A 483,623-nucleotide genomic window follows, 5' to 3' on the forward strand; every position below is an offset into this window, starting at 1 on the left:
CTCTGTAGTCAAAACTGAGCTCCATCGGAATTTTTACCTCTAGTCCCAATTTGGTACACTATGCTTGATATTATTAGGCATTTTAATACACAGTCATGTTGGTCTTTTACCACCTGGAATATATTGCATTGAGAATAGGGACTAGAATACTTTTCTGTATATGTTAGAAAAATATAATACCTGGAAATGTTAGCGCCTCCTAATGGCTTCGGGGGAAGCCAGCAGAGGGCAAACCTCATACACAAAAATAGCAGAGTGGAGGAAAAAAAAAGAACTGGATCTCAGATACCATTTTTCAAAGACTGATCTTTCCATTTCTGATGCTGCCACCTCTGGACATTTAGATTTACACAATAATACTCTTCTGTAGTGTATAACACAGTTTGAGTATGGATTTTCTGTTACTTAGATTGAAACCATCTGACTACTGACACAGTATTATTATCCATCTTTTACAGAAGAAAAAACTAAAGCTTAGAGAAAACAAGTAAGTGGTCACACAGTCAAATCAGTAGCAGATTGAAGATATGAACTTGGGTGTTCCTGCTTAAAACATCTAAGTTCACTCCATTCCCCTCCGCCAGCCCCTATTATCCGTTTCACAGACATCTTTATTTTTTTATCTTTCAGATTTTTGTTAGTAATTGTACTATGACGTATGTTATAAGTTAACTATAAGAGCTAGCATATTAAAAGTGTTTTAATAATGTAGACACTTGTCAGTCCCTTGGTTACAAGCTACCAAGTTCAACACTGTCTTTTTGTTATTAATACCATGTTCTGTTTCCCTGCTGTTCTTTTTTGCTTGCTTTTTTTTCTTAGGGGAAGAAATGTTCCTCCTTTTCTCCCTGGCTAGGTTAGCCTCTCCCCTAATGAGCTTGCTCTAACCTCCCTGCCTTCTTTGGGACTTTGTTCCATCAGTCACTCAGGATCTGGAATTGTCAATGTAGCCTTTTCATTTCAGTATATAAGCAAATTCAATCCTGCCTAACACTTCCACCCTTTCTCTTGATCCTGATAACTCTTTGAGCTATTCTCTTCTTCATTACATTTACCAAGAGACTTCTAGAAAATGCAGCCTACATTTGCTATTTCCACAAATGTCCTCTTCATTGAAATTGCTCTCCTAAACGTCTCTTAGGAGGAAGATGCATTGCAACCCTGCCCACACAAAGAAGGGAGAGGTAAGATTACGTTGTGTTACAAGATCTGTTCCTTGAGGGGGGCATGGCTCTCTGTGGGCAGGGTCAATGTGTGTGAAAATATTATCCATGCCTCATGCTTCCTTGCGTTTCCTGTTCCATGTCTCCCGTAGCAAGCACACCTAGGTAGGGCATTGTCCTTTGGAGACAGTGACCATCCTTTCTTCTTATCTTCCATTCCTGCCTCCCTCATTCCATCTCTTCCTCCTTAGAACAAATCAGAGAAAGGCAAGATTTGGGGGAAGTGCTAGGCACCTCATAACTAAGCAAGGGGACCCACTACCTTTGTACCTAATAATGATAAATTTATTTTGGTGCTGTAATTGTCTATTAAATGCACAGAAAGGAGGAATAAGCAATAGGGCAGGATTCTGGCATGACTGGGTTTTTGAACATAATACCATCAAAATACCAAAATCCATCAGAACAACATTCTGAGTCTCGGCAGTCACCATTGACTTTTTTCTCTCTACATCCGCCCCTCCACTCCAGCTTTATTGTGATGTGATTAACAAATAAAAAATGTATATAGTTAAGGTATCCAATGTATTGTTTTGATATATGTATATGTGAAGTGATTACCACAGTTAAGCTAATAAGCATATCCATCACCTCACATATTACTTTTTTAAAATTGAAGTATAGTCAGTTTACAATGCATCAGTTGTTTCTGGTGTACAGCATAATGCTTCAGTCATACATATACATATATATATTTGTTTTCATATTCTTTTTCATTGTAGGTTAGTACAAGATATTGAATAGAGTTCCCTGTGCTATACAGTGTACACTTTTTGTTTATCCATATTACCTTTTGTGTGTGTGTGTGGTGAGAACATTTAAGATCTATTCTATTAAATTTCAAGTATACAGTATATTATTAACTGTTAACTGCAGTCACCATGATGTACATTAGGTCCTTACCATTGACTTTCTAGTAGTCAAATTCAGTGATTTCATATGAGGTTTTATTCTTTTTGATCTCTATGTAACATATTTGATTCTCTTAGCCAGTCCCTCTCTCTTGAAGTGCTTTACTTGGCTTTTATGCCATGTTACTTTACTAGTTACTTATGGTAACTCAATCTATTAGTTTTATTTGCCTGTCTTCTGGCAAAAAAAGTACCCCAGAGATGTTATGGGAATGCCCTCCCCCTGACAATCTCAGCCCATATGATCTCCTTCCACTAACAGCTCAAGAGGTGGGCAACTGATTGGCTCTCACATATGAGTGGAACAGGAAATAGAGCGTGGAGCTTGCTGTGGCCGTTTGGCTACTACTTGGAATTTGAGGCTAGAGCCTAAGTGGCCAGAAGCAGAGTGGAGCATGAAGCTCTTGGTGACATCCTGGTTTTTGAGTCCCATATCCAGATGTACTTGAAACGAGCCTATCAGAAACTTTTCTGAGACAACAGCCAATAAATCCTCCCTCTCCACCATGATTTTGGCTTAAACCAGTTTGATTTGGGTTTTCTTTCTTTTGCGATCTAAACAACACTAAAACAACTCTTGTGTTTCACTGTGTATATATAAATGCATAGAGAAAGTTCTGGAAATACACATTCCAAATGGATCGGTGTGGTTATCTCTGGGGAAAGGGGACTGTTATGATGAGAGAGGTGATTGGAAAGAAATCTGTAGCCATATAGCTAAAACCTCTCTCTGCTTTCCCCCTTCTACTGTGGGTCCTTAGTGTTTCTGAAGGTTGTAAAGCAAATGTACTTACTAACTTCGGCTTTCGGACTTAGCTTGCCAACTAATAATGGTGCTCATAATTATTATTTACTCTGCAATAGCAATTAGATGTATTTCAAAGTTCTTTTTCATTTCTAGTAAGTTGAGTCGTTGCTGTTCCATTATCTGCTCTGAAACTAAGAAAACAAGGCACAAACTAATTTAGTGGTTTGTCCAGAGTTTTACAGTAAAACACTGACAGGGCTGAGATGCATGACTTCTCATCCTTAGCCAATGAGCTTTCCATTTCATCATAATTTGCAGCCGGGGCAGGCTTCACGGAACTACATTTTAGACTCATATTGCGGTGCTGAACTGAACTTGATTCCCTCCAAGGACTGAGAAGAACTCTGTTTAAGTCTGTGATTAAAGTCTGCCTTTTTTTTTTTTCATGTCATATTTCTTTTCAGATGTAAACTGATCCCAGTTATTTATTTAGGTGCCCTGATGATAGTCAGCAAAACCACTTTAAGTAGTTTAGTGTTCTGCAACACAAAAGCTGAATTCCCAGGAAAGGATGCTCAGGGGCCGAGTTGTTCCTGCTAGGAGCAAAAGGCAGTTGGTTTCATCTCAGCAAGGAGGAACTGTCAACAGTACCCGCTAATTCTCATCTGGGAAGCCCTGCTTTTAAAAAAAAAAAAAAAAAAAAAAAAAAAAAAATCAATGAACCAACTCACCACCAGGTGGCGCACTTTTATAACAGCGGACACAGAAAAGGGCTCGCTCCTACCTGACTCTTTTCTGAGGCCTGAATATTAAAGAGTTCATTGCTCCAGAGCTAAAAGCTCTCTCTGTTTAACTGATACCTGGGAATTAGGAGAGAGCCTTTCTTTAAAGCCATACAATAAGTTTAAACAGTTAAGCCCTCTGAGCTCACTAATTCATTTTTCCTTGTTGCTGGAAATCAAAGTGCTGTATTATGGAGATAATCATGACAGATAATTCAAAGGAAAGCAATTTTGACAAATTCTAATATGACTTTATATTGAAACTGAGACGACGACAAAATGCTTTTCTTTAAAAGGAAACAGTTTTAGGCTTCATGGAAAAAATAGGCCTCATACGAAGTAACCTTTTGCTCAAATAAGGAAAATAAAAGAGCACTGAAACGCTAAGGAATACAATTATATGATGCTTTACCTCCTGCCCTGAGTATGAAGAATGAAAGCAAATCAGAGAGACAAAGTCAATGTTTCTCTTCTAAAGTGAAGCTGTATAAAATGATTTGCTAATGACTTAAAGCGAGGGAAAAAAAACCCACAATTAACTCAACAGTTTAAAACACTGGTGGCAAGTAATATCATCTTTGCTTTGTTTCAAGCAAACAGGCAGTTAAAATTGCCCTACAAGTGGAAGGCAGTAGTGCAGATTTCTCAGGGGAGAAAGCGCCTTCCTTTGGGTGGGCATGTTGGGAGAGCTAGGTGGATATTGCCTGTTAAACACCAAATCGGATCAATCCTTAGGTTTACTTTGTATCCGTGGGAGCTACCTCGTGATGCAAGACTGGAATGTATAAATGTGAATTTTCCTTCACACACCAGGGATCCCTGGAAGGAGGTTTCAGATTCGCCGGGGGGGGGGGGGGAGATTATCTCTGTCCTCAAAGGAACATGTACCATGCCTTTAAAACAAGCTTACGTTGAGGAGGGACTGGCGATGAGAGGAAACGGAATTGCTCCAGAACCAACTCATTTATGTCACAATATTATAAAAGGAGGAAGGGTACTGTGCCATAACAGGACATTTTTTTTCTACACCGTTCCAGCCTTGGCCATGCTCAAGCTGTTTTAAAGGGTTCTCTCCTTGCCTTTGCAAACCGTGCCATCATCATCGGCCGGTTTCTCGGTCTAGAAGCCTATTACTGGGCACTCAAACATGGGCCTGCTCCCCAGCAGCATCCCCCAAACTAGGGGTAATTCCTGACAGATGAGAGAGCCCTAAAAGGAGGAGCCTAGGTCAGGGGTCGCCCTCGACCTGAGGGCGGGGTTTAGGGGTCCGGGGAGGGCTGAGCCTGGCCCCGCCTAGGGAAGGGGCGGAGCGTGCCCGCGACCCCGCCCCGCCGGCGGGGCCGCACGTGACCCGCGACCCCGCCTCCCGCCCGCCCGCTCCGCAGCGCCAGCTCGGCAGGCGCGGGGCGTGAGTGTCGAGTGAGAGCCGCCGGGCGCTGCGGACAGCAACTTTCTCCCCGGAGCGGCCACGGCGGCGGCGGCGGCGGCGGCTGCTGCCGTGGCAGTCCGAGCGGGCGCCGGGAGGAGGAAGGCGGCGGCGGCTCGGTGTGCGCGCTCGGGCCGTCCAGCCCTCCGAGACCGCCGGCCCGCGGAGCCTCGTTCCCCCCCGGGTAGCCCCGGGCCCCTGCCCTATGTCCCGCAAGGCGAGCGAGAATGTGGAGTACACGCTGCGGAGCCTGAGCAGCCTGATGGGCGAGCGGCGCAGGAAGCAGCAGGAGCCGGACGCGGCGAGCACGGCCGGGGAGCGCAGCCTCTTGGCGGCCGCGGAGTCGAGCGCCAGCCTGCAGGGCGCGGGCGGGGGCGCGGGCGGCGGCGGCGGCGTCGGGGACCTGGAGCGCGCGGCGCGGCGGCAGTTCCAGCAGGACGAGACCCCCGCCTTCGTGTACGTGGTGGCCGTCTTCTCGGCGCTGGGCGGCTTCCTGTTCGGCTATGACACCGGCGTGGTGTCTGGGGCCATGCTGCTGCTCAAGCGGCAGCTCAGCCTGGACGCGCTGTGGCAGGAGCTGCTGGTGTCCAGCACGGTGGGGGCGGCCGCCGTCTCGGCGCTGGCCGGCGGGGCCCTCAACGGCGCCTTCGGCCGCCGCGCCGCCATCCTGCTGGCCAGTGCCCTCTTCACCGCCGGCTCCGCCGTGCTGGCCGCGGCCAACAACAAGGAGACGCTGCTCGCCGGCCGCCTGGTTGTGGGGCTCGGCATCGGTGAGTTCGGGCTCGGCGAAGGGCGCCCGGGGGCCCCTGGCGACACCGCCCTTGACCCTGGCCGCTGCCTTCCTTTTGCACACTCCGGGGTCCCCGTCGGGTCTCGCCGGGTCCAGAGAATGCTCATCTTCTAGCTCCTGCTTCGAGAGCCCATCTGTTTGTTAGTCCGGCCTCTCAGACACCCCAGGGGTGGGGGTGGGCGTTCGCCGTGGGCTCCCGGAGCCCGCGTGGAATCCTTGATCGCCCCCAGACAAGTGAATCCGCGTGACTGGTGCCTCTCAGCACTTCCAGGAACCCCGCGCATCCCCAGCTTTTTGCTTGATCCAACCCTACCTGATGCCGATCCAGAGCTTCGAAGGGAGGGTCGCTTTCCTTTCCTGCCTCGTCTCACTTTGTTTCTCTACTGCTAGACTCTTTGTTTTTTCTAGGATCCCAGACTCCAAACCCAGTCAGTCTTAAAGTCACAGTAAGAGAATTTTTAAAGTTAATCATGACATCTGGACTTTATTCTTTGCTTCTCCTCACTTTCTTTCTCTAGGCATTTGGGGGGGGGGTGGAGTATTATTTTTCTCTTATTTTTCTTTTACTTTTCGTATTGCCCTTTACTTTCATCTTTTTCCCAAGTGAATTCTTGGCTTTTCCTGTTTTCTGACTTTTTTTCCTTTAAACCCATATTCACTCATTCTCCTTTTGCCTCTCCTGCTTTCCCTTGGGCCATGTTCACTTCCTAAATTCATTTAGAAACTACTCACTCTGTGGATAAATGCCCAGCAAGGTAGATGTTTGCAATTTACTTCAAAAATGGAAGGATTAAGGTTCACTTGGCATTGATTTTTCACCCCGGTTGCTGAGCAGGGGAGGTGCAATTGGCAAGTTCTTGGCAGATGGAAGCTATTTGGAATGTGCTCAGTATTATTAGAAAGCACTTTTGAGGCAAAGTAGGGGGTTGAGACTTAAATCTCGCTAGTAATTTTTCTAGGATGCCGCTGATGCTTTTTTAATGTTTCGTTTCATGATTCAGATCTGTGTTTCCTGTAGGGTGCTGTTGAAGGATTTCTTCCCCATGGCAGGGGTTTTGATGAAAGAGCCTGTTAAGCCTGGGGCTCTTGATGGATGATCTGTCCATTCACCACTTGTTTGACGTTTATGCTTTTCACCTCTTCTCTGTAGGCTCTGAGGGGGAGGGGACCACCGGCCTAAAACCCAGATCACTGCACTTTGTATCCAAAATCTCTCATTACTAACTTCCCTTTTGTTTGTTTATTGCACTGTTAATTAGTAAAGCAGGGTAAATCTCTCAGTAAAGTGTTAAGTTGGCTCATAAAGTCCAAAATGATCAAAACGTACAGCTGAAATGAAACCTGTTTATATAGGAGCAGCCTGTGTCTTCAGGACTCTTTTCTCAGTCTTCTCTGCATGGGACACCCAGACCACCTTTTTTATTACTTCTGACATTGAAATAATGTAATTTTAGGTAGCAACATTTGTTCAGTAAGACTGAATCTGACTTGGGATTCAAAATTCAGTGCTGTTGTGCAGAAATCTGTAAAAGTTTCCTTGTGAGTAGCTCTGGTAAGTGTTGGATGTTTGGATATTATGTTGACTTTTTTATCTGATAGGAAAATGGAGCACCTGCGTGTGTAAGGCCCCCTTCCAGAGGCTGTGAGCAGAACAGTGAGGAGCGTTGATGCTCCAGTAAGAGCGGCAGATCAGGATGAAAGCAAGGTAGAACTTGCCAAGCTCTGTTTAAAAGGCTCGCAGAGAGGGCTGGTGAGTTAGAAAAGGGTTCAGTCACCCCTGACAGAGGAAAGCTTAAGCTCTTCCAGGTTGAAATGGTGTGTTGATGAGTAGTATTTTAACGGTAGAAATGAGGAGAGTACTTTCTAAGTCAGGAATCGAATAAAGAAAGGAAAGAAAAGGCCACGCTTTGGGGAACCAGGTGGGTGCAGCAGAGAGGACGGAGCAGGAGGTAAGATTGGAAAGGTTGATGTGCAGGAACTGTGGATGTGCTTGTGTCTCCCAGCCTCGTTCCCTGGCACCTGGGCTGCTTGCTTGAGGATGGAGCCAGTTGGGACGTGGTCCTGAGTTAGTCTTGGCATGGCCTGTCTCACTCCTAGGGGATCGCCCCTTCGAATAGCAGTCCTGATCCAGAGTTTTGTTAAAAACCCTTCTCACTTATAAAATCAAGAATGTTTTAAGGTCATAAGCAAGCTTTGAAATAGGCCGCGTTAAACACCACCACCTTTCACGTAAAACCCTTAAACTCACAAAGGTCACTAACCATTCAAGAAAGAAGTCACAAATATTTTTAGCTACGAGGAAATGGGTCCTTAACATGAGCATTTTTGAGGGGATGCAAAATCAGTTTTGCTTATTTTAGTACAATAAATCTGGGTTTATTTCAGGCCTTTTTAAGTAGTTAAATTTTATGTGTGGTCAGGAGCTTTTTTTTTTTTCCATCCTTTTGATATTTAGTAAATGTTGACGAATAACAAAATGTGTCTTCTGATATCTTTTCCCGACAGGTTTGCAGTGATTCTTTCTTCCACAGATTGACCTGCAGTACATGTAAGGCCGGCAAGGACAGGGCTTTTTGTTCATCTTGTTCACTTGATGTACTCCTAGCCCACAGGAGTACTTGCTGAGTAAATGAGTGACTAGTAAGCAGAAATGTTAAAAAATTCCATTGCTGATAGGGTATTGCTCTAAGTTAGGATTGTTACTAAAAAAAAAAAAAAAGTGTATCATGAAATATTTCAAAGGCCATCTAAGGGTTTTAGTTTGTAATAGTGCAGTGACATCATTTCATTCATTCATATGTTCAGCAAATACTAATTGAGCTTCCATTATTGATTCTGTCAGTTTTGGGGAGAGGGCAGTAATTAGACAGATAAAAAGCCAACCCTGGAGGTGTTCATTCTCTAATGGAGCAGAAAGGCCATCAACAAGCAATTAAAATACAGTAGAGGTTTCTCTGAGTGCCATGGGAAATGCAGAAGTGTAGGCAATTGAATTTGGGGGGAGGGGGGCACGGAGAAAATAGAACACACAATTAAGGAGGTTTTTCAGAAACAGATATTTAAACTGGGGTTTGAAGGGTGAGTAGGAGTTCTGCAGATTTACAGACAGCCATGAAAGGAACTAGTGTTTATTTAGTGCTTTAGTATATGCTGGGCACCCTGCTGTTCCTTTACACATTATCTCACTGCATCCTTCTAGCCCTTTGAAACAGGTCCCCCTTGGCTGGGTGTGGAAACAGGTGACAGGCAGAGCTCAGAGGTAATGTGAGTTAGGTTCCAGACCAACTCGCCAAAATAAAGTGAATATTGCAGTAAAGCGAGTCGCACAGACTTTCCGGTTTCCCAGTGCATAGCAAAGTTATGGTTACACTGTGCTGTAGCTTGTTATGTCTCAAAAAAACAACGTACAGATCTTAATTTAAAAATACTTTATTGCTAAAAAATGTTAACCATAATGTGAACCTTCAGGTAGTAATCTTTGGGTGGAGGGTCTTACCTCCCTCCATGTTGATGGCTGCTGACTGATGGGGGTGGTGGCTGTTGAAGGTGGAGGTAGCTGTGGCAATTTCTTAAAATAAGACCACAGTGAAGTTTGCTGCATCAATTGATTCATCCTTTCACAAATGATTTCTCTGTAGCCTCCACTGCTGTTTGATAGCATTTTACCCATAGTTGGAGCTTTCAAAATTGGAGTCAACCCTCTCAGACGCTGCCACTGCTTTATCCACTAACTTTATGCAACATACTCTAAATCTGTCATTGTCATCTCAGCAGTCTGCACAGCATCTTCACCAGGCGTAGACTCCGTCTTGAGAAACCACTATCTTTGCTCATCCAGAGGAAGCAACTCTTTAGCTGTGAACATTTTATCGTGAGGTTGCAGCAACTCAGTCACAACCTCAGGCTCTGCTTCTAATTCTACGTCTCTTGCTGTTCCCACCACATCTGCATGCACTTTCTCCACCGAAGTTTGAACCCCTCAGAGTCATCCATGAGGGTGAAAATCAACTTTTCCAAATTCTTGGGAATGTTGATATTTTGACCTCTTCCCATGAATCATGAATATTCTTAATGGCACTTGGAATGATGAATTCTTTCCAGAAGATCTTCAATGGACTTTGACCACATTCATCAGAGGAATTACTGTCAATGGCAGCTATAGCCTTACACAATGTATTTCTTAAAAATAATAATACTTGAAAGTCGAAATTTCTCCTTGATCCATGGGCTGCAGAATGGATGCTGTGTTAGCAGGCCTGAAAACAACATCGATGTCATACATCTCCATCAGAGCTCTTGGATGACCAGTGAGCAGTAATATTTTGAAAGGAATCTTCTCTTCTGAGCAGTAGGTCTCAATAGAAGGCTTAAAATATTCAGGAAACCATGTTGTAAACAGATGTGCTGTCATCCTGGCTTTGTTCCATTCAAAGAGCACCGGCAGGGTAGATTAAGCCTAATTCTTAAGGGCCCTAGGGTTTTCAGAATGGTACATGAGCATTGGCTTCCACTTAAAGTCACCGGCTGCATTTGCCCCTAACAAGGCAATCAGTGTGTCCCTTGAAGCCTTGAAGGCAGACCTTGACTTCTCTCCTGCTGTGAAAGTTCTTGATGGAATCTTCTTCCAATATAAGGCAGTTTCATCTGCACTGAACCTTTGTTGTTTGGTGTGGCCACCTTCGTGAATTATCTGACCTAGATCTTCTGGATAACTTGCACTTTTAGGCCATCAGGATGGCTTCTTTCCTGAAATCTCAGGAACCAACTTCTGCTCCTTCTCTTCTGCAGCTTCTTTGCCTCTCAGCCTCCATAGAATCAGAGTTAGGTCCTTGCTCTGGACCAGGCTTTGGCTTAAGGAAATGTTACAGCTGGTTTGATCTGGTTTGATCTTCTGTCCAGACCACTACAGCTTTCTCCATATTAGCGAGAGGACTGCTTTCTTATCAGTCATGTATTCTCTGGAGTCATGCTTTTAATTTCCTCCGACTTTGCATTCACAGCTTGGCCAGCGGGTGCAAGAGGCTGAGCTTTTGGCCTGTCTGGGCTTTTGACATGCCTTCCTCACTGAGCTTAACCATTTCTAGCTTTTGATTTAAAGTGAGAGATCTGTGACTCTTCACTTCACTTGGACACTTAAGAGACTAATAAGTGTAAAGATATTAACTGGCCTAATTTAAATATCAGTGTGTCTTGGGGAAAATGGGAGGCTTGAGGACAGGGAGAGAGAGGCTAGGGAGCCTCTGGTTCCTGGAGCAGTTAGAACAAACACATCACTGACTGATTACGTTCCCATCGTAGATGGGTGTGGTTTGTGACGGCCCCAAGCAGCCGCAATAGTGACATCAAAGATTGCTGCCCGCAGGTCATCGTTAACAATTGTAATAATGATGGGAAGTGCTTGAAATATTGTGAAAATTACCAAAATGTGACACAGAGATACGGAGTGAGCAAATGCTGCTGGAAACATGGTACCCATGGGCTTGTTCCATGCAGGGTTGCCACACACCTTCAATTTGTAAAAAATGCAGTATCTGCAAAGCCCAGTGAAGCAAGGTTTGCAGTAAAACAAGGCATAGCAATTAAATAACAAGGTCACTGGTACAGAATCAGGACTGAAAAACCAAAACCTCAGAGTCTTGCTCTTTTGATTACTGGGCCTTAAAGTTAGCATTAACAACAGGTGTAAAGGCATTGAAAAGTCAAAGCAGCAATGAAGCATAAAGTCAGTGAAGGGTGTTGATGGGGGGATCGTAAAACTGGAATGATTCTTTGGGGGTGTGGACTAGGCTGAAGAGGGTTTATCTGGCTATGACCATGAGGGGCAGGCTTTGGAGGTCATGAATGATATAATTAGATTAAACTGACCTTGAAAAAATTTTTTTTTTCTTTAAACTATTCTGCTTTTAAATTCCTCCTTTCTTCTCCAAACTTTGGTCAACAACAAAAAAGAAATTAGAAAGAAAGAAAAATACAGGAGGCTGCATATAAGAAAAGAGTTTATTTGGGATCTTAAGAATTGTAATTTGTTAGACAGATTCAGGTCAATGCAGAAAGAGTGCTCCAAGGAAGTGAGTCAGGTAAAGATAGAAGGTCACAAGGTTGTTAAAAGTTGCCGGGCGAGAATCCTGACTGTCTCAGAAGCAAGTTGGAAAATTCCTAACCTTAAGGAATCACGAGTTGTTTTATGGTAGGGGTCCAGTAAGTAGCTTGAGTTTCTGGTGGGTGTTCTAGGTGACTTTACTAGGTCAAAAGGCCAGATTCCATCCAGGCTGAGAAATGCACTTTCCTAACGGCCTCCCGGCTCTGTTTAAGAGAGCTCTCTCTGCATTACATTCTTATTTTCCTTTCACACCTTCTTTGAATTTATTAGTATTAGAAATCTTTTGCCAAGATGATTACTAACGGGTGAATAAAACGTGTGGCCGTGAATTACTGGAGTAGGAAGTCAGTGGTACTACAGAATCAGCTTACTTAGTACCTGTTTTGAAAATGGCGTTGTTTGAGGTTTTTGGCTTCACCAGAGGTTCCTTTAGTTCCTCTGGTTGGTTTTGCTCTTAACTGTGACTTGAGTCCTGGGACCAGACTTTCTCCATTTTTTCCTGCCCTGTTACCTCTGACATCAAACTTTTTAAACTTCAAGGCTCAAATTTCAAATGGGACACACAGTTGCAAGCTCAGAGTTTATTGTATTCTTCAGAGTAATCTTATTTTGTACGTCCTTGACACAGTTACATTTTGCAAGTGTGTGTTTACCAGTATTGTACCTACAGGCAAAGTTTGAGGTGTGGTTCGATACAAAAGTATTGGAGGAATGTGAGTTTGCACATTTGTTGTGTGATTGTTGTCTGGGACCTTGTGTCTCTCATGCTTAACACACACACAAGGTTGTGAAAGGACAGAGTATAAGAACATAGTACTGTTATCATTGTTAGCATGTACGTAACCAAAAAGCAGTCAGTGTAATTTAGCCTGCTCCATGCTGTTGGCATTTACTCTGCTCCCCATTATAAGTGGTGATTTAGCACCTGAGATCCAAAAATCTCTTAAGTTCAGATGTTACCAGTGTTCAAAACCTTTACTGGGAATTGACGTATTCACTTACACAGCACGGGTTAGCTGAATTAATCTTCGCTTTACACGAGTTTCTCTTCTGTCAGCCTCTGTTTCACTACTCCCTCTCCTGGAACACACTTTGTAGCTGCATTTTGCAGCTTGCAAATGCTATGTTACAGCCTGTTGAGTAATACTTTTCAAAAATACTACATTTTTTTTTTCAAGCGGCACTTTGAATTTTTATCCTTTAATGGAAAGCAAGTGTAAAATCTCGTTTGATCAAAAAGTCATGCAATACTGAGATTCATATCAATAAAGAATTTCATTTAAGGTAACCATGGTTGGTCAGAATCAGGCAGATTTTTTAATAGCTCATCAGCTAGTGCAATTTTTTTTTTGTTTTTTGCAATCAATTTTGTTCCACCTGCCCCCCACTCCCCCAACCACGATTTCTCTCAGTTTTATATTCTTTTGAAGCAGGATTTCTGTATTGGATTTATGCTCGTTCCTGGTGTGAAACTGATGTGTAAAGTCAAACTTTGACTTCTGTTTCCTTGTTTCATACACAGTGACAGTTTGTGTGCACCGCCCCGCCCTCCTGCCCCCACACTTTTATATCTGGCACTGTTGACGTTGTGGAGATATAGTGAGAATTATGACCTGATTATGTTTACCTAGTAGTATTGCAACACCCTTGTCAATAAGATGACAAAAATCTGTCAACGTTGAGCTCCGTGAGGTTGTTCATGTGACTTCTACATAAAACATGTTTTTCGCCCATCCTTACTTCCCTCTTCTCTATTTTAAGCCAAAGTAAGAACAGTCTGAGTTGACTGATTCACACTCTCGTCTTTGGCTTTAATACCTCTAATGACCCACCTGCTGGTAGATCTCAGACAGCAAGCAGTCTTTGCCATCTTAACTCAAAAGCACCTAAAACTGTTGTCCTTTTTTCCTCCTGATTTGACTCGGTCCCTTTATGCCTCCTTCCTGTCTACAAGGCTTCTCATTTCCTTACCTTCTTTTTCCTTTGACCTTCAGAGTAAAGAGTACGCAACACTTCTGTAGAGAAAATGTCATTGTCTGAAAGACAATCTCTACTCAGCAGAAAACCCCAAAATGTTTTTACACGTTGAAAATTTAACTTCCCTGGATGTAGAGAGAGAAAAACAATAGCCGAGTTTTACAGATACTTTCAAACTCCAGTTGGGAGTGCTGCATGCTTCATACTTGGGCCTGTTTATTAAATATTAGCACCATTCTTTGGAATGATGTGGTCTGGAGTATGTGTCAAAAGTTACACAGCAGAAGCCTCGTTTTACAAAAGGCTGAGCAGTGTGACAGGGTCACCAGTGCCACCTTGCATGGTGGCATCAGGGTGGCGCCATCACCCTTCTGTGCTGATGCCAGCAGCTCCCTGTCCCGCCCCCAGGGGGCCTCCACAGTTACTTGGAGGCAGAATGTGAATTGGCAATCGATTTGCTGCCAACACCCTGGAAGTGATAATACCTGGCATTTGTTCCATGCTTCGCCTGTGCCAGACACTCTCCTAACCCTTTTGCATATATTCACATAATTTTCATGATAACCCAGTGAGCTAATACTATTACAGGCATACCTCATTTTATTGCGCTTCAGAGATAATTGCTTTTTTTTTTTTTTTTTACAAATTGAAGTTTTGCGGCAGTCCTGCATTGAGCAAGTCTGTTTGTGCCATTTCTCCAACAGCATTTGCTCACTTGGCGTCTCTGTGTCAGATATTGGTAATTGTTGCAATATTTCAGGCTTTTTTCACTATTCTGATATTTGTTACCGTGATTTGTGACACCATTGCGAAAAATTACCACTTGCTGAAGGCCCGGGTGATGGCTAATATTTTTAGCATTAAAGTCTTTTTTAATTAAAATATGTACATTGAGTTTTAAGACATAATTTTGACTTGCTTTATTGCCATATCTTCCTTATTGTGACGGTGTGGAACTGAACCTGCAGTATTCCCGGGATATGCCTGTATCTTCTTTTAAAGAAAAAGGTATTTCAGCAGAAAGGGGTGAAGTAACTTTCTCGTGGTCACAGGGTTCCTGAGGGTGGAGCCGGAGATCGCTCACCAGAGGTCTGGCTTCAGAGTCTCCATGCTCAACTGCTTTGTAGCTCTGTCCCTTCTCCCTAGAACTAGCATAATTGTTTTTTACCATGATACGTTGTGTGATTGTTACTTTTAAAATATAAAAATTTTAAATGGGTTTTTCAAGAACCCAGCCATAGCGTATCAAGGAGAGACAACGGGAAAAGCAAAGCTTAGGGGTTAGAACATCTCTGCTTTGCTAAGAGCTTGTGAGCAGGGATGCCTGTAATCAGAGCTGCTCTGTTGCACAACTCCAGGGGGCGCATTCCCATGGTATTCACCCTCAAGGGGGAGCCTTCACATGGGATAGAGTGAAAATGGGGCCCCCTGGATTTGGACAACACAGAGCTACTGCCTATGAGACAGCAAATAAAATTTTCAAAGTGCTTTTTTCTGCTTTATCCTCAAAGTTCATGATGTCCTCTCTGCATGGAACGAGCTTTTCCATAACATTGTCTGTACCTCTTGTCCTGATGCCATTTACTGAGTGAGTTTTTTAGGTGTTGGAGAGACAAAGATAAAAGTAGTCCCTTTTCTTCAAAGACCTAAGTCTAGTGAGTAAAAGGCAAAACCCAGGAGCACAGAAACGTGTCGTTAATCCTGCGGTAGAAGTATCTGTAGGGTGTTTGCCATCCTTCCAGGTCCAGCTTTACTGTGTGGGCTTTCTCAGTTGGCCTCTGCTAAGCACTGACACTTTCTCTGAACCGCACTTGTGGCATTTAACTGCATTATTCCTTGCAATATATATCTTTTTGGCGGTGATTCACCTCCCCTGGTAGAACAGAAACTCATGGGGTTAGGTAATTAGGTGTTAATAGTTTTGATGTCCTTTTACTGCACTTAGTAACACTATTTATATATTAAGCTCTTAAATACGTAGCAAACTAAGGAGTGCATAAAAGTAACACCCAAATCACATTGCTGTAGCTGCGCGCTAGAAGCCTCAGATGTGTACTTAACTGCTGCACTGTTAATTCAGAAACTGGAGTAACATGGTGGTAAGGCTTTAGCCATCTGGATTCACACTGCCTGGGCTCACACCCTGGCCACTAGTTTCCTGGGCGACTGGATCAAGTTCTGGGCTTCAGTTTCCTCATCTGTAGAGTGGTGATAACACCTGCCTCCTAGAAGGTTATGAGGATTAAATGAGTCCATGTTTAAAATGTGCTTTCACAGTGCCTGGCAAAGCAAAGCATCAGAGTTTACTAAACATCCACACATAAGGTACATAACCTTGGGCATTTAGCACTGTGTGCCTCAGTTTCCATGTCTCTGAAGTGGGTGTTATGATAGCATGTAGAAATTAGGTTGTTGTAGAAAGTAAATGAGCTAATGCATGTGAAAATATCTGGCTGTGAATAAATGGTAGATCTGAGGAGCTCTAGCCATCTTGATCATTGCCTTATCCCTGCTGTTTTGCAGTCAACAGGAACAAAAGTACCCTTAGACTTATATGTTTATCATAACTAGTTAACAGAAGAGTAAAAATTCTGTAATGTAAAGCGGACAGTCAGACTTGAAAGACTGAATGAGTAGTTTAAAAGCGGGCAGTACTCTTTCTTTCAAGTGTTAGTTATATTATGTGAAATTTCCTTCTAGCAGGAGAGATGGAGTTTTGAACTGGATCTTGTGGAAAGTTACAAACATTGGTTGTCTGAGGGAAGGGTCTGTTTCTGGTGGGGGAAGACGGAAGTGATAACTGTAAAGCATTGAGGAGGACAGGCAGTTTTTCTTGGCTAGGTGGAGGGGCTGAATACGAAAGTTAAAATGTGAACCTGTTTGTTAGAACCAGTAGTGAAGAACCAGTTGGAGCTGTGATATTAGATCTGTCTTGTCATGTAGTATTTTATATGCTTATTTATAGACAAAACAGTTAATTCTCAGTGGAAAAGATACATCTGCTTTTTAGGAGGCAACGGATGAATAGTTTCAATAAAAATTTGAAAGTAATAGTTTTGGAATAAAAAGATTTTTAATAATGGAAGCTTTCATATGAAACTCCATTATCATATTTTTGGGCTTGGTTTATGACTCCATGTCAGGAACTCATTCCGTACAACATAGCAAGAAAATTGGGAACTAAAATCGTGTACATAGTATTTCAAGGACTAAACATTAACCATTTGATGTTTGCTTAGCAACTGCTTGTATTTTTGAAAGAAAAATTTCAAGGGCTGAAAATAAGTTGCAAACACATCTCTCAGTGGATTTCAAAGATTCTTGAAATCTAGTCACTATTAGGAATTAATATCAGCATAAAATTTGAAGCAGTTACTGCTGTGTCTACTCTACCTAATTCTGATATATACTATAAAATCATAAAGAAAATTGCTTCTAGAACTCCCCCTCCTCTATTTTTGGGTGGCCCAGTATAGTCAGTGTAACATGATTCTCTGTGATTTTGTAGGTGGGAAAGCACGTAAATCTGGACTATCTCAGAGGTAATGGCAGGGCCCCTCCTTCCTACCTGGCAGTGAAGTTGGTGAGGCTGGAAAATGCACAAAAAACACACAGAATCAAAACTGTTCAGATCCTTGGTCATGCCTCGTGAAAGCAAGCTTGTTGGGAATTTTTGTAAAATCTTTCATCATATTCACTCCTATGTTAGAAAAATATTTAGAATTTTTAGCAGTTTGCTATTCCTTCTTCTGCATGTTTGTCCTTTTTAAATTATTTTTGATGTTAAAATTCATCTAGTACTGCAAAGAACATAGAGCTCAAACACTTTGTCATTTTTCATTAAATACTCTCTACCTGTGAAATTTGTAATCTTCATTACCTGGGATACAAGAGAGGTATTTTAAAAACTCAAAATAGAGGAGGGTATAACTCAGTGGTAGAGTGCCTGCTTAGCATGCATGAGATCCTGGGTTCAATCCCCAGCACCTCCATTAAAAAAAAAAAAAAAAAACAACTAAAATTAAACCCAATTACTTCCTTCCTCCAAAAAAATTAAAAAAAAATAATAAAAGCTCAAAATAGGGTAGACCCTAAACAAAGTCCATTCTTTATGCCTGTGTATGTATGTGGTTTATGTGCAGTCAGTCATTAACCAAGAAGGTTATTTTCCTTAGGTTAAGAATGAATTAAAGGAACTGCAGAGAGGTTAGGTAGGTTAGTACTGTTAGTGCTGAGATACAAATCCAGGTTTCTGATCAAGGACCAGTGTCCTGTCCACTATGTGATAAATGCAGTTCTCGAGTGCGAAAACTAAGAGGAGTCACAAGGATATATCCTAGGTTAGGACAAATATATAAATAATATGTTTAAATACTATAATAATATATTATTAAAAGCAGAAAAGAGATGAACAGAGTAAAAGTTTCAGTAGTAGATCCAACTATTTGTAAGAGTTTAACATTGAACAAATCAGATAAGACAACGGAAAAAAATAATTATTAATAAATAATTGAGAAAAAGAAATATGAAAAAAATAATGTAAATGAAATGTGATCTCATATTCTCAATACCATATTGGTTTAAGAAACTACAGTTTAAAAAAGAGGAATGTTAACAAATTGAAAAATAAAAATCATATGACTTTTATTATATCTCATATCTCAATAGATGCAGAAAAAGCTTTTGACAAAATTCAACATCCATTTATGATAAAGAGTCTCCACTGAGTGGGTATAGAGGGAACATACATTGCCATAATAAAAGCCGTATTTGACAAACCCGCAGCTAACATCATACTAAATGGTGAAAAGCTGAAAGCATTTCTTCAAAGATCAGGAAAAGGCAAGAAGGTCCATTCTAACCACTTGTATTCAACACAGTATTGGAAGTCCTACCCACAGCAATCAGACAAGAAAGAAATAAAAGGAATCCAGATTGCAAAAGAAGAAATAAAACTGTTGATGTTTGCAGATAGTATGATTCTATTCATAGAAAATCCTAAATACGCCACCAGAGAACTACTACAGCTCATCAATGAATTCGGTCAAGTTGTAGGATACAAAATTAATATACAGAAATTGTTGTGTTTCTATACACTATCACCAGCTCTTGGTTTGATTCATTTTTTTCTATTGTTTTTTAATCTCTATTTATTTCCTCCCTGATCTTTATTATTTCCTTCCTTCTGCTGACTTTTGGTTTTGTTTGCTCTTCCTTTTCTAATTCTTTTAGCTGGTAGGTTAGAATGTTTATTTAAGATTGTTCTTCAATATTGTTAACATGGCCATAATGCCAAAGGCAATCTATAGATTTAATGCAATCCCTATCAAATTACCCAGGACATTTTTCACAGAACTAGAACAAATCATAATAAAATTTATATGGAATCACTAAAGACCCAGAATTGTCAAAGCAATACTGAAGGAAAAGAATGAAGCTGGAGGAATGACCTTCCTGGACTTCAGACAATACTACAGAGCTATAGTAATCAAAACAGCATGGTGTTGGTACAAAAACAGACATGTGGATCAATGGAACAGAATAGAGAGCCCAGAAATGAACCCACAAACTTTTGGTCAATTAATCTTTGACAAAGGAGGCAAGAACATACAATGGAGTAAAGATAGTCTCTTCAGCAAATGGTGTTGGGAAAACTGGACAGCTGCATGTAAATCAGTGAAGTTAGATTACTTCCTCACACCACACACAAAAATAAACTCAAAATGGCTTAAAGACTTAAACATAGGACAAGACACAATAAACCTCCTAGAAGAAAACATAGGCAAAACATTATCTCACGTACATCTCAGCAATGTTCTCCTAGAGCAGTCTACCCAAGCAATAGAAATAAAAATAAACAAATGTTTATAAACTTACAGGCTTTTTGCACAGCAAAGGAAACCATAAGCAAAACAAAACAAAATCCCATCCTATGGAATGGGAAAAAAGTATTTGCAAAAGATGATACTGACAAGGGCTTGAGTTCCAGAATATATAAACAGCTCATATGACTTAATAAGAAAAAAACAAACAACCCAATCCAAAAATGGGCAGAAGACCTAAACACACAATTCTCCAGTGAAGACATACAAATGACCAATGGGCACATGAAAAAATGCTCAATATCACTAATTGTCAGAGAAATGCAAATCAAAACTCCAATGAGGTATCACCTCACACCAGTCAGAATGGCCATCATTCAAAAGTCCACAAATGATAAATACTGGAGAGGGTGTGGAGAAAAGGGAATCATCTTCCACTGTTGGTGGGAATGCAGTTTGGTGCAGCCATTGTGGAAAACAGTATGGAGATTCCTCAAAAGACTAAAAATAGACTTACCATATGACCCAGCAGCCCCACTCCTGGGCATGTATCCAGAGGGAACCTTAATTCAAAAAGACACCTGCACCCCAGTGTTCATAGCAGCACTATTTACAATAGCCAAGACATGGAAACAACCTAAATGTGCATTGACAGATGACTAGATAAAGAAGTAGTGGTATTTCCACAATGGAATACTACTTAGCTATAAAAAATGATAAAATAATGCCATTTGTAGCAACATGAATGGCCCTGGAGAATGTCATTCTAAGTGAAGTAAGCCAGAAAAGAGAAAAATGCCATATGATATCACTCATGTGGAATAAAAAAAAAAAAAGACAATTGAACTTATATAAAACAGAAACAGACTCACAGATGTAGAATACAGACTTGTGGTTAACAGAGGGGAGGAGGATGGGAAAGGATAAACTGGGAGACTGAGATTTGCAGGTACTGACTGGTATATATAAAATAGGTAAACAAGTTTATACTGTATAGTACAGGGAAATATATTCAATATCTTGTACTAGCTTATGTTGAAAAAGAATATGAAAATGAATACATGTAGATCCATGAATGACTTCGTGCTGTACACCAGAAATGGACACAAAATTGTAAATTGACTATACCTCAATTAAAAAAAAAAACTCACAAAAACAACTAATTAGATGTGTGGAAGACTTGATTAGACCTTTTTCCAAAGAAGACATACAGATGGCCAGCAGACATGTGAAAAGATGCTCAACATCACTAATCATCAGAGAAATGCAAATCAGAACCAACAAGATATCACCCACACCTGTTGGAATGGCTGTCATCAGAAGACTACAAATAACAAATGTTGGCAAGGATGTGGAGCAAAGGGAACCCTTGCATACTATTGATGGGAATGTAAGTTGGTGCAGCCACTATGGAAAACAGTATGGAGGTTCCTTAAAAAACTAAAAATAGAACTGCCATTTGATCCAGCAATTCCTCTCCTGGGTATATATCTGAAGAAAACGAACACACTAATTTGAAAAGATACATGTACCCCAATGTTCATAGCAGCATTATTTGTAATAGCTAATATGTGGAAGGAACCTAAACTGAGTAGATAAAGGTGTGGTATGTACACACACACACACACAAAATATGGAATACTTCTCAGCCATAAGAAAAAGTGAAATTTTGTCATTTACATCAACATTTGTGAAGCTGAAAAGCATTATGCTTGATGAAATAAATCAGAAAGACAAATACTCTGTTATCACTTATATGTGGAATCTGAAAAATGAATGAATATAACAAAACAGAAGCAGACTCATGGATATAGAGGATAAACTAGTATTTACCTGTAGGGGGAGGGTCAAGATAAGGGGTAGGGGATTAAGAGATTCAGGCTACTATGTATGAAATAAATCTATAAGGATATAGTGTACATTACAGGGAATATAGCCAAGATTTTTAATAACTTTAACTTTTAAATCTATAAAAATTTTGAATCACTGTGTTTATGCTTGAAATTACTATAATATTGTAAGTCAACTATACCTCTGTTAAAAAAAAGTGTTAAAATGTCATCAAAATTTAAAAGGAATGGAGTGATTTTCTTTCATCTGTGTCAATGACATTGTTCTTTATATTCTAATTTTTACAATCTCCCAGTCAGAGGTTTTAAAAGCAGATGACACATTGGGAAAATATTGTGGTACATTTTTTTTTACATAAAACTAAATATATTTATACTCAAAAGCGTATTAAGTAGACTATTTACAGCACGAGAAAATGCAATTAGTAAGTAAACACTTGGGAAAGTGTTCAACCTTGTTAAAAATTAGAAGTGAAAATTAAGACAACATTGTGTTTAGTAAATTAGCGAATTAGAAAAAAAACTCAGGGCCAGTTGCACCCTAGGAAAAGATTTTCTAGTTTAAAATATATTGGAACAATTTTCTTTGGAGAATGTTCTAGATAATGGCCTGGCATATTTAACATGTTTCATGCATTTGTTCTTTTGTTCATTAATTCTACAGACCTATTTTGAATTACAAATATATTTCAGATACCAAAGTAAATACTTAGAATACGGAAGGCGAGATTCACTTTGAAAATTGTTGGTACTCTTTGATTTGGAAATTTCACTTGAGGAATTATAATATACAGAAATAAAAGAAAAACTCATTTTGCATAAAGATATTTATAGATTACAATATGTAATTTTTTTTTTAATCTCGGGGGAACCTCTACCTAGTGATTGAGAAATGATCAAGAACACCATGGTATGTGCTAGAACATTACATTGCCATTAATATGAAAACGTGGATCTGAGATACATATAAATCCACAAATAAGGCTGAAGGAAAAAAAGTAAGTGTAAGGACAGACTGATTACATTTATCTAAAAAGTTATGGCTGGACATAGAGTTTGGAAGAAGGCATAAAATTGTAAGTATAATTTAAAATGGTCTGTGAATTTCATTTTAAAAACTATTTTATATTTGTCACTATTATTCCACCTGGCTTTCAGATTTTTGTTTTGAACTACACAGACATATATAACAGAAGACTTCAGCAGTAGGATTTTTTTTTTAACAAAATAAATTTTACCTTTTATGGAATGGACTTTTTAAGAAATGATGACAAAAATGTTATAAAGACTCTAATCATATGAAAGTTGCATTGTTGTATTTTTCTCCCAGTTTTTAACTCAGTGTGTTAATTATCAGGACCTTGTGATATGTGATGTGCATTTTTTGGATTTTTTTTTTAATGAATCTCAGGAAAGTATGTTGGTTACTTCCTCACTGATAAAAACAGACACATTCAGAATGAGGATCTGCGTCCCCAGACTCCCTCGTCTGCATGTTTCCTCACATGTCCCTGCCTGCACCTTGCCCAGAGGTGGTCTTCCTGTTCTTGTGGACCCACTTTTCCTGGCCAAGGCTTGTGTCTGAGATCTCATCCCTTCTGTCCTACTCAAAGCAGCATTCCAGCTGTTTCCCCCTTTCTTTCATAAATTTCTTTCTCCTGGGTCATTCCCATAAGCATGCACACATGCTGTTGTTTTTACCATCTTTAAAAAAAAAAACACAACTTTTCACCGCATTTCATCTTTCAGTTACTGTCCCATTTATCTTTTTTTCTTTACACAAAACAGTTGCCTCTGATTTTCCTTCTCTACAGTTCCTCTCTTTCCATTTTTGCGACCCCCTTTCCAGGCAGGATTTTGCCCTCACTGCTCCACCAGAGTTGCTCAGGGTTCCGTGCCGTCTGTGGCGGTCAGTCCAAGGGGAGCTTTCAGTCCTCATCCTGCTTGACCTGTCAAAGTCGTTTGACTCAGGAAATCATGACTTTGTGAAACACTTTCATTGGCTTCTTGGAACCATATTGTCCTCTTCTGCAATGTCCTTTGCAGATTCTTCCGCATCTCCCGCCCCCCTTTACCGTTGGCAAGCCCCGGGGATGATCACTCCTTGGAGCTCTCCTCCTTTGCGTTTACATTCACACCACAGGTGATACCGCCCCATCTCCTTAGCAAGCCTTCTGCGGGCTGCCGATGCCCAAGTCTAGATTTCAGTCCAGACCTCTCCAGATCTCCAGACTCCTGTCCACAGCTTCTCACCCAGCTTCCTGCATTGCCTCCCATCTTCCACATACGAGGTAAGGGCATCCTCTGTTTGGGCCCAAAGCCTTGGAGTTGTCCTTGGCTCCTTCTCAGGCCCCACATCCAGTCTGCCAGGAAAACCTCTGAATCTCTATTCTTATAGATTATATAACTATAATCAGCTTCTGTACTAGACTATTTCTCATCACTTCCACTGCTGTTTCAACCCTATCCAAAATGCTGTCTCTCATTTGGAGCACTGCAACTCTCCTGACACTTCTCTGTCTTTCTCGTGACACTTGTGCCGTCTTTTCTCCACATGGCAGCCAGAGTGATGCTCACATAAATCAGATCGTGCCGTTCACTGGCACCCTGCTGCCCTCACTACTTCCCCACCTCGCTCAGAGGAGAAGCCGCGGGCCTGCCGTGCTGTAGTGTTCCTGCCCTACCCCTCCTCCTGTGACCTCCCCTCCTCCTGCTTCTCTGCCCGGACTCCAGCCACGCTGGCCTCCAGGGGACTTAACAGTCATCCTTCCAGGCCTTTGCAAGGGCTGCTTCCTCTGCTACGAAAGCACCCCCCAGGTACGCGCTTGAGTCCCTCAACTTTGCATCTCCTCAGACGTCTCTTACTGAGCTCCTCCTTCATCTCTCTGTTTGAAGTTGCAGCCCCCACCGCTGGCACCCCTATTCTCTTTTTAAAAACTTCATATTATTTATTTTACCCTTTTATTCCTCCCTGCTTTATTTTTCTTTATAACACCTTGCAGTAACTGATATTTATGTTATTACACATTCTTTCCCTCCGCTAGAATGTGATCTCCATGAAGGCAGGTTTTTATTTTTCTGTTTTGTTTACCCTTGTTCCGTGAGTGCGTAGCATAGTACCTGGCACACAGCAATGAGCAGGTAAAAACTAAAACCGTATAACCCTGGTGAGTAATTTTGAGCTGAGACTGGATTATCTGTGCACCACGGATATTGTAGAACGTTTGTGCGGTGGGTGGAGATAATGTTCCCTGCTCTGACAAGTCTGTGGTTTCAAACTTTTTAAAGTAGTTGGAAAAAAAAAAACACTTTAAAGTTTAATTAAGATGTTTTAAACTCTTACATTATTCTTAATACCTGGGACAAAAGTGGATCTCTTCGTCAGTCTTGCCGAGTCCAAAGAGATGGAAGTTGATTTGTGTATGAAAGGTGATCAGACAGACGCTCAGGAGTGGATTCACAGTAACTGCATTGACGTACAATGGTAGAGTGACTTGGGATGCAACCGTAGCACATGGTGCGTGTCCTTTCCAAGGGCTACTAATGGGCTAATGTCTCTGCTCTTTCCTGGAAGGGAGATCTGTGGGAAGAAGGATTATGATTCAAATAGTTGCATCTTTGTAGTTGAATCTGGAATTAACACAAAATGGGAAGGGGTGTTAGAGAGGCACATTGCACCCAGACTATAAAAGAGACCTGGTCAGATTTCCCTGACCTTCAGCCATCTCTGTGATGAGTCCAGTTTACAGAGTTCATTGACTCTCTCCTGGAGAATACTGGATATGGAATTTGAAATGTCCTCTTGTTCTTTTCTTAGTGCTTAATCCATATTTTATATTCTATAATAGATTTCATTAAGTAGTTACATGCTTGTAGCTTGGGATTCAAAACATAAAAGACTTTTTAATTTACAGATTTACTTACAAATGTAGGGGACAAAACCTATTTGTAAGTGTATTGTGATGTGATAAATTTTAGAAGACAGTATGAAATGTATGGAATTTAAAAAATGAGTATTCTGATCTTGAGGGTTCCTCTGATCCTTATTTTAATTCTGGGTATGAAAAGTGGGGTTCTGTTTCAGGTGAAGCCAGTCTGTCACTGTTTATACCAATGAAGTGGCGTCACCACTCTAAGTTGTGATAATTAAAATTCTAGTCTTAGATTACGTTTTAAACTTACGCTTGACTCTTAAGTGCTTCAGATAAATGTGGAAAATTAGATTGTCCAACAAAATAGTCAAATTATGCTATGAAGACCTGGATCAAGCCAGGTTTTCCAGTTTACTATTCTAGTTTGTAATCTTGTAAACCCCTTTCACTCTTAATACCTGTGAAAGCATCCTTGTATTCCAGACACACTTTCTTACGCTTTTATACCGTGCCTATTAACATAGGTGATATTCAGATCTCACTGATCTAGATAGTAATAAAAAAATATGCAGGGCACAGTAGGACGGGTGAAATCTACCTGGAGCTAGCAAGTCAGCTTCACAAAGAATTTACTTCGTAGGGTTCTTGTGTTGGTCAGTTGATAAAATACTTCCGTTAAAAGCTTAGCGTAGTTCCTAGTACTCAGTAAATGCTCAATAAATATTAACTGAATGTTGTTCTTGTAATTGTGTCTTTACATAGCTGTTTTTTCTACCATATAGTAAATTTTAAGAGTGTAGAGACCATGTCTTTTGCCCGCCCCCAACCCCCATTTTAATCCCTGTGGTCTAGCTGAGCGCTGGCGCTTGTGTTTGATCTGAATTTTTCCTCCCATTTTCTCTCTTTTGTAGACAGACATCAGTGCCTGTTGGATTGGTGAACAGAGCTAGACTACGCTGATTAACTTTTCCTGGCACGTTAGTAACGAAAACCTTTGGTAGAGCTATAATTTGCATGTTTGTATGAGTACAAATAGGCCACTTAGCTAGTAGCACATCCATAATTCCTGGCTAAATGCATTTGAGAGAAATTTCAAAATTTTCATAGTGTGGTTTGAACCTTAAAATTTAGGACTGGGTAGGAAGAAATGGAAGTTACTGTGTTAAATAGGTGACTTGTCATTACTCTTTGCTGTTAGTAGTTGGCCAGTTTGAACTTTAATTGCTATTTACGCTGTTGTATGGTATAAAAAAACACAACAAAAGATGCTGACAATATGCTTTTACTTTTAAATCAAATGTTCTCCTTATCCTGTGAAATAAATAGGAATGAATAAATGACACTTTAAAGTGTCTCCTGATATTCAGATGAGTGAATTTATTCTGTCAATATTTAACTCATCGCACAAAGTATGATGCATAAAGCAGAATTCGGGGGTCTTATTTTATATAACAGAGGGTGTACTTGTGTACATTTTTACCAAGAATCTCTTACTAAAGATCCTGTGGTAGTAACTTCATTTTCTTTTTCATAAGGCGATATAAAATAGCCACAAATATGAAGGATGTTATTTATTGTGAATAAGCAGATATTGAAATCTGGGAAGTAAGAACTCATTTAAAAAAAAGAGTTTCTTAACCCGATTAAGAAAAACATGAAAACAAACACATAATTCTGTGATATTCATTTGGTTAATTACACAGTCATTTAATCTTCATCTGTGAAAAAGATCATTTTGTTCTGGAACATTTTCAAAATTATATTTTTTAAATTTAATACCATTTTCAAATACACATTTATATGTTTTGAGCATTGAGAATTGTTTTTATTGATAAGAGTTAAAGCTTTGCATATAGATAGCCACTGCTGTGGTTAACAGTTATTTTTTAGTTGCTGTAAGTGGACAACTAGTAGACTTAATCCAATTCAGATTTTAAAAACTAATAGACGTGGAAGTGTCAGTGCATTTTTTATTTCTAAGCAGTCATGAAGATGAGGTACCCAGACATAAGACATAGAGAGCGTATTTTGAAGAATCTATGGTTCTGACCTCCAGGCAGTTGAATGGGTAGTCAGGTGCAGTTTCTGCTAACTTGTAATTGCTTTTAATGTGTGATTTGAGGTCAGTCAGAAAGACAGCAGTTTTAAAATAAAGTGGTCTAGTAAAATCACTGTTTAAACGTCATCTTTTTCAGGTTAGATAATATCGATAAAATATTCAAGTTCTACCAAGTAGATTTCTTTTTCTTCTTCTTTGTTTTTGAATAAGAACTGCCTACACTTTGGGACTTATTATCTTTAACTGTTCCTCTTTTGGGCTTCATGTCCTGAAAGAAACGTTGTACCACTGATTGCTTTTATTTAATAGATTAAACACAGTTTCAGGCCATTAAAAGAAAAATGAGGATCTCTCTTCCTCCCTCCCTTCCTTCATACAAAAATTTAGTTAAAGACAGTGGAAGGAAAAACCTGGAGGGTTAGGGTGAGTTTTTAATACTCTTTCTGTCTGTAGTCTTTAATTTTTTAATTTAAAAAATTTTATTCTGATAGAAGCACTTAACGTGATACCTCCTCTTAAGTTTTTCAGTGTACGATGTTGATAACTAGGTACAGTGTTACACAGCAGAGCTCCAGACTTATGCATTGAGCTTAACTGAAACTTTGTGCCCGTCTGCTGCTGCCCACAGCCCCTGGCAACCACCCTCCTGCTCTCTACTTCTATGTGTTTGACTGTTTTAGAGACATAATTTAAGTGGAATCAGGTAGTCTTCCAATCTCTCCAGCTTGAGCTGTTTCCTTTATCTGAAATATATTTCTTCCCCTAGGCATTGTTTAAAGTATTCTTGTGTATTAACTCACTTAATCTTCACACCATACAATAATGTTATTATTTTATACAAGTGGGATCTTAGACCCTGGGGAGGTTAAATAACTTTCTGAAGGACATACATTTAGTAAGTTGTGGAGGTGAGATTTGCACCCAGTGGTTAACCCCAGAGTCTCGTCTCTTAATCATTACATCATGCTTTTTAGAGCTGGTGATAAGGATCTGTGTCTCACAGAGTCGGCCTGGGAAATAAATGACACAAACTGTACAAAGCTCTTAGGACAGTGCCTGGCATATAGCAAATATCTACTAAATGTTAGCTATTAACATATTAGATTTCGATTTTAATAAGTCTACCATGTGTCTGCCTCAGTGGGATAGTGTTAACAATATTTATGCTGATTGTGTTATGAGTTGTTCCATGAACTTACATATTTTTCCAACCACTTCTGAGTCCTTGGTTTCTTTGCTTTAATTACAGGGAAAATAAAACCCACTTCACAGTGGTTTCATGAGTATTAAGTTAGGTAGCATTACATAAGAGTCTAGTAGTGCTGGCGTACTCTGCTCCTTTATGAGATGTGAGTTTCTTAAACACAGGGTCAGTATTTTATTATTTTTGTGTCCAACCAAGGATGTATCACAGCTCCTGGCACATAGTACGCATTTTGTAAATGCTTGTAGAATAAGTGAATGAGGGCAGATTGGAAGGGGAAAGAACTAAAGGAGGGACAGATGTGTGGAAATTTTTCTCCTGGAAGTAATTTTCTTCTAGAGAAAAAACAGATCATTTGAAGGCTACATGGATCTAAAAACTTAATTTTAATTGTATTTAATTCCAAAGTATTATGTGACTCGTGGCCACTTAAGGCCTGAAGAATGGAAGGGAAAGTGGAAAGGCAAAGAAAGGGTAAGAGACTCGGTAAGTACTGTAGACATGTCACACACTGCAACTCAAGCTAACTCTTGAGCAGTAGCTTTGCGGTCTTAGCACCAATGATCACGGGCCTTTGGACGTCAAATTAGATGATTAGCCTTTATTTTCAAAAAAATTATTTACTATTTGCCTTTCGGTCTTTGCTGAATCCTTTCTGAGTGGGCCTGCATCAAAGGTGGTAGTGAGGAGGTGTGGGAAGTTGAAAGGTGTGTGTGTGTGTGGTTGTATCACCAGTCACAAGAGCAGATAACTTGGTATTTGATGAAATTAAACGGAGGACCTACTCTCTACGTCCACTGTCGAGCTTAGGCAGCAATTGGGAGGGAAGGTCTGTTTCTAGGGTTAGATGTGATATTCTGTCTTCGGGCCTAATTATGCCTCTTGGGGTGAGGTACTGAAACTTATGTCCTGGGACTGACCTTTGGTGACTACATGAGAGAAATCTAGCTTGACAGGTCATTCCTTCAGTTTGGAGACTTCTCCAGAAATATATTGCAGTGTTAGGTCAAGGGAACAGACCAGGATCTGTCCTTGGCTTTAGAAGCACACCTAATCACACTATCCGTCAGTCGTGTCCTGGCACTTCGGAATGCCCCGATGATGTTGCAGGTTTTTCTGCGTGTGGACGAGAGACAACAGTGCCTCCGTTGTCTTCTCCTCTTAGTTTCTGTTTAGCTTTTAAGACTGAGTTGTCTGGTATACCTTCTGCTCGTGATGCAGTGAGGAAAAGCATGTAGTATTTTTTTCACCAATGGGAAAAATAAAATCTCTCTTACTCTTAGGGATGAAATATGAGACTGGACATGTAAGTTCTTGCTCGTGGGCCTGTCTTGTTTTTTAGTTCAGGTTTGGTTCTCCTGTGTTCTTGGTGACCCCACAGGTTAAGAAAACAAGTGTCATCTAAGGAAAAGACCACACTTTCTTTTATCACAGCAGCAAGTGTTTACTTTTACTTATTCTTTTATTTACTTTATGAATAGATAAAATGAGAAGTCTTCAAATTAAACTGTGTTTCAGAAGGATGATATCAGGTGGAAACAGGAAGATAAAGGAAAAAAAAATCGCCCTTCTAGGCCACCTGCGTTTTGGCCGCCAGTGTTATCTGCGGCTGGTGGTCAGATCTCCCAGGTGCTGTTGCTTCAGAAGTTTCCCAGTCTTTGCTCTTGCTTGGAAAGCAGCGTGGCATAGTGGAGTGAAGGGAACTTGGCATATGAAACTGGAAATCCTGTGTTACGGTATTGCTTTTGTCCTTACTTAAATATGTGATTTTTGAACAAGTCACTTAACCCCTCGGCGCTTGCTCTCTCTTCTGTAAAGTGACAGAGGTCTATCCGATTCTGGGTAAAGTTTCTTCTAACATAGGCACTTCATTGACCAGGTGAGAGAAGAGAAGAAGGAACAGGGAGGTGATCTGCCACCTTCTCAGGCCCCCTTCTCAGTGTGAAATGGACACAAAACCAGTGTAACAGGAGAGAGAGCTCAATCCTGGTCTCAGAAAATTACACAATGCTACATGGATAGCCTAAGGTCATTATGAAAATGAGGCATTAAGCCAAAAGCTGTCCTATGGTAAATCTTTTTGCATTCATCCCTAAATCATTTTAACTTTTAATAGACTGCTGTTTCCCTCCACTAAGAATTGGTGCTCAATTCTGGACAGTTCTTCAGTTGAATGACCTCATTTAAGTTGAATTTTGTTCTTTGATCCAGCCCTGTGAGCCAAGCTTGCTTTGCTGGCTGTTTGTGTATTTCTTGTTATTTAAAGCGTCTTGTTGAAACTGAAGTGTACACTCCTTGAAAGTTTTTTTTTTTTTTTTTTAATGGAGAAGCATTGCATTGAAAGGTGGCTTTGTGTTTTCATAGACCGCACAATTCTAAGCCAACTGACATGGTTTGAAAGTAGTTTTTGGTGGATAGAATACACAGGTAAGTACTTGAGGGCCCAGTGGTAGTAGTTTGAAGTGTTTGTAAGTATTAAAGACGGAGAAAAAAGCATGACCCAGGTCTGGAGTTCCTTGTTTGTTTTTGCAGTGTCTTAGAATAGATGGATGCTTTGCTGTTACCTTGCCAGATGTGCACTTCGCCTTTAATTAGATACATTTACATGTGTCAGGTAAAGGCATTTGGTCTAATAGCCAATATTCTAAGCACCTACTTGTCACTGATAATGTTGGAATGCCTTTTACCGCCTCCCAAATCCATGTTTGAATCTATACTATATGATCTAAAGGAAAACAGTTGCATTTTAAAATATGATGAGTGATGTCTAGTGCTGGTTAAAATGGAGCAGTAAGTCCTCTACGTCCTGACTCTCCACTGATTACAGCTAAAACCTCTGGAAATGATGTAAAACACAGCTGAGGACTCTGAAAAGTAGAGGACAGCAGGCAGATTAGGGAGGGAGTTCAAAATTTGAAGCCTAGCTGGTATGGCAGTGAACTAGCTTTCTTTTTTTCGTCTTTAATCTCCTGGCTTTGACTTGTGGGTGGGCTTTTTGCTGCTTCTTTCCTCTCCTTCAGCCTCAGCCACAAAGCCGTGCTGCTGCAGTGGTGGTGGCGGTGGTGCAGGACGCTGCGATGGAGCCCACTTCCTGTCGAAGGAAACCAGGAAAGGGGTCTCTGGGGTCTAGACAGTGTCAGGGGAAATTACTATCACTTTTCTCTCTAGTTTCTCTTGCTGCTTTGCCTCCAGGGCAGTCCCAGATACGTGGAACTGTGTGACAGAAGATAAAAGTTCTGAGAGAAATCCTGAACCTCTAGACAACAGATTGTGAAAAGGGGACCTTGGGAGCCATAGAGTGTCAGGGAGATTTTGGAGAGGAGAGAACTGAAAAGGGGGAGCCTCTAAATTGTGTACCAATCAACAGAAGTCTCAAGTTCACCCCAAGCTGCAAATGCACAGATCAGTTATGCTCAAAGAGGCATAACGAAGGTTTTGTGAACTCAACTATGGTATAAACTACCATTCAAGTCCCAGACTACCCCCTAACTAACCCAGGTAACTTAACTGAAAATGAATTTGACATTAAACTATTTCCTACATAAGACAGGGAAGAATTTGTGTTCTAAACCTAACTAGGTTGATTGACTACTCAAATAAAATAATCCACATTTGCTAAAGGATTTTAACAGTACCTAGAGCCTCATAGCATAATTTTCAGTGTATCTAGAATATAACCTAAAATTACTCGACATACAAAGGACCACGGAAATCTGAACGGTTCTCAAAGGAAAAATCAACAGATGCTAACTGCAAGATGACCCAGATGATGGGTTTATCAAAGAATTTTAAAACAGCTTTTATAACCAGGATCCAAGAGGTAAAAGTGAACACTTTTGAAATGAATGAAAAGATAGATGTTCTGAGCAAAAAAGAAAAGAAAAGAAAAGAAACTCTAAAAAAGAACCAAATGTATATTTAGAACTGAAAAATACAATATCTGAAAGTAAAAAAAAAAAACAAAACTGAAAAACAAAAATCTTTGCATAGGTTTTACAGAAGGGATAAAACAGAAGAGTCAGTGACTTAAGATAGATCTGTAGAAATTATTCAAACAATAGAAATTATCCAAAAGAAAAAACAAATTTTAATTAAGCCTAAGGTACCTGTCGGACAACATTAGAGGGTCTAAAATTTATGACTTGGGGATCCCAAAAGGAGAGAAGAAAGAGTTGGATTCGGGAAAAAAACATAAAGAAGTGATGGCTGAAAACTTACTCAATTTGGTGAAAGATATAAACTGACAGTTTCAAGAAATTCAGTGAATTTCTGTTTCCTGATTGTGGTGGCGGTTACATGACTATACATTTGTCAAAATTCATAGAACTGTACACCAAAAGGAGCAAATTTTACAGTATATAAATTTAAAAATAAGTTCATTCCCTTTTATACAAATGAGGGATCTGAAACTTGGAGATGTTAAATTTTTTAAGCTAGTAAGTGTCAGAGGCCTCATTTCTTTCCTTTTAATTCTTGGTTTTTCAGTCTTGGCAGTAATGATATATTATGCTGGACAGTTCTTTGTTGTAGGGAGTATCTTGTGCACTGTTTGAGAGCACCATCTGCGGCTTGTACCCTTTTGATGCCAGTAGCAAACCTCCTGTCCCCATCTGAGACAATCAGAATTTCTCTAGATGTTGTGAAATGTTCCCCTAGTTGTTGGAGCTGGGAAGAGTTGTCCCCGTTTGAGACCCACTGCTGTCACCCATACATTGACTATATGCAACCTGTTTGGTCATCAGTTTCCTCATAAGAAACTGGGCTGATAACTGGTCCTGCCTATCTAAGAAGGTGGTCCTAAGCATCAAAGTAGATGATAACATGGAAGTGCTTTGCCAAGTGCAAAACTCCAAATAGATTTTATTATTTAAGGTTGTTGGGAATAAAAAATAAAATTCTGGGGAGAAAAAGATGCTCAGGGGAGAAGGGGAGTATCTATTATGATCACAACTAAAGAAAAAATATATTTTATGTTTATTTTTTACTTATTTATTTTTAACACCTTTGTTGTGGTATGATTCCTGTACAGTACACTACACATATTCCAGATGTACAATTTGACAAATTCTGATAGATGTATAAACCAGTGAAGCCATCACCACAATCAAGACAGCTAACATTTCCATCACTCCCAGGAAGAGCAGGAAGGGATAAATTGGGAGATTGAAGAAAAACATCTTGAATAGAGATTGAGAAGACTGACGTTTAAGGAAAGATGTAGAATGACTGTTCAAACAGGGCCTCATTGGACGGTATAACTTCAGTGGGGTCTCTAAAGGCCAGGTGCTGGCCCACAATTTTCAAGTCCACAAAATCGATTTTTCCCCCCAGTTCATACTGAGGTGATGAGGTTGAAGGGCGCCGTTTCCCACTAATCTAGCGCAGAACGGGTGGAGGAAGGACCAGAATAAGCCTTTTGTGAAAGTAGCGGAGCGAGCGCCCAGTGGGCGGAGTGCTCAGTTTATCTGCTTAGCTTTTTTTGTTGTTGTTTTTCCCTCCTCACTGTTAGGGAAGGATGCTTGGTGAACTTGCCGTCAGCGCGGAGGGAGTTAGTAGCTTACCTGCAATATAGTTGGTGATATTTAAGCATTCATTTTCCTTCTGTTTATTTCCAATCTGGAGAGAAAGTGACCAAATCAAGTACTCTTTCATTTTTTTTTTTTTTTACGGCAATTTTTTTTTACCTTTTCAATGCTGGAGACACATTGACAAGTCTCACTTTGGCTTTTTTTTTTTTTCTCACCCTGGATTTCATGCAGATATTCTGTTGGCATTCTGTTAACATACTTGTTGTTCAAACCAATAATAATTCGAGTGATTAGTTTACGTCAGATTCCATTCATGCCTTCCTGAGGGCGTGTTTTGACCACCTCGATTTATAATAGCCTTGGTGTTTGGAAGCCTCCAATCAAGAATTTGTTTATAAACCTTTTAGGTAAAGAAGCCATAATAATAACAGCTCTCTTGTAATGATTACGAATAACTCTCTTAAACTGATTACACTTCAGAAATAATGAGCAGTATAAAATCAGTGGTGCTCAGTAATTATTTAATGTGAAACCTATTGATGACATCCAGAATTTGAAAAGTCATAGCAAGTAAATAATGTGTGCCTGGTGGACTTGTCTGAAAGAAAAGTTTAAATGGCAAATAATTAGGAGATTTTAAAGCATGGGCTGTTTGATAAATAGACAAAAAAAAAAAAAACCTATTGAAAGTCATCTGCTTTCTGAGACGGAAGGTAGGCACCATTCTCTCCTCTTCTCACTGCAGTTCTAATTAATTTGCATATTCTACATTTCCAGGGTAGCAAGATAGCATCTCTACACACTAGTAATTTGGTAGTTGCTAACGGTTTAAAATAAAATGTACTGTCACAGAAATGCCAGCTATTATGCTGGAGACCATAGTCCAGGAGACATTTCTTTTTTTCCTGACTTACTCCTGTATGTTACTTGACACATGCAAAATCTACATTGTTTACAAAATTAATATTTCATCTTACTGAAGATCCCTTATTATTATTATTGTTATTGAATGTCATCAAAAAGATTGCTTAGAAACATTAAATGAGTAAGTGTAATATGCGGTTTCTTTCATTAATCTGTATGTACTTTTCTCGGTGTATCTGCTGTACCATGAAGACTTGGAGATCTTAGATAAATTCTAATTTTTCTCCCTTTCCTCCCTCTCTCTTCCATTCCACAGATATTAAGTACCTAATATTTGCAAACGTACACCAGGTTTTCCTTATACTTTGTTTGTATGACTATTATAATTATGAAATATATAACTATCTTGTCTATTAAGCGTACATCAGAAACAAATGTGTAAAAAACTCTTCCTCTGCTCATTTATATCTAGACATTCCTAGACATGGCTGGTCATATATGATTTGCTCCCAATTTGTTGCAGGCGAGCCCTGTGGTCAACTCTTGGTTACTCAGGCACTTTTCTAGCCCTTTCTTCCTAGTCCTGTTTTTGGGCCATTTCACATTTGGACAAAAAAAAAAAGAGACTTTAGATTCAGTGGAATAACTTGATATTTATTCATTTTATCTACATTTATATTTTGTGGATTATTTTCATAATTATTTTAAAATTTATGAAAAGTGCCTAAAATTCGGAAGGCTAAGTTTTCCATGAAACAATACCTGTTCATCATGGTAAGAACAAACAATCTTTTACCAGAAGCAACCTGTGTATGAGGCTAAACCATGAAGATGGGGAAAGAGGAAAGAAAGCCAATGAAAAAATTGGTATAAATGACAAATATTCTTTGAGTAAGTAAAATAGAGGTTGGAGAAAAAATAGACACATGGGGAAACATATCTGTTAATTTTAGTGGTTTCTTCAGCCCTACATATTACCAACAACATACTGGTGACCTGAATAGACATGTCATAAATTAGTAATACTAATTAGTATTAGTAAAGAGTTAAAAAAAAATAGAAATTTATATGTTTAGAGAGACGGTAGAATGATACTGTAAGTTACCACTGATTCCAAAGAATGAATACTTTTGTGTAAATCAAAAAAGCTAGTTAAACAAGATTTTCAAAATAATATTAACCATGTTTACTGTATTTAAATAACAGACCCAGGCCATGATTTAAGGTTCCTTCAGAGAAAATTCTTAGATACAAAAACCAGAAAAGCTTATTTAATTTAGGCAATAAAATGAACACTTTCACTTTCTCCCATACATGATCTAATTGAATCCAGAAGCCTCTTGAGTTAGGATTATCACCCACATTTTATCGATGGATAAAAACAGGTTAAATAATTTGCCCATGGTCACATATGAAGTGTAACAGAGCTGCAAACTGAGTATTGTCTGTTACTGAAATCTAAATACTTTGTTCTCTCCATATGCCACTCTGTGACTTGCTTTAGTAGTTTAATTTCCCTAGGAATGTTAAAACTAACTCTGTAAGATCATTAAGTCTCATGATTCCAGAAAAAAAGAAACTTTTTAAATTTAACTTTGGGATTTGGCTTTTGACAGTTATGTGACTGTGATATAACCATTCATTAAGATGTAATAATTTTCTTTTCATTAAATTACCTCCTTTTCACTTGCAAGCCTTGCTCTTCCGTGACACTGCCTGACAGATCCAAAGTGATCCTCCCCGCCTACGAATGTAGGAGCACTTCTTTAGTGTTCATTTCACACTACCTATTATGCATTATTATTCACTCGTTGTGTGTTTTGTGTCTCCAGCCATGTTACAGGTTCCTTGTATTTTATCTTTATGTGTAGACATGGCATCTTATGAGAGTATGTGTTCAGTGTTTCCTGAATGAGTGATTATTATTGCTCATTTATATCTTAGCTCTACCCCTAAAACATGATGGGTCATCTCCTCATAGTGAATGTTCATCAGGCAGAGTTTGAAGATGATGAAAACCTTTACTCCTCTGTCGCTTCCTGAAAGAGTGCATCTTATTTCTTTGACCAGACCCTCATATGATAATACTCGAGTTTTCCTTTAGGGTAGTTATATTTTAGGCAAGATTGGAAGAGATGTCTATGGCTTTGTTTTATGGCTGGCTTTAGGACCTTTGAGTATTATCCTCCGTACAGCTTGTCTTTCCACTCACTGCTTTAAAGTTTTGCCTAAAACTTTCTGGCCAGACCTCTTTACCTGCAGACTGTGGTTCTAGGGACTCAAAGTTACTTTAATCAATAATTAATCTCAAATGTCTGCTTTTAGGTACATCCGTTAGACAGCTTGTTTTAATTGTGTGTGCATGCACACGCATGCATGAGCTTTCTTAAATTGTTTTTAATATGTAAGTGACCTTGGGTATTTTGTTTACTTCATTTAAGCTTCTGATTCTTTAGTTAGTTGTATAACAGGGCTAACAATACCTACTCCAAAGTGCAGTTGTGAGAATTAAAATGAAAGGTGTTCAAGAAATTATTATTGTTCATCTCGTGATTTACTTCTTCTCCACTGTGGTTAAATTTTGTAATAGAGTATCACAGTCAAATATTCCTGTCCTCTCGAAATAATTTGGCTCTTTGGGTCACTACAGCTTGCAGTGGAGAAGTTATAAGCTATCTGTGCCATGTAGAATTTTTATAGAATCCTAGTAGACAGCTAACAACATTTTTAAACAGTCAGGTTTTGAGGAGTAACAGAGAGACCTGGGTATGTTAATAAAATAGCCAGAAGGATCTATAATTATTGTATAACCGTAGTAGTTTATTTTCATGTTGACAATCCTGATGTAGAGTGTCCTTCATTTTTCTTTCTGGTCTCACTTAAATATTAGTTCTCTACTTACTCATTTTTTAGTAGCTAGACGTTAAGCTTTTCAAGATTGACTTATAACGTCCTGGTATCCTCAGTTATAGACCATCCACAGTATTTACTGAATGAATTATATTATAAATGAAAAATAGAGGATTGTTTTGTGTCATTTAATGATGATGATATCCATGTGTAGGTTTAAAACTTTTTATTTTAATCTCTGTTACTCAGTTTTAAGGAAAAAAATAATTTTTCTTTGAAATAATTTTTATATTGAAGTTTAATGAGTTTTGATTTACTGAATTATCATCAAATTAACAGGTTTTTGAAGGATTTCTAGTAATATGCCTAATGATTACCATGATTTCTTCTGTACTTCTCACAACTAACTCTGTAGTATTTTATAGGAGCCTCATACAACATCCTGATGGAATATTAATGTTCTTGATTAAACACTCTGCTGTATTTGTTGTGATGGAAACCTAATATATTGAGGTATAACTGTGAGACGTAGCAGGCTTGTAATGGCTTCCTATTTTGGTAATTTTAATAAGGCAGAAAGCTGTGGGGCACTTAGTTGAAGTGAAATTCAGTTGATCAGGAAAAGAAATTCCTTGCACTGTGGGAGTTCATTAGCTTTTTTAGGATTATTGTCGTGTTTATTCTTTCTTTCCTTCTTTCATCAATAAATAATTACTTCATGCTAGGTATTTTTACTTAAATTGAAATGCAACAAAACTACATTTACTATTTTTTTTTCAAACTTACAAGTTAAAAATTTAAGACCCCTCAGTTGTAAGAAATGGACCTGATATTTTAAAATATATTTATAATTGATACGGAAGACTTTTTCACACCAAGCCCACTGTAGAAAAATAACCCAGTGTTTGATATGTGTTGCATAAGCACTGATGTTTGGTTTTAACAAAAGGAAAAAAGAACAGTTCATGAAACCCACCGTCATTACTTTTCTGAGGTAAGCTGAAGAAAAACAAGGTGAAGTTAAGTCGGTCATAGTTTTGGAGTTACACACCTTAATTGATCTATCCTCTTTGACTCTCTGGTTGGAATCATTCCTTGGGTTTATAAATAGCCCAGATTTGGTAGACCAGATGAATGTGTGTGGTTATTGTCACTTCATTGCTATGGTAATTCTACAATTAGTGTGGACGTTGCTGGCAAGCTCCTGGGCCAGTGTTTTGATGTACTGACTTGGAAGTGGAGGAATAAAACCCTTCTCACAGCTGCTGTGTGATTCTGAATAGAGAAGCAGCAGCTGAGGTTTTTTTTTTTTTTTTTTTTTTTCCAGTTTTATACTAATTTAGATATGTAGACATCATCCTTCAAATGAATTGTTGGCAGGAATATCTCCTTTTTTTCTACTATTTGTTAAAGGGAAAGCAAATTTAGGTTTCAAGTAAATATTGGGACAAATTGTGAAAGTTCCAGAGAGTAGTCTTGGAACTAAAATTTCTTTCTCTCTTTTGACTTTAAAACTGAGATGTTACAAATGGTGGAACAATCAGTAATCTACAAAATTTGACTGGATTTTTTAACTTATTGAAATATATAGACTTATCCCATTCCTTGGGATAAAATTCACTGTCTTTCAGAGAGATGGATGAAAGAAAATCTATATTAAAAAAAACTGGAAAATAGGTACTGGAAAATGCTAGTTATATCTACATGTAGCTTACTGGCTATTAACTTTTTCAGTAAATGTCACCTTAAAAATGAGATACAATGACTTTTTACTCTTGCACCAGTCACCAAGTTCACAGAAAGGTAGATAAAGCAGTATAAATAATTCAAGCTTTCAAAAAGAAAACTTTTCTCTAAATTTAGTAATTAATGTTAATGTTATACTCAAACATTTTAGGAAAACTTTTTCCTACTCAAGGTAGATTTGATTATTTATTTTAAAGTCTTTAAGTTTTTTTTTTTTCCCTAACAGCTTAATACTTTTTATAAACATGGAAACCCAGTGTAATTTTTTTTTTCTAGGAATATAAAAGCTTATACCATGCAGTAGAGTTTAGCTTAACCATTGGTTTTTATTCTGAAAGTACTCCTAAAGTAGTTTAAGAGTTGACTTTTAAATTTACCACTACTTCTTTATCCAGTCATCTGTTGATGGGTATTTAGGTTGTCCACCGACAGATGACTGGATAAAGAAGTAGTGGTATATTTCTACAATGGAATACTACTCAGCCATAAAAATGATAAAAGAATGCCATTTGTAGCAACATGGATGGTCCTGAAGAATGTCATTCTAAGTGAAGTAAGCCAGAAAGAGAAAAATACCGTATGATATCACTTATATGTGGAATCTAAAAAAAAAAAAAAGACAAATGAACTTATATATAAAACAGAAACAGACTCACAGGCAAAGAATACAGACTTGTGGTTGCCAGGGGGGAAAGAGGGTAGGAAGGGATAAACTGGGAGTTTGAGATTTGAAGATACTGACTGGTATATATAAAACAGATAAACAAGTTTATACTGTATATCACAAAGAAACATATTCAATATCTTGTAGTAGCTTACAGTGAAAAAAATATGAAAATAAATATATGTATATTCATGAATGACTGAAGCATTGTCTGTACACCAGAAACTGATACAATATTGTAAACTGACTATACCACAATAAAAAAAATTAATAGAATACATTTTATTTTTAATTATAAACATCTTTTTTCTCATTTTTCCCTGAAAATCCTCAAATATATAAAATCAGATATGCTTTTTTCTTTCTGTTTTGTGTTATCAACAAATAGTCAATATTTTATTTTTTATATCATCTGCGTGTTTACAAGCTGTGGGTGCTTTGCTTTCTCTTTCTGATGCTACAAAAGTAAGAAAACAAGAAATTTAGTATTTTTTGTGAATCTGTACTATAGTAGTCTCAATTTCTGGTCAGTGTGCTACCCTCTATCATCAGCTAGGGTAGATTAAATAAAAAATTTGCAGATCTCATTACAAAACAGTGGCCTCATTACAAACTATAGGTTTGATTTTGGAATTTCTTTCTTTAACTCAGCTTCAGTTGATATAGTGAGAGGTAGGGGTCAATTTTATTTTTTAATATGTTGATACTCAGTTATCTCACCGTGGTTTGTTATCAAGGTCCATCTTTTTTCTTGATCTACAGTACCTCGACTGCTGTATATCAAGTGTTGATGTATGGGAGTGTCTCATTCTGAATGTTCTGTTCTATTGGTCTCGATGCAGTATGTGGTTATCATAGCATTATAATAAGCCTTGACACATGGGTGGACAAGTCATCCTTTATTTTTTCTCAAGAGTATAGTGACTATTCTGGGTCTCTTGATTTCCATCAAAGTATAACTTGCAAATTTCCAGTTTTATTTTCAGCTTGACAAGTTTAAAAAAAAAGGGCCCACAAGCTTGTTGGGGTTTTGACTTAAAATGTATTGAACTTATCTATCAATTTGGAAAAATTAGCATCTTTATAATACTGAGTTTTCTAATCTATGAACATAATTTATCCATCAATATTGAGATATTCTTTAATTTTGTGAAAACTAAGTCTTATAATTTTCTCTTTAAAAGTCCTTTTTCACCCCCACCTTTTAGTAGTTTGACAGCAGTGGGGTTCAGTAGAAAACTGTACTTTGAACTTTGAATTTTAATCTTTTCCCAGGCTAGCAATATGCAATTTGACACTCTTGTGATGGTGGGCAGGGCAGTGAGCCACAGCTCCCGGTCAGCCATGCAATCATGAGGAGAAACAACTGATATGCTTATGACCATTCTGTACCTATTAATCATCCTGTTTTTAATTTCAGTACAACATTCAGCAAAATTATATGAGATATTCAACACTTTATTATAAAATAGGCTTTGTGTTAGATGATTTTGCCCAACTGTAGGCTAATGTAAGTGTTCTGAGCATGTTGAAAACATGTTCGGTAGGTTATCTACGTTAAATGCTTTTTTTGATCCAAGATATTTTCAACTTACAATGAGTTTATCTGGCTATAACCCCATTGTAAGTCAAGGATCTGTCCTTGAAACTAGACACTTTATATTTGTTGATGCTGTTGGTAATGGTATATTGTAAAATTTTATTTTCAGTAGCTGCTAGTGTGTAGATGTATAGTAGATTTTTGTGTACTTTTTTTTTAATCCAGTGATACTGTTAAGCAATTTTATTAAATTCTAGTAATGTATCTGAAGTATTTTGGGGTTTTAAAAAATACACAATTTGATTATTTGCAAATGATTTTTTTCCCTTTCAAATCTTCTACATATTTTCTTGTCTTATTGCACTGGTTAGACTCTCTATAGTTGAATAGAAGTCTTTGTCCCAATTTCAGATAAAGTACTTTAATCATTTTCTTGTTAAGTATGCTGTTTGCTGTGAATTTTTTGGTGCATCCCTTTTATCAAATTAATAATAGTCCTCATTTATTTTTCACTTGCTCTTTTTAAAATTTCTAATCATTGATGTAGAATTTTATCTAATATATTTTCTGTGTCTATTGATAGAAGCATATCACACTTCTTTGATCTCTTAATAAAGTATAGACATTAACTGATATTGTATTAGGAGGCTAACCTTGGTTCGTGGGATAGGATGATACATTTTTATGCAGTGGTGGATTGCTAAGTTTGGTTTGTTATATGTTCTTAGGATTCTTTTTTTAATCTGCTCACTTGTGATACAGGACTTCGGACTTATGCTGGCCTTTTTTAGGTTTAAGCATGTCAAGAACTGTGAAGGGTGTGAGGTTTTTTTCTGCTTGTAAGCCGGAAGTTAACCTGCCATAGTTTTATGGATTCTGGGAGAAGGCACAAGTTTCCTGGGTCAGAGATGAAGGACAGATTTTTACGCAGAACAATACCCAGAGAATCAGCATTTTTGTTCCTGTTCCCTGAGCCTCAGTTCCTACATGGTAATATGAAGAGAATCAGATAACACTTGTGCACACAGTGGATTTTGTTACAGGAGAGGATCTCTGAGCTTAAGAAATTCAAACTTTGTAATGGGCAGTAAGCATTCCTGCCTTCTACTTTGGTGGGAGATACGATGTGTATCTTCAAGGCTGTATTCAAAACGACCCTTTGCTCTGAAGAGAGACACTCTTTCTGTCTTCTGTGGTATACTAAATATCTTTGAAAAGATAGTATGGAACAAAGCAGTCAGTGCCTACTTGTAAGACATGCCAAAATTCAAGAGATCCTTGAAGAATAGTCTCCTAATACAATTTGTTTCTTGAAAGTTTGGTAGAACTAGTTATATAAAACCATCTAGACCTGAGGTTTTCCTTATGGAAATATATATTTTTTTGACCATTGATCTTGTTTCCTTGATGGTTACAGGACTATTCAGGCTTTATAATTATTCCTGAATCATTTTTCCTTAGGAATGTGTCCGTTCATCTCTCTCTCTTTTTTTTTTTTTTTAAGTATCACTCTCCTGTTAATTGCTTTAAGGTTGGAAATCATGATCCAAATCATTTTGACCCTTTGATATGGTGAGGATTGTTTCATGGATTAGTTGATGGTCAGTTTTTATAACTGCTCCATTTGTGCTTGTAACAATATGTAATCTTCCCTTGTTGAATATAGAGATCATAAGGTAGACATAGGTCCACTTTAATTGTATTGTTCACATCATCTGTATTTTTTCACTGAACTCGTTTCCTACATCTGCCAAGTACTGATTTAGATGCATTACTGTCACCCACTATGATTGTGGATTTATCTGTTTCTTCTTGTATTTCTGTCATCTTTTGTTCTGAATATTTTGAAACCACACGTTTAAGGTCAGATACAGCTTAAGAGGTGAATCGAACCCTTTATCGTTAGCAAATGATCTGTTTGGTCTTTAATACTTTTTGCTCTAATGTTTATTTTGTGTGGATGAATATGCCTACTTCAGCTTTCTACTGTTTAGACTTTTCATCATTTATCTTTTTTATTCTTTTGTTTTCAATCTTGACCCTATGCTTTTACCTTGTGTTTTTTTTGGTACAAAAATCAAGTGTACATTTTAAATGCAGACAGATTGCTTTAAATCCAGGCTGATTGCTCTTCTTTTTACTTGGTACATTTGATCCTTCTACACATATTATAATTATTGATGTAATTGTATTTGTATCTGTATTTACACCCCTAACTTTTTGTGCTTCTTTTTCTCACCTTTTTGAATTACCTTGTATGTATATATATTTTTTCTCATGCAACTTTCTCTCAACTAGTTTGGAAGTTATATTTTGTTTGCTTTTATTTTTCAGTAGTTGCCATTGAAATTTTACTCATGTGTATTTAACATAACAAAGTCAGAAGTTACACAATATCCTTATCTTTCTTCTGAGTAATACAAGCAACTTAACAGCACATTAACTCCTTTAGCCTCCTCTCAACTCTAATTCTTTTTTCATGTATTTTGATTTTTTCATGAGTTTGCATTTATACACCACAAGATATTGCTACTGCTTTTTTTAGTTGTTTTTTTCTTTAGATTTTTGTATGTATTTACCAAATTCTATGTTCTTCATTCCTTCTCGCATCTGTATTTTTTGTGAATGACTTGTTTGAATCACTTTTTGTCTGAAATACAGAATACTGTGATTTATAAAAAATATGTATTTGGTTATTCAGGTGTCCAAAATATATTTCTTATATGTATTTGGTCTTCATCCATAGTTCTTGGATCACACCTCCCAGAATCTTTGGAATTTTGTAAGTGTTCAGAGTGATAAACGTGTCTTTTGTTATGTTAATGAGGTGACTTTTGGAAAGCACTTAAGGATGGGGGTTGGTTGCCAGTACAGCCAACCACATAATTAGAGGGTTGGAACATTCATTTCCACCCCAATGACCTCTGGGGAGGAGGGTAAAGCAGTCACCAGTGGCCAGTGATCTAATCAACCATGCCTATGGATTGAAGCCTCCATAAAACCCCAAAAGGAAGGTCCAGAGAGCTTCCAAGTCAGGGATTACATGGAGGTCCTAGGAGAGTGACTCGTGGAGAGGGCATGGAAGTTCTGCATCCTTTCCCCGTACCTTGACCTATGCGTGTCTTCCATCTGGCTGTTCCTGTGTTATAACCTTTTATAATAACAATAAACTGGTGATCTCATATAAGTAAAAATTTTCTCTAAGTTCTGTGTGCTGCTCTATCAAATAAATCAAATCCTAGGAGGAGGTTGTGGAAACCTTTGGTTTATAGCCAGTCAGTTAAAAGTACAGGTAAGAACTTGGACTTGCAGTTGGCATCCTGAGTTGGAGAAGGGCACTGGAATTTGTACCCAGTTGATCAGAAGCGCAGCCAGAGCTTACAACTGGCATCTGAAATTGGCAGCAGGGAGAAGGTGCGTGGGGCGAGGGGCAGTCTTGTAGGACTGAGTCCTCGACCTGTGGAATCCAATGCTGTCTCTGAGTAGCTAGTGTTAGAATTGAGTTGAATTCTCAGACACTCTGTTGGTATTTGAGAACTGCTTTTGATACAGGGAAGCAACCCCGCCTCCCTTGCCAAACACACACACACACACACACACACACACACACACTGAAATTGGGTCCTCAAAGAAATATGCTTTTGGAATTTTGCCTTTGTTCTTTTTTTTAAAAGTTAGCATAATAAACATTTATTTATCTGTCATTCTGCATGTGTAATGTGTCAGACTCTCCCCACAGTCTGTCACGGATCCAGGCTGGTGGAGGGTCCACTACCCCAGAGCTGGACCATCTGAGACACATGTACTCCCTCATATTTGTTATAGGGGAAGAGAACCCTGATGGGTCTGTGTAAGAGTTACAGGAATGTGTATCCCTTCAGCTCATAGCTTGCTCGTCTGTCATGCACAGGGCAGCGAACTCCTCTTTCAAGCTTGGTAGGAGAGGAGAAATGGATGTGAATAATCACTCTGAGACTCTCTTCAGGTAGATTTTTTTTAAGTTGTAAAATCATTCTTTTTATTTTTTTCCCTCTAGTTGTACTGAGCTATAATTGACATACAAGTCTACATAAGTTTAAGGTGTATAGCATAGTGATGTGACTTACATACATCATGAAATGATTATTACAGTAAGTTTAGTGAACATCCATCATCTCCTATGGATACAGAGTTAAAGATATTGAATAACGTATTTTCCTTGTGATAAGAAATCTTAGGATTTACTCTCTGAGCAGTTTTCATATATAACATACAGCGGTGTTAGTTATATTTATTATGTTGTATATTATATCCCTGGTACTTACTTATCTTATAACTGGAAGTTTGTACCTTTTGATTGCCTTCATCCAAGTCCCCCCCTTGTTCTTGAAAGTGAGTTTCTTCTGTTGGAGTAGAAACCTAGATTGATATTTATATTCTCTCAGCACAATGAAAATACCATTTAACTGTTTTCTGGGTTCCATTGTTACTGGCTAGAAGTCAGCTGTCATTTAACAGAGAAAGTCTAATTGTAATTAGAAGATTGGAGAGGGCCAAAATATTATGGCATTTCTTGATTTTTACTATTGTATTTTCAAAGAAACTAATTATACAGGAGAATCTTCCTTCTCTCATTTCTGATCCCCTCCCATAAGTATGGAAAAAAAACCCCACAAGCTTAAAGTTGGGACATACCTGAAGAAAGAAAACCTCAGGACTTGGGGGTCCTTTCCAATTTCCCAAGACAAATGTTAACAAAAGGAAGTTTTAAATTTTTTTTGCATTTAAAGCCAGCTATTTAAAATTTCATCAAGTTTAAATCAGTCCTTTGAAAATGAACTTAAATGATCTTTAGGTGTGTATCTATTATTTGTCATCAACTCATCATTCTTCACGTCTGTCTGTCCTCTGTATAGATATGTCCTTCTAGCTACTCTACCTTCTCTTGAATAGGAACTTGACTTTCTATAATAGGAACAGATTGAAATATGCCACTGACATATTTACAGATGGAGACTGCAAATTATAATACAAAAAGGAAAAGACAATGAGCTAGGTATTTTTCCAGTTAAATCATTAAAGTAAAATGTGAGTAGCAGCAGTGGTAACAGTCATCTTACCTCATCATTTGTCAGAGAACTGGAAATCACTACTCCTGTTGTGGTGTGTTAGTGTCACAAAGCTTCTGGAGCAGATATAAATGATTCCAGAGTTAATGCCGGCTAATTTGTGCCAGAGCTTGTCTCTGTTGTCTGAGTCAGAGCTGCCATTAGATGTACAAGTAGAGTGAAAGATGTTTATAAGCCCTGGAGAGTAATACAGGGGTTCATTTTAATCACCTCTTTCTAAAGCCAGCTCTTTTCACAGTCACCTGGCTTGGTATTTGTCATACCACTCGGAGTCTTTCTAACAGTATTAGTTGTGTATTTGCTTATCGCTTAAGGATCCATATACTCTCTTTAGGCCTTATAAGAAAAAAAAAAGTGTTGCAAAACATTGATAAATGTTTCACTGTGATTGTTTCCTACAATGTCAAAGAATCAACCAAATAGTCTTAGAAAGTTACATATACTTTCCTGATATACTAAAGAACAAAATATGAAGTTGATTATATCTATTAAAATAATCTTAACTCTGTGCTAAAGAGAACCTAAAGACCTTCTCTAACTTTCACTCCATTCCTTTTTATCATTTGTAAGGTTTAGCTTTCTTAAAGCTAGATGATACAGAACTAGAGATTCTAAAAGCAGACTCTTTGTTTAATTTTAGTGTAGCTCTACTTCTTAGGGGAAATTTTTCCATTTTCTATTTGAAATGTTTCTTGGACTATTACTGAACCAAACTTGTGTCCACTTGCCCACATACAGTAAAGCCAATCTGCTGACACTGGGTTGTGGTGAATGAAAGTATAGCATTTATTGCAGAGCACTAAGCAAGGAGAATGGGCAGCTCATGCTCAGAACCTACACTCCTAATGACTTTTGGGGAAGGGATTTTAAATGCAGTGTGAGGGAGGGGGCTGCAGGGTGCATGATCAGCTTGTGCACAGTGGTTGACATCAACGTGATGTTTCAAGCATCATCAGCCTTCTGGTTTCAACTGGTCTGGGGCCTATGTGCTTGTGGTCGGTGTTTTCATCTGGTGATGGAGGGAGTCTGCTACCTGTAAAACAATTTAGGAATATGTGTCAGGCCTTTATCTATATCTTTCAGGGAAGAGTTTGGTAATTCTACTGTCTGGCAGTTTATAGTCTAAATTGTTAACAGTTTTCCAGGCTAGCAGCTGTTCTTTGCTTCTTCATCTTCACATTTCCTAATTATTAACTCTTGAGACAGCCTTTTGAGACTCAAGGGAGGCCTGGGATACTAAAGCAGAACCTTTTTACTTCAAAGGACAGGGACACAGGGGCTTGTATGTGGTTTCAGGACAGTACCTGCAAAAAGTGTACATGTAGGAAATAATTCCCTATTTTATAGTAATGAAATGAGAAGTGAAAGCAAACTTAGCTATGTTCCTCATTAAAAATTTAAAACGTTATAATAAATTCTCATAATTACTATGGATTATTATTGAAGAGTCTAGTGAAGTGAGTGTGTGCCATTGTTTGTAGATCTTAAAAGAGTGTACCTTTTTCCTTTGCATTTTACTGATTTTGAGTATAAGCAGCATAGGGATATCCATATGCTCTAGATAGAAAGATAATATTAGAAGAGTTTGGGAAAGATGGTATCTGTTGGTGGGTGGCTTATATGATTTTTACCACTTGAAAAAACTCAAAAGCCAGGATCATTCAGTCTACTTTTTAGAGGCACAGGAAATCATTAATAGAGATCATTGGTAATGAAGATGGACATTATGTTGTGGTATGAATCTATGCCTGTTTGAACATTAAAAAAAAAAGCAGGAATTTTAGTGTAATAATTACTCAGGCTTAGCGTTCTAACCAGGTAAAATGTTTAGTGATTGTTACCAAGTGCTGAAAGTGGAAAAGGCCAGTTAATGCTTTGAAGTGGTTATCAGACAAGCCAAAAAATTCTTTCTATGTAACTGAAGAAATGTCTTACTTAAAACTGGGGAAAGAGATGAGCCCCAAGTAGAATACTTGAGTTAGCATGCAGTGGTCCACTATTCAGCTAGATTTCTGTAGTCAGACTAAGTGAGGGGCAGATCCTCTGAGCCATTGGTGCTAGTTTCCCTCTTCTTATAGCTTTTGTGCTGTTAATCTTGGGGTTAGAGTAGAGATTGTTACAAAAATAGTAAATTGGTGATTTATCTTCTTGAGATTTTTCCTACTTGAGAATGGCTTTCAGGTTCTCATGCCTGAAAGACAACTTGGCAAGATATAAAATACTTGGATTACATTTTCTCCTTAAATTTGTCAGTTAGTGCTATATGGCATTTTATATTGCTTGGTTTTTATTACTTTGTATGTAAGTTTTTTTTCCCCTTCTTTCTGCCCTATCCATAAGAAAACTGATCAACTTCTGTTAACTTTGCAACTCAGAACTATTCCCAGGATGTGTCTAGCTGTTACCACCTACTCTTGGGCCCATTTATTATTTTTCTTAATAATGGTTTATTTTTCAAAAATATCTTGTACAGTTTAAATTCCTTTGATTTCCGTTTCTTAAATTGAAGTAAAATTGACATTATAACTGAGGTATAATTATATTAGTTTCAGGGGTCCAACATGATTTTTGATATTTGTACATATTACAAAATGATCATCACAATAAGTCTAGTTAACATCCATCACTACATATAAATGCAAATTTTTTTTCCCTTGTGATGAGAACTTTTAAGATTTACTGTTGAAGCAACTTTCAAGTATGTAACAAAGTATTAACAGTAGTCGCTGTGCTGTATGTTACATCCCCATGGCTTATCTATTTTATAGCTGAAAGTTGGTACTTTTTGATTTCCTTCACCCATTTCTGCCACTCGCAATCACTGACCCTGTTAACCATTTATCTATTCTCTATAACTATGAGCTTGTGTGTGTGTTTTTAAAAAATTCTACATGTAAATGAGATCATATGATATTTGTCTTAATTTGTCTGGCTTAGTTTGCTTAGTATAATGCCTTCAGAGTCCATCCATTTGGTCACAGATGACAAGACTTCATTCTTTTTATGGCTAAATAATATTTTGTTGTATAAACATACCACATTTTCTTTATTCATTTGTCCCTGGACACTTAGATTGTTTCCATAGCTTGGCTATTATAAATAATCATTCAGTGAATATGGATGCATGTACCTTTTCCAGTTAGTATTTTTGTTTTCTTTGGATAACAGAAGTGGAACTGTTGGATCTTAATGGTAGTTCTATTGTAATTTTTTGAGGACCCACCATATACTACATTCCATTCGAAGTCCTGAAGGGGAAAAATGTGTAACCTAGGATACTCTACCTAGCAAGATTATCATTTAGAATAGATGGAGAGAGAAAGAATTTCTCAGACAAGCAAAAACTAAATACAGAAATACTAAACCTACCCTAAAATACATACTGAAAAGTCTTCTCTAATTAGAAAAGAAGTGATAATCTATAGGAAAGGGAAAGTCACAATAAGAAAGACAAATATATAGAAAGATTGACGATCACTTAAATAAGCTAGTACTTAATCTGTACAGTACAAAGACCAAAAAAAATTGTAAAAGTAATTGTAAGTACAATTAACAGCAAAATGATAAAAATGAATATGTGATATAGGACATCAAAATCACAAAATGTTGGGGAATGGAGTTAAAAAATATATATCTTTTAGAATATGTTTGAAGTTATATGACTGTCAGTCTAAAGCAAGTAGATATAGTTTGGGTTAACATAATTGAAAACCAGGGTAACAAATCAGAAACATAAAATAGATTCATAAAACCCAAAAAGAAAGGAACTCTAGAACAATAAAAAAGAAAACCTTCAAACCACAAAAGAGAAAACAAAAAGAAGAAATTAACAAAGAATTACAAAATAAATTGGAAAACAAGGCTTAAAATGGTAATAAGTACATATCTTCCAATAATTATTTTAAATGTCAGTGTACTAAATGCTCTGATCAAAAGACATAGAGTTGCTGATTGGAGAGAAAAACAACAACCTACAATACACTGTCTAGAAGGGACTGTTTAGGGCAATAAGAATCAGATTGAAAGTGAGGAGATGGAAAAAGATAATTTATGCAAATGGAAATGACAGGAAAGTGGGGGCAGCAATATCAGACAAAATAGACTTTAAAACAAAGTCTATTACAAAAGATAAAGGATAATATATAATGGTAAAGAGATCATACCAGAAGAGGATATCATACTTGTTAACATACGTGCACCCAATATAGGAGCACCTAAATATATAAAGCAAATACTAGCAGACATGAAGGGATAAATTGAAAGTAATACAATAATAGTGACAGACTTTAACACCCCACTGATATCAATGGAAAGATCTTCCAGATAGAAAGTCAGTAAACAGGGATCCTAAATGACACAAATAGACCATGGGGAGTTAATTGATATCCACAAGGGACTACATCCAAGAGAAACAGAATACACATTCTTTTCAAGCTCGCATGGAACATTCTCTAGGTTAGACCATATACTAGGTCACAAAACAAGCCTCAACCAATTTAAGAGGATATAAATTATTTTAAGCATCTTTTCTGATGACAATGATATGAAACCAGAAATCAACCACAGAAATAAAAATGGGAAAAAAGCTATCACATAGAGACTAAACAACATGCTACTCAAAAATCAGTAGTTCAACAATGAAATCAAAGCAGAACTCAGAAAATACCTTGAGACAAATGACAATGAAAACACAACTTTACAAAATCTGTGGGATGAAGCAAAAGTAGTTCTGAGAAGGAAGCCTTTATGAAATAAGAAAAATCTCAAATGAAAAACCTGACTTACCACCTAAAAGAATTAGAACAAGAAGAACAAATGAAACCCAATTTCAGCAGAAGGAAGGAAAGATCAGAGAGGAAATAGATAAAGATTTTAAGAAATACAAAAATATCAGTAAAACCAAGAGCTGTTTTTTAGAAGCATAGACAAAATCAACAGACCTCTGGCCAGGCTCACCAAGAAGAAAAGAGAGAGTATCCACATAAAATAAGGAAAGGAAGAAGAGAAATAACAACCAGTCAACAAAAGAAAGGACAAAAACCACATAATCATCTCAGTAAATGCAGAGAAAGCATTTGATAAAATTCAACATCCATTCATGATAGAAACTCTTGCCAAAGTGGTAGAGGGAGCATATCTCAACCTAATAAAAGCTACTTATGACAAACCCACAGCCAGCATCATGCTCAGTGGTGAAGGCTTGAAAGCCTTCCCACCAAAATCTGGAACAAGACAAGGATGTCCATTCTTACCACTTCTATTCAATGTAGTATTAGAAGTCCTGGCCATAGCAATCAGACAAGAAAAAGAAATAAAAAGGACTCAGATTGGAAGGGAAGAGGTAAAATCATCACTGTATGAAGATGACATGAAACTATATGTAGAAAACTCTGAGACTCCACCCAAAATCTACTAGAACTGACAAATGAATTCAGCAAGGTGGCAGGATACAAGATTAACATACAGAAATCTGTTGCATTTCTTTACACTAACAATGAAATACAAAAGGAAAGTAGAATTTTTTTTTCTTTTAAAATGACCTTAAAAAATAAAATACGTAGGAATAATCCTGACCAAGCAGGTGAAAGGTTTGTAGGCAGGGAAGTACAAAACACTGATAAAGGAAATTGAAGATGATTTAAAGAAATGGAAAGATATCCTATGTTCTTGGATTGGAAGAATTAATATTGCTGAAATAGCCATAGCAAAAGAGAATGTGACAATGAATGTATGTATGTTCATGTATAACTGAAAAATTGTGCTCTACACTGGAATTTGACACAACATTGTAAAATGACTATAACTCAATAAAAAAAGTTTATACAAAGAAAAATAGCCATAATAACCCATGCCAATCTACAGATTTAATCCCTATCAAATTACCCATGACATTTTTCACAGAAGTAGAACAAATAATTCTAAAATTTGTATGGAACCACAAAAGACCTAGAATTGCCAGAGCAATATTAAGAAAAAAGAACAAAGCTGGAGGCATAACCCTTCCATACTTCAGACAATTCTACAAGGCTACAGTAATCAAAACAGCATGGCACTGACACAAAAACAGACATATAGATCAGTGGAACAGAATAGAGAGCCTAGAAATGAATCCACACACCTACAGTCAATTAACGTACGACAAAGAAGGCAACAATATACAGTGGAGAAAAAAGTCTCTTCAGCAAGTAGTGTTGGGAAAGCTGGACAGCTACATGTGAAATCAATGAAACTAGAACACTGCTTCATACCATATGTAAAAGTAAATTTAGAATGGCTTAAAAACCTAAATATAAAACGTGACACCATAAAACTTCTAGAAGAGAATATAAGCAAGACATTTCAGACATAAATCATGGCAATATTTTTTTAGATAACTCTCCCAAGGCAAAAGAAGTAAAAACAAATGTAAATAATTGGGAACTAATTAAATTAAAAGCTTTTGCACTGTGAAGGGAAGAATCAACAAACCAAAAAGACAAAGTACAGAATGGGAGAAAATATTTGTAAGTGATGCTGCCAACAAGGGGTTAATATCAAAATAAGGAAACAGCTCATGTAACTCAATATGGGGAAAAAAAAAGCCCAATCAAAAAATTGGCAAATCACTTAAATAGACATTTCTCCAAAGAAGACATACAGGTGGCCAACAGTAGAAAAGGTACTCAACATTGTTAATTATTAGAGAAATTGAAATCAAAACCAGAACAAGATATCACCTCATACTGTTTAAAATGGCAATCACCAAAAAAATCTACTACTAATAAATGCTGAAATGATAAGAAAATGGAACCCCTTGCACAGTTGGTGGAATGTAAATTGGTGCAGCCACTATGGAAAACTGTATGGAGGTTCCTTAAAAAACTAGATTACTACCATATGTAATTCTAGTCCTGGTTATATATCTAGAAAAAAACAAAAACACTAATTTAAAAAGATGCATGCACTCCAGTGTTCATAGAAGCACTATTTATAATAACCAAGACATGGAAACAGCTCACGTGCCCATCAACAGACTACTGGTTTAAGGAGTAGTGATATTTATACACACACACACACACACACACACACACACACACACACACATATATTTTTCAATATCTTGTAACCTTTAATGGAAAATTATCTGAAAAAATATATAAATGAATCACTTTGCTGTACATCAGAAACTAACACAATGTTGTCAATCAGCTATACTTTAATAAAAATATTAATTCTTCTGAAGCATTAGCCCAGAATATTTTTCCATTTATTTTTGTTTTCTTCACTTTACTTTGTAAGTGTCTTATATTTATTAGTGTAGAGCTCTTTCAATTCCCTGGTTAAATTTATTTCTAGTCATTTTATTCTTTTGGATGCAATTATAAATGAAACTGTTTCCTTAATTATCTTTCTGATAGTTCATTATTAATGTGTAGAAATGCAGCAGATTTCTGTATATTAATTTTATATCCTGGAATTTTACTGAATTTATTCATTAGTTAACAGTTCTTCAATAGAATCTTTAAGTAAGGATTTTCTACATATACAAATAGTGACAATTTTACATCTTCCTTTTCAATTTGGATGCCTTTTATCTCTTTTTCTTTCCTAATTGCCGTGGCTAAGACTTCTAATACTATTTTGAATTAAAGTGGAGAAAGTGCACATCCTTGTCATGTGCCTGATCTTAGAGGAAACACTTTCAGCTTTTACCATTGCATATGTATTTTGTGGACTTGTCCTATATGGTTTTTATTATGTTCAGGTACATTTCCTTTGTATTCACTTTGGTGAGAATTTTTATGACTAATGGATGTTGAATTTTGTCAAATGCTTTTTCTGTGTGTATTGAGGTGATCATATGATTTATATCCTTCATTAATATGCTGTATCACATTGATTGATTTGTAGATATTGACCCATTCTTGCATCCCTGGGATAAATTTTGCTTGATAATGATGTATGATTTTTCTTAATGTATAGCTGAATTTGCTTTGCTAATATTTTGTGGAGGTTTTTTCCTCTATGTTTTTCAGGGATATTAGCCTGTGATTTTTACTTACTTATTTTTATTTTTAGTAGTATCTCTATCTGTTTCTAGTATCACAGTTATACTGGGCCAGTGAAATGAAGTGTTCCTTGCTGTTCTATTTTGTTGGAAGAGTTTGTGAAGTACATGTAGTAACCTTTTTAAATATTTGATGGAATTCACCAGTTAAGCTATCTGGTTATGGACTTTATAGGGAGTTTTAAAATTACCAAATGAATCTTATTAGTTGTGATCTGTCTGTTAAGATTTTCAATTTGTTAATGATTCAGTCTTGTAAAGCTGTGTGTTTTTTCTTTTTAAAGAACCAGCTGTTGGTTTCATTGATTTTTTTTTCTATTGTCTTTTTTTTTAGTTTCTGTTTCTTTTATTTCTGTTCTGATATTTGTTATTTCCTTCCTTCTACTATTTTTGGGCTGTGTTTGTTCATATTTTTCTAGTTCCTCTAGGTGTAAGGCTAGGCTGTTTATTTAAGATTTTTTAAAGTATTTTTTGAGATAGGCAATTTTTACTCTGAAATTACCCTCTTAAAACTGCTTTTGCTGCATCCCATAAGTTTTGGTTGCTTTATTTTTATTTTTGTTTGTCATACGCATGTTTTGATTTCCCTTTTGATTTCTTTGTTAACTCATTGTTTGTTTAGGTATATGTTGTTTAGTCACTATATATTTTCAATTCTCTTATTTTCTTTTTGTGATTGATTATTAGTTTTATACCATTGCAGTTGTAAAAGTTACTTGATATGATTTCAGCTTCCTTAAATTTATTTAGATTTGTTTTATTGCCTTACATATGATCTATCCTGGAGACTGTTTCATGTGCACTTGAGGAAAATGTGAATTCTTTTGCTTTTGTGTGGAATGTTCTGTACATATCTGTTAAGGCCATCTAGTCTAACATATCCTTTAAGGCCAATACATCCTTATTGATTTTCTTTCTTATGTAAGTGGGTTTTTAAATTCCCCTAGTATTATTGTGTTGCTGTCTGTTATTTCTTTTAGGTATGTTAATATTTCTTTATATAGTTAATTGCTCCTTTTTTAGGTGCATAAATATTTACAAATGTTAAATTATCTTGTTGGATTGACTGCTTTATCAAAATTTAATATCCTTCTTTATTTTCTATTACAGTCTTTATTTTAAAGCCTATTTATTTAAAGGCCAGTTTAGTGTTCATGTACTTTTTTAGCTTCTTCTCATCTGGAAAACTCTTTATCTCTCCTTCAATTCTGAATGATATCTTTACCAGTTTGAGTATTCTGGTTGGAAGTTTTTTTTTTTTTCTTTCATCACTTTGAATATATCATGCCACTCCCTTCTGGTCTACAAAGTTTCTGCTGAAAAATCTCCTGATACTCTTATGGAAATTCCCTTGTATATAACAAGTGTTTTTTTCTCTTGCTGCTTTTAAGATGCCCTCTTTGTCTTTATCTTTTAACATTTAATTGTAACATGCATTGGTGTGGGTCTCTCTGGGTTCATCTTTTTTGGTGGTCTTTGAGCTTTCCAGATCTGGTTGTCTTGTTCTCTCCTGAAGTTAGGAAAGTTTTTAGATATTATTTGTTCAAACAAGTTTTCTGCGCCTTTCTCACCTTTTTTCTCCTTCTGGGACAAGTGTAATGTGAATGTTAGTTCACTTGATGTTGTCTCATACGTCCCTTAATTTCATTTTTAGAATTTCTTTTTTCATTTTGCTGCTCTGTCTTGGTGAATTCCACCACTTTATCTTTCAACTCACTGATCCAGTCTTTTACTTCACTCAGTCTGCTATTGGAACCCTGTGGTGTATTTTTCAGTTTAGCTATTGTATTCCTCATCTCTGTGACTTCTGTCTGGTACTTTCTTATGCTTTCAGTCTTTGTTGAAATTCTTGCTGTGTTCCTCCATTGTTCTCCCAAGTTAGGTGTACAAGTTAGGTGAGCAGTTTTATGACCATTACTTTGATCAGGTCAGTTACTTATCTCCATTTCAGTAAAGTTGTTTCTTCTAAGGTTTTGTCTTATTCTTTCATTTGAAACATATTCCTTGGTTTCTTTCTTTCTTTTTTTCCTTTGCTCTCTGTTTTGGTTTCTGTGTATTAAATGAAACAAAAAAAACCTCTCTCAGTCTTGATTATTGGCCATGTATAGAATATGAAACTTAGCGATTGCTCAGGCCTGCTCCAGCTCTTGGTTGTCTCTCAAACCTCTGTGATTGTCCAAGCAGCCTACTTTATTTTTAATAGCTTCTGTTGAGGGTGTGCCAAGACCAGTCAGTGTCCCAGTGGAGAGGGTCCTAGTCAGTACCTACATTCAGGCTGATGGGAAGGCAGACCCTCAGACAATGTCTTTTAAAGAGTACAAATATATATAGTCATGTGGGACTGCCAGCCCTGTGGGCTCTTTGAGTCAGGTGATCTGGAGGTGTCCCCTGGGCGGCAGTCACAAAAATCAGGGCTTCAGACAAGTGTACTAACTTCCCTCTCAGAGATACTGATGAGCTTAGCGAGGCGGAGGCGGAGTGAGTGCAGCAGTGTTGGTCCCCATTCTGCTCTCTAGGAGGTCACTTCCGGCCTCTAGTTTGCCAAAGCTGAAGCCTGCCCCTCAGCTGAACCTCCATGACTAGCAAGCAGGCTTCTTTCACAGAAAGCCTAGGAGTGTGTTTCAGTCGGCTGTCTCTGTTGTCCTCTGGGGTGGTAGCCTGCTGAGAGGTGTCCTTTTGATTGTTACAGTCCTGGGTCCAGAAACACCGCCTTCACTCCCACCCCCGGCCACCAGAGCCAGGTGATCAAGGGCTATCTCCTAGGCAGCAGCCCTAAAAACCAGGGCGCCAGTTGTAAAAGTGGGGGAACCAGACATGTAAAAAAGCTCCCCTTGGAAAGAGTCCAATGCCCTGGAGCACTGCAGAGGGAGAGGGTGGAGTTGGTAACCTTCCTCCCAGGTCTCAGGACAGGTCGACGATCAGACCTGGGATGTGTGTTTAACCGGAAGCCTGCCCCTCAGGCTGCTGCTGTGATGGCGCCCAATAGGACTCTTTCACAAAACTGAGCACCTGACTCCTTGCTCTTCCTGTGCCCTGGGGTGGGGGGCGGGCAGCGGTTTAAGCACTCTTTCTCTGTTGGTTACTGTTCTGTGGGACCCGCCAGCCACACCCCACTGGCCACCAGAGCCAGGCATCGTAGAGGTATCCAGCCCCTGGCAGCAGCCACAAAAATCAGGGTGTCACACAAAGGCATAAACTCCTTCCTGTGAGATACCTGTGAGCTGGGGTGGGGCAGAGAGAGAGTGCAAAGATTACATTCCCCCTGCCTGTGTTCACTGACAGCCCCTCTGTAGGCCCTGTAAGTGTGCCCAACTAGAAGCCAGCCCTCAGGCCAAAGCTCCCAGACAGGCAAATAGGCTTATTTCTCGGGAAGCCTGGAGTGTGTTTTAGCCTGCTATTTGTGCAGTGCTCTGAGTGTGGCAGTCTGCCAAAAAGTGTTTCTCCAATTGTTACCATCGTGTGGCACCCAGGGACACAAGCCCTACCCACTCCCACCCCCGGCCTCCAGAACCAGGAGCTTCAGGAGATCAAGGAGCATCCCCTTGGCAGCAGCTACACAAAAACAGATCACGAGTTAAAACCCAGGCTCCAGATATGTGTGGGAGTTTCCCTCTGGGAGACACTGGAGCTCTTGGATCATGACAGAGATGGGGGGTACAAAGATGGCACCAAATATAAAAATGAATATGTGTATATTCATATAAATGACTGAAGAATTGTGCTGTACACCAGAAATTGACACAACATTGTAAACTGACTATACCTCGATAAAAAAAATTAAAAATAAAGATGGCACAGTTGAGAAAAGGAAAAAATACCAAAGGAAAAGAAAAGAAAAAGAAGAAAAAGAGGAAAAAGGGAAAGAAAAAAAAATGGCATCCATTGGCTTTAGCAAGGCAGATGGGTGTGTGCAAGGTGGTACCCACTGGCTGGAGCATAAAAATGCACCGGCAGGAAAGGAAAAAATAAAGAATGGGGGAGGGTGCCTGCCAGGTTTAGCAGAGCAGAGAGAGAGCAGAAAGATGGTGCCCACCAGCCTGCGCTCTGGAGGCTATCCCAGGAGGCCCCTGCCCCTGTAAAGTGGAAAATGAGTCTCATATTAAGTCTGATCACTTTTCAAAGGATTGCTTCTCCACTGGGGTGGGTGAGTCTTTGCACTGGCCCTTTAAGAGCCATTCCTCAGTTTGTCCCAGACCGTGGGTCTAATGGATGTGAGTTCTATTGGTTTTCAAAGCTAGATATTTTGGGGGCTCGTCTCTCAGTTGCCAGTCTTAAAAGTTGGGGAGCCCGATGATACTTGCCTCTCATTTGCCTGATGTGAAGGGGTCGCTCTGCCAGTTTTATAAGTTTTTTCCCAGAGGAAATTGTTCTATATATTGCTGTCGATTTGGTGTGTCTGTGGGAGGAGGTGAGTTCAGAATCTTCTAACGTTGCCATCTTGAACTAGAACCTCTGCTTTCCATTCTTGGACAGCATCTCAAATTGATATCCCATGCTGCTTCAAATTTCACACAGCTTCATCTCTGTTATTTGCTGTCTCCAAGGTGGTGTTTACTTCTGTAATTATTTACATATTCTGCTAGTAAACTTCTAGTGTTCTTGCAAACCCATTCCCTATTTGATTTCATTTTGTTGTCTTTATTTGAGTCGATTTCCTCCTCCTGGCTCCAAGTTCCTGCTTTTTAGGTAAGACTCAACCCTATATTGAAGAACAGCTTAAACAGTTTTGGTGAGGCGTTTTCATTTATTTTGATACTTTACTGTTTTCTTTAATAGTTCCTTTTCTTTTACTCCTCCAGTCTTTGTATCTATTGCATGAATATTTCTATAGCTAAATTCTAGCCCTAGATTTATCTTATTCTGTATATATATCTTTTCTATATTTTATCTACACCTATTCGATTACAATCTATATTCAGACGACTCAAAGCCTTTTAGCTCCAGTTTGGGTCCACATTGTTGTTGTTGTCCTTAGAACATTTACCTCCAGATGTCACGTTGCCTTGAACATGACAGAGCACCACTTATGTTGCTGCTGCTAAATTCACTGCCTTGAGGAAAATGTGTTGATTTCTTATTAACCTTTGTGTGTTCCATTTGTCAGGGGGATGCTGGAATGTTATGTTGTTAACTTAAGATGATTTTGTACTATAAGGGAGCTAAACCAGTATCAAGATTGTTGGATATGGCTGCGTGTGGATCTGTTTTGTGTGGCTATTTTCTTTGGCCTGCAGAGTGCATCGTGTCTGAGTTGTTATGTAAGCCACTTTATACCTTATATCTTAAGCTCAGTCGGCTTCTATATCTATGGCACCTGCCTAGCTTATGAAAGAAGTTTGAGACTCCTTAATGGAAAAGGACAGTTAGAACAAAAATATTTGCAATATAATGAGTTAAAGCTACTCATATAGACTTACGGGAAAAAAATTCTGCAAATTATAACTGAATTTTAATAGCGGTTATCTATGGGTGGTGTGATTAGAGGTGCTTTCTCATTACCTTACTTCTTACTTGTAGTTTCCAAATTGTCTTTAATGAATAACGTATTTAGTATAAAACCAGTCGAGACTAACTTAAAAGGATGTGGTTTTGTGCACGTATCCCATAATACTAAGCACCAACTGTTAAGCCCGGGTCTGTGCTTGACACTTAGACAAATTATAATTCAGAAGATACATGAGATACCAACATTCCATTAAAGGGTTTGTCGTCCTGCTTTGAGAAACAATGTAATACAGGCTCTACTGAGATGTTACCAGTGAAAAAGAACACGGGCAGATCCATAGAATATTCTCAGGTTATATAAAGGAAGAGGCCACTTAGGCTGTGAGGGACGGCACTGGGTTGAAATGATGGTGATATGTTTGGAATGTCATCTCTATAGACAGTCTTTCTCATAACCTGGTTCTTCTTTGTGTTGTATTTATTGTCATCTCTGTGGGGCTTGCTGCTCTTTGAAATTGCCCAGTGGTTTTTATGAGTGTCTTAAGCCTTGTTGTTCGGGAAAGAGACAAAAACAAAAGCAAAAACTGAATTCTAAGGTGTTAACATCCTGGTAAATGGAAATACTTGACTCTTTGGTGGAATGCAGACATACCAGTCCCGGGCAGGACCGCCAAACTGAAACAGCTACGGTGAGAGATACTGTTTGTTTAGACAGATTCTTTTTCTTTGTATTAAACTTCATTTTTTAGAGATCATAGAGCAACAATTTACAAAATGAAATTAGGACCTCATAATCCTTTTTGTTCATGAAGCATTATTAGGAAAAGGTAGCTTCATGTGCTTCTGGGAAGCTAATTAGTTGCTGCCTGGCTTATTGTGCTGAGAGGCTGCTGTGATTCATGGGTATTTACCCATCACAACAGGATTTTCTAATGCTATTTGGTTATGAAATTATTTATACCCTGACTCAGGGCTTTAAAAGGGCTTCCAGCAGTTTTTGAAAGCCAACTTTGAGCTCAGGAGCGCTTCGTGCGGCTCATGGTCAATCAGCGGGGCAAGCGTGAACTGGGGCTTCACTGCAACGTCTGAGGTGCGGCTTTCTGGTGCGACTCCTCCAGCCAAATGTGATAATGAGTTTCCATCGATGTAGGCCTTTTTATTTTGTAAGAAGTCTAGCTTTTAATAAATATTCAGAAACAATACCAACACAGATTTTTGTGGTTGCGTTTACTCTAATAAGCTAATGACAAGCGCTTGTACTGCTACATTCTTTATGTTAATTTCAATTCACGAGTTCAGTGTGGATAATTAAGAATTTGTTATTTCTTTATGAGATATTCTTTTTTTGGATTACTGATTGGAATAGGGCAGAAATCAAAAGCTCTTTATAGAACACTCCCCAGCTTTAAATATCTTTAATTACATTCATTTATGAAGCACCTCATTTTTAATTTGGGGAATCTTAGGCAGTATTACTTAACTGTCCTTCACTGGGATAGTCAGCTTTGCTGTTTCCCCAAAGTGGGAAGGAGATTTTGGGGTGACATAGCCTTAACGTTCAAGGCTTTCCCAGCGTGGGCATCACGTTTAGAAATCCACAGATTATGGTCTGCGTGGGTTGTTTTATTGACGGCAGAGTGAATTGACAGGACCTGTGCTTGACATGCATGTTGGACAGGTGTAATCACAGTGACCCTGCAGCCTGTTCCTCTTCCTGATCATCAGTATTCTTTTATGGTCTCCATTTTCATTAAGCAGTTTTATGAAAGCAAATTTTAAACTTGTCTAGTTTGAAATTATACAGTGAAAAACATTTAGTTCTCATTTTTTTTTTTAATAATTCATCTGAGCTCTTGAACATGACACTTGGTGGCAGTAAGTCACATAGCAGACAGTAGGGGCAGGGAAGAGATCCACCCTTCCTGCCCCTTGAAGTTCATGTGTGCTCGCTAAGGTAGGAGGGCCAAAAATAAATCAGGCCTGAGGAAGTACTAAAGGGTCACATCCTAAACAGAGGCACGGCACTCAGTCCTTCAGTGACATGTTAACAAAGATTCGGGGACCTGAATCTATGAGATCCACCTTGACACTAACTTATTATGTGACTTTCTAAAGATCTCTTCTTGTCTGTCACTGAGGCTGGGTTTCTTTACCTTTTCTAAAGGCTAATGAGTGATACTTGTCCTGCCTGCCTACTGAAAGGGTGACCCTACGTGAAATACAAAATGGTAACATAGAAAGACTTTAGAAAATAACATAGTATTCAAGGGTAAAGTAGATGCTTGCTGGTCACGTCTCTTTCTTCCTCCTTAAATATCGGAGTTTTTCAGGACTCACTTCTAGGCATTCTTGCTGTGTTCCATTTCGGGGAAGTCTCATCCATTCCCATGGTTTCAATTATATGTACCGTCCACACAGAACCATCTTTTGAGCTCCAGATATTTTATAAACCCCAAACTCCACTGTACCCAGTCTCAGTTTGGAGTTACATTGAAAGAAATGCAGTCTAGCAACTAAAAGCAATTAAATAGTAATACTCCTCCTTTCTTGCTTCACAAAGAATATAATAGCACAGAGGTTACAATTCAGCAATAGTTCAAAAAATCTCTTAACCACCCTGCCCCCCCACGACAAGCCTCAATCAGTCCCTGTGTTCTAGGCTCCCAATTTTTTTCCATACTGACCCTGAGTCTCTCACTCACAACTCCCTCCAGCCTTCTTCATTTGAACTTCTCACAAACTAAATCTTCAGCCCATGTTTTTTTTTCTCTAGCCTTTTTTTTTTTTTTTTTTTTTTTTTTGCCTAGCATGGTAATAGCTTAAGAACTAGGCTGGCAAAGACCAAATTCTCCCTTGAGGATGAGAGAGGAAGAAAAGTTTATTTATTTTGGCAAAGACTCTTATTTGGGTAGGAGAAAAGAGGAGGCTGGAATATTTACATGTAAATGATCTATATTCCCAGCACTCTTAGGGAGAGCTCTGCTTGTTCTTTACTTGTATATTTCCCAGAGCACTTCTGACTCAGCCTGTCTAAAACTTGACATGATTTTCTACCCAAACTTAATTTTCTCTAATACCCCTTATCTTCGTGCAAAACATGCACCACGTTCCTAGTTGCTAATTCAGGGCCATGAACACCCTCGGATTCTTCCTCTCCTCCTCATCCTTCACAGCGCCACTCAGATTCTCTTTAGCCTAGATACCAAATACATACTTCTGGAGTTTCTCCATTTTACTCTGTCTCTGCTGTTGCCACCACAGGCTTTTATATTTAAGATCATTTGTTTTGTCTTTTTTTTTTTTTTTTTTGGTGGGGAGAGGTAATTAAGTTTTTATTTCTTTATTTTTTAATGAAGCACCTGGAGCTTGAACCCAGGACTTCGTGCATGCTAAGCACACACTCTACCACTCAGCTCTACCCTTCCCCTCTTTAAGACCATTTGTTTTTGAAGAGTGGAAATTCCTAAAGTGCTGTCCGTTGTAAGCTGTTTCTGAAATGTACATCTGGCCAACTGAATAAGGCAATTTAATGCACAGATTTCTAATGAGTAAACCAGTTAAGAGTTTTGGTGTGTCGACTGGAAATGATGACTTTGAATAGTTAATATGTATTTTGGGGTGATTTTTGATTCTCCCCATTGCCTGATTACATTTCCATGTAGACTAAAAATACTTAGGTAAATTTTGTCTACTAGAGAGCATTTTCCTATTTTTAGTCTTCAGAAAGTTGTAAAGCATACTTCCGTGCATTCTAAAGTCATCTGAGATCTCTAGGGGTACTTTCATATGTCGGCTTTCAAGTGATAATGTGAAAAATGATACTCAGATTGGTATCTCACAAGTCCTTACTTATCTGTAGCAGTCACTAGTTATAAACAAAAGCTTTAAATATACGCTAAATCTTTGTTTAAAGTAGAAAGTCAAGCGCATAATGTGTGTATCTGCATATGTCTTAGTCTATCATTAATATTTGTAACAACAGGAATCTCGAGTAAACGTCTAATGTTCACTGTGTGCTGTTTTTTTACAGGCATTGCTTCCATGACGGTGCCCGTGTACATCGCTGAAGTCTCGCCGCCCAATTTAAGAGGTCGATTAGTCACCATTAATACCCTCTTCATCACAGGAGGGCAGTTCTTTGCAAGTGTTGTTGATGGAGCCTTCAGTTACCTCCAAAAGGATGGATGGAGGTCTGTAAATAGTCCTTACATTGAATTTTCAAGTAAATTATGATTTTAGGGGAGGAAGAACAATTGAGAAATGATAGGAAAAATCTAACTGGGTATTTTGAAGCATTGTAGCTAATTTATAAGTGATGGCATTCAGCAAAATTGAAAGTGGACAAGAAGCTGACATTTGTTTTCATGACAGACAAGGAACCTACCATTAAGAATTGATATTTACAGGGCTTTTAGCATTTAGGTGACATTTTTGACACTGTGTGTAGTATTTTACAATATTTGTCTAAACATGAATGCAGCAATATATATGCATGGCGTTTCTGAATTGTATCAGTGATTGGCAAGCTGTTCATGAACTACAGATGCAGCTGAAATCCTTTTTGGATTTAGGAAGCTCCATTCTGATCTGAATGAAAGAAACCTCTATCTTTAAAGGTACAGATTTAGCCTTACAAAAAGATGTTATGTATGTAAACTTAAAATACACAGATTATTTCTTGATCATTATTTGGTTTAGTTTGAATCAAAAGAGATGAGGGAAATATTTCTACAACTGCTTTAAAATATTTTCAAACTGAATATGGTGAAAAAAAAAAGACTAATCTTATGATAAAGCTTAAAGATATTTTGGGCTCTGGATTTTTGTATACTTCATGGTATGCAAAACAGCAGATTCATGTAACCCTTCCAGGGTTTTAAATTTTAATGAAAATTTCCTATACTCTGTGTAGGTACTGGGGATAAAGTATTGAACAAGACAGGCTAGTGCTTGTCTGCAGGTTGTTTACAGTATTGAAGTTAGTTCTTAATAGCTGAAGAAAAAGGGTTTGCTGCTGTGGATGTAGGGAATTGAACTTCTGTGTGTAAGCAGCACAATAAATCACATGGCTTAAGATGAGGCATTAATGATTTAGACTGATGAAGTTTTATTAAAAGTCACTGAAGCCAGTTAGGACCTATGTTTTTCAGGATCATTAGAGAGAGAACACCGTTCTTTAAGGTATTGCTGTCTGTAGATGTTGCCAAATCACTAAATCTACCTTTGAAGGAATGAATCTCTGCCAAAGTAAAAAGAAATTCTGAAAAACTGAAGGAGCAAGAAATTTCATCTTTCTTTTTCACTCTGTAGAAGAACCGAAAGAGGAAAGTGATAACTTGTTGTTAGGATAACCTGATGTTTTGAGTTTTTTTGGAAGCTCAATGGAAGCCAATTAATCTTCCAACTCCACACAGCTTTAAGACAATCTAAATCATCTATTCACATTATGTTAAAAATTTTATTAACATAGATAATATAGATATATATGCTTTTATAAAAAATCTGTTTTTAAATGAAAATATATAAAGTATATATCATGTTTTTAATCTAAGTATAGCAATTTTTATTTATTTTATTAACTTTGAAAAAGTAAGCAATTTATTTAAACCAAAAAAAAAAAAAAATTTACCCATTTCTGTCACCTCCAGCCACCACCTCTGGAAACTCACTGTTTTCTGTGTATATGAGCTTGGTTTTTTGTTTGTTAGCTTTTCAGCTTTGTTTTTTATTTTTAGATTCCACATATAAGAGAGGGTATACAGTATTTGTCTTTATCTGTTATTCTAGCAGTATGAAATGATATCTCATCATGGTTTTGATTTGCACTTTCTTGATGATGAGTGATGTTGAGCATTTTTTCATGTACCTGTTGGCCATCTGTGTGTCTTTGGAAAAATTACTATTCAGATCCTCTGCCCATTTTTAAATCAGATTGTTTGCTTTTTTGCTGTTGAGTTTGTATGAGTTCTTCATGTATTTTGGATAAAATCCCCTCATGAGATACATGATTTGCAAATATTTTCTCCCATTCAGGAGGTTGCCTTTTCATTTTGTTGATGGTTTCTTTTGTTGTGCAGAAGCTTCTCAGTTTGATACAGTCTCACTTATTTATTTTTGCTTTTGCTACGTTTCCTTTTGTTCTCAGATTCAAAATTCATCGCCAAGACATATGTCAAGGAGCTTACTGCTTACGTTTTCTTCTAGGAGTTTTATGGTTTCAGGTTGTATGTTCAAATCTCTAATCCATTTTGAGTCAATTTTGGGGTATGATGTAAGATACTGATCAAGTTTCATTCTTTTGCTGGTGGCTGTTCAGTTTTCCCAGCACCACTTAAATATAGCTATTGATTGATTGATTGATTGATTGATTGATTGATTGACTTTATTCTTTTAGAGCAGTTTCAGGTTCATAGCAGACAATACAGAGTTTGCACATAGCCCTCCCCATTTTGGCATATTTAGTACAATCGATGAACCAACATGGACACATTATTATCAACCAAAGTCCACAGATTACATTAGGGTTCACTCTTGATGTTGTACATTCTATGGGTTTTGACAAATGCATAATGACATGTAGCCACTACTATAGTATCATACAGAATAATTTCATTGCCGTAAAAATCCCTTGTGCTCCTAAATACAGCAATTCAGATACCTTTTCTCCATACTAGTTAGGAAAGAGAGAAAGATTATACAGTAGTGAAAATAACTTATGAATGTGGTGCCCTGTGTAGTTCACATTACAATGAAGAAAAATTCCAGCGTCTGTTACTGAATATAACGTGATTCTTACCAAAATCTTGAGCAGCTGGTGTAACTAGTACTGTTCCCAATTTGCAGATTAAAAAAATTCTCAGAGAAGTTAAACGTTTGCCTGCAATCACATGGTTATTAGTGGTATAGATTAGAGCCAAATCTTTTCTGCTCCAAATCTAACCACTTTTTTCCTCATTCTACTTCTAAAGAGTTTATAAGCTAAAATACGATTACCGATAATTTTTCCAGTCGCAATCAGATTAATATACACAGAAGATGAAACTGACAGAAAAACTTAGTTTTTGATGTTGTTGAAAGACTAACTCAACTTTTGTGCCAGATGAGTCAGAGATTCTGTCCTCTTACTGTTTGAACGCCATAGAAATAAATTGTTTTCTGCTGAACTATTGGAAGATACATTTTTCTCGGAAAAAAAGAATTGCCAGTAGAAGACTGCATGTTGATATTTTTCTAGGACTCTAGCGTCCTAATACATTCTGTTGCTGGGAAGGGAGTCATCTGGCTTCATGAGGAAAGGGGAAATAAGCATATTGAAAATATTATTAAAGATTAAGTTTTTGGATGGAGATATAATTCATATACCATTTAATTCACCCATTTAAAATGTACAATTCAGTGCCTTTCAGTATCTTTGCAGAGCTGTGCAGACATCACCACAGTCAAGTTTCAAACATTTTTTCATTAACCGTGAAAAGAAAATGTGCACCCCTTACCTGTCATCCCCAAACTTCCCAGCCCCTCCCAACTCTAGGGCCACCATTCGTCTACCCTCTTTCTCTATAGGTTTACTTATTCTGGGTATTTCATATGAATTAATCTGTGGTCCATTGTGACTGGCTTCTTTCACTCAGCGTGTTTAAGATTCATCCACGTTGTAGCATGTACTTCATTTCTTTTTACTGGCAAATAATGTGGATATACCACATTTTGTCTGTTTAGCCATTCATCAGTTGACAGACATTTGAGTTGTTTCCACTTGTTGGCTTTTATAAGTAAGGCCGCTATGAACATTTATGTACAAGTTTCAGAGTGGACATGTATTTTCATTTCTCTTGGGTGTATAGATTCTAGGAATAGAATTACTAGGTCATATGTTAAATGTGTTTACCTTTTGGGGAACCGCAAGACTGTTCTCCAAAGCAGCTAACACTATTTCATGTAGCAAAGTATGAGAATTCCAGTTTTTCCGTATCCTAGTGAACCTTTATTATTGTCTGTCTTTTTGATTCTTGTCATCTGAGTGGGGTAAGTTGCATCTCGTTGTGGTTTTGATTTGCGTTTCCCTCATGACTACTGATGTTGAGATTCTCTTTTTACTTAATATATTATTAGTGCTTATAAAGATGGTAGTTATTTTGTAGTTACTATGTGACATTTTATCACTGTTTGCCCTTTTCTGTGCTAATATTTTTTAATCGTGCTTATTGAACATAGTGAGATTTACTTGCCACACCTCAAGCAAAGAAAGGTTTTCTTTTCTTAATTGCTGAGTTAAAGCCTGGCACGTGAACTTACCCACCATAGTGATCTGTCTAAAGCAGTTCTCTGGGTGTGCCACTGCTAACATGCTTAAAAGACTTTCCATTTCCTACAGGGAAAAAAAGCCTCATTATCATGGTTTATAGTGTCTTTCATCATCCAATCATGCCTGCTTTTCTAGATTTTATAATTCATTGTTGCCACCCCCACTCCTCCTTTATACAACAACCATGCCTGTAAACCAGTCACATCTTGCTTTTTCGTGTTGATTTTTTCGCCTTCTGTTCACTTTGCCTGTAACGTCTTTCTACCCTGTCCTGGTTTACTGGTCCAATATTTGTTCTTCCTTTAAATCTCCACTTGTACAGCATGTGAAACTGTCTTTGTCCCTTTGTCCTTTCATAATCCTTTGTATACATGGCTTCACTTTGACTTTACTTCTATACTCATTGTCTTATTTTTGAACTGCTTGCTTATTTTGTCTATTTCTTCTAACTCACTTTGGAGCTTCTTAATGTCACTGACCTGCTACTCATTTTTAGGTCTAGGAAAGGGCCTGGATCATAGTAGATGCTTAATAAATGCTTATTGAACTAAGCTGAAATTGTGAAAAATTGATTGGGACCCAGAGAAGAGACTCTTAATCAAAGTAAAAAGATATTGATTATAAACCAAAATATCATTTCATTAATTTATGCTGAGGAATAGATATTCTTTACAGATAGCTGAAAAACTAAGTTATTAATCATATGTGTTTCTTATTGAACATAAAAATCTGAGACAGAAACTTGGTTTCTGAGCCTATGAAAGTGCCCATCCCTCAAAATAACATGCGTCTCTGGGCCCCAGAGCCCTCCTTGTCCTCTCTTGGTTAGAGCTGATTTTCAAATATTCCTCTGTTTATGGTTACATAAATCATCATGTGATTTATATTTTAAAAGAATGGGTATATCTATTGAGGGGCTAAATTCTTCCCCTTTGTATTGACTTTTACTAATTCTCAAGATTTAATTTTTTTAAACTACCATTATCTTGTTCCACATCACTAGACTATATACAACTATTTGCATTGTATCCAAGTGTGCTGGGTAATTTTGCATGTTTCATCATTCACATGATGTTCTTTTTGTTTTGTTTTGTTTTCCTGTTTTCTTTTTGCTGGAGAAGGAAAATTTGAAGTAGTAATAGGTGTTGAATGAAAAGCACAAAGTGTTAGTGTGAGTGACATTTATATGAGATATTTTTCTGGAGTATCTTCAGGCTAATTCATGGACATTGTGAGGCTTGTGCTGAGCTTTGAAGAATGGGCAGGATTTCAAAGGGACTGAGGTGAATGTGGGGGCAGAGAATAGACTTGACAAGTTCAGGATCAGGAGGCTTGAAACAGAAGTGATGATGTACAGGTAGGTTAGAGCCAGGTTGTAGGGGGTCTGTGAATTGTAGGCTCGAGGTCTTGAACTTTGATCTGCAAGCAAAGGGAAGCTATCACTTTTTGAGCAGAGCGTGCCATCATGTGAGTCCATGATTAACATGACAGAGATGTTCAAAATTTACTGGCCCTTTTGGCACCCACTGCATACTACTGTTATACTTGTTACTAGAGATAGAAAGATTGATAAGAAATGTACCTGTCCTCAAGCAATCAAGCACCTTGCAGACTAATGAAGAAAAGATTTTTCATCAGCGTGTTAAATAAATGATAGTGTTATGGGAGCTCTCAATGGGAAGAAATAGCTTAGCTTCACAATAGAATGATATTTGAGCTGAGTCTCTTAGGAACAAAAGAGTTCCAGGCAGAGTGAGGGGGAGGAAGTTTCTAGGTGAAATATAATTTTCAGAGTGTGAAAGAGCCAGTTGTGTTTGGGCAGTGGTGAGAAGTTTAGGGTGGCTGGGGGAGGCTTTGATTACTGTTTGGGAATCTGAGGGTAAAGTGGGAAGGCTAGTCTTCAACAGGTATGAATAGAATTTTAAATCCATTGCGCTGTCTTTAACAGTACATTGAGTTTGGATTTGAGTTTGGGTTTGTAAATTGACAGTCCTAGAAAATAATTTTTTAAAAAATCAACATTACTTTAGGATGAAAAAAATTTATGAGCCTCCCTCCCCCATAATATTTTACAGTTTAAAGAACATACCAATAAAATGCTTTTCAGATTCATGTTTAAAAGAGGGTGACATTTCTAAACAAGTTTATGCTAAGGAACTTATTCTTGTAATTTTTGACATTGGCCGTTTTAAGAAAGATGGATTTGGTTAGCAGTCTGATTGAAAGTAAATATCCTAATACTGAGGGTATTTGTGACTTTATTATTGACGGAATTAAGACACAAGATATATTTCTGTTTATCGTAAAGGTATTGTAGTATAGTGGGAAGAGGACATTTGAGACTTGCTTTAACAGCACATGAATTAATGTATCTAATCTCTATCATCCTCATTTAGCTAATGCTTCGGCAATTGTACAGTGTTATTGTGTGGATTAAATGAGTTAATAATGGCTGTGAACATACTTACAAACTCTTAAATATTCCTAGGTATTGCTCTTATTCCAGCAAATCTTAGGATGAGTCTCTATCCTGCATAAAGCTGGCAATAAAAAATCGCCCTCACGTTCAACTATATGAATTTTCCAGGTAAAAAGTTAACAGAGTTTGCTAATGAGACTGATCTGTAAAAGACTAATCTCCCCTGAAGATAACCATTGTACATCATAGACAGAATATAAAAAACAATTTAAGACACTGGAGAGCCCCAGCACCAAGGGTAGGTTGGAACTGAAGGGGGATTTGATCCTTGAAGAGAGCAGTTCATGGTGATATCTACACCTGTGGCTTTTTCTCTGCAGGCAGTCCTCAGTCCATGATGCATCTGGGACTTAAGCAGAAAACTGCAGTTTTATTGACTTATGGTATCAGTGACTAGAGTTGGGATAACTAGAGTAGCTGAAATTTAAGGGGGGAAATCCAGGATAAGCACGACCCAGGGAGGAGGAAGCCCCCAAATCTGAACATTAATTTGTCGCAGACATCCCTGGACTATGACTGTTACAGGGGAGGTCTATGGAGCCTGCAGAGAGCAGTAATTAGAAGATGGTGAAAGCTGAGAGAGGTTTTAGTTCACGCCCATAGGGGTGATATATATGAATTTGAAATCTGCCCGGCTAGAGAGGTTAACGGCTCGCAATTTCCATCGAAATCCTAGAGGCATCACACCTTAGGAATAAAAACTTTATTGCATGATTAAGGAATTTGCCGTAACAGCAAGCCAAAACAGAAACAGATTTACGCTAAGTATAAATCAGCATCCAGAGATTCAAGGTGCCAGATTAAAAAAAAAAAAGTCAATGTTTAGAAGAGACCTAAATCTTAATCTCCAGAGTTTATCTGTTCACAATACTCAGAGTGCAATAAACAATTATGCAAATAAGCAGAAAATGTGACCCATAAGTGAATGAAAAACTGGTCAATATAGACAAACCCCAGGATGATGCAGATGTTGGAATTAGCAGAAAAATACTTTAAAATAGCTTTTATAAATGTGTTCAAGGACTTAAACATAAAGATAGTCTTTCTGAGTAACCAGATGGAGAATCTCAGCAAAGAAATGCAAACTACATTTACAAAAAAAAAAAGAACCAAATGGAAATTCTAATACCAAAAGTACAATATCTGAAGTTAGAAATTAAAATCTAAAAAATTTACTGGATGGGCTTTAACAGCAAATTGAAGATGACAGAAGACAAGTTCTGGAATCTTGAAGAGGGATCCATAGATATCATCTAATCTGAAAAGGAGAGAATAATAAGGTCAAAAAAGAAATGAAGGGCGCCTCCAGGACCTGAAGTACAATAGTGAGTAGTCTTGCTTACATCTAATTACTATCAGGTAGTCTAATGTACATGTAATTTGAGTTCAGAGGAGAGAGAGAATGGAGCAAAAAATATGTAAAGAAATAATGGCTGAACATTTCCCAAATTTGGTGAAAACAGTAACTTACCAATTCAAGAAGCTCTGAGAATCCCAAGGAACACAAGAGGACCACACCCAGGCATATCATAACCAAACAGCTGAAAATGAAAGACACAAAGAGAACTGGGATCCAAGGAAGGAAGGCACATTACATGAAGGGGGAGGGCAATTGAAATTGACCGTTGACTTTGCATTAGAAACAGTGGAGAGTGGGAGACTACCTGATGTCGTCTTTAAAATACTGAAAGAAAAATCTGTCCATCTAGTAGGAGAATGTCCTTTAAAAACGTATGTAAAATAAAAACATTTTCAGGTAATCTAAAATTAGGACAGTTTGTCACCAGTAGACCTCCTGCATTATAAGCAATGCTAAAGGAAACTTGCCAGGCCAAAGGGAAATGACACTGGTTGGAAACCCATCTGCAGTGAGGAAGACACACACCAGCTGTCATATATATGATATGCAGAGGACTTTGTTTTTTCCTTCTCTCAATTTTTTGAGACATGTGACTGTTTACATTTAAATGTATTGTGCAATTGATAATGTAAGTTGTAAACTGTATGATGACAATAGCTAAAAAATTGGGGGCAGAAAATGGAATTAACTATGTTTGTGAAGAATTACAGTATCTCTTGGTAGACTGATAAATCAAGATGCATTTTTATCCCTAGAACAACCACTAGAATAGATTACAGGAAGATACCACTAAGAAGCCATTATAAGAATTAAAGTGGAATACTTAAAAAATCTAGATAACCTGAACAAAGGCAGGAAAAGAAGAACACAGGAATAAATAGCAGATGAGACAAAGAGAAAGCAAATAGTAAAATGGTAGACTTAAAATCGACTTACAGCAACAATTATGTTAAATGCAAAAAAATTATCACTGCAAAGCATGGCACAAATTTATGTTGTCTAGAAGAGGCACTCTTTAAGTCCAGTGCTGTAGATAGGTTATAAGTGAAAGAATGGGAAAAGATACACTGTGCACACTGTAATTCTACAAAAGCTTGTGTGGCTATGTTAATAATTACACAAAATAGACTTTAAGACAAATAGTATGACCAGGGACAAAGAGGGACATTTCATCAAAAGTTTCTTCTGTATAATGCAGGGAACTATGTTTAATATCTTGTAATAACCTTTAATGAAAAAGAATATGAAAACAAATATACATATGTATCTGCATGACTAGGACATTGTGCTGGACACCAGAAATTGACACACTGCAATTGTACTTCCATTGAAAAAGAAAAATAAAGCTAAGGGGCAAACCACAAAAAAGAGGGACATTTCATAATGATAAAAGAGTCAATTCATCAGAAGTAAGAATGATAAGGAATGTATAGTTTACTTCAGAATGCATAAACAAAAATTGGAAGATGGTGGTTGGACAGCATTGTGAATGCTACAGATCTGTACACTTAAAATGATTAAAATGGGAAACTTTATTATGCATATTTTATCACAATTTTAAAAATTACAGCACTAAAGGAAAAAAACAGACAAATCCAGGCTCATATTTGGAGAATGTTTAACTTTTTTCTTAGCAACTGAGAGGAAAAGTAGACAAAAAATCAGTTAAGTTTATAGAAAAACTGGAAAACACTCTTTAACTGCCTAGCCACAGTTGACATTTGTGGATGGCTGCACCCAACAGCTGCAGTATACATATTCTTTTTCAAGTTCACAATCAGCCATTCTCTGAAACTGACCATATCCTGAGTCATAAATAAATGTTAATAAATTTTAAAAAATGACTCTTACATAATATGTCCTCTGACCATAGTAGAATTAAATTAGGCATCAATAATATGACAAGAAAACTTCAACTATTTGGAAATTAAAGCAGCATGTTCTAAATAACTCATGTTTCTAAGGAGAAATCAGAAGGAAACTTTGAAAATAGTTTGAGTGGGAAGAAAATACAGTCTATCAAAATTTGTAGAATTTGTGCTTAGAGCATAATACAGAGCTAAAGTGATTTTATTACAGAAGAGGAGCTCTCAGATGACCTAAGTTTCATGTTAAGAAGCTAGAAAATTATGAGCATATTAAACCAAGATAAAATAGAAGGAATGTAATAAAGAACAGAAGCCAATGTAATAGGAAGCAGACAAACAATAGGGAAAAAAAATACCAATGTTGGTTCTTTGAAATGATTAATAAAATTGATAAATTGACTGATTTAACTGATTAAGAGAAAAAGCTAAAACACAAATAATCAATATCAATAGTAAAAGCATGTCATTCCCATTGACATAATAAGGATTATGAGGGAATACTTTGAACAGTTTTGTGCCAATAAATTCAAAAACTTAGTTGGAATGGACATAATGCTTTGAAAATCATAACCCTACTAAAAACTGACACCAGGTAAAGTGGAAAATCTGAAGCTCTCTTTATTTATTAAGTAAGTTGAATCATTATTATTAACCTACCTGAGAAGCTAACTCCAGGCCCAGATAGTTTCACTGGTGAATTCTGTAAAACATTTAAGGAAGAAATAGCTCCAAGCTTAAACAAAAGCTGTAAGAAAATAGAGGTAGAAGTAATACTTCCCAAATGGGTTTTTGAGGCCAGCATAACTCTAAAATATTTTGGCCTAAGGTGTTACAAGAAAAGAAAATTCCAGACACAGATTAAAAATATCCTTAAAATACTAGTAAAATCAAACCAAATAATATATAGAAGGATAATAAATCATGAGCAAGTCAGTTGTCCCAGCAAAGTCAGTTTGTTTACCATATGAAAATTAATTTGTCCAAGCTACCATGTTGAAATTATTCAGAGGAGGAAAACCTATATGATCAACTTCAATATATGCAGGAAAACATTTGATAGAATAACATTTATTTGTAATAAAACCTTTCAGCAAACTAGAATAGAAGGACGCTTCTTGAACTCAATAAAGGGCATCAACAAAAAAAACCTGCCACCAACTGTTTACTCAATGGGGTAAGTCTGACTGCTTTCCCTTACGATGGAACTCAAGGCAGAGGTGTCCACTGTCACCGCTGACATTCATTCAAATTGGTTGAAATGGCCAAGTGGATTCTAGAATTTTTACAGAAAAATAAAGGACCTAGAATTTCCAAAACTGTCTTGAAGAAGAAGTTGGAGGAAATCACTACCTGATTTCAAGACTTACTATAAAGTTAAAATAATCAAGACAACAACATGGGTGTATCTCAAAAGCATGATTGAAAAGCTAGACACAAAAGACAGTGGTGCCTGTGATTCCACATGAAGTTAATCAACGTGCAGAATAAGCTGTTGGGACAGAATTTCAATCAGTGGTTGTTTCTGGCAGTGGGGATTGACTGGAAAGGGGTTGGGGGATTAAGGGACTTTCTGGGATGATGGTAATGTTCTGCTTCTTGATTGGGACAGTAGTTACAAGGGTACATAAATGTATCTCTCAGAGCTCATAGAATGGTACACCTTGTATCTCTTCATGAAAATTTTACCTAAAAAAAAAAGTGTATCTCAGTCTATGTTGGCTCCCTCCATTGTATTCCTTTTCTGCACTGGCCAGCGATCCTTTAAATGTTGTTCCTGCCATGACACTTTTTCCAATATCCTCTGTTGAGATAACTTTTCTCCTTACTGTTCCACTGTGCCTAAATCTCAATCATAGCAATTACATAATCTTATTTTGTTACATGATTACTAAATATAATCTCCTTGAAGCAAGGGAATGTCTCTTACCATTACTGTATCTCTGGAATCTCAAATGTAGACCTTTACATATACAAGATATTCAGAGTTTCCAAAAAGAGGATTGTATGTAGGTATGGTTGTGTGTGCATTATTTTCAGTGCTAGTGCTGTGAATTTTGTACAAGTCAGTGCATTTTGCCATGTTGTTTAAAACTATCTAATATCTCTGCAAAATACCACACTCATTTACTTAAGTAACATCTAATCTTATTCTATCAAAGAAAATATGTCTTGCTGCTTCTGCTGTAACCATAACACTAAATAAGTTTAGCCAAGCCACTTGCCTTACGTGCTGATATTAAATTTCTTTGAGAGGTTTTTCCCTATGTAGATATAGTTAATATTTTCTTTGGCATATGTCTATGTTTACATCTATAGCTATGATTTTTTTTTAACAGTTTACAGACTCATTCACTAGGTAACACAGATTTTGCTCATTTGCTGAGGCTGTATCACATCACTTCTTTCTTTGAAAGAATCCAACCTGATACATTGGGTTTTTTTTTGTTTTTTTTTTTTTATTGTATACCTCTAGCTGGGTGTCTCATGTTTACTCCCTTAACTGCCATCAGATTTTCAAGTGGATCAGCTATTGGTTTTGATGTTCTACATGGTCCTTAATGACAGAGGAAAATTGTCTGTTATAGTTTGACTTACAATGAAAGCCATAAATCGTTACTAGACTGGGGTCTCAATTAGGAGGTATTTTCTTATTTTAATTTCTTATCTATTGAAATGGAGTTGTGAGTGATGAACAAAAATTTAAAAGTTTATTGTCATGTAAGTTGTAACTATAGCAGGTAGCTAAGCTCAGTATTATTTTGCATTTAAAAACTTTTGCATTAACAAGGAACATACATAAAACGTAATTTTTGTTTGGTGACTGTCAAGTAAATATTTTAATACGATATATGAAGGTAGCCATTTCTTTTGTAAATCCAAGAATAGGGATCTTGTAGTGAATGCATTACTCATGTAATTATTACTTAACGTATGTAAGAATTATATGAAAAAGCTCAGAATCCGTAGGAGTGTTGAACAGTGAAGGCGGGTAGCTCCAGATGTAGGGCTGAAGGAACAGTGCTCTTGGATGTGGTTTGAAGGGTCTGGGTTATGCCTTTTTAAGGAGAAACTCTTTCACTACCCTAAATCGGGTATAATGCTGTATTATCGCTGGAACGTTGCAGCTTGGGGAGATCTGAAAAGATTTACACTGACTCTCTCCGGGAAGTTTTTTCATGATGCCCCATGAATGGCTTAGAGTTTGGCACTGAACTTCCATTCAGGAGATGTTTGCTGGGTAAACAGCTGAATAACATCTCAGCGAGATGACAAAAAGTTCGACCTTAACTTTCTAAGCAAACACAGTAAATCTTCATAAGGTAACATTTGCAAAGAATTTACTGATTCTGACTGCTAACCCATTTTATTTTCAATGAAATGTTTCAGGGGGAAGAAAAAAGTTTTAGAGTTTACTTCATGGTTATTTGTGAACACATGCCAGTTTGAAACTGTGGAGTTTTGTTTTAAAGAATAAAGCATAGCATCTTAGTATTTGTGATATTCCTCTAATTTATTTGCACTATTACAATGGGCTAACACAGACTTGGTTGTAAATCAGCAGCAAATGGATATGAAGAGAATGCAATCTAGAAGACAGAGGATGGAAATAAAACTATTGGAGTTACAAATACAATTTTGTCATTTGATTTTGTTCAGTTTAGTGCAAGACAGTGGATGGATATTGTTAGAGAATATAGCTAAAAACCATCCCTGTATTCAGGGCAAAGTTTCTGAGATTGTTACTGAGCTAATCTCAGTGTTTCAGAAAATATCAAGATTCTCTGTGACTAGAAAAATAAAAGGTGGGGATTTGGTTTACAAATGTATACTTTTAACAACATGAGGTCTGGAGACAAGTAAGGAGGTGATTATTGAACTGTACCTTAATGCTCTCATGGCCTGTTAGGAGGATGGTTGGTTCAATGACTGCAGTGCCCGGAAAATCCTTCCTGTGATGCTCAGAGTGAAAAGTGTCTTCCCTTCACAGAGTTCATCTCCTCAACAGCTGTCAAAAATAATTGCATACGCTTTGTTCTAAATCTAACGTTTTGTGATACAGTTCCTTCAGCTATGGTAGTTTTTCTGTCATAGCTTACAATTAAAACCGTAAATCCTATAGCTCTCCCACTGCAGGGCATTGGCAACCTTTTCCCATCATTTGGGAATTTAAGGAGGAAGGAAAATAGATGAGAGAAAAGAAATAAACAGTATGTGAGGCAGGATACAGTTCTTCACTCCAGCACTGTTCTTTTTGGGGAGGTGTCTGGGAGGCAGACATTGGAAAACCAAGTGTAGAGAAAAGCAACTTTAGATCCATCATGTCTGTCATAGAAAACATTTTGGAAGGATCAAATCTCAAGTCAAAATTTCTTGCTCCCCATCACCTTTTACACTGCCTACTGTCTTATTATCTAAATTTTTGGTACATGATCATTTTACTTGTGTATGGGAAAGAAAAATGAAATCAAAATTCAGTTTGGCACAGTGTTCAAAGCAAGCAGTACACATTTACCTTTACAAATGAGATATTTTCTTTTAACTAACAGTCCGCTGTTTTCATAGTAACACTCTGGGGTCCAGAGAGTAATAGGATATTCCGTTTGCCAGTAGCGGGTCGGTGTTGTTAGATCCAGCATGCAGTTCCCCAGCCCAGGGGCTGTTTCGGTGTCTGGGCTGTGCTGTGCTTGGCAGGATTGGGAGGGACAGTGACCAGTAGCTCTTCCCCTGTTATTGCTGCCCGGCTTACTGCATTTCACAGAAGTGTGTGAACAACAGACTTCTAAAGGCATCCTTAAAAGTCTTTAAACTTGAGACTAAAATAAATTAATGCCCTCTCTTATGAGTTCTGCAGAATCATTATCAAGTCATTATTAAACATCTATTATAGCTTGACTCACAATAAACCTTTACTATAGGGAGCCTGGGTTTTAACTGTAGCTCTACCGCATGCTTGTTCTGTATCTTCTCTGTGCCTCATTTCTTCGTCTTTAAAATGGTAATAATGATGGTCCTACCTCATAGGGCTGTTGTGAAGATAAATGAGTTAAGGTATCTTAATCCCTTTGAACAGTGCTTGGCACGTGGTAACCAGTGCTGTGTGTTAGCTATTACTGTTGCTGCTGCCTTTGTGAAATGACATATGTCCAAGCTGAGTCTGGACATTCAAGTAGATTTTCTTGTGTTTGGAACGTAATAATCACACCTGTGGAACTACTCGAGGTAAAGTAACATGTGTATCTGTTGACCATGTTGTCAGATAACCGTGTTCTCATCCTTTCAGAGAGGGGCAATTATGAACTGCAAAATTCTCTCTTAAATGGCCATCTATTAGAGGATACTTGTGTTCAGTTTCATAGGTCAGAGCAATCGGATTCCTTTAAAACAAGATTGAGGGTGAGTGTTGAGTTCAGTGAAGGACTTGTTGGTTTCGTGTGAGGTGCCTGGCCGTCTGATGCGAGGTGCTCAGCCACAGTGGGGAGGGCTGGCTCCCAGGCATGCGGAGTTTCAGTTCCTGACCCTGGGAAGGAAGGCTTAGCCCGAGATGAAGTAGCCGGACTTGTCTCCTTTGCTGATAGCTGGCCCAAGCACACTGTTTGAAAATATTGCTCACCATTTGGGGGCCCCTCCTTAGTTTTGTGCTAGGCAGGTGCTGGTCTGCTAGTTGTACCAGAAAATAGCTCATTTGTAAACTTCAGTTTACAGTGTTTTAAAAGGTATCTTTCTGTGAGTGATCATGATGCTAAAGAACGTGATAAAGATTTTTAGAACTCACAGAGGATTGGAGTTTTTGCTGAGCCATCTTTCTCCCCCTTCTTGATATGCTGATTTGCCTCCAGGAGGTAAATGGTTTTTGCCTTAAAGGTATGAACCTTGGCTGCTCACTGTTCACTTGGCTTTTTAAAACACTGAGATCAGTGGTTCTCAGCCCTGACTGCATATCAGCACCACCTGGGGAGCTTTTAAGACAACAGAATTCCCTAGGCCTGGAGCCCAGACCTATTAATCAAAAGCCCTGGAGTGCCAGGACCTGGACACTGGTGTGTTTTAAAAGCCTCCTGGGTGATTCTAATGTGCAACCAGAGAGCATCCTGGGTGATGCGCGACCAGAGTTTGGAACCCTTGATCTGACTTATAGTAACGAGATCTCCCATGTCACTAGGGGACTGCTTGTTTGCGTGGGGATTGTCTGCCTGGATTGTCAGTACACCCTCGTCATGCATCTGGTTCCTGGTCTCCTTGGATTTAAAGGACTCGTGGTGAACCTCTCATACTGCCTTAGCTAATAAGCCCGCAGAGGTCCTCCTCTTTCAGTCTCATGTTAAAATTTTCATCAGCATCACAGCAATGCAGACTCTTAACTTGTTCTTCTTATTCTTCAGTCTGCATATTATTAGAGGAACAGTTTTTCCTCAAGAAAAAAACTGGTTACTGCTACCTACGGAAAGTTTGGGTAGATGATACAACTGCGACCGAAAAGTTGGATTGAATTGTTTGGGGGGAGGGGGTGTGGTCAGCGAAGTTATAAACATTTTTTACTGGGTTTCCTCTTTATGCTTTAATACCAACAGAATGATTTCACTTAATTCCCCCAACAGTCCAGTGAAATAGATGCTGTCACTTGTGAATTAAATTAAGTAACTTGACCAGGTTTTTGTGGTTCCTATGTCCAGAGCTGAAGTGTGACCCCCGGGGTTGCTCCCACGGTCTCTCCATTGCAAACCACAGCTACTCGCGGTCTTGTGTATTTAGTCTCCGTAAAGCCATGGAAATTTACTCCTATCGAAATATTTTCATCATGAAGGACAATTAAACTATAGTAAAATATGCTCATTTGTTTTACTTTTAGAAGAGGAATGTTAGGACGTAAATGCATAAAACATGTTTTATCTTGACTAAAACAGGGTTTGATAACCATAAATTTTGGCAACAGGATGTGGCTTCCTTTCTCCTACCTTAGTATTAGGGCATCGAATTGTAAATATCAGCTCTAGACTCTCCGCACATAAAGATTTCACAAGGTTGGAGGGCTTAAAGTATTCTGTTTTCTATGGCTCGCTTAAAAAACATAGGCTAACTTGATGTTTGCATTTTTCTTTTTGTCTTTCCCCTTCTCTTCCCTTTTTTCTTTATCCCATGAATATTTTAAAAAATACTGTGTTCTGGAATTAAATAGTGAGTAGTAAAATGCAATGTCTTATGTGAGCATCTTCGGGCCTAAAAATGTTTCAGTTTCTGTTTTTATTTCAGTGCTGCTTTGAAGTATTCAGAGAGGCCCTTTAATCTTAATTCATCACTAAGGGAGTTTGGAGAACAGAAGGAAAGATCAATAAAGGCACAGAGACATGAAAACTAAAGGCTTTCATCGTTCGTACTTTTCGCATTTCCTAATGCAATATATTTACTGTCTACGTCTTTATCACTTTTCTTTTAAATAATGGGCAATACAGGTAAACCTTTTCTCTTTATGTTTTTTAAGAGAGAGCACAACTGAATGGAAATTTCATTCATTTACAGCAACAAAACATAACACGCATTTAAGTAACAGATTTGGTTATACAAGTTAACATCTTAAGAGGAAGAGGCCAGAAGTATGCCTTTGTGTGAGCTGATCTCTCTGGCTCTCATCGGATGAGTCTTCTGAAGAAGGAAAGGTCTGGTTATATCTAGAGTAACAAATGGTTTCATTGGAAAGAATTACTGTGCAAGTAAGTTTGCAGAGCCAAACGATCCAGAAGGGTTGCTGCATAGAATATTGCTGTCTGAGTGTGAAACAGTTATTTTCTGTTTAGTTTATATAGAAAGTTTAGATATGTAGCTGCTTTCGTATCATTTCATGAAACATTTACTAAATGCCTGCTGTGCAAGATACTTTATAAGGCGCTATGCTGAATACAAAGTTAAATATGAAGTCGAGTGAAATAGGTAAATAATTTATTATAATACAAGGTATAATGACATAAATTGAGGCTAAAACTTCCGTAGGCAAGCAGAGGAAGGGCGTGATTAAGTATTGATGTAATTATCACAACTCATGGATTAAAGTATAAAGCACATCTAACAAGATTTCTTTTAATACTGTAGGCCAAGTGATTCATTTAGTCATTCATAAACACTTTGTTTACTTTCTAAATCTGATTTAATTTTTCTGGTCTGTGTGCATCTGTGGCTAGGAGGCGTAGGAGGTTGCTTACCACCCATGGAGCAACTGTGTTTTTTTTTTCTACTCTTTGGAATTAAAACAAAACTGCCTGGAAAATGGGGGACTTATTCACAAGATAATGTGGATGGAGTCTGCAGAACTGCTATACTTTTGGTTTGTCACAGCTTAAACGTCAGAATAGCTTTGAAAAGTGTCTTGAGTCAGATGATGTCTCATTGATTTATGAGCGCCAGTGAGTATAGGTTGTTATGTAATCAGAAGTGGCCTCCTGAGCTCCACCGTCGTGCGTCCTCCATGGAGCACACTCTGGGAACTTGGACCAATGGAGAACATCCAGGTGTCCGATTCACAGAAGTCTCCAGGTGAAAGGGACTTTGAAGTTCATCTAACCTAACTCTTCATTTCAAAAAGCTTGAGGCCTAGAAATGTCAGGGGATTAGCCTGGTGGTCGCAATAATTTGGAGAGATCTTTGATGTAGCTGTACTCATATTACTGTTTTTGTTATTTCTCTGATGGATTTAAAATGATATGCTTATTTGCTATTGACAATTTTGTCAGCCATTAAGAACAGACATTTGAAAAAGATGACAAATAACAGAACAACATGCACAACAGTTTCTAGTCATTTTAATCATGATTGTTTGCATCTGACTCCATCTTTTTTCTGCCATGGGCTGCTATGTGCTTTTCTAACTCCCCCCCTCCCTTTATGGTTAAATAAAGTACTTTTTGTCTAAAAAAGGTACTTGATAGCAAAATGAAATCATAACTAATCATTTACAGAGAAGAAATAACTATAAAGAAATAAGCAGGGGCATTTATTTTAATGAAGTGTATCTTTTCAACAGGTATCAGTTTTGTCTGAGCCCCATTTTATATTATAAATTACAGAATTGTACTCACATGAGATAGGAATGGGGATTATGGTGTTTTGCATGATGTGTTTGGTTCAGAATGCATATATGTAATGATTGTGACTTTTGTCCATTCTTTTTTGTTGTAATTTGTGGGAGAGAGAGAGAAGAATCAGATTTTTCTCATTTTTTTTTTTAGTTTCTCACCACACCATAAAAATATCCTTGTTTTCTGGTGGCGCACACATACACATATAATGAAAAGAAAATCATCCTGGCTGATTTAACATTAAGTGTTATTCCTAATGTGGTGAACGCAAACCTTTTATTCATACTCGGTGTTAATGAGACCACATTTTACAACAATACCCTGGTTTCTTGTTACAGGTACATGTTGGGGCTTGCAGCAATCCCAGCGGTCATACAGTTCTTTGGCTTTCTCTTTTTACCTGAGAGCCCTCGATGGCTCATTCAGAAAGGACAGACTCAGAAGGCCCGGAGAATTTTGTCTCAGATGCGCGGTAACCAGACCATTGATGAGGAATATGACAGCATCAAAAACAACATTGAAGAAGAGGAAAAAGAGGTTGGCTCAGGTAGGTGGATTTTAGACTTAATGTGAATTTTAAAACTACACAGTGGTTTTGTTTAGAAATTATAGTCTTAGAATATTTATTTATTTTTTAAATTGTATTTATTATTGTATTATTTAATTATTTTATTTGCAGGGGGAGGTAATTAGGTTTATTTATCTTTGGTGGACGTACTGCAGATTGAACCCAGGACCTCGTGCATGCTAAGCATGAGCTCTAGCGCCTGAGATATACCCTGCCCCCTTATAATATTATTTAATATCTCTAAATGAGGTAGTGGTTTTATATGTATTACTAAACCAAAATAAATATATTTTAATTTTAGAAGCCATATAATAATGTTATAAAAGAATGAAGGAAACACCCCCATAATGCTACTGTCCTCATATAATTCTATTTTCATTTTTGCAATCTCTTTTATTCTAAGTTGGATATACTTGACATAGTTGTCATTTTGTGTGTGGGAGCATTTTTTTGAGTATATGTATATTTTACATATAAATATCTGATATAAAGATAACTATGCATTTTGACCTTCCGTATTAAATAAAAAGTCACTGTGAACTGTTGTCAAAATAAATCACTTTAGTAAAATTAGATACCTTGTTTATATATGTTACATTAATTTCCATACTAGTTTTTATTAAGATTAAGAATACCTTCGTATACTAATTATGGAATAATTTTGCATTTCTCTATTTTTATTAAAAAGTTTAACTAGTTGCCTAATCCAGATTTCACCATGTTAGGAAACCAAGAAAAAAGGGAATTTTCTTGTTTATTTATACAGATGAATTTATTTTCAGAGAAGAAATCATGTAGGGATTTAAAAATTCTCAGGCAGGATCTACAATCTTGACAGTCTGATTTGAATGTGAATGATAGGAGAAAGTAGACATTTCACAGCGACCTGCTGGATTCACATCTCCCAAACCATTCCATTTTCTCTTAAGCTTCCTTTTGCGTCTACATTAATTGGTAGGTCAAATGGAGATGCTGACTTTTATTAGTCAAGTTATTTTTCATGCCTGAGAAGAGACCAAACACACACACCCCCCTTTATCGATAACGATCATACGAAAGTCTTGGAAGGTCTGTTCACCCTCCTTTCCTACCATTTTTTGGTGGAGTTGAAGAAGCAATAGAATGAACACTTGCAGAAACTGGTCACTGTGGTAGCCACACCTTAGCTTTACAGATATGCAGTACAGTAGTGTGATCTTACTACCATCTTGCTCAGACCAAACCCCCTTCTAGGTGAAGGTCATTTATAACAGAAAGTTTGTGAGCGCTTACCATGTGCCTGACATGGTCAGCATCTCCAGTGCTCTGCACATATGTGTATGAAGGAGACTTTTGCTTTAACAAAATAATTCACTCTTACTGAGTTCAAGATTGTGTTAATTTTTAAAATACAGTTTTAAATGTCTATTTGAATTACAGATACCTTCTATTATGCTCCTGTCGAAATTCTTCTTGGCAGTTGATCAAATGAAACATGAGGCTTTTTTTAGTAATCAGTACACTCGAAACCCATGTTCTAATGTGTGAGTAGAAATCTTTTCAGAGTGTTAGGTTATATTAAATACTGTGTAGAATGTAAGTTTTTATTAATCCATGTAAAGTATAGGACAGCAACTTAATGAAAGAGCCTCCTTGTTTAGGAATAGGGATACCACTGACTTTACTATAAAACATTGAACACACAGCTTGACTTTAACTGCACAAAAATCTCTGACTGGTCTACCCATGGAATTGTGGACGATGCACCCTGTTTGAGTTTCTTGACTATTTGGGATGTATAACCAAATAGGTTTTTTTTAAAACTTGAGGTTCATAGAATTATAGTTACATCTGCTTTTGTTTTTATCACAAGACTTTGGGAGCTAAGTAGAGCACTGTTTACTGGGTACATAAAATATTTAGCTGTTCATCTATTTCCTCATATTACTTTTTATGCACATTTGGCACAGATTTTAAAAAAATACCATAATGACATCCTCTGAGTCGTAATTAGTCTTATGCTTGGGTAAACATCCTGAACTTTGTAACTAATAGGATTGATAATTCGCCCATTTCTGGATTTGTATTATTTGAGTACTATCATCTTGCTTAATTTGAAAACTAACCCCATATTCTTTTATAAAGGTAAAGAATGAATAGCATTATGGCGTGAAGGCACACAGACAGTTTTGCCAGTGTTACGTGGCACCAGTAACTTGGGGCTTCATTTTTGTGGTTGAGAAATCTGACCACAGTTAAACATGGTCTGCACAGTGTGAATTTTATTTTAGCATTTTCATGTCCAGAAGCAAGACTGCGTTAGTTCGGCTGGAAAATGGAGAGCAGTGCTAGGACTTGGGTTAACAAACCAGAAGGTCCTGGCCCTCCGTCACCTTACATTTGAAAAGACGGGCTAGATGGATGGACGGACAAATACACATGAAGAAACAGCTAACTTTGAAATAACACAGATGTTCTGGCCCAGGGAAGATGAATCTGCCATTGTGTTGTGGACGGGTAGACAGTGAACTGCTTTAATCTGTCTGTAGAACCTGATGAGGTGAATTTTGATTTAGGACTTCAAGCTTGGGGAACTCTGAGCAGTGGAAGATAGCTGCCTAGAGGAAAGAACCATGACCTAGTGCCACAAAATGCTCAGATATTCTAGGAGGTTAGAAAGAAGTTGTTCATAAGATCACTTTTTCTTCTAGGCAGAAATGTTTTATCATCAGACATGGTGGCTTAGTTACCTGCTATCTGTGAGCCTGCCACGTCCTTCCCTCAGAATTTCCAGAGGATTTGTGACTTGTCACTGTTATGGTACTTGCTTATGTGACCCTTCTCTTCTTGTAGGATTTTTTTTCCTGGTCACTTGAGTTTAAATTTGATCTCTTTGAGGAAAAGAGGCATAGCTGCTAAATTATGTCTTAGCTAAATTAATTATTTGATGTGTGAAATGTCAGTGCATAAGGGACTGACACACTTTATGACTTCATGTGACTGGTGGCTGCTCCGGCCAGGTCAGCAGCAGAGGTGAGGCGTATCAGCCGAGCTGTTGACCAGGACTGAGTTATAATGGGGTTTCATCTCTTCTTCTGCACATGGCATAAAAGTCGGCTCCTCAGCTTGAAACTGCTCCACTGTAGTTGGGGCTAAAAAGGAAGTTTATGGGGAAAGAAGCAAATAATTAATTTTTCACATGTGTTCAGCCCTGTTTATACATCCTGTAGGACTAATGAGTGAGACTGGAGGAAACAACAGCTTGGCTGGAAAAGCTCCAGGAAGTGGGAGATGGTGAAATGAAAGGCTAGTCCTGGCTCCACCCCAAATTTGTACTCCTAAAAGGATTTTGGGGGAGTCACTGGGCCTCAGTTTCTTTTTAGGTTTGTAAGGAAAGAGAGGCAGATTATAAAAGCTCCACGGTCTGATTTTTCACTTTTAAAAGTCTGGGAGAAATGCCTGTTGTAAAATTTCTAAATACTGTGCAACAGTCTTTCATTCAAAAATACTTATCGAGTGGCACTCAATGGAGATGTGGGGCTTTGGCCGTAAATAGACAGACAAGGTTCTGGCCTGCTGGGAAGAGGCACACAATGATAAATAAAAAGTGAGTAATTACCAGACAACTGCAGATTGCGGTGATGGCTTTGAAGGAAACAAACAGGATAATAACGTACTTATAAAGGGGCTACTTTTGGTGAAATGGTTAGGAAAATCTTCTCTGAAGAGGTGAATTTGAAGGGCAAGAAAGAATCAGCAGTGTAGAGAACTGAAGGGAAGAGTGTTCTAGGCAGAGGGAACAGCAAATGCGAAATTATATGTACCATTAAGTGGACCAGATTAATTTTTTGAAGAATTTGATTTTATATATCTATATATCTTTATCTATATATCTCGTACATGTTCACTATATATATAGTGAGTTTATATAGAGTTTAAAAACATTGCAGTAATAACTACCTATTTATTCATCTTTATTTATCCCAGGTTGCCAAGCCTAAGTGTTGAATAAGTAGGGACACAATGACTACTTTAAGAATTAAAAGCACATTTGGGTACAAAATAATATACATACCATTTCCAGCGTTTTGTTGCTCACCTCATATAGTTTATCCTCCTAGTTTCTTTCACGTTGCATAGATGTGTAATAGAGTCATGACTTGTATGTACAACAAATGCAGAAATCTGAGAAAGACCTAGGTGATTACTGAAAGCAGTGATTCACAAACTTTCCCACTTAGCTTCAGTGGAGAAGGGAGGGAGGCAGGCCTTTTGGGGCTGAGTACCATAGCAAAGAAGGCAGCTGCAGTAAGTTCAACATTTATTTGAATTTTTATGCTTTGTCCAAGAAATTAACAAAGTCTGTATTCTGTTCCACATTATATCATGTTTACTTGACTCTAAATTTTCCCCTAAATACCTCCAGTGTTTATTCATTGGCTTTATGGGTTCCATCTGTCTCATACATCCCCTGGGATGCGCATCCCTCAGGTTCACAGACATGAATTTGAAGTGTTTGGAGTTCCTTTCTTGGGCAGATCTGTGACAAAAGGTGTTAAATGTTTGCTCTGCCTGTATTACTAGAGATAGATGGTCATCTCTTAATTTACTAGGCGTGTAGAAGGGCAGAGCCTTTGTCAGGAGCTTTAGTTTATAACAGTAATTGTGTCCCACAACAATAGAACTAAAAACTATCAACAAAAGAGGTAGGATTCTGCAGTGGACAAACTTAGGGAAGAGCCTAGAAATGAAGGTTGTGCATTCACATGCTTTATACCACCTTGTTTGAACTTCTTAATTTCCTACCCCTAGCTTGCTCCTCCCCAATTCTCTCTCCCTACTGGTAACCACTAGTTTGTATTCTATAATCTGTGGTTCTGTTTCTATTTTCTTATATTCATTCATTTGTTTTATTTTTTAGATACCACATGTAAGTAATATCATATAGTATTTGTTTTTCTCTGTCTGACTTACTTCAATAAGCATAATACCTTCCAGGTACATCCATTGTTACACATGGCAAAATTTCATTCTTTCTTATGACTGAGTAGTATTCCACTCTGCACACACACACACACACACACACACACACACACACACACACACACATTATCACATCTGCTTTATCCATTCCTCTGTTGATGGACACTTAGATTGCTTTCGTATCTTGGCAATTGTAAATAATGCTGCTATGAACATTGGGATGCATTTATCTTTTTGAATGAATGTTTTTGTTTCCTTTGGACATATGCCAGGAGTGGAATTGCTGGATCATACAGTAGTTCTGTTTTTAGTTTTTTGAGAAACCTCCATACTGTTTTCCACAGTCCTGTACCAATTTACATTCCAACCAACAGTGTAGAAGCGTTCCCTTTTTTCCATTCCTCACCAACATTTGTTATTTGTGGTCTTTTTGATGACAGCCATTCTGACAGGTGTGGATGACATCTCATGGTCGTTCTGACTTGCATTTCTCTGATGAATAGTGATGCTGAGCATCTTTTCATGTGCCTGTTGGTCACCTGTATGTCTTCTTTGGAAAAATGTCTATTCATGTCTTTAGCCCATTTTTTAATTAGGTTGTTTTTATTTGATTTGAGTTGTATAAGTTATTTATATTTTTGTATATTAATCCCTTATTGGTTATATCATTTGCAAGTATCTTCCCCCATTCCATATGTTGTCTTTTCAGTTTGTCAGTGGTTTCCTCAGCTGTACAAAGGCTTTTAAGTTTAATTAGGTCCCATTTGCCTTAGAAGACAGATCCAAAGAAATACTGCTATGATTTATGGCTTCTTCTAGAGTTTTACTTACATTTAGGTCTTTAATCCACTTTGAATTTATTTTTGTATATGATGTTACAGAATGTTCTAATTCTTTTTTTTTTTTTTTTTTTTTTTTTTTGGATATCTCTGTCCGGCTTTGGTATCAAGGTAATAGGTAATGCTGGCCTTGTAGAATGAGTTCAGAAGCATTCCTTCCTCTGCAGTTTTTTGGAATAGTTTGAGAAGGATAGGTGTTAATTTTTATAATGTTTGGTAGAATTCACCTGTGAAGCCATCTGGCCCTTGACTTTGGTTTGTTGGGAGTTTTTTAATTATTGATTTAGTTTCATTAATGGTAATTCGCTTTTTTACAATTCCTATTTCTTCCTGGTTCAGTCTTGGGAGATTGTACATTCCTAGGAATTTGTCCATTTTATTGGCATATAATTGGTCATATGATCTTTGTATTTATGTGGTGTTGGTTTAAGTTTTCATTTTTTATTTTTTATTTTATTGATTAAGGCCCTCCTTTTTTTTTTTTTCTTGATCTACTAAAGGTTTGTCAATTTTGTTTATTTTTTCACAGAACCAGCACTTGGTTTCTTGGGGGGTTTTGTTTGTTTGTTTGTTTGTTTTTTTGTCTCTATTTCACTTATTTCTGTCTGATCTTTGACTTATTTCCTTCTACTAACTTTGGGTTTTGCTTTTCTTCTTTCTCTAGTTGTATCTGATATATGGTTAGGTTGTTTATTTGAGATTTTTCTCATTTCTTGAAGTTGGGTTGTATCATGATAAACTTCTTTTTAGAACTGTTTTTGCTAATCCCATACATTTTTTATTGTTTTTTTTGTTTTGTTTTCATTTGTCTCCAGGTATTTTTTGATTTCTTCTTCTATCCCCTTACCCTCTGTCTGTATGTTTCTTTAAATCTGAAGTGACCCTCTTGCAGGCAGCATATACAAGGGAGGTCTTGTTTTGTATCCATTTGGCTACTCTGTGTCTTGATGGAAGCATTTAGTCCCTATAAATTTAAAGTAATTATTGATAGGTACGTACTATTGCCATTTTAAAAATTGCTTTTGGGTGGTTTTTGTAGCTATTTTTAATTTGCTTCCTCTTCTCTTCCCTTGTGATTTAATGACTGTCTTTAGTGTCATGCTTTGATTTCTTTCTCTTTTTTGTATATATCTATTATAGATTTTTGGTTTGTGGTTACCATAAGGTATATTTATAGCAGTGTATATGTGTATATATATATGTGTGTGTATGTGTGTGTATCTCAACTTAAAATAATCATATATATATGTTTAGGTTGCTGATCTCTTAATTTCAAATACATTTTAACAACCCCGTATTTTTACTCCCCTCTCCCCTGATTACCATTTTGGCACCCTATTTTACGTATTTTTGTTTTGTGTGTCCCTTCACCGCTGACTGAAGACAGAGATGATTTTACTACTTCTGTCCTGTAAGCTTCTTACTGACTTTGTACATGGTTGATTTACTACCTGTACTGTATTTTTGCATTTACCAGTGAGCTTTTTTCTTTTAGTAATTTTCATGTTTCTAGTTGTGGCCTGCTTTTTAAAATTTATTTATTTATTTATTTATTTATTTATTTACTTACTTACTTACTTACTTACTTACTTACTTACTTACTTACTTATTTACTTATTTATTTATTTTTGCTAGAACAGTGCCTGTGAGACTCCTTGTGAAGGAGACACGGTGGTGCTGAAGGCCTTTAGGTCTGGCTTATCTGTCAACCCGTGGGTCTCTCCATCGAATCTGAATGAAAGCCCTGCTCAGCAGGTGTTCTTTGATGTAGGTGTCTCCCTTTTATCCCTTTAAATGTATCGTTTCATCCCTCCTGGTCTGCAGAGCTTGTGATGCCGGAAGTCAGCTGGGAGGCCTGCGGGTCTGCGTCTAGGGCCTGCTAACTGGGTCGGGTCCTGGGCCACCTGGTGTACAGGGCCATGTCGGGGGCCATGTCTGGGAGTGGCTGTGGGGTCAGGGAGTCTAAGGCAGCCTTCCTGCTTTTGGGGGGCTATGTCCCTTCCAGGCTAGTTACCTGGCATGAGGTGTCCCAGTTCAGGTTCTTATAGGCTGGTGGGCAGGTCCAGGCCTATAGGATCATAAGGTAGAGAGAGGTTCCCAGAATGGAGCTTGCTAGCACCACTGTCCACGTGGCAGAGCAGACTCCCCAGAATGGCTGCTGCCAGGGTCTGTGTCCCCAGGGTGAGCTCCAGGTGCCTCCTGCTTCTTCTGGAGAGCCTCCAAGATCAGCATGGGGGTCAGACCCAGCCTCCTTTCGAATGACTGTTCTGGGTCCCTGGCATGTGAGATTTTGTGTGTGCCCTTTAAGAGTGGAGTCTCTCTTTCCCACCTCTTTCTGGCTCTCCTGAAAGTAATCCCCGCTGACCTTCAGAGCCAAACATTCTGTGGGCTCATCTTCCTGGTGGAGGACCTCTGGGATGGGGAGCTTGATGTGGGGCTTGGAGCTCTTGGTCTTTGGGGAGGACCTCTGTAGTTGTAATTATCCCCCCATTTGTGGGTCGCCCACTTAGGGGTGTGAGTCTCGGCTATTTTGTGTTTCTGCCTCTCCTACCCATCTTGTGGTTCCTTCTTTATATCTTTAGTCGTATAATTTTTTTTCTGGTAGATTCTGGTCTCTCTCATCAGTAGTTACTCTGTAAGTAGTTGTAATTTCGGTGTGCCCATGAGAGGAGGTGAGGTCAGAGTCTTCCTACTCCACCATTTATGGCCAAGCTCTCTTCATTATCCTTTTTTTTTTTTTTTTTAAGTTGAGATAGAATTGACATATAACTTTATATTAGTTTCAGGTGCCCAACATAATGATTTGATATGTCATTATGAACTGATCAGCACAATAAGTCTAGTTAACATCCATGACCACACATAGTTAAGAACATTTTTTTTTTCCTTCTTCAATTGCTGTTTCCTGCATTAGAGAACAAAGGTGTATTCCTGGGGTGACAGGAAGGAAGAATGAAGGCTGCTGCTCACATGCGTAGCAGAAGCCCCCTTGGGCAGGGCCTAGGGAAAGTCAAAAAAGGCACCATCTCTGCCACTCCCTCTGGGCTCTGCACCAGGGGATTAAGGCCCCATCACTGGAGGGAAGATGGAAACAAGGAAGCTTTCTGTCCCTAGAGATACATGCAGATGTTGGTGTTAGAACTGTCACAGGAGACCAGGGAGAGTGTTTTGGGAGAATGGAGTTGTCAGGGCAGCTTTGGCACAAGACAGTTTGAGTAAAAGGAGCCCAAGTGCAGACCTCGGGTCAGCGGGCAGCCTCCTGCAAATCTGGTCATCTGTTCATAGCACATGGGCAATCCGAGGAAAGTAAAAATGCGTGTGGGTTTTTTTTTTTTTTTTAAGGAAAATGCTTTTTTGTGTGTCCTATTTTTTTAAATTATATATCTCTATATAATTTTTTTTGCAGTTAGTATTACCTAGATCACCTAGATCATAGAGAATTCCAAAATTGATTTACTGAACATAAGAATGTCATTGAGAAAGCTGGCTCTGCCCTTTGGGCACTGAAATCTTAGTATTTAGGCATATGTGAGAAGTCAGCCCAGAGATGCCATCTGATGCTTTAAACTGAAGTCAGACCCACGCCCACTGGTTGCTAGTCACTGTTGCAGTGCATTCGGTTTACCTGCACAGTGTATAATCTATGCAGAAACATTCCAGTCAGAAGGATTTGCACCGTTTAACTGTATCAGCTAATCAACTCTGGGGAGAATGTCAGCTCTGTGTTTTGCCTTTGTTGGGTGGTTTAATCTCCAGCCTGGAAAGGAAGAACGTTGTCAGGTAGAGAATTTATTCAAGGCCCTCCTGTCAGTTCATTTTAAAACCTGGTTTGATTTACCTGCAGCTCTTCGGGGATCACATCTATGGTGTACTGGAAAGAACTGCTACCTCTCTCTCCCATTTTTCCTCCAGTAATTTTACAGTTAGGTCATCAAGACTTATCTCCTCAGAAATCAGTTTATTTTCCTGTGAATTGATATTGCCTGTGGCCATTTCAACAAATCATATTCTGCAAGAGAGGTCAGAGAGAGTAGATATTTATCATCTGTTTTGATAGAAACCCCTCCAAAAGATTCTTTAGAAATCTAATTCCAGCTGATGACAGTGCAGGAGAATGCTCATTGCAGTCGACATCTGCACGCTTAGAGCAAAGTGTCATTTTCCCCAACATTTCTGGTAGTTATGCTTGTATTTTCTTCATTTGGTAGTCCAATGTTTTCTGGCCCAAAGTAATGCGTCTATGCTATTTACTGGATGGACTTGAAATAGATATTAACAAATCACTTCTCAGCAAGGTGACCCCTAATTTTCTGCACGTAGGCAAAGAAAGCATTTCTATATGTAATATTCTCGAGATTGTTGCAAAATTGTCAAAGTGAGAGACTGTTGCAAAATCGTCAAAGTGTGAGGCTGTTAACCTCCTCCCTTATGGTCAATGGAAGATTTTAAAACAAAAGGTCAAGTGAAAAGCTGCTTTAATTGTCTGTCCTTGTGTTAACAAACTATAAGGTGAAGGACTATTAAAACAATACACAATTCTATTCAGGTTTTAGTTAAACTTAATTCCTTAGGCATGATGACTTATTTAGGAGAAACTATTTAATTCAACACAACTTTAAATAAAGGTTATTTTTGGTTTTCTAAACCCCAGAGAACTTTTAAAATTATAAGCAGTATTGGAATAGTTCTTAGATTTTACATTAAAACGTTATTGACTCTCCTCTTACATGGAGATAAGGAACAGAACAGAGAAGATTTTCCACTCAGCCAACTCACAGGAGAAGGAAATGTTTTTCAGAACCCTTGTAGTCTTTCAAGCCATTTCCCCTGATTTATATTGAAAATCCAGATTGTCTTAGTTAAGTTGATAAGTAGTACTTGAAGGTTCATCTTTTTGCTTTCTTGCTAAGATGTACTTAAATCCACATCTCATAAAAAAATCCCTGCTGAAGGAGTTTTGGTTGTGTCAAATTTTTCTTCCCCCCTCACCCCAACACATTGTAGGGATGTTTGTATGTAAGAACTAATAAGAAGAGAAAACCCAACAAAGTAGGTATTTCAAAAGGAATACAGTTCTTGAGTTGCTGCTTCAGGGCAGTTCATTTCCAGCTTCACACTAAATCCATCATTCAGCGCAAGTGATGTCTGCTTTGTAAATAAAACCGTGGTCTGGAGATTTTTTTCCTTGAGGAAAGACAAATTGCTGTGCCCTTTAAAGGTTACCTAGTGTTTGGAGAAGGTTAGTGGAGTATCCTGAAGAAAAACCAATTGTCTCCATCTCAAAGGGGAAGGCTTCTGAGCCACTCTTGGACATTGGGGTTTTTAGCGATAACGGGACAATTCCATTGATGGGCTGTCGAATCAGAATATTAATAACTATGTCAATGTGCTGTCTGAAGAAATTTGCCTACTTAACAAATGTTAGAATCTGTCTTCTCTAGTGTTTCTCAAAGATCAAAGGAATTACTCTTATTTTTTCTAATGTTTTAAATTCAGTTTGTATGGGGAGATAGGGTCATCAGATAACATTAATTTCCTCCATTTACCACTCTATATCAGGTCCTGGAAACCCTTTGGTTTACCCACTGAGGAGGATTTTTTAATCAGTTTAATTTAACTCAATTAATTAATTTAATGACTTAATTTAACAATGAACAAATTATTTAGTTTTTAATCTTAGTGACATTTACCACTGATGTGTACATTTCAGTTAACTTACTTTTCAGCATCTATATTGCTTGAAATGTAGTAGGCTTCAATAAGGAGATGTGTACTTGTCAGGGCAGATTGAGGAGAAAATTACTAGGTTTATAAACCTAGACATAATAAATTGCTGCTGAAATATCTCACATTTTTAGTATAATTTTTTCGTCCCTGAATTTTTCAAGATATTTCCTTGAAAATGATTCCCACTGCACATCTCTTAGAATAAAATAAACCTTCAAAATACTTTCTTAAAAGACTCGAACCCAGTAACTGCTCCTTTTGTAGGGGGCGGAGGAGACCCAGAGACTTTTAAAACCAGCTTTGAAGAAAAGCAAAGACCTTTCGGAGTGCTGTTTCATTCGTTATTCCTAGTTGAGTAACAGTAGTGTGAAGATGTAACAATAACTACGTAGTAACAATAACTACGGAATGTCTGGGTCTGTAAATGGTTCACGTGTGTACGCATGCGCACTCACACACGCACGTTCTCTCTGATTCTTAAAACAGCCCGAAAAATTAGGCATCATTATCCGTATTGGACTGAGAACATGCGCAGCTGGCAAAGTCAAACAGCTGGGAGGGGAAAGAGGCGGGATGTGAGCCCCACCGCCACCTCTCCAGCCTCCCCTCGCTCCACGTGGCCAACTGTGCATCCCACGCCACCTCCACACTGGGCAGTCTGGATGTAGGTGCTGAAAAGAGAAGTTAGACGTGGTCCTTGCTCTTAAGGAGCTTATAACTTTTATCATTTCTTTCAGAATGTCTTCCTTTTCTAAAGGGAAGAACACAAAACAACTACAAAATAAATAAAAATATATTATATAATAAATATTTTTATATCCTATAATAATAATAGAATATATAGATATATTTATATTATATATAAATATATAATATTTTACTTATAAAATATAAAACATAAATATGAACAACTACACAAAATATAATAAATATATAAAAAAATATAAAGACAACCCTCAGAGTCAGTTGCTTCCACTTTGAGAGCATATTTCCCATCAGTTTCCTCTTCTCCACTCTTGATGTCATTGCCTGGGCTGTGTCCCTGGTGTTCATCCTCTCTGCCCTGGGAACGGTACCTTCCACTGCTCTTCTTGCTTCTGGTTTCTCCCCCTCTTCATTCACTTTCCTCATGGCTTCCAGGGATTTTCATCCTAATGCAGAGACAGCATTATGCCCCTCTTCAGAAACAAGTTCTCCAGCTTGTTACTGAACTTTCTCTGAAATCTGGTTTTAATTTATCTTTCCAGTTTATTTCACTAGCCAAGACTCCACATCATCAAAAGGAAGAAGCCACCCCCATTGACTGAGAGCCTCCTGACTCCCGGGGCGGGGAGCAGATGACTGGGTTGGCGGTGGGGTGGACTCGGGACACACCCAGAGACGGTCTGGATGGAGTTCCTGGGCTTCGCTGTAATCCAACCAGCAAACTCTGCAGAGAAAATCTAACTATTGTCTCACAAAAAGAATATATTAAATTTGAGAACTTGCAACATAGTAGGGATTTTCTGTGCTAAGGTCTTTAGGTACTGCTTCGCCTTAGCAAATTTGACATGAACCATCGTTCAGTTTATTTTTAGAAGCTTTTTTTCATAAGGACTGAAATAGAAGTACTTATGTGTTTCTTCCTGCTTAGTCTGGTACATGCTAATATTGTTTTTATTGAGTTGTGCGGGAGTAGAAAGTCTACAAATTAGGTAAAAGGTGGTGAAGTTGTATGTGAGTGTGTCTGTGTGTAAGTGTGACTACACGTCGCAGTGCAGTCACAGTAGAACCAAAAAGGGAGTGTTGCAGGGAAGCCTCAACATGATAATAAAAGCAGTAAGCTTTTATGTGACCACTGCTCAGAGAGGCTTGCCCTTTTCCAAACAGCTTGACCCCCCTTGTTCACACAGGAACAGAAATTGTCGCCCCTTTTCCTCAGATTAACGTCAGATAATATATTTGGCTCCCTTCCTTTGTGGAAGACAGAATGCATTGGACAGTTAAGGAGAGAGGAGAGAAGGTTCATTAATGATGAACTTCTCAAAGAAGAGGGAGAAAACCTGGGATTTTACAGCGCAGTTAAATAAAGAGTCCTGGGGTAGGGTGGAGGCGGGGCTTACCTGGGAATGGGGGGCGCCTGTCTTCTCTGCGCCTCTCCAGCACCTCAGGAATGCATCTCGGTGGCAGTCAGCTTTTGAGTTTCCTATCCCGGTCCCACTGGGGACTCAACCTTATTTACCTTTGCAGCCTCACCACCAGATACAGTCCTTGCCTTACCTCAACAAGGTACTTACCATTTCTCTGATTGACTTTCCACCCACATGGGAGGAGTGGATAGCAAAGTCTGATCCTTGATCCCTGAGATTTGGAGGAGGAAATGAAGTTCTTACTGCATGAGGAGCCTTCCCGTGTGTGACTCAGTCATACTGAAGCTCCAGGGAGCCCCAGTGGTTGGTGAGGAGGAGATGTAATTCACTACACATGATTATTGTTGAATGACCCTGTTTTCAGGGGCCAGATTATCCATCTACCTACCTATCTATCTATCTATCTGTCTAAAATCTAACTGTGGATTTTACGAAGACTATTTGAAATTTGTATGTGAAGAGTTAGTACTTTCTTCTGGTCTCTAACATGTTGGCCCAAGTTAAAAACCATACACTTTTGAGGTCACACATGTATGAGTACAATGAAATTTCAAATACAAATGTTATAAAATCTTCTGTGACTTATTATTTTAGAATTAGTAAAGCAGATCCTTTAAAACAAATCAGGAAATATCACTTACAAATGAATGAATTAGGCTTTTGTTTACAATTACGGGGCACAGATTGTAATTCAGGGTAGGCCCTTATAGGCATGCACACTTCAAGAGGTGGTAGAATCCCCTGCTATGAAAGGTGAGCCTTCTGAGATCCAGGTATTTCTTTCACTAGCCATGGCTACTGTGACTTTGACATTCTTAAAAAAAGGACAATCTTGACCATAGAATTGTAGTCAGAACCCTAGATGTGAAATTTGGGGTGTTTATTTTCTTTCTGCTATTCTTATTAGCTAGTTTATATTCAGATGTACCCAATTACTTCAGGAAGTAATTGGAGACTCATATTCCTCAGAAATGTTCCATAAAAACATGTTTTACTTTTACTTTTTGAAACAGCTTTCCATTCATTTTACAAGAATTTATTAATGAAATAGAGTTGGCATCATTAATATAATAGTTCTGTAGATTTTTCTATCTCATGCTTCATAGTCCTGCTAAACATTCATTCAACTTTTTAAGTAGTGTTTTTTTTTTAATTTTTTTTTTCATTGAGGTATAATCAGTTTACAATGTTGTGTCAGTTTCTGGTGTGCAGCACAGTGCTTCAGTCATACATGAATGTACATATATTCGTTTTCATATTCTCTTTCACCTTTCACTTTAGTAAGCTACTAAACAAGATGTCGAATATAGTTCTCTGTGCTATACAGTATAAACTTGTTTACCTGTTCCATATATACCAGTGAGTATCTGCAAATCTCAAACTCCCAGTTTATCCTTTTCCACCTTCTTCCTCCCTGGTAACCATAAGTTTGTTTTCTATGTCTGTGTTTTATATGTTCTGTTTTATATATAAGTTCATTTGTCTTTTTTTTTTTTTAAGATTCCACATGTGAGTGATATCATATGATATTTTTCTTTCTTTCTGGCTTACTTCACTTAGAATGACATTCTCCAGAGCCATCCATGTTTCTGCAAATGACATTATTTTATCATTTTTTATGGCTGAGTAGTATTCCCTTGTATAAATATACCACAACTTCTTTATCTAGTCATCTGTTGATGGACATTTAGGTTGTTTCCATGTCTTGGCTACTGTAAATAATGCTGCTATGAAGATTGGGGTGCAGGTGTCTTTTTGAATTAAGGTTCCCTCTGGATATATGCCCAGGAGTGGGATTGCTGACACCAGTCAGAAAGGCCATCATTCAAGTCCACAAATGATAAATGCTGGAGAGGCTATGGAGAAAAGGGAACCCTCCTTCATTGTTGGTGGGAATGTAGTTTGGTGAAGCCATTGTGAAAAACAGTACAGAGAGTCCTCAAAAGACTGAAAATAGACTTGCCATATGAAGTAGTATTTTTGTAAACAGCGTGTTTTAGAATATGTGTTCTGTACCCTCATATGGAGTAACGGCTGTTGCTGCTCACCTAATCAGGTGCAGGTACACATTTCTGGCAGCAAAGAGAGAATACAATCACTTAAAGTCTCATTGCTTTAAAAGAGAAAATTTGACAAAAACTCATGAATATTCTATTGGAATTTATCTATTAGCAATTTGTTTGAAATTAATAAAAATAATGATCATTTTTTGAGCACTCACCATGTGCTATGCCCTGTGCATAGCACTTCCCGTGGTATTATTGTATCCTTTAATTCTACAAGAACCCTGTGAAACAATAGTGGTAGTTGTTGTTATTATTTGTTGTCATTTTCACTATACTGTTTTAGGGATGAGAAAATGAAGCTTAGAAAACATAGGTCTCCTTGTCTCATAAGTGGTAAAAGTCAGAATTCAAACCTGTCTGAATTCAGATGCATATTCTTAATTATTATCCTATATTACAATGAATTTTAAGATCTTTGCACAATAAGAAAAGTATTATTTCCATGCTTTAAGATTTGCTTTTAAAAATATTTGTTTTATTACAAATTCATACACATAGTATTTTTGTTTATACAGAATCACAGGCTGTTCAGCTTCTTTGACAGTTTTTCTTGAACTGTAACATGTTATCACATCATTTTAATAGTTGGAATTGAACAAAATGAAGCCGTCGCCGATGCCTGGGATCAGTTCATTCGTTTACGGTTCCTGCCGTGTTAAAATGCGTTCCCAAAGATAATCGTCCAAACTTTTTCTGACTCAAATTAGAGAAGCCTTGTTTTTTAAATAAAATTTGATCAAACTTTATTTACTGACTATGAACTGTAATAGAAGAGAGGCAGTTATGAACGCGGACTGGAATCTGTAAGGCTAGAGTAATTCGTTCATCCATAAGCATTATTTGACTGCTTTCCATGTGTCAGGTGTGGGGCAAGGGTTTTTACAATAATGATGGCGAATATTTATTGAGCATGTTTTATGTGCCAGATATTACTCTAAGTCCATTATGTGTCTAGAGAATATAATTTCACAGCAACAGAGGTAAGTTCTGTCAGGATCCCCATTTCACAGATTAAGAAACAGACTCAGAGGGATTAAGTAATTTGCCAAAAATCACAGTGGCAGAGCCAGAATTTGTTTTATTTGTTCTAAGTAGTCATCTCTTAACCACCATACTCTACAGCCTGTTACACTGAATAAAATAGATGGGGGTCCCTATCTATTCTGATGTACCTTATTTCTAGCTAAAAGTCACTAACAAAATAAATAGACACTACCAGCTACTGTCAGTAAAACGGAAATCATTCCAGGAGGAATGGGAGAATACTCTAGGATGGGTGGTCACAAAAGTGCTCGCAGAGATGGGGCAGATGACAGTGTGGCTGTGTAGATACGGTAATACAAGGGACTCAGTAAATCACGTGACGCATTCAGTAATGTTGTCTGTTACTGTTACACGCATGTAGCCCCTTGAAGTACACGAAGTAAGTGCCGTGACTCAGCGTGCCGTTTTCAGTATCAGTTAGGGCAGTCTATTGTGTGATACATTTTTGTTTCTTTTAAGGATTCCTTTAAACAGTGAAGAATATTTAGTCGACAAATCGAAAGGCTTTAAGTAAGTAAGAAAAAAGGGTTTGTTTACTACATTTCATTATTCAAAACCTAGCTTGTCCCTTGAAAACTTGAGAGATGCGAGTTCAAGACATATGATCATTTTCTAAAAGGAAGTACAGCTTCACAAGTAGATACAATGATTATCTCACAAAATACAGTTTACCAAAATATACACGATGCCAAACTTCTTATGAACTTCTGCAAAGAAATGATGAATCTTTTATAGTTTGTTTGCTATTTCCTGTTTATTTTAAAGTCTGGAAAATTGATAAAATTAGAACAGAATCTGTAGGAAGTGGTAAACTTGCATATCTGCTGGCAACAGAACTTTCATTATATTCATTAATTTATCATTTAACAAAAAACTGGGCACCTACCAAATGCTAGACTCTGTTCTTACTACAGTAGTGACCCCAGCACAGACTCTGCCTGCGTGGATCTCCGTTCTGGGGAAGGAACACAGACAACAAAGGGGTGTGTAACATACCGGTAGTGCAGTGCTAAGTGTGATGTGGAAAGGTCGAGTGGGTGGGAGAGAGAGCTAGGAACCTATGGGTGAGACAGGTGAGGAGCGGCCTCTCTGATGCAGAGTCCTGAGGAGGTGAGGGAGCCAGCCATGCACATGTCCCCAGGAGTGGTCCCAGAGAGGGGCCAGTAGGGGGAAGGTCCCTGTGGGGCCATGGTGCTTGATACGTTCAAGGAAGCCAGTGCTGCTGGTGTGGAGTGAAGGACGGGGAGAAAAGTAGGAAATGAGTTTTGAAGGTGATCGAGGGTCAGATCATGGAAGTGGCCATAAATCATTATTCACCATAATATACCTAGAGCCTGGGGAAAGTGCCTGGAACTCAGTGATTTGAATGAGGCATTTAATTTTAGGAGGATACATTCATCAGGACACTTTTGGATTATGTTTTGGAAAACACAGCTCAAAGTAGCTGTAAGTTATGAGGGAGGGGTGATGTAGCTTATGAAGGCTGAAAGTTCAGCTTCCCTCTCGTGTGTGCACATGAATGATAACGTCCCAGAAAAATTTCGGAGAGGGCTCTATTTGGCCTGTCTGCTTCATATGCCCACCTCTGAACTAGACCTGTAACTAGGGCTCACGGGTGCTCATTAGTCATACTCCAGACAGCGTGGACTGAGAAGCGGGGAGGGGTCATTCTCCAAACCAGCACGGACAGGTAAAAATACGTGCTCGTAGAAGAATAAGAAATGGAATCCTAAATTAAATGGAAACCAGAAATACGGTTGCCGTTAGTTTTATTCTAAAGGCAAATTGGTACTAAGCAGCTCTGCCCGTCAGGTGAAACAGCAAGCTGCCCCGGAGCACCAGCCGGAGACCTCGTTTCTGGGGCGGTCTTGGTGCTGATGACTTGCTCTCTTAAGGGACTCCGTGAGACAGGAGGATCTAATGTTGCAATCTTAGCAGTGGGACAGCGTCTGGCATTTGGTAGGTACCCCGATCGTGTTAAATGAATAAGGATCTAATTCTACAATAAAACTGGAAACAACTGTTCAGAAAGGTGCTATTTTCAACATCAGTATCATCTCTGTTATTGAGAAAAAAGAAAGACGAAGAAAGTAAGCCATGCAAGGATCGGCTTTCTGTCTTTCTCTTCTCATTTTGTAACAGCTCAGCACTATAAACAAGGGTGTCAGGACCACTCAGGGAGGAAAGAATAGTCTTTTCAATAAATGGTCCTGGGCAGCTGGATATCCACATACAGAGGGATGAAGTTGGAGCCCTTACTTTACACCATATACAAAATTAACTAAAAAATGGATTAAAGACCATTACTTAAGTAAAGAGCTAAAACTATAAAACATTTTAGAAGAAAACATAGGGGAAAAATTTCAAGGCATTGTATTTAGCAATGATTTCTTAGATATGATACTAAAAATAAAGGTGGCAAAAGAAAAAAATAGATAAATTAGACTTCATGAAAATTTAAAACTTTTATGTGTCAAAGGACATTATCCAAAAAATGAAAAGACAGACAACTGAATGGGAGAAAATATTTGCACACTGAGTATCTCATAAGGCTTTAATATTAAGAATGCCTAAATAATGTTTACTGTTATATCATAAAAAGACAAAAAACCCAGTTTAAAAAATGAGCAAAGGATTTGAATACATATTTTTCCCCCAAAGAAGATAAGCAAATGGCCATGAGCACATGAAAAGATGCTCAACATTGTTGGTCATTAGGAAAATGCAAATCGATACCACTGTGAGATACCACTCTACACCATCAGGATGGCCATAATTTAAAAGACCAAAAATAGCAACTGTTGGTGAGGATGTGGAGAAATTAGAACCCCACACATTGCTGGTGAGAATGTAAAATGGTCCAGTTGCTATGGAAAACAGTTTGACAAGAAGTGGAAACATCAAGTTATCATACGGCCACCACCCTCATCCTCAACTCCAGATACATACACAAGAGAATTAATAACGTGTTCACACAAAAACCTGCATGCAAAATCTTTACAGCGGCATTATTCATAGTACAAAAAAATGGAAATAAATCAAATATCCATCAAGTAATGAATGGATAAGTTAAATCTGGTATATCAAGACAATGGACTGTTTTCCAGTTATGAAAAGGATATGTGATACGTGGTGCAATGTGTATGAACGATGAAAAGATTATGCTAAATAGAAAGAAACCAGGCACAAAAAGTGTACCATTTAGATTAAATATGCAGAATAGGCTAATCAGTGGAGACAGATAAGATTTGTGGTTTGGCTCAGGCTTGAATGGGGAGTGAAAACTAATGGGTATGGTATTTCTTTTTTGGATAATGTTCTGGAATTCATGCTGATTTTTGCACAACCTTGCGAATATGCTAAAACCATTGAAAGACATACTTTTAAATGGTGAATTTTATGGATGTGAATTATAGCTCAGTAATAAAAAAAAAAAGGATTCTCATCCACTTGGGAGGTAGCACATTAGGATCTAAGACAAAGTAGTCAGATGCAGTATTTTATTTAGCCTGATTGTTTTATTGAGGACAGATTCCTCAGCTTGTAAAATAGTCTAGGTTAATTGTCTGATCTAATGTGTGTGAAAGTATTGAGTAGAATAGAGGTTGTTCCTGGTGGTGAGGAAGCTAACACTTCATTAGTGAGGTGGGAATATTAATGTGCACTATTTATAAACAGAATCATGTTGATTTATCTTTGATTTTATGTGAACTCTAGGCATCATATGTTTTTTATCAAACACCTACAAGATATTTTAATTTTACTCAATTTACTAAAAATAAATTTTGTTAAGTAAATGAGACTCTAAAGCTATGAATTAGCAGGTTGAGTTTAACCATTTACATAATGCTAGGATTACGGATGAGTTTTTAGAAAGACTCTTAGTCTATGAGTTGTATTGCAAAATGTTTCTCCTCTTGAATGTGCCATGTAAGGTTATTGTTCTAACATTTTTAAGTACCCAGATAAGAATAAACTATAGGTATTAATAGATTATATTTATATATAATGTGAGAAATGTCCTTTTAATAGATTCTCTCATATACTTCATTACTTGTTAATTTATATCAATACAGGCAGTTGCCTACATGTTTATTTAGAGCTGTAGAATTTTTGCCAGTTACTGAATTCAGTTATCTTAGAAAAACTGCTCTTCCCAAAACATGGTCATTGGCATAACATTTTTGTTCATTATAATGATCTCTGAGATAAAAATTGGCTGGATCTAATACAGCCTCTATTTTACATAGGAAGATGATGTTTTAGGAATGTCTTTTGTAAACTGGGATGCGTCTAACCCTTGATTTTAAATCCTGAAATGGAATCTTATGGAATTCTTAGGTGATTTTTCTCTTGGCTTGATGTTTTATTGCACTAGTTTGCTAAGTTATAAAATCTTCCCCTTTTACAAAAGGGACAGTTTCCCTACTTAGGTAACTTAGTGAGAGCTAGAGATCTCCACTGTTGTGAGCATGTTGTGCCTTGCGCTTAATTGGCATACCAGTCACACACATCAGTTGTTTGGTGAATGTTTCTTTTCTCTGGGCCAGACATACATATGCATTCATTATTTGAAGCATGTTTATCAGGAGTTACTACTTGCGGGTTATAGTATTAAATGCAGTATAGTATACAAAAGTTTTTTTAAAACAAAGGTTCCTGTTTCCAGGAGCCTGTATAATCTACAAGATAAGGTTAAACACCTAAACAAGGAGGCAGGAAATTGGGGTTCTATAACGACTGAATATAGATATACATGAACAGGGATGTTTCAGTAGACTGTATTTTCTCATTTCTCTTGAAATTATGTGGTTTTGTGTAAATACAAGGCTGACCTATCGCTGTCTGTGTAACCATGAGCTAGATATGTAATTTTATTTCTAAGTATTAAATCTCTTTAGCTTTAAAATCAGGTGACGGCTGCTCCACCCTGTTACTGTGAGGCGTGGACAGGACAGAGGATACACAGTGCCTTCTGCTGTTGGTGGGGGGGTTGCGGACAGTATGAGCTCATTGAAAGTGGATTCCTCATGCTTTGTTTTGTACAAACAAAGCAAAGTAAGTTAAGCTCCAGAAGAACGTGCCCACAGTCAAATTATAAGAAATTTATTTTTGTTCTACAAGTTATATGTAAAATGTCTTAAGTGGCTTGCCGTTATAGGTTTAGGATGATGATGAGTTCTTACACAGTGGGATCAGCTTTTCAAAAAGGCAGATTTGAGTGGGTTCAAGGCCTAGTTGTGATGCTTGCGCCTTGCGTAAGTTACTTAACATTTCCGAACTCAATTTTCTTCTCTCTAAGATGGAGATAATACTGTCTCAGAAGGCAGTAGTAAGAGATAAAGGTTCTGGGCAACTTTTGGAAATTATTTATTGTCGAATGAACGAGCAACTTTACCTATAACCTCCTGGTCAGTCTAAGACTCATAATTTGCAGTGGTTTCATGAATCTACAAGTCTTCTGATAGTGGTATTGGTTATACATTCAGTATTTTATGTCTGGAGAGCCGCCTGCTTTAAAAATCTCTGGGAATTGATGGTGGCCCTAAGGGCTTAGATGGCAGTTGTTAAGAGAGAAACTTGTGGAAGACACAGCTGCCATTGTAGCTATCATAGGAAGAGCATCACTGGTTTTCTTAATTTAATAAGGGTTAAGCATGAAAAATGAAGGCATTCCCTTTGAACATCATATTTCCATATAATAATCTCTTTGGTTATGCGTCCTGAATTTATAAGCCTAAGTAATCCCCAGAGACCAGGTGGGCTGAGAGGGAACAGAGGCCAGTTAGAAGCCCTGCTGATCTTATTAGATGTGCTCCCTGGAATGTCCCAGCGGGTTCTAGGCTTGAATCAGTATTTGTTTACTGTGGTTCCTTTCAAGAATAAACTGCAGTGCACAACGGTCTCTGAATTAGAACTGAGGGGGGAAATGGCACAAATTATTGCCATAATTCGTTTTGGAAGAATGTGGGAGAGACTTTAAAAGATAGGTTAAAAGAAGCAAAGGAAGTCATAGACCATAATAAAAAAACGAACAAAAAGATCTTCAGCTCCTCCTTTATACTGGAAAACAACACAAAACAAAACAAAAAAATGTTAATCTTGTCTTGCTATAAAATTTGCTAAAGAACAACCTTATTTTTATTGGCAACATAAAGTTTAATTTTCCCTACATTTGTGAAATAATGATACACTTACTATGAGTGAGATAGGAAAGCAATGCTTTTCATCATAGTGTTCTGTCCTGTCGTTTTCTTTATACTTGTGGTGTAGTAAAAAGGTTAAGAACATGGACTCCAGAAACAGAATGTGTTTTCGTCGCAGTTGTGCAATGTTAGGCTGACCTCTCTGTGCTTTGGTTTCTTCTGTAACATGGAGATAGTTATGTGTCTCAAATAATTATTTTGAATATTGAATGATTTAATGGGCAAAGCTATGAATAGTGCTTGATACATTATAAGCTCTGTAAAAGCATTAATTTTTATTATTGAGGTTAGCCTACCAACAAAGTAACAAACAGTGTGCTAAAAGGAGTTAAATTTTTGCACACTTCTTGCATTTTTAAAAGTAGGTCTTATATAAAGAATGTGAAGTCAGAATCTAATCCACTACGTGCCGATTTATTCTACTGTCTTTAGTGAAAAGCATCTGTTTTTTTCTGTCATCATCAGAGGTGATAACTGATTTCATTATTTCAATAAATATTTTTTGAGTGCCTGTAACTTTCTAGGCATGGGGAAGAGGGTGATATCAAGATTCTCTGCTCTTAAAGAATATTAATCCATCCCTTTGCCACTCTACTGTAAATTTTAATCTCATTCAGCCTTTTTAGAGAATAGTTCATTTTTATTCCGTTTTTTTCTTTGCATCATTTAGTAAATCTTGATGACTTGGGCTACCCTCTGATTAAATAAAAATCCATATTTTAATGGAAAAGAAGAAAAGTTTAAACGTAACATTTTTTTTTCTACCCGTTTTGGCCTCCTCCCTCCCATCTAGTGTGCTTTGGGCATCTGCCTTATGCATTAACCAGACCTCCCCAATAGCAGAAATACCTGCTCCACCATAAAGGTCTATTTTTCTCCTTCTGGCGCCAGCAGTGGAACCCCTGAGAAGATAACATTCCTTTCTCAATCGTGTAAGGGGTCATGATGACCCACCACTCACCTTGTACTTGCAGACATCTTTGGTGCACTTTATGTGTGATGCCAATATATCATTTTCCTTAAAGATAGTGGTTAATGCAGAACAGACTGGTCATATGGCCTGGGGAGATGCTGGGCTGCACCTAATGGAAGTTCTTAGCTTAAATACTTACTTATGACCTACTAATGTTACTCTCTATATGACTTGCATTCTGCCTGTTTTATAAGATTATTGTTTCTTGCATGACCACATGTGACTAAGCCCATATAAAATTACTGATGATTAGGCAACTTGAAAAGATTGATTAAATAATGAGCTATCAAGCCATGAAAGACATGGAAGAAACTTAAAAGACATATTACTAAATGAAAGAAGCCAGTCTGAAAAGGCTACAGACTGTATGATTCCAACCAAATGACATTCTGGAAAAGGCACAGCTACAGAAACAGTAAAAAGATCGTGGTTTCCAGGGGGTTCAGGAGAGGGAGGGAGAGAGGGATGAACAGATGGAACACAGGGGATTTTTAGGGCGATGAAATTATTCTGTATGGTACTATAGTGGTGGCTACATGTCATTATGCACATAGAATGTACAACATCAAGAGTGAATCCTAATGTAATCTATGGACTTTGGTTGATAATAACATGCCCATGTTGGTTCATCAGTTGTACCAAGTATGCCACACTGATGAGGGATGTTGAGGGTAGGGGAGTATATATGTGTGGGAGGGGAGGGCTATGTGCCAACTCTGTATCTTCTGCTCAATTCTTTTGTGACCTGAAACTGCCCTAAAAAAAATAAAGTCTATTGAAAAATTTGATCAAATAGATAGTTCTGTAAGATCAGTGATTGCTGGAGTATAACTCTAGATATGAAAAGAAGCAACAAGAGGGTACCACTTCCTGGACCATCACAGACAAGAAAGACAGGCAGTCCAGAGGCTTTCGGCCACTGTGAAGAGGGGCCAGTCCAGGAAGAGCACATTGGGTGGGCTAGCAACAAAGTTGCCTGGCCTGGGAATGAGCATTCCTAGCACCATGGGACAGTTGGTCATGAAATGCCTTCCAAACAAACCTTGGTAGGAATTAAGACTGAAAAGGAAGGGACTGTAAAGTAAAGAATGTTGCCCACCATCCAGTTCTGTAAGAATCAGGTCATTAGGCACTGCAGTCGCTGACCTCAGTATACCCTGAAGGGAGTTCAGGGTGAAGATCAGGGGTGCTCTGGGAAAATAATTAGGTATTTTCAGAAGAAATTTTTTACAGACCTGATTCTTGCATCTCCTCATGCTTAGAAAAGCACTAAAACCTTTAACCAAGATATCTGTTCCCAGTGACTAGCAGCAGCCTTCTACCGAGATGTATACTTGGTTGGTCGAACCCCCTTCACCAAAATCACACACATACTGACCCGCTTTACCTCTTTGGAACAGTTCTCAGAGCTTTCTGAGAGACTGTCTCCTGAATTATAATCCTCAGGTCGGTTTGAATAAAATTTTCCACTTCTTTCTTAGATTGAATACTGATTAATGTTTTTCATTGGCATGTTTTTGCAAATAGTTTCTTAGAAGCTGCCCTTTGTATATACCTTTGATTATACAAGTTTTTTAGACTTTTTTTTTCTGTAGCTGCCACTGTATGTTTTGTTAGTGCCTCCTTCTGTCTGAAGGATCATAGAAATATCTCTCGAGGAGATTTTTTTTCTTCCAACACCCTTGAATTTAGAAACTGAAAAGCACAGATTTAGAAGTGACATCTTCTGTCAAACGTTTCCTAGCAAATGCTTTTAGCAGCACTGTCAGTCAGTCCTGATTTCAGAGGTGCGCTGTCTCAGACTGCTGAAGTGTGACTTCCTATGACGCTTTCTATTCTAGGATGGAATAGTCTGATTCCAGTCACTTGCTGGGAACACTGTGATTTGTAGTTTTGAACATTACTGAACCGATAGACTAACCAGCTACCTGTGTTTTGGAAGCGAGCATACCTGTGCCAGAGCTGTCTGTGCTTTGTTTGTTTACATTTGGAAGAATGTTTTAAAAAAGACAAAGGAAAGCAAAAGATAGGGTCAGCTGTATCCTAGTGATCTTTAGCAAGTAAGACCAAACTGATGATGTTAAAGCTAGATTTTAGGCTCATTGTGGTCACGCACATGCAGTAGAAAGATACAAACATCACATGTTTAATTGACACATATTCTGACGTTTTATAATAAATGATTATATCTCCCTTGATTATACTGAAAACAGTAACAGTAAATTGTTTGCTAATTTCCACACCTGGAGTCAAAACACTCGCCAAATGGTAAGATTAATTTAAAGAATTAATCCATTGCCAAAGAAAAATTTTGAAGAAAAAAAAGAAAAGAGTATCTGTTCCCAAATGGCAGAAGAACATCATTAAAATCTTCTCCAGCAGCAAAGACAGGAGACAGATGCTACTAATAAAATATTATGAACTGCTCATGGTTGTTTCCAATAAAACACAAATGATTTCATGGTCCTATAATTTGAACTGTCAATCTAATTTAGTAGGTTTGTGTTGAAAATCTGATTTCTAAAAAATCGAGACAAGAAGTGAATTTACTATTGTGTGCAACATTTGTGTGTGTGTATAAACTATAGGGAATATTAACCAAAAAATCTGATAAAGGAAAATTATCAACCTGAAATATCAAAAGTCACTGAGAAGTCTTAAAGTCACTTTGAGTTTAGTAAACAGAGCACCAGGAATCCCAGGTCGTAAGCCCTGCCCTGCCCATGCCTAGCTGCCATCGGCAGGGCTAGCCTCATGGACTTGCACCTTCTGCAGTTGCCTAGTGCCTTGCCCTCAGAAGGGCCCTGTGCTCAGCTCAATGCTCTGCTGTCGCTGCCTTAACATTCTTACTAATTTTTGAATGAGGGGCTCACATTTCCCTTTTGGTCTTGGCTCTAGGAATTATAGAGCCAGTCCTGGCCGTTGACAGGTTACTTCTCCAAATTTCAGAAAAGGCAGCAAAGATCCTGAGATCCAGAAATGTGACGTTCAGAGTCCCAACAAAGTTTCCTGCAAACTGGAAGCTCCGCATTCATCCTCATGCTGTGGTCGTCAACCAGGAGCAGCTTTGCCCCCTTGTGGGCATTTAGCAAAATCTCTGGAGACATTTTTAGTTGTCCCAGCTCTAGGAAGGACGCTCCTGGCATCTGGTGGTAGTGAGATGTTTAATCCTACAAATGCACAGGCCAGCCCCCATAACAAAGAATATTGGGGCCCCAAATTTCTACACTGCTGAGGTTGAAAAACCCTGCATAACTCATTATTTGTGTCTCCAACACTTGGTACAAACCCAGGGAGGTTACTCAGTGTTTGTTGAACCAGTGGGTGCAGCCTGGATCTTAGGTGGTTGTATTCCTTACCGAAGAGCGCCTGAAGCACAAATCTGGTGGTTATTAAGTGGAATCTAGCATTTCCACAAGGTGCAGTACAGAGATGCTCTCGTGTCAGGCACGTCCACTTCTCACACTTAACCCATTAACTTGCAGGCTCCTGACCCTCTCAAAACTGTCTAAAACAGTACACTCAGAGTTGGCAGATGGCTTTCCAGGATGCCCTTGGACTTCTGCTGACACCTGTTGGGCTGTCAGTTTACCAGGTCCTTGGGTTCGTTCCCAGATCTGTTCACGCCACTGTGCTGGTTGCTGTCATGATGCAGTGTAGTCAACTATTACAGAAATTTAGGGAAAGAAAAAAATAAAAGAGGAGAGCGATCTCAGTGAAAACCTAAGTTGAGTGCTTTGGAAAGATTCAATAAAGGTGTCACTAAGGAAAATTGCTCTTGAATGACCTGTAGGCAAGATGACTCTCAAAGATTTGGAAGAGAGTCATTAAAATTAGACTCTTTGTTGAATTTGCATCACCGTCTTAAGTTTTCACTGTTCTGCATGGAGATTATGGACAATTGCATCTGTGGTTTTTGTCAGAAAGACAGGACTTTAGCTAGCTGATCCATGCTCAGAAAAGGGCCTGAGCCACATCAGAAGATCGCAGGACGGCATTTATAGATTTGGGGATGGTATACATTGTTTTAGGAATGGAACTTAAGATGGTTTTCTTAATAATCAGTGCATCACACAACAGGGCTTCTACCGTATTTGCTGGTGGCAAAAAAAGAGAGCTTATTCAAATATCCCCTTTTGTCACTTCTAAATCCTAACAGCTCTCAGCTCAGTAAAGTCTGTGAATAATTTTCCTTACTCACCACCACCTTGTATCTGAAGAAGCTATTCCTTTAGTTTTTGATTCCACAAATGCCAACATAAGGTCTGTCTCTTGCCGGGTTCAGTACCGAAATGTTCCAGAGCTGCTTGCTTCCTTTTTCATTCATTTATTTTCTTCCTTAAACTCTCCATGTGCCTGGATAAGTTAGAGGTAATGTGTCACTTTCTTTAAGAATTGAGCAAATATAAATACATAATACCAGAAGTGGAGTCAAATCAGTTCATTTCAAAATACTATTAGAGTTGAGGCAAGAGACGTTTATTTGTCAGTCTGTGTGGTTTTCAGGATAGCTCTTAACTTGGTCTTATTTTGTTAGCATGCATGTCCCTGAGTGGGAGCAGAGTTCTGGGTCTCTTAATCATGAGTTTGCCGAAAGAAGAAAGTGGACAACCTCTTTAATCTAAATCAGCCCTTGGTACTTTTTGTCATATCCCATATAACACATTCTTGTTATAGTCAATAATGTTTTATGTCCTATCAGTTGTCACAATTTTGCATTTATTGTCTAACAACTTATAGGCATACACATCTTATCTGGCTAGTAAAATAAAGGATTTAACATTTATGATCAAAAACATCAGGAACTTTTTAAAAAGTAGTTTAATTTATTTATTTTAGGTTTTTTTGTGTGTGTGAGGGGAGGGAGGTAATTAATGTTTATTTATTTATTTACTTTTTTAAGAGGAGGTATGGGGGATTGAACCCAGGACCTTGTTCATGTTAAGCATGCGCTCTACCCTTTTGAGCTATGCCCTCCTCCCAGTAGTTTAATTTAGCAAGTATCTAAGTATAATCTCCATTTAAAAGGTTAGCACATTAGAGATAAAGCTAAGTTCCTCTTTGCCCATCTGATACAGACTTGAAATGTGCCCTTCCAGACACGGACACACGCACACACACACGCCCCTAGAGATTTTTTTTATCATCGTGTTGTCATACTGTATGTATTGTTTAGTTATTTGATTGCTTTTAGTCAAGTTCAGTCAGTTTGGGTTGGATCTTACATAAAACTGGTTAATTCCTTTTACCTGCTGTATGACACTCCAGATGTGAGTGGACCACACTTTATTTTTCTGTTCCTTTGTTAATAGGCATTAAAGTTTTTTGGTATCAGTGTTGTAATGAACATCCTCTATGTTTTATTGAGCACTTGTACATACGTTTCCTGAGGCTAAATCCCTAGAAAGTAGAACTGTAGACCGTCTATGTCATTGATTACAGTGTTGCCTGAACTCATTTGTTTCCGTGGTAGCTTCTTTCTTAGCTCCATGGTACATCGGACAAAAGTCACAGACTCATAGACTTTGAGGAATCTCAGATATCTTAGGTATCACCATATGACACAAAGGAAAATTTAATTTATTTCTCCATATTAATATTATTTAATATTTTTACCCTGGATATTTCTCCCACACCCCCCGGCCCTGCTTTTGATGCCTTAATAAAGTCCTTTTGGCTCTTCTGTTCTGTTGCTTCTACTTTTAGTAACAAATTTTTAGTCAACAAAATGTATTATTGTAAGGAATTGTTTTAGCTGGTGTGTTACTATATTCAGCCCAAAATTAAAAAAAAAAATTTGGAAGATACTTTCTTAAAATGCTTTGAGTGACTGATTCTTCCAGAATTATACTTAGATTGGTTTAACATGGGGGAATCTTTGGATACTGTTGAATTATCTCCAAGATGGAATATGCTTAGATTCAAAACCTAGGGTTTCCTTTAAAACCAGTTGGGTGCTATAAATGTGCCATAAATAAAGGACACGTGTATGGTGTGAAAACTTTACAGGCCAATTGCCTCCTCTTGTTCCTATTTGGATAGTGTTTCTTCACCTGAATGATTATGCCACCACTCATATTTGATGGCTGCTGTGTGTGAAGTGTTATGCCCATGTTTTTCCCTTTGATTCTTACAGCAAGCCTAAGAACATGATAATCTTCTCATTTTTCAGTTGTAAAATTGAGGGAGAAGTTAAGTAATGTTCCCAAGGGTCAGCCTGTTAGGAAGTGATGGAGCTGAGAATTCAAAACAAAACTTCTCTCATTAGAGCCATCTCCAGTCTTTCGTGTCTATATAGGGCTGCCTCTCTCCCCCATCATCTAAAAACGACAAAAGTCTAGTTTCTGGAGATAGGCTTAATTTTAAAATACTAATGGTTTTTAAAAATCTTTAATTTGCTCTCAGGCCTAATTACAAATAAAATAGTTTTGCGGTGGACAGTCACAGTTAATTTTGTCTGCTTTTATTTTTTTTCCAAGTTGTCAAAAGAATTTACCAAGGTTTAGAACATTTAGACTATTACTTTCATTTATTCATGAACTGTTTATGGACTTTCTGTTACGGGTTAGGCCGCATGCTTAAATTTTTTGTATGTTGAAAATAATACGTGAAAAATATCCTAAATTATTAAGAAAGAACATGAAAGTTATTGGTAATTTCATCAGCTCTGTTTCTAACAGCAGAATGAACAGCGACTGCTCCCTCCCTGAGCATGAGCTTGTTTGCCTGCAGGCGCACCGAGCGCTCCTCAACCACCGTGGGGCGGGGGAGTGGTTTAGTAGTTTCAAGACATTGCGATACTGGGTCAAGTTTAGTGAAAAGGAAAGTAAATGAATAATTGTACACATGTGTCTGTTTTCTGATTAGAATGTCTGACTCATCTTTATAAATAAGTAAACTAATTAATGGCTCACTGCTGCAAACTGGAAAAATCAGCAGTAAATGTGCATCTATTAGCATTAAAGATATTCAAATGGGATTTCCTTTTCATTATTAATGAAGAACTTACAAATATGATCTTGGTGTCTGAGAGAATAAGGACTCCTTATCCATATTTGAATGCTGTCTAGCAGACACTGCAGGGATGGGGTTTATGACTCCTGTGAAGCACTTTTTCTCCGGAGAGACCTGAGTGAACAGCTGGTTGCTTCCATCCATAGGAAGTTAGGGAAGGAGAGTGCAGTGTCCACACTTAGCTGTACTTGCCGACTCCACATAAAATAAGAAGAACTTGAATATATGTATACTCATGTATAACTGAAGCATTGTGCTGTACACCAGAAATTGACACAACATTGTAAACTGACTATACTTCAATTAAAAAATTAAAAATAAATTAAAATAAAGAAAGAATAAAATATGGGGAACTCCTCGACAGTTTTAGTATTGCTATTATTACTATTTTGGGGGCAGGGGGAGATAATTAGGTTTATTTATTTATGTATTTGTTTTAATGGAGGTACTGGGGATTGAACCCAGAACCTTGTGCACACTAAGCATGCACTCTACCAATGAGCTATACCCTCCCCTCCAGTATTGCTATTATTTTAATACGTTTTTCTTACCTTAGAATATCACAGGGATGTTTTACCAGACTCAGAACTTACTCGTTGTTTCATTGCTGTATTTTCATTTCAGTATGATTTTCTTCTTACCCTAAGCGTACACATATTGAGGGTATGATATGTGCCAGTTATTGTGCTCAGTGCTTTACATGCTTTATGTATTTAATCCTCACAACTTCACTTTGATATAGGTTCATAATGTTGACAATTGTATAGATGAGAAGTGGAAACTTAGGAAAGAAAAATGAGATTAACCAAAAATGTTACAGCTGACTGATGGCAGAACTAAAAACTTTGGCCTGCCTGTACCTGACTTGCAAAGTCAGTTTTTCTTACCATTCTCTGTTAGAGCTTATATATTTTAAAATTTATTTTTTGAAAATATTATTTTTCCAGTCTTAATGTTTTTCACAATTGACTCCTGTTAGTTTAACGTTACACCTGTGTTATTAATTTCAACTTTATATTTTTGCCTAAGTACTAGCTAACTCTATGTAGTTGTTTTAGTTATTAATTTATAATTACTTGACAAAAAGAAGAGTATTTTAGTTTTTTTTTTTTTTGGAATGGAGGCAATGGGGATTGAACCCAGGACCTCATGCCTGCTAAGCATGTGCTATACCACTGAGCTATTTCCTTACCCCAAGAAGAGTATTTTTGGACTTAAAATATTAATATGCTGTTTTTCTTTCTTAAATTTTCTTTTTAAATTTTTAATTTTTATAAAAATTTTAAATGTTACTTTCCATTTACAGTTATTACAAAATTATTAACTGCATCCCTTATGTTATGTAATACATCCTTGAGCCTATTTTATACCCAGTAGTTCGTACCTCCCACTCATTCATCCCTATACTGTCCCCCCATCTCTCACTGATAACCACTAATTTATTCTCTATATCTGTGAGCCTGCTTCTTTTTTTGTTATATTCACTAGTTGGTTGAATTTTTTAGATTACACATATGCAATATCATACAGTATTTGTCTTTCTCTGTCTGACTTATTTCACTTGGTATAATGCCAAGTCCATCCATGTTGCTGCACATGGCAAATTTTACTCTTTAATGGCTGAGTAATATTCCATTGTGTGTGTGTGTATGGGTGTATGTATCATATCTTCTTTATCCATTCTCTTTATCCATTCATCTGTTGATGGACACAGGTTATTTCCTTGTCTTGGCAATAGTGAATACACTGCTATGGACATTGGGGTACATGTATCTTTGTGGATTAGTGTTTTTGGTTGTCTTTTTCTTTAATATACATGTATACCCAGGAGTGGATTTGCTGGGTAATATGGTATTTCTGTTTTTAGTTTTTTGAGACACCTCCATACTGTTTTCTACAGAGGCTGCAGAATTTACATTCCCACCAATAGTGTACAGGTGTTCCCTTTTCTCCACATTCTCTCCAACATTTGTTATTTGTGTTCTTCTTAATGATAGCCATTCTGACAGGTATGAGGTGATATCTCGTTGTTTTGATTTGCATTTCTCAAATAATTAGCATTGCTGAGCATCTTTTCATGTGTCTGTTAGCCGTCTGTATGTCTTCTTTGGAAAAATGTCTATTCAGGTCTTCTGTCCATTTTTCATTGGGTTATTTGTTTGTTTGTTTGTTTGTTTGTTTTTTAATGTTCACTTGTATGAGCTGTTTGTATAGTTTGGATGTTAACCCCTTGTGGGTCACTTCATTTGTGGATATTTTCTCCTATTCTATGGCTTGTCTTTTTGTTTTGTTCATGATTTCCTTTGCTGTGCAAAAGCTTTTAAATTTAACTCTGTCCCATTTATTTACTTTTTGCTTTTATTTCTTTTGCCTTAGAAGACTGATTCTCAAAAATTTTATATCAAAGAGTGTTCAGCCTATATTTTCTTCTAGGAGTTTTATGCTTTCCACTCTTATGTTTAGGTCTTTAAGCCATATTGAGTTTATTTTTGTTTATGGTGTGAGGGAACATTCTGATCTCATTGTTTCACGTGTAGCTCTTCAGTTTTACTAGCACCACTTACTGAAGAGACTGTTTTTTCCTCCATTGTATATTCTTGCATTCTTTGTCATGTCAGTTAACCATAGGCATGGGTTTATTTCTGGGCTGTGTGTTCTGTTCCATTGATCTATTTGTCTGTTTTTGCGCCAATATCACATTGTTTTGATTACTGTAGCTTTGTAGTATAGTCTGAAGTCTGGGAGGGTTATAACCTCCGGCTTTGTTCTTTTTTTCTCTTAAGATTGCTTTGATAATTTAGGGTCTTTTGTTTTTCCATACAAACTTTAGAATTATTGTTATAGTTCTGTGAAATATGTCATGGGTATTTTAATAGGGATTGCATTAAATCTGTAGCTGGCTTTGGGTAGTATGGCCATTTTAGCAATATTAATTCTTGCAATCCAAGAGCTCAGAATATCTTTTCCTTGTTATCATCTTCAGTTTCCTTCATTAATGTTTTAGAGTTTTCAGAGTATAGGTCTCACCTCCTTGATTAATTTATTCCTTGGTATTTTATTCTTTTTTGTGAAATTTTAAACAGGATTTTTTTTTTTTTACTTTTTGTTTCTGATAGTTCATTATTAATGTATAGAAGTGCAGCAGATTTCTATATACTCATCTTGTATCCCGCAACCTTGCTGAATTAATTTATTAATTCTAATAGTTTTTGCATGGAGACTTTAGGGTTCTCTATATAAAGTATCATGCAACCTGCAAATAGTGACAGTTTTACCTCTTCTTTTCCAATTTGGATACCTTTTATTTCTTTTCTTTATCTGGTGGCATTGGCTAGGGTTTCCAATACTATCTTAAAAAAAGGCAGCAGGAGTGGGCATCCTTGTTTTGTTCCTGAGTTTAGCAGAAAGGCTTTCAACCTTCACCTTTGAGTATTATGTTAGCTGTGAGTTTGTCATAAATTGCCTTTACGTTGAGATGTGTTCCCTCTGTACCCACTTTGATGACAGATTGTCATGAATAGATACTGAATTTTGTCAAATGCTTTTTCTGTGTCTATTGAGGTGATTTTTATCCTTCCTTTTATTAATGTGCTGTATCACACTGATTGATTTGTGAATGATGATCCTTGTGTCCTGGTAACCATCAGGGCAATGGTGGCCTCACAGAGTGAATTTGGGAGTGTTCCCTCCTCTTCAGTTTTTTGGAGTAATTTGAGAAGGATAGGTATTAGTTCTTCTTTATATGTTTGGTAGAATTCCCCTAAGAAGCCATCCAGTCCTGGACTGTTTGCTGGGAATTTTTTTTTTATTATTATTATTACAGGTTCAATTTCACTTCTAGTGATCAGTCTGTTCAAATTGTCTGTTTCTTCTTGACTCAGTTTTGATAGGCAGTATGTTTCTAGAAATTTGTCCATTTCTTTTGTGCTGTCCAATTTGTTTACATATAACTGTTCGTAGTATTCTGTTACATGATTTTTTTTTTTTGTATCTCTGTTGTATTGGTTGTTATTTCTCCTCTTTCATTTCTTGGTTTGTTACTTGGTCCTCTCTCTTGTCTTCTTGCTGAGTCTGGCTAAAGATTTATCTTTTCAAAAAACCAGCTCTTGGTTTCATTGATCTTTTTTAAATTGTTTTTTTAATTTCTATTTTATTTATTTCCTCTCTGATCTTTATTACTTTCTTCTCTCTGCTGACTTTTACTTTTATGTTCTTCTAATTCTTTTAAATGGTAAATTAGGTTATTTGAGATTTTTCTTGTTTCTTGAGGAAGGCCTATGTGGCTGTTTACTTCCCTTTTAGAACCATTTTTGCTGCATCCTCTAGATTATGGAAAGTTGTATTTCTATTTTCATTTGTCTCAAGATATATTGTGATTTCCTCTTTGATTTCATCATTGACCTATTGATTTTTTAGTAGTATGTTTTTTAGTGCTCATGCATTTGTTTTTAGTTCTTTTTGTGATTGATTCCTAGGTGATACCAGTGTGGTAGAAAGGAAAATGCTTGGTACAATTTCTGTCCTCTTAAATTTGTCGGGACTTGTTTTGTGGCCTAGTATGTGATCTACCCTGGAGAACATTCCATGTGCACTTGGAAGTATGTATATTGTGCTGTTTTTGAATGTAATGTCCTTCAGATATCTGTTAAGTCAAAGTGGTCTACTGTGTCATTTAAGACTATTGTTGCTTTGTTGATTTTCTATCTGGATGATCTATTGATGTCAGTGGGGTTTTAAAGTCCTTTACTATTATTGTATTATTGTCAGTTTCTCTCCTCGTGTCTGTTAGTATTTGCTTCATATATTTTGGTGCTCCTGTATTGGGTGCATATTGTTAATGCCATATTGTTATAACATTTATTTTAAAGTCTGTTTTGTCTATTATAAGTATTACTATCTCCCACTATCTTATTGTTTCTATTTGCATGAAATATCTTTTTCCATTCTTTCACTTTAGTCTGTGTGTGTCTTTAGCCCTGAAGTGAATCTCTTGAAGGCACCATTTTGAAGTGTATTGTTTTTATCCAATCAGCTACGCTATGTCACATGATTGGAGCATTCAGTTCATTGACATTTTAAGTAATTATTGATAAGTATGTTCCTATTGCCATTTTATTACTTGTTTTCCAGCTGTTTTGTAGTTCCTCTCTGTTTATTTCTTTTTTGTTTGTTTCTTTCTCCTCTTGTGGTTTGGTGATTTTATTTAGTAATCAGCTTGGATTCCTTTCTTGTTTTTTTTTTTTTGTTTTGTTCTGTTTTTGTTTTTTTTTGTGTGTGTGTGTCTTTTACAAAAGGTAAAAGGTTCATAAATGAACCTTGAGGTTCATAAATGTTGACCTGTAATTATATCTTCCTGATTTAAACTGATAGTTATAAATTCACACACACTGTAAAAGATCTACATTTTTTTTTTTTTTACTTCTCTCCTCTGTGTTTTGTGTTTTGATGTCATGTTTTACATCTTCATTCTTATCCCCTTACTGTTTATTGTGGTTATAGTTGCTTTCACAGTTTTTTGTCTTTTAGTCCATGTACTGCCTTACTTAAGTGATCCTCAGCCCTTACTGTATATTTGCCTTTCTTCTTGGAATTGTCCCTTTCCTATAGATTCTTACTTCTTTTCCATTTAGAGAAGACCCTTCAACATTTCTTTCAGGGTGGGTTTAGTATTGCTGAATTCTTCTAGTTTTTCCTGTCTGAGAAGTTCTTCATCTCCTTTTGTTCTAAATGATAATCTTACTGTGTAGAGTATCCTAAGTTGCAGCTTTTTCCCTTTCAGCACTCTGAGTATATCATGCCCCTACCTTCTGGCCTGTAAAGTTTTTTCAGAGAACTCAGATGATTGCCTTATGGGGATTTTCTTTGTATGACTCTTTGTTTTTCTCTTGCTGCCTTTAGAATTCTCTGTATTTTTAACTTTTAGCATTTTAATTATGCTATGTCTTGGTATGTGTCTGTTAGGGTTCATCTTATTTGAGATCCTTTGTGCCTCTTGTACATGGATAATTATTTCATTCTTTAGGTTTGGGAAATTTTCAGCTATAATTTCTTCAGATACATTCTTGATACTCTTTGCTCTCTTCTTCTTCTAGAACTCCTTTCATGTGAATGTTTGCAAATTTGATATTATCCTTGAGATCACATATGTTGCACTCATTTTTTTCATTTGTCTTTCTGTCTGAAGTGTTCTTTGGCTGATTTCCATTATTTTGTCTCCCAGATCACTTGTGCATTTTTCTGTGTCATTTAGGTCGCTATTCATTGTTTTTAAAGTGTTTTTTTTTTAATCTCAGATATTGAATTATCTATTTTTGATTGGATTTTTTTTTTATATTTCCTAGTTCCTTGTTAAAATTATCTGTGTTTAGTACAATTCTCTTCCCTAATTCAGTTAGCATTTTTATTACCAATGTTCTGAATCGTTATCTGGTAAATTGTTTATTTATGTTTCACAGTTTATGTTTCTAGGCATTTTCTCTTGTTGTTTGCACTAGAGAGTAGTTTCTCTGCCCTTTCATTTTACTTGTTTCTCTGTCTCTATGAAGTTAGTTGAAACAATTACCAGTTGTGGTATTGAAGGAGTGTTCTTACTTCAGAGCATGACACCAAACGCATGTGCCCAATTCCTTTGGTGGGAGGACTGCATTTGACGTGGATGCCAGTCATGTCTTTCCTCAGGGTGTGCTGACAGCCTTCACCTTGATAGATGGTGGGGCTGGAGGTGGAGCTAGACCCTGCTCAGGGTTGAGGCAGGACCTCCTCTCTGCTTAGTGACTATCACCACCCTGTCAGGGGCAGGGTCTGCTCCCAAGTTGCTGGAGTGGAAGCCCTGAGGGTCAGTCTCGAGCTGGCTCTGTTCCCAGTAAGTGTATGTATTTCCTTCTCCCTTTACTGGGACCTTTGCCCTAATGCAGGGGAGTAATGATGAAGCAAATGGGGCTTGAGTGCTTGCAGTGGTCCAGTGCTTGCCTGTGTAAGTATCCATTATTTCACTCAAGGGAAGCCCACGGTTGTGTCTTTTCCCCAGTTGTGGCTGCCCCAGACCTAGTGCTAGTAGGCTGTGGTGTGGAGTGCATGGGACTGGAGCGTTCACTTGAATTGGACTGGGCGGTGTGATGTGGCGGCAGCCACTAGGACAAATCTCTCTCCACTCTTCCTGAGGGCAAGCCAGCACCCATGCACTCCTCACAGATGGAGTCCAGGCATCTCCAGCCTTACTGTCTGCCGCAGACATTCTCTAGTCAGTCAAGGGAGGTTGTCTCATATGCATAGGACCCCAGGACTGAGATGCCCAGTTCCCAGGGTGAGTGTCTGCCCATCCTAGTTCCCACTTCCTCTTAGTCCCCTCCCAGAGGCATAGGTTCCCTCCTGATCACTTTTCTTCCTACATGATTACTTGTGTATCTCTCTTACAGCCCTGGTTGTACAGAGCCCTTCTGCCAGTTTCCAGTGAGCTTCCCAAGGGAACTGCTCTCCACATAGACTGTATTTTTGATGTGTTCATTGGGGGAGGTGAGCATCATGTCCTCTTACTCCACCATCTTGATCTCTGTCTAAATCTCACACTCTATTCACATTTTGTTGGTTTTACTTAATGTCCTTTTTTTTCTGTCCCAGGATCCTATCAAGATACCACATTACATTTAGTTATCATGTCACTTAGGCTCCTCTGGGCTGTGACAGTTTCTCAGACTTTCCTTGATTTTGATGACCCTCAGAAAAGAGGAATGTTGGTCAGATATTTTGTAGAAAGTCCCTCAGTTGGGATTTATCTGATGTTTCGTCATGATTAGACTGAGGCTGTGGGCTTTGGGGAAGGAGACTATGAAGATACAGTGTCATTGTCATCACATCATATCAAGAGTGCATACTGTCAGCGTGACTTGTCAGTGCTGATGTAACCATGGTGGACGTGTTCTCCCCCACCCCCCCCCTTCTGTACTGTACTGTTTGCAAACAAGTCACAGCATAGCCCTTACTTAAAGTTTGGAAGTTACAGCCACCTCTTTGAAGAGAGGTATCAGCATAATTATTTAGAATTTTTTTCACATGGGAGATTTGTCTCTTTTCCTCTATTTATTCAATCATTTGTATATTCAGTATGGACTCATGAATATTTACTTTATACTTTGTGTTATAATCCAATATACTCTATTTTGCTGCATAATGTTTCATCTTTGGCCTCCACCAGCTCTTTTAGTTGGCCCTTATGTCCCTCCAACATACTCCTGTTATTATGGGAATTTTGTTTGGTTTTGTTTTTAGCATTTCCTTAATTTTGGACTCTGCTCCATTTGAAGAATAGTATTAGAAACCAAAGTCTGGCACTTGCTGTGTACATTGCTATTTAAGTATTGCTTCTGGGCCCTCTCAGCTGAGAGCAAGGAATTGTGTGTGTACAATTCCATGTAGATACACGTATCCATAAGCCATATGTAACCATGTGTATTTCTGTATAATTCATATGTATTTCATATATATTTCTGAATAGTAGTGGTAATAGTGTACATGAAATGAGAACAGAGGGGAGAAGAGACATGACAGCTGAGGAAGAGAAGAGGATGAGGATGGTTTGGATAAAAATTCTAGAATTAATGCTCTAACCCTAGTTTCTGACTGTCTCTGTCTCTCTTTCTTTCTATAAGGCAGTTTTGAAAATTTACCCATTTAGGAAGATTTTAAAAACATACATAACTAATAAAAAGACAATAAAATATGGAAGGCTGGTATTTGTGATGAGTTGGCTTTAAAGCTTGTATGTCATAAAACTTCTACAAGGAATTTTATTCTTTTTTAAACATTCTTTTTAATATGGGATTATATTTTGAAATCCAGGGAGAGAGAAATAGACTGTGAAGGGAGAAGGAGAAAGGAAGGCAGAGAGAGAGAGTAAGAGATTAATCAATTCATTGGGTAATATTGCCACCTCCCGGACTTGAAGGATTTCTACTGAAGTATTTTTCACCTTCATATTTATGACTGAGGATAAGATATCTTCATCATGTTTTTATATGGAGGTGGAGCAGGTTTGATTAAGAACTCTGTCCCTTATTTCCTGGGTGAACGTGGCGAGTGACTTAACTTACATGAACCATAATGTTTTGATTTAAAAAAATGGGAGTAGCAATATCTATCTTGCTGAGTTGCTGTGAAGATGAAATGAGATGAAGATTGTAGAGCACGCTGATTGGCACAGAACAGAGAATTACCAAGTGTAATTTCCAGCTTGACTTGTGTGCTGAATGCCATTGAAAGGTCCAAGGCTTTGCACCATTTACCTCATATGTCTTTGGGAAGCTGGATTAATTCTGAGACTTGGGTATGACTTAGATCTGGCAGTATATGTGCTTCAAACTTATTGTCTGCTCTGTTGAAAAAAATAAACATTTAGTTCAGTGTTCAGTTTTATCTCATATTAAATTTTACGTATGAGAAACTAAATTTATAGAGCGTTCAACAGTGGGATTAGCTTAAATAATGAATTCCCATTATGCATTTGAAATTGTTTGAATTGTTTTACAAACTTGGAATTATACATTTGGTCACATCATTACACTTTTTTTTGGCAAACAAGACTTTTTATTTGTCCCTATTAAAAGTCTGAATTTTAAAGCGATTCTTGGACTGAGGACTCATATACTTCAGCTTGCTCAACTTTAACACCTACCTCATCCCCAGTAGCTTTTCCAGAATGACTACCTTCCCCATGAAATTCATTTGAGTTTTCCCAATTCAAATGAGGCTTCTTTATTATTTTTACCTTTCTAATGACTACATCATGGAGGGAATAAATAGATTAGCAAGTCTTTTCTATATCTTTCCCAATGCTATCTGGAATCATTTTGTTGACCGATTATTTCAAGTCATTTGTCTGCACCTTTCGGGTCATGACTTCCATTTTTGTCTACATTTGGTGGACTTGCTGGTGCTGAGCATCAGAAGTCTTCTCAGTCTGATTGCTGCATTTTGGTTTTTTAGTAAAACCAACACAGAACAGAAAAAGCAAATGACCATCAGTAGCACTGACACCAACATGATTTCAGTCATGATCTGATTTTTTTTTTTTTTTTTTTTTTTGACCGTAGAGCACATTTTGTCTTGAGTAAGAGTCACATCATGGAAGTTGGGTAGTTTTTTTGCCTGGAACATCCTCAGTAATTAGGTTGAATTTTCTAAGTGCAACTTCATCATTCTGCAGACCAGTAAGTCTCACTTCAGAAACCCTTGAGGCTACCAGAGCAATTTTGATTCCTTTTGCGTTCTTGTGACTAGTGTTTACCCAGTATTTTGTACATATTGAAAATAGCTGGTTTTCACACCATGCCAGTTTTTCTTAGAAAATGGATCAACCTTTCTTGTTGGCTCCCTTTTGCCACTTTTCATAAGATGCTTGTTTTTGCCAACCAGCAGGTGCTGCTCAGAGAGCCAAAAGAGCACATCGTTTAAATGTATCCTTTAAGTTGAATCCCTTAAGCCCTTGACTGTCTTATTAAATGAAATCCGTTATCACCTTTGTCTCATCTGAAAGTTCTTTTTGCCATGGAATGTAACAAGAAAGATAATAGATGATAGATATAAGGTAAAGAAGGCTGCAGGTATGAAGATTCCGGGATTCAGGCATAGAAATCTCTTGAACGAGGGGCACACCTCTCTGCCTACCCCTGGGGTAAAGGTCTTGTTGATTCACACAGCCAGACTCCGCTGTTTCTCCACAGATCACAGCAGCTGGGCCAGAGGCAGATCCTGCAGCAGCCATGCATTCAGCTGTACTGAGCCTTCTTTTCCCACAAGCTGTCCAGGTCTGATGAGGGGCGCAGGTCACCAGCCTACGTGCTTTCTTTCCTCAGCGTCTGCATTTCTACTTCAGAGATCTTGCTTCACATCCCTACTAATAAGCTTTTGTAAGGGGACCTCCTGGTCTGTTATGAAAACATGTCCCTAACCTCACCACTCTGGGAGCTGAGGAATTTTAGATTCAATGCATTTCTTAAAGTAAAAACCCAAGACTTATTGAAGTTTTTTTCTCTTGGGGGGAAGATTTGCTTTTTTTTTTTTTTTTTTTTTTCAAATATCAAGAGTTAAGGCATATCAGGGATTTGGAATGCTGTTTAACCCCTTCAATAATTCACCTTAGTAGAATTAGCTACTCTACTGCACAGTGCGCCCAAGACTTAGACGTAAGGATTCAAGAATCTCATAGGTGTTTGCCTTCAGGGCAACTCTGACTTTCAAGTTTGGTTCTTGCTATCAGCTCCCATTCATTATTTGGTTGACTGGTGTTTTTATCTCTTCTCTTCCTTGGTCCTTGGAGATAACCCATTACTTTCTTAGGAAGCTAGAAGTATTAAAAATCATATGAGTTGAAAATCATCTTCTAGTTGTTTGGAGTAAGTCATACATTGTTCTGCTTAAGGCAGAAGTTAATTCATAAGCTTTCCTTTCATAAGTATTGCTCTTTTAAAAATAAATTTTTATTTCTGATTACGTAACTTTTAATCTACAAAATTTTATTTGGTGAACTGTCTTTTAGTTTCCATTTCTAGATCAGTGTTTTTCACACATTTCTTTCTCACCCTCATTATTGTTCAGTCATTCTTCACAGGAGAGGAGGGTGGAGGTGGGACACAGAGCAGGGCTGTGAGCCTGTGACTGATATGCCCATTAAGTGAGCATCCTTTGCTTGCCTACAAGTCACAGGTATAAATTATTGACCCATAGTTTGTGTTATGAATAATCATACTTTACACTGAAGATTAAAATCTCATGTGGTATATTTTTTGCTCTGCTGAATTCCAGTATAGAAGAATGATGATTTTTTTCCTCTGTTAAATCTTTATGTGGGCTTATAAACCCTCAAAACTGGTGAGTCACCACAGTTTTAGTTGATCCAATTTATGTTGAGGCATGCAGTTTCTGGAAAAGTCATTTTTTTCCTAGGTACTTTTTATTTTACCTTTGATGACTGCAGCTTTCAGAGTCCAGGAATTAGACAGATATTGATATGAGAAATTGCAGAATGAATGAGTTGATTCTAACTTGTGTTAAGTCAGGTGGCCATCTCTGCAGAAAAATTTCAGAATCTCTGTAATATGAGTCATACAAGACAGAAATATCTCTAACTCCAATATCCACCTTACAGAAAGCCACGTCATCTGATGGTGTAACTGGTGACTTATGTTACAGTCACCTGAAATTGTTCATTGCAAAGCAGTCTTCTGAGATGATTTTTAGGTATAGTTAATTCTGTTTTTACCATCAGAAGAGTCTAAAACAGTTAGACTTTTTTAATAGTCTAAAACTCTTTGCGATTCATTAGTAGCGACCCATTTTATGTCGCTAATGGGTTATTGCTGGTAAATAAGTAGACGGACCTGTTCGACAGATAATAAAAGGTATTAGCAGCTGTCAGAATTTGGAGTTCTTGGAACTAGTATCAGAGATTCATTCATTTAAAAAGCAGTAATTAGAGTTGACTCTTGAACAACATGGGCTTGAACTGAGGGGGTGGACTTATATGTGGATGTTTTACAATGGTAAATATTACAGTACTGCACAGTCCATGGGTCCCTGAATCCACTGATGCAAAGGAACTGCAGATACATTGGGCTGACTAAAAGTTATATGCAGATCAACCCCAGTGTTATTCTGTACTTGTTTTTAAAGTACCATGCCCCATCTGTGCAATTTCCAGATAAAATACTCTTATATATATATATATATAAAGTGGTAAAGTAGCAAATGTTTAGTTTGATTTGTAAGTCACAAACAAGTTAACTATTTTAAATCTTTTTTTTTTCATTTTGGAGTAAAGGGAGGTATAAATAAAGCAGTAACAAAAAGAAACTAATAATTTTTACTACAAAGAATTAAAAATTTCTAACTTTCTTTACTTAGCACTTTGTTACAAAAAGCCTCCAGAAATTTTACTCTTGAAATTGCTGACAATATGTTTACCTTTTCATGATGTCACACCATCTTAAGAACCATCATGATTTGTCAGACTGGGTGCCTCATAAAAATGTCAACTGTGTGTTTGTACTTGACAGCGACTTTGAAGTATTCTGATTGAAAATAAATTTAATAAGGGAGACTCATCGTACAAACTTGTGGTTGATTTAGTATGAAAGAGGCATTTGTGAGTGTTGATTAGTAAAACAGAGTAAGGCCAATTGATGGTTATTATCCCATACATTGTTTCATGTTAAAGGTGTTTCAGTGTTTATGTTGTTCAGAATAGTATTTTTCTCTGAAAAATACATTATTTTGATGAGACAGCATGAACTCCAGGTGGATAAGTGAGTAGACGTGGACAAGATGATTTCAAACTGGGTACTTTCAATTACTTAGTACAAATATAACTATTTTTGTTTGCTTTTTGAAAAACTCAGCATTCAGGCTGTACAATAAACAGACTTTGAAAATATGGTATTTCTTTCTATGTATTGTAGTATCTACTGAATTTAAACCCTATATAAAGACATGAGTCAAAATAGAGAGAAAAATGCAAAAATATTGAGCATCATGAAGAGTTCCGTGTATTCTGTCTCTAGTCTCAGTAACAGCCTTGTTCACTGCAATGTAATGATAGAATTTTATCTTAATAGATGCATCTTAGTGAACTACGGATACTGAAACATTCCTTTGGGTCAGATCAATGCTCTGTATAACATTTAATTCTTTTAATTTTGGGGGACTCGAAAATTATATTCATTCATTCATCTTAGAAACAGAGAAAAATATGGCAAAGGTGTCTATCCCTGGATTCCCTCCTCTTCTTCCTCAGTCTCAGAATTAGGCGCTGGATGGGCTCCACAGGCCTGCTGGATGCACCCAGGAACGTTGAGGGCCTAGCCCTCAGTGGGTGTGTCGTAGAAGGTCTCCATGTCCCATGTGGTCCTCTGGTTGTTTTTTGTCACTATGGTGATACCCACACCCTTATGGCCAAAGCGTCCACCATGACTGATTCTATGGATGTAGTTTTCCCAGTTGAGAGGAGAGTCATGGTTGATGGCTAAAGCAAACGGCTGTACATCAGTGCCTCTGGCCCATGTCAAGAAAGACGACAACTTCAGTATGTGGATGTGACAGGGACACTTGGGCAAATATGTAGGCAGACAGATGTCAAAAGGAAACATCCCCTTACCCTCACAGACCTTGGGCATGCCAGATTTTATCCCAAGTTGCTATGTTTCTGGGAGCTTGGGGAGCACTAGTTGGCCTGTTGGAGAGGGGGACCACCGTGGGAGGACATAGGATTTAATATCCATGAGTGATCAAGTGAATATTTTGTGTAAATGGACAGTAATGTTCATGCATGGGTAATATTGGAAAGTTACCAACATAGTGTTTGATCTACAACCTTGTATAAGCTCTTACCAGGTTCCTGTCTCTTCCATTTATATTGCTAACCTACCGAATCGCTTAGCCACAGGACTTAAGAACCAAGTACTCTTAATTGGTGTTTCATCACCTTTTTCTTTGTTATTTGTATTTGCTTTTATGTATTTCTAAAAGCCGCTTTAAATTTTGTGTGTAATAAGGTAGATATAAAAAATTAAAATGTCACTGTATAAAAAGACGCTAACAGCCGGGGGAAGGGGGGGGGCAACATGATCACTTACTCCATTTATGATGTTCATTTGATAAAGATGTCTAGTTGCTTGGAAGAAGTGCAGCTTTTCTTGTTATTGACACATGAAGTTTGATTCGCTCTGCTGGCTGTTACAGAGGAGACGTTGCTGGGTGGTGGGATGACTCATCAGGAGTTTTTAGAATAGCTTGACTTGAATTCTCTCTTTCATATTATGCTTAAAGGTCGATTTCCAAAAAAATTAACATTTTGAGTAAAATTCTGAAGGTTATATAATTCATTCATTCTTGTTTAAAACATTTTTAAAAAATCAAGATACAATTCATATACCATAAAATTCACCTTTATTTATTATTTAGATAGTATTACTATCAAACAGTTGTCTATTTGGTCCACATAATTTTGGCCCATCAGAGATGTACCTTTTCTCAAATAACAGGATATTATTATGTCACTGGCTTGCAAGGAGAGTGAAAACCAGCTTTATGAAACCCCTTCATAAGGCATTTTTGTAACTAGTCTATGCTATCACCCATATCAATGCCTTTTAAATTTTCTTCTCTATGTTTTCCTTTCTCTGTAGACTTGAACTCTTCAAGGGAAGGGATTATGTCATATTCTTAGAGTCCTAAGGACCTAGGAGAGTGCCTGGTTTGTGGCATGTGCTCTGCAGTTTTGTTGCATGGAAGAGTGAATGAATGAAGCTAATTTTTTCTTGTCTTTTTTTAAGACTCTCAGAGGAAATTCCATCATCTCATTTGTTACTTTGATGTTTAAGCAGTGCATCTGTTTAGAAATTTATTTCTGTTGCTCTTATGCCCATTTCTCCTCCTCTTTTCAGTTGTGGTAGGCAATATCTCATTCTTCTTTGTCTTCAGAATTAAGGCAGTAGAGTGATGAACAGACACAGGCTTCGGAGTCAGACAGAGGTGGGTGTGAATTGTGTCTCTGCCACATTTTAAATATGGGTTATTGGGTGCATTACTTAACTTCACTGTCATCTTTTCATTTGTAAAATGGATATGAGATTGTACCCACTTCATAGAGTGGTTGTGAGGATGAGTCACATAATGCACATGAAGCACTTAGCCTGGCACATAATAAGTGCTCAATAAAGCAAGTTTTTATTGTAGTTGATATTTGATGGTTGGTTTTTCCTTCATCCTAAATAAGCATAGTTTCTTTGACCTGATCAAAGTTTAATTGTCCAGTGGTTCAATTGTTGTCCTTAATTTCAGTTAGCAGAAGAAATGTTCATAGCCTAGTGAAAAAGTGTGCTGTAGATTAATAAGATCATCTAGTTATTAGGTTAAATTTTGCCTTGTATTATTAATTGTGGAAATTTCTTTTGTTACTTTGAACTTTTATTATATTTACCAAGTTACTTGATCTAGTGAAATAGATTTGCAACAAAAATGTTGCTTCTAAAATTTAAGATGATTGGTATCTTAAAACCACTATATTTGTGGAAGTGGTCAGAATTATTTTTATTTCAGACTAAATTCATTTTGTGGTTATGTGTAGAATTTCAGCAAATCTAATTTTATTTATAGATTTTTACATCCCAGTGGTGCTAAATAAAGTGAATTTTGTAAGATTATAGTTTCAATGCCCAGAATGTCATTTGCTCCCAAGAATAAAGAGTGCTGACTTAGAAGTCAGATGACCTGCATTCTTACTCTGATTCCCTTGGTTATTATTTTATGACTTTGGGTAAGTCATTTAATGTCACTCAGCTGCATTTTCCTCTTTTCCTGCTTTCTCTACCTCATAGAGGCATTATGAGGGTGAAATGAAAAAATAATAAAGGAAGGTAAAAACTGTAGAAATAGAGGATGTTATTTTTTGTGTAAGGCAATGTTCTGTGATGTTAATTTTTTGGACGAGATTACAGCATAGGCTAAAACAGTGAAAATGTGTCTATTTATCTGACTTTTTATTCCAAATCAGCTTCAGAAATATTCAAGAGCTCTTTTAATGACTGTTTATAGCTCTCTTTGAAAGAAAATTTGCAAAGTCATCACATAATGGCCTGTCATTTGTGTCCTTTCCCCAGTGTTGGCCGCCGGTTTGCATTTTAGCAATGAGGTTCTTTTAGTTGAAGACCCAGCTTAAGTAAATGCCAAAGTCAGCAGAGAGGATTGAGGAAACTTTCTGAGAATAGCTGAACATACCAGTGTTTATCCTTTCAGTTTCTGAGTCTAACAAACTTGTTTCCTCAGCCATATTGATATTTGTGGATATTGACATAATTTCCTCGTGAATGTCCATGTCCTCCCTTGGGCTGTTTTCTTTCTTGATAAAGACCTAAAGCTTTTGGAGAGTAGGGAATGCTTTCAGCTTGGATGTGGAGCTGGCCATCCATCCAGCGTTTCTCAGTGCTTAGCATCCCACTGAGGTCGAGTGGAAGTGGGGTGTTGTGGACTAAATCATGTCCCCCGCCCAAGATGTCTATGTTGAAGTCCTAATCCCTGCTACCTAAGAAAGTGACTGTATTTGGCAATAGGGCCTTTCCAGAGGTAATTAAGATTAAACGAGGCCACATTCACGGGTCCTAATTCACTAAGCTGTCCTTATAAGAAGAGGGAGAGACAGCAGGGGTGCCCGTGCACAGAGGAAAGACTGTGTGAGGACACAGTGAGAAGGTACCATCTACAAGCCAAGACGAGAGGCCTCCAGAGAAGCCGGACATGCTTGACCTTGACCTTCCAGCCTCCAGAACTGTACTGGGAGAAAATACATTTCTGTTGTTTAAGCTACTCAATTTCTGGTATTTTGTTGTGGCAGCTCTGGCAAACCAATACATGGGGTCTCCCAGATCCAGGGTGCTTGGCATCCCGCATGATGTGTTGGCCCGTGGGATTGTAAGAAACATCTTAGAAAGAACCCTTAACCCATGTGTAAATTCAGTTTCAATTTAAATTTAGCAGAGGGTCTAAGATACAGCTTGTAAAGTCATTCTTTTAAAGTTAGAAGCGATGGCAAAGCTACTCTTAGTTACCATGTCAAAGACAAAGAGGACATTATTTGAGATAGTTCATTTCAAAACTTACTTTACATCCTTCATAGTTTGATGTACTTTTCTACTTTAAAGCTATGGAGGAATTAATGCAAATGACAACCTTTTTAAGAGGCAAGGTAAATTCTTTCTTGTGGTTATTTTTTGTTTATTTTATATCATTGCTTAGCTTTTTAGTAAATCACATCATATGTTTTGATGTTAATATTATTAATGAAACAGTCTAATTTATGTATGAAATTTTTGAAGGAAAAATCCCCACCTCTTCCATTAATGATTTTTAGTGGCTTAATTTTGATTGTCAAATATTGAGTCCTATTTACATGCTGATTCACTGAATTGGCCATTTTATAAATAACTATACTCCCTTCTTATGTGTACTGTACAATTTTAAAATGCTTGCACATGCGAGATCTCATCCCATCCTCCTAAAAACCTATCCAGATTAGCATTACTCTGTTAATTTTCTGGGAAATGATTCCCAGAGAAATTAAGACACTTTTTCAGAGTCACACAGTGGGTTCATGGGTCCTGTGTTTCCCAGCTCTCCATTCAGGGCGCTTTTCTTTTTCTTGCAGCTCAGCTAAACCAAACCCCAAGGACTAAGAAATGCATTTGATGTGATAGGAGTGTCTTTTGTTCTAATGAGGTGACTCTTGGTGGACATCTGGGTAGAGGCCTTTCGCCAAAAAGACCAAGCCATGATTAGAAGTTTGGAACATTCAACACCTGCCTCCTCTGGAGAGAGCCTAGGAATTGAGCTAATGCTCAATCATGCCTACTTGGTGAAGTCTCCATAAAAATCCCCAGAGCATCAGGGAGATTCAGGGTTTCAGAGAGCTTCCGAGTAGGCGTCCACGAGGAGGTGCGGGGGAGTGGTGCGCTCAGAGAGGGCGTGGCAGCTCGGCGCCCCTTCCCGCTTGCCCTGTGCGTCTTGTCCATCTCGCTGGTCCTGAGTTGTATCCTTTGATTAGAAACCAATAAGCTAATAAGTAAACTGTTTTCCTGAATTCTGGGAGCTAGTCCAGCAGTGGAACCTGAGGAGGGGGTCAGCAGGAACCTCCAAATCGAATCCGATTGTCAGAAAGCCCAGGTGAAAACCTGGACTTTTTATTCTTTGTGTGTGTACACGTGCGCGCGCGCGTGTGTTTTCCCTTAACTTGTTTCTCGTTGTTTCTCCCTTTTCTCTTCTACTAATTTTGAGGCAAGTACTTTATTGCAGTAGTGCTGAAGTATGTGTTTTCTTTTTCTTTTTCATTTCTTGTGTATCCTCTGTGTGTGCGTGCTCGTGTGATTGTGTATACATACATTTGTGCACAGCAATACCAAAATACAGCTTGAGGCAGTGAAGAGATTAGTTCTTACCATCTTTAAGTTTGGATAGCAGGCTGGGTGCAACTTCTGGCTGAAAAATTATTTTAAGATGCCTACAGCTGTTACTTCTTGTTTCAGTGGATTCAAGAATCTGTTTAAAATAGTTAAAGGGTAGGACTCAATGTGTGTTTCTCTGGAGAAGCATCACCTGTAATCTTCAGCTTCCTAAGGTAGTTAGCAGTTAATGAAGGCTACGAGTTAGTGTTCAGATAACTACCAAGCTAGCTCATTGTTCCCCAGACCTAATACTGAATCCCTCTTTGACGTTTCCTAGCAACTGACTCACGTGGAGGATGCGGAAGGAAAGCCATCAGGGACTCGCTCTGCATTTCTCAAACAGCATCTGAGAAATGGTACCCAGACTACATTGTTTCTCTTCATGGTTTCTTCATGGCATGCCTCTTATGTTTATCAGCTTCTGAAAGGGAAGGTCATAGAAGATGGGCACGAAAAACTGAGCAGTGATGATAAGACATCAAGGTCAAATTACTGGAAAGTTTCATCCGTATTAAAATTTTTAAACTAGCCACTGCTATGTACATCTATCTCGAAATGATGGTTACTGAGATGAGGTGGAATCGATTCTGTTTTATACTTGAAAATTAAAAATCTTTTTTATTATAAGGTTATTCCTCTTAGATGCCTAAGTACTTGTTCATAATTGCAAAATGAGACGTATCTTCATTTTTTTTCCCTTAAAGGAAAAGAGACACTATACCATAAGTACATTACACATGTATGTATGTGTGTGTAACTGTTGTACCCACATCTGTGAGCTTTAAACCTTTAGATTGGCAGTCTGGCAAATGCTTTGTGAGCTAAATGATAAATTTCATTCAGTTTAAGCAAAGAAACAAATAACATCAGCCGAGCCCCAGTTTCTATTTATGAGAAACTGACAGTAATTTGACGTCAGTTTTAGCACATGTTTAAAATAGAAACTATGATTTTGTACTTTTATATATTCTTATTGTCGTTTCATCTTATCACTTAATTCTGGTGATCTAAAATGTAAAATATAATGATATTAACCTGTTAATAGTAATAATACCTAATTAGATGTACCTATTAGAAAACAATGGCTTTTGGATGACAATACTCCAAAATGAGGTCTCTTCCTTTTTTAACTGTCACTCTGCCGCTTGCTGTAATTGGCCCCAGCAAGGAAAGGGGAGAGTGATGGGTGAAGGTGGGAAAAAAGAGCAAGAGGAAAATGGAAGGAAAGCTGCAGCATGAGTGAAAAAAAAAAAAAGGCTATGACCACTGAGAGGTGGGTGGTGGAAATTCCATCTTTTGCCTTACCTCTATAAAATAATTTTCTATTATTCTCCTGCCCAGTGTTGATTTTGCTGACCAGCTGGCACCTCCCAGGGGAACTGGTGTTATCCATGACATGTTCAGAGTGAAAGAGGAACATAAGCACAATCACCTGGGTCCTTCCGTATGCGCTGAGCACCATTTCCCTCGTGTAAAGTGAAGGCTTGGACTAGTTCAAATCTTTCCTAACAGCCATTCTGTGGGCCTGTGCTGATCCACAGAGAGGGTTTCCTTGATTAGCAGCCCAACTTAGAAAACTAAGTATGTTACATCTGGTTCATTACATAGTTTCAACTTCAAAGATTGCCAGCGTAGAAATATTTTATTTTTTCTCTACTCACTGAGCCCAGCTGTGTTTTGTAGAATTGCCTTTTCTCCTAGGTAAGCAGAGTTCTCAAATCCTGTTCCCCATTTTTATGAGGCCTTTGGATTTAAAAACTTCAATTTCATATCTGAGTTACAGCTTTGCCCTTCTTCTCAGATGAGCCGACAGTGTCATTGTTGTTCTGCTGGATGATAGCTGTCAAGGCTGCTCCATTGCACCCCCCTATCCCCCACAATCCAGTCTCCCACCTATTACTCTGGCTACCATTACTCTCCAAATCACCCTCCTTTTACTCAAATAGGTGCAGGAGGCGGATCAGCAAGGATACCTCATAAACCCATGTCCAGCCAGGCGGTCACATGTTGGTCCCTCCCATCCATGCAGGCACCTCCTCCCTTCACTGATGATTTTCTTGATCCCTCATCTATTTGCTTGAGAGACAAGGAACACCCCCTCTCTTCTCACATGGGACCCCTTTTCAGGGATAGGTTACTTAATTGCCCTTGGGCCACCATAGCTGTCAACCCTATTCACACATCAATTCAGGGCAATTAAAAAATGTCCCACTTAACCAAGTATGTTGGTATAAGGTTGCCTAATGTTCTTTCTTTGGAAGTACTGCACCTTGTACTAAGATTATATTCTTTCTACTTTTTAAGTGATTTCTTTATGAAATGGTGATAGAAGATGGTGCTTGGTTTTCTTGTTTGTTTGTGAGAGAACAGTTAAAAGCTGCCAGCCCTTTTTATAGCCCACACACCCATTATTGGTAAGCCCAAATATTCTCTAGGCCTTCTTTTTCCTCTTTTTTGACTTTGATTACATGTAAGCTGTGAATAAAGTACATCCACTGTTAACCCTGAAGCTGATTTAAAAAGGAGAGAGAAACAGCAGCTGTAAATAGGGACCACAGCTTTATCCAAAGCACTGACCATCACTGAGCTTCCCTGGCATCTGGCTTGTCTGGCCTCCAGCCTTAGCAGCGGCTGCAGCATTTGTGACCTTTTCAGGGCTGGTGGGTGTCGCGGGTAAAGGAGAGGTAGAGAGAAGGGTCTTAACGTGGGTGGAGAAGGCAGCGGTGAGATACTTTTTGTTCACAAAGCCAGTAAGGGAGCTGACACTGCCTGAGGGGACCTGAACCAGGAAAGAAAGACGGTTCCACCTGGCAGCTGTCTGGACTGATTCAGAGGGCACTCCTGATAACAACCTGCAATCACTGACAGGGAATCAGCAGGCACTGGAGTTCCTTCATAAGCCAGTAAAGCAGTGCTTCACATGTGTTATAAACACAGAAATGTCTTTTGAATGATGCTAATAGCGTTCTTAAAATATATAACTGGGGGGAGGGAAATAGCTCAACAGTAGAGCGCATGCTGAGCATCCATGAGGTCCTGGGTTCAATCCCCAGGACCTCCTTTAAAAAAAAAAGACAAAAAAAATTACCAAACAATGCATAAATGAAGGAATGAGTAAATTTTGATAGTGAGCAGCAGATGAGGTGGAGGGAGGGAGAGAAGAATGGATGCTGTAGTGATGGAAAAACTAGAGAAGACGGGCCTTGATGCCCAGGTGTAAATTTTACACAGTTGAGACTAATTTGAGTGTGTTTGTGTGTGCATGTTTAGAGATTTGAGAAGCAATAATATTTTGACTTACACTGAAGCTTTTATTATAGAGACAGCTGGCATTGCTTAAGGTTTCTAAACTATGATCATATAATGCACACACCAAGTATGGATAGTAATATGCTGGTGTCCCAGGCACAGATGCCACTAGGGGGCGACAGAAAGCCCTGCAGCATCACTTCCGTGAGGCAGGGACACCCGGTTGCAGCCCCGGAGCAAAGGTTGCCGGAATCCCTTCGCCTTCTTTGGCCCTGTTTCTCCCAGCACTGTATCATCAGAGCAACCGTTTCCCAGACTTGATGCTTCACTGAGATGTGCTGAGACACGAGTCCCACACGTGGTACAGCCAGAAATGCAAGTGTGGACGCAGTTCTGCTTGTACGTTTGATAATGCCATTAAGGAGAAGAACTCTTTCTCAGGAGACAGTGTACCGCTAAAACCCAGCCTGGAAGTTAGAATCTTAACTCCCGGTGTGAAATATTTATTTATTATTTGCATTTTATTTATTCCCTGAGCATTTATCGATTGTTCTGTGTGCTTGGCATTTATCAGATCCTAGGGATACAGTGGACAAGTCCCTGCTCTGTTAGAAGGGATCCACTTTCTAATGGGAAGAGAAGAAATAGACAGTAAAGTCAGTAAATATGTGTAAGACCATTTCAGATAGTAAAATGAGGTAGTATTTGAAAATATCATTCCAGAATGCATGGCCATAGGTGTCAGCCGAATAGATGTACCACAGTGGAACTCTGAAGTCCGACACATTGAATACTTTTTTCTTGTCCTTGGTTTCCTGTTTAAAATCAGAGCTGTAGTCCCGTCACATAGGGAAATTTCTAGGAGAATGATATGAAATCTTATAGCAAAAAAATGTTGAGGCAACAGTAAACATTATTATAGCAAAATAAAAATGGAGGCAACAATAAACAGATAAACAGAGCATGTTTGTTGTTCAGGAGCTTAATAAATTCTACACTAATTTCTTATCTGTAAAATTTCATGAGAACTGTGGCAGTTTTCTTATTGTCAGTCCATACCCTGACTTTTTTACCTCCATCATGGGGATTAATTTCTTTCCTGGGGATTTTCACAGCTGGAAGGTTAATAGTCTTTCCTACAATATATTCTTATGCCTCAAGATTTTGTGGAAAATGTTACATGTATGACAATGATGTTTTTAGCCCTTTCCATGTCGGACAAGCTTGAATCTTCTTTCAAGACTCAGTTTCAGTGTCATGTGTTTTGTGTCAGTCTGTCCCTGACATTCCCCATAAACAACTGGAGTGAAGTACCCATCTTTGATGATTCATTAATTCAAATATTATTTGAATGCATATTATATACCAGGTATAGTCCTGGACACTGAAGATTTAGCAGTGTACAAAAGGAAGCCTTCTCAGAGTTTTCTTTCTAGTGGGGAGTGGTGACCAGTGAACACATAAACATGAATGACAGATGTTGATAAGGAATAGAGGTGATAAAAATTAATGAGCAGATAAAGGATAGTGGATGACAGCGGGGCAGAGCAGTTGCACTTTTTTTATAGGTTATTCCAGGAAGGTCAGAAAGGTGGCATGTGTTGAAAAGTCTAAAATAAGTGAGGAGAGCAACCCATGCAGGTATCTGGGCTAGTATGGCTAAAGCAGAATGTCCTGGAAAGTTTTAAGAGGTGAGGTCAGAATGATGAGCAAGATTACAGAGGGACTGAAAGGATTTGGGCTTTGATTCTGTATGAGAAGGGAAGCCACTGGAGGGTCATGAGCAGAGAACTAACACAACTGACTTGGGTTTAGAAACGTTCATCTGGCTCCTGTGTTCAGAACAGACAATGGTGGTGGAACCAGGTCCCTTAAGTTAGGGGTTATTGGAATAACCCAGGAATAAGAGACCTAGGTCTAGGTGATTGCTGGGGGTGGGAAGAGGGGTGAGAAGGGGTCAAGTATAGAACTGACAGGGTATCTGCGAATGCCCTGGAAATGGGTTGTAAGAGAAATAGAGGAATTCAGATGTTCCGGAATGTTTTGGCTTGAGCATCTTAAAAGATGATGTAGCCCTTAATTGAGAGTGACCATGAGTAAGTAAAGCAAGTCGTTATTATTATTTGGGGAGGGGAATTAGGGGCTTGCTCTGAACATGCCTAGTTTGAGATGCCTTTAGACATCCAAGGAAGAAATTGAGCAGACCGCTGGGGGACAGTTTTTTTGGTTAAGGAGCCAGGGTAAATTTGGAGAAATCCTTCGTGTTTAGATGGTGTGTGAGACCATGATCTTTATACATGTCTCAGTTATAGCACTTAATTCATTATCTTGTCGTTGTTTGTTGACATATCTGTCTAGGTTAAGAGCCTTGAGGGCAGAGACTGCATCTTTCTTTGACATTTTAATGTTTCGCTCATGGAAGTCTGGTGAGGTATGAAGCGTAGGCTTCTGGTTTCTTCATGGGGGTGAGCAGGTGGGTTATAGGCAGCGTTTTCTCCAGGGAGAGTTACTTTTCTTAAAACTAAAAGGTTATAACTTAAAAGCTGCCAAAGGGGGAAATCAGGATGTTAAATTTATGTTTTATAGTCAAAACTTAAGATTTTATCATCTCTAGGTATTTAAATCTTGCTCTCAATTGCTGTTACCTTTGTGTCTCTAAGAAATATATGCCCTTGGGTAGCCCAGCACTGCGGTCATGGTCCAAGTGTACGAGGCAGCTTTAACCAAGACCAGTGCCTTGGATGCCTTGGAGGAAATAAACCTCATTCAAACCCAGACCTGTAACCTGTTGGCAAGCACCATAGATATGTATAAGATTTATCCTCTTTGAAGTTGGTCAGCTTGATCAGTGTGACCTAAAATGAGATGCATAAACTGTGCTGTCTTTAATTCCCCACCCCTCCTTTTTTTTTTTTTTAAATCTATTATGGGTTAAATACAGAAATTGAGAATAAACCTTTAGAAACTTTTATAGCATTGGACAGAGTAATTTTGTCTATTAAATCTAACAATGGTTGCTTGTATTTTGTCTTTTTTTAATTTCCTTTTTCTAGTAATTCTTTTTGTATTTAACAAAGTATCAGTCAGCAACAAATTGGAAAAAATTTTAAAAATTGGTCCATCACAGATAATTTGAGAACCAGCATATGGGTTCATTATATCAGAAGGCACTTCATGAATTGAGGACTCAGCTAACTCAGTAATTCTCACTGGAGGTGAGGTAGATGAAAATGTAGCCAACAGGCATGGTCCTTATCTCTAGAAAATAAGTGTACATTGAAAAAGTTCTTTATTTTTGATATAATGACTTATTGATGGAGGGGTGTGATGGTATCATGAGAAGAGGTAAAAGAATCACCCTACTACAGGAAAACTAAAGTGATTTTGTGATTTGCTTAATTTTTTGTTTGTCTAGCTGCCTGTGATCTTAAGTCTGACATCTTAATGGGTGGATTATAAGGTGTAGGACCACTGCTGGGCTTTGTAAACATTTTCTTTTAGCGCCCAAACTTTAGATGTTTCTTCACATGTCAGTGCATTGTTTTATGGTTTCCTAAAAGTGATCTTGTGGTCTACAACTTATCTACGCACCAATACCTAACCTTGTTTCTTAGCTTCTGGAACGTTTTTAAACCTCTCATTTCTCTGTTTGACACTTCAAAAGGAAGTTATCAAGAGACACACTGTGAATTAATAATCATTTCGGCCAGTTCTGTAATACTGTCCTTAACCATTATTAACCTCCCATGAATAATTTTATTTCATTTTTGATTTAAGTAAGTAATGGCAATATACCTCACAGAATGCAATGAATAGCTTACCTGATAATTTCAGGAAAAGGAAATGAGCAGATGTAAGGAATAAAAGTAAAAGGAAGCTGTGGGAATTCTGTCAAACCACCTGATGCTCAGAAATACACAGGATAAGTGGTACACACAGTAAAGCTCTGAGAAGAGGAACAGGACCAGAGGAACAGTGGTTTCTTCCGGACCGTGACGTTGGAGATTGTCTCCCCCATTTTTTGTTTTTATGGGACCTTCCAGATTATCAGCATTAACCATATATTATTATTGTTGTTGTTGTTGTTATGTTGATTTAGCTCTCCCCCAAACATGTAAGTAGAGGTTGCAGAAGTAGGTTGGTGGACTTGGTATTCTAGTTTTGATGTGTTCGCTGTTGAAGAGCTTACAAATTATTGTCAGAATTCTTCATGATTTCCCCAGTGACATCCCATAGTTTGCTGCTTCCATCTTCACAAAGATATATGACAGCAAATCTCTGGCAGTAAATGAACGTGTGAAAAGCTATTTGTCGAAGAGCTGTTTGTTTTGCTTCTTACAAAGCCTTGAAGATGTTAACAAACATGGCTCAATCTCCATAGAATGCTTTCAGTTTTCAGTCGACAAGGACAGTAGCCCTTAAAAAATTAACTGAAAGAAACTGTTGGCTACTTTTTATGAACTATTATTAAAGAAGTCAGTCGTTTTGATTTTAAAATAATCACTTTAAAATAATAAGTGGGATAATTTACTGGATGTTAATAATCCAGAATTTCTGCATGAAACCTTAAGTAGCTGGAGTAATGGTTTTATGGAGTTATAGTATAGCGTATTGTATCGCAGTTTCAGTACCAGAAGTTTACATTTAAATTGAGTAGAAACGAAGTTTTTCTTCATTAAGCCCCTTGTTTATAAAGGACTGCATGTAGTATTGCTTTATTGTCCTACTCTGTAAACAGTTTATTAAAGAGAGAGAGTGACTCTCACAGTTTCTTAATCAACCAAGAAGAATTTACCTATTCTCTCATTTTGGGGGAGAGGGACTGTAATTTAGTGACACCGCCGTTTCTTGCTCAGAAGACTTCTACTTTTGTTAGAATTACCTTGAGAGCCAGTTTTTGAGTCACAGAGCTGTATGTTCCATCCATTCCCTCAACAGAAACTTACTGCTTTCTTACTTCTGTCAGTTCCCTCTAGATGCCAGGTATACTATGGTGAGAAAACCACATGGCTACTGAGCTCATTATGTTGTAGACTAGACAACATAACAAAAACATGCACGTTAAATACTTTTAGTCATAATGATGTGAACTCTCAAGAAAAGAAACGTGCTTATGAAGGATCATAATTAAATAGAAAGGGACGGGCATTTCAAGTAGGCAGAGAATAGGCAATAGCTTGGCACAGCTCGTTTATTGGCATCTCTTCTTTTTCATCTCAAATGTCCTCACTCAGCTAAACAAGCCGTCTTATCAACAAGGCTTGTGTCTGACTGACTCCACTCTCAGAAGCCAAATTGCTTTGCAAAAGATGAAGATTGGTGACCACTGAGGTTATTCACACCGCTGGTTCCGAAGATGGTTCTAGAAGATTCCCTGAAATGTTTTGATCTGTAACATCATCACTGAAATGATTTTATAACTTCCTTCCCAAGGTGACGTTGAAGGAAACAGATTCTGAAATTCTGACCTATTTTTTCAAAAATCAGCCACATTACTTCATAATCAATTTTAACATGAGGAGAATAGAAAACGGCTGTGCCGCTTTTTAGAGGGACCCAAACCACTGCTTTTTCTTCTAGGGAAAGTGAAGATTGAGATAAAACGATCCCTGTAATCTTGAATGAAGTTCTGTTTGTCTCAGTTGCTTGTTCAACGACTGAAAGAAATTAGAGGAACAGTTTGATATGTGGAAAAATTAGGGACTTCTTTTGGACTTAGAAGGCAAATAAGCATTGACCTTAGCACTTACTAGCTCTTTGATCTTTGAAAAGTTACTTTGCCTCTCTGAGCCTGTGTTTTCTAATCTGCCAAATGAGATTAATATTGCAAATCTCTTAGGTAGCAGTGCAGATAAATTTGCATAGAGCTTGAATCTAGTAGGAATTGAATAAATATTAGCCGTACCAACTTTCCTCTCTCTGATCCCTGCAACCACCACTGTACCACAGACATCAAACCTAATGAAATCCAGCAGTTAGCTTAAAGTACCTATGTTCGTCTTCATGCTTCCTTTTCTGATCTTTTAAAATTTGATTTTTAGTAAAACATGTTAATGTGTTATATGAGACAGCAGTGGTGGGACTCGGGTAGAGAAAGAGAACGTACTTGAGTGTTTCTAGAAGTAGATTTTATTCTTCATCTAATAATAAGACCAGAAAGCTTCAAGAGATATAAGTGTCTAGAAACGTGGGAGTTTGGATTTTGGTAGATGGAACATATACAATGAAAAAAAAAAAGGTCTTCTATAGAATATTTAATAAGGGAAGCCAGTTTGGTCCTCTACACTCAAGTGATTTTATATTTACATATCTGATTAGAAGTTAAAACATCGCTATAAGTAGTAGACACCAGAAATAATATTTATGAAGGTTAATGATGGTAACTCAAACTGAATTGTGGGGTTAATAAATGTGTTCATCTGTAGTCCACTTGAGCTAGAATAGCTCTCTGCTGTTCTCAACTCCTAAGTCATTTATTCACCTTTTATGGTTCTTATCATAGCCTGTTGTCATATGTGCCATCTGCAGTGTAAGTTTCTTGAGGGCAAAGAGCACGTCTGATTTATTTTTGAACCCAGCGGTGATTAGCGAGTCCTGGTCATGATCATAAATTGCGTTTGATGGCAACTAGAAAGAACTTGCTTTGGTGCCGTCATGATGGGTACCTGAGGCTGTTGTTTAAGGGAGTAGCTATTTCAAGGTCTGTTTTTAAACCTGTTGGGAGCCAAGAAGATGAGCTTCTGAGCAAGGCTGACGACAGTAGTGCCTCTTCTGTGATTCACGTTTCTGAATTGTCATTGTTTCAATATATAAGTTGTTATATTTGGACACTTACAAGGGAGAGCTCCTCGTCTGCTGTTAGGATGTATCATTATTGAGAACGTTCAAATTTAAGAACAGGTATTGACGTTTATTTATGACTCAAGATTTATAAGCAAATATACATTGTTGAGCACTTATGGACTTTGAGTTCATTAGAGTTGCATCCATTTGTGTTGCATGGGAATGAAAAATGAAATAAAAACAGTGTGTTTAAAGAGCTGCGTCTGTTGTGTGCATGGATTGTTTGAAGTTTGGAAAGCTATTCTGATCAAAAAAATAAATCCTCAGACAGGTGGCTTACTTGAATTCTTATTGCTTATTTTCAGATTCCTCCTGGGAAATCTTACATTGGGCTGCAATCTCTAAACTGTTCTATCTGCCAAGGATAAGCAGGGAATTGGAAGCTTCAATTAAAATTAATGGGATCTATCATGAAGTAATTTTTAAAAATTTCACTACCTTTTGTGGCACAGTAAAAATACAGGCATTGCCAAGTAGTCACTTGAATACAGCTTATTACGTGGAGTTATTTTTGTGTGAGAATTCAAAATGCAAATAGGATGTGTGTAGTTAAAATGACTGTGTCGGCTTAATATTAGAGAGTACAGAGTTTTCTCAGTCCTCTCCTTGGGGCATTGTTTTCTTCCTATTTCAGAGCAAATGGTAAGCCCAGTGGAGAGGGGTAGTTTTTTCCCTCTACCTTGATCTTCTTAAATTAGTATTTAACAGAAAGTATACAGTTTGCTTAAGTGAAATTTGCTCTTCAAATCTGTCTGTTCACGGTGTCTGTCTATCTTCCCTGGAGGCATTTGTGAAAAGGATCACCTTAGTGGGTAGCAGTCCTGCCCTTCGCAGGCACAGCCAAAGCATTTGGTCATGTGACATAAAAGAAAAAAACTTGGAGGCAAAGAATGAATGCTTTTTGATGAATTATGGTCTACTATGAACTTTAAGATTTCTGAATAGCAAAGTAAAACTGAGCTATGATTTGGTTATAACATGTAAAAGTGCTTGAGCACGAAACATTTGATTAATTCAGTATTTAGGAAATATTGACAACAGAAATGAATTTTGCCTCTAAGTTTTCTGTGAAAAAATTATGTAAAAGTTGACAAAGAAGATTTATAGTGTGAGCACACTAAGGGGAGTAAGAATTATTTATCAAAATTCATAATGGAATTTGAACAGTTTAAAGGCAATGATTTTCAGTGATATTCATTATTGTTCCATGCCATTTTTCTAAAATGGTACAGAGTTCTATAGATGCTTTAATAAGTTTGGACATACCTTGCAAAATAATCTTGTATTTACATTTAGATTCTCAATGAAGAAGTGCTTCAGAAATACTGGAGGATAATACAGGGACTAAAAGCTTTCAGGAAAAAAAAGGAAAAAGCTTTCGGAAACAGTAAGAAGCTTTTAAAAAGGCAGTCAAGTGTACATAACTGTCAGAACTCAGGGCAGGGAGCTAGTAGCCGTAAAGTACAAGCCTCGTCCAGGCAGTGTGCACACATCAGCTTGGTTTGTGTCATCATCACCTGCTTTATGGATGAGGACTCTGATTGCATCAGCACAGTTAGTTAAGAGCATGAGTTGAAGTCAGATAACGGCCTTGAGTTTCTCTGTGCCATTCATAACCACGTGGGAGGCCTTGGACAAGTTGTTGGGCTGGGGTTGTAGGAGGACATGTTGCTTAAGAGGAGGGGCTTTGGAATCAGGTCCTCACCTAAGTCCTAGCCATGCCAGTTAGCATTTCTCTGACTCGTGAAACAGGAATGATTGAGAACACGTGCCCCATATATTTGTTGTTCGAACTAAATGATGTGTATACATTAGTTACCATAGTTTGTGGAATATAGTAAGTGCTGAATGAATGATGTCGATGACAAGGATGATGGTGCTGGTCAGAATAGGGTGGTAGGGCAGAGCTCATATGGAAACTCAACATATCTAATTCCAGAACATGTACTTTTCCCGCTGACTCTAATCCTGGAAAGGTCAGACAGAATGGTACAGAGATGTGCCTTGAATTGCAAGAAGTTGCAGTTTTTGAAGCACAAGAATTCCCTCAAGAAATATACAAGGCACAGACTGTTGGAGGGAGAGGCATTAGAATTGAGGACCTCAACCGCACAGAAACTAGTCCGGTGAGAGAGAGAAACAGTATGCTAGAGAACAAACACATCGTGCTATGGAGACAAACCACCTACATGTATAGGTTTAACAGACAGGTGTGAGGGGTAGAGGCCTCCAGTTGCTCACACAACTGGGTGAATGAGATTTTATTTCATAGAAAAGGGGAGGAGTGGTGAATTTCTGGGAGAGTCAAGAGGACTGTTTGGGCTAGTATCATCTGAGGTGATGATTGTAGATAGATTCAAATGCAGATGTGGTGTAAAAAGTTGGTGTGTGTCTGGAGCACAGAGGTGAGGTTGGCATGGCAGCGTTACTTCGGGAGTCCTGGGATTGAAGCTCCATGGGGAATGCATACATGGAGAGAAAAGAAGGCATCTGGAGCCTTAGGGCATTCCAAAGTTTGGAGGTCAGGTAGAGGAGCCGGATCCAGCAAAGGAGACTGAGCAGAGGCATCCAGTGATGGGGGAGGAAGACCAAGAGGAAACGATTTCCGGAAGCTGGTGATGGAAGTGTTTCAGGAAGGAAAAAAAAAAAAACAAAACTGCTTCCTATGTTGCTGATAGTTCAGATTTGATTACTGAATTACTTGGAGACCTTTACAGGAACAGTTTCAGTGGATTGGTGGGCATGAAAGCCTGCTTAGAATCGGGTTGAGAAGAGAACAGGAGATGAGGAAATGGAGATACAAGATGCCTCCTAAGGAGATTCTCTGTAAACGAGACTGAAAAATTAGGTATCGACTGGAGAGTGATGGGAATTTTCTTAAAAGTTGATTTTTCAGTTTTATTTTGCTATGGATATCACTAAACAAAATTGTATACTAGTGGGAAGGATCCAATAGATGGGAAACTGACGTTGGAAGAGAGGGATGAGAATTACTACAGGAGCAGTATTTTCTGCAGCCTCAAAAGGGTGGCATTCAGAGCTCAGGTAGAGAGGTTGGCCGTATCCTGGGGGCGATGGCAGAGTATACGTCTGGGCCAGGATACAGGGAGATTGCCTTTGTGGTGGTGAGAAGATGAATTGGTTGTAATTGCTTCTGCTGCCTCAGTGAGGTAAGAACCAGGGTCATTAGCAAGTGCAGTAATTATAATGGATGGGTCACGTTAATTAACCACCACCTGCATAAACTGCATTCTTTGGGCGGCAGGATCCTGGGAGATGTGTTTCCCAACAGAAGCGTTTTGGGCTTTGTGGGCTGTGTTCCTCGCCCGACTTTAGCCATAAATCCTGTTCCATAAATGTTTCTCCATGTGATTCTTACAGATTTCAGTTGAGCAGTGAGGTGTTCACCGCTGAATGAATGAAATGAAAGTCCCCAATAAAGAGCCTGCTTTACACCTGCAGGTTTTCACTGTGTTTTACCAGATGATTTCCTAAGAAGTAGGGCGTCATAGGCAATCTTTGTACATACACAGTATTTCAATATTTTCACTTCTTGTTGGAGGCATGTCTATTGTTCCAAACCCCTAATATCATGAGACATAAAGTAATGAGAAGAACCACCTGTGTATTTCACTCAGTGCCATAAAAAATCTATAGCATAGGGTTTTTATCTGCCCAGAGATGTTGACATGACCCAAGCCAATTCTGAAATGATGGAAAAGCTTATGATCTGCAAACTTGTACCTTTTGAGAAAGGCTACCACATTTCTCATTATTTGTTAATGTTAGACCTTAAAGGAAATAAATGCTTATTAAAGGAAAACCATTTGAAGGGAATATTTTGTATAAACCAAATTCTCTTTAAATTCAGATTAATGATCATTCAGTGGGCACTTGCCGTAAGCTGCACTGAGGAAACAGACATGTCTGTAACACACGGACTAAGCTGTTAAAGGGCTTAGCAGATAAAGAAATGTGTAAAACTGATCATTGTACAAGTCAGCATATACGTGATGTTAAGAAGAGTGTGAACATAATACGAGCAAGCAAGTAATTATGACATTTGAGTCAGATGAGGGAAGGACCCCGTGGATGATTTTATTTGAGCTGGACCTCAAGGGATGGATAGGCTTTGGGAGGAGGAGATTTGGGATTGGTTAAAGCCCTCTAGGAGCATGAAGAACTTGAAATAAGGCATAGAGGTGCAGCAGTGTATGTGTGACGAAGCGGAGACAAGCTCAGTGTGGCTATATTATGGAAGGTAGATTTGAAACCAGATACTAGACTGTATTGAACATCACAATAAGGAGTCTCTAAGGTTGGTGGGAACATTGAAATTATGTCTTGAGTGAAATGATTATAGCTGCTTATGACTTTGATAATTGGTCACAAAGTATGGAATGGAAGTAGGGGATAATCTGAGGACATTTGACGTATTTATTGATCAACTCAACGTAGTATGTAAGGAGCAGAGAGAAACCAAAACTGAGCTGATAGTTCTAGAAAGATTTTACGTTTTGGTATCTTTTACCCAGAAAAAAGGACACAGAGCAGGGATACCATATTTATTTTAGTGTGTGTAACAGTGAGAGATACAATGAATTTGACTTTGCTGAGTACCTATAATTGTTATGTTTTGTTTACTAGTCTGTTTCATTATATCTTATTTTCTAAATGATTTTAGGAAGTTTACAGTAAATAGATCCAACCAAATGGAGCTAAAATGAAAATAAACACATAATGATATGGGAAATTAAAAATGAGAAGAGAGAGTCAATGCCATGGGGACCGTGAACACGTATGTGGTATTACTGACCACAGAGGCATAAACACGTAGTCACGACTGGTTGCATATTTGATTCTGAGCCTCCTGTCAGCTGGAACAGGAAGAATAATGCAGTCAGTTACATGATTCTCACTGTCCACGAGGAAGAAAATGGACTGATACTTTCACAGGCATTTTCATGTTTTCTTAACATGAGGCTTCACATAGGGGACCCCCAGTGTGGAGAGTGGAAGATGTCCTCTGTGACAGTAAATGCAGTAATGTGGTTTATAAAGTTAGTTCCTGAAGCATCAGGACACATGTATATACTACTTTGGTCATCAACAAGGAAAGGATTCCAAGTAAAACTTTCATGTGTGTGCATTTAAAACTTTTTTACATTAAAAGATGGGTTTTGGAAGTAAAAAAGACTGGCTACAGTAGAACTGAAAAGACTTGGGGTAAAACGTCAGAGGATGCCTTCATGGAGGAAACGGAAGAAAAGGCTCCAGCAGGGGTCGATGAAATGAAGCCAGAGAGATGTCAGAGGAGCAGCGGAAGTCTGCAGTATCAGAGAAAGCAAGGGATAGGAGAGTTTTACAGAAGAACTGGCCACAGCGTGAAATGTCAGATCAAAGAGAATGGCCACTTAATTACTAGTATGAGCAATGAGAATGTCATCAATGACCATTGGAGAGAGTTGTTCCAGTAGAATGGTGGGCGACAGGGCTGGGGGAGCTTACAAAATAAAATGGCAGAAATCGAGAAAGTATGTGTAGACTTATTCTTTCAGAGATGATAAAATTGTAGTTTGAAGGATTGATTGAAAGGGAAGAACGGGGCGTAGGATGTGCAGGATCCCAGAGGGGGAAGGATGCAGAAAGACGGACCAGGTAAATGGAGGCTCGGGGAGGAAGGCATTACTTTCACTGAGCTGGAAGGGGAAGAGAAACAGTAATGATACTGAGGAACTTTGTACTGGAAAGGGGCTAAGTAGGTTACAGGAATTTACATCAGATGTCTTCTGTATTGGTTCAAGATTTGAGGTAATTGGCAAAGTGAGGTGGAAGCTATGTGTGGATGGGGAGTCTAAGTCATGGCTCTCTTAAGTCAAAATAACACTTTAGAACAGACATTTTTGAGGTTATGAAAATTCCATTTTCTAGTTTTAAATATGTCAGTTCTTTGTTTCATCAGTAATAATTTAGTTTGCCTTGCCCCTTTATAACCGTTCAACTCCCACACCGACGTTTTACTTTTTCTTAAAAGACCAAATGGATATATAACAATAAAGTGAAAGCTTTATAGCAATAGGCTAAATAGAATATTTATGAAGAGTACTTTTTAGGAAAGTGCTGGAAAAAATGACTTTTCACTATTTTCCTAAAATGTTTATAGTAACTTGATGAATAATGAATGGGGACTAATTTATAATGTCTACAGACCTCACTCAAAAGCAACATTTGTTTATACTCCTACGTAACAGTTACATCATGGCTGTATTTTGCATAAAGAGCCATGTATTTTAAACATAATTGTTGCTAAAATAGTTTCATTCAACAGAGGCACAGAATCTTTTTGTTTTAAGGGCCCTCAGAAGACAGAATGTTCTAGAACATCCCTGAAAAGCATGCAGCGACACACTGCTTCACTTCTATTTAAATTTTGCGTTCAAATGATCATGAGCCACTCTAGGATACTGTCTAAATAAGCCATGAACAAGTTGAGTACTGAGATAAGAATCATCTCCACATCTCTGATAATGAGTATAATGCTATGCTTTTTATATATATGCGTAACTGAAAAGTATATAAAAATGAGTTTTATTTTGTAATTGAATTTTGCGGAACAGTGAGCAGATTGCATTTTTAAAAGACTGAGCTTCAGCATTCAGAAAAAGTAGATGGTTCAAAGCATTTCTAAGTAGAAACTCACTGCCGTCAGTATTTTAAATAGACACATCCTGACTCCCTTCACAGATTGCTATTGACCATATGGTAACTCCAGACATGCCTCAAAATAAAACGGCCATATGTAGATTTTCAAATACTGACCTCATCCCTAGAGAGCCATATTTATCGAGAAGAGCATCTCAAACCATATCAAGTAAAATTAGGGTCTGTGTCATATTAGAAGATGAGAAGAATCTACCTAATGAAAAGCAATCAGTCGTTAAAAATGCCAAGGCCAAAAGGTTGGGTACCCACAGACATCTAAAAAGCAAGGGCATCTGGAGAAGCGTCTTTTGAATTCTCCCTGCCCAGTGGAAGGCAAGCTTATTGCCTTGTTCAATAGCATTTACATTCCACCATACATGTGTATTTATTTTAGAAGTTAAACCTTTATTAAGTGAAAGATGAGAGTACTGGAAAATCCATGTTTTGAATCAACTCTTCTTTTCCATGAACCTAATGCTCTGTTTGGGGGTAGTTCTATTTTGGAGAACTTAACACTAAGTTCTTTTTATAGAATATATTTATTTATTTTAAAAAATATTTTCTTCCAGTTTTATTGAGATATGGTTGAAACAGAGCACTGTGTAAGTTTAAGGTGTACAGCATAATGAATTGACCTACACACATGGTGAAATGATTGGCACCAGTTTAGTGAACATCTGTCATCCCATATAGTTGCAGAATTAAATAAAAAAAATTTTCCCTGTGATGAGGACTCTTAGAATTTACTTTTTTAACAACTTTCCTATGTAACATACAGCAGTAATAGTTATGTTTAATCATGTTGTATATTATATTCCTAGTACTTATTTATCTTGTAACTAGACATTTGTACCTTTTGACCACCTTCATCTAGTTCCCCCTCCCCTACCGTCTGCCTCTGGTAACCACAAGCCTGATCTCTTTTGCTATGAGTTTGTTTGTTTTTGAAGTATGATTGACTAACGGCACTATGTTAGTTCCCATGACACAACATAGTGATTCAGTATTTCTATACATTTCAAAATGATCACCAGCGTAACTCTAGTTACATATGACACCATACAGAAATACTATATAATTACTAAGTTCCTCATCCTAAATGTTACATGTGCTTGCCTCCTTTGTTTTGTAGTTTGTACCTTCAAATCCCCCTCACCTAATATCCATAAACATTGATTATGATTTGCATTTCCCTGGGGGGCTAGCGGTGTTGATCATCTTTTCATGTGTCTTTTGCCCATCTGTGTATATCTTTATGGAAAAATGTCTGTTCAGATCCTCTGCCCATTTGTTAATTGGGTTGTTTTTTTTTTTTGATGTTGAACTGTATGAGTTCTTTGTATATTTTGGATATTAACCCATTATCAGATATGTCATTTGCAAATATCTTCTTCCATTCAATAGGTTGCCTTTTTGTTTTGTTGATAGTTTCCATAGCTATGCAAAAGCTTTTCAGTTAGATGTAGTCCCATTTATATTTGCGTTTGTTTCCCTTGCCTGAGGAGACGTGTCCAAAAAAATACTACTAAGACTGATGTCAAAGAACTTACCACCTACACTTTCTTCTAGTAATAGTTTTATGGTTTTAGGTGTCATTTTTAAGTCTTTAATCCATTGGGAATTTATTTTTGTCCATGGTGTGAGAGAGTCATCCAATTTGATCCTTTTGCATATAGCTGGCTGGTTTTCCTAGAGCTATTTACTGAAGAAGATGTCTTTTCCCCACTGTATATTCTTGCCTTCTTTGTTGTACATTAATTGCCCATAGAAGTGTAGATTCATTTCTAGGTTCTCTGTTCTGTTCCGTTGATCTATATGGGTCTGTGTTTGTGCCAGTTTTCTGATTACTGTAGCTTTGTAATACAGTTTGAAATCAGGGCACATGATACTTCCAGCTTTGATGTTCTTTCTCAAGGTTGCTTTGGCTATTTGGGGTCTTTTGTGTTTTTGCAAATTTTAGGATTATTTGTTCTGGTTCTGTGAATTACACTGTTGGTATTTTAATAGGGATTACATTGAATTTGTAGATTGCCTTGGGTAGTGTAGTCATTTTAACAATGTTAATTCTCCCAAACCATGGGCACAGTATCTAATTCCATCTGTTTGTGTAGTCTTCAACTTCTTTCATTAATGGCTAATGGTTTTCTGACTATAGTTCTTTTACCTCCTAAGTTAGATTTATTCCTAGGTGTTTCATTCTTATTGATGTGGTTGTGGATGGGATTGTTTTCTTAATCTCTCTGATAGTTTGTTGTTAGTGTATAGAAATGCAACTGACTTCTGTATATTAATTTTGTATCCTGCAACTTTACTGAATTCAGTGATGAGCTCTGATAGTTTTTTGTCAGTGTCTTTAGGATTTTCTATGCATACTATCATGTCACCTACGAACAGTGATAATTTTACTCCTTCCTTTCAAATTTAGATTCCTTTTACTTCTTTTTCTTGTCTGAATGATGTGGCTAAGACTTTCAATAGTATGTTGAATAAAAGTAATGAGAGTAGGCATCCTTGTCCTGTTTCTGATCTTCGAGGAAATGCTTTCAGTTTTTCACCATTGACTTTGTATGGCGTTAGCTGTGGGATTGTCATATACAGCCTTTATTATGTTGAGATATGCTCCCTCTATATCCACTTGGTTGAGAGTTTTTGTCATAAGTGAATGCTGGGTTTTGTCAAAACCTTTTTCTGCATCTATTAAGATGATCATAAGATTTATATTCTTCAGTCTGTTAATGTGGTGTATCATATTGATTGATTTGTGGATAATGAACCCCCCTTGAATGCTTGGGACAAATCCGACTTGATCATGCTGTATGATCCTTTCACTGTCTTGTTGAATTTCGCTTGCTGATACTTTGTTGAGGATTCTTGCATCTGTGTTCACCAGGGTTAACTGTCCTGTTAGTTTCCTTTTTGTGTGATACTGTTGACTTCTTGTATATTTTTTTATTTCAGTTATATATTCTTCATCTGTGTGGTTCTTTGTATTTCAAACTCTGTTTAAAAAAAAAAAGACTTCTAACTTCTTACTCTGTTCACTCAGTCTTCTGAGTTCTTGGAGCATCTTTACGATCATGACCTTAAACTCTTTTTGCTTATCTTTTGCTTATCTTTACTTCACTTAATTCCTCTTCTGAAGTTTTATTTTGTTCCTTCATTTGGAATATATTTCTCTGTCATCTTGTTTTGCCTAAATTCTTGCTTTTATTTCCATGTATTTGGTAAGTTGATTACATTTCCCAGCCTTTAAGAAGTGACCTTATGTAGCAGACATCCTATAGATCCTGGCAGCCCACTCTCCCTCTGGTTAGTATATGCTCTGTGTGTGTCCCCTACGTGAGCTGCTTGAGTCATTCTGTTGTGGCAAGCTGACTACTGTGGCTGGCCCGGGAAGTGTGGCTGGCTCCTGCTCTAGTTGGTTGCCAGGCCCTGCTTTTTGTGGAAGCTGCTGGTGGGTGGGGCCAGGTCTAGTGCTGACCCACTGGTGAGCAGTATTTGGGGTGGGTGGTTGGGGGGCCAGGGGTTCCAGATACAGTGACAACTTGCTGATGAGTGGTGCTGGTTCCTAACATAGCTGACTGCAGGGTCAGGGTGTTCTGAAGCTTGTATTGGCTCACTGGGGATGGGAGGGGTGGGGAAGAAACAAAATGGCTGGCTGAGTGATCCAAGATGTCCCAGAGTTGCTGTTGTCCTACTGGTGGGCAGGGACAGGGCGCAGGAGTTTCCAGGGCTGGTGCCAGCTTGCTGGTTTGTGAGCTGGATACTGACACAGAAGGCTGTGGGTCTGTGGTGGTCCTGGGGCTGGTGTTCACCCACGGCTCACTGGTGGGGTGGTGTTGGGGCACAGGGGTTTCTACAGCTGGTGCTTGTCCCACTGGTGGGTAAAGCCTTGACCTGGGACTGGTGCCGACCCATTCTGGGGCAAGGTTCATGCTGGGATCTCTGGCTATGGGGCCCTGGGGGTCGCAGAATTGGTGCGTGGCCTGCTCATGGGTGGGGCCTAGGCCTCAGGTGTCCTAGGGCAGGTGGCTGCCCACTGGTAGGTAACGCTGGTCCTGCGGCTAGTGTAGGTTCACTGGTGCAACGAGCCGCATCCCAGGGTCTCTGGCTGTAGGGCTGTATGGGTCCCGGGTCTAGTGCCAGCACCTGGTATGCAGGGCTGTGTCCAGGGCCCTCTGGTGCACATGCCCATGTCCCAGCATGACTGTGGGCTCAGGGGGTCTTAAGGCAGCAGACCTGCTGGTGGGTGGGGCTGTGTCCTTGCCTGGGTAGACGCCGGCCTGAAGCATCCCAATACAGGTGGACAGGCTGGTAGGCTTTACTGGATCCTGGATCTAATAAGCTGAGGGAAGATTCCAAAACGGTGCTTGCCAGCAACAGTGTTCTCATGACAGAGCAAGCTCCCAGAAGTGGTTGCTGCCAGTGTCTGTGTCCCCAGGGTCAGCTCCATTTGACTCCTGCCTCTCTGAAACTCTCTCCAAGATCAGCAGGTGAGTCTGACTCAGGCTTCTATCTAATTACTGCTTCTGCTCTGGGCCCCAGAGCATGCGAGATTGTGTGTGCCCTTTAAGAGTGGAGCCTCCAATTCTCAGCCCTCTGGCTCTCATGAAATTAAACTCTGTTGGCCTCCAAAGCCAAACATTCTGAGGGCGCATCTTGTGGGTGTAGGAGCCCCTGGCTGGGGAGCCTCCTGTGGGGCTCAGACCCCTCCCTCCTCATGGGGAGCCTCTGCCATTGTAATTTCCCTCCCATTTGAGGGTCGCTCGCCCAGGGGTGTGGGTCTTGACCACACCATGTCTTTGTTCCTTCTACCACTTTACTGTGGCTTCCTCTTCATATCTTTAGTTGTACAGCAACTTTTCTGCTAGTCCTCCAGCCTTTGTCATCAATAGTTGTTCTGTAAATAATTGTAATTTTGGTGTGCCAGTGGGAGGAGGTGAGCTCAGGGTCCTCCTACTCTGCCATCTTGGCCACACCTCAGAACGTTTTTATTTCTTACTCTATATTTAGTAAGTAACACTGATGTTTTTTAACAGGTAGGAGGCCATTATTTTTCATTTTCTTCCTTTCTTCTTCTTTTCTTCTTTGTAAAAGAAGTAATTGAAGAGTGGGAAAAGAGAGTTGGGACAGGAGAACTGCTTTGGAGTTAGAAAATATGTACATTTATAGCCTCATAGATTTGGCTTTTTTTTATATCTAGTTCCTGGGTATTTTTGGAATAAATATGATCTTCTGAGAATCGTGCTGACAGAAAACACAGCCTCTTCCCTTTAAGAAGCTGTATTGCAGGGTGCCACACACGCTTGCCACAGTCATGCTTCCAGAAGCTGGTGGGATGATCATGATGTTAGATATTCTGTCCTACTGTAGGATCAGGGGCCCTTTAATTTGGCCTGAGTTTTATCTTTTTGGTGTCTTTATTCGTGGTAACCATCACATGTAAAGCCAAATATAGCAAGAGACAACAGTCAAAAATGCATGAATCATGGTTAGATTTTCATCTTTATTCTCAATAGCACTTACTTGTTGAATGCTTGAATCTAAAAAAGGATTATACTAACAGAATATTGTTCAAAAACATATAAAATTTAAATATCTATATGGATGTGCTCTTTTAATGAAGCAAATAATTAATATTTAGAAACATGGTTCATATATCTTAAAATATTTAAACTGATAGTGATACAGAAATACTTAAATTTGATTGAAGTATTTAAAATGATTTAAAATGTGATTTAAAATGAAGGCAGAGGAATAGGGTAACTGATTTACCTGTGGTTGTTTGAATAGTTTAACAATGTGTATCATTAATTTGATAGAACTGTCTTTTATTATTGGAGCCTGTAGTGTAGGGCCTATTGATTTATTACCTTGTGTTTATCAGTAGTCTGTGTAGCAACGTTAATGATAAAAGAAATAGAAAATTTAAATATGGACTTCATTTATTTTCATATGAATGAAGCTCTTTGAATTATTTTATGGGATCTTAAAAATGAAATCTCTTTATTTATCTCCATGGGAAGAAAACCCATGCAATATATTGACAGTTTTTCACTTGAAACTTTCAAGTTGTATTCAGCTCTGGAGAAGTTCTGCAGAGCTGAAGGATGAAACCAGAGCATCATTATTTGCATTTTAGTGTAATATGCTTCACATGTATCACCCCCTTGAATTACCAAAACACAGCCGTGAGGTAGATGTTCTCTCATATGAGGCATGTGAGTCTTAGAAAGCATAAGGAAATTGCCCAAGGTCACACAGCTTCGACACAGCCGAGCCGGATTCAGACCCGGGTTTCCCTGATTTGGGACTCCTGCGCTTCGTACCATTCAACACAGCTTACTGTTGGGTAGCCTTTAGCAGATGCAAGTCGTACATTGTCTTATATCTTAGTGTTTAGTATTTGTTGAAAGATTAGGTAAATGAGAAGATGTATATCACTAAGAATGAAATACTTGTTATGAAAATACTCTCAGAATACCGTCAGGTTAAGAGTATGTGTCCTTTCATGTTAAGAGTATAGTTGTTAAAAACCACTCATTTATTTATTAAGAAGTATTTATTTAAAAAAGGATACCTCTCTTTGCTCAAGAAAGGTTTTCTAAAGTCGCAGTTCTTAGTATTTTCCCTCTGAGCTACCACATCACCCTCCCATGGCTGTTACGAAGTTCAGAGACCTCTCATTTGAGAATTGCTTGGCTCGGGGATGCATGTTGCCTTTGCTTATGTAGATACTTTGGATGAAGGAAATGTTTTAGAATTTAGAAAGAATTATTCATAGTAAGTTTTTGAAAACAATATTTGAGTTACATTAGGCCCTATCACCATCTCCCCTTATGAGTAGAAAAAGTCTTTACTCTAGCCACCTGGAATGATAGTGACTACATTAACTCAGTCAGTGCAGAGAGGCCTTAATGTCCCACGATCAGCTCACAAGCACGCATCTATGGACAGCTGGCCCAACACAGCGTCCTGGCAAACTGATTTCTTTAGAAAGATCTCAGAATGTATTGGCATAAATGCCAGACTGTGAAGGAATGATTGAACCACATGGGGTTGAACTGATCAATAGCAACAGTCCATCCTTCCAAACGGAGCATGTGCCAAGCACCAGCTTATAATCACACACATCATCTGCTGCATACTGAAGAGGAAAACAGCATGGGTGTGCTCAGGATCCTAGTGGTAGTTTATAATTAATCACAACATTGTTTGGCAACTTGCAGGGTATTCAGACTGCTTCATTCTGGAGTTGTCAGTAACCATTATTTGCTCTGGTGTTCTTTCCTCCCTTCTCCCTTTCCTCCTTCTCTTCTTTTTCATACTCATTAAACAGATATTTATTGAATCTGTTTTGTTTGCATGACCCTGGGCTAAAGTACAATGGGAAGCAAAATGATGAAACAGAGATAAAACCCGAACCATTCACCCCACATAATCCAGTATGGAAGAGACATCAGCTACATAAGCTGCAAAAATTAGCCATCAGTGAGACCATAAGAGAGGCATAAAACTGACATCATGGTTCAGATGACAGGATATCTTCTTTTAGGAGCAGGAATGACCTCACAGAATAGAAACATATGAGACAGAGATACAAAAATATGAGACTCCTTTATATAAAACAGGTTACCCAAAGGCTGTTGGAGCATTTGTGTGTTAGAGGACAAGTGCTGTGAGATAAATCTCAAAAAGTAGGCTGGGGCAGGAGTGCCTTTCATGAAACAGACCCTGATGGGTCTGTTGTCAGAAGTTCTGAGACAGTACGTGAGGTCAGTGATCAGCGGTATGCTTTCACAGAAGGGGTGGCAGCGATGTGGAGAGGCTGGATTGATCCAGTAGAGACTAGAAATGGGGATGCCATACACAAACAAGGCTTTGTCGTTGAGCACATAACATATTAGTCAGCATTCGTCGGGGCTCTCTTCAAGGAAACAGTACCAATATGAGATAGATAGATAGATAGATAGATAGATAGATAAATGAGATTTATTTATCATGGGGGATGGGCTCACACAGCAATGGAGGCTGAGAAGACAGTATAATCTGCCCTCTGCAGGGACCCAGGAGACCTGATGGTGTAAGTCCTGGTCTGGGAGCGGGAGACCAGTGTCCCAGCAGGATTGGATGCACACTGGGGAGGGCAGTCTCTTTACTCGGTCCACCGATTCAAATGTTAACCTTATCCAGAAACACCCTCAAAATCCTCTCCAGAAATGATGTTTCACCGAGAACCTGGGCACCCTGTGAGCCAGTCTGATTGACAGAGAAATTAACCATCATGCGTAGTGTATGCCAGAAAGTGTATTACCTGTAATTGTCACCATGGCAAGTGCTCCGACTGTGTCCACTGAACTGAGGAGGAGATAGAGACTTACTGAGATCGAATAACATGCTCAAAATCTCACGTGGGCTAAGCAGTTGGAGCTGGAACTTCGATGGTGGTCTGCCCAAGGGCAGATGAGAGCCCAGCGGCACTAGAGAGCTGGGGAGGCAGAGAGGGCACAGATGCAAAAGCAAGAGAATTTTTTCTGACATTTTACAGAAAGAATTCAAGTACAGATACATTAATTCTTGTTAGAATTTAGCTGGATGTACAAAGGAGGAAGAGGGAATGAATGGCCAGATGCCACATCTTTTTTTTATCCTGATTTAATGTAAAATTAGGTAACGTTGGGTTGGGAGTGAGAAACGACGGCTTCTCTTTTGTATGTCCTCGAGCTGGCCTGCCCTCTCTGGGTTCTTCCCTGTTCCTCAGTCCCATAACACTTTACACGTACCTCTGAGTGAGCCCGTCAGCTGTTGTGGTGTAGCTTGTCTTGTTTCTGTGTGTGACCCCCGCCGCACCTCAGTATTATAGCTCCTCCAGGGCAGGGCCTCTTCCTGTCTCTGCCCCTCACAAACAGTAAGTGCTTCAGGTATGATAAGTGGGTGAGGAACTACTTGTCCAAGGCTGGAGAGAACAAGGGACGTCCAAGGAGGAGGACTGTTTGAAATGAATGTTGTGAGAATGTAGTTGAGAGCCAACTGGAGGTGGATGGGAAGCTCCTCTGGTCCAATGGAGGGAGGGCCTGCCTCACAGACACACTGAATCTGCCATGAAACCAGGGTGGCCTGTTTTCCTAATTATCTGTAAACAATGCTCAACTCCCTGGATATAGGAATGGAGAAAGGAGTAAATTGAAATGACTGATCCGTGCTAATTACCAGAGAAATGCAAATCAAAATTACAATGAGGTATCATCTCACACCAGTCAGAATGGCCATCATTCAAAAGTCCACAAATGATAAATGCTGGAGAGGCTGAGGAGAAAATGAAACCCTCCTACACTGCTGGTGGGAATGTAGTTTGGTGCAGCGGTTATGGAAAACAGTATGGAGATTCCTCAAAAGACTAAAAATAGACTTACCATATGACCCAGTAATCACACTCCTGGGCGTATATCTCGAGGGAATTCTAATTTGAAAAGACACACGCACCCCAATGTTCATAGCAGCACTATTTACAATAGGCAAGACATGGAAACAACCTAAATGTCCATCAACAGATGATTGGATAAAGAAGCTGTGGTATATTTATACAATGGGATACTCCTCAGCCATAAAAAATGATAAAATAATGCCATTTGCAGCAACATGGATGTGCCTGCAATGTCATTCTAAGTGAAGTTAGCCAGAAGGAGAAAGGAAAATACCATATGATATCACTCATATGTGGAATCTAAAAAAAAAAAAGACAAATGAACTTATGCATAAAACAGAAACAGACTCACAGACATAGAAAACAAACTTATGGTTACTAGAGGGGGAAGGGATAAACTGGGAGTTCGAGATTTGCAGATACTGACTGGTATATATAAAATAGAGAAACAAGTTTATATTGTATAGTACAGGGAACTATATTTGATATCTTGTAGTAGCTTATGTTGACAAAGAATATGAAAATGAATATATGTATATTCATGTATGACTGAAGCATTGTGCTGTACATGAGAAATTGATACAACATTGTAAACTGACTATACTTCAATATAAATAAATAAATAAAAATAAATAAATTAAATAATGATAGTAAAGGCAAAAAAAAAAGAAATGAATGATCTGAAATCGATAACTCTGAAATTAAGGCTGGGGATAGTGGCAAGTGAGGCTACAAAAAGGATAAAAGGAAAAGAAGAGATTCAGGGATTGAAATTATGATGCATACGGAGTATGTGTATTCCTGTAGCTGGAAAGTCCTTCAGTTTTGTGTTTTGTTCCTCAGACTGTTCATAATTGTTGATTTTTTTATGCTAAGAAAAGTCAGCTCGTTTAAGTATACATTATAAAATTTCTTGACATTTGTGGCATGAACAAGAAGATGGCCCAAGTCCTAGCTGTACAAAATTGTTTGTGACCTTGAGAAGGTTACCTAATCCCTGTGTGCTTCTTTCTTCATTAATATCACCTGCTCTCCCTGACTTTGTAGGACTTTTATGGTAATGAAAAATGGTACGTAAGACATGAAGAGCTATTGAAATACCAGAAAATTAATTGAGATTTGAACAGATACCGAATACTCTTGGTAGTATGCACTGAGTGTTTGTGTCTCCCCCAAATTCCTATGTTGATGCCCTAACCCCCAATGTGATGGTGTTTGGAGGTGGCGGCCTTTGGGAGATCATTAATTTAGATGAGGTAATAAGAGTGGAACCCTCTCTCATGAAGAAGAAAGCAGATCTCTGCCACCCCACACATGCGCTGGGGACAGGCCGTGTGAGCACAGTGAGAAGGTGGCCATCTCCAAGCTGGGCAGAGAGCCTTCACGAGGAACCGAATCTGCCGGCCCCTTGGTCTTAGACTCTCCAGCCTCCGGAACTGTGAGAAATAAATGTGTTGTTTAAGCCAGCCAGTCTGTGGTATGTTGTTACAGAAGCTCAAGCTGACTGAGATACTTGGTGATTGATAAAATAATTAGAGTTAATTATGACTGCCCAAAACATGTGCTGGTTAGTGAGATATCAGATATGTCAAGCTTTTTTGGGTGAGGGGTAAGGGGAAATAAAACCTTGAAATGCTCTTTGAGGTTTTGGTGTCACTGTGGCCAGCACACCTCCTCTCTTCATGAAGGCTCGCAGGGTGTGACAGCGGCCTCTGTGGCTGCCTTCAGGAGCAGGCCATGGTGTTGGGTCCTTACTGTGGTTGCTTGTGCAATCATAGGGCCTCAGGCTGGGGAGCAGGGAGAGAAATATTTGAAGCCAAACAGTGATTATCTTTTTTTTTTTAACATTTTTTATTGATTTATAATCATTTTACAATGTTGTGTCAAATTCCAGTGTAGAGCACAATTTTTTAATTATACGTGAACATATATATATTCATTGTCACATTCCTTTCTCTGTGAGCTACCATAAGATCTTGTATATATTTCCCTGTGCTATGCCAAACTGATTATCTTGCTCCCAGTGAGGACCCTACTTTCTCCACAGAGGTATCTTTACTTGTAATAATAAGATTTAGTCTGTGAAGACGGACAGCCATGGGGAAGCCTCTGACAGTTTGCTTGTGGCAAATCATTAGTCACAATGTATTCTACTTTTTCTTCCCTAAGTTTTATTTAGTATATGGTAAAATGCATAGATGTATAAAACAGCCAAAAGAGAAAAATAAGAGCAAAGAAAACCGTGAAGACCTTCTAAGGGTCCTTCAGCCTTGTCAGTTCTTGCATTCGTGGCTTGGTAATCTTGCAGCTGACTTCATCAGTCCAGTTTAATCCAATGTTATTGTTGCTTCTACTTAATAATCCCTTGTGCCCTTGTTTGAGTGAAGGTCATGCTCTTTGGATATCTGTATTTTCTCCTTATCCTTTTCATCGTTTCAGTCTTCTTGACATCTAGAATCTCTTTATTTGTTAAGTTGTTGTGTTTTTTATTTTTAAGCAGCTCTGTTGAGGTATAATTTACATACAATAAATGGCACATAGTAAAAGTTTGTAATCTGATGAGTCTTGACATATGTATACACTGAGAAACCCTCACCGCAAATGAGATGGTGAACATATCCATACCTCTCAAAAACTTTCTTTTGTGCCCCTTTGTAACTCCTCCCACAGGCCACCACTGATCTGCTTTCTGTCAAACTATTTAGACTTGGCAGAAAGTTTGTAACTACAAATTCAGGGGGAAGGGTATAGCTCAAATGGTAGAGCGCATGCTCAGCTGACAAGAGGTCCCGGGTTCAGTCCCCGGCACCTCCTCCAAGCAGAACTCAATGAAGAAACTTAATTACCTCCTCGTCAGAATATAACTACAAATACAATATTTTAAATAGTTTATTAGTCTGTGTATTCAAGCTGTTTCTTGAGATAGCTTTGGAAGATTCTGTCTTTGGGCGAATTTGCCTATTGTAGCTAAGGTGTCGAATTTAATGCCATAAGGTTGTCCATGGTGCTTCTTTATTATTATTTTTTTTAATATCTGTAGAATCTGTATTGATTTCAGTTCTCTTATTCATGATACCAGTAATTTATGTCTTCTCTCTGTTTTTCCTAATCTTTCCTATGGCTGCTATAACAAAATACCACCAACTTGGTAGCTTAAAACAATAGAAACTTATTCTCACAGTCTGGTGGCCGCAAGTTCAAAATCAGTTTTACGGGGTTGAAATCAAGGTGTCAGCAGGGTCATACTCCCACCAGACGCTCTAGGGGACCACTTGTTCCTTGCTCTCCCTCCCTCGCCCCAAAAATGATAGCCAGCATTCCTTGGCTATGGCTGCATCCGTTCAGTGTCTGCATTCATGGTCACGTTGCCTTCTCCCATTCTGTGCTGAGTCATCTCCTTTTGCTCCCTTTTATAAAGATATGTGTGATTGCATTTAGGGGCAACCCAAATAATCCAGGATAATCTTCCCATCTAAAAAAATCCTTAACGTAATCACATCTGCAAAGTCTTTTCGCCTGTGTGCTGTGTGACATCTAAGGTAACATTAACAATTACCAGGGGTTAGGACACATAACAAGTGAGACATCATTATTCAGCCTTCTACAGTCTGGCTCTAACTTTTTCAATTTTCTTGATATTTTCTAAGAACCAGATTTTGATTTCATTTCTTTTTTCCTCAGTTGTCTCCTTATTTCATTTTTGGATTTCCATTCTGGTCTTTGTTATTCTTTTTATCTTGTGCTTATTTTGGGTTTCCTTTGTCCCTCTTTCACTGGTTTTGTGAAGTAGACACCAAGGTCATTGCTGTAAATTTTCCTCTGTTCTGCTTTAGCTCCATTCCACAAATACTCATCTGATGCATTTTCATATTCTTCCAGTTCAAAATACTTTCTGACTCCCATTATTTATTTGATCCATGGGAATGTGTTATTCAGTTTCTAATCTGGGAGGAATTTTCCAGTTACCTTTCAGTTTCTCAATTTCTGTATTAATTTTATTATGATCAGAGAACATTCTCTGTATGACTTAAATCTTTTTAATTTAATTGAGACTGGCTTTATTGCTCAGATTATAATCTATCTTGATAAATGTTCCAAGGTATTTACCATGCATTTACTTTTGGAAAGAACATTTGGTTGATAGCATGTTATGTAAATGTCAGGTCAAGTTTGTTGATGGTGTTGGTGAACTCATCCATATCTTTGTTTTTTTTTTTTTTTTTTTCGTATCTTTGTTGATTATCAGTCTACTTACATTATCAATTCCTGAGAAAGAGGCGATGAAACATCCCAAGTGTAATTGTGGACTTTTCTATTTCCCCTTGCAATTTCACTAGTTTTTATTTCACATATTTTGAAACTTTTATTAGGTACAGAGACATTTAGGATTGCTATGTCCTATTGATGAATTAATCCCTTTACCATTACAGGTTGTACTTTCTTGCCTTTTTGCATGCCTGGTAATTTTTTATGGTATGCCACACATTGTACATTTTATCTCACTGTTGAAATTAGTTCTGGCACGCTCTTCAGTTACTTGGAAGCAGTTGTGGATTTTAAGCTGTTTTAGATGGTATCCAAGCAGTGTTTAATCTAGGACTAAATTTATACCATTACTGATGTAAAATCCATTCCAAATATTCTTCCTTATGCTCTAGGATTTTCACTCTCAGCCTTGTGTAAATTCCTGGGGTTCATTTCTTTAGTCCTTTCCTGTGGCTCTTTTCCCTGCCTTGGGTAGTTTCCTCCCACACATCCACTGATAAGTAGTCAACCGAAAATTCAGTAACTGCAGACCTCCCGTGTTCTCTTTCTGAATCTCTCTCGTCTCTAGCACGCTGCCCTGTGGGCTCTAGCCACCTGGATCCTGAGCTGCATCTTTTCAATTCATGGAGACCACCAGGTTCTGCCTGGTGTCCCCTCTCTGTGCTGTAGCCTGGATACTTTTTCCAGGTATTAGCTGGGGCACCTGTAGGGTTCATCCCATCTGCTTCCTGAATCTCAGGGGTCACTATTCTTTGCTCCATTATCATGAAAACTATTGCTTCATGCATTTTTGCCTGGCTTTTTAGCTGTTTCATGTTGGAAGTAAATCTGATAACTGTCACTCCATCTTGGCTGGAAGTAGGAGTCAATAGCTGGGGTTCTCTACAAAGTGTGTTCTGGTGCAATTTTAATAATAACTGGAGAAACTTCTGTGGCTCAGCTTGTTCACGGACAGCCTGTCCGTGGGAATGCTCTTATGGGACTGTCCTTTTCATCTCTGCCACCAGAGACCCTGCCACAGGTGGACAACCATTGTGAAGGTTACTTAGTATGAGGTGTTCAGAATGAAGGAAAAGATGAACCCATCTGGGGTTTTTGCATCTATTGTTTTATTATGTGTGATAGTTTGAGTCCTGCATTTCCAATCTACTTTAGTTATCCAGAGGTTTTAGTTTCTACTGTGGGAATATCTGTATTTCAGCAACAAAATGTTTTGTTAAAAATAAAGGATGATATGTTTCTAGGCACAAGATTGTTTTTAATTACAAAAATCAAAAGAAATGTAATAAGTAGAGCATGACATTTTAGATTTTCAGTTATGAATATTGAACCAGTTCATACATGATTTTTTTCTTCGCTTCATAGCTTCTATGTTGTAAAGATGAAGGGTTTACATTTGTTAAGTCAATTTTACTGCCTAATAAAACTAGGTTTATGATTTTAATGAAGGAAATTCTTTAATTTTGTTTATGCATAATCAGATGCTCAGCCCTTGTGACCAAAATTTATCTGTTAAAAAAATACAGTCTTAGAAAGGCACTACCATTGTTTATCCAAACCAAAAGAAAATCCGAAACCCTGATTGTTTTAAAACTAGGAAATAAATATGTGATGCTTATGTAACAGTTTATTTCTTCATATTTTGGCAAGTCAAACTTAAATCCTAATTTGTCATAATTTTCTCTTTGTCTGCCCTGCAAAGTCATTATTACCTAATCTGTCCATCGAATCATGGAACAGCTTAATAGTGATAGTGGATACAGCTATCCAAAGGTTATAACAGATTTCTTGCAGAAGGCCAGTTTCTCATCTGTGCAGTTTCCTAAAAGCTGAAAAAAAAAAGGGGTTTGGTGTTTTTTTTAATTTAGTTTTGTCATCATAGATGTTTTTAAAATTTCCCATGGTGTACAAGATGAATTACAATCTTTTATTTGGATTTCTTGATTTATGGAAATAGGTAGATGTTTCTATGATCCTGTGTACCTTTCTTATTTTGTGGCTGATTTATAGACACCTAAATTTGCAGGTGAGTCTGCAACCGACAACTGATCCAGATGTATTTCAGCATTGTCACAAAGTCTACCTATTTCACACAACCTTTCTGATATACTAGGCTTTAAGATTGCTTTGCTTGAATCTAAAACAATTTAACATTTATAATGTTTTCAGCCTGCTTTCTAAATGGTTTATGTCCTGTCTTGGCATTTAGAGACAAAATTGTTTGCGGTAAGTCGAGTCTTCCCGCGATTATAATCATACCTGTATAGAGATGAATACACTCACCCCAGTAATGTTCAGTTCTAATTAATGCCCTGGCTTGACATCCCATATTAACTTTTACTGCTAAGACAACAGCATGTTCTGTTCCATTGCCGTGATCTAGAATATTAGATTTCCCAAAGATCATGCAACAGTGAAATTTCCTTGGATTTTGATTTATTTGACTTGGTGTAGGGGTCACTAATGAAAGCGGGCCTCCAGGAAAAATACCTCCAATGAAGCCATTAGCATCCCAGCGACTCCAGGCTGTTTCTTCCAACAGCAGGAATACCAGAGGTCCTGGGGTCACTCTGGCCCCAGAAGGACACTGTGTACAATGGCTCTTGAGGCTGAGGTGAACGGTGACAAGTGCTTCTGAGAGGAGGAAGGGCACCTTTGGCAATTATGCCCAGACAGCAGGCATCAGTTGGCTACTCGCCTTACTTAAGACCTCAGTGTTTCAGACCTACACCTTTCCAGAACTGATCTAGAGTTCTGAGATAGAGACCAAGGGTTCTGCACCATTGTGAAAGCCCATTTATATTTACCATTTTTAAATGATCACTGAATCTCACTTAGGGAAGTATTAAAAAATCTAGAAATACTATATATATATATACATATATATATATACACATACATACATATACGTATATATATACATACCCACATAAAATGGACTTTAATTTTTTAATTAACGTTTTGGTAATTTTTCTTAATAATATCTATTGCAGTCATTACCAAGTCTAACATCATCTTCAGACTCCTTAACTTTAGTTAAATAGATTAGAATGGATTTTATTCCTTTAGTTCAATAAGTTGTAATGAATTCTGTTCCTTGTTTAATTGTTTTTAATGAATGCCATTCTTTTGGTTGATTAACGCAATTTTTCCAGTGACCTTGTAAGTAGTCCCACATTGAATGGATTTTTAAGTAGTAATTAATTGCAACGTAAGTAGAAGAACAAAGAGTGGTTAACACAGCTTGTAGGGATTTAAAGAAGCACACTGACAGTTACCGTTACACAGATCTTCCTAGTAGACATAAATGGCTTTAACTTCAGTTCTCTCGTTGTTTTTGTGGTTTCAACTTAAGTATGTACTGTTTTCAAAAATCCATTGTGCCTCGTTTTCTATAAAAGCACATATGTTTTATTTTAAAATGCCCAGTCATGTTGATTTCACAGAGATTTGGGGATATTTATCCTAATGGGAATAATTACTGTGGGAGCTAAAAATAATAGACATGTCCTTCTTTTTCTTTCTTTTTTAAAAAAGCTGGACCTGTGATCTGCAGAATGCTGAGTTATCCCCCAACTCGCCGAGCTTTAATTGTGGGTTGTGGCCTACAAATGTTCCAACAGCTCTCAGGCATTAACACCATCATGTATGTATTTCTTTCTGGCTTTTTTACTGAAAAGACTGTGAAGGAATTATTTTATATGGAAAAAGAGTAGGACTCTGGGTGGTTTGTTTTTATTAAGCGTGTAGGATTCTTCTTTTGGAAGATACGTTAACTTTATGATTCTTTTTAATCCTATCAAATTGTAACTAGAAGGAAGTGGCTTATTTGTTGTGATTATTGGCTTTATTTGATTTCATTCAATTTCTCTTTTATGCTATCCAGTACTTTCCTATATTCTGAGCTCCTGAATGTATCATTTTCATAAGCTATTTCTTGATTCACATTAAAATGTAAAACAAAAGAAAGTCACCTGTCATGATCAGAGATTAATGGGCACACTGATAACTAGTTAATTTCCTTTTAGGGCAGTCAGTTACAAGGGCAATGTGATAAGAACATTAATAGAAGTATATTTTTTTTACAACCAGCGTACAGTGGACTGGAGGTGAGGTGGGAGCAGAGAAGTGGAGAAAACACAAAAGTTCCCTGTTTTCTAGTTTTCAGACTAATCCCCAAAGTTGTGAGTGTTGTGGGTAGAGCAGGGTGAATAGTGGGGGTTCTATCATGTTTCATTCATTCAATGTTAAATTCATTTTTGATGGTCTACTTTGTACTAGATGCATAGCAGTGAGTGGAGGAGACAACACGTTAAATAAACCCACAGTTTAATATAGACTTCAAATTGTGATAATGCGTATATAGAACTATTCCAAGAGGAGACTTTTAAGATCCTAAATGATAGAATGTGGGTTAGAGAAAAGCCGTGAGTTTTGCTGAGAAACTGGTTGTTGGGGGAAAAGCTCCTAAGTCTTAGAAGCTTTACCCCCACCTGTTGGTTAAAATTAATCATTAGAAAAATGCCAATTATATAAAATTAAATTTTACCTGGTAAGCCATTTATATTTGAGACTCTTGATATTTTCCTATAAAATTACTTGTGTTGTGATGAATTATTCAGTGATAATTTGAGAAGAATCAATTAGTTAAAATAATAATTAGGACCCAGTGACCCATTAGATTAAATCAGGATTTGCTAAGAAACTCTAGTTTAAATACAGCCACGCCCTTTGTGAATTTGACAAATTTTAATAATAATTCTTATTAGGCTTCCACTTTCTGGACCACATTTTTTAAGATGTGGTTCTGTGCTCTTTCCCTCTAACATTTACTGCCGTTTTTCCCCCCCAGCTGTGCCAGCTCTGTTAAGGCCCTTCTGTCGGGATAGTGCCCAGCATTTGCGTTTCTGGATGTGGCACACTATGCCTTTTTCTGAGACACGTTCTGTTCTCAGTGTGGTGATGGTGTGGAATTGTAACGAGGCTGGCACCAGAGCTTTCAGATAAAGCTGTGTGGTAATAACCCCATGCACATATCTAGCTTATCGACCTAATTTAAAACATGTCCTGTTCCTGAAAATCTTTTTCATTTTGTTCTACCCTTTCTTAGGCATTTAAAAGCATAGGCAGTGAATTTTTGTTGTGCATTTTTGCGTTCCTGTAAAACACGGATCACAAACAGAGTGCATTCAATTGGCAGGTGACTGAGGCCAGTGTGTTCCTGGTTGAAATGACTGTCATATAGTCTGTTTGTAGTATCTTAAGAAAATATGCTGATGAAAGTTTTCAGATTTTAATAAAGCATGCATTTCTGCAAATCCTCAGCCTTTTCACAGTGAGGTTGGGTGATATGACTATAAGGATCTTGACATTCCTTGAGATTTATGATAGCCTTTCATGTGCTTTGCTTATTACAAGCTGTATATGAGAATCGGTAACATCTTCAGTACAGCTTTTGCTTGCAGTTGACTATTAATCCTGGCAAGTAGGAAGAATAAAATAAGGTAAATGATGGTTACATTTAGACTGTGTTTCCATGATCCACAACAGCTAACAACTCCCTGAAGGAATTAATATGACATTAGTATCAGGAGGTTAGAAGGTTGAGCACTTCAATGATATGATACCTATGCTAAGTAACTGTTGATTATTCATAGTACATAATTTTAGACATTCATATTTTATGCCCATAAAACATTAGTATAAATCAATTTTTTAAAAATAGACTATACTGCTATCATTATTTGGATGGAAATGACTAATCTGGGACTCTCATAGAATGTGTTTTCTTCTGTTCTCTCTAGTCTATATTTGTGTGTATGTGTGTGTATCTTTTTCCATTATTCTTAATACCATCATAATTTTTGTTTTTTCTGGTTTAAGATAATCTCTTAATTGCAACCTAATAGTTTACTTTTTGTTGTTTTTAGTAGAAAATGTTTATTACATTTTTCATATTTTAAAAATGTCATTTAATTCAGAGTTCTGTTTTTATGGATATTTTGCTATATATATTTCATTACTCTTACTCTTTCTTTTCAGCTTCTTCCCGTTTAAGTGGAAAAGAAAGTAGGCAATGCTTTTTTATATTCGCAACCCAAATTTAATAATCTGTAGAATTTGAAATGTTTTTATAAAAATCTATCTTTTACCCCAAGTTGGTGTGAACCTGAAATATGAGGTATTTTGAATTCTATTTCTTACCAAGAAGAGTTTGTAAAAAGTCATATAGGAACACACTGAAAGATAAATCATCCTTGCAATTGCATTATATAATCTTAGCATATTTAGTTTACTATCTTCTTCCTCATGGGATCTTTATTTCTATCTCCTTGACTTATTGAATATTTTATCTCAGTTAAGGAAATAGATCTTCCTCTTGGAATATTTGGTTTTTCATTTTCTACCATGAAATGTATATACATAGAGAATAGATAGACAGATGTGTAGATATATAGATATATATATAGTGTGAGTGCATCTATCTTTTATTTGTATAACTCATGTTTATATCCTAACCCATACCTTATCATCATCCTCCATCCTATCGAACAGAGGACTTAGAAGTTCTTAAAACCACTACGTACTTCAGACACATTTAAGTTTGAGAAGAAGCAATTTTCTAAAATGACTCTAATCACTTAATAATTTCAAACATGCAGCTGAATAGATTATTCACGAGAGAGAGAACAGAGCAAATGGAGTTCTGTTCTCCTGATATATTCCTGTTATATTATTGCACTATCTCATAGACCAATAAAATATTTGCACATGCATCAAAATGAAAGGGAGAGGAGTGATAGATGAAGATGATAATGGTTAATGTGAAGACAACTCAATTAAGAAATTCTCACTGTGATCTGTTGTAAGCCCTAGTTATAATGTCAATAATTTTCCATTTTCTGCCCAAGAAATTTTATTTTACTGTAAATGGATCCTTCCCACATTATTATTCCCACAACCAAAATGTGTATGAGTGAGTAATAAGGTAGGTAGATAGGTAGGTAGGTATGGAGAGAGAGAGAAAGAGAAAGAGAGAAAGAAAGAAAAAAAGAAAGAAAACACCTGGTTCTATCTGGGTTTGATAACATCTTGCTTCTTTTGAGGGACTTAAAATAATCTATATTTTGTTATGTCGTGGTAAACATGAAATTGGTCCATCTTAGACAGGTGGAAGGTATCAGATTTTTACGTGGGAAGACTAAGTTATTAAGTAGCTCTTTTTAAGATTACACAGAAAATCAGTAGTAAAGAGGAAAAGGAAATCCACAATTTTAAGCTTCTGTGTCAGCTTCAGATAAAAAGGATCATGGAGGGAAATCAACATTTTTTTGGGACACTCTATACACGTCTTCACCTTCTAAGCCACTCTTCTTTTAGACTAATGCTCCCAGATTCCTCTCTTCCTCCTCTGCTTCCCTTTTCCACTAACTTAAAGTAGGGATGGGAAATAGGCATTTATATTAGATGGGCAGATCATTCTTATCTCTCTAACTGCTTTACCTTAATCCCCATGAGATCACCACTTACATCATATTGGCAAGAGATAATAACAACCTCTGAAAACATGCCTTTGGAATAATAATCTTAGTAGCTATCATTTATTGAGTGCTAAATACTGGGTACTACTCTAGCATGTATTAATTCAATAAATATTAATGGAAAAGAAAAGAAAGACAAAACTGTTAGCCTCTCCATTGGTGCAATTATTTATTATTGTTGTGATAAAAACAAAAATCTTTACTGCTTTATGTATATAACACTATAAAATATTTTTGTAGACACGATCTCTCTTGTTCCTTATAAACATCCTGTCATGTAGGCAGGACAGTTCTGTTTAGTCTCAAGCACAGGATGCTAAGACTTAAGGAGTTAAAGTGACTTGTACACTGTAATACAATTATTAAGTTTTAAAGCTGAGGGTGGAACCCTGATTTTCTCCACATAACCTGGGCTACCCTCCAGTTGTGGAACACCTAGAATGCCCAGGGCTCACTCTTTTAAGCTTATTTGGAGGCAAGAAATCAAAGTTAGTGAAATTCAATGCCATCCAAGGATAAAAGTCTAATAAAATTGCATCCTTCCAAAGAGTCGTAAAACTTATCCAAGTCTTTAATCTGCTGGTGCCCACTTGAGGCCTCTGCTTCATGCTGTGAGGCAGAATTCTTGGACAGGCCAGCCTGATGGTTGGATGAGTCATTTATATTTGTTCATCATATTTAATTAATTTAATTTCATAAGCTCAGTATTTCTGAATCTGTTCCATTCTCATATTTTATCCTCAACAAGCTCTCCTAGTACAAAAAATTGCTGTGCAATCGGAATGCATGGCACAGCAAGCAGGTGTGGTCAGATGGTGGTAAATGTAGAGAAAAATAAAGGCGATAGGAAATAAGAGGAAAAGAATAAGGATTTATGTACTCTCACATTGCAAGTCTGAACCAGAGCTGAGGTTTTGCTGTCTCTGAGATCCTCAGCAGGCAAAACGAGTGGACCAAGGTACCAACTTACCAATGTGCGCCTTCTCCTCTCTCTGCCTTCTCAGGAGGGCTCAGAACATAATCCAAAAACCTATTGAAAGAGAACATGCTTATCTCATTGGAATGTTTCAAGATGAGCGTTTTAGTCATTTGTGTTCATTGGATAAAATTTACTGAACAGACGATAAAATGTTAAGCGTCATGGTTCGCTCTTCTGAAAGATGAGCTTAGTGTGCTGGGAAGAATATTGACCCAGGAATCAAGATAAATAGTTTCAGGATCTGTCTCCACCATGGGACTCTGGGCATTCCAGGTAATTGCCTTCATTCTAATTACCTATAATAATAAAGGAGATGGACTTTAATGTACACTTGAATGAGGAAAAATGGAGTTCCAAGTGAAAGTGGAGGCTCAAACATTTGTATTTGAAATACTTTAAACCCTTCTTGGATGAAAAGTTATCAGGAGGTTGATTTTAGTCTAAAAAGAAAAATCTGTTTTGTTCACATGATTCTGGGAAGGTTAAATGCTTATTACCACATGCTGATTATTGTATCCTAAAGGCTTAGCTTCTTACATACTAAGACGACATTTTTATTTCCCAAGTGTATCTTTGAAGAAGGACCATCTTGGTTATGGTTGACAGTGCATCTTTATCCCAAGATTGTATACTAGATCTATAACTTGATATGAAAGAACGTTCCTTGGCTTCCCTAATGTTGTAAGTGTGTGCTTAAGTCCAGTGAACTTCACAGGCCTCTCGAACAATGTCCATATGGGATGCAAGAGAAGGGATTCACCTTCCATCTCTGGAATCTAAAGCCATTTTTGGTGGCAGATAGATTTCTATTCTAACATCTAACATACAAAACAAAGCATTCTCCTTGGGTGAGGTTTTGAACAGAATGACTTTATAATGGAATAATCAGAATGTTTCTAATCGCTGTCCATTTCTCTCTGTATACGGAGCACACTTGTTCTGTCTGGGCTACCCCAGAAAGACCCTAGGACAAAGACTTAAATAGAGAGGATTTGGGATGGGAGGAGTGATACTTAGAAGCATGAATGAGAGAATGGGAGAAATGTGAGGAGCAAGGAGTGGAGAAAGTGTGATAAAGAGTGCATTGGTAAGCAGGTTAGCTCAATAAGCAATTTGAGCAGAGGAACAGTAATAGAATGAGCTCCTGAATAATTCCAAGAGTATTTATCTGTAATCCTCAGTCCCTCTGTGTGAGGGTCAGGCCTGCAGATAGTAAATGCAGCCCTCCTGGGTTTTCCTGAGCAAACTCATTTTGTGCCAGAACTCTCAGGCAGCAAAGTAGAGAGACACAAAGGAATTTAACTGTCAAATTCTATGATGAGTTTCCATGAGTTCAGGGAGGGGCCAAGAGCATATGGGGCAAGACGTGAAGAGCATCTGTTTAAAATCATGCATCTTCAAATATTGTGTAAAAATAAGCTTACACAATATGGCTATGAGCTCTCTGAGTACCTTTCATAGATAAATAGCAAATTCATTTTAGTGAAAAAATTCGCTAATATAGAAAGTAAGCAATAAAATGACAGTTTCACAAGAAATGAGAATGTATTTTCTTGCATTTTATAACCTTTGGTTTTCTTTGTGTAATTCACAAATATTTTTCATCCTGTCATAGGGATCTTAAAACTACATCTGCTGAAGTATTCACTTATTTATTCCTTCCACCAGCATTTACTCTATTGGTGATAGAGCTTCAAATATTTGGAAACTAAAATCCTTATCTTTGAGAAGTCTATGTTCTACCTGAGCAGATAGACCAAATAGTTACAGTGCAACATTATGAAAAACCAAATAGGTGAAAGGCACTCTTCCAACAACTGGAGATAGCCTGTCCCCAGGGAGCTTCTTTTCCCCTTATCTTTAAAGGGTAGCTGCCACCTGTCTTGAAGGGTTGCTTTGAAGATGACTTGAGGCAGTGAAATGTCTGCCATATGGGAGGTGCTCAGAGAATGCTGGGGAGTTTGGCTCTCCTCTTCCCCCCCCCACCACATTTGTTATCCTCTCAATAAGTCAGCTCTCTGGGCTTCCTCACTTGGAAGCCATGGTTCTTACAGATTTCCCCTTACTGGCACATCACAGCATTTCACCTGTCTCCTTCATGACTCTTCCCACGCAACTGCACCTGGATGCTGGTGCCCGCCAGGCTTTGGCTTACAACTCTGCGGGGAGATTTTGTTCACTTCCATGGTTTCAGTGATCATCTCTGTGTTAGGGATGACCTAACCTACATTTCCAGATCAGAACTCCACTGAGATGCACAATGATATCCAACTGCTGGGCATTTTTATTTGGATATCCTGCTCTCAGCAAAACTGAATCCCTGTCATTGCCCACCAGTTCTGGCCCTCCTCTTATTATCCCCATCTCAGTTATGGGATGACCAGTGGGTACCCAAGACTGTGGCTGGGAAGTCAGCACATCCAAATCCAAACAGTTGCAATTTACTCCAATGTTACCACCCTTACCATCTCTTATATCCTTCCTACTCTCTTCATTTTCTTTGCATGTCCAAGTTCAGGCTCTGCTTTAGTTAGGGTGCATTGTATTTGCTAGTAACAGAATCTCACTAAAACCCAACTTGAGAAAAGTAGAGGCATTTACAATATAGGGCACAGGGACTGAAGGCAGGAAATACAGTTGGACCTGAGATGGGGCTGTCAATGAAGAAAGTCTTACTAGTCTGTTATGGTCCTGGGAATGGTTCTCTGGTGTTGCTTCTTCCCGTATCTAGAGCTACACAATTACAATCATCGATCTTACAGAACTGTGTATTTGATCAAACTTCTCAAGTCACCTAATCATCATTAATTTTATCTGAGGCGCAGTCACGCATTTGGTAATTCAAGAAACAATAATCTTGTAAAATAAGCAGAATGCAAGAAATATATCTAGTAATGTTAGTAGGTCATTAGGTAAGTATTTAAGGTATGAACTTTCATTAAGCACGGCCCCGTATCTCTCCAGGTTGTCTGCCCAGTTTGTTTCCCACCAATTGCTATCTTTAAGAGGAATGATATATTGGCATTGTACCTACATAAAGTTCACCAAAGATGTCTGCACCTATAAGCCGAGTCGTGGGTCCTCGTGACCCCTTACAGGATTGAGAAGGAAGTGTTACCTTCTAAGGGCCTACACTGCTGGCACCAGAAGGAACATCGATCTTTATGATTGAGCAGGTGTGTGTGCCGTTGGGGAGGTCTGGTTAACACAGAATGCAGATGCACAAGGCACACTGGACAGGAGGGAGGAGGCCAAGATGGGCAGGGAAAATTTTATGTTTAAATTTTTCTTGTCTTTCCTTAAAAGATGAATTTTTATTGCATAAGGGCTAAAGCCAGAAACTGGAGAGTCATTTGCTCCACCTCTGTGTCCACATAGTATTTTGTTCTTGTTTCTCTCTGGCTGTATACCTTCTCTTCCTCCTTTTTTGTTTGAGATTTTTCTCTGATTTTGCTCGTGTGGTGACCACACTCTGTCACCATAACCTTGGATGTCCTTTGAAGCTCAAGCATCCACAAAGATTGACTGGAATTGTCCCAATTCCTAATTCCTTAAGAGAGGGAAAAAGTCAGAGTGGTCCTACCTGAGCCCAAGTATGTGAGGCCAGAGGGCTGGGCAACACTGCAGGAAGAAATGTTCAGAGAATTTTTCTGCCTTAAATCTCACCTCCCTCATGTCATCATTATTTCTGCCTGTGAATTTGCTGAAACAAAATCAAATCTTATAATCACATCCCATCTTGACTTAAAAGTCATTTAATGGTTCCCACAGCATTCAGCAGAGCTCAGAGTCTGGAGCCTTTCGTAGCCTGACTTCTGTCCATCTCTGTACTGCCCTGTGTTCACACGCTCTGTCTCCTGCTGTGTGGGACATCCTGTGCTGCTGGTGATGTTTAACCCAAGCCCCAGGGCCTTCATGCATACCATTCTCCCGGCGCAGGTCACATGCCATCTCCCTGCACTGAGCTAATTCAGATGATCTTCCTCTAACCTCCGATGGCCCGCCAAGTAGATACCTGACGTAACGGTTACTGTACTGTGTTTGCTTGTGCATTTTTAACTGTTATTTATGTTTTATAAAACTGCGGATTTATTTATCTTATTTCCCCAGAAAGACTATACAAATAAAAAGTACTCACCCAGGGGGAGCCAGCTAGGTTTGGTGTTTATTCCGTTTGTTGCCAGGGTGACGGTGTGGCATTAGAGCTGGATCTGTCTCTGACTGACTGTGTGAGTGTCTCCCTTACCTAGTTTGCAGATACGACCTTAGGAAAACAAAAGCCGTGACATTCAAGGTTTGAGAACAGGATCTTTTCAAACTACCATCAAATGGATTCTTATCTTTAGAATGAGTGACAAGCTATAACATTTCTAACAATGTATAATATGGATAGTACTCTTAAGTTTAGTTTGGGTTTCAACACTGAAAATCTCATGACAAAAATTCTGAAGGCAGATCTCTTGGTTCCTTCTTTCTCTGGGCCGCTGAAGAGCTAAGAGAGTGACTTCCATCCAGGTTTGTGATAGAGCTTCCTGTGGTTGACAGAATTGCAGGATTTCAAATGCTATTAAGCTGCCTGATGCAGAGACAAACAGTCTGATGACATGCCATTCAGAGCAGGGAGAAGAATGAACAATGTTCCTTGCTGAAATATCTTCATTTATTTTGATAAGATTATTTTTTTACTGGATAGATTAAAATACACAGAAATGAATATAAGATGCTCCTGTTTCCATTTCTGTAAAAACACACAGTACCAGGAAATAGAAAATGTGTAGACTTAACTATATGATTTTATCTTTAGTTTCCTGAATAGAATGAACAGTCTCCCCCAGATTCTTCTAATGATCTTCTTAAAATCCCTTAAGGTTCTCCCCCAGTCACTTATCATAAATATTTTTGAGAAATTTAATTGTGTATCTAAGACTATTTGCAAGGACTAAATTTAGCCCCTAGGAGTGAAAGTGCAGAATTTTTGCACTTGTTAAATTTCGCACTGATGTCCTGATTTCAAGGGACTGCGATGCCCACTGGGGTGTGTGTGTTTTCTCAGGTTCCCCACACTTCCCTGCTACTCTCCATGTCCGGGCATCATCAAGACTTGAAGTTGTGCCACTGCCCTTAGGAATCCACGTTCAGTGAACACTCTACTTAGAACTTTCCCCATGTGTGTCCTGTTCAAGGCTGGACCAAGACCAGGGCAGTTAATTAGATTGCCTTGATTTTAGGAATAGAAATATAGTCTAATATTTACAGCAAAGCTGCGGACATTTGTAAAAATATTCAGTTTCATGTTTTATCCCCAAAACCTTCATTCACATTAAAAAAAAACTTTTTTTTTTTTTTTTGAGGTTAAGTGTATGAGACTGCCAATTGTCATTTGCCAACAGCTTACGATCACTTTTATCAGCTAAGAGGGAGTGGAGTTGTCACTGACTTTGGAATCAGACAGATCTATTTAATAATGTTAGAATTAAATGCGATATCATATTGAATATACTTTAATGTGACTAACTCGTAGCAGCTCATTATTTATTATATTATCTTATTTGGCATCAGATAGACCTGGAGTCAGTTTTACCATGTTTCCTGACCAGTTGTGCTACCTCGAGGGACAAATCTCAGTTTTCTTATTTGCAAATGGTATATAATCTGCCTTTCAGGTTTTCCTGCATTCTTACCCATCTCACTGAGTGGTACTACCGTCTGTCTCACTGCTCAGGCCTCATACCCAGGAGTCATCTTTGATTTTCTTTCTTTCTTTCTTTCTTTCTTTCTTTCTTTCTTTCTTTCTTTCTTTCTTTCTTTCTTTCTTTCTTTCTTTCTTTCTTTCTTTCTTTTTTTCTTTCTTTCTTTCTTTCTTTCTTTCTTTCTTTCTTTCTTTCTTTCTTTCTTTCTTTCTTTCTTTCTTTCTTTCTTCCTTCCTTCCTTCCTTCCTTCCTTCCTTCCTTCCTTCCTTCCTTTCTTTCTTTCTTTCCTTCTTTCCTTCTTTCTTTCCTTCTTTCTTTCCTTCTTTCTTTCCTTCTTTCTTCCTTCTTTCCTTTCTTCCTTTCTTTCTTCCTTTCTTTTTTCATTCCCCTGTCCAGTTTTCCAGTAAGTCTTAGCTCTAAAGTCATGCTTTTCAAACTGTGCAGAGGCACAAGACACTCCTCACAGGGGAACTGAGAGATAGTTTAAATTTGTGAGGGAAACACTGACATGCTCAGACTACCATTCTTAAGTAGTTCTAAGTTAATAAACAACCATTAGGTATTTCTTTTGGCTTAGAGGTGCTGTGAAAAAAATTAATGTGACAGGTGCTCCATGAAGCAGAAAAGTTTGGGAACTTCCTCTGTGTCACACAGCATGAATCCTTCCCCGTAACCTTCAACTCCACAGCTAGCACCACCCTGACCACATTGTCTCTCCCTCGTTTATAGCAATCGTCACTCTCCTAACCGGTTTTTCTGTTTCCTTGTTTACCTTCCATAAACTGTTCTCCACAGAGCAACCAGAATGGCCTTTGAAAAGTAAGATCTTTTTCTTTAAAAAAAAATTTTTTTATTGAAGTATAGTCAGTTACAGTGTGTCAGTTTCTGGTATTCCGCATAAAGGTAAGGTCTTAACTCTTCCTTACTTGGAAACGTCTGGTAGCTTTTCCATCACACTGAAGGTCAACCCAGCTCTTCACCATGTCCCTCAGACTCTGCGCATGTGGCTCCCATCTCATTCACCACCCTCATCCCCTGCTGCTCACCCCCACCACACAGGGGGTCTCAACCACGTGGCTTTTTTGATTTCCTTTCATTCGCTTCTCAAACTCTCTACATTTGTTCCCACCTTAGAGACTTTGTAGTTTCTTTTCCTTCTGCCTGGAAAGAACTTCCTCTCGATCTTCTTGGTGGCTGGTCCCTCGTCACTTGTGCCTAAAGTTGAATGTCAGCACCTCAGAGAGACCTTGACCCTGTTTGAAATAGCCACCCCTCCCATCAAATGGAGTTGTATCACTCTGTTAATTTTCTTCATAGTATTTATCATTGCCTGAATGATTTTACTTGTTTGTTAATAAGCTCATGAGAGTAGAGCCGTTGTTTGTCTTGTTCACCTTTAAACTGTGCACCCAGGAAGCACTCAGAAAACACTGGCTGCATGGGAGATGTGGACAAACGCTTGTCCGATGTCCCTTCTTCAGAGCCAGATGATGTCATTGATGGTCATGTGCCCTTTGCTGTTTCTTACAGTAAAGTCTTGCTGAAATTTTGAAAGATGTGGAACTAAGTGTCTTGAGGGTCAAATGTTGGATCATTTATTTATTTTGCTTCAGTATTCAACGACAAAAAATGTAGCCATTTCTTTCTCTTTATTTGAAGTGCCTGACTTTTCCAAATCCGTAGGAAGTTTGTTAAACAGCTGAGAGGAAATCCTGTTCCTATTTTCCTCCTTACCCACATCTCTCTGGATTGGCAAACCTCATAGTTGGAGAAGTACTGGAGTGATAGAGAGTAAAATCAAAATCACCCCTAGACACCCTTGATTCCATTAAAACACAGAAATATAAACAGCATAGAAGGAAGGTGTTTATATAGCCTTTGGGTTTATCCTTTTACCTTTTCTAGGAAGTGAGTGAGTTTAATTGCTTAATTATATTGTGCAGTGTCTGTGTGCAGTTCAGTGAGATGAAACTTTGCAACCATCAGTAAAGGACAGCTGTATGAGTAACAACATGAGGACTCCATGAACGGACCTCAGCAAAACTATAATGTAATCATACAGAATTATACACAATAAAGCAAAACCATAATAATATTTTTGCAATTAGGACAACAAAATGCAAACAAGTAAATTTGGATAAGTATTCATAACTGTAGGTATTTATGTTCTGGCTATTTGTTTTGTGGGAAAGTCTTTCTTTCCCTTATCTTTATGGAGGGTACCTCGAACTTACCCACTGGCTATTTTCTAAAGATTTAAAGTTCAGTTGGAAATTTCCCAGTATTAACTGAGTGACTTTGTTAAACTGGTCAACCAAATTCCCTTGTGCCTTCCCATATCTGCACTGTCGAAACAATCATATGATTGCTGTTATAGGAAAACTTCCAAGTTACAATTCCAGATTCCAAGTGTATTTTCCCTCAGCTCACAGATGGGAGTGGAATAAGAGAGCACAGGTTCTCAGGAGGCCCAGGCATCTCAAGGCGCAGGTATAGGTGTGGGTGTAAGTAGGTGCCAGACCCTGTCATCAGGCGAACAGACACGCGGGAGAAGGGGTGGCATCAGCAAAGGCATTGGCAAGGGCAGCTCATTGTAGTGATGAGAACTCTGGTCGTACATAGTAGGGCGTTTGTCTTGCCCCTGGCAGGGGAGGAAGGAGGTAGCCAGTGCTTATAGTCATTCTAACAGCCATTGTTCGAAATGAAAGATCGTTCCCATGTATCAATCGTTAGTAAGTTGTATGTGGATATATTAGTTGATAATTCAAATGATTTCTAAAATCAGAAAAGCTGACATGACTAGGGCTTCTCAGCATGAATCATATAGTAATATCGTATTTGTTTCCACATGTTCATTAACCAATTTGTGAATTAACTTGGTTTTTAAAATTATACTACTAACTTAGGTTGACATATATAATGTTTCAACAGCCAGATTAAAATGTTGGTTAGCCAGTTATTTTGATAGTAGAATACAAACCAAACGGCTTGATTGATTTGAAGAGTGAGCCATTAAAACCCAGTAAAACAAATTTCCCATTTTGCGAATTTTAAAGTTTTTTTAATAAACCATAAACCGTACATCTGAATTTGGATCATTTATGAGGTAGATTTTAAAAGCCCCAGACTTGTTTTGAGGATATTCATATTTTTAATTTTGAGTTGAATTTTTGTCGTGGTATTGTATGTACAAAAGTCAAGATAGTAGCAAGTTTATCATAAAAATTGTTGTCTCTGTCCCTCATCCTCTCCCTCAAGTTCTACCCTCTAAGGGCAATTACTTTCACATTTTAAAGATATTTCTTCCCATATTAACATCTGTATTTCTAAATAAATACTGTTTATGTAATTTTTATTGATTGCAATTTTTTAAACATTTTTTATTGATTTATAATCATTTTACAATGTTGTGTCAAATTCCAGTGTTCAGCACAGTTTTTCAGTTATTCATGGACATATACACACTCATTGTCACATTTTTTTCTCTCTGAGTTATCATAACATTTTGTGTATATTTCCCTGTGCTATACAGTGTAGTCTATTCTGCAATTTTGAAATCCCAGTCTATCCCTTCCCACCCTCCACCCCCCTGGTAACCACAAGTCTGTATTCTCTGTCTGTAAGTCTATTTCTGTCCTTTATTTACGCTTTGTTTTTGTTTGTTTGTTTGTTTTTGTTTTTGTTTTTTAGATTCCACATATGAGCGATCTCATATGGTATTTTTCTTTCTCTTTCTGGCTTACTTCACTTAGAATGACATTCTCCAGGAGCATCCATGTTGCTGCAAATGGCATTATGTTGTCGGTTTTTGTGGCTGAGTAGTATTCCATTGTATAAATATACCACATCTTCTTTATCCAGTCACCTGTTGATGGACATTTAGGCTGTTTCCATGTTTTGGCTATTGTAAATAGTGCTGCTATGAACATTGGGGTGCAGGTGTCATTGATTGCAAATTTTGAACCTCTGTAGTGACTTTTCTGTGAGGGAAGACACTTCCTCCAACCTCCAGTCCCCCACATTCACATTTACAGAATCCCCCCCACCCCTATCATGATATCTCAAGTTTTTGGATTAATTTATATTTGCTGCTATCATCACTGTGACTACAGAAATACTGTTTGCAGCCGAGCATCTCAGTGCACTGAGGTGATGTGTACCTCGCTGTTGGGCTGTGTGTCTTCTGTTTCCTACTCTAGTGACACCGCCATCCTTCTCCGTCTTATTCTGTGTCCCAAGCCTGACCTAGTGAACTGATTGATACATTTGTAACCAATATATATTTTTTTCCCTCCCCTACTGTAAAGAATTGCATACTCTACTTTTCTCAGTGGTGAATGTGCCTCTCATGAGTCCTTTCTGCACACCCTTCATGGGAACTGTAAAACCCCTCACTTTTTGGTTAAACCTAATGAGAAACATCACGAAACTCATCCTTGCGATTCTGCTTCCCCACCCCTTGTCTTCCTTGAAGACCTTCCTCCTGGAGCCTCCATTATCCTGGCCCCCGCCCCCCAATCTGGCTGCTGCCCAGACACAGCTGTAGGAATTCTCTTTACTTCTTTTTGGTTAGCTTTCCTGTTACCTGGACCCCATGTCCTCTCTTTAGACTCACTCCTTTTTTGGTGGTTCTTATTCTGCAGTAGTTGCCTATGAAAAACTTAATGGGAAGTTTAAAAAAAAAAAAAGAGAGACCATGAAAATCATTACTTTTCCCCCAGACTTAATTGTTGGTCTCCCTCAGAATTTTCAAGGCCGTAGACTCTTTTCAGACTGTGCCTTCCAAGTGGCCTTCATTGTGCCTTCTGTCCTTAGGTCTGCAAGCTGGGTTGTTCACTGTCTCTAGACAGGAAACCTGTTTCCTTCTGAGTGTGGGGAGAGTAAGAGGTCTGGGAGGGAGACAAGGGGCGCTAACCGAATGTTATAAAGATTCTCAACCAGTCCTCTGGTTGTTGGTCAACGTCCAAAATATCTGCTACCTCCAGTCCTTGGACTTTTCCATAGTCCTGCCATGTAAGCCTTCTTACTTCTTCCCAGCTTGCCCCCCACCCCCGTCCCTTGTTTTGCTGTTTTAAGCAAGTCGTCACTGATCTATCCTCTTATCATTGTCCAAAACTTCTAGCCAAAGTTTCTTTATCCTTCCATATTTTTTAAAAACTTTAATTATTTTATAGTCATTTTAGTGGAGAAGCTCAGGAAATAAAGGTACTGAGTTTAATTGGATGTATTTTAAAATATTGAAGGAAAATATAGCCAAGTTTATAATTGAAATGCTTCTCAGAAGTCAAATGCATATTTTTAAAAAAAAAAATTAGTTCTGTATTAAATATCTTCAAATTTTTTAAGTTTTTAAATTTTAAATTCTCATTATCTGTATAGTAGAGGATCTCTCGTTTTGGCTCCTATTCATGCATCCCTCATTCATTAGAGGAAGCCCTCTTGATCCCACCACTCACACTGATAATGCAGTTAGGGCCTGGATGGGCAGGCTGTCAAATTATATCAGGAAATTTACATGTTAGAAATAGATAGATTAACTTTGTAGACTTCTTTAATCTGAGCAAGGTTTTCCACCCAACTAGTAAGCAAAACTTGGGCCCAAACATATCAAATATTAATAGTCTCTGAAATTAAATTTTTTTCTGATGTGTGAAATAGCTATCTTTTTTTGATTTTTGAAGTAGATATTATTGAGATAAAGCATTTTTTTTCCTGTAGTGATAATGTTGATATAGGAAAGAATCCAAATGAAATAATGTACGTAATAAATTCTTAAGTATATATTAGGCTCTTGTTATTGGAAACTTAATTCCTTTTCAACAATATATGCATTTGATATTAGGCTTACAGTTACACATATGTTTTAATTTATATCTTAATGTTTGTGTGTCCGGTTTACTTGAAGTTTATTTAATTATTTGTTTCAGGGACTTCAAGGGTATGTACTGTTTATCTTTGTATTCCACATTTCCATAGGAACTCAATAGATGTTGAAACAATCACGTTTTGTATCTTTAGCATAATGTTTTGAACGTAGTGAAGCTTAATAAATTCATCAAATTAATCAAAGTGTATTCTTCAGCTTTTCTAAATGTTCCTTAAAATAAAAATCTCTGAATATGGAATAAACCAAATTTAGCCAAGTTTCTAGAGCACTGCATATTGATTTTGAAAAGCAGCTTTGAGGATAACAATACCAAATGAATATTCCTTTTTCGTTTGATGTTTTATTGTTTTAGAAAATATAAATTCTAACTAGATGTAGACCACATCTGATGAATCTGCTTTTCTGAAGTATTGAATATTTTATTAACTTTAATAGACCGTGAAATCCTGAACTAACTTGTATTGTTACATATTTAAGGTTTTATATTTTAAATGACATTTGATGGAGGAAAAGTCAAGGATATGCTTTGATTAATGTGTTTATATGCTTTCCAGGAAACATTTTTTAACTCATATGACTGACTGATTTTCAGTTAGCTTCCTTTGTACATTGGTCATTCTTCTGTACCTAGAAGAAAATATTAAACTCCACAAGTATTTTGGTATCAGGGGGTCAAAGGTAGAAGTAAATTTGCAAAGTTTAAGATTTTTTATGGGTTCTATCCCCAGTACCTCTATTAAATAAATAAAACTAATTCCTTTCCCTGCAACACAAGTAAAAAAATTTTTTAAATTTTTTTAAATTTTGTAAAATGCACAAAACATGGCTGAGTGTTTTGTAAAGAGAATGAGAGGGAAATGTTATTACTGGACTCAGAAGCACCAGCCGTTTGATTATGATACATGAACTGTAGACTTCTGGCTGACAAGAGTGTTATCTGTTTCAAATGCTTATTGCATAGACTATTACTGTTTCATTTATATGTGAACAAACTAAATGCTTTGGTTTCATAGGTACTATTAGTTATGTCCTGACACCTTGATGGATTGCTCAATCAGATGCATCAGAAAGAGATTTTTCTCTATAAATGCAACCCCAAAAATTTTAGTTAGAGCTATATACAGCTTATAAGAGTGTAAAGATAGTTTATCTATTGAAATGGTGATATGGCTGTTAAAATACCAGGGAAAGATATGTCAAAATACTAAGGAGCAGTTTACAAAACAGTGTCACGTGTCTCACTCCTAGGAAGGGTGACCATGTAATTCATATCTCTGCTCCAATTTTTATAAATGTCAAAGCCATATAAATATGTTTGAGTTCTTAAAATTCCCCAGAAGAAAAGTTTCTGTAATGTTTCCTGAGAGCACTTGTAATGTCCCAAGCCTCTAAACCTGAGATTTACAGGTAGGATTTACAGTTCTTAAAAACTGATGAAAGGAATATTATTCACTTCCTCAGAGTAGTTATCACTCACTCTTTAATAAAATATTCCCTGTTTTTGAGTGGGAAGAATTACTTAAATACAAGGATTACTACTAGTCACATATTTTATTAATTGGAGAATTTATTGTATTTTGAGGGACATTTTCTTCCTCACTGCTTTAATATTCTGAACATTATTTGCATTCTCTTCAGTAACTTCCAAACAACCTTTGTTTCAATATTATGAATACTTAATTAACCAAATAAAGAAGTTCATCAAATCCATGCCCAGATGAAACAATAGGTTTCATTTTTATTTTGGACTCTGTCCCTTTCATGAAGGACTCCATAAGATCTCTTAACAACTAGGTGAGAGCCACTAAGGAAATTAATATGATAACTAAAGTAAAGTTGGAAAATTATTTATTATACATTAAACTCTACTACTAGGAAAGATTGGTAAATATGGATAAGTGACTTAAATGTGATATTAGTCGATTTGGTTTTAAATGCTTTAAACAGACTATTTTCATAGTCAGTTTGGTTTATCATTGATCTTTCTATGTACTAGAACTGAAGCATTTTATGAAGGAAAGAAATATGCATTTTATTTTATTAAATCATTGACTCCTCCATGTTAAGAATCTAATTAAAATGCAACTTTTCTAAAGTAATGGTCATTTTGGTTTTGTTTTAATTAATAAATGTTTCATAGGCAACCCCAGAATGAGCCAGGTATTTGGGTCATTAGATAACAATTTTAAAGCATCTGTTTTAACTATGCTCAAAGAGATATAAGATGATATGTTTTAAATGAATGGAAAGATAGGGAATCTGAAGAAACTATGAAGAAGAACCAAATGCAAATTTCACAATTGAAAAATAAAGTACCAGAAGTAAAAAATTTACTGGATGGCTTTAATATTAAAATGAAGACAGTAAAAATCATCTAATCTGAAGAAGAAAGAGATAATTTTTTTTTTAAGTAAAGAGAGCCTCAGATCATGTGAGACAATTTCAGACGGTAAATGGAGTCCTAGATGGAGAGGAGTGAGATATTGGAGCAGGAAAAAACTGAAGAAATACTGTCAGAAGCCTCTTAAATTTGGTAGAAAAAACAAATTTTTGAATTCAACAACCTCAAAATCTGTTCTTTTGTTATTGAGTTTTCTATATATTCTGGGTATCAATCTCTTATAGGGTATATAATTCACAAATATTTTCTCCTATTCTGTGGGCTGCCTTTTTACTCTGTTGGTATTGTCCTTTGATGCATAAAATGTTTAAAATGTTTAAGAAGTCCAGTTTGTCTGTTTTTGTTCTTTTGCTGCCTGTGCCTCTGGTGTTACATCCAAGAAATCATTGCCAAATCCAGTGTCGTGAAGCTTTTGCCCAATGTTTTCTTCTAAGACTTTAATAGTTTTTGGTCTTACATTTAGATTTTGATTCATTTTGAGTTAATTTTTGTATATAGTGGTACGTAAGGATCCAATTCCATTCTTTTGCGTTTAGATATCCTGTTTTCCCAGCACTGTTTGTTGAAAAGGCTGTCAGGATTCCGTATGAATTTCAGTATGAGTTTTTCTATTTCTGAAAAAGGCATCACTGAGATTTTGGTAGGGATTGCATTGAATCTATAGATCATTTCTTTCACACACACAAAAAAACTGTTTTCATCATGCAAGTCTTTCACCTTCTTGGTTAAGTTAGTTTCTGAGTATTTTATTCTTTTTGATGCTCTTGTACATGGAATTATTTCCATAATTTCTTTTAAGATTGTTCATTGTCAGTGTATAGAAATGCAACTGATTTTTATGTGTTGGTCTTATACCCTGTTTTACTTTGCTCAGTTTGTTTCTTAGTTCTGGCAGAATTTTTTTGGAAACTTTAGGATTTTCAGCCTAAAAGATTATATCATCTGTAAACAGATCATTTTACTTCTCCCTTTCCAATTTAGAGGTATTTCATTTATTTTTCTTGCCTAACTGCTCCGGCTAGAACTTCCAGTACTCTACTGAATAGAAGTGTAAGTGGGCAAGTGAGAAAAAGCTTTCATTCTTTCACCATTGAGTATGATGTTTACTATGGATTTCTTAGGTGGCTTTTATTATGTTGAGATATTTTTTCTTCTATTCCTGGTTTGTTGAGTGTTTTTGAGGGTGTTGAATTTTGCCAAATCCTTTTTCTGCATTAATTAAGATGATCATGTGAGCTTTTCTCCTTCGTTTTGTTGATAATGACATATTACATTGATTTTGATATGTTGAACCATCGTTACATTTTCATAATCTTACTTGTTTGTGCTATATAATCCTTTTAGTTTGCTGCTAAGTTCAGTTTGCTAGTATTTTGTTGAGGATTTTTGCATCAATATTCATAAAGGATGTTGGTCTTTAGGAGCTGTCTCAGTTACCATATCGATAGTTGAGGTATTGCCCTGCTTGTGTTCAAGTAACCCTTGTTTTACTTGATAACAGCTCCAAAGTATTAGAGTAGTGATGCTGGCAATTCGGATACACCAAAGAATAGCCATAAACTTCCTTTAAGTGAAAAGATGAAAGTTCTTGACTTAATAAAGAAAAAAAATCTTATGCTGAGGTTGCTCAGATCACTTGTAAGAACAAATCTTTTATCCATGAAATTGTGAAGGAAGTAAAAAAAATTCATGCTAGTTTTGCTTTCACACCTCCAACTGCAGAAGTTATGGTCTTGGTGTGTAGAAAGTGCTTAGTTAAGATGAAAGGGCATTTAGAACAGGGCCTACTGGATGGTATAAGGAGCTATATTCCGTTTCTTATAATAACATATGATGGAAAAGAATCTGAAAAAAAATACGTATGTATGTGTATAACTGAATTGCTTTGCTGCACACCTGAAACTAAGGTTGTAACTCAACTACACTTCCATAAAAATCAAAATTTTTTAAAAAGGTGAAAAGGCATTTAATTTGTCCAGTGAGATGTTTTTGAGAGAGACCACATTCACATAACTTTTATTATAGTATATTGTTATGATTGTTCTATTTTATTATTAGTTATTGTTAATCTATTACTGTTTCTAATTCATAAATTAAACTTTATCATAGGTATATTTGTATAGGAAAAAAACACAGTACATGTTGGACTTGATACTACCCATGGTTTCAGGCATCCATTGGGGGTCTCAGAACGTATCCCCCGTGGATAAGGGGGATCACTGTAACAGTACTGGGGAATAGGAATATGAACCAGGTGCTTGTGTGGGTGATGATAAGGAACAGTAACAGGAGCTAAATCCGTATCTTTAAATGAGATAATTAATAGGAATTGCTAAAAACTTTTTATCAAGAAGTATTAAGTACAGACAGATATAGCAGTAAATACCAACTGAAAATAAAGTGACAGTGATGTCAGAAATGGGTGAGAAGTGATATAGGGAACTAGTATTATTAGATACTTGTGTGGCTTTTTAATTGTAAAACCTTAAATAATTTATGTAAAAATGCTTAAGCCATAAAAAGTGATACAATTAATTTCTGAACCATAACTTGTAGGCTTTTGACTATTTCTTTACCTCCCATTGAAAAATAATTCTTTATTTTATTAAAAATTATACAGATGAAAACTATCAATGTACTATCATTGTATATGCTCAGCTTATGTACCTAAATGCAGTCATTGAAATGTGTTACTACAGCTGCTTATTTTTAAAGAATGACATTCAGTAGTAAAAGAGAAATGACAGAAGTTGAAAGATTTTTTCAGCTCATCTTATTATTCTCTGATTTGTTTTAGGTTAATATTATAAATACAAATAATATATCTGTATACATAGGACAGCTGACCTATTCATTCATGTGGTATATTACATACCATATTCCCTAATATAGACGGTGATATTAATAAATGTTGAAGAATGTTTTAGAAGGAACAGTCCTTGGCAGATTTTCTGCACTGTTTTAACATAGACGAGCAAAGAAACTTGTTCTTATAACTAGTATCTATGTGGAGTCAGGAAAAGGTGAAGGGCTTTCAACCTGCTAAGTGACTAATTCAGCTTCACACATAACTTACATTAAAAAAACCCTGGATATCTCTTATGCTAGAATATGTGGTAAAGGTATTCATTTTAATAAGTTTAAAATTGTTGTTTTCAAGAATGTTTTAGGTTTTCTGACAATCAAAAATTATAGGATATTTTGTATAAACATCATTTATATTTGTTTAATAGTTCATGTTATTTATATATTCAGAAGAGAATGAAAGTCATTTTTACATAACACTTTTTCATTCTGTTTTGTTTTTGTTATTTGCCTTGTTAAACTATATTCAATACAAATAATTTTGGAGCCTCAAGTATAAATGCCTTCACCAAAAATAGAATTATTATGGCTTTAGTGGAGAAATGAAAATGATAACATATTTTTGGGGAGGGTTAATTCTCTTCCCACATCTTTATGCTTTTCATGTTTTATGTTTTAAAAAAGGGATATGGATGTGCTAATTTCACCTCATAAACAGGTTAAAATTTACTTTGAGGGAGACAGAACAGATGTTGAGGCGCCAAGAGATTTGTAAACTATTTTTATTTGTAGTTTTTCCATTTTTGCCTCTTTTAAATCTATTTTTATTGTGATGAAATATATGTAACAAAATTTGCCATTTTTACCAATTTTAAATGTGCACTTCAGTGGCATTAATTACATTCACGTGTTATATGACTGTCACCACTATCTGTTGCCAGAACTTTTCATCACCCCAAACAGAAAATAAATACCTATTGAGCTTTGACTCCCCATTACCCCTTTCCCTCAGCCCCTGATAATGTCTAGCTTATTTATTTATAATAAAAATAAACTATAAAGACATTTATAGATAGTAACATATAAGTTATTAATCATATTTATTGTGTATTTAGGTTAAGTGGCTTTACCTTACTGAAAACCTGATTTCAACATTACTTTAGTTCTTACTTGAATTAGTCTTTTGGCACATCAAATGCATTCTAATTATGATGTAGTAATTTAACTTTAAATTAATTTTCCTTTTCCCTTCGGTAAAATTTTAAAATACACGAACAAGGGTTACTGGCATTTCTTATTTGCTCAGTCAGGGTTACTTATGGACATATTTTGACTCTTATAAGCTGCCTGATGGCCAAATCAGAATTGTGAATTGCCAAATTAAAACAAGATCCAAAAATATAATCCTTATGCCCTGCACTAACACCCTTTGGAGAATATTTTGAGGGTGATGCATATCACTTGAAAACAGTTTCCTCGTGTAGAGGCAGTTAGAGGTGCTAGACGCTCCATGACTCTTCTGTGCAGGGGGGGCTGGGGCACATTCCTGATGGCTTAGACACCCTGAAGGCTCCTGAAGTGGGGGAAATGTGACAGCAGGGCACGAGAGAGCGCCCTTTCTTTATAGTGGCTTCTTTGAACTAAGAGGAATCTTCTCTTCAGAAAGATTCTCCAAGCTTTTATTAGTAACTGAAGATCATCATTTTCCAGGAACAGAAAAAGGGACATGCATGCACCCGAGAACAAGCTAATCTCCCAAGGCAAACATCAGAGACTGTACACAAAACTCAATTCTTACTCTCGAAAATTACCCCTTTTGCAGCTTTTATATATTCAGTCCCATTGCTATAGGCAATAATATCCCAATTAGAAACTCTATGCATAAAACCAAAATTGGTTAATTATGGTTTTTTTATTTAATTTAATTTTTTTTTTGCATTTCAGTATCACTGTTAATATTCTCTCAGGCTTGTGGTTTTCTGTATTTGAACTAATCTTTGCAAAAAATTTTATGCAAAACACTAAAGTTCTTAGTTCGATGTTATTTAGGCTTGCTGATTAGTTATACCATCTAATGGGGGGCAGGAAGCAGGTTTCCTTTATCTGTCCCCTCGCTTTTGGCATATTACCTGACATATAGTAGGCATTCTAATGATAGCTAAGTTCTGTTGTGTTTGTGTGCCAGAATGCTTTCCACAGATGACTTTCTTTAATCCTCACAATACCTTTACCCTCGTTGGTTTGATTACTATGCTGATTTTGCAGGTAAGGAAGCTAGAGCTCAGTGAAGTATTTTAGCCTGAGGTCTTAGAGCAGTGATCTGGGATCCAGGGCCTGGACTTTACCCCCGAGCTCTCAACTGCTCCACTGTACTATGCTGATAAATGATCATTGACCAGAGTGCTTTGTTAAATGAAAGAAGGAGCCAAGATGGGTTCGGCTGTACTGTTTGGTTCAGTTTTCAGGTTTGCACCCCAGTTCTCATCAGGATAGAAATAAAGAAGTACAATGATACTTCTGGTACTGTTCTCTCTACCACTAGCTAACCTTATCCTAATTTGCCTCTTTCCATAGTATAAGCCATTAACCAGTCAAAGGAATTGTTTAGAACAATGTTCTAGATTTCCTGGGAGATCATTAACATGTAGAAATCCACAGCTTCTTGTCGTATACATAAACACACGTGGAATATGACTAATTCCAGTCACATACAGGAAAAAGAGTTAAAAAATATGTATATATACATCTACTCTGTGAGTATTGGAAGGGTTCAATTTTAAACATGGTGTGGTGGGAGCATCATGAAATGTGTCTTGGATGATGAGGAATGTAAGAAGGTGTGTTCCCCTTTATGAGAACAGACCAGAAAGGAGTCCTATTACCAGAGATTGGTTTGCTAATATTTCACAGCTGTACTCTTAAGTAACAAAACTGATTAAAGTAATATTATTCAGAGCTAGTAAGTGTATCAAGGTGCCAAGTCTGGTTTAGGAAAAATTATTTGAAATTTAATATTACAGCTTTCGGAAATGAGAAACAATGTGCTGTGGACCTTTCCACATCTAATCATCATCACAGAATATCTATACGTGTGTGAAGAATTCTCTTTGAATAAATAAATCTTATCATAATGACACTTTTTTTAATTGAAGTATAGTTGATTTACAGTGTTTCAGGTATACAGCAAAACGATTCAGTTTTATATATATATATTTATATATATATACACATATGTTATTACAAGATATTGAATATAGTTCCCTCTGCTGTATAGTAGGCCCTTGCTGGTTATCTATTTTATATATGTTAACCCCAAACTTCTAATTTATCCCTCACCACCCCTTTTCCTTTTGGTAACCATAAATTTGTTTTCTAAAATGTCTGTGAGACTATTTCTGTTTGTAAATAAGCTCATTTGTATCTTTTTTTTAGATTCCACATGTAAATGATATGATATTTGACTTTCTCTGTTTGACTTAACTTCACTTAGTATGATAATCTCTAGGTCCATCCATGTTGCTGCAAATGTCATTATTTCATTCCTTATTATGGCTGTGGGTTGACAAATTTTTTTTAATTACTATGTTAATTGTGTATAATAGAGAAACTTCAGACATATGGGTAAACATTCCTGAAAAACAAAAAAGGTAAAATGTAATATATTGTTAAAGGTATCAGCTCATCTCGATTATTTTTATTTCACATGGTACCTTTGTTCACCTTAGTATAAAGCAAGATACAAAGATTTCAATATTATTTTATCATCTGCAATGTAATTATCCATAATCATAATTATCTTTTTTTAATATTGAAATACCAAGGGTTTTTTTAAGTAGTGGCAGTTTACTTAAACATTAGCCAAGAAAAATATTTACCACATATACAGTTTATATTCTTTCACATTAAAGTTTTCATAACCTGCTAATGTCTAGAAACTTCCTGTCTGGTTATAACTAAAAAGTTTTTCTTTAACTCTTTCTAAAACTCTGTGCACATGTGCATTCATCACCCATCCTATTTCGTAGGTTCATATAAAGTATGGTAAAAATAATTGAATATTTCTTTCTCCTAAATCATGGTTTATTGCATCTCGAAGTCAGCTTTCTGATATTCACAATTATTGCTCAGTTTAAAGAAGGTGTCAGATTAAATGGCAACTTCCTTGACCTTATTTAGGACTAACTGTAAAATTTACATCGAGATATTAATATTTCTTACAGAATTATTTTATTTGAATTAAATTCTTTGTTTTAGAGGTTTAAGATGTGGAAAAAATTCTTGTTAATCAGGGAAGAGTTCTAATTAGTCAAATAATTTTTATGTAGGAAAGCCAGGGAAAAGACAATGGTAGCTATGTAAAGTGATAGATATATTAATTAGCTTGATTGTGGGGCTCATTTTACAGTGTATGTGAGGATCAAAATAACAAGTTATACTCCTTAAATAGACACAAATTTTATTTGTCATTTTTACCTCAGTAAAGCTGTTTTTTGTTCTTGGGTTTTATTTTTTGTTTTTTAAGAAAAAATAAAAAGCCAGTATAGTGAAGTGGCTCAGAACATAGCATCTCATGATGTAAGCTATGTGAGCTAAATATTATTAAAATAGTTTTCATCTAGTATTTTCACTTTAGTGAATAATTTAATTCTACTCAAATATAATTAGTTAGTATACACTGTATATATAGTACCATTGGAGTACAACAAAATTAAGTAGGTAAGGTCCTTGCAGGTAAAGAGCACCTACTGTATGTCAAATAGTGTTTTAGCCACTGGGGATTCCTTGGGAACAAAACAAAACTTGCTGCCTTCTTGGGGTTTAAATTCTCCTGGAAGACAGATGATAAGCAACATAAAGAAACTATGTAATATTTTAGAAGGCAATGAATGCTGTAGAGATAAATAAGACAAGGAAGGGATCATAGGACTGCAGTGAGGAGGAGATTGAATTTTAAATTGTGTTCAGGGAGGCCTCACTCTGAAGGTAACAATTGAAGATAAGGTCTGAAAGAATTGAGGCCCTGAGTATGTCTGGGGGGAAGAGCGTTCCTAGTGGAGGACAGAGAACATGCCAAGGCTCTAAGAAGTACTTGGTGTGTTAGAAGCATACCGAGGAGGCCAGTAAGACTGACAGTAAGTGAGGGGAGAGGAGGTCAGAGAGGTAGAGGGGGTTGGTGTATAGGAGCGGAAATGCACAAGACTCTGGACTGAATTGGTTTGGGGAAGGATGAGGAGCTCACTTGTGCACACATAAGTTTGAGTAGCCTATATATTACTGCATTAGTAGGGAAAGGAGTTCAGGAAAGCTGTCCAGGCTGGGGATATGAACCTGGAAGTCAGCAGTGGGTACATGGTGTTTAAAGCCATGAAATTGGGTGGAATCAGCAAAGAAGCTGAAAGACAAGATCAAATCCAAGGATGTCCCTGTGGCACTTTGTATGAGATGGATCCAGCCAAGGAGAAGGAACAGCCTAGGAAGTGCTGTGCCATGCAGACCAAGGTGGGGGGAAAGGCTGATTTCAGGGAGGAGGGAGTTATCAAGCTGTGTCGGATGTTGCTGATAACCCAAGTACTGGAAGGACTAAGAATTGGCTATTACATTTAAAATGTGGAGGATGTTGGTTGACCTTGAGATAGGGTGGTGCAATCAAAAACCCAATTAGAAGAATAAGAGAAGAATAACAATGAGTAGTCAGGTCTTTTGAGTTGCCTTTTTTTTTTTTTTTTTAAAGGGGGAAAGGAGGAGGTGGAGCCAAGCAAGTTGCGCATTTGTTGGTTTATGGGCATGTTCCAGTAGGGAGGAAACATAATGCAGGAGAAAGAAGGAAGATTGCCAGAGGGGTGCCCTTGAGTAGGTGAAGTGTTCTCAGATGAGCAGAAGAGCCCAAGTTTCAGACAGAAGCACATTTTGTTTAAGAGAGAGTGGAGACTACAAAGATTATGTAAGAATGTAGTTGTACAAATTGATTACAGAGTGCCTGGAATACGAGACAAAAGAGAACTGAACTTTGCTGGGAAGGTAGTGGGATGCTGTTAAAGGGTTCTGAGTAGGAGGCTGACAAAATCCTCACTTGAGACAATGGGTCTGTCATGAGTGGACAAGATAATTGGTCATAGAGAGACTGTGTATAAGGAGAAAAGTAGAAAGGCATCAATCACATCGCAAGTCTGAACAATGAGAAGATGGCGAAAACACTGAGGGGTGTGAAGAGGAATAAATAAGGCTATATCCAAAAAAGAAGTATCTGGAAATACATGGACTATTTGGTAAGAATGAGCCAGAGGCACCTGGTACCATCCTGGTAACTGATAAGTAATTAAAAATAATGGCAAAGAATGTTTATGATAAAGAATAACAATGGATACTTTCTTAATTTCTTGTTTATATTTTAGTTATCAAGGCTAATCACTTAATTAAGAATATAAAATATTAATTATCTAATACGTAAGGAAATGCTTAAAGCCTAGTTACAGTCAAGAGATTATCAGTGCACATCATTATTTAACTATAATTTGACTTCTGGTCTCACTCTACTGTATTTCTTTTTATCTTTCACTCTTACTAACTCAGAGCAATGTTGGCTTCTTATTCATCTTTATATATGAACAGAGTATAGACAATAAATGTGGAAAGAATGATAAATGCCTTTTTAAGTCTTCTTTGAACAATCAGCCTTGAGACAATTGGGGATATTTGAGTATGGACAGTGTATTAGATTATATTATAGAACTATTATTTTTCTTTGGTGCAACAGAGGTTGTTGGGGGTGGTGTGTGTGTATGTTTATGTTATGGATTGAACTGTGTACCTTCCAGAAACATTGAAACCTTGCCTTCGATTGAAACTATAACCTTTGATGTGACTGTATTTGGAGATAGCACCTTTGTGGAGGTAATTAGGTTAAATGAAGTCATAAGGGTAGGGCCCTAATCTGATAGCACTGATGTCCCTTATAAGAGATGTAAGAGACACCAGAGAACTCTCTCTCTCTCTCTCTCTCTCTCTCTCTCTCTCTCTCTCTCTCTCACTCACTCTCTCTCTCTATCTCTCTCTCTCTCTCTCTCTCTGTGTGTGTGTGTGTACATGCACAGAGAAAAAGGTTATGTGAGGACACAGTGAGAAGGAGGCCATCTGTAAACCAGGAAGAGAGATCTCACTAGACACTATCCCTGCTGGCACCATAGCTTGGGAATTCCACTGTCCAGAGGTGTGAAAAAAATAAATGTGTGTGTGTGTGTGTGTGTGTGTGTTGGGGGTTATAGTGGTGAATCTGGGTGAAGAGTTGACATGCTTTTTCTACAGAGAGCCAGAGAGTAAAATATTTTAAGGTTTACAAGTTTTATGATCTTTGATACAACTTCTCAACTCTCCATTTTAACATGAAAATAGCCACAGATGTAAACAAATGAGCATGACTGTGTTCCAGTAACTCTTAGTAATGGATACTGAAATTTGAATTTCATATTACTTTCACATGTCAAGAAATTGTATTTTTTTTAAATTTGTGTTCATTCTTAGTTGATGGGCAATACAATAGCATAGGGCAGACCAGATTTGGCTGGTTGGGCCATAATTTGCCACCCCAAGCTAGTTAAAGAGTAAATAGATGTTTATTGTGCTGTATTTTAAACTTCTCTGTAGAATTCTTAAAGCTCTCACAACAAAAATATGGAGGAAAGTGATTAATCTTTAGAATAAAAGTAATATCAAAGAATAGGTTCAAATTTGTTAATTATTTTTCACTGCTAGAATGAAAGGATAATAAAGAAATTTCTCAAGAGAATTCATCTCTTTGAAGAAAGCCAACTCTTGGCTTTAGTAGAGAAAGATCAGTAGCTATATACAGGGCCAAGGAAGTGACCATAATTTATCATCCAAATGGGGACACTTTTGAGAATGGAGAGAGGTACCAATGATCATTTTTCCCGGACAGCAGGCACAAATCAAGATGGGTGGCCACCCTAGATATGGGAGTAAGAAGGTTGTAGTCATTTTCCAGAACTGCCATAATAGGGTGGCAAAAATGGAGTGGCTTAAAACAACACGAGTGTATTTTCTCACAGGTCTGAAGGTCAGAAACCTGAAAGCATGTTGTCTCTCGGGTCATGTTCCCACTGAAATCTCTAGAGAAGAATCTTTCCTTGCCCCTTCCAACTCCCAGTGGTTGCCGGCCATCCTCAGCCTTTCTAAGCCTTCTGGACACATCAGTCCAGCCCTTCTTTCATGTATGTTTCTCTGTCTGTATCCAAATGCCCCTTTCATTTTTCTTATAAAGATGTCAGTCATTGGATTTAGAGCCTACCCTAAGCCAATATGGCCTATCCTGTCTACATCTGCAAAGACCGTATTTCCAAATAGGATCATATTCTGAAGTCCTGTGGGAACACCATTCAACCCAGTAAAACATTTCTTGGTTGGTTGGTCATTTTGGGTGGTTTTGTTGTAAACAGGAGAGACTTTGGTATGCTTAAGGAATGAGAGGAAGTAGCTAATATAATAAGGGACATAAAGATGTGTTTTCCAGGCATGTCTCTAATTTGTATTGAACAAAAACCTTAGTTAGGTCAAGGAAAAAAAAGTCATCGAAAAGTTCACAACAGAAAATTTCATAGCATCCCAGCACTGGAAATAATGTGTGTCTTGCCAAGGGGCATCCTAGAACTTAGAAATGAGTTGTCTCCACTGTCTTTTAAGCTGCCTGTGCCTTCTCCCTTCAGCCCCTTCATTGTCTGGCTTCTTTCTGCAAAAAGAGGGAGGGACCAGCATATGAATGTTGGTAATAATAAGAAAGTGGAGAGAGTGCAGGTCTCAGTTAAGTAGGAGTTGAAATTATTTACTCATGGAGAGCGCATTGGGTGGGGAATAGGTCTACCTCAAAGGTAGGCTATTTCTTCTTTTTTTCAACATGTTTTGTTGCCCTCTCAACATGTCAACAGGATCTTTTCGTCCTTTTCCACGGAACATACTGTCAGTGGAGAGTCACGAATATCCCTGGGAATCTTGCCTGAAATAGTTCTCCAGACTCATGTATACCCTCCCCCACTACACACAGATTGGAATTTTATATTCTCTTCTGCTACATTCATTCAGAGTTTATTTTAATTTGCTCCCCTTCCCAAAAATGTTCAAGTAAGAGGTACCGTTTGACTCCTGGGATTTTGTGCTGTCTTGGACATGGTTGTGATCCCAGGGGTGTGAGCACTAAAAGTTACATATTGCGAGAACATTCTTGGACTCTGGATGTGTGAATGTTGCAGTGACCGTGTGTTTCTTAATTCGAAGGACTGTAGGTACTCAGTGAATGTTTAACTTAATTAATATTTGGATGCACATTTCCTCATTTGACACTTAAGATTTCTCTGTTTTTTTGTACTTCAGCTACTTTTTAAAATCTTTGGAATCATTGAGAAATGGGAAACTGAGATTAGGAAAGAATAAGGAAAACTGAGATAAACTGAATAGTAGAGAAAGGAAAGGCAGATGAAAAAGCTGCTTTGATTTTCAGCTGCACGGGTGTTTGTGCTACCATGGACCTTTGCACATGCCGCGTCTTCTGACTAAACAACCTTCCTTCCCCTTTTTTTTCTGCAATAACTCTTAAGGACTCTATTTAATCATCCCTTCATCAGGAAAGACTCTTCTGACTACTCTGATTAGGTCATATTCTCAAATCTCCACATGCTTCTCTGGCGTCATTATCACATTCTAACTTCAGACTTATTTGAACACATTTGATTGATGTGTGTATCCTACCCTAAACCTGAACCTCCAGGAACAGAGGGACCATGTTTGGTTTTGCTACCAGCATCGTCGATGACCCATAGCAGGTGTCCAGTGACTGTTTGTTGAATGAATATGTGAAGTGTGATACATTTTACCGATATAATTAAGGAAGGGAATTCTTGAAATCCCATGAGACCATCCAAGGTACGTTTTCCCTGTCCAATATGCTAGGGAAAATGATGAAATTGCTAGCACCTGTGCCTACCCAGTGAGAACTATCTTCTGTTTCTTTCTTGATTTTCTAAGTTATATCCCTTCCCCAGGACCATGACTACTGAATTAGGAGGAAAGAGATACTAAGTTCATTAATTCCTTAAACACATGCACTGAAAATTCTTGTAGAGGTCAGGTTATCGCTGTACTCTTGATAGATGCTTTTAATATATAAGGATGATGTGAGCCAAAGCTGACCCAGCTGCCTGGTGAGGTCTGTGTTCCAAAGGAACATTTACGGAAAACATGATTAATTTTAAAACTGTTTCTCTCCTCACATATAAAAAGACAATAATTAACCTTTATTGTTAACGCCATTTAGTTTCAGAATGCCAACGTGTGTGATACTGGGATACAAGCAGTGTATGTAATTACGCTAGCAGTTGAGGTTTCCATTTTCAGAACTAAGATTTTAGCAGTAGCAGGAAGGAGTTAGTTTTGACTCTCACTTTCAGTTTCCTTAACAGTGAACAAGGAGATCAGTGTCTTTTTTTTTTTTTTTTCATTTTTCTGAACGGAAGCACTGCTGGCCTTAATTTCTCAGAAAATTTTTCTCCAGACAACTGAGAGCAAAGGAAAACCAATGCATTTTGGCACCTGATTGTGTTCAGTTATGTTCTTTACTATGTGCTGCCCTGCTTGGGGTGTATCTGGGCCGTAACGGAACTTAAAAATCACGCGTAATTTACACTTCTTAAATTAACGTTGCCCCTGCGTAGTAGTTACCTTGGGAATCTGGGAAGATACTGTTTTGTTTTGTTTTCTTTTCTTTTTAATTTTCCTTTTTAATTTGCTTTCCGATTCATAAGGCAAGTTGTTTTGAATATTCTCAGTGGTAGGAGATCTTTGTCCTTTGAGCATGGTTAGATTGTGGGAACAGGCAGGAATAAAAGGCATTTTGAAGATATTCTATCTCTTTTGAATTAAGGTATGTGCTCAAGCCTTCTTGATTACTTTCTTTTTTTTAACTTTCTCTTAGAAAAATGTGCCATGAATCAGATTTGTCACGATGGAGACGATCATTGAGCTCCTGATGTCACATTTCACAGCCTGAAATTTCAAAATGTCTTTATCTTAACTATGATTAACGTTTGGACATTTGGCTTTCTGCAGTTATTTTTAAGTCAGCAATGTCCTCGTTTGTCATGGCTGTCATTTTGATGAACCAACTTGGTCTTGATATTTTTAACCCTAGGAATTTGTGCTTTCTTTATGTGTAATACTCCAGGATTCTCTTTAGTCACTGGCTGTTTTTGAGTTCCCTGTGAAAGATGACAATAAATAGTATGTCTTTCACTCACTGAAAATTGATGAGCTAATTTTTTCAAAACTCCTCAGAAAAATTTCCTTTCTGAAGGAGTCTGTATCCTTTTTTTTTCATTGAAGTTATGCTTTTAACTCTTTAGCCATGATTTGTCTTTGGGGCTGAATGAGGTATCTGAACTTGCTGTAGGAGATTTTACTTCCGCCTGAGGGTGTTTGTGTGACTCTTTTATGCATCCTTATTGTCTGCCCAGTTAAAACATTGCTCTTGCTTTGCCCTAGTCACTCTTCATGTCACTGTTAATTTATTGTCAATATGATCAACTTTACTGAAAATTTTATATTAGCTCTTACTGATTTTAATGCCAGTATGAAACATACTAAGGCCCTGCCCTAGTTTCCTAGGTTTTGTACATTATCTTTGCCATTTTTCTTTTTATTAATTTATTTTACTGCCATCTTTCCTTCTCCAAAGGAACTCAGTGTACCTATGTATTTAATACTCTGTATATTTAATATATATTCTTTCAGTCCGCTAAGTGATTGTTTTGATTAATTTTGCTTTGTGGTATTGTCCTGGAAGTCTTGTTCTCTAACTTTTCCTCTCAGTGTTAGGTTGTTATATGCAATTTTAATACTTTGATTGCTGTGCTTAGCATGCACAAGGTCCTGGGTTCAATCCCCAGTACCTCCTCTAAAAAAAAAAATAAAATAAATTAATAAACATAATTACTTCCTCCTACCCCACCCTCCCAAAAAAGAGGATTGTTATCACACAAAAAATTAATACTTTGGTTGCTGTATTTTATCCTAGCATATTTAGTTAACACATTTAATGTATCCAGTTTTCTACTGATGGAGAATCTAGGTACCTTGAACTCTTAGCTTTTATAGACAGTCATGGAGTGATCTTCCTCTTACGTATTTCCTTATAAATTTCTATGAGCATATTTCTGAAGTATATATCCAAGAATGGAGTTTGTAGCTTCTAGGATATTGTTCTTAATTTGACCAAGTCTTTTCAGATTAGTCTCAGAAGTGGCTTTATCCATTTCCATTATAAGCATTTATGTACAAAGGTTTCCATTCCCAACTCCCACCACCCCTAACACTTTATTTTATACAACTTTCTAAACTTTGGCCATCTGGTGGGTATATATTATTATCTAGTACTTTAGATTTGTATTATTCTGATTATTGAAATTATTACTTGTTGAAAATTCCTTTTCTATGAGACTATCTGTATGCTTTACCCATTTCATTATTGGTTTTCCTGGCTTTTTCTGGCTGACTTAAGTGTTGAATGTATCAACCCTTTTTCTAGTCTTTTTTCTTAATCCAAGTCTACCATCTACCTGTTAATTCTGTGTTGTCCTTTGTTGATGTAGTCAACAATTTTTCCCTTCATAATTTGTGCATTTTAGATCTTTAAGATATTCTGTTTTTTAATGAAGTCACAAAGATATTTTATTATATTTTTTTCTATTAGTTTATAGTCTTATACATTTAGTTCTTACATTCTTTTGGGTTTTTTTGATTATGTAGGATTAGGGATTCAATTCTATATATTGAGTCAGTTTTTCATTCTCTACTTAATATATAGTCTATCATTTCCCACTGGTTCGTTATGCTGTTTATATCATATGTATTTATACATAGGTATGATTATAACATGGAACTTTATTCTTTTGCACCTTTAACAGGATTTTTAATATATCCCTATGAAGATTTAGTGCATTCTTTGTTAGGTTAATTTCCTGATTTTTTTTTCTTATTGTGAAAGTCATCTCATTTTCTGTCAAATGTTCAACCTGTGTATTTTTGATGTAGAGAAGGTTGATTTGATTAGCCAGGACTATGATACTGCTGAACGAAAGTGGAAAATTAGGCATCCTTGCCCCAGACGTAAAGGTTTAAATTTGCTACACTAAGTGTGGTGTTTGCTATAGTGTTTGGTAGCTATTCTTGACTATTTATTCTGTATTGAGTTATGGAAGTTCTCTTGTTTTCTGAGTTTTTATTAAAATTAGGTATTTGATAATACACACTTACAAAATAGTCCTGAAAATGATTTGGGTGTGAAACAGTTTTTCATTGGGGCATGGCGGAGGATGGCGGTGTAAGGTTTTAGATACGTTTCAACTTCTTAAATAATTACTGATCTCATCATATTTTCCATTTCTCATTTTTCTGTTTTATTTTTCCAAAATGGATCTATTCCATTCGGGTGTCCAAGTCATTGACTTATACTTGTTCGTAATATTCATTCATGTATTTTGTGCTTAATCTGTGTGTTAGTCCATAATAGGAGTTACCTGTGTTTCATTTCCTGTGGTTAATTTGTATTTTCTCTCTCTTCTTTTTGATCAGTCTTGCCAGGGGTTTGTCTGTCTTATAAATCTTTTCAAAGAGTCAATTTTTGGTTTTGTTAGTCATTCCACATGGAGGGTTGCTAATCAACTCTAGTGTGGTATCATTTATATGAAATAAAATTCACCACTTTTAAATGGTCAACTATGTGAGTTTTGAGTTTTGACAAATGTGTACAACAATAACAAAAAATAGTTCTAATACCCCCAAAAGCGTTCTCATGACACTCTAGTCCAAGCTGGCCCCTGACAGCGACTCGCTTGGTTTTGTGACTGTAGGCTTGCGTTCCTAGAACTTCATATAAATGGAATCACAGAGTATTGGGTGTTTATGTCTGGTTCTCTCAGTTAGTGTTAAGGCTTTTGAGACTCACTCATTTTGTGTACATCAGTCATTCTTTCCTTTTTATGGTTAAGTAATATTGCATCATAGATATACTTTTTAAAATTACTTATTCATTGATGAATATTTGAATTGTTTTCAGTTTTTGCCATTACAAATAAAGCTGCTATATATATATATATTTGTGTGTGTATATATATTTATTTGCGTGTGTGTGTGTGTGTGTGTGTATATATATATACACACATCATTGTGTAGATATATATTTTCACTTTTCTTGGGTAAATAGTTACTGATAGAGTTGCTGGGTCGTATGGTAAGTCTAATTTGAACGTTTTAAGAATTTGCCAAATTGTTTTCCAAAGTGGCTGTAACATTTTACATGTCCATGAGAGTTCTAATTCTTCTATGTCCCACCAATATTTGGTACAGTTAGTCTTGGTAATTTTAGCCATTCTAGTGGAGCTGAACTGGAATCTCATTGCGGTTTTAATTTGTATTTCCCTAATGACTAAAGGATCTTGGACAATCCTTTATGTGTTTATTTGCCATCCATATATATTTTTTTCAGCTTTATATAGTTGAGAAATTAAAATTTAATATATTTAAAGTACACAATATGGGGATTTAATATACATATATATTGTGAAAGTGTTTCCCCCATCAATTAATTAACATATCCACCACCTCACATATTAGCTTTCTTTTTTTATTTTCCAAGAATTCTTAAGTTCTACTCTTCTTAACAAATTTCAATTATACAATGCAGTATTATCAGCTGTGGTCATGATGTTATACGTTAGATCCTCAGACCTTTTTCATCTTATACCTGAGTGTTTGTATGCTTTTACCAACCTCTCTCTGTTTCTCACACCCCCTGGCCCCTGATAACAACCGTTCTACTTTTTATTTCTGTGACTTTGACTTTTTTAGTCCACATATAAATGGTACTGTGTAATATTTGTTTTTCTCTGTCTAACTTATTTTACTTAGCATAATGTCTTCCTCATTCATCTGTGGTGTTGCAAATGGCAGGATTTTCTTCTTTTTTAAGGCTGAAAAATATTCCATTGTATGTATATATCATATTTTCTTTATTGTTGTATTCATTGCTGTATACTTAGGTTGTTTCCATGTTTGGGCTATTCTGAATAATGTTTTTGTGAACATAGGAGTACAAATATCTCTTTGAGATAGTGATCTTGTTTCTTTTGCATATATATTCAAAACTGGAATTGCAGTGTCACATGGTAGTTCTGTTTTTTTTATCCTTGAGCAATGGTCTCAGTACTCAGATAGAAATACTGTTTTCCACAGTGTCTGTACCAGTTTACATTCCAAGTACAGTGTGCAAGGACTCCATTCTCTCCACACCCTCCCAGCATTTGTTGTCTCTTGTTTTTTTGATAAAAGCCATCCTAACAAGTGTCAAGTGATCTCTCACTGTGGTTTTGATTGGCATTTCCCCGAGGATTAGTGATGCTGAGCACCTTTTCACATCCCTGCTGGCCAATTGTAAGTCTCCTTTGAAAAACTGTCTGTTCAGTCCCTGTGTCTATTTTTTTATTTGGATTATTTATTTTCTGCTATTGCATATTGTGTTCCTTGTATATTTTGGAAGTTACAAATAAGATATGTAGTTTTCAAGGATTTGCTCCAATCCCTTAGGTTGCCGTTTCATTTGCTGATTCTTTCTTTTGTTATGTAGAAACATTTTTGGTTTGACGTAGTTCCACTTTTTAAATTTTTGCTTTTGTTGCCTTGGTTTTGGTGTTAAATCCAGAAGATCATTGCCAAGATCAGTGTCAAGAAGCTTTTTCCCTATTTTTTTTTTCTAGTAGTTTAGTGTTTGCTGGCTTTACACTGAAAACTTTAATCCATTTTGAGTTGAATTCTGTGTATGCTGTAAGACAGAGGTTCAGTCAGATTCCTTTGCAGGGATATCTAGTTTCCCCAGTGCTGTTTATCCTCTCTTCACTGCATAATTTTGGTGCTTTTGTTGAAAAACAATTGATCGTATATGCACGGATTTATTTGGGGGCTCTCTGTTCTTTTCCGTTGAGCTATGTGTCTGTTTTTATGCCAGTGCCATGTTGTTTTGGTTATTGCAGCTTTGTAATATAGTTTGAAATCAGGGAGCATGATGCTTCCAGCTTTGTTTTACTTTTTCAGGATTGCTATTTAGGGTCTTTTTTGGTTTTATGCAAATTTTAGAATTGTTTGTGCTCTATTTATGTGAAAAATGCCATTGGAATTTTGATAGGTATCGCATTTAACATTTAACAACATCAATTCTTCCAATCCATGAGCATGGAATATCATTCCATTTATTTGTGTCTTCAGTTTTTTATTAATGTATTATACTTTTAAGTGTACAGATCTTTCACCTCCTTGGTTAAATTTATTGCTAAGTATTTTATTATTTTTGCTGCTCTTCTAAATGTAATTTTTTTCTTAATTTCTCTTTCCAATAGTTCAGTGTTAGTATACAGAAAGTGAACTGATTTTTGTATATTGATTTTGTATCCTGCAACTTTACTGAATTACTTTATTAGTTTTAGCATTTTTTTTTTTTACTGAACTCAATTTTTTTTATATAATATATCATCTGAAAATGGAGACAGTTTTATTTTTTCCTTTCCCATTTGGATGCCTTTTAATTTTTTTTTTTCTTGCTTAATACGCTGGTTAGGATTTCCAGTGCTATTTTGAATAAAGGTGGTGAGAGTTGGCATTCTTGTCTTGTTCCTCATCTTAGAGGAAATGCTTTCAGCCTTTCACTGTATATTATTATGTTAGCTATGGGCATATAATATATGGCCTTTATTATGTTCAGGTACATTCCTTCTACACCCAATTTTTTAAGAGTTTTTATTGTTAAAGGATGTTGAATTTTGTCAAATGCCTTTCTGTATCTATTGAGATTTTCATATGATTTTCATCCTTCATTTTATTAATATGGTGTTTCACATTGATTTGTGTGCATGCCTGAAATAAATCTTGCTTGATCAATTTTGTATGATCTTAATAATGTATTGTTGAATTAAGTTTGCTAATATTTTGTTGAGAATTTTTGCATCTTTGCTCATCTGAGATATTGGTCTGTAATTTTCTTTTCTTGTAGTGTCCTTGTTTGTCTTCGGTGTCAGGGTAATGCTGGCCTCATAAAATGACTTTGGAACTATTTCTTCCTTTTCTTTTTTTTGAAAGAGTTTGAGAAGGCTTGGCATTAATTCTTCTTTAAATGTTTGGTAGAATCTAACATTCAAGCCATCTGGTCTTGTCTTTTCTTTGTTAAGAGATTTTTGATTATTGATTTGATCTCCTTACTAGTAATTAGTCTGTTCATATTTTCTGTTTCTTCACGATCCAGTCTTAGTAGGCCATATGTTTCTAGGAATTTGTTTGCCTCCCAAGTTATCTAATTTTTTGGCATATAATTGTTCATAGTAGTCTGTTATGATTCTTAGTATATTGGCGTTACCAGTTGTGTTGTCTCCTCTTTTGTTTCTGATTTTATATGTCTCCTTTTTTATTGGAAGGTCTATCTGAAGATTTGTCAATTAGCTTATCTTTTCAAAGAACTAGTTTTAGTTTCATTGGTTTTTTTTCTGTTGTGTTTTTAGTTTGTATTTCATTTATTTCTACTCTGATCTTTATTTCCTGCCTCCTACTAACGTTGTTCTTCTTTTTCTAGTCCTTTGAGTTGTAAAGTCAGGTTGTTTATTTGAGATTTTTCTTTCCTTAATGTAGGCATCTATGGCTATAAACTTCCCTTTTAGAACCACTTTTGGTATGTTTCACAAGTTTTGTTGTGTTTTCTGTTTTCATTTGTCTCAAGATATTTTTGACTTCTTTGATTTCTTCTTTGACCCATTGGTTGTCTGGAAGCATGTTGTGTAATCTCCATGTATTTGTATATTTTCTAGTTTTCCTCTTATAATTGAACTTAAGTTTCATATAATTGTGGTCAGAAAAGATGCTTGATATGATATCAGTCTTCCTAAATTTATTAAGACTTGTTTTGTGGCTTAACACATGATCTATCTTGCAGAATGTGCATTTGAGAGGAATGTGTATTGTGCTGTTGGATGAACATTGTGTATGTATCTGTTAAGTCAGTCTGGTCTAACATGTTATATATGTCTAATGTTTCCTGTTGATTTTCTATCTGGATAGTCTATCCATTTTTCAGAGTAGGGTAACAAAGTCCTCTGCTATTATTGTATTTCTGTCTGTTTCTCTCTTTGTATCTGTTAATACTTGCTTTATGTGTTTAGGTGCCCCTATATTAGATATATAAATATTTGCAAAAGTTATATCCTTTTGATGGATTGACCCCTTTTGTCCTTACTTAATAACCTTTGTCTCTGGTCATAGTTTTGGCTTGAAATCTGTTTTGTCTAATATAAGTATAGTCTCCTCTATTTTCTTTTGGTTTCCATTTTCATAGAATATCTTTTTCATCCCTTCACCTTCAGCCTATCTTTGTCCTTAAGCTGAGGTGAGTCTTTTATAGGCAGCACATAGTTGGCTTTTGTTTTTTCAATCCATTCAGCCACTCTATGCCTTTGATTTGAGAATTTAGTTCATTTACATTTAAAGTAATTATTAGTAGGTAGTGAGTTACTATTGCCATTTTGTTCATTGTTTTATTGCTGTTTTTTAGTTCCTTTCTTCCTCTCTTATCTTCCTCTATGTTTTGATGATTTTCTGTAATTGGGTGCTTTGATTCCTTTCTCTTTATCTTTAATGTATCTACTTTAGGTTTTTCCTCTGTAGTTACCAAGAGGCTTACATAAAACACCTTATAACGGTCTATTTTAAGGTGATAACATCTTAACATTAAATGCATAATAAGGCTCTACTTTTTTAATCTTCCCTTTCCCCAAATTTTATGTTTTTGATGTCATTCTCTGCATCTTTTTATATTGTGTAACTGTTAACAATTACAGTTATAATTATATTTAATTATATCTTTTATCTTTTATTATTTATACTACAGTTATAAGTGATTTACCCACCAACATTATAAATCTCATTGTATAGGGTTTAACTGTATGTTTAGTTTTACCATGTAATTTTACACTTTAATATCCTGTTGCTAATTAGCATCCTTTCATTTCTGCTTGAAGAACTTCTAACATTTCTTTTAAAGCTGGTCTAATAGAAATGAACTGTTTAAGCTTTTGTTTTTTGTGGAAATTCTTAATTTCTCTTTTATTTCTGAAGGACAACTTTGCTGGGTAGGGTACCCTTGATTGACAGTGGGGTTTTCCCCCCTTTTGTTGCTTTGAATATATCATTCCATCGCTTTCTGGTCTGCAATGTGTCTGCTGAAAAATATACTGATAGTCTTAAGGGGTTTCTCTTGTATGTAACAAATTGCTTTTCTCTTGCTGCTTTTAAAGTTCTTTTCTTGTCTTTAACTTTTGGCAACATAATTAAGTGTGTCTCTGTGTGGATGTCTTCAGATTCTTCTTATTTCAAACTCTTTAGACTTCCTGAGCTTTATGTTTGTTTTTTCCCCAAGTTCAGGGAAGTTTTCTGTCATTATTTATTTAAAGAATCTTTCTGCCCCTTTCTCTCTCTTTTGGGATCCCCATCATGTATGTATTGGTATACTCAGTGGTGTCCCATAAGTCCCTTAACCTATCTTCACTCTTTTTTTAATTCTTTTTTCTCTTTGCTCCTCTGATTGTATAAATTCCACTGCCCAGGCTTCATGTTCTCTGATCCTTTTTTCACTTGTTGTTGAAACCCTGTACTGATTTTTTTTAGTTTAGGTATTGTGTTCTTTAGCTCTTTGACTGCTGTTTGGTACTTAGATTTTCTATCTCTTTAAATTCTGATTTTATTCATGCATTGGTTTCTTGATCTCAGTGAGCATCTTTATGACCATTATTTTGAATTCTCTATCCAGTAAATCACTTATCTCCTTTTTATTAAGATTGGTTTCTGGAGATTTATCTTGTTCTTCTATTTAGAACATATTTCTATTTCATCATTTTTCTTGACTCTCCATATTGGTTTTTACACATTAGATAAAGGTCATCTCTCCCAGCCTTGACAGACAGGTCTTATGTAGGAGATAAAACTTACAGATCAGCCTGGCCTGAGCTACTGGTTCCCTCTCAAAGTTGTGTGATGTCCAAGCCACCATATATGTATGTTCATGTATGACTGAAGAATTGTGTTGTACACCAGAAATTGACACAACATTGTAAATTGACTATACCTCAATTAAATTAAGAAAAAAAAAGTCCAAGCCCTCAGGTGGCTGCTGGAGCTCCAGAGCTGCCATGATACTGCCCTGCTGTTTCTGAATGATACTGAGCAGGAGGTGGTGCTTTTTTGTCATACCATGATGACTGGGCATATGATATTTTAACCAGGGAATTCTGGTAGAGAAAAAGGGCTAGTTAGAGAGCCATTCCCAATCCATCCTCAAAAGAGTGGCTTTTGACCCTTTCACTTTAGATAAATAACTTTCCCGTCCATATTAGGACAACTTCTTCCTGCTCCCCAGGGTTTCTTGTTTGTGGTTATTTTTATTGTTATAGTTTTAGTTTTATTTGCTAAGTAACACTCTGAAAACTCCAAAGACTCAATATTATCTGTAATAGCTCTGGGATTTGGCTGGGAAAGGAGTCAGTCAGTCCATGGTAGTTCTCCATCTTGTCCAGAATTGGTCCTGGTAGAATTTATTGTTATTTATTATTGTTATTTGATATTATTATGGGAAGCAAATGCAAATGTGAATTAATACCAAGAGAGTTTTCATGGATGATTATCAAGCACATTCTTAATTTAAAAGAGAAAAGCTATGAAATTTAATTTCCTTGATACTCAGAAACTTCTCAGACCCTGTTTCAGGGAAGGATGCCAACACTGCTGACGGCAGTAGAAATGGACCTTTGTCTACAAGTAACAGAAAAAGGAAAAGAAAAACTGTGAATTTTGTGTACTGTTCTTACATTGAAACGTAATGTAAAATGGAGGCTGGTACAAATGTCAAGAAAAGGTGAGGGCTGTATAAAACCCCTATTTAATAAATCCTCTTGTGCTTTTTTCTTTTGTTCCTGAATTTGTTTTAAATCTAATTATCACAAAGGGAGAAAACAGAATGAAGTAACAGTATCCTAAAACAACAAAGCAGGTTATATGCGTAAAACAATATATTTAGTAACCAAATAGCAAAATAGTTGACTTTAAAATAGTGTCCATAATGAAAAGAAAGTATCAGAACAACAGTGATGTACTAAAGGCAACTCAGTAAGTAAAAAGCAGACATTAGTTAAAAAATACAAAATTTTTTTGTTGTTTTAAGCTAAATTTACTCATGTTCTCCCCAAGGCCAAAATTTGAGCATTGACTCTGCCATGTGCGCGAAGTATCTAGCAGGAACGCATGGTAGAAGTATATTGTTATCCTGAGCTTGTCAAAGATCAATGCAATACCAATTCCTATTAAAATGGAAAAGGTTGAGCATGTTGTTCTTCCTTTAGCCAAATGAACTGATTCAACCACACATGTGCAGGTTGTGGTTGAGTTTTTCCTGTCAGAAAGTCTCAGTGAATAACAGTTTGTTAAACTGAGGATCCAGATCCTGTAGCGATCAGACATGCTCTTTGGGTTCCCGAGATGGTCGATTTCCTTTGCAGTAACAGGTAGAGCGCGAGAGAACAGAAGACAGTATCCATCTAACAGGAGGCAGGCAGATTAGGATTCCGAATGCAACTGTGTGTTAAAGCCAGTTGCTGGTTGAGTCTGCAAAAAATGCTTCAGACTCATAAAAATATCACCTATAACACATTGGTGGCTTGATAATGGTTATAACCTTTAAAAAAAAATTGCTTGATATTTATCCAAGTATTAACTACACCATGTAGGTGGTTAGGGCATAAATACATACTTTCCATAAACATAGACTAAAAGATCATTTGCTTCAAAGAAATGGTTAATGAGAAAAATATAGATCTGTTTATTTAAATATAACAATTATTAAGAATTGAAATATTCATGTAATAGTAAATGTCACTTTCTAGGTTTGCTAGTGTGTTTGTGCTTTAATTATTCAAGAAGGAACTGTATTTGCATGTGATGCAGTAGGCAGTACTACTCAGGGAGGCAGGTCATAAGGTTCTCATTCTTCCTCTTGCCAGAGCTCTTGAGAAAAGCCATGTAACTCTAGGAGATCTAAGAACTCTTCTTAGAAGAGGGGACACTACAGTACCTTAACTACGCCCAGATAGAATAGTAGACCAGAACTCCTTTTAACTTGCCTTTTATTTCAAACATCTATGATTTCTTTCTTACTGTAATCTGCAAAAATGGCAAGGAAGGGTGGAGAGAGCTAAACATTTATAGATTCCCTTTGCATCAAGGGAGACATTTTCTATGTTACCTAACCTCCTCAAAAAAAAAAAAAAAAAAAAAGTTAAAAAAGAGAAATGAGAAGTATTCGTTGAGTACCCAAAACTGTGCAAATTACCTATATTTTCTCATTTCATTTTCAATGAAATTACATAAGTATGTTTTATTAGCACCATTTGAACAACTCACACTCAGAAAGATTAAATAAATTCTTCAATGCAAAACAGTTAAAGAAGGGGGCTGAATTTAAAATCAAGTCCCCTGACCACCTTGACTTTACAGCTGAAGCTGTTTCAAATTCACCTTCTAAATGTTCATTATTTTTGTATCTGCAGATCTTCATTTCTGTTCAAAGACTTCATTTATTCATAAAATCAACATTGGTTTTTGATACTTTTTTGTAATATTGGACATGTTATGTCAGGCCTGTATGTATGTCATGAGTATTCAGCAATATTATAGCAATAAACTGAAGGGTAACACATTCTTGTGAAATATGCATGGTAGGGAAAACAAAATACTGAGTTAAAAAAATTCATTGGCAAGTTATTTTTTTCTTTTTGCCACATTATTGACAGATACAAGCTGTTCATATTTTGTTATTGGGTAAATTTGTTAGTCCTATTATAAATGCCATCTCTCTCATTCTGTAAAACCAATTTCAGAAAAGAAAAGCATATTTAAAATAGAATTTAGAAATAAGAAGAAATGACTTATGAAGGAATTACATGGTTGGGAAATATTACACATTTAGACCTCACAGCAGTATATAATGAAAAGATTTTATTATAATCCTTTTATCTTTATTTGAAAATAGATGTTAATTTTCTTCTTCTTTTATTAATCTCTGTGCTAGAGGTTTCCAAACATGGAAAATATATGTATGTCACTAAATGTCTTGTGAGCACTACTTTTCTCTACCCCCATGAATTACCCTTTTTAATATAATTCTTTTTAAAAAACCATTAATGCTTATTAATTTTGAATTTTTATTTTGATTAAATTTTATCAGTCCATCTCTGACTTGTCAGTATCCTTCACTTATAAACATCTATTCAGGCTTATTACCAGCTACACGCTGGTTTTGAATTGCACCATAGAATTTCCTTCCATCTTCTTCCTACGTCCAAAGTCTGTTTTTCTGGTCCTCCCAAACAGCAAACCCCTTTCTGTTTTTTGCCTTACCCCAGCCTTCAAGGCCTCAAGTGGTTGTGGTGCGAGATGTGCTGATCTGGATATCAGGATGAAAGGAAGCTCAATGAAACACCCTCTCACTCCCGTGAAACACCCCTAACCCCTCTGCCCGCATCCCCAGCTCCCACCCCTTGACCGTCTCATCCTCCTCATCCACACCCTGGTTTTCCTCCCCTTCCCTCCCTCCCTCCTTCTTTCTCTTCTTCTCTCTTCTCCTCCGTTAACACAGTCTGTTCTGTCAGCTCTACGTTTCTCTTCCTCCTTGGGTTTTGAAAAAAGGAAAGCAGCCACATGGAGTTTTCCATTTACCTATAACCCCGAAGCAAGCATGTAACTCTTGGCTGTTGCCTTGGGGGTGGTTTACTGTTAGATACACTAGGATGTCCAGCAATGGGTTTAGCTATAACAGGAGAACATTCACATTTCAAGCTTCACCATTGGAATCTGTATCACCTTCATGCAACTCTATCTGTTTTATATTTTTTCATTGCTGTCAGAATAAATTTCAAAGAGAAGTTTGAGAAGAAAGGTGCTCTTCAGTTTCCAATGCTTGTAAGAGATGATCAGTAAGTTTCTGTGATTCATAAATTTTGCAAGACCCCCTTGCTTCCTTTGTAGTTCCCATGTGGCCACCCCCTGTGGCTCCAAGACACTGAAACTTCTGAAGGTGTGGTTGTAAAGTTGGAATGATCGGGGAAGGAGAATGGGTAGACTGGGAATGTAGACTCTAAGGCTCCCTTCTCTTTACAGCACCGAGGGGAGGAGAGAGAGCACTTGAGCTGGAGCAGAGTTAGAGTCAGTGGATAGAGAATCAGGTAGGCTAACTCTAATGGCATGTAAACGAGAAGCTACTCCCAGGACCAGTATCTAGTCTACATACTTTCCAGACCTTTAGAGCTTTCTACAGAATGGTTAGTAAGATGTGCCTGGTTCTATTTCCAAGATAATGTGTATGGGGTAGGTAACGTTAGCACTCACAACTGCATCATTTAAGACACATTCCATCAAAATACCACTCTGCACTGTGGATAGTTTCTATATTCTATTGGTATTATATATATCAAGTACACTGTGGATTTAATAGGGCCTCTAACTTCCTTTTCTTTTATGACAAAACTCGTCCTGAGTGCCACACAAAATCAATTTTTGGACTCTTGTAAAACTAGGGATCAGCTTGTAAACTCAGTGAACAAACATTTGCGGTTTCTCAATTGAGAAAATTAAATAAGGAAATCACCATAAGCTTAAATTTAAATCTGCTCACTAGGCCTATAAGTGATACAAGTATGTTCTCTTTCATCTTTTTATATCTTGATGGATTTTCATGAATATGTAAATATTTTAAAGATGACATACCCTACTCGTTAGAGCCAGTAAAATGGCTTTCCTATTTAGAAGGTTCATGTATTGTTTTAATTACCAAGCAAATTGTAAAGGATTACTAAAATGCAGTAACAACAACAAATTAGGCATTAATATGAGAGCGTATAAATATAGTAAGACTTCTATTCATTTACCTTGATTTATGTGTTAATTTGCTTAGTTTATGCCTATAAATAGCTCAGTATATGCAATGGAAGAAATCTAAGAGACAAAAATCAAAACAATTGACTTTTCTATATATAAAAAGAGTCAAGTAAATATACATTTTTACTTCCTAGTGGACATTGCAAAACAGATTTTATCTTACCTACTTTGTCTTCCCCTCTAATGGTATTGCCTCCTTTCCTACTTCAAGGAAAGGGGGGAAAACATTACTGCAGTCATCACTTTATCTACCTTTAATTTAAAATAATCACAAAAGGCATATGAGCCCCCTGCATTTAAGTAGCTCTCACTTTAATGAGAATTTTAGTAATTGATTTAATATTTACTTGGCCTGAATAATGCAACTGAAATTCTCTGCCACCACTCCATCCTCATCCTCTTGGTTGCCCAGCAACACAGAACAGAGCAGAGGCCCAGCAGAACAAAAACAGGTTCAACTATCACAGAAACTGATGAAACGAAACTATTTCTTTCAGAATAGATAAAACACTGGGGAAAGTTATTTAGTGGTTTACGCATCTAATATGCATGAGTATGCATGTATATATAATATATATATATATATATATATATATATATATATATATATATATATATATATATAAATTTAATCCTCATAAACAGTAGGAGTTGTGATAGTTACCTCTGATCAAAGTTAGTTAACAAGCTTGATACAGTTATTCAAATAGAATTTCAGTGGTAATTCAGGCAGTAATTTTCCCATAGCCTCAGTTTCTTTCCTTAAGATAAGAAATGAGAGTGGGAGTTACTGGATTGAGGACTGGGGGCATATAAGCCAGTAGAAAGCTGTGCCTTATAGAATGGTCTCAGTTGAAAAAATGCCACAGTTCCTTATGTGCAAGAAATAAAACTAATCTAACACACACAGTGAATTTTATCGCAAACAAGTTTGTCTGTAGCAATAAAGTTGAAGTGTTTTTGGAATTTAGATGTTTTTCAGATTATAAAAAACTTAAATCACCATTCCCACTGTTTATGAGAATTAAAGTAAAATTATAAATATACTGTTTATGCCAAATATCATTAAACCTAACAGAAATTATTATTCATCACAGCCAAGGGGATTTGATTTTAAAAAAAATTGTAAAGGCTATTTCATCTAAGAGAAGTAATGGAATGAGGTACCCGTGGAGGTACGGAAATGTTTTTCTGGGTGTTTTAATATAATAAAAGCCTAATGCCATATCAGCATTTGGAGCAAGACTTTTATCTTTAGGTTCAAAGGATATACATGATTGCTTCCTGAGATTTCTCAAGTTCTGTGATTCTGCAGTATATTTTAGACTATTAATATTTATAGGTATTAGATGTCTTAAAGGATGGCATTCTAAATTAAAGTCCACATCATTTGTAAGACTTAAACTGAGGGAAAAAAACTCACTCATAACATGTTTACTGTACTCTGATTCAAAATGCCTTATTTACTTAAAAATAGTATTTATTCTTAGCCCATGTTATAAATAAGAAAGGTAGGGAAATGCCACAAAATGAAGCAATCCTTCTATAAACTTAATTAAAATCATGATGATCCATTCAGCCTGGAGCTGAGTTTTATTTTCAGCTAGTCATCTGTAGCCAGGCTTCCCACAGAGGGCAGTTGCCAGTCTCACAGCACACTGTGCAGCTTGGATGAACAATATTACAGGCTGCTTATGAGCAGATTACATCTGGGATCTGTGGAGAGCAGCCAGAGCAGCAAGGCAGAGATGTTGAGTGCAGGATATTTTCTCGGTAGATTTCCTAGCCACCTAGATGCTCATCCCTCTTCCTGCAGGACAGTATTCAGAATGTGGTTAAAAAAAAAAAATAGATTTCCAAATTAATTATTGTTCCTGATAAGACCCACAAGTTATTCTGATTTTAAAATTCTAATTTTAAAATTGTTTATGTGAATGTTAAGTTCTACTCCGTGGGCACATTTGTGCTCTTCAAGTTAATTTAGTGACGTGCAACTGAAGTGGTAAGCTAGCTTTTAGCTCCAGCAACTGAAGCGGCCATTCTGCTGCTGGCACTTTGTTAGTTTCCCTGCATGCCTGGGTCAGAAAGTGTCAGGCCTTTTGTGTGTGTATGAGCATGAGCACGTACATTCAAAGGACAGCTACACAGCAAAAAGGCAACCCGGAAGATCCCTTAGTTCAGGGGCATGGCAGGTTTACATCTTGGAATGTCGGTATTCATTCAACAAATATGTGTTAAGTAAGGTGCACTAAGAACTCTGGATGCAAAAATAGAGTGTTGTTGCCCTGTTCCCCAGAGCTTCGTAGTCTAGCTTACTTGGCTGCATGCAGCAGAGCAGGGCATAAAAAGAAGGGTTGGAGCCTGAAATGAGGCCCATTCGTCTATTAGAAAAGGGCAGATGGTAGGACGTTGACTTCGTCTGCAATATCTATGATGTCTAGTCCAGCAAACAAGAAAAGCTCTCTGCAGCATGTGGTGAGTGGCAGTTGGAAGAGAGGGTGTCCTCACTTGAAGTATTGAAGTATCCTAAAAGAAAGGTAGGGTGCCAAGAGGAGTTAATGTGCCAGCCCGAAGGCTTGCAATTCTTACAAAGGCTGGCTTTTAAGGTTGGCCTTTGGCTGGTGTTCGGGAACTTGAATGATACACAGTTTCATGCACTGATTTAAAACTTTCTCTAAATGGCAGGAGTGGCTCACTGGTTACTGTATCTAAACTATTTTTACAAATAGTTTATGTGGTTTATATTGAACATTCCTTTTCTCTTCTGGGAGGCTGGGATTTTTGTACATGTTAGGCAGAGGATGCCTTTGTGACTAGCCACCAATTAAAACGCTGGGCACTGATTCTTTTTGTTTTTAATTGACGTTTTAAAATGTTGTTCAATTTCTGGTATACAAGATAATGTTTCAGTCACATATATACATACATATATTCCTTTTCATATTCTTTTTCATTATAGGTTACTACAAGATATTGAAAATAGTTCCCTGTGCTATACAGTGGAAACTTGTTGTTTATCTATTTTATATGTAGTAGTTAGTATCTGCAAATCTCAAACGTGCAGTTTATTCTTTCCTACCCGCTTTCTCCCCGGTAACCATAAGTTTGTTTTCTATCTCTGTGAGTCTGTGAGTCTGTTTCTGTTTTATATATAAGTTCATTTGTCTTTTATTTAATTTTTTTTAGATTCCACATATAAGTGATCTCATATGGTATTTTACTTTCTCTTTCTGGCTTACTTCACTTGGAATGACATTCTCCAGGCCCATCCATGTTACTGCTAATGGCATTATTTTATTCTTTTTTTATCACTTAGTAGTATTCTGTTGTATAAATATACCACAACTTCTTTATCCAATCATCTGTCAAATGGACATTTAGGTTGCTTCCATGTCTTAGCTATTATAAATAGTGCTGCTATGAACATTGTGGTGCATGTACCTTTTTGCATTAGAGTTCCGTCCAGAGATATGCCCAGGAGTGGGATTGCTGGATCATATGGTAAGTCTATTTTTAGTTTTTTGAGGACTCTCCATACTGTTTTCCATAACAGCTGCATCAAACTGCATTCCCACCAACAGTGTAGGAGGGTTCCCTTTTCTCCACACCCTCTCCTGCATTTATCGTTCATGCACTTTTGAATGATGGCCATTCTGACTGGTGTAAGGTGATACCTCATAGTTTTGATTGCATTTCTCTGATAATTAGCAATATTGAGCAGTTTTTCATGTGTCTATTGGCCATCTTTATGTCTTCATTGGAGAATTGTTTGTTTAGGTCGTCTGCCCATTTTTGGATTAGGTTGTTTGCTTTTTTCTTATTAAGTTGTATGAGCTGTTTACATATTCTGGAAAGTAAGCCCATGTCAGTCTCATCTTTTGCAGATATTTTCTCCCATTCCGTAGGTTGTCATTTTGTTTTGCTTATGGTTTCCTTTGCTATGCAAAAGCTCCTAAGTTTAAAGTCCCATTTGTTTATGTTTGCTTTTATTTCTATTTGGGCACTGATTCTTTAATGACCTTCCCTAAGAGGCAGTACTTCACAGGTGCTGTGAGAAGCTATTGCTGAAGAAATTAAGCACGTCCTGTGTAACTAAACTGGTAGACTCTTGGAAACTTACACCTGGTTTCCTAAAGACTTCACTCTAATAGCCTTTTCTCTTGCTGATTTTACTTTGAATCCCTTTGTTGTAATTTATCTTAGTCATAAATATAACAACTTCTTGGTCCCATAAGACCATCCACTGAATCACTGAGACTGAGAATGGTTGTAGGGACCCCCAACAAAGGCAGAAGCTTAATTGCAAACTAATATGTAGCAGCAGGAGGTCTGGTGGATAGTAGCATCTTATCTCTTATTCTTAAGTCCAGATGTGAGACTCCCAAGAGGTATCGCTCCATTCTGAAATGCCTCTTCTTCACGTCCTCTGACAATGTAAGAGGCATCCTGCTTTTCCACCTCCCAACCCATTACTTTTGAGTGATGGAAGACTTAAGCTAAATTGGAATTGTTGCTTCTCATACCTGGACAATTAATTCTGGGACAGAGCTTGCTTCAGTTTGATGCCTCCATTTCTGAGTTCTGCTGATCCTTTGCTGGTTACCTTCTCTGACAAGGTCTTCCCTATTGTCAAAAGGTGTTTGCTGCAGTTCCAGGATTCTTCCCTCCAACAAGGAAAAGCCAAAGTTGAATATTAGAGCTCATGAGTTTTGTTTTTGCCACATGCCCACATGAACCACATACTGAGCCCCCTCCTCCATAGGGATTGGCATGAACTTACCCTTCCCCTGAAAAAATCAAGACTGAGAATGATGGAAACAGAAATAGGGTGAAGAGAGACTAGGAGGCCAAAATCACAGCCACTGTTTACTACCCTCACTGTCTCCACCATTTAAGAATCACTGATACATCAATAGATGCATAAAAAGCATTGGATAAGATTCAACATCTATTTGTGATAAAAACTTGCAACAAAAGGGTATGGAAGTAATGTACCTCAACATAATAAAGGTCATATATGATAAGCCCACAGCTAACATACTCAATAGTGAAAGGTTGAAAGCTTTCCTTTAAGATCAGGAATAAGACAGATGTGTCCACTCCCACCCCTTCTATTCAACATATTACTGGAAATCTTAGCCAGAGCAATCAGGCAAGAAAAATAAATAGAAGGTATCCTAATTGGAAAGTAAGAAGTAAAATTGTCTCTGTTGACTGATGACATAATATTATATATAAAAAATTCTAAAGTCCACCAAAAAAAAAAAACCTCTTAGAACTAATAAACAAATTCAATAAAATTGCAGAACCCAAAATTAATGTACATAAATCAGTTGCATTTCTATATACTAACTGTGAATTATCTGAAAAAGAGGTAAAGAAAACAATCTCATTTACAATAACATCAAAAATAATAAAATACTTAGGAAAAATTTAACCAAGGAGTTGCAATATATAATGAAATTTCTAAGTATACTGAAAACTCTTAAGATACTGATGAAAGATAATGAAAAAGACATAAATGAATAGAAAGATAGCTTGTGTTCATGGACTGGAAAAATTCATATTGTTAAAATGTACATACTACCTAAAGCTATCTATAGACTGAATTCATTCACTATCAAGTTTCCAACTGCATTATTTTTTTACAGAATTAGAAAATCTACCATAAAATTTGTCTGGAAAACCAAAAGACCCTGAATAGCCAAAGCAATCTTGAGAAAGAAGAACAAAGCTGGAGGCATCACACATTCTGGTTTCAAACTATATTGCAAGCCTACAGTAATCAAAAAAGTATGGCACTGATATAAAAATAGACACTTAGAGTAGTGGAGCAGAATAGAGATCCCAGGAACAAACCCATACATGTACAATCAACTAATACTTGAAAAGGGAACCAAGAATACTTAATGGAGAAAAGATAGTCTCTTCAATAAATGTTGCTGGAAAAACTAGGTATTTACATGCAAAATAATGAAAAGACTCCTTTACACTACTCACAGAAATCAGCTCAAAGTAGATTAAAGATGTAAAAATATTAAGTCCCGAAACCATAAAACTAGAAAAAAGCATCAGGATAAAGCTTCTTGATACTGGTTTTGGCAGTGATTTTATGGACGACACCAAAAGCACAAGGAACAAAAGCAAAAAGAAACAAGTGGATTTACATCAAACTGAAAGGCTTCTGCAAAGCAAGAGAAACAATCAACAAAATGAAAAGGCAATGCGTGGAACAGGAGAAGATATTTGCAAACCACACATCTGATGAGGCATTAATATCCAAAATATTCAAGAAACTCAAACAACTGAATAGCCAAAAAACAAGTAATTTGATTACAAAATGGACAAAGGAGTTGAGTAGACATTTTTTAAAGAAGATATGCAAATGACCAACAGGTACATGAAAAGGTGCTCAACATCACTAATCATCAAGGGAATGCAAACCAAAACCACAGTGAGATATCACCTCACACTATTGGGATGGCTATTATTAAAAATACAAGAGATAACAAGAGTTGGCAGAATGTGGAGAAAAGGGTACCCTTGGACGCTGTTGATGGGAATGTAAATTGGTGCGGCCACTGTAGGAGACAGAATGGTGTTTCCTCGAGAAATTTAAAATAGATCCAGCATATGATCTAGAAGTTTCATTTCTGGGTGCATCTCCAAAGGGAAATGAAATATCTCAAATAGATATGTGCTCTCTTGTGGTCATAGCAGCATTACTTAAAATAGCCAAGACATGGAAACAACCTAAGTGTTGGTTGATGGATGAATTTATAAAGACAATGGTGTGTGTGTTAGGACATCATTAAGCCCTAAAATACAAAGAAATCCTGTCATTTGCAACAGTGTGACTGAGTCTTGAGTGCATTATTCTAAGTGAAATAAATCAGAGGAAGGAAAATACTATATGATCTCACGTTTATGTGGAATCTAATAAAACCCAACTCATAGAAACAGAGAACAGATTGGTGGTGGCCAGGGGTGAGAGGTGGGGGAAATGGATGAAGGTGGTCAAAGAGTACAAACTTCCAGTTATAAGTACATTCTGGAGATGTAATGTACAACATGGTGACCACAGTTAACAATACTGTATTGTCTATATGAAAGTTGCTAAGAGAATGGGTCATGAAATTTCTCACCACACACAGACACAAAATTGTAACTGTGAGGTGATGGATGTGTTAACTAACTTTATTTCACAATATAGTCACATACCATATTTTTTAAAAAAAAATCACTGGGTCATTTGATAAATTTTATAACTGTGTCTCCAATATTTTTGTGCCTTTTAGAAAAATTCTGCCCAAAGTAAATCTATCTAAGACAGTATTTTGATTAAACGACTGATCACATAGATTAGTGCCCACTTCTGTAATCCTCTATTTGTATCCCAATTAAGTTCTACACCTAAATGAATGAGATAAATGCCATATTCAGGTTCAGAATATTATTCAGACTTTCTGTAAGTAATTGGGCTTATGCCTATCAGATCAATTTAGATTTTAGCCTTATTTTTCCATCTAAGTTGGCTAATTGGATTCAAATTAAGTTAATTACTGGATTTCTATGGCCTTTTAATTCTGTCTCTTTCCCTTATTACTCATCTCCTAAGCACAGTAATTTAACTATCCATCACCTTAGGAAAGGAAATGACCTTTTTTATGAACAAATGTTTCCCCGAATGTGGTCAACCTTTTATATGCAGCTCAATAGGGAATAAGACACAGAATAAGGCATTGAATTCTTAAAGAATTCATTTCCAAGTTGCTTATTTCTTTTGAGTTTGAACATGAACCTGTTGTGCCAGTTACCGCATTCACAGTAAATAACTAAGAGTCTATAAATTATGTAAAAATAAAATTATATATATATATCCCATCATATCTTATACTTTCTATTAGCCTATAAAGTATATGAAGATGACCCTGTGGGAGACGGGAGTTACAGGCAGTGAAAGAAAATGCTGATCTCTGCCTTTGAAATGTTAAGCCTACTGTGAACATACCTTTTTCTAGAGTTCGCCATGGTGAGAAAAGGAATTTGTTATTTTAATTTAAATACACTTGGCAGAGTTTAAAAATGACATGAGATCTTCTATGGTGTGTACCTGGGGTATAACACTGTTTAATTTATTGCGAGCAGCATGAACATAGCATTGAAATAATACTGCACATTGGTCTGGGGAGGGAAAGACACATTTCAGGTTTAAAAATAGTTCTCTCGTGTTTACACACCGTTTTTCATTCTTCATTTCTTCTTTTTTCTTTCTTTTTCTTCCATCGTTCATTTTATACACAGAGGTAAAGAATGTGTTAAATAGCCTAAAAAGCAGAGTCACAACATGTGCACATTTAACTTGTTCATGCTGAAAGAGAACAATCCAGAGAGATATAAACTGAGTGGGTGACGCTGGTTCCCTTCCATGAACATAGGCCCCAGACTGAGCAGTAAAATGGGAAATTACCATTTGCTGTTTCCTCATGATTTCTTAGGATGTGAGTGTGATGCAGACCTGAGTGTAATCCTTAATTTAAAGATACATATGTTACATATAATATCGCCTTAAGGACAAGTCAGCTACTTTAGCTGGTGTCTGGCTGACGAAATAGTCATCTGTTCTGTGAGAGAGGAGAAAACCTGGAGCCATGGAGCTCCTGAGTGGCAGAATGTCAGTCTCCCAAAGGACATACAAGTACTGTTTACTGTAATTTGGGGGTTAATCAGAGGATTTTCAGAGATAATTATGAGATCTTCAGAACCTAATCGTCTCCACTGTATCATCACCATCTCTTCACTCTAATGGTATAGACATAGGGGTTTGTAAGGCTTACCTTGTATTTTCAAAAGAGTTTTGTCTTACCCTTGGTTCTTTTCAGTTTAGTAATTTGATAATCTTTATTCACAGCCTGAAAAAGAGACATTTGACCCATCAAAGCCAATTCTAGAGGTTTTTCCTAAAAGAATATTCCTACAAATAGAACAATATGTACAAATATGTTCCCTGCGAGGGGATTTGTCTCCTCCACATGGGACCGCAAGGCTGGGAAGTGCAGTCGGGGCTCAACCCGCTCGCTTCCCAGGACGGGCGTCCACTCGGATGCCCACTTGTGTATTATCCATTTTCCTCTGAGGCCCCCCGCAGGGGCACAGGTCCCTACCCAGTCGCTCTACTTCCCTTCCCACCTGAGTACATGTGTGTCTTTCTTACAGCCTTTCTTGTGCAAGAGACCTTCTGCCGGTTTCTAGGCGATGTTCAGTGAGGATTATTGTTCTATATGAAGATGTATTTTTGATGTGTTTGTTGGGGGGAACTAAGGGTTAGAACTTGTCTCTTTTTTTTTTTTTCTTTTATTGTCCCATCTTTGTGGCTAAAGTGAGATAAGTTAAGACATAGATTACATTCCACTCCACCATGTACCAAGTTGAAATTCTAATAAATGAAAAAAAGGACATGTGTTTTTCCCGTGCATGTACTTGATTGTAACAATTATAAAAGCCGTAGATATTTTTAGCTCACCGTTGGCAAAATAAATTGTTTCCCAGTAAAAGTATATGTAACTTGATAAGCTTTTGATTATATGAAATACTGTAGTGAATATGAAGATGTTTCACTAGGATATACTGAATAGTATTCAAAGTCTTCAGCTTCTGAACCAACTTTGGGCATTTTTAAACCCTGCTGGGCGTTGTTACTTTCTTCTAGAAATTATATTTTTTTCTTTGAAAAATAACTTCTGCAGTTTAGGCTCATCCGCAGGCGCATCCATGAGTGGCTTAGTGTTCTGCTGCTGCTGACTGTGGTTCCTTCTCTTTCCTGCAAGATTTAGGTCCCACTCCTAGAGTGCTTCCCAGACCCAAGTGTGGTAGAGTTTGTGCACCAGCTTTCTGTGTAGCATATTGTTCGGACAGTTCTTGTTAGTGGTTTCATCTCCATTTCTTCTTCTTGTTCTTTTTTTTTTCTTTTTAATTGAAGTGTAGTCAGTTACAGCATTGTCAATTTCTGGTGCACAGCACAATGTCCCAGCCATACACACACACACACACACACACACACTTGTTTTCATATTCCTTTTCGTTAAGGGCTATTACAAGGTACTGAATATGGTTCCCAGCACTATACTGAATAGTCATCTCCATGTCTTCTTTTCTTCTTTCCTATGTTTTCCTTTCTTTCCCTTTTCGCTTGCTTTTTCTCTCTTTATCTTTGTTGCATCTCCTTGCTTTATTCCTTAATCTTTACATCTGTTTTACTCTTATTGTAAATACAGCTGAAGAACCAGTACTCTCAACAAGATCAGTTTAATTTTATTTTGCCCTTTAATTATTTCGGTGTTAGAATTTTTAATCTGTCTCAAATATGGTCTGGGTTCAACCACTCCAATATCCAAGCTAAATCAGTTCATCAGGACAAACTGTTTTTGTAAATTGAAGGCTAATTTTATCTCTTCTTGACAGTCTTTTCTTACATCAAATAAATCTTTTCCTTAAAGGTTTTAGTAGCTTACTTGTCTGAATGTTGACTATGAATCAACATTCAAAAAAAAAATACAAAATATTATTGTTGTAATCTACTTTTATTCACCATGTTCATGAATCTTCTGTTAATAGCATTGAAAATGTGGATAACCAGTATTCAGTGAATTAGAATTAAGCAAAGCAAGGCAAAACAAAATTTTACCTCAATGGCTGTCATAGCCATATTTTTTATAGATAAGAATTGAATTCACTTCAAGGCTTTCAGAATCCATTTTCAGTTTAGTTGCTAGAGCTGCTGCTATGTGCAAAGACCTAATGACGTGGTAACACAGCTAGTAGAGTCTGCTATGACCATACTTACTAAACGTTTGCAAAACTGTTTAGTAAAATACACTAAACATTTACCGTAATGTGCCAACTGCCTACCAAGTGCACTGAAACATTTCAAAGTAAGTTTCTTGCCTTTTGAAAACTTGTATAGTCACCATCTTTTCAACATTTATGTCACTCCCTACTAACATAAATATGTTGTAAAAATTAATTTACTGTTTAATAAAAAGAATGGCTAGACTTTTTAAATTCTACGTTGGTTGTGAGTTGAAAAACTGAAATTTTATGTTTTCAGTATTAACAGAATCCAAAGATATTACTTTGTGGGGTTAAAATAATTGCAGAAAGTGTATTTCTTTTAAATATAGTTGAAAATAACTTGAAAATTAAGACTTTAAAACCAGGTCCAAGATTCCTCTGGTAAACAAGCCCTCTCCCCCAATAAAAAAGCATATTATTTATTTGCACAAAAGATCAGTTTTTCCAGTTGGAATCTGACTTCGTACTTTTAAATTAACCCTGAATTTTATTTTTATTAGAAGAGAGTTGTAAATTTTCAAATCAGTGTTTCATTTTCTATAAAACAAATATAGGTGAAGTAAATTTTCAGAAGAAAACAACATTCAACTTAAAATGCCACTAAGCATTTTCCTATATAGTAGACCAAACTCACTTAAATGACTGAATATGGTTTTACTGTCTTACTCTCTAACTTTCATTGGTTTTTCTGATTTATTTTGTACTGCCTTTCTCGGTAGAGATTATGCAAAGACTACATTATTATGGTTTTATCTCAATAATATGGAAATTTAATTCAATTAATTGAATTTAGAGCAACTTAAATCAGATTGTAATATCAAAATTAGTGTCCAGTTAAATTTTTAATTTTATTTTTTGATTATAAGGTTTGGTAAATTATCTGTATAAATGTCAGTATTTTTGTTCTTTTTCTTTGCAAACATGATATTACTCTACAGCTTTGCTTTATGTCAAAGGCAGAAAATCTAATTCAACTTTGGCTGATTTTTACCTCTCTGCTTTTAATCTTACATCCAAACTCATTATAGGGAGAAATTTTTGTCCCTTCTGTTACAGAGAACTTTTCTGTCACAGTTGGGAACAAATACAATATTTCTTGTTTGTTTTTAAAGAAAGTCAGCGAGGTCTGTATTAATTGGCCAGGCTGCTGCTGATATTCATCAATTGCTGTTTCTTTTGTTTGAGATAAATGGCAGATTCGTAAGAATCTGTCCAAAGAAATAGGTTTATTGTTTAATGCACTCGTTTTTCAGTAAAAAAAAAAAACAAGAAAACAATAAAAATAAAAATTAGGATAGCAGTATTTTTTTTTAAGTGTCTTCCTCTTGACTAAAGTTTAAGCCTCAACAGTTCTATGGATTGAGTTCCAATGATAAAATCATAAGCAATCCGGGGCTCATCCAGTGAAATCTGTTACAGCGCAGTGTCCATCGTAGTCCTGTGACTGGGCCAGACAGCACCATGGGTCTCCTTAGGGAGAAGTAAAGACATGCACACACCAGCATATCTGTCCCTGTGTTCTGAACAAGTGAATGAGTAAGGAAAGGTGGCCTTGCCAACCTGCTGCAAGACAGGGAAATTAATGAGAGAGACAGGGGGAGATGGCTTTGTTAATTACAGAAATGTAACCATGGTTTTCTCTAGCTCAGGCTCCTTTTATGACTTACAGTATAAATGTGGTATATGCAGCAGACATGCAAGTGTGAACTGCAATAAGATGCATGCTTATTGGTGGCTTGCAAACTTTCAAGAACAGAAGTTAGATCTCCTCTTCTCCACAGGAGAGAGTTAATGTGTGAATTAGCAGCCTTGATTAAACCTACTAACAAACTCATATATGTTATTGAGATAAACGTATTTCCCAAGGTAAGTATTATTTTCCTTCTATGGTATCTACAAACCCATTTAAAAAAACAAAATCATAGACAGCTAATGAAGGTGATCAGACCACTTATAAAAATGGTAACTTCACAGTAAAGGAGAGAGGTTGTATCAGCTGAAGGTCTAAGAGAGGCTGTAGATAAATGTTGAGCCCATGTAGATTTAAGCAGCAGTGTGATTTAGGGAAATGAGCTCATTGCAACCACTAACCTCAGGCAAGTTCTTTATCTCTCTAAACCTCCACGTTTCTAATGTGCAGAATTGCAAATCTTAAGGATTACTGGCAGTAAAGTAAGCCTGCAGCAAATGATACCCATTATTTTCAAGTTTCTGTCTTAATCTTTACTATAGAACTCCTGAAGTAACATACTTTCATTGCTCCTAAAATTCGTTAACCAAAGAAGCAGTAGAGTTGAGTATATTAATCAGAGGTGTTCTTATGCTTTTTTAAAAATAAGTTACAAACCTCCTGTCTTTGGCCTAAACTATTCATGACTTGACTTACGAGCCAAGCTCTGTGAACGCATAGGGCTATGCGGTCATGAGCAGAATAGGGTGCCCTTCCTCAGGTTTAAAGAGAGTTCAGTGGAGGAGTCAGAAAAGTAAAGAATGTTATCCTACAGTGCAGAGATGCTACGTCAATAGTAATCACATAGTAATCACAGAGCGTGGGTGGGACTCAGCGCCTCATGGAAAGGGTGGAGGGAACTGGGGAAAGGTTGGTAAAGGTTTCCCAGAGAGAAGCTTCTTATTTGCATCTTCAAAACTAGATCTAAAAAAAGTACTTTTGAAACTATGAGAGGCTCTTAGTAGTTTAGGTGCCCAACATTTTTTTGTTACCGTTTTTTAAAAATATATATGCAATAAAATTCATTGTTAACATATGAAAAGATATAAATAAATAAATTAAAATGATTCATAATTTCACCTCCCAGAGATGACATTTCATTTTTCATGTATGTGTATCTACTTTGACTTACAGAAATAAAATCATGTGGTATTTACCCACTTATAAACTTTTACTTAATAGTAGTAGTGTTACTGTTGTCCCATGTTGTTGCTTATCATTTTAAAACATGTTTTTAATAGCTTTATAGAAATCTTTTGCATGGCTAGACCATAGTTTGTTTAGCCAATCTCATAATACAGGGTTTCACTGGGTAGGGCCTTTTGTTTCTGCTGCAAAAAAATGCCCACAAATTTAGTAACTTATAAAAAGCACAAATTTATTATCTTAAATCCTCTGTCAGAAATCTGACAGGGGTCTCATTGGGCTGAGGTCAAGAAGTCAGCAAGACTGCATTCCATTCTGGAATCTATGGGGCAGAATTCATTTCTTTGCCTGTCCAATTTGTAAAAGCAGTCCTTAACTTGTCCCCCTCCCATCCCCGACCCAAAATCCATCTTCAGAGCCAGCAGTGGTGAGCTGAGTCCTCACATAACATCACTTTGATCTCCTTCATAGTCCCATCTCCCTCTGACTCTTCTGCCTCCCTCCTTTACTTTTAAGACTCTTGCGATTATGTTGGACCCACCTGAAGAATCCACAGTCATTTCCCCATCTCAGGGTCAACAAATTAGTAACCTCCATTCCATCTGCAACTTTAATTTGCCTTTACCATGTAGCTACATAGTCACAGATTCTGGGCATTAGAAAATGGACATCTTTGGAAGGCCGTTACTCTGCCAGCCACAACGTAGTTTTTTTTTTTCAGTTTTATAAATAATGTATAATAATAATGATGCTCTAATGAACTATGTGAAACTTCAGTTACATCTCACTTTTATTGGGTAAACAGATAGGCAACATTTTCCTCTAAGTTGAATAATATTCTACTTACCTTCTTCATTACATATGACTCCAGATTTTATATTACTAGTAATTGCTTGATTTCATACTAAAAAAAGTGATAGAAACACATATTACTTAATATTGGTGACTGGGGTTATTTTACAGATTATAGGGTTTCTATTCACATGTAGCAATTTTAACTTACTGTAGAAGTATAAAATATTATTGACCAGAGGCAAGTTGGAAGTGGAAGCTGATAAAGGTAAGAAGAATTACATTTATTTTTTTCAGTTGAAATAATCATATGGGAAAATAAGAACAACAAATGAGGTTTTAGGCCTTGAAGCAAAATGTTGTTCATCACTGAAGCATAAATTCTCTGTGCGCTCACTTCAGGTGTGTAATAGTGTCTAAGTACCGTGCATGAATTCACACCCCCGTAATTATAAAATGTGGAATAACTTGTTAGAGAGCAAGACTATACTTGTATTTGTATTTGTTAAAATTTCTCATACAATATAGAAAAGCCCAAGAATCTACCAATATTTAAATGCTGAGAAAGGTTATATAGCATCCTGAGCAAATAAGGTAGAGTTTAGAGATGCATAATGAAAAATTTAGCAACAAATAGGGGATTGATAACAAATTTGGGGATTTGAATTGATGATCTATCAATGATAAATAAGTGAGCAGTCAGATATAGGTGACCCACAGAAAGACAGAATAGGCCCAATAAACTTTAAAATGAAATAGTGTGAGAGGACAACATGATCTGGCATCTGGTTTGATTTTAGTAAAGATAAGAGCAGTCCCTTCAGTCTAGTTTATAAATAATTTTTCTAAAGACCACAATATCAAAGCTAACATTTAAGTTATATTGTTCAACATAGGGAAAGTTCTCATTTGTATTTTTGAAAAGTAAACTCTTTGAACTATTGAGAAGAAATGTAGTTCAGTTTTTATGATGTTTGAAACTCTGGAATAAGTATAGTAGTTTTTATTCAGACATAAGCAAATCATAACTGTATGAGTCAGATTATAGCTGTGTGAGTCAGGGTATAAAGTTAAGTCTCACCAATTATTAATATTTGATACTAAGTATTTGATACTAAATTTGATCTTAATATTATAGTATAACATTGTGATTACTTTATAAGAATTCCAAATAGAAGAAAATGCCATATTCAAAAAGATCTCTGTGTTGAACTTGTTTGCCTTTTATGCCACTGAGAGCATATTATGAACAACGAGTGACAAGTTAGTTCAATGCCCTCCTGCAATTCTGTCCCATCTGGTAAAGGGTGAATATTCAACAACAGGGTAAGGTTTGCACACTGTCGTTAATTATAAGTACCATGCTAAATTGTTTGGTTTAAATGAAAAACCTAGAAGGGTTAAATACATAAGCATTTTCTCCCATGAACCAGACAAGAAGCAGAACTTGAGCAGAACTCTGCCTACCTACATGTCCCTGTGTCTTTCCAGAGGGACATGGTTTCTGCAGGGTTTTTTACTAAGTCAGCCCAATTATTTCATTATGTGATATTTACCAGAGCAGTTCAATAGCGTTTCCGAGCAATCCATCACAAGGCTGAGAGCGGGTCTGGGGTGCAGGTTACAAAGCGAGAGTAAACTCATTTCTGGAGGTTACTGAAATTAGAAGGAAGAGAGTTGTTGGTCACCGATCTGTTCACACCACTCCCCTCTGGCTTCTGCCTTATTTGATCTGTAAGGAGACAGAGAAAGAGGAGAGCCTCAAACAGTGACAAGAATAAACCCATATTTCTTGGCTCCAGGTTCATGCCCTTCCCTCTCTGCCAGCAATGCGGTCACTTCTGCACCTTCCTTGCCAAGAAGAAAGAACTAGAAATTAAAAGAAAAAAAAAAAACAGATTTAGTTAAAATATAACAAGTCTTCACAGCAGAATAACAGGTTACTTTCCCATGGAGCTGGAAGAAGAGGAAGCCTATCTTCTGTTTTAGAAAAAACTCCTGCTCAATGTCTAATACTCCTTTGCCCACCATCACCGACCGTGCCAGAGGGAGTGAGGAAATCTACTTCTCCTTTTTCTCATACATTTGTGAAGATGCTCTTTTTGTTATTTACATTCCCCTTTAATTCTGCTCGTTTCTTTTATTGATTCTGGAGCTCTCAGTGACCGAGGAGAGTTTAACTGGCTTTAAGCCTCTGGGACAAGCTAGTGTTCTGTGTCCCCCTTAAAGGACCGCGTACTTCCAGGATTTCTCTTGTCACAGACTGGCTGCCCCTCCACGGGCCCAGCTCTGAAGGTCTCTTTCTAACTGAATGTAATTTTGTGGTTTTTATATCTTATCAATTTCACTGTTAAGGACCACTTATTTGGTAGCAAAAGTGTTCAACAATGCAAAAGACTTCAGCTATGGAAAAATGAAAATACTTTTTATGCAGGAAAAAAATGTAAAGTGGTAAATGTGCATAAGGGTTTTATGCTTTGCCCTGTGCATAGAGTGAATCCACTGAGTAAGAATTTCCCTGGCAGTCTCTTTGGGATCTTGAGTATGTGTGAGAATGGTATGTGGAGCTTTTATATGGAGTTAATTACACCTCCAAAGTGCGGATCGTTGACTCTTACCAAGTTTGCATTTCCATAGTGTTTGTGATGATTGGACGGTACGTGAGCGTCCCGCACCTGGATACTGCTTGGCATCTAGTAAATGCTCGATAGACGTTATTTCTCCTTTTCCTCTTTTATCAGGAGATGAGTTCTGATCATTTCCAACTCGAAAACTGAGTTTCATAGACTCAGAAAAATGCTAGTAAATGTTAGCCCTTATTCTTGCTGCTTTTCTTTTCTGTGTTCTCTTGGAAGCACCTTTAGATTTTAGCATAAGAAACACGAAGTGGACGGGGATTTATAAACCTGATGCTACGTATTTAAAGGAGAGTGGAGGATTAAGGCAATTCAGTCAATTTAAATACAAAAAAGTTTTAACTCAGAAGTATTTTCCTCATTCTCCTGGTTTTTCAGAATTAGCAAAACGATTCAGTGCTTTTCTGTAGTACTTAAAATGAGTGTCTTTCATGTAGTATCCCCCCAATAAATGTACACTGACTCGCTGATAACTGCTCCTCTTCTGTGCGTCACACTTCACGCGTGCACACAGGCAGAATTTCTTCTGTCGTCTGTGAAAGGTCCTGCAGTTCTGCTCCTAATTGAACAAGCATGTCCTGTTGCTGCTTTAATGTACTTGAAACGAACTAAGCGCAGTTTTAGGTCTTTCTTTGAACATCAAAGGACACAGGGCTGTCAACATGCTTGCATCAAGTCAGCCTAATTTACTGTTAAATAATACATTGGTGTGGCAGCCCTCTCTCTGCGGTCTTTTTCGCCCAGGGCTGTTACAGCTCAGCTTGTTCCTCTGCTGTTAAAAAATTGATCAGCTTTCTTTCCCTGAAATTTGGAAAAGGAAAAATTAGATTTATTCATACTAACTCAAACGTCTTTATTCATTTCAACCCTTCCTGTTCCAGAAAATTTTTCAGAGGACTTAATTAAACGTACAGAGAGTCAGTAGTTACAGTAAACTTTGAAGATAGTGATGTAGGAAGCAGGTCAAAGTAAGACAAGCTGACTTCTACACGAGAAGCTTTCTGTAGAGTGGTGTCCGTACGAGCAAGGTCACAAAGCTTATCTTTTTCAAAATGGGCTTGGAACCCCTTACATTAGAATCTCTTGAAATGAATCGGAATCCTGGGCAGGGGTGAGTGGGTGGAGGTGAGTAAAGGGGATGGACAACTTGGAATCTTGTATTTGTTACAATCTCTGGATGGATTTTTTAAATATATTTTTGTTGAGGTATAGTCAGTTTGCAATGTTGTGTCAATTTCGGTGTACAGCACAATACTTCAGTCATACAGGAACGTACGTATATTCGTTTTCATATTCTTTTTAACCATAAGTTGCTACAAGATATTGAATATAGTTCCCTGTGCTATACAGTAGAAACTTGTTGTTTATTATTTTATATATAGTAGTTAGTATCTGCAAAGCTCGGACTCCCAATTTATCCCTTCCCTCCCCCTTCTCTCCCTGGTAACCATAAGTTTGTTTTCCATGTCTGTGAGTCTGTTTATTTTGTCAATAAGTTTGTTTGTCTTTCTTTTTAGATTCCACATATAAGGGATATCATTTTTTTTTTCTTCTGGCTTACTTCACTTAGAATGACATGGATTTTTGTTCACATTAATGTTTGAGAATCGAGTTGCTCCAACCATACAATATATACAATACATGATTCACAGTGTCCCTAGAATAGAAACAAACCAATATCCCAGAGAAGCACAAGAATTCCTCCTTACTAAGATCAGAGGGAATTTCTCTGCAGGTGCTTCATTGGTAACTGTCATATCCATTAATATTTATCTCTTCATGGAAAGTTGATTGTAATCTCTAAACTCGTAGGTAATGGTTTTCATATCATGCCCTGCAATTCCTTCATCCACAGTCTGGCAGGAAAGAGGGAAAAGAAGAACTCTCTCTCACTGCTTGTTATGTGTTAGATGGTGTAATTCTCTGGTCTCTTGTTCACAGTGTTGCATTCCACTTCCCCTGCTGCTCGTGTTCGGCCTGCCCACCCTTTCTTTTCCTCAGGAAATGAACTCATCCGTTTGGAGAGTTGAGGAGTGAGCATCAGAGGGGATTCCAAGTACAGTCAGTCTGTGTGTTCTCACTCTGAGAACTGAGCACTCCTGCCGACCGTTCCAGCATCCTTTCCCTCCAGTTTGCCATCTTCCCTGCTCAACTCTTTGCCTTCAGGAGCCTCTTTTCCACTTATCATGGATCCCCTTTATCGAACGCACACCTGAACTGCGGTCACATTCGGATCACTACCATCTTCTATGAAATCAGTTTCCTTCCTGGCAGTTACATCCATCTCTGGCACTACTGTTTTTCTAGTCAGTCAACCAAATAGGTATTTGTCACCCTGGTTAGGACTTACAGTCTCTCAAGTGCTTTCTGGTTCTCTGTGTGCATGATCCTTGAGCTGGTTTTAAACGCTCTCCCAGACTAAGCATCTGTAGTTCTTTGCTCCTTTGTATTGCTTCAGTCTTGGAATATGAGAAGTAGTAATAAGGCTAATTGGAATCACTGATTAACTATTCAGACTGTTCACTGGAGTTAATTGCTGTCTTTGTGTTCAAGTAGCACTTTGCTCTTACTGCTCCATAAAACTCGGCCCATTGGAAGGTGCTTTTGTTGCCCTCACTGGAATCAGAGACTTCCACAAATGCCTTCCTGAAACAGTCCCAGAAATTGCTTGTCTTCTTATCTGCCACATAGTAGGCCTTGAATACGTGTATTTTAACTGCATGTAATTGAGACGTTTGGCCATTCTGTACTTGTTTTCCATTAAAACATCTATTACTATTATCATGTACAATGTGATATGATATGATATCATATGAATCATATGAATAATAATATATGAACAAATACTTCTTGAATTAAATTAGATAAGCTACAAGTTTATTACAGTGTCATGTTTGTAGCGTTTTGGGCACTGAGACATTAAAAAAATGTATCATTTCATTTAAGAACATACTAAGTTTGGCAAAGAAAAAAATCAGTCAACTGTGTCTTTATCTGAAGACAAACACACTATGTTAGTTTCTCATGGTTATTATTTCATGTTTGTTTTACTTAAAATAATATTAGAGGTTCATGGTGCCTGAATGCAATGATTAGCACTTGAATTACTGGGCTTGAATAAAAGTTTAATACTTTTAAATAATGTGTATTTATTATAGAAAATCGGAAGCATATAGAGAAAGAAAAGGTACCTAAAATCTCACCACCCTTATACAGTGCGTCTTAACATTTTGGTGTAGTTATTTGTCTTATTTTTCTGTGATTAATTTCAATAGTTGAGATTCTGCCCTCTAAATAATTTTGTATTTTGCTTTTTTGCTTTATCCTGCATACTCTTGGTCTGTTTTCCAGTCTGTGATTCCACAGAGATTTACAGTTAGAAATAATGTGTATAAATCTATGTATCTTTGCATAATCATAGCTTTGTATGGCCATGTTCCAAATATTGCTTTTATATAGAATGAAAGTTCTTACAAACTTTTGATTACAAACAATCCTTTGAATCCATTACAGCTTGAAATAAAATACCATTTATACCCTTTTGATGGTGCCCCAAACAGTTTTTTCATAAAGCAAATGACATGATCTGCCCTTTTTCTTAACTCAGGCTTTTAAGCCTCTTGAGAGAAATTTTAAATAGACCATTACCTTTTCCCCTCTTGTTTGCTTTAATGAGGTGTTGAACGTGTACAACTTGGAACCAGAGACAGTTTGCATCATTTGAGTAAAAAAGCTCACAAGTCAGATAGTCATTTTGTGGGGAGGTGGTGGGGTAGGAAATATTTGCAAAATGTATTTTTATCAAAAGTCTGGTATTCAGAATACAATGAGCTCTCTAAACTCAAAAGGAGGAAAACAAACAATCCAGTTGTTAAATGAACAGAACAGTCACACAAAAACTTTACCAAAGAGGATATGTGATGGGAAAATAAGCATGTAATAAGTATATGAACAACTGTCCAACATCATTAGCCATTAAAGAAATGCAAATTAAAACCACAACGAAATACCATTCCACTCTAGATATCAGAATGGCTAAAATAAAAAATACTCACAATACCAATTTCTGGCAGAGATGCAGAGAAATTGAATCACTCAAACATTGTTGGTGAGGGAGTGGTACAGTCATTCTGGAAAACAGTTCAGCAGTTTCACGTAAAGTTAAACATTTACTTACTTTACACTCTAGCAATCACACTCCTGGGCATTTATGCTTGAGAAATGAAAAACTTCTGATGACACAAAAATCTGTACATGAATATTCTTCGTAGCTTTATTTGTTTTGGCCAAAAACTGGAAACCACCCAACTGTTTGCCATTGGGTAATTAGATAAATACACTATAGTACATCCATACAATGACATACTATTTGTAGACCTTCCTCAACTTACTTTTTTTTTAAATTTTTTTGTTGAAGTATAGTCATTTTACAATGTTGTGTCAATTTATGGTGTACAGCATAATGTTTCAGTCATACATACACATACTTATTTTCATATTCTTTTTCATTACAGGTCACTACAAGATATTGACTGTAGTTCCCTGTGCTGTACAGTATAAACTTTATTCTACACACAGCAGTTAGTATCTGCAAATCTTGAACTTCCAATTTATCCTTTCCCACCCACATCCCCCTGTAATAATTGTAAATTTGTTTTCTACAGTCATTTTTTAGTGTTCTCCTCCCTAGTCTTGAGGATACTGGGAACTCTAGTCAGGCCAGTGTGGTAGACAGGGGTGCAGCTGAATCAGGAAAGCACGGTGGTGAGGAGTGTGTTCAAACTCTCTCCCCTTCCCTGTCACCCTGCTCTGGGGATTTTTTTATTTCTTTAAACCCTCTAGATTGTTTGAATACTTTATTTTGAACATAAGTAATTATAATTATTTAAGAGATTCATATTTATAGACATACTAAAACCCACTAAATTACATACCTTAAAAAGTAAGTTTTATGGTATATGAATTATATCTCAATATAAGTTTTAAAATCAGGCACACACACACAAAAAAAAAAACAGAGGTGAAAGTCTGTTTCATCTCTTCATTTATTTAAATAGGCATTTACCAAGTGTCAAAAAAGTAGACGTCTGCTCTGGTGGTTGCAAAGGTGAATCACTCATAGACTATTCTTTTAGGACTTTATAGTCTAGTAGAGGAAATAGAATGTGTATTTAAGTAACATTAATACCAGAAAGAAAATGATATGTATTTTAAGAGAGGTACCGATAAATTGCTGAGAAAAGGCAAATGAAAAGATTAATAATTCCAATGGCAAGTACTGAAGAAGGAATCTAGAAGAGAAATATTTGACGGCTGGTTGATTTTCCATGAGTTCATGTAGAATTGATCGGGAAGGCTGGCAGACTTGGTGGTGGTGAGATGAGGTAGCTCCTCTCTGCTTGTTCACTTTTGCAGTGAATGTTAGGCAAGATTTCTCCTGGGGCTGTGTTTGGAACAGTGGAAAGAAGGGAGATGCTATGAAACCATCCTTTTGAGAGTCGTAGAGTTTGCATCTTAGGGAATTTTAAGTGAAATCAACTTATGTGTTTCTCTCTGGAACCTTTCGGCCTCTAGGTCTAATTGCTGAGTAGAAGAATAACTGAATATAAGTAAGCGGAGTTGGAATTTATGGCATGAATATGACAAGTGGGGAGCAGGCCAAGGAACTTGAGAATGATGAAAAGAAGATGATTATAATGGTTTGGGGTAGTGAGTTTTCAAAGCATCATCAACATCACCTGGGAACTTGTTGGAAATTCAGATTCTTAATCTTGGACCTACTCAATCAGAAATTCAGAGTAGGGCCCAGCAATCTGTGTTTTATCAGGCCTTCCAGGTGATTCTATAGCACATCGATACCTGAGAACCACTGGTTTCGGAAATCTGAACTACTTAAGGCAGTAAGTGCAGTTATGGGAAGGGAGCAAACAGAGAGACAGAGTGTGTGGATTCAAGTGTCCATGAGAGTGCAGAATTATGAGTGGAGGAATTCAGGTAAGCGGGCTGTGAGGATAGGTGATGCTGGCCAGAGACGAGGATGCTTGAAGGATTAAGGGGGGTAATTAAGAGACTCAGATGTTTTATGGGTGGTCCATGTTGATGCTACTCTTACCAGGAATCATGACACAGAGACAAGAATGGAGAAGAAATTGTGAGGCAGGTACTGAAACTGCCCTTGTGTGATAACTGACCAGAAGGTAGGGCCAACAACTGAAAAAGGGTTAGAGGATGGTCTAGTTCATTTCTTTCCCTTCGTCATCCTACCCCCTTCCTCAGGCCTCCTCTGAGTTTATAGAATGTGGGAGAAAAACAGCCTGAACTCTACTTCCAGGCTGTAAGAAGGCCACGGTACCCTCGTGTCCGGGCTTAGTCGACAGGGCCCAGGGAGAGAGTGTGGGAGGGCTGGGACGAGAGGAAGACTGGTTACTGAATCTGTAGGTTCATATGGAAGTGAATAACCAGGTGGGAACAGATGACCTGAAAGCCGTGGGCTCCTGATTATTGCTGAAATAAGCAGGGATGTGAGACATGATGAGGAAAGGAAAAAGCCCTCTGAAGTGGCATGATTAAGATCAGCACTTGTTTCGTTAGCTGGAAAAGACAGTCATGAAGAAATGATGCATATATACCTTCATCGGCTTTTTTAGGTGTACAATAATTCATAACACCCACTGCTTGAACTTTCAGGTTGTTTGTCTTGCGTTAAACCACACTCAATATTGTCATCTGTGAATTCCCGGTTTAGTTTCTTTTGAAAAGAACTGAAAGACAGTTGAGAAGAATCCTAAGGGCAGAATCTTTTACACTTTTATATTTTATCCCCAGTTGTTTTATGGTTGTGTTGCCCACAAAATTTTTAAAAAATAATTTACCTTAATTGGCTCTTCTCAAAGCATATAGTTTTGTTTTTCATATAACTGCATCTTATATTACAGCATCTTATATTCTATTCATTTAGGTATTATTTGATTAAATTACACACTTACCATGACAGGCATAATCAGGTATGGGAACAAACACACCTGATCTGATACAGATCCAATTCAACAAACGGGAGATGCAAGCCTGAATGAAGTCCCAAATGTTCAATGTCCTGTAGCCATATATTTTATAGAAAGAATTAATAGGTTAATATGATAAATTGATGAATTGGAAGTCACGTTAGAGAGCTTCTATCATTGTTCTTAGTGATGCATAGAGGAAAGTCATTGATGTGATTGAAGTGGGTGAGATATGTTAGTTCTGTTTAGGTTCGCAGAGTTATGAAGCCAGGGTGAAGGGTCTGGTCTCTGAGATGGAGGGTGGGTCACATTGGATGCACTGTGGGTCTCTAGAAATCCCTTTTAACTTCCTTTGGCACATTTTTTCTTTGTTCTTCTCAAAAGATTAATAAAATCATTTAAATTATGAAAGCCATCCTCTAATATGTTAAATATGACTAATAATTATGCTTTCTGAGGATTACTATGATTTTTGAATTATTACTTGATTTAAGAATATTGTGATACAATTAACCAGTATGTTAGTTCAAAACACATGTATGATATACATGAAATCCTAATTTCTACTTTTCTAACTTTTATTTTTGGCTTTATGGCTTGCATCTAATAATATACAAAGAGAATTTCTCAATATACAAAATACATAAAATAGATTTGAAATTTTTAATTATTTTTAAATTATAATTTCAGATTTTTATATTTGGGTGAAACATTTTTCTTTTAAAGCTTTTGATGTAGTTTGAATAGTTATCCATGTTTTTGACTACATAAACACCATCCCAGTAGGAGAATTTTTTTTTTTTTTTTTTTTTTTTAGGTAAAAGAACATCTTCTGCTAGAATGACATTTTGAATCTGCAGTCAGTGTACTCTGGCAAATGATACAAGTAAATGTAGCTATACTACTAGGAACTACAAGAGCCAAACCACATAACTTAGATAATGGGAATCTTTCAGGGTTTATAGTCCTTCAGTTCTGCTCCATGAGTTCCAGTCTTCTCATTGAACTTGATCTTTATCCCAAGTACAAACATGACCTGGGAGAATATTGACCAGGTTTGTCTTTGGAAGCTATCCACAACACTGCTAGAATATGTCACCTTTGTGCCACTTCAATTAGAATAATTATGACTACATTTCATCTATTAATTTGTCCTATTTAGACTGGCTGTCAGTGTCAGAAAGAGTATATTTCATCTCTCTTTTATCGTGAAATTAAAGACTTTATAGTTTCATGCCAGAAAAAGTTTGTCTTCATTATGAACTGATTTTTTTTTTCAGATTAAAACTATCATTTACTATTTTGCCTTGGCTGCCAGAAATTTTAGAGCTTTCTTGTCGTAATTATGTATCCAAAGTTTTCATATCTTCCTCTTCTACTTCTCTGACTCTGTCTTCTCAGTGTTCTATTTGTGTTTTAGCAATTCTATCTTGTTATTTTTTAAAATTTCATATATTCTTAATTCCTTTTTGAAAGTTAGTGGTGGATTAAGTTCAATAAATTTCACAAACCCTTACTGGGTACCTACTTCTTGCTGTTAAGTTAACTCTGTTATGCTAGCAATAGTGAAAAAGTCAGGCTGTGTCTTCAAGCAGCTGGAAAAAATAACTTTCAGAAACTTCTGCAAAATGCTTTGTTCAGATAGGAACAGCAGATATGAATTTGGCCAGGCATAGCCAGTACTCACGTTTATTCCTTCTTTGCTAGCCAAAAGTCATCATTAGGCTAGACTGCCATTCCCAGAGCCTACGTGCTTTTTAGAGCTGTTTTGTTTTACTCAGATATAAACTTCGGGGCTGGAAGCTGTGTCTCACATTATCTCCGAGACGGGGATGGCACATACAGTCTGGCTCTTTTGGTTCTTAGACATCTGCAGAGACTTGTGAAGCTGGTCTTCTGTGAGAACACACTGCCCTCAGGCCTTTCATCTCCACTCGGGGGGAAGAGATGATACGTGGGAGATAACCAGAGGTTGCCCCGGGGAATCTTTGAAGAAGATGATAGTTTGTCTGATAGATGATATAAAATGATGTTGAAAAGAGAAGGCATCCCTACTTTGAGTCTAAAAAGGAAAGAAAGCCTTCTTCAGTTGTTCATCGTGTTCTTTTGTGAAGAAAACACTCTCATGTCTCATGCAGTCCTAAACTGCTACATAAAGGCTTGCAAGATTCTAAACACAGTGGTCGCCCGTTACGTAAATGGTTAGCCAACAGCTTCACTTAGAACGCTTTGGAAATCACACATTTTAAAATGTAAATTAAATGCGTCTTTTCACCACTCCATGACCTGACTTTTAAAGACAAGGTTCATGAATTATTCTGACCTAGATATGTCATGCCCTGCCCTTGAAAGAGCCCCATGAAAGAGATTTATTGTCTGAATTTTTCTGGAACTGATTAGCCTTTAAGTGAATATCCTTGTGTTCATTCCTCACCTTCTCATTCTACCTGTTGGCCTTTTGCCAATTTTATAGCTTATCAGCATCTTTATGTGGTATAATAACCCACCCACCCCTAAGAACAACATGTCACATGTCGCCAACAACCTGTGAGTATGTTACATTACATGGCGAAGGAAAATTAAGGTCGCAGATTGAATTAAATCTAACTAATCAATTTACCTTAAAATAAGGAGATTGTCCTGGTTATCTGGGTTGGCCTGATGCAATCACAAAGGTCCTTAAATGCAGAGGAAGCAGACAAGGACATTAGAGTGAAGGGACCGGAGAGGGGCTTGGACCCATCTTTGCTTTGAAGACTGAGGAAGGGGCTTCCCCGAGTCCAGGGCATGTGGGAGACTTAGAAGCCGAGAAAAGCAAAGAAACCTATTTCCTCTCGAGCCTCCAGAAAGAAAGGCCCAGCTAACACCTTTGATGTTTTTGATGACCCAGTGAAACCTGTGTCTGATTCTGATCTATAGCCCTGTTAGAAAATAAATTTATGTTGCTTTAAGGCACTCAGCTTGTGGTCATCTGTTATGGCAGGAATAAAAACTAATCATTTACCAATGTTTGAGAAAGGAAACTCCATCCAGAAAAAGACTGAGTGTGGGTGGGAGTTTTAGCGCCTGCTGACAGGGAGATGTTAGAGCATCATCGAATTCCAGCCCCTGCTCTCACTGTTTCCCATTAACCCAGAAAACCTACAGGGGCCTGTTGCCAGTGTAATGACCTGAAATACGCTTCGAAACAGCATACTCTTCTTTAAGTCTGCGTCCTGTCTGCCTACTCGGCCACCACTAGGGTGATCCTTCCATAGAACAAACTTAAGCATGTTATTTCTCTTTAATGTCCATTTCACGGTCTTCCATTGCCTGCGGAATAAAACCCAGACATGGAGCTTGGTACTCAAGGCCCGTCTACAAAAAGGCTTCTGCTGCAGCCTCATAGCATCCTTCTCTTTCCTACGGACCTTGCTGTGTTCAGCCAAGGTAACACGCTTCTGTTCTGTGAGCCCAGGTTAGTGTTGTGTACTTTTCTCCTTCGTATGTGGCATTTCCTTTACCACCAGTGGCCTCCCAGACCCTCATACCTGTTGGCAAACCTGTATGAATTCTTCAAGACTCAACTCAAACATTAAATTCCCTGGAAAAAAATCAAACTTTGCACAGCAGATAAAATTCTTTGGCCTGTCCTTCATGCCACATTGTGATTTGCATACATTACGGTTTTAAAATTATTTCTTTCCATTTCATCCTCTTATACTAAATGGTGAGCTTTCTGAGGGCAATAACTGGGTCTGATAACATCCTTGTGGGATCCTAGTGACTCATATTGCTTATGTAGTAGGTACTCAGTGCAGAAATATTGAGTGTACAATGATTATGTACCTGATCTGCCCAACGTACTGCAGAGCTGCCATTAGAATGCAGGGTTTTGATTCCCAGGCCACTCTTTGGTTATATTCTGCCTCTATAACTTAAACGTCATGAAGGAAATTCCTCTGTATACCTGAGAAACATTTTCATTAAAATATTTCATGATTTTATTGTGCCAGAAATGAAAACATCAGAATACAGTTGTCCCTCGGTGTCCACGGGAGACTGGTTCCAGGACCCCTTGCGAGTACCCAAACCAACAGATGCTCAAGTCTCTTATGTAAGATGACAAAGTACAGTCAGCCTTCTGTGTCTGTGGGTCCTGCGTCCACAAATACAGAGGGAGGGCTGTCTGTAATTTCTGCTTTGTTTAGTTTTTTATGACTCTATTTGAAAGAGTTATTTTGTGCAATATATCTTTTTATTCTTAAAACCTTGAGAAGATTCTGAAATGTAATAGAATAGCACAGCAAGGATCAAATTCTTTTGGCTTTAATTATTTGAATTTTCTCTCAGCATTTCTACTTTCTGCCTTTATGTCACTTTCTCTGTGGTTACATACAGGTTTGACCTTACTGCACAGGTCCTTATGATAATGAGTTAAGGTGTACACTAGCACTTGGAAACTGTCGATCACTATTCATATGGACTGAACTGTTTTCATAATTTTTAATAATCAGTTTAGACAGTCACTGCAGAATGTTTACAATGGCCGTGATGATGGGAGAGCTTCCACTGGGAGTTTCTCTTTTGACAACAGCTGTCAGAATTCAGAATCTTAAAGTGGTTGGCATAACTGTTAGTGTGATCAGTAAAATACATCTTTCAAGCTGCATAGTCATTTATGTTTGGTTTGCTGTTTTAAAAAGGGAAAACACTTTTTATTAAGATGAATGAGTCCATGTTGATGTTAATATTTTGCATAAGAGCATCATCAATTTCAAAAATAGTAGACAGAGGCCATTGATGAATCAGTGAGACTTAGATGTATTTAAAAGAGATTTTATTTTTGAAATATGTTGAAGAAGTTGGTAAGTATTCAGACGCCGTAGATTGTAACTATGGACATATCCAGCTTGATTGAACACACTGCTAAGATGCCCGCTGTCAGATTTGGGTGAAGCTCACTTGTTGTTTTAAAATGGCTAAGAATGCTCGGCAAAGCCATGGTCCAGAATGTGTCTTCAGGATTTGAATTCTGTCACATTGCATAGGTCATTTGCCAGGAGTATTTCACTTCCTTTGTTTTAAGGGCCACTTAAATCTTCTGATACAGCTACTGATATTTCACTAGGAAAGAAGCGTCCTGTGAGAAACCTGTCATCCTTAAACGTAGCAGACATATCTCCCATTGTGCATCAACAAGTCGGCATTATGGTTTTTCTGAGCCGGTCTCCAGTATATTAATTTAGAACCAAATGAGTCTATAGAACCTAATCACGCAGGTTGTGCTGGAGACTTTTACCAAGAAGCACACCTTTCTAGGAACCACCGAGCCACCGTTTTGTACATCATATCAGTTTCTCATCGCCTTACAGTTTGCCAGATAAATTAACATACTTACTCCTTGTGTCTTTGAAGAAATTCTCTACTTGTACCAGATTTTTCCATTGTATCATATTCCAAAAATATTCAGCAAGTCTCTTTATTAAGTACCTAAAGTCACAGTGTATGATGACTCTAATTCATTCCGTGGGCTTGGAGTTTATCCTTCACTGTTTTAGTGAAACACCAGCTGTCACTGTTCCTAAGTGTGTTAACTTACAGCCTTCAGCCCTTTATTCACTTGCTTGAGTATCTTTTCTTAACCATATAAAGCTCAAAATGAATTTATCTGAACACAGTCTCTTATATATGTGATCCTCTAAATCGTTTGCATGAAGTCTCCTGTTAACTTGATGTTATTACTACAGTGATTCATGGTCTTTTTTACTTCGGGTAGGTATTTTTCTATATGGACAACTATTTCCTTGAGTAACTTACAGCAACAATTGTTTTATTCTCCCCCCCCCCCCCCCCCCAGGTACTACAGTGCAACCATTCTGCAGATGTCTGGTGTTGAAGATGACAGACTTGCAATATGGCTGGCTTCGGTTACAGCCTTCACGAATTTCCTTTTCACACTCGTGGGTGTGTGGCTTGTTGAGAAAGTGGGCCGCAGAAAGCTTACCTTTGGTAGTTTAGCAGGTAGGTGCCTGGGTAAAGAATTCAGTTATAAACTTTTCTCTGATGATGACTGGTCAACCTTTCAAAATATAATTCCAATACCACTTCTGATACAGTTTTCTTAGCCAAATAATACATAGAGTTCCTCTTTAAAAGGTTTTTTTTTTTTGAAGTTTCTTTTTTTTAAAGAACTGATGATATGTAACTAGAAATTAGAATTCTAACAACAATCTGAATTTACTGAGGGCAGTATTTTGCTGTTACTGAGTTTTGCTCAAAGGTACAAAAGTGAAAAAGAAAATTTGGTATTCATAAACACTTTTTAACAGAAGTTTTAAGTTTGGAATAATGTGGAAGTAAATTTGGAGCAATTTTTCAAAGCTTTTGAACAGCAAAATATTAAAATCACATAATTTCTTCACAAAGCAAGGACAAACTCGTTTTGTGTTTGAACTGGGCCTAAATTGTAGAGTAAATTCTGACTGGTTAAGTATGTTTTCTGTGCTAACTATGACAAAACCCTTTCTACTTTCAAGCGTCTTTTGTCTTTAAACTCTGCCCATTTCGTTTATTATTTCTCTGTAAGCAAGGGCTGTTTCAAATGAGACCCATCTCTGCCATTGTCTTCACATGATTACATCATGTAATTATGTAGTCTTTTGCAAACAGACAGGCAGATTCCCACTTACCAATTAGCTGTCCTCTAATAGTTTCTTTGTAAGTTTATTTAGAGTTAGAATACATTTTTTCCATTAAAATGTGCAGTTTCCAGGCCAGCATTAACTGAATTCTATTTTAACCAGATTATACCTAAAACATTTGATCTCACAGAACTGCTTCAAGGCACGTGTCCCAGATTTTGTTGAGAAGGTAGTTCGGCGTTTCATACTCAGTTATTAAGAACACATACTCTCTCCCGCCCTGAACTCCAGAAGGAAGAGTGGGCTGCTCCCACCGTTCTGGCCTAAGCAGTGGAAAGCCCGAGAGTTCAGTAATGTTTAAATCGCAGTATCAGCCCTGAGGGGAGGGCGAGCAAAGAGTGTCTGATTAAAAGGCAAAGGTAAGCGTAACAGCCAAAGGTAAGCGAGGACAGGTCAAGGACAGCGGAGGGTTACAAACCGTACATTTATAAACCTGTTCAAGGAACTAGAAGTGTTTAGCCTGGAGGGGAAAAAAAAGCAAAGAGACACCTCATAGATATCTTATTCTAGCAGATGGTAGAGGGTATAAATTTTTACTTAATATAAAAAAGCTATTCCTAGTAATTAGCATGACCCAACACTGAGTTAGGCCGCCTCATTAGAATAGTAAACTCTTAAAAGGACAGATGACCATCAGTCAATAATGTACTAAAAACAAATTACCACAGTGGGTTGCAGGTTGGATTTGCTGACTTATTGAGGTTCAGGTCAGCTCTAAGAAGAGGTAATAGCTGCTTTAAAATTTCTTAAATGGACACTTTTTCTTTTCGACAGGGCCTTAGTGTACTGCTATGTCAAGAGGTCTAGTTTTTAAATAGAATTTCAGGTCTTAAATTTGGAACTTGGCTTTTGAGATCTGGAGGGAAAAAATGCTGGTTTTGCGATCAGGGAAAAACTTTTTCTAGCAGCTCTGCCCCTTCATTTGTTGTGTTCCCGGATTTTGAGGCATTATAAATATGAAGCCAGACCACTTGGGTCTGAACTGTGACACTGAGCAAGGTTCCATTTTCTTATCTGTAAATAGGGATTAATTATAGTCCCTACTTCCTAGAGTTCTAATGAGGACTGGAGACGTTTATCCATGTGTAACATTTCAAACACTGCCTGACACAGGCGGTGAGAGGCCCAAAGCATTTTGCTATCACAGTGCTGTTACTGTCAAAAAGTGATTCTTGGTTGTTTTAACCACAGTGGAAAGTCAACTTGCATCAGAATTCAGAACCTTTCCTGAACTCTTCTTGTCGATGTCACATTTCACGCCTCCTTGTAGGTCCGCTGCCCCAAGGACTTCCAGAGCCCATCCCTGACTGTTAAGAGGAAGTATTAAGGCTTGTGGGGGAGGACCGGGACATTCCAGGGACTGCTCTTATGAGCAACCCGGAGACACTTTTCTCTCCTGCAGAATCAAGAGGTTGTCATTAAATCTGAAATATTTACAAGAAAGACCAGTTCTCTAAGCAAGCTCTGAGAATATTAAAAGTCAGAACACCGCAAAATGTCCTACATTTGAAATTATTCATGGAATATGTGTTTTATATTTCTTTGTATAAAGAGTTTCTTTGTCCAGGTCTAGCTAAATATAGTTTATTTGTAGCAATTTTTTTAAATGAGCACCCAAACTTTTTTTTAAAGAATGAGCACCTATTCAGAAAATTATTTTAATGTTTTTTCATTATTTTTCACCTAATATAAAATAAATCATAATATATTTGATATCCTTACTAGTGCTAACTGTTAGAACACTGGTCTTTTTAAAATCTCTTAAATTAGCCTAGAATTTTTTAAACTTTGATTCAGTTTTATTCCCTATTTTGTGTTTTTATTATGATTTATTTTATTATATCGGTTGAAAAAACTTATATCAAGATAATTTTTCAAATAGGTGCTCATTCTTTAAAAATTACTATAAATAGATTCTATTTAGCTAGACCTGAACAAAGAAACTCTTTATAGAAAGAAATATATATAGTCCATGAATAATTTTAAATGTAGGACATTTTGTGGTGTTCTGACTTTTAATATTTTTCAAAGCTTGCTAAGAGAACTGATTGTTCTTGTAAGTATTACAAATTTAATGACAACCTCTTGATTCTTTTAACAGAGGAAGGTTTATATCTATGTAGCTTTATTGCTTATAAATCAGAAAGCCAGAAACACTGTTATTTTCTGCCAGATGTTTTGGTAATGGAATATTTCTAAAAACATCACTCACAGACCGTCTTCATCAGAATTACCAGGGGTACTTATTTTAAATTGTGAGTTCTTGGGCCCTACACCAGATCTACTAAATTAGAATCTCTGAAGATGAGGTCTGAGCACGTGCACTTTAAACAGTTTCCCCAAGTGATACTTAAGCACAAGAAGTGTGCTCTGTTAGCGGGAATGGAAGTTATTTTTTTCTGAGTATTTACTAATAATCCAAGCCCTGTACCAGGTAGTTAAGGTAACTTAATACATCAGACATTTTTGAGAAATGCTGTTTATCCAACACATTTTATCTCCTCTGGAGAACATTTTTATTAGGAAAATTATATCAGAATTCCAAAATGTAATAGTATACTTGGTTAAAAGGGACTCTTCTCTTAAAATAAAAAGAATGGGCCCAACTGCCCAGTACAGTGGAGAAGAGCCTTTCATCCAAGGCCATCCTGTATTAGCCTCAAATCTAGGTTGCAGTGATGAATAACTGACAATAACTATAGCATCTCTGAATACTAACAAGAGACTAATAAAGCATCTGTAATTTGTTAAATGAAAGGAGATATTTGAAGTAGTTTTAAGCCTTAAAGATATATGAATATTAGAGAGGACTAGGTGATCATTTTAAAATTTATTCCATAAATAAAGTCATTTAAATTACCACTTCTTGGGGGGTGGGTATAGCTCAGTGGTAGAGCACATGCTTAGTATGCATGAGGTCCTGGGTTCAATTCCCAGTACCTCCATTTTTTTAAAAAAAAAAATTGTTTTTAAGTTAAAAAAAAAGAAGATACCACTTCTTTCCCTTAAGGAGTTTACCATCTCATAAGGGTTTCCCCTGTCTGGGTATCACAGTCACCTGTGGAGTTGTATTATCTGATCCCCATTTTCTGGAGGCTGAGGTACATTCCAAACATTTGCTATTCCAATAGGAAGTGAGGATCAAGAAACACTACCATATCGAGTAAAGAAAGTGGAGGTATAACACCGACTTTCAAAAGATTTCCATCCACAATGGATCGAAATAAAAATAGATCTGTGTTTAAGAAGAGTAAACCTCCAACTATGTAGGGATTGTGTGTATCCAAAATGGCCTGTTCCCCGAATTTTGCAGGTTAGTTGGACTCTTTAGAGATGGATGGAAGAGATTTGCTGTCCACACTGAAGAACTCTCATCTAGTATATTTCTCCTGTACTGACCCCATGACCCCAGTTGAGCATTCTTCAAAACAACAGCCAGTGTTACAGAAATCCGTGGGACCATGAGATCTGCTCTATGCCAGGCAGTAGAACTGACCATATGTGTTTAGGGAGACCGTCTTAGAGTACTGTTTATTGTGGAGACAAGTCATTTAAGTAGCGTTATGAAAGAAAAGTACCATCTTTCCTTAACATTCTGAAGTCTCACATCTTCCTGGTTGAAGGAAATCTTACCTGTCCTATGGCAACATGCTATGGAGGTAATTTGGGAAAATACTCAGGAACCCAGCTTCTCTGATAGACAGATTAACAGTAGAACTCAGGTGGTTTGTTTTGCTTCTTTTGAGGAAAGGGGGATGATTTTAATTAATAGACCTAATGTATTTTCTCTCCTTCTAAGAGATAGATTTCTTTTTTGTTTCCCAATTCAAGTCTTTTGAGAAAAGTAATGCCTCAAACTATTCCTAGTTCTGGTTTGAATTTAAAGCCAACAAGGGGAAAATGAACTGTGATTTTGGAGTCGTGGTTTTTTATCTCAGTGTCGTATCTTTTCTTCTGATCTTTTCTTCAATCCTCCCTTCCTTCATCTTTTTTTCCACAGTTTTTGAAAGTATGCTGTTGCTGCTTCTAAGGATAATTATAGTCCAATAGCTAACATTTTTAGCATGATGAAGTCTTTCAAGTATGTTATGATATTTAAAATTCACTGCGATTCTGCAAAGTCAGCACATTCTCTAAGGCCCATTTACAGCAGACAAGACTGAATTGCTGGCAGGTCGTGTGCCTTGCCCAAGATCACTGAGTCAGGAAACAGCAGAGCTAGGACTTAACCACAGTGCTTAACTTGACATCCCCTATATCTTAACCACAAACACCTCAACTATTATATAATCCCGTTGCATGTCCACAGTGCTTCCCAAAGCTGCTGTCCCTTTATCCATTTTAAAAATAATATTTTTGATAAATTACTTTCCAGTTTACTGCTACATAACTTTACTGCTATGTAAATGACCTCCCTAAACCCTGTATTTCAAGCATACTGCCTCATTCAAGTTAATTGTACAAATAAATGCAGCGATATTTTTTTCTCCTTTCTTCAATATTTTTGATAAATTACTTTCCAGTTTACTGCTACATAACTTTACTGCTACGTAAATGACCTCCCTAAACCCTGTATTTCAAGCATACTGCCTCACTCAAGTTAATTGTACAAATAAATGCAGCGATATTTTTTTCTCCTTTCTTCCCATTACCCTCTTTGTTTATCTTCACAATGGCTGAAACAATAGTCAGAAATTTGGCATATTTCTTGTTTACTGTCAGTATTTCACATTCAATATCGTAAAACCAAAGACAAATATCCCGCTTCCAAGTGCCAACAGGAAAAACAAATGAATACATGTGTTATATCATTTCTGGCATCTTAAAGTCTTCAACAAATGCAACTCCTCTTTCATAGAAAATGCTGTTTCAATGGGTTTTGAAATATTCAGTCTGTTCCTTTTTTTAGTTTACTTATTTGGGTCTTAGATAATCAAAGACCACTAGAACAATTTTCTTTATAATGAAAGGAACACTTGGTGTAAATCTGTTGCCTTTCGGACTTCCTGGCGTGTTAGGTATTCAATAGTGTCGGTTACATTAATTGAGTTCGAGACCATCAGCCATCCAAGATAGTTTTTGTTTAAAAAATTATTACCAATCTGTTTGGCTAGCAAATGTGTTTGATTTATTAGATTTGAATTTCACTCTTGACATGTCTCACAGTGAATGCACTAATGAATTTTTGTGACAATGTGTGTATGTATGTATGGATAGATAGATAGATAGATAGCATTTTTTAAATCAGTGTAGATAGATCAAAGTATTTTTTCAGACATATGTCTTGCCAAACCCAGTTTGCTTTGGAAGAATGTTGTCAACTCTGCTCTGATGTAAAACTTTTTTTTTTTTTTTTTTTTTTTTTTTAGGTACCACCATAGCACTCATTATTCTTGCTTTGGGATTTCTGCTATCAGCCCAGGTTTCTCCACCCATCACTTTAAAGCCAGTAGCTCCTCCAGGTCAGAACACTACTTGCACAAGATACAGGTGAGATTTCATAATGGTCCCCTTCCTTAACCTAACTCTGGTAACGTTTTTGTTTGCTTATAACTTTCCTAAAACAGCAGAGATGAGTAGAAGCTTTCTAGGTGTTCAGACTTACGGTGGAAGGGAAGAAAATGGGAGAGGTGCTAGGGAGGGACCACCGGAAGAGAAACAGCGTATGCAAACCACTGCATATGCAAAGACATGCTTAAGGAAAAGTGAATGCTTAGACACAATTCTGGTGTCATGTCTCTGGAAATTGAAGGGATAGATGAATACAGAAGCTAAGCAGGCACACTGTAAAAATGACTTAGTGACATCGACATTCTAAGTGAAATAATGAACTTCGATCGGTCATTGAACTTTTCCATTCTTACCTGACTGATGCAGTTGATTATCATCTGGATGTTCTAACAGTTAACCTTCACTGTGTTCCACAGGCACCCCCGCATTCATTTAGACAGAAAAGAAAGTTTGCTCTCACTGCTGGTGTTCTTCCAGAGCATTCAAAAGTGGAAAGAGGTGATACAAGAGAGTTTTTAAAGGCCAGCTGCAGGTTTAAGAACTCATGAAATTTAACAGTGTACGCCCTATGTGACAGCCAGGGAGTTGGAAACATGGAAGATTGGAAAATGGGCTGACAGATGGGCTGAAGAATGCACAAATGAATTAAAGATTAAATGATTGAACAGATTGATTAATACATTTGTCAGCCGAGTTTCAGAATTTTTTTTTTTACTTCATTTTAGTGACTGGAAAGGCTAGCAACTGCTTTAAAATGTGGATAGGATAGCTTGAAAAACAAAAAATGATATCCTTCAGCCTCAACTAAGCAGGCATTGTCTCAAATCAATGGGTAAATGATTTATTGAGTCAGGTACTCCTGTGTGAAATTAAAACATTGCATCGATACACTAAATTCCAGTCAGACTCCCTTGGAGCTTCTTATTGAACAGAATTTGTGATGCCTTCTCATTACAGCAGTGAGGAATATATATTATTATGCTTTTCTGGTTGCAAATCGTGACATCCCTTTTGGAAATGAATAGCTCCTCCTTTCTTTTCTTAATATGTTTATATATTTATTGCTTTACTGTTTTTTAAAAAATATTCTTTGTGTTGTAAAGAAGATTTAAAGTTATCTCAAAGGAAATTAACCTTAGTGTAGACTATTTCTGGATGCAGTGATCTTACTGTCTTTGGACGTCCCATCTCAACTGCTGGAAAGATGATAAACTATTGCTAGAATTCTACATGCTCTACTTTTGTTTTTCTTGATGGATGTTTTTTGGCAGGGGGGAAGGTAATTAGGTTTATCTATTTATTTATTTTAATGGAGGTACTAGGGATTGACCATGTGCGTGCTAAGCATGCACTCTACCACTGAGCTGTACCCTACCCCACCTTGATGGATATTTTAGGTAAAATTTCTAACACAGTTACATCTAACAAATTATTTTAAAAATGACTGTTGTTTGAGCAACGTGGAATACTGTCTAGATCTGATATCTAATTTAGATGCAACGATGTAGATTCAGAATAAGACTGATACACTGTCAGGTCAACTAATGGCAGAGGGAGAAAGTCAGCCAGAGAATAGGAAAAAAAAGTTTAGGAATTCTGATGCAAGAAAGGAATGGCTAAGTTTTAAGCAATTTACATAATGAAATAGTTTTTCTGATGTCGACTTTTAAAGTTTAAATTAAAATATTGCCACGGTATAGCTCGTTGCACAGTAATTTATGATCATCAGTCTATTAATCTCCCTGATCCTTCTAAGTTATCATCTAGGTAGCTAGATAATAGGAGGTGTCTAATATTTCAACATAAAATTGTAGTAAAGTAGGAGAAGTGGTACAACCTAATTTTATTCTTATCACAAAAACGGGCAGCAATTTTTGAAAACAGAGCCAGATGTCCTCTGGGAGTCGGTGAGTATGCAAAACAATTATTGATTGTCACTCCTTTCAGAATAACGTATGAGGCTTTGTGGGAATTTGACAGCATGTATTTATAGTCTGAGTGATTTTATAAAGCATGTTTGCAGTCCCCTTTATCGATTGTGATATTGTTGTTGAAACTTCCTATATACATTTCCCCTTCCTTTGAGATAAATATGAAACTACAATATAGACTATGTATGAAAGTTGTTGAGAGAGTAAATCCTCAGAATTCTTATCACAAGGAAAAGATTTTTTTAAATGTCTTTCATCTGTATCTATAGGAGATGATGAATGTTTAGTAAACTTTCTGTAATAATCATTTCATGACCTGTGTAAGTCACATCATTAGGCTGTCCACCTTAAGCTTGTACAGTGTTCTATGTCAATTATATCTCAATAAAAAAGGAAAAAACCAATTTTTTAAAGATAAACATGAAATAGTCATGTTTGTATTGCCTTAGGAGGAGTAATGCGCATGCTGTAGATACAGGTGGCATGCTTTCCTCATGGAATGATTCAGATAGGAAAATTAAGCAAATAAAACATTTAAAGGGCGAGTTGGTTTAATATCTGTCATAGGAGCACTGTCTGCTATTGGTCGGAATGTAAATTTTTCTCCATTTTGGAAATTAATATACTTTTGCCTAGTAAAATTTAAATGCCTAAGCCCCTTGACCCAGTACGTGCACTTGGGGAAACCTGTAGACTACAGTGATGAGCAGGTAGTGCATTCTGACTAGAGTAGATTTAAGAAAGTGAATGGTTCAAGAACAATGGCTCTTCCTTACTTAATTCAATAAATATTGATTGCGTCGTAGGCACCAGATAGGTTAGAACCCAAAAAATTGTGGGTTGGGGCTCCCTAATGACTTTGGACCCAAGAGACTGACTACCCCAAATAATCTCTAATAACAGTGTACCCTCTTTACAACATTTTAGTTTTTTAATTGGTGATATTTTATTCCAAGGCCTAGTTAGATTTTGTGACCCAAACGCCTTAAAGAATATCTCTCAGATCTGCTTTCTTGCAGCAAAAACTGTGTGCAAAGATAAAAGTGAATGCAATTTACTATAGAAAATATGCAGCTACCTGAGTAAAACCTGTGACAGGTACCAGCTGAGGCTAGGAGAAATAACTCTAGCGTGGGTACCATCTGAACCACATATTTGTATACGAATACACACACATCCCTCTAATATGGCCTTCAGCTCCACACTCTCAAATTACTGATTGAACATGTTGTCTTATGAGAGCTATCCAAGCTTTGAGGATTCAAACCTTTCCTGCATAACATTTCCCTCAAATCTTTGGCATTTTATTATTTATAGGTATGATCGCAGTGTATTTAAGTCATTGTTGTAAAACCCTTCAAAGTAGACAGGTATTTTGTAAAGTATACAGCTTAGAACTGCAAGATACTCTTGCCCTAAGGTTTTTATCACACCTCTATTTTTTTCATACATGCATTCATTTTTTTCCAATTCTATTCTTAGAATTTCTATTTTAAAATATACTATAGATTTAAAAGTTTGAAAAGTATATATTCATAGTTTACATAATAAAAAAATCAGCACCCAGATGAAGAAATAGAACATTACCTTTAAAAAAGTTTATTTTTTTAAGGTAACATCTATGTCATTGTTCTGATTTTTCCCAGTCCGATTAGGATGCAAAGATTTTCAAAAACTGTGTCTTTCAAAACTTCTCTAGCTGTCATTCAGTCTTATTTTAGTGCTGTCATTTTCATTAGAATCATGGTGTGCTAAAAAACTCTTCAAGATCTCACTATAATCTAATTCTGTTTAAAAATATTTTTAAAGAAATTACATGCATGCATTCATTTTAAAAAATATTTGGAGCACCTACTCATAGGATCATAGTGAGGGTGGATTAATATATGGAAAGCACCTAAATCAGTGCTCAGCACACTCAATAAATATTATAATTATATACTATGTTATAATTAATAAAACCTGTAATAGGAAATGAGATTGGGACAATGGATAGAAATCTTCCTTATCTTTTGAAGAAGGCTACCCTAAGGCTAGAACATTTGAAATGAACTCTAAAAGAGGGCGAAGAACATTGCCAGGCAGAAGAAACAGCAGGTGCAAAGACCCTGCACAGCAGTAAGGAAGTTGACAAGTGCAAGGAATTAAAAGAAGGCTAATCCGGCTAGAAGAAACAAACTTTGTTTGTTTTCCATGGTCAAGAAGTTCCTTACTGGGGATCCTGAAAGACAAAAGAGAAGTCTCTAGGTTTGCAAAGAGCGAGGAGAATTCCAAGAAGAGGGAACATTATGTGTAGAAGCCCTAAGCAAGGAGTATAGCTTCCTCAAGGAACTTACCAGTGAGGCTGCGTTATAGCAAGCAAGCAAGAGAATGGCACAAAGGTAGAGTGGATGGCAGGCCAGGGACAGACCATTCTGGGACCTCACAAACCGTTAGAATTTTACACATCGTCGTAGACTACTGAGAAGCCTTGAAAGGGTGATCAGATAAGAATGACGGAATCAGATTGGGTTTTTAAACGATCACTCTGGCTGCAGAATGAGAAGAGTTGGTTAGAGAAGGACAAAGGGTGGTGAAAGGAGATCAATTATAAGAAATCGGGAGCCTAGGCGAGGACTCGTGCAGCCTTGACGGTGGAAGGGGAGGGAGACGCAAGAGATTCTGGTGGGGAGTGACACGGCTGGGTGTTTGGATGGATGACACACAGGAACAAATGCTTTCCACATGGTGAGGACCATATTCAGGTGAGAGGAATCCGGGGATCTGAAGCCTCCCTGGAGCCCACTTCTGGGAACACAATCTCAAGGATATAAATTGGAGGCCCTTGCCCTCGCTCTCCAGGTGAACACCGCAGCCATGCAAGAGCGGTACTTGGTGTTTGCTGTCAGGTATGCTCTGACGTGAAATGCCATCTTTACTCTCTCTTGAACTCAAAAGACTTTTGACAAAAGCTCTTCTGAACTTACGTCAGAAGTAACACAAAAAAAGTAAAGGGAAAAACGTGGATCTCTGATAGCTCATAAGGACCTATATTCTCATTCTGGTGCTCTGGTCACTGTGGTGAATAAATAAAATCAACCTGGAACTTTGTTCACATTTCAAGTCAAGCCACTGTAGACCATCACCCCTGTGTTGTCCTGTATAAACAAAAGGGGCACATCATCTAGTACTGTGGCAGCAATGGCTGTAATTATAGTCACTGGCATATTTCCTCAGCATAAAGACTGAGAAAACTTTCCGTAAGTGCTAGGTAAGATTTCTTTTTTGTTTGTTTGTTTGTTTTTTGTTTTTTTTTGGGGGGGGGGGTTTGGTTTTTTTAAAACATTTTTTATTGATTTATAATCATTTTACAATGTTGTGTCAAGTTCCAACTAGGTAAGATTTCTGAAAAACCTAGCTGTCCTCTAATTAAGTTTAAATAAATCAAAGATCACCTTCTTGTAAATCATGATATTTACAACGATGAAATGATTTAAATGATGAAAACAGTTTAGGTATTAACATTTAAACATTCTGGTTTGTTAAGTGGAAGTACTTTCCATCATGTTGTAAAAGCGTGTTACAAAGCCCTACTCTGCTTTCCCTGTCTGAGGCTGAAAAATGCCTGTTGCTAGGGACCAACATTTTTATTGTTTGTTTTTTTTTTTTTAAAGTATAGAAACCTGGTTAAAAGAATCTCTTCAGTGAAACTTTGGAAACTTATTTTAGTTGTCTGGGTGGTTGGGTGAGTGAATGGATGGATGGATGGATGGATGGATGGTTTTGAAAGAAGGTAAATGATACTGACTAAAGGAAGTTTTTAGTATAATTTTTATTATGGAGCTTAGATGTATGTGCTAGAAATTTTGGCAACACGTTGTTGTATGAAAGAGTGGATGATTTAGGAAGCTTCCGAATCTTTGGTTTCTTCCATGTGTTTCATCTTTACCGCTGGTTATGGCAGCAGCGTGGTTAGCAGTACCCCTTGCAGGCATTTTAGCAGAAAGAGCAGTGTAGGCGTGAAGATCTCCTGGCACACAGCAGGTCCTACGTTGTTCAGGTAATGCTCCAATGAATTTTTTAGATCGTTACGTGGTTGTAGGAACAAGAGAATGTTCTCCCAATATTAGTAAGTCAATAACCAAACTAGATAGTATGACACGTGCCTCTTGGACTATACCATCTGGGTTATATGTGGATGGAATAAATTAGAAGACTAGAAAAATGAAATCATGTCCCCTAAACAACATGGTTTTAGAAGCAGACAGTCAGCAATTGAGTTTCCTATGATTCTATACAGTTTAGCAAATCAGAGAATACAGCATTTTAGGAAAATATTTATACACATTTGTGGTAAGTTTATTCATTTAATCAACTTTTTTGAGAGCTGTAGGAGGTCAGGGGATGTTAAGATTAAAGAAAGAGAAAAAGAAACCTTTCTCCACATGGAGCGTGGAAAAAGAAAGTTACCATAAATAATTGCAAAGCAGTGTGATAAAGCCTGAAAGATGTCACAGAGCCTGCCTGGGCATGAGTCCCCTCTCCTGGGGCCGTCACTGAAGGCTTCACACATGGGGGTTCTTAACCATAACATTATTCTCAGTCTGTTACAGTAATGCTTTTAACTGCATAAAATAATTTCTTTAGGCATACAAAGGAAATCAATTATATTGCAATATGGTTGCCAAATTATTTTTAAATAAACTTATTATAAAGCAATGCATGCACTTCTTTATTAACATATTAAAAAACAGATCTAGTGCAGGCTAATATAGTTTCAAAACCTTGGCGAATGTAAATGGCATTTCGAAATTTCTGCAATTACTGTATTAGGTTATAGAAATGTATGTGATTTCTACTGTTGTCAGTAGTTTGTCGCCTCATTTTATAATTAAAGGACATGCTAAATGTTAGCAAAAGGTTAATGAAATAGAGATGCAATTTTTTTCTCGCCGGAGTTTACAGACTCTATGTTAAGAAGCCCTCACACAGGAGTGATCTTGTCTGATTCTTTAAGGGTGAGTGGGAGCATCTCAGGCCAGTGGAAGTGGAGAAGCCACCCAGGGCATGAGAGCAACCTGTGCAAAGGCAGAGACACGTAAAACAGATTTGCAATTTGGGGAATTATGGAGTTTGATACCGTTGGAGAAAGGGGTCCTGATCACTTGATGGCCTTATATGCTAGGTCAGGATGGATGGTAAGGGGAACCATTAACAGCGTCAGGCAGGGGAGTAACTCGATCAAGTGAGAGCTTGATAAAGAGTTTTCTGCATGTTGGAAGGAGGGAGGAAACCCTGGTGGCCCCAGAGAGACATAACAAGAGTCTGCGAAGTTGTTACGTGATGGTGAGCGTAAGGACAAAGCTATATGTGGAGATGTGATTTGAGAAGAACTGGTTTAATGTTAAATGGAAAGAATTAGGACACAGGTGTTTGGGCGGTTCAGTTTTATGGGTATTCGGGGTGGGTGTTTAAGTGACCCCAGGTGATATAGCACGGAGGCTAGTTGGACCATAATTCCAAGCATGCTTTTCATTTTAAAATAATAACAGTTTCTTTTAATTCCTTACTGTACGCAGACATCATTCCACATTCTTTTTGAATATTATCTCATATTAGCTCTAAACTTCCCTAAAAAGAAGAACTATCATCTAATTTTACATATAAGAAAATGAGGCTCAGAGAGTTTATATAACCTGCCTGGAGTGGTGTCACTGGTGGGCTGCAGACCCACCTTGTTCCCTCTACACACACACACCCCCCACACACATACTTTAGTCCAATTCATGGCCTTTCTTTGACTATGTCAATCCTTCCCAAATTCCTTGAGTATTCTAAAGAGACTCTAAGTATCAATTACCCAAGAAGTAAAGGGAAGAGTTTCAAGTTCACGTATTTAAATAAATGCCAGTTATCTAAATACTGGATTTTTATTTAACAAAACACTGCCTTGAAAATCAAATAACACGTAATGAAAATTGTTAAAACCAGAGGCACCCAAATGAAGTTCTGTCCCCTTTAAATGTGCCGTTTGCATGAACTTACATTAAAGCTCTTCCAGAGGTGTCCAGTAGCCAAGGCTTAGTAGGTGACAGAGATGAGGCACTGAGCTCATGCACAGATTCCTTAACAGGCACAGATTACAAAGCTGTTTTCTTTAAAATTGCTTCCAATCACTTCACCTTCTCAGCAACTCTGATCCTGGCAAAATAGGAGATACCTTGATTAAATGTCATGCCATAGTGGCCTGAATAAAGCCCTTACTGACTTCTAGGGGAGTCGTTTATGAAGGTAAAATGTTGCCCAGCTGCCGAGTGTAAGGACTAGGTTTATGCATCCCTGCCATAGGATCTTGTCAAAAAATTGGAGATGACTCCATCCTCCTAGGCTTCCTGTTGATTCTTTTTGAAAAGAAGTTAAGTGAGAAGTTTTAGGACATTGACCAAGCAACCAGTCATAAAGACGGTTTGTAGTGTAACCATTGTTCTCTTTCCAAGATAACACTAAACAACAGCCTCTGCTGATGGGTGAGATTTCTTGATTTTCCAGAAAGCAAGTCTAGTTCTGGACCCCCAAAGACAGAGCACAGTGGACATAAGACACAGTTCCTATAACTGAACAGCATTCTTTGGGCATATCCTGCTTCAAGTAGGCAGGAAAATCTGACCCTTTTATTGTCTCATTCAAAAAAAAAAAAAAAAAGCCTGCAGGTGGCCTTTGTCAGCCGTAAGTCTGTTATCTTCTTTGAGGCACACTTATCAGACAAGTCCCCTTTTTTCTCTAAAGCAGCACTGAAACATCAAACAGGACGATCATTTCTGGACCCAGATGTTTCACAGGAATTGTGTAGCATTTTAAGTTCCATTTATTGTACTCTGGACAGTGCATGTGAATTTTAGTCTAACTTACTCAAGATCAGTTGATTATGACACAGTCTGTGTGGTGATGTCAAAAGGTCTTTATGCCCATAAAGAGTAATTTAACTAGAATACTGTTCCTTTTTATTTCTCTCACCTAGATCAAGTTATTTCCCTTGAAAGCATTAACCTATGTGGCTGAATGTCTGATAAAAACATTATTATTTACTGAGCTGCTTATTTTATACAAACTTTGTAACAAGCACTGTTAAATAATTGATAACCATCTTCTGCATCTCACCTTACCCAGATCTACACACCCCTGTTTTGTTGGCCTTTCTCTACCACGCTCTGCCTGCAATTGCAAATAGATTCCATGACAGCTTTCAACTTTCCATTGTTCTGAGACAACAGGGTCTAAAAGATGTGGAAGACATTGTTCCCATCCTCAGGGAAGTCTCAGTTTATGGAAAAGAATGATGCTTTTATACAATTGCCTGCTTTTCACTTGATACATACAGAGTAACTGCCATTTTCCCCCATGTGCATTTAGCATGAATAGTTACCAGTTTGGGGGAAAACCTGTCACTCCTTGGCATGGATGATTATGTCAATGCTATGGTAATTTCAACGTAGAACAAAATTTTTTGAAATGATGTACATTACAACCAACTTGCAGACAGATAATAAAGCCTCTGACCTCCTCAGAGGTTAAAAAATGAACCATTCATTTTTGTAATTATCAGTGTTGTAAAGTCATTGCCAGCAGCCCAGATGAGAGTCAGAATTTAATTTTTTAAGCTTTTTATTTTCTTTTCCTTTGTTTGATTTTGATCTTTATATTATAATATTCCATGCTGATTAGTCTTATCAAATCAGGAATAAAAGCTGTTCATTGAGAGAACTTAATAGCATTTTCTAATTCATCCATTTTGAAAGCAAAGGAAATCATTATTTTATTTAAATTGATTAATGTTTATATAAATGTTTAACTTTGTGGGGCCTAAATATTTAGCTTTTCCTGATTTTTTTTTTATCATTGTGAGATTATGTGACTATGTCAATTAGATATCTTCACAGAAGTTTAGTGTAAAATTATAAACCTTTGAAATTAAAATAGTAATTTACCCCTAAAAAAACAAGAGCTCTTGGCCTATGTAATCAAATTCAGCAAGAATATATATTAACATTATTCATATATGCTATGCAATTATGTATTGTACTGTGGATAAAAACCACAAATAAATGAATATATATTCTTGGCAGGTAGCAGGAACTAATGTTGACACAGAATTCTTTGTTAACTATATTTTCATCTTTCATATTATGTAAGTGCATGCGTGTTGGCTTGCTGTAAATCATAAGAATAAACTTCAGAAATTTAAACAGGCTAAATTAATATTACTCCTTTTTGTCTTGAAAATGTGTGTACCAAAGTGGTCTTCCATTCTTATGTAAACTGACAGTGCTGTGCTCAGTTCAACTGCAGAAGAATTATGAGAGGGGTTAGTGTGTTGTACTTTTTTTTTAATATCTGTTCTACTACTGTTTTTACTTAATATCTAGATTGTTAAAGAAAATATATCTGTGCAGAAGAGGAACTCAGTATTATAAAGAGCCATTCGTCTAATTACGTTTTAAAGTAATCACTCCTTATTGTGGAAGTCTTCGCTAAGCTGGGCAGTGAGGAACCGGTTGGAGTTGGATGGAATAAGCAGAGGAAGGCAGCCTTCGAGACAGAGGGGATAGTGTGTGTGCATTAACGGGAGGAAGCTTAATATTTTCCAGAAACTACAAGTGCTGGATATTCTCTAGTTTCAGGTGCTTGACTCCAACAGAATCCACATTTTTGTTGAACTGTGTGCGTAAATTCTTGGAGGTGTTTCTGAGGAACAGTCATTTTCATCTCTGGCTCGGGGACAGGGGCAGTAGGAGAAAAGGCTAAGCCATGGAAGGAAGGGGTCCTGAGGGTTGGTAACAGTGCTAATGCCAGCCTTAGCAGAACTCCAACTCTGAGGGTTACAACCGTCTCCCGACCCTCTCCCTTTCTCCCTTCACCAAGCAGAGGGGGCTTGCTTGCCAGCCAGGGTCTGCATCCCCATGAACATCCATTCCTACAACCTGGCCAAGTCACCCTCCCATCTCCTGCCTCCAGTAGACAGGTGGGCATGTGGCGAGCTTCACCAGAAATGGCCTCACCCACATGGTGGTCTCTGCCCTGTTGTCCAGGGAGGACAGAGACTCCTCCACTCCCTCACCCCCCACCGGCCTTTAAACCCCCTCCTCCAGGTGTCTGTCACAGGCTGGTTCAGAAGTTCAAAGAGCAGGGGGCTTTCCAACCATCTTCCCCATCCCTGTGGTGGAGGAGCAGAGTCCTGGAGGGAGGACGCTGGTCCAGTGCCCCTCGTTCCCAGGTTACGTCCTTCTATGGCTTTCAGATGTGGAGTTTCAGGCAGACTTTCAGAAATGAGATGCTGCCTAGAATTGCATTCAGGAAACATGTGGTAAACTCTAAACAGAGGTAGGAAATGGCCAGGAGTCAACCCGAAGAGGCTGTTGGGAATTTAAATGATGAGAAGTCGTGTGTAGGGGTAATAGGGATTTGAGACGCTCTCATTTCAAAAAGAAGTATGGGAAGCTATGAAGAACAGCATTATCAGATTTGCGTTTCACAGAGATCACCCTGGAAGCAGAGTGGGGGTGGCAGAACAAACCTTGGCGTCTAAATTGAGACCCACAGTGGGGGATGGGCTCTTGCCGGGTCTTGGTGACGGAAATGACTTGTAGTGCGGTTACAAGTTAGTGTCAAGGTTGCTTAACGGCCCAGGTTTTTGTGGCTTGTCTTCCCAAATGGAAATGTGTAACTTGAAAGCAGAAATCACATTTCCTTTTTTTCTTTTTTTTCTTGCTTTTTTCCATCTGTGCTTCCTTCCTTATAGACTTAGCAGCTGACATCATTACTTACATGATGTATTTGTTTACTGATTAAGCCAAGTACAGAGTCCGATGTGTACATGACTCTGGTGTTGACTGGATTTTTTTTCCTCTGTGACTGCAGTAATTACATAAACTGATTTGAAATTCAATAAGAAATTTTTCTGACGGTCTTATGCCTTACCTCAGCTAATTGAAGGTTTTCAAACAAATCCCCTGCAGTACCCTGTAAACTGCTCCTCGAGCCTGGTAACACGCTGATAGTGTTTCATTTCCATTTGATTGGATTCTTGCACTTGGCTTTCAGCACTTGTCTGTTTTGTTCTGATCAACTTAATCTGAATTGAGTTATCAAGGAAAATGTGGAAAGACACAAGAACCTATAAAGATTTTTAACTGCAGGACTAAAAGAAAATTATTACTAACAAAAATAGTTCTGCTGGGCCCTTTTTCGCTCCTCCTCTTTGGAGACAGCCCACACTCTGTCTGTGGAGTCTGTACCTACTTTTACTTTAACCTGAGCACCCAATTCCCACACCTCTTTCCTTGCCTTCTTTTGCCTTATACTCTATGCAGTGTATCTCTCTAAATAAATCTGCCTTTATCCAAAAAAACAAAAAGTTGTGCTGTACACCAGAAATTGACACAACATTGTAAACTGACTATACCTCAATTTAAAAAAAAAGAAGAAAAAAATACCCCTCTGAGAGAATTTTTAAAAAATAACAAAAAACAATTTTGAAATATAACCAGGAAAAAAAATGGCCATAGAATTCTAAAAGTAACTTAGAATCTACAAGATCTTTGCAGATGAAAGTATTAAAAGATAAAGGCAACAAATTGAACATACACAAGAAAAAAAGGTAAGAAATTTACACATAAATGAAACTCAAATAAACACAAATCTGTGAAACTCTAAGAGAGACACACTTGGTTATTATTCCGTCAGAGAGAAATTGGAGCAACCGAAATTGTAGCCCTAAAAAAAGAAGCTTAATTGCTCTATTACCCTTGATAAGGAAGAGTCACAAAGGAACAGTTTACTGCCTCAGTCAGAGAGGTGCTGAGGTAATAAGATGGATGCAGTCACGAGCATCTCAAAAAACAGAATCGCAAAGCACAGTAACCTTGTCGAGCTGGAGCACTCACTGGCATCATCATTGCCGAGCCCAAATCTTACAAATGAGAGGCAGTGCTCAGTCAGGGAGGCTCAACCATTTTGGGGTGAGTGAGGTTAATGGGGTGCGGCATTAACTCTCTGAGAATTTCCCATCACCTTTCGTGGTGTCCCAGGAACTTGAAGGATGCAGCATGCTTTGCAAGTGCCCCATTCACCACTAGACACTGACTGCATCCTTGGGGAGATGCAGAATGATGAATCTTCAATCATAGGTACACAGAGACACCATTAGGGATTTTTCCCCCCACTTTTTATTCTTTCATTTCACCCGCATTACTGACCATTTAACAAGAGTTGTGCCAACTGTTACGAAAACAAAGCATGAGCTGTATATAGCTCCTTGTCAGGAGTTGGCAGTATCTTAGACTGGCTTTTATTTATATTTTGAACCCATACTCAAGTCTCACATCTTCAGAGAGATGTTGGCACTTGGGTAGAAGCTGAAATTTTAGAACATATTTAGAAATGAGCAAGAATATGTTTTAAGCCTTTGAATAAATATTCTTCTATCAGTTAGGAATTGAGTTGGGCTGTGGTAACAGAAGAACCCCAAATAACTGGCTTAAATAAGAAAGAAGTCTCTTTCTTGCTCACATAAATAAATTCAAAGGGAAGGAGTTTGGAGCCAATATGTTAGACCTGTCATCAGGGCTCCAGGCTTCATCTTTTTGCTGTACCCATACAAGTATTCTTCACAAGTCCAAGAGGAAGGCCCAGGATGTCTTAGGAGCCGCTCAGTCATGAGTGTGAAACAGGCCAGAAGGAGAAAAACATAGGGGCAAAGCTGCCTGGTTGAATTAGCTCCTCTAAATAAACATTAAAATCTGGGCATTTGGACTCAACACACTTAGGTCTGAATCCCAGCTCTGCCATTTTAGCTATGATAACTTAATTTCTCTAAATCTCAGATTTCTTGTCTAGAAAAGAAGAAAATAAATGCTCTCTCATAAAGCCAGTGTAAGGATTAAATAAGAACATGTAACTGTTTAGTACAGTTTCTTCATGTGATGAGTTCCCTGCAATGCAGCCACAGTAAGGCTCATGATAAAACTCACCCTCCACAATCTTCTTCAAATCTATGAATGCAAATTGACTCGGTCTGTTGGCAGACTTAAAAATTCCAATCTCTTGGTTTCTTCCAATATTTTTCCATCTCTTCAAAAATGAATAATGTATACTATCACTAGAGAAGATTAATTACTGTTTTTTTCCTTTGAAAGTGGCATGCTGCACACTAATTAAATTATATTTAGGTGCTTATGTGTTGATTACCAAATTGTATTGTAAATCTGATTTTACTCCAACTTACAGGCTGAAAATTTTGTATTTAAATGTGTGTGCACAAAAATATATGTGTGTGTATATATATACACACACAATATACACATTTACCTAAATACACATCTGTACATATGCAGACACATGAATATACATGTCATCTTATATTTGCAAAGTTGGAATTGAGGTTTTCGTTTTTAAGTATGTTGGCCAAAGGTTCATGGAGTGTAACAGGAAAACACTTAGCCCTGTTGAGGGTGGCAGCCTTGGCAGACAGAACTGTCTTCTTCTTCCCTCCCCTTTGGAGAGTTTGTTGGTGTACTTTTCTGAGATAAAAATGGGCAACCAGTCCAAGACTTCATAAAAGAAGATGAGACAGTTGGTTACTAGAAATTAGAACCTAAAATACCAGTAAATGTTCTTTAAAAAGAAACCCTCTCTGACAAATGGGCTACCTTTTTCCTATTTAATAATGCCAAAGAGCAAGGACCTGTGCTTGCTTTTAGTCCGCAGGCCTCACTACTGTGAATTACATTTTTGCCTCTAACTCAAGAATCCATTACATTCTCAACCTCAGTTTCTAAGTGGCAGAGATGAGAAATATGGCTGCGTTTCAGAAGGTTGCAAAAAGTTATATGTGGATTTGACCTGAGAGCCATGAATTGTGAGGAACAGAGCACAAGGCTATGATCTCATGGACCAAGACATGGGGAATGAGATGTAACTTCTCTGACGGAACTAGAGAGAACTACTAAATCTGCTGTCAGTATAAATGACATTCATTCATCTCTTTATTTATTCAGCAGTTATCTGTTGAGCTCTTATCTATCAGGCAATACGGAAATAACTAGGAACAAATGATGTGCAGGACAAACATCTCTGCCTTGAGAAGGTCACAGTGCAGTCAGGGAAAGCACATCACAAACCCTTAGAGAAACAATGAGATAGGCAGTAATAATAGTAGACTCTGGTGGTCCTCTGACAGCATAGTGATACATCCAATCCTGCTGGGGTCTGGGTTTCACAGAGGAGGTGATGTCACATATAAGTCCTGAAGCAAAAGTGGAAAGTAATACTCCAGACAGAGAAAACGTTATGAGGAAAAACATAAGAACATGCATATTCTGAATCCTGCAGTATGAGCAGACTGGCCAGAGCCCCTGGCATCTGCGGAGAAATAGCAAAAAAGGATTGACAAGATAAGAAGGGGCCATAGTAAGGAGGTTGGTCTTTATCATCTAGCCAGTGGGAAGCTCTGGCAGGATTTAAGCAGGAGAAGAGGTCTGATCAGGTTAGATTTAGGGCAAAGTAAAAGATGGAGTGGAAGGAGTCTGGAGACAGGAGGACTCATCAGAAGACTGTTGGAAGAGTTCCGGTGAGAGGTAGCAAGTTCAAGTCAAAGTCCAGGTGAGAGGTGCTAAGAATGGAGAGCAGGAGACCTGCACATGCTTTGGAGACAGACTTGTTGGAGTTGTAGGTATTTAAAGGTGAGTGGGCTTAGATCACGCTCAGGTTATTAAACTGTGAGACACAAAAGAACAGTAGGAACGCTTTGACGGGAAAACCAAAGACTGAGATTTAGGTGTGTTGAGTTTGAGGTACTTGTGAAATGGAAATATGGATCTGGCACTTAGGGAGGAGAAACAACTGGAGAAACAGGGCACGGAGTCTCAGTGTTAATAATAGTCGTACATGGCTAATGTTTCCCGGCAAAAGTGTACCGAATAATGAGAGAAGATGTACCAAGAACAGAAACAAAGAGGAATAACCAAGAGGAGAAGGAAAAGATGCAGTCTGAGAGGTGGAAGAAATATACATAAAAGGACTAGTGTCAAGGAGTAAAAATTTTAGGAAAGAGGGAAAATACTTGGGATATTTCATTATAAACTCATAAATCAGGAAAGAAAAGTGCCCTAAGTTAACAATGAGAGCTCACAGCAGTCTCTGTTAGAGCAGCTTTCGTGGCGTACTGAGGCATGACTTGCTTCATAAAATCAGTGCCAATAGTCCCCAGCTTTTTAAATTAATTTCCAGCCATTTACTTAAGTCCCCAGAATTTCTTACTTTTCATGAATTCCCTACTTATACGGCCCAAATGGGGAGAGGGAGTCCGCTGACATCTACACTTTGGCTGAAAAAGAAGGCAGGCGCCCTGGAATTCTTTGTGCAGAGCTCATGTAGCAATCTGGTCCTGCAGAGGGCTTACCAGCAAGGCCAGTGTGCCCCCAGTAAGAGTAAATTGGATTCTAAGTCATCTGCTTAAAGGCAGTGGGGGCGGTTAGGAGTGAAGAGGATAGTAAAGAAGGCAGGGAAAGTTTCGAATAGCTTTCTGGGAAAGAGAGCGACATTACTGCACCAAGTAGGGTGTTAAATTCATGCATTAGGAGTGAGCGGAGGGGAGCGTATAGCTGAGTGGTAGAGCACATGCTTAGCGTGCATCAGATCGCGGGTTCGATCCCCAGTACCTCCATTAAAGTAAATAAATAAAGAAACCTCATTACCTCCCCTACTCCAGGGGGGGAAAAAAAAAGATTAATTTAGGAATGAGTGAGTGAACAGTTACTCACAGAGAATGAAAGTGGACCTGTGGCAACAGATTATCCTAACACCTGCGTTTGCCACGACTGATTTTTGGAAATTTAGGCCACACCAGAGAGAGGCATTTTAAGGCCACGGTTCCTAATGCTCTGTCTCATTGGATTTAATGAGACATACTTAAAAACAAGTGGACTGTTTTCTAGCAGGCCAAGTTCACACTTGACTTCACAGAGTAGAAACTTAAAGCGTTCCAAATTAACCCAAATCAATGTTTTAAAGATTTTCTCAGGAGAGAGAGGAGGGCACATTCAGTTAAGACCCTGGGTGCCATGTGACACATGTAAACGATTGATTAAATGAAAATAGGCCATCTTGTCTCTCCCTTAGACACTAGGCTGCCTTTTATTCTGCTCCTTTTTACTTTAATTGGAAACGTTTTAAAGTTTTAGAACCAGTTCTTTTTTTCTAAATATGTGAATACTTTTTTCCCCCTTTCTGAAAAGAAAGGTCAGAGATTAAAAAGTTAAATCTTCCCTCATTGAAACTAGCAAGAAAGGAACCATTTGGTTCTAATCGTAATTATTGTCTGGATTATTTATTTTCCAGTCTCCTGTTAGAGTTTCCAGTAGGCCCTGCATTCAGTTTCCCTAGAAGTGTCATCCTCTAATAGATCATTGGCTATTGTGTGGTCTCCCCACGTGAGAGTATCCAGAACCAAGAACCATAGCACAAATTCCGAGCGCACTTATTTACCACAAATTCTCTCTGAATAGCATAATATCCCTTTACTATGGAATTTTGCAGGCTCTGATTTAAAAGAGGGCATTCAACCCTTTGTTGTGGCTCTGTTCTTTGGGCTTCAAGGAAACTGGCCCTCGCAGCTGGTGTTTCTGAAAGTGAGTTATCCACATTACTAACCAGTTCCATTTGGGTTGTGGATTAAATCTTTGCAAATGGCAGCTTTAGCCTCTGGCAATTTAGAAACTGGGCTTGGCTTAAAGTACCATCTGACAATTAGTTTTATCTTCTTTTACTTTTATTCCAAAAAAAAAAAAAATGACTCAGATATTCACTCCAACCCACCCACCACCCCCCACCAAAATTATTTTCCATTAATGGGCAGGAACAGATGAACGTACAGTCATGATTAGATTTATAGAGCTACATCCTTTGATTCATCCCATAAACATGTGTTGGGTGTCTAGCCTACAATGGGTGCTGCATTTACAGAGCTGGTGCACATGGCCATTTTTCCATTGGGTCCTCACAAACCAGTCAGTAGACAGCAAACCAGTCAGAAAAGAATGTCATCAGTTCCTCCGTAGAAGTGTGCACAGAGCAAAGATAAGGACCATCACCGTCAACTGTACTGCATATAGATTTGTCTAAGATTTTAAATATTTTGTGTCAAAAGAGAAGAATCCCTATTTTATGTAATTCATTCCTCAAGTCCTTTTATAAAGTGTAGTTCTTTTGTCAATGCCTTCTTAATTCATTTCCTTTGTAACTTTAGAGTTTCTTAAAGTAAGGCACGCCTGTCATTTCTGCCCTCGAAGTAAGTATGTAAGAGTAAAATATCTGTGAGCTGTCTTACACTGTTAAAGTTTGTGTGAATTTAGAGTGAGGGTATATGTATTTCTGTCTTTTTCTTTCATGTAGAATCTTGCAGCCAGGTAGGTTTTTTGAGATCATGTGGTCTTGGGGAGGAAAACTTGAAGTCCGGAATTTAGAACTCACTCCAGGTCATACTGAGAAAGGGGGCAAATAGGGCCTAATATACCAGTCTGATTTTCACACACAAAAAATTTTAATCTGTGCTTGGAATATCCTCATGAGCACTGATTTAGTGCCAATATATTTACGTTCTCAGCTTTTATATTTAGAAAATCTCATGTAAATTTATCCAGTCATGTTCAGGAAAGTCTTAAAGAGCAAACCATGAATAAAAAATAGCCACTTCTGGAAGTTATTCCTTTTTTTTAATATCATTTCTTAAAGCCACAGGTATGATACATGCTCCCTGCAAAAGGTCAATTGGCAGATTTCCCAGGGTATTTAAAGTTTTGTGTTATCTTCTAAATGTCACGTTGAAGTTAGAAACGTTGTTACATTTGGGAGAATTATACCATGAAATAGTCCATATGATGAACAAATAAATATTCCAGGTCAAGGATAAGGGAGTGGTAGGAAATCTTACTTTCCCTCCAGAAGCCTGAGATAAAGACTGATAAGGACTGCCACCTCAGTTCCCAAACAGTGGCCCGCTCCCTGACTGATGCCTATGAACCAGTATGGAGAGGCCATATTGAAGTAGTCCTAAGACAGGTTTTCATGCTTTTTTAATATGGGAAAGGCCTGAGCCGGCACAGAAACTATGAGGTATGTCCTAGGAGAGGCTTGAAAGTATAAAGAGAGGAAAATAACCAATGTTGACAAAGTGTTGGTCCCAGTGAAGACCAGAGGGAGTGAGATTAAAGGCTCTGGTAGAGAGATGACCTTTGAACACCTCTATTTCAGAGCCTGGAGGAAAAGGGGTGAGGCTAAACATGGCTACAGATAACTTTGTTCATGTCTGAGTTTAAAGTTGGAAAAGTTCACACCCAATCCCTTCAGTTTTCCCTGTGAAGCAAGGCAAGGCCATCTTCTAAGAGATGTGTTGTGGGGAATAAGAGTTGGGATTGGAGGACAGTTGTGGGCATTTGGGATATCAGTTGTGGGAGTGGGGAAAATCACTGATTAGGGGCAGGTAAAAGTTTCCTCACAGCAGTGAGGATCCAGCTACGGTTGAATGCTGTGAATGTGTAGTTTTATCATTATGCCTGGTTAGGTTAATTCTCCACTAGTGCAGCACAACCTAGGTATAGAAAGAAAGAACAAAGATGGTTGGAAAGATCCAAACATAAAAATTTCTAAGTTGACTGTATAGAAGAACCAAAATACAAAGACACTGAGGGTCTGGTGAGAGTGGTTGCAGTGGGTCACCATGAGAGTTTGACAGAGAAGGACACAAAGCCATGAAGTGAGTGGTGCATCGGGGGAAAGGAGTGTGAACGGTCTCTGAGATGGAAGAGCAGCTGTCCTAGGAGCAAGGAGATAAGAGATCGTGAAGGAAAGGAATGAGGGATCTATATGTGTTTTAAATCAGGGGTCAACAAACTTCCTGTAAAGGGGAAGAGAGTAAGTATCTGTGGCTTTGCAGCCATGTAGATTCCATTAGAACTTCTCAGCTCTGCCCTTGAAGTTGAAGGCAATTAAGATAAATAAAAAAGATAATAAACAAATGGACATAACTATATTTCAGTACACTTTATTTACAAAAGCAGGTGGTAGTCTGGATTTGTCTCAAGGGCTATAGTTCGCTGACCCATGTTCCAGATGATGACAATTTCCAGGATGTGGAGGAAGTTAAGTGGAAGTGAAGTCTGTTAGAAACCAAGGGGCTAAGATGCTATAAGACTAGTATATTGACTATAAACCATCTGGAGCTAACAGACACGGAGAGAACGCTCCACCCAATAACAGAATACACATTCTTCAAAAGTGCACAAGGAACATTCTCCTGGATAGATGATATGCTAGGCCATATAAACTTTTAAAAGACTGAAATCTTACAAAGTATGTCCTGTGATCACAGTGGAGTGGAATTAGAAATCACGAGTCACTAGCAGGGAGAAAGTTGGGAAATTCACAAATAGGTAAAAATTAAATAATGCACCCCTCAAATGTCAAAGGATCAAAGAAGAAATCACAAGGGAAATGATAAAATACTTTGAGATGAATGAAAACGAAGCCATAACATACCAGATCTGGGATGCTACTAAAGCAGTGCTTATGGGAAAATGTATAGCTATAAATGCCTACATTTAAAAGGAGAAAGATGTCAAAATCAAAAATCTTATCATCCGCCTTAAGAGAAAGAAGGAGCAATAATGAGGTCTGAGATGACCTAAGGAGGTGGAATGGAATGAAAGCCCAGGTAGAGAAGTTGCCCTTAGGTGAGAAGCACAGCTTTGCTCTGTGACTGGAGCATAGCAACGTAGAATGGTCTACATGTTTGCTGTAAACCTAGAACGTTTCCATCTTTACCACTTTCATCTGTTTTCTCTGTAAAGCTTGAGTTGAGGTCGTTTGAAGAGAGTAAAGGGAAATCGAGCACTGGAAATCTGAGGCATAGTTTTTGGGTAAGATGATTGAAATGGTCCTTGTATGGCATTGACTAGAGGAAACTATTAAGAATTTCAGGCTGCTGAGGATCCTTTTGAGGCTAGTAGCAGTGTGTTACAGAGGAACTCCTGCTGTGCCCTGTTGTATGAGTCCTTCAGCTGCATATGGGTGTGTGGGAGAAGGCACAGAAAAGGCAAATGTGTACATGCATATGCAGTTAGGGTTTTGGCTAGATGGGTGAGATGAGGAGATAAATCGGAAGGAAATCAGGATGTTGAAATGATGGGTCATGGTCATAAACTAGATAAGGAGAGAACTTAAAAAAGGAAAAAAGCTAATGAATAAAGAACAAAGAGAGGTCAGTTAACTGGAAGTCACCATGAGGTCTAATGGTCAAACTAGCTCCATGAGGACAGAGAACCTGTTTGGTTTGCTAATGCCTGGAATAGTGCCTGGCACATAGTAAATGTAAAATATTTGTATTTGTTGAGTGAATTGTCATAGCAGAGCAGGGATTGTTTAGTAAGAAAGCTGGAAGAATGGGAGGTTGTGGTCAGATTTGGATGCTTGAGTGAGTGATTGAGGAAGTGAAGCATTATGGGTAACACCTCGTGTATCTGACATGCACCTGTAGTAAGTTCTCAGTAACTATTAGCCTTTACCATTATGGGTTTTTTTGTTTGGTTGGTTTTTGGTTTGGGGTTTTTTTTTTGTTTTTTTTTTTGCCTTCTATAGGAATTATTTATTTTTAGAGAACTTAAGTAGAGAGTCATTTTTCTACAAATAGGCGAGTTGGTATTTCCCAAATAAGTATCATTTAAAGCCATTGAAACAATCAGGGTTGTTAATTCCACCTCCTAAGGGCAGGATAAACCAACAAAATACTAGTAGAAATGAACTTCTTTCCAAATGAGCCTCGTCTAGTTCTCAAAGCCAGAGCTCAGAGTACTTCTAAGGCTTTCTGTTGATTTATTTAGCTTATCACCGGTTTGGGCAATTTTAGATTCACAACCCTTGTATGACTTCTCTAAAGTATACTGACCTTTTGGTAGGCTTTGAACGACCTCTTTTGGCTTTTACAATAGGCCTGAAGTCTCAGTTAAAAATAGGGATTGCTGTTTGCAGAGGAAAAGTTTACAGACAGAGACTGAAATTGGCAATAATCTGATTTTTAAACAATGCCAGTCTTTTCCCATTTAGCAAAATGTATCAAAGAAGTATTTTGATTCAGAGGATTCATGGGGGTTTTTTTTTGATAACTTGCAGTAGTTCTCACCCTGTTTCTCTCCCATACCACACTGTATAATTGTACACAGTAGATAGTCCATAAATCTGTACTGGCTGGTCTTTAATTATTTAAGAAGCAGGTGTCTGAAATGCCCTTTTCTCTACCTCTTTGCCTGGTAAGTTTCTCTTGTGATCCAGTTCAAATATCATCTGTGAGATTATTCTCCGCTCTTACAGGTGATAAGCAAGCCCCCGTCCTTAGAGTAGTTCTCAGCTGCTTTCCGTCGTGTTGCCATTATTTACTTGCATATCTATTCCTCATCCTTGCCTTTTATCCACCAAGGAGCAGAGATTTTGGCTTATTCATCTTAGTATCTGCAAACCTTGTGTGCTTGCCGTGCACGAAGTGCTCCAGATTTGTCTGGCAAATAGTATGGCAGTGAGAAAACTCATTCTACAAGCACACTGTAGGCTTATGTTGGAAAACACTGCCCTCCAAAGGATTTTGCCTCTTTAAAATTTTCCTGCAGTTAGGATATTACCGTTAGGTGAGCAATGATTAATTGAGTATATCTCTGTAATCCAACCAGTAGATGTAATCAACTTAGAGAGAAGTTAGTCTTTTTTCCTACACTAACTTTTTAAAATCAAGCATAAAGCATAGTTGATTTTCAATATGTATTTATTAAAAGTACAGATGTCCACCAAAATGTTAACAGTGACCTTTATTTCGGTGGCTTTTTTTAAACTTTTGTCTTTACTTTTTTTTTTTTCACTTTTTGAATTTTCTATTTCATGATATAAATTGCAGGTTAAATTCCTTTTTTAAGAAAATACAGTACCTGATGAAGACATTTAAGAGAAATAAATGCTTTGGTACAAGTTGGAAGCAGGAAGCTAGGTCAAGATGGACCAGTCTGTGCTCTGATAACAAATCTCAGTGGCTTAGGAGAACAAACGTGTATTTACTGCAGGTAGATGGGGGTTCTTCTACATCCAGCGTCACGCATCCAGTCCTCCTCCATCTCAAAGTGGCTTCCAAAGTTGCTGCAGCCTGAGGAGGGAGAGATGGAAGAGACCAGCTGGCTCTCACCTGCCTCAGCCCATGTCACTTCCCCATGACCAAAACTAGTCCCATGGCCCCAAACTTACTGCAAAATAGATTGGAAAATGCAGGAGGGCGCATAGAATCCAGTGCGTGTCTCTGCTAACATGGCTATAACTCTTCATTTTACAGTTACTGTGATGAATGTATGTTGGATCCAGACTGTGGTTTCTGCTATAAGATGAATAAATCAATCGTCATTGACTCCTCCTGTGTTCCAGTTAATAAGGCGTCCACAAATGAGGCAGCCTGGGGCAGGTATGTCACTCATTACATGCCATAAGAATGTACAATACGATTTCAGAATGAGATTTATTTTTAAACTTACAGAATGACTGCACTTATAGTCAATGTCTGTACCTCTTTTAAACTGGTCTTCTTTTAAAGAATCTTTGAAACCGGTCTTTATAATTACATTACTTTGCAGCATATTCTGATGAGAATGTGTGCACAGTATTGCAACTGTATGTTTCACAAACTTAGAGTAGAAACTCACGCCTAGACTTCCGGAAATCCAAATACCATCTCCAAATCTACCCTAATAAGCTATAGGAGTTTGGATCTTGAGGCAGGTGTTCCTAAATATTGCCAAGACAGTTTCTCCCATTGGGTATTATCTGATTACACCAATAACTTCCAAACTCCCCAAGTTAAGTGGAAGACAGAAAAACTGTCAAGTCAAAATGAATTACTATCACTTTAAAGTCTTTAAATTCTTTTATTCTTAGGGTACTTTCCTAGAAGTCAGAGAAATTAGGTAATGTTGGCAATCACGGGCATGTAACCGGTTTGAGAAACTGTAAACCCTTCTTTTTTTGACAGATCACATTGGTTTGTAGGAGGCACATAAATGAAATATTTGTGTAGAACAAATATACCTCATAATTATGAACTAATAATTCATATTTATGGACACAGAATATGTAAATGTTATTTGGTATGGCTTTGACCTCTTTTGTGTTTTAAATTCTCATAAAAAGAGTAGTATCCTCTCATTCTGTCTGCCGCCTAATACTGATGATGAAGGCAATGGAATCTGTAACAAAGCGCTTATATCTTTTAGGAGCCATAAAATATAATGTATCATTATTAATCATTATCCTGTTGTCATTAATCCTTTCGTTAGAGAATTATTCCAAAGAGGTAGAAGTAAATTATATGGTAATTGTGTGAAAATCCAGACCACATTTTAAATACACTGATTAAAAAGAAATGCATAAAAGAAATGCAATTGCTACTTAAAATGAAAACTTGAAAGAGCTTCTTTTAAAAACACTCAGTGTATAATCTTCATCAAACTTTATTACGAAGTTAATTGGTTAAATATTTCTGGATGTAATAGTTTACAGTTTTAGTCCTTATTTTTTTTAGTAGAAAAAAAACCTTGCAAGTTACCAGTCTAGAATTATGAACATGTTACGAAATATGTGTATGTAGTTTCATGTATTTCATGGAATTAGTTTACAGACTTACTGGAAATGTCTACTAATGGTAAGAGGACGTTAAAATTAGATGTTTCTCTCATCCTCAATAGAAGGTCTAGAGGTCAGAGTTTTGTTCTTTTTGCAAATAGCAAATTGTACAACATTTTAATAGAAATGTGTATTACTTCTTTTAGTTCAACTTACTAGATTTTATTTATATTTTTGTACCATTATTCCTTGACTGCACACATTACTAGAGAAAAGTGAGGCCAGATAATACCCAAGTAGGAAAAACACAAAGAACTAAACAAAATATACAAAGAACTTTTATACTTGTATAATATTCTTAGAATAATCTCAAACTCTTTACCCTACCCCCCTTAAAAAAAAAAAAAAAAGACTTTCTCCCTCTTCTCTGTGCTGAGTAGTAACCCTCCTCCTAGCTTGGCCACTCTGGTGGGTTGCCTCAGTCTGTCCTAGAAAGAAAGCGAAAAATGCAGGATGTGTTTACCATGAAGAATTCCTACAACAGATTGTCCATTTGTAGGTAAAATAGCATTTGCTGTATTTTCATTTGTTGGTTGATTGATAAGTTTTATGCAATTACCTAGAATGGAATTTTCAGGGCAAAATCTACCATTACTTGGATTCATATCTGAGATATACTATTTATAGATGTCTTAGGGTCAGGTATTGAGGCAATTCACAGCCATAAATTCTGATCTCTAATTGTAGCCATTTCCTGAAAAGACACCACATGGAATGGTAATACCATTCATGGTGGGGATAGTATGCCGATTTTGATGTACTCTGAATTGTCTCCACGTAATGAAAACCATTTGTCCAGAAACAAAACTTTAAGTCAATCAGCATGCTCTTCTATATCTATGGTGTTAAATTTCAATCAAAAGATTTTTTTGTTCAATCATTTAGTTTTCCAAATAGATATACAAATGGCCAACAAGCACATGAAAAACTGTTCAGTATCACTAATGGCTAGGGAAATGCAAGTCAAAACTACAGTGAGCTATTACCTCAGACCCATTAGGTTAGCTACCATCAAAAAAACAAAACAACAATTGTCATGGAGGATATAGAGAAATTAGAAACTGTATGCACTGTTGATAGGAATGTAAAATGGTGCAGCCACTATGGAAAACAGTGTGGCAGTTTCACAAAATTTTAAAATAGAATTAAATATTATCTAATAATTCAATTTCTGGATATATATCAAAAAATATTGAAAGCAAGGTCTTGAAAGGATATTTGAATACCAATGTTCATAGCATTATTCACAAAGCCAAAAGATGAAAGGATATTTGAATACCAATGTTCATAGCATTATTCACAAAAGCCAAGTGTTATTTGACAGATGGATAGATAAACAAAATATGTATATGTACAATGAAATATCATCCACATTTAAAGGAAGTAAATTCTGGTGCGTACTACACGAGTGAAACTTGAAGATATGATGATAGGTAAAATGAGCCAATAGTTAAAAGACAAATAACCACGTGACTCCACTACTATGAGGTACCTACAGTAGTCAGGTTTACGAGAGACAGAAGGAAGAATGGTGGTTTCTACAGGTAAGGGGAAGAGAGGAATAGGGCATTGTTATTTGATGGGTATGAAGTTTGTTTTGCAGAATGAATTGAGTTTTGCATCCATTGAGATGATCATGAGATTTTTGTCTGTTCTCTTGTTGATGCGGTATGTCAATGAAGTTACTGACTGATTTGCGGATGTTGAACCATCCTTGTGTCCCTGGGATGAATCCAACTTCATCATGATGTATGATCTTTTTTATGTGCTGCTGTATTCTGTTTGCTAACATTTTGTTGAGGACTTTTGCATCTATGTTCATCAATGGTATTAGCCAGTAATTTTCTTTTTTGGTAGTGTCTTTGTCTGGTTTTGGTATCAGGGTGATGGTGGCTTCACAGGATGAGTTCGGGAGTATTCCCTCCTTTTCAATCTTTTAGAAAAGTTTGAGAAGGATTGGTATGAGTTCTTCCTTGTATGTTTGGTACAATTCCCCAGTGAAGCCATCTGGGCCTGGACTTTTGTTTGCAGGGAGGTTTTTTAATTGCTGATTCTATTTCATTTCTAGTGAGCAGTCTGTTCAAGTGGTCTGTTTCTTCTTGATTCAGTCTTGGTGGACTGCATGTCTCCAGAAACTTGTCCATTTCTTCTAGGTTGTCCAATTTGTTTCCATATAGTTGTTCATAGTATTCTCTTATGATATTTTGTATTTTGATGGTATTGTTTGTATAAATTGAGTTTTGGAGATTGCTTGCACAATAATCTGAAGACACTGAGCTGATGGAAAACCTTCTGCCCATCATCCCCCGTACCTCCCACACACACATGCAAACACAGGTTTAATTCACCACTAAACTAGAAAGAAATGTCCAGGTGCCACCAAGGAGAGTGAGAGCAGTGAGCCCATGTGGAAACTCGACAGTCCATGGGAATATCAGAAGAGAAGCCCGCCTCTTGGGGGAGAGGCTAGTGTCTTAGGTGCTGAGGAAGACAGAGCTCAGGCCTTGCCTCTGGAGCTATGATAGGCTATGTTGGCTCTGAAACAGAGACAAGAAAAGCTGCTGGGCTGGGCAAGCTGCCAACTTCTCTGCCGCCCTCTTGGGACCTTAAGTAGAAGTAGTGTCACACATGAGAAAGCATAACCAGGAGCCTTTGCTTTGGGGAAGTACGCTTTCTCATCTTACCCTACCTTTGTGAAGGGGGAACCATAAGTTGAGAAACATGAATAGTAAAAAATGTGGGTTGCAAACTGGACACATCCGTAGAGGTAACTCAGAAATAAACATGCAGTTGTCAGAACCCAGGACACAGGAGACTTCCATGGAAAGCAAATATGAGATGGCAGTCAAAAATTTAAAGCTACACTACTTTATGAAGGAAAGAAAGCCACCAAATGTGACAGATGAAAGAATGAATACCTAGAGAACCTTGCATACAAAAGAAAATTTTTAAGACTTTAATATGTTTAAAAGAAGTAAAGGAAATAGTGTAATTTTTTCATTATACTGAAAGCTGCACACTTATGATTTGTGCAGTGTATGAGTTTGTATGTGTGTATATGTATATGTACACATATATAACAAATTAATCCTTAAGTAAATTTTGCAAAAAAATCTTGGAAAGCTAGAATTCTAGATAAATAACATAAATGTGGTATGGGAACTTTTTTTTTAAAGCCCTCTAAATTCTTTTGTTTGTTTTCAGAAAGAAATGGAGATTACAATTAGTTTTACAACTTGATAAATATAGATGTTAAAAGTATAAGTGCACTTTTAAAAATATATACTAGTACAAGAGAATTAATCAAACTATTAAAGGCAAGAAAAGGGAAAATTATAAGAGGAAAAAACCATGGTTAAGAGAAAGCACCAAAAAAATAGCAAAATTAGTTACATGTAAATATACCTGTCATTAGAGTAAAAATAACTAAGTAAAACATACCTATTAAAGACAAAGATCCTCATGCCAGATTCTTTTGATGCAGTTGTATTTTGTTTACGAGAGACAGTGATAGAAAGGTTAGAAATAAAGGAGTGGAAAAAAATTGGGTAAGTCTTTTTTTGTCAAGAAGACAAAAAAATAGCAGAGATCAGAGAATTCAGAAAACTTACTAACAAGCTTGATGTAAGAGTTAAATAATGAACCTAACACATAGAGAGTTCCATTCTTTTTAAGCAAACGTAGAACACATAAAAATTTATCACATTGAAGCACAAGGAGTAAATTTATATAAATGTAAATTCCAGTAAATTCTAAGTGAATCCAGCTAATATTGTGTAAAAGTCTTTTCTAACCAAAATGCAATAATAATACCGTCAAACAAGAGAAAGGTCTGTATCACCCTTCTACTTTAGTCTATAAAAGAAAAGAAAAAAAACACAACTTCAAATTCATTAATGGGTCAAGAAGAAATCATAATGGAAACCAGTTACATTAAAATTAGTAACTGACAAACCTATAGGAAGTGAGAGCTAGAACACAGAGTTAACCCACGGAGTAAGCGGAGGATGGAAATTAAAGGGTAAGAGGCAAAAATAATGCAGAGCAAAGGAGTATTAGAAAGGATCAAAAAACAAAAGCTGGTTCTTAGAGAAAGCCCAAATTAATGGAGAAACCTCTGGTAATACTGGTTAAGAAGAGAAAGAAAGCACAGATAAACAATATTTAGAATGAGGAGGGGAAAGGCATATAACAACAGATGGTAAAGATTTTAAAAATCATGAGAGAATAGTATGAATAATGTCCAGTGCATTTGAAAACAGATAAAATGGACTATTTTCTAGGGAAAAAAAATCTAACTTTCCAGAACCAACTCAACACTTGGATAAGTGTGATTTTATACAGATGAGGACAGTGATGCTTAGAGAGTCTGAACTTTCTTGAAGTCAAAAAGCTAGTAAATCCACTGCTTTTAGAGGAGCAGCAGTTAAGTCACTGAAAGAGGCACATTTTAGACTCAGATATTTCAAATTTGAGCTTCTATCATTTACCTCATAAGTGGCATTGGGACAGCCTGAGCCTCTCTAAGCCCCACTCTTCATCTGTAAAATGGGAATAATATAATTGCTATGTTGAACAATATGTTTTTTGTTTGTTTCTTTTTGTTATTCTTTAAGTATAGCTGATTTACAATATTGTGTTAGTTTCAGGGGTACAGTATAGTGATTCGGTTATTTTTTCAGATAATATTCCATTATAGATTATTACAGATATTGAATATAATTCCCTGTGCTATAGAGTAAATCCTTGTTGCTTATCTACTTTATATGTAGTTTGTGTCTGTTACTCTCGTACTACTAATTTGTCCCTCCCCTACTTCCTCTCCCCTTTGGTAACCATAAATTTGTTTTCTATGTCTGTGCGTCTGTTTCTGTTTTATATAGAGATTCATTTGTATTATTTTTTAGATTCTATGTGTAAATGATATCATATAATATTCATCTTTCTCTGTCTGTCTTACTTCACTAAGCATAATATTTGCTAGTTCCATCCATGTTGCTACGAATGGCAATATTTCACTCTTTTTTATGGCTGAGTAATATTTCATCGTGTATATATACACATCTTCTTAAGCCAGTTGTCTGTTGATGGGAGCTTGAGTTGCTTCCATGTCTTTGCTATTGTAAATAGTGCTGCTATGAATGTTGGGGTGCATATAACTTTTTCAATTAGAGAGGTTTTTTTTATGGATATATACCCAGGAGTGGGATTGCTGGATCATGAGGTAGCTCGATTTTTAATTTTTTAAGGAACCTCCATACCGCTTTCCTCAGTGACTGCACCAACTTACATTCCCACCAACAATGTATGAGGGTTCCAGTTGCCCCACAACAATATGGTTTTTATGAAGATTAAATAAGACTGTCTCTAAAGACACTTGTAAAATTGTAATGTTCTGTGCAAATGTAAGTAATAAATATCCTGTACTAAGTTTTTTTCCTTATATTTTTCAATAATACATTTTCTAGATCAGCATAAATACTTTCTGACAGATAAGGACAGTAGAATACTTTATTTATCTGTGTCTTTTCATCCACCTCCATCCCTCCTGGCTCACTATCCACACAAAACCATAAATAATCCATGCTGGTACTTCAAACATCCTCACTCTTTGAAAGTATTGCTAATGAGGAATACTTCCTTACTGTGCTGATTCAGTATGTGTTTTCTATAATACAACAATTTTGGTCTGTAATTAGACACACCAGAATAGCTAGATAGATTCCTTATTTGGCAATTCATTGTTCTGACTTGCACTGAATGCCTGGTTTATTGTATTCATTCAGGAAAGATGTTTTTCTCAAAGCTGCACTCTGCTACAATACCCAGCCTGCTTCCCCAGCATCCCACCCCTCTCCCACATGGAATTCTAGTCAAGCCACACCCATTGCGATCACCCTAATATCCACTCTGATTTCCCATCTCTATGTCTTTCCTCATGCTGTGCCTTCTGCCTAGGACTTACCCCTCTTCTCCCTCTTTAGGGTCTCTGCCCCTGACTTCTAATCATTATTTTCTGCCCAGATCAGATGATACTTTTTCCTTGCAGTCTGTCTGATTAGCTCCAGAAAATGATGTGTATTATATCCCTGTCTTGTTCTCTAGCACGACCCTGTATAATTTATATGATAATTATACTGTCTTACGTGATAGTATTTTGACTTTAGATGTATCTTGTCTTTCAGACTGTAAATTCCAGCGTCTGTATCCCGCACTGTTATCAGTGCCTTGTGCATATCAGACATTCTGTCATAACCTTAAATAACAAGATGGGAAAAGGCTGCCATCACCAGAAAATATACAAGGGTTTGAAAGTACCAAAGCTCCAAATGAGAGAATATGATGTTCCCATCATTTCATTTTAATTATATCTTCTACACTCATACTTATTTCCAGGAAAGGAAACTTCTAAAGGAAATAATGAGAGTGATGTGATTTTAATTAACAATGTTTAACATTTACCTGGTATTAATTAAAACTCTAAAACAGTTTAAAAAATAAAACTTTACCACATACTTCAAATATACATACATATTTGTATACAGCGCATACAGAATGCATACAAATATACATATTGCTTGTTGTCACACTATGTGAAAAATACTTTTTAATAATTATTGGAAGGAATATTCAGCACAATTCTTCAACATGCACTGGTATTCTAGGGAAGCAATATGTATCTATGGTGAAAATATGAGATAAAGTGTACTATGAAATTAGGTCACATAACAAAAACAGGATTGTCCCTTTATCACCTCTCCCTTTTAATTTTTAAAGATAATGTATCAGTTTTGCATTTAGAAAAAGAAATTTATTTTATCATTAACAAACTATATCATCATCTTAAATACTCATGTATATTATTAGTTACTCATATTAGGATTTAAAATCCTCAAGCTGTGCTCCTAAATTAATAACAGTATTGTTCAAAATTAATTTTTGCAAGTGTATATTTTATAGAGAAAGAGAAGTAAGGGAGAATCTAATATAGAATATTTTAAATCAATTTTGCTTTTTAAATTACACTTTCCTTCCTGCTTTTGCTTGAATAAAAGTCATTATGCTAGATTAATCCCTTTCAGATCTGTAGCCATACTGTGTGTTTGTAAGTTTTGTCTACCCATTAATTATTTCAGAACTTGCATGCCTCTGGGCTCTTCTTTTTGCAAGTCCAGAAACTTTCCCTCCCTTAGATTTGGTGACTGTCTGTATTGCAGACTGTGATGCATGTACATTGCAAAGTATACAAATCAGAAAAGGAACATTTCTGAATGATTTATCTTCCTCCTCCATGTTAATTTGTCCAGTTTCTTAGCTGACATTTAATTGTAATAAACACATTTTAACAGTTTTATCTAAGTAGTAGTATTGGTGATGTGTTTGACTACCCTTCATCTTAGGCCAAAACCTTACATTTCTAGTCAGTTCCTTTTCCTTTTATATTTTAAAATTATTCTTCAGTTCATACTTCATCTGAAAAGTAGTCTGTTGGTTATTTCTCACTAACAAAGACTGAGACTTTTAGTATGAGGTTAAGGGCCAAGGCATGAATTGCATGTGCTCGGTAAATGTAACGGAGGCGAGTCTTGGTTCATCAAATAATGGTGTAATTACACAAAAGAAGATGTGGTACTGCAGAGATGAAGTCTGCAGAGGTTGGGATTTGTCAAAAAGGGGGCAGAGGGAGCAATGGGAACAAGAGGAAGAAAAATGCATGGTTGGAGCAGATACTGGAAATGTGAGTTTGGATCAGGGTGTCAGAGCCTTATTTAGGAGTTCTGTTCTGACTTTTATGGATAGATTTTCATAGGTGTGGAAGTCATACTGGCAGTGATTTTAGGTGAGTAACTTTATGTGATCCCTGAATGTGGATATGACATTGTATCATATAGTGAGATACAGTTCTCTTCCAAATATTCTCAATAAGTTAAGAAGAAAATCAGGGGGAAGGTATAGCTCAAGTGGTAGAGCACATGCTTAGCATACACAAGGTCCTGGGTTCAATCCCCAGTACCTCCTCTAAAAAAAAATAATAACAAATAAACCTAATAAACTCCTAATAAAAATAAATAAATAAATAAAATAACAATAAAGTAAATTTGCATAACAAAATTTTTAAAAAGAAGAAGAAAATCAGTTGGCACTAGCATGATTTTAACACTTGGCAGGAAACATTTTCTAACTAGAAATTAATAACATTGTGTTTTCATTCCATTTTTATTTTAATTTATCTTCTATTCTTGACAAGCGTGGTTGATTGTATTATTGTTCAGAATCCCTGCTGAACTCACTAGGGAAGGATTAGATTTCCCTGGCCCCTGCAGTTTTGGCCACATCACTTGCTCTAGCCAAGGAAATGGAAGTGGAGCCCATCCCCGTCACTTCTAAGGTGAAGCTTTAAGGGCAAGGATTTGCAGTATCCTCTTTGCCCTCTTCAGTTAATTTGGTAATGTCCCAGAAGAGAAGGTGTTCCGTTAGCTTTTGTCAAAGTAAGGAAAACATAGAGCAGAATCATGACAGACCTCAGATGGACCAGTAGAGTGAGCAAGAGATGAACCCACCTTACGGCACTGGGATTTGGGACTCTTGTTACCTCTGCATAACGTACTCTCTTCTGACTGATAAAGCAAGATAAACTGTGTTCCGCTATGCAAGAGGCACAAATTTCCTTTACTTAAGTTATAAAAGGATGCTCATTTTTTTAAAACTATTAAACAAATAATACAGGAAAAGGAAAGATATGGTAAACAATGACAAAGGGGGTTACCATTTGCTTTAAGTTTGAGGAATATTGCTATATGTGGTGGGGAGCTGTTAGGGTTTTAAAAGTCGGGACTAACATGGATGGCTTTGGGTTTAGAAGATAAAATTCTGGTAGGAAAAGGTGGGAAGAATTTTTAAAAGAACAGGCAGGCCATTTGGAAATTTATTAATATAAGGGATACGGAGAGGTGGTATCAGCATTTTAAAATGTGTTTATATATTTTAATAAAGATATTTAAAGGAAGGCTAGACACATTGCTATAAGGCAGAAAGAAGAATAGCATTGGAAATCCAAATACGCTCAGGGAGGTCCTTGCTAGACAGCAGGTGTGAACTAGGATCCAATCATTCAGATTAAAGAGAGGCTGCCTCAGTACACGTCATTTAGTACTCAAGTCCTTCCTACTCTCGTGGTTTCAGTCTTGGCTTCATTAAAAATAGACAGCATTGGTTTTCCATGAGGTTTGTAACTTGTACAGTTTGTGAAGCAGCAACTGCATATTTTATCACCTGGAATTTGCATAGACATTCATGAACCAGTACCAATCAGAACTCCTACTGCTTCACAATAACGCCAGAACGGCAGCCTGGGAACTGAGAACATAGTACTCTGTCCCCATGATTTCTGGGAAGAATCCGTTACAGCGCTTTTCTGTATCATCACTTGTCCTCTGTTGTGAGAGGTGCTGCCTTATTTCCTCTAAGAATTTTAGTTTTAAAATAAATAGTTCCAAAGTGATCAGCCAACTTTATTTTCATCTGAGAGGCATGTGTGCCCTGGAACCCTCTAAAAAGTAAAATAGATAAAAATTTTTTTTCTTTTTTGTGTTATTTGTTTGATATATGAGTTACGGGGGAAAGGTTGGAAATAGACCTGCTGTGCATATACAAACCCATATATGGTGATACACACATAAAACCACCTTTTCTCTGTCCATACTTTCATGCACAGACACTTAGATTGTTTCCATATCTTGGCTCTGGTGAATAATGTTGCAGTGAACGTTCTTTATTAATAATCTGGGGATTTTTTTCTTTTTTTTTTTTTTGTAGGGGAAGTGATTAGATTTACTTATTTATTCTTAGAGAAGGTACTGGAGATTGAACCCAGGGCCTCATGTATGCTAAGCATGCACTCTACCACTAAGCTATACCCTCCCACCTCGTTCTTTATCACTCTTGTTGACAATTTCATTGCAAGCTTAAAAATGAGATTGATGTGTGATGCATGGAAACCCATTTGGTAAAGCACTTGAGCCACCAGAACATCTGCAGCATCAGGAATGGGAAACTCTTGTTCATATAACTGTACTGATTTTGTTTTCTGGGGGTGCAGGCTGATTGAAAACTGGTTAGTAATGGAAGTCATCTTACTTGTTTCAGCATTGGGCTGTTAGGAAGCAGCTGATTTTGAAGACCTACTATTCCTTTTTAACTATTTGGCTTAGGAAACAGGAGATCAGAGTTCTGTTCAAGAGAATCTAGGAATAAGGCAAGGGCGGAACAGAGTTAAGTGAATATTTGACATTTCAGTAACGTCTGAAACTGTTTTCTACATCTGTGCTTTGAGACTTTACCTGTCATCTGGGGGAAAATGTACATGAAGCTTACTATCTACATGTATTCTCCCTATTTACTTACTCAACAAACATTGACTAATAACTTTGCGTATAGCCTAACATAAGATTGCAAAGCTTGGTATTCCTAAAAATAGAGAGAGATCAGGTATGACAGACAGACTTGGAAAAGAATTTCAAAGGTGATTACAAAGCAGAGATATGTCCTTGCCCCTGGGCCATTGCCACATCATAGAAGCCACTTTTAGTAACATCAGAATTAAACAAAGGATGTAATATTGCCTAGAACATCCTCTTCCCTGTAAGTTTTTCCTTGATTTATAAGATATCTGATATCTTGTGAGCTGTGGACGTTCTAGCAAATGATGTTTTATCTATTATTACAACTTGACTCCTTTAAATAGAAATTAAGGAGGAAATACTCCATGTCTTTGACAATTAAACCAGAAAACCTATTTAAAACTGCTGCTCAATTAAGTCAGGATTTCTGTGTGATTATTTCTGTCGGCCCTGAGCCAGGAGGGAGGCAAGCTCTGGGATATCACATAGCGGAGGAAAATTTTTTCCTCTACTCATCTGAGGTTCTCAGCCAGGCTCTGTAACAAGACAGACCAACCAGAGAAAATAAACAGAAGTTTATTAACATCTGTCCATTATATACATGTTTAGGTTAGAAGCTCAGGGATGAATAACTCGAAGAGGTGGCTTACAATTCCGGCTTCTATAGCATTTGCAACAAAGAACAATACATTTTAGAGAAGTGATAAGACAAAAGAAAAGGATCTTGAGTCTCTAGAGGGGGCAAATTGTAGGAAGGCAAATACACGGGAGAGGAATGGAAGATAAAGGCTGGTTTGTAAAGTTTGTTCTGTAGATTGCTCCAGGCTGATAAGGGTCTAAAGTTGTTCTCGTGATTAACTAACTTTTGTCATTCCTGGTAGAGCGGGAGGGACACCTTTGTAAACCTATGTCCTCCTCTTAGGCAAAGAGGGGAAGGCAGAGAGCTTGCTTCTTTACTGCCTTTAGCTCAAAATAATGCTTATGTCAGAAAGGCTATTTTGATGCGACATATTCTGGTTTCCTTTATTTAGCGTAACTGGGAAGGGGGATCAACGCACCCAGGCTGTCAGCTGGGTCAGAGGAGCAGCCCAAAGAACCTCAGGGACCAGAGTCCAAAGGCGGGAAGTAAATTAGAAAGCATGGGAGGGGGTAAAGAGCTGGGAAATGTCATCCAAAAGGTGTCCAAATTGGAAGGACAATGTAGAGAAGAAAGTGGAGAAATAGCATGAAGATAAAATAGGGCAAGCCTAGACAAGTTCCAGGAAGGCAGCTCAGGAAGTGCAGAGAACACAGCCAGCCTTGTCTGTCGTGAGCCTTTTCTCGCTGCAGTTCCCTCTTGGCTGGACAAAGAACTGCCTTTGAACTAAGCAGAATCGCTCTTGTTATGTTGGCAAAGTCCTCGTAAGGGTGAAGCTCTTGAGTTTTTCTTACAGATTCCTTATTTGGTAGTTATCTGCATTGGGTATAGATATTTCTTAAATGCATATTTAACATACATAAAAAGCTAAAGATGAAAGAGTATGTACAGTGTTAAATTTTATTATCTACTGTGTACAGATAACTTGTGATGAATGTAGATGAAGGAGACTGTATCTTGGTTTCAGTAAACACTCCCCTCTCAGTCATCATTATCTTTTCTCAACTGACTTCTATAAATTTTCTGTGTCCTGAAGTGCGACCATTTCATTTCAGGCGGGCGTTGTTTTCTGCATTAGATGAGGAGCTGACAAGAATATAAATTATCAAGAACCTAAATCTGTGGAGCATGTAGTCCACAACTTGGGAGCTGGCAGATCCCACCCTAAATTGAAATAGGAATGGTGCTGATCACCCTGTGGACTTACTCGTGACTTGGAGCCGCAATGTCACCTAGATGGGTGACCTCCTCCATCCTACCCCACACACATACACCACCCCTAAGCTGAGTGACACAAAACTAGTTGTGAATCAGTCTGAGTCTTTGAAAAGAAACTTTCTGGCCCTTGTGAATTTGTTTTGTGTGCTGCTGAGTAGATGTTCAAAGAAGTCAGTGCTTTCCCAGTACCATTCATTCTTCTTTTATCTGCCAACTCAAAAAAACTGAATGAGATATTCTGTGTGTGCTATTTTGAAAAAGGAAGGAGAAACCCACACACTACCTACATTTTCTTTTTCCCCCTCAAAGCCTTTGTGGCTGCTAGCATTCTGAAATTGAGAATGACCCAAACCACACTGGAATAATAATATACTTGTCCAAGATAAGAGAAATGATCAGACATACCTGGCTTATTGGATATAAAAGAGTTCAAAGCATCTGATCCTCTGTGCCTTTTCTTTTATTAAAGTCTTTGAAATTCTTAAAAATAATAATATTCAGAATTTTTAATCACCAGCTTATCCCGAAGAGCTAAGTAGGTTAAAAGTGAATGCACAGAGGTCTGGCAGCACAGTCCAAAGAGATCCACAAAAAGGTTGGTTGGTTTGTATTTGCTTGTGGTTCTTTTTTTCTTTTTTCATTGAAGTATAGTTGGTTTACACTGTTGTGTTACTTTCTGGTATACAGCAGAGTGATTCAGTTATATAGCATATATATAATAATATATATATGTTATTTTTCTTTATAGGTTATTACACAATATTGAACGTACTTCCCAGTGCTAGACAGTAGGGCCGTGTTATTTATCTATTTTACATATACTAGTTTGTATCTGCTAATCCCAAACTCCTAATTTATCCCCCCCAGTTTGTTTTTTAATCTAGTGTTTTATTTTTTGATTCATATGAATTTTTCTTTGTATTCTAAAATATAGCCATTTTCAGTTTAATATTATAATTATTACTTACCCATTCACTTGTCTGGAAAACACCAACCTATCGCCTCTCACCTCATACTTTACCCCATCAGTAAAAAGAGGAAAATTTTTGTTCCTAGGAAATGTGCTTTTATTCTATTTAGCCCATGTGCTAATTTGAGAAGCATGATGATAAAGCATAGGCCCAACCTGGAAACACTCAGTTCACTAAAATTTAAGAGCAATAGGCAAATCGTAGTGAAACAATTTCAGACCTCAGTTTAGTATCAATCTTCGGCACATTGTATGCCTTATGGATTTAAATGTTGCAGTTAGAATTTTGTGAACACCTTGGGTTTACAGTATAGCTAACTGAATAAGACCTGACCATCTAATTGAATTTCTTGAACAAAAAAATGTGCTGTGAACATAAGGGAAAATATTTCAGAAACCTGTCTTTATAATATCACTGATTCTGAAATGTAAACATTAAGAGATCATTTTACTTCTCCAGTTTTTTGGCTACATTTATTTTATATTTGGCTCTCTTACAGAGTGGTGGCCTGTGATATAATTTATCAACTAAAATTGTGGTTAATTATTTTTCCCAGACTGGAAATGTAGGAAATTATTTCATTACAGCTAGTAATCAAGACAATGTGATATTAGTAGAACAGACATACACATGAAGGAAACAGGGTAGAGTCTACAAATACACCATACATGTATGGCCAATTGACTTTTAACAAAGATTCAAGATTAATTCAATGCAGCAAGAATATTCTTCTCAACAAATGGTGCTAGAAAAACTAGCTATCTGAATCAGGGAGAAATGAACCTCAATTCTTACCTCACACCATGAACAAAAAGTAACTCAAAGTGGCTGACAGACCTAAATGTAAAAGTTAAAATCATAAAACTTACATAAGAAAACTTTAGGAGGAAATATCTGTGACTTCTAGGTAGGCAAATAATTTTTAGGTAGGTCAAAAGCACAGACAGTGGGGAGGGGATAGCTCAAGTGGCAGAGCGCCTGCTTAGCATGCACGAGGTCCTGGGTTCAATCCCCAGTACCTCCTCTAAAAATAAATCTAATTACCTCCTCCCCCCAAAATAAAAAAAAATAATTTAAATAATACGATAATAAATAAATAAAATATTTTTAAAAGCATAGACAGTAAAAGAAAAAAATATTTGATATATTATATTTCATCAAAATTAAAATCACCTACTCTTTGAAAGACACTGTTAAAAGAGCGAAAGACCCACAGACTAGAAGTCATATTTACAGACCAGAAGTAAATACTTGCAATACATATATCTGACAAAGAACTTTATGAATAAAGAATTTTTACAACTTAATAATAAGATCAACAAGGTAGCAATCACCAAGTAGAAAAATTTGGCCAGAAGATTTGAAAAGACACTTTACAAAGCACAACATAGAAATGGCGAATAAGCCCATAAAAAGATGCTCAGCTCAGAGAAATGCAAATACAAATCACAGTGGCATGCCGTGCCACAGCTACCACTGGAAGAGCGAAGATGAGAAAGTCTGACCAGTACTAAGTGTGGGTGAGGATGCAGAGCGTCATGCAAAGCATCACTGAGGAATGAAAACTGGTACAAACACTTTGGAAGTAATCTGGGAACTTTCTTACAAAGTTTGTCATACATTTTCTGTATAGTTCCAGTAATTTAACTGCTACATGCTTACTCAAATGAGATTAAAAAAAATGTGTCCAACAAAGATTTATATGTTATTATTCATAGCAGCCTATTCATAATAGACCAAACTGAAAACTACTCCAAAGATTACATCAGTAGGTGAATGGATAAATTATGATACACTCCTACAGATAAATATCACTCAGAAGTCAACAAAATGAATGACTGACGATATATCGAGTTACCTGATAGAATTTCAGAAGCATGTTGGGCAAAAGAATCTAGACACAAACTAATATATACTGTATCGTTGTCTTTGTATGAAATTCTAGAAAAAGCAAAACTAATCTCCAGTGACCAAAAGCAGATCCATTTACTTTCTAGGGCTGGACACGAAGGAATTTTATGGAGTTATGGAAATGTTCAATATTATATTCATGGTGGTAGTGCTTACATGGGTCTATACATTCTCAAAACGCATGGATTTACATACTTAGAATGAGTTTATATTATGTATATTACACATCAATACGTGGTTGAATTCCTGGATTATTTTGTGTCTATGAATTACTCCTAATGTACAAAATTATGCTTTTCTAGCTATTCTCAAAGGTCAGAATCATTCTACTTTTAGCAAGCAGCACTTGGTGATACCAGGAGCCCCTGCAGGGTTCTCCTGGTAGTTATTAAAAGCCAAATTCTGAGTAACTTTATCAGTTTACCTTTGAAAGTGAATGATTACCCAAGCTCATACATTTATCAACTCTTCTAGCCATGCTTTTTTAAAAAATATTAAACCATTTGATTTTAAATAATTTTAGATTTTCATGCAGTTTTAAGAAACAAAGGGTGAGTGATATGAGCATCATAGCAATGTGGGATGGCCCCTTTGTTCTCCCTTTCAGTCTACAACTAGTAAAACATCCATAACTCAACAAAGGTTCCTCTGCCCAGCACACCAAGATGCTAGAGAGATCTACACATCTGAGCAACTGGACTTGAGTAGATTGGAACCTCTAGAGGAGGTGGAACAAGGAGAACAGGGAGGCGGTGTCCACAATCCTGGCTCCTGGCCATAGTGTCTGATCCCACAGCTGGGGGTAGCAGCAGGGGAGCGGTGCACTCAACTCCAACCTCCCAGCCGGAGCAGCAGCCACAGGCAGGAAACTGAGCAGTGGCAGCAGGCCCCGTTGACCCCTGCTCCCTCTAGCCATAGTGACCACAACTCAGGCCACCCTCTCATAGTGGTGGTGCCCACAAACCCAACAATCCTGGATGCAGTGGAGGCACCCACGACCCCAGCTCTCACCACCACCCTCACCCTCTCCCTCCCGTGGTGGCAGTGCCCTCCATCACCATGCCCTCAGTGGTGACACCAGCAACAGCAGCAGCAGCAAGCCACCAGGAACTCCTGAGGCACAAGCAACAAAGAGGGCGACATAGCTCAAGTGGTAGAGCACATGCTTAGCATGCATGATGTCCTGGGTTCAACCTTCAGTGGCCCATACCTCATACAACTTAACAAAAAAAGCAAAAAACCCAATCTAAAAATGGGCAGAAGACCTAAGCAAGCAGTTCTCCAGTGAAGATATACAAATGGCCAATAGGCACATGAAAAAGTGCTCAGTATTGCTAATTATCAGAGAAATGCCAGTCAAAACTACAATAAGGTATCATCTCACACCAGTTGGAATGGCCATCATTCAAAAGTCCACGAACAATAAATGCTGGAGAGGCTGAGGAGAAAAGGGAACCCTCCTACACTGCTGGTGAGAATGTGGTTTGGTGCACCCTTTATGGAAAACAGTATGGAGATTCCTCAAAAGACCAAAAATAGACTTATCATATGATCCAGCAGTCCCACTCATGGGCATATATCAGGAGGGAACCTTAATTCAAAAAGATACATACATCCCAGTGTTCATAGCAGCACTATTTACAATAGTCAAGACAGGGAAACAACCTAAATGTCCATCAACAGACGACTGGATAAAGCAGCTGTGGTATATTTATACAATAGAATACTATTTAGGGATTAAAAAAGAAGAAAATAATGCCATTTGCAGCAACGTGGATAGACCTGGAGATTGTCATTCTAAGTGAAGTTAGCCAGAAAGAGAAAGAAAAATACCATATGATATCACTTATATGTGGAATCTAAAAAAAAGACACAAATGAACTTATTTACAAAACAGAAACAGACTTACAGATGTAGAAAACAAACTTATGGTTACCAGTGGAGGAAGAGGGTGGGATGGATAAATTGGTAATTCAAGGTTTGCAGATACTTACTACTATATATAAAATAGATAAGCAAGTGCATACTGCATAGCACAGGGAACTATATTCAATATTTTGTAGTAACTTATGGTAAAAAAGAATGTGAAAACGAATATATGTATGTTCATGTATGACTGAAGCATTTAGTGCTGTGTACCAGAAATTGACACAACATTGTAAACTGATTCTACTTCAATAAATATATATATTTATATACACAAACAAACAAACAAAAACAAACGAACAAAAAAGACAAGGGCACCAGGGACAGCTCTGGTCGAGGCGGTGGAGGGTGGAAAATGTTGATTTTCAAATATTGCCAGAGGCAGCTCAGGTGAAAGAAACCAGAAACTTGTGCTGTAGTGCCACCTACTGAAAAACAAAGCAAGGTCTCTAAACACCGATCTGTTCAGCCGTTAGAATCAAAGTAAACTAAGCTTTGCCTAATCAAGAAAGTTGTTCACTACGTCAGATATGCCAGAAGAGGAACAACTCTTCAAGCACCATGGAGAACCACAGTAACACAGTAACACAGGAAGAAAATGATACAGCTCCCGAAACCAAACTTAAAGTCATGGAAGACTGGGATGTGATAGAGAGTTCAAAACAGCTGTCATGAAGAAACTCGGTGAGCTAAGTGAAAACCCAGAATGGCAGTTCAGTGAGCTCAGGGGTAAAATGAATGAACAGAATGAATACTTCACCAAAGAGATTGAAACTCTAATAAAGAACCAAACAGAAATTGTGGAGCTGAGGAATTCACTAAATGAGACGAAGAATTCATTAGAAAGCATTGGAAATAGAGCAGACCATACTGAAGAGAGATATAGCGACCTCAAGATAGAAATCTAAAAATGACTTAGAAGGGGAGAGACAACTAAGATTTTTTTAAATGAAAAAAACTCTGCAGTGATTGTTCAATTTCATTAGAAAAATCAACATGAGAATGATGGGTATCCCAGAAGGAGAAAAGGGGGGGGGGGTTACCAGAGAGCTTACTTAAAGAAAGAATAGCTGAGAACTTCCCAAACCTGAGGGTTGAACTAAATATACAAGTAAACAATGCTAATAGAACACCTAATTATCTAAATGCAAAAAGATCTTCTCCAGAACACATTATGTTAAAAAATATCAAAAGGCAGTGATAAGGAAAGAATTTTAAATGCAGCTGGGAAAAATAAGACACGAATTAGGGTGATATCCCATTAGGCTACCAGCACATTTCTCAGCAGAAACTCCACAGGCCAGGAAAGAATAAAATGAAATACTGAAAGCATTGAAAGATTTAAAAAGTGTCAGCCAAGAATACTCTATCCAGCGAAGTTATCATTCAGACATAATGGAGAAGTAAGGTTTTCCCCAGACAAACAGAAACTGAGGGAGTTCATCACCACTAGGCCTGCCTTACAAGGAATGTTGAAAGGTGCTCTTCTACCTGAAACAATACTGTAAGGTGACAAAAACAGAATCAGAAAATTGCAACTCTGTATCAGAATAGGTTGTTAAGTGGCTGTAGCATAAATGTTAAAGGGAAAGAAAGCATGAAAAATAACTAGAGCTACTTCAATTTGGTAACAGAGTCACAACATAAAGGAGGGTGATTTGTGACAACAAAGTGTAAAGGGGAAGATGGGTGAAGCCTCTGTAGGCAAGTGACTATGAGAATGCTGTCAGCAGAAGGACTAGTTTATCTACGAGAGGTTTTAGACTAACCTCCTGGTAACCACAAAACAAAAATCTACAACAGAGACATGAATCGTAAAAAACTAAAAAATGGAAAAAAAAATCATAGAAAACCACCAAATTAAAATAGCAGACAGAAACACAAGAGAAAAGAAAAAATGGGGAACCAGAAAACAAAAGATAAAATGGCAGTCCTCAATCTATCAGTAATCACACTAAATGTAAATGGACTGAATTCACCAATCAAAATACGTAGTGACTGGATGGATTAAAAATAAGACCCAACTATATGCTTCTCCCAGGAGACTTAGCTCAGTTCTAAAGACAAACCTAGGTTTGATGTGAAGTGATAAAAGCTGATACTCCAAGTATATGGCAGCCAATAGAAAGCGGTGTAACCATACTCATATCAGACAAAAAGATTTTATGCAAAAAAAGTTATTAGGAGACAAAGAAGGATATTATATGACAACAAAGGGAACAATGCATTAAGAAGCCATAACATTTATTAATACATGTGCACCTAACATAACAGCACCAAGATACATAAAGCAGTTGTTAACAGACCTAAGGGTAGAAACTGACAGCAATACAATCATAGTAGGGAACTTTAACACCCACTTACATCAATGGAGAGATAAGCCAGACAGAAAGTCAGCAAGGAAACATCAGCTTAAATGAAACTAGCTCAGGTAGACTTAATACATATGTATATAGAGAGCATTCCATCCAAAAGCAGCAGAATAGATATTCTTAAGTGCACTTGGGACATTCTCCAGAATAGATCACATGCTCAGCCACAAAACAAGTTTCAGTAAATTTAAGAAGATTGAAATTGTTAGCAGACAGAGGGACCCTAAATTGGAAAGCCCACCAAACGTGGGGGCAAGCGCCCACAAAAAACATGTGGGTCCTTGCCCACCACCTGAGGAAGAAGAACACATTGGCAGTGCACTTTGACATTGGTCTTAGTAGTGTCTTTTTGGATACTGGCAAGAGAAACAAAAGCAAAAATAAACAAATAGGGCTACCATCAAACTTAAAAGCTTCTTCACAGCAAAGGAAACCATCACCAAAATGAAAAGAACCTACCAAATGGGAGAAGATATTTGCAAATCATATTTCTGATAAGGGGATAATATCCAAAATATATAAAGAACTCATACAACTCAACAACAACAAAAAGCAAACATCCTGATTTTAAAATGAGCAGAGTATCTCAATAGGTATTTCCCAAAGAAGACATACAGATGGCCAGTAAGCATATGAAAAGATGTTCAACATCACTATCAGGGAAATGCAAATCAAAACCACAATGAATTAGCACTCCACACCCATTAGAATAACTATTATCAGAAAGTAGCAAGTGTCGGAGAGAATGTGGAGCAAAGAGAACCCTAGTGCGCTGTTGGTGGAAATGTAAATTGGTGCAGCCACTATGGCAAATATTATGGAGATTCCTCAAAAAAAAATTAACCATAGAACTACCATCTGATCCCGCTGGTCCACTTCTGGGTACTTATCCAAAGAATACAGTAACACTAATTTGAAAAGATACATGCACCCCTGTGTTCATTTAGGAATTTTTTACAACCATCCATCAATGGATAAAGACGATGTGATATTTTTATATCTGTACATAAATACACATATATATATATAATGGAATATTACTGAAATATTATTTATTTATTAAGAATGGTATCCTGCAATTTGGGACAACATGAATGTACCTTAGGAGTATTAAGCTGAGTGAAATAAGTCAGAGGGAGAAAAACAAATACTGTATCACTTCACTCATATGGATAATATATAAATAAATAAGTAAACAAGCAAACAAAACAAAAACACACAGGTACAGAAGACAGAATAGTAGTTAGTAGAGCAGTAGTGCATGGGAGGAGAGCAAAATGGGCGAAGGGGATTAATTGTATGGTGACAGATGTAGGTTAGCCTTTTAATGCCAAGCACATTGCAGTATATACAGAAGTCAAATTATAATTTTTTCACATGAAAATTATATAATATTTTTACCTCTGTTTTTTATATATAATAGTTTTACCTCTGTTTTTTAAAATAATGGAAAGAGATCCCATGTACTTACTTACTACCCAGTTTCCCTCAGTGATACACATCTTGCATACACTACAATATCACAATCTGGATGTTGATGTGACTGCAATTCACAAAAATATGTGTTCTTTTTCAGATTCTTTTCCATTATAGATTATTACAAGATATTGAATATAGTTCCCTGTGCTATACTGTAGGTCCTTGTTGTTTATCTGTTTTTTTAAATATGATTTTATTGAAGTATAGTCAGTTTACAATATTGTGTCGATTTCTGGTATACAGTATAATGCTCCAGTCATATCGGAACATACATATATTTGTTTTCATATTCTTTTTCACCATAAGTTACTATAAGATATTGAATATGGTTCCCTGTGCTATACAGTATAAACTTGTTATTTATCTATTTTACATGTATTAGTTAGTATCTGCAAATCTCAAATTCCCAGTTTATCCCTTCCTACCCTTTTTCCCCCTGGTAACCATACTTTGTTTTCTATGTCTGTGAATCTGTTTCTGTTTTGTAAATAAATTTGTTTGCCTTTCTTTTTTTTAGATTCCACATATAAGTGATATCATATGGTATTTTTCTTTCTCTTTCTGGCTTATTTCACTTAGAATGACATTCTCCAGGTTCATCCATGTTGCTGCAAATGGCATTATTTTCTTCTTTTTTGTTGCTAAATAGTATTCCATTGTATAAGTATATCACAGCTTCTTTATCCAGTCATCTGTGGATGGACATTTAGGTTGTTTCCATGTTTTGACTATTATAAATAGTGCTGCTATGAACGTTGGGGTGCATGTATCTTTTCTGAATTAAGGTTCCCTTCTGATATATGCCCAGGAGTGGGATTGCTGGATCATATGATAAGTCTATTTTTATTCTTTTGAGGAATCTCCAAACTGTTTCCCATAATGGCTGCACAAACCTACATTCCCACCAACAGTGGAGGAGGGTTCCCTTTTCTCCTCAGCCTCTCCAGCATTTATTGTTCGTGGACTTTTGAATGATGGCCATTCTGACTGGTGTGAGGTGATACCTCATTGTAGTTTTGATTTGCATTTCTCTGATAGCGATATTGAGCATTTTTTCGTATGTCTATTGGCCATTCGTATGTCTTCAATGGAGAACTGCTTGTTTAGGTCTTCTGTCCATTTTTGGATTGGGTTGTTTGTTTTTTTGTTATTAAGTTGTATGAGTTGTTTAAATATTCTGGAAATTAAGCTTTTGTCAGTCGCATCATTTGCAAATATTTTCTGCCATTCCATAGATTGTCATTTTGTTTTGCTTATGGTTTCCTTTGCTTTGTAAAAGCTTATGAGTTTAATTAGGTCCCATTTGTTTATTTTTACTCTTATTTCTATTGCCTGGGTAGACTGCCCTAGGAGAACGTTGCTAAGATTTATGTCAGAGAATATTTTGCCCGTTTTCCTCCAAGAGATTTATTGTGTCTTGTCTTCTATTTAAATCTTTAAGCCATTTTGAGTTTATTTTTGTGTATGGAGTGAGGGAATGTTCTAATTTCATTGATTTACCTGCTGCTATCCAGTTTTCCCAACATTACTTGCTGAAAAGACTGTCTTTTCTCTATTGTATATCCTTGCCTCCTTTGTTGAAAATTAACTGACCATAGGTCTGTGGATGTATTTCTGGGCTGTCTATTCTGTTCCATTGATCCATATGTCTAAAGCAGACAAGTTTTTTTGTGTGTTTCTGCCAGTGGGTGAATTTTTCTTCTTACACATTTTTGTATCGAGTACTCTATCCTTGTACTTAGATAGAATCCGGTCTCCTGCAAGACCCTATATGAAGTGGCCCTTGCCTACTTCTCTGGCCTCATTTTCTACGACTGCATTTCTCTCACTTCCGTGCATCAGTCTTCTTAGTCTCCTTTCTGTTGCTCAAACATGTGAAGGTTCTGTTGCTGTTCCCTCTCAAAGAATGCCCTTCCGCCATTGTCACATGGTCCAGCTCCTTCTTGTCATTTGGGTCATACTTCTCTGCAAGACCAGGGACATGCGAGGCTCAGTGTAAAATGAAAACATAAGGCCCTTTATTAAAAACTTTCAAGACAGTGACAGCAGAGCATTAAACCAGCTCTTCAGGAGAGCATGGGTCCGTGCAGTCGTGCATCACGTGCTCACGAAGCTGACCCTGCTTCTCCTGACTAGCCAGTTGAATGCCCATTTCCACTCAGTTTTTCTCTGTCGTATCACTCTGGTATTTTTTATTCCATGACAACTACCATTATTTGACATTATTTATTTGCTTACTTATTTATTGCCCGTCTCCTTCTGCTAGAATATAAAATCTGTGCAGACAGGGACCTATGTATTGTTTACTGCTGTAGCACCTAGAATAGTGCCTGGCTCAATGAATATTTTGTTTAATGAGTGACTAATTTAGTCCCTTTTATTTAGAGTTACCAAAGCACTCTACTTTGAGGCCAAGGATACTTCAGAGCAACTTACTCTATCTTCAGAGCTAGAAAATTCTCAAACAACATGTGTACATGACAGATAAACAAGTAAGCCCACGATCAGAATTTTTAAAAATTAGCTTAGAAACAAGAAAAGTATTCTTCCCATTCGGTTGCTTAATGATGAGTTCTAGGGCCAAAAAAAAAAAAAAAGACGTTAAATAGTTTATGTTTTTGTGCATCTAATACAAAATGATGTCTGGTGATGTTTATTTTAAAAAATGGTTAATGTTATCTTGGTTCCCAAGAACTTATGAAGGCAGATTTTACTTGAGCTTTTTGAATAGCAATTTTATTTTATTCTTTCCAGAGTTCAAGTAAAGCTCAAAAATATCATACGGACTATAAGCAGGTCGTATTACCTTGAAAATGTCAGTGATGTTGAAATTTATCATTAACATATCCTCTTGCTACGGGATTTTACCATACCCTTGATCCAAGGACAGTCAGTCTGCTGTGGTCAGATAACTCAGTGCTAAGCCTCACAAGGGGAAATGAATTTGAATTCATTAACTTCTGAGGTTTCCTTATACTTACATGATTTTACAACTTTATCAGAATGTACTTTAAAACATTTTTACGAATGTGTAAATTCTTCTAGACTAAAATTACTTCACATCATTTCACATTTGTTGTTTGATTAATGTATATTTTTATCTAAGCTTTTGTTGATTTAGTGTAATTAAGAAATAGTTTGATCATCTCTCCAGTAACAACAGCAATGCTGCCAATTAAAAGGGTGAGTCAACTGCCAGCTCTATTTCTTACTGCATTTTCTTTTCAAATTTAAGTGGTAAAGCCTACAACAGTTTTTTAAATGCTGCTCTGGCTGTTTAGAATTTAACAATGATGTGACAGGCAAAGGATAAGACATTTTAATGAAGTGCTTGTTGTTATACCTGTGATAGTTAATATTGCCTCAGGACTATGAGATGCAAACCATGTTCTGATCATGATCTTGGAGTTTTATCTGTGCAACCTAGTACCTACCATTGTGTCCATTTTTTTTAACTGAACATCAATTGCTTTAATATAATCATTATTATCTCTTCAAATGAACAGCCTTTAACAATAAGGAATGTTCCTTCTGTTCATTGCTAAGCTCTTTTTGTTTCCTAAATGTGTATTTTGGTTGAAAGACTCTATCATGGGTTTCCTGGTTAGTTATGTTCAATGAATCAGTGATGGGATGTTGCAGCTGGAAGTGCCCTTAAAGACAATGGAGTCCAAGGGTGGAGCTGTGCCCTTCTCCAGCCATGCCCCACCACGCCGCAGACATTACGAACCAGTGACAGTCTCCTTTCCTAAGTGGCTCCGAGCAGCCTGAGAATCCTCCTCAGCACAAACGACCAATTCCTAGATCCGAGTCCAGTTCTTTCATTATACAAATGGCGCAACTGAATCTCAGACGTTTTAAATGATTTGCTAAAACTCACAAAGTCAATTAATAAATGGCCAAGCTGGGACAAGAAATTAAGTCAGCTGACTCCTGATTAAATCCTCTTTCTCCCCACAGTAGTACCTTCAGTGGATTTTCCCACTCTAGTAATCTCTGTATTCAACTACCTGACTTTTTAAATAACCTTACTGTAGAGCATTACCAATTTTGGATTGATCTTTGTGCCAGGGAAAATTCGGTTAGGCTGGATGGTCAGCCCTCTCTAGTACATAGTTATCACCTCTGAAGGAATTTCTCAGAGACTTTATGACTCTCCGACCCCTAAAGCCCCCTCTTGGAAGTGGGGCTCAGCCAAATCTTACTCAGCATGAGTTGCATTCCTATTCATATTATTTTCAGAAGGGATTTTTAGCCACGAATTTTTCTTTCATTTACAATTCTCATTCAAAGCATGTCAGTATCAACTATCTTTCTGCAAAAATGCCAGAGGTTTAGAAGATGTATGCCTGGTTTGGGAAGCTCAGTGACAGAGCTGCCCTGATTGCTTCATGAGCTAAGAGACTGGTATAGCTCCAGCGAAATATCACAATCAGTATTGCATATACGTTTTCTCAGCAAGGAACTGAAGAAGGAGCTGGGCATCAATCTTCATTACATATTTTGTGTGCATCAGCTGCTCCAGTGCAAATCCAGAGCAAATTCTTACTCTAAGGATTCTGACTGGTTACAAATTAAGCTGTTATAAATTTGATTCTTTCTGGACCAGTGAACTGAAAGTTCTACCAAGTTTCTTTCTGAGTCATGTGAACTCATGATTCAGTAAACCCTCCTCGATTGTCAGACTTTAATAATGTGATGGTATTATTCCTCTTTGTCTCTGAGCATCTTTTTATATAATTGGCCTTTAAGAAGCACTCAACTGCCGAATTTCACTGACATGCAGTCCCCCACCTTTTGAATTGCTATTAGTTGTACAGACCAATTTGTAGCCTTAATGTTTCCAATCTTTTTGACCCAAATGCTAGCTAAATCTCAGATCTTTTTTTTTTTTTTTTTTGAGCTGTCATACTTGTTTCCTTTATGAGGTTTACTCTGCCAGTGGCAGTGGAAATGAAATGTACTTTTACTGTAATCTTGGAGATTACTCTGTGTAGATCCCTGTAAAAGGGGCTGCTAATGCGCAAAATAAAAGTACAGTAGTGATTCTCCAGGTGTTTGTGCCTTTCCTGAGATGGGAATGGGGAGTAAGGTTGATGGGATTGTATATAGTTTGAAGGCAGAAGGTACCTTTGTTTCATTACCCCAATTTATTTGGGGGACCATTTATAAAGTATTTTGAGCTTCACTTAGTACTAAAGGAGGGTGAGAGATTTTTACGTTAATACAGAGGTGTCGTGGAAAAGGTCCTAGAAGTTTAGGACAACCTTGAATGGCGGCGATGTGTCCCCTGAGTCTCTCTCCTGCCTTGGCACTAGCCTGAGGTGTCCCTGGGAAGTGTGGGCGTGTACTTTGCAAAGAGGTGGGACACAGGAGGCTGGAGGGCCTACCTAGGAGAGAAGCACTAGGGAAAGTTGAAGGGCTTTCATACACAATAGGCACGTTGTAAATTTCTGATGAATTAAAAGTTCTTGGAAACATAGGTTTTCAGTTACTATTAAGGCATCTCCTTTTGCTTTCCGTTTCTTATTGAGGTTAATTGATCTTCATTTTATATTCAGAAGCGCCTGTATTAGTAATCTATTGCTATGTAGCAAGTAACCCCCAAATTTAGCAGCTTCAAACCACAGACATTTGTTGTGCCACACAGCTTCTGTGGGTCAGGAATCCAGAAGGAGCTTAGCTGAGGGATTCCAGCCCAGTGTCACTCACGTCATAGACTGTTGTCATCTGAAGTCTTAGCTGGAGTGAAAGGATCCGTTTCCATAGCGGTTCACCTCCTGTGCCTGGCAAGTTAATGCTAGTTGTGGGCAGTCAGGCTTCAGTTTCTCTTGATGTGTAAGCTCCCCATCAGGCTGCTTGAGTGTTCCCATAAGGTGGCATCTGGCTTCCCCAGAATAAGGGACCCAAGAGACAGGCAAACAGAAGTCATAGTATCCCTCACTGACTAGCTTCAAAAGTCGTACTTCATTCCACAGTATTAGTGACACAGGTTAACCCTATTCAGGGGCAGCTACCCAAGGGCGTGAGTACCAGGAAGCAGAGTCACTAGGGAGCATCTTGCAGGCTGCTTCCCACCACTCCAAATAAAAGTCATGTGTGAAGTCCACTTCGATCAAAACAATAGGTTTTCTAGGTTTTAATGCATACAGACAGAATGTATTGGGTTAAGTCATGGCTGGTTTTCAGTATGTGTCTGTGTATGTCTGTGTTTAGCATAACTGGCATATAGCATGTATCCATTAACCTTTCTTTTTCTGATGTTATGAGCACCTTTATATCTTGGACTAGGATTAAATTATGTGATTCATGTGTATCATTCTTCCAGAATAAAAACTACCAATATGAGACAACAAAATCAGGCAGTTGTCCTCATCATCTGCGTGAAAACGACTGAAATATTTAGCTGTTTAAGAGGAGATGGGTTATTGGATTAGTTGCTCATTTTGTGTCAAATCACCACTTACGTATTTTTTACATATTGCTGTTGCTTATGAAACCAGAAAACCATTTTCTGCTACAGAACCGCAAGGTAAATGAGAAAATATTGAGCTGAAATGGGAAAATAACATTATAACTATAGCTCAGGAAATGCAAGTCAGAAATCCAAAATAAGCTCAGGGTATGCTGAAAATGTTAGCATTTTTTTAAAATGTGCTTAAAGATAATTATATTGCAAACATAATACAATTTTTATCATTGCTTCCCGGTGGAAGGGCTTAGGGATACTTGTATGCTTACTATAAATCCTTTTGAAGAGATACATGTTGTTTTCTTAGCATCAGAACGTATACAAATAATAAAATGAATAGTTTTTGCTATTCATTAGTTACTATTATTTACCCTAAGCAAGTTATCAAACAGGGCTTTTTAGGTTTTGTTTGGGGAGGGGGGTGTTAGTTTTGTTTGTTTTTTTTTAGGATGATCAGAAGCACTGTACTGCAGTGATGTCAAGAGCAAAACAAATCATCTTTCTAGACAGAAGGATGTTGACACTATCAAGAGGCTTAATAGCGTCCACACCCTATGGTTAGTAGCCCCGCTGCTAGAAATGTGTTATAAGGAAGTGATTGGAGAGGAAGTCAAGGATATATATGTTCATGGCAGCATTACTATTATTATTAAAAATATTGGAATAATATACAGTAGGCAAGTGATGAAATAAATGATGCTACATTCTAATTATGTTAGTTAGTACACAGGCCAAACCACTGCAATAAAAAGGTCTATCTAAACAAACTTTTATTTCAGTCAATGTCAGTGTTCCAGGGGTGCCAAATCTTGTGGCTGTGCACCACAAGATGGTCAGGGGACCTGGGTCTCCACTCTCTTTCTCTGTTAATTTGAAGAATAATACCTTCCACGTGGTTTCTGTCAAGACTGTGCCAGCCCATGGGAAAGGGGGGGGAAAGGAAAGGAAGGGCAAGGAGCTTTCTTTTAAGGAAATGACCTAGAAGTCATGTGCCTTATTTCTGTTCACATTCCAATGGCTAAACCTTAGCCACTTGGTCACACTCGGGTGAAGTTAGGACATCAGGGGTGACACCCTGCACTATGAGAATGAATGAAATGTGAGAGCGGCCCATGCGTAACCTTGAAAACATTATTTTAAGTGGAAGAAGCCAGTTATAAAAGGCCACATACCGTAAGATTCCACTTACATGAAATGCCCATAATAGGCAGATCTTTGGAGGCAGAAAGTAGACTGGTGGTTGTCAGTGGCTAGAGGAGGTAGGACTGGGGAGTGACTGCTAATTGGGATGGGAGTTCTTGGGGTGATGAAAATGTTCCGTGATTAGATAGTGATGGTGGTTGCACGACTCTGAATATACTAAAAAAATTACTGAATTAATATACTTTAAAATGATGACTTTTATGGCATGTGAATTGTACTTCAGTAAAACTGTTCCTAAAGAAAAAAAAGTTCTAGTGCAGAAAAGTCAAACAAGGAAACTTTCCTTTCTCAAGCTTTGCATGAATAGATGGGAAACGACTCTATCCCGAAAAAAAAATTAAAACCAGATGTCAGCCCTTATGTGGACTCCAGCCGAAAGTCATGCTCCCCGTGTCTGTAAAACCTCCAGCTAAGGATTTAATCTAAGTGATCTCGGTTTCTACAGCAGCTCCCAGTGTCTAACAGAAGCAAATATAAATTATCTCTGAAATTATCAACCTCAATCCAAACCTCAAGTCATTCCCATAAACAGCATTCCAAGGAAAACCAGCAGTTCACAGACCAAATCACAAAACACCCAAGGTTACGAGGCACCGTGAATGAGAGTCAGCGAAACACAAGACAGTAGTAACTGCCTACAGAGGTTTCGGGGGTTAGGTTTGTTAAGCAAATATAAAATCACCATATTAATACATGTTTTAAAAAGGAAAAGGTAATGTTGAAAATGTGAGCCAGGAAGGAATAGGAGGATTTTTAAAATAATTATAAAATTCTGTGATAAATTAGATTTTTGGTAATATAGATTTATTAGCAGATTTGACTTAGTAGAATTAATGGACTGGAAGACAGATATGATAATGTTATCCTGAACAAAATCTGAAGAGGCACAAAGGTGAAAAATATGAGAGAAAGGCCAGGATAGAAGATGGGTTTGGTCAAGTTTGATATATTTCAAATCAAATTCAAGAAGGAGAAAATGGAGGGAGGAAGCAATAGTTGAAAATATAACTGAGAATATTCTAGAACAGTTGAATCCACAGCTTTAAGAAGCCCCCAGTGTCCCAAGCAGTGTAAGTAAGTTGTTCACACTAAACACACTAGTATAAAGTTACTGCACAAGAAAGAGGGAGAAAATCTTAAAAGCAGCTGAAGGAATCATCTTCAAGGCAAGAGCAAGCAGACTAACAGCTTATTTCTCAACAGAATCCAGAAGAGAATTGATCTATGTCTTCAGTACGCTGAGAGAAAATAGACATCAACTTACAATTCTCTGCCCATTGAAAATATCTTTCGAGAATTAGAGTAAAGGGTGTCAGTTTCTCCAAAATTCTCTGAATCTCAAAAGACAACAGAAAAGGAAGTTCTAAAGATGAAGAAGGAGGGAATTTTATGCAGGAAAGAGGCGACAGCAGTCATGTGCCACAAGGTTGATGGGCTGTGGTCAGGCAGGTATTAGAATCTTGCCGAAGGGAGTTGATTTCCTTGCGGTTTGACCATCCCAGGCCATTATGTCCTGTTTTAGGAATTGTTGACTCAAAAGAAGAATTTAGAAGGAGTTGGGAGCTTCTCAGTACCAGAGATCAAGGGAGTTGGTGTTAAGTTCAGAGCAGAAAATGTAGACAGCTGTCCACAGCCTCTCCTCTTGAACAAAGTGGACAGAGTCCAACACCTGCCAACTTTAATGGGTGGGCCAGTTGAGGTAAAGAAAAAGTCACTAGAATGGGGGTCAACTGAAGGGTTAAAGTTTCCTTTGGCTTCTGTTCTGAGATCATGTTCTGGGATCAGTTATTTTGAAAAGATGTTGCTGCTTAGCTCAATGACCCTTGAAATTACACATTTAGTGAGAAGGGTTCCTTCCAAGAAGAGCAGGTAAATCATCAACACTGGGAGAAGTATTCAGAGCCGAGACTGAATTTCTGTCAGGAATATCCAGAAGAGGTAGCCCAGCCCCATCCATCCACCCAAGGCATCCTCCATCCCAGGAGTCAGGACCGAGTTGTCCATACAGAGGACGCTTCGGTTGGCCTCACATCAGAAAGGTTCTGAGGAATGTGCATAGACAACACCTCCACAGACCGTGCAAGAACCCCACTCTGGAGGCTGACGTGGAGGCAAAGCTGTCTTGGCTGCTTTGGTCCCTCGCAATCCCATATGCATTTTTAAATCAGCTTGTTATTACAGAACGCCTGCTGAGATTTTGATTAGGTTTTGTGTTAACTCTTATAGATCAAGTTGGGAAAAACTGATGTCTTTTACAAGAAACACAGTATATCTCTACTTTAGTTCATCTTTAGTTTTTCCACAGTGTTTTGTAGTCTTTAGTGTATAGATCTTACACATCCTCCGTCAGATTTACTCCTAAATATTTCCCATTTTTGATGCTAGCGTTAATGGAATCTTTCTTAATTTCCAATGATTTGTTTTAGTATGTAGACATACAATAGGTTTTCATGTACTGATCTTTAAAAAAGGCAACCTTGCTAATTACACATATTCTAGTAACTTTTTTTTAATTCCATGGGATTTTCTACATATATGACCAAGTTATTTGCAAACTGTAAAACTTTCAAAAGACGATACAGTTTTTTATCCTCATGACACAGAGAAAGTGGAGGATTTTTTTAAACCAGCCTATAGAAAATGCAGACCATAATGGAAATTATAGATATATTTGACTACTCAAATTTCAGGAGTTTGAGTCATGAAAAAATACCTTAAAGAAAGTGAAAGAAGAAGTTCCACGCTGGTAGAAGATTTGTACAATATATGTAGTTCTAGCAGTGACTTAGTATTTAGAATTGTGCTGCCTAATACTGTAGCCACAAGCCGCTGTGGCTTTGAGCACTTGAAATATGACTTGGCTTAACTGAGATGTGCTGCAAATATAAAAATGCACACCAGATTTCAAAGACTTAGTACAAATGTAAAAGAACGTACAATAACTTCTTAATAATTTTCATATTGAGTATGTTCTGAAATGAAAATATTTTAGATATATTGAGTTAATAAAATATATCATTAAAATTGATTTCATTTATTTCTTTTTACTTTTCTAATATGGCTATTAGAAAAATTTTAATTACACATGTGGCTTACATGATATTTCTGTTGGAAAATCCTAATCTACAGATTAATCTAGAGGATCTGGAAAATCCTAATCTACAAAATTAATCTGGAGACGTTTCTGTGAACCAATGAGAAAAAAAAGCAGTCCAGTTGGAGAATAAAGGAAAGTAGACACTTTACAAAGACAGGTACTTGAATGGCCAATAAACATATGGGAAAAGTGCTCTAGCTCTTAATTAAGAAAATGCAAATTAAAACTACAAAGGATTATGATGTTCATCTACCAGATTAGTAGATATAAAAAAAACGTCTGGCTAGGTTTCCGTGCAGTGTTATCTCTTGTCCACTGCTGGGGAGACTTTAAATTGGCACAACTTCTTGGGACACAGTTTGGGTTATCTATCAAATTGACTGTGCACATACCTATGATCCAGCAGTTCTAATTCTCTATATTCAATAGAGAAAATCTTAGACCCAAATATATTCATAGCAACATTACATGTAATTTTTGAAAACTGGGGAAAAGCAATAGAATGGATGTACTGGTATACCCCATAGAGCACTGAAAATGAGCTACAAGCTAGCGACATCAAGATGGACAAATCTCAAAAGCATAACGTAAAGAATGAAGCAAGTCGTACAAGAAAGCATACAGTATTCCATTATATTAAATTCAAAATCAGGCACAACCCCAAACTATTTTTTTAGGAATGCATGTGAGTAGTACCATAAATACAGAAAGACGGCATAATTAACACAGAATTAATGATGGCGATCTGTGGGACCGAGGGAGAGGACACAATAGAAAGTGGCCCGCAGACAGCCTCCAAAGTCTGAGAACGATGTAGTTCTTAACCTGGCTGATGAGTGTATCAGTGACTAGCCCGCTAATGTTCTTTAAAGTGTATGTATATATTTTATAAGTTCTTTGTATGTATGATAAATTTTAGTAAATTAAAACAGACTATATACAAAACAGACTAAAGCATGAACCTACTTTTATTTATGTATACACAAAATCTAGATTTTTAAATATGAATGGGAAAAGAACTCTAAGGAAGTACACCAAAATATTTATTTCCTGATGAAAGAATGCATGTAGATGAGTAATTGGAGTTGAAGTTTGGAAATTGAGGTTCTGGAGCAACTTTGACTACTGAGCTCCTTTCAAATAGAGGTCAGCATTCTACTAATGGTGCTTATGAAAAACATTAGCAGCTTGATATCACCACAGGCCTAAACAGGTGAGCTGGAGTATTTTTAGGAAAGTTCCAGATTGTTCCTAATTCTTTTGCACGTATAGAAAGTTATGATTAGTCCATTTGAATGTACATAATTCTCCTAGAAGCGAAATATTTTTTGTATACATACTTCAGGAAGCAGATCATTTTGATTACCGTGTAGTTGTTCCTCAGATACATTCCCACACTTGAGTCAGATTTCTTTGATGAATGAACCCTATCATGTGTAACAGTATCATATATCATTTTGGTACCAGTACAACTTGTACTGTGCATTTAGTAAGTAATAATACTCTCCTCTCGGTGGATTCATGGCTGGCAAATAGCAGTTTATTGTCAATAAACCTGGTCAATTTGCCCTTTTGATTTTTAGACAATGAAGAATTATGAGCTAAGTCTCCCATCTGTTCCTACTCCCTCTGCATCACCATTTGCTTATTTATTCCCAGGCCACCTTCTCTTGTCTCTTACCCTTGCTGTTTATTCATTTTCATCCTAAAATTTATCATAATGTTCTAAAAGACAATGCTTACATTACTGAAAAGAAATACAAATGAGTGTATTCATGAATGCATGAACGGAAAACTTGTTTCAATAAAGACTAAAGAAAAAGCCAAGGAAATACAGCGATTTATAAAAAGATTAACAAAAATATTGTGACTGGGATAAATAAATAAAATGAGCTGAAGGAAAAAATAATGTCCTAAGAATCCAGAAGATGTTACTTCCTTCTCCTTTAGGAAACACATCATATCTACAAGGGAATATTGCAATGTTTAGAGCTTTCTAGAAGAAAAAATATGTATATTCTTTTTTTGTCTTTAGGAACCAGGCCTGCAGAATACATGCATTTTATTTTATTTTTTACATACATTTTTATTAATAGCAACAATAATTACTGTTGTTTTTATAACAATTTCATCACAGGCTCAGCATTTTTAAATGAGGATAGCAAGCCTCAGGTAGGTTAAATAACTTACTTAAAGTCATTGGTGGAAGCCAGTAAGTAGCTGAGCCAGAGTTCAAACCTAGGTCTGCTCCTTTGCAAAGCTTGTGCTGTTAACCTCTGTCCAAAACTGACCATATAACCAAGTCCATCTTCACTTACCCTGTAGCTTTTAACCAAACTGAGTCTCTCCTGATTATATGGATCAGAGATTTATTTTAATATCTAGGTTTATTGTGTTATTTTAATATCTAGGTTTATTGTGTTGTTTTACTACATTACAGGGCCCCAATTTTAACTTTTTGGGCAAAAAACTTACAGATTGTGGCTACGATTTGACTCATATAAAAATGTTCTAGCTGTTATAGGCACTATGCCAAAAACGAAAGCAAGTGGCACCAGAAAAGAGCTCAGAGTAGCCCATTTACTGAAATCTCAAATTTAAGTTAGCACTCTTTTCCAGAGAGAATAGTCTTTTATCTGTCATGGGAGAGAGAGGATTTAGAATAAATGTTGAGCTAGCTCCTATACTCCAAATAGGGTAAAGATAGTACAGAAATGATTCACTCACCGAGGTCGAACCCATATTTAACATTCTCTGTCTGAAGTTTCCACAACTCCTAAAATTTTGTGACACTGGGCTTTCTGTGTTGTGATTAGGGTGACCAGAGTGATCGAACTGTCTCTGGGGACCCACCTCTCAATTTTGTGTTCTCTCTGTTTATGCCAGTGTCTGCTTTGAATATGTGTTTCACATGCTTTGGGACCCCCTTTCCCTTAAGGGGTAGCATTTTGAGGCATATTACCAGCCCCTCAGGATAAATGCAAGGTTTTCTCAGTAGGAGACTACCTTTTCCTTTGTAATAAAAATTTAGCGAGCCTTCCTTAAGTCTGAGTATGTGCTTTTCACCCTAAAGTTTGTCTTTATCCTCTAAGACCTTTTTTTCTAAGCATAGTTCCATGACCGTGGTTACCCAAACCCCACAGGGTACAAGTTTATCTAGGATCCAAGCGAGAGCCCAGACATTGAATAATTCCCCGTCTACATGTTTATGAGGTACCTGTAATCTCAGGTTGTCCATTGCTTATTCACTTGCTCAGAATATTCCTCCTCACCAAGCGTTAGAGCTGATCTCCTAAACAAATACAGGCAAATATGCCCACGTCCCCTCCTTGAGGATATGTCTGAGTCCTACCCAAGCCCACCCGTCCACTTTTGTCCATTGCTAGCAGACCCTCTTCTCTCTTTGTAAAGAAAAGTGGCACAGATTTCTACAAGTATCTCTTCTATGGTCCGTGTGTGTGTGTGTGTCAGGAAATGTAAAAACTCCCATCTCAATTCACCTGCCAATTTCCATTTGTCTGTGTATCTTAATCATTTCAGTTGGCACTTAGCTTGTAGTAAATGACTGTTAAATGATGGAATGATTTAATATTTAATATCATCTATTTTCATGCTTAATCTCATGCCTTGAACAAAACAGACATTTATTTGTTGAAATGCTAAATTAATCAAGGGAGGGATTACTTGCAGTTAAAATATATGTACCTTTAAACACCTGCTGTAGACTATCAAAATATATGAACATTCACACAGAGAATAAGGGGGACATTACAGTACTAATTCATTCTCTCCTTGTATAAAACTGCCTTGTAAACAAAGAAGTTTCAACATTGTAAGACGGTGTTTATCGTTACGTTGTCAAATAGTGAAAATGATTTATTCATTGAACAAGTGTTCGATGAGCCCCCGCTGAGCGCCTGCCTCTGTGCTGGCTTCAGATGCACAGAGGTGATGGCAGGGAGTGCAGTGGAGGAGGTGCTGAGTAAGGCTGGTGCAGGGGGCTCCCCCCAGTGTGAAGCCACAGCTGTTTTTAGGAGGTTGAGTACGATAGTGGGTGTGACCCGATTTGCTTTGCTCCAGTGCCAGGAAGAAGTTAGGAGGAAGGATATGGTGGATTTTAATGGACCTGTTAAGCTCTATATTCACCTAAATGGTAGAAAACCATCTTTTCTTTAGAAGGATTGAGACACACCTTTTCTGTTTTATAGTTCTGTTTCCTTGCTGGGAAAATATTCTTTTTTTAATATATTTTTATTGAAGTACATCAGTTTACAATGTTGTGTCAATTTCTGGTGTACAGCATAATACTTCAATCACATGGGAACATACATGCATTCGTTCTCATATTTTTCACCATAGGTTACTACAAGATACTGAATATGTTTCCCTGTGCTACACAGTATAAACTTGTTGTTTATCTGTTTTATATAATTAGTATCTGCAAATCTTGAGCTCCCAGTTTATCCCTTTCCTCCCCCTGGTAACCATAAGTTTGTTTTCTATGTCTATGAGTCTGTTTCTGTTTTGTAAATAAGTTCATTTGTCTTTTTTTTTTTTTTAGATTCGGAAAATATTCTTTTTAATTCCTTATGACTGTATCAGACAAAGCTATTACGTAGCTTTGTGTTTTAGAATCTATTATTTTAAAGGCTGCTATGCTGCCATCTCATTGCATTAGAATGACTGCTCTCCTTGTCACACATTTGTGGTATTGGCATCGCTGCCCTCAGATGAGTTATCCAGCTATTGAGATCATTATGCGCTATTTTAACGTCCAGCTCATTTAAGCATCCTTTCTCTTCTAATTACCGTTGTGTGCATTGGGGAAAAGTGGATACTGAGTCAAAAGAGAATATATAAGACACAGAGGCTCAGATCTGCCAGGATGCTGCTTATTTTAATTCCTGAAGCTCTTGGGGAAGCATTTTATTCTACTCATTTTTTATAGAGATTTTAATAACTGACTTTACTACTGACATGAAGGAAGAACACTGACTTAGGGGTGATTTCAGGCAGAGTTTTCATCTCAATTCTTTTTCCATTGAATTGCATAAAAAGTAAGGTGCCCCAAGGAGGAGAGGTTTTCCTAAATACATTAGCTGGTGGGATGATTGTGCTGGTGGGATGATTGTGCAGGATTTCAATCTACTATGTCGTCTTGGGAAAGCGACTATATTTTCAAAAGACTGGTCTCATGCAGAATGGAAATAACAATGCTATTGGTTTGGATTATTATGAGAATTAAATGAGTTAATGTATATTGAGGTGGTTTGTACATGGTAAAACTATAGAAATACTAGTCAATTTCATCAAGTGAAGATTTACAGTTATTCAGGGACATTTCTGTTGGGAGTGAAATGTTCATAAAGCTGTAGAATTCACACTTGATAGAAGGCAGCTGTAGAAAGGATTGAAAAGAATCCAAAAAACAAATTATACCTTTGTTTGTATTAAGAGAGCTGACAGCAATAAATCAGCCACATTCATTCTGATGCACCTGCACATAAACACAAGTGAGGAGTCCTGGGCAGACATTCCTGCAGTGGAAAGAAAATCAGAGTGGAGTTTTGGGGTGACTCGAAATTCTTAAAAGGTTTGAGATGATACAAATGGATGTTGTAATGCTTATGGTAAGGAAGCATGCCTTTCCTATACCACCACAGGCAATAGCTTTTTAAATTAAGCAGAGATAACTTTCTTAGAATCTAAAAAATATTGACAACAAATATATCTGTCTTCTCTAATGCTTGCAATATAATGGAGAAATTGGTGTCAGATCAGGTGACCAGAGATCAGCTTACTGGGAAGTGATGAAAGTATTTTTAGTGTTTGATTTAACAAACACTTACTGAGCGTTGCTTATGTGTAAAATGTGCTAAGCACTGGCATAAGAAGCCAAGGGAAGATGGGCGTGCTGTGTCCTCACTGCAGAAAGGTCCACAAGTGAAACAAGGGGAGTAAAGGAAGTCGGGGGGAGAGCGAACCCTTAAGTGTCGAAAACCTTAGGTCTCTGAACTGAAACTTGAGAGGGATGTACAACTCCTCCTCCTGAAATGCTCATCACAGCACAGCCACATGAGGGCCAATCGTAACCCTATTCCAAAGAAATAGCTTTAGTCCCATTATAAACTGCATTATTAATTTCACTTACTTTAGTATTATTTTTGTTTGAAAAGTTTGTTTTTAATTGGTTTGGTTTTAAATGGTAATTAAATGGTTATTAAATTACTAAATCAGTAGTAATCAGTGCCATAGCTCTATGGAATACATCAAGTCTTTTTTTCATTCATTGATTTGACACGTGTGTATCCACTGTGCCAGGTATTGGACATCATTTAAGATATCACAGCAGGAGGCTCTCGACTTACATCCCAATGCCTGAAGCAGTGCGCCTGTGGCAAACCCCGCTTAGCATCCCCCATCTCATTTCTCATTGCCCTAGAGCCCACAACACACAGATGGACACATCCTCTGTGTTTGTTGCTGTTCTTTCCTTTGCACTGCTTTCCTGCCTCCACTCCATTTGGTTCAGTCGCTCCCTCTCACTCGGTGCTTCGGAGCTCTTCATACGATTGCCTCATGATGGCAAGAAATAAAAGGAAGTGGGAAGAAAGGGAAAAGAGCCTGAAGCAGAAAGTTAAAAAAATAAGATTGGTTTTCTTGAGTGACAAAGGAGCCGATTCTGAATATGATTCTAAAAGGAATTCTAGAAATTATGAGCAATACAGTACAGCATAGTTGATGACATGGGGAAAGGTTATCTTAATTTTTATAACCACGTTTTCAATATTTGAAAGAAAAAAAAAGCACTGTTGCAGGAATGGATCTGTGTGGCCATCATGACGGATGCTAGACACTCTTTTGAGGACCTGTGGGATTTTATAGATTTCGAATCAGGATCAGGACTCTTAGAACTTAGCCTTGACTTCGTTAGAACTTCTCATGTTGAGGAGGAACAGACACACACTTGGATCAGGACTCCTCTGACCTGGCAGATCTTTACTCTGCATTGACCACAGAACTTCAGAGACAAGTCTGGAAGGAACCAGAGAGGCAGCAGGAGACCTCGGCAACTTACTTGTGTCCTTGATCATAGTATGTACATCTATTGCATTATTTGTTGGCCAGTTTGGTACCAAAATGAAAGGAACTGAAGGTAAACCTAAGACTAAATTATGGCCAATCTTCAAGCCCAAATGACCCTTTGTAACTTGTCCCAGCTTACTGTGTAATTATTATTTTAATGGCTTCTTTATCCCACTCAGTTGTGGTACCTTAACTGACGAAAAACTACCCTCCGTTGTAGTGTATCGTCCTCATTTCTAATTCTTTATCTGTGTTACACTTGTAACAAAAGTACAGTACATATTTCAGCATATATTTTTTTCCATTTAGACGATTGTCTAAGGACAAATTTTAGAAATGAGACTTTGGGTCGGGAATACTTGGATATGGATAGTATGTAAAACTTCCAGATTTCATTCCAAGAGGAAGTTATACGAACTTAAGTTCTTACCAGAATTAGAGACGGTACCAACATCACTGTCTCTTCACCAGCCTTAAGTATTAGAACTATTATTTTCATTTGCTTGCCCCTCATTCTGTCCATCTCTTCCCCATACTTAGGGCATATAAGCGAGCCAACAAACTAGTAAACGGTTTAGATACAGTGAGATATATATATATATATAAACAAAACTTTATTCATTCATTATTAAAAATGGCTTTTAGCTCCAAATTTCTAGTGCTTTTGAAATCTACCCATGTCTATGATTTAACTGTCTCAACATTACTGGTTTTTATTTTTTACCAGAAAATAATAGTAATTAACAAAAGATAATAGATGATTTTTTTTTCAACTTGCCATTTTGTGTGACAGTCCTCTGCAGGAAAATTGTAAAACAACAACAAAAAAAAAGACAGGGGAAAGGCTTGACAATAGAAAATCATCCAGGGCCGAGCTTCGTGGTCTGCACACTGCAAGCGAGGGAACTCTGCTTTTCTACGATTACTCACCTACAGATGAGTTAGAGCTTAAATGCTGGGTTGGCACCTTTGACATAAGGGTACCTCATGTGATACTATTATCTAGGAATTACCCTAGTGAGCAGAAATTACAGTATCTGAGTAGTAATGAGTCAAGTTTATAGCAGTAACTTTTCTTGGTTGCTTTGATCATCAGATGCCCCAAAGTTGGAATTTGTCCTGGCTGGGATCACTTGTAAATTTACATCATCCTAGTCCTCTGATTGATCGGCATTGTGTTTCTTTATTTCTCCTTAGACAAAAAGGACAAGAAGTCCTTTCCTGGGGAGGTACTCTTTCCTTTCCTGGGTACCTCTCCACTGCCACCCTCAGACTGTAAGTGTGTAATCAGATCATAAATTCCTACAGATAGAGAACTATTAGATTTAACCTTTATCAGTATCCATTTTGTTGTGAGATGAAAGCTTAATGGTCTTGTTCAGAGAAATCACAGTCCTGCATCAGAAATCAGAGATGAAATGACGCCTAACTCACACCTCTCAGGGACGGGGTGGGAGGTAATGCATGTGCAGTAAACCCAGAGGAACGTAGGTGTGTCACGGAAATCGTAGTGAGCCCTCCCTCCCCGTCTCTAAAATCCCAGGTCTTCTATAAACTCTTTCGGGAAGGCGGCAAAGTTCTGTAGGTTTCCCAGTGATTAAGATTGGATGGATGAAATTTAAAGTTTCGTGCTATAAATACAGGTTGCATTTTCTCCCACCCCCCCATACATGAACACGAAGGAATTAAATAATTTCATCAGAGTGAATAAAGGCATGTGCTGCGTGGGAAGCAAGGAATACATTACGTATGGTTAGTTGTGGCAAGAGGAATTGCACCTCTTAGTTCCTTGGATCATTACTTTGGTTGAAAACTCGTTAGATATTTGATGGAGAAAATAACACCAAAAAAATAGGCAGAAACACAGAGCTGTTTCAGCTCTATGTACGAACCGATTTGGGGGTGGGTGTTGAGTAGGCAAGGGAGAATTGTTCCACCTTCAAAGAAAGCTGTTCATTTCTAGATGTGTTATTAAAAGAAGCCACCGTGGGTTCCTTGGCTGGAACTGGGAACTGATCATTTATTCGGTCTACGTGTCAGGTGTTAAGTCTCACCTGCTGGTAAAGACTAGAATGAGTCACATTTTGCCTGCTTGCGTGTGATTCGGCTTCGTCCACTGCAGCAGCCCCTGCACGGTGCCGTGATCGTCGTCGCTTCCTGGTTCTGCTCTAGGATGTGGTGAGAAGGTGCCCCGTCAGGGAGCATGACTTTTTCCAATCCCAACCCACATGCTGATGTCAAAGTACTTTTGTTTCTTTCCCCGGAGCACTGTGTTCTTCCACAGCTGTCACTAAGCCAGGAAAACACGAGGGTATTTTGCAAGAACATTTGGAATATACATTTTTATTTTTTTCAGTTGGAACTTCTAGTGTGTATATTTTGAAGGTCAGGTCTGATGTCACGTACTTAGTCATAGCTTGTCTACGTATTGCTTGCTGGGTATGTGACTCTGCCAAGTCTGTGCCCTGCGCACGTTCCTAAAACCAGCACGAGGATGAAGAGGAGTTACTCAGCCTTTTTACGCACATAAATGTGTGTGTCCAGATGGTCAAAATCTCAGCACAGCAAGCACAGAATCTACCTGAAAATATGCTGCTTTCCATTGTTCCAGGAAGAGATGAAGCAAGGAACTCTGACAATAATGGGTATAGATAGTAAATAGGATTTTTCAGTGAATTTTAGTGATTTGATTATTCATAAGCATTTCCTTCCCGAGCAGCCTGTGTTTTTATCCCTTCTCCCCGCCTCCCTCCCTCTTTCCCCCTCCCTCCCTCTCTCCCATCATTCCGCTCCCCTCTCCCACTTTCTATCCTATTTTCTCATTTTAAGATCCTTCTAACTCAAAAGACCATTCGACTGGTGGGGGGATGAAGGTAGAGGATTATTGATGAGAGGATTTCTGATGCTGTGTGCTGCTCACAGTGAAACAAACATAAAGGCTTCATTCATCATTCAGTGCCCATTGATGTCTATGCAGAGTACTATTACAGATGAGAGGGTGAGATTTTTTTAAAAGGAAGGGGGACACAAAAATGATTATTCTTTTGGCAAACGCTTAGAGAAACTGTTTTCTTTGTGCCGAGCAATTAATATTTGTAACAAGTCTACTATTAGGGACTCTTAATTTTACAGATTAGAAAGCCTGGGCATAAAGAGGTTAAGTAACTTGCCGGAAGTTCAACAGTGGCAGAACTGAGATACAAAATTCTAGACCCTCTGTCCTCAGCCCTGTGCTGTGCCGCCTGGGATAAAAGCCCAGGACAGTAGGAGAGAAAGTATATTCAGGTACCATAACACAGAGCTCTGTGCGGTAACGATACAGACGAGGACAATGACAAGGGAGCGAGGGGAGGGAGAGACTATTTCAGACAGGTGGATGGATGCCCTCTGTACCAGCCTTGAGGGCTGAGGTCAATTCTGATGGTCACGATCAAGAGTGAGAGTTTGCCCTCAGTTAGAAGAAATGGCATGTGTTCCTTCCATGCTGGGTCTGCAAAGTAGGTTCAGAAAAGAGTAGTCTGGGTTAGTGGGAGAAAAGGATTATATACAGGAGTGCAAGATAAGGCAGGATGAGGCTGAATGTAGGATGCTGGTCCAGAGCTCATAGTCCTAGCTACCCTTTGATACTTGGACTTTAAAGTATAGAGGATTTAAAGGGAGATGGTTAAGAAAATATTAAAGGTAACTCCCAAGATTTTAATCCATTTCAACTCAAAGACATGTCGTGAGTGACATTATTAAAGCAATGAGTATTGTGCGTGCACTACATGCCAGGCAGTGTGCTGAGCACTCCGCATGCGTTACCGTATTTAATGTTGCCAGTAGCCTATGACAGCAGTCCTTTCCTCTGTTTTACAGATGAGGAAACAGGACTGTGCCTGTGCCCACTAAACTCTGTAGTTTCCACAAATGCAAAGGGTGGTTATTTTGTTCACAGCCATCTCTCTAATGTCTGACACGTAAAAAGTGCTCATTCTATACATGTCTGAATCCGTGAGCATCCTTAGAAGTGGTAGAGCCCTAATTTGAACTCAGAACAGCCCCACCCTACCTCCTGGAGAAGACAGTGCATTCCCATTGTAGCCATAGGAAGAAATCTTGATATGAATATTCAGCCGATATATAAATTCTTAGTGGAGCCTGAGGAAAAGGTCCAGGCTAGGCTCCCTGTCAGGGAGCATCCATCTGGAGATCAAAAAATATATATCCCTAAAGTTAGATGGGATGATTAAGGGAGAGGGTGTAACCTCTAAACCAGAACACCTATACTGAGAGGTTGAGGGGAAGAAGAGGCATTTAAAAAAAGCAGTGAAGACATACAAACTGAGAGATGAGATGGATATACAGATATAAAAGCAAAGGGGGAAGAGAAGGAAGGAGGGTTTTCAGTAATATCAACCACCACACAGTCATCACGAGAGCCTGGGTGGGGAGGGTGGAGCTCAGTGGTAGAGTGCAATGCCTAGCATGCATAAGGTGCTGGGTTCAATTCCCAGTACCTCTATTAAACCAAATAAATAAACCTAATTACCGCCCCCCCCTTCCCGAAACCAAACAAACAAACAAAAAGAGCCTCAGAATTAAGGCAGGAAAATTGAATTTGGGGATTCATAGGTCATCAATGACTCTTGGGTGAGCAGATTCAGAAAGGGTCTAAGGAAGAATTAGGCTGGTACCTGAGTGGGTGGGGAAATAGGGCTGTTTAGGAAAGAGTGGATAGTCAATCATATAACCTTCTTTATAATTTCAGATGAGCTAGTAGTAGTAATATGATAGGGATGAAACATTTGAATAGGAGTAATCTTGTACGTTGTAAATAGAAGAGAAGTCTCCATTTAGTTCTCAGAAGAAACTAAAGATGGCAGGAAGAGAACTGACTGCTAATGGAACGTGACCCCAGAGGAGACGGGAGAATGAAACGCAAGACCAATAGGAAGGGCAGCCCTTAGAAATGGCAGGAGACGTATTACCACTGGAGGAGGAGAAAAACCTGAAAGAAAATACAGAAAAAAGAGGTTCAGTAGAGAAAAACTGAGGGCATTCAAACCGAAAGTCCTCAATTTTCTTAAAGACGGAGGCAAGTTCTTCATACCTAGAAAGAGGGGAAAGATTTCAGGAGCAGAGCGTGGCAAGAAATATTTTAATTAATTGAAGCAGCAGTTGACAAAAGTTTACTGAATGTCTACTCTGAAATAAACAGAGAATCCAGTAGAGAAGACAATAAAGGATAAAAATCAGCATAATTAGGGGCCCAAATGAGAAGAAACAGCGTGAATGTTTAATAGAATCCAGCAGCACGTTTTCATCATTTTGTCCAGCTTCTGAAAAGTGGTTGTTCAAGGAAGTGACTGGTCCCTGCCCAGGGTTGGGAACAGAAACTGTGAGAATAGCAGGCAAGTGGGGGGAGCGAGAGATGAATTCTAGAGGTCAGCAAAGACGGCACGGGCATGGCCTGAGCCGACAATGAAGTGAATGAACCCTGAGACGAGTGCAGAATCTAGACCCTGTGACTTGGGTGTGGAGCAGGTTATCAGAAACGAGGAGATCAAGGGCCTGTCATCAGAAAAGGAATGCTCCAAGTTTGAGACCTTGAGGTGAAATAGTTCCAAATCAAGCAAATTATAAATGCCCTCTACAGTGTCAGAGGTTAAATAAGGAACTATAAAGCCAAGGTATTAGACGGGCCGGAAGTAAAAATGTGGCAGAGGATGAGGAGCTGGACGACCGACCAGGCGGCAGGACAGGTGGGGTGTTAGGATGGGGGTCATAAACCCAGCAGTAAGGATAAGGCTTGGAGGTCAACGTTCAAAAATAGACGTTGATGGAGATAGAACAATAGCCTAAACATGACAATAGAGGATAAGAATGTATTTGGGGGCTGATCGTGTCCTCAGGTGCATTTCAGATTTCAATTAAGGTAAAGACTTGGAAGTTTGATTTGAGAATCAGTCTAAGACCAAAGGAGACTTTGCTTCACCATAGAACCTTTAGGCAAAGTCAGCAGGGATGGAGAAGCAAGAACACACAGCAGGAAGGTAAAGGGTTAGTCAGAATCAGATATGAGCACTGTTAACAACAACAACAACAAAAAGATACGAGCATTGTTCCCTGCCCTCACTACCCCTTTGCAGGTGACCCTTATAATTTTTTAAGTTACATGTAAGGCATTATCCCCCTTTTACAGATGAAAAAAAATCTGGTTCTGGAATTTGGATCTTGTCCTGACTGCAAAATCTGAAGTCTTTCTACCATAACATACTGACTTTCAGTGGCTTTTAACTGTTACTGCAGCCTTCAAGGACTAACTGGAAATCATGTCTGACATATGAAATGGTGTAAAACACAGTGTGTTCTGGGATTTTTTGAGTTATAATTGACATACAACATTATATTAGTTCCAGGTACAAAACATAATGATTCAATATTTGTATATATTGAGAAATGATCCCCACAATAAATCTAGTTAACATCCATCACCATCATAGTTACAGTTTTTTTTCCTGTGATGAGAACTCTTAGCAATGGTAGCTACCATGTCATACATTACCTCCTCATGACTCATTTCTTTTACAAATGGAAGTTTGTACCTTCTGACCCATTTCACCCCACCCTACCCTACCCCTACCCCTGGCAACCACCAGTCTGTTCTCTGTATCTGTGAGCTCATTCCTTTTTTTTTTTTTTTAAGACTGTACATATCAAGACAGTGAGATCACGTGATACTTGTCTTCCTCAGACTTATTTCACTAAGCATAATGCCCTCAAGATCCATGTTTTCTCAGATGGCAAGATTTTCTTCTTTTTATGGCTAAATAGTATTCCAGTGTGTGTGTGTGTGTGTGTGTGTGTACATACCACATTTTTTTAATCTATTCACCCATTGATAGACACTTGGGTTGTTTCCACGTCTTGGCTGTTGTAAATAATGCTGCAGTGAACATGGACGTGCGGATACTTTTTCAAGTTAGTGTTTTTGTTTACTTCAGGTGTAAGAAATGGTATTGCTGGATCATATGGCAGTTCAATTTTTAAGTTTTTAAAGAACCTCCATACTGTTTTCCACAGTGGCTGCACCAGTTTACATTCGCACCAACAATACATGAGGGGAAGTTCCCTTTTCTCTACATCCTTGTCAACAATTTATTTCTTATATTTTTGCTGATGGCCATTCTGACAGACGTGAGGAGATATTGTGGTTTTGATTTGCATTTCCCTGATAAATAGTGATGTTGAGCGCCTTTTCATGTACCTGTTGGCCATCTGTATGTCTTCTTTTAAAAAATGTCTACTCAGATCCTCTGCCCATTTTTCATTCGGATTGTGTTTTTGCTGTTGAGTTGTATGCACAATGTATTTCTTTGTGCTATTCTTGAATTATAGTCAGTTCTAAGTCTTAATTTTTTTTTTCCAAGAGAAACATTTTGGACTCTTTTCCTTAATGACATTAAGGAACTTCCAAACACCTCCTAGATAATCACACTGAATTTTTGCAACTATACCCTAAAACCCTAAGTTAATATTTATATTGCTTATTTTTCAGGTGTGAAAATGAAACCAAATTCAAAACAGAAGAAGTATTTTGGGCTTACAATTTCTGCCCTACTCCATACTCCTGGACTGCACTGCTTGGCCTTATTTTATATCTTGTTTTCTTCGCACCAGGTAAGCAAGGGCTTTGTTGTTATTATCGTTGTGTTAATTAAATTGTCTGTTTTTAGATGAGGCAGGCTAATCTTTCTTCAATTCCTTATGTACTACCTTTCTGAAATTTATAATTTTGTATTTCTCAGGAATGGGACCAATGCCTTGGACTGTGAATTCTGAAATCTATCCCCTGTGGGCAAGAAGTACAGGAAATGCATGTTCATCTGGAATAAATTGGATTTTTAATGTCCTGGTTTCATTGACATTTTTACACACAGCAGAGTATCTTACATACTATGGTAAGAGAATATTTTCTCCAGCTGTATCTTCGTTTTTGTTTTCCTTGTCTCTTTTTAGATATGCTGTCATTTGTGATTAAAAGGCTCGCTGGTCATATTTTTGCTATTATATATATATTTTGCTATTTTATATTATATATATTAGATATATATATCTATCTAAGTGGCTTTCTTATTCCCCAAAGTCCTTGGAAATGTTTCTGAGAAAAGATAAGAGGAATTCTTTCCTAAGCACCATTGCTTCTTGTCCCTCAGTGCTTTAGAACCTTCACCTACCCAACTACTCTCCAGACCCAAACGTCTCCCAGCCATCTCCCCAGTTGGAAATCCTCACAGCAAGACCTTCAGTTGAATGAGAAAAAACATAAACAACAGAGAGTGGTAGAAAGATGCAAGAGTCTAGTGATCCTTGACGTCTCCTGACAGAGATAAGAGTTGTGTCAGTGTGGTATCAGAGCAGGGTTGAAATCAGCCCCTCCCAAATGTGCTGTGAGCTCTGTCTTCCACTGAAAGACTGGATCTTCCATGCTGTTCAGGCCGAGACCAGCACTTTCGCACTGCGGAAATTGTAACCGTGACAAAAGTGTTCAAGTGAAAATGTGTGGAGACCATAACTCAAAGAAAATAATATTGAAAAGTGACCGAAGAGGGGAGGGTATAGCTCAAGTGGTAGCTTCCACGAGGTCCTGAGTTCAATCCCCAGTACCTCGTCTAAAAATAAATACATAAATAAACCTAATTACCTCCCTACCCCCAGCAAAAAAAAAGACCTGAATTAAACTTTAAAATAGAAAACAAAGTGACTGAGTTAGGAAACACTTCGGGAAGCTACTTGAAGTGCATTTTTACTAAAATGAAAAGACTTTGTCTTTTTAGCAAGAGGATTTCTTTATTATCTGTATGAATGTATAGGTCATGATTGGATTCTAAATGATGAAGTAGGTTTTCATTCTAACCTTCTCATGAGCCTCTGTGACGTATATGGACTGCCTGCCGCTTAGACCTTTAGAGCCCCTTCTTCATCCTTCCTCACCTCACCTCATCCCACGTCCTGCCTACTTATATTTCCTTTTTCTAAGAACAGGTTTATTTGTCGGCTCCCCTACTCCACCCCTCACTGCTGGACCATAAATCCTTTGAGCTTCGGCCAGGATTATATTCTTTGTTCACCATCATATTCCCAGTGCCTTCCAGAGCATCCTGTTCACTTGATAAGCACTCAAAAGTGTTTGTCAAATGAATCAATGCACAGATGAACTTTGTAGGTGAATACGAGGAAACGTTATAAAAGTCAATTCTGCCTCTCTTCTGAACATGCTGAATTGATATTTACTTGTATTTAAAACTATTTATCTAATGCTTTTATTATCTTTATAAAACTCTTTTCTCTCCCAATCACCATTTAGAGCATTTAGAAATATTTATTTTCTTGGCAAGGAAATGTACTGGCATTTTAAATTGGATACATATTTAGTATATTTAGTATGTTCAACTTTGACCCATTTGGCAATTAAAATTTTTTTACCTCAATTCATAAACTTATCTTCTTAACACCCTAAGTATGAACACATTAAATATTTGAAGACCTAAATATAGACTAATATCTTGAGAACACATTTTTTTAATAGAAAGTCATAGACCAAGTAATAAAAGTCTATGTGGTAAGACTTTTGATAGCAGAGCTCCTCTTTCTTAAATAAATTCTGCCAGAAAAACACAAGGCAACAGAAGTGAAATGTAAACAGGGCATAGCCAGGGTTCCTTCAAAAATATCTCGTTCGAAGAAGCTTTCTGCTTTGCGTTCAGCCAAGCTTCTGTCATATCAGCGCTCCGGTCCACTTGGCCTACTGCTTTCCAGTAGTGGGACCACGGCTCAGCTCAGTTTTGATTTTCCCTGTTTTTTGCTCTGTATTTTAATCTCTCTGTTACTGATCTCTGTCAGGTGTATGTTTATATTCCTGATTTCACAATTATACACCATAATGATGTATTTCTCTGGAAATATTCATGTTATCTTTTATTTCCTTTTTAAATTGTCTCCTAAGACCTCAAATTTTGATTCCTTCCTAAACTATACTGCCTACAGAGGTCTGCCTTGCACCCCCTCAGTAATGTTTATTACTCAAAATCATCATTAAAGCATCACCCTGTGCCATTTTATGTATATAGCACAGGTCACTAAGTAGATCCCCCAGAGAAGCATTATATCAAAGTTCCTGTGTCGAAGTACTGACATTCAATCACAGCCCATCAAAGTTCTTCATTCTGTAAAACTCAAATATTTGTTTTAATCTGAAATGTTAATATAGGGCTCTAATAAGATTTATTTCCTTTAGAATAAAGCTGAGGAATATTTATACTGTTCAACAATCCTAGCAGAGTCGTGACAGACATTTTTTTCATTTTCATTACAAGAGGGAATAATTAAGAAAGTGAATTACACAATTGACTTGCCCACGACATGGACAAGGTCACAGACTCTCAGGCCTCCCCTCACCTCTGTGGCTTAACCACAGGTCTCACCAGTGAAGCCACTGTTTTGGCATTTGCCTGCTTTAGATTCCTCAGACTTTATAGCAGGATCTTTTACTTTAATGGATTTTTCTTGATGTTATTTGGCTTTGGGGATCTGGTTCACACACAAGAAACTGTATGGCCTTTAAGAATCTTCCTAATTTATTGAATTGTGTTTAATTGTAAGAGTTTAGCACTAATGTATTTGATTTTTTACTTCTACATCATGCCACTGTACCTAAATTGTGAAAGATGATGAGTATTTTCTCAATAGTATATTTTATGAAGCCAGACTATATTTACCCTGTTAGATATTTTAGAGTTTAGCAGCCTGGTTTAGTGTGAAATGTTTCCCCATCCGCCCTTATTTCTTTTTTTTCTGTATTATCATCATGATTACCATGCTTTCTTTGTCCCTCCCTACTAAAGATTCCATTTCTTTTCTCAACCTCCACAATTTTGCTTATTTGTAATCAGAACACAGGACTTCCATCTTCCCTTTTTCCTCAAAGTTCCACATTCTTCAAGAGCTAGCTTGTCAGTATCATCCTTTTGTTGAAAACACTCCCAGCTTACTAGTCACGCCGATCTTAACAGCAACTACTGTTCGTTCCCTAGTCATTTAGTAGAATTTAATAATGCTCTCTCTATCACTGTTTTGAGCAACTAATATCCAAAATTCTAATAGGCATGTAATACACATTGTTTCTATTATTTGCAGTTTAGCCAGGCAGGAATTATTTTCCCCTTAGACAGATCAGGAAACTGAGGTCAAGGCAGTTAAAGAAACTGCCCGTGGCTTGCAGCTGGGCCACTTTCAGACCTATGCTCTCTACAGAGCCACAGTGCCTTCCTCGCACTGCTAGCACTCAGCCATGCATCCCAGATGACTTAATATTGTTTTCTGATGATTTATCACATATGAGACATAAAATATATAAACTTTAGTAGTAAGTGGTAATGTGAACCAAACTAAAATGAAATAAAGGAGCCTTGTATTTGTAAATGGAGTTATATTTTTAAGAGAATTTGATTTACACAAATCCAGCTCCTTAAAAATTGCATAGCTTCCGATGACGGTGTGACAAACTATGTCTTGATTTAATCAAGCCTTTCGTATTTTTTTTCTAGCATCTCGTAGTTTACCTTTGTTTCCCTTTTATTTTCTCATGGCTCCTCATTCCGCAGAGCAGATTCTTTGGGGTGGCCAATTCGGCAGCATTTTTTCCTCTGTAGTTTTCCTTCAGCTTTCCCAAGAAATATTTATGTGGATTGTTCTTGAATGGTTACTTGCAGGCCTATCTTTAAGAAAGTAGTCTTAATAATGTCTTTCTGCATTCTGTAATGATTCAGCAGAACTGAGAAATTATTCAGTTCTTTAATTGCTATGCTATTCAGCTTAAATCTTGACTCTCAAGTATGTCTTCATGTTGTCTTGTTTAACCCTTCATTTCAGATCTGCTACCCCAATGTAGTCCATCTGGCAGTCAACGAGAGCACAGTCATTCTCTAGACCCTCCAATGTGTCAGCACGTACTTGGCCACTGACTCTGACCTTGAGGAGACCACTCCTGCTGGTCTCCTCTGCAAGCATCTCATAACCATCTCCCCTATACTTGCTCCTGATTTGGGTGGTAAAACATACAGAATTATAATTTAAACCACAAATTTAAAGAGGAGCTGAGAAACCATCTTATTTTACTTAATGAGAAACTAAGGTCCAGACACGAGGTTAAATGACTATCTAGAAGTCACATAGCAAGACTTAAACCCAGATCTTCCAACTCCCAAACTGATGTCCTTTCTCCAGCCATTTGTCAATTAGTTTGTCATCTTCCTTCCCATGTGTCATATACAGGATGGTCTGAACTGAAGGCTAGAATTAGGCAGAGACTCCATTAAGATCAGTTGTTCTCCACCATCAAAAGTTGAAAGCATTTAACTTCTTGTATTTAAATTGGGAATTAGATTATAAAGGAAAGGCTGTCTTGGAAATATGTAAAGAATACATACAAGTCACATATTCATAAATGTCATCCGTGTTCTCACTTAGAAAACACAACCAGATAGTATTTATGTCTCTGTGGTTGTGATTCATTGACCTGCATAGTCATCCAGCAAAACAAAATGCTCTGACTTCATGGAGCTTAACATTCTAGTGGAGGGGAACAAAACAAATGTGGTAAGAGGTATGGACACACACAATAAAATGGACTACAGGGGTCTAAGGAATAGGAGACTAGTTAAGAGACTGTTACACTAATGCAGGTGACAGAGGGCGGCTTTTAGACCAGAGACACCAGTCGAATAGTGGAAAGTGATCATCTTCAGATTGTATTTGAAGGTAGTTCCAACAGGGCTTCCTAACAGATTGGATTTTGGGTGGGAGAGTAAGAGGAAAATTCAAAGTTGACACACAGACTTTGGGCATTGACTCATGAATTCAGCAATGTCATCATTGGATGTGGTTCTGGAAATATAAACGAGAAGGAAATTTCTCCCTCAAAGTGCCTCCAGTCTAGTAGACAAGACAAACACATTTACATAATTATAATACTTCTTAGTTGTTATGATACCACTTTGCCTCAGCAAAGGACTGTGAAAGCATAATTAACTCTAACTGGGGAAGTGAGGAAAGACTTCAAAGCAGAAGTTCCATCTAAGCCTGGTCTATCCTTCTTGAGTTTGGCACTGAATGACTTTAGAAAGATAAATTGCGTTATAATCACAGCATTAGAACAATTAGAGTAAACCAGGCTGAAAGCAATTTTCTTGTTCAGTTTCAGACCACGGTTATACACAATTGACCAGGAAGAAAAGGTAAAACCAAGTCCCCTTTCCAACGTAGTCCTGCAACATATATGTTATTTTCCATTGCAGGAGCCTTTTTCCTCTATGCTGGCTTCGCTGCTGTGGGTCTCCTTTTCATCTACGGCTGTCTTCCTGAGACCAAAGGGAAAAAGTTAGAAGAAATTGAATCACTCTTTGACAACAGGCTATGTACATGTGGTGCTTCAGATTCGGATGAAGGGAGATACATTGAATACATTCGAGTGAAGGGAAGTAACTATCATCTTTCTGACAACGATGCTTCTGATGTGGAGTAATTGTCAGCTGCTGATATATTTAGTTATTTAAAAAAACTTGGGAGAGAAGAACAGCAATTGGTGACCTCACTGCCCTGCTTTTAATCTGGTTCTTTCCACAGCCTAGTTTTGAATGACTACGTATTCTAGAGTATTTGATTCCAAGGAAGATACTTGACCATGATGACTTTCTGTTTCACAAGCAGAGATGTGGAAAAAAAAAATTGCAGAGGTTTTAATCTAATAATTATTGAACAAACACGTGTAATTCCTTCCTGAGATAGTCTAAAATGAATATTGTATCCAGTGACTTCAGTGACATCCTTTTTTTCCTAAGACCATATGTAATTGTTAGTGGCAACTGAGTTAGAGCTAATCTAGCCAAATCATACATGTATGATATACTCATCACAAAAGATTCTGGGATATGGTCCAAGGGTGTTTTCTGTCAAAGCGTGGCCTATTGGTCCTAAATTTTCCTAAAGACTAGGAGCTCCTCTGTGATCAGATTATTAGAAAGTAAATTCCATATAAGCATTCATCAACGAATTCCAAAGTGCCTCCTGCCAGGGCACGGCTGTCCTCATAGCCTTTGGAGTCCACATTTTGGGTTTTCTCTCCAATTCAGATCTTAAAAGTTCTTCAGAAATGGACTCTGTACAGGACCTTTTGAACGTTATGAAAAGCAGGTCTTTAAGGGTTTATTTTCCTACGTATTTTTGCATCCGTGAGAAGTAGACATTTGCACAGATAGGCTAGCAAGTTTTGATAAGTGTATTTTATTGCCAGGAAGTAAGAAAGAAAAGATTTTTATGGACCTTAAAAGATTTTTTTTTTTAACCCAGACTGAGTTAGTCACTTACGTGTGCAACTGTAAACACAAAATAGATCTTCAACTAGATCTTCAACTGTCTTTCTAGGTCAGTTTTTGTTCTCACCGAAATCCCCTGATATTCACCACGCCTTCGCTCATCGACTCTCGAGTCCTACTGTTTGTGCCTTCCTTTGTGTTATATAAATAGCTGCTAGTGGACTATTTTCCCCCTTCTTCTAATCAAATAAGTCCTGAGACATGAAAAGAAGGAAGAAAATCAGTGACAGAAATAATCCTGCGGTTAACTGATGTTTGTTTAAGTAGTGGGGCTTCTATTTTTCTTAACTTTTTATTAACTTCCTAAGGGAACTGTCACATTTTATGATTTAATGGTACTTGTCTTTTTTTTTTTAATCCTAAGAACATAAACTGGTTTTTATTTTGCACACCTTTTCTCATTTTCCCTGACATTTTATACGTAAGAAGAAGATACATAGATTTGTCTGTGGGTGTTTCCTTTTTCTCATGCTTGGCTTGGATTTTTTTCCCTCTTGTCTGAAAATTGGGGGTTTTTTCTATTAGAACAGATTGATGGTTTTCATATAGCTTACTACATTGCTACAGTGTCTTTTCAGAGTGTTCACTGGTTCTTATGCTCATTCATTAATGAACTCAAATTTTTGCTCAGATATTAAGAACTATATAGTAAGTAAAAAATTACTCACAAAGCTACTTGCTAGTTTCAGTGAAAATATGAATGACTTCTGTGGCCAGTTTAGGAGTCCATACATTTGATGCATTTTAACATGGCTCTAAACATCTAATAAGGTACTCTTTGGAGTGCAAAGGTGGCCATCTCTAAATTCAGTTTGTCTCTGCCAGTCGCCAAGATGGTCTGGTCTCAAAGTCTGGCTTATTCCTATCATGGTGATCAAAGCTGAGAATGTTGCCAGGAGGTTCATTCTCTAAGCCTAAAAATCTTTCAGCCAAAAAAATTTTCTCCCTTTTGATCATTTCATGTAGTAAAAAAAAAATCAGAGAGATTTTTGCCTTGAATTAGGTGCTTTGACAGTTGATTTCTAACAGGATATCAGTATTGATTTTTCCCAGGAAAACAGATGTGCTTTAATAGAGAAAAGTATTATTCCACGGATATTTCTTATCCCATAAGAAATTTCTTATGTTTACTATTTCACACAGGTAAAGTCAAGTGGAAAAATGAACTACCGTGTGGTAAAATCAGAGTATGATGGGAAGAAAGGTATTTAGACCAATAAAGTGATCTCTTTAAAAATTTGTTTTTCTAATTTATCCAAATAATTGCCTCAGATCTTCTCTTTATCATATACATAGCCTTAACTATATGCTTACATACTCAGCTGAGCTGAATGCACAGTAACTTTATTAAAGGAGCAACTAGACTCATTATTTCCTAAAGCCGAACAAGGCCTATTCTCCCTGACATTAGCAAATGGTGTTTTCAACTCTTTATCCACAAATGCACATAATAACAGGGAAAAATAGCCACAGTTCTCTTCCCCTGTTTGCCTCAATTCCTTCTGTAAAGGACTACTTGTTATTTATATAGTGATAAAGATAATATTCCGTATCTTTGACGTACAAGACAGAGAGGCACAGTATAAGAATTATTTATAATTTTTTTAATAACAACTACTTGAAAAATAACCTTATACAATTAGTGTATTATTTTTAGATTCAGTGAACATTTGTAGTATATTAAAAATTAAATGAATTTTGCAGGTTTTTTAATATGCACCTTTAAGTTATCAGCATCTCTGCTACCACTGTCAACATGAATACATTCCATTTGAAGTATCATCAAATATATATTTTGTAGGACAATTTATATATGGTATGAGTTGACTTACCATATTAAAACACATTAAGCATCATGCTTTTCACTGAAATGATCAGTTTCCTTCTAAACATGCTGCAAATTCAATAGAGGTATATTATGATTTAGGAAAATATAATGACGAAGATCATAACACCTACTGAGGTTTAGCTAGATAGCTAATGAGATCTGCACTGGACTTAAGAGAATGTAACATTTTATCTGCATATGAACACTTAGGGCTGAATGTGATGTCAGATAGGTTTTAAAGGTTTGGTATTAATATTTTTTTCTTAAATGTAAACATTCCTAATAATTTTGATTGCTGCATCTTAGTAATTATCCAAAATGTGATTTTTAGTATATATGTAAATGATCTAAATTAACACTAGACTTTAAAGGTAATATTTCCATTTGAAGTTTTATCCCCAAGTCATATGTTAGTAGTTAGTTCCTTGACGGATAATGCTATGAGAAGAATGCTATCAAGTGCTATTCATAATTTTATTTTACCACTCAACCATTTTAGTATACATAAGAATCTAAATATTATTTCTTAAGTTATTCATTCTAAAGTGGGAAATCTGTTAAAGCAAAGAATTTAGAAATTGTTTACTATCATTCCGAAATCAGTTATCCAGAAGAAGAATTAACAGGAAAAATGTAAGTTGACAACTTATCCTTTTGCTTTTATATCAGAAAGTAAAACTTAAATGTGTTATAATAATTCATAAATCCTGGGGGGAGGATATTCTAGAAACTACTACTCACACTTTATCTAAGAAAGTCTCACACTTTAATGACACTAATATATTTTATAAATACCGTAATACAGTTGGAGGAGTCGCGAGGGAGTTGTTTTGACTTTATTTTTAATCAGTAATTAAGAACATTAAAATTAATAAGATGTTTTGTTATAATCAGATTTTTTTTTACTATTCTCCTAGCTATAAAATCTCAAATCATATTAAGCACCTAACAACTGTCATTTATACAGTTATTTATTGTGACATATTTTAAATTGCCAAAATCAGACATTTTCACTAACTGCAAATAAAAGAATGCCAGGAGCAGAGAATTCTTAATATGTGCTTTATACCAAAATGTATTAAACTATGGATAGAACTTACAGCTCATGGGTCGCTTCTGCCTATAAAAAGACTCAGAATTGTTCTCTGGATTAATTTTAACATCCTGTTTTCTGTCACTTTTTATCAGTTTTCTTAGCCTCATGCGTAGTCATGTTAAGCTAATTTGAGGAAGTGATTCAGGTTGTAGCAGCATATCAGTTTTCAGGATCTTCGCTTCTTCTGGATGAGCAACACTGCTGCTGTTTTCCAGAAATGGCAATCATTGTAAAATGCCAAACAGCTCACGGCTACCAACTCTCTGGAATAGCATCTCTTAGAGAAGGAATTTTCTGTGTGCCAATAATCATCAGAGACATATTCTGTGTTAATGATGCTCAGAAGCACATGAAAGAACTGTATCTCATAATTTGCTTGTGAGTGTAAAACAATGTAATTTTTACAAATCTTTACTTTGTATGTATAAAACACAGTCTGCTGCACTTGAGTGATTTGGTCTATGGAATGTTAAATACCTACCTTCACTTAGCAGTAATATTCAGGTTTTGATTTTAGACAGTTAAGTCCATGTGTTTGATTTTGTCATATCAATATAAATGAGAAAAAGAAATATAGCTTCCAAGTACATAAAACTTAAAAACACCAATATTTTGCAAAGTTTTAAAATTTTTAGCAAATCTTACTTTATTCCATCTCATTTGAAGGTTAAAAAAGATGCGACTTAACTCTAACCAAAGTAGAAATTTATATTCTCCATGTCCATACTGTTCCTAGCAGCTTTTGGACTATATCTCACTTGATGTTGTAGTATCTTTAATTTGTAATAAATGTTCAAATTTCTATTTAAAAGCTCTAATGTACATCAAGATTAAATGAAAACACAGTTTTGTGCATTTAAAGTATGTTTTCAAAATGTATATTTTCATTTCTGAGTGCATGTTATATAGTGTTTAATATTTCACGTCTTAGCAAATCCAATATGAATATTTATTCCTACATGTGACATATGGGATATCTCTTAAAAATTATTAATATGTATCATTTCCTTCAAAGTCATTCTAGCCTATATAGCTGTATCAAAATTATTGTATATTTTATGGAGATTTAGTGATGTATATGTAAATGTTTTTTAAGTTATTTTATTGAAGTTCAATCTTTACATAAAATTTAAATCTTTTTTTAAAAAAAAAAAGTGTCAGTGCCAGAACTGTAAATGAAAATAATCAAATAAAAGTTAAGACAATTCATTACTCATTTATGTCCCTTGCACCTTTTGTTATTTTCTCCAATTCTCTTCCTTGGATTTTAGGAACGAGGTGACATAGTGAAAGCCTCCACAAACATTACCACCTCGGTATAATTTATGCAGTTGTACTCATTTTAATCATATTTTACCTCTTTTGATCATGGGTAAGCTTAACTGTCTTTAAAAAATATTTTATAATACCTAAACATGGTTCCAAGGAATTATTCTAAACAGTAAATATAAAGCTTTGGAATGAAGTACTCAGGAACCCTTGAAGTATTATTTCGTATTGTTGGCAGAACCAGCCGTCGACATGAACCGTTATGTCACGTTGGCAAAAATTGTGGTTGAACTTTGTGAATGAAAGCAAAAATGCCTGCTGGATGACCAGTTGACAGTCCTTTTTGGAATTCTGCAGCTCTCTGTTGCCATTCTGCCCCAATGGTCCCTTTATCAGCAAGCATTGTATTATTGTTTGATGTGGGCAGCCACCAGACTTACCTTCATGGTTAGGATGTGTCATCCTGAGCTCAGTTATAGAACCAGTCTGAGGAGATTCTCTGAAAATACTAGATCCACTGTCATTCAAAGGCTTAGAATGGAATTGCATCTTCAGCAAGGACTCTGATGTCAGCAGGTAAGGCAAAATCCTACAGTCAAAAAATGACCCTTGACAATCCCATAAGTTATTCATGAAGTGTCCACTCATCTGAACGGCTGAATAGTGCAGTTCATGTCTATTATCAGTGGTCAAAGTCAGCATTTAATTGTCCAGTCTTGTAGGGTAAATGTTGTCATCCTTTTGTAGATACTAAAACTTAAGTTTAGAACATTTTGGCGACTTGCCCAAGATCACACAACAGGAAGGATGTACAGAATTTATCTCTGCAGTGACTACTCCAACAGTCTTTCTCTTTGGTCCTCATTTGGAATGTCTTCTTGTCAGAGCCAGGAAGAAAGATTTAAAAATACGTTATTTCATTCCTGTGTTATAATGTAAAGGGTGTGAAGAAGAGTCAGATACTTCATTCTCAATGCAGTTGTATTACATACCCCCTCTGGGATTTTTTGTTGGTTGGTTGATTGGTTTGTTTTTGTTTTTTTTAATTTTTATACAATTTTTAAAGGTTACTTTCCATTTACAGTTATTACAAAATACTGGCTATATTCCCCATGTTACATCCTTGAGCCTAGCTTATACCCAGTAGTTTGCACCTCTCACTCCCTCACCTCTACACTGGCCCTCCCCTATACACACTGGTAACCACTAGTTTGTCTTCTTTATCTATGAATCTGCTTCTTGTTTGTTATATTCACTAGTTTGTTATATTTTTTAGACTTCCACATATACGTGATATTATACAGCATGTCTTTCTCTGATTTATTTCACTTAGTATAATGCCCTCCAAGTCCATCCATGTTGCTGAAAATGGCAAAATTTCATTCTTTTTATGGCTGAGTAGTATTCCATTATATACCACCTCTTCTTTATCCATTCTTCTTCTGTTGATAGACATTTAGATTGCTTCCACATTTGGCTACTGTAAATAATGCTGCAGTGAACACTGGGGTGCCTATAGCTTTTTTGACTTAGTGTTTTTGATTTTTTTCAGATACATACACAGGAATGAAATTACTGGGTCATATGGTAGTTCTATTTTTAGTTTTTTAAGGAATCTCCATACTGTTTTCCACAGTGGCTGCACCAATTTATCTTTCCATCAAAGTGTAAGAGGGTTCCCTTTTCTCTACATCCTCACCATGTTATTTTTGTTCTTTTTGACAACAGCCATTCTGACAGGTTTGAAGTGATATCTCATTATGGTTTTTATTTGCATTTCCCTGATACTTAGCAATATTGAGTATCTTTTCATGTGCCTACTGGCCATCTGCGTTTCCTCTTTGGAAAAATGTCTATTCAGTTCTTTTGCCCATTTTTTCTGCCCATGTTCTCTGTTCCTTTCTCTGCTCCTTCTGGAATCACCTATAATGTGAACGTTAGTAAACTGTCCTCATTTCTTTTTATTCTTTCTTCTGTCCACTTTCAGTCATTTCCACTATCCTGTCTTCCAGTTCAGTGATCTGTTTCTCTGTATCATCTTATCTACTACTGATTGCTGCTAATGTATTTTTATTTGTTATTGTTTTCTTCATCTGTTTGTCTTTGCATTTTCTCTTTGTGAAAAATTTCTAACTTCCTATTCTGTCCATCCAGTCCTCTCTGGAGTTTTTGCACATTCACAATCATTACCTTGAACTCTTTATTGGGTAGATTGCTTATCTTCACTTAGTTCTTCCTCTGGGATTTTATCTTGTTCCTTACTTTGGAACTTACTCCTCGGTCACCTCATTTTGGCTAATTTTCCCTTTTTCTTTCTATATATTTGGTAGGTTGGTTATGTTTCCCAGCCTTGGAGAAGTGACCTTTTGTAGGAGATGTCCTATGCATCCCAGTAGTGCACTCCCATCTGGTCCCCAGAGCTATTACCCTCAGGGTGCCCCCCATGTGGAGTGCATGGGTCCTCCTGTGAGGGTGGGCTGATTACTGTGGACTCTCTGGCAGGTGTGGCTAGCTCCTGGTCCAGTTGGTTGCCAGGCCCTGCCTTATGCAAAAGCTGCTGGCTGCTGGTGGGAGGGGCCAGGTCATGGAGGCAGCTAGCTGTGGCACCCCAGGAAGTCTCCAGGCTGGTGTTGGCCTATATCAGCAGAGCCAAGTTCTGGGGTGGGTGGTTGTGGGGCTGGAGTTCCTAGATCTAGTATTGACTTGCTGGTGGGTAGGAGTGGTTTCTGACATGGCTGGCTGCAAAGTCCAGGGTGGCCCAAAGCTAGTGTCCACCCACTTGTGAGTGAGGTTGGATCCTGGTGTGGCTTAATGAGGGGTCCAAAGTGTCTTGAAGCTTGCTGGTGGGTAGGTCAGGGTCCAGGAGGTCCTGGAGGTAGTCCTGGCCCATGGGTAGGCAGACCCATGATGCAGGTCCTGGGAAGCATGACATGAAGTTCACACTGACTGATGTGCAACTGCATCCATAAGAAAAACTAGGTGCATGCACAAAACTAAACCCGTCTGAACTGAACCACATAGGTATACACAAAATGAACACACACCTATTAAAAAACCTAGCAGTTACCTCAGTTCACTGTGTATATTATCTTTGAAGTTTTCACATTTTTGGATATCTGTATAAATAGACAGATACATAGATATCAACATTCAAAACATGTCTAAGTGTCTTGATTCAAAAAGGCCAAACATTGCATGTAAAAGTAAAGCTTTAAGTATTAAAGAGAAGTTTGAAATAATAAAGTACTTTTAAAGAAATGAGATAACATGTGGTATCTCCTCAGCAACAGGCATAAAGGAATAAACTTGGCAGACCATCAGAGGCAACACTGGAAATATTTTTAAAAGTCCATGGCAGGATCTTCACTGCTGCAAAGTTAATAAGAAGGTCTAAAAACTAGAAGCAGTGGGATAATTGAACATATGTGTTAAAGACCAAACAGAAAAAAAATTAGAAACTTCTTCCACAAAGAGAAAGCAGTATCTACATTCAAAAAGTGTAAATATAAATTGCCGAATCCTGCAAAATTGGTTCCTTCCTGATACTATTGGCTAGTTATGGTGGTTTCAAAGAGTATTAGATCTGTAGGGGTGGAAACACAACTTTAGGGTGACTGTTAATCTCCCATCAGGATTTGGATGGTATTGTTACACCGTCCTTTGGCTTCCATTATTGCTTTTTAAAAGTCAGCTAACAGTACAGCCGTCCTTCTAGGAAGGTAGTCTTCTTCTCTCCAGTTGCTTTCAAGACCTTCTTTGTCTCGGAGTCTCCGCCATTTTACTACACTGGGTCTAGACATGGATTTCATACTACTTATCCTACCTGGAAACTTTCGGCCTTCTTGAATTTGTGGATTAGTATAATTGACGAATTCTGCAATAGCCTTAGCCACTCTCTCTTCATAGTATGCCTTGACCCCATTTCTATTCTCTACTGTTGGTACTTCAATTAAACGTATGTTGGAGCTTCTCTTTATCTCTTATTGTTTAATTTGTTCTCGTTCATATTTTCTATTTCTTGTTCTCTCCTGCATTTGGATTATTTATTATGATGCATATTTCACTTCATTAATTCTCTCTTAATTCTTTTATTAATTAATATATGCTGCTAGTCCCATTTACTGAGGTTTCAGGAGGTGGCAGAAATGGAAAACTGGATCTAGAGAATTGCAAAACTAGAAAAATTAGCAATGTTAATATTTGAGTTATACCAATAAAGACAATTCATTTATCCATTTGTCACAGTCCCTAATTTGTCAGTATGGATTACTCCAGAAGCAATCCATAAGGCAAGAATTCAAGTGCACATAGTATGTTTGGGGTGTGATCTCAAGAAACACTAGTATGAAACTGAACAAGTGAGACAGGAAAGGAAAGAAGCTATTAAAGGGTTTATTATCAAGCGAGTTACCACTGAAAGCAACTGAAGCTTAATCCTTCCAAGGAACTCTGGAAGCACAGTGTTTCTCCAACTTCAGAATGTATAAACATCACCTAATTAAGCAGAGAATCCTGGGCCCCACTCCCAGAGATTTTGATACTGTAGTTTTAGGGCAAATTCTAAGAATTTGCATTTCTAACTAACTCTCCAGCAATGGTGATGTTCACGTTACAGATCAGTGGATCACACTCTGATTAAGCAGCAGTATAGAACACACTTCTGAGGAACTCATCCTGCCCAAAAGGCAAGGGAACTGGGATATTTGTTCACCATCTACCATTGGTCATTGTTTTACAAGACTACTTTCAGCAGTATTAATTTCCCAGTACTTCGTGCCCGTCTGCACACAGGCAGAACAGGTGTCTGCAGCCAGGAGAAATCCCTCAGGAAATGAGTCACAGGTGCTGGCAGTTGGAAATCAGGTTGGCATGTATTGATATAGAAAGTGCCAAGGAGATGTGAGCATAGTACTGAAAACATTTGCCACACTGCTATATATGTTGTGTCATGGGGAAAATAAACATTAACCAAGAAATTACACAAATAAATTACAATTATGATAAGTGCTATAAAAGTAAATTACATGAGGCTACACCTAAATATAGCCTCATATTATTTCAGATGTCATCTTTTCACACTCTGTTAAACACAAGCTCCAGATCAGTATTATATATAACAGCCATTATTGAAAGTATGCTATTTTCAATAATGGCTATTATATATAATATTGAAAGTAATTTATTTGAAGTCACTGTGATTTGCAGATTATATTACAGTTACATTGGCAGTTTATATTATTAAATGTGTGAAGAATCATTAAGTTTTCCATTTTGTTTCATTTGGATAAAACTTACCTAGGATTTACTTTGTTTTAAAAATCTTAAGTTGTAAACATGTAAGAAAGCTATGTTTACTTCAATTAATTTTTTTCATTAAATTATTTCAGCAAGAGAAAATCTAAAGTAATATTGTATTTTGAGAAGGACATTATAATCTATTCAATTATATAAGAAATGTCTTTTTTATTTTGTAAATCTGTACTCACTTTCCTATCCAAATACATTTTATCTCCTTAAAGGGTTAGCAACTGCAAAGTTAGGGAACAGTCCAAAAACATCAGGAGTTCTAAAAGCACCCTCAGATGTGATAATTTCCTAAAAGGACTCAGAACTCTCTGAAAGCTGTTATATTCACAGTTACAGTTTATTACAGGGAAAGGAGAGATTAAAACCTGTCGAAGTAAGAAACACATAGGACAGAGTGTAAGAAAGTATTAAATACGGAGAGTCCAGTCTTCGAGAAGTCATGGACAGTGTTAACTTTCCTGGTATCAATGTGTGACAACACACAGTACAGCCAACCAGGGAAGCTCACCTGAGCCTGGTGTTCAGTCTTTGCTGGTGCTCCATCACAGTGACATCACTGACTGCCTACATGGTTCATTTCCGTTTCTAGCCCCCTAGGAAGCTGAGCTGATACTGTTTGATTCAATGTCCCATACTCACACTGTTAACTATCTGGCTTGGCCCAACGTACCCAGGCAAACAAAGACACTTCTACCAGCCGTTACACTCCAAGAGCTCAGAGATACTGCCCAAAAGCCAAGGGTAAAAAGTCAAGACTTCTTTGGGGGCAAATTAAATTCTTTACTACACTGTACCTTACCCTGTTCTCATTGTGTGCAGTCACTGCACTAAAAAGCCCCTACATTCTTCTTCACCTAAGCTTAACTGCCACGTTATGATATTGATAAAAATAGAACTATATTTGGATTTTTTTAATGGATGTGCTTTTAGTACTGCTAGAGTTTGATCTGTATTTGGGAAAAACTCAATATTCACTCAATCATCTCAATCTGATTCTAATTCATCTCAATCTGATTCTAATATCACCAGTATTTTTCATATATAGGTCTTCATTACTACAGTATATCACATTTTGCAAAATAATGCTCAGGATAATCAATCCATGGTGGAATACCTTTTATTAACAACAGGATGAAAATCTGGCCTTTGAAAAACTATCACTGTACATCAGAAAATCATATTCCCCTTTCATGAGATCATTACTGTATTTTAAGAAAATGAGAAGTTCATTATGCTCTCTCTGAGGGAGCAAAAAGAACTTACTAAAACTAGCTAAAAACCTGAAGATTGCTGTTAAATATTAGCTGTTAGTGTTTCTAAATCGTTGTGTTTCAGATCACCTCTAGAACACAAACTATTGCGTGATATGTGTACATGCACAAATTCAGTATCAAATCATCCCTTTCTTTAAACGCACAGAAACTCCCTAACAATTTTATTTTTGTTTTAGTTAGATATCAGAATGCCCCCTGCTGGTCACTTGGTAATATATCCATATAGATGTTCATTTTCTAAAATGACTAGTCTGGACATTTAAAATCTTGACAACAAAAATAAATGTTATGTTCAAAACAAAGCCTATATTTTACTAGTGAGAAATTCTGATGTAGTATTTATGAAAATCTTAGCAATATTAAAATCAGTAAACAAGTAATTTTTCCAATGTTGAACAATTCTTTTACAAAAGCACTGAAACACCTTTTTTAACCTTGAAAAGAAAAACCATTCCTTTGAATTAATACAAGAACCAATAGAAAATGTTCTCCAAACAAATCAGAAAAAATATTTTATCTAAAAATCAATGCAGAATTTTAATGAGGGTATAATAACATTTAAGATAAGAAGCTAAGAAAATTCTTACAATGAGGTTATAAAATATACTTGCTATTATTTAGTATTATTTTCTGTCTTAAAATCCTGGAAGAGAACATTTTTGCTAAAAGATGCAACTACACTAAATTTTTAAATAACTGCAGTAAAGAAGGAAGCAATCAAACATACCTTAATCTACAAACAGCAACATGTCATAATATAATGAATAACCACCATAATAATGACAGATAGTAAGTCTACATATGTATTATTTTCTAAAAACTTTAAAATATACTAAAGCTATTAAAATATCTACATGAAACTAAATGCATAAATTAACAATATTAAAAATTTTAAAACAAACGTATCTTCCAAATACTTTCACCACCTGTTTAACTACAAAAATTTTCTTTCTTTATTATGCTAATGAAATCCTAAACATCAAGTCAAATGTTAAATCTCGGGCTGAGATTTTAGAATATTAGCTGTTTTAAAGGACTGTCTGCCCTCCAGTGGTATCGGCCTTAATATTTTCATTGCACCTTTCAACATTACAAAAAGAAGCCACATCACTTCTACATTTACATTTTGAAATTATATCACACTGTACAGCAGCATCTAATTTTCCTTCCATTACAGGCTCACTCTCTGTTTGTGCCCATGCATCACATCTTGCAAACTGTAGAATGTAGTTATTACTGGTTTTGTTATGCAATATGTGTGCTGAGTTATTACACTGAGGCTGTGGAAACTGATCTGTATTATTTTTCATTGAAAGCTGGTGAAAACTCTCACATTGTTTATGAAAATTGGCGTTGTTTTTAGTAATCCTATCACATGGAAGTTTTCCCATGCTTTCTAAATTAAAATTACTAGTTGTTTCTTTGGTTTTGATGGATCTCTTATTTGAATCTTCAGTTTGATGCAATATTTGATCTTCATCTTCAGATGGCTAAAAAAAATTAGTAATTGTGCTGTAAATGATGCTTAAATTTTAAAAAATCATTCAATCACTTCAAAGGAGACATTCTTAAAATTCACATTACAGAAAACCTCAAAATACAGAAGAGACTTTGGGAAGTGGCAAATCAACCTAGATTTTTGATCTTTTTTAAATCAAGGAGGTTATGGATTTTACAATAGCATGAACAATAATAATAATCCTTGTATTAAAAATGCAAAGGCACTGAAAAGAGAACTTTTGTTTTTTATTAGTGCCTTAATCATAGGCTACTTCCTCCTCCTACCTTTTCACACAGAGGAAACGATATACAACACACACTCTTCAACCACTTAAAAAGAATGGAGTAGAAGTAAAACTTTGAAAGAAGAAGAAACACATATAACTTGTTCTTATTAACTCATTAACCCATTAAGTAAAAAAAAAAATCTGTATTTTATCTTTCATGGGCTCAGTCTCAAAGAAGATTCAGGAAGAATATCAGCGAGCAGGAAGTTAAGTAGCAATTAATATCACAACTGTTATCTAAAAAGTAAAATTTTAAGAACTTTAAAAACATCCAGACTCCAATTTAGTAGCTTGAATTTTTCAAATGCATTAAAAATAGAACTTTTAATTACTGAACTAACCAAAATACTCTCTTAATGAAAATCTTATATAAAAGTATTGATTATTCAAGTTAAAATTAAAAAGCAAAGTTAACATAAAAAATCCTAAAATCAGGTATTGGTCTCAGCTGATTGGCACTAAAACAGAAAAAGTAAGCCCCAGAAATAACCCTGAAACTGGCTTGGCATACATTAGAGAAAACAGGATCAATACATTTACTTACTCAAGAAATAAATCATCATTTAGCATCTGCAACATGAGTGAAGCAGACATGGTTGCTGCCCTCATACAGCACACATTCTCATGGGTGGAAATGACATTAATCAAATAGCTACACACAAGCATATGGAATTACAACTTGAGAAAAACATTCTGAAGAGCAAGCATGAAGCACTTCTAGAGCATAACTGAGGGGCCTAATTTAGATCAAAGAGCCAAGTAGGGGCTTACAAAAAAATTTTTGACTATTTAAGCTGAGCCCTAAAGGATGAATAACAGAGGAAACAGGACACATAAATGCCCTGAAGCAGAAAAGAGACTAAGCTAGGAAACCGCAATGTCAGTGTGTGTGAAGTGTGAAAGAGGGTGAATATGAGAAGCTGGAGATGTAGCCGGAGGCCAGATCACAGATCACACATGGACTACAGTCACTGTAAGCAGTTCAGAGTCTACAGTGAAACAGGTACTCACTGAGTAGTTAAATATAGGAATAACATCATTCAATTTAAGTTTTCCAAAGATCATGATGGCTGCTAACTGGGGAAAAAGCAGGGCAAGAGTGAAGTAGGAGATCTCTTGGGCAACAACCACAATAGTTGAAGCACAAGATGAAGGTATCTTAGATTAACGTACTAACACCAGCAGTTGAGAGAAATAGATAAATACGCAATTTATTTTGGAGGCTGAATTGACTGGGTGAAGCGATGGAATGAATGAGGTTAAGGGAGGCAGAGGAGACAGAAAGAAATGACAAACTAAAGTTTCTGGCACGAGCAACCGAGTGGATAGAAAAGGTACCTACTAATATGGGAAGCATGAGAAAAACTGATCTGGGGAGAAGATCAGTGGTCTTCAGTTTGGGGTGTGAAAATAAAGATTTTTGTGAAATATCCAAGAAGATAATCCAAGAAATAGGACATCTAATTAAGGGTCTGGACTAAAATCATAAAGTTGAGAATTGCCGTCAACCAGGCAATAGCATGTAAAGTCACTGCAGTGTGTAACGTCATCTAGAGTTTGGAGTGTAGGTTAAGAGAAGAAAAGGGTCCTGGAGTAAACCCTAAACATTACAATATTTGTACGTAGGGAAGGGTGGGAGAGAAGTAGGCAAAGGAATAAAGAAGCATTCAGAGAGGTATGAAGGAAACTAAGATAGTGTGTATCACAAAGGCAAAGTGAAGAAAACGTTCCAAGAAAAGATAATGATCATTTCTACTAATATTATTAGAGATTCTTGTAAAGTAAAAACTGAAAAATGTCCGATGAATTTGGCACCATTAGAGGTCACTGGTGTCCTTCCTTAGCAAGAGCAGTTTGAACAGCAAGCCAGAGCCAAAAAGCAGATGAAATGAAAATGAAGTATGAATGGAGAATTCCATTTAAACACGTAATTTGTGAGAAACTCACTCAGAATAGAAAGTGTCATTCCAACTCTTCAGAATACGGTTCCCTCTGAGCATTAAATATGTCACTCCAAGTACTCAGATTATAATAACATTTTATAGTTTTTTTCATATAAGCCTTGAGACTTTCTTTTTGTACATATTCTGCGTTGTTTCAGGTTTTCAATTATTGTGAATAGATTCTTTTAAAAAGAAACACAACTTTATCACTCACGTACACACATTCATTTTGATGAGACTGGGTTTTATAAATAACACTGAACACATTCATCATCTTTGTAAATATGAATGAATGATGCACACTTACATTTTAATTTATATTCTTCTTGTATTTTTAGTATTTTCATACTTTTGTTTACATTTATTTTCACTATTCAATCTCTCAACTAGTTTTTTCCAGAATGAAAAGGTAAACTATGAAAAATACAAATCATTCCAAATTAGTAGAGCATATATTAATAAGTAAAAAAAAATAAAGAGCATAACTTACCATCTCTGAACTGGAACTGAAACAACTATCTGTTGGCCTTGGAGAGTACCCAGTAGACTGACTACTCTGTGAAGAATCGAGATCTGAAAATAAAGATTCAATTTGTGATAAATGGTATTTATTAATACATAGATAAGCAGAAGATACCTGCTAGTGAAGTAAGTTTAGCTGACACAGTGCGGAGCATTTAAAGTGTGCCAAAACTAGTTAGAACTTTGGATACTTGGCAGCTTGCATTTCTGACAGGTTGTTATGGGTTTATTCTACACACACAAGATGTGTATCTACAAGTAAAATAATGGCATAAAACCTAAAGGAAGAAAGGAGAAGGGAGAAAATTGAATTGATTTTTTTCTAACATATGAACCATTTTTTATAAACAAATAATTTAAAGTTTCAACCTGTAGAAAGGAGGAATAAGCCAAGTTTACTAAGTCTCAAATTACCAGACATTTGCTAATCTAGTAAATAAAGCTTCACCATATAATCAAAACTATATTAAGGGGGAGGGTAGAGCTTGTAGTAGAGTGCTTGCCTAGCATGCACGAGGTCCTGGGTTCAGTCCCCAGTACCTCCATTAAAAATAAACATATAAAAACCTAATTACCATCTCCCCACCAAAAAGAAATAAATTTAAAAAAAAACTGTATTAACCTATAATATAATTTCATAAATGTATAATTTTAAAGCCACTTATGAATTCAAGATAATATAAAAAAGATACTATATAATTTATTGACATATGATGCTGTGACAATTTTTTAAAACTGTATTTAAAAAATCAACTCAAAGCATGTAGTATGTTAGTCTTTCAGTATCTGTTTAATTTATTCTCTTACGATTGCAAGTAAAGTTTAAAAATGGGCCTGAGAAATAGGTCATGACTCCTTAGAACACACAAACACTACAGATCAACAGTAGAATCAATCACTCCCTTACCTGTTTGTGAAAAGGGATTTGCTATCAAAAAGAAGCAAAAGGTAATGGGATGTGGTCCAACAACACATAACAAACCACATGCCTTCCTACATGCAACAGACCATAAGCACTATGTATTCCTATCTCGGATCAGAACCAATGCTTTCTGTAACAGAATCTAACCAGCAGTCAGCCGAGACGTAGAGAGAACTTAGGTAAACTCAGTCACCCTTAGTTTATCCTTCCAAAAAGAATTTACACCCTCACAAAGCAGGTTCTCCTCAACAGCGGAAAGCAGAGTACAGAAAAGTGAACGGTAGGATTTTACTAACATGATCCCCCACAATAAGGTTCATTCAGTTCATAGGTACAGTAAACCCATAGTTATTGGTAGGGAAGATAAACATCTTTAAATGGATGTCTTCCTTCTAACAGTGTAAGAAACGATAAGCAGATTAAAATATAAATTCAACACTTATTAAGTGCCTTATGTAAGGCACGGTAACAGCTTTTAGGAATATATGACCATAATGCTCAAAATGTTCAGAATCTTAAGACGGAGAAAAAGACATACAATTAATTTCTGAAATAGTCACAAGATTTAGTGCAACAGTGGAGTCATGTAAGTTACCAAAGCAGCAGAGACCTAAGTGCGGTGAGCTCTAGGGAAAGAGACTGGTGAAGAGTGAGAAAGCGCAAGTATAAAGAATAGGCTTTGGAAGATGAGTAAACAACTTCAAAAAAGGGAAGATGAAAACCAGCATTTGGGACGGGGGAAAAGGAAGTGTACGGGCACACTTTAATATTAAAGGAAGTTTAGACCATCCACCAAGGCATCTAACTGGGGATGTATTGAAGAAGCGTGAAACTGTATGAAAGCACGTCAGTTAGGAGATTAACCCAATAATCAAGTTATGAAGTGATTAGGATATGTAATAAGGCAATGGGACTGGGGTGGAGAAGAGGTAATTCAAATTTCAAGAAAGCTTTCAAATAGCCTCAATTTTTACATATATGAACTTAAATTTTTTTTGTGAACCTGGTATAACATTAATACCAAAATATGAGGAAGACTGCACATGCACATACATACACACACACTTTACAGACCAATATCATAATATCAATGCAAAAATCTTACATCAATTTTAACATTTTTAAATTTAAAATTAAAATAGAATAGTAAATAGAATCATAATACGTCATGACTTGGCGGGATTTATAATAGGAATGCTGGGATGTTCCAAATCGCTAAATAAATTAGCAAAATTCACTATTTTAAAAGATCTATACCACAATGAGATATCACCTCACACCCATTAGGATGGCCACTCACTGAGAAAAAAAAAACAAAACAGAAAACAGTAAGTGTTGACACAGATGTGGAGAAATTGGAACCCTGGTGCACTACTAGCAGGAATGAAGAATGGTGTAACTGATATGGAAAAACAGTATCAATGTTCTTCAAAAATTTTAAAATAGAACTTCCGCATGATGCAGCAATCCCATTTCTAGGTTTATATCCAAAAGAAGTGAAAACAGAATCTTGAAGAGATATTTGTACACCCATGTTCACCGCAGTATTAATTACAATAGTCAAGAAATGAAAGCAACCTAAATGTCTCCTGACAAATGAATGGATGTAGAAAATGTGGGCTTACAGATAAAATGGAATATCAGTCAGCATTATAAAAGAAGGAAATCCTGTCATATGCTACAATATGGATGAAACTTGAGGACATTATGCTGAGTGAAATAAGTCAGTCACAAAAAGACAAATACTGTATGATTCCTCTTGTAAGAGAAATATTAAATTATTCAAACTCATAGAAATAGAATAGTGTTTGCCAGAGGCTGGGAAGAAGGGAAGGTATACTGTACCCTCGGAAATATTTTGAAGGGTGAATTTTACATTATGTGTTTTTGACCACAATAAAAAAAGACATATGAAGAGAAAGTAATAATCAAAGTAATAATCATTTTCACAGATGCTAAGAATCACTCTTCCTGAAATTACTGATTGCTTCAAAATCACCTCTTAAAAAAACTATCAATCAAATAATCAACACACATGCGCCTAAGTCCAAAATTCAGACTCTTCATGTAGAAACATGGGGTGTGCATTCACACTAAAGTAGGAACAAAAACGACAAAACTTACCTACAGCTAAATCTAACAAGAGACATGCAGAAGCTACTTGAGGAACACTTGAAAGTGGAAAGGCATTTTAAACAGCTATTTAAGATATAAAATTAGACTGAATTAATAAAAAGACATCCTTATTCCTAGAAAGGACTACTCAACATCAGTACGATGACAATTCACACTTAGTTAATATATACACTTAGTATTTTCCTAATAAAAAATAAAACATTTCCTTGGAGTTACACAAGTTGATTTTAAAGTTTATATGTAAAAAAGAAAAAAAGCCAGAAAAACTCTAAAAAGTGAAAAGGGAGGTGTCATTGTTTTAGAAATTAAACCTACTATAAACTAATCGTAGTAAAAAAAATGAGATATTAGCATATGAAGACTAGGAGAGATCAATGGAACAGTAAAGAAAGCCCCCAAACAGACTCAAGTATATATGGAAAACTGGTATATAAAAAAATTTCGCATGTAAAAAAGACCTACGGAAAAGATGCATTTTAAAAACTTCTATCGATGGTTACCTCACACCTTAAATCAGGATAAACTCCTAATAGATAAAACATATAAATGTAAAAATATAAAATAATACTGATACTAGAAGAAAATATAAGTGAATTCATTTGTAACCAAGGAGTGTAGAGTCTTTCTAATTAAATCCAAAGGTATAAAAGGAAAGATTGATAATAGCCATTAAACATTTTAAAAAGATGTCCAACTTCACTCACAGAAAAAGAAGTGCAAACCCAAACTTCAATGTTTATAAGAGTCACAAAAATTCCTAAATTGGACCACAGTTTGTTGGTGAGGCTGTGGAATAAAAAGCACACTTCTAGAGGGACCACCAAATGAAACAACGGGGAATTTGGCAATATCTATCAAAACCGAATTATGGCAATAACTATCAACAACCCCCACATGTATCTCTCCTTTGACTCAGCAATCTCACTTCTAGAAATTACCCTGAAAATGTACCTCTACAATTAAGACATGTGCACAAAGTTGTGCACTGCAGCACTGTTGTTAGAGTGAGGTACTAGAAATAACCCAAATATCCACCGCAGGGCACTGACTGAGTAAACTATAGTTCCCCCACACAATGGATTACTAAATGGTCATAGATAAAGGATGAGTAAATGTCCAGTACTTATATGAGAAAATACATAGAAAATCTGTTAAACAGATTAATCCATTTAATTCATCTGTAAAATATCCGGTATTAAATAAAATACCACACATTACATTAAGGGTGAGAAAGGCAGGGAATGAAGATACATATACAGGTGCATTTATATGTTTAGGGCTTTATTTTCAGGGAAAAAAAACCACTGGAATGATAAACAACAAACCAACAAAAATAGTTACTCATGTGAGGCAGAAGGAAGTAGGGCAGACAGGACAGGGATAGAAATCAAATTAATTCTTTACATGTTCGAAAGTTAAATTAAATGAAAAAGTCTACAAAGATTTCTAGCAGACTAGATAGAAGAATCGTTCTATCACAAAATATCTGCAAAGTGCCAGAAAGTGTTGTCCATTAAAAGACAGTATAGAATAAAAAGACCACTCAAATATGAAGTATTTACTACACACAAGTCTACAAGCAATTCAAATCTAGAATATATAAAAAACATATAGGACATAGATAGACAAAAGACACATTCCATAAGGAAAGACAAACTTCCTAAAAGGAACATGGGCAATAGACATTGAAGGCATGTTACAGACGAAACATGGATGGCCAATGAACCTAATCAATAGTAGGAAATATAAATTAAAATTACAGTGAGATATCACACTGCCAGCAATGATAAAAAGCTGACCCAGTGAAAGTGAGAATATGTAACAACTAAGACTCCTACTTATTGCTTGTGGAAGTTTAAACTGGCACTTCTACTTTGGAAAACAATTTTGCATGACTTAGAAGAGTGCATATCACATAAACGATACCCTAGAGGAAGTTTTTATGGATGTGTGCCAAGAGAAATGTCAAGAATTGCCAAAGTAGCATTGTTTATCATAGCAAAATATACAAAACAGTGTAAATAATCATTGCCAGGAGATGCATAAATAGATTATGCATCATTCACACAACAGAAGGCTGCATAGCAGGAAACAAATAATGAAATGTACCCGTGTTACAAGTATCAGAGTGGATGACCCTCAAAATATATTACTGGGTGAAAAGAAAAAAGGGAAGTTTCAGAAAAATATACAGTTTGCCTCAGTTTATAGAAAGCCCAAAACCAAGCAACTGGAAAAGCCTATGTGTGATATCACCAAAAAAAAAAAAAAAAATTGAAGATAATAGTTACCTCTAGCGGGCAGGATAAGAAATGCAATTAAGAAGACAATCAAAAGTACTGATTATGTATTATTTCTTAAGCTACAAACTAAGAACAAGAATATCTGTTTTCTTATTATTCATTAAGCTGTATATATACATGATATATACTCTTCATGTATATCATTTTATAGAAGATAAAATTAATTTTAAAAAGCCAATTGCATTACTAGCATATTCTAAGGTACCTATAAAACATATTTGCTGCAAAAATCTAAAAAATATCTTATAATTTAACTGATTTCCATTTAAATGTTAATTTTTGTAAAAAAATAAAATTCACTTACAGTTATACTGACAGTTTTTCTTAGCAGACATTGCTCTGCCTTTTAAAGAACACATTCCTCTTTCTTCCACCAAAATCTAGAAAAACAAAAGTTTAACAATTCTCAGTATATACAATGATATTCACATTTATATCTCCCTTTTAACCACACCAATTCATCATACTGCATTCTTCCTTCATAGTACTTTAATTCAACAAAGGTGATTTTAAAACGACAAAGAAAAATTTGCCTGTGATGAACAATAAAATGAAACAAAATTAAAGTTGGTTTTGAAAGAGTGAGCAAAAGAATAGTTATCTGCCAAGGGATGGATTACTGACAAAAAGAGAAAGGCTTCAGGTAACCCTAGTAAATGCAGTGGAAAAAAGACAAAGATATTAAAGCAAGCCACTTACTCTGTTATTCTTGTCCTAATTTCTTAAGATAGGTATCAGTTCATTTATTTTCAGGTTTTTTAAAATATTAAAATAAAAGCTCTGAGAGGTATACATTTTCTGAAGAATACACCATTGGTTTTGACTTTCATCAATTTCTATGTAATTCATAATATTTTAATTTTTCTCAATTTTTTTCTTTTCTTTTTAAAACTGACAGTGCTTCTTAATTTCCAAAAAGGGAGGTTAAGCATCTTCTGTTGTTGTTGATTTCTATTAAGTAAATTTTTATTAGAGAATGTGGCTATGAATCTCTCGTTAGATAAATCTCTTTTCACTAAAGGTTATTACGAGATACTGAAAATTGTTCCCTGTTCTATAAAGTAGAAACTTTGTTTTTAATCTACTGAGATTTTTCTTATTTAAGGAAGGCTTGTATCACTATGAACTTCCCTCTTAGGACTGCTTTTGCTGCATCCCATAGATTTTGTAAGGTTATGTTTTCATTGTCATTTGTCTCAAAGTATTTTCTGATTTCCATGCTGACCCACTGGGTTTTGAGTAGCATCCTCTTTTTAGTCCATGTTTGTTCTTTTCCTGGTTTTCTTTCTGTATTTGATTTCTAGTTTCATACTGTTGTGGTCAGAAAAGATTCTTGAAATAATTTCTACCCTCTTAATTTCATTGAAGCTTGTTTTGTGTCCTAGTACGTGGTCTATACTAGAGAATGTTCCATGTGCACTTGAAAAGAATATGTATTCTGGGGTTTTTGGATGAGTCATACATCCTTATTACGAGCAAGGGTTACAACTGAAATAACCAATGATTATAGACGTTTCAGCATTCTTAAATATATTACTATGTTTACCTGTAGCACTTTGAAACCTAAAGCAATTTCATCTTGAAAGAAATTTTATAGGACTTACAGAAAGAACTTGAATGTTATCTAGATTGGTCTGTCTGAAATAAAGTACATTACAGTTTCTGAAATATTGTTTATTTTATTTCTAGATCTAAGCTATAACATCCCCAGAGCAATTTATATATAAAAGAACAAGAGCCTAAAAAGAAAATTTTCAAAAAAGCTAACCTTAAATCAAAGTAAATTGCAAATACTAAAATATGACATGATAATACAAATGAGTTATTTGGAAACACAACATAAGATACACTTTACCTCACCACGTCCAAAGTCCTGTGATTGCTTAGAATGCAATTCTTCCAAAGAGATATAACCCCTAAGGGACATAAACAAGACAGTATTAGAATTTGCTTTATTCCCTCTAAAAATTATTATTCTAAATTATACTTCTCAAAGTTGGCTGCAGATCAGAATTATGAGGGAAGTTTCATAAAAGATATTCATAATCTCCATTTTATGGAGCCTTTTCATTATAGGTAGGTCAATCTTGGTATTTTACATGTTATTGATGTGATGAGAATGTTCTAAACCACTTTCATGAATCACATTTTAAAATTCAAGGTTTAACATCTGTTCTTCACTCATAAGTCTCTGAATATTTGGAGGCTAGACAATAAAGTAAATTTAATTTGTTGATTTCATTAAATAACTTGTGAAACAATTTTTTAATTCATTGTGCCAATCTCATAAAAATGGCATCTAGTTATTCTTTTTAATAATAGATATTTTAAATATTTCCATAAGAAAGTTCTTCCAAAATAAAAATCTATGCTAGTTCAGTATTTTCAGTTACCAAGATTTGACCAGATCACAATTACCAGGAAAGTTAGGCATAATTTGAAGCTGCAAGTTTTCTTTAATTACCTATAATTTCACTTCCATAAATTGTTTATGCCATTAACATTTGAATTCTGTTACTCCCTTGTTCTGATTCTATACTAACCAAGCAACCTTCCCATGGAGAGCTGCCGAAAGATAGAAAATAGGCTTATCATGCCAGTAAGCATTCCTATACATGTGACCCTTCTATTTCTTATGGTAAATTAATAAATTGGCATTCTAGTAGGGAAATAAGTTTCCTGAACACATAAATCAGTTTTCCCAAATCTAATTAACACTAAGTCAAATAAAAATATATTTCTGCACTGATAAATATGACCAAACTCTCAACTAGCACCATATTACCAAGGTTCTGACAACTGATAAGCCTTTATCAGACCAGTCAGCTGAGCCTCAGACAGCAATATGCCTACCTCACTTTGCATTAGTTCAAACCTTCAAGATACATTATATCCTAGACCCTGATTTGCATTCCCCAGATTTACCTAAAAACTTACATATGGCTTGCTGAATATTTCTGTATCTTTTTCTGTGGTGTCTTCTCTTGGTAATCACTTTCAAATTTTCCTTTAAAAATAAAAGTATGCGTTACATTAAAACTTTAGTAGACTATTTGTTTTTTAATTTGAAGCTTATTAGCATGACACATAGAGAGGGATATCACTGGTCCACAATGTCATATAATAGAATGTCATTTTATTTTTAAGTTCATATTCCTCCAAACACACACACACACACACACACAAACACACAAAGTGAAAACAAAAAACCCAATAGATGATTACATTTTCTATACATAACACCAACCTTTTTTATCAGAGCTGGATGGGTAATAATCCTTCTCAAAAGACGTACTAAAATTATGTCTTTCACTATTGTTGTACTCTTTCTGACAGTTCTTGTTTGGTTGACACTTTTCTGGATAACGTTCTTTATTAAAAGCAGAATTAGTAAAAGTCAAATCTGGATCTGTAAAAATACTTCTAACGTATCGATCTGTGAAATGGTTTTTATCAGAACTAACGACTGCACAAATATCTCCCATGTTGTCATAACCACACCCATCAAAGGTTTTCTTTATCTTCTGCTGATCGATGTCTAACAAATTAATTATATTTTCACTAATAAAAGAGGCAGAATTCTCTGATTGAAGGCTGGAGAGTGGCTGGTTTACATCTTCATCTGAAGCCTCTTCTCGGTTTTCTCCCCAAATATGCTGCAATGATTTTTTTTCAGTAATGAAGTCTGACTGTCTTCTCTCATCCATGCTTCCACAATCTTTACCTATAACTATAGTAGGTCTCCCAGTAAGGACATCTCTATTTCCTGGACTTTGGGGTAAATAAAAACATATTTAGCAAGAAAAACATAGAACATTCTCGTGTAGAAACACCTACAGTTAAATTTTTAGAGAACATGTTGAGTACTACTAACATTTACCTAGACTATGTTTTCGTTTTTTTAATTTAAATAAATATTGCTTTGGGTGGAAATTTGTCAAATATACTCTTCCAATGCCTTAGTGAATATAAAAATAATCTGCACTTAGTTTAGTATTTCAACATGGAAAACTAGTATGTGGTTCAACTTATGTTATACAAACAAAACAAAATATGACTAATATATAGTATGTCTCCTGTAATAATATCTAGAGAATAACCTGGATAACCACTGTACAGAAATGTTGCTCCATTTAGCCTGAGAAAGATATTTTGAGGACTGCAGAGAGAAATATTATCCCCAATGTTAAAGCATCAAATAAAATAGTTATGAGAACATTATAATGGATATTCCCTAACCTATCAAGGAACTCAACCTAACAAAACAACTGAAGTGCCCAAGGAAGAGCAATATAGATACAAATTCATACATAAATAATAAATCCAAGAGATAAAGTGAATTAGATGAAAAGGTTAAACGAGTTAGCTTGCAAGTTCCCTTCTAGTGGAGAAATTATAATTCTAAGTTATGTCCGACTTGTATAAAAGAATAAAAGTTATCATAGAAAATAATTAGAAATCAAGATATTCTGAATTTTGCTGCCACTGACTAGCTATAAATTTACTTGGAATTAAGTTTTTTTTTTTTGTTTTTTTTTTTTTTTTTTTTTGGTCAGAGATTGGAGGTACCAAAGAAATTTAGAAAAGAAACACAGAAGACTCTGATTTCCAATTTTATTTTTAAGATATTTATTAAATATTTAATTAGCAGGAATACCTACTACTCTGTTCTAGGCACTGTGCCATGTGTTGGGGACAGAGAGACAAAACATTTCAGTTTGATATTAAAGAGAAAGAGATGTTTTGTCCATGAATCTCACAGATCATGATTCTTCACTTATCAATATGGGTCTTATTGGTGTCTGGGGGCAGAATAATGCTATTCTGTTATATCAAAAGACATAACCTATATAGTATGCAATAATATATACCATTAACATCAGAGAAATTTCTATTACTCTAAATAAGAAAATAAATGTAAGAGCACACCATAAGTTAGAAAGCATACTTACAAATGTTAAGTCATTATTTTTAAAACATATTTTAAGCATTCAGATTTAGGAGAATCACTAACTGAAAGATCTAGGTAATAAAGACGTGCATAGTGCACATTCATTGCTCACAAGAAATAGTTTAGAAGAGGCAAGAAAAATTAGAAATTGATAAGCACTATCCTACAGCCAAGTGTTACTACAGAAAATAGAAGAAATTGTTTTGCTTAAGAAAAATGAGGTATCTGACATTTGAGTTGGGGACTAAATGTTTAGAAGGATTGCTGCTTGTAAAAACGGAAGAGAGAAATGATGCTTAAAATTTTTAAATCTTAAGACAAATCAATCCAACTTCTTTAACAATCTATTTTTTCTTATAGGTAAATACAAAATTCATTAAAATTATGGTATTTAATATAAGCCTACTGTATCATAAGGAGACATACAGCTTATATTCTACTGAAGAAAGATAACAAATAGATAAGATAACTAACCATTAATAAGTACAATGGATAAAAGAAGTAAACAAATAAAAAAGATGGTTATAGATGCTAGAAGATCACATGATGGAATAACATGTTGGAGATCCTATTTCAGATAGTATGGTCAGGAAAGTTCCTAATAAGGAAGTGATAAATAAACTAAAGATACAGAATGGTTAGACGTGTGAAGAAAGGAGCAAGCATACACCAGGAGAATGGAATAATAAGCACAAATGCAAGACTTGCAGCATGTTTGAGAAATAAAAAAAGGAGGAATAAAACTATACTAGAATCAGTAAAAGAAAACTTACGGACCTAAGACTTGAAAGGTACAAAGAGGTCAAAATCATGCAGAGTTTTATTTCTAAAAAGAGCAGTAAGAAACATTTAAAGATTCTAAATACAAAAGTAAAATTGGGGCAATCTATTCAAGAAAGAGTTTAGAGTAATGATGATGAAGATGTTCAGAGGAGTACAAATACACAGAGGAAAATTTTTAACAAAGAATTAGCAAATATAACGAATGCCCAAACAGAGTTGAAGAATATAATTACTGAAAAGAATAACAGGCTAGAAGGAACCAAGAATAGACTAAATGAGGCAGAAGAACAGATCAGTGAGCTAAAAGTCAGATTAATGGAAATCACTACTGTAGAACAGAAAAAAGAATGAAAAAAAAAATAAGGATAGTTTAAGAGAACTCTGGGACAACATGAAGCGCACTAATATTCATGTTATAGGGGTCCGAGAAAGAGAAGAGAGAAAGGACCTGAGAAAATATTCAAAGAGATAACAGCCAAAAAATTCCCTAACTTGGGAAAGGAAATAGTCACCCAAGTCCAGGAAGTACAGAGAGTTCCAAACAGGATTAACCCAAAGAGGAACACATTGAGGCATGTAGTAATCAAATTGACAAAAATTAAGGATAAGGAGAAAATATTAAAATCAGCAAGACAGAAGCAACAAATCACATACAAAGGAACTCCCATAAGATTATCAGCTGATTTTTCAAGAGAAACTCTACAGGCCAGAAAGGAGTGGCATGATATATTTAAACTGATGAAAGGGAAATGCTTACAACCAAGAATACTCTATTCAGCAAGGCTCTCATTCAGATTTGATGGAGAAATCAAAAGCTTCACAGATAAACAAAAGCTAAAAGAATTCAGAACCACCAAACCAGCTTTACAACAAATGTTAAAGGAACTTCTCTAGTCATCAAACCATAAGAGAAGAGAACAAAAAGAAGAGAGAGATTTACATTGCTGATGAGAATGTAAAATAATACAAAGCACTCTGGGAAACAGTTTGCCACCTTCTTAAAAAGTTAAACACACAGTACCATATGACCCATCCATTCCACTTGTAGATATTTACACAGAAGAAATGATAGCATATGTCCAAACAAAAATCTCATAGCAGCAATGTTCATAGCAGCTTTACCTGAAATAGCCAAAACTGGGAGGAAAAACCAAATGTCCATCAACAGATGAATAAGTTATGCTACGTCCATACAATGCAATACTACTTAGTAATAAAAAGGAACAGACTTAAACACACAATAAACAACATAGATGAATCTCAAAATAATTATGCTGAGTGAAAAAAAGCTAGACCAGAAAAGGGAGAAACTTACTATATATTATGCAACTTACAGACTAATCGCTAATGACAGAAAGCAGATCAGCAGTTGCTTTGTAATGGGGGTAAGGGATGTGAAATGACCAGAAGGGATTACTAAGGTGCCCAAAAATTGCTGGAGATGACAAATATGTTCATTTTTGTTCATATATGTCAAAATGTATCAAAATGCACATTTTAGATAAGTTCAGTTCAGTGTATGTTGATTATACATTAATAAAGTTGTAAAAAAAAAAAAAAAAAAAGATCTCAGGGCAAAGAGGAAACAAGAACTGTTTTGTGGCTGTTACAATTCTCCAGGTAAGAGGCAGTGGTTGCTTACAGTGGGATGGAACCCGTAGAGATGAAAACATGAGTAGAAAATTTTTAAGTTTATTAGATATAGAAATGACAATACTTTGTTGGTGAAATGGATATTGGGAATTAGAGAAAAGGAAAGAATCAAGCAAAACTTCTATTTTGGCTTAAGCAACTGGTGCCATGAGGAAGACTGGAATAGGATTACAGAGTCAAGGTTTCTCACCACAGTTATCAAGAGTAATTCAAACTGGTTTGACAAGTTTAAAGGATTTTTAAAACAAAGAGCTAGGATTCATACACAGACATCTAGAAAATAAAAATAGGGCACTGATCAACTATAATAAATATGAATAAGAAATTAATATGTTTATGACACAGTAAGAGAAACTAGTAACTCATGGAGATTATAAAACAGATGCAAAACACCTTGGCCCAAAATATTTTTTAAATAAACAGAAGGTAAATGTGTACATTAGAAAATAATTACTTAAAAATTCTTATATACTAAATTTTATTTCTAGTGTTTTTTTTTCCTAGAAGTAATAATTAGGTCTGTTTACATTTCTAACTAAGATAATTGTGTCCATTAAAATCAAATTAATAATTCAAAAAAAGAATGCTACAGGTTCTTTATTACTGTCAACATTTTTACTTACCTATTTAATCTTTCAAATAATGTTCCAAATTGTGCAGTTTCATATGATGAGCTGAGAGCATCTTGACTTTCATTTAGTTTAGAAACCAAGGAATTAGAATAATTAACATTACTCAGCTGAAGAAAAGAAAGGAAGAACATGCCAAAATGTAAATGTACATAAATACAATTTAAATTTACCATTAAATAACATTTAAGTGACCATCTATATTCAAAAAATGTATTTTTTAGTGTAATAAGTAATTGTGTCCTTATTGAAAACAAAATAAATACTGTTCTAACAATGAAAGCAATATTAGTATTTGAATGATTATTAAAGTAACAGGCTTGATACTATGGTCAGCTAACCATTTTCTCCAATGTTAAAAAAAAAAAAAAAAGATTTAAAAAGCACCCAGGTCACCAAAATCTTAGGTAAATAAAAGTTAAATTTCTCTGACAGAAAATACATAATCTCTCCCAAGAAAACAACTGTACTTATCTCAGATTTTCCACTTACTGAATAATTCTAGACTGCTACTTTAATCTTTCTGAATATCAGTATCATTGAGAGCAAAATAAGGAAAATGTTGGAAGACTATTGTGAAATGCAGATGAGATAATGCATTTGTTAATGTGCAAAGTACCATAGAAATATATTATATTGGCTCAATAATAATCTATTCAGCAATAATAATTTATATCTATAATATATATTATTTATAAGCCATGAAACAGAAAAGAGAATTCCAAAGATGATCAATGACAGAAATAGAAGAAAAAAAAAAGAAGGGGAGACAAAAAGAGATGCTGAAAGTTAAAAAAAAAAGGTCTAAAGTGAGAAAGAGCTGAAAAAGTCTGATAATACATGTCACATCTCAACCTCAGAGAAAGGGCGGCAGATATGCAGAGACAAAGTCATCCCCTGAAGTGAGAAACAAAGTCAAAAGAGAAGGGAATCTTATAGATTGGCTCACATACAACTTCTCTAGGGACCAGTGAACCCCAGGCCACTTTTTCTTCTAACTTGTTTTTTTCAACTCATTTTGTTTGTATCTTATCATTTCATTTTAATTCTTCTCTCTTTCTTGAAATCCCTCCAGATAAACTACTAAATACTTCCCTGATACTCCACATGTGATAACATAACTTGGACTGGGACTTTAGCCTCTCTTTGCTCTCTCCTGCTATGTGAACTATAACATTATTTATCCCTCTGGAGATTATAACTAACCTGCAGTCTATAAGTAGGGGATTATTTAAGCAGAGATTACAGAGAGTTTCATTCTCTATCCTATGAACTATTTAACAGAACAAAGATGAGTTATAAGCTGATCTAGGATGCAAGTTTTAGTCTTTGTAAAATACAAACTGAATGGGTAATTTAATGTTTTTCATTGCATCCTTCAAAAATTAAGTCCTAAAATTAATAAAGCTAGCACATATCATTGGAATATAATACTTCATTTTCTCTTTTCTGAAAAACAGAAAATACACTTTAATAAAATTGAATCATGTTATATATTACATATAACTATAATATACCATAATTGATAACTATATAAATTTATAATTATAACTTAATTTATAAATAATAAATACATAAACATGTAAGACTGCTGCATGTTAAAAATGAGAGAAATTCAAAACTAAATATTTGTTACTAAGACACAGTGTTTATATAACCATCTTCCTCACTACTATTATACATTAGCATGACTTTAATAATTTTATTTTTTAAACTCTATATAAATTTCATAAAAGATCACTATTTGCTATGTTCCATGGAAGATATATTTCAGAATTTTAAAATTTAGATGTTTTTTACATTTGTAACTTTAGAGCATACAATGATCATTAAGATTAATGTATGCCTATTCACAGGATCCTTTCCATGTCATTACTATTGGGCTACTGTGACATCACAAATTAGTCATTCACTGTGATTATAATCATCGATCACTACTTAATACACTGAACTATTTTCAATTTCACTATCAATTTTATAAAAAAGATGATTTTTTAAAGATTTTTAAAGAACACTCCAGTTTTTGGATTCATAATCTTCTACAGCACATAGAATTAAGTTTTTGACTTAGGAAGAAATATTACACAACTTATCTCCTACTTTGGTTATATCTATAGCAATTCACAGCTAATATTTTTTAAATCTATAAAAAGAGAAGAAGATCACATCATAGAAATATAATGGTATCAAAATGCTTCATGGTTCAGAGGTACCTGTTCATTCTGCTTTCTTTTATATGCAACTTTCTGAGAACTAGGTGCTATTCTGGGAATGAAATTTTGTTTTATGATATTTTTATTAGAAGATGATTCTGCTGAAAAAGATGGTGGAGTGAAACTGCAGTTTTCTGTTCTGTTGAACTGAGGTTCAGACATTCTATTTGAGTCCATGACTTGTGATGACTATAGGAAATAAGATGCAATCATTTGATTTGCCAAAATGTATAAACTACAGAATAGAAAAGCCAAAATAGCAGTGAAAAAGGTCATGGATTGCCAAAAATGTCCCAAGGAAAGGCAAGCCAATCAATAATTGGCAGGACTTACTAAGACAGGAGGTTACCAACTAACTTAAGAACTCCTTTCCATCTGCCTTTATTACCCTTGGCCCCTTCCCCCCTCAAGCACCATTCTCCTACATGCCACATCCTAAAGACAGGAAACTTGACATTTATTAACCCACAATTCAGGTGAAAAGACCTCTCAGAGATTTTAGTATCACTGTTGTTACCTTTCCAAGTTAACTTCGGCAAATCAGAGGAGAGAAAGGACAATTCATAACATGGCATTAGACCTAAACATTTCAAGCTTTAATCACAATTAATGCACTTCCTAACTGATTAAAATTTTATTTGCTAAAAAAAAATCATTTGCAATACTTTGAAATAAAATAATCTTGGAATCAATGTGAATATTGAATACCACAATTTGATATAAAATAAATTAATCCAGTCATTGTGTTTGAAGAGATGAATTGCTCAATGATCACATAAAACCCAAAGTAGAAATCCTCAAATGATTTATCCTGTGCACCTTGTCAGTAACAAGCAGAATCAAATGTTATGCACACATAGGCCTAGTCTACATTACCAGAACTCCAAAATGTTTCTCATAAGTGATCAGTTAAAATATTCTTAAGGTAAAGGTTCCTTACATTAAAAACTTTTAAAAGAGTAATTTCAAAGACTACAAAATAATTTTAAAGGATAACTAGTTTTCCCCAATATTTGAAAAATTTATATCACCTGGTGGCATGTCACAATTGTTAAAATAATCAATAAAATTAAAAAAAAAACCTCACCTGAGCTGGGCCAAGTTCTTCCTTGCTGTCTAGTCTTTGATAGTATTTACTAATAAAAGTAAAATGTTAAGGTTAAAAATATAGCTGGCAATAAAACAGGCCATCTTTTTATATCTATTTAAAATTTATACTATTCTACACAAATATACTAAACTATATGGAACTCTAAGTAAATCATTCCAGAGTCATAACATTACTGAGTTTTCTAAAAATTATCTTATTAGAAGAGAGACCCAAGGGGTTGGGGGGTGGGAAGAGATAGACTGGGATTTCAAAATTGTAGAATAGATAAACAAGATTATACTGTATAGCACAGGGAAATATATACAAGATCTTATGGTAGCTCACCGAGAAAGGAATGTGACAATGAATATATATATGTTCATGTATAATTGAAAAATTGTGCTCTACACTGGAATTTGACAACATTGTAAAATGATTATAAATCAATAAAAATGTTAAAAAAAAAGAGACATTTTTATGATAAGGAAAGTCAAACTACGTACAAAAAACAGTATGGACATTTAGTCATTTGATAAAGGTCTTAAGACTTTAGTAACACTGTAACATTCAAACAAACAAAAACTGTAGCTAGAAGGCTAAGTCCTTTGTATATTTTCCAATAAATAAGGGTCAATAATGACCTATTTAAACACTTAATAATATACACAACTTAGCTAAAACCTACTTGTTTTCTATATCATCAATGCAGAGGTTAGATGGTACACAGTGAGGCGACATTGGAAGTTCCAAATCATGTTTTCTTAGGGGCATCTTTATGTCTCTATTCATATTTACATGCACTGGTTTTCTCGCAGTTTCTGTAATGACAAAAATTACAAATACAATTTATAAAAAAATATAAGAATGAATAATAAGGTCTTTTAAAAGCATTGTTTCATATGCTATGTTCATTAGATAAATATACATTTTAGAAAGTCACTAAGAAGACCTATATTCTACATATGTTAGAAGAGGTTATTATGATACAGCTACCACAGATAATTCGACTCATCTCTTTTTCTTCGTCATCTTACATACTCCTCCTGAAAGGGGCTCTACTAATTCAGTTCTACTTTCTTCTTCCTCCAAGACTTCCCTGGCCCCCAGACTACATCAGATGCTGAGTTATACACGCCCACAGCACTTATGTAAGTTCTTTATTCTAGCACTTACCATAGTTTATTGTGCTTGACCAACTCTCTTTCCCTCACTAAATTTTTTAACTTTATAGAAGCAGCATCCTTGTCTCCCTTTATAGGATAAGTCACTATTTCGTTCAGTACTTTTTTGAGAAATACTTTTTATATATGCACCAACTGCATATAGTTCTAGTGGAGACCTTCTATATTCTTATTAAAATTTGCCTTTCTGGAAAAAATAATTGGTGTAGGAGGAGCCATCTGACTCAAGATGAATCAATAACTGTATATCATCCCTCTGGTTATAAGTAATTGTTCCACTGCTGAGACCTGGCAACAGTAGGCCAAGGCAACATCCTTCAAATTTAAAAATTCAGAACCAGATAAACAACTCTCAATACTTCTCTGCTGGTCAAACTAGGTGAGATGAGCAATATTAGTTTTTTAAGGTTAACATTTTAGGCCTTAACAATGAAGAAAGTCTGAGAGAATGAAGCTAGTGTCTGAAGTGAGAAAGAATCTTGGTTGTAGTCAAGTCCCTGACTCAAGCTGTTTCTGAGGCCCAGCTGCGCCACTGCCCTTCCCTTTAGTTAAATGCCTTGGTCCACTCAAGGCTGCTGTAACAGAATACCATAGACTGGGTTGATAATAAACAACAGAAATTTATTCCTCAGTCTAGAGTCTGGACAGTCCAAGATCAAGTGCTGGCAGATTTGGTGCCTGGTAAGGACATCCTTCCTGTTACACAGAGAGGTGTCTTCTCCCTGTGTCCTCAGGTGGTAGGAGTCAGAGAGCTCTCTGGGGTCTTTTTTAAAAGGGTACCATTCCATTCACGAGGGCTTCCACACTAATGACCTACTCACCTCCTAAAGGCCCTAGCTCCTGATACCGTCACATTAAGGGTGACAATTTCAACATATAAATTTGGGGTGGGAGGACACAAAAATTCAGTTTATAACATTAAGTATGTATTTTAAAATGCCTGTCATTTGCAGCCATGAGTCCTGACTAATAAAGTCTTCCTTTTGTAGGAGAGTAAAAATGTCTCTATTCTCTACCTTTCTAAACTCTCAGCTGGGACTCCTGGAACAAAAGACAGACTAACAAGAGAAGAGTATACAAATTTATTCAACATAAGTTTTACGTGGAAAACTTTATAAAGAAATAAAGACCCAAAGTAGTGGTTAAACCTAAGCAATTTTATACTAAGTTTGATGAAGTGTAGAAAGTCATACAAAAAAAAAAGGATGAGCAAAGTGTAGTACACTGAGGGCAACAGCAGACCTGTCCATTTAGATCCCTCTCAGTGTCCCTCTGACTTGAAGATAAAGATGCTCCTTTCCTCCAGGAATAGGGCACCTCTCACATGAGACTCCTTCCTGCACATGCTGCTTCTCAATTTTGTTCGCTTAAAATATTCAAAATGCCAAGGTGCTATACTTTGGGGAAGCATGTCTTGACCCTGTCACTTTCCGTTCTATTTCCAGCATCCAACTCAATACTTATGGTAAGTATTTAATAAATATATGTTGAATATATGAGTGAAAAGAAAGTGAGGGAGAAAGAAAATACATAAAGGTAATTTCATCACTGGCAGCACATGCAAAAAAATGAAAGTGGAGTCCTATCTTACACCATACACAAAAATCAACTCAAAATGGATTAAAGACAATTATAAAACCCGAAGCCATAAAACTCCTAGAAGAAAACATAAAGGGTAAGCTCCTTGACATACATCTTGACAATGATTTTTGGGTTTGACACAAAAAGCAAAGGCAACAAAAGCAAAAGTAAACAAATGGAGCTACATTAAACTAAAAAGCTTCTGCACAGCAAAAGAAAACATTAATGAAATACAAAGGCAACCTATGGAATGGGAGAAAATATTTGCAAATCATATGTAGAGAACTCATATAACTCATTAGCAAAAAACAGACAATCAAACTTAAAAAGGGAGGAGGACCTGAATAGACATTTTTACAAAGAAGACACACAAATGGCCAGTAGATACACAAAAAAGTGCTCAACACCACTAATCACCAGAGAAATGGAAATCAAAACCACAATACTTTCTCACACCTGTCAGAATGACTATTATCAAAAAGACATGAGATAAGTGTTGACAAGACTGTGGAGAAAAGGGAACCCTTGGGCACTGTGATGGGAATGTAAATTGCTGTAGCAACTATGGAGAACAGTATGGAGGTTCCTCAAATAATTGAGGGCAAAACTGCGACATGATTCAGCAATCCCACTTCTATGTATGTATCCAAATGAAATGACGTGGAAGAGCTATCTGTACTCCCATGCCCACAGCAATATTATTCACAGTAGCCAAGATATAGAAGCAACCTAAGTGTGTCAATAGGTGAATGGATAAAGATGTGGTGTAGATAGATAGATAGACAGACAGACAGATAGATAAAATGAAATATCCTTCATCCATGAGAAAGAAGGAAATCCTGCCATTTGTGACAACATGGATGGACCTCGAAGACAGTATGCTAAGTGAAATAAGCCAGACAGAGAAAGACAAATACTGTATGGTATCATTTACATGTGAAATCTTAAAAAAAAATAAAAGTCAAACTCATAGAAACACAGAGTAGAAAAGTGGTCACCAGGGGCTGGAGAGTAGGGGGAAAAGGGAGAGGTTGGTAAAAGGGCACAAACTTTCAGCTGTAAGATATAATTAAAGTCTAAGGATCTAATGTAAAATGTGATGACTATAGTTGATAACACTATTATTTAAGTGAAGAAAATAAAAGGTAAATACATCAAACAGATGTATAACAAAACTTTTATTCCTAAAGTCCATGAGTAATGTATTTTTCACTAAAGTAATTAGTAACTAAATTTACTTGTGTAAATTGCCATCTGTGGAGGGAGAAACAAAAATGGAAGAGAAAGGAAAAGAGGGGATACTAACACTATAATCAATTTCTATCCATCATTTATGAACCATCATTTTTTTAAGCTTTCACTTTAGCATTTGTTTAAAAGTTAAATATCAGACACAAGTTCCCTTGAGAGAGAAAAAAATATACTCTGATAAAACTTTTTATTTACTTAAAGAATCAAAATGCAGGCTAAAATGAACTTTATTTTGAAGCAGTCGACTACCATAGTTAACAACTCAGGAGTGCCTAAGAAATAATTCAAGGTGTAACACAGACTAATCACTGAGGCAAAAATCTTTTCAGCTCTTCCTTTCAAACAAAGTCTCTAAACAGTCTAAGAGAGTAAAGGTATTTATTTCCAGCTCTTTAGCTAAACTTTGGTTACTTTCTGCCAAGACAGAATAATGTATTAACTGAAACAGCTGCATTATAATAAGTCTAACCATATCTTGTAAAATTAACTTTATATAACACTTACACAACCTAAAAATAAATGTATTAAGCAACAAAAGATGTTAAGAAAAATTAACAAAGCTTCTTACTAAGAGGGCAACCAAGTTTTAAAATTAGTTCACTTTCCACACTGAGTTCTAAAATTACACTTATTAAAAAATGAAATCTTACAGTCATACCAGAATCAAAACAAAATGGTATTAGAAAAACTTACTTACCAGATGTTTTCTTCTGGCAGGATATTTGATTTACCATGTATAGGTTAAGGAGGTCTAAACTGACAGCAGAATTTCTGACAGGGGATAAAACTCCCAGTAATTTCATTTTTGATTTTAACCTTTTCTTTTCAAAATATTCCTAAAGTAATTACAAATAGAAAGTTATTGCAGCAACCATATGGTTCCAAGCAGAATCATAAATAATAAAAAGCAATAATGCTGTCAAATAATTGACTTGGTATTTTTATATTCTTGTGACACATTCTTTATATTTTTACATATAAATTAAAATCAATCATTATAACTTGCAGAAGTAAAGGGAATCCAGATCACAGACAGACAGACCTTCCTTTGACAGGGGGAAACTACTTCCTTAGTTGCAGGAGAGAAAGAGAAGATGGGTGAAGATTCAGATAGTTTATAGAACTGGTGCTAGAAATCTGAGATAATTCTCATCTGACAGCTTCTATTCCTCCAAAATATGAGCCAAAGTCATCTAATGAGTACAAAGGGATAAATAGGGTTGGGAAGAGAAGTTTGAGGAGGCAAAGTGTTAGAGCAGACAAATAGCTAAAAATGAGCAGCCAAGGGGGCACAGACCAAATGGCAGGAATTGGGCAGAAAGGTGGGGTACAGGCCAAATGCAGGAAACCGTACATTATGTAAGCACCAGGGGTCCCTGGGCAGAGAAAGAAAAGCAGGAACCCCTAGGCTAATAAGTGGTCACAACTTCTGGGGTGATGAGTGGCCTGGAGGCCAACAAATAAAGGTGGGAAAAGGCAGGAATCTCCAGTGTCCGAATGTAACCTTTTGCTCTTATGCCCTCATTTCAATAAGATTATCCTTGCAGATTAGAAGTACCCATCACGCATGGATGCCATGATACAGACTAAATAAAGACAAAATCCCTCATCCCTTTGGGAAGGCGGAGTTGGGATGATAATCAGGGAATATGACCCCAGACCCTTCCCTCCCTAATGTATAATCTGCCCATTCATTTTTACACCCTATGTAACCAACTTGCCAAAGAAACTCAGGGCAGCTGCTCACCTGAGCCTGCCCGCTCTTTCCTTGATAGTGTACTATTCATCCCTTAAAAAACCTCACTTTACTTTCTTAACCTCCATGTTTTGTGTCTGAATTCTTTCTGGGATGGGACAAGAACCTGGACAGCGGTTACATCTACCATTATATCTACCTGCAACAAAAGGAAGGTATGCAATTTTCAAAAGAATAGGGAAGTGACATGACTTCCAAAGAGATCAACACTTTGAGAGAGGGCCATGAGTCTTTTCCTCTCTTAAAAATATTCAAAAGAATGATCCAAATAGAGTACAAAAGAGTAAATAATAAAACAAAGAAACTTTAATATATTCAATGACATTAAAATTAAGAATTTTCCTTCAAAGATATTGCTAAGAAAGTAAAAAGAAAAGCCAGAGAGTAAACATATAACTGACAAAGAATTCCTAAATATATAAAGACACAATAAGAAAAAGTCAAACAACCCAAATAAAAACTGAAAAAAATACTTGGAAAAGTACCTCACGAAAGAGAAAATCTGAATGAAAAGATAATCGGCTTCATAAGTAATCAAGAAAATACAAGTTACATTAACAATGAGGTATTATCATTTCACTGAGTTAAAACTCTCTTGCTTTCATCATAATCATTCCCTTGCTTTTCTTTAAATTTTACTATCTTTGAACATGTTTTGCACTGTTTTGGAACTTTTTGTAAATAGAAGCTCACTTCTTGTATTCTTCTGTGAGTTGCTTCGTTTGCTCAGCATTGTTTTGGGGATTTATCTACATTAATTACATGTATCTGATACATTTTCATTGCTGTACCCTTACTTTGTATGCCATAATTTGTTTAAGCATTCTACTGCTCATGGATGTTTGGGTGGTCCCCTTCTCTTCCCCATACCCTGTCCTTTTTCTTCCCCTCTTTCTCCTTTTCTTTTTTGTGTTTGCTACTTAACAACAACAGCGATCCAAACAAGCCTGTATATATCTCCAAGTGCACGTGTGGAAGTTCCTCTGGGATACATACTGCTCAGTTGCAAGGTATATACATGCTCAAATTTACTATGTAATACAATCAATGTCATAATTTTTTTTTAAAAACTCCAAAAAAAGCAGGAGATAGGTTATAAGGCCATTGTAAACTCTGGGTAATAAATGATAAAAATTTGAATCAGGAGGCTAACTAATAATACAGTTATTGAGAAGTTACCAGACTTGGGATATAATGGAATTAGACTGACAAGGATCAACAATGATCCTAATTCTCTGCCTGAGCGAACTGGGTGGCTAATTAAGCTATCTACAAGGATGACAAAGACTAAAAACAGATGGTCTTCCAGTTTCACTCTGGTCAATTTATTAACCTTAGAAAAATGCTTCAAAAGGCTATGATACACAATAAAAGTATTTTTCTTTACCTTTTGCTTTCTCCTTTCCTGCTTGATCAGAACCCTGGTCCTGAAAGGGAGGCAAGATAAAACATACAATGATTAAAGAAATGTTCTCTAAAATGACTGTCATTTTAGTTGAATGGAAGACTTGGAATTAAAATCTAAAAATGGAGTGATAATTACATTACTTTCTGAAAAGAAACCATGAAAATGTTCTTAAGGTACATATAAATTATTTATAAGGTATATCCTGCTTCGCAAAATTTTCTTAGAATTTTCAAGAACTAGTAAGAAAGACGTTAATAATTAAGCATAAAATAAATCTGTTCTAAACATCAAGATAAGCAAAGAGAAATCAATGCAGTAGAAAGGATGTAGCATTAATGAAAAATTATCAACTGATAGCAATATTCTTAGTAAACAGTGCTACTTTCTTTGTCTTTCCTTTTACTTCAATATTCTACTAAAATCAATGTGGAACAGAAAGATTAAAATCTATATAGGATCTAAGGATATGTTAAATTTATTAGAGCAACTTCAGTTATATTAGTATGTAAGCTATGTTTGCCTGAAACCTCACAACTACTTTAAAAATAGCTAATCATGTTTGGGCTTCAAACCACATGATCCTTGGTGCCAAACACTGCATTGAATCCCAGTGATAACGCAATATTTATCAGTTATAAAATATTTAATCTATTAATAATAATGGAATGCTTTAAAACATTCATTGACAACATAAGCAGATCTACACAATATATCTTTTGCATATACATGAAACTATGATCTCAAATTTAAGATATATACAAGAATTACAATCCAAATAACAAAATGTATCTTGGCTATATGAGATTGTGTAATAATATGAAAATAATAATGGCTAATAATGAGTATCATATATCTTGCACCATTCTAGATATTTCAGACACTTTATATGTATAAACTCATTTAATCTTCACAGCAACTCTATTTAAGGAAAGTTCTATTTTTATCCCCCTTTTACTGATAAGAAACCAAGACACAGAGAGGTTAAGTAACTTGCTGAAGGTAACCCTGCTAATAAGAGCTAGAGCCAGGATTCTAATCCAAGAATTCTAGTTTTCAAGTTTTTAACCAGTGCATTTTATTGACTTCCAAGTATGCCAACTGTGAATATACAAAGCTGTTCATTTTCCCAAGTGATTTTCACAAACTACATGAATGACAGTTACCAAATATTCCCAGACTTTGCCACTTATTGATCTTGTTCTTTAACATACTTCCCAATACCTATTTCTTAATTGACCATTTTGAAGTCATTGAACAACAAATTCAATCTATTCTGCTCCAAGCAGCATCATAAGTGTACTGGGGGCATTCAAACTTTAAAAAGAAAAAGAATAAAGTAACTTTCATTAACTCATCAAATGCTAAGACTAGAGAGGACTGTAGAGATTAGTTTATTCTCTATCATTTTAAAACTTTAAAAAGTTAGGCACAGAAAACAAAGTGACTTTCCAAAGTTCAGAAATATAAGAAGTATGATAGAGTCCACAGTAATATTAAACAATTCAGATTATAAAGAGAAAACAGAAAGAAATATCAATTCAATATGCAGTTCTCACATTATAAAGATCAACAGAATTAGGGACAAGTCAAAGTCTAAACACAGTCTTCATATATGTATAAACCAAATGAACTTATTCCAGGCTGATTTTCCATTATCTAAGACATTATCTTTTGGCTTTCACCAAATTCTATGTACTACACAATCCCTATTCCTACATGCTTAAGAAAAAATTAATCAGGAATTCAAGACCAATTGATAGATCAGCCTACTAATCACTAAACCAAAGTGAAAGTGAAAAAGGATCCTGATGAGTAAGTTAAAGGTAATTTCTCAAACAGAACATTTTTTAACTATTATTAAGGCAACCAACGCCACTAAACAGTTCTCTCTGTCTAAATGTTTTACTAAATATTGTCACTTTCAATTACCTGCACTAAAGAAGAAGACTGCATTATTCAGGATTCTTAGTTACAAGAAACTGAAAGCATCTTTGGTTAATTTAATTGAAAACAAATTAGAAGGAAATTGGGTAGCCAGTATCTCAGCCAAGAGGGCTGATGGTTTTCAGGGGAAAGTTTCTATAGGCAAAATTTGGGGAGAGGGCAGCAGGATGTGTGACTTTCTTCTGATTGGTTGGTGGTAAGGTAACAGGGTGGTGTTACAGGAATCTTGTGCTGGGCCTGAAGTTCTGGGGTTGGGGACTTAGTTCCTGCAGAAGAACTCAAGGATATTGCTATGTATATTCCTTGAGGAGGATCCAAAACGCTGCCCCAAGGCTATACTATTGCTTTTTTGGCTGTTCCTCCCTAGTTCCTGCATTCCTTCCCTTTCCTGCTTAGCAACTATTTGAATTTGCCCTTTGGAACTCAGGGAAGGGCAAGGAGCCTGAATGAAGCCTACTTCCTACAAACAAGAAACTGGGACACAGAAAGGATCTTTACCCCACAGGGTTCTGCTCCACTTCACTCTCACCATGAACCCTACCCTAGCACAACACCATATAGTTGGAAGAGAATCCCCAACTCTCAGCTTCTCCCTGAAGAGCAAAGAGTTTGGACTCCACATCTACCACTTCAATGTTAAGACTCTTACCAGAGGGAAGGACCCTAAAACACTCAGCACAAGACTATAGAAAACAAATAAGCAATTCTTAACAGGTATGCAGCACTAACTACAGCCATCCCCCGAGGGTTCAACACAGAGTAAGCAGGCAAAATGCCCATCTCCCAGTCCTTCCCTGGAAGAGATTTATCAGCATACTTTAAAAACTGCTGCTGCCTGAGAGCCAGGCTTGTAATTCCGGAAGGCACTAGGGGTGGGCTGCAATACTCCCCAGAGACAAGGGGAGCTGGAGGATACCTCTCCTGCCTTCTACTTCCAGCCCACTCCAAGCATATCCCTGGAAGGAGCTTATGTATGTCTGTGCCCAAGACTTTATGGATGCCACCTAAGGAATGGGTCACAGGATCCCCTGGCTCTGATAGCCAAAGGGGCTTCCAATCCTGAAACCAAGAGGACTGTAGTAAACAAAGAAACAGTATTTAACTATCACCTGAGGGCTAAGCACAGAGGAATCAGCCAAAATCACCCATCTCCCAGTATTTCCCTAAAAAGTTTATCTGTTTACTTAAAAGCTACTGCCTGAGGGCAATTTTTCTAATCTATCTAGCATCTAGCTGCTGGCTGTAATCTTCCCCAGAGACCAAGGCTGCCTTGAAAATACCTCTCAGGCCTTTTCACCCTAGCCTACTCCAATGACAGAAGCAAATCATCATCATCATCTCTCTGGAAGGAGCTTGTACACATATCTCACATCACAGCTTTCATGACAGCCACACAAAGTACTGGGTTCCAGATCACCTGGCTCCAATAGCCAATGGGGCTTGTATTCATGAATCCCACAGAAATGTAGCAAACAAAGAAATCATTCTTAATGGGCATAGGGACACCACCCAGAGGATATAAAGCAGGCCCAGCACAGAGGGAGTGGGAAAAAAATGCTCATCTCCCAGTTTCTCCCTAGAAGGAGCTTAAGTATAAAAATACCCTGGCTGCAGCTTGAGGGTCGGATTTCTAATCAGCTGGCATCTTTGTGCTGACTCTGATCCTCCCCGTTGGTACACTGATGGGTCTTGGCACGCCCTCACCTACAGGGAGATACTCAGAACAAAGAAGGAGGCTTAGACAATCACAGAAGTTTGAGAGACAATAAAGAGCTAGGGCTGGGCTGATCAATGAAGTTCATCACCCATACAAGAACATTCTGTCAAAACTGGGAGAGCTGGCAGTTTTATCTAACTGCAGAAACCAAAACAGAGGGTAAAGGAAAATGAAAACAAACAAACAACCAACAAAAGAATGTGTTCCAACAAAAGAACAAAATAAGTTTCCAGAAACATAATGAAATGGAGATAAGTGATTTGAATGATGGAGAGCTCAAAATAATAGTCATAAAAATGCTCACTAAGGTCAGCATAGAAATGCACAACAAAGTGAAAATTTCAATAGAGATAAAAAATATTAAATGGTACCAAACAAAAATGACAGAACTGAGTAATAATACAATAGCTGCACAAAAAAATTCAGTAGAGAAGTTCAATAGCAAACTAGATGAAGCGTAAAAAAGGATCGGTAAACTCAAAAACAGGGTAGTGGAATTCACCCAACCAGAAGAAGAAAAAGAAAAAAGAATGTAAAACAGTAAATATAGCTTGAGACATAATGGGAGAACATCAAGTGGACTGATAAACACATTATAGGGGTCCCAAAAGGAGAAGAGGAAAAAGAGTAGATAACTTATTCAAAGAAATAAAGGCTGAAAACGTCCCTAACCTGGGAAAAGAAACAGACACCCAGATCCAAGAAGCCCTAAAGTACCAAATAAGAATCCAAAGAGGCAAACACCAAGACATATAGTGATTAAATTCTTGAGGACAAGGAGACAATGTTAAAAACAGCAAGAAGAAAGCAACTTTTTACATGCAAGAGAAGACTAAAAGCAGAATTTTCAGCAGAAACTTTGCAGGCCTTAAGGGAGTGGCACAATCCATTCAAAGTGCTGAAATTTAAAAAAAAAAAAAAACTGCAAACCAAGAATGCTCTATCCAGCAAAGCTGTCTTTCAGAATTAAAAGTAGAACTTTCCAGACAAACAAAAGCTGAAGGAGTTTGCCACCACTAACTAGACCAGCCTTACCAGACATGTTAAAAGGAGTCTTCAAACTGAAATGAAAGGATGCTAATTATGACAGGAAAACATATGAAAGCATGAAACTCATTGGTAAAGGTAAATACATAGTTAAATTCAGACTACTCTGATGCAATGATGGTGTGTAAATCACTTATAATTCCACATGAAGGTTAAAAGACAAAGTTATTAAAATAAGTATTACTGCAATAATTTGATAATGAATACATCATGAAAAAGATGCAAACTGGGGCATCAAAAACATAAAATATGGGAGTAGGAGAATTTTTATATGCATGTGGAGTTACTTATTTCCTGCTAAAAATAAATCTTTTTTTTAACTTAAAAGAAGTTTTTCAAATTGAGGTATAGTCAGTTTATAATGTTGCATCAATTTCTGGTGTAAAGCATAAAGTTTCAGTCATACATATACACACATATATTCATTTTCATATTCCTTTTCATTATAGGTTACTACAAGATATTGAATATAGTTCCCTGTTCTATATAGTAGAAACCTGTTGTTTATTTTATTTAATCTTTCTAAAATGTTTATTGAAGTACAGTCAGTTTACAGTGTTGTGTTAGTTTCTGGTTACAGCATAATGTTTCAGTTACATACATAATACATATATTCCTTTCCATATTTTTTTCCATTATAGGTTATTACAAGATATTTAATATAATTCCCTGTGCTATACAATAGAAACTTATTGTTTATCTATTTTATATATAGTCATTAGTATCTGCAAATCTTGAAATCCCAATTTATCCCTTCTTACCCCCTATACCTTCTGGTAACCATAAGTTTGTTTTCTATGTCTGTGAGTCTGTTTTTGTTTTGTAAATAAGTTCATTTGTGTCTCTTTTTTAGATTCCACATATAAGTGATATAATATGGTATTTTTCTTTCTCTTTATAGCTTACTTCACTTAGAATGACAATCTCCAGGTCCATCCATGTTGCTGCAAATGGCATTATTTTATTATTTTTTATGGCCCAGTAGTATTCCATTGTATGTATGCATATATGTAAACATATACATATGTATATGTGTGTGTGTGTGTGTGTGTGTGTGTGTGTGTTTATATACCACAACTTCTTTTATCCAGTCATCTGTCGATGGACATTTACATTGTTTCCATGTCTTGGCTATTGCAAATAATGCATGTATCTCTTTCAATTAAAGAGTGTCCTCCAGATATATGCCAGGAGTGAGACTGCTGGATCATATGGCAAGTCTATTTTTAGTTTTTTCAGGAATCTCCATACTGTTTTCCATAGTGGCTGCAGCAAATTACATTCCTACAAACAATGTAGAAGGGTTCCCTTTTCTCTGCACACTCCCCAGCATTTATTGTTTGCGGGCTTTTTAATGACAGCCATTCTGACTGGTGTGAGGTGATACCTCGTTGTAGTTTTGATTTGCATTTCTCTGATAATTAGCAATATTAAGCATTTTTTCATGTGCCTAATGGCCAATAGTATGTCTTCATTCATATCACATCATATATCTCAAGTAAAGTGAAATCTGTATGTCTTCTTTGGAGAATTGCTTGTTTAGGTCTTCTGCCCATTTTTGGATTGGGTTGTTTGGTGTTTTTTGTTGTTGTTGTTATTAAATTGTATCAGCTATTTATATATACTAGAAATTAAACCCTTGTCAGTTGCATTATTTGCAAATACTTTTTTTCCCACTCTGTAGGCTTTTTGCTTTGTTTATAGTTTCCTTTGCTGTGCAACAGATTGTTATATATATGTTTAATGTAAGCTTCATGGTAATCACAAAGTAAAAGCCTATAATGGATACCCAAAACATAAAGAGAAAGGAATCCAAACATATCAAACAGAAAATCATCAAATGACAAAGGAAGACAGGAAGAAACAAAGGAACTGCAAAACAACCAGAAAACAATCAACAAAATGGCAATAGTAAGTCCATATCTATCAATAATTACTTTAAATGTAAATGGTCTTTAATGCTCCAATCAAAAGACATGATATGGACCCATAAATATGCTGCCTACAGGAGACTCACTTCAGACCTAAAGATACAAATAGACTGAAAGTGAGGGGATTGAAAAAATTATTCCATCAAATGGAAAACAAAAGAAAGCTGAAGTAGCAAACTTATATCAGACAAAATAGAATTTAAGACAAAGACTGACAAGAGACAAAAAAGGTCATTAATTCATCAAATTAAAAAGTCAAAGAATGGTCAATTCATCAAGAAAATATAAAAATTGTACCCAACATTGGAGCACCTGAATATATAAAGGAAATGTAAAACAGAGCTGAAGGAAGAAACAGCAATACAATAAGAATGAGTCTTTAAAAGACCACTTTCAAGAACAGATTGATCACTATGATATCGCAATTTATAATAAGAAATACACATTTGGTCTTAATCTCCAAGCCTGGCAACAGAGCTCCTAAAACCTTTTAAATATCCTAAGTGATGAGAACTTAGAAGGTATCTTTTGTTATGTTAATCAACTGACTATTGGAACACACCTATATATAGGGGTTGGTTACCAGAATAACTAAGCATGTGATCAGACGGTTGGAACTTTCAGTTCCACCTCTCCCTGACTTCCTGGGTGGGGAGAGAAACTGGAGGTTGAATCAGTTGCTAATGGGCAATGATTTAATCAATCATGACTAATAAAGCCTCCATAAAACCCCAAAAGGATGGGGTTTGGAGAGCTTCCAGGTTGATGAACACTTGGGAGATTTGGGGAATGGCACACCTGGAGAAAGCATGGAAGTTCTATGCCCTTTCCCCATTCCTTTCTTTTGCATCTGAAGAGATGCATCTGGATGTTTCAGAATTATACCCTTTTAAAAACAATCAAGTAAGTAAATGTTTCTCAGAGTTCTGTGAGCTTCTCTAGCAACTTAATGGAAGCCAAGGAAGGAGTCACTGAAATTTCCAGTCTACAGCCGATCAGTCAGAAGCACAGGTGACAACCTGGACTTGTGACTGTTAACTGAAGTAGGGGGTGGGCAGTCTGGTAGGACTGAGCCCTTAACCTCTGACTCTGATGCTATCTGGAGGTAGATACTGTCAGAATTGAGTTGAATTGTAGGACACCCAGCACATGTTGGAGAATTGCTTGGTGGGGGGAAAACAGATATATCAGAACTGAAATCAGAATTGTAATCATCCAGATATAAAATCAATGAGGAAACACTGGACTTAAACAAGATGGACATGTGTAGCAATTTTTTAAAAATCCTGTGTTTCCTATATTAAGAAAAAAATTTAAATAAGCCACCTAACTTTCCACCTCAAGGATCATTAAAAAAAAAAAAAAGAAAAGAAAAGAACAAACTAAGCCCGAAGTTAGCAGAAGCAAGGCTATAACATAGATCAGAGTGGAAATAAATGAAATAGAGACTAAAAAGACAACAGAAAAGATCAATGAAACTGACAGTTGGTTTTTTGAAAAAATAAATAAATTGATAAACCATTCGTTAGGTAGACTTAACAAGAAAGATAGATGACTCAAATAAAATTAGAAATGAAAGAGGAGACATTACAACTGATACCATACAAATAAAAAGAATCATTAAAGTCTTCTATGAACACTTAAAGGCCATAAACTTCTGGAAACAATCTACCAAGATTGAATCATGAATAAATAGAAAATCTGAGTAACTAATATCAATCCTTCTCAGTCTCTTCCATAATACAGAAGGGCAGAGAACACTTCCAAACCCATTTTACCAGCCAACATTACCCTAATACCAAAACAAGATAAGGATACTATAAGAAAAAAATTACAGGCCACATCCCTATTGAACGTAGATGCAAAAATCTTCAACAAAATATTAGTAAATCAAGTCCAATGTTACATTAAAAGGATTCTTCACCATGATCAAGTGGGATTTCTTCCAGGAACCCAAAGATGGTTCAATATATGCTAATCAATCAGTGAGATATGTCACATTAATAAAATGAAAAATAAAAATAATATGATCATTTCAATGGTTACAGAAAAGCATTTGACAAAATTCAATATTCTTCCATGATTAAAAACTCTCAACAAAGTGAATACAGAGGGAACGTACCTCAACTTAATATAGGCCATAAATGACAAGCCCACAGCTACCCTCATATTCAATGATGAAATACTAAAACCTTTTCCTCTAAGATTAGGAATAAGGGTGAAATCATACCTACCAAAGAATTGAGAGTAGGGAGGTGAGAATCAGATTCGTCTTTTTAACAACTACTATGTTATCTGGAAAATGAACTGAAGACATACATTACAACCGTCTCTTCAATAAAAAAATCTGAATGAACAACATTAGTTGCCATTATAGCTACAAACTAAAAAGAAAATCAGTAGGTCATGTCCCCTTCATAAAACACTACATCAGGGCATTCTGCCCCTTCTTATTCTTTCTAGCAAGGAAAAATTTAAAGGAAAATGTTAAAGAAAAATTTCTTTTTAAAAAAAGACACAAAGGCAATAAAGTTGTCAAAGAAATATCAAAAACAACACTAATGTACATTTTACATGTAGTATGCAGGAGATATTGAAACTACATGAGGGATTAAAAATTATGGATGTCAGATGCCTTGATCATCAGTTACTCTTAAATCGTTCTTTTTTGTTTCTTTTATTTTGTTCTGTTTTTCAGTTTCCTACTTAGTTTATTTTTCAGTGGCATGCTGCCATGCAAAAGAAACTGTTTCCAGATTGTAAAGATCTTATAATAAATATCTTAAGGGTGCTTAAAAGTGGAAAATTTAAATAGAGCAATAACTAAATGAAAAAATAATTTTATGGCTCATGTTACGCTGAAATTAATATTAATCAAAACATCATAACCTAACACTGTTAGCTAGCAGACTTATTAAGATTCAGAGCAGTAACTAGCCTAGAAAAAGTACTTACATTGGCTTTGCACAAAACGAAAGCAAGTCTACCTGATGTGTTAGGAATAGTAATGATATATGTTAGAATGTTATGGCTTTAAATAAATCCTTCTCTTAGGATACAAGAAAAAAGTTTTTAGATGTGTATGAATTAGAAAAGATAAGATATGGTGGAAAAACTGGCAAATCAATAAGGCAGAAATCCATCTAAAACTCAGAATACAGAACCTAATTAAAATAAGTTCTTAGAGACGGAATTCTTAAAGTATTTTCACACAGAAAACATTTCACAGTTACAGGCTGTAATGATAAACACAAGCAGCCATCTCTTGTGTCACACTGGGAAAGAGATTTTAGAATGTGAATAATACCCCAACACAGGTGTAGATTCCAAGCCATTCACAATTAAGTTTTTAAAACTTCATATTCAAAAATAATAATTCACTAAAATCTTCGAAAGTTGAGGTTTTTTTTCACTGCATTTAGGGAATACTTTGAATAAAGACTTCCATGTGTTTTTGAACTATGTAGGACAGACACAGATTGATTTATAAAGCAATTCCTCAAGGACTCAAAGGTTTGTGAAATTCAACTAATGAAAGAAAAGAGAGAAAGCTTATAATGGCATGCCAAAGTATTCTTTTTGTATTCATCATTAGTATTGCCTCAAAAACATCGTAATTCAGTTATATAAATTGTGCATATATAAAAGTGTTTGAAATTTTGACAACTGCAGCTTCTGTTTGGTAAATTAGAAAACCTCTTTGAATACAACTATGAAATATAGTAAACCATAACCAGGTATATCTTGGCCATGTACATTACATAACTTAGGAAGAACTCTGTTTTACTCATGATGTTATGATTCACCAAATTTGTATTCATATTATCACTGCAGAAATAACTTTATATTCAATGTTCTATAGTTCCATGTGTCAAATTATTGTCTGCAGCCACAATCTCCTTAAAATAACTACTAAATCTGACAGTAAGTCCTGATGCTTTTTCAGCAGGTTTGTGTTTTCAGACTGTCATGTGATCAATGATATAACCATGAGAGATGTTAAATGTTGGCACACATCTTATGCACAAGTTACAGGTTCCCCATCAATTTAATTGAAAAATAAAATATCAGAACTTAATTTATCATTGCACATTAATTTCCCTTTATTTGAGCTCCATGCTGCCAAAAAGATTACAAAAGCATTACCAAAAAATATAAAAAAAGAAAAGTTATTGACAAAACCTCTATAGCAACAACATTCCTAATACTCCTCGTATGCTCTCTGAAAAGACTAGCAGCTATTCTTTGTAAATATTTCACTTACACGTAATCCAAAATTTCCCGTGTTTCCTATTGACCCCAACCCCAGCCATAGTGGCTATACAAACCTCTCCAACCTTAGCATGCAATGGTACAGCTTGCTCGTACAGCAAGTGGCCACAGGGATGGCAGCATTAAGTACTTCTCTCACCCCACTCAGCAAGTTAGTTGTCCCTAGCTGCTCATGACCCAGTATGCTTTATTTTATCAGCAAGTGCCCTTCATGCTGTCTTTAAAAGGAGTTGTTAATTACTTTCCATTTGGAAAGTGTCAGGCCTGGATTATCACTGGATGTCTTCAGATTTAACTTCATATGAAAATGAGAACTCTCTTCACTGCATGCATGGCTCACACACTAATAAAGACCATGGCAGAGGTTTAAAAAAAAAAAAAGGATATTCATTGAATTTATCTGGGTTCATTTTAACAGGACTATTAATGGTAGTTTATATTTAGTTAAAAAACAAAAACTCCAAGACAAATGCTGAACTGGGCATGCCACTAGGACCACAAGCATAAACCACGACTGCCCCAGGCAACTGGGATGATGCTCACTGTACATCTAAGCATTATCCCCATTTAACAGAAGAAGAAAGAGATGCATAGAGACCAAAGTCAATTTAATGGAAAGAGAATTTATTGTAAAGCTTAAGCTTCAGGGCCCTTCACCTGAACATGACCACTCCAAGCCCTGTACATAATTCTGTAGTCATAATTTTGTATTCTTTTTCCATAAAGAGTGCTCCTCACAGCTTGGATCTGCCCCTGTACAGAGAGGTTTAATAATTAATGCAAATTCATAAAACCCATAATACCTACAAAGGAGTTAGCACTGGTGTTGATTTAATTTGGAGAATATACAGTCATATCAGAAAATGAAAAAGTAGTATTAGGGTTCCCCCCCACCAAGCAGAATTCTAACTGTTATCACTATCTTGGAGTCTTCCCCTGCTATATTCCAACCTACAGACCACTAACACCACAAACAGTCATAAAATACCATTTTCATTGTATCACTTCTGAATTTGAATGATTTCTCAGTAACTAACAGATTGAAATTTCAACTTCTCTGTCTTTCCATCTCACCATCAGGCAGAGACACACACACTTAAAAATTTTAAATATAAAGTCATCTCCAATTACTTATGTAATGTTTATTTTCTTCTTTGTTTTCCTCCATTTGAACTTTCTTTTATCCTTGTTTCCAATTTACCAAACCCTATCTAAAACTATCCTATGTTCTACTATTGTTTATAATATGTTTTTCAAATCACATATTTTGGCCTCTGATCTTAAACATTTTCAGACTTAATGGCATGTTCTACCCCTCCTCCCCCAATAAACTACAGATCTCTCAAAAAGAGACTAAATTTCAGTTATTTTGTACCCTCACCTGGCACAGAACGTGATGCACTGCATTCAATAAATGTTTTGCACAGGTGATCGTTTTAAGCCTCTCCCTCACCTAAATTGAAGCAAGATTTTATCTGTCTTTCTTATGATACTGGTTGCATTCTTCGATCTAAGCTGTAAAAAGTCAATCTCATTCTAAATAGCATATTGTGGCCCAAAGACTGGTTACATCTTTATTTTCTACTTCCTCTCCCCTCTCATACCACCTTCCTGTCCGAGATGGCTATGAATTTGGTGAAACAAGTCACTGATCAATAAACAGGAAAAATAAAAGAGAGAATCTTGTCCAAATTTTAAAAATCAGTGTTTTTATCTGTCCTCTCTCAAATTTACACCTTAACCTAACTAGGAAAATACAGGGTCTCAGTGGTGACTTGTAAAAAATACAAAACAAAAATTCGAGTTCTAGGTCAATGTTCTACGTCCCAGACAAGGAATAAAAAAAAGTTTTAATTGGTAAGACTAACAAATTAATGATATTTTAATTTTGTCAAAAAAGGACTTAGAAGGGAAGGGGCACTTAAAAAAAAACAAAACAAAAAAAACGCAAGAAGAACTTTAGAAAAAAGGAAAGAACAGTAAATTGAAAAACTTGGCATTATCACTGATTAGCAAGTTTCAGGGACAGTAGATTGGGAACTGCTATCACAGATATGTAAATTAGTTTCAGTTCAGATCAAATATCTTTACCCTAAATGAGACTTTGTTTGAAATGAAATGTTATGACATCATGCAAAGATGTCCACAAACCATAACACTAGAGACAAACCAAGTAAGTAATTTAAAATGGAAAACAAGGGAAGCTTACTTCTTCTCTAGCTCTCTCCCTCACACACACACACACACAGATATTTTATGTATAACTGGCAGAGTCCCTAAACTGAAGAGCAGTTAAAAAGTCAAATGCCAAGCTTGTTTTACATCAAGAATAACTGTAAAGACCTTTGCAGTTGTAAAGATGCTCCAATCAAAGGTTTCTGCAATTAAACTTAATATATATCAGATTCCTATAATATACAAGAATACTCTGCTTCAGGTTAAGGTATACAGTCAGGTTGCTAAGACTTGCTATAGCCTGCTTTATTCATTCCCTTGACAAAAATGTATGTTTTCCTGTCTAAATGCAGACCCATCTACTATTTGCCAAATAATCCTTTCCCCATCCCAACCCATCTCTTCTAAGAAGCCTTGCTAAAAATTAGGTCTCCAATTTGATCAATTACTTATTTCTTTTCAGTATTTAAGAACTTTTATTTCATTGCTCCTCTGTGGTGTTTGTTCTGTGGAGTACTGCTATCTTTCAAGGCTTAACATAATTCCTTTTTTCTCGGTTCTCTAAATATCCACAGTCCTTTATTTATCCACAGGCCACGTTCACAATCCTCGTATTTCTATTTAGCACAAGATTGTGATTAAGCACACTGTGCCACTGATTAGTGAGGCGACCTTGAGCAAGTCACTTAACGTTAATGGTTTCCCCACCAGTAAAATGGGGAAAACATTTGTACATACCTCAAAGAATTCTAGTTAAGAGTAAATGAGCTAATATACAAAAAAGCACATAGAACAGTGGTTGCTACATATTAAGTGTATTTAACTATCTAATATTATAATCATTTACCTAATTCTAATCTTACTATTCTACAATATATTTTTGGGTGGGTGGGGAGCCAAAATTGTATCTTCTTCATTTCTGAATGTCCCCATACACCTTAACAATGTCCTAAACAGGTAGGCATGAAAAAAACTATTTGTTGAATACTTAACATTGACTCTTCTGAGGGAGCAGTTGTTTCGAGGGAACTCTGTAAATGTTTTCAAAGTACTTCACTTCTCTATATTTTAAGTTCCTCACAGTTCCCAAAATTTTCAACCACAAAACAATCCTAATATAATATCAGAGGGGAATGAACAAGTACTCCAGAACACCCTGGGACAAGGTTTAAAATTTCTATTTTATAGTAGCTCCAATCAGTTGCCAGTGATTACCTAGCACTGTCTTGGATGAGGCCCTTTAGGGTCTCATGATCAGATGCCAAGATCAACTAATCTTTTCAACTGTAATACTAGAAAGTGGAGATACTCAGGTTTTCATACCAATGTGGGGTTTGACACTTAAGGAGTTCCTTCTCACCTACCCTCCCATCCCCCACCCAGTGCAAGAAAATTTATTTAAAATTGCATATTTTATTTTAAAACTTCACAAGAGTTTTGCATTTTACTCTATAATGTATCCGTGTTTGTTTAAATTTAAAATTATGTTTTCCTCTGATCTCTGAGGGAAACAGGGTCCATGAAGATGTGTTACGTTTCTTTGCTATTTCTTAAACCCCCTGGTACCTAATACCTCCAGGTACAGCACTACCTCACTTCGAGAAATATAATCTTCGACTACATGTTTCCTGCAGTATATTGATTTTACATTCTCCCAATAGCAACTAAAATATTACTCTCTGAATAACCATAAGTTTGAGATATATGACAGAATAATAATAGCACCTACATTTTCATGCTTAAAATACAATACATTAAATGCTTAAGCATTTGTAAAATGATTTCATATCTCATTTAATATTCACATTTTAAAGAATATTATAATCATACATCAACTAAATCTTGTGACGCCTGTAAGTGAATTTTCACTTTTCTCCGAAGTGTAAGTATGATGCTAAAATATTAGCCAGGAATAATTCAGATAAACTCTGAAATACAATGCTAATATATTCTTCAGCAAGATAAATGCTCCTGAAGTTAATGGGTACAGTTACAACATTTGGTGAACACAAAAGCTGTCTTTCCTCTTAGAAAATTCCTTAGAATTTTAAAGTTATATTTTAAACACATACCACTCTTCTGGGTCTATTTATGACAAAAATTGCATTTAATGTACAAAAACTGTAATCAAAGTTTCAATCAAAACAATTCTTTTCATCATGGAATTTGATCAAATGTAAATATAGGCCTACACGATTTCCATCCTAGTGGACTTCAAGGTCAATAGCAATGAATAGATCAGATAAATCTAAACTGTCAACCTGTTACGTTTTATGTAATTACTCCTAAATACAAAATAAATTGTAAATTCTCTGTAAGTTGTTAAAATAAAAACTGTTTATTTTACCTCCCGTTAAAACACACTATATTGGATTTATATCGTTCATACGCCCCCATCCCCAATCAACGGATTTAAGGGCAGGGATTGGCCTCTTTCAAAATACTTTGCGAATTCATGCAAAGATTATATATTGACCCAAAAGAAACTCCTCCTAAGAAAGGGGGGTTGAGCGGGAAGAAGGCAGAAGAGGGCACAGGTGCTCAGAGGCCTCAGGTGCTTAGATGCCTCATTACAGAAGGACGTGGGACATCTGGTGAGCAGAGAACCTGACCCAGAGCGGACCCCTCGCGTGAAGCTTTGGGGAGAAGCTGAGTTGCTTTTGGTTTAGGAATAGAGACATCGTGCTAGGGTTTCCCAGATTCGATATCGATTAAAAGACCCACTCGGGGCAAGTTCTTTCCAGCTGAGGCCCTGCACCCGCCTCGAGGGTCTAGGAAGGAGGCGCCATTTTGGAATGAACGGCTACATACAGTCTCAAGATCCAACGGCACAACTCACCGGGAACCACCGACCCAATTCATCTCCCCAAAACTTCGAAGCGAAACACCGTCGTCGGACAGCTAGTGCTCAGGCGTCTCCTCCTGGTGCGGAGCTACACGCTTTCAAGCCTTAGCTGGCTCCTCCCCGGCTCTGGGCCTCCGGCCAGACACCCGACAGCCTCTGCGTCCTGGGCTGGCTCCTCCCGGCCTCCCGGCAGCCTCTGCGGCCTGGGCTGGCTTCTCCCGGCCTCCCGGCAGCCTCCACGGTTTCTACGGAGTATCCGTCCTGATAGGACTGCGAGGGAAGCGGGAAGGTGATCAGCGCGCCTCAAGGAGGAAGAACACGGCAGTTTTAACTACTCAGGCAAGGTACACCTAAGTAAATGAACTATCGGACTAGGGCCACTGGGTTAGCGTTTCAAACCACCCACACCATAATTTTATTTAGTTCTGTGTTGGCCTCAGCCTTTTTTTCAGGTCAGAGACCAGACTTGGTGGAGAAAAAGAAGGCAAGGGCAGTTATAAATCCATAACCCTAAAGCTGTATTTCCATTCTCACTTACTGTTCTGTATCCAGATCCTTAAAGTATCTTTCACGTGTAGTTTTAAAATTGAGCAAACAGTTGTTTGATAGAAACATTGCACCATAGTAATTGACTATTCTGTACATTTTGTGAGTTTCTGAGAGAGTTTGAGCAAAACTTGATTTAGCTCTAAAGGTCCAAAGACTTTAAACTCCTTACTGAAAAAAATCTCAAAACAAAAACTGGATTTTGCTGTTCATTTCTGTGTTACGTTGGTATAGCCGCACAAAACATTTATCTTACAAACTGTTCTATGATATTTTTGGCTAGAAACTAGAAATCTCTTATCCCAAACAAATACACAAAGTACTCCCCACCCACCCCACCCTCCAATTGTCATGATTATTTTCTATATTTTAACCTGGGGAATATCTCATATTTTCAAATATAATACATTTTCTGTTAAATCGTTAGGAAATAGTACCTAAAATAGGATTATGTCCCAGAGTAGACGTCTTGTTTAATCACATAAATACTGATTTTTATAACAAAAATTCAGTAAAGTACATCTATCATTGGTTTGAATTAGACCACTTATTAGGTAATTTGTAACATATGAAAGGTTGACCTACGATCTCATCTTCAGTGTTATGTTATGCCTCACATGAATAAGGCTAGCGTGACCAATAGATAATGGGGTAAATATTGTGTTATTTTAGGGCCAAAGGGCAATTAGGTAATCTCTTGGGTCAGGAAACACTTCAAGAAAGAAATACAGCACAGATAAACTATTACTTAAAATTTGGTGAAAAGGAAATCCATCCAAAATTATAAACTTTAATTTCTATTTATTACCAAAATTATTTACTTTCTTGATTTACTATCTAAACACACAACACATATATTATCTACATTATATACATTGTTTTAACTAATATACTGGTATATGTAGATCTCTTTATTGTAAAAAAATACTTCTGATGTTTTACAGTTTATATAACACATAGTTTTTCTAATATATGTATATACTTTATAATATATATAAAATTTATTTAATTCTGCTCTTCCGTGGACATAGGCAGTGTCTACTCTGACATGGACATTGAGAGTATCACACATGAGAACAGAGTAATGTAATAATGATTGCTAATTATTTAATTTTTATTTTTTAGTATCTTTTTTCTAAAATTAGTTCTCCTTTCTTAAGAAAATTTTAATACTTTCCCATATAAATGAATGTAAAGTTGAGCAGCTTGGATTATGTTTACTATAGTAAGCAGTGATTTTTATTCTACCTTATTTTTCTGTAGTTTGAAATTCAAACTAAGTTAACATTCTCTTTGCTTTAATTGCATCATGCTCATAAAAAAAGAAAGAAACAAGTATCTTGATATTTCTTAGTTTCTTATTTAAATGGCATTTATTTCCATCTAGAATTATCTATCTGGTTTTCTGTCATCTCAAAGAATTCTTCCTCTGCCTTTCCTGAAGGCTTGAGCCTAGGCTCAGATGCTTGGACCAATCTTGAGTGAAATATGGGAGTGAAATATAAGTGGTTATAGTTAGGTCTGTGCTTTAGTAGCGCAACAGCAAATCAAATCTTGTATTGACCTTTTCCCCAGTTCTAGTAACTAGACTTCAACCTTCCTTGAACAACATTTCTGTGTAACCAAACTTCTATCTTGATTATTTTCTTTAAACCCAGTTCCTCATTCTAACAAGTCTTTCATTCCAGGCATTAAAAGCTTTTTCCTGTACCCCAGCTTCATTATCAGTTGGTAAACTGACCTACCTACAACTGAGTGTGTATTTAGGTCTCTAACATCCTTTGCTTCTAGATTTCCCACTGCCCTCCTCCTCCCTTGATCTTTTTGTCCTGTGCCAGTGATGCAAGCCACTTGCTTCCACTGCCAGCTGCTTTCTGACCCATGCATTTGTGCACCACATTTTGCATGCTGAACGTCCTCGCATCACACCCAGTTAAGTTTACCCTGGCTCTCCACATGTCCTATCACAGTCAAGAGATGTGACATAAAGAATTAACATTTATCAATGTAAGGCAGCCTTATTTTGACACATGAGAAGCAATGAGATTTGGAATGAAAACATTTGAAAATAACCGCTATGACACCATGATCTCTATGAACAGACTTAGAAAGTCTTAATGGAATGACAGATTGTGCTACTGACACGGCCAGCTATCAAAGAGTCTTGCATGAAGTTGCCATTCATGTATTAGTAAATCTACTGAATTGAATGCAAACAAATGATTCTTGGTATTCATATAGGTACCTGGGAAAGGAGGAATTTTAAAAGTTTAAGAATATGGTTACTTATAAAAGTGAGGATAGTTCTTTATTCACAGTAAACTGAATAATGAAGAGCATTCAATACTGAGACAGGTTTTACATTCCAGCACAGGGTTTGGCAAACTTCTGTAGAGGGCCAGGTAGGAAATATTTTAGGCTCTATTTCATCTACCCAATCCTGCCATTGTGGTTTAAAAGCCATAGACAGTAAGTAAATAAATAGGTGTGACTATGTTCAAATAAAACTTTATTTATAAATGCTGAAATTAAAACTTCATATAATTTTCACATGTTGCAAAATATTATTCTTTTGATGTATTTTCAGCCATTTTTAAAATGTAAAGCTATTCTTACATTTAAAGGACTATATAAAAATAGATGGTGGGACAGATGTGGCCCACTGGTTTGGTTGTAATATGCCAACCTCTGTCCTAGTTTAATGCGTGTTTTCCCTGGCTCCCAGTTGACTAGAAGTGTGTGTATGTTGTGTGAGGGGAATGGGGGTGGAGAAACGTTTTGTATATTTGAGAATAACTCATCCTTGCCTAAAAACATGCCCTTTACATTTTTTAAAACATGCAAAATTTTGCTTAAGTCCATTAGGGATGTAGAGAATTTTTTTTAAAGCTTTTGATTTTTATCAAATAACCAAAATGGAAATGGGAAGTAGTAGATTATCTCTAAACCTGAAACAAAACAAACAAAACAAAAGCTTGCAAAAGGCAAGGAACTCTCACAAAATCAAGTAAAAGCCTGAAGAAGCTATTACTGCAGTTTAACGCCAGTTTGACTCCCAAATGGTTAACTTTTGATTTTAAAGTCACAGACCTCCAAGTAATGACTATCTAAAAGACACAAGCAGGTATAAGTGAAACACTGCTCTCATTTGTTTAATAGTCACCTTGTAAATAAATCACCAGTGCATCAGATTTCCATTGCTAAAAATAGCATTTATGAGGCTGCAAGATTTTCATTATAAAAACAAGTAAACATTGGAATGGAGGCATAGCAAAGAATTATTTTCAGTTATACGGAAGAGTTCTCTCCTATTTATTTACAAAAAGATACCCTCAATACAACTTGTCTGATAGGTTCTGGAACTTCATGTGAAATCACAGACAGAAGGGGAAAAAATTAAAATACGAGAGGAGGGAGTACTGTAAAATAGATCCAAGAGTTTGATATTTTGTTTTATCCGGGCCCCCCACCCCAACTTGTCACTTTCTTCTCTCTCCCTTTCAGATTCGTTCCGACCCTTTTCATATTTATTTTATGTTGATCCTCTCGTTCCTCCTCCCTCATCTCCCCAGTTCCTTCTCCCTCATCTCATTTTAAAGCTCTTGGAACTTTCCCTTTCATTTTGCTCTTCCCCTGTGGTATTTACTAAAACCTTAGAAAAGTGACGTATTTTCTGAAACTTCTGTGGGTTGCGAGTGACGCTGAGCATGCTCAGTAGCTAGGGCAGGTTTTGTCGCCAGCCCTGATACGACCTCTCCAAAAATAGACATTTAACTCTGAACTGTTAAGGATGTAATTCGTTTTGCTCTCTCCTCATTTTCAAGGTTCAGAGGAAAGCAGCGAGGATTCCAAGGGTCCCATCGCCCTCACAGCCAATGAGGGGCCTGAGAGGGAGGAGCCTGGGGCTGCTTGGTGCAGCCTGAGCTTCTGAGGGAATCATCCCCAGTAGATGCAGTGGAGACTGAGCTCTCCACGGCTGTCACAGCAAAACAAAATTAAAAAAAATAAATAAATACAATACAAAACAAAACAAAACAAAAACAGAAGAGGAGAAACGCTGCAGATTATGAAACGCTGTAGAACTTTCTGAAACACTTGCTGGGGATTCCCGTGAAGCATGTTCTTTTAAAACCGATTCTTTTTGAAGCCGGTTTGGGTAACTGGGAAAATGATACATATGCTAAATGCAGCAGCTGATCGAGTGAAATGGACCAGATCGAGGGCTGCTAAAAGGGCTGTCTGCCTGGTGGCTGCAGCATATGCTCTGAAAACCCTCTATCCCACCATTGGCAAGCGTTTAAAACAGTCTGGCCACAGGAAGAAAAAAGAAGCTTACCCGGCTGCAGAGAACAGAGAAATACTGCATTGCACCGAGGCCACTTGTAAAAAACCTTCGCCTGGAGTGAATGCAGATTTTTTCAAACAGCTGCTAGAACTTCGGAAAATTCTCTTTCCAAAACTTGTGACCACTGAAACAGGATGGCTATGCCTCCACTCGGTAGCTCTAATCTCAAGAACCTTTCTGTCTATCTATGTAGCTGGTCTGGATGGAAAAATCGTGAAAAGCATTGTGGAAAAGAAGCCTCGGACTTTCATCATCAAATTAATCAAGTGGCTTATGATTGCCATCCCTGCCACCTTTGTCAACAGTGCAATAAGGTACCTGGAGGGCAAACTGGCCTTGGCCTTCAGAACTCGCCTAGTAGACCACGCCTATGAAACCTATTTTACAAATCAGACTTATTATAAGGTGATCAATATGGACGGGAGGCTGGCAAACCCCGACCAGTCTCTTACTGAGGATATTATGATGTTCTCTCAGTCCGTGGCTCACTTGTATTCCAACCTAACCAAGCCTATTTTAGATGTAATCCTGACCTCCTATACGCTCATCCAGACTGCTACGTCCAGAGGAGCAAGCCCCACTGGGCCCACCTTATTAGCCGGGCTTGTGGTATATGCCACTGCTAAAGTGTTGAAAGCCTGTTCTCCCAAGTTTGGTAAATTGGTGGCTGAAGAAGCTCATAGAAAAGGCTATTTGCGGTACGTGCACTCCAGAATTATAGCCAATGTTGAAGAAATTGCCTTTTACAGAGGACATAAGGTAAGAAAGAAATTAAGGTGATGAGTGAAATGTGAGACTGTTCAAGCTGCCCCTGCAGTGCTAGATGTCATCTGTTGTACTGCTGATAGACCCTCTTCTTCAGCGTTTTAGATTCTTAGGACATTTCAACCTGTGTTAAAATATATGCTTCATTACCCTTTTTAATCACAAGCTGTTAAAAATTATACATAAAGTGCAAACTTTTCTAAAGTTTCACAAGAATAAAATGCTCAGCACTCTAAAAAATGCTACCTAGCCTCAGCTACCCAGATATGCTCAGAATTACCTCTGAATGCTTTTCTTAAAAACTTAAATCCTAACTTAGTAGATGGTTCTAGAGCATTGGAAATAATGTATGTTTAGAAACTAGGTAAACATATTTCCATTGAGATGGAAAATTTAGGGTGGTAATCTTTGTTTGTTTTTCAAGAGGAAAATTAAAAAAAAAAAAACATGCTTTTCATATGAAAAGCAAGTTTGACAGTTTTTCATGTCTGGTCCATGATGGAGTTCCTCAGTCCTAAGAAATGCAGGAGAGTTTGTTTTACAAATGGTATTTCCATTAGTCTTAATGCTTAGCACCATATTTTGACACAAATAAAGAAAGACAATAGTAAAATGAGATTTTTGTCTAGCTTTGAAGGAAAAACTAAGATTAGAGAAGAAATGAGGAAGGAAAACGAGGAATTCCAGAATGTTATCTTTAAATATTAAAGATTTTCAATATTAAGCAGGTCCCTAAAATAGCCTAATTACATAAATTTGCAGTACATTAAAGAATATTAAATATGACAGAATTTTTAAGGGGATGGATCTGAAATCTTAATACAAATGACTTGGCAAATGAAATAATAAGGTATTCTGAAGTTGAAAATGGTGTTTTAATTATCAAGCAGAATATTTAATTTTTGAAACATCGTCTATTATAAAAAAAATGTTATAGTAGTACCAATCTGAAGAAGCAAATTTAAAGCAAATTTAGGACTTTTATTTCCACTTGAAAATTGGCCTCACGTGTTGCATTAATCATATTTATTTGTCATTCTTCTTGAATCATTGAACTCAGTGATGTAAATTATAGCATGTTGTAGCCTTCTTGCATTTAAGACAAAAATCTAGTAAATTGAATTAGTTCAAAATTGAGGAGTCTAATTACACATATACATGTCATATGTTTATTTTCAGATATTTTGATGTGGTCAAGAAGGATAAGGTTCTAACACTATTTATATCTCACAGAATATCATTTAATTTTAATATCTTATAAGTTTGAAAACATAATTGTAAATCACATATATTTATATTTAACATTACATTTACTGAATATCAGATGTTTAAAAAATAATGCAGTTGTGATTAAAACTAAATAATGATTAATTCTGACATTAATCTGTATTTATTGGTTGTTACAATTATAGATAATAGTATACTCAGTTAAAACAAAATAATACATAATTATCTTTAAAGAAAGTCCTCAAACATGCATTATTTATTTTTATAGCTCATGCTAGATTAATTCTTATCTCTTTTTCCCTCTATAGGTAGAAATGAAGCAACTCCAAAAAAGTTACAAAGCTTTAGCAGATCAGATGAACCTCATTTTATCCAAACGTTTGTGGTACATCATGTTAGAGCAGTTCTTGATGAAGTATGTTTGGAGCAGCAGTGGACTAATTATGGTGGCTGTGCCTATTATCACTGCAACTGGCTTTGCAGATGGTGGTAATGACATTTATGCTTCATCTCAAATATATGTTTCAGGTTATTTCTCTTGGAGGTGTCACTGCTGGTCTTGTGTGAGTGAATTGTGTAGCCATCATTCTAAAGTCATTAATGGTCAGAAACAGTGGCAGACTTTGCCATATCCAACAACAGGACCAGCAATATGAAAGCAGGAAACAAGTGGCTCAAAAGACCTTTCCAGTTCTGAGATATTTCAGAGACCTCTGATGCAATGTTTTTTTGAAGCTGATCTTGAGCAATTTTAATTATACTGTCTAGTATAGAATGATTCTCTAGTTTACATTTAAACTCAACACAAATTAATACCTTCAAAAAGTGTACTTCTATTAGAAGTTCTCCCCATGTTGTAAATTTCAGTTTGGCACACAGCATGCATATAGTCTATAAATATTTTACAACTGTGTCTGCCCTGATCTATGATTTAAAGAGTTGGTTGACTACATTAGGCAGCCAAGAATATTGTTTCATGGAGTGCTTCATGCCATGGAACAAGGTCTCCTCCACTTGTGGGTAATATAGATAATCTCGCATGTAACACGAGTTGGTGGTATGGTGGGGATACAGGTTGTCAAATTCAAGTGTCTAATTCTATCGCTGTCTTCAATGAATTTTACCAACATTTTTCATCCTTTGGATTAGCTAAGAAAGATAAAAGCAAGAAGGACTGTATTAAAATGTTGTGTAATACTTAAGATGGGAGCTCAGGTCTTAATTGGCAGGACAGAGGGGGATTAATTTAAAAAATGCATTTTCTTCTCTTCTTCCAAAATGAAACATTCCCCCTTCACTTTAAAAACCACTTGACTGAAATTGGCCTTTGTGTTGAAGGAGCTAGACAAAAACATGGGCTGTGTGGTGAGGCAGAGCTTTGCTCATCTCTTGGCTTTCCCTCTTTCTACCTGTTTCTGCTTAGTCATGTTAATTAAACTCTCTAAACCTCAGTTTCCTCATCTGAAAAATGAGAACAGAAAGGCTACTTCAGAGCAGTGTTTTGAGGATTTAGCCGAATAATGTTTATAAAATACAGAGCATGCTTTTGATATTCTTGATACATGGTGACAGTTATTACCTAGAAAACAAAAGGCAACAATAAGAAAAATGTAACAGAATTCACACTATTTTACAGTTATTTTTGGTGTAGAATTAAGGATTAGTAGTTACTTGTTTGAAGTCATCCAACAAAAAACAAGTAAAAATTTACTTTAATATTTTAAAACAGTGCTTCAATGCTTTAACCAATTCTTACAAAAGCACTTGTCAAATTTGTATCATTCCTAACCTAAAATTGTTTGTTTTAGTGAATCAGAATTTGTCAACCCCTTGTGATAAGTGCTATACATATACCAAATATACTCTACAACTCAACTGTCTAATAGACAGTGTATTTAGACTACTAGGAAAACTGAATTTTTGTCTATTAATTTTATGTTTTCAAAATTTGTTTTAATCATTAAAAAAGTTTATATTGAAAAGGGTATTGTTAGTAATAGTATTTTAAACTTAATCCTTTCATAATGAAATAAAATAAATTACTTCTTAAGAGAAAAAAAGACACTTAAAATGTATCATCTTAAGATTAGTTTTACTAAGAAATTTGACAAGATTTGTCAGATATTCATAGTGAATATCTATAAATTTATGGATATTTTAAAGATTTTATGTAATATGTAAATTAGAGACAACCCCAAAACAAAATTATGGTGTTGTTCTGTTAGTCCTTGGAAGAACTGGTCTTATTCAAAAACCCTGGAGCATTCAACATAGAACAGAGAAAATGCAGCTATTAATGGTGACAAATTAACCCCACAGAGACCAATAAGAAGTAAACAATGTATGCAATAAATCTAACAACCTTACTACTGTAGGTGATGTAATAAGATATTTAAAAATAAATCCTACAAATCCTGAAAATATATTCAATTAAAGAAACAAGATTAAAATTTTAGATTGAAATTATAATAATCATGTTGATGCAAGTGAAACTTAAAATACTACTTAAAGCTTCTTTTCAAAAGAAGAATTTTTTAGGGAGAAAAACAGTATAAGATTTTCCTAGAATAAAATGAATTAATATGATAAAATTATGAGAGTGTGCTTCACTATCTTCAGTAATTTCTAAGGTTTCTAAATGTATATATATAATGTTTGTATGTATTTATCTACTAAATGTACTTGACTTACAATGACCCAACACATGAAAATATTCAATTATTTTAATCAGACAAAATAATTACTTTTTTAAAGAAATGATATCTCTGAGGCTTTAGGTCTTGAAATTAAATACTGTATCTTCTAATTTAGTCTTCAATCTTAATTAACACTTATGCCCTGAATTGTCTAATATATCAGAGATAAATTAAATGCATTATTCTCTGTATTTAATGCGAAAAGATTGGAAAGTGGGCAAATAAGAAAGGAATGGCAAAGAGAAAAGGGAGGGAAAAATAGAATAGGGGAAAGAAAGAGAAGAGAATAAAGGAAGAAGCACACCACTATTCATGTCTTGACCCTGCTCCTTAGCAGTTATCCATCCTTGAGAAAGTTACATAAACTTCATATGCCTCAGTTTTCCTATCTTAACTATGGGGATCATAGTATATTATTATATTATTGGACAAATCATTTAACCTTTTGGTGCTTCAGTTTCTTATTTCCAAAATGGGGCAAATTATAGCAGGGTTGTTACAAGGATTTACGAAGCTCACATGTGTGAAACATAGAACAATGCCTGCATCATAGGAAATGCTCAGTGTATATTTGCTGACATGATTATTGTTGATAAAGGAACAAGGCATTTGAAAGTGATCAGGAAGTCAGAGGTAGAGATGAAGATAGGAGGAAAGCCTACATAATTTTTATTTTGAGAATGAAATAATAGTTCTATAGTAGATTTGTTATACCATCTATCTACAACTTTAAGTAAAATACTATGGTAAGGACAGGATTGCATTTATATTCAAGTTCACATTACAAAACTGCATATGGAATCATGTTATTTCCACATCAGAAGAGGAGCTTACAAGTCATCCAGTCTGGAGCTCCAGATCTGCCTAAAGTCACAAAGGTGGTTAGGGGAAGCACTAATAGAAGACATTATGTAATTCCTTGTACATTGCTTTTTTTCCTTCACCATGTTGTCCCCACATTAGCTACATTGAAATTTATTCTATAAGGGACTTAACTTAATCTGAGACCAAATAATCATGAAACCAAATACTTGAAAAAGAAGCATTGAAATAGTTAATTATATGTCATTTTTATTATTTTTTAAAGGACATTACCTCTTTATTTGCACTGTATTAAGAGAAAGACTGAAATTATGTGAGGAAAACAGTTGCCTGGAAGCTATGATCTCAATTGTTTAATGTTATAGGACACTTTTCTTCCCTTTATATCAAGAGCAATTTTTTAACAAGGCCAGGGAAAGCTACCTATAGGTCCCTCCTGCTAGACCTTATTGCAGACACCTAAAAAAGCAGGAAGCGGGTGATTAAGCCGCTAGCACTGCTCAGTGTCCACATGTTAGTGACCTGCTAGTGTGAGGTGGCACATCAGAAGGAGCACCTGAGAGATATTACTCTTAGGAATAGAACTAAATTCTACCCATCACCCTAGTAACATGGATGATGATTTTATTCTCAAAATGTACCTCCATCAAAATTATATCCACAGCTCCTGCTGCATTAGTATGTCTCATACTCTAATGCCAAATTATTGAAATAAAATTTTATATTGTGGGTCAATTTGGTTATGATTACTGTCCTGTTGACCAGTTATTGTAGCAGTAATTGTCAATACATATCAAAGACATACTTTTAGTTGTAATTAGCTGTGCATGTAAGTAGGTACAATTTTAAAGTATAACACACATATCCACAAGGCACAAGCATTAGTGTACCAATCAATGACTTGTCACAAAGTTAAAACATATGCATAATCACCACTCAGAAGAACTAGAACCTTACCTTCATCCTGGAAGCCCCATACCCCTTCCCAGTCTTATCCTCATCCTTAGCCCTTCCTCCCATTCCCACGTACTCCTGCCTCTGCCATGCCACAGCAAAGGTAATTATTTTACTGACCGTTCATTAGTATTTGCTGGTCTTTGAATCTTACATAAATAGTACATACAGCCATTCTAGTTGCTCTACCTCTTTGTCAGTGTTTGATGTCAGCCTTTTTCATTTAGGCATTTTTAATTTTAGGCATACTATGAGTATGTAGTAATATTTCATGCGTTTTTTTTATCACGTTATAGTCAGTTTACAATATTGTGTCAATTTCTGGTGTACAGCACAGTTCTTCAGTCATACATGAATACACAAATATTCATTTTCATATTCTTTTTCACTGTAAGCTACTACAAGATATTGTATATATTTCCCTGTGCTATACAGTATAAACTTGTTTATCTATTTTATATATACCAGTCAATGTCTGCAAATCTTGGTCTCCCAGTTTATCCCTTCCCACCCCTCTCCCGCCTGGCAACCACAAGTCTGTATTCTATGTCATGAGTCTGTTTCTGTTTTATATATAAGCTTATTTGTCTTTTTTTTTAAGATTCCACATATGAGTGATATCATATGGTATTTTTCTCTTTCTGGCTTACTTCACTTAGAATGACATTCTCCAGGGACATCCATGTTGCTGTAAATGGCATTATTTTATCATTTTTATGGCTGAGTAGTATTCCATTATATAAATACACCACAACTTCTTTATCTAGTCATCTGTTGAGGGACATTTAGGTTGTTTCCATGTCTTGGCTATTGTAAATAGTACTGCTGTGAACATTGGGGTGCATGTATCCTTTTGAATTAGGGTTCCCTCTGGATATATGCTCAAGAGTGGGATTGCTGGGTCATATGGTAAGTCTATTTTTAGTCTTTTGAGGAATCTCCATACTGTTTTCCACAAAAACTGCATTCCTACCAGCAGTACAGGAGGGGTTCCCTTTTCTCCACACCCTCTCCAGCATTTATCATTTGTGGACTTTTGAATAATGGCCATTCTGACTGGTGTGAGGTGATACCTCATTGTAGTTTTGATTTGCATTTCTCTGATAATTAGTGATATTGAGCATTTTTTCACGTGCCTATTGGTCATTCATACGTCTTCATTGGAGAATTGCTTGTTTAGGTCTTCTGCCCATTTTTGGATTGGTCTTTTTGCTTTTTTCTTGCTAAGTTGTATGAGCTGTATATATATGCTGGAAATCAAGCCCTTGTCAGTTTCATCTTTTGCAAATATTTTCTCCCATTCCATAGGTTGTCATTTTGTTTTGCTTCATGTGGTCTTATTGTGCATTTCTCTGATTACTAACAAAATTAATCACTTTTCATTCATTTATTGGCCATTTGGATAACTTTTTAATGAAGTGCTGATAAGTTTTTTGCTTATTTTTAAATTGGCTTATCTGTTTTTTTCTTATTGACTTGTAAAAGCTGTTATATATTCTGCAATGAGTCTTTTGTCAGACATACACACAATCTCAAATATATTTTCTCACTGATTCTTCCTTTTTCAGTCTCTTAACAGTGTCTAGGAGAAGTTAATAATTTTAATATAGTTGAATTTATGAATCAATTTCTTTGCAGTTAATGGTTTTATGTCCTGTTTAGGAAATATTTGCCTAACCCGAGGTCATAAAGATATTCTCCAATTTTATCTTTTAGAAGTTTAATGGTTTTTCATTTCACATTGATATCACCAATCTAATTAGAATTGATATTTATAAGGTATGAGGTAAGGAAGGCCATAAGTTTTGCCAGGATTTGTCAAGGTGACAAAGGTAAAATGTAAATCAGAAGAAATAAACTCAGACTATAAAACCAAAGGAAAAATAGTACTAAAGAATAGCCTAATTTTTTTTTAATTTTTAAGAAATTAGACAATATTCTTGGAGCAGTTTTAGGTTTACAGAAAAATTGATCAGGAAGTACAGAGTTCCTAAATATCCTCTACCACCCCCCACAGTTTCTCCTATTATTTACATCTTATATCAGTGTGGTACATTTGTTACAACTAATAAACCAATTTTTATACATTGTTAACTGAAGTCCGTAGTTTACATTAGGATTCACTTTTTGCATTGTACAGTTCTATGGGCCTTGAGAAACGTATAATGACATAACCTTAGTTTTAAAATCCTTTCTCATTTTTTAGTAAAATAGCAACAGATGTGACCGTGTTTCACTATATACTTATTATTAGAAGAACTGAAAAATAGTAAAATAAGCAGATATAATATTAACTATTAAATCCTTAAATGAGGAACTTTTGACAAAATATTTAAAATATTTGGTGAGGAAAATGAAATATATTGACCTGGGATACAAAGCAGGTGAGTGCTTTAGGTCGTGAATTTATATCTCTGACGCTAAGGAATCTGATCTTGTCATCGAGGTTGTGCAGTTGGCTGTTGTGTGCATGACAAAATGCTACGGCACTGACTTCAGAGTACTAGCCAAAGGTCAACCAGTACAGTAAAAGTCAAGTGAAATCTGTCCAGGTCTATTTGTAATTTTGTTCCTAAAAGCATTAGGAAAACCCAGTAGGTATTCATCTGCCAAAGCAACATAGGAAGTACCCTGTCATATCAAACATCAGCCCATCTGTGCTAGTGTTTTTTCTTCTTCATAGAGGCTGTCAATGGAAGCTATTATTCAAACTCCTTTTAACCCAAATTCATAAAATCCCATAATTATTTTAGATCATCAGCCAGATTCTCTGAGACAAAACTATTCTCAGCACTTTAACTGATCCAGCAATCACTGCTTTGGTAGCTTGCTGAGAGTACTTTGGAACTTTTTTGTGGCTGTCTAAAATTTTGTCACACATTTAAATGTGTTTAAGAATATCTCCATTCTGTTCCCAGCCTATTTATCCAGTCACGTTTTTCTGTCCTCACTTATCCCAACACCCAAAGCCTTTCTTTTTTTGTTCTTCAAAGAAACTAACTAACTTCAAGGGAACTAAATATAGTTCTCTAGAGCAGTGATTAACTGTCGAGCTAGGAGGGACCATGTTGGACTGTCAAAAACGTCCGCATGAACTCACGGTTATTCTGATACCCAAGTAAAATCAGTGCTTGACCCCAACCCATACTGTAACTTGACCAGGTTATTAATCATTCAACTGGCATTGCTTGGAATTTTCCTTCTCTGTGCCATTGCTTCTGCTGTACTTGTGATCCTTAAAAACTGTATGTGGTCTTCAAGTCCTTACTCACAATGTACTCCTCAATGAAGCATTTCCTCTTGCAGCAAGAAATGATTTTTGCCTCCTTCAAACACGTCACATTAAGTATCATCATGGACTGTCTGAATTGCCATTTTGGGAACTTTTCTCTCTCCTACCAGGCTGTCAGCTCCCTAAGGAAAGAATCTAAAAATCACATTTAATCCTTCTATGTTCTGTGGCATCTTACCAAATTTCTTACAAATCTTGCTGTTCAGTAAATACATGCTGAGTGAATTTTACCTTATATTTTACATGGATCCCTTTCCAACTCAGCTGAGCTGTCTGTGAGCAAATAAAGGCAAAAGTATCTGATAATTATAGCAGGGCACAAGTTAGATATTTGCATTGTCATGGATAAAGGTTAAAAAAAAACCTTTACACTGAGATAAATTGGAGAGAAATAAATGTCAAAGTGAGTCTATGGCTGTTTATATTATTCTAATTCTTCATTAATTTACAGTTTTCAATTCAGAACTTTGGTGAAAATTCATGGAAAGACCGGATAGAGAATCAGATTGATGGAAGATTAAAGTAATGACCTGGAGAGAATAATTGTGAAGAATAAGACTAAACTGAGTAGACATACAACAGTAACAGTAACAGAGGAAATAATAACAGCTAACGTTGAAGAGCATTTATTCTAACCCATGGATTAGGATAACACTTTATTTATATTTCACCTTTAAACCTCACAACAGGTAGAATTTGAGGTAGAATTATTTGTGATAGTACTATTATTTCCCTCATTTACATGTGAGAAAGTAAACATGTAGAACATAATGGACTTGTTCTACTAACCTGACTACTTGCCAATAAGGATTAGAGGCTGAACTCAAACCTTGTCTGACTCCTGACTCTTAACCATGATTCTACATTGACAGTAATTTAGGGTAATTACCTATCTATCTATCTATCTATCTATCTATCTATCTATCTATCTATCTATCTCTCTATCCACCCAGCCAGCCAGCCAGCCAGCCAGCCATGCAACCATTTAATACACATTAGGAGGTATTACATTCTAGACACTCTGCTGAGTACTAGGAATAAAAACTAAAATACAGTCTTAACCCTTAAGGAACTTATAGTCCACTGGAAAAGCCAGACAAGGATTTCCAGGGAAACTTGTACTAAAGAGTTAACTCTTGAAGAAAGCACTCTGCAAGAAAGAAACTATATTAAAGTCAGAAGAAATCGTACATGCAAACACTGGAGGATAAACAAAGTATTGTGGGGTTGGGGTGTTGCTGAACTAGAAGGTGAACGTGTTTGAAACAGGTAGACAGAGTTCGATTATGAAGATCAGCTACTTTGCATTTCTGTTAAAGAAATCACACTAGAAATATTTGCTTTGATTTCAGCTCGTAGTATTCTACTGACTGAATCAGCGGTATTTTATTTCCCAACTGTAACAAAGGCAGAGAATTAAAATGCTAAGAGTTGAAAAATGCTGAGTGAAAGTACTCTTTAATTCCTATAGATTTAAATGTTCTAATTCTCCTCCTAGAAAAAAATAGTAAAACAAAAGGAAGAATTAAATAAGTCTGGTACAAATACTGTATTTTTAATAATTCATTAATTTCCTAGGAAGTTGCTGATACTAATGGAAAATTTACATACGGCTGCTGTAGCCAGAATTTCATTTGTATAAAATAAAAGGTTTAGTTACTTGAAAAAAAACTCAACAGTTTTGTAATTTGCTTTTAGATCTAGAGGATGGTCAAAAACAAGCTATGGTTAGTGAACGGACTGAAGCCTTTACCACTGCTCGAAATTTATTAGCCTCTGGAGCTGACGCTATTGAGAGGATTATGTCTTCATACAAAGAGGTACCGCATTTCTTGTTATCAATTTGATTAAAATAGGATATATGAAAATCAAGCAAAATGTGAATTACCACATATGCTTATTATTTTGGAAACATCTTTTCTCTACCAAAAACTGCTAAGAGTATAATCAAGATAAGAGGACAACACCCAAGTGTATTGCTGCTAATCACCTTTAATTTTGAAGCTCTCAACTGTTAACTTCTGCTTTTCTCTCTACAGTATGAAATCTTTGTTATTAAATTTTGCAAAAAGGCCCTTCGGTGTGGAAGTAAATTCTTGCTCCAGTATTTACAAATTATGTGAACTTGATCAAGTTTCCTAACTGATGTCTGTTTCCTCATCTAAAATACAGGGATAATGATAGTGTTGACTTTGTAGAGTTGTTGTGAGTTAATACATGTAGAATATTTAAAATAATACATAGTAATAACTCAATAAATGTTAGCCAGACTAATACTACTTATATCCCTTACAAACTTTCACTCATCCTTTGTGACAAATCAAGTCTTATAAAACCCTTTGGTGATCCACCTTCTTCCTGACTTTCCTGCAGAAACTGGGTCTTCTTCCTCTGTGTTCATAGTACGTCTGGTACTTTACCATATTGTAATTGTCTGTCTCCTCCATGAGACTTGAGTGGAAAGCAGGGACTATCTTACTGATCTTTATATTCCTAATATCTATTGTAATGCTTAGAATAGTGTATGTGGTCAGTAAATATTTGCTGAAAGAATGGTAATAAGACATACAGGTATCATAGAGTTAAGATTAAAAGTGACTTTATTCAGTTCAGATATTAAATAATATTACCATGGCTTTTGTATCAATATAAATTGCCAGAGCATCATTTTAAATTTAGCTGCTTGTTAAATTAGATTTGAATAAATTATTATAAAATAGTTACCAAGTTTGTGATTTGCTGACAGAACTTTTCAATCTCATTCAACAACTGATTGAATTGGGCTTTAAAAAAAAAAAGTAAAACCAGTTGTTTAGGGCTACATTAAAACAACTCAATTAAAAATTTTTTTTTTCAAATAGTAATTTTGATAATCTGGAGACACAATTTGGGGGATAGGCTTTTTGATCTCATAAATTACTTATTATTAAAATTAAATGACAAATAAAAATTTTATTCATCTTGCATTAAAATATTTTGCTATCTAAGCCAGAGAGAATATCAATTCATTTCTCTAGATTGTCTCCAACACAAAAATGATTGCATTTTGTGTCATTTTGCCTGTGTCTGCATTGAATCATAGACATTTCACTTCTGAAGAATTTTATTACTGCTGTGAACTGTGCATAGAAGCATCATGCGTTCTCCACTAGCTCCAGAGAGAGTGGGATTTCAAGAGGAGAGTACCAGGGCAGCCCCTGTCTCATATCCCAAAGTAATTTGTCTACAGTCACATTGCTAGTTTTTTTCAGACACTCTTTGCCCATTCCACTCTGCAACCTGGGCTATTAACTCAATGTCTCCTGCCTTTCTTTAACTGACCTCTGCATTTAGTTTTGGATCATTTTTTGGTACAAATCTATTTACCCAGGTTTCTTTTGGATCCATAATTTGTTAATCCTTGGTTCTGTTTTCCTCTACCTGGGAACACAAGAGATTCTTCTAGATAACATTTTAGAAATTGCCCTATATAGTAGCTATAACATTAATATGTAGAAATGAAATACTAATCTAATTACAGACCTCTCACACAGTAGAGACATGTGGTAGAATGTTTTTAACAATAATACCTGCTCATTTACTGCTTAAGTTTTGCACACGTAGAAATCTTACACAAACGTCGGTGTTGCGTTATTCCACAGTTTATTGTTTAAGAGACATTTATTGGTGACATGTCTTGCTTATTGATACCGATTTCCTAGTAGACATTTCTGAAAGGGAATGGTTTTAGTGCTTTTCTTTCTCTAAGAAAGATGGTCTTGACAGGTCATGTGTCACCTGCCACAGTACTCTGATAACAAGATGTTCTTTTACTAGAAAAGCAGCAGGAGAGTCAACCTAAATTGGACAGCTGGTAGAGCAGGAGCAAGACACCACTCTACTGAGCCTTAAGAACCAAAGCAGAGATTAATCTCCATCTTACAATGTCACCTAGGAAAAAAAGTCATATTTAATGTTTTTCTTTGGGCATATAAATCATGTTTGGCTTGAAAAGAAGCGGAATTGTGTGGGATATGGACTGAAAAGAATTTAAAACTTTTCACTGAACTCTCTCCCAATGTTGGTATCCTCCAGCAGGGGTACTTTCTCTGGCCAACCTTAGGGATTTTGACAATCAGTTTGACTCAGGAGCAGCATTTCATAATAAGAAAAAAATATATTTTTCTTCTATTTAAAATCTATTTTAAATTGAAAAAAGATACCAAAATAAAAGATCATTATTTCATTGAATGAACTTAAGCTTTTCACAAAGCTTCTAATTTCTGGGAATGAAATTTGTCTTGTAAACAGGGGCCAAATCAGAAATTTAACTGAAAGGTCTTTAGCGCTCACTAATTTTTGAAATCTTTGCATTACATTTTGAACCCTGACTTGAACAAATCATTTTTATATGTTATATAATTCCAGTCAAACTTAAACTGATGCCTTCCTGTTCTACTTTTTGGTACACTTTTTAGTGTTAACCTGGTTTTACTCATCAGACATACTATCTATTTTTCATGTATAATAAAATAGGATCATTAGCATTAAATCAAGAAGCTTATATGATTGCATGTTTGTTTAAATGTCTGTCTTGGATGTATTATCTCCATCTCCCTGTGTTGGTTTTAGATCACTGAATTAGCAGGCTATACTGCTCGAGTGTATAATATGTTTTGGGTCTTTGATGAAGTAAAAAGAGGCATTTTTAAGAGAACCGGTGTCATGCAAGAGTCTGAAAACCATAGCAAGAGCGGAGCTAACATAGAATTGCCCCTCAGTGAGACACTGGAAATCAAAGGTATTAAACTCAAATGTTTTCATATTTTTCTTTTTTTTTCATATTTTTCCTATATTTAAGTGTTTATCAGCAGAACCAAAGTTTTTTAGAAGATAGCTTTGGACAATTATAAGGAACCAACATTTAGTTATTTAAACAGTTATTCTTAAAATTAGTGCTGCATTTTGAAGAGTAGTGACTAACATTACCATAAAAACTATTATGCTACCTTTATTTACGACAAAACTTCTAGAATTATTTTTAGAAACTGAACATATGGCAAAAATGCATGTTTGCTTTTAAAATCCAAATTAACAGAATTAAAGCTAATGTCAATATTGTTCTTCATTATTCTGTCATTTGGTTTGGTTATCATAGTTTTAAAAATTGTATTATTCCATGTCTTAATTTCCCTTTGCAACATTGTGGTTTTTTTCTGTAGGAAAGCTTAATTTAGAGAAATAAGTAGTTATAGAGTGTGGCTGGGTTATACCAGATAGAGTTTAGCTTTGCTCTCATTATGATATTGACATACTATTGTCAATATTTCTGAAAAAGATTTTCCAAACAGATGTGTCAAAATGTGCAAATTTACATTAGACTTTGCTGTAGATACGGGTATCTATATTTACATTTGTGTCTTTGGTTTGTTACTGTGACTTATCTTTATAGTGAATTTATCTGTTATGCTGTATTTATACTTGAACTTACTTAATTAACAATAACACATGATAGCTTTCGAAACTTAAACTGTTCCTTAACTTATAGGAAAAGTTATTGATGTGGATCATGGAATTATTTGTGAAAATGTTCCCATAATTACACCAACGGGAGAAGTGGTGGCTTCCAGGCTAAACTTCAAAGTAAGATGATATTCAAGAATCTTCTGATTGTTGTCAACACACTAATACAAAACAACTCAGAATTCATGTACCTTATGTTAAATACTTGGAGGATCATATGGAAAGGAGGGGAAATCAAGAAAGGTATGCATAGTGGCTCAGTTACAGAAGCAGTTACTTCCTCAGAAAGCAGGGAGAAAGAGACATTTGATTTCTACTGCTTTATTTCCAGGTTGAAAATCAAAATTACAGTACCCTGAGAGCCCATACAAGGTAACTTTTGGGAACAATAGGAGACTTCCCAGAAATTAATATCTGAAAATAAATTTTCATTTTTTCCTTATAAGAATTACTCAAAAATATAAGCCTGTGTCATTACATATTTACTAAAATATGAGAGTAGAGGTCATCAGCAAATTTACTTCCATTAATTCACCTTCTCTAAGTTTAATTTATATTTTCAATCACATCTTCTGTTAGGAAAAAATAATCAGAAGATTCATGAATTAGAATTTAGTTTTTAATTCTGTTGAGAATAATAGTTATTTGTTACTTAATATTCTGTCTTGATTACAAAAACTAAGATGTAAAAATAGCTAATAAATCTGAGGTTCTGATTTAAAGCATTGGAAAATTCAAACAAACATTTTGGAATTCAAGTACAAAATAATTTGCTGATAAGCATAGTGAAGTTATCTGTGCTTAGTTCAAACAATGACATAATTGGACTTGGTAACAGAACTACAAATGTGACAATACATGTGCATTTAATGATTTTAATATGGACTTTAGGTTTAATTATTAAAGATGTATTTACAAATGCATAAGGCTGCTGGAGAGGAAGAGAGGTACTGAATGGGGGAAATTCTGTGTTAATAAATGTAAGAGAAATTGTGTTTTGACTACAGTTTGTTTGGGCTTTATTTTTCCATTTATAGACCTAAAGATTACCAATTAGGTGCTAAAGATGCAGCATAATCTTAAGTAGGTTCAAAGTAAAACCTTTGTAGAGGCCTACATGGGATAAACTATTTACTAATACTTTAGCAATTTATAATTTACAACTTTTTGTATCGTGGTTTTCCATCAGGTTAGGTTTCATAACATCAATTCTTACTGCTTCATTTATTAAATAGAAGAAGAGTCTTGAATTCTGCTCCCTACTAACTACATTATTGTGAGCACATCACACTCTTTCTGTGAAAAAATTCAGAGCTCAGTTTATTTTTATAAAAAATGAATTTTAAAATATTTAATCTAGTGAAAGTATCATAAATTTTGATGTTATACAAAGATATATGTGAATATAGTGTACTCTTATGACAATTGTTTATTTCTGAGTCAGATAGGAAGTTTTATTTAAAGTCTCAGATCACTAAATATAATAGAAAGATCCCTAAAATATAATAGAAACTTTTGTTTTCTCTGTGCGGATTGACAGATAAACAGGTTTCTACAGGAAAATATTCAGTTTCTTATGTTGGCCTTTCAGAACTGAAAAACCATTTGGAGAAAAAAATTCAGTAAATACGGGAATTCTTTTGCCTCACACTCACTGTTTACTAAGTATCAGCAAACTAATACTAAAAAAAAGAATATGAATGTAGAAAAGTCTTTTTTTATGACTCAAAATGTGTTAAGTTTCTGAGGATTCCTAATAGAGAATGACCCTATTAAAATATTGTGTTTATATACCTTTTGCTGTGGCACGTCTTAAAACAATGATTTGACAAGTATTTATGCCTCTACAAAATTAAACTTTCTTAATCCTCTCTCTACTGAAAGAAAATAAAAATTACAAAATTAATTCTTTCTGGTCTTCCCAGAATTTTTTTGAACTTTAGTCTATCAAAATAGCATTTCGTATGGCCATATAAGTAGGGAGAGAAAATATCTATGGTCAGATTTTATAGACTCAAGTCTTCCTCCTGTCTTATGTCCCTGTGGTAGCTGTCTTCCTTGCCTGGAATGCTCTTCCCTCAGATCTCACTGGTTCCTTTTTTGTCACCCAGGCTTGACTGAAATGTTACCTCCTCAAAGAGGACTCTCTTGATCACCAGATCAAAAGAAGCCCCACCTCCAACCTCACAACGCCACCACCTTTCCCTAAGACAATCTTTCTTTCTTGCTATCATGCTGGCATTTATCACTAGTGAGTTTTTTGTTCGTGTGTTTATTAGCATCTTTCTCTTTGGAAAGCTCCATGAGAACAGGGACTTTGCCTTGGGCAGCACTGTATGCCCTGTGCCTAGAAGAATGTCAGGAACATACAGATATTCAATCAATGTTTGCTGAGGAAATGTCTAATTATTTAGACAGAATATGAATCTGAACCATTTTATGTTTATTCCATACATTCTTAGCTCCTTTATCTAATCTTCATATCAACTCTCTTTTTTCCTTCCCTTCTTCCTCCTTTCCTCTCCCCACCACCTTCTTTCAACAAAAAGATTTTAGCTTATATGCAGCAAATAAGTAATGGATATAAGTGGAACTAGTTCCTTATACTGACATTTTACAAGTAATAGAATGCTCCTTCATCTTTGAGTTTTCAACACGATGTATTCTACCTCACTGACACTCGGATATTTGTATCTGGACTACACAAAGCTACTTCTACAGATGTACTGTAGATTTCTGTCTGTCAGACTTTCATACTATATTCATTTTAAAATCACTGATTATAAAATATCATTTGTTCTTAGAAGGAGACCAAATTCTTTAATGGTATTCCTTTTCCTTGATTTTCACAGTGCTTTTTAAATACCATATACTGACAACTTCCTAATCCTATTGGGTAGAATGAGAACTCATAAAAGTTAAATGTTTGAATTTAAATGATAAATAAGATAGAGGATTCTAAAGAGAAGCATCCAATCAACAATGAATAGATAAATTTTTTATTGTCATATGTGTATATATATAAATATATACATGTATATACATATTTGTTTTAATTCATTCCTAGTCACAAGACTAAATTATAGTCCTCCTGCTTGTCTCTGTCTTGTGGTAAATATATTTTCTCCGTCTGTGAATAAATCAGATTAAGTATCATTTTATCTTTCTGATTATGGGCTTTTGTGATTTCTGTAACATTTCAGACTACTGAATTAAACAACCCAACTGGCTCTTAGAGTAACTGCTTTGTAGATAGTAACTTCAACCTACAAATACAACAAAGGTGTATTTTAATTCAAATAAATGTAATCAAAAATTAATATAAATAAAGTAAATTTAATCTATTTTAATTTGAATTTAAGGTTTTGCAGTTTCCTATCTCCATGTGATAGGAAACTCCGTGTGCTTATGTTCCTACATATGTGTGTAGTATCTGATAAGACCTCAATTAAAATTTTGGAAAGTCAGTGCTCATTCCAAGAAGATCCATTTTCTTTGGAATGGGGTTATTTCATGATGCTTTTAGCTTCAGAGCATGGTCCAAAGCCAAATTTGATGTTCTCAATCCTAATATATTTTTCTTTGATCCATTGCCCATCCTAGGTTACCATGTGTTTGAAAATTTTTTTTAAAAAAAATCACTTTTAATGCTGCCAGATAAAATCATTTTTAAATATTGTAATTTGTAATTTTATTTGTTACTTTAGGTAGAAGAAGGAATGCATCTTTTGATAACTGGGCCCAATGGCTGTGGGAAAAGTTCTCTCTTCAGAATTTTAAGTGGCCTGTGGCCTGTGTATGAAGGAGTCCTATATAAACCACCTCCACAACATATGTTCTATATTCCACAAAGGTAGGTAAATTTTTTTTCTATCACAAGAAACAATTTCCTTTTGCTTTTGAATTATCTTGATTCCTTAAGCTATTCTGTAGGCAATCTTTAAGAATGTTTTCACAGAGAAAAACTATTAAAGAAATAAAAATTCAGTTATCATAAAAGTTTTATTACTGCTTTAATTATAATAGTTTCCAGGACAACACCACTTCTTCTCATTTTCACATCTATCTAGTTGTAATGAACACTCAAAGACTACAGATGTTAGTCTCAAGGAATAGCAGGCTCATCCAAAGAATAATTACGTTGCCTTAGATGTCAAATCATCTTGTCTCACTCACAAAAAATAGTACTTGGATAGTATATTAATCTCTCCATCAAGCCATATACATTTATATGTTCTAAAATTGTTCACTTATGTTTTAGAAGCCTCTTTAAAGTAGTCTTTATTACAGTTATTCTACATAATTAATTAGTGATTTGAAACTACCTTAATTAAAAATAGTTTAAAAATGAGTGTAAAAGCAAGCCTAGAAATATTTAAACGGAACATTGTTTCTTCTGAAGTTTTTAGTTATCTTCCCTTATGACAATTTACAAATGTCTAAACAGAAAATTAGACATGAAAAATTTGGAATATTTATTGTGGGTGAGAGTAAATGAATTTAAAGAAGAGACACACCTCATGCTCATTTGACCCAGTGATTTTTCCATTTGTCATCACCCTGAGTTAGGTTGACATCACAAGTCCTCCTACTGTGCTAGAGGATGGTTCTGTGGAAACTAATAGAGCACCTAGGCTGAAGTACCTAGAGCAAATACAAAAGTTCCATCAGATATGGTGCTGTCACATCCCTCTCGCTCCTTTTCCTTTGTCAGAAAGTGCTTGTGCTATCCTGCCCACTGGTCTGATTTGTAGATCATATGTTGTAGTTAGGCAGATGAGGCTTGTGGGGCTTTTTCTGTAAGACCTACAGTGGTGGTAGGACGCTACCTGAAGTGTAGAAGGATGAAGATTATGGCTTAAGCCAGAAGTGATAAAAAGAGACAAAGAAGGTCATTATATAATGAAAATCAGATCAATTCATCAAGAAAATACAATAATTGTATACACATTCAACATCAGAGCACCTAAATATATTAAGCAAATACTAACAAATCTGAAGAGAGATAGATAATAATACATTAATAATTAGGGACTTCAATGCCTCACTTTTAACAATGGATAGTTCATCCCAGCAGAAAGCCAACAAGGCAATACTAGATTTGAACCATATTTAGACCAAATGAACTTAGTAGACATATGTAGACATTCCATCCAACAACAGCAGAATACACTTCTCAATCATGGATGGAACATTCTCTAGGAATATCATATGATAGGGCACAAAAATAAGTCTTAGCAAAATTAAGAAGACTGAAATCATACCAAGTATTTTCCCATTATAACACTATGAAACTGGAAATCAATAAAAGGAGGAAAGCTGAAAAATTTACAAATACATGGAAATTAAACAACACACTCCAGAGCAACCAGTGGGTCAAAGAAAAAATCAAAAAAGAAATTTAAAAAATACTGAAAGAAATGAAAATGGAAACACAGTATCTATGAAATGTGCAGTAGCAATTCTAAGAGGGGCATTTATAGCAATAAATGCCTATATCGAGAAAAAAAGAAGTCTCAAATGAACCTAACTTCACACCTCAAAGAACTAGAAAAAGAAGAACAAATGAAGCTGAAAGTTAGCAGAAGGAAGAAAATAACGAGAAGAACAGAAATAAATGAAATAGATACCAGAAAAACAATAGAAAAAAAATAAAACTAAGAACTGGTTGTTCATAAAGATAATATTGACAAACGTTTAGCTAGACTAAGGGCGGGGGAGAAAAAATTAAATCAGAAAGACAAGAGGAAGCATTACAACTGACACCATGGAAATACATAGGATCATGAGACTACTATGAGCAATTATGTGCCAACAAACTAGAAACCTAGAAGAAATGGATAAATGCTTAGAAATATACAACTTACCAAGATTGATTCATGAAGAAGTAAAAAATAACATTATCAAGTAAGGCAATTGAATCATTAATCAAAAACCTCCCCCAAAGGAAAAGCCCAGGATCAGTTGGTTTTACTAGTGAATTCTAACAAGCATTTAAAGAAGAATTAATAACAAACTTCTAAAACTTTTCAAAAAATTAAAGAGGAAGTAACACTCCCAAACTCAATTTATGAGGCCAGCATTACCCTGATGCCAAAGCCAGTGAAGGGACACTACAAGATAAGACAACCACAGACCAATATGCCTGATGAAGATAGATGCAAAACTTCTGAACAAAATACTAGTAAACGAACTTAACAACTCACTAAAAAAAAACCTACCATGGTCAAGCTGGATTTATTCTTGGGATACAATGATGTTTCAATATATGCAAATCAGTAAGTATCAAACATCACATGAATAAAATGAAAAATAAATGTCATATGATCATATCAGTAGACGTGAAAAAAGCATTTGACAAAACTTAACATCCTTTCACAATAAAAACTCTTAGTAAACTGAGTATAGAAGGAACATACTTCAACATAACAAAGGCCACGTATGACAGACTCAGAGTTATATCACATTCAATAGTGAAAGGCTGAAAGCTTTCCCTCTAAGATCAGAAACAAGACAAGGGTGCCCACTTTCTTTGATCATTCTTATTCAAAATAGTACTGGAAGTCTGAGACAGACCAATCAGGCAATATAAAGAAATAAGAGGCATCCAATCCAGAAGGGAAGAAGTAAAATTGTCTTTGCATATGATACGATCTTACATATAGAAAATCCTAAAGATGCTACCAAAAACATTTAGAACAAATCAATAAATTCAGTAAAGTTGTAGAATACCAAATCAAAATACAGAAATCAGTGTGTTTCTATACACTTCAGTGAACTATCTGAAAAAAAAATTCAATTTACAATAGCATCAAAAACAATGAAGTACTTAAGAAATTGTAACCAAGGAAGTGAAAGATCAGTACACTGAAAAGTACTAGACTTTGATGAAAGAAACTAAAGAAGATGTAAACAAATGGAAGGATATCTTATGTCCAGGGATTGAAATCAATGTTATTTAAAATGTCCATACTACATAAAGCCATCTATAGAGTCAATGCAATTCCTATAAAAATTCCAATGCCATTTTTCACAGAAATAGAAAAAACAATCCTAAAATATGTGTGGAAGCACAAAAGACCCTGAAGAGCCAAAGCATTCATGAGAAGAAAGAACAAGGCTAGAGAAATCACATTTCCTGTTTTCAAACTTTTACCAACTTATCGTCATCAAAATAGTGTGGTATGAGAATAAAAATAGACATAGACCAATGGAACAGAATGGAGGACCTAGAAATAAATGCCTGTATTTAGTCAATTAATATTTGCCAAGGGAATCAAGACTATTCAAAGATAGTCTCTTCAATAAATGGTATTGGAAAAATTGGATAACCACATGCAGAACAATGAAATTGGACTTCTCCTAACTTATACCACTCACAAAAATGAACTAGAAATGGATTAAAGACCTAAATGTAAGGCCAAAACCATAAAACTCTTACAAGAAAACTTGGGGGAAACTCCTTGACATTGGTCTGAGTAAGTTCGGGGAATCTAACACACAGTATTGTGATTTTAGTTCATAATGGAGATAGTTGAGAGTAGAATTCGAATGTTCTCACAAAAAAACACAATAATTATGTCAGGGCATAGAGGGGTCAGGTAATACTGCGATGATGATTATTTTGCTGCATATTCAAGTGTCTCGAATCAACATGTTTATAACTTAAACTTACACAATGCTATATGTCAATTTTATCTCAGTAAAGCTGGAAAAATATCACTGAACAGTATACTTAAAAACAGATAAGTAAATTTTATTTTACATGTATTTTACCACAATTATTTAAAGTGGGAAAAAATTGCTTAAATTCCAGTCTTTTCCCTCAGAGAGACCTAACCATGTTACTTTGCAACAAACATAAATCACTGGGAAACTTTTTCTTAGTTATTAAATTTACTGTTGCCTAAGCAAAAGTCAACTTGCAACTTATTTAAGGAGAAAAATGAAAATGAAAAGTCTATTTTTTAAGGCTAAAAATGTTTTTTAATAATTTATGTTAAAAGTCATTTTATCTTCATTGTATAGCTTCTAGGAACATGAAAATTTGTATTTGTTAAAATCTCATAAGACCAGTATCTTGCCCAAAATTGTAGAATTTATTTAAATATATGTAAACTAAGAGAACCTAAATGTGCTGCTGCTGATGTTTTTCAAGAAAATTTGAAAATAATCTTATGAGTCTTTTTGATTTTAAAGAAATCTGCTACAATCAATTTGAAAATATTTGTCAGATAATCTTAAATTTTTCTTCTTAGGATATTCTCATTAATGAATATTGTCTGATATTTCATTGCATCAATGTATAGCAATAGAATATGGTTAAGTACTAGTTTGGAATAAAAAAACTGTAAATTAAATATAGAATTGAGTCTTAGGTACCTGCAGAATAAACTTCATAAATCACAAACAGACCTTTATAATAATACCTCTGTTTTCCTTTTCTGTGATTGAAATACTTCTTGGTAGAGGATAGATCTCTTTATGCAATGATCAAATGTAGGTTGTTATTTTCATGGGGAAAATAGAGTGTTTTGTTAAAGTGGATTTCTAATAATGTCGTGTAATGTACAGAAGGAAAAAGTGAACTTCTGAGGGAAAAAAATGTTCTGATTAAGTATATTGGGACTACTTAACTTTTTTAACCAAATCTTCAGAGAATTTGAAAAGCTGCTATGGCTCAGTTTGCAAGTTGAGAAACCTGATTTCCTAGGAAATTATGAAATCACCTCAATGTTTTCCCAGTTAATGTCTTCTGGTACTTTAGCAATGTTAATAGTGAGAACCAGAGGAAAGGGAATCTAGGCCTTAGTTCAAGAATACAAATAAAAAGTTGTGAGGATAAATTAGTTTCAAAGCAGTTTTCTCTCATTCCATTTTCATTAACGATTGGATATAATTACCGGAACGTTTGATAAGTTTTCTCAAGGAACATTTCATCTAAAAATAGATTTAGCCACTCTAAATCTATGGGATGGTATAAGGTAAAACGCTTATTTTGCTCAGATAGTGCTTAGGAAAATACTTTGGCAATTTTAGGCTGTTTGAGACTAAATTTCCTGATCAATGTGGCTGTACTCTTTAAACTGATCATTGTAATTCATTGTTCTCTCCTGTATTAGCCATCTGACCCTCAGGAAAATTCTTACACTTGAATTCAGGTCCTGAATTTCTTTTGTCAGTTCTCGGTGCAGTTTCTCTGTCTTCCCAAACACCTAAAGGTAGATGTATGATCTCCTGCTCTTACTTTCACCCATTCTCTAATTTATGGCTCATTAGTCATATAGTAATTCCCTAGTACATCTCTATCTCCAGCCATTAAAGTCTCAGAAGCCCAGCCTTTAATTCATTTGTTTAGTTCACCTGCTAACAAAATATTATTGTATGCTAACACTCACCAGAATGGGAAATTGAAACATTTGGTGGAGGTTGGGGAGACAGAGTAAGGGAGAGGAAAGGAGGGAGAGAAGAAGGAAAGAGGGAAGGAAGGGATAGAGAGAGGGTGGAAGGAAGGGCAGGAAGAAAAACAAGATAATAAATGTTTACTGACGACAGGTAGCAAAATCTTAGGTTCCTTTGTGCTATATTTTTTTTTTAATCCTCCAGGGTATAGTTTGTATACATCACATAATTCTCCTGAGCAACAGTCTCCAGTTTGGCAGCAACCCACCATGTAATTCTGTTCCCAAAGCTCCTGCTATCACTACCCTTTCTTGGTAGAAATATCTGGGGACAAATTTTAACCATAATCTTATTACTGTAAACTTTATGCCCAAATACTTACACTAAGGCCAACAGATCTAAAATAGATTCAGACTTCCCACAATTTTTTTTTTAAATGTAAAGGTAATTGGTACAAATTCCTAGCCATCCTTGACTTTGGAGTCTGAGGAGTAAAATTTAAGAAAGTGAAAGGATTGTATTATAAGGATTGAATTAAATTTGACTAAACATTTTTAAAAAGAAAGAGAAAATAGAACAGAAAAAATGGGGGTGAAATAGCAGGGATATTGTATTTCATCTCTTGTGAAAATTGCTATACTTTGTTCTTTGTCAGTGCGCTACTCTCTCTTTTTGGAACAGTGTTTATTAAAGCCCTGCTATAAGATGCTGTGGAGGACAGACAGTGAATAAAGGCAGAGTCCCTCTCAACGTGTGCTTATGTCTCATTTGGTTATAAACAAAAACATGTAACTTAGCTTTAATAAAAACCTGAATTAGTGCCTCAACAAAGGCAAGAAATGCTATACAAATGTTCAAAATGAGAAAAAATATTGTAGAACAGTGTGTCATTTGACCTGGGTTTTAAAAGTTAGGATTGTAACAATTGTCATAAATTGAATGTTTCTCCAGTATCTAAATACATCACAAATGTTACAAATTCAAGTAAGCACAAGTTCATTGTTTTTCTTTTTTGGATACTTCCTTCTAAGCAAGATTGTCTTAGTCCCTCTCCCTCTAAAACACCAAGCTTGAGTCTAATATATAGTCTTAACAGGTTAAATTTTAGAGTGTTAATGCTTCTTGATAAACAGCAAAAGAAGATAGTAATGTTTCTACAACATTCATTATGTTTTTTCTCAGAAGATATTCTGAAATTATAAATAACATGTTATTTATCAGCTCAGTATTTGCTTACTAACTACTTCATTCACAGGGTAGTATATTCAAGTATCATGTTACTTAATCTTCTAGACTAAATGTAAATGCTGCTTAATAAATAAAATAGTTAGGAACCATATTTTAAAATTAAATACAACATAAAAATCCTAAATTTGGCTGTACATGGGAATGATAGCATGACTATTTAAATTGTGTAGAAAATTAATAATGGGTAACTTCTGACTATCTTTTAACGTATGAACAGTACCTATTGATTATGCTCTACATGAGTTAGGCTAAATAGAATATTTTAAATAATTAAATTAGTGTTCAAAGGGATTAGAAACTTTAATACTTTGAGTTGCATAGCAGTTTAAAGCCAGTATTAGTATTCACTATATTTTTGGATATAAATCTTCTGTATTCACTGCCTCTTATTTCAGATTAGTAATATAATATTAACAACATCTACCTCTGATTGGAAAAAACACCCCACTCTTTGATCTTAAATATTTTCTCAGACAATAATTAAAGCTTCTCTAGCATTGTCCCAAATTTATGGGGAATAACAAACTACATTCTTTTATAATTCGCATCCACTTTAAAAACTTTCTGTGTTCTTCAACTGTTTTTCATGGAAGAGCTTATGACTTGAAATCTCATCTTTTCAAAGTGCCAACATTTAATCCATGTTTTCTTTAATGACATTTTACTCATCTCTTTAGTGAGGCTATGTATTTTTAAAATAAAGTGAATTAGTATTGACTTTTATTTTGATAATCTTATGACCTTCTGAGATAGTAGTGAATCCTAGGACATCTTGAGCGAGAGCTGAGCATCTCTGACCTATTGCTTTTAACCCAAGCAATTACTGTGTATTAGTCACTATTCTACAAATATTACACATTCCTAATTTTTCTATATGACAACCCATAAAGTTAGTGTTAGTATCCCTATTTTATAGATGAGAAAATCTGGAGAGGTTGAAGGCCTTCAGCTGATAAATGCTGGAGCCAAGATTTGAACTTAGGTGTGTCTAACTCTAAAGTTGCCTTGTCTTGATTATTACTCACAGCAGGGGACGTGTTTCTGAAAACGTGTAACTCTCTTGCCTCACCTTGCAAGTGAGTATCACCAGTTAAGATTGTTTACTTGATAATGCTTAATCTGTACCAATATCAAGCTATTGTTTGGAAGCAGAGATCCTTATAATGGTTGGGGTACAGGGCAATCCAGGCCAATGGAGCATAAAGTTTAGCACAAGTACTTGGCTGTCATTTACTTATATTAATGTGAAATAAGCCATATTCTTGTATAAAACTGAAATTCACTTAAACTATTTTCAGATCACTTTCAAATGACAATATGTTCTCTATTCTTTCCTATTCTTCTAAAACCCACTTCTCTATAAAATTTAAAATCATTTCTCAATAATGTTCCCTTAATTTTAAATCAGACACTTCTTGCAGAGATAGTAAATAAGCAAATTTTAATTTTTGTGGCACATTATAGCATACAAAATTATTATTTACCCTTTATGTTGTCAATTAGACAAATCTGGATTTGTTACTGGAACAGCTTTTGCTCTTGTTGAGTCACTGTTGAACAAATCCTCATAAGATATAAGGGAGAAAAGGCATCTGCATGTCTATGTGCAGCACTGGGGGGTGTTCTAAATCTATAGTATGCCTATTGGCCTGTAATAACTATGCAGTGAACGTCTGTTAAATGCTTGCATAATAATGAATGTACTTCTCCACGGATTTGGTTTCTACTGCCAAACTGGTCTGGCTTCTTAGGAAACAGACTATTTTATTGCTTACGCTAGATGTATCACATAATCCTCTTTATGATGGTGATAAATATTTGTCCCTTAACGTGTCCTTTTTAAAAGAAATTATTTTACCAGGAATAAGGTTCAGTAGTATTGCTGTAGCTAATTCACTTCTATTCTTTTGCTTTCTGACTGTTAGACTCAAAGCAAGTAAACTTTGCAGATCTTTGGGCAGTTGGCTGACAGAATTATAAATCATACGCTTTACTGACTCCTGGGTAGTACTCGGCACAGTTCAGCTTTTAAAATTTCCTTAAGGAGATTGATAAATAGAAGCATAACTGCAGCTTTTTATTTTTATTTATTGCTAGGAAAACTGTTGTGGATACTTTTTTTCATGATTAACTCTTTTATGGGCTAATTAATCGTGGAAAAATCTTCCTTTGCATCAAAATTTTCAACATTTCATGAGTCGATTATTAGGTTAAACTGTATAGAATTGCAATTTTTGTAGGTCAAAAGATCAAGTACCAGGAATTTCATATAGTGATCTAACATCATGATACAAACTCTTAACAAAGTTGACTTTTAAGAAGTTTGCAGTCTTATCAGTTTGGGAGTACTTTGATTATTGCAATAACAGTATTCTCATTACTTGAAAACAAACACCATCCCTGCTCTTAAGAGGCTGTGGTACCTAGAAATATCTTATCCTAGAAATATAATTTCAGTAATAGTAAATATGTCTTTTCAGTTAAGTGGTTTTTTTTGCACATATTTATTTTAAGAATATTAAGAGTGATTTATTCATTGAGGACTCAAATCTAGTTCCCAATGTTCATGAGAAAAATCTGATGACATGATTGGTCCCAGCATGTACATTTATATGAGTAGCTGGATTTTATGGCTTTTATGTTGCTAACTTATTACTATGGCAACACAGCAGTACGTGGCTGTAGCTTATTCTTAACATCATTTCATGCCTTAAACACCATATTGCTGTACATTTTTTATCAATGTTGTTCACAATTAAATTCTAGATGACTATGAAGTATTTAGCCTTTTGGGTGATCATTCCAGAGACTTCAGGTACAGAGCTAGTATTTCTCAATGTTTTCTCCTGCTTTCTGCTTTGACATTATTAAAGGGGAAAAGAGAGAATAATATATAAATATATGAGTATAAACCCTAATAAATGTCAATATATTTTACCAAACAATCATATATTGTCAGATATTTAACATGGAGAAGTAGAGAGTATAATACAAGCTATAAAAGTACCCTGAGACATTTGTAATAGACCTATAAAAAGCCATAATCCCTGGAAATGGATATGATCTCAAATAATTTCACCTCAATTTTACTATTATAATTAATAGTTTTAAATATAGATGCACTCAAAGTGATTCCAGATTACAAAGAAAATTTTGATAATTGCTTAAGTAATGGTGATTTAAATTATAATGTGATACCTTTGGGTTTATTCCAATATATTTTCCACAAATTCTAGATTTTACTTAGAGAAAGTAAATTGACACGAGATAGTGTTTCTTTTTCGACATCTACTGATTATAAGCAATCTATGTCTTTTGTTGTTTCTGCTAGGTATGTTGCATGCTCTACTTTCTGATGGGCCAGAGCAAGTAAGCTAATAACATCTGACATGGTAATTGATCTACCTGAAATATTTAAAAGATAATCTGAATAGGTCTACATATCTCGAGAGGAAAGTTTAGTAAAGGGTACTTTAAGTGCTTATCAATTATGTATAGCTGTGGTAGGACTAGAGAAACTTGAGCTAGCTCAAAATGTTAAATTCCAGGCCTTTGAGCTGGAGAAAGGCTCCCATGCAAACTAATCATAGAGACAGCGGATATAGGGTCCTTCATTTTCTTGTGCTTTCAAATAGATTCAGCATCATCCCAAATTTTCTTAAGACAGCCTTTCCAGAGACTTCAGTGGTAACTTTAACTTAATAATAATAGTATGTTAAAATAATTATATTAACAATATCTATTAGAGTATCCTTAGTGCCTGTGTACCTCAATAAATACATATAAAATGTGTTATTTTTACCATTTCACATGATCATAAAATAATAATTGAGAGAAAATGGAAATTTAATAAAGCACTGTTTATTGGTTCCTTAATGAATATATCATTCTATGAAATATTTTTTGTATAATTTCATCAGCATTCTCTTCACATAAATTTTCAAAGTAGCACCTTTCATGCTTTATTAAGTCACTCTGAGTAACAGTAACTCGAATGATGTAGACACATTTGCAGTTCTTCATTTAGTGTCATAAATGTTTATTGTCTGGCATTTTATTTAAATCTTATCCTGATTGAATTAAAAAAAACTTAGTGGTTAAGAATGATGTTTTGTTTTTACTTTTTTAATTTCAAGAATGCATATTCAACATATTATTAGGCTTGTAAACTCAATAAGAAACATTGCAAAAACAAAATTTAATTATAATTGAGTTCTTATGAGATAAATTTTCATATGTATTTATCAAACAATTGACAGATTGCAGAAGGCATAAATAAATTATAAATATTAATCTTAAAGAAGTGACAAAGTCTTACTTCTCCAAATTCCTCTTACAAAGAAAATATTTGACAGTCTTGTGCATATTGATACCTTCAAGTTCCCATAAATTACTCCAATGAATTAAGTGGTGCTCCAGTTACTAAAAGAAATACTTCTGGATACGCTTGAGAAACCTTCTTATGTGCTTACCAAAATATATTCTCTAAAATCTAGATAATTAGGTAGTTATTGTTTATTAATCATTTTGAGAATAATAAAAATTTACTGTGGGACATAAAACCACACGTCTTAGCTTGCTAAATAGAAATTCTCTTGCATCTACTCTTAAATATTGCCTTTTCACATAGATAGATAACATAAACCTAAGTCGAAATGAACTTTTTTGTTTTCATAATAGTGTATTAAATACTTACTATGTGCCTGTACAGTACTAAGTGCTCTGACTACTCTGCTTCATTTAAGCTTTATAAAAACCCACTACTTCATTTAGTCCTCATAATGCAATAAAGTAAGTGACTTTACAGAAAGGTAACTATAACTCAGAATTTGTGTCACATTGCTAGTAAACAGTGAGATCAGGATTCCAGCCCAGAACCATCTCTCCAAAACCCATTCTCACAACCACGACTCTATACCACCATCACTGAAATGTACATATAAAAAATAATTTCATCATATATTGCCAGTTAAGTCTTATGGTGGAATCCTGTAGAAACAGTTCTGAAATTAATGTTCAGGTGTATTTTAATTGCTGTAGTCTCAATTATGTGTTGTGTCATGGCTGTTCTGTAGACTGAATTACACCTGGGGTTTATACCTTAGGAACTGGCATCACTTTGGAAGTTAGAAAAAGTACTGATTCCTAAGACTTCCTTGTATTTCTTCTTCTGAGTAGTCTCAGCTTACTGACTGAAAAATTGTTCACTGGCCTTAGTGGTCAACACTTATTTTATGCTACTGTTATTATTACCAGGTATTAATTTAAGATAGTCACATTATTTGAATGCTTAAAATGATAGAAATTTTAAAAAAAAATTTTAATTTAAAAAAATTTTTTAAAAATATGTCTTCAAATCCTTCTCAAACTCTTCCAAAAGATTGAAGAGGAGGGAACACTCCCAAACTCATTCTATGAAGCCACCCTGAAACCAAAACCAGACAAAAACACTAAGAAAAAAGAAAACTATAAGCCAATATCTTTGATGAACATAGATATAAATTCTCAACAAAATATAAGCAAACTGAATCCAACGACATATGAAAAAGATCATATGCTACAATCACGTTGGATTCATTCCAGGGACATAAGGATGGTTTAACACACACAAATCAATCCATGTGATACACCACACCAACAAGAGAAAGGACAAAAATCACATAAGCATCTCAATAGATGCAGAAAAAGCCTTTGATAAAATTCAGCAACCATTCATGATAAAAGCTCTAACCAAAGTGGGTATAGAGGAAACATATCTCTACATATTAAAAGCTACATATGACAAACCCACAGCCAAGTTGAGTATTACACGCAACAGTGGAAAGCTGAAAGCATTCCCAACTGTGGGGACCGTGGGTTGAGCGTGCATTCCAAGGCCAGGGGAGAGGGTGAGGAGCCTCAGGTTGCCTGGGTCCAGCTCACAGGTCAACTGGCAGTCAGATGCTCTTAATTTCCTCCTCCAACAACTTTCCACATTCGAATTTGACCAATTGTCATAATACTATTCTTCATAATAATTTGTTTTTCTCAATCCAGCTTCATACATTACATTTTTTTGCCATGTTGCTCTAGTTTCTTTTAATCTGAAAGAATTCCTCAGCCATTCTTTGTTTTCTGTGACATTGATATTTGTAATGAGTGCATGAATGCTGTTGTTTTTACTGTTTATTTGTAAAGTCCCTCAATTTGGGTTTGTCTAATAGTTTCCTCATGATACAATTTAGGTTACACTTTTTTTTTTTTCAGTAATACTACCTGTATTAGTTTCCAAGATCTGTTGTAACCAAAAACTTGGTGGTTTGAAACAACAGAAATTAATTTTCCCACAGTGCTAGAGGCCAGGAGCCTAAAATCAAGGTATTGGCAGGGTCCCCCTCCCTCTGGAAGCTCTACGTGAGAATCTTTTCTTGCCTCTTCCAGCTTCTGGGGGTGCCAGGCATTCCTTGGCCTGTGACCACAAACTCCAGTCTCTGCCTCTGTCTTCACATGACTCTCTTCACTATGTTTTTCCTCTTCTTTAAAGGCACTTATTGGATTTGGGACCCATCTGGTTAATCCAGGATGGCCGTTAGATCCTTAATTTAATTACGTCTGCAAAGACCCTTTTTCCAAATAAGGTTAATATTCACAAATACCAGGGGTTAGGACTTGGGCATATCTTTTGAGCCCCACAATTCAGCTCACTGTCTAACCTAAATGCTGTTGTATCCTTCTCAAAGGATAATATCAGCATACACCAAATATAAACAGACCTAGGAAACAGATTTTTTTTTTAATTATGAATTCATACTGATACTCTAATTCCAATTAAGTATTACAGGTTTTTGTCTTGCATTTCCACATTCCACATTTGTATCCTTTTTCTTCTGCAGTGAGAACCCTACTTCCTAACATTATTAAAACGTGTACTTATTTGGTCAATCCTACAACATAAATGAAATAGTTTCAGAATTGCTACACGTATATAACTAGCAACAAGAAACCTGACAAATAAGATTTAAGATGTCTTTGTAGGTCTTTTGGTCTTCAACTGAAATTATGTAACTAAATTTGAAAGTTACTTGGATCAGTCCCTCCTCCCCCTTCCATGTGGTATTCATTTGATAAACTGTTCAGTTCATTTATTTCTGTTTGTATTCAGATTTAGGGTTTCTCCTTTCATCTTTATTGGTTTAATTCATTTTGAACAATAGCACTTTAACATGATTCTAAAAGTAAAAACTGTATAATAGAAAGGATACTTGGAGAGGTTACTCCGTCCCCTGCCTGTTCTGCCTTGTTCCTCCCATCTCCTATGGATAACTGATTTTATTAGTTTCTGGTTTACTGTGTTTCCTTTTGTAAATAAATATAAGCAGATAAATGTATATCTTCTTATTTTTCTTTCATTTTACGTAAAGATGGTATATTACATATCAGTAGTTCTATCAAATGAGAATGGTTTTGTCCTATCTGGAGACTCTTTTTTTTTGGGGGGGGGGTCACTACCGTAATGAATGCTAATAGTATGTAGTGAGTAGGAACCAAGTATGTTGCTAAATCTTATAATACACAGAATAGATCTCAAAAACAAAGGATTATCTGGTTTTATATACCTGTAATGCCACTGTTGAGAAACCCTGCTATTCATATACATTGCACTTGGCTTTTCAGCTTAACAATATATTATGGAAATCACTCTATATCAATTCATGGAGCTCTTCATGTCCTGTTTGATAGCTCATAGTGCAGGTGCTAGAGTTTAGTCAGTCTCCTTTGTATGCGCAGTGAGGCTGTCCTCAATATTTTGCAATTATAAATAACAATGTATTGGATAACCTTACACCCTCTTTTGTTTGTGGTGGTATATTTTTGGAAGTGTATATTCAGAATAAATTCCTAGAGGTGGGTCAAAGGCCAGACTATTGGTTAGCCAAATCCTCTCCAAAGAGTTGTACCATTTTGCATTTTCACAATGGTATAAACGCACCTGTCTCTCTGTAGACTTACCAGCTGAGTGAGTTGTCAAGCTTTTGAATGTCTGCCAATCTGATAAGAAACTCAGTATAGTTTTAATTTGCATTTCTCTTATCATAAATGGTACTTTTTAAAAAGTTTTATTTGTTCATATTGCTGGATCAAAACCTCAAATTTTATAATATTTAACCCAAATAATTTTAGATGTAATACAGAAGCAACTTTTATAAAATACAAGAGAACAAGTATGCGTGTCTGTGCTGAAAATATTCTAGTATTTCTTATGGTAACTTTTCTTGTGACTCTGTCTCAATAAAATTTTTACATGCCTGAGAGAGACATACTCACCACGAGATAATACATGTAATCCTAGAAATATGGTATTCAAAGTTTACTCTAGAGTTTTCAGACCACCAGGATGTCACACTGAGTAAACTAATTTTTGAAGTGATTTTGTACTGGGACTCTTATGCACTTTGTGTTTTACAGGCCATATATGTCTCTTGGAAGTCTTCGGGATCAAGTCATTTATCCTGATTCCGTGGATGACATGCATAATAAAGGCTACACAGACCATGATCTAGATTGTATTCTACATAATGTTCACCTCTATCATATAGTTCAGAGAGAGGGAGGTAAAGTCCATCATTCATTTTTTTTCGTGTATTTAACTTACTTTATTAAAAAAAAAGTTTAATTTGAATGTATACTATTGTTGGAGCATAAGCATACAAGTAATGATGGGGTTCACAGCTTTTATTGCTTTTCCATTATTGACATCCTCTTTTCCACTTGTGTTATATTTCACGCAGCACAGTAGGCTTTTTATTAAGTCTGCTGCTAGCATTTGAAAACAGTTTTTTTTCCCCATATTTGAATGGACATGTGTCCCTGAGACCATAGTCAAACTAAATGTATGTAAAATCCAAGACAGAAATAGTCTCCCGTCAAGCTGTCAGCTTACATTAAACATAATCATTTGAGAAGAAGATGTCACAGAACGTTTTTTGTTTTCAGAGCCAGTCTTACAAATACATTTTTTTTTCTTTTCAGGCACCACATAGAGAATTAGATAAAATACAGAAACTTTTGTGCTATAGTTTTTCAATAGAAGACATTTTTGAAAAATTAGGAATAATAGTTATGTATATTAGCTTAAAAAAGAATTGCTTTTAAAAAAAAAGAGAATTTCTTCCAAATAACTGATACCATATAATTTGACAGCCTAGAAAAACTACAGAAATAGCAAGCTAAAATTCTAGGTTTAATTTTGTATGAATTTTATGTTTTATTTTTTAGCCTGTTTACATTGTCAAAAGAAGCAGAGTAGTACAGTAACTGAGCATAAGCTTTGAAGTTGGAGTTCTGGAATCAAATCTTAAATAGCTCTGTTCTCTGTATCTTCAGCTGTAAAGTGGGGGTGAATATCTACCTTATAAAGATTCTGTGGAGATTAAATAAGACTCTATGTGTTTAGAGCAGTGGCACATAGTAAATGCACAAGAATTAATAGCTAAAGATAATAGAACTAGTTATAATATTGATACTATGATATTTTGTCTTTGTGTGATGATGCTTGATATTTTACATAGAAATTTCACATACATTATTTCATTTGATCCTTACAACAAACAAATGAGGCAGGCAAGAGAGGTACTGTTGTATTTATTTGATTGTGTTTGTATTAACATAATTCATAAATGTTACAAATATGGAAAGCAGGTTGTCTTTTTGTTTCATATGGTCAAATTCTTCTCAATTTTAAAACAGCCGGAATAATGGCTGCGTGTTAGTCATGTGTAGGTTATTTTGGCTGCCTGTGAAATCCAATAATCCAAATAGAAATTTATAATAAATATGGGATATTCTGCTCTTTTAGAAGTTATCAAGAAGTTCTAAAACTGTTTTCAATAATATTCCAGCCTGAATAATGTAAACTGTAACTGTTGCAGTTTATTGAGAGCTTACCATACAGGATATAACTTATTAAGCAATTTATACTGTCATCTTATTTAATATTTATAACTGCTCAGTGCTGTGGGTTTTTATTAGCCCCTTTTTACAGATGAAATTCAGAAGTTTGGTAGTTTCCCCAGAGGCCCTCAGCAAGTGATGGGGCAGGGATTCTAACACAGATCTGACTTAAAAGTCAATGTTCTGCATTAGGCTGTGCTATCCTATCTCAACTTCCCAGACACAGGAAGAATTGCTATATCCTTATACACAGAAAAATGCCCAGGAAAGCCACTTTACTTTCCTAACCCTTAAAACATGAAACGTGTTTTTAAGCAAAGCAGGAGAGCACTTAAATTTACAAGGACATGACTTATTTTGGAAGAAGCCTGTTGAAGATCAGTTAGATTAGCTAATACTTTGCTTAGAGAAATGCTTTGCTTTAGTAAAAGCTGGAATTTAAAACTGTGTTTCATTCCATCAAAGAGGTAACAAAATAGAAGTGTTAACAAATAGACATGAGCTAAAAGCAGTTTATCTATCTTCAAGAAGCAGGAAAACCATTCAAATCTTAGCTGGCTTAGTCTCACTATTTCAGCATCAGAGGTGATATTATGACTCAGAGTTTTGATTTGTGTGTTCTGTGATCAAGAAATAATTGCCTACTGAAACTCTTGAGTTTAGTGGAACAAATGACATGATTTATTTAAATATGTAAAATGAAAATTTCCTTTGACCCAAATACTTTTCTTTTGTGCCTTCTCAGTTGGCAGGGGGAGGGGAAATGCCAGGCTAGAATATTTCTCCACTGTGTAGCAATCCGAGCCTATTTTTCAAACCCTTACTTATGTTTCATAAATGCTATAAAATTAACTCATAGAGAAACTTTTATTTCAACAGTTTTCACTAGCAGCAAGAACTTTGAATCAGATAGCATTTGGAGATTATTTTCCCCTAATTACATGTTTTTAAATGGATAGAAAATTTTGGAAGTTTGTCCAAAAAAAGTGAACTCTGGTCCCTAGTGAGAAGTAACGTTGGGAAATAGAGAAAATCTTTACAATCCGGTACACAAAAACAATGAAACTCTCACTTATTTTCTTTGCCTTTGACCAACTTTACTTAGAAATTTTAATAAAGGTGAAAATTCAGCTGAGGGAGGAAAATAGAGGGCAAAGAGCCTGAATTTTTTCCAGATGGGAACATTAAGCCTTGAATACTTGGGATCTGGAAGTATTCTAAGTATGTATGTCAAGTTGTTTGTGTGAGTGTGTGTCGTGTCTTGATAGTCATTTTCCTCTTTGAAAGTCAGGCTTTACCTAGGCTGCTCTGTTTTCCAGTTTCCCACTTCATAAGAATATTTGATGTGACTGTCTGTCTAATAGGCCCCATGGTTTTATTTTTAAGTAACTATTTTTTTCTTGTTACAGAATTAAGAACAGTTTCAAAATAATTTTAAAATCATAAATTTTTCAAATATGATAAAAATGTGTAACTTAGTCTCATAATTTCATTCCCAGAGATGTGTGTGTGTTTATTTACAGAAATGCAATTATAATTTATATATATGTATATGTATTCTTGCTTCCAGTGAAAACTGTTGAAATAAAATTTTCTCTGTGACTTAATTTTATAGCACTTATGAAACATAAGTGAGAATTTAAAAAATAGGTCCAGATTGCTACACAGTGGAGAAATGTTCTGGGCTTAATGTTTTTTTCTCCCCCTGCCAACTGAGAAGACAAGAGAAAAAAGTATTTGGGTCAAAGGAAACCTTAATTTTACATATTTAAATAAATCATGTCCTTTGTTCCACTACACTCGTAAGTTTTAGTAGGCAATCAAAAATCTGCATATGACTTACAGTAGGCCCTCTGTATCCAAGATTCTTCCATATCTTCGGCCCTGCATTTGCGGATTAAACTAACCACAGACTGGGTAGTACTGTAGCAGTACATGAGAAAACTCATATAAAGTGCCAGGCACATGGAAGCCATTTAAGTCAGCCCCTCCCTTACCCTCTGTAGACTTTATAATAGGCCTATGCATGTTTGTTGCTCTTTTCTCCTACCACCCTCCAAAATAAGTATAAGTGTACCAACTCTTTGGAGACATTCAGAAACAAATTTTTAAAGTGTCATTATTTAGAACTCTTAGATGTTTTGTCAATATAAGTAATGATTACCATTAAAAATATCAAATCTAAAACAAAATGAGACTGCAGTTTATCCAAGCATACGTTCTGTGAAATATCAGATTCTTTGTATCAATAACTTAAACTTTTAGGAACCACTTGTCCTGGTAAAAACAGTAACAACTAAAAGAATGCTGTATAAAGTACATATCTTTTTTTAAAGGATGGGATGCTGTTATGGACTGGAAAGACGTCCTGTCAGGGGGAGAAAAGCAAAGAATGGGCATGGCTCGCATGTTTTATCATCGGTAAGTATATTATACTCAAGTAACTACTATCCCATTGTTGGAACCAAAAAACCTTTGGACAGGATTCAGTGTTCTCACCTTTAGTCTAAAAATACCTTCCTGAAAAACTAATGCTTAGAATTTACAGTTTTTTGATTTCTTAGGTTTTTTTTTTATGTGACAGGTATCTCCAAGTATTTTTTCTGTTTCTTTTATATTGAGTAATATTTGATGACAAAATTAAATTTTTATGTGTCCTAGGTTTGAAAGTAAGATTATTACTAATTTGAAAATGTGAATACTATATTACCACTATTATACTTTAGTGAACACAGTAGGTAGGTATTCAGTAATACTTTGGAATTAAATTATTAAATTCAAATTAAATTAACTTTTTTAACTACTCAGTGGCCTATAAAGCTTAATAGTGCTCTGCTTGAAAATCAGAGGCATAACCAATGTAAAAAGGAACCAGCCAGCATGAGTCTTATTGGACTCAGAAATAAAAAGATGCAGGAAATAATTTCTTTTGATAAAACTTTTCTATTTGCAACTAGCTTCATAGCCTTTTGAGTTGAAGGTACTAAGCACGAGGCACTGGAAAGAAGTACTGAAGCTATTCCAATTTGTTCCTCTTGTTTGTCCTATTTGTCTGTGAAAAATAAAATCTCTATTTTTATGTTAAGCCTCTGGGTCACTAATCCCTTTTAATACTTATGCCTTGGGCAAAAAAGACCAAGAGTTATATATATGAATGCCTGAAAGGAGCATAAGCTGGGGCATATGTAATACTCTTGAAGAAGTTGCAGTGGAAGCAGTACTTTTGTAGGGAACTTTTAAAAGCCGATAAGAACAGAAAAAATGTACTTATCAAGTAAGCCTCATTAAACACTTAGCAACTAGTTGGCTATCAATTTTTTAAAAATTTTTTATTGCAAAAAAAATTAAAACTTCATCAAAGAAGAGAAAATTATAAGATGAACTCCACATGCCCATCACACTGATTCAGCAGGTCTAACATTTTACAACACTTGATTTATCTATTTTTAACTTATGAAGCATTTTAAACCAAATCCCCAAATCACAGCATTTTTTCATTAAATGCTTTGTCATCAATCTCTGAAGTATTAGGATATTTTCTTATATTTGTAATATACCATAATCATAACTGATAAAATTGATAATTATTTAAAATAATCGAATACCTGGTTCATATTGTTTTCGGATTGTCTCAAAAATATCTTTTTATACTTGGTTTGTTCAAATCAAGACCTAAACAAATTTTACATATTGAATTTTTTTATTATATATCTCTTAATTATTTTTTAATTTAAAAAGTCTCTGTTTTTCCCTAGCTCTGCCATGCCTACCAGTCTTTTATGCAATTGGCATGTTTAAGAAACCGAGTCAATTGTCCTATAAGAATGTCGTCCTTTCTAGATTAATCTGATTGCTTCCTCCTGAGGTCCCTTTACCTCTTTTTTCCAGTCTCTTATTTTTCTTGTAAACTGGAAATTAGAGCTAAAAGCTTGATTATATTTAAGTTCAGACTTTCTGGTAAGAATATAGCATATAGTATTTTTCATTGAAAAAAGAATGTATCATTTCAGCAACTTTATTAAAACATGATATATAATTAAATATTATACATATAACATACATAATAAAAATATGTGCTTATTTTATAAAAGTAGAACACTTAGATAAATAAAAAGAAGAAAAAAACTCTTTTCTCACTACCTATAACACAAAATTTTGGTATAGTTTTTTCTTTATTTTGGTATATAAAAGTTGGTTGTTATTTTTTTAATGTAACTATTTTCATGAAGTATATTACAGTTTATATATATATTATTATGTGTGTTATTAAGTAATAGCTAGCCAGTGTTTGCTTATTTTTATTATTATTATTAAACATTTATGTACCAAATACACAGACCTTAAGTACATAATTCAGTGACTATATTACTATTATTTTTCATTGAAGTAGTTGATCTACAGTGTTGTGTTAGTTTCTGGTGTACAGCATAGTGATTCAGTTATACATACATGTAATCTTTTTTATATTCTTTTTCATTATAGGCTATTATAAGGTATTGAACCTGGTTCCCTGTGCTATACAATAAGACTTTGTTTTTTTAATCTATATTATATATAGTAGTTTTTTATCTGCTAACCCCAAACTCCTAATTTATCCCTGCCTCCTCTTTCCCCTTTGGTAACCATAAGTTTATTTTCTATGTCTGTGAGTCTGTTTCTGTTTTCTGAATAAGTTCATTTGTGTCATTTTTTGGATTCCACATATAAGTGATATCACATGATATTTGTCTTTCTGTGACTTACTTCACTTAGTATGATAATCTCTAGGTCCATCCATGTTGCTGCAAATGGCATTATTTCATTCCTTTTATTGTTGAGTCCATATCTTCTTTATCCAATTATCTTTCCATAGACATTTAGGTTGCCTCCAGGTCTTAGCTGTTGTAAATAGTGCTGCTACGAACCTTACATATATCTTTTGGAGTTCTTTTCCAGATGTATGTCCAGGAGTGGGATTGCTGGCTAAATGGTAACTATTTTTAGTATTTTAAGGAACCTCCATACTGTTTTCCATAGTGGCTGCACAGAATTACATTGACATCAGTAGTGTTGGAGGTTCCTTTTTCTCCACACCCTCTCCAGCATTTACGGTTTGTGGACTATTAATGATGACCATTCTGACTGGTGTGAGGCGACAACCTCATTGTAGTTTTGATTTGCATTTCTCTGACAATTAGCAGTGTTGACGTCTTTTCATGTGCCCATGGGCCATCTGTATGTCTTCACTGGAGAAATATCTGTTTCGGTCTTCTGCCCATTATTTGACTGTGTTGTTTGTTTTTTTGCTATTGAGTTGTATGAGTTGTTTTCATGTTCTGGAAATAAACCCTTGTCAGTCACACTGTTTGCAAATATTTTCTTGCATTCCGTAGGTTGTCTTTTCATTTTGTTTATGGTTTCCTTTGCTGTGCAAAAGCTTATAAGTTTGATTAGGTCCCATTTGTTTATTTCTGCTTTTATTTCTATTGCCTGGGTAGACTGCTGTAGGAGAACATTGCTAAGATTTATGCCAGAGAATGCTTTGCCTATGTTCTCTTTTAGGAGGTTTATAGTGTCTTATGTTTAAGTCTTTAAGCCATTTTTTTTCCTTTAAAAATTATTTATTTATTTATTTATTTACTTGTAGAAGGAGGTAATTAAGTTTATTTAGTTATTTAGTTATTCTTGTGTGTGTGTTCTAGGCACTGGGCTGGGGATTGATTGATTGATTGATTGATTGATTGATTTATAACTTTTTTTATTGAGTTACAGTCATTTTACAATGTGTCAAATTCCAGTGTAGAGCACAATTTTTCAGTTATACATAAACATACGTATAGTCATTGTCACATTTTTTTTTTCTCTGTGAGCTACCACTTTAAGCCATTTGAGTTTACTTTTGTGTATGGTGTGAGGGAGTGTTCTAACTTCACTGATCTATATGTAGCTGTCCAGCTTTCTCAGCACCACTTTCCAAAGAGACTGTCTTTTCTCCACTGTATATTCTTGCCTTCTTTGTCAAAGATTAATTGACTGATGGTCTGTGGGTTTATTTCTGGGCTCTTCATTCTATTCCATTGATCATCTGTTTGTTTTTGTGTCAATACCATGTTGTTTTGATTACTGTAGCTCTGTAATATTGTCTGAAGTCTGAAAGAGTTATACCTCCAACTTTGTTCTTTTTCTTCAGTGTTGTTTTTACAATTTTGGGTCTTTTGTGATTCCATGTCAATTTTAGGATTATTTGTTCTAATTCTGTAAAACATGTCCTGGGTAATTTGATAGGGATCACGTTAAATCTGTAGATTACCTTGGGTAGTATGGCATTTTAGCAATATTAATTCTTACAATCCAAGAGCATGGGATATGTTTCAATTTCTTTAAATCATCTTCAATTTCCTTTATCAGTGTTTTGTAGTTCTTAGTGTATAAGTCTTTCACTTTGTTGGTCAGGTTTATTCTTAAGTGCTTTTTGATGTGATTTTAAAAGAAACTGTTTATTACTTTCCTTTTCTGGTATTTCATTATCAGTGTAAAGAAGTACAACAGACCTCTGTGTGTTAATCTTGTATCCTGCTACCCTGATGAATCCATTTATCAGTTCTAGTAGTTTTTGTGTGGAGTCTTTAGGGTTTTCTATATATCGTATCATGTCATCCACATATAGTGACAATTTTACCTCTTCCCTTCCAATTTGGAAACATTTTATTTTTTTTTTCTTGCCTGATTGTTGTGGGTAGGACTTACAATACTATGTTGAAATAAAGTGGTGAGAGTGGGCATTCATCTCTTGTTCCAGATTTTAGTGAAAAGGCCTTCAGCTTTTCATCATTGAGTATTATGTTGGCTGCAGGTTTGTCATAAATAGCTTTTATTATGTTGAGATATGTTCCTTCTATACCTACCATGGTAAGAGTTTTTATCATGAATGGATATTGAATTTTATCAAATACTTTTCCTCTATTTCTGCATCTATTGAGATGATCATGTGATTTTTGTCCTTTCTTTTGGTGATGTGGTGTATCATATTGATTGATTTGCATATATATTGAACCATCCTTGTGTCCCTGGGATGAATCCAACTGATTTTGATGTCTGATGTTTTTAATGTATTGTTGGATTCAGTTTGCTAATATTTTGTTGAGAATTTTTGCATCTATGTTCATCAGTGATATTGGCCTGCAATCTTTTTTGGTAGTGTCTTTGTCTGAATTTGGTATCAGGGTAATGGTGGCTTCATAGAATGAGTTTGGGAGTGTTCCCTCCTCTTCAGTCTTTTGGAAGGAGGGGTATCAGTTCTTTGTCTGTTTGGTAAAATTCCGTAGTGAAGTCATCCAGTCCTGGACTTTTGTTTGCAGTGAGTTGTTTGTTTTGTTTTTTTTTTATTACAGATTCTATTTCACTTCAAGTAATCAGTCTGTTCAAATTTTCTATTTCTTCTTGATTCAGTTTTGAAGGACTTTATATTCCCTAAAAACTTATCCATTTCTTCTAGATTGTCCAATTTGTTGGCATATAATTGTTCATAGTATTATCTGTGTTTTTTTGTATTTCTGTTGTATCAGTTGTAATTTCTCCTCTTTCTTTTCTTATTTTATTTATTTGGGTGCTCTCTCTTTTCTTATTGGTGAATCTAAGCCAGAGATTTGTCGATTTTGTTTACTCTTTCAAAAAACCAGCTCTTAGTTTTGTTGATTTTTTCTATTTTCTTTTCAATCTCTATTTTATTTATTTCCTCTTTGCTCTTTGTTATTTCTTTCCTTCTACTGAACTTAGGTTTTGTTTGCTCTTCTTCTTCTAGTTCTTTTAGGTGGTAGGTTAGGTTATTTATTTGAGATTTTCCTTGTTTTTTGAGGAAGACCTGTATTGCTACAAACTTCCCTCTTAAGACTGCTTTTGCCATACCCCATAGATTTTGTATGGTTGTGTTTTCACTGTCATTTGTCTCAAGATATTTTTTAATGCCTTCTTTGATTTCATTGTTGACTCATTGGGTTTTTTTAGTAGCGTGTTTTTTAGTCTCCATGCAATTATCTTTTCCTTGTTTCTCTTTCTGTGGCTGATTTCTAGTTTCATGCTGTGGTGGTCAGAAAACATACTTGAGACCATTTCTATCCTCTTAAATTTGATGAGACTTGTTTTGTGTCCTAGTTTGTGGTCTATTCTAGAGAATGTTCCGTGTGAACTTGAAAAGAATGTATATTCTTCATTTTTTGATGTAATTTCATGAAAATATAAATTAAGTCTAACTGTTCTATTATGTCATTTATGATCTCTGTTGCCTTATTGATTTTCTATCTGGAAGATCAGTCCAATGATGTTAGTGGGGTGTTAGAGTCTCCTACTATTGTATTCCTGTCAATTACTCCCTTTATGTCTGTTAGTATTTATGTATTTAGGTGCCAATTCAATGACTTTTGGTAAATTTATTTACATTATGTAAACAACACCCCAATTAAGATAAAGAATGCTTCTATCACCCTTTAAGTTCCCCCATTTTCAGTCATATCTCCCCATCGGTGATTTCTGTTCTGATTTCTATCCTCATAAATTAGTTCTTCCTGTTCTACAACTTCAAATAAATTAAGTCATACAATATATATTATTTTTGTGTTTCAGTTGATGTTTTTTAATGAGAAAAACTATTGTGTAATAACATGATATTTGTAATAATGTACATGGTTAGTTCAAGAATATGGGAAGCTAAAGAAGTATAAACCAAACTTTGCTAACTCAGAATTTTTAGTTAAGCATATTGTGGAATGCCCTTTCTCAGATGTGTGGTATGGTTCAAGAGCAGACTTTACAATTTGACATTTATGACCAGCTGTTACCCACTATCACCTTGAATTTGTTTAAGGCTTGTCCATAAATATTCAGTAATGTGATCACCAGCATAATTGGTGAAATATAATATGACACAATGTAAAATGTGACCATAAATTTCTCACTGTTTCAGTGTGTTGATAAAAAAAAACACACTGTAAGAAAAAGCAAGAGGCATTTATGATAGCCTAAAGAGATTTTACATACCTATAACTTAAAAAAAATGCTTGATACTTGTGAATCTAAAATATTTTGGATATAATGTGTAAAGACTGAGTAAAGGTCAAGTTATTAAGTATATCAGTGGAAAGAATTTAGTGATCCATAGGAAGATCAATGAAGATAAGCAAGGTGAAGAGCAGAATCTATTGAGAAAAAGTAAAATGAAACAGAAATATTGAATCTAGTGAAAGAAATATATAATAATAAGAAGCTACCTCCCCTCATCCTCAAAGGAGTAATAAGATTTGAGTTGTAATGTGAAAGATTTGAGCTTACTGAAATGGAGATTTGTCAGGGAGTATTAAGTATCACAATAGTAAACTCTTTTGAGAGGATCTTAATTTTAATGCTTAAAGAATGATCAGAAAAGTCCCATTTTATATGGAATAGTTTACATCCTTCTTGAGGCTCACTCTCCTGATGACATAACAAAAGAAAAAAAAAGGAAAATCTGAGAAACAATATTATGTAATGTTTTACTTGGGTATATATGTTCCAGATTACAAGCTAACGCTTAATATATTTAAGTATGTGCACACACATACACAGGCATGCACACCAGTCCCACCAAGGAAACAGAAATATTTAATACATCTTACATAGGCTAAACTAGGGGTTTCTATGACAACAGAGTATATGAAATATGCTTTTTTCTAATTCTAAAATGTCATCTCTTCTGTTTAGCTCTAAGCTCTCTAAAAAGTAAGACACATTACAGTAAGTAACTTAAGTACTAGAAAGAAGTTTATACAAAAAAAGAAAATTTTATACCCAATCTCTCTCTTCTAGATTTCCTTTTCTTCTCCCTCTTTTCCACTTATAGTCATCAACTCTGAGAGAAAGAAGTAATGCTTAATACTTAAACCATAACAGTAACCAAAAGACAATCAGCAAAACTACTGCTGTCGTGGGGAACGTATGGTGATCTTTTAGTTCTTTGCATGGAGAGCAGTTATTAAAACGAATGGAGTGTTAAAGTTGCCTTTAGATAATATAGTAATTATACTCCTGTATCTGTTACCCTTTACTACACTCCCTCCAACAGGTAACAGGATCCTATTAATGAACAAATCTATCATAGAAAAACAAACAGTTTGCAGTCCTAAATAATTATTTATGCTGAAATTACTACTGGTTTTGATTTTTAGCTCTTCATTGCTATTTTAAAAAATCAAAATATCTTCATGGAGGAAATTTTCCTGATAAACACTTAGTGCTGATTTTCAACCCTGAAGTAAACAATAAATTGTAGTGTATGAGTTGACCTTTGGCTGCATTCACAAAGCTAAGTCATGTTACTGAGTACCAAATATATGCCTAAAGTCCAGACAGGCTTGAAAGAAGACAGGCAAAGAAAAAACAAAGGTAAAGAGCAGGGGAGTGAAAACGAAAGAAAGAGTAAACAGAAGCAAATGGCGGCAAGTTATAAGTGCCTCTGACAGTAGTAGACATTCATCCCCAAAGTAAAAATTGATCTAGGAAAAAAAAAAAAAACTATTAAGTACAATCAGAAAAATATTTGAGTTCTTTCCCTAAGAAATTTGTCTCAATATTAGCAGGTTAAATACCTACTCTAATTTGTCAGTTTATAGGCATACTTAACTTTGCAGAGTCTTGGATCAATGAAATTCCAATAGTGATCAGGTACTCACATTGTTGATAAAATTATCTTCTCAATAAATCTTTGCTAACACAATTGTGATCTGTTTGATAATTAGGTACAGTAATGCATTTTTCATGGAGTTATTCAGAACCTTGTAACTAAGAATGAACCTGTCTTCTGCAGGAAAATGCATTCAGTGGCCTGCCCATCTTTCCAATTCTTCAAACTCATGATTCACTCATCTGCATAACAATAAAGCTTATTTTATTGTGAGAAGGTATCAGAAAACCTATTTAAAATCTAAGAATATGATATTCTAGTCCAAAGAGGGGGAGAATGACTGCTTTTCTGCTTTAATATATATCATCTTTATAATGTCACATACTCTTTTGCTCCTTTGAAGTTGTTTAACATTGCAACTCATGTAACCAAGTAAAGATTTGTAATTCAAATATGAAAATCATTAGTTTATTTGTGCTTATTTTTTAAGACCAAAATATGCATTGCTGGATGAATGCACCAGTGCTGTCAGCATTGATGTTGAAGGAAAGATATTTCAGGCTGCAAAAGGGGCTGGGATTTCCTTACTTTCTATAACACACAGGCCTTCTCTTTGGTAAGTGTTTCCAATGCTAATTTGTGACAGACAATTTTTCTTTACATTTCTTAAAGAATAACTTTGCTAAACTTTTCACTATACAGCATGAGACATTTCACTTATTTTCCACCTGTATTTCTGTTAAGGTTAAACTATGTCTAAAAGTAAAATCACTCTCAAGGTGAAGGTTGAAGTTCTTATGTTTGATAACTCATGACAGAGATTAATAATCTTTTTCTTACACTTTTGAGTAACTATCTTTAGGGTTATAAGTTTTTCAAAAATTTGATCTCCCAGTAGGTGGAAACTTACAAACAAATTAAATTAAAAATAATGTATTTCTATGTCAAGGGAAAAATTAAAATGTGAAAATACTGCTGTTAAAATATGAGAGCCAAAACAGAGATAACAGAAAAACAAAAGATATTCCAAACCTAACATTATAACATTAATGTCTTGTTTGAAAACTATCATCATATTCCAAAAATTCTGAAAAGAAGTAGAAAAATCCTGTGATTTTTTTTTTAAACTGAAAATAGTCATAATCCCATAACATGTACTGGGAAAGAATATATTTATATAATTTTACATTAGTTCTTTCTTTTAAATTAAATTTTTCAATCCAGGAAAAAGAAATACCACAACTTGTACCCCTAAGTTGGAGAAAACACAGGGGGAGAAAAAGCTTATTTTGGTTTTGTTTTAGGGAAAAATGAACAAAAATGTTTTATAAATAATATTTCATAAAACCTAATGGGATTTTCCCTTTTAAAAAACAATGACAGCATTTTTATCATTCCCCTGCTTTCCCATTGATTTGTCATCATAATAATAGTTGCTAATGCAGATTCAGGACCCATTTTGTTCCAGGCTCATTTTATTTAAGCCTAATAACAGCCCTGTAGAGTATAGGCAGTCTGATTATTCCCATTTACCAGTGAAGGAACTGAGAGCTAGAAACATGAGAAAAATAACTTACTATGGTCATACTCCCTATGCTACAGTATATTGCTCTACATTATGAGGAACTTAAAATGTATCTCGTGCATAAACCATAAAAACACTTTTTCATTCACACTCTATTCTACTGTATACTTTAGAATTTCTATGTCATCAATCAAAATCTTCTATTCTGACCCGTTAGTAACTACAGTGGACACTGTATGCTTTGGCTTTCTACTTCCTGAGGGACAGGCAGATTCCTCCTCTTTTTCTGACTGGAATGTTCTGTGGCAGGTGGCTGATCACACTGTATGCCAAAGCCAGTCTTTATATGCATGACTTCAAACCTAGGCTAAGTAGCAAGCTTTATGTGAGTTAATCCTTTAAGCCTTTCCAGACCTTTTACCTTTTAGAGAATGTTTACTTTAAAATTGTGAGTAAACTCAGTATTCAGCTTTAACTGTTCAAAGTTCTTTGACTCTAAATTGTATTTCTGTTGAGAATATGACAATCTGTTTCACATTTCATTTTAAACATTCATATTTTTCTTTCCTCAGAGACTTTATCTGAAAATAGAACATTTCATGAAGGGACCGTTTGTATGGAATTTTGTAGTTTATCTCTCTGTCATTAAATAATTAATTAGCATCTGGAGTGACAGGAGCCTGATTTGCTAATCTCTCCAGAGGCAGTTTGAATCCAGTCCCTGATGAGTTATAGTCTATGTCAGTGAGTGTAGTTCCCTTTGACTTTTCCTTGAAGAAAACCAACAGGAACTGGTTTAAGATAATTATGACATATGCCTGTAAATTCTCTGAGTAAGGGATGACACAGAATGAGGCCAGAAGAACTTGAGTCATTTCTGACATGGACTTGTCAATCCAGACATGGTTCCCAATTGATCACACGTTGGGGTAACATGGAGTTAGCTCTTAGTCCTGGTGTGTTCCTGACCTTTATCAATGGATTTATTATGCTTTCCTGTTATTCAGTTCCTATCTAAGTAGCCTAAAGAGACATTGAAAGCATATTCAGCCATTTTTTTCCTCAATTTAAGGAACAAATAAGTTTTTGTTGTTGATGTTTTTAAGGCTTTTTTTTTTTAGTTTTAGGTTCACAGCAAAATTGAGAGAAAGATACCGAAATATGCCTTATCCTGTCCCTACACATGCATACCCTCCCCCATTATCAACATTCCCCAACAGAGTGGTACAGTTGTTCAATTGATGAACCTATATAAACACATCATTAATGACCAAAGTCCATGATTTACATTAGGGTCCACTTAGTGTTGGGCATTCTATGGGTTTGGACAAATTTATAATTACATATATCCCAATTACAGTATATACAGAGTATTTTCACTGCTCTAAAAATCTTCTGTGCTCTGTCTATTATTTTCCCCTCCCTCCCCAAACCCTGGAAACAACTCATCTTTAATGTTTCCACAGTTTTGCCTTTTCCAAAATGGAAAATATCTGAAATCCTACAATATGTAGCCTTTTCAAACTGGCTTCTTTAACCTAGTGATTTTCATTTGTTTTATCCATGTCTTGTGACGGCTTGATAGCTCATTTCTTTTTAGTGCTGAATAATACTCCATTGTTTGGATGTACACAGTTTATTTATCCATTCCCCTACTGAAGGACATCTTGATTTCTTCCAAGATTTTGGCGATTATGAATAAAGCTGTTACAAACATTCATATGCAGGTTTTTGTGTGGACATGAGTTTTCTCAAGTCCTTTGGTTAGCGATCAAGGAGTGCAATTACTGGATTGTACTGGTAAGAGCATGTTTAGTTTTGTAAGAAATGCAAAACTGTCCTCCAAATTAGTAATGTTATCATTTTGCATTGCCACTAGCAATTAAAGAAAGTTCCCATGGGTCCACACCCTCACCAGCATTTGGTGTTGTCAGTGTTCTGGATTTTGGCCATTCAAGTAGGTGTGTAGTGGACAAATAAAATATTAAGCAAGTAACAAAATCTAACTTTACACCTGCTAACAAGAAAAACATGTTTTTAATTGCAGCTACCGATAGTGTATTTCTTCATAAAACTAAAAATCATGTTAGTTCTACTTTATGAATTAGTTTAACCATTTTAGGTTGTAGAAATCTATTATTTCTGATTATCCTTTATTCCTATATGAAATTCTTATTTTCCTTGAAAAGATTTCAGAAGAGGAAAAAGATATGTTCTATTATCCCCCATAACAACAAATGAGTAATTGTTGACTGTAAAGATTAAAATCAATGCCATTATCTGAAGAGGTCAAAAATTATAGAAGCTTATTAAATTATTTGGTTTCTAAATAGAATTATAACTCTATAATTGCCACTTTTCTATGCTTTGTTTTGTTTCTGCAGGGATTATGCAGATTATTTCCAATTAGCCTCTGTTATAATTATAGTTTCTTTTAAATTCTTCTGACTAAGATAAACCTTGAAATATTGTTTTAGCCCGTAATACAGAACACGCCTTTGAATATCAGGTCATGAAACACCTATAGAGTTTCTTCCCTCATGTAGAAATCAAGTAATGTTGTAGGACCTGAGTGGTAAGTCAAACCTTCAGTATACATTGATGATGGAAGCCACCCAAGATCTAAACTACCGCACTTCAAAATTGCTCCTGATTGTAGATTCAAAGTTAGGAAAAGCCCAAGAGGAGTTAAGAATGACATAAACAAGTTGATTTTTTTTTTTACCATTATTTCACTTTCTTATATCACCACCCTTTATTTACTTTTCTACTACCCTTGTTTTAGCTCTCATATGTTAATAGCAGTAGTTTCACGTTTAAAACTTTACTCCCTTGACATAGAAATACACTGTTTTCAATTTAATTTTTGTAACATCACACCTATTGGGAAGCCAAATTTTTGGATAACTTTAAGTCCTAAAGATAGTTACTCAAAAGTATATGGAAAAGATCATTAATCTCTGTCAGAAGTTATCAAACACAGGAACTTCAGCCTTCAGGTTGAGAGTGATTTTACTCTTTTAGACATAATTTAACCTAGCTTAGTTTCCCCATCTTACAGCATGTTAAGACCATCCAATCAAATTGGGATGAAACCTAAATCTCCATCAATTGATGAACAGATAAAATGTGCAGTACCATACAATGGAATATTATTCAGCCATGAAAATGAAGGAAGCACTAATACTACCACTAGATGAACCTTGAAATCATTTTGTGACTGGAAGAAGTCAGTCACAAAAAAGCCTCATTTTATATGATTCCATGTATATGAAATGTCTAGAATGGACAATCCATAGAGACAGAAAGGAGGTTGGTGGTTGGTGGGGCTAAGCATAGGGGAAATTGGGAGGGATTGCTCATGAAATGAGATTTCTTTTGGGGGTAAATAAAATATTCTGGAATTGGATACTGATGATTGCATGTGAATATGCTAAAAAAAAACACTGAATTTTATACTTTAAAAGGATGAATTTCTGGTATATGGATCATATCTCAATTTTTAAAAAGGAGATCAAACTACTTGAAATACCCCCACTGATCCTAGTGAATAATGACAGATAAGAGCCTAAAAGGAAATAAGAAATGAGAAAACCAATAAGGGAAAGACGTAAAAACTGAGGACACATGCAAATATGTGCCACTTAGCAAGGTGACAAAATGCCATGGCTCAGCCATGCAAGGCCAACTCCACCAATATTACTGTCTCCACATACCATCCCCCCAGCCCCCAACTCCCAGAGATTGGTGACCTTAGCCTTCATTTAGGGGAAGATAGATTGCCTCCTTTCTCATCAGTAAAATCATCTCTGTACCACTCTGAAGTTCCTAATTATGGACTGGAGCCAGGAGAAAAGAGATGAAATTATATGAAAGCATGGAAATATCTTTAAAAGATTTTTATCAAAGATTTTATTTTTAAAAAACATTTTAAAACTTAAATTTTGAGCACTTTTTACTTATGTTGAGTAATTCATTCCCAAAGGAGAGTATACTAATGAATGGGTGTTGTATTTCCTTTTTTTTTTTTGCTTAGCTTTTTTTTTTTAATAGCCTTTAAAATTTTTACTTTCTTTCCTCAGCTTCCTTTCTTTATTCTCGTTATAAGTATGCTTTAATATTTTTTCAGAAGCTATACTGGGTTATGAAGATAAATTAAGCAGATGCAATAGCATGTCTTCCTTTGCACTTCACATACATTTGAATATGAAATAGATTTAATATAAACAGTAGAATTTACCTAGAGATCAATGACTTTTGGAGTAAAAGGAATCACAGTATTTAACCTCTTGAAGAATCCTTAAAAATCAAATGTGAAATAGTTACCTTACTTAAAATTTGCCTTTGAATATCAATTAGAATGATAAATCTATAACTAAAATGGTGTTTTGCAATTATTACTAATAGTATTATTTCATTTTGATTATGCAGGAAATACCACACTCATTTATTACAGTTTGATGGTGAAGGAGGTTGGCGCTTTGAACAGTTGGATACTGCTATTCGTTTAACACTGAGTGAAGAAAAACAAAAGCTAGAATCTCAGTTGGCTGGAATTCCCAAAATGCAGCAAAGACTCAATGAACTATGTAAAATTTTAGGAGAAGACTCAGTGCTGAAAACAATGAAAAATGAAGATGAGACATCCTAATTGTTTTGATATGTTTTAAATGTTTGTTTTTAGTTAAAGGCTCAGAGACACTGTTATAGTGCATGCATTGTGTTAAGCTAAGCACAGAGAAAAAAAGGCAGCAAGAAATGTTTTAGAAGATTTTAGCATCAAGGAAGTAGATGATCTGACTTTTCAAAAGAAAATAAGCAAATGCATTCTGTAAGATTAGTGATCAAGGCTTGTTCTAACTCCTAGTGAAAACCTAATTCACATGTAAAACAGGATTTTCTAGGTGAATTCACAGTGAATACCACATTTGCTATGTGTATATAACGCATCTGAAATTCTTAACAAACATGGGAGATATCCTGAGAATTGAACAATTGAAGAGCAACTTTTGGGTTGAAACCAGGTGTATAAAACTAGAAGTTTGAGTAACATTTTAGTCCATTTATGATTATTAGATAAAACAGCTAGAATTCATGTTGCTAGTGGTCAACTAATCCTGTATACAGAATAGCTAATAGTTTGAGAAGTAATTTCCCTATGGAAAAAAATGATTTTAATGACAGTGGTTGAAAGAAAGAAACATGAATGTACCTGTATAAAATATCATTTTTTAATTTTAGATTTTGAGCATCTCAGGATGGGCACATCACAAATTCATTTTAATGAGAATCTGACATATTTGTTAACAAACTCATTCATCTTAAAAAGAGAATTGCCAGTACAAAAAAGAAGTATCCAAACAATGTTTGTCTCAACCTGTTACCTTACCTGGCAGCATTATCTATTGCAACTTCTGTCCAGAAGTACTTAGCTTGTTTTTGTGCTCAAAGGAGGAGTCCACCACATTTTTAAATAGCAGTGCTGTAACAGAATAGAGGCATTTTCAAAATCATAGTAGTCACAACATACCTTGGAATAGCACTTTATAATTGACCATCCTCATTTATATGCATCTTAATCCTTGTGCAATCTTTTGAGGCAGATATTATTTCTCCTAGTTTGCTTTTGAGAACTTGGCACTCAGATTTGCCCTAATCATGCAGTTAATTTCGGGACAAATCCAGAGATGAAATGAAGTTTCCCTGTTTCCCTGGTTCAGTGCGGTTTTCACTATTACCCCTGAAATTCAACTGGGCTATAATAGGAATAAAAGTTAGGTGAAATGTTGAAAAGAAAATTAATTTGGTAATGTTAGTGTTATTGTTATTTGATTATTGTTGATAAGATATGGAAATTAAGTACAAAGTGGAAAGTTCATTTGTCTCTGGTTTAAAATGTGACAGGGAAGTTAGCGATCTTTCAGCAACTGTGCATTCATCCTCAATATAATTGGACCCCTACAGACAGCAATCAGAAGGGGAATTGTGTTATAGGGAAATTTAATATTTATTGAACATAATGAGAAAGAATCTGAATGGAACAGTCATATGCAATACATTTTATGTTTTCACTTGCCCTTGAATTGGAAGTATGAAAGCCAGGATGGCCATTTTAAACTGCTCCTGCCTATGCCTCCAGGCTGAAGGGACAGAGAAAGCTGGGAACGCTCAGTTACTAGTGGTTCAGGATTTGATCTGCATGTTTAGACACCGCCACAATAGATGCTAAGTCAGTGATTCTCAGGCTTTTTCAGGTGGTGGAGTACCTGGAAGTCATTCATGATGACTGTCATAAAACATCATAGCATTTTCACATTTTCAATTCTTCCGTGCTTTCTTTAAATCAATTTTTAATTATCAATAAATGTAACCACCTCATGAAGGAATATAATATAAAATCATAATCAGGACATCTGTCTAAGTTTTTGTTAGTATCTAACTATTCACTTAGTCATTTGTCAGTTATTGCTACTTCCTATTAGAAAAGTGAGGCAGGTATCAAAGGTTTTAAAGAAATGCATGAAACAAAAACTTAAACTTGATCAAATTATTCATTAATCTAAGTTCTGTATCAGCAGTTATCCAGTTTATGCTGCTGTAGTCTGGGGCAAGTGTCTTAACTTTTAAAGATACAAGAAGAAAATGTAAAGTCCTCATTTGAAATGTGCATAATTTTCATGACTTAATTTTCATAATTTGAAAAGTAAAGCATGTAGGACCCAGTATATCGTGTTTTGAAACTTAGAAAAGAATACCAAAACAAATGCTAGATTTGTAATTAGCCCTTATTTAGTACATCCTACAAACTGGCTGAAGTTAAATGACATTATTTATAATGTACAGGATTCAAGAATGTTTAAACTTCTGTATTAAAAACTATATACTCTGCAGTTTAAATGGTAAAGTTCTAAGAGAAACATGTTTTGTGTGAGCTTTTTTGTGCCTATTTATTTTCTGAATTTTTTTCCAGGACCAAAATCCTCTAATTTGAATGAAAAATAATCTGTGATTTTCATTTGTATTTGTGTACATTTAACTGTTTACAAAATGGCCCAATGAGTATACCACATTTTACTATCCTTACAGTCTTATTTTGTGAAAAATATGAACAAGATGAAAAACTAAATAGCCATCTTTGAATATAGCAAGGAATAAATGAGAGAAGGAAAAAGAAGTGATATTTCAATTTTCAAACAGGTTTTACAGTGTCATCTATTTGCCTCAATTATTTTGACTCCTGTTCTGTTTTGTTTTGGTCAAAGGAAGCTGTAAATTTGTGGAGATTAATTTTTAAATGTGCTTTTTTGGGGGGGAGTAACTTTTAAACTTGGAAAATAAGTTGCATTCTATGAAAATGTTGCATTATATTTCTACAGCATGTAGTGTTACGCCAAGCATGAATCTAAAATAGTGTGTGTTCTTGTGTAAACAAGATAATGTGTAAAAATCTCTCTCTAGTAATCTCAAGGAGAACATACATCTTGAGATTCAACCTGAGTATACATTTGTTTCCAATGGGAATGGTTTTTCCTTGATAGTAACTAAGTTTTTGTCAAATTTTGTTCTTCCAGTATAGGTATAAATGAACATGTTACTTGTTTTTTTATTTGAGACTTTGGTTCCAATTATAATTTCATATTTGGCAATAAGCTTAGCCTATTAAAATCTGTTTGGAATAGTTTTTGGATTCCATAAGCCTAGAAAAACTTGTTACACATTGGAACTCAAATCCAGAGAATGTTATACACTTCTGAGATATGCATAAAATGGTAAAGATTATTAAACCATTGATTAAAAGAGATGTCTTTGATGTAACTACTTTATGGGAGAAAATCATTCTCATTTAGAAGTATAAAGTTCTTTCACATAACCCAGGAGATTTACAGGTCTGATGATATATGTTTGGGTATGTCAAATTTTTTTTGAGTCGTACTTGTAATGTTTGCCACATGAGAGCTTTCAGGTGGATGTATAAAATATTTTTATTAAAAGCAAATCCCTTCTTCGTTGCTGGTGTCTTTCCTGATTACCAAGCACAAAATGGCTTTACAGTTTGTGTTGTGAAATTTCAAAACCAATTATCTACACTTATAAGCAGGGAGTGAGTAGTAGGGGGTGTATTAATGAAAGCAAGTGATAAAAATGTCCCTAATGGTAAAAAAAATCACTATCTGGCTAAAATAGAACGTGGCTGTGGTGTGAATACACGATGCTGTAGTCTGCATCCAATATGCAGTTACTGGAGCTCAACATTGCTCATTACTTGTAAGTCCCTAAAACATCATGAAAAAAAAACTTGAGTAATCAAAGGAATTACAGATTATTTCAGTGATGGAAAATGTCCTATTTCTATGTTTTTAAGTGAGTCTGTCGGGTGTCTGTATACACTTTAGTTACAAGTTGTGTGGTATACAATTGTGTGAAGTGCTACGCACAAGTCACCAAATAGTTGCTTAAATATTTATTTTCTTTATTAATTCAACACTTATTTATTAAGTACCGACCTATGCCAGATGCTGTGCCAGGTTCTAGGGATAAATAAAATATTATAGCTATCCCAAGAAGTTTACAGTCCATTGAAAACTAGGAAAATGAGAACCCTTATCCAGAGAAAAATTTAATAGCAACTATTTATTATTTACCAAGTAGGCACAAAGCATTGCATATACATTAAATCATCACAAAACTCTAATAAAAAAGGAAAGGGGGCAACAGGAAAGTTAAGCAATTCATCCAAGCTAATATAGCTACTAAGCTAAGAGCTGAAATTTGAACCTAGCAATATTTGATTACAAAGGCTATGCAACTCCCCAACCACCTTCCTTTTAATTAGCTTAGGTCATTTTTTTATTATTATTATTTTTGGCTCTAAAGTTTGGCTCTAAAGCCTTTAAACTGCCTCAGGGTTTCTGGTTAACTAAAAAGATGCAGGTTTTCATCTAAAAAGGAAATTTGTGACACGAATTATGTTTCTCATTGTTTTTATTATAAATCATGGATGTGGGGTTATGGGAGAAGGATAACAAAAGACACATTTTCAAACATTTTGAGGAAGAAATGTCCAAACTGGTTAACATTTATTAATTCAGTAGATATTTATTGACACATTCAAGATACAAGTTATCATCCCAGGAATTCAGAAGTGGATGAGAAACCTGGTCTCAGCCCTCGTGAAACCGTTTAGTACATCAGGACTAAACAATTGTGTGCCTGTTTGATGTTGTGGTCCCATCTAAATAAATGGTCTATTTTGTAGTGTCTTCTCAACTTTTGTATCTCTTGCCTAAGACCACTCTCTTGCAATATTTAAGCAATAAGCCTTCTAGCAGCAGGATTTCTGTGATTATACAAAACACTTAAGGGCTTCATAATCCTCTTGCCCTCCAGCTTGGTGTAAATTACAAGGTCCAGTAAGACCAGTCTGTAGGACTGTATCACCCTCCACCAGTAGGTGCTCCTGTACATTTAGCGTGTTGTCCTGAAACCTGAGAAACATTAGCTTCTCAAGTTCAGATCATGTAAAGTGAGCCAGTTTTGTACGATGAAAAGCATCTCTCTTGTGTTAACACAAAATGCAGACAACTATAGCAGGAAAGCTCTAAAAGGCAAAACAAAACACAAACAACCAAAAAACCCCCAATAATTATAAAGCTAAATACACAAGGGTTCCAAAGTTAAACATTTAAAATTATATGTACCATCTCAGTTCTTGTGTCAAATGAAGAACATAAGGTAAGTATTTATGTATTTTTATGTAATTTAATAGCTATAAGAAGATTATGCAGCAGTGAAGCAATGGAATATTAAACACTGAATAATATTCACTTGGCAATATTATTTAATTATAGTTCGTTTAATCCGTATGAAAGAGGAGCCAACCTTATGTATCAAATATATCATTTAATTTTATGTATTAAATATATTAAACTTAATAATTAAAATGTATTGGGCCTAGACATTATGCAAATGTACAAAACTAGAAAAATTTACACTAGAAAAATGTCCCAGAACTCACACCAGGATGGGGCAAAAGAGGTCCTATAATCAGACGACCTCTTAGTGGGAACCTAATGTAATGGGACCTTTGTAACAGGCAGATACTGATCATTCAAGAGTGATGAAGACCGAGGAAAAAAGGATCAAAGTCTCCTTGTTTAGGCTTGCTTGTTACTCGATCCAGAAAAATACAGGAGGAGTTTCCAAGATTCATATGGGTGGGGTTTAGATAAATGAGATTAATGTAGATCCAAGCCGATAAATATATTTTCCTGCCACCTAACACATACAAACACACACATGCACACACACACACACCCCTTAGAAGTTTAATACAAAAAGCAGCATAATAATTTTGAGAACTTAAATGACTGAAGAAATTTTGTTATCGTGATAGAACCAAAGTTTGCCATCGTCACCATATTCAAGTGTATAGTTCAGCGTGTTAAGTACATTCACATTGTTGTGAAACAGATTGCTAGGATTTTTCCATCTTATAAATCTGAAACTTTACACCCATTGAACAATAACTCCTGCCCCCTCCCCCTCCCCCTCCCGTCAGTCCTGGTAACCATCACTCTACTTTCGGTTTCTATGAATTTGACAATGTTAGACACATCATCTAAGTAGAATCATAAAGAACTTGTCTTTTTGTAACTGACTTATTTCATTTAGCACAATGTCCTCGCAGTTCATTCCTATTGTGGTATGTGACAGGATTTCCTTCCCTTTTAAGGCTGAGTAATATTCCGTTGTATGTTTATACCACATCTTGTTTATCCATTCACCCATTGACAGAACACGTTGCTTTCTCCTCTTGGCTATTGTGTATAGTCCTGCTATGAACATTGATATGCAAATATCTCAAGATGCTACTTCCAGTTCTTTTGAATATATACCCAGGAGTAAGATTGCTGGCTCATATGGTAGATCTGTTTTTAATTTTTTGAGGAACTTCATTTTTTATCTTCTGCAGTGGCTGTACCCACTTACATTCCCTCCAGCGGTGCACAGGGGCTCCCTTTTCTCCACATCCTCACCAACACTTATCTCCTGTCCTTTGGATGACAGTTATTCTAACAAATGTGAAATGATGTGTCATTGTGGTTTTGATTTGCATTTCTCTCATGATGAGTTATGCTGAGCATCTTTTCACATGCTTCTTGGTCATTTCCTTATCTCCTTTGGAGAAACATCTATTCAAGTCCTTTGCCTGAGGAATTTTTTTTAAATTAAAGCAACTTCATAATGTTTAAGGCCTCAATCTGTTTCCTCTGCTTCCAAAAAGCTGTCTCCCCTTTATCCCTCCTCCAGCCTTCTGCACCTCATTCCCTTGGCTGGACATGGCCAGTGTTTCCTTTTGCTTTCTCTCTTACTCATTTTTCTCAAGTCAGGAATGTCTTTATTCCATCATTTCCCTCTATTAAAACCCTGTCTAGCTTAAATTCATTCCAGTTATATATCACTTTCTTTGTGTTTATGCTTACAGAACACTTTATTTAAAATCCTGTTATCACATGCTACCTTTTATTATTTATTTGTGTACCTGTATTCCCCATCCATCCATTCATTCAATTATTTATTCACTTGTTATATAATCCAAAAATAACTCCCCCACCAGTTCTTCACATCAGTCAGTTTTACTTATGTAACTTACTTCTCCATTTACCTTATTGACTTATTTGTTAGTTGTTTCTCTCTATCTACCACCCTTACCTTTTTAGACTACAAACACTGTAGACTAGGAATTTTGATTGCCTTACTTACTGCAATATTCATAGCACCTAGAACAGTACATGGGAGATGGAAGACACTTAAAAAGGTATTTGTTCAACAGGTGCATAAATGGATGAGTGAACAAATGAATAAAAATAGTACAAAATGTATGTACAAAAAATATATGAAAGAATGAAAACAAATTAATAAGAATGAATGAAATCACTGAGGAAGAGACAAAAAAAGAAGTACACTCTCTCTTTCAAATTCTTTTATATACTAAACCCACACTACTGGGTAAAACTATAAAGTTTAGTTTTATTCTTTTCTGCTGAAAGGAAAATTGAGTGTCTTGGAGTTTCATACTATTTGCTTCATCTACCTTCTTTCCTTTTCTCTAGAATAAGTTAAGAAATAATACACTGGTCTTTATCTTCTCAAAAGAATGCTGATTGGAATAGTTTCACAAACACTTCGAATTCACTGATTCAACAGAAATTAGATATCACATTACCTGTCTAACTGGATCACCTAGCTCCATATTTTCTTTCTCTGTGAGATCCCACAAGGCTGTATCCTTCCTCTTTCTACTTCTCTGGGTGGGTCCCCACACCCATAAGGTCAGATAGAATAGGACCAGGAATTCATAGATCCTATACTCTCATTATTATCATTCCCAATGACCATAAAGAGGTTTTCCCCCCCCAAATTAGAGGCATGAATAGACTTTTGCTTTCTTTAATGTTTACCTAAAATTCAATACCAACAGAACAACCTTACTCTTATGACCACTGGACTCCCGAAAGTAAGAACAAAAGGGTCAATTCGAAGCAGAAAGCAGATTTCAATTCCAGCCCATAACAGAGCCTGTTGGAATGCAGCATCTCTCCTTGCCTCACCACAAGCCTCAGGTGCAGGCTCCGTGGAGCAGTGGTTAGGAAAACAGGCTCGGAAGAAAGACTGTTTGATTGAGTCCTTCCTCTGTCACCTCCCCAGTGGGCATGTTCCTTAATCTCTCTGTTCCTTGGGTTTTTCCTTTTTAAAATGGGGATGGTAATAGTACTTACCACATAGTATGTTGAGAAGATTAAATGTATTGACAAAGTGCTTAGGAGAGAGCTTGGCATACGTTTATAGTTGTTACCATTTATGCATCTGTTGGCATCAGTTGTTTAAATAACGTTGAATCAGCATACCTCTAGAAATAGTTTTTTGATTGAGTCTTGGAGAGGAGAGGGCTAATGCAGGAGGGAGGAGCTGTCCATCTGGGTTGAGAGACCTCGGGTATGAGCTGTTAGAAGCCAACCAGCTCAGTGTCTGATGCATAGTAGTTACTCAATATGTTTGTGGAATAAGCGACAGAAAAACTGAATGAATAAATAAATGAGTTATTAGCTGAAGAAAGAGAAAGGGAGACAGGCATGTGACCAAGATAAATGGACTTTATCACATACCTGAGAACTACATTGACCACACCTGTCTGGCAAAACGCCAGTCACGTGTGATCCTAATCGCCGGTCCTCTTCATGCCCAGACAAGAGCAGCTAGCTGAGTGTTGCTGGAGCAAGTCCCTCTTCCAGCTCAAATGTTCACTATAAATTAATGAAGATCATCTTCAAAAGACTTTTTAGGACCACTCTGCCATCCTGTTCTATTTCTTTAGTTCATTCACTCTCCCACTGTCCGCAGCTACTTTCTCTGCTCTCTGAATGAACCCAACCCTGCCTCTGCCTCCTTTTCTCAAAACTCATTAGTGAATATTCTGCTTTGAGAAGTAGAGTTATTTTAGTAATATTAATCCTTCCAATCCATAAGCACAGAATATCTTCCCATTTATTTGTGTCTCCTTCAATTTCTTTCATCAGATGTCTTACAGATTTTAGTGTACAGGTCTTTTACCTCCTTGGTTAAAATTATTGGGTTTTTTTTTTCCTCTTTGATGCATTTTAAATGATTGTTTCCTTAATTCTCTTTTTGATAACTTGCTATTAGTGTATGGAAATGCAACAGTATATTGATTTTGCATCCTGAAATTTTACAGAATTTTTTCATTAGTCGTATTTTTTTGTTAGTTTTTTTTTTAGGGCTTTCAGGTTTTCTATGTATAAAGTCATGTCATTTGCAAATACTGACAGTTCTATTAATTTCTAATTTGGATGCTTTTTAATTTATTTTCTTGTCTGACTGCTGTGAGTAGGGCTGCTAATACTATGTAGAATAAAAGTGGCAAGAATGGGTATCCTTGTCTTGATCTTAGAGGAAATGCTTCCATTTTTTCACTGTTGAGTATGACGATAGATGTAGGTTTGTCATTGTGACCTTTATGATATAGAAATATGTTCCTTCTATGCCCACTTTGTTGAGAATTTTTATCATAAATGGACGCTGAATTTTCTCAAAAGATTTTTCTGCATCTATTGAGGTAATCATATGATTTTCATTCTTCAGTTTGTTAATATGTATCACATTGATTTGCAGGTGTTGAACCATCCTTACATCTCTGGAATAAATTCCACTTGATCATGGTGTATGATCCTTTTAATGCATTGTTGGACTTGGTTTGGTAATAGTTTGCTGAGGAGTTTTGTTCTATGTTCATCAGTGATATTGGCCTGTAATCTTTTTCTTTTCTTTTCTTTCTTTCTTTCTTTCTTTCTTTCTTTCTTTCTTTCTTTCTTTCTTTCTTTCTTTCTTTCTTTCTTTCTTTCTTTCTTTCTTTCTTTCTTTCTTTCTTTCTTTCTTTCTTTCTTTCTTTCTTTCTTTCTTTCTTTCTTTCTTATTGTTGTTTCCTTGTCTGGTTTTGAGATTAGGGTAATGCTGACCTTGTAAAATGAGTTTAGAAATGTTCCTTCCTCTTCAATTTTCTAGAAGAGTTTGAGGATAACTAATAAATCTGATCTGACTGGTAGAATTCACCAGTCAAGCCATCTGGTCCTGGACTTTTTTGTTTATTGGCAGGATTTTGATCACTGCCTTAATCTCCTTACAAGTAATGGGTCTATTCAGATCTTTACTTTGTCCTGATTCAGTATTGTGAGATTATGTATTTTTACAAATCCATCCATTTCTTCTAGGTTATCCAATTTGTTGGTGTATCGTTTTTCATAGTAGTCTCTTATGTACTTTGTATTTCTGTGGTGTTGACTAAAATTTCTCTTCTTTCATTTCTAATTTTATTTTTTTTAGCCCTCTCTTTTTACTTAGTGAGTCTAGCTAAAGTTTTGATAATTTTGTTTTCATTGACTTTTTTTCCTATTGCTTTTTAGTCTGTAGTTTGTTTATTTCTACTCTGGTCTTTATTACTTCTTTCTTTCTACTGAATTTGGGCTTCAATTACTTTTCCTTTTCTAGTTCCTTTATGTGTAAATTTAGATTGTTTGAGATTTTTCTTGCTTCTTGAACTAGGCCTGTATCAGTATGAACTTCCATCTTAGAACTTCTTTCTGCATCCCATAGATTTTGGATTTATGTCCATTTTCGTTGTATCAAGGCATGTTTTGATTTCTTCTTTGACTTCTTCATTGACCACTGATTGTTCAGTAGCATATTATTTAATCTCCACGTATTTGTAATTTTTCCAGTTTTCTTCTTATAATTGATTTCTGCTTTCACACCATTATAATTAGAAAAAAATGCTTCATATGATTTCAGTCTTCTCAAATTTATTGAGACTTGTATTGTGGCCTCTAGGGTATGACTTATCCTGGAGAATGTTCCACGTGCAGTTGACAGGAATGCATTCTGCTGATTTTGTATAGAATGCTCTATATGTATCTATCACAGCCCTTTGGTATAAAGTGTCATTTAAGGCCATGATTTCCTCACTGGTTTTCTGCTTGGATGATCAATGCATTGATATAAATAGGGTGTTAAAGTCCCCTACTACTGTTGTATTGCTGTCAATTTCTCCCTTTACATCTGTTAATATTTGCTTTATATATATAAGTGCTTTTATATTGGGTGCATAAATATTTACAAAGTTAGTATCTTCTTCTTGAGACCCCTTTATCATTTCTTTCTCTCTTGTTACAGTCTTAGTTTTAAAGTCTATTTTGTCTGATGTAAGTATAGCTAACCCCACCTTCTTTTGATTTCCATTTACATGAAACACCTTTCTTCATCCCTTCACTTTCAATCTGTGTATGTCCTTGTATCTGAAGCAATTGTCCTATAGACAGCATATAGATGGGTCATATTTTTTTATTCATTCATCCTTCTATGTCTTTTGATTGAAGAATTTAATTCATTTGCATTTAAAGCAATTATTGACAGATATGTACTTATTACCATTTTATAACTTTTAAAAAATGTCAGTTAAATGTCAATTGTGCATATTATTTTATGGACAAATTTATGTGCCTTTTCTTAAAATATAACTTAAACATGAGAATATATTTGAACACTTCCATATTGTTGAAATGTTAACCTTGGAGCTTCCAACTACTCAGTCCTCTCCAGTGCAGCTCTAAAGTACAGACAGAACTCTCACTGCCACCAGCATTTCTATGGTAGAAATATGCAGGGTCTAGATTGCTCTAAAAAGTATTACAGCAACACTTTTTAAATGAGAGAATAATGAACAAATAACAAACATAAATACAAAGTACCATCCCAGAAGTAAGGACTCAGTATATGTGTGAAAAGTAGATAAATAAATATAAAGTACAACTTCTGGATTAGATATTTCACATGGATTTTTTTTCTTACTTTAGAGTTTAAATTTTCAGTTGATACTTTGAATAGTATAGGATATTTGCTTAAGGTTATTTTTCAATTATGGCATTATAGCTTCAATTAGTTTCTAGGCAAGTGTAAATACTTCTTTGCATATTTTGTGTATATTTATGAATAAATGGATGTTTAAAATTAAGAAATGGCTTTATGTTTGAAGTTACTTGGATATCTAAGTACACATTAATTTCAATTTGTTGAATGTTAAGCAAAGTAAAAATTAAAATATATCCAAGATAAATAAATTTAGAGATTATACATTTTTAATTGAATGTATGGATTTTTTTTGAACTTTAAATTACTTGAATTAAAGAAAAAACCTACAAACTTGTTTTGTTGCTAAAGGAGGTTTGTTTGCTCTCCATGTGTCTTTTGTCTTTTTTTTTTTTCAGAAAATGGTTTAAAAGTAAGAAAATAAAATGTATTTTTTAAATATATATATTTGTAGGGGGGAGGGTATAGCTCAGTGGTAGAGTGCATGCTTAGCATGCACAAGGTCCTGGGTTCAATCCCCAGCACTGCCATTTCAAAAAAACAAACAAAAAAGAAAGAAATGAATTTTTTTAAAAAAGAAGAAAATAAATTAAAAAAAAATAATAAATATATATATTTGTAGAGGTAGTAATTTGAAAAATACAACAATTACCTGTTCATATTTGTTGAAATATCTAGTTCCCTTATCTTTAATATTATGTGTTGTGTTAGATATTTTCTAATATCTCTTCAATATTCTGAAATTATTTGAGTCATCTTTGATTTTTTGATTTTTATCCTCTGATCCCAATGTGATCAGGGTGAGTGGAATTGTATCTTATTATGTAGCCCTCTAGTGGCAAAAATTTTTAAGGGGTGCAATATTAAGAAGAAAAGGAATCACAATTGTGATCCAGAGAAAGAATTCCATTTAGAGAGGGAAAGGGGCAAGGAAGGACAGAAAGTAAGTAAACTAGAGAGTGAGAGAAAAGTTAAATGAGAAATCAGGGTTAGGCAGTGTGAAATAGGTAGATGAGAGGGAGATAAGTAGTCAATATTTTCCAAGTAGATATTGTACTAAGAACTTTTCATGTACTTTCTCACTTAATGTTCACAAAAGCTCTATGAAGTGGGTACAATCACTGTTTTACAGGCAAAGAAACTGAGGCTTAGAGGATGAAATAACATGCTCAAATCATACAATTGGAAACTAATTTTCTAACTGTAGGAAATTGTTCAGGATTTGTAGATACTGACTACTATATATAAAATAGATAAACAATAAGGTCTTACTGTATAGCACAGGGAACTATATTCAGTATCTTTTAATGGCCTATAATAAAAAGGAATATGAAAGAGGATATATATATATATATATATATATATATATATGAATGTGTGTCTGTATAAATAAATTACTGTGCTGTACACCAGAAATTAACAAAACAGTTTAAATCAACTATACTTCAATTAAAAAAAAAAAAAAGAAACTACAGAGTTGGAATTTGATTCCAAAGTCCATACTTTTAAATAGCCAGTTGAAGCTGAAACACTGAAATGATGGAAGGAAGTTTTCCTTTATTCCTTACAGGGTTGCAACTTCCTGTTGGCTCGACAACTGGATAAGCAGGGGTATGATAGATGGATGTGACAAGGCCACCACCCTAACACACACCTACCCACCTACTTATGGTTCTTGTGGAACAGGAAGAGAGGGGTGGAGTTCATGAAAGACGCCCAGGCTCATAGCTCCAACCATAATACATTAGCTTAACGGATGGAGGGAAAAAAAAACCCCAAAAAACCAACAACCTAGTAATAACATGACCTTTTGGGCTAAAGAAGTAGTTTGTAAGCCCCAGTTCTGCAAAACACAGGGTTCACAAGCAGGAATTCTTGAATTCTTCATGTCCTTGGGTTAAGAGATTGTGGCCTTCATCTTTCTCATATGCCTACTGTTTCTTTTTTTTTCTCCCTCTTTATCTAGTTTCATAACATGTAATACTCTAGCTATAGTCAAAGGCTAGGAATGGGCTGTGTTAAGTGAAACACTACACTGGTTCCAGGCAATATCTAGATACTGTGGGTAGTTTTAAGGATATCTCTCAGGCAATGGAACAAGACACGTGCCAGGGAGTGCCTGTCAAATTCTAAATATTGTTGTCAAAATCTAGAGATTATTGCTTTCTAGAGTAATTTTTTTAAAAAACGCTTGAATGAACAAAATTTCCTGTAAGGTATGTCTCATTATAGTATATTGTCTACATGAATATTTGAATTAGATTTTTGAATAGGCTGATTTTCTTTTCTTTAAAAATGTGACTAAGTGTGAGAAAAAAATTCTCAGGGCTCTTTCCATTGACTATGCCCTGAATAGATTATTTATTGGTTTTTCAATGTCTATCAATTACTCTGTCTCTTGATGCTATCTGTATGCTTCTTCTTTTATAAGATTTTAAATTTTCTAAGTGAAATAAGCCAGAAAGAGAAAGAAAAATAACATGATATCACTTATGTGTGGAATCTAAAAAAAAGACACAAATTGACTTATTTACAAAACAGAAATAGACTCACAGACATAGAAAACAAACTTATGGTTACCGGTGGGGAAGGGGGTGGGAAGGGATAAATTGGGAGATCGAGATTTGCAGATACTAATATATATATAATAGATAAACAATAAGTTCATACTGTATAGCACAGGGAACTATATTCAATATCTTCTAGTAACTTATGGTGAAAAAGAATATGAAAATGAATATATGTATGTATATGTATGGCTGAAACATTATGCTGTACACCAGAAACTGACATGACATTGTAAGACTGACTATACTTCAATTACAAACAATTTTTTTTAAACAGAAAACCCCAGGAAACCACCCCCAGCCAAAAAAATCTTTTGCATAAACTAGGTATTGTTTAAAAATACAATTGGCAGCATTCAGCTGTTTCAAAGCTGCTTCATGTTGATCTTCCTGCTATGCTTAAAGTCCACAAAATAAACTGCTTCTTTTTTTTTTTTTAACTATCTTTTAGGAAAGTCTAGTTAAGCATAAATACCATAACCCCTTCAAAAACAGAGTTAAGAGGCAATTATCTTAAATAAGCAGGTATTCATCAAATTTCTCGGCAGCTCCTCTTGAGAAGCTGTACCATCTTGTTTGAAAACAGTGTACAATGGTTAGACAATACAAGATAGTTACTATATGATCCAGCAATCCCATCCCTGGACATATATCCAGAGGGAACCTTAATTCAAAAAGATACATACACCCCAGTATTCACAGCAGCACAATTTATAATAGCCAAGACATGGAAACAAGCTAAATGTCCCTTGACAGATGACTGGATAAAGAAGCTGTGGTATATTTATACAATGGAATACTACTCGGCCATAAAAAATAATAAAATAACACCATCTGCAGCAACATGAATGGACCTGGAGATTGTCATTCTAAGTGAAATAAGCCAGAAAGAGAAAGAAAAATACCATGTGATATCACTTATATGTGGAATCTAAAAAAATAAATAAATAAACAAACTTACCTGCAAAACAGAAACAGACTCTCAGACATAGAGAACAAACTTGTGGTTACTGGAGGGGAGGAGAGTGGGAGAAGATAAACTGGGAGTTAGAGATTTGCAGATAATGACTGATGTATATAGAATAGATAAACATGTTCCTGCTGTATAGCACAGGGAACTATATTCAATATCTTGTAGTAACTTCTGGTGAAAAATAATATGAAAATGAATATATGTATGTTTCATGTATGACTGAAGCATTGTGCTGTATAACAGAAATTGACACAACATTGTAAACTGACTATACTTCAATAAAAATACAGAGAGAAAAAAAAATAAACTACATTGGGAAAATGGGGGGAAAATACCAGATAGAGAGTGACAGCAACAAATCAAGGTGAAATTGCATTGCAAAATTATGGAAAAAAACAAATTACCCAGGGGAGTAATTGTTTGTGCCAACAAAACTCAGACACTGAAAGAAAAAAAATCTGGCATCAGTAAAGCTTGTGAATAAGCACAGCACAAAATTGAATTTTTAAATATTTGAATTAAATCCTATGCTTATTTTTGACAGTGATCCCATCCTAGTTTTGTGATAACCCAGGAGTCTCCAGTGATCTCAAAGGTGTCATGAAGTTTCGTAAAGAAAGTTAATTTATTAAGATAAATAATTAGGTATAAGAAAATAGGACCTCATGAGATCTGACTCCTGTTCTAGGTAGCCAGTAACTAGTCGGAATTTGAGCAAATGAATTCTCTTTCTCATCCTCAGTTTCTTCACTTTTAAGTCAGGGAGTCTGACTTGTTTGTTTATCCAGTCCTATCTAATGGTATAATTTTGTCCTTTTGTACATCTTGGGCCCCATATGTGGCGGTGGAGTGGGGTAGGGGGTAACATTAGCGATTTGGAGATTAGAGTTTTCCAACCCTTCAAAACGAGGGATTCATTATTACGTGTTAAAGAACCTCATACTTTCTTTGGGAAGAATGGGGATGAAAAATTGTCTTGCATCTGAGAAGACCCACAGAATCTTGAACAGAGTACATGGACAGGGAAGAGTAACACTTACTAGAGGCTTGGGTCTGGCAGTGAAGACAGAGAATGGGCCAAAGAAACCCATAATAGAGGATTTTCTGCATATCTTGTTGTTTACTGGGAGCCTCTGTTATTTTTTATCTTTCACGCTAATATCTGGCTCAAGAAAGTACCAGAGTGTTCCTTTCCTGGAATCTTCTCATCCCTGAAGTCATGTCACTAGCAGCTTTACTTTAGCTTTGGTGGGGAAGCAGGTACCCAACCCTGCTTTTAAATGGTTTATAGCTAAACAAAGCCTTTTGTTTTCTCCTTCTCTTAATCGGGAAGAACAATTGATTTTTTGTGTTGTGTTTTTAATTTGAAGGAATCATTCTGAGCTGTAGCCAACTCCCACTCCAGGCGTGTAGAGTCAAGTGTTTCGTCCAGTCAACACTTCAATGGATAGGGAAGGTGGCTTTTGGGTCACAAATTAACCATGGAGGGACATATAGATATTTCAACTACTGGATTTTAATAGACTTACCTTGTGATGAAATGCTTACATGCAAGGCATAGATAGTGGCAAGAAGTGTGCAAATGTTTACACTGCCACTACTTCAAGTGGTTGCTCACAACACAACCAAGGTGTGGCATTTGTACCACACAGGTCCCATCTTGCCAATTACTGATGGTAATTACACAGGAGGTAAACACACAGTGCAAGCTGCGAAAATAGAGATTGTAGGGGGTTGAGGGGAAGGCAACGAGGAAAGGGTAGTGAATAAAAAGGGTACGGTATATGTCCTGGTTCTGAAACCTTTATGTCTGTTAACCATGCAGTAGATACAAAGATCTCTGAAGCGTTAAAACTGCTAGAAATACCCTTTTAAGATTTTATTCCTAACTATTCCTTTTACAATGCACCCCATTAAGTGTACATTAGAACTATAAAGGAACTGTTTTCTAATTGAAAGCAAAATAAACTGAGTTGCCTTTTCTCTTATCTGAATCTTGTGCCTATCAGACCACATATTTAGACATTTTTAATTATTCTTCTTCTGCTAGGCTGCAGAGTAGCTTTTTCCAAAAGCATCTAACATTTTTAAAACATGGATTTCAAAAACGTTTCTCACTTAAAGTATTTCAAAACCTTTTGTGCACAGTACTCTGATTAAAAAAAAATTAACTGGGGAATACTTTATATTTTGCTTTTCCATGATTTGATATTGGTATCTATACTTTTGCTTTAGTGTGTATTTGGGAAATTTATTAAACTGTCCAAGCTTCAGTTTTCTCAGCAATAAAGTGGGATTTGAGAACTTCCTAAAGATTGTTGAAAGGATTAAATGAGATAATATAGACAAATCATCAAGCACAAAATCTGACAGCGGTAATTAACTTAATCCTTTCACTTGGAAGTTATTGCTTTATATCCACATTTAGCCTAATTCTCTGTGGTTTCTTCCCTCTATATTAGGTAGATCAGCTACCTCTCCCAGTCTTGAAGGAGTGGCTTTCTGTGGGGCCCGGTAGCATGGTGTCCCTGGTCACCAGACCCAGGTCCTCCAGGAGTGTCCCCAGTCTGGGATGCACGTGCCCCCTTGCAGCTGGGTCATGGGTACCGCAGGGATGCCAGCGTGCAGGGCTGGCCACCCACATGGCCGGCTGTAAGGCCCAGCCTCAACTGTTGAAGCTGCAGGGCAGGAGCAACACCATCAAATTTTAATAATGTTGACTTCTGATTTGGAATGGTATAGTAAGTATTTAATATCTTTTTCAATGTTTTTTAAAAATTTACTTTTCTCTTAACCTAGCTTGACTTGATTTTTCTAGCTTGCAACCAAAACACAACAGTTGAAAGCCATGGAGCTACAAAACAGCAAGCAGCTTAATATTCATCAACTCAGTGCGAAGTGGAGAGGAGCAGGGAATTTAGCTGGGAGGGTAGGCAGGCACTAGATCATTGTGGTTCTGCTATATATCCAGGTTCATCTCCTTACAAATGACAGTCTCAAGTTATAAGAATAACTGAGTGTAAATCATCCTTCTTGCTGTACAGTTAACTGAGGATGAAGCCTCCAAAGCCTTATGTTTTATAGCACAAGAGAATGTTTTAAATACTTGATGCATTTTCAGCTAAAATTTTGAATCTGTTCTGGGTTTGGTGGTTGTAGGAGAATGTTTGTGCTAACTTGTTCTCAATAAATGCTTCCAACTGATCAGTATCAACTTCTAAATCTATAAACGCCTCCATCTTTTATTTGACATGACATCTAGAAGAAGATGACAACAAACTTAGCAAAGATGTTTAAAATGTCTATACACATATAGAATAAAAATATTCCATCCAGCTTAGGCAAACCCCCAGGGAATAAGGAATAAGATCTTATTTCTATTTAAGTATGTTTCCCATAATCTCATGCCAACATTTCTAAATGAAAGATTTCCTCTCATCACTAAAAGATAACATTCTAAGTTGCACACTAAAGGTCTGTATACTCACATCTAGATTCCACGCAGTTATAAATAACCCCTCAGTTGTATCAGTTCAAAAATTACTTTATATCTTCAAAGAAGTAGGCAGGTTCAATTAACTACGAGAGTGATTTTTTAGCCTATTTTTATTGCAAAATATAACACGTTCTAAAGAGTTTGTAGAAAAATACAGGTGTTACCACCATACAGGTTAGAGAATAGAACATTGCTGGCAAATTACAAGCCCATCCTTGTATGCTTTCTAGAGTGTAACCTCCTCACACTCCCCTAGACATAACCATTATTCTGATTTTATAATAATCACTTCCTTGATTTTGTTATAGTTTTTTTTTTTACCATATTTGTATGCATTCCTTTTTTCTGAACTTCATGTAAAGGGCTATGTACTAATAGTTTTCTTTTGTATCTTAAATCTTTTGCTCAACATTCCAATTACAAGGTTTATCCATATTTATGTATACCCGTAATTTGTTGGTTTTTATTCCTGAGTAATATAATAGTCCAGTATAAGAATATATCATGTTTTTGTTGTTGTTCTATTTTTGCTAGGCAAAAAAATATAAACCCTCTTTAAGATCTAAGAGAAAATAAAACTTGGTGTGAATCTAATCATTTTACCCAAAGCTTTATTTGAAACTGTATTTTTATAAAATAAGAATCTCTCCAGAGCAATATTCCTCAATAGAACTTTCCATGATGATGGAAATGGTTCAAAGATCACTTTCTAGGTTTTCCTTTCCTTTTTTCCTTAGAAATTTTTTCTTTCTATGAGGTCTTTTATAAAGTTATTCTGCCTTTGGAAATCAATTATATTTTATTACTTTCCACAAATTAAAGGTGAAAGGCAGCATAGAATCTCTCATAGAAAAATTCGTTGAGGATATTGTTACACTTAATGCTTTTCATAGGAATTCTTAAAACAGCAAAGCATTTGCACCTCATGTGAGAGGAATAACTACCGAGCACAATCCCTGCATGCTTTGTCCCTGTTAGGCTGTCGCTACAGCTGTCCAACAGGTGCACAAGTGGTTTTTCCTTTTTAAAAGTAATTGCAAATAGGCTTTCTGTCTTCACTCACTCAGTAGGTGGTCCTGAGCCTTAAACGAAACAAGGAAGTGGCGGAACAGTCTCCTTGTTGCTGGATTCTGTAGAGATGACCACTTTCCAGAATTAGCAAAACTGATTGCCATTTTCTACTATTGCAGAATCGAAGCACACGATCTATTGCTTGGCAAAAGTAGATGAACAAATGCTCAAAACTTGGAAAATATTTCTGTGATGTATTACTGAGAGCATTAATCAAACACTGGAGCAAGAAAAGTGACAAACTTAGTGGCAGTAAAATAAAACATGTTTGGTTACCTGAGAATGTTAAACTCGATGTTTACCTAAAGTACAAATAGAACAACAGGTTACTCTCTATTTTTGTTCTGTAAGGAGGAATTAGGTAATCAATTTATAAAAACACTAAATAATAAATGATCACAGAAAATTTCCAAATTAGTTCATACTTTCTGTAAGCAAATACTTCCTTCCACTTGGTCCCTTCCTTGATTAAATTAGAAAAAACTAGGGGAAATGCCTGCTAACAGCCTGGCTTGGTTTAGTCGCTGGAACTAGGGGTGACTGGGTAGTAACTGGCAGCTCCTACTAGAAAAAGGTGGTTGGGGAAAATTTCTACAGAAAAAAAAAATGGTACATTTAGGAAAGGAAGAAGGGTTATAGTGTCAGATTACAAGGCAATTCATATAGTAAAAGTTGGGAGTAATATAAAATTTACATCAATCACTTTGCTTATTAATAGCAGGCTATACAGAAAACACAATTGGGAAAATGGGTTACTGGCTAAAATGTGATTTCCAAAATGTTGTACCTCTACCAATGTGAGCAGCCAAGAATTTCTTGTAACCATAAAATAATGTTTCATCTTACCAGAAGAGATTTCATAAGCTTAATAGCATAAATGGAAATTTAAATTCAAAGCCAAAATTCTTTTGGTATGAAGATACAAAGTATGAAGAGAGTGAAAAATGAAGACTTTCAATTTTTAGGAAAAGAGCCAGAATGTTTTATATTTAGGTATCTAGTGAGTCTTACATCCAAAGCTTCAATTCCACTGAAATATTTGGAAGCCATTCTCACTGAGCTGGCTGATTCCCCGTACAGAGAATGAATAGAATCATCTCAGCTCTGATTGACTGAGCACAGCAATTTCCAAAACAGGAAACTATCTGCCTGGGACATATCAACACCTGACCCAGCAATTTCCTTTTCTGAATGCATGTATTTATATTAAACTGGAAAACATTTCTGAACATTTCTTTACAAGCTAGAGAATCATGCTTTTGTTAATGTTTCACAGTTTATAGCATTAAATGAGAGCAAACATAAGCTATAAAAAACGATTTCAACTTAATCTTTTTTTTTCTCACCCTCAATGTTTATGAATAATCAAGAAAAATATTTATGGTACAATCTATCTTGGAATTTATCACAAATAAACAGCCACAGGAATTCTCATGTTTGTTATTAAATATGTACCAATATTATGAACTGAAATAGATTGTATATTAGAATAGGTAATTCAGAACCTCCAAACCTCTGAGCATGAACAGGGTTATTTTTTGGATTAAATTCTCCTTATTCCAAAACCGAAGAAAAACACTTTATAGAGTGTTTGATGGATTTTATGAAGCAAACATGCTCATCAAGCTGAAGATCTGAGGTAATAAACAATGAGGGTTGAACAGAACAATCTGTGGTTTATTTTTCTGTTTGTCTCCTCCATTTAAAAAATATACATATAAAAAATAAAAAATAAATAAATAAATAAATACACACTTAACAATAACTGAGCTTATACTGGGAGGGAAAATATTTTTAATTATTGAAGAGGCCATTTCAAAATGCCTTTAAAATGACATGTAAGTCCTTATAGGTATAATATCTTCATAAGCTGTCTATATCATAGGATTAAATTTTGCTTTAATTCAAAATTTCCCTCAATAGTGTATTTAATACACACATACACCCCCCCCAGGTAATCATTATATATATGTTATATAAATATTACATGTGACAGTTTTGACAATTTTTCTCTATTCAAATCTATTCTCCATCACTCTGATTAATATCATTCAACTATTAAAACATTAAATTCATAATTTTAGAGATTGCTTTATAAGGGATAATTTATTCTGGGCTTTGGCACAAACCCATATATTAAAGTAAGTCACAAAAGTATTTATTAATAAAAGGGCATATTTTCTCTTCCTTTCAGCCTTCATGAGGAAAGAAACGAACAAAAATCACTAAGTACTGAAGAATATGAAGACATTTCCATTTATGTGCCAAGGGGAAATAATATTGAAATCTGAGCTGGATTACGTATTCTGCTAATAATCTGGTAAATTATACAAAATTAAGTTATCTAATAAAACTAAATTAAATTTGATAAATATTAACTAGTTATTTCTAAGCCGAAAAATCCACACCATAAATATTCAGTGATTAAGTATTACAGACAAAATGCTATTGCTGCAGGAAAGCTAGGAGTGAGTGCAGTTGTTAACAAGGCTGACTTGCCATTCTTAAGTAGATTGCCTGGCTTCCCTTTTCTGCAGGTAAGGTCAGAAGGGAATTGTCTGTGGCTGTGCGGATGCATCGTATCAAAGTACAGGAAGGTGCTCCTGTCTCTAGGCAGATTCTCACTAAGGTACTGTTGAAACCCTGCAGAAGAATACATCAGTCAATGGAGGTGTTCTTTCAGTATCACAAAGAGCTGGTAATCTAGCTTGCTGGCTTCCACATCCAGATTTGCCATTGAGTTGCTCTGATAAATCAGCCCTCAGTTCAGCAGTCTAAAATAAAGGCAGCTTTGGTGCAGAAATGGTCGTAGGTTTTGTTTGTTTGTTTGGTTTTGGTTTTTATTGAAGTATAGATGAATTACAATAGTATATTAGTTTCGGGTGTGAAGCAGTGATTTGATATTTTTATAACGTTTCATGCCACACAGTTATTACAATATTGACGACTATTTTCGCTGTGCTGTTCATTAATTCCAGTATGACTTACTCATTTTATAACTGGTTGTCTGTGCCTCTTCATCTCTTTCACTTATTTCACCCAAAGTAAATATACAGAAATCATTTTTATACAATAACAAACTATGAGAAAGAGAAATTTTTTTTAAAATTCCACCTACAATTGCATCAAAAAGGTAAAAATACCTAGGAATAAATTTAACCAAGGAGGAGAAAGACCCATATTGTGAAAACTATAAAACATTTGATGAAAGAAATTGAAGATGACACAAATAAATGGAAAGATACCCTGTGTTCTTGTATTGGAAGAATTAATGTTGTTAAAATGCCCATACTACCCAAAGCAATCTACAGATTCAGTGCAACTCTTATCAAAATATACATGGCATTTTTAACAGAACTAGAACAAACAATCTTAAATTTGTAATGGAACCACAAAAGACCCCGAATATCCAAAACAGTCTTGAGAAAGAAAAAGAAAGATGGAGGTATCATGTTCCCTGACTTCAAACTATAGTACAAAGCTATGGTCATCAAAACGGTACAGTACTGGCACAAACACAGACCAATGGAAACGAATAGAGAGCTGAGAAATAACCCCACACACATATGGTCAATTAATTTATGACAAAGGTAACAAATTTAATTGATCTACTTAAGGAGCTCCAAAATCCCTGGCTATGTGACTAAGGAAGTACATAATTAAGGATTCTGGTCTTCCAGCATGGGAAAGCCCTAGGCTAAAAAAAACTCATCATAATGAACACAAGCCAGAAATGAAACAATTAAGTGTTACATACAGAAGTTTAAAAAGAAGATAAATTAGCCTAGGAAGAAATACTGAGAAAATATGGTCACCTAATGATCAGCATTAGTTTTGGTCAACTGAAACGTGAGGTTCTATAAGTACCCAAAGATGTAGAAGTCAGGGATGACTTGTTGTTTAAAGGGCAGTAATATAAGTAGTACTATATATTCAGAACCTAACTATGTTTTAAGCATTATCTGAAGGCAATTTATGCATATTAATTTATACACATACACCTTGAAAGGTAGAAATTGTTGTCTTCTAAACACATTAGCAAACTGTGGCACTGTGGCATTCCTTAATTTTCCCATGGTGACACAGCTATTTAAGTGGCAGAGTCAGCATTTAAATCCAGATGTATTCTCACTCTGAACCCTAGAGTTGTCACTCTAGGTTACAGGAGATTGATATAATCTGGGTCTTGATACTACTGCAAGAGGAAGACTTGTTGGATAATTGTAATAAAGAAGACACAATTTATTCCTTGGATGCTTTATCCAGAGAGATGTTGTCCCTGCGGCTGAGTAATCAGATGCTGTTCATCAGTGAAAAGCCCAACAGAATGCCAAGAGAAAGAGAGTCATTTCAGGGGCTGAAGCAGTTAAGGGTACATTACCTTCATGAATTTCATGCCATGAGTGTCCCATGGAAGATATCAGACTCTATATGAGGCAATCTTAAGGATTTTAATGGCCAAAGCTGCACAGACTGCTTAAGGAAAATGAAATTATAACTTCAACTTATATTTGCATTGCTGGTATAGTCACTGGAAAAGAATGGGGTTCTTAGTTTACTGCACAATGAAACAGCTACCTGAGATGTTGTAAAAAAAAATGTAGATATTTGTTAGTGACCATATGTTTTTATGCCTAAGTCTTCCATTAAAATATGGGTCCTAAGCTACGTTCCCCAAATCAGTAATTGACATTCCACTGAGTGACACTAATTTCACTTAGTTTAGTATTTTAAAAAAGTTAAATGTAACAAATTTTTACCAAATGACAGTATCTCTGAAAGAGAAAAATTTTTAATATTTTTGCATATTTAAAAAACAGAATAGATACTATAGCATAAAAAACATAAATATGAAATTGAAGAGCTCTCTTTGTGTGAAAATAATTACTTGGAAAAATACATCCTTAGTTGTATTACAGAAGGAACAGAAGTGATATAAATAAACTCACTTATTTTTACATTAAATAAATAGGAATCAGTGTCATGAAATGAAAAGAACAGGAAGCCTAGGCTTTAGTTCCATTTCTTACACCAACTAGATCCTGAATAAGTTTCAAAAACAAGAGGATTGGATTTGGTGATCTCAAATGTTTTGTGCAGCTCAAAGAGTCAATGTGTCTCAGTTTCCTAAGACCAAGATGAGTAGCTTACAAAATATTTTCTCAAGCAAGGGTAGAATCATTACCGCTTGAGTCACTGAAGTGTTCACTGGACAAGCTACTCATGGAGGTACCTCACGAGAAGATCCTTTCTTGGCTCAGTCCGAACAACATGATGTAATGTTTTAACAGGCCCCACCTTAGCCTGGTGGAATCACTTTATCAGTTGAGTTCTGGGCTGACAGCTATACAAGGGCATTCAAAATGGACGGTATTTGAGATTTAAAGTTCTTTTATTATGTTGCATGGGGAATTTGGAAAAAATCAGAATTTTAATTGTATTGAGAAGTTAAAAGTATCACCATCTATCCCCACTTAGAGCATTTTAGTGTGTGGTGTGTAAAACACGCAGTTGTGCAGAAAAAAGGTTTACTTGGCCAGGAATTCACAACTGATGACTGGGAAAGAAGTTCTAATGAACTTACAACTCATTATCATGATACACTTACACAGTTACTTTTTTTAAGGAAATCTTCTTGAAACTTTTTCCAAGCAAAGTGGAAAGACTGGCATTTAGCCATAATGGAAGAATCACCATGTTATAGTTTTCTGTGTGGGTGGAGGAAATTGCTTTGCACAAAGACAACAGGAATATTCCCTCAATGAAATAATAGGGCAAAATAAAGTAAATAAACACATTTTGCTGGCACTCCCTCCTCTCTCTTCCTGATCATCTCTTACTTTACCTGTGTTGCTTTTAAAACCGAGAAGTATATGCAAGGAAAAACAGATTACAGACATGCAAGTATCCTTGCTCGGCTTTTGCTGAAGTTTCAGTTTTCTCACTTTGAAGTTATAAGCCAATTTCCTTCACATTAAAGATTTGGGAGTTTAATTTTTAGTTCAGAACTGTAGATCAGACAATCAGCCTTTATGGTTCGATAGGCCAAGTGTATTGTTTCCTTCCTACACCCGCAGTCCAAGAGATCAGGAAACATAAAGAATATTTATTCTTTACATTTCTTTTGGTAGATCATAAACATAGTTCAGTTCAACAAACATGTACCAAATGCTATGCTAGGTATGAAGCTTAAAAAATAATGATTATTGTGCCCATAGAGCTTCTAGTTAAATAGATATGTAATTGTAGTAGTAGTCATAATAATAAAGCCTAACATTTATTGAGTGATTCCTGTGGTGCCAAGTAGCAGTCAGTGTTTTAGGTGAATTATCGCATTTATCATCCCCTATAGATGATTACTATCTCCATTTTACACATGAGGAAATTGAATGCTAGGAGAAGTTTAGTAACTTGTCCAAGGTCACACTTGAAATGAGTGACAAAACGGCATTCAGAATTTGGTCTGTGGATTCTGGAACCTCATCCCCTTAATCAGTAGCTTAAACCCCTGGGAGTGAGTGCATCTAATAAGAAAGGGAAGGGAAGCAGAGACAGTTCCCAGAAGGACCTGGCAGTCATTATGGCTCTGGAGATATTGTCCTGTTAATTCTACAGAAGAGGCAGTGAAAAAAAGATAAAGGTAGTCTGAATTCTAGGACTTCATATGGCATCCGACCAAGCTTTGATCAGAAAATAATACATCATTTTCCGTCACTTTATTCTCTAATTTAGATATTTACAGAGCTCAAGGTGAAATGCTAGGAGTTGAACAGGGAAGACCATGGCCCCATCCTCATAGATCTGAATGTTCTGGGAATTCACACAAAATCCAGAAACTGAATTTCCAGGAATTTGTAAAAACAAAAACAAAATGAAAACAAACCAACAAAACACTGCAAATATTCAAGCATAATAACTCTTACTGCTATCTTTAGAATATATATATATTTTAAAATATTTTTTCTTTTTTTTTTGCTGAGGAAGGTAATTAGGTTTATTTATTTATTTAAACAGAGGTGCTGGAGATTGAACCCAGGGCCTCGTGCATGCTAAGCATGCCCTCTCCCACTGAGCTACCCCTTCCCCACCTAGAATATATTGTTAATTGGAGGGTTTGAGCTCTTTGCAGAGAAGAGACAGAGAATGTGGCTACATAGCAAAATTAAAAGGTGAATTGAGGTAGATCTCAATATATCTTAACAGTTTTTATAACATTTATAAATAATATGTAATTAAGGAAGACACGTTGGAATTTAACCAAAGAATAAATATTTTTAAAAATTTCTAAAGATGATAATTTTTAAAAATCCTGTCTGCTACAAGATTTTCAAGGTATATTCACACTATCCTTAGAGGAATCTATTTTATGGGAAAAGCTTGACAGTGAGAAATTATATTTTTTGGGATGAGACACTAACAGGTCTGGTAATTCAAGGAAAGATACTGAGAATCAAGAACCAAACACAAAGATAGAAAAGGCTTATGAATTTTTTTTTTATTATTGTTTGCCGCAGGACAAATAGAGTTTTCATTTTTATGATAACTCCATGTTAATGAGGATTTCGTAAAGATTAGAGTCGAAATTCAAATTTAACTATAGTTGTGAATTTCACTAAAGCAGTCCTTAATATTTTGTTTGTATACAACTTGCTTTTTTTTTTATTACATCCATAACCATGACTAACAGATGATATTGCACACAGACCACTTTGGGATGTGTAAAAAGAATGTATATTCTTTTAAAATCAATAAATAACAAAGTATACTTATAAGGCTGATTTTTCTGAAATGACCTTATCAGACATAAACAGTCCAATACTCCTTCTCTTTCACGTGATTGCTGTATATCATCAAGCTTGACCGTTTGATCTATTGAGGCCACTGCTACAAATAATTTTAGAAATGCTCAATTGAATACAGCCTTCAAATTCAGAATTGCATTAGAAAAATGTACTATTTGTCGAACTTCACCCTTTGAAACTGGGCTTAATTTTTGGAGTAAAGCTAAAATCAATGAGCCAAGTCTTCTAAACAAGATGGATTACTTGTAATGCAAAATGAGCTGCTGCATCTTCAAAATAAAGAGACTAATTCTGATATGAGGCTCTGGAAAGTGGAGCAGTGATGGTAGGCGAGGCATGTTGCAACAACGATTTGCTTGGTTAACAACGTTTAGTGGTTGATCAGCTAGATTACCGACTGAGGGTAGAAGACATCTGAGTAGCGTATTCATGGTGAACTCAGCAGAACAAATAGAATACACAGTTGAGCTTTTATTTGAGGATATACTCACTTGGGTGGAGCAATCATTGCTTGTCTGGGCTGGACTAACCAAAATGACGAGTTTTATAGTGGGACAAAGAGCAGTGAGAAGTTTCTGGGATTCTGGTGGTAAAGAGGAAGCTTCTGTGCATTTTTTTTTTCATTTGCAAATATTTAGTTTATGTCAAGATTTGATTATTGGGCAGACTATTTATATGCACTAAACTTTCTCTTTTTTTCCAGTTTTTTTTTTTATTGAGTTATAATCAGTTTACAATGTTGTGTCAATTTCTGGTGTACAGCACAATGCTTCAGTCATACATGAATATACATATATTCATTTTCACATTCTTTTTTCACCATGAGCTACTTCAAGATATTGAATATATTTCCCCGTGCTATACAGTATAAACTTGTTTATCTGTTTTATATATACCAGTCAATATCTGCAAATCTTGGTCTCCCAGTTTATCCCTTCCCACCTCCCTCCCCTCTGGCAACCACAAGTCCATATTCTATGTCTGTGAGTGTGTTTCTGTTTTATAAATAAGTTCATTTGTCTTTTTTTTTTTTTTTTGATTCCACATATGAGTGATATCATATGGTATTTTTCTTTCTTTTTCTGGCTTACTTCACTTAGAATGACATTCTCCACAGACATCCATGTTGCTGTAAATGGCATTATTTTATCTTTTTATGGCTGAGTAGTATTCCATTGTATAAATATACCACAACTTCTTTATCCACTCATCTGTCAATGTACATTTAGGTTGTGTCCATGTCTTGGCTATTGTAAATAGTGCTGCTATGAATACTGGGGTGCAGGTGTCTTTTTGAATTAAGGTTCCTTCTGGATATATGCCCAGAAGTGGGATTGCTGGATCACATGGTAAGTCTATTTTTAGTTTTTTGAGGAATCTCCACTCTGTTTTCTATAATGGCTGCACCAAACTACATTCCCACCAACAGTGGAGGAGGGTTCCCTTTTCTCCACACCCTCTCCAGCATTTATCATTTGTGGACTTTTGAATGATGGCCATTCTGACTGGTGTGAGGTGATATCTCATTGTAGTTTTGATTTGCATTTCTCTGATAATTAGTGATATTGATCATTTTTTCATGTGCCTATTGGTCATTTATATGTCTTCATTGGAGAATTGCTTGTTTAGGTCTTCTGCCCATTTTTGGATTCAGTTGTTTTTTACTTATTAAGCCATATGAGCTGTTTATATATTCTGGAAATCAGACCTTTGTCAGTTTCATCTTTTGCAACTATTTTCTCCCATTCCGTAGGTTGTCATTTTGTTTAAAAAAACAGGATCAAAATAAAACCCATGGACACATCCACACATCCTGTATGTTCAGTAAAATGTGCTGCAACTTACTTGATAAAGCTATCTTGTATGAAGAGCAGCTTTTCCTTACCTAATATTTGTGTCTGAAGAAAGTGCCACTCATTTAATCCTTTTGTTGAGTAAATATTTATTGAGCATCTACTTTGTGCCCCTGCACCATAGTAGACATGGGACACCAAGGAGTGAACAAGACACATGGTCCATGCCTTGTGGGAAGTTGCAGTCAAGTGAGTAGAGTTTTCACCAAATGGCAAAGAAAAAACAGAATACGTCAAGAAGACATGGATTTGATAGAGAACAAGGATTATGTTATGTGATCGAGGTGGAAGTTTGAATGAGGAGTCTTAAACTGTTCTGATGACAGAGAAACTCTGAAAAGGGCAGGGGGATCTCAGGCACAGAGATGGTAAATAGTGTGTCTTAGAAACATAGATATCAAACTCTTCTTTGATTTTAATTTGATTTTAATTGGAAGCCATACTATTCTGTTATCAGTTAATAGAAATAGTGAAAACCTGTTTTTGGAAACATTATTTTAGAAAAATCCATGTGTATATAGCACTTGGCACCATTAGCATTTTGATTTTGCACATTCACTAAATATTTTTCAACCAAACACTCAAATATTTCCAAAATCTTAATGACATAAAAAGAATCTGCAGATAATTTGATCACTTTTCTGGTGCTCAAGACACTGATGTGTGGAATGAATTGAAGAGAAGACAGGCTGGAGTCCAAGTTACTATTTGGGAAGAAAATGTAATAGTTTTGACAATTGCTTGAGGTTGGAGTTAATAGTTTTCTTTCATTTATGTCTTACAGATACATAATTTCTGTCTTTATATTTTACTATTAGATAACCAAAGTATGTAAGCACTTCAAAAATTTTACTGAAGTTCTATATTCTTTAAAAAAAATCTAACTTATTTTTGTGGACTACTTCTAGTACGTTATTTTCTATAGTTTACAGTGTATGAGATATTAGTTACAGTGACTTTTGGGCCCTGTCAATAATATTCTGAGGAAAGACCAGCATTGCCTTTCTTCCCTTCTTCCCTCCCTCCTTCTTTTTTGTCTTCTTTTTCCTAATGGTTTATAACTCACAGAATAAAATAAATACCTACGAGTCCATACTGAGGTAAATAATGGAAGAAATAAATAAACAGAGGAGAAAAGACAGCTATCCCTTATGGTAGAATTCCATTTAATAAACAGAGAAGGAATGATGGAAATAGAAAATCACTCTTAGGCAAACATCCCAGTAATATTTATTGGATGCACAAAATCACTCATTGACAGATGCTAGAATTGGTGGATATAAGAAAAACAGTGATCATACAGTCAGCACATCTTCCCATAAAGTATTTACTCATTACAAGGACAAAATAATAAATTTCAGTAAAGAATCACAACAGACATCACCTCAATCTCATGGTCAAAGTTAATGACTAGTGCTATGGGCTGAATTATGTCTCGTGCCCAAATTCATATACCCAATGTGACTGTATTTGGAGATAAAGTTTTTACTGAAGTAGTAAGATTAAATGAGGTAACCATAAGTTTGTTCTCTATGTCTCTGAGTCTGTTTCTGTTTTGTAGATCAGTTTATTCGTGTCCTTTTTTTCAGTTTCCACATATAAGCAATATCATACAGCATTTTTCTTTCTCTTTTTGGCTTGGTTCACTTAGAATGATGATCTCCAGGTCCACCCAAGTCACTGCAAATGGAATTATTTTATTGTTTTTTATGGCTGAGTGATAAAACAAATTGGCATCATATACCTCCTGACATGATGCACTGGAAAGGACACAGCATCAGTTCTCTGGTTTTCTTGCCAAACATGCATAACCTCAGTCAAATCCTGAGAAAGCAGCAGATGTACCTAACTGAGGGGCATTCTGCAAAATAAATGGTGAGTGCTCTTCGAAAGTGTCAGAATCTCGAAATACAAAGGAATAACCACAGATTGGAGAAGACTAAGAGGGCATCACGGCTAAATGCAATGTGGAATCCTGGGTTGGATTCCTGGAACAGGACAAGGACATTGTATGAAGTCATGTTGATGTTCTGGTTTGATAAATATGGTATATTTATATAAGTTGTTATATTAGGGGAGCTGAGTGTACTGGAACTGTTTGTTCTATTTTTGCAACTCTTTGTAAGCCTAAAATTATTTCAAAATAAAAAATTAAATATAAATGAATGCACTCACATACTCTTATGTGTGTGTGTGTTTATCTCCTGAACTTGACCACTTCTTGCTACCTTTATTGGTACCAGTCAGGTCATCTCCTGCTTAAATTACAGCATTGGCCACCTAAACATTTCCCATATCTCATTCCTAGCTTCCGTCAGTTAATTTTGAACCTACTGGTCAAAGTGACTGCATTAAAACCTAGTCAGCTCTGTCATTTCTTAGCTCAATATGACCCAATGGCATCCTATCTCACTCAGCAATTTCAGTGGCATACAAGGTCAACCTTTCATGATAATCTGATGGCATTTGGCCCTTTCTTCTTTGTACTACCTCCATAACCAACCTCTCTAATCTCATTTCCCACTCTTTCTTCCTGGTTTACTTTGCTGCAGCCATATTGGCCACTTTGTTGTTCCTTAAACAAAAGTCAGACATTTTTTCATCTAAAGGTCTTCACATTTACTGTTCCCTCTACTGGGGATGCTGTTCCTCTAGGTTCTTCATGTCTCATTCCTTCACTTCTTTCAGGCCTTTACTCAATGTCATTTTCTTATTAAGTCTCTGATTATTTTCCTTAAAATACAAAACGTTCCCATCACCAGAGTATTCTGTATACACCTTCTCTTTTTCTACAGCACTAATCATTAGACGTGTATTACATTTTACTTACATTGCATATTGTCTTTCTCTCTCTTAAAAATGCAAGCTGAAGAGAGCAAAAGTTTTACCCTTTTTGTTTTCTGATCTATATCTCCAGTGCCTAAAATGGTATTGTAAGACACTCAAAACATAGTTACTGAATAAATGCTTGCATGAATGGGGAGTAATCACCATATAGATTGAATTTAAGCAGTGGGATAAAGTATAAAAAGGAAAGGAGAAAGGACTTTGGACCAAGACTTGAGAGTTTCAAACTTGGGAAAGAAATGCCTGCAGAGAAGTCCAAAATACAGTCACCTGAATTAATGATCTGAAAGCAGACAGCAGCTCAGGAAAAAAGAGCACAGTCAACTCTTAATTGCTATTTGGAATTCAAGAGCCATAAGGAAGGACTTTTAGTCATCTATGAACATTTCTAAGTATCAAATGACATGCAATGTGTTTGAAGATGTAAATATAGTGAGCTTACAATCCGTTGGGAAGACATTTTTAAACAGATGAATTCAAAGAAAATTAATAACCTTAATTATGCCTATGTATAATGTGAATATATAAAAAGATTCTTGGTCTAATCTAAGTGTGAAGGCATAAAGAAAAGAGTCTAGGAACACTTTCAAGATGGGGTAGAATTTTGGCAAAGAAATATTGGGTAGAATGTAGACAGAATGATGAAAGTAGTTTTAAATATGTCATTTAAGCACTGAAACATTTATTGAATCAATGTAATGATTTACAAGTAGAGATAAAATTTAGTTCAAACTCTTTTTTTTTATCTTCATTATAAACTCCTCAAAGGAGTAAACTGCCCTCTTGACTTCCTATCAACAATTCTTAGTTCCCTGGACACCTAGCTTTCCTTTCCCCTGTCCGACTAAAACTACTTCCTATGGTTACAGTTAGCTGTGTTGATCTGATAGATGCATTGATTCTTCCTCGGTCCTCATGCCCTTTGGTTCCTCCAGTGCATTGATGCTTGTGTCCAACCCACCCTTTGACATTATCTCTACCTTTATTTTGTCACATTGCTTCAACCCAAGATCTCTTTCTACTGCTCACTTTCTGTTTCCTCTTTCTTCTATCAGATGAGTTCTCCCTTCCTTCCACCCAATTTGTTTGTTTCAGTTAGTGACACTATACTCTCAGTTGCCTACGGTGAAAGAAAAATTCCAATTTTAAGGCAAGACAAAAAAAATTTAAACATAAAACTTTTCTTTGTGCTTTTCCCTCCTCCCTCCCGTCCAGTGTGCCTTGTGCCTCTGTATTCTGTGTTAACCAGACCTCCCCAATGGCAGAAATACGCTTGACCATAAAGATCAGTTTTCCTTCTGGTGCCAGGCATGTAACTCCTTAGAAGATAACATTCTTTCTCAATCCTGTAAGGGGTCAGGACGATGCGTCTCTTGCTTTGAACATGCAGACATCTTTAATGAATTTTCTGTAAATGCCAATACATGATTTCCCTTAAAGATAGTAATTGGTGCAGAACAGGCTGGTCAGACAACCTGAGGAAATGCTGGGCTCACATTATGGAAGTTCTTAGCTTAAATACTCACTTTTTATCTTATTAATGTTACTAGCTATGTTACTTGTATTCTGTCTGTTTTGCAAGATTAATATTTCTTGCATTACCAAATTTGTGGCTGAGCTTCCAATAAAATTAATGATGATTAGGGGACTTGAAAAGATTGATCAATACATAGTTTTATAAGATCAGGGATTGTAATAGTGTAATAGTGTAACTCTAGATATGGGAAGAAGGAAAAGAGGGAACCATTTCCTGGACCATCACAGACAAGTAAGACAGGCGGTCCAGAGGCTTTTGGCCACTGTTAACAGGGCTTGGTCCAAGAATAGCACATTGAATGATCTATCAATGTAATCCTCACCTGACGTAGGAATGAGCATTCTTAGTGCCATGGGACAAACTGGTCACAAAATGCCTCCCAAAACTTGGTTAAAATTAAGAGTGAAAGGTAGGGGATTATAAAATAAAGAATGTTGCCCACCATCCAGTTCTACAAGAATCAAGTGATTAGCCACTGCAGTTGCTGACCTCAGTACAGTTGAAAGGAATTCAGGGCGAAGATCAAGATGAGATACTTTATGCTCTGGGAAAACCACTGATCTTCAGATAGTTAGATACTGTCAGGAAAAAATTTTATGAATTTGCATCTCCCATACTTTAAAAAACACTAAAACCATTAACTAAGATGTATGTTCCTTGTGAATAGCAGGGACCTTCTACCAACATGTGTGCTTGATTGCAAGTAACCCCATTCACCAAAATCATGTATATACTGGCCTCCCCCTTTACTTCTTTGGAATGGTTCTCAGAGATTCCTGGGAGGCTGTCTCCTGGGTTATGGTCCTCACGTTTGTTTGAATAAAATTTTCCATTTCTTTCTTAGATTGACTATTGATGAATTTTTCATAGATACCTGTATTTAACAATTAAAAAAAATACTATATAAATTCATAATCTCTGATTGAAGGGACCCTTTGAGACTCTCGAACTGGCGTGTCTCTCCTATTCTCCTGGCTATGCCTGCATCTTTTTGGTGTTGTCTTCACCCAGTGGTTTTCCAGCCTATGCTTGAACATTTTCAATGACGGTGAGTTTAATATCTAATCCCCTTTTATTCTTTTCCCACATTGCTAAATCCTGTTAGTTCTTCCCTAAGGTTACTTTTCATTTTTAAGTCCTACTTCTCCGTTTTCACCATAGTCTATTAAGATGCCTTGTTTAGGCCCTTACCATGTCATAATTACTTCAGTATGATACGGTTGCCTGACTGAGTCTCCCCAATTCATCTCAGATTTGGCCCAGACTCACTATTCTTTTCAAGATTTTATTTTACTTTACATACTTTAAAATACTGCTTCTGTCTTATTAGTGTTACACTCACAAGATTTAAATGGTTTCCTATATTCTACTTTCATTAATCTAAACTCCTCTGCTTTCTAGACGTTACCCACCTTATTTCTCATTGATGTTGAAACACACCTTTTCTGTGGTGTGTGCATAAGCAAGTGTGTTTAGGTGCTGCCATTATCTTGTTCCTAATTTACTGCCCATCGACACCTTATTATGTCCATCTCTCTATTTTTATCTTTATTGCCAACACAGGAAGTAAAAAGAAGCACTTTAAATACTCATTTTGGGCTAAAAAGAAAGCTTAACAACACTTTTCCCACCAGAAATGGTTTTTCCCTTTCACGCTTCTGCAAAAATTGAAGGGTTGCTTGGGATCATAAAATAAATGCAAATGTCACCAGTTTCTCCTGTCTGGAAGGCCTTTCTTGGTAGAAGTCTTGGTAGGGTCTATTGTGAAATAACTGATTTCTGATCAAATCAAGGAATAAGAACAGAGCTGTATACTGATCTAGGTAAAGCATCTTACAAATTTAACTTGGGTGTTTTCCCTTAAAAAGCACTGACTCTACCAAATGGGTACCTTTATAAGGAACACTGAGATGAATCTAAGCATATGATTATTACAAAAGCGGGTGAAATATTTATCATATACTTAAAAATTGTCATTGACCTTAACTTCATATTTTTAATGGTTGTAGGTCTTCTGAAATATAATAAGGAAGAAAAATCCAGAATATCATTAACCTTTCAGTTTCAGGGTATCCAGAGCTATGAGGATTTGAAAAATACCCATGTGGAGGTAACAAGAAAAGAAAATGTTTAGAAAAGAGAAAAGAAATACGAAAATGAATATATGTATATTCATGCATGATTGAAGCATTACGCTATACACCAGAAATTGACACAACATTGTAAACTGACTCTACCTCAATAAAAACAAACAAACAAACAAACAAACAAATAAATAAAGATTTAGTACCTGCATGGAAAAAAAAAGAGAGAGAGAGAAAATAAAGGCAGGAATTTCAATCAACAGATATGGGAAAAGAACAGTCTACTGATGAATAAATAAAAGAAGATGGGCTAGTAAAAGATGAAATGTTCTCAATTAAAAATACCCAATAAAATGTTAAAAATAAATAAATAAAAATACCTGATAAAATTATGTTTCAGTGGTTAAGTTCTGAAATATTCCAAAATGAAAAAACACAAAGAATGAGGTTCTAATGACTGATTGACTACACCAGACTGCTTATCAAGTTCAGTCCTGCACAGTTAGAAAAAAACACACTCCTCTTACAAACTTGGCTCAAGATGTTGGCTCAAGACCAGCATGACTTAATAGCTGTAATTTGCATTTGAATGCAATTAACTGGGCCAGTACTTTGGGGTAATCAAGCTGTGTGCAACACACATATGCTGCAAACTCAGTAAAGTCCAAGCACTGGAGAGAAGGGTCTTTATTCTTTGAATTTCCCTTAGATGTGGAACTCAAGTCCAAGACTTTAAATGCAATTTTAGACTTTACACTCTGATTTTAAGGGTGAACGACAAAATGTAACTTTCATTAAATTGTTTATTTTTCATAAAGAATTTAGTTACCTGTCATTTTTTTTTTGTCTTAGGAGAATAATTTCACTGTTTCTGTAAAAGTGATTTATGTTATTTTTAAATTTTCAAGTATATGTGAAGAAAGAAAAACAGGAAAATTCCTCAAACCTTTATTTTCTCAGATAAAACTCTAACCAATATTTAAAATAAACATAAATGAGAAACATGTATATAGTTAAAAGTTGCTTTTCTAGTAATGGTATGAGCCATTAAAAATAAATTTACAAGATGTTTAACTGCTTTTTATCATAAGGTAAAAACTACTACTATAAGTATTTAAGTTCTACCTTGTGTTACTTCTTTTTCTTTCTTTCTATGGCAGGGAGAGGTAATTAGTCTTTTTAAAAATTTTTATAGAGGTACTGGGGGTTGAACCCAGGACATCATGCATGCTAAGCATGCACTCTGCCACTGAGCTACACCCTCCCCCTCACTTTGTGTTACTTTTCAGTTATATATTCTTTATATGCAAGCACTAGCAGCATAGGCTGAGATTTTCCAAGCCCAAAGAATAAAATGTCTAATGAAACTAACAGTGAAGAACAAAGAACCCAGAACAGGGAGTAAAGATGCCTGGATTCTTATTTAGCTTTTTACTGTGCAATACACATATATGTTGGGAAAGGGAGGGGATGGGTGCAGTGGTCATTTCTTATCTCAGAAGCTGTTTCCTTATCTGTAAAATGAAAAGAGTGAACTAGAATTGTAAAATGCCTTCCATCTCCAGAATCAATGAACCCTAGCTTACATTTAATGGGCACAGCTACTCTGGTTTCTTTCCTGACAATCCAAATGCCACTTTCAATAGACACTATGGTCTGGAAATAGGCTCTCAGAGAACCATAACCAATAAGCAGCAGATGATCTACAGAGAAAACTTGTTCTGTGTTGAAACCAAAACACATCATGCTCTTCTTCTGGTAGTCACTGATCTATACAAGTGAGCATTGGCTGCGATCTTGAGTTTTCCACAAATTCTGCCCTTTAGAAATTTACGATCTAGTTGAGGATTTAAAAAGTAATCATTACAACAACAACAAAGACATAAATGAACTACAAGGAGATGTGGCAGAAAAAAAAAATCACGTATCTGGTCCAGAGGAAGAGTGAAACCAGGAAAAGTTTGAAGAAAGAGGTAATTTTTGAGTTGACCCTGAAATATAGATGAGATTTCAATAGTTAGAAGTTGCTGGGGAGGCTCTGTTTCCTCGTGTGTAAAACGGAGGTAATAACTGTATCCACTTCCTAGAGTCATTGAAAGAGTCAAGTGAAATAATGCATGTGAGTCCCTTAGCACATTGCACTGACGTGGTGGACAAGCCCTTTAAATGCCTTCCACCGTTCCTAACAGGGAAAATGCATTCAACAACATGGACTGCTGAAGGAAAATTGATACTTCTGGTTATGGTATGAAGGATTAGTTTCCTAAAGGGTTTTTTTTTTTTTTTTAAGATTTCTGAGGACACATTTGTCTAGGCATGCTCTTTCAAAGCCATTTGTCTGTCCATGGAATTATAATCAGAACTTTTTCTTTTACTCTTTCTGCTAGCAGCAAAAAGGAAGAGGCAAATAACTTTTAATGACTGAATAGAATGTGGAAACCAGAAAAACACAGGGCAGATAGCCCAGAGGGCAAAAAGCAAACAAACATACAAACAAACTAGGTGATAGTTGCCCTTATGCACATTGTAGCTTCTTTTTGGATGCTTGCTTAGGATGTGCTAGAATGTATCTTTCTTTCAAACATACCTTATGTAGGTGCAGCTAAAGCATCAGTATCTGCTTTTTAAAACACTTCATGTTTACAAATATATATATATTATGAGTTAGTGCTGTGATTAACATATGATAAACAAAGCTCTCCATCTCCAAACAACTCCATAAGGCAGAAAATAACATTACTTACATATAAGAAGCATCTTGCCCAAAGTCACACAGTCATTCAGTTAATATTTAATGACCCACACGTACTGTGTCAGACACTGTTGTAGGAACTACAGATACATCAGTAAATGAAACAGAAAAGATCCCTGTCATCTTGGAACTCATTTTCAAATGGGGGCGGGGCAGGCAATAAATGAAAAATAAACAAAAAACAAGAAAATATCAGCTAGTGATAAGGGCTCTGAAGATATAAAATAGTCCTGTGATAGCGAGGAACTGGGGGTACAGTGCTGGTTTCATGGGTGAACGATCAGTGCAGTCACACCTTTGTTTAATGTGCTGCTACTGCTGTCTTGAAATTCTTAATAATTTTACCTTTGGATATGTGTTTTGTGCAGGAGGTCTGATACGACACTGGAGCATTTGGGTAAGCAGAGGACATATGGGCAAGAGCCACATCCTCCATTCCTTGGCACGCCATTCTCATAGAGCTATTGTGAGTCCCTGTGAGCACAGAATTCTGGCTGACCCGCGATGTGTGGGAGTTGAGTGAGATTCAAAGCCAGTACGTGGTAGACATGTTATGCCTACAACTGACTACGCAGGGATGCTGACGCCGTGGGAGGCCACGTTTCCCTCAAATCAGAACTTGCTTCAAATGCAAAAGAAGCTAATGGTATTTTAAGAAACACAATGATCAAACAACCCTATCTTATTAAGTATTACTTCCTTGTAGCTACCAAAAGCTGCCTCTGAAGATGATTTACATAAAGGAAAGGCAAGCATAGGAAAGACAGTTCCTCTCCCTTTCAGTTCTTCCTCACTCATCTGTAAGCCAAAGGTGAGGAAGTGCTCATAGAATGTAGGTGGATCAAGAAATGAATTAAAAACAGCTGAGTTAGTTTTGCATAATGTTTCCACAGTTTGGTTAAGAATCCAGTTCGCATGTATGTATGAACTACACAACAGAAATTGTATAATTTATAATCCCATGTATGAGTTCAGTGCTTTTCTAGTCATCCTCGAAACTGGCATTGAACAAAAGAAAGATGAATGATGCAATTAAACCAATAATTAAACAGTTTAATTTTTCTTTATGGAAAATGAGATTAAATAGCAAGTAAAAAAACACCATGACAAGTTGAGTGGGAGAGCTCAGAAGAAAGGAAATAGTTTTATATTTTAATATCTTTAACGACATTATTATATTGCTTTTCTAACAAGACATCTGCATTTTCACTTTGCACTGGGCCATGCAAATCATGAGAGCTTAAGTGCTACTTTAGATTGAATTATCAGGAGAAATCTCTCTGAGATGTCATTTAAACTGATATCTAAAAGACCGAAAGGAGCCAACAACCATGGGATGATCCAGGGAAAGAACATTCCAGGTACAGGGACTAGCTAGTGCAAACATCCTCAGGCAAGAATGAACTTTATGTTTTCAAGAACAAAAAGAGGGCAAGTTTCACCAAAGTAGTGGTTAAGACTTGGAGTGGCAAAAGATAAGGTTAGAGTTTGGAAATTTCAGGCAGAGGAATACCATAAATGACTTATGCTTCAAAAGGTCACTCCTCCACAGTGTGGAGGCAAGAGTGGATTCAGGGGGATCATCCAGAATGGCACAGATCTGAAGAATTTCTCACCCTTCCAGATGGAATTCATCATTCTCTTGTCATAATTTCTATTATTGTACGTATAGATTTTCAAATGTGTCCCCTTGAACTAGGCGGTAAGATAATGATGGTCTTAATTCTCTCTGAATCATTGGTGTCCAGCATTGTTTGTATATTGCAATGACTTATCAAGTATTTATTGAGTGAATATTAGGATAGGATTTAAACCACTCTTACACTAAAAGCTCTGTCCTCGGTTTTCTTCAACTTAAGATAATTAATTAGATGAGCCATAAGGAAAAGGGTTATAGCAGCCATGAGAAATCTGTAGTAAATATAATATATACAATTGATTTATAAATGTTGAAATTTGGGCGAATTATACTCAGTCATCAATATGAATTTGAATGTTTACATTACCTCTTCCTGAACCCATGTACAACATGCTATTATGGGTGCTAATGTTTTGGCCAGAAGTTCCAGACTGATGGCTTGGGACTGAAGTTGGCCTGAGACCAATTTTGATTGGTTTGCGTGGTAGGTTGGTTTACACGGAATGTAAATATGGTGCTGAATTAGTTACTGATGTTTAAAACTAAGGAATTTTCACATAAAAGTCTAACTTTTCTCTATCTCTTGAGAAGTAACACACATACAGCAAACAAACAAAGAGCCTGGCAGCTTTGGGTCTGCATTCCAGCAGGCCAGGGCCGAGAAGGGCCACCGCCTTTGCAAGAGGCCTGTGTTCCTCTCTATTTTATCGCTGTCCTCACCTTGCCTGCTTCACTCACTTAAGTTACCTGCCTGGCTCCTGGTGGCATGTGTGTTTATGACAGCTCCTAGTGACACAGAACATGTACTGGTACTATTTTAAATTATAATTAAAAAACATGTCTGAAGTTATATGTATTTCTCTTTAGTCTTCTTGTTAAGTGTGCTTGGCTTTACTTGCCTTCCTTGTTGCTTTTATCAATCCAAGAAGCAAGGTGGTCAATCCAGATCCACCCAGTGGTGGGCCTGCCAGGCGGGGAGGAAATAGTATTCTGATTTGTTGATAGACAGACACTGAGGAGAGAGGAGGCTCTCCAGAGGGCAGCCATGGGAGAGCTTCGCCACTAATTTGATCTGAAGAAAATAGTACCCATCTTTGCCCTCTTTACCTCCCAGTTATGTGTCTGTTAAGGCTCAGGAATATTGAGGTTAACGGGAGGAATAAATTTAAAACTACTTAAGATCATTAAACACTTCTCGTTTGTCCCAATGTGCGCTGCCTCCTCCAACCAACACTGCCGTGTCTCTGCTGACAAGGATGATTAGGTGTGCAGATTCTTGACTGTAGGTATTTGGGGCAGTGTCTTTATTTGGATAGTGCCATTTAATGGATTATACTGTTTTGTATGAACCTGCATGTTTATTTAGAGAAACGTATGGGGCAGCCCACAAAAGATCCTCTGTGGCAAAGCTAATAAAGGCTGTTCCCACAGAGCTGTCTCAAGGCACGGGAAGCACAATAACCACCAGCAGGAACCACAGTGGGTCAATGTTGACAGAATCTCGGCTTGGGAGGCGCTTTCTGAACGCCAGTTGAGAGGGATTTACTTACTCTACAGCAGATCTCGGTGCTTATTCAGTTCTTGGGACTCTTGACAGTACCAGGGCGCAGTTCATTTACCAGTGTGCAAATGATTGAACAGAAAGGCATTCAAGAATCTCGAGTCGATCAT

General features: G+C 36.4%; 3 protein-coding genes, 2 non-coding genes and 1 pseudogene across 6 annotated transcripts; 3 read left to right on the plus strand and 3 right to left on the minus strand.

Moving 5' to 3' along the window:
* The first annotated feature begins 4,317 nt into the window (after nucleotides 1–4,317).
* On the plus strand, nucleotides 4,318–330,198 carry SLC2A13 (solute carrier family 2 member 13). The gene is made up of 10 exons (XM_010970574.3): nucleotides 4,318–5,860; nucleotides 64,587–64,746; nucleotides 83,972–84,180; nucleotides 168,163–168,271; nucleotides 244,991–245,154; nucleotides 251,204–251,324; nucleotides 274,671–274,796; nucleotides 322,323–322,444; nucleotides 322,573–322,725; nucleotides 328,120–330,198. The coding sequence occupies exons 1-10, from the start codon at nucleotides 5,296–5,298 to the stop codon at nucleotides 328,344–328,346; spliced, it is 1,956 nt and encodes a 651-aa protein (XP_010968876.3). The 5' UTR covers nucleotides 4,318–5,295; the 3' UTR covers nucleotides 328,347–330,198.
* Nucleotides 124,637–126,130, minus strand: LOC105081371 (small ribosomal subunit protein eS1 pseudogene; annotated as a pseudogene).
* LOC123612988 (small nucleolar RNA SNORA67) lies at nucleotides 129,264–129,406 on the minus strand. Its single transcript, XR_006720315.1, has one exon. It is a non-coding gene; the product is annotated as a small nucleolar RNA SNORA67 (small nucleolar RNA).
* On the plus strand, nucleotides 248,707–248,779 carry TRNAT-AGU (transfer RNA threonine (anticodon AGU)). Its single transcript has one exon. It is a non-coding gene; the product is annotated as a tRNA-Thr (tRNA).
* A 9,609-nt stretch (nucleotides 330,199–339,807) lies between the features above and the next one.
* Nucleotides 339,808–365,733, minus strand: REDIC1 (regulator of DNA class I crossover intermediates 1). Its single transcript, XM_045507031.2, has 11 exons — nucleotides 365,613–365,733; nucleotides 361,588–361,720; nucleotides 360,900–360,948; nucleotides 359,813–360,001; nucleotides 357,594–357,709; nucleotides 352,831–353,354; nucleotides 352,521–352,590; nucleotides 351,439–351,499; nucleotides 349,888–349,963; nucleotides 344,191–344,273; nucleotides 339,808–341,460 (listed from the first exon to the last, which is right to left on the minus strand). Exons 1-11 carry the CDS (start codon nucleotides 365,716–365,718, stop codon nucleotides 340,999–341,001), a joined length of 1,869 nt encoding a protein of 622 aa, XP_045362987.2. The 5' UTR covers nucleotides 365,719–365,733; the 3' UTR covers nucleotides 339,808–340,998.
* A 22,645-nt stretch (nucleotides 365,734–388,378) lies between these two features.
* Nucleotides 388,379–444,903, plus strand: ABCD2 (ATP binding cassette subfamily D member 2). 2 transcript variants are annotated; one of them, XM_010970531.3, is made up of 10 exons: nucleotides 388,379–389,660; nucleotides 391,202–391,382; nucleotides 400,356–400,477; nucleotides 403,269–403,437; nucleotides 404,185–404,279; nucleotides 407,867–408,012; nucleotides 423,255–423,400; nucleotides 427,076–427,160; nucleotides 435,860–435,985; nucleotides 441,326–444,903. In XM_010970531.3, exons 1-10 carry the CDS (start codon nucleotides 388,725–388,727, stop codon nucleotides 441,543–441,545), a joined length of 2,226 nt encoding a protein of 741 aa, XP_010968833.2. In that variant the 5' UTR covers nucleotides 388,379–388,724; the 3' UTR covers nucleotides 441,546–444,903. The 2 variants fall into 2 exon arrangements, with proteins under 2 accessions (XP_010968833.2, XP_074231127.1); XM_074375026.1 differs by lacking the exon at nucleotides 435,860–435,985.
* The last annotated feature ends 38,720 nt before the right edge of the window (nucleotides 444,904–483,623 follow it).

Source organism: Camelus bactrianus, chromosome 12, assembly GCF_048773025.1.
Source record: "Camelus bactrianus isolate YW-2024 breed Bactrian camel chromosome 12, ASM4877302v1, whole genome shotgun sequence".
Taxonomy (NCBI): Eukaryota; Metazoa; Chordata; class Mammalia; order Artiodactyla; family Camelidae; genus Camelus; species Camelus bactrianus.

Bases quoted from the DNA above. Each gene is read 5' to 3' on its own strand.
- ABCD2 (XM_010970531.3), top strand. From the start codon at position 388,725: ATGATACATATGCTAAATGCAGCAGCTGATCGAGTGAAATGGACCAGA. The intron at 389,661-391,201 runs GTAAGAAAGAAA...TTCCCTCTATAG, and splicing joins CCTTTTACAGAGGACATAAG to GTAGAAATGAAGCAACTCCA. The intron at 408,013-423,254 runs GTAGGTAAATTT...TGTGTTTTACAG, and splicing joins ATGTTCTATATTCCACAAAG to GCCATATATGTCTCTTGGAA.
- SLC2A13 (XM_010970574.3), top strand. From the start codon at position 5,296: ATGTCCCGCAAGGCGAGCGAGAATGTGGAGTACACGCTGCGGAGCCTG. The intron at 5,861-64,586 runs GTGAGTTCGGGC...GTTTTTTTACAG, and splicing joins GGTTGTGGGGCTCGGCATCG to GCATTGCTTCCATGACGGTG. The intron at 64,747-83,971 runs GTCTGTAAATAG...TTCTTGTTACAG, and splicing joins CTCCAAAAGGATGGATGGAG to GTACATGTTGGGGCTTGCAG.
- REDIC1 (XM_045507031.2), bottom strand. From the start codon at position 365,718: ATGAAATTACTGGGAGTTTTATCCCCTGTCAGAAATTCTGCTGTCAGT. The intron at 357,710-359,812 runs GTACCTCTGAAC...TCTTTTCTTCAG, and splicing joins AAAGAAAGCAGAATGAACAG to CTGAGTAATGTTAATTATTC. The intron at 352,591-352,830 runs GTTGGTGTTATG...TTATTTTTAAAG, and splicing joins ATCCAGCTCTGATAAAAAAG to GAAAATTTGAAAGTGATTAC.